This window comes from Schistocerca americana, chromosome 8 (assembly GCF_021461395.2).
Source record: "Schistocerca americana isolate TAMUIC-IGC-003095 chromosome 8, iqSchAmer2.1, whole genome shotgun sequence".
Taxonomy (NCBI): domain Eukaryota; kingdom Metazoa; phylum Arthropoda; class Insecta; order Orthoptera; family Acrididae; genus Schistocerca; species Schistocerca americana.
Window position 1 is genome coordinate 107,043,259 of NC_060126.1, and position 576,716 is coordinate 107,619,974.

At 43.4% G+C, this 576,716-nt stretch overlaps 1 protein-coding gene and 1 pseudogene across 1 annotated transcript; both read right to left on the bottom strand.

The window, feature by feature from the left end:
- Window positions 1-52,940: 52,940 nt before the first annotated feature.
- Window positions 52,941-53,057, bottom strand: LOC124546339 (annotated as a pseudogene).
- Window positions 53,058-77,741: 24,684 nt separating this feature from the next.
- Window positions 77,742-465,659, bottom strand: LOC124545602 (unconventional myosin-XVIIIa). The gene is made up of 29 exons (XM_047124550.1): window positions 464,661-465,659; window positions 286,393-286,599; window positions 279,730-279,906; window positions 274,625-274,825; window positions 272,397-272,549; window positions 271,872-272,036; window positions 271,574-271,718; window positions 271,234-271,480; window positions 269,356-269,548; window positions 265,765-265,996; window positions 261,208-261,370; window positions 252,826-253,012; window positions 250,421-250,585; window positions 243,204-243,416; window positions 130,626-130,754; window positions 129,075-129,218; window positions 125,520-125,609; window positions 120,573-120,692; window positions 117,883-118,134; window positions 115,793-115,947; window positions 115,034-115,157; window positions 111,902-112,051; window positions 105,690-105,855; window positions 99,550-99,803; window positions 94,910-95,107; window positions 87,222-87,482; window positions 85,610-85,944; window positions 82,555-82,674; window positions 77,742-78,755 (listed from the first exon to the last, which is right to left on the bottom strand). The coding sequence occupies exons 1-29, from the start codon at window positions 465,657-465,659 to the stop codon at window positions 78,692-78,694; spliced, it is 6,009 nt and encodes a 2,002-aa protein (XP_046980506.1). The 3' UTR covers window positions 77,742-78,691.
- Between the last annotated feature and the right edge of the window lie 111,057 nt (window positions 465,660-576,716).

The following is a 576,716-nucleotide window of genomic DNA, read 5'->3' on the forward strand; positions in this document are numbered from 1 at the left end:
GTCCTCTGGCCCGTACGAAGTATCAGAGCAGCTCATGCCTTGAACTGAAACAGTGGTGGTGGAGCCATGGACGAACCATTAGTGGCAGCTGAAGTCCTGGACTCTGGCGTTGATTATCTCGGCCGCGGAACTGGGTGTCATTATGCCAGGCAGTGTGACAATACTGAGACAAGACACAAGAAGTTGCAACACAATAACAACAGAATCGAGTGCAGTTGACATGAACGCTATCGATTCTATTGATCGACTGCTTTTAAACTAGGTGGTCGGGGTATTTACACTGAACTGAGGAGAGGCTCTGCTACGGGGCGTTTATTACAAGTGGTCATCAGTCTCTAGCCTGCTTAATTTGCTTAATGGATTTGTTTCAGTACCGTAACAGCTCCATTAGGACCCTGTTAGGCGTTGTTGCGTCGTACCTAGCGCATCTGACAATGTTACGAGGACAACGGACGCAGTTCGGTGCGTGATTATCTTTTACTCTCTCGTTCCCGTAATCTTAATGCGTAACAAAGCTGTGACTTCGGTGTTCGGAAAAAGACAGCTAAGAAATGGAGGTCACTGACTGTCTTCCAAAAACATTTTCGAGAGGAGACAGTGGATTTGTAGTTGTGGGCACGAGGCACTGACATAAGTGCACTTCCCTGTAATTAATTCTGAGAGTGGTACAAGAATGAGAAAGTAGGGTTGGTAGGGTCGAAGGACGATTTTTGTCCATACTGTAGTGGGAGAATTTAACAATGTAAAAAATTACGCTATCAGGTAGCGCCAAGAGAAGTTTCTGTTCATTTGTGGGCGATGTTTTTTCGAAGGAGACTCTGAGCAAAACAAGCACAGAAGTCCTATGCTCACTCTTGTGCCACTCACATGGGAGATTTCAGTCCAGTAGTACCATTCTCCTGAAAGAACTCATTCAAGTAGCATCCTTTCTCTCTAGAGGTAGAACTCAACGCCGTTAGCAGACGGCTCTTGGACGCCAGACTTTGAAGTAGAGAGGTGGAGTTTGCTTGCAGAGCAGACTGGGGCAAGACATCCATGCGCGACACGCAATCTAAACGTCCACATGCACATAATGGTGAGAATACCTAGCGGCATCGTCTGGCTAGGACAGAACGGAGTTAGATGTTTGCATGTGTTTCAGTAAGTTCCCGCTGGCTTTTCAGGACTATATGGGCAGGTAAACAGCCTGATACCTCGTGTTCTCTTTCCGGTACACCTATGCAGTCACTGGTTTCATTTCGCAGTTATGTTGTATTATATGAACTGGGGAACTCGGGGCGGGAAGTGTTACTTAATGTTCAACAGCTTCTGTAAAATAAATGAGTCAAACAAACCACTTTTTAAAGATACCAAAAATATCTTGTAGTATAACCTAACTTACCTTACTTGAAAATCACTTAAAACTGTATGTTATCTATTTTTTTACATTTTTCAAAAAAATGCTTGCATGTTTCCCTTCTACTCCACCCGCCGGGGGAAATGGGATAACGCAGTTTTTTGTGAAATTATTGCATGAACGTTGAAAATGTAATGAATATCATCTTAAAACTACGACATAAAGTTGGCTAATGAAAAATTTAGGCTAAGAGAAATCGAAACTTTAACAAAATCGTTAACAATAAGAAAATAATCCAATGACATTTTGAAAAATTTACGATTGTTTTTAACGCTTAACGCCAAGTTACTGTTACACTTACTTTATTGAATCTCATCACTTGCGCACTATATGTATTTTATCGCTTGCAGATAGACAACTTAGGCTCTATATTAATAAATCCTAGCCGGCCGGAGTGGCCGAGCGGTTCTAGGCGCTACAGTCTGGAACCACGCGACCGCTACGGCGCAGGTTCGAATCCTGCCTCGGGCATGGATGTGTGTGATGTCCTTAGGTTAGTTAGGTTTAAGTAGATCTAAGTTCTAGGGGACTGACGACCTCAGAAGTTAAGTCCCATAGTGCTCAGAGCCATTTAATAAATCCTATAACCTGTTCAGCTAGACAATTTTCTCTCTGAAATCTGTATGGTAATCCATTTCTTACCGGTAACGTGACATCAATGAACAAGAAAGTATCCTCTTGATTGATTTCAAGTATGCTACCAGCTCGTTTTCTTTTTTTTTTTTTTTTTTTCTTTTATGTTCTGCAGTGAAAACATTTTTAAATTTCCCATCTGATTTGCCAACTTTGTAATTCGGATTATTCTTAGCTTTACGAATTGAACTTTCCAACTTTCATTCAGGTACGTTAGACTCCTTAGTTGTTTTTAAAACTCATGTTTCAGAAGATAAAAGGGCTGAAACTGCCGTTTCCACTGATTTAGTATCCAATTGCTGTCTTCTTAGTCTTTCTAATGTAAGTTAACACTGCTTGGAAAAACAAGAGAGAAAGAAGGAAATATATAGTTTGAAATCTACTTACATTAAAAAATGACGTGACATCATGGAACATTATCTCTTTTTGTCCCGTCCCAATCCGCCTCAGGAGCGGATTCCAAGTTAACTCTTAGGGGGAGTACTAACTGACGGATTAAAACATATTATGTAACTAACGTATAGCAAATAACATGCACTTTAATATTACGTGGTGTATAAGGGAGCACAATTAATAACCAACGGATTATCTTGCATTTAAATTCACAGAAAGTTATAAAGAGAGAATTGGAAGCGTATGAGCAACCTTTCACTTACAAATCGCGCTCCAAACCAAGTCAAAATTGGTATCGCACCTTCCCTTCCAGTTAGAGACATACACTGTCCAGTCACTTTATGTGACCACAGGTCAAAAACCTGAATAGCCACCTTTTACAGTGGGAACTGCTGAGAGACGTGCAGGAAGAGAGACAATCAGGTTCTGGAAGGTACCGGCAGTGTCGAGGAGCCATGCCGATTCCACCTGCGCTAGGTTTTTCGGTCGAGAGACGCTACGATGCGAACAGCTTTATCGAGGTGGCCCCACAGATTCTTAACGGCTTAAATTTGGAGAGTTCGCTGGCGAGGGGAGTGCGGTAAATTCATGTTGGTGCTCTTCGAACCACGAAAGTACCTACGACCGATGTAATACGTTGCATTATCCTGCTGGCAGATGCCATCTTACCGAGGAAAAACCAACTGCAGGCAGGGGTGAAAGTGGTCCCCACTGATAGACGCATACTTGCGTTGATCCATTTTACCTTCCAGAATAACGAGATCACCCAGGGAATACCCCCCGGCCTCGACCGTTTCGACGATTGCTGCAGAGTGTTCCTTTTCAGGTGTTTCCTGCCATACACGCCTCCGATGGGGCATACAACGTGATTCTTCCGGAAAATCCACCTGACGGCACTCAGTGGACGTCCAGTTGAGGTACTCGCATTTGTATCCCATCAATCAGCATGGGCGTATGTACCAGGTGCCTGCTGCAGAAGCCAATACGCAACAACGTTCGCTCAACAGACCTCGAGGAGACATTGCTTTATCTGGGCGGTCAGGTGCTCAACACTTGCACGTCTGTTCGCCCGTACACAGCTCTGCAGCCGTCATTCATCCCTGACATCTGTAGCCCGTGGTGCGCAACAGTTGCCTCGTCGCTGGTTTTGGATAGCGCCACTTTGCCATGCGCGGTATACTTTAACCACGGCAGCATGCGAACAAACATAGCTGTTTCGGAAATGCTTCCACCTGTAACCCGAAAGCCAATGATCATGCTCTTTTGGACGTCAGATAAATCGGTCGTTTCCGCATTTCTCCTGTCCCAACACGCATTATATATCCTCCAGTACTAATGCTGCCATCTGTGAGTGGTTATTGCACATTAATATCGAATACAGGCATTGGTCACCTCAATGTGACTGGACCGTTCATTTACATGTCACTACAGTAGGGTGCAGCATTTACCAGTCTAGAACACAGGACAGTCCCATTGTGCCCCACTATCCCGTTCTGCCCGAGTTCCAACATGTCACGAAGTTCATTTGCATGAACCCTATTTCCCTGTTAAACTTGAAACAACCCCTCAGCAAAATTAATGAATTACAGTGCTGATAAACCCCTTACGTTATTTGATTTTCAAACAGCTGAGCAAAACTGAACGTACTCAGACATTACTCTCTTTACTTATTCTGATCAACACCAAATTTTTAGCGCAACGCAATCTGAGTTTCAAAAATCCCTACAAAAGAAAGACCCTAACTAACAATAACCCATACCTTTCATGAATCACTTACGTCAAAAATGTTCATTACTCAAACTACTGCAATGCAGCGAGCGCCACTACTGCCACCTATATAAAAGATTCTAACTACTGAAGGCACTAACTACTGACAGGCGTAGTTAGCAAATGAATGATTTTGATAGAGAACAAACAATGTATTTACCCTAATAATGTTCAAAAGTCATAATATAAATATATATCAGTTCATGATATCCAGTATTACACATTTACTCTTTGTGGCGGACACACCTCCAGATCGTCCGCTCTTAAAATTCTGCCATCTCGCTCCCCACATCCACCACTGCTGGCGGCTAACCTCCAACTGTGCAACGCTATGCGCTGTTCGCATCCAACTGCCCAACACTACAATAGCGAATATTCCAACAATGTTAACCAGCCACAGGCTGCACACAGCACAGCCAGTGATTTTCATACAGAGAGCTACGTGACGTTAGCAACATAAAAACCTAAACAACCTACTTACAAACTATTCTTGACAACTGAACCGCTAATTATAACTTACTTACGTGTCACATTTTTTGATCCTTTCGTTATGTGCTCCATTAAAAATCTTGTAATGTCTTTCATAAACTTGGCCACACTGAGAATTGTAATAAATATTTGGATTTACCTGGACCAAACTTTCAATTTTTAATTAGTAAATTCCTCCAGTAAGTTAGTAAACGGTACATTGTGGACATATCAGTACCTGGAATTCAATTCTTGGACCACCCCTACCATTAAGTTCACTAGTCAGATGCCTTACCTAACTTTTATTAAGCATTTGAGTTTCGGGGAGTGATCTGTGATACTGTCCAAGGACCGCGGCGCCCCACTGAAGTCGGCAAGCATATCGATACCACAGATATTATCAATGTTTCACTGCAATCCGCAGAGACGAATGGGAGAGGCTGGAGAAGACGTGCCAACTCTCTCAGCGCAGCAGCGCCATCACCATAAAGAGCCGAGAACGGAAGCGCTCTGCGCAGTTCGTGACCTCAGCATCACCATCAGCGAATGGGATTATTATGTTATTCAAGTATGAGATGGAAATGTACTTTTTGTAAATGTTTAATATTGTGCTTCAAGAGAAGAATTTTGACTGCATACACAAAACGATGCTTTAGTAATCAGTGACAGTTGTAAATGTTCAAGCACACTTGTTGCGAAGCATTTTATGGAGTTAAGTAAATATTTTTATCATTCACGTAATTACGGGCCATTAAAATTGCTGCACCATGAAGATGACGTGCAACAGACGCGAAATTTAACCGAAAGGAAGAAGATGCTGTGAGATGCAAATGATAAGCTTTTCAGAGCATTCACACAAGGTTGGCGCCGGTGGCCACACCTACAACGTGCTGACATGAGGAAAGTTTCCAACCGATTTCTCAAAAAAAATGGCTCTGAGCACTATGGGACTTAACTTCTGAGGTCATCAGTCGCCTAGAACTTAGTACTAAGTAAACACACATCCGTGCCCGAGGCAGGATTCGAACCTGCCACCGTAGCGGTCGCTCGGTTCCAGACTGTAGCGCCCAGAACCGCACGGCCACTCCGGATGGCCATACACAGTTACAAAACAATGATTTTCGAAAAAGGTGTTAAAATCAGCTGTCTAGGTGCCTCATCCAGGGTGACTGTGGCCAGACGCCAATGTGTTAACTTGCCTCTCCCTTGATCGGCGAAGGTAGGTTGACTCCGTGCCACTACGGAATGTTTACGCTCGTTACCGTCCTTAGCTACGTACCAGTACTGTGTGACGTAGCAATCAGTAGCCATTGTGAATAGAGAGTTGTTTGGAGTGCGTGGTGATTGTTAATAGTATTTACAAAAACGGGCGAAGAGGCTGTACTTTGTCTGTCGAGCGACTCGGTATCAACTTTCGTGTCACTATTGCAACACATTATTCCATTTCATGTTCGTTTCTTTTATAACCTACAAGCTGGTTGTTCTGGTAGAGGGAGGTGGGGCTTGTTCAACAGCCAATGCTCTGCGAGCCTTCGCAAGTTTTTGCTGGCAGTATCTGGCCAAGATAACGTGTGCAATTAGTACATGAACCTGTGATTTATAAAGCACAAAAAAGTGTAACTTGTACAATTCAGTTGCCTACACTAGTCGAAAACGTTGCAGTCGTACGAGGATTAGAATCCAACTCCTACAAAATTCGACTCTAGGGACTTAATCCATGAGTCATCTCTTCCGATGTTTTCAGGAATCAACCAGAAACATTGTTACTCTTCTGCCGGTCACAAAAGAGGCGAAAGCAGGACTAGATTTAAGTTCAATAAAAATTTAAGAGGAAATCGGGCGGTTGTGGCAATGACTGGTTGTGTTTTCTTCTTGGTAACGTTTGTTATTCAAAAAATGAAGCTTGTCATGCCACAAATCAGAGCAAGCCTCCGCTTTTACAAATTTGTTACGAGATCGTAGAGCAATCGGGACATTTCTCAGAGCCACCCCTGCTGTCGATCGCCGCATCAGCGCTTGCAGACGGCAATTGGGAACGACAGGCGACGAAGATGGAACAGCGTGCGTCCGATCTGTGACTAGAGGGACGTTTTCGGTCGCGGGCTATATTTCACGGCAGCGGAGCCTTGTTTATTGTCGCTGCCGCGAGATGTCGCGGGAGTCGGCAGGCGGCGGATAACGCGCTCGGCTTTTGTTTTAACGATCTGCCGACGCGTCCCGTCGACACTTTTCGGACAGCAAACAAAAGCCGACCGCGGAGCCATACATAACGCTTGACGCTATCTGGCCAGAGGCGCAGATTAGCGCCGCAGGGCCGAAATAAATATCGGCGCGAGAGCCGCACCGGCCTTGTAAACAGCGGCTGAGCGTTGTGCTACCGCAGCGGGCCGGCAGCGAGATACACCCAGCGCCTCTTGCTGTGAAAGCTGTAATACAGATTACGCAGTCTAACGAATCAGCACTCCACAGAGTGCGTAGTGGCTGTTGGAAACCCCATATTGTTGCTCATACACTCTTAACCAGTTTGCTGTCTCCAAACAAACACGCTGCAAGAAGGTGACACGTCAAATTGGATATCCGAAACCTGTAAGGTCCAATGATATGCTTCGGGGTGTTCAGACAAGCTGTTGATTCCATTTTTATGTACAATTTTTCGACGACGTAGCCAGTCATCTCCTTTAAGAGCTGCGATTGTTTTTATGGTTCCTAGGCTCCAACCTTTTCTTAGCGTCCCGTATATCAGTACGTTAAAACGGAATCCTTATTTGATCGCTTTGTTCTCCGTCTGTCTGTCTCTCTGACTGTTAAGCATCCTTTTTCTCAGGAAAGGATGGACGTACCAGGCTAAAATTAATGTAACGTTCTAAGATCTACTGTAACTTGGCCGTGTAAGAAATTCAAGCTTCCAAGTCAATGCAATCAAAAGGTACAGCCATTAATGTCACAAATTTTGATACTCGCAATCTTACTCATTAAACCTATTGGACACGTCCCATAACCTAGAATTACTAAACTTGTCAAGAAGGAAGGTTTCACGCACAAGTAAAGGAAAAAATCCGAAAATTGTTGATCTCTAGGCCTAATTACATCACAAGAAGTATTGTTGTCAATTTTTATCCGACTGTCAGTTTATCCGTTAAGAGCTCTTTTTTCCAGGAAGGTGTAGACGTATCAAGCTGAAATTAATGTCCTGTTCCAAACTTCGATATTAAAATTAAAGAATACAGCCATTTAAGTCACATGTTCTGGTACGTTCAAACTCGCTCCTCAAAGCCTATAGGATACATTCCGTTGACTTAGAATCATGAACTTTGGCAAGAAGCAATGTTTCACAGTACAAGTAAAATAAAAAAAAATCGAAAAACTGTTAAACTGTAATTATATTACATAAAAATATCTTTTTGCCATTAACCCTGTCAGGTGGTTATGTAAATTTGGTTTTTCGGATGTTAAACAATCTTTGGGATTGTTGTGGCACAATCTTTGCCTCTGGGCAGTCTGATACATGCTTATCTGACGTCTGGTAGATGACAGACGTATTCTGTAGTGCTGTGTTGACTTGTAATTGTGTGTGTTAGATGGAGAAAGATTTATTGTAAAGGACAACAAGGATTAGTATGAAATGTATATTGGAAAGAGTAAGGAATATAAATTTTGAATAACATTATTATTTTTTGAAGAGTAGAAATTTGAGGTAAGACTGCAGCACTGTGCACCTAATTTGTAGAAATGATTATTTGAAGCTAGTTAACTTGGTTCACTTGCTCATAGCTGAGAGAAAGACTACCCCACACCCATGAGTCGTTTACTTTGTTAAGCATAATATGTGTAAGTGTGTATTTAACTGGGGACCTAAAAACGACGGAGTGGCTTCGTCCCGCTGTAGCCCTCAGTGGTTCACAAATCACAACCCCACAACAGGCCACAGCAGATCACCCATCCTACCACCGCCGCACACCGAACCCAGAGTTATTGTACAGTTCGGCCCCCAGTGTACCCCACCCCCTTCTCCAAGGAACGTCTCATACCAGACGAGTGTAACCCCAAATGTTTGCATGGTAAAGTAATTATGGTGTACGCGTACATGGAGACAGTGTTTGTGCAGCAATCGCCGACATAGTGTAACTGAGGCGGAATACGGGAAACCAGCCCGCATTCGCCGATGCAGATGGAAAACCACATTTAAAACCGCGGGCCAACCATAGTATTGTTCCGACGTACGTTATGTGTGAAGATATCTCCAAGCTTTTCTCTGTCTTTTTGAATAAATATACTTCACTCTAAAGTCGTTGTCTTGGAATATCGTTACATAGGAATAGTTAGTCTCCCCTCCCTACTGTTTATCATTATGCGTTACCACATGTGGTATGATGTTGTTGTATCTGGGTCCTGCTCCAGCGACTGCCTAGTCTGGGTTTTACTATTGATTTGGCAGTGTTAGTCGCAGAGTGTGGCCGGATGCCTTCCTGTCGCCAACATGTGGTATGTAACAGTTATAAATTTTATCTAGAAATAGAAATATTGCTTAGCCACTGCCTGCTTCCTGTTGTGCTTTCGAGAAATCTGCAACAATCTTGTCATGAAGCGAGGTACGTGGAAATTTTGATTAGGGCCAGATAAGAGTTATACTTCAGTTCCACATTTAACATAAAGACATGTTGCATTCAGATCAGTTACAGTTGATTTCAGATTAGGTTCTGTTTAATCAATGCATAGCATAGGAAATTAAGCTGGATAACAGTTTGTGGGGACATGGAGTGGGTGGTAAAATTGGGCTAAATATCATACAGAAACAAATATAGTGGGAGGTTACAGAAATTACATAGAATTCATTACCTGTCAAAAGTGTAATAGAAAAATATTAGTGGATGCAAACATAAAATTAAGTTTTGTAAGGTGGCAACATGAATGAATGTTAACTTTGCACCTTACATGAGATTTTATATGGCGTAACAGGTAGAAGTATGTCACCTGACATACTTCAACGATAGTGAGCAGATTTGCCTATCAAAATGTACAGTATGCAATGCAAAGGGATGACACTCGATTTGACGGTATTAAAACACCGAACCCAAATCCTGCATGTCAATGAGCAAAAGGTGAAAACTGTTATATCCTAGCCAGTAATGCCACCCGAGCCCGCTGCCAAAAGGTTGGCAGCATCAAAGTCCGGACGCCGTCCGCATAAGCAGCGCCAGCGAGACAGGAAATCGCCGCAAGTCTGCGCGCGCCACCGCTGGCTTCTGGTTTCTTAAGCGCTGGAGTCGCGAGCGCTAGGACAGTTCTGTATTCGCCGCTCAGTTGTATACTCGCCACCGAATTGTGTACTTGCTAGTCAGTTGTGTGTTCATCGCAGCAGAGTTGTTGTTTGTCGTCAGCCGACGCTGACCTAGCCGCTCCGACTCTAACTAGACAGATTTCTGTAGACACGGAGTTCACTACTGTGTTTCTGTATCTTCGTTAATAAAGATAAGTACCGACTTTTATTTAATCAGAGTGTTTGGGTTTTCATCTTTCTGTACACTGCTCCAGCGGACCGGTCGGCCCGCTATTAAAAGTGTGGCGGTGACTTCGTAAGCCGTTTCTACAGCGAATTGTTTCTCGCTACGAACGCCGCCACAAAACTGGCGACGAGGGCTTCCGAACTCGTGTGCAGGGCTGGTTCAACTTGTTTCTGGTTATACTAATTATGGCGATAAAATTTTGGGGGCTGGTTTAATTTGTGTTCACTATGTCTGCCGAATTACAACAGTTGATCTTGTTACAGAGTCAGCAAATACAAAGTCTGGTGGAAGCAATCGCCAAACAAGCGGCTAATCCTCCAACACAACAGGAACAAGCACAGGCAGCACCACCTTTCCGTGCTTTTGATGCATCAAGAGAAGAATGGCGAGAATATTTCGCGCAGTTGCAGGCGCACATGACAGTCTACAAAATCACAGGTACTGAGCGGCAGCTTTATTTAATTTCCACTGCAGGCGTGGAAGTCTATCGACTACTTTGTAAGTTGTTCCCGGAATCCCAGCCAGAAGCTTTAGACTATGACGTTGTTGTTAACAAGCTTGCTGAGTATTTCGAGTCGCGAGTTCATGTGGCAGCAGCCAGATTCAAGTTCTTCAGATTAAAGAAACTGCCACATCAATCTAATAAACAGTGGTAACAGATTTACGGGGCCTCACCCGTCAGTGCCGATTTAATTGTGTGTGTGTGGAGCTTCCTACAGTGATGTCGTGCTACGAGACGCTATTACTCAAAACATTGCAGATTCTCGTATTCGTGCTGCTATCTTAAAGTTGCCTGACCCGTCATTAGAGACTGTGATGAACATCATTGAAGCCCAAGATACTTTTGACTATGCTGAGTTTGAGTTAGATCAGCCATGTATTTCTCAAATTGCCTGTGCTAAGCAAGTTATGTCACGTCCGCGGCCCCACCGGCAGAGTCAGACTGTAAACACTAGCCGGCCGCGTCATGTTAAACACATTCGTCAGCCGCGTGTGCAAAATGATAGAGTTAAGTCTTGCCCTAAGTGTGTTCTTGCTCATCCTCGTGAACTTTGCCCGTTAAGAAACGTGGTTTGTCACTTTTGTCAAAGGAAAGGACACATCCAGACTGTTTGTTTGCGTAAACGCAAGAACAATTCTAGTGCTGCCCAGCCCATGGATATTCATGTTCTTCAAAGCCAGCCCGCCCAGAAAGTCGCGTTTAAAGACTCTTCCACGGTTCGTGTGGGTAATAAACTTGTTCGCAATAAGCCACCCACCCAGCCCTCTGCTATGCGACCCAAGCGTAATTCAAACGCTGTAAAACGTGATGTACAGACTGCAAGTGAAGCGGGAGTTGTTGTTCCACCCGCCCAACCCACGAGTTGTCGTAAGCAGCGAACACGCGCTAAACGCGCTGATTTTGTCTTCCGCCTCCACTGCACCGATCCAGAGACAGTGTAATAAACTATTTGTGAAGCTACGCATCCAGGATAAGACCTTCAATTTTCAATTAGACACTGGTGCGTCTGTGACTCTCATAAATAGTGCTACGTATGCGGCTATCGGCCGCCCTAAACTTTCAGCGGCAAAACATTCTTTGGCTACTTATAGTGGAGAACAAATTGCTGTGTCAGGTGTATGTAGCGTGCCAGCCACATTCCGTGGCAGTACAAAAACAGTTTCATTCACAGTGCTCCGCGCTACAGACAGTGTAAACATTTTCGGATTAGACTGTTTTGACTTGTTTGGCCTGTCTAACCAAGACAATGTGTTGCAAATTAATTCTGTTGTTGTTCCTCAAGACAGCATAACCGATTTGTGTAAACGATACAGTGACATATTTAAAGACAAACTAGGTTGTGCTGCGAACTTTGCCGCTCATATTACGTTAAAAGATAATGCTCAGCCTCGATTTTGTCGTGCTCGTCCAGTGCCTCACGCCCTCCAGGCACCTGTAGAAGATGAACTTCGTCGTTGGCAAAACAACGGTGTTATTCAACCCGTTTCAGCGAGCCAGTGGGCTTCTCCCTTAGTTATTATAAAGAAACCGTCTGGCAAGTTACGTTTGTGTGCTGATTTTAAGTCGACAGTTAATCCTCAGACTGTCATTGATTCTTTTCCTTTGCCTAGACCGGACGAGCTGATGGATAAGTTAGGGGAAGCTCGTTTCTTTTCCAAAATTGATCTCCGTGAAGCATATTTGCAATTGCCCCTCGACGAGCAATCACAACAGTATTTTCTCATAAACACGTCGTTGGGGTTGTTCCGTTTTCTGCGTTTGCCTTTTGGTTGTGCGTCAGCTCCAGCTGTTTTTCAGCGTTTTTTGTCACAACTTCTGGCTAATGTGCCATCGTGTTGCAACTATTTAGACGATATTGTTGTGTCCGGTCGGACGCCTGCTGAACATTTCCGTAATTTGGAGTGTTTGTTTAAAGTGTTGTCTCAGGCAGGCCTACGTTGCAACATCGATAAATGTTCATTTTTCCTTACGGAGATGGAGTATCTGGGACATGTTATTAATGCTCAAGGCATTCATCCCTCCCAGTCACATTCAGCAGCTATTCGTGATTTGCTCGCCCCTCGTAATCTGCATGAATTGCAAGCAGTTCTTGGCAAATTGACGTATTATATTAGGTTTATACCTAATGCATCACAGATTGCTGCACCGTTGCATCGTCTCCGCCGTAAGAATGTTCCGTTTGTGTAGTCAGCTGATTGCCAATCAGCCTTTCAGCAGCTTAAAGAGGCTTTATTGAATGATCGTTGTCTGGTCCATTACGACCCTAACAAGCCTCTGGTGTTAGCTTGTGATGCCTCTTCTTTCGGCCTCGGTGCTGTGTTGTCTCACCGAGTCGGTAACACCGAACGTCCTATTGCGTTCGCATCTAAATTGCTAAACGAAGCTCAGTGTAATTATAGCCAATTGGACAAGGAAGCGTTGGCTATTGTGTTCGGTGTCACAAAATTCCATCACTACCTCTATGGTAGACCATTCTATTTAGTAACAGATCTCAAGCCCCTGACGTCACAGTTTCATCCGTCTAAACCAGTTCCTCAGCGGACAGCTCAGAGACTACAACGTTGGGCTCTTTTGTTATCACAATACCAGTATGAGATACTGTATCGCCCTACAGCTCAGCATGCAAACGCTGACGCGCTTTCTAGATTGCCGATTGCTGCGGATGATGTCTTCGATTCCTCTGACGACTCTTGCCATCAGATTGACGCCGATGAGCATCAATCCCTCCGGGATTTTCCGATTGATTATCGTCAGGTGGCACGTGAGACAGCTACGGATCCTCATCTGAGTTTACTATTACGTTTTGTTCAACGTGGTTGGCCGTCCAAGGCAAAGGACATATCGGATCCTGTGGTTCGTCGCTATTATCCGCAACGTCATCTGTTGTCTGTTTCGCACGGAGTTTTGCTGTTACGCACCGAGAATGACCAGCTTCGTGTAGTGGTTCCCCAAGTGCTCCAATCCAAGGTCCTCAACTTGTTGCATCAAGGTCATTGGGGAGTGGTCCCCACCAAGCAGCTTGCCCGCCGTCATTGTACATGGATCGGCATTGATAAGCAGATTACGCAGATGTCTACAGATTGTTCGACGTGTGCCGAACACCAAGCTGCTCCGCCTCAACGCTATTTTGAGTGGGCACGCCCTGCCGGTCCCTGGCAGCGAGTACATATTGATTTCGCTGGTCCATATTGGCATTCTCGTTGGCTCATCGTGATAGATGCATTTAGTAATTTTCCGTTTGTTGTGCCCATGCAGTCTACAACGTCTGCACAAACTATACAGGCGTTGACTTCAATTTTTTGTATTGAGGGTCTTCCAGAAGTTTTAGTGTCTGACAATGGTCCACAATTTACCTCTGCTGAATTTGAAAGTTTTTGTTCTGCCAATGGCATTCGCCATGTTCTTACTCCGCCGTTCCACCCTCAATCGAATGGTGCAGCGGAACGTTTTGTACGCACATTCAAGGATCATATGGACCGCCTTCGTGCTACGCACTCTCGTCAGCAGGCCCTCATCACGTTCCTGTCGTCGTACCGGACCACGCCACGCGACGGCCCTTCGCCTGCGGAGCTTCTCCACGGCCGTCGTCATCGCACCCTACTACGGTTGTTGCACCCCCCGGATCGACCCGCCGCTTCTGAGCATCGCACGCGTTTTCAGCGCAACGACGCCGTTTTTTTTTCCAGAGTTTATACGGTCGCCGTCGTTGGGAACGTGGTACCGTGATAAGTGTCCAGGGTCGCGGTTTTTATACTGTTCAAGATGCTACTGGGGTGCACATGAGGCATCGGAACCAGTTGCGCCGCGCTGGCCGCCCGGATTCTGCCGCTCGTTCTTTGTCCACAGATTTGGTCCGCGGCGGGTTCCAGCCGCACCTTCCGACTTCGCTGCCGCCCCCAGGGCAGCAGCAGCAGCCGTCGCCGCTACCACGCCGACAGCACGTCCCGTTGATGCCTCCCGCGCAGCTTCATCCGGGAGCGCCCCAGGTGGTCGCTCCGGCGCCTGCGGTCCCTCTTCAGTCGCCACCGCCTTCAGAGCTGATGGACGTCGACCCCTCAGCCTGGCTGTGCAGCCTGTCCTGCAGCCGCTTTCCTTGGGCACCCCCAAGGAGTCTGACACCGCAGCGCCTTGTCCAGCGCCTACTCAGCAGCCGTCGACGCAGCGTCCGGAGACGCTGCCTCTCTTCGTGGGTCCCGACGCCCCGTCGCGTCCAGTACCAGAAGCTGCGCCCGTGGTCACAGGCGTGCACCCTGACCTCGGTTTTCAGTCGGTGTTTCCCGAGGCCCCGCGCAGCCAATGCTGGGGTGCGGACCGGGGACTGCCACCGACAACAGTCTCCGCCCCGGTCTCTTCTGCTACGCCTGCGGCCAGACCCCTCCCCCGCCGTCGACGCTCGCCACGTCATTATTCAACGACGGTGCGGCGATTTGGGGGGGGGAGGAATGTTATATCCTAGCCGGTAATGCCACCCGAGCCCGCTGCCAAAAGGTTGGCAGCATCAAAGTCCAGACGCCGTCCGCATAAGCAGCGCCAGCGAGACAGGAAATCGCCGCAAGTCTGCGCGCGCCACCGCTGGCTTCTGGGTTCTTAAGCGCTGGAGTCGCGAGCGCTAGGACAGTTCTGTATTCGCCGCTCAGTTGTATACTCGCCACCGAATTGTGTACTTGCTAGTCAGTTGTGTGTTCATCGCAGCAGAGTTGTTGTTTGTCGTCAGCCGACGCTGACCTAGCCGCTCCGACTCTAACTAGACAGATTTCTGTAGACACGGAGTTCACTACTGTGTTTCTGTACCTTCGTTAATAAAGATAAGTACCGACTTTTATTTAATCAGAGTGTTTGGGTTTTCATCTTTCTGTTCACTGTTCCAGCGGACCGGTCGGCCCGCTATTAAAAGTGTGGCGGTGACTTCGTAAGCCGTTTCTACAGCGAATTGTTTGTCGCTACGAACGCCGCCACAAAAAAAAACAGCTGCTGGAAGAAACATTTTAGTTTGGGGGCAGACGCGAGTTGTCATGGCCCACATACAATGGAACGATTCTAACAGGGGTTGGTGACCCGCAATGAGTGAGACAACGAATGCACTGGCCGACACAGCGAGGGGAGCAGGTAGCGGCCCAGCGCTGCTTGCGACGGGGAAATTCTTTAGAAAACTGCGTTGGGGAATTTCCAGATGGATACAAACAGACCAGAGACACAGTTGACCACGTGAAAGGCCTATGGTACGCTCTTGATGTACGCGTGTAACTTTTAGGCATCAGGAGCGGCCACAAAATGTCCGATTGTCTGGAAAAAAACTCAGAAGGAGAAAAAGGGACGATGTTTCGACACAGTTTAAAGGTAGGCCTTTGCGATTGGCAGGGGTAGTTTCCACAAGATGAAAGGAACTCTCCGATTGGTCTGAAAAAGCTGTGACATGAAGCACAAAAAGATACAGGTGGGGGACAGTTTGCTACGAAAGACACAATACTGAAAACGTTGGGGACTCTCCTCTGAAATAGCGTCAAGTGTAGAAGAGGACGCATCATGCTCTGTATGACGCCAAAAGAGGAATTTTTGTGTGAACACTGCGTTCACTTTGGCTGACATTAAGCTAGATATTAGCTGTAGCGTTGTTGAGCTCCAACAACGGAGAAACGAAACAGCCACGTAGTTAATTGTTCTTGCTAGAACTGAGAGGACATTGAAGTATACACACTGCTCCATCTATGTACGTGTATACCGCCATATTTTGCAGTATAGAGATGAGTACATGTTTTCTCGGCAAACAAGAAACGTATGACAGTTTCAGCTGAGTAAGAATTTTGATTAGCTTTTTATAGGATTTTCAGAGGGCGAGAGCAACCATGCAGCCGACAGCACATTGCAGTTAAAGGTAAATTCCGCTTGCAGAGGCATAAAATTGTTACATCACCAGCTTGCGTCCACGAACCTTGAGTAACTTTTGCCCATCTTGTCACAAAAACTAACCATCCTCCGTAGACTTGATTGTCATCCTAAATAGTACCGAACTTATAACCTGAATCGGATGATTTGTCGTAATATCGGCCAACTTCACTGTCTAAAAGTAATCTTGTAGAGAACCTTCTGTTTAAATTTGACATTGTTGTATTCAGTGTTACAGGACGTAATGCATTATATTGACAATTGTCCTGAAATTGTCATGTCACTATATATGTAAATTCGTGTGCTTCTTTGGGAATAGTAGAGAAATTAAACCAATTTTACAGCTAAACGCCGATGTGCCCTGTCATAGAATAAGGATCCACTCCTAACCTCAGTCAATTATTCTAGTGATGCTTCCGCACTCACAGGGTGTTTTTGCTGATTCCTGACAAACGTGAAAAGAAGTGGAGTGTCTGAGTTTTCGTCATATTTTAGTAAGAAGAAAGCATTTTATTAAATCATGTCTCCCTTCACATATAAACTGCAGACCCCTGCTCGCTCCTTTTTGTGTGTCCATGCTGGTCTCGTGAGCTACTGTCGAGATTCTGATACCATCTTGGAATTCCAGGGACTGATTTCTTGTCGGTGTCAATACCGATATGTAGTATCACCTTGTTTTCTCTTACTCTTTCTCCTGTAGTGCAAACAGATTATGCATAACTGCGCAAGCGATCTGTATGTATCAAAGACGTATAGCGACTGCGAGAGACAGATTATCTCTGACTCGTGATAGAAAAGCTCTGTGGACAGAAAGTGGAACATTACGTGTACAACGCACTTCCTAACCTCTGATTTACAATTGTGGAGAGTAGGGTCGCAGCGGAACTGTAAATAGCGGCCTTGTTTTAAGCTACCATTTAGAATACAGAATAAAATATGATTAATTATGATAACATTTTATCTCATACAAGAGGATGTTGCATCCTGAAATGTAGCTATGAAGATCAGTTATGGAAAAATATAGTTTCATAAATGGAAAATGTACGTTTAATTCTTTGATTATTTTAACATCTCCCTCGTCTGTGGCTCGGAACATTATTCGGTGTGTCGTAATTCCTAGGCAATTTTGTAACCTGAGAAATCAGTTAAGCCTTCACCAACGTCGTTTATGCTCGATTTTGAGAGATCACTTTTTGAACTTTTAACGAAATCAATACACAACTTGGACATTGATTCCCATGCTGCATATTGTGTATGTCATCGCACCCAAGGCTGCTTCCCCACGGCGTATGATTGTGCCTCTGCCTATTTTAAGAAATTTCAAAATCGACGATTGCCGGAATTCTGCAGAGCCACAGAAAGTTTATTCCAGGTGTTGACTTCGACATCGAGAGGCAGACAGAGTATGACTATGAACTGTAACTGTCTAATCACTTTGTTTTGTAGACTTCAGAATTCGATTAGGAATTAAATGTATGGGAATGTTTGTGTTAAATGTTGGGGAAACGACTTCTCTCGTCCAAAAGTTTCCATTGAAGTAACTAAATATTATTCAGTCATAATAATTTAACTTCAGTTTAATGGGAAGAGAAAGACAACACGCAAAAGTCGTAGAGATTCTCGATTCCCAGGATGGATGAATTATCGACAACGTAATTGAGTTTGTACGAGTATTATTTGCACTTGACCAGTTTGTTGAATAAAGTAACCTAAAACCAATTTGTGGGTGGTTGCTATACACCATCAACAATTTATTTTTTCCATCTTTTAGTTTCAAATCGAGAGATGCTGTAGTAGGACAGGCAAAAAGTGTATATAATGTTATTCGTTCTACTCATTACTGAGCGTCGTGACCTCATTTCTTCGTTCATTTCCTAAGCACACAATCTTCGACTAGATGTCTCCATTCGGAGCTATCTTCAGCTTCTCTCAATATAGTGTGAAGAGGTACGCTGGTAATTTTCTTTGCTTCGTCCAACCATCTACTTGCCCCTCTTTTTCAAGCCTTAGATTTTACGTTGCAAAATGCAAAACTTCGTATTTCCCCGAGGAGATATGACTTACCAATAACAAATCATTTATAATGGTACAAGTGTAATATATAGCAATAAATTTACCAGAAAATACATAAAGGAATGTGTTCAGGTTTAATATATAAAAATAAAGAACTGTTATCAGTCACTATCAAAAACAGATAATCTAATATGTCAACATCTATTGGTTTTGTAGTCTGAAGACATGTAATAACAAAAAGCTTGGGTAACAACTTACAAGAATGCAGAGTAGTGATGTATCTTAATAATATAAGGTCAAAATATCTTGTCAGTTTGACCATCTTCATATGTTTCACTTTTTTGGTCTTTCTGTTAAGATATTTTGGCTGTATATTATCATGGTAGATCACTACTCTGCATTCTTGTAAGTTGTTATCCAAGCTTGTTGCTATCATGTATGTTTTCAAATCATAAAACAAATATTTGTTGACTGATAACAGTACCCTCTTTTTATGTATTAAACTTAAATACTTTCTTTTATATATTTTCTCATAATTTTTTTGCTATCATACACTTGTACCATAATAGACTTTCTTTGTTGGCAAGACATATTACTCCTTTTAGTCCATCCTGTAAAATATGAAGCTCTGCATTAAGATATTTAATAGGATTGCACCTCATGGTGGTTGTATGTCTTGTCAGTGTTGAGTATGTTCATGTTTCTGCTCTGATGAAGTTCTCCATTGTTATTGTGTATTACTACTCTAATGGGTATTTTACTTAATATGATTTGTGACTGATAATGATTGACAACTGTATTTATTTGCTTCATTTACAGTTATTTCCCTAAATCTACTTCTTTATTTTTTCATTTATTTGTTACACTCTTCATCTCCATTTGTTACAGTAAGCCAGATTACCCTGATTCTCTCTTGTTTTTGAATGACTATAAAAATCTTACTAGTAGTTAGTTTGATATGTCCATGTTGACCTTTATGTTTGACACATTTTGGGGTTATGTACTGGTCCTTTTGGGAAATGTATTTCCCTACTTTTTCTATTGAGTACATGATTGGATATTCTATGTTAGACTACTGTAAGTTTCACAACACATGATAAATACTTATATTTACACCATTTCTGTGTTCTATTGTTAATATTCTCTTTAGTAATTAATTGATTTTTGTACACTGTATATCTCTTATCGTTAAACTTCTTTAATTTTTGTTGTATCATGTCTATGATCATAGAGCTTATTAGTAATATACTTGGAACCTAAGTTTAGTTATTTACCCAGATTTTCCTTGTTTCTTAATTCTTGTCCACTGGGACATGTGATGCACACAATTATACTATCTGTTGTACACAAAAATTGTATACAATAATACTATTGCTTTCACTACATTTTAATTTGTCATGATTTACCTTTCTGTCATTTAGTTTTTTATTAGAGATAGAACATATTCTAAAATGTATTTAACATGATTTTATATTTAAAATTTGTGATATTATGATAACTGGGATTAATCTGATATTATTCTGCTACGATACAAATGGTACTTATGACTACTGTAGTGCTTGTTATTATGGTTGTTTTACCTTAAAATCACCCATATGTGCTACTATTCATACAGACTAAACATTTTTGTAGTTTTATCTTTGAGGTTACAAGTACTTTGGTTACTCAAGCTATGTTCTGACTACATATATCAGTTACTTGTTTTTGTGTATGACGATAATCGCTGATGTGAGAAAATCGTTTTCTAGCTTGCTGTTGTTCATGATGTTGATAGTTAGTGTGAGTTTATGTTCCTACATAAGTTACATGGGATTTCTACTGACCAATTTTTCGTAAGTTGCAGCCCGTTCTTTTTAACTCAGTAGGGACAGTCATTGTGCTAGCTGGACTTCTTATAGCACTTTGGAACTCTCGACTGATTTCCTCACTTGGTTTAATGCGATTTTTTACAACCACGCTCCGAAATCGACGACGGCCTCTGTCACTACACGAAGTCTACCTGGCCTTGGTTTAGTTGTGGTTCTTCCTTCACCTTACCACATCACAGTGACATCACCAATAGCCGACTTGGGCAGCTTTATAAGGGTTGAAATCTCCCTGATGGATTTGTTACTCAGGTGTTATCCAGTGACTAGCGTACTACATTCAAAGTCTCTTCAGACCTCCTAACAGCCCCATTCTGCTTTTTCTGCTTCCCTACTGACAATAATAATAATAATGTCGTGTGACGAGGGCCTCCCGTCGGGTAGACCGTTCGCCTGGTGCAAGTCTTTCGATTTGACGCCACTTCGGCGACTTGCGCATCGATGGGGATGAAATGATGGTGATTAGGACAACACAACACCCAGTCCCTGAGCGGAGAAAATCTCCGACCCAGCCGGGAATCGGACCCGGGCCCTTAGGATTGACATTCTGTCGCGCTGACCACTCAGCTACTGGGGGTGGACCCTACTGACAATACAATACTCCCCGCCTCTTTTTACGAGGAGCGTTCAACAAATAATTCAACACATTTTCTCTCGGCCATTTTCGGTCGCAGAAATGCGGAATTTGTTATGAGACATCGTGGAATGCTCCGCTTCAGCCCCTATAGTTTCATGAAGTTCCGATAGGTGGCGGCGCTATACAGAGCCTTAAAAATGGTGTCTGTAACGGAGATGTTTTCCAAGCAAAGAGCTGTCATTAAGTTTATTTTGGCGGAAAACCAAAGCATCGCAGATATTCATAGGAGCTTGCAGAATGCCTACGGAGACCTGGCAGTCAACAAAAGCTCGATGAGTCGTTGGGCGAGGCAACCGCCCGACCTTCTGCATGCCGGCCAGTCGGACACAGCAATGTTGGAACCTGCGGACACTTATTCGAAGTAATGGACGGATCACTATCAAACGCTCCTCCTTCTTCAAGACAATACAAGGCCTTACAAAGTCTGTGCACCCGACAGGAGCTCACATAACTTCATTGGACTCTTCTTCCTCATCCACCCTTCCATCTCTTTGCTCGAATCCACGGAAAAGAGTATCTGGCTGGTGGGGAGGTTCAAATGGCTCTGAGCACTATGGGACTTAACATCTCAGGTCATCAGTCCCCTAGAACTTAGAACTACTTAAACCTAACTAACCTAAGGACATCACACACATCCATGTTCGAGACAGGATTGGAACCTGCGGCCGTAGCGGTCACGCGGATCCAGACTGAAGCGCCTAGAACCACTCGGCCACCAGCGGCCGGCTGGTGGGGAGGTTATTGGTGCAGCAAGAACCTGGCTCCGACTTCAGTACAGTGGTACCTTGCGGGCGTACAGACCCTCCTAGTAAGGTGGCGTAAGGTCGACACATTGAACGGAGATTATGTTGAAAAATGGGGTTTGGCGCCAAAAGAGTGGGGAATAATATGGTGTATTGGAATCCTGAATAAAACCAACCTGCTTTCAGAACAAATTGTGATGCTTTACTTACTGAACGCCCCAAGTACATTTGTGGGTGCGCCTCTCGTGACATCTACTGGCCAGGGATGTTCGGGTACTTTTTATCAAGTAGTTCCATTCACCCGCCACTGTAGTGAGTGCAGAAAGGCTGTTACTCCTATGTCGGGTATTGTGAGACGAGGGCTCACACGCCTATACCGACAGCCTTCGCAGTAGTCTAGCAGTGAGTCGAGTAACAGAGGGAAGATGAGAGAAGAATCGGCAGGAGGCTAGGCTCGCCGTGAGGGTCACGGTGACCCAGATAGAGCGGCGTCCCCGGAGAGGCGGAGGAAACGCGATTTGGCGCGCTGATCGGGCCTCCCTCCCCAGACTGGCCGCCACTCGGCGAGACGGCTGATTGCGTTTGCCGGGGGAGCGGCGCCCGTCTTGCGCCTTTGAGGAACCCGCCTCGCTCCCGTGCGAACAAATTGGCCTCCGCTGAATAATGCGGCCTCGGTCGCACCTCGCAACCTCGCCGGCTGCGCCGTTTCCCCGCGAACTGCCGACCGCTCTGGTCTGCTCTGTGTGTGTGTGTGTGTGTGTGTGTGTGAGCCGCTCTCCCCTCCCGGCCTTCTGTCGGCGCAGTCCCGCGTTCTTCTGGAGGCGCTCTCGTGTGGTTACCTCTGAGTCGTATGGAAATCCGCTGCCGGTGATTGTAATGCAGTTTACGCAGCGGGAATCAGACGACGAGGGAAGCAGCGCTCTTTCGCGGAGATAAGTGGTAGTCTTAAAAGATTGACTCCAGCCAATTCCGCTGTAGGTTCGACGATGTAGCCTGTAAGCGTACCGTGTCAGGCGGAGAGCCAAGTTCTCTGGGAGGCTGGCATTCCTTGATTCCGTTGCACACGGAGTAAGATTCGATGAATATTTTCTATCTTCGTTGTCCATTATAGACCATGGGACAACGGCTGGCATGTATTTATTAATGCAATAATTTACCAACGCCGTATGTATTGTATACGGGTGTTAGTAAATTATTGCGTCAGGGAATGTTTTCTAGGTGGCGCACTTGATTCTTGGCTACCAGGTAGTGGATAGCTCTTATGCTGAATCTCTAACGTGGTGTATAGTAGCGAAATGTCCGATTAAAGTATAGATGTCTGCTGGAATAACTGGGGGTTTTCTCGACGTGTATGAACCGTCAATTAGAGCGATTCACAAACAACAACTTAAGCAAACATGCTATTCCTAAAACGTTATCGTGGAAGTAGGGGCTAGGAGGTGCTGGTGAAAAAACACACATTGATAAGTTTATCTTTTATTTTAAAAGGCTTTCTCAGTAATAATTTTTTAAGTCTGGCATTTCTTTTAAAAAAAATAATTTCAAAACAATTTCAAATAGCTTGACAATTTTCATTATGCGAGGATATTACCAGGTATAACATTAACAACTTGCCAATAATGAGACTTCAACTTGACAACAGTTAAAAGAACTCCTTTAAAAATAGCTCTATGTAAAGTATATTGCAAGGTTTTAGGTTAACAGTGAGAAGATTTTAAACTTGTTATATCAATAAGGAAACAACTCCAAAAAAAAAATACTTTAAGTAGCTAGCTTGTACTAAACAAAAATAGTTGTATCTCGTCAGTTACATAACTTATATTTGTTGCAAGATAAATATGAATAAGCCAGCACACAAACCTTCACATTAAAGGCAGTTCTCAAAAAAAAAAAAAAAAAAAAAAAAAAAAAAAAAAAAAAAAAAAAGTTCCTTAGCTCGCTGAGGGAGTGACACGTGTAAAGGATCCCAAATCACAATAGGCGGAATAGTTACTGGTGGTCTACAGGGTCATAGCAGATCAGCCCCAAAACTTCCATTACAAGCCGCCACCTCCCCGACTTACTCAAAACCAGAAGATGTAGCAAGGGCGGTGCCTGCACAGACTCCGAACCACAGAGAGCCGCGACACCGACACTAAATCACCCAGTCGAGGTGTGAATGAAAACGGCCCGACCAAGAAGCAATTACCACATTCCCGCGGACAGGCAAACGAAAACTGTGGTGGGACGACCCCATCAAAACCACTGGTGAAGAAACTCGTACACTTCACTAGAACTGCCAGTGGTTTCAAAGGCCGATAAGAAGACATACGGTCTCACGCGCTGATCCCCTGCACCACGGCTTCTAAGCTTCATAAGCCACGTACATGCGGGTAAGGCAGACTTAGCCCCTGACAGCCACGAGGTCGGGCAAAGCAAGTGGCGAGCAGTTGACGACCCCCAACAACAGGGCCCCGCTCGCGCCACCACCTCTCTCGGTCACAGCCCAGTACGTACTCCTCGATCGTCACGCGACCGTACACTTGGTCCTCCTCCCGCCAGAGGGCGGTAGCGGTCCAAACAGCACGCCAGACCGAAAGCGCCTCCGCAAACACTAGACGCGAAGAGAAACCACTCTGCCTGGCGCGCTTTTCGAAGAGTCGGACACAACTACGGCTCAGTGTAAAGGTACCTTCACAATGAAAATCACCTCCAACAAACAAAAAGACACAATTGTTGTAAGTTTCGCGAACTCAACTAATGAGAGTTTGGCAAACTTACAACTATTGTCAACTGTTGCAAAATGTCGACAACAGTTTCAAGCTCTTCTAAAAACACATTCGCTTTTATTATTATTATTATTATTATTATTATTGTTATTACGGAAAAGAAAATGGTTTCTGACTGTGCCGACGCACCACGAAAATCAACCCAAAAAAAGTACAGGTGGTCGATAAAGATTTATGTACAAGGAGAAAACTAGGGAACTTATAATTTTTTATTGAAGGAGCTCTATACTGAAGACAGGCAAGGTTTCAAGAATCTTTTCAGAAAGACTTGTGGACTACTCTAAGACCTCTTGAGTCCAATAGTACCACATATTCAACAGCAAGATACAGATTTTCGAGCTACAGTATCACCAGCACAACTTATTGTAAGCCTTCGATATCTGGCAACTACGTTTAACGTAGTATCATGGAATATCATTGGCCAAGATTAGTGAAACTGCCTAGAGTGTGCTGGGTTATCGTGAATGCACTCAAGGATTCTGTAAAACTAAGTACTCGGGAGTCGTCATTGCATTAGCACAAAAAAGAAACGAAGCAGAGGACACGGCAATGTGCATGCACCAGTCGCCCACCTCTGCCGTGTTTTTGCTAGTTGATGATAAACTACAAACTAGTTTTTCAAATTCGAAGTTTCAAACAACTGTTGACAACAGATGAAAAAATGTCACACTTCGAATTGTTAACAGTTGTCAGCAGAATTCATTGAAGTTGGTTTTCGGTATGAAGATACCCTAAGAGCTCTCTTCCCTATATCGATGACTTAAACCAATAATGATATTTCTTCTCCACTGTGAATACATCAGCGTGTAAGGAGACTGTATCCTCTCATGAAAGGTGATTTATGGATATTTATTTTCTGTGCTGTATTTACTTACTCTTTCACGTCACGGTAAGTCGGCGCCATTCTCCTAGCCAGTGGAAAAATATCTCTGTGGTGCGCTATTGTAGATGCGTTATCGTAGCGTTTAAGCATAGATTGTAAAATACCTTTGAAGAGGGCATTCGTACACGCAGAACGAGAATTCTGTCCATAACATTTCCTACAACTTAAGCCACATGATTTTGGGAGGGCGCATATTAAGCCGTATAGTGCTTGGCGTATTTTAAGTGTTGTTACATTGCTGGTACAGACAGATCACCATCAGAAGTAACGTGAAACTTTGTATACGCATTTTACAGACATCTTAACAATTTGATACCAGTAACTGAAGTCGGCTTAAAGAGCTATGAAACTGTGCTTATTCGCCACAGTACCGTAGCTCAGATTCCACCTGATTTACGATTTTTCGGTAACGGGATAAGAGGTGACAGCCAATAATATTTTTTTTACGTTTTGTATTGCACTGATTCATATTGTCGAATCTGTTCTAATTAGCCTAATTACGTTACAATGATACTGTATAGAAAACAGTCTCACACAGAAAAACTTAGATACACACAAGGGTTCGAGAACCTACATAAATTGGAGGAGATTAATCAGATTGTCTTGTATAAATTTTATCTGCATATTAACGTAACTCAGTATGCATACATTGACGGGTAGTTTACTCAACACACTTGCAGATTTATATAGCACCTGCCACGTAAGCACATGGCCATGCGCTACAGTCTGGAACCGCGCGACCGCTACGGAATTGTAGACCAGCTGCGTCGTCCCAGCATCACGTGACTAGCTCAGTTTGATAATGTAAACATGTGCTATACATAGATACATATACTCAATGCGTTTCAGTTGCGAATAGCGGGCAGTCGATGTGCGAAGATCATCGTTACCGTTCACTGGCAGAGTGTGGACATGCTTTATAACCGTAGCATTCGTGAATAGTGCTGATCAACAGTTTTTCTAAGGCTCATATTGAGACAGAAAGGTCTAAAACACGGGAGTGAAACTAATATAGGGACTTCTACTTTATTTTTGTTTACTTCAGTTTTCCGTGCTTTCTCGCATTTAATGGAGAACATGTTAGCAGGTTTTAACAGTAATGGTGTTCAGCTTTATTGCGTCTTGTCATGTTGTCATGGAACGAGCATGCACTTCTGCTTTGAACAGTGTTGCTTCTTGCACCTGAGTGCCATGCACTTCACGGCGGCTTCCAGACTATGAATATACACTTCTGGAAATGGAAAAAAGAACACATTGACACCGGTGTGTCAGACCCACCATACTTGCTCCGGACACTGCGAGAGGGCTGTACAAGCAATGATCACACGCACGGCACAGCGGACACACCAGGAACCGCGGTGTTGGCCGTCGAATGGCGCTAGCTGCGCAGCATTTGTGCACTGCCGCCGTCAGTGTCAGCCAGTTTGCCGTGGCATACGGAGCTCCATCGCAGTCTTTAACACTGGTTGCATGCCGCGACAGCGTGGACGTGAACCGTATGTGCAGTTGACGGACTTTGAGCGAGGGCGTATAGTGGGCATGCGGGAGGCCGGGTGGACGTACCGCCGAATTGCTCAACACGTGGGGCGTGAGGTCTCCACAGTACATCGATGTTGTCGCCAGTGGTCGGCGGAAGGTGCACGTGCCCGTCGACCTGGGACCGGACCGCAGCGACGCACGGATGCACGCCAAAACCGTAGGATCCTACGCAGTGCCGTAGGGGACCGCACCGCCACTTCCCAGCAAATTAGGGACACTGTTGCTCCTGGGGTATCGGCGAGGACCATTCGCAACAGTCTCCATGAAGCTGGGCTACGGTCCCGCACACCGTTAGGCCGTCTTCCGCTCACGCCCCAACATCGTGCAGCCCGCCTCCAGTGGTGTCGCGACAGGCGTGAATGGAGGGACGAATGGAGACGTGTCGTCTTCAGCGATGAGAGTCGCTTCTGCCTTGGTGCCAATGATGGTCGTATGCGTGTTTGGCGCCGTGCAGGTGAGCGCCACAATCAGGACTGCATACGACCGAGGTACACAGGGCCAACACCCGGCATCATGGTGTGGGGAGCGATCTCCTACACTGGCCGTACACCACTGGTGATCGTCGAGGGGACACTGAATAGTGCACGGTACATCCAAACCGTCATCGAACCCATCGTTCTACCATTCCTAGACCGGCAAGGGAACTTGCTGTTCCAACAGGACAATGCACGTCCGCATGTATCCCGTGCCACCCAACGTGCTCTAGAAGGTGTAAGTCAACTACCCTGGCCAGCAAGATCTCCGGATCTGTCCCCCATTGAGCATGTTTGGGACTGGATGAAGCGTCGTCTCACGCGGTCTGCACGTCCAGCACGAACGCTGGTCCAACTGAGGCGCCAGGTGGAAATGGCATGGCAAGCCGTTCCACAGGACTACATCCAGCATCTCTACGATCGTCTCCATGGGAGAATAGCAGCCTGCATTGCTGCGAAAGGTGGATATACACTGTACTAGTGCCGACATTGTGCATGCTCTGTTGCCTGTGTCTATGTGCCTGTGGTTCTGTCAGTGTGATCATGTGATGTATCTGACCCCAGGAATGTGTCAATAAAGTTTCCCCTTCCTGGGACAATGAATTCACGGTGTTCTTATTTCCATTTCCAGGAGTGTAGCTGTAGATGATTATGTTTTGTAGTCTTGGCCATTCTCCCTTGCAAGCGCTAAAATTGTGACAGTAGTTACGCGAATGTTTTCACACGTTGCTAACAGCAAATTTTGGTGGCCTCCATTAAATGCAAGAGTACGAAAAACGGGTGGGATAAAAAATAACGTAGAATACGAGGAACAAGCTTACAATGCATTTAAGTCGAGCTATTCACACACGGATTCGTTAAGTAGTAACAAATAGACGTGAGTCCACAGAATACCATGCGACGAAACGAGCTTCTATGTAACAAAAACAAGTATGGAATCAAAAATGGTTCAAATGGCTCTGAGTACTATGGGACTCAACTGCTGTGGTCATCAGTCCCCTAGAACTTAGAACTACTTAAACCTAACTAACCTAAGGACATCACACACATCCATGCCCGAGGCAGGATTCGAACCTGCGACCGTAGCAGCAGCGCGGCTCCGGACTGGAGCGCCTAGAACCGCACGGCCACCGCGGCCGGCAGTATGGAATCATTTACCCCACACAATATTACGGATGAGACCAAATATTATGCAGAATATGATCAAAATATTTACAGTGCAATCCAGAAAGTACAATAAGGACAAGTAGGTCATAATCAGGAATATAATTTCCTCTTGATAACAGCCATATGGTCGAAATCGTAATGCTGGATTTTACAAATAACTACTTTATTACCAGACCCACGCATAAACTATAAATGAAAAATACTATCATCTACTACTCGTATTTCGCAAAGCAAGGATACAGATTATCGCGCCATATTTTCCCGAATTCGTAGTTCACTGCAAGGCCATTGGAGTTTCACTGTCGGCCTCTGTTCCCCTATCATGACACGGGCATTGTAGTTCTGATGTTTTGGTGTTCTGTGGTGTACCAGATTGACGACGAGGGTAGGATGGAAGGAAATGTGACTCTCTACAGTGAATGAATATAATGTTTGTGTGAATGTTAGGAGAATAATCATGGTCCACAGTAAATTGTTTCGTGTGATGAGTTAGCGTAATCTACCTGGAACAACAAAAACATTAATAGTTTAAGCTCACTGCGAATCAATGTAATTAGAGAATCATAGAAAGACTGACTCCTCCAGGCTGGAGAATAGTCTCTTTCCCCCAAATACTGGAAGCCCCCTCTGAGTTACACAGCAGCAAAAAACACCGCCCACTGACGCTGCCACGAAATTATACGAGGACTGATCAACAAAGACTGAAACTGAATTTTTCTTGTACCTTCCGTGATGGTTTCCTATATATTCCATGAGCATCTGAGAAGAACTGGTTTTTATGTATAATGTACATAGGCGGAAGCACTCTCATGGCGGTAGTGTGGTAGTTATGTTCTATTTCTTGACACTCTTTGCATTTCGGATACCAAACAATGGAGGTGACGTGAGAGACGCAATATAATTCTGTGTTCTCTTAAACCAATCAGCCACTGAAACTTACAAGCTGCAGCAATCTTGTGGTGCAGATACTCTGCCTTGTTCAAGAAGGCCTACTTGTCTTTGGTAACCAGGGTGGACGTGGTGTTTCGGCTTCTGCTGTGACCAAAATCAATATTAACACAGCTGCTGTCATTGTCCGTTAGTACTAGCGGATAACATTACATAACCTCAGTGAGGTGTTGAGAATTTCATGTGGTACTATCTTTATGATTATGCATGATCACCTCCACATGACCCGTGTTTGCGCCAGTTGGGTGCCATGTCTGTTGACTCCCGAACAATATTGTGCGAATGGAGAAAAGCCGTGAGGTGTTGCGTCTCTCCACTGATACAGCGGATGCGTTTCTGGAATCATCACTGGTGATCAATTGTGGCTGCATCGTTGTGATCCTGAAGGAAAACGAAGCAGCACAGTGTGGAAATCGCCTGCTACTCCAACAGCAAAAAAGGCGAAAGTTGTTCGATCTGCAGGGAAAGTCACGATAATCACATTTTTTACTAGCATATAGTTCCCCTCACACTACCATTACAGCAGCGTATTACACGTCAGTATCGACTAAACTGAGGGAGTACACTGCAAGGAAACGACCAGAACTTTCTCGGACCGTGTGGCGACTTCATCATGACAATGCGCAGCGTCATGTTGCAAATCATGAAGTTTCTGACTCAATGCAACATTACCCTTGTACTGAATCCACCTCATAATCCCGATATTGCATCCTGCTTTGTTTTTTTTTTTTTATTACCAGCACTAAAGGCAAAGCTTCGGGGCATTTGATTTGAGAACTCTAAAGCAGTGTTAAAAAAAAGTGACCTGACAATGAATGGCCGGCACCATGAGTTCCAGGACTGACAGAGTTGCTACAAAAAGTGCGTTCAAGGAGGATGGGAAGACTTTCAAAAAGGTCGTGTAAACATTGAAATGGAGTAATAAACGTCTGTGGAAAAAAAATAGTCGCAGTCTTTGTTGATCGTCTCGAGTTTCTTAGACGCACAGAGATACAGAAGGTAGGGCACACAATCGGTCTTAACATGTAGGGAACATAACGGCTGTCATCCAAATTACCGGCTATGCAAATCACAGGTAATCGTGTTGTATACTCATTGACATCCTATACTATTACGTCAGGTGCCGGCTTCCCAAGACGATAGTGCGTGCAGTGTGCCAGCTTTCGTTCTCTCGGAGCCTGCACACATGGATAACGTGTTGTTGTGCTCGGAACTAGCAGTGAGGCGGTGCATCGGTCAGCACTCTCGTTTCGCACTCGGAGGGACGAGAGTTCAACAGGCCGTCCTACCCTTCAGATGTCCGCTCTGGTAGCTGAGTGGTCAGCGCGGTGTAATGTCATACGTAACGGCCCGGGTTTGATTCCCGGCTGGGTCGGAGATTTTCTCCGCTCAGGGACTGGGTAATGTGTTGTCCTTATCATCAACATTTCATCCCCATCGACACGCAATTCGCCGAAGTGGCGTCAACTCGAAAGACTTGCACGAGGCGAACGGTCTACCCGACGGGAGGCCCTAGCCACACGGCATTTCCATTTTTCCCATCCAGAGTTAAGTTTTTCTCGATTTCCTTAAATCGCTTACGGTAAATTCCGGGCTGGTTCCTTTGAAAGGACACACCGAGTTTCTTTGATATCTTTCCGTAATCCGTGCATGTCCTCCGTCTCTGATAACCCCGTGGCCGACGAAGCGTTGAACTCTAATCTTTCTTTGTTCCTTGTGCCGAACAGCGGCTCGTCTTAAAAGGGGACGTGTTGGCACTCCCGTGTCCAGTATAGTGTTTGGGTGCACCACTGTATCTGCGCCTCTGATGCCGCATCAGGGGAAACCGCAACGGAGGTCGTCTTGCTGACAGTCAGTGATCCTCGAGACGTGGTCACACTGTCCGTATGGACACTTCTTTTGCCGCAGGGAAGCCAACATTCTGACAAGTTTACGTGCCATGGCTGTACGATCATGCACGGCCGAGTGACCAATATGTCTATACTCTCGTGTGCTAGTCGCGTGGGACCGTTCAGATCCTGCACGGTTTTCCAGATGAGAGTCGAGGGATCCCGACCAACACGAACAATGAACTACAGTCACAATAGGCCTCCACCGTGCTGCTGCAGCATTGCGACACGTACTGCTACAATTTTTTTCCTTCATACACGAGGTGTCACACGATGTGTATACAAACGAACAACACGCCAGTGTGATATCGCTGCACAATCTTCTCTTGTACAGGGAGAAATAGAATGATTTTTAAAAAATTAGTAGGTTGTAGAGAAAAAAATCTTACACATTTTAATATAAGGGCAGCGCGGGATTAGCCGAGCAGTGTAAGGCGCTGCAGTCATGGACTGTGCGGCTGGTCCTGGCGGAGGTTCGAGTCCTCCCTCGGGCATGGGTGTGTGTGTGTTTACCCTTAGGATAATTTAGGTTAAGTAGTGTGTAAGCTTAGGGACTGATGACCTTAGCACTTAAGTCCCATAATATTTCACACACATAAGGAAACTATAGCCGGAAATGTGGAAGAAAGTTTCTGTAGCCCCCACTTAGCTGTTGAAAATCCACGAACTTCCTGCACGAGAAGTTACCAGGTGAGATTCCCGGTGAACATTCGGCTGGAATTGTTCGCATCTTGCCGGACGGTTTGAATGGTGTATGGTATTTGAACTTTTTGTATAACGCGTCGCCTGAACTGCAGGACGTTCCCTTGCGGCTGCGCATTAGTTTGTGGTTTCAGAACGATGGTGCTTCACCACACTTTGTGGGGCCAGTGCATACCTCACAGTCAACTTCAGGCATAGAGTAATTGCAGAGCGATGCCCAGTCCCTTGGTCTGGCTGCTCCCTTGACTCACCAGTTTTCACTTTTTCCTCTGGGGTTATGTAAAATCCTTTGTGTATTCAACATCAGTAGGAACAGTACCTGGGCTTATTGAGCGCGTCTTTACAGCATTTGATACCGTCAGAGGGGAGCGCGGAATCTTAACGGGATCAAACAAAACAAGGTTCAAAGATGCACATTATGTAACGGAATTGATGGTCATCACATTGAACATTTGCTCTACAGCAATGAAGCCACAGATTCGATTAATAGTTTCTGATTGTATTTTGCTTTTTTGAAACTGCAAAATTCTGCTGTGTGCTGGACCGAGACTTTGGTAGAGCACTTGCCCGCGAAAGGCAGCCAGTTTTAATCTGCCAGGAAGTTTCATATCAGCGCACACTCCGCTGGAGAATGAATATCTCATTCTGAAAATTCTGCTGTTTCCATTTAGTCAACGAAATGCATAGAATGTGCATAGTGCTTTAAACTTTATTTCACATTTCAGGCTGTAGGTCCTAATACCAAACCGTTCATAGCTTCGTCCTCTAAAATCTCCCAAATTTTTAAAACGTCGTTCTGTTACATCTTGTATGCAGAATGTAGACGACGTTAGTCTTACCTACTTTGTGCAGTTGAGCTGAAATGCAAACCATATGACTACGGAAGTACTTCATGCCAATTTGACTCTTTTGTTGCATGCCGCCTTTATAGTATTGCAAATTTAATGGAAGTACTTGTAGCCTTAAACTCCACCACGAGAGGGGTGGAGGCGTCTCTTCACCGAATACTTCGAGGTAAAGCACACACCGGTTAGCTTAAGTACGCGCAGAGAGCTCTTCCTCCGTAAAGTGCAATCTTTCTTCTTACGTATACTAACAGCTTAGTGCAACGCCAGAAGTTGTCATTATTTTTCGAACAACGAATACGCCTACTGCTCCCGCAAAGGCGACTTAGAATGGCAATCGAGGCAGCGATCGACGCGTTCTGCGCGCTCGTCGAATCCTGCTGTCTTTGCGGAATTCTGGCAGCGGGTCTGCGCCGCCCTTGGCGGATGCACAGTGGATTTCCGGGGCTGCATAACAAAAGGCGGGCTCGTCAGCCAGCCTTCCTGCCTCGTGACATCGGAGCGGTCAGCTTCCGGTCGCGTCCGCCATCAAAGGAACCTCTCTGGTCCGAGAGCTTCTCTGTATAGATTCTGCCACCACCTCTGAAATCACAGCGGCGCGTCTGCAGGCACGCACTCAAGAGTGGAAGAGGTTGGGAGATCGTAGGGATCAAAACTCGAGTTCCTCGAAGACGTTATACAAGGCGGGTTCAATAAGTAACGCGTTTCATGAATTTACGGAGGTGGCAGCGTTATATGTAGCCTTCAAAATGACGTCTGTAACGAAGGTGCCTTCCAAGCAGAGACCTGTCATTGAGTTACTTTTGGCGGAAAACCAGAGCATTGCAGATATTCATAGGCGCTTAGCCGTTACATTTCTGACGTGTTAAGGTCGGTGGCTACTCCTTATCTTGGACGACTCCATAGTATTGTCTTTCAACAAGATAACGTAAAACCGCATGTTGCCCGTTCCGTACTGACTTATCTGGACACAGAGCGTATGCGACAGTTGTCCTGGCCAGCATTTTCTCCAGATCTCTTACCCACTGAAAGTGTCTGATGACGAGTAACCGAAACAATGGGACGCCACCACTCGCCAGCCACTGCGACGTTTTTGGAGAACGAGAATCTCCTGTGTAAAAATCAAATCGATTCCGCAAACAGAGACCTTGCGAAACTCAGCTCACTCTGTTCCGCCACGCGATCCATGGTGCTGTAGACAACGGCGATCAGATTGATGCCGTGTTCTTGGGTGTCAGGACGGCATTTGACGCCGTTCCACATTGCCATTTAGTGAGAAAAAATATGATCTTACTGAGTATCGGACCACGTTTGCGACTGGATTCAAGACTTTCTTGCAGACAGAACTCAACACGTCACTCTTAACAAAACAAAATCGACAGATGTGAAATAAATTTCCAGAGTACTTCAAGGAACTGTGTTAGGGCCTTTACCGTTTACAGTGAACATAAATGATCCAGATGAAAGAGTCTGAACCTCTTTAAAACCGTTCGCAGATAATGCAGTTGTCTATAAGAAAATAGCAACGCCACGAGACAGTGTCGATCTGCAGAGAGTTGATGAATAGTGCAGGCTCTGGCAGTTGACCGTGAAGGTAAATAAATGTAACATATTGCGCATACATAGGAAAAGACGTCCACTACTACACGACTACATTATTGATGACAGATTACTACAGGCAATATTTGCCGTAAAATATCTAGGAGTAACTATCCAGAGTGACCTTAAGTGGAATGACAGCATAAAACAAACAGTAGGAAAATCAGACGCCAGACGGAGATTCATACGAAGAATATCTTGGAATTGTAAATCATTCGCGAAGCAAGTGACTTACAAATATTTGTTCGACCGATTATTAAGAACTGCTCATCGCTCTGGGGCCATTTCCAGGTTGGATTAATAGCAGAGACAGAGAAATTCCAACGAAGAGTGGTGCGATTCGACGTGGGGGTTACAGCGATGGGGCGTTATGCATAACTGGGATGTTTACTGTTCAGATTTAGGGAGAGCACTTTCTGGGAAGAGTCGGACAACATGTTACTTCTTTCACGAAACGACCACGACGGGAAAATTCAAGAAATTAGAGTTCATAAAAAGGCTTGCCAACAATCATTCTTTCCACGCTCCATTCACGAGGGAACAGGGAAGGGTAATCAGTTACTGGCGCCGTAAGTACCCTCCGCCACACGCCGTTAGGTGGCTTGTGCTGTATGATGTAGTTGAAACATCATAGAATGACGTGCCCGTATCTGTCGTCCAAGCTCGGTTCGACTCGATCCTCAGATGGAACAGAACTACTGTTCTGCTAGGGATGTCAGCTCTGTACAGTAAATTTCGCATTAAATCACTTGCAAATTTAATCATGTATTCTTCCTGCTGTGAGGTCACGAACGTCATGGAAAACCTCCTAACATCGCGTCCATGATGCTACTCCAAGAGGGTGTAAAAATAAATTTGCGCAACGGAAAATTATAAACGCTAAAATAGAGATTTGGCCCTGTCTGACTACCCCCTGAACCAGATCTTAGGATCTCTTACTGGACTTTAACGTATAAATTACAACCTAAACATAAATGAATGATTAAGGCAACTAATACTACTAAAATAATACGTTGTTCCTGCTTATATATTTAAGGCAACGGCCTTGCCGCAGTGGATACACCGTTTCCCGTGAGATCACCGAAGTTAAGCGTTGTCGGGCGTGGCCGGCACTTGGATGAGTGGCTATCCAGGCCGCCATGCGCTGTTGCCATTTTTCGGGGGGCACTCAGCCTCGTGATGCCAATTGAGGAGCTACTCGACCGAATAGCAGCGGCTTCGGTCAAGAATACCATCACGACGACCGGGAGAGCGGTGTGCTGACCCCACGCCCCTTCTATACGCATCCTCCTCTGAGAATGACACGGCGGTCGGATGGTCCCGATGGGCCACTTGTAGCCTGTAGACGGAGTGGTGCTTATATATTTATTGTACATTAAAAAAACTTTTATATTACAAAGTTTACATTTCCCAAGTAAAATTTCTAATCAATTGCCCAACTCAGCCTCTTATTATGACTGTGCATCTAAAATCAATAACGCGAAGTGACTGACATCATCTATGTACCAGACACTAGAAGACACTACTTTCAAAGATGATCTACAGTGCTGTGGAACCTCAGTGGAAATAAGCTAACGGGATCAGAGCTGTTTAGCTTTTGTAGCTCTAATAAGCCGAAGCAATTTGCGATATCACCATATGTACTGCGTCTGGTGCTTCGAAGTGATGGTTCTCGTACTCATCTGCGACGATGGAAGAAATCCAGCCACAAATAAACTCCTTCAAACACTAGAACAGCAGAAGGCGGTCCTCTGACTAATATACTCTAATACTGTCTTCTCCTCTCTGTATTCTACAGACAAGAAATGCCAACTCCCAGCCACAAAGACGGAGTTCAGATAACGTCTCAACGTAAGTATAGGCAGAGGAAGTGCTCTCAGTTACTGAACTCTGCGTACTCAACCACGACTTCCAGCTCGGAGATGAAGTCCAGAATCGTATAGGTTCGCAACAGTACAGTGCCTAACTGTTCTAACTATAAACTCTCCTGAGAGCAAAGACAGCAAGTCCGTCTGTACCAACAAAGCTGATATCGAGCGACCGTCACAAACGGGCGCTCACAATGGAAGACCTCATCTTACTGCTGGCTTCCCAGCAAGGCTCGGCTCCCCACCCTCATAATTCCGAAAACAAATCATATTCCCGAAACCACAGAATATTCTCCCTCTCTGCAGATTCTTCCGAACGCCGACCAACCATATTTTAGTCTTCTGTCGTCCAGCGCGGAAAGTTTGCGAGGAAAAACCTATACTCGTACAATGGTACGCTTCTGAGCAAAAATCCTTGGAAATGACCCAGCCTGCGTGGTTTCCGAGGTGCTGCTTCTTCGTTCCTCTCACCTGCGTCCAAAATTTGCAGAGTATGCAAGTATTATCCGGTTATTCTTCCGGAGCTACTACAATAACAGCCGGTACCGGCTGGTCGCCCCTGTATTGTGTCTTCCCGCTCAGGTGTCCAGATGGCCTTGGCACTTCCTGTGTGGAGCTGAACCACCATACCTGTGTGGGCCTTCCACCCATGTCTTGAGTTCCGCCTGCTGTTCCATTTCCACTGTCATTCCAACCTCTGCTAGTATAGGCAATCACTCATTACGCCGTTCTGATAATAAAGGCACTCCGTCACCTTTCTTGCAATAACCGTTAACAATTATTTACAAGGCATACGTGACAATGTCAGTTTCCTTTATATATTCATACATACGATGTGCAACGTATCAAATGATATCTAATTGTGGTTGTAGTTCGCCTCAAAGTATGTGGATGACGTCTTGTAAGGTGCGAAATTATAGCCACCTTACAATCGTCGGAACTCCTTTTGCCCGGCTTAGTGCAGCAACACGACATAGACTGAACCCAACAAATCGTCGGGAGCCCCATGCGGAAATACAGACCAAGCTCCCTGTATAGCCGCCCATAAATGTGAAATGTTTGTCGATGAAGGATTTGGTGCACGAAATGACATCTCTATTATGTCCCATAGATGCTCGATTCATGTCGGGCGTTCCGGGAGGCCAAATCATTCTCTTGAATGTTATTCAAACCATCTGCGAACAACTGTGGCCCTGAGACGTGGAGCTTCGTCATCCATACAAACTGCATCATTGTTTGGGAACATGTTCATGAATGGCTGCAGATGGTCTCCAAGTGGCCGAACATAACCATTTCCACTCAGTGATCAGTTCAGTTGGACCGAGGACACAGACCATTTCATATGAACACGGACTCATCATTATGGAGCCCACACCAGCTTGTAAAGTGTCCTGTTGTCAATTTGGGTCCATGGCTTCGCAGGGTCTACGCCACAAATATATATATTGGTAATCTGCTGTCATAGCTTATTAACGCCAAATTTCGCCGCACTATCCTAACGAATACGTTCGTCGTACGTCCCACATTTTATTTCACGCAGTATTGCTTGTCTGTTAGCACTAACAACTCTCCACAAACGCCGCTGAATCTCGGTCGTTAAGTGAAAGTCGTGGGCCACTGTGTTGCCCGTGTTGGGCGTAATGCCTCAAATTAGGTATTCTCGGAACACTCTCGATCCCGAAAAATTGAATTCTCTAGCGGTTCTCAAGATGACATGTCCCATGCTTCTAGCTCCATCTACCATTTCGCATTCAGAGACTCTTAATTCCCATCGTGCGGCCACAATAATCTCTGAAACGTTTCCTCATGAGTCATCTGAGAACAAATGACAGCTCCGCCAGTGCGCCGCCGTGTTATACTTTGTGTACGTGGTGCTACCGCTATCTGTTTATATGTGTATCGATCAGTGTATATGCACAAAAACGAAATTTCCTTATTTGCTATTCCTGGTTTTTCGATTCTATTAACATGTGTGATTTACATTGAAGCGCCATGATATAGATATGTAAACAGGCAGATTACGACGCTGCCTATATAAGACGACAAGTGTCTGGCGAGTTGTTAGATCGCTTACTGTTGCCTACATGGCAGGTTATCAAGATTTAAGAGAGTTTGAGTGTGGTGTTATAGTCGGCGCAAGAGCGATGGGACATAGCTTCTCCGAGGTAGCGACGAATCGGGGATTTTCCCGTAGGACAATTTCACGAGTGTACCGTGAATATCAGGAATCCGGTAAAACATTAAATCTCCGACATCAGTGCGGTCGGAAAAGATCCTGCAAGAACGGGACCAACGACGACTAACGAGGCTCGTTCAGCGTGACGGAAGTGCAACCTTCCTGCAAATTCCTGCAGATTTCAGTGCTGGGCCATCAACATGTGTCATTGTGCGAACCATTCAACGAAACATAATCGATATGGGCTTTCGGAGCCGAAAGCCCACTCGTGTACCCTTGATGACTGCACGACACAAAGCTTTACGCCTCGCCTGGCCCCGTCAACACCGACATTGGATTGTTGATGATTGGAAACATGTTGCCTGGTCGAACGAGTCTCGTTTCTAATTGTATCGAGCGGATGGACGTGTAAGGCTATGGAGACAATCTCATGAATCCATGGACGTTGTATGTCAGCAGGACAGGTTCAAGCTGGTAGAGCTCTGTGATAGTGTGGGGCGTATGCAGTAGGAGTGATATGGAATCCTTGATACGGCTAGATATGACTCTGGCAGATGACACATACGTAAGCATGGTGTCTTATCACCTGCATTCATTCATGTCCATTGTGCATTCTGACGGACTCGAGTGATTCCAGCAGGACAGTGCGACACCCCATCCGTCCAGAATTGCTACAGAGTGGCTTTAGGAACAATCCTCTGAGTTTAGACACTTCCGCTTGCCACCAAACCCAGACATGAACATTATTGAGCATATGTGGGATGCCTTGCAACGTGCTTTTCAGAAGAAATTCCACCCCTCGTACCCTTACGGATTTATTAACAGCCCTGCAGGATTCATGGTGTCAGTTCCCTCCACTACTACTTTAGACTTTAGTTGACTCCATGCCACATCGTGTTACGGCACTTCTGCGTGCTCGCGGGAACCTACACGATATTAGGCAGGTGTAACAGTTTTTTTGGCTCTTCACTGTATATATGTAGACTGAAGTGCTGAATGAAAATCTGTACCGAATCCGGGATTCGAGACTAGGCACTTGCGCTAACCATTATGCCTGCCTGGCACAGTGGCTTTGCATAACTGTGCAGACTACCATAGTACGCCTCCCCGTTCAACCCAAATTCCAGTTCACGGCTCAGCCCACTCGGTATTCCCCCTAAACTCGAACAGGAAAGTGAACTGGAATTTTGATTAAGGAGGGAGGCGTGGTAGGGCATGCCGTGCAATTGTGCAAAGCCGTTGCACCAGGGTGGCGTAGTGGTTAGCACACGTGCCTAGTAAGCACATCTGCCGGCCTTGGTACAAACTTTCATTCGTCGCTTCATTCTGCATATATGCATCACAGATGTTTGACGGCTGAAAAGATCCCTGGAACCATATAGTTTATTTCGATTACTTGTAGGTATCCGTAAGTCACCGGCCCAACAATAAAATACATGGTGAGGATAAAGTCTTTTCCTGATAACGAAAAATTATTTCTCTGCTCTTACAGCATCTGCTTTCTTTTCTCTCTCACTCTTATTATGCTGTTGTTGTTGTTGTGGTCTTCAGTCCGAAGATTGGTTTGATGCAGCTCTCCATGCTACTCTATCCTGTACAAGCCTCTTCATCTCCCAGTACCTACTGCAGCCTACATCCTTCTGAATCTGCTTAGTGTATTCATCTCTTGGTCTCCCTCTACGACTTTTACCCCCCCTCCCCCCCATACTTCCCTCCAATATTAAATAGGTGATCCCTTACTGTCCCAGACTATGATCTACTAACCGATCCCTTTTTGTTGGTCAAGTTGTGGCACAAATTTCTTGTCACCCCAATTCTATTCTGTGCCTCCTCATTAGTTACGAGATCTACCCATCTAATCTTAAACATTATTCTGTAGCGCCGGATTTTAAAACCTTCTAATCTCTTCTTATCTAAACTGTTTATAGTCGATGTTTTATTTTCTTACGTGACTACACTCCAGACAAATACTTTCAGAAAAGACTTCCTAACACTTAAATTTATATTCGATGTTAATAAATTTGCCTTCTTCACAGACGTTTTTCTTGCCATTGCTAGTTTACATTTCATACCCTCCATATGTCGGCCATCATCAGTTATTTTGCTGCCCAAATAGCAAAACTTATCCACTACCTTAAGAGTCTCTTTTCCTAATCTGATTCCCTCAGCATCACCTAATTTAATTCGACTACATTCAGTTATCCTTGTTTTGATTTTGTTGATATTCATTATACATGCTCCTTTCAAGAGAATATCCATTCCGTTCAAATGCTCTTCCAACTCCTTTGCTGTCTCTCACAGAATTACAATGTCATCGGCAAACCTCAAAGTTTTTATTTCTTTTCCCTGAACTTTAATTCCCACTCCTTCTCTTACACCATAGCAAGTTGGCTTCAGAGAAGGATAAAGCTGTGCATCACAGATATTATTAAACTTGACACAGTACAAAGAGGATGGTTTCAAGAAGGGGATCGTCTCTGGCGATGTATTCATTGAGCTCTCTGCGGCTTAAGACACAGTGAATCATCAGCCTCTTCTAACTAATAGCTATGACATCACCAAAGACTACAACCTCGTGTGCAACATCATAAAACTTCTCTAGAACCGGAGATTCTTTGTGCAATTTCAGGGACAAAGAAGCAGATGGAGAACATTGAAGAAGTCACTTCAAGGCAGCATGCTTGCACCATTGTTATTCAACATCTACTCTAACGATCAGCCATTCGCTGAAGGAACCCAGAGATTTATCTATGCTCGTGCCTGTGCAATCACTGCTTAGGCCAATTGTTTTGAAAAGTTGGAATAAACCTTGTCTAAAGCTCTGGAAGAATTTACCACCTACTATAATAAAAACCACCTGAAGGTGAATCCTGCGAAAACTCAGACCTGTGTGCTCCACCTCAGGAACAAACAAGCAGATTGTCTGGGAAGGGATTGATCTTGAACACTGCCAGACTCAGAGGTATCTGGGAGTGACACTAGACTGTACGTATAAGTAACAGTGCCTAATTATGAAACCGAAAGTGTCTGTCTGAAACAATATAATGAGAAAACTGATAGGTGCCACTAGGGGAGCTCGGTAATGCACCATAAGAACTAACGCTGCATATGCGTGTTCGGCGTGGTACAAGTACAGCCATGCCAGAAACATAGACCTGTCGCTTTATGACGAGTTGTTTAAGACCTACACTTGTAGATAAACTCCACTGTCTTGCTGTCTTAGCTCTTCCTGAAATTAGACGCGAGATGGCTGCTAGGTGCGAGAAAAGCAAGGCCATGACAAGGGAAGTCATTTACATGGCCATCAGCCAGCATATCTTCGCTTTTCGCCATTACTGAAACTCTTACAGGAAGACCACAGCAAGCCAGGATCTCAAGGTGGTGGAGGAAATGTCAGCATTTGGAGAAATTGATGGTTCTGAAAGAAGAGCTCCCTCCTGGTCATTCGGAAAAATGGGAAACATGGAAGGCTCTCAGCTGACTACGCTCTTGTACCACGAGATGTAAGACCGACCTGTAGAAGTGGGGCCTTCCTGTGATTTTTTCCGTGTGTGCGACTGTGCAGCGTAACAGCCATCAGCCGGCCGAAGTGGCCGTGCAGTTAAAGGCGCTGCAGTCTGGAACCGCAAGACCGCTACGGTCGCAGGTTCGAATCCTGCCTCGGGCATGGATGTCTGTGATGTCCTTAGGTTAGTTAGGTTTAACTAGTTCTAAGTTCTAGGGGACTAATGACCTCAGCAGTTGAGTCCCATAGTGCTCAGAGCCATTTGAACAGCCATCTATTACACTGTTCTTCAGCTCCAAGCACATGCAACATGACAGACATGACGAGGGCGAACCGACTGGACTCGACGTGACCAATTCCTGGTCGACGGATGTAGAAACTGATGTCAACGACCAAGTTCCTTTTGTTGATTATATACTTTGTACTTCGGACACGATGATAAATATATCAGGAAGAGACTTTATGTTCACCCCGTAACATGAACAAATTTCAGTTAAGAACATTGTAGGAAGTAGTACATATTACAAGGTATGTTTTGTGGCTAACAAATACAGTTACTTAATATTTTTGTGTTTTATTTTGTACGAAATAGTGTCTCGTTTGATGACTCCTTCCCCTCCCTCAAAAGTAATACGTCACATTACCCCCCTCTCATAGCTCAGTTATTGGGTTCGCTCCTGGGTGATCCGCACAACTGATTGATTTCACTAGACTTTTAAGAATATCATCAAGTTGAGAGAAGAAATATTGTAGAATCATTTTGGTAGGAACTTGTAGATGATTCTCATTGCAATTAGATTTACTTGTGACGTAGTGAGGTAGTGCAGTTGGGAGACACCAGTGCCACAACCGACAGGACGGCTGTTCAAATAACCGTCCGGAGATTTGGGTTCTCCGTTCTCCCCATGTGTCGTTGTTGTTTTCCCATCCTTCCCCCAATCAGAGGTTGTGCTCCTTCCTTAACGACCTTGTCGTCGGCGGGTTGTTAAATTTTCACTCTTTTTCTGTCGATTTACGTTCGTATTGATGCCTTATTTCTGAACCCAATACGTGTACATTACTCAGTTACCTGATTTACCGGTCGGAGTAAAGGGGGATGCTACAGCCTTACCACAAACGAACCAAGTTCAAAGGATCTCAGGTGTCACAAACACCCGCCTCTACAGTATGAACGTGAATTCCATCATATTCTCATGTGGACAGACGATATTTGCTCAGTGTTTTGATAGAAGGAACCCATGGTCTTCGGCGGCTCGTTCCAAAGTAAGACAGAAAACCTTGAACTACTGAGATAGGACGTTCGTATTCGCAGGGCATGTACATTAGTATGTTCTGCAAAAATGATTAGTACTTCAGTCACATCGGTTCAGCATGTGTCCTGTTGCCTGGCAGGCACCGCCATGTGCCCTTTTAACTTGTTCCACGAGTGATTGCATCGAAGCGTATAAGGCGCGAATGGCATCCTGCGATATAGCCATCCACGATGCAGTCACATAGTTCCAAAGTTCATCTGGGGTTGTTGGCATTGTGTCACAGCGCTAAACACGTCGTTTCACCATATCCCACCCATTTTCAGTTGGCGACAAGTCGGCTAACCTGGCGGGCCAGGACATACGGCTGACTTCCTGTGACACCAAGAAGGCACGTGTTCGTCCATCAAAATGTGTTCGTACATCGTCGTGCTGAGAAGTGGCGTCTGGGGCACTGTGCAGAAAGGGTATGGCCACAGGTGTCAAGACGTCATTCACATAGGCCACACTGGTTACAGTGCCCTGGGCACGCACCAACTGTGATTTGTGGCACCCCACACTGTAAGACCTTGAGTTGGCGCTGTATGTCTGGTGCGAATGCACTCACTGTGGTGACGTTCTCCCTGTCTGCTTACGAACCAAAATGCTGCTATCATTATGAAAGAACAGATACTAATGATGACCACGTAGCTTATCTAGAAAGAAATGATAATTAATCGAAACCCACAGCTGCCAACAGATGTTGTTGATATCCCTCAATGGGGACAGCTGGAAATGTGTGCCCCGACCGGGACTCGAACCCAGGATCTCTTGCTTACATGACAGACGCTCTATCCCTCTGAGCCAACGAGGGCACAAAGGATAGCGCGATTGCAGGGACTTATCCCTTGCACGCTTCCTGTGAGACCCAAATTTCCAACTGTCCACAACCTACATTCGTAGTGGCCTCGGTGGCTCAGATGGATAGAGCGTCTGCCATGTAATCAGGAGATCCCGGGTTCGAGTCACGGTCGGGGCACACGTTTCCGGCTGTCCCCATTGAGGTATATCAACAACACCTGTTAGCAGCTGATGGTTTCGATTAATTATCACTCCTACTATCATTTTCAAGCAAACAGACTCTGGATTCGTCTGATCCCTGTCCCCATTGACGTCGTTCCATACGCCATTGCTGTCTAGCAAGTTTCTCCACATTCGCCAAAGGTAACGGAGAAGTGGACGATGCGCACGTAACCCGTTCCGTAATAAACGGCGATGGACTGTCACCCCTGATAGTGTACAATGTATTACACTGTTCCTCTGTTGCGCCCGAGCCGAGGACGACACATCTCTGTCCTGCAATGTGATGCGGACGAGGTGTCGGTCTTCTCGGGTCGGTCTTCTCTGGGTGGTATGATCTGACCCATCTCGTCGTGTTCTACTGTCTTCCGTCAACCATTCTGCACACACAACCGTTGCACTGGCAAAACATATCGTCCCACATGAGCAGAAGTTTCCCGGGAGAATGCATCACATTCTCTCATGCCAATAATGAGTCCACTTTCATCGATTTGACGGTCGGTTCGTGTGTGCATCTGCGAGGTGTCCTGCATGTTTGCTCACGTCACACTGATCCATTACTTTCGGATTATACTGGCGAGAGACACAGATATATTTTATCGGCAGGTGGTGTTGCGCCGTGATATCTAAGTTGACCTTGAACCCGCAGGCCGACATGGTTCAAATGCTAATCATTTCTGCAGAACATAGTAATGTACATTTCCTATTAATTCTTTACCGACGAATGGAAAAACTGGTAGAAGCCGACCTCGGGGAAGATCAGTTTGGATTCCGTAGAAATGTTGGAACACGTAAGGCAATACTGACCCTACGATTAATCTTAGAAAATAGATTAAGGAAAGGCAAACGTACGTTTCCAGCATTTGTGGACTTAGAGAAAGCTTTTGACAATTGTGACTAGAATACGCTCTTTCAAATTCTGAAGGTGGCAGGGGTAAAATACAGGGAGTGAACGACTATTTACAATTTGTACAGAAACCAAATGGCAGTTATAAGAGTCGAGGGACATGAAAGGGAAGCAGTGGTTGGGAAGGGTGTGAGATAAGGTTGTAGCCTATCCCCGATGTTATTCAATCTGTAGATTGAGTAAACAGTAAAGGAAACAAAAGAAAAATTCGGAGTAGGAATTAAAATCCATGGAGAAGAAATAAAAACTTTGAGGTTTGCCGATGACATTGTAATTCTGTCAGAGACAGCAAAGGACCTTGAAGAGCAGCTGAACGGAATGAACAGTGTCTTGAAATGAGGATATAAGACGAACATCAACAAAAGCAAAATGAGGATAATGGCATGTAGTCGAATTAAATCGGGTGACGCTGCAGGAATTAGATTAGGAAATGAGATGCTTAAAGTACTAAATGGGTTTTACTATTTGGGGAGCAAAATAACTGATGATGGTCGAAGTAGAGAGGATATAAAATGTAGACTGGCAATAGCAAGAAAAGCGTTTCTGAAGAAGAGAAATATGTTAACATCGCGTATAGAGTTAAGTGTCAGGAAGTCGTTTCTGAAGGTATTTGTATGGAGTGTAGCCTTGTATGGAAATGAAACATGGACGATAAATAGTTTAGACAAGAAGAGAATCGAGGCTTGTGAAATGTGATTCTACAGAAGAATGCTGAAGAGTACATGGGTAGAGCACATAACTAATGAGGAGGTATTGAACAGAGTTGGGGAGAAGAGAAATTTGACTAGAAGATATTTTGAGGCATCAAGGGATCACCAATTTAGTATTGGAGGGCAGCGTGGAGGGTAATAATCGTAGAGGGAGACCAAAAGATGAATACACTAAGCAGATTCAGAAGGATGTAGGTTGCTGTAGGTACTGGGAGATGAAGAAGCTTGAACTGGATAGAGTAGCATAGAGAGCTGCATCTAGCCAGTCTCTGGACTGAAAACCACAACAAGAACAACATGAAAGTCCTGTCTCTAGTCGTTCAAAGTGTTTCATTTTTTTCTGAACATGAGAGTAGTTACTCGCTCCCCGCCGGAGGCGGCTGCTGGCACTCGTGAGACCTGTAGTGTCAAGTGCGCGTAGCGGCCTGCCTTTCTCGCGAGCCGCGGCGGCGCCACTCATGACGTCACGAGTGTCGTCGGGAGTATCTCTCGGCTAATAAGGGCCTGATTGCGTTTCGTTTGATTTCCCATCCACATTTACATCTGTATCTGTATTCTACCTAACACATCTGAATAACACTGCAAATGTTGACAGTATGAGCTGTTTGCTGTGTGTTGTGGTATCGGACGCCAGATGTGGCGTATTGAAACCAAATGTAGTGGATGGGTCACAGGAGGTGCCGAATTAAAACTCGGCCGAGCTTTTGAAATGATTTATCCGTTTCCACTGCAGTGCTTCGTTGGCCTCGGTCCGCATCACAGGCCCCGCACTGCTGAAGCCACTGCCCCAGCGACCTGTGCAACGCAACGCTGTGTCGACTCTGCGCTGCTCCGCCGGGAGCAGTACGCCGACTCCGCTGCTGCTTCTTCCTCTGCTGGCGTAGCTGGGAATGCGTCGGCAATGACCGCTCCTGTTCCGGCGTCCGAATTTGAGGCCTGCGCCTCGGGAAGTCTCCGGCGTGTGTCGGGAGCCGAGACGACTGCCCGCGGTTTCGAGCCAAAGAGTGACCCGCCCTGGCTGGCTGCTGACCCCGCCGTGGACTGGAACGCTGGCGCCCCATCTGCTGCCGTGTGTCGCCGGTAGTGTGACACGCCCCGCCATCCAGGAGAGCTGCCACATTTTAATGAATCTCGTTAGAAAACAACACCTATTTATACTCGGCTGCGCGCCTCTGTTTCGCTAACGCATTGCTCCGAGTCACGTACGCCCCACACCCCGGTTGCGCCAGTGAGCCCCTTCTTCATATGACTTGCGACGTGCAAACCGCTGCGCTTACGCTTTTCAGCGGTTCGATGGTCCCTGTGGCCTCCATTCCACTTCGCAACCGCTGGTCAACGTAAGTTACTGCAATCCAGCCCACACCTGGCTGTAACTTGTGTGCTCCGAAATATTGCACCAAATCTAACTTCCCTATCTTAAACTGTGGTGCCGCTACATATGTTTGGAAACCAACTTGTTGCATCCACTCACGGTCCTTTCTGTTGAGAAGAGTTGTATCCACTTACCTCTTCGCTCTCCAGATTGCGCTCTGTACTGGTGGCTTCTGTCTCGGGTTTGTTTCCAGCAGAGTTCTTGTGCTTTAATAGTATTACACAGCACTATGGGTAGATATGTGTACACCGACGAAGAGTAGAGAGATGGCCACACATTACTCTGTTCTTTGTTCAATGAGAATTGATGTTGTGATATTGGAGTACGCGATCTATTTTGAAAAACACCTTTTTTTAATCACAGATGTTTTGATCATATTTGGTGTTCTCATATTTGCCAGATAGGGTAGGTGGGCGTAAAGTTCCGCAATTTTCAGTCTTTCTAATATTGTGGTCAGTGAGGGATAGATTTTCCCACGATTCCAAATTGAAGTCATGCGCTGGGTTGCTACATATAACCAATCGAAATACGGCTTTGTCTGAATATTAATTACAAAGAAATTTACAATTTAAGTAAAACGAAAATTGTCAGGTTGTATCCAACAAAATGTGGTAAAGCCCCATAGTCCCATTTGACATAAACCTAATAAACAGTGTACTTTGTTAGGTCCCCTGATTCTACTTTGAAGTCCCAGGCTCTTCTTCTTTTTCAGTAGCATTGTCCTTGGCAGTAGCAGTCGGTGCGAAGTAAGTGAGGGAGTCAGTTCTTTATCACGCTGCTGAGCGGTCTGGAAATCGAAACACAGTGGTGCGAATGCAGAGGATGTTGCTTTTGGGAATATGATTTGATAAAGATTTATTTGAGATTTGTGATGATTTTCGGGTAACATCTGAGCATTGCTTGCTCGACCAAAGCTTATGATGAGTTTGTGAAAGACAAATATAATAGGATTATTCATTATTGGTTCAGGTTACTTGGTTTGATTGTTCAGACGTGATTAAATTAAGTTACCTGCTCACATAGCTTGAACTCAAAGTTGTAGTTGCAGCACTCCTTCACCGTTCTGTTAACTAATTTTATGGCAGATTAATACTTTTTAATAAGAAGTAATTTCTGTACATGTGATTCTAATGGTTAACTAATGAGTATCGCAATATAATTTATGAAAAAAAATTTGGTAATGGTTGGTTTACAGTAGCTATTGTTAGGGGACATAGTGGTGTAAGTAATGTTTCTGGTGTTGAAAGTTTGCTGAACGTGATGTTATGAAGTATCGTACCTATCACGGTGGAGAAGTAGCCAATAAGGATTTTGGAAGGTCTTATTATTTCTGTCCATCTGCTTTTACTTTGTATACTCGTAATAAACGTAAAATAAACTGTGATGAGAGTGTTCGTGTCTGGCTTATGGTAAAGGTATATTTGAATATGTAAAAATGACTGGTAATTTTACTGTATATTATCACTTAGTTAATGGTTCGCCGCCGGTAGCTGAGTGGTTTTTGGTCAGTGGGTTAGCTGCCCTCTATAATAAAAAAAACTGAGTTAATGGATCAACGACGAACTGAAACGGGTGTCTTGTGACGTCCGCCCCGAGCAGATGCAACGAACGAAAACGAAAAATGTTTCAAATGGCTCTGAGCACTATGGGACGTAACATCTGAGGTCAATAGTCCCCTAGTACTTAGAACTACTTAAACCTAACTAACCTAAGGACATCACACACATCGATGCCCGCGGCAGGATTCGAACCTGCGACCGTAGTGGTCGCGCGGTTCCAGACTGAAACGCCTAGAACCGTTCGGCCACTTCGGCCGGCAACACGAAAAAAATGAGGTTATAAAAAAAATTAAATAAGTGATCACCGCGACAGAATGTAAATCCTAAGGGCCCGGGATCGATTCCCGGCTGGGTCGGAGATTTTCTCCGCTCATGGACTGTGTGTTGCGTTGTCCTACTCATCATCATTTCATCCCCATCGACGCGCAAGTCGCCGAAGTGGTGTCAAATCGAAAGACTTGCACCCGGCCAATGGTCTACCCGACGGGAGGCCCTAATCACACGACATTTACATTTTACTTAGTTAATGCAATATCTTCCATCGTCTCCTCAATGCCTACCATAGCTGCACGTCCTTGCGTTGCACTTATGCAAGGGTTTCTTTCCTTTAGCTGTTTGCTGCTCCGCTGCACATTTTTTTTCCGAGCAGTGCCGAGTTTCCGTTGCCACAGGGAAGCCACGAAAATTTGTTACGGCCAGTTTAACATCAGTTTCGACATAATAAGATCAGTTACACTTCAATTTTTTATTTCAGAACTAGCACCGGGTCCAATTTCGGCAGCCGGTTGCGGTGGCCTAGCGGTTCTAGGCGCTTCAGTCCGGAACCGCGCGACTGCTACGGTCGCAGGTCCGAATCCTGCCTCGGGCATGGATGTGTGTGATGTCCTTAGATTAGTTAGGTTTAAGTAGTTCTAAGTTCTAGGGGACTTATGACCTCAGATATTAAGTCCCATATAACTCAGAGCCATTTTTTCAGTTTCGGCAAAGTTCACTCAGGATCTCATTTCATATTCAGTCATGTTCTTACAGTGCCATATCAAATTCTAATCTTATGAAGAATTTTTATTCTGCTAGTCTTGTGTGTTGGAATCTTACGTACAATTTTTATTCCGTTAGTTCTGTTAGTTGGAAGCGCAAGTCACATACTGTGACGTCAAACATTGTTCACTGCACTGCACTGTACAGAACTTCAGAGGGTAACTTATTTAGCATACAGTTATACGTTTCTAATTATTTTTGGTAAAAGGCGATTGCAATACAGTTATACAATTTCAGCTGGATTTGGCGACACTTTTTGTCAGATGACGTTCATGTAATCGCACACTGGCAACAAAAGAGAATAATGAGGCGGTTCAAAAACTTTGAAGAGACAGGCAGTGTCAAAGACCATCCTCGAAGTGGCCGTCCGTCTGTGTCTCAAGTACGTTTTGACAGAGTGCAAGCTGCATTTCAACGCATCCCCAGCAGTCAATTCGTTGTGCATAATGCGAATTGCAAGAAGGGAGATCGACTGTTCATGAAGCGTTACGTAAACAATTACGTCTTTTTGCGTATAAACTGCAAATGGTCCAAGCACGGCAGCCAAACAATCGCCCTGTGTTCCACGGTGGCCTCCATAGGCGCAGACAATAACTACCTGGTAAAGTACGTTCCTGATTTCTGGGCATGCTAATCGCTCTGGAAAGCCAGACAACTCACGTAAATGTATCAGTGGTAGCATGAAGCTTAATGTTTGGTCTAGACTGATCACGACAGGGTGACATGCACAGTTTTCTTAGTAGAAAAACAGCGACGGGAAATTCAAAAATGGTTCAAATGGCTCTGAGCACTATGGGACTTAACAACTATGGTCATCAGTCCCCTAGAACTTAGAACTACTCAAACCTAACTAACCTAAGGACATCACACAACACCCAGTCATCACGAGGCAGAGAAAATCCCTGACCCCGCCGGGAATCGAACCCGGGAACCCGGCCGTGGGAAGCGAGAACGCTACCGCACGACCACGAGCTGCGACGGGAAACGTTTACCCGGACATGCTCGAACAGTTCCTGCTACCTGAGACCGGAGAATTGCATTTGTCCATCGTCTTCCTGCGTGGTGGTGGACCCACACACTGAAATTTGAATGTGCGGGTTGTACACATTTCCTGAGAGGTCGATCGGCGCTCTGCCCGATGTCACGCAGTTAGACTCCTCTTTTTTTCCCACGTGTGCATAACACCAGTTGACGATATTGCTACTCTTCGTCTATGAATCACTGAAGCAAACCGAACTGTTGATGCTGCAATGCAGAACCGCACATGAGCAGAATTCTAGAGTTGCAAAACTACCGCAGGCCACAGTAGATATGGTTGTTTTTTCGGTGACATTGCTCAGTGAACGTCGTAATCGCGTTACCCGAACGGTAGGTGTGTTGCATACCACGTTGCCTCATGTCGATTCCTCTGTCTGCACGTGTTATCAGTGTCTTAACAGCTTTCTGTAGAAACGGAAGCGGTGAACCATCTAAAACGTGAAGAAGGATATAGAAAGGCCCATGTAAGCCATGGAACGTTTTTGTTCTACATGGTTTTCCTCCTGTTCTTTTAAAATATACAGCATTTACAGCAAAATTAAAACAGTCAATTTTTAAGTAAGGTTTTATTCGAAAACTGTTGATTTGTGATGTGAAACAGAGGGGTGTTGTAGTAAAAATTTTAAAAAATATCGATGTATCACATAGCGCAAGAAAAGGCAATTTCCTAAGAAAGGGTAAAACTTCTTAAAAAATCTCAGAATGTTTTTGTTACTCGTAAAAACTTACGCGCTTATCAGTAATAGTAGGAGACTCTGGCCTTTGATCATGCGAAGAACGTGCTGTCGAATACAAAATAACAAAAATTATTGTAGCTATTTTATATTTGTTGATGTAAAGATGACTTGCGTCAAAAGTAAGTGCGTTGGTTGTATCAAGAACGCCTCTGTATCTCGGACCTGCGTTGACAACCTACTACTTATCAGTTACGGTATTGTCACATCACTGGACGTCACGATGTCTATTCCCCTTGCCTCTTTGTTAGAACCCTTCTTTGAGAACTTCTGACGCTGTGTGCGTTAACACTACATGGAATACAGATATGAGTTGCTAATAACATTAAGCCAAGAAAAGCATATGGACCGAATGTACATAAGTCTCTGCACACTGTTATACACTGCTAGAGGGGAAATTGATTCTTAGTCATCCTATACGGCAGTCGTACCATTCTTCCAGGAAACGCTACTTCCCCCACCACGAGCACTGTTGGTTTTTTTATTATTGTTTGTGACTAAACAAAATAATTTCGCTGGGCTCTTATTTATATAGTTGAGTTTGTTAAATGAGTATTTATTTGCAATTGTTAAGAGATTATTCATATAAAATGTTTTCCTATAAACAATAAGTGAGAAGTGTTTAATATGTAAGTGTGATGTTGTCAGTGACCTATGTAGTGACGATGGAAAAGGGATTGTATTGGTGAATATGGCACCCTGTTGCTGTTTATCGTTTCGTTGAGAGCGTGTTGTAAAGCTTTGTAGCCGTGTTGCAAACACTTAGCGGTGAGTTAATCAGAACGTTACTGCCTTTGTCTCAGCATTAGTTGTGTTATCTGTAGACTGCATAAGTCTCTTCCGTTCTGGGATTGATGGCACTTGTAGAGTGGTCTGCACTGAGAGGAGCCAGTTACGCACATCTACAATACACTTTGCATGGTGGGTGTGAATAAAGCACTCCGTCTTCAGGCCACGAGTGGCCTACCGGGACCATCCGACCGCCGTGTCATCCTCAGAGGAGGATGTGGATAGCAGGGGCATGGGGTCAGCATGATGGTATTCTTGATCGAAGCCGCAACTATTCGGTCGAGCAGCTCCTCAATTGGCTGCGTGCACCCCGAAAAATGACAACAGCGCATGGGGGCTGGATGGTCACCCATCTAAGTGCCGGCCACGCCCAACAGCGCTTAACTTCGGTGATCTCACGGGAACCGGTGTGTCCACTGCGGCAAGGCCGTTGCCCGGGTGTGAATACGTCTGATAGAATGGGACTAATCATGTTGAAGTCTAGAATAGTAATCTGCTGTAATGCATTGTTTGACGTATGCTCAAAAATCGAATGTTCCATAACACCAAGGGGACTTCTGCTGTTGCCTCTGAGGTTCTTCAGATCTTTGGAGAGCTGGGGCCGGGGTGACGCAATTGATGCCCCTCGTGGTGTGGAAAGTGTTCCAGCCTGTGATGGTCGAGACAACGAAACCGACATTGTCGAATACATATTGACGGTATGTTGCACTTGGGGTAGGCTCTTCACGTTGGCAATTTGACAGATGTACATGCTGTGCTTTTCTACATAAAATCTAACTTAACAATTGCAAATAGGTACTTATTTAATATACTGTAAACAACTCAGTTATGGAGGGTGAAACCAAATTCCCTTTAGAGGCATTGCGGACAGGTTCCTTATACAAAAAAGAAGAAAGAAATTTCTGTTAACCATGGGTTCTAAGGTGCGTACTTTAAGAGCTAAGAGCACGTGTTCATCTTCGATAATGTGAGACGCATCTCTTCTGCTTCACACTCTTGGTTTTCCGTATTTTGGGGAGAGGTTGTGGTGTCACCGCCAGACACCACACTTGCTAGGTGGTAGCCTTTAAATCGGCCGCGGTCCGTTAGTATACGTCGGACCTGCGTGTCGCCACTATCAGTGATTGCAGACCGAGCGCCGTCACACGGCAGGTCTAGGGAGACTTCCTAGCACTCGCCCCAGTTGTACAGCCGACTTTGCTAGCGATGCTTCACTGACAAAATACGCTCTCATTTGCCGAGACGATAGTTAGCATAGCCTTCAGCTACGTCATTTGCTACGACCTAGCAAGGCGCCATTATCAGTTGCTATTGATCTTGTGATGCATGTACCGTCAGATCGACGTTCACCATTTATGGCTTAAAGTTAAGTATTCTACCAGCTACGTCCGTTTTTTCTAAATTCTAATTTCCTTGACCTGTTCCAGACCTCACGCCAGCCTGCGTGAGCTAAAACGCGTGCCTTTCGGCTTCCTCTTGTATCCCGGTGTTGGCTCTCCTGCCAACCCACAACAGAGGTAGTATAGACCAAAACAAGAAAAAATATTCAGTAAACATGGGCTCTAAAATGCATACGCTAAAAGCTATGAGCACTTGCTCATTTTCGCTAGTGCGTAAAACATCGCTTCCATACTGAACAATGCTCATAGCTCTTAATATATGAATTGAATTTTGGAGTCCATGTCTGTTCTTGGTTTTCTCCATACTACCTCCTTCTAAAATATTAAAACCAAAGAGGTTGCAGTAGAAGAGATGTGTTTCACTTTATCACAGACGAACAAGTGCTGATAGCTCTTAAGGTTTGTATTTTAGACCCCATATTTATTCCACATTTTTTCTTGTTTTGTTGTAAGGAACCTATCTTCAAAGTTTGCAGAGGAAATTTAGTTACAATCCGTATAAATACGATCTTATTGAATTTATTTTGTCTACTCACGTAAGAGATCTGGGCAGGAAATGGCGGGGACTGAAACTGAAAATCGGGCAGTGCTCGTACTGGAGGAAATCGTCTTTGCCGGAGGAACGCTTCAACCGTAGCACAGCATAACCAAGAATCAGTTTTACCTATAACAAAATAGAACAGTTTGCAGAGAAAAATTTGGAAATTTGTGGTAAGGTCTCATGGGACCAAACTGCTGAGGTCACAGGTCCCTAAGCTGACGCACAACTTAATCTAATTGAAACTAACTTACGCTAAGGACAACACACATATCCATGCCCGAGGGAGGACTCGAACCTCCGACGGGGGGAGCCGCGCGGACCGTGACAAGGCACCCAAGACCACGCGGCTACCCCGCGCGGTTGTGATCAGAGATTTACGTAGGTTTTGTCCATATGCATTTCTTGCCTTAGTGTTGTTAGTACCTCATACGTGTGTTCCATGCAGTGTTAACACATTTTGTGGAACATATGCACTCCCGCGCTGTGTCGCTAGCGATTCACAAGGCGTGCTGCAAAGGGTCAGCATAACTCTGTGAAACACCCTGTAGTTGGTTGTTGTGACGTAACGTGGTAGGGATCATGTGGAATTGCCTGATCGCTCTTAAGTTTGCAGATTTATGAGGGCGGGAAGCGTTGACCAGAATCCAGCGACATACGAGGGTTGAAAAAATGCGGAATGTGTTGCGGGACATCATGGAATATTAATGCTTCATCTCTCATTGTTTCATGAAGTTCCAATACGTGGCGGCGCTGTAAGCTGCCTTCAAAATCGCGTCTGTAACGGAAGTACGTTCCAAGCTAAGAGCTGTTATTGTGTTTCTTTTGGCGGGAAACCAGAGCATTGCAGATATTCATAGGAGCTTGCATAATGTGAACAAAAGCACGGTGAGTCACTGGACGAGGCATCTGTCATCATCGCAACAAGATTGGAAAAAGCTGCCCGATTTCCTGCCTGCCGACCTGGCCACACATACCCTCAAGAAACTGAAGAAACGACAGCAGCATGTTCGTCGCCACAAAATGCATACATTCTTTTCCTTCTCCATGACAATGCAAGGCCAGACACAAGTCTGCGCACCCAAGAGGAGCTCACAAAACTTCACTGGACTGTTCTTCCTTCAGCCCATATCCCGGACCTTCCGATTTCCATCGTTTGGCCGAATCCGCGGAAAGCAGTACGTGGATGGTGCGGAAGTTATTGATGTAGCAAGACCCTGGCTCCGACGTCTACGAGTAGAGTGGTACCATGCGGGTACACAGGCCATCCTTACAAGATGGCATTAGGCCGCCGCATTGAACGGAGATTATCTTGAACAGGGTTTCGTAGCCAGAAGAGTGGGGAATAACACGGTGTATTGAAATCCTGAATAAAACCAACCTGCTTTCAGAAAATGACTGGGTTGCAAGTATTTATTGAATGTCTCTACTACTTTTCCTCACGGTTCTTCTCTGCACTACTCCCTCCCCCTCCCCCTCCCTGAGACATCGCTAAGAACACAATTTATATGTTAATACGACTCTAATGCACTTGTAAGTGGTAGACAAATTTAATATAAATTCTTTACCAACTTTATTTAATAAACTTTAGTTTTACAGTGTTGTATATCATTAAAACACTATTATTAGTAATCTGTGGTTTTTCCATCCTCTGCAACGTGGAAACTATTACTCCTCGAGAAAAAAGTTAATAGGACCTTTTTTGTAGGAAATTTAATGTAGTTTAAGTTTGTACTGGGAAACATTTTCGTTAGAAGCCACAGTTTCCTAGTTATTCACTAAGAGCATAAAAAATGTGACCTTTAAACTACCCATGCCTCCCTCTACCCCCTCAATCACACCCTACCAGTCAGTATGTTGTTCATGGCACTCCGTCCTACAACTGTACAAAAATTTGCGACTACACGGATTTTCTTCCCCTAATTTTCGTTGACTGGAGTACTGAGCAGCGAAACAGTGGGACGTGTTGAACCGAGGGAGCCGGCGGAGCGTTTGCTAACCGGGCGTGGGGCAGATAGGGTCTCTAGCCTGGAGTTGCGGAAGGCCACAGGACCGGCCGTCGCCCCCGACCCGCAGGAAGGGGGGGGGGGGGGCGGGGGGTGTACGCGACGTACATCGATATGAGGCAAGCCGAGGCGAGAGCGAACGAGAGAGACGGTTATTATTTCTGCGCCGTCGATGGCTGTCAGCGAACAGCGGCGCGCACTCTGCCAGATTAGCGGCACATCTGTAACACACACACACACACCCCGCACTCCTATAGGCGGCGCGTACTTTCGTTATTACGCGCCAGCGAGGGGAGCCGCTAGGGGGCAACAGACTTGCGCAGAAAATGCTCTAAGCTACGTTAACTGCGCCTCGGATAAAGCGAAGGCCGCAATACCAGTTTGTGTGTCCTCCGGAACAGTTTCACAAGTACACTTGCGACCGTACAAGCAAGGGTGCCAGATATACCGGGTGTTACAAAAAGGTACGGCCAAACTTTCAGGAAACATTCCTCACACACAAATAAAGAAAAGATGTTATGTGGACATGTTAGAGCTAATTTTAGTTTCGTCAGTATGTACTGTACTTCCTCGATTCACCACCAGTTGGCCCAATCGAAGGAAGGTAATGTTGACTTCGGTGCTTGTGTTGACATGCGACTCATTGCTCTACAGTACTAGCATCAAGCACATCAGTACGTAGCATCAACAGGTTAGTGTTCGTCACGAACGTGGTTTTGCAGTCAGTGCAATGTTTACAAATGCGGAGGTGGCAGATGCCCATTTGATGTATGGATTAGCACGGGGCAATAGCCGTGGCGCGGTACGTTTGTATCGAGACAGATTTCCAGAACGAAGGTGTCCCGACAGGAAGACGTTCGAAGGATTGATCGGAGTCTTAGGGAGCACGGAACGTTCCAGCCTATGACTCGCGACTGGGGAAGACCTAGAACGACGAGGACACCTGCAATGGACGAGGCAATTCTTCGTGCAGTTGACGATAACCCTAATGTCACCGTCAGAGAGGTTGCTGCTGTATAAGGTAACGTTGACCACGTCACTGTATGGAGAGTGCTACGGCAGAACCAGTTGTTTCCGTACCGTGTGCAGCGTGTGCAGGCACTATCAGCAGCTGATTGGCCTCCACGGGTACACTTCTGCGAATGGTTCATCCAACAATGTGTCAATCCTCATTTCAGTGCAAATGTTCTCTTTACGGATGAGGCTTCATTCCAACGTGATCAAATTGTAAATTTTCACAATCAACTTGTGTGGGCTGACGAGAACCCGCACCCAATTGTGCAATCACGTCATCAACACAGATTTTGTGTGAACGTTTGGGCAGGCATTGTTGGTGATGTCTCGATTGGGCCCCATGTTCTTCCACCTACGCTCAATGGAGCACGTTATCATGATTCCATACGGGATACTCTACCTGTGCTGCTAGAACATGTGCCTTTTCAAGTACGACACAACATGTGGTTCATGCACGATGGAGCTCCTGTCCATTTCAGTCGAAGTGTTCGTACGCTTCTCAACAACAGATTCGGTGACCGATGGATTGGTAGAGGCGGACCAATTCTATGGCCTCCACGCTCTCCTGGCCTCAACCCTCTTGACTTTCATTTAAGGGGGCATTTGAAAGCTCTTGTCTACGCAACCCCGGTACCAAATGTAGAGACTCTTCGTGATCGTATTGTGGATGGCTGTGATACAATACGCCATTCTCCAGGGCTGCATCAGCGCATCAGGGTTCCATGCGACGGAGGGTGGATGCATGTATCCTCGCTAACGGAGGACGTTTTGAACATTTCCTGTAACAAAGTGTTTGAAGTCACGCTGGTACGTTCTGTTGCTGTGTGTTTCCATTCCATGATTAATGTGATTTGAAGATAAGTAATAAAATGAGCTCTAACATGGAAAGTAAGCGTTTCCGGACACATGTCCACATAACATATTTTCTTTCTTTGTGTGTGAGGAATGTTTCCTGAAAGTTTAGCCGTACCTTGTTGTAACACCCTGTATACAGGCTGTCCACAAAGTCCCGCTATCATAAAAAAAAACACTTGAACACTTGAGTACTATTAGAGAGAGAGAGAGAGAGAGAGAGAGAGAGAGAGAGAGCATCGTAGTTTGTAGTAAAACGTTTAGCAGCTCTCGTCGTTTTCTTTCTATTATGGCAGAATTTCACTGTCTGCCCAACTGATCGATGGAACAACATCACGGCGATATTAAAACTCTGTTAAGTTGCAACTACGGTTCCGTAGTTTTTGTGCTCTACAAAAACGACGTAGTAAATGGTAGAAATATCGGCAGTATTGGTAGGGAAAGAAACACAAATAAATGTGTGAGAGAGAAAGTGCGAGCCGACGACTTCTCTTTGGTTTTTGTTCGTTTTGTGCATAATTAGAACGACACATCGTTCAGTGCTACTGTGTTGTATGTTTTATATCCTTGAAAAATATGTATTGCATTTTATGAGTAATAAAAATTAGTTGATTGCGTAACTTCTCATTTATTGTTTATAGGAACGCATTTTATACGAAAAATCTCTTAACAATTGCAAATAAATACTCATTTAACGAACTCAACCATATAAATAAGAGCCCAGCGAAATTATTTTGTCTAGTCACAAACAATAATAAAAAAACCGACAGTGCTCGTGGTCGGGGAAGTAGCGTTTCCTGGAAAAATGCTACAACTGCCGCATAGGATGACTAAGAATCAATTTCCCCTCTAGCAGTGTATAACAGTGTGCAGAGACTTATGTACATTCGGTCCATATGCTTTTCTTGGCTCAATGTTATTAGCAACTCATATCTGTATTCCATGTAGTGTTAACGCACACAACGTCAGAAGTTCTTAAAGAAGGGTTCTAGCAAAGGGCAAGGGGGATAGGCATCGTGAACGTCCAGTGATATGACAATACTGTAACTGATAAGCAGTAGGTAGTCAATGCAGGTCCAAGGTACAGAGACGTTCTTGATGATTTAAGGACTCCATTGTCAGGTTCCCCATTTAGGTGACTTACATGCAAGGTCACCAATCCACCCCCACACACCTTAGGCAACTGTGCAAATTATGTTAACGGTCGTAAAGTAACTCGATACCAGTCATGTGATATAAAATTGTCAGGAAACCCCTCTCATCTCCGTATCTCTCTCAGCCAATGTCAATACAATCAAATGACAAAAAACACAATGGACCAATAAGATTCGAACTCCTGCTCCTCCTCTTTATCACACTTACTGTATAAATAGCTCAGCCGTGTAGCCCTCTTCAGTTGAGGTCCATGCATCATGCAGAGAGGTTTAAGTTCGCTATAAACAATACTACATGATTACTTGGAACAGTCAGTCATTTAGCACATCACTGATTAGGCAAGTGATTTGTTTGCACTAAATGCCTTCTGTCCACAGCATGTCATGTGACATCAAAAGGTCAGTGAAAGCATCTGCAGTTTGAAGCTTTCTTTGAAATCTTGCCATTCACATCATAGCACTTTAATTTGCCAAGTAGAATTTCGTGTAACACACAAAGTTCTGTGCCTAGAAACTGAACCAGCTGTCAATAGCTTCAAACTGCTTCCTGCCAAGCCGTTGTTTCAAGTTCAATAAAATTAATAGTTGCTGAGTAGCAGGTTGAAACTGTACAGTTAGCAGTCAAAGAGTTCACAGCAAAAATGTTTAGTGTTCCTATCCTCTGAACGGGCAGTGGTTATGGATTCTTGTTTTTGATAAACATGTCACTTGCACTTTTACAATAACTTAGCTTTTTCATGGCTGTTGCATAAATAGTGGTGTGTCTAACACAAGCAGATTGATCTGCCAGAGCGACAATCATCAGTTGATGATCAGATCACAGTTTCTGGCCCACCTGAGGCATGATTTTATTGATCTGGACACTGGGCCTGCATCTCCTCTCTGCATCATGCACATATGTATGGCCACTTTTAAAATCTCGACATTGTTGTCTAACAGTTCCTTCTACATTGATATCTGCGAAGAGCATGGTAGAGTACTTAGAATATTACCACATGTTATATCTTCTTCTCGTTCTCCCAAGTATGGAGCGTGTAATGTAGAAAGGTGGAATTACTTCATTTGCTACAATTCCACTCCTTTCGGTAGCTGATTTTTTTTCTTTTATGTATTAAACTGGTAGTAGACCTAATGTGTTTACTTAAAATGTTGAAATTCCTGTCCATTAAAATTAATAGTTCATTAGATTATGTGAGTGTTGTAAATTCCTGTATTATAGCTAGTTCAATGTTAGTTATAATCTGTCTTGATTGCAAGACAGTTTATTCACATGACCAGTTTCGGGTCCTCTAGAACCATCTTCAGATCTGCAGTTTTGGTTACAGGAGTAACCCATCCACACACAGCAACCTTCACATGCTGCTGTAACAGAATCTGCAGATCTGAAGATGGTTCTATAGGAACCAAAACCGATCATGTGAATAAAAATTTTTGCAATCAAGACGGATTGTAACTAACATTGTTAACCAGTGAGTGTGGTATCCCATCAGATACTATGTCTGTTTTTGCCATAGCTAGTTCTGCACAAAACATTTTCCTTTAAGAGAAACCTGCAATTGAAGTTGTTCCAGTATCAACTGATCATAATAATGCTGTCAGCTAATAACTCTTTATTCACAAGAAGACCTATGTCAATGGATAGCCCTAACTTCCAACAGTACTTAATATTTTCCGAAAAGTAATTAATCAAAAAGTTATTACTAATTAAAACTCCAACCCACCTCATCTCCACACATAGTCCATAAGTCACAATATGATGTATGGTGGGTGGTACCATGTATCATTATAAGTCATTCCCTTTCCTGTACTATTCGCCAATGGAGCACAGAAGAAATGACCAATGATATCCCTCCATAAAAGCCCCAATTTCTCTTAACTTGTTTTCCTGGTCCTCACGCATAATGTACATTGACGGCAGTAGAATGATTCTGCAGTTGGCTGCAAATACCTCTTCTCTAAACTTTCTCAACAGTGTATCATGAAAAGAATGTCATCATCCCTCCAGAGATTCCCATTTGAGTTCACAAAGCATATCTGTAACACTCACATGTTGACCAAATCTTAATCCAACCTGGTGGGGGTTTCAAACACTTGAGCAGTATTCAAGAATAGATTGCACACGTGTTCTATATGCAGTACACTTTGTAGGTGAGCTACATTTTCCTAAAACTCTCACAATAAACCAAAGTTGACCAATCATCTTCCCTACTACCGTTCTTATGTGCACACTCAGTTTCATATCATTTTGCAACATTACACCTAGATATTTAATCAACATGACCATACCAAGCAGCACACACTAATACAGTAATGTAGCCCAACATTACAGCATTATGGGCAAAGTTTACATGACAACACATCTGGAAAAGTGTCCGTTGAATAATTGGATTATAGATGAAGGAAACCCACCATGGTTTAGTAAGAAAATTTAAAAAATGCCGCAGAAGCATTGTTGCATTCTCAATTCAAAAAAGAAGATGACAGGCAAAAGTTAATAGGAATTTGTACATCCGTAAAAAGATTGATGCACAAAGTGCACAACAACGTCCACCATTGTACCTTAACAAAAGATTTTGCCAAGAAACTACGAAAATTATGATCATATATAAAATTGCTATGCGTATCGAAGGCTTCAATTGAGTCACTCACTGAATAGTGTTAAATTTCACGTTTCAGAAATCATTCATGCAGGACAATCATACAAACATACCATTGTTTGGCCATTGCACAGACTCCCATAAAGACAACATGATAACAGGCATCCCTGGCATAGAGAAGCAACTGAAAGAGTTTAAAAAACTAAATCTGTAGGTCTTGGTGCAATCCCAATTTGATTTTACAGGGAGTACTCTGTGGCACCGGCCTGTTACTTAGCTTGCATTTATCGTGAATCTCTCACCCACCCAACTGACTGGAAAAAAAGTGCAGGTAACTTCTGTATATAAGAAGAATAAAAGAACAGACCCACAAAGTTACATACCAATATCATTAACATTTGTTTGCTGTAGAATTCTTGAACATATTCTCAGTGTGAATCTAATAAACTTCCTTGTGATGGAATAGCTTCTGTCTCCAGACCTTTATGGATTAAGAAAGTACCACTCATACAAAACTCAGCTTGCCTTTTCTCACACAATATATGGTGAACTATGGATGAAGGACAATAGGTTGATTCCATATTCCTACATTTCCAGAAATCATTTGACACAGTGCCCCACTGCAGACTGTTAATGAAATTACGAGCCTACAGAATGGGTTTTAGGTCCCCACCAGGCTGGATTGAAGGAAGACATTGAAGCAGTTCAGAGATGGGCTGCTACATTTGTTACTGGTAGGGTCAATCAATGTCCAAGTATTACGTAGATGCTTCGTGAACTCAAATGAGAATCTCTGGAGGGAAGACAATGTTCTTTTCATAAAGCACTACTGGGGAAAGTTAGAGAATCTGCATTTAAAGTTGACTGCAGAACAATTCTACTACTACCAACATACAGTTTCCATGAGACCATAAAGATAAGACAGGAGAAATTAGCATACAGAGGCATACAGTTGTTTTACACTCACTCTATTTGGGAGTGGAACAGGAAAGGAAATGACAAATAGTTGTACAAAATACCAACCACCATATTCGTATGGTGGCTTGCAGAGTATGTATGTAGACGTAGATGCACTCATCTGCATTAACTCATTTTAATTTATTTTTCTCTACATTTAGAGCAAGTAGACAGTCATCACACCAAATAGAAATTCTAAGTCATTCTTCATCCTTCTACAATCACTCAATGACGATACTTTCCCATATACTACAGCTTCATCAGCAATCACAGACTACTGCTCATACTATCTATCAGATCGTATGTGTATACAGAGAACCTGAAATTGCATTTATTTTTATAACTGTTGAGCTTGTTCAAGTTCCAAGTCTGATGTTATACTTTTATTGCCCCAGTTTTCTCAAGCCACATAGTACACCTGATTACCCAAATAAGCCATCAAGCATGACACTGAATAAATTACAGAAACTATGAACATAAGAAACATACGCGAAACCTGGTAATCCACCACAGAGGTTTATCAACTAAATAGTTTGTTTGACTTTATCCGTTTTGCAGTTATCTAAGGTACAATTAATCAGAATTATTACGTGAGCCAACAGGATGACAACATACTAAATCTGACCCTTATATTATCATAAAGTAAAATATAATTACTAAACTCACTAATTATCATTATGCCTGTCTTTATATCCCACCACAAGGCAGTAGGTCATCAGTCTGCAGCTAGCTATCACCCTGCTAATATCTCAATACCAAGCAGTAATCATGTCAGTGAGATCTATATGATAAAAATGTGTGATCAGAAATCCTTATGACAACATTTATCTGCAAAAATGAACAGCATCTAGATATAACTCAAGGCATATTTCAGTGTAATGGTTCAGTAATATGAAAAGCCCTAAATTAAAAAAGGAGTTTGATACAACTTTCATCCAACTTCAATATGGGAATCAGTACTGGGCACATTCCCATTGCTTAAACCTTATTGTGGGTGGTAGCCACCTGGTTTAGTAGTTTTCACATGAAGTAAAGCGGACTGATCAGAGCATAGTTAATAACTGTATTCTGATTTTGAACAGTTAATAATATAACGAGGACTATTTGTGAACAGGTAATCACTGAAGTGTGCTTTAATACGGATAAAAGTGAAAAGATACCCAACTTAAATCACTAAGGTTGTGTCTATTATTGAAGTGAGAGACCACCAATTAAAGCTATTTTAGAGTAGGAGGTTACATTTCTTTGTGAGCCACTGTGGATTTCCAGTAATATTTCCAGGTTACAAACCTTACAAGCTTAATGACTGCTTAAATGCCTCTGTGCTTGCTTTAATTAATCTACTCTTGTCCACTTATTCAGTTTTTTCCACATTTATGTGACACGCTCCCTTGAGTCAAATAGTCCTGAAACCATTTGCACTGTGCTTTTTTCTATGTGTTTATTATCATTTGGTAGTCTTGTTTGGTATGGGTCCCACACATACATGAACAATATTATGAGATAGAAAGCACTTTAAGTTATTTGTAGGCTGCCTCCTTTGTAGATTGATTGCATTTTCCTGGTATACGACTAATGAAATGAAGTACGCCAGCTACCTTCCCTACTACTGAGCCTATATGATCACCCCATTTGATATTCCTACAAATTGTTATATCCAGGTATTTACAAGAGTTGACTGATTTAAAATATAACTCATTGACATTGTAATCAAACAATGAAAAATTCAGGATGGAATGTAACAATATTATTCCTTTTTGCAATATTGATGTTACAATTGTATTTTTCCAGATTTTGTACATTGGAAATTTTTACATTTCTGAACATTTAAAACAAGTTTCCAGTCTTCGCATAATTTTGAAACCTTATCACAATATAACTGTGTACTTGTGAAGATTTTTCGGATTGTACTTGGTTAAAGATATATGTTTCATCTGCAAAAAGTCTGAGGTTGCTATTAATATTGTCACCTGTGTCATTAATATACAACATGAACTAAAATGGCCACAACACACTTACCAGTGGCACACATGAAGTTATTTCTATGTATGTAAACCACTCTCCATCCAAGGTAACATAGTGCAAGCCTACTACTCAGATGCCTTCAATCTGGTCATATTTTTTATTTGATATCTCATACAATCATATTTTTGTTAATAGCTGTTGATGTGGTACTGACTCAAACGTTTTTTGGAAGTCAAGAAATACTGCTTTTTTCTGACTGCCTTGCTCAAAGGTTTTCACTCATTATATTGGGCATCTAAATTATAAACAACTCATGATGAATGTGAGCACATGTAGATTTGTTTATTCTCAAAACCTGTTGTCCAACACGGACCTCCCACTTTTGGCAGTAACACTTTTAGAACCCAATGTTGTTTGCTTTAGTAGTAGACCAAGTAATACATGAAATCAATCCAAGTAATACAAATGCGGATTTATGCACAACTCTCTGAATAATAACAGAAGTAAGTCTCTCGTGACTCCACATGTAACAAGACACAGAACAGCTGATGTACATGGTGCAAACTAGAAGAACATAGAGTTCACCAGTCAGTCTGCTCCACACATATTCAGGCGCAGGCTGCCGGTAGATGGAAAGCTGTAGACCGAGCACGCTTCCTACAGTGGCTTTTATGGCTGGCCCACACTGATGCAATTGGCGGTTGATTTGAGTACACACGTGTAATGACACTAAACCCGGCCCACTCACACTTACATACAGTAGGACACAGCAGCTTTCACCCACAGTTAAACTACTACTTAGTCAAAATAATGACTTCTATGGCTTTATAAACAATCAATAGATCATGCTATAGTCACACAATTGATTTATATAAATAAATGGTCCTTACTTTTTGAGTATGTCTTATATAACGAGATTGCACAGGCCCTCAGAGATCATCAGATTTCCACTGTTGTGCCTAAACAGCCACCCACTCCAGTGTCACATAGGCAAACTAGAGAGACATAGATTTTTGTAAAACAAAATTATCACCCTACCAAACTGTTTATCAAAGTCAAGACTTCCATTTTTTGTAACACACAATGTCCCACCACCACATGTAACAGTGGCCATTAAAGTATGACCCAAGACTAAAATAATTTAGATCAAGTGGTACTGATTCTGTTATTGCTAACTGGATTTTGCCATCTGAGGTGTTCACCACTATGCTTAAGGGCATGTGTAGCTTACCGGTGATATGGAAACAGTTAGAGGTCTCCATGTCATTCCATCAGGGGCATCTGACCGTTCATACGGCTCCTCTTGTTTGGTACTTCACATGACAGGGAGAGAAAAATCAACAGCTAACTAGTTAAGCATACAGACCTATACTTGAGTATTGCTCATCAGTGTGGGATCCGTACCAGGTCGGGTTGACGGAGGAGATAGAGAAGATCCAAAGAAGAGCGGCGCGTTTCGTCACTGGGTTATTTGGTAACCGTGATAGCGTTACGGAGATGTTTAATAAACTCAAGTGGCAGACTCTGCAAGAGAGGCGCTCTGCATCGCGGTGTAGCTTGCTCGCCAGGTTTCGAGAGGGTGCGTTTCTGGATGAGGTATTGAATATATTGCTTCCCCCTACTTATACTTCCCGAGGAGATCACGAATGTAAAATTAGAGAGATTAGAGCGCGCACGGAGGCTTTCAGACAGTCGTTCTTCCCGCGAACCATACGCGACTGGAACAGGAAAGGGAGGTAATGACAGTGGCACGTAAAGTGCCCTCCGCCACACACCGTTGGGTGGATTGCGGAGTATCAATGTAGATGTAGATGTAGATACAGCATGGGTTCAACAAGTTGGCTGATTTGAGAGAGGGGACCAAACATTGGATGAGGGAATGATGGAGAGGAAATCAGCTGTACCATTTCAAAGGAACCATCCCAGCATTTGCATGAAGCGATTTAGCTAAATCTCAGAAAACCGTTGTCCTCCCAAATGTGAGTTCAGTGTGCTAAACACTGTGCCACCTTGTTCGGGCAACAAGTTGAAAATGTATGCTAATGGCTGTACTTATAATTACTAATTGTCATCATTTACTAAGGAGAAATTTTTCCATGTTTGAAACAAATAATGATATAGAAGTATTGCATTATTTAGATTCAGAAAACCCAAAATGCAATAAGCATCCTTGTGAAACTTCCTGGCAGATTAAAACTGTGTGCCAGACCGAGACTCAAACTCGGGACCTTGTAAGGCAAAGGTCCCGAGTTTGAGTCTCCGTCCGGCACACAGTTTTAATCTACTAGGAAGTTTCATATCAGCGCACACTCCGCTGCAGAGTGAAAATCTCATTCTGGAAACATCCCCGAGGCTTTGGCTAAGTCATGTCTCCGCAATATCTTTTCTTTCAGGAGTGCTAGTTCTGCATGGTTCGCAGGAGAGCTTCTGTAAAGTTTGGAAGGTAGGAGACGTACTGGCAGAAGTAAAGCTGTGAGGACAGGGTGTGAGTCGTGCTTGGGTAGTTCAGTTGGTAGAGCACTTGCCCACGTAAGGCATAGGTCCCGAGTTCGAGTCTCGGTCCAGCACACACTTTTAATCTGCCAGGAAGTTTCATATCAGCACACACTCCGCTGCAGAGTGAAAATCTCATTCTGCATCCTTGTGAATTTCAGATTTGTGGACAGCCTACTACATAAGGAACTAATTCACCTACTCTCTTACATCACTCGAAACACAATCATAAGTTTTAGTAAATTTAATTATGGTTTAATTACAATTTTAGTAAATTTAATTACAGTTATTTATCTAATTCGTCTCCATCTTCAGCACTATAGTTCCCAATGTGCCTTGGCCTCCTCATTAATCTTCCTCCAAACAACTCTGTTCTCCGCTTTTCTCTTCCATCCTTGGTTGCCCATCTTTGTCAGGTTAGCCAACACATTGTCCAGCCATCTAGCTCTTGATCCGCCCTCCCTTCTGGTGGATACAATCTGCCTTTCATTATTTGTTTGGGCATCCTGCCATCTATCATCCTCTCATATGTTCGAACCAGTGTATTCTTTTAGATCCATCAAATTTTACTGTGCATTTCCCTCATATGGGCTCTTGTATTTGATGATTGTACCTTACTGCCCAACCATCTGCCTCCCTCATTGGACCATAAAGTTTTTTCAGGATTTCAAATGCCCTTAGGTTGTTCACATGTGCTACGGTCATCAGGTACATTTCTGATTCCTATATAATAACTGGTCACACAAGGGAATAGTATCCCCTTAACTTGGTTGATCTCAAAGTTAGAGAATTCTTGAATACCTGTAAGTTTGCATAATAGGATCTATTTCCTGCTTGTATTCTCTCTCTAATACAGTGTCTCAAATTATTATTACTGGTTAAGAGGACGCCTAAATAATGGAGGCAGCTGACAGATTTTAAACATTTATTAGAGGTCTCCAGGTCATTTGGTGTTCTTCTTGCCTTACAATTTGACATTACCATTATAATGGGTCACCCTCCTCTAAAATTACCTTTTTTTATAGAACTAGCCGATACCACGTATACTATCAATTCTTGTGTAGGTGAACATTTTATCAGCAGTCTAAGTGAATGAACTTCATATGATTTTGTATTCAATGTGGTATGTTTCAGGCTAAAATATGTAAAAAGAAATTGATTTGTTAGTACTCTGCATGTGCAGTTAAAATTACCCTTCTTTTACAAGTATTTGAAATTAAAAAATTTCTGGTATACTTAAAATTCATATTATTAATTGCACAATAACATTAATTATTAAATTTATTTCTGGATATATTTATAAAAGAATGATATAGTTTGGTAAAGAGTCTTCTCCTGTCGGGAAAGTTTGCAAACTCTTTTGCTTTGTAAACTGTTTGGAAATTGTGAGTTCGGCAGAATGTGAGTAGAAGTAGTAGTGGGCATGCCTCTAATGGAATCACACATGTTTTTGATTGTGTCACCAATAATGGAATTTGTGGTGTGATAGAGGTGAAAATTGTTAAGTCAATGTGATTTAGAAGAATGGGATGAAATAAAAAGAAATTCATTGTAACAGGAAAATCTTCATCAGTTATTTAATCTTCAGGAACCCATAACATTAAATCAAAATTTCAGCTGCAAGAATGTACCCCTAGACAAGACTTGGAGCCAATATAAACAATAATAACAACAACAACCAGATAATGAAGATAAGTAATAAGTTTTTCTTTTGTATATCTTACACCTCTCAAAGTTTTCAAAATTTGTGCATAGACAGAAAATTTTAATAGTGATGTGTGGGAGGGTTAGATTACACCATGTATCTGGTCTTATTTTCATTTGCCTTAAGTCCAATTACTGCTCCTTCTCATTCCTTATCTGCTACATGTCTTTAAAGTGTTCACGTCACTTGCCATAATCACGATATCATCTACAAATGCACATATCTGATTGGATTTCATCATTATTGTTCCTCTCTTGTCTGTTTTTTGTATCAGACTGTGCAGTGGTAAGTTCAACATGACTGCAGAGAGACCATCATCCTGTTTCACACCATCTGTAAAGTTGAAGCTCTTGGTCATTTTGTTGTTCGCTTTTACTTTTGCAATTGTGTCCTTATTGTTAACTAACATTCTCAGCTTGTCACAGATGAACAATTCTTTTTGTGCATCATATAATGCTGGCCTGTTGACAATATCAGAAGCTTGTTAAAAATTAACAAACATGAAGTGGAGATCTATGTCATATTCATAAAATTTCCCTATTTTTTATCTAATAACAAATAACTGGTCAGAAATGCCTCTATTTTGCTGAAAACCACATCGTGAGAATATTTTCAGCACACTTCTTTATTGCACCATTCAGCACCCTAGAAAATATCTTAGGGCTGTATTCAACAAATTTGTGTGTCTATAATTTTCACAAGCTAACTTTTTTCGTTTCTTATATATAGGACATATTATTCCAGTCATCAGACAAGCTTTTATTTTCCCATATGCTGTTTATTAATGCATGTATTTCATGTTATTTCATGTATGAGAGGACAACCACCAAATTTTATAAGTTCTGATGCTATCCCGCCTACGCCAGGTGCATGGTTATTTCATAGTTTATGTATCACTGACTCCAACTCCTCCATTTTTGGTCTTTTTGCTTCTTCCCTCTCATCTGCTCTTACATCTATATTCTCCTACCATTCTTGTGGTCTGAGTTGGTATTGCACGAATGTTCAAAGTATTCCACCCATCTCTGTAATATTTTTAGTTTGCCTTTTGATTGTCTTACCATTTCTATTTTTACACGCATTTTGCATGGGTTGACAATTTATTCTCATATTTCATATTGCATGACAAAATGTTTTGTCTCTTTCTGTTCCTATAGGTCTTCTACCTCTTGAAATTTTGCTTTCAGCCATTCCTTCTTCTTTTCATTATATATCCCATGAGCATAAAATCTTAATTCTTTCTACATATCCACATTTCTTCTTGTTTCCCCGTTGTAGCATTCTCAGTCTTGCAGCATTTTTATGTTCTATTGATAGTCCATATTCATCATCAAACCATTCATTTCTTTCTTTTCTTCTTATCCAGATAGTTTCTCCTGCTGCCTCTTTCACCATTTTCTTGATTCTGTTTCATCTTTCTTGATTTCCCATTGTTTCCTTACTGGTTGTCAGGGGATCTTTAATTTTTATTTTGTATGCTTTTACAATTTCAAGATCACTCAGTTTCACTATATTCCAATTTTCTTTTACTTCATTCCAGTTTTATACACTGAAGTGCCAAAGAAACTGGTGTAAGCACGCGTATTCAAATACAGAGATATGTAAACAGTGCTGAGGTTGGCAACGTCTATATGAGACAACAAATGTCTGGTGCAGTTGTTAGGTCAGTTGCTGCTACTACAATGGCAGATTATCAAGTTTTAAGTGAGTGTGAACATGGTGTTATAGTCGACGCACGAGCGATAGGACACAGCATCTCTGAGGTAGCGATGACATGGTGATTTTCCCGTACGACCATTTCACAAGTGTAGCATGAATATCAGGAAATCAGTAAAACATCAAATCTCTGACATCACTGTGGCCGGAAAAAGATCCTGCAAGAATGGGACCAATTATGACTGAAGAGAATCATTCAATGTCACAGAAGTGCAATCCTTCCGCTCATTACTGCAGATTTCAATGCTCGATCATCAACAAGTGTCAGCATGGGAACCATTCAATGTAACAACAACAATATGACTTTGAAGCCGAAGGTCCACTTGTGTACCCTTGATGAAAGCATGACACAAACCTTTATGACTCACCTGGGTCCGTCAACACCAACATTGGACTGTTCATGACTGGAAACGTGTTACCTGGTTGGATGAGTCTCGTTCCAAATTTTATCAAGTGAATGGATATGTATGGGTAGACAACCTCATGAATCAATGGACCCTGCATGTCAGCAGGGGATTGCTCAAGTTGGTGGAGGCTCTGTAATGATGTGCGGCAAGCACAGTTGGAGTGATGTGGGACCCCTGATACGTCTAGGTACTGCTCTGACAGGTGACACATACATAAGCATCTTGTCTGATCACATGTATCCATTCCTGTCCATTGTGAATTCTGAGGGACTTGGCACTTCCAGCAGGACAATGCAACAGCCCTCACATTCAGAGTTGCTATAGAGTGGCTCCAGCAACACTCTTCTGAGTTTAACACTTCTGCTGGCCACCAAACTCCCCAGAAATGAACATTATTGAGCATATCTGGGACACCTTGCAATGTGCTATTTAGAAGAGAACTCCAACCCTCATACTCTTACAGATTTATGGACACCCCTGTAGGATTCATTGTGTCAATTCCCTCCTGCACTATTTCAAACATTAGTCGAGTCCATGCCATGCCATGTTGTGGCACTTCTGCATGCTTGCGGGGCCCTACTCGATATTAAGCAGGTGTACCAGTTTCTTTGGCTCTTCAGTGTATATTGCCACTAACTTCTCTCTTTACTACAGATTTTATAGCATAGTGGTTTGAATCACAATTTGGACCCCTGCAGACCTGTACACCTATGACTGATGTGGCATATCATGCTTTTACTAACATAAGCTCTTTCTGGTTAACTATTCCACTTCCACATTACTTCCATGTTCCAACATTTATTCTTTTGTATGGAAAGCATGTGCTCTGATGAGTAAATTATGACACAACATATCTCTATTCACATTATTTTCTTCATGTAATGCATATCTCCATGATAATCTTCTGTATTTGTTTTGCCCAATCTGTGTATTAAAGTCTTGCACAATTAACAAGTTTTTTACTTCACTGTACGTACTATCAAGGGCTTAGAACTATGCTTTTATTCCTCCTCCTGCTTTCTCAGTTGGTGAGTGTGCTGTCGTTATTGTTATATTCCTGAATTTCCATTTTATTCTCGGTCTGCTGAGTCTTTCATTTATCAGGTTCAAATTCCAAAATACTTTCCATAATCTCCATGTCCTCCAGTGGAGCGTGGAGCCCATAACTGTAAAAATGTCATGTTACAGAAACACAAGAGCCTCGGATAATGGATGGGACATACAGAACACACAACTTCGGCAAAGACAAAGGACAAAAGATATGGCAATAGTAACTTGGAATGCATGAACAATATTGAAACCAGGAAAAATGAAAGCAATAGCTAAAGAGATTATGAAGTACAACATTGTTACATTACAAGAACTGGGATGTCAAGGGTAAGTGCCTCAGTATTTTCTGCTGTACTGTGGGCCAGAAAGAACAACAGGGCAATCTGGAACAGGATTTATACTAACATTTCATTAGCATCATGTTTAATTTTGCTGAACAATGTTCCAAGACCAGCAGTTTACATGGAAAACATCCTTTGACTGCACTCTATAAAGGACGGTCAGCAAACTTTTATCATCTTTTGAGCTTGGTCCTTAATATACACTAACATTCACCACTGTAAAAAAAGTATTACTCTTTTATGGCTGAGATGATCAGGAGAGAACATTCCGAAATAATTTAAAACTAAAACTCAAACAGATGTGTGGGAGGGGGTGGGGGGTAACGAGTAGGGTTGCTTTTTTTTTTTTGTTCTGTTTTTTAATTTTTCATTGACATATAATTACCCCCATTACAATCTCCGGTCCTTGGATTATGACTTTGATTGATCAGCCACATACAACTGCTCTGTTCTTCAGATATCATTCTAACATGCATGCGCACACACACTGTAACACACTGAGAGCCACAGCATAGTCAATGCCCGATGCCATGGCCTGGCCTGGCAGTGAATCTTCTACTGCTTTGTGTGTGTGTGTGTGTGTGTGTGTGTGTGTGTGTGGTGCGGTGTGGTGTGGTGGGGGGGGGGGGGGGGGCAGTCAATATGTTAAGAAGCTATTATTTCAATTCCTTGCAGCTTTATTAACTTCTGTCACCACTGAAGCACAGACCACAACTGAACAAGGAAGTGAATGTCACTGGTCAAAAAGACAACCGTTCTATGCAACATACTCGAAATGGGAAGCACACAGTAATGCTGACGTGGTTTGTTAGCAGAGATTACTTTTTGGATAGCTTATCCAAGAAATTTGAACACCATACTGCAATGTTTTTATTGTGAATGGGTATTTTTTTTATTTTAATTACTTTATATTGCACATTATAACTCAATGTGGACATGTTAAAACTTTACACACAACATGAAAAGTAGTGAGGTGAGCCTCATCGAACCCAAGAGAAAATTGGCTGAGACAATGGGAGGCAATTTCAAAATTTTAAGCTTCTAAATTTTTTCAGTATTTATATCAAGACTTCAACAGAATGAACATCCTTAATCATTATACAAACATGAACCATGTAAGGAATCAACTTATTAAAGAAAAAGTGTGTACAAACATGGAATTAGTATACCGTATGGCAATTCCTTACCAGTTTCTGGTGAATTTTGGGATGAGATAGGTTGCAAGTATTTGAGTGACCGGAAGATAACACCACAGGCTGACAGCACCACTGTGCTGACAGGTGGAACAAGTCCCCAGCAGCCGTAGCTACACCAGGCTGTGTTGTCCAAGACTCCAGCTAATATTAAGAGCATTTAATGCTCATGTCATGCGAAGCTATGGTTACCAGTTTTGGTGGGAATTATAGCTGGTATTTTCAAATGACTAGGTGAAGGACACTTCCATCATCTTGATAACACTCTAGGTTATTAAAAACTTGGATGAGATTTTTTATCCGCCCATAACAGTGAAGAAATGGTTTATAGTTACACTACTGTAACAGTTTTCTTAATACAAATAACATGTCTTTAATACAATTAACAAGGCTTTTTTCTCAATTACAAAAGATAAATTCCACATTTTCACTCCTTTCCAAACTTTCTTCCAAAAACAAATTAGCCGATGAGCATTAGCCATTAGCATATAAGCTGAGTTTGACTTGCGAAGCACACAGCAGAATAGAGGTCACAAAATAAATGATGTATGATACATTCACAGAACTGTGACCAGCAAAGTGTGTGAATGCTGAATCATTATGCTGCTTTTGACTGCCTCTTCTGATTGCATAAATCTGTCAGGTTAAGAGTAATGGTAGTACTTGGACACATGCAAGTAAGAGGAACTTCTTGCATATAATTGTGAACACTTTCCTATACTTGTACTACCTTTAATTGTGCTTAACTTACTCTGATGAAACGAGTCACATTTTGGCACTGGTGTATAGTGTGTCATACTTGGTGCTTGAGCAGATCTGGAGGGATAGAACTGCAGTTGTGAAGTGATTCCAATATGATGAGTGCATGTTGTGCATTAACTCAAAGCAGTATGTCCAACAGGTGTGGTGGGAAGGTGTATTGCAAACAGCAACTGTAGATTCCACACATTTTGGTAAATCTACAACTACGGATCAGTAGAGCAGTGGCTTGGGGCAGCTATTGCAACAGAGTCACCCTTCACAACAAGTGATTTTCAGACTGTCACCAACTGTAACCCAGACCCTTGACAGAAGGTAGTTTATTCTGCACTGGTTTCAAGACTAGGCAATAACATCCTATTGGAATTTAACAGCATCCGCTAGCCATAGAATAATATGCAGAGCCACATTATCATTAAGTTCACAGTTACAATGGTACAAGTGTTATGGTAGTTGTCTAGCATAATACCATTAAGAGAGGAAGACCGACTGCCATATTAGTGGTGCTATATCATGTATAAGATTGTTATGAAACATTTAACGCCAACTAAAGTCATAAGAGTCATGGTAGGTGTTGTTCAGTAGAATCACAACAATTAATAGCTACCAGGGAACACTGAAATACTATGGTTTGTTTCAAATTAATATATATTAACTTGGATAAGAAAATACTGTAAAAGAGAGCTTATTTATAAAGTGACATGTAATAAATTATACTGTTAAAATGCTGTCCGTGGGAACATGGATACAAGAAGGAACAAATATAATAAACGGTAGAAACATAGCAGCCTTAGATCTAGAATGCTGTTGGGCAATGTATTCTGCACAGAAAGTGATTGGGAATACGTCGCAACATCAACATTATGTCTATCTCTTGCTGTCCCGCACTCTCATCACATGAACTGATTGCTCTCTTGTAATATCTTAATAGCATTTGAGTCTTCTCCACTCAAAGGGTCAGTTCTGCTTCCAAGGCACCCTTGAAAAATTTATTCAGTAAAGCAAGAAAGATTGAGGTATAACATCATGTTGATAACAACGTCATTAAAGGGACAGTGTAAGCTTGGGTTGTACAAGAGTGATGAAGGTAACTGAAGAAGCCCTTTACAGAGAACTCGTCGTCATATGCACATGCAGAAACTTCGGGAAACCACTTAACCCTCAAAAACTGGAGATTCACATGGAAAATTAAGTTCTGCTCCACCAAAATGTTTGTCCAATGCACCATCTTGCCATACAGCAAAGGTGTTCCACTTATAGCACTAGACATGTTTTGTTAGTGTCACCCACAGTTAACACTAAGATGACAAGAACAATGACACCAAATGCACACTAACATAGATGTAAACACTAAGTGTTTGCCTACACTCAAAAAATACACAGGAGACAGAATTGCAGTTGGCTGTCGCATTATGTCATGCACTTTCATGTGTTACTGTGCCTCTCCCAAGCACACATTACTCTGAGGAGTGTGAATGACCTAACCTGAAACAAACTGAACAGTGTAGTTTCGAGGAGTATAAGTAGCAACAGAAGAAACTTACTTAGTTCTCTCTTCTAAGTATTTGTGAAATAATACTATCTTTGTCAAAAGCAACGACAATGTAATACTTTGATCAGAATATGTATTTTATGGATTTATAGCATGCTGGATTAATTGCAGGTTGGCAACTTGTGTTAACTGCCTCAATATACAAACAGCCAAAGTTGTAAGATGCTCTTTTTATTTAATTCACGAGTAGTTTTGGTTACCTTTTCAAATCAACTGGACAGACGAAATAGTATTTTTATCGCTGTTGTGACCAACTCCACAATATTGCTGAAGTATGTGGGACCTGTACCAAACAGGAGCAACAGGGGATATTTAACATATACAGAGAATGGCAGCATGAATCACCAGAGTTTTCTTTGATCCATGGGAGACTATCATAGAAATCTGAAGAAACTGAATTGGCAGATGGTTGAAGATAAACATAAACTATGCTGATAAAGCCTACTTACATGCTTCCAGAACTGGTTTGAAATGATAACTAGGAATATACTGTAGTATCATTGCCACAGATACTACTACAATGTCATGCCAACACAAGGTTGGCAGCCCATTGTCTGCCAAGCACAGCGCACTCTAACAGGCTGTGCACCTCGATGGAACTGCAGTGTGCCTCGTTCACTTCTTAGCTAGATTTCAACATAGGCAGACACTTTCATAATCAGCCCTCAGCCAGTTCTGTAGTGTTTGCATTGATTCTCTGAGGAGGGCCCATCAGGCTAAGTCCCTGAGAATATGTTGTATTAGTTCATGGTATTCCATGTTACGAGATTGTCAGTTCATAGCCGCAGCTGCAGTCCTATAAAAACTACTGAAGGTAAGCATTTTCATTGTACTATGTGTTTCTTGAATAACAATTCTTCTCTCTAACAGTGTGCCGTACCGCATATCATTGCAACCTGGACTCCTTCAGCTCCCATCAACTCGCCGTCCTACTTATTTTCATTTAGTAACGAGCTGAATACACCCACGCATTTTGTGCCTCTAAACAGTGAGACACAATATATACCACAACACCTTATGTTTTGCTCACATATGGATCTTGAGGGCACAATTAGATTAATTACAGCCGACACAGAGGCTTTTAAACAATCATTTATCCCGTGATCCATAGATGAATGGAATGGGAAGAAACCCTAACAACTGGTTCACTGGGATATACCCTCTGCCATGCACTTCACAGTGGCTTGCAGAGTATAGATGTAAATATAGACACAAATTCTGCTGGAGATACACACTGACATGAAGTATCTTCCATTTAGTTATGCTATAAATCACCCACACTTGCCAACAGCTACATCATCTGTGCAAAATAATGTCTAAAGAAATAATTTAGTTGCCTAGTATTCTAGCCTATCGCCACAGAATTGTATTTCTCTATCTTTAAGGGTAAAAAACAGGTGACGTCTCTAGTAACAGACAAGTTGCCAGTAGTTATATTTTTAATCTTGCAATATTCAAAATAGTCATGAAACTCAAATATCTTCAAATAATTTTGTAAAAGGATGGCAGTGGAATGAGTATATGACCATAACAGTCAGTAAACAAATTGGATGTGCCTCTGATTTCCCATGTTTCACAATTATTTGTGCAATTTCTGTTTGCCATTTTGTTCCGCTGTCTTGCTAACTTTTTTCAGCTTCCTCAAAATTTATCATCAAGCCACTATTTGATTGCCATATTCATATAAATATATAGGTATCATACATTTTCTCTCCACATGTCCAATCAACAATGAGACACTGTACATAGGTCTTTAAAAATCATTTCTGACAAATATTTAAGCAACAAAGACATGTTATTTATAAAACATTTATTGGCAAATACTTCACTTTCTCAGGAATGGAATCGATGGCAATGAAAGTATGTTCACATTTCCATAAAAAACACAATTATTATATTATTGGAAATGCAGTAACATATAAATATACTAAAACAATTATTTCCCAATAACAGTTTTAAATGCTGAACACAACAGTCAAGGTTTTCTTTCAGGAAACTAACAATGACACAGATAGGAATTTCAAAAGACTTTAAGAAATATATTGGTAAGGTATGCAGCAGTATACAAAGATATACATATATATATATTTATATATTAGCCCAAAGTTGCTTTTAATTTTACATATTTATACAATTCATTACATATCTTTGCTAATAGAGAGCAAACAATAATTTATTGTACTAAAATCTATATATTATGTTCAAATTGTTACAGTATATCCTGCAGTTTATTGTACTCAGTCCAGTCTCAGAAATGTGGTATGGGAGCCATCTGTGACAGGCTGCCCCCCACTGAGTCCATTCTCCTATGAATGCGGCTCATCGTGGTAGCCAGCTGCTGACAACACAGCAGGCTATGTTCAGACAGTCTCATGCAAACGATTCCTTCCCTGAGCTGTCGTTGGGCTTTTTCAGTGAAGCCACCTCCAATGATCTGATGAGAGAGTGAAGAACATCACATTGTAAATATTTATTTGCATTTTGTATACAGTGTTAAAATACCTGACATATACTAACACTGATTTCATCAATAATGAATTGAACTTTACGTTTCCAAAGCAAAAACATTATTCATTATTACATAACTGACTGTTCGATAAAGCTGACAGATGATTAACAAATATTTATCCATTACAAAATGTCCAGTCTTTATCACAATCAACAACAAACAACTTCACACTTCTTATCAGAAGTTGCAGTCTGTTTTATACAGCAGTGTATGCTTACAGAATGTTCTTTTCCATTAAATGCGAGGCTTAATTCTATCCTGCACATTATTTCCTCCTACTACTGCCCACAAATAACAAGCAAACAAGGAAACTTTTTTGGAAAAGGGGGTTAATAGAAAACATTTCAATTTGAAAAATTAAGAATTATTTGGAACTTTTCACAACAACATATAACTTATGATGTATTTCTTTCACTTTCAATACATTTTGTGATATACACCTTTTGGTACAACTTAAAAATGGAAAAATAAAACAACTGAAAATTCAGGATAGAATGTAACAATATTATGAAACGGATAGTTGCTACTAACCATATGTGGGGAGAGGGGGGGGGGGGGGGTCCATTTTTGACAGAGGCTTTGTTGGCCAAAAGCTCGCTTTTTGACAGTCTTTTTGTCGTGCCTACCTGTGACTCAGCATCTCTGCTACATGTTGAGTAGCAACTGCATTTTTTAAAATATTGTTAAGAACAGAAAAGTGTCTGGTGTCAGGCTACAGCAGAACTGTTCTGCTGAAAAAAAATAAATGAGATGTACACTTGGAAGGACTGTTTTAATGTGGTTTCTTAAATGTGAAGACATAGTTTTGATTCAGCATTGACTGAAGTCAAATACACTTGCCACAATGCTGCTGTATCAGCAAACAAATGACAACACATACAGGGTGTTTCAAAAAGGACTTAACAACTTTGAAAATTCATATAAATTAATTCATAGTACCTACAGAGGTGATTGTAGTGTCAATTTGTAGGGAAATACATCAAGTTTTGTCTCGCATAGTTCACTAGTGCGGAATCACACAGTACGGAGCACTAGCAGCAGTTGCATTAAAGATGGCTGGCTTCACTGGACCCGAGCGTCCTAGCTGTGTGCGTGTGCGCATGTGCTGGAGTCAGTGGCAACAGTTCAGACTAATTTCCACACTAAAGATCCTAATAGTAGGCCTACAATTTATGAATGGCATAAATATTTTGCAGAAACAGGGTGCTCAGTAAGAGATGGGAAATCACCAGGTCATCCAAGCATATCTGATGACATCGTTGAAGGAATGAGACAATGTTTTGTCAACAGCCCTACGAAATCAACCCACCATGCATCTCACGAACTGCAAATCCCACATATGACTGTTTGGCACGTGTTGAAAAACTGTTTGCTTTTGAAACAGTACTGATTTATGATCATACAAGCAATACAAGACAATGATAAAATTGCTTGCAAGAACTTCTGTGCAGGTATGTTAAATTGATTACATGACGATGAACATTTCCTGGACAAAATCATATTTTCTGATGAGTTGACTTTTCACTTACATCGCAAGGTTAACACACGTTAAGTGTAGGATTTGGGGCAATGAAAATCCACATCAAATGTTGCAACTTGTTCGTGATAGCCCTTAACTGAACATTTTTTGTGCATTCAAAAAGAACAAAGTGTACGGCCCCTTTTTTTCCATGAAGAACCAACAACAGAATAGTGTACCTGGCTGGATATGTTACAATAGTTTTTGATACCATGGATCAATGAGGACGACCATGAACGAAATGTTTACTTCATTTAAGATGATGCACCTCTCCACTAACTGGCTGACATCCAGAGTTTTCTCAGCGACCACTTTCCATGTCAATGGATTGGCTGGGATGCACCAATTGTATGGTCCCCATGTTCCCCAGACCTGTCAATACTCAATTTTTTAAATGGGGATTCATCAAGGAAACCGTGTTTGTACCTCCTATGCCAGCTTCTCTACCTGAACTTAGAGCAAGAATTTACACCGCCACTGAGCAAGATGCACCTGCAGTGCTACAGTGAGTCTGGGAAGAAATGACTTCCAATGGGATGTGTGCAGGATAACCAATGGAAGCAACATACAATATCTTTAGTTTATTAGTTTAAGGTAAAAAAGCTTTGTGTGTTTCCATACTAAACAACACTAAACCCAGCTCTGTATATTCTTTCAATAAATTTATATGAATTTTTAAAGTTGTAAAGTCCTTTTTGAATCACCCTGTATTTTAATAAAGTTTAATACTATCTGACATTAATTAGTTAAATCAAATTAGTGACAATCATTGTAAGGTGACTTACTGGTGTGTCAGTGCTGTTACATATTTCATGAGCAGGATGATTACTGCCATGGCAATGAAATAATACTTTCAACATGCTTGACATTTCTCATCTTTGTCTGTTCCAAGTTTTTGACATGCACTATGATAGTCTCACGTGAAGTGAAATGACTGTATGGCACTACTGATCTGGACACCTCATCTGGAGTTGTTCAACTGCCTAGAGCATGTCTTTCTGTTCGACACCACTTTAGTGACTTGCATGTTGTTGAAGATGAGATGAAATAATTAGAACAACCCAAACACTCAAACCCTGAGCCAGAAATTGAACCCGGGAACCCAAGATCTAGAGGCAACAGCACTAATCTCAAGACCACAAGTTATGCACATGGTCTGCAGTATTTATTTACAATATTTACACTACATACATTTTTGTAAATGCCATTTCCATAAGACATATAAAGACATATTCAGCAGCTGTGATGTGTTTGTAGGCTCCCAGAATAAATGCCTCAACTAGATTATTCACTGTGGACTAATTGTGCTTTGGGATATGTCAACAGACAGAAAGTCTATTACATTTTTTATAAGAGACCTTTGCCAGATATGATAATTTGTTGATTTTATATGTAACTATGATTGGTAGTGAGGGTGTGCCAACAGACATGATATAGAAAGAGTCCACCAGTAGTGCTGCTATTGAGCTGATAAAGTCAGTCACAGCCAAGCAATAAACAAGCATAAATCCTGAGACTTGTACAGCAAACAAACATCACATATTTACTGCTGTAGCAGTCAACCACAGAAAGGGCACAGCGTACTTTGAGAACTGTGGAAATCCTCTGCAATCAAAGGGTTATAAAAAGAATGGATACTGAGCTGAATGGAGAATGTGTATACCAACACTGTTGGTGTGATTTACATGTGACCAAAACATTAAGTCTCCATGAACCCAGAAGATCCTATCCAGGGAACACATCACCACAAAGTTTCAGTGTTATCACTACTGTTAGTGAATGGCGTGACAACAGGCTAGCACTTGAGCTCTTCCTCAATCTACACAGCCTCTCATTAAGATTATGACTAGAACACATAATGAAGTCAGTTATTCTCCAGCCAGTGTGTCATTGCAACTAGCAATTACTAGCAATTATCAGTTGTTGGTCTCTTCTATTTTAATATAACTTCCAAATTTTCTGCCTCATTCATACTATACAGTTTATACATAAATTTAATATGTAACTCCTGCCAGTGTTACAGTTTAGATAGTTTCCACTTTGAGTGTGGCTCACAAATAGAACTGCAGTTAACTTGACACAACATTTTCAACAAGAAAATAAAGGGCTACAGAAGCAATCAAAATATCAGTAATTCTCACATAAATTCTAAAACAGACAGTATTCCACATACTATTGAACTAACAAATGTTTTCTTTCTTTTACCTTGAAGTTATATCCAATTCTAGTGATGCTCGAGTTGTACGAGGGCTGGAGTTGACGTGGACTTTATGGTTTGTGAGGTACACACTCATGGAATCTTCTGAAACATCACTGTCTTGAGCACTGCAAGAATAATGGTAACATAGATTTAGAAAAGTACAGTTTTACCTGGCAAAGGAAATACTATGAAATGAAAACAAGAATCATGTGCAAGCATATGTTGCAGCCAAAGTTGTAATCATTGATAAAACTTTTCAGATATGTGACTAACTGAATTGCTATCCAGTACTTATCTTCTGGAGGTGAAATTGTAAATACACCAGAAAGAAAAGTGTAGCAGTACAAAAATTAAATTATTTCAAAATTTTTAGGTCATGTTATTGAATCTCTATATTGAGCAAGCAGTAAAGGAAACCGAAGAAACATTTGGATAAGAATTAAAGCTCAGCAAAAAGAAATAAAACCTTGAGGTTTGCCAATGACATTGTAATTCTGTCAGAGACAGCAAAGGGCTTGGAAGAGCAGTTGAATGAAATGGACATTGTCTTGATAGGAGGATATAAGGTGAAAATTAAAAAAGCAAAATAAGCATAATGAAAATAAGCATAATGGAATGTAGTCAAATTAAATCAGGTGATGCTATGGAAATTAGATTAGGAAACAAGACGCTTAAAGTGGTAGATGAGTTTTGCTATTCAGGCAGCAAAATAAGTGATGACGGGCAAAGTAGAGCGGATATAAAATGTAGACTGGCAATGGCAAGAAAAGCATTATGAAGGAAGAGAACTTTGTTAGTATAGAATATACATTTAAGTGTTAAGAAGGCTTTTTTGAAAGTATTTGTCTGGAGTGTAACCATGCATGGAAGCAAAAAATGGCCTACAAACAGTTTAGACAAAAAGAGTGTAGTGTTGGCAGAAGAGCCAACACTGTTTTTCTAGAGGAGGCCGAAATGCAGGCATTTAATTACACGCTGACTGGCGTGAGGTCTGGAACAGGACAATATCTTGAGAATTGCAAATAAAGTACGTAGTTGATATAATACTTAACTTTAATCCACAATTGTAGAACATCGCTCTTGATGATACATGCTTCACATAATAAATATCAATTGAATACGGCGCCTTGCTAGGTTGTAGCAAATGACGTAGCTGAAGGCTATGCTAACTATCCCTCGGCAAATGAGAGCGTATTTGTCAGTGAACCATTGCTATGAATGTCTGCTGTACAACTGGGGCGAGTGCCAGTACGTCTCTCTAGACCTGCCGTGTGGTGGCGCTCGGTCTGCTATCACTGACAGTGGCGACATGCGGGTCCGACGTATACTAATGGACCGCGGCCGATTTAAAGGCTACCACCTAGCAAGTGTGGTGTCTGGCTGTGACACCACAAAGAGAATAGAAGTTTTCAAAATGTGGTGCTACAGAAAAATGCTGAAGATTAGAGGGGTGGGGGTGGTCACATAACTAATGAGGAGGTACTGCAGAGAATTGGGGAGACAAGAAATTTTGTGGCACACTGTGACCAAATGAAGGGATCAGTTCATAGGACATATGGTGGGACATCGAGGGATCAACAATTTAATATCAGAGGGAAGTGTATGTATGTTTGGGAGGGGGGGGGGGGGGGGGGGGGTAAAAAAATCATAGAGGGAGACCAAGAGATGAATACAATAAGCAGATTCAGAAGGATGTAGGTTGCAGCAGATATTCGGGGATGAAGAGGCTCAACACAGGATAGAGTACAGTGGAGAGCAGCATCAAACCAACCTTCAGACTGAAGATCACATTTGCTGTACTTAAAATTCCACATCATCAAATTTTATAGTTTACTCAGGTGAATTATACTTTTTCAAACAATCACCACACTGTTCTATACATATAAATGTTTTGGCCACTACTGCAAGTGAATCAAAAGTTGCTCTACGTAACATGAGAAGACAGCCACCTATACACAAGAAAAATTTTTAGTGTAGCTGAAAATATAGATTTTACAGAGGGATACTATCAGTTATGCAATAGCCAAAATGGCAATAAATTGATGAGAGAGATCAAACAATAAAAATGTGTACTTCACTGCCTGATAAAAGTTTCATCATTTGACACAAGAAGACAATAGGTGGAAAGAAACATAAGATTGTTTAGGTTAGTTAATGAGTATGAGTAGGAGAAACAAACCCATAATGTTCAGATACAGTATTAGTAGTGACCTGCTTGACACAGTCATATGTTTAAATATCTGGGTATAATGTTGTGAAATGATATGAAATGGAACAAGCATGTCAATAATATGGTAGAGAAGTCCAATGGTCAACTTCGGTTCATTGGGAGAATTTTAGGAAAGTGTAGTTCATCTGTAACATATAGGATGCTAGTGTGACCTATTCTTGAGTAATGCTCAAGTGTTTGGGACGTGCACCAGGTCAGATTGAAAGAATATATGGAAGCCATTCAGAGACGAGTTGCTAGATTTGTTACCGGTAGCTTTGATCAGCATTCAAGTGTTACGGATATGCTTCAGGAGCTCAAGTGGGAATCCTTGGAGGAATTCATTTTGAAGAACACTACTGAGAAAGTTTACAGAACTGGCATTTGAAGCTGACAGCAGATCGATCATGCTACCACCAATGTAATTTCGCATAGGAACTACAAAGAAAAGATACGAAAAATTAGGGCTCATACAAACAGTCATTTTTCCCTCTCTCTATCCATGAGTGGAACAGGAAAGTAAATAACTAGTTGTGGTACAGGGTACTGCTACTCACTTAATGTCTTTAACTAACTATCCATGTCTCTCTACGACACTGGTTTTACAATTGTTACCAGGATGTATTCACATTCTGCCATCTCCAACCCTTCCTCCCAAGACTCTCCTAACAATGCACGTGTGCGCACACACGATTTCTTATTATAGTGTTTGAATGTATGAAATTGTGAATCTTCAGCTACTTCCCTGCCCCCCTCCCCATTTTCTTTTCTCCAATTCAACTGTTTAAGTACCTATAAAACATCACTAAACATGCATGTTGCAAATCTTCAAGAAACAGAAATACCCTCACCTGTCAGAATTTTCATCATCATTGCTGTCCTCTCCATCTTCAAGTTCTCCACGAATTGCTGACTGGAGATCCTCTATTCGAGTAAGTGCTAGTCGGAGATCCTGACGTGCAGCAGCTGCTTCTGCTTCAGAAGCCTCCAGCCGCTTTTCAAGGTCACGCTTACGTACGGCCCATTCGGATTCACGAGCTGCCGCCGCCGTTTGTTCCTCACGTAGTTCACGAACAGTACGCTGCAGCTTACGGGACGCATCTACTGCCGCCTGCTCCTTTGCACGTGCTGCCGCTGCCTCATCCTGAAGTCTTTCAACTGCTTCCTTCAGTCGTGCTATTTGGACCTGAAAACAACAATAAAATCTTACATCTTTTTACTATTTTCCTTTTAGGTCCTTTCTACTAAAAAAGAAGTTTGCAATTTGAAGCTTGAGACTCATTACTGACAATTTTGCCAGCAGAAGCAAAGTCACACTCGTAGATAATAAACAAAAGGAATCCTTTCTTTGCAAACTAATTTATAAAACTAAAGTTTCTGTGCATGCTTGTATTTACTGTAGCTCTTTTTAAGGTTCATTTGTGTTACTTTGATTACAGAATGCAAATGAGAGCCAATTAACAGTGAGCCACAATTCAGGAAGTCTCCACGATAGATTAATAAACACTATTTCATCTGACCATGATAATCAAGCTACATAAACTCTAAGCTCAGTGATCAGTGCTCACTATCACAACAAATTTTTTACTGGTTGTCTGTAACCAAAGACAAAGGAAAGATTATAAATTGCTAAAAAAAGTTTTGTATTATCCTTATAATTTGCATAGTTTGTGACTCATTTAAAATGGATAATCTCTTTCACAATACTCTTCTGCCCATAGGAAGCTGTAACAGTCACACCCTTAAACATCCAGTTCTACTGTCAACATTTGGTCTACTTGTTTGTCTTTCAAGGTGATGATACAGAAACATTACCATGACCACCTGAACAGCACCTTCCAGGTGGCAGAAATCAAATGAGCTTGCAGTAGCTGCTAACAATAACCAAAGTGAGAAGCACATCAAGTATATGGTGATATGTTTCCATTACTCCTTCCACTATCTGTATTCTGTCCAGGGCTGTACTGTTTCATACTGACATTGTTATCAGGTATGATATTTCTTTAGTGTTACTGCCCAAACCAACAGAAATGTTTATTTTGCTTTCACATTGTCACAAAAATATTTCAGTTTTAAAGTGAATGCCTATTACAAAAGTAAGCACCATAATACAAATACATGGTGTAAATACTATAGTTTTACTATGCAAAACAAAAAAGGACTTCTGTTATTAATTTTCAGGACAGTGAGGGTGACTTACACATGAAAAACGAGAATAAGCATTAAATTTTAAACTTCCAGAACTAAAAAAGTCTCTTCCAGCCACGTTTACTGGAGTGACTTCTTAGCTCAATATTTGACGTCTCTTTCCTTTGTTCATGTTCATCAGTACGACCATGGTTGACTGTGTCACAGTAGTCAATATGTAAATTCTGATTTTCGACCTTAAAAAACATTATTTTGTGTTTTTGACTATCATATTTTGCGTTCAAACAGCAGGAGGCACTGCAGTAAAAAGCATACCTCTAAGCGAGCACGTGTAGTTTGTTCCAACTCAAGTTTTGACTCCAGCTCCTTGGTGCGCATTTCAAGACGACGTTGTGTTAGGCTTGACGATGGATCACCCAGGGTCTCCATGCTCTCAAGACGAGTTGTCAGTTCTGCAAGCTGTTCACGAAGTGAAGCTCTTTCAGATTCCAGTTCTGAGACACGACCTGCCTGCTCCTGGAGTGCTAGCTGCTCTGCAGATAATTGCTGAACTGTCGAACGGTACTTCTTGAGGACCTGTGGATCAAAATATTTTCTTAATTAAATGTCTGAGGTTTCATTAAATGACCAGAACTTTTTTTAACATTTGCTATCATTTATGCAGTAAATACGGAAACATATTTCCATTTTTCAACAAATTTAGGAGTGACACATGTATCTGTTATGCAGTATGACATATATAAAGTAAGTGTACCTTTTGCTTTAATGTCACCTTACGAGTCAGATGTTTCCATCACTTTTTATATCTCTTACACACAATCATGTGTCCATTGTACATCTGTCACAGCAATTTCTTCCTCATCATTACTATCAATCTATTATTATTATTTCTTTCCCTTCTCAGATGTTACGTCTGGTTAAAAATGGAAAGTGACGCGGACCTTGATCAAGCGTGACTTCCTTTTAACTGTATGGTATATGTTACATTGGATTTAGGAACTTTCGGGTAATTGAAACATGTATCAATAATTACAGATTTCTGTAGTTGTATACATACATTTGGATGTAGCTGTATTGCGTTGATGTACTGGTGGATATTGTGTGGTATGACTCCTATAGTTGATAGTATAATTGGTATAATGTCAACTTTATCTTGATGCCACATGTCCTTGACTTCCTCAGCCAGTTGGATGTATTTTTCAATTTTTTCTCCTGTTTTCTTCTATATATTTGTTGTGTTTGGTATGGACATTTCGATTAGTTGTGTTAATTTCTTCTTTTTATTGGTGAGTATGATGTCAGGTTTGTTATGTGGTGGTGTTTTATCTGTTATAATGGTTCTGTTCCAGTATAATTTGAATTCATCATTCTTCGGTACATTTTGTGATGCATACTTGTATGTGGGAACGTGTTGTTTTATTAGTTTATGTTGAATGGCAAGTTGTTGATGTATTATTTTTGCTACATTGTCATGTCTTCTGACGTATTCTGTATTTGCTAGTATTGTACATCCGCTTGTGATGTGATCTACTGTTTCTATTTGTTGTTTGCAAAGTCTGCATTTATCTGTTGAGGTATTGGGATCTTTAATAATATGTTTGCTGTAATATCTGGTGTTTATTGTTTGATCCTGTATTGCAATCATGAATCCTTCCGTCTCACTGTATATATTGCCTTTTCTTAGCCATGTGTTGGATGCGTCTTGATCGATGTGTGGCTGTGTTAGATGATATTGGTGCTTGCCATGTAGTGTTTTCTTTTTCCAATTTACTTTCTTCGTATCTGTTGATGTTATGTGATCTAAAGGGTTGTAGAAGTGGTTATGAAATTGCAATGGTGTAGCCAATATATTTATATGAGTGATTGCTTTGTGTATTTTGCTAGTTTCTGCTCGTTCTATAAAGAATTTTCTTAAATTTTCTACCTGTCCATAATGTAGGTTTTTTATGTCGATAAATCCCCTTCCTCCTTCCTTTCTGCTTAATGTGAATCTTTCTGTTGCTGAATGTATGTGATGTATTCTATATTTTTGGCATTGTGATCGTGTAAGTGTATTGAGTGCTTCTAGGTCTGTGTTACTCCATTTCACTATTCCAAATTTATTATTATTTATTATTATTATTATTATTATTGTTGTTGTTTTTGTTGGTGGTTTTGTTATTATTAATCAAAAGCTTTTGTTCCAGTATCTTGTAAATCACTGTCTACAGATGTGCTGCTAAAAACTGACATCACTGGACCAGTGAGTCTACAGTAGTTCCTCATTTATACAGGACCTGCGACACTGATAACCACAAGCAATGCTTTTTTAATCAATTATTAAAATTTCATGCCAGGTTTACAACTCTTTAATACATCCACCCAGTTCTAAATCCATCTCCATGTGTACACAACACACACACACACACACACACACACACACACACACACACACACACACACACACACTCTTGTACACCTACATTGTGTTGATGATCATGTGGGGAAATGGTCTGGGAAAGGGTGACAGAAAACAGGAAAGTGAGACTGTAGGAAAGAGGGGAATGATGCTGGAGGTTACAGATTGAGGCCAGAAGGATTATGGGAACAAACAATGTGTGACAAGTGTAACTCCTGTCTACATAGTGCAGTAAAGCTGGTGCTGGAGGGAAGGACCCAGATGGCATGTGTTGTGAAGTAACCATTGAAATCAAGCATTATAAGGTCAGCAGTGGCTCCACCTTTGGGTTGCAAACTCTGCTCATGGCCACGGTCTGGTGGTGGTCATTCATTTGCATGGACAGTTGGTTGGTAGTTGCACCCATATAAAGCGCTTTTCAGAAATTGCAGCTGAAGTGGTATGTGACATGGCTGCTTTCACAGGTGGCCCTGTCTCTCATGGGATAATAGAAAAAGCCTGTGACAGGACTGGAATTGGTTGAATCAGGTAGGGAGTGGGAGTGGCATAGGGATTTACCAGGTAATTGTATTTTTTTATTTTTATTATTATTATTTTTTTATTTTTCATATCTAGTTCCGTAGGACCAAATTGAGGAGCAAATCTGCAAGGTCACGGAATGTTCCAGTACATGAAATTACAACATAAAAGTAATGACAGATAAAATAAAATGTTTATGAACCCAAAAGAAGACAAGCCATATGTTTATGTAAACAAAATTAGCAATATAACGCAGGAATCAGCTTAAATTTTCAAGGAACTCCTCGACACAATAGGAGTGACCCATGAGAAAACTCTTCCGTTTCGATTTGAAAGTGCGTGGATTACTGCTAAGATTTTTGAATTCTTGTGGTAGCTTACTGAAGATGGATGCAGCAGTATTTACAGGCCTTTCTGCACAAGAGCCAAGGAAATGTGATTCAAATGCAGATTGGCTTTCTGCCTAGTATTAACTGAGTGAAAGTTACTAATTCTTGGGAATACACTGATATTGTTAACAAGAAATTACAATGAAGAATATATATATCAAGCGGTGAAGGTCAGAACACCCAAACTAATGAACAGGGGTCAACAAGAGGTTCACAAACTTACATCACTTATTGCCGAACCGCTCACTTCTGAGCCAAAAATATCCTTTGAGAATGGGAATAGTTACCCCAAAATATAATAACAAATGATATAAGTGAATGAAAATAAGAAAAGCAGACTACTTTTCATGCCGAACTATCACTTACTTCAGATACTGTTTGAATAGTAAATATGGCAGCATTAAGTCTTTGAACAAGATCCTGAACATGGGCTTTCTAGCTGAACACCTAAAAATTTGAATTGTTCAGTTTCACTAATCATACGTCCAGCCTTTAAAATTAAAATGTCATGTTTTGTTGAATTGTGTGTTAGAAACTGTAAAAACTGAGTCTTACTCTGTGATTTAGGGTTAGTTTCTTTGTAGAAGCCATGAATTTATGTCTTGAACTGCACTATCTGAAACAACGTTGCACACAACAGCCTTTACTACCAAGCTAGTGTCATCAGCATACAGAAATATTTTATAGTTATCTATCAGCTGACTTTGGTGCAAAAAAAGGTGCAGCTCTTAACAACAACTACTACAGAAAGTAGTGATCCCACCACCATCCACTACACTGTCAGCTATAAGCTTTGCCAGCCTCCCCTTCCCACACCTACTGAGGTACAAGCCATATCTAGTGAAACTCAGGGTAGGTTGGGTGGGCAGTGGAATACCACTTTAGGAGAGGTGGAAACAATTTTGGGTAGGATGTCCCTCATTTCTGGGCACAATGATAGATAGTCAAAGTTTCAGTGAAGGACATGCTTCAGGCGCTCCAGTCTGGGATGATAATGGGTGATGATGGGGAGAGGGTGGTGCTTCTGCTTTGCAGCTGGTTCTTTTCCTTGAGGGTGGTGGGAGGAATAGTGGTGTCTAGGATGGCACAGGAATCTGTCTGTGGACTAGGTTTGTGAGACAGTGCCTGCTTCCACCACAATTATGACAGAGGAGAAAATAACTAGTCCACAAATTGGAAGATTTTTGACTAGAACTATGAATAGCTTCAATTTTAATGATCACATGCCTATTCTACAACAGCAGTCATGGATCGCAGCTGTGGCTTGTCAACCTGCAGCAGCAGCATCAGTGACACACCCAGTTTCAGTGATGCCGCATAACCTACAGCTTCCCATCGATATCCAAGTGTGGCAAGATTCTGGTGAGCTATCCAAGCTGATTAGTTTCTGAAAGGGCTCTTCATAATAGTAGTAGTAGTAGTAGTAGTAGTAGTAGTAGTAGTAGTTGTGGTGTTTGGGTTGTGGGGTAAACTGCATGTGGTTTTGCAAACAGAGTTTGTGAGTATACTATAGTTGTGTAGCTAGCATTCTTACAGTATTCAGCTGAGACTAATTAAACATGATATTGTAGAAATTGTTAATCCGTGGTGATGAGAAAAGTGGATGTGGATATCCTGGCTTGGTTTATAACACCCAGACAAATATACATAACATTAGGAAATACTAAAACAAAATAAAAAGTTAAATAAAAGCACCAGACACCATACTAGAACATCAAATCAATGTGTCCTGTAGGGAAAAGAAAGAAATACAAAATAGCATATTGCAGTTACAGGCGATATTTTCCATCTTACCAGAGGAGCAAAATTCAAAATTATTGAAACAGCATGATTTATTCTGAAATGAAGTGAATTAACAATTCAGAGATGTTAACAAGGACTTAAAAGAATTTAGCACAATACTGATCACATCTCAGGCATACAAGTAAGGTATAGATGTTGGAACAAAGCGAAGATTTGGATGCGGACAACATTTCAGGCTCTACACTTGCTAGTACAGTGGAGTGTGCAGTTGATTTAGTTGATAATAGGGCATAAGGAAGGACTGAATCATCTGCAGATAAACCCCATTCTAATGCAGAAACAGACAGAACAGAAACTGAACTACATAAAATTTGGGATGAATTAAGTAAGATTAAGGAAGGAATCTCTGAGGAGGTACATGATATAACAATACTATAGGCCTATAGGCATATCTCTCTCTCTCTCTCTCTCTCTCTCTCTCTCTCTCTCTCTCTCTCTCTCTCTCTCTCTCTCTCTCATTTTTATTGTAGGTAAGAAATATGGTGTATCACATGCCCACTGATTTCCAACAGTGTTGTGAGCATGGCTAAAACATCCTGAGTTATGGAAACACTGACTGGATGAAATATGGGCAATTAGACTAAATGACCAGTGGACTATAGGTCCCAGCAATGAGTAGTTCATGAGCAAAAATCAAGAAATATTGTAAAGTACTTAATGATCCATATGGATAATAAATACTTATTATCCGAGGTTACATGTCCATAGCAAAAGAAAGATCACCTGGCAGGAATGTTATGAGACTTAATCAAAGTCATGTTAAGACAAATACATGCCTATGACTACTGGTTTAGAATTCATTGTGTGGCATTCACCATGGGATAAACTGGAAAAAGTACATTCCTCACAAATGAAACAACTGGCGCAATGATTATGCATCAAAAACATATGAGCTATTGATATTTTCAGTTAAGAAGATTAAAACTTAGTTTTTAACTTTGAATGTTTGTTGTCTGTTGCCATTTTGCAGAAGTTATGACATCATTCACCTATGAGTGGAATCTGTAGTGTGATGTATCAGTTCGGTGCAGTGACATGTTGCACAAGCATTTTTCGAGCGATGAATTACGATTGCCACTATAAAAAGTTTATTTTTATAATGAATTAGATACACTAATGTTTGGATATAAATTTTGTTGATGTGCACATATCATGAAATGAATGGACATTGTGTGTCTGCAAGGCTGGACGATGATAAACATTGTGCCATGCTCACAGTACCTGCTGATCTGGAAGTTTATTTCGTGTCATCGGCATCTGCCTTCGAGGTGTGGTCTGAGCAATAGAGCAAGAGCAGATGTGATAATGCCTACACATCGTGGGGACAAGAGCAAACTTCACTCAATTGGAGTATGTTAAATAAGGCAGTTCATTTGTGGACTTTGTCCTTACCAATTTAATTGTGATGTTTGGAATATTAAAACAACTTTACAATCACTGTACGCAAGAGTACAATATACAATATGCTGATTATCAGAAGCATTGTATTTATTTTGTGAATTGGATGTTTGATCTGTACTCTTAACTTCCAACAGTAGCTACAGCACTCTGAGAGAAAATGTTCTATAACGAGAGATTGGTGAGTGTGCTTAAATAGTAAGATGAGCAAGATTGAATTATAGGAAGTCTTACTTCCTGATCAGATTTTACTTTGCCACTTGATATTACATTAAGAAACCAGTGGAACATATCATAAGACCCAGGTGCGACACCTACCCAGATCACCCGCCCAGTACTTCCTACTCCAATCCTGCCATAGACTAATCGTATCTCATCAGCAACAGGGCCACCTGTGAAAGCAGTCATGTCACCTATCAGCTCAGATGTAGTTTCTGCTCCGTATTCTATCTGTGCATACCACTAATCAACTGTCCACTCGAATGAACGGCCACGGCCCAACCGTGTCCAAGAGTAGAGTTGACTATCCAGTGGCGGGACACACTGCTGAGCACAAAACACTTTAACTCAATGGCTGCTTCACAACATGTTCCACTCGGGACTCCTCCCAACCCCCTCCTCTCCCCTTCCCAACCAGTTTTTCAGAACTATGTAGATGGGAGTTATATTTGCAAAACATCCTTCATTTCTGTAATCCTCCTGACCTCAATTTCCATTATATCCCTACACCTACACTTTCATCCCAACAGTGCCCCCTTCCAATCAACTGCCTCACATCAGCATTATGGGCTGCTTGAACCCGTGTTTCGCACACATATCCGATGCACCTGTTGCCTCTCCTTCCCATATTCCTAGCATGTACATCTGGTACCTCCCTCTGAACCACCAGCCACACTTCGCCAGTTCATATTATTATAACTAATCTCAAAAATGTATCAAATAAGCTATTTGCGGCTATATAGCAGTACTGAACTGTGTACATGTTTTGAATACCTTATGAAAGTAACAACAGAATGTAACATATTTCACAAATTAACACAAAAATGAGGATATTTACCCTAGATGAGGGTGCTGGTTATGTGATCAGTGTCAGAAGTAAGTTGCTGCCATTATTAATAGCAAGTCTAGCATTTCTCACTTGCTTTCAGTATCTCTTAAAAAAATAATTTACTCATTAAAGTATTGCTATTTTGCCTGCATTGTGATTTGTAACTGGTTACATTGTTTATATCCCTCATGCAGCCATTCTCATAATGTAAAATGCATATATTTAATGCCACAGTACCCCCCCCCCCCTTTTTTTTACCTCTCCTTACTGAAAACACAAGACTATTCAGGTTTTACACTACTGTAAGACAACATCAAAAAATATTTTCACTGTCAATTTATTACAAGCTGCGATGCAAAAACAAGCTAATACTTGTGGCCCACTGGTACATGAGTCACCTAAATCATACTTTCTTGTTTCTGAGACAATAGCTGTAGCTTTTCCTTACCTCTGCCAGCTCTTCTTCATTCTCTTCCAACTGCGTCCTCAGCTCCGAACGTTCCCTTGCAACGGCTGCAGCTCTATCCTCTGCCTCAGAGCGAGACCTCTGTGCTTCCTCGAGCATAGCCTGAACCTCGCTCAGCTCCAGCTCAGCTGTCTGACGCGCCTTCACTGCTGCCGCTCGGGCCACCTCCAGATCTTCCAACTAGTTGCAAAATACAAAGAGAAAGAGGAAATTTACAATATTGAATGGATACTATGGAAGGTAGCTCTCCCGTGAAAATACCAGATCTGTCAGCTTAGCAATTTTGTTCACAATTTCTTGAAAATTATAATAGCAACATTCTGCAAGCATTAACTGAATTAAATGTGCTGATACTTCTTCATGCCCATTGTCATCAACATTATTTATATAGATATTGGTCTAGGACAGGGTCTCATGAATATAAGTGAAAGGGATTAGATATTATACAGAGTGTTTGACTATTATATGAACAAATGGAACAGGCAAGTACAGTACAATGAAACAGTAAAATAATTCTAATGAAAACAGGTCCGGAAACCAATGGTTTCCTCAATACAATGTGTTATGACTGAATGAACACCTCACAACAGAGTTCACATAATACAAAGTGCAGACATGCACTTGAGGACAAATACATTACAAGTATTCCATATGGCCACGACTAATGTGAAAGCAGGCTTCAACAGTTCTCCTCATCAATGTCTGTACACATTCAGAAATAACAGGCATGTCCCCAATGCATTGGTAACTATCAGCAACATGTTCCAGGAGTTCATTAATACTATTTAAATGGCTGGAATACAACAACAAAAATCCAACACGTTCAAGTTGGGAGACCTGATGGCGGGCTAGACATTCCTATACATCCACATGAAAGTGTGCCAGTGCACTATCATGCATGTACCATATAGGGATTCTGTCACCATAAAGATCACTATCGAAACAGTTGTTTTGCTTGTGTCACAGAAAATGAAGGTACACACCACCAGTAAGTTGGACAGGTAGAAAATGTGGCAGACCTCGTTTTATTAGGATTATTTGCTTGATTATCCTCTGCTTGTCACTATCATTTGTATCCTTACAATAGTCAAACAGCCTGCAGATGGAAGATACCTGATGCTGACGACTATCATCAAAGCACAAGACAGGGAGCATTCAGCTTACAAATGTTGACAGTTATCAGCAGAATCCAATAACTTATACCTGAAGATTATCAAAAAACAAATTTCTTTACCAATGACCTTGAAGAGCTGTATGTATGAGAAGTGTTCAAAAATTGTACAAAACAAGACTGTGGGTATAACTGATGTCTATATTCAAATGTAATCACCAGAGGCTTGAGCACAACTGCCCTACTGTTTCACAAGCCAATGGATTCCCTGTTCTCAGAATTCCTGTGATTATGACAGGAGCCAGTTTTCCATAGTGTCCCTTAGCTCATCATCTGAGTTGAACCACATCCCTTTGAGATGATTTTTTAGTGAACCAAATATGTGTAAGTAGCAGGATGACATGTCTGTGCTTGAGAAATTCAATGATTATCGGATCTCAGACGTTGAAAAAGATTGAGAGCATCAGCTCCATGCTGTGGTAACAGCTTTGAATTTTTTAGCGGGAGGTGACAATGCATGCTCCCACTGCATACAGTCCCGCTTTGTATCTGGCTCAAAGTAACGGCACTGATCGTCACCAGCAATGATCTGCTCTAGGAAAGCAGAGTCTTTACGATTCCAGAACAGGTGGTGGTGTGCTAGCCTCACATGCAGCTCCTTTTGCAGTTCTCTGAGCTTCTTCAAAAACCACAGCGTGGTCACTTTCTGGTAACTCTAACTGTTGTACGCAGTTGTCCACAATGTACCAACCCTGGCCCCCAGCTCACTGTTAACATTTGTATTCTGAAACATCAATCACTTCTCACTAGGTCATTCACCCTGTCAATGAGTTCAGCCATGATTACTTCAATTGCCTGGACTGGCCTTAGGTCATCACTCAAACACTTCCGGCCTTCATGAAAACGGAGACAACTTTCTCATTGGCTTGTCAGACACACAGTCTCCCCCACATGCAGCCACTTTCCAGTGATGTATACTAGCTGGTTAAATCTCTTCTGCAGTCAGAGGTCTGGTAATGCCTCACTGCTCCACAATTCTAAAATTTTGCACTTTGAATTCAATGATGCCCTTACATGCACACTGTATCAAATGGACAGAACACACAACTGCCTGCTTCTCTCCTGCAGCATGTACCCTCACATGTGAACAACCACACCAGACACTACTTCACATCCCTAAATGTCTCACTATGTTCTCCCAAAGTGGCATAAGCAAAATTCCAACTGTTTTGGTTGTTACAGCGCTTTGTACTTTTTCATTTGAACAATCCTTATAGATGGGAACAAATAAAAAAATTAATAATTTTTTCTTCTTGGGATCTATTTTAGAAAAAGGGGGAAAGCTGAATTAGGAATAGCTGAAAGATCATTGGGATGCTCTATTCAGTTTCATAGAGCAGGAACGTAATGAACAGAACTAAGAAACATATTAATAAGCTGAAAGTGTTAGAGACAGTGGTTTGGAGAAGATCTGTAAGAAATTCAAGAAAAGAAAAAGTAAGGAACAATGTTAACGAGAATGGAAGTGAAACAAGAATTATGCAATATTTTGGATAGAAGGAAACTGCAGTGGTATGAAGATCTAAGAAGCATGGCAAAAGTAGAATATTGAATCTAAACTGAGATGTGAAACTGAAGGATGAAAGGAAAGAAGACAACCCATTACTACCTGGGCCCAAAATGTCAAGTCGATAATAATATTTGGTGCAAAAGAAGACGTAGAAGACTGAAATACATGGAAAAACAATCTTGAGGAGACAGGGCAGAATATTTGTTTGCTAATATGTTAAAATTTCTGAGCTAATGTTATAAATGATGTAGGAAAGTTCTTGTAGAATGTAAGTACTTCGGGATTAGAGGATACCATGCACCGAAAAGCAGAAGCGTTAAGTTGTCAGTAGGCACACACAAAAGAAAGAAAATTTTTCTAGCTTTCAGAGTTATCATTTTTAGATGATAGAGTGTAACACACACACACACCAGGTGGCAGGTATATGGGCTGGAAAAACTGTAGCACCATTGGGAAGCAGTGCATGCTGAAGGTAACATGGGGACATGAATTGGGAGGGGTATCATGTGGGTGCCAATGAACGAGCCACACATTTGTTTGTAAATCTTCACTTCAAATGAGAAGAAATTGTAGGTCAAGATATAGTTAATAAGATGAGCAAGGAGTGAAGTGATGCCTTAAGAGTCTGAAGGGTGTTGGAAGAGGTAGAGTTCGATAGCAGCAGGACCATGGGCATGAGGGATACAATCCTATCACCTTCTCCCAAATCATGTCCCAGCATCACCTTCAGCATATGCTGTTTTGAACACTGTAATCATGCTACCCCATAGAAGTGCCATCCCTCTCTCCTGCATACCTAGCTGGATAAATCGGCCATCTCCTTCCACACCAACAGCCACCCACCCCAGTCCCTCCCCTTTTTCCTGCCTCCCTTTTCCTCCAACCACCCCACTCAATACTACTGCCATCACGATCTGTCCACCTGCTGCAAAATAGCATTAGCCCTGTTAGTCTAGCCGACACTATGTATGGGGTTGTGTGTGTGTGTGTGTGTGTGTGTGTGTGTGTGTGTGTGTGTGTGTGTGTGTGTGTGCGTGTGTGTGTGTGGGCGCGCGCGCAAACATGTTTTCTTGTGCTGTAACCAAATACTGTAATAATTGAATCATTTCAATGGTATTTTTCCACAACTACATAGTACCTTACCTCACAATGAAGTACTACGAAAGTGGGCAACTCTAACTATGCTTCTCTTTAACTCATTGTTTGGAATCATTGATATCCTTTTTTTTATTATTCTTCGAACAGCTGGATTTTATTTGACCAACTGTCACATACCTACCACTGTCTGTCAGCCAGACTCTATACAAATGAGTACGATACAAAAATAAATAACAACAAATAAAACGATCATCACACACACACACACACACACACACACACACACACACACACAGTCTCTTAACATTTAAAAAGCAAGAATAAGCTATCTAATATTGTTGTTAGGGTTTAGGGGTAAAATCTGAAAATTGTGAAACTAGGAGACAGAATGGCTGGCCAGTGTTTTCCTTCAAGAGGCAGAATTCTAATACTGCTGACTGGCACATTTAAAAACTATTTTCAGCTTGTGGAGCTGTTAGCTCCTTCCACAGGAAGGAGAGAATGACGGTTTGGGAAAAGAGCCCCTGTCACTGAAGCCCCAGGTTGAGAGAGATCCACCCGTATTGACAATCTGGGCTGCAGGTGAACCTCCATCCTTCCAAAACTTATCACACTTTCCTCCCTGCGGAAAAAGTTAGCAATTCCAAAACCTAAGAATAGTTTTTTTTTTTTCACTTTCATGTGTGTCTATCAGCGATACTGAATTTTGTCTCCAAAGACTAAGTATTGGCCAGCAATTTTGCCCCCTTATAATTTTACAGTTTCCTTGTAATGTTATTACCATTTTCAAATAGCTGTTAATGAGGACCAAAAGTTTCCATATATAAATCAAAGTATAATCACCTGGTTTCGAAGCTGTCTAACAAGAGCTTTGCCTGGAGAGTCTGCCCTCGCCCTCTCAAGCGCCGCCTGTGCATCCCGCAAGAGGGCCTTAGTCCTGCGAAGGTCACGCCGCAGTCGCTGCAGCTGCTCCTCTTCCTGACTGCGACCAGCGCGAGCCATTTCTTCGGCAGCTGCTAACCGCCTCTCCAGTTCATGTCGTTCCCTCAGGAGAGCGGTACGTTCCTCGTGTTCTGATTCTAACTGGGCTTCCAGTGCTGTTTGAGCCAAAGGAAGTGGAAAGTTATGTTTTGTGAACTCTGTTTTTATTCATATTCAAATTAAGCCACAGCAATTTTTATTAAAAGTACGGCACAGGAACAACAGACTGCTAAATGTTATATTTTGTTTACAGTCTGATTAAAATTACTTGATAGTTGACGTCACATGCTGTTAATGTTTAACACAGAGCAGTGTTGGAGGTGGCCACTGCACAGTATGTCACAAATGTAAGAAGCTCTATCAACAGCTGATTTTAAGTGACCAATGACAGAGGACGCATTTTGTAGCCCTGAATTTAAACTCGCATCCTAAGCTAACCACAACCTTGTGATGTGCAGTGTACCCAAGAAAACAGCGATCAACAATCTGAAGTACAACTACAATCACAACTGCTTTGTTCACAGCAATTAAAGCTAATCTCTAAGAGCAAATGCAAGACAGAAAAAATTAGTTTCTGCACTAAAAGCAAACTGTAATTTTTCGTTATCATTGGTAACCTGAAACTATCCTCACACTGGCTACATGAGCTGTCATATTACCAACCGATGAGCAATCCACAGAGGACCTTGGTTCGGTTAAGGCTCTTCCACTTTTCTCTGTCCATAGCCAGTCTTTTCATTTCTGAATATTTGCCTCCTTTGATATTGTCCAGCATTTGATATCTTCTTTTTCCTCTTCCCCTTTTCCCTCCACCATTCCTTCTATTCCTTCCTTCAATAAACAGTCTCTCCTCAAACAGTGTCCAATCCAGTTCTGTTTTCTCTTTCTGATGACTTTCAGCATGTTTCTTTCTTCTCCAACTCTTCTTAATACTTCTTCATTCCTTACTCCATCTTCCCACTTCACTTTTTCCATTCTTCTCCATATCCACATCTCTAGTGCCTCCAATATTATTTCATCTTCCTTCCTCAATGTCCAGGTCTCCGCACCATATAGTGCAACGCTCCAAGTGTAGCAATTGGCAAGTCTTTTCCTCAGGTCTTTGTTTAGTGGTCCACAAAGTAATTTCTGTTTCCTCATGAATCCTACTGTTGCCATTGCAATTCTTTTCCTAATTTCTGTTAAGCAATACATATCATCCATTATTACACTTCCCAAGTAACTGAAATTATTCACCTGCTCTATTTCCTCTCCCCCTATTTTCATACGGCATTTCCTCCCCTTTCCTCCAATTACCATGCTTTTTGTTTTCTTCTTGTTAATCTTCATTCCATATTCTTCTAATTTTGTGTTTACATCATCTAACATTTTTTTCCATTTCTTTGCACTCTCTGCCATCACAACAATGTCGTCTGCAAATCTTATACAATCCACTCTCTGACCCCCTATACAAACTCCTCTCCTTCCATCAAAACTTTCACTAATAATTTCCTCCAGATATATATTTAACAGTGTTGGTGATAAACAAGAACCTTGTCTTACACCTCTTCCCGGTTCAATTTCTTCACTCATCACACCTTGCTCTCTGCTCTCTTGCTCTCTGGTTCAAATATAAATTTCTAATTAGCCATCTATCCCTCCAGTCAACTCCATGTTTCCTTAAGATTTTCGTCAGTTTGTCCCATCTGACACAGTCAAAAGCCTCCTCAAGATCAATGAAGACAACATGCACCTTCCTTTTTTCTCTCCCTGTACCTCTCCCCTATCACTCTCAGTAGCCCAATGGCAACACTAGCAGATGCCACACAAAAAAAAATGACAGGAAGAGCAAATATAGAAGCAATACGATGATGAAAATGATGTACCAAACCATTAGAAATTAAAAAAAGTTACATTTAAACCAGTTAATTGAATAAAAATAATATTCAGGCTCATGTAATTAGATTTAGAGATTAACAAAAAAATTTGCTCTATTTTATGAGATGAGATTCGAACTGACAACCTTCTGCATGTCACGTTTCTACACTAACAATTGTGTAATGCCATAACACTGTGATAAGGTAGCTTTATTTATGACTATGGTGACCCAGCTACAAAAACTCATCCCTTCACAGTGTCAGGCGAAACTTATTTACTGTAAGCCAATCTCTGTGATTATTTTAACTGTTTATTTGGCAGGGAATTGCATCTTGTGGAGAAGTATGCAGTATTGTTTGTTTAGTACTGTGTATGAAAAGTGTAAAAATGTATTTCATTAGCAGAGAAAGAAAGAGAGGGGGGGCGGGGGGAGGGGGGGGGGGGGTTATCATGTGTGATGAAAAATATGAAATAAAAGTGCCAGACCCATGATTTGGGATCCAAACACACCAAAGAAGAATGCCAGACGAAGAATTTGATGTGAACTGAACAACTGCTGTGGCAGTTTAGCAATAGCAAACTGTTTGGGCATGATGTTGAGCATTATGATTGGAATGAACCGACTCCAAAGCATGTACTGTCAACTACCAAGTAAATTTAACAGCCATAAACTACGAAGTAATTTTAACAGCCCTAACATTTCTTGATCGTCATTTTGCTCATTGAGGTAAACCCTTTCATAAAACTTACATCACATATAAAAAAAGCTGTATTAGCTCACTTTTTTAATTCCTTTTATTTTTTAATCATCTGCTGCTTCATAACAGGTGATATGTAGGTGTGACCTGTAGCAGAGTGTCCCGCATAGATGTGCTGCATGGGCTTAAAGAAAATGAGTTTAATTGATGGCTGTTAGACTGGCTTTTAATGTATACTCTGATTTGTGCCACATTCCCAATGACTCTCCATGATAGGATATAGGAACACAATATGGGAGCGAATGAATGAATGAATGCAGATTTAGAAGTTAGTTAATGCTAAAATTTAACTGGTGGTATTCTGCAGATTTGTACAGTGTGACTATTGTTTTGGTCAGAAGTGTAATGCTAGTAATTGCTTTCTGCCTCCCACCTGACGTACAGCTACACATCCCAACAGTAACAGTTCTGTTGTGTTGCGTTTTCAAAGACATAGCAGCATGCTCTGATGACGATTGTTTTGCGACACCTTTATTTGCTTTGCTGCAGAACACTATCTGTCACACTTCAAACTATTTCACAGATGTACACACCCAAGAAAGTAAATTTGCTTGAAACATGGCTTGGTATGTTATATCTTGCTGTAATTCTGCTGTGAGCCTAATAATAAAAATGTAACAAATTTTTACATACCAGGAAATGGTCAAAATGAGAACTCTCATCACAAACAATACATTTAATGAGAACAAAGCCATTTGATGATCATGTTACTTGCAAAGAAAAGCAAAGAATGTTAAGTGTGATTATAGAGACATGTAGTCACTGCAAAGACGCCATTAATTAAAAACATTTGAGCCCTTCACATTTCATGTTTTCACATAATATATTATTTATCATCCACTGATATATAATCTACGAAAGTCCTTTATAAAATAAAAATTATAAATTTTAGATTATATCATTTTTCTAAGGAAGTCATTTTAGAAAAACAATATTTTATTTCTATGTAGACTGATTTACATTCATCTTTATACAGCCTCAGCAGAGGTAATATGCCAAGATTTTGACTGGGTCTGTCATTAAATATTTCTTTCACAACTTAACATGATGCTCCTCAGGAAAATGTCATGTTGTCTACACTGGGACCACTACTTATCTTTCATTGACTCACTGTCAGTGAAATAACAATTTTAATACTGTTGCTCACCATTCATTTTTTCCCTTATGTTCCAGGCTCTTCGACAGATGCCACTCACTATGTGGCAGGTTTGAAATGTTGAACACAAAACAAACCTGTCACACAAAATTAGTTTTGTTGATCTCACATCTGGTTCACTGGACAAAACTTAGTAACCCGAAGACATCACGCCATGCACCTCTAGCTTTTACAATGGACTCAGTGTGGTGAGTGAGAAAGTACACACAGATTTTCAGGTATGCTACATCTGGATGAAGCCCCTTGATTAGATTCCAAACAAGTACCAAACTGTGAGAATGCTGACTGCTGTGTATCACTCACTGTTCCAAATAGTCCCAGGAATTTTCTATGGGCATAAGATTAGCTCATTTAGTGGACCTGTTGAAGTGCAATAGGGTACCTGTGTATTGGTCAAATCAGGAGCATATGCATACAGTCCTGTGAACATGGCTACTGTTATTTTGGAAGATGGGAGCATCCACAGCATATTCATCATGAACTGATAATGTTGAAATAAACACCCTATGTTTACATTCACAGTGGCCTGAATGAGTGGCCTAAGTCACGGTATGAGAAGCACCACCAAAAATTATCAGAACCATCTATGATCTGAACTACACCCTCTGCACATTGTGGGTTGAACACACTGTAAGATTGTCAGTGCACATGTTAGACCACAATACACAACTCCAGCCAGCTCCTGTCCAGTTTCTGTGTTGTTTTGCTAACTCTGCTTTGTGTGTCACTATAAAAAGCAGCCTTCTGTCCATTGCATGCAGTTCCCTTCACAATGTTCACTTGGAATGTGGTCAAGACAGGCTTGTATACACTCACAGCAGCAATTCGTGTCGACTTTGAAACCAGACACTTGTCTCAGGTCACTATTGGTCAAGATATTCTTACGAATCCTGTTCTTACACCACATTACAATGCTGTGAGAGGTACATTGCTCCTTGTAAACATGTTGGACAGTCTGCACTGATGAATCAACAAATTTCATAAGGCCATTCATAGTGTGGTCATGGGAATGTCTGAACTCCATTGCTACCAAGTAAGTCAGTGATGGGGGATCACATTAACACCTCATACCAACTCTACATAACCTACAGTACTCCAAAGTAACATGTGAGCTTTTTTGGGGAGGTGACTGACATGTTGTCCAGTGAGCTTAAAGCAAAACAGCTAACAATAGGATGAGCATCTGCTCCTCACACATGAAATCAATAGTGGAAGGTATTCATAAAGCAACAAGACACACAATATCAACTAAACTCAAATCATCCACAATTATTCTTGTGAACATGGTGTCTACAAACATTGACCAGAAAGACACAATAGTACCCAAAGATTCATAATGGATTAAGGAAATCATACCAGTTAGCGTTTGATGCCTTTTTGATGATTCAGAGAGGTAGGTATGAGATGATCTGAACTTTTGTTTCGATCTGCTCTTTGTGAACTTTACCTGCTTATCAATTTTATACCAAACACAAGGTACTACAAATGGAGGGAGTATCACCTGAATGTGAGTTCTATTAACATGCTGTGGATTTGCTAAGTAGTCCTATTGGGGTTAAGGAACCACCTTCGTTGAATCCAAAAAGTCTTCCCTCACGTACTGAGTTAGATAGATACGTATTACAGTGAAGCTACATCAGCAGTTTTCAAAGTATTTTACTGTACCTGTAACTGTATTATTCTCTGTATGATATCATATGGAATAAAATGTTACCTTTTAGTACTATTTGACAGACTTTATAATTCCTTTGTGGAAGTAAATTCCATTTTTTCCCATTCTTCTTGTCACCAGAATATGTATTAGGATGACAACTTTATTTTTACTTTTTCAAATTTATCTTAATGCCAAATTCATAAGGACATTTTACTGTGTGCTTAGGTGGTTCCGATTCTCATTTTCCTGTTAGAGCTGCTTGTGCAGCCAAACAAAATGTTTATGGAAGAAATGAGACCAGGCAACATTTGAACTGCACATGAATGATGGATAGATTTGCTGCCGATCATTTATTTACCTATCTCATTTTTCTCTCTGTTTCCATCCTGGACTTTTCATCAGCCAAACATAACAGCCCTGTAACATGCATTCAACTGACCCACAAATTGAATTATCATGCCACATTTCTTACGGTATTTGTTCTTTTCATAATTCTGTTCCTCCAAATAACAAATGCTTATGCTTGTATGAAGAAGGCAAACCACATTTCAAAAGAGGGACCACTCATTGTACCCACCTTTGACTTTCTTATGTGCTGCACACCGAGCATCCTCGAGCTCTTCATCCCGCTGGGCGGCTTCTCTCCGACTTTCTTTGCGCTGCTGCTCCAAGCTCATCTCTAGCCGAAGTTTTGCCTGCTCCAACAACTGAACTTGGCCAGCAAGCTCATCGAGTTCCTCCTCCTGTGGATTATGAACATTTTCGTGAATCACGACAACTAAAAATTTACAAATATTCTCATTCCAACAATTGCTGAATTAATAATATAAACACCTGCTTTAATTAATAATTTAAACATCTACTTATTACAAAAGGAGTGATACAACAAACTGTATTCATAGCAGCTTGCAATGAAATAATATATTAATATGCCCAGCATATTTTCTGTGCAGTAATTACTCTGTGGTCTGAATTAGAATAGAAAGATGCCACAACAAAGATTTGCACGCATTTATGCAGCTTTAACACGTATCTTTCATTCTGTCTAAAAAAATTAAATTTTATATTTCAAAAGCAACAATCAACAGTATTGGCATGTAAATAGATCACACATTTAGGTGGCACAACTGGTTTGCTTATTGCATAGGTTTCTTGTTACCCTATTTCTAGTCACATCAGGGGCAACAGGCTAAAACAAATTCAAGAGAGAAATTGAAGAGGGAAATGATGATTTTTTATGGCCTACAATAAGAGAGTCAAATCATTACTACAACAAAGTAAACCAATACCAAACAAAATTTGTCAGTGTAATGCGAACAACTGTGTGCGCCTCCAAACGATCCAAGATACTGTACATCTCTCCTCTTGTGATGTAAATCGAATTTTATTTCTGTACATAAATATTAGGACTCTCAAATACAACGTTGATGGTGTTCTACTAAAAGATAACAGAAGAATTATTTTGTGTGTTAATTAACTCAGGTTAAAAGAAGAAGATATAAAACTGTATGTGCTACCCTGTTTTGATTTAGTTACAAGTTACTGTGGACCCAAAAAGTTATGGGGGTTCACCAACATATATGAGCACTTACCTATGTTTAAAGTATCCTGTGCTAGATGTTAGTGATTTGTGCATTGAAAGTGTAAGTGAAACAAGTTTTAAGCTACTGCCAATACTGAAGCTTACAACTGTGTGTATGTATGATTCTCCCGATAGAGATGCTGAACAACTTATAGAGCACATATAATAACTAATTCTCTGTGCAGAGAAATACGCCAAGTACAAGATATTAATTTTTCATTATTTAAACTGTGATATAAGAAAAAAATAAATCTATGAATGTTTTCTGCTTAACATTTTAAGATACCACAAGGCACCTTTTCTGCTTTGATAATTTCATTACAAATATATTTAAAAGTTATTTCAAAACTACACCTATATAATGTTGACTATGTGTCAGACCACAAAGCTATATGGGTAAAACTAATGGCTACCAAACCATATGACTATTAATTTTAGGAATAATATTAAGATGCTGATCTTGAATAAGATTATTATACTACCAAAAGCTTTGGCGATACTTTAAACAAACTCAGCTCTGAAATTTTTAATGCCTTCTGCCCAGCTGTTAAAAAATGTAATAAAATTAAAGACAGGAGTCACAAATGGTTCACACCTGATTTGCAGCAACTAAGAGTGTTATTTGTGACCAGCCATGGTAGAGTTCAAAGTGGTAATGAAGATAAAGCAGCTTACATTAACCTCAAAAGACAATACATATTAGATTAACCAAATTTAGGGCAAATGATAACAACACTGAAAACTATCATAATAAATAGAAGGTTGCACAGAGTATCGTTAACACAGAATTATATAGGAGTGGAAAGTATGACAAAGCTACAGTGATGTTAATATTATTGCAAATGAATTTTATCCTTTTTTGTTAGTACTACAAATGCAAAACTCTTGGTAGCCAGAAGTTCACACCTGACTTTAACTCTGCTGACGCTAACCAGATTTTACAAAACTTCGCAAATGCAGTGACATCATGTACCTGGGAAGAAGTAAAAGTGCATTGGTTTTTAAATCAGTCGCAGAACTCAGCTGCTCGAAATTTGAAGAAATTATTGGCCTGCCAAACTTTGTAATTAAAAATATAAAGGAATTAATAACAAATCTGTGCACATTAATAAACTGTAGAATGTTGCTTACAACAGCAAACATGTCTCCTGCTGCAAAATAATATCTGGATTAATTCTCCCTTCTACCTCCGTAACAGAAAACATACTGGAGATGACAAGAACAAAAAGTCACAATTCCTCAGTGTTACTCAATGAGTTCCTAAGGATCAATGTTTTGTCCACTGCTGTTTGTAAACCACTCATCAAATAACATGCAGATGACACAATGGTCATAAATACTGGAAAAGACATGAGCAAACTGAAACTACAAAATGAAGGGTGCCTTAAGTTATCAAATACCTGGTTTAAAGCTACTGAATTATCTACTAATTGTGGAAAGGCTGAACATTATTTTCAGTTTATTTGATGATGACATGAAGTGGACATCTGCTAACTCCTTTGTATATATCTGGATTCAAAATTAACTTTTAACAACCATACAAAATATATATTTAAAAAGCTGTAGCATGTTATTTATCTGCTGAGTAAATTACACACACGTTTCTGCAAAAATGTTGCTTAGTTCCTACTATGCTTTCTTTCACTGTCATGTAAGTAAAGGTATTCTTTCAATTCCTCTAGGGCCAAAAAAATGTATCTGGCACAACAAGGCAATCAGGTGCATGGCTAGGATTTCGATAAGTAAAATGTCTTGTAGGCATGGTATCAAAACATTTAATATATTTTCAGTCTCATATTCTTCATATACTGTCTCCTCTTGCATGTAGAAGAAAAACTGTATCTAATATATTGTATATCAGCCTGTACATGAAAATAATACTAGTTAAATATTAAAAAAGTTGTTTACCTATGACTAGACTAAAAGAAACACAGTAGTTATGAGTTTCTAAATTAATTTCATAGTAGCATTAGGCCTCACTTAATGTCTTCAAAAATAAAATCCAAAACTGACTGTAAGAAATGGCCTTTTATACACTTGAAGAATTTGAAAAACTGTGTAAAAATTAAATCTGATATTGTCAAAACACTGATTTCCTTGAGTTCCTCAGTTGTGTTTTCTTTTTTAGGCACAGTGAAGGATGTCTGAGCTATTGCTTGGAGAGCATTCTCCTTCAGGTGTGCAAGGGTCCTCAGACTACTGGTATAAATAATGAATTTCAAATAGACAAATAATATTTTTTTAAAAAAATGAAAGGTCGTTATTGTTTAATTCAGAAGAACTTTCTGGCCATGTAACATCACCCTGAAGGAGATCAGATGCCTGGGAATTATTTACTGCAAATCACACACTGCAGTTGGGGCTGCACGTACTGTGACCCCATCTTGCTGTTTCTCCTAGACCGTGCAAAGAAGATGTCAATCGAGTTGATAAACAGTCGAGACTTCACAGTTGCTGCACATCTATTTTCTTCAAAAAAGGTAAAGAGCAATGATCCCTACACCCAATGATGCACACCAAAAAGTTGTACATTCAGAATTGAGAAGCTACTCTGGGACAGTAAGCACTGCAGGGGAGCATCTTTTGATTAATAATGCATTCAGGCAGATGGAAGTGTGTCCCATCACTAAGATAACGTCAGAAAGTCTTTGCAAGCACTTAGCTGGGAATCTAATTTTTTTCCCCCTCACAGAGTTCTTCCACCACAAACAATTTGTATGAGTGGAAATGGAAGTCATCATGAATATGATAAAAAAAGTTGAAGTGCAGTTACATCCTTGCATCCTGAGTTCTGAGGACATTGCTGAATTAATACATTGTGGTTATGTCATGGTCTGCTGTAATCCATTCTTTTTGTTTGCATATTTGCTGATACCCTGAAGGTGTCCGATTAATTTCCAGCACGGAATTGGACTTCAGATGGCAATACTGAATTGTGCACAAAATGCAAACCTTGCAGGGGTATGTAATGAAGTGGGTACATAAGCCCGGTCATAATGGGTAAAGCAGTTTGCTGTTACAACACTAAGGAAATGGTCAAATGTGTGGGACCCATATCAAACAGGACTAACAGGGGTATTGAAAATGTAGAGAGAAGGGCAGCACAAATAATGAAAGGTTTCTTTGATCCATGGGAGAGCGTCACAGAGATGCTGCAGAAACTGAACTGGCAAACTCTTGAAGATAAATGTAAACTATCCTGAGAAAGCCTACTTACAAAGTTTCAGTCAAGATGACTCTAGGAACATATTAGAATGCCCTGCATGTTCTCATGTAGGAATCATGAGGACAAGATTAGATTAATTATAGCATGCACAGAGGTATTAAAACAATGATTCTTCCCACACTCCATACATGGATAGAGGAGCAAAAAATCCTAATAACTGGTACTACGGGATGTATCCTCTGCCATGCACTGGTTTGTCGAATATAGATGTAGATGCACAGCAGCAATTGATTGCCCATTACAAAAGTAGATCTCAACAAATGTTCATTGTTCCTTTACCCATTGCCCTTCATGGTGCCCTACTTAAATCACACGCTTTGTTGTCATACCCTGAATATGATTTCTGAGCCTAACAGTAGCCCATGCAGGTTTCATTTTACTTCACACAAATTAAGAAACATTCAAGTAAACCTAGACTTCAAGCAAAACAACAGTGACTGAATTCTGGGAACAACCAAAGGGTGATTTTTTTTTCTTTTAATTATGGAATCTGGCTCATCATATCACTGTAATCATTCAAAATAAGAACAAGAAATAATTAGCTCACACCTGTTAAAATACTCTATTGCTTTTGAGATTTGCTTGACACCATTGCCACTGTTGAAGTTTCTATCTACTTCAGTGAACTATTTCCTGTCCTGCAAGGCATTTATCTCCTGTCCTGTGGATTTTGAAGCACATTTCACTAATGCTGCCTAATCCTCCAGTCATTCCACAAGGCTGATACACAGACCATGGAAAATTTCATGAAAATGATAATGTGAAAATTAACATGAAATTGGTGGTTTTGATTGGAATCAGCAATTTCTATGAAATATTGTGATTTTTACCTTTTCTCACTTAAAAAGTTATAGCTCTGAAGATGAGATTACTAGTATTCATAACTGATACTTATAGAATGTTTTAACAGCATTTTGCCTTTTTCTCCTCAAGGCTGAGACTTGTGTATAATCTTAAAATGACAGTTCATTTCCCGCATATCAAATTACAATCTGATGTCAAAAATAGCACTGACACTAGGAAAAAAGGCCGAATTTGGCAACAAATACCCTGAAATTTACAAAAGAAATCACTGCAGAATTGGCAAAAGAAACAAATTTGCCAAAATAAAGAATTTAGCAAAAAAGTGACTGAACCTGGAAAAAAGATAACACTGAATCTGTCAGAAAAAGAGTAACACCAATCAACAAGCAAGAAAGTAGCTCCACCTTGGACAAAAAATAATACTGATTTTGGTGAAAAATCTCACTACATTTGGCAAAAAGTAACTTCAAATTTGGCAAAAAGTAACTTCAAATTTGGCAAAAAGTAACTTCAAATTTGGCAAAATGTAACTTCAAATTTGGCAAAATGTAACTTCAAATTTGGCAAAATGTAACATCCCATTTGCCAGATAATAGCACCAAAATTTCCAGACAATAGCACCAACATCGCCAGACAATAGCACCAACATTGCCAGACAATAGCACCAACATTGCCAGACAATAGCACCAACATTGCCAGGCAATAGCACCAACATTGCCAGGCAATAGCACCAACATTGCCAGGCAATAGCACCAACATTGCCAGGCAATAGCACCAACATTGCCAGGCAACACAAAAAAATTAAAAAATATAAAAATTGCTAAAAGTAACACCACAATTGGTGAAAATTAACACCGAAATAGGAGAAAATTAACAACAAAATTGACATAACATAACACTGAGATTGGTTGAAAAGTAATACCAAATTTGGCCACAAAACAAAACCATTTTTTCCTGTCCCTACTGATACAATGTGATGCAATTTCAACATGATAATAAAGTTTGTTAATCTCCCATTCGATTTCTGTCTATCATATTTGTGACTGCAGCTGCTTCATAAATGTGAGAACTGTGAATGAGTCCAATCATCATTTCAACTTTGAACCAGGTAATATTTTTAAAAATCTAGATACACAACTTTAAAAGTAACAGTAGTAAAGGATGATATGCTGCCTACCTGTTCCTTCAGCCGTTTCTCTAATTCATGTTTTGCCTTCTTGAGCTGCGCAACCTCTTCTTCAGTCTTGCCTCCAAAAGTAAGTTCATCTAATTCCTGTGTAAGAGCTGAAACTTTTTCTTCTTTGAGTTCCAATTCCAGCCGCACACCCTACAAAAAATGCAAACATTTTCCTCTATTACAATGTTTCACTACATTTCATAAATCATATAGTTGCTATGATTATATTTTATCATGTAGTCAAAAAGAATCTGCTTGCTATGGTTGCAGCATTTCAGTGACATTTGAAAGTTCGTATGGAAGTAGGTAAGAGCACGAATAATGGTTTTAATTTGATTGAAATACTATTTTGGGTCCCCACTACTTAAGCTTTGGCTGATACAGTCTGCATTATATTTCTGGTCAGGTAGTCTGCATTCTCAATGATTCTCACAGTATTACTTTATGGAAAGTTTCTTGTGAAAGAATATTTCTGAATATACACTCCTGGAAATGGAAAAAGAACACATTGACACCAGTGTCTCAGACCCACCATGCTTGCTCCGGACACTGCGAGAGGGCTGTACAAGCAATGATCACACGCACGGCACAGCGGACACACCAGGAACCGCGGTGTTGGCCGTCGAATGGCGCTAGCTGCGCAGCATTTGTGCACCGCCGCCGTCAGTGTCAGCCACTTTGCCATGGCATACGGAGCTCCATCGCAGTCTTTAACACTGGTAGCATGCCGCGACAGCGTGGACGTGAACCATATGTGCAGTTGACGGACTTTGAGCAAGGGCGTATAGTGGGCATGCGGGAGGCCAGGTGGACGTACCACCGAATTGCTCAACACGTGGGGCGTGAGGTCTCCACAGTACATCGATGTTGTCGCCAGTGGTCGGCAGAAGGTGCACGTGCCCGTCGACCTGGGACCGGACCGCAGCGACGCACGGATGCACGCCGAGACCGTAGGATCCTACGCAGTGCCGTAGGGGACCGCACCGCCACTTCCCAGCAAATTAGGGACACTGTTGCTCCTGGGGTATCGGCGAGGACCATTCGCAACCGTCTCCATGAAGCTGGGCTACGGTCCCGCACACCATTAGGCTGTCTTCCGCTCACGCCCCAACATCGTGCAGCCCGCCTCCAGTGGTGTCGCGACAGGCGTGAATGGAGGGACGAATGGAGACGTGTCGTCTTCAGCGATGAGAGTCGCTTCTACCTTGGTGCCAATGATGGTCGTATGCGTGTTTGGCGCCGTGCAGGTGAGCGCCACAATCAGGACTGCATACGACCGAGGCACACAGGGCCAACACCCGGCATCATGGTGTGGGGAGCGATCTCCTACACTGGCCGTACACCACTGGTGATCGTCGAGGGGACACTGAATAGTGCACGGTACATCCAAACCGTCATCGAACCCATCGTTCTACCATTCCTAGACCGGCAAGGGAACTTGCTGTTCCAACAGGACAATGCACGTCCGCATGTATCCCGTGCCACCCAACGTGCTCTAGAAGGTGTAAGTCAACTACCCTGGCCAGCAAGATCTCCGGATCTGTCCCCCATTGAGCATGTTTGGGACTGGATGAAGCGTCGTCTCACGCGGTCTGTACGTCCAGCACGAACGCTGGTCCAACTGAGGGGCCAGGTGGAAATGGCATGGCAAGCCGTTCCACAGGACTACATCCAGCATCTCTACGATCATCTCCATGGGAGAATAGCAGCCTGCATTGCTGCGAAAGGTGGATATACACTGTACTAGTGCCGACATTGTGCATGCTCTGTTGCCCATGTCTATGTGCCTGTGGTTCTGTCAGTGTGATCATGTGATGTATCTGACCCCAGGAATGTGTCAATAAAGTTTCCCCTTCCTGGGACAATGAATTCGCGGTGTTCTTATTTCAATTTCCAGGAGTGTATGTAAAAGAGTTAGGTGATTTGTACTTACACTCCTTTCTGGACTAGAAATAAATATACCATCTGAAACACTCTTTAAATTGGAAGGAAAATTCATCAGACAAAAAAAAAAAAAAAAAAAAATGAACAAGGAGACATAATAGCTGGCCTGTACGGGTCTTAAAAAGGTAAAATCTTAAGCAAATCTACCACTGCAAAAAAAGTTATTTTTTCTGCCTACTTTCCCTGACCATTATTGTACTTAAGACTCTGGATTTCGCTTTCTGCAAGGATGCACTAGACAATTATCTGTCTCTGTCAAATGGTCTTCACAAACAATTTGGATTTGGCTTTTCATCAGGTTTAACTATTAGTGGGTAAATGGTCTCACTGTTTACTCCAACGGAAAATTACAGTTTGTAAAAATCACAACTGAGTGACAAGGATTTCTTTTCTTTTTGGAAGAACAACGCCCCGGCCCAATGAAGCATCACTTGCCAGAATTGAAAGCTGTGAGAACTGAACAAGTAGTAATAGCAGAGGCACAAGCAGACAGAGTTTATTACATATGCAGCAGCTTTATTGGACATGGAAGCTGCAAATATCTACTGTAGTTTTTATGAAAGACCCATTTAAACATTCACTTAAACTATACTGAATCAGGTTTTCTGCAATTCTTTTAACAGATTTTAACAATGTTTCAAACTGAAAGGATGACAGATGCACAAACACTACTTAGTCTTAAAAGTTCACAGCCTGGATTAGACATGAGGTCTTAAACTTATCTCAAGTGATAATTTTCTGTAGCTTGCGAACAGAAATAATGACTGCAGGCACACCTACAATTATTGGTGCAATTCTTTGGTTCAAAATCATTAATAAATGGATGACATTCATGTTTTGAGATGAAGTGCGTGGTGTAATTATGTATAGTTATATTTGCATACTGCAGGCTGACTGAAGAGACTCATATGTTCCTTGTAATTGAGATATATGATCATAATCCCAGTAGCCAGCTAAGGGTTTTTATTTGCCCACATTTGTTCTCTCAGCGGTCCTTCCAATGCCCAAAGACTGTTTCTGACTAACTCTATTACTAGCCTATTTGGGAGCAAGGTACACAGTAGAGAAGATTACATAACAAAAATGCCTAGAGTCTTATCAAGAGTTTCAGTACCACCCAGTAACTCATGATTGTCAGTTATCAACTCAAAATGTTTGTAAGAACGAACTACCAATTCATACACTTACACTTAGATCCTGCTCAAGAGAATACTTTTCTGCAATGGCCAAATCTTTTTCACGTGAAATACGCTCCTTCTGCTGCTTTTCTTGTCGTAGTTCATCCTGAAGCAACTGAAGTTCGGAGTCAAACCTGTGAAGACAGATGTATCAATTAACTTCAATTTTAGAAGTTTAAAATCCCTACTGATATGTCTAAAATGTACATTTTCTGTTTTGTGTATTCCTTTGCAACAATTGGAAAATATCAGACTAACATAGTTTTCTCCAAAAAATTGTACTCCGTTTGCAGGTGTGTGTGTGTGTGTGTGTGTGTGTGTGTGTGTGTGTGTGTGTGTGTGTGTGTTTTCAGTTTACAGTTCCATGTGTAAATTACGATCTAAAACTGAAAATGAAATCAAGCTATTTTGTACTAGTACTCAATAGCACATCAAGTCCTTGACACGCAAAATTTATTGGTGAACTCCTGCCTACCTTTCTGCAATTAAGAGTCAATGGGTTATACACTTACTCAGACAGGAGGACACATTTCCCGTGACTTTAAAAGAGAAACTTCAATGATATAGGAGTGTAATCTGCATGACTGCCTCAAATAATTGTTGTTAACACAGGTGTTACTGATAAAAAAATATATTAATAACAGGAGGAAGAAGGAAAAAAGAAAAAACTATAAAATAAGATATGAACAGCATACATCACACAAAACTGCAATCCTATCAGAGAGCAGAAAATGCAGGCAGTCAACCCTAAATTAAGACAAATACTTACTTGCGCTGCTTTTTCTCCAGAAGATTGTTCCGAGAATTCTGTTCCTCTAGCAAAAGACGGAGGTCGCTCATTTCTGCATTCAGCTTCTGCACTTTCCTCTTCCATTGTCCGACAACTTGCCGCTGTTCTTCCACTTCCTCATAAGCATCTGCCAACTAAAGAAATAAAAGTTTCCAGATAATTTGTTAATACACATAGTCGTTCAATATTTTTTTGCACCAAAAGCTGCAAGGACTCTAGCAATGAGCCTCCTTTGAGGAGTACCCACACTTTTTTTTTTAACCCTCTGACTGCTATAGACGTGTTCTCTGCATTCTGTGCTGAGAATGGCTCTGTTGTCACTGTACTAATCACTTAATGCTGAGAGATGGCATTCTGGCTGCCCTGAAATATTTATCATCATATTTTAAGAAAACTATTTGATTTGATTTTTGAGCTTCTTACAGTCTGATAGCTTCACTTGGTAAAGGACTGAATTTCTTTTCATTATTCATCATAGTTACTGTGCAGTATCAAACTAAGCACTGCACAAAATTTTCAAGAGTTTGCTGATGTAAAGACACATTGCACAGACTTAGCGTATGGTTCATTTTCACTCATACATAGCTGTGTATGAAATGTAAATAAATAAGACATCAAAGTTTTATTTAAAATTGAGAGCAGAATGAAATTTCATTGCGTTCTTGAGTTATTAGTTTCTAAATCCAATGGATGGTCAGCACAGCACCCCCTATTCTGTCCCTGCACATTAGGAACCATGGCATCATAACAATCGTAATATTTAATAAACTGTTTAATATACAAAAAAAGAAGGTCTTTTGCAAATAATTTGATGCAAAGAGGCACATATATTGCAATATAAATACTTGAATGTATTTTATTCTCTAAGATACGTAAGTAACTTTTGCCCAACAATTAAGACAGTCAGCACATCTGGATGTGAAAACAAGTCAATAGTGCTTAAGGAAAATGCAGAGGCTGCATTTAAACATGTCCTCAGCACCTGGGGAGCAGTGAAGCATGACAAAGTGTGTCACCCACAGCACTCAATGGGTTAAGTGTACTTGTGAACGATGATCACATTAATGCACAAAACATAGTTATGACTAACAGCAGAAGTGTAAAAAAACCAGAGACACTGGTCATCTTCAGAACATGAAACCCCACTTCTTTGAGAATAAGATTAAACACTGAACATGTTTTATATAGAATCATCTAACCATGTGTCATCTTATTAACAGCACATCAGAACAGTACAACATCATACTAAAATAAAATTAGTTTGGATTTTTGGCCAGAATTCTACTTCAATACACAAGCTTACAAATTCTAAAGTTGTTGCAAAATATCAGTGAGTAATTCATCATGAACATGCCACACAGGCTAACTGTCAAACTGCAAAAATCTACTTCTGTAATGGTTTGTGGTTTGATTTCTGTCTTCATTTTCTACTGCAATTTTTTAATACTCACAGTAACTTAGAGCTGTTTAAGCTTTAAACATGACTGTGTTTAAAAAGACTTCATTTTCGTGACAAACAGGTGCAATTATTTTAATTTTACTTAAAAATCTCATATTCTTGGTTGTGTGACATCTCAGTAGGTCACAGAATAGTACCGTTTTTGATAGACTTTAAAAGTACATTATGGTTCAATACACACAAAAAATCTTTCTTGCAACACAAAGTTACAGATGAAATAAAAACAATGGCATGAGTAACAGTAACCATTCTCAGTACAGCAATGCCATTAAACAATGGACAGACATGCTGTCGGAAGGAGAAATCAAGTTTAAAAATTGAGTTGCAATTTTCAGATTGTTGGTAATGTGCTTACCCACTTCTCACTACATAACGCTATTATATGGTGAGTACGACTATTAATTCTGTTGCCTGTACAGGTGGCCAACATTCTCATAATCTGACAAAATGTTGTATTGTTGGCCCTGTTAATGTGGGAATGTGTGCCATTTAACTTCCTTAATACTCGTTAGTTTATCTAAAGGTTTTTAAAAGCCTACACTAGAAAATATACAGTTCTCTGCCATGTAATTTAGCCACATGAAACTATTTCTGCAGCCTAACTGATCACCTTTTTCTCCAATTGTTTCTTAAGTGCAACAAGCTGCTCAAGGTCATCTTCATGTTGCTGTTGCAGGCGACGGCGTGTAAACTCCAGTTCACGCACAGCCCGCTCATAACGCTGCTTGTACACACTTCCCGATGAGTCCTCCCCATCACCCTCATCATCTGATCCCAAGCCGTTCACCTCAGCTGCAGATCGCATACACAACAATTCCATTTCCAGTCGCTCTGAAGTCTGTTGCAGATTCTGCTTCTGATACTGAAATAGTAATTCATATGGAACAAGTGCATAAGCAAATTAGTATATTGATGTATCAATAGAACAACTACTCTTGTTCAACATTAAAATGAACATTAATGATATGGTATACCTCCTACTAACAACTAGTCAAACAGTCTTCACGGGTGTGCCACCAGCGAGGTTCAACCACCTGACGATGTCGGACAGTTGCTCCGAGGAAACATTGTGGGATTTGCACGTCATCCGGCGGCACACCCATGAACACTATTTACAACATATCTGCCGGGAAAACCTGAAGAGTCACAACTAGTCAAACACTTGCAAGAAAAGGTGGGAAAGAAGAAGGAGACAAGGTGGGAAAGAAGAAGGAGAAAAGGAGGGAAAGAAGAAGGAGAAAAAGAAGAAACATAATGTTTATTGTGGATATGATCTATGGAACAACTAACTAACTCCCTCACTTAGCCATTGAACTCTTCAGGAGACAAGCAATGAAGTCTGGGTGCAGCTGTTAACAACTACTTCTCCCTCCTCATGTAACATTCAATTATCATTCAATTTAGAGGAAAGTGTTGTGAGTGAAATGTATCAGAATATCGGAACAGTGAGTATAATACAATGTAAACTCAGAAGCTCATACTAGCATATAGATATGCCAGAAAGTTCTCTGCATGTAAGAAATTACAGACACACATGAAACACTCATCTAAAAGGAAATTTAGAAACAAATAATTTTGTCCTCAGTCACACATGCAATATAATGTTCCCCTCTAATTTCTAACAGTTTCTACCACTTTGTAAAAAGTGGCTTCTTATAATTTGAAAGTTTGCAACTTATTTTTATTTTAAGATATTCTTCAATCCTTTAAATTATTTCTGGTATGCTTTGTCTCTATTGTTGTTACTGTTTAGTTACATTAATGGTAATCTCACTCTCACACTCTCTCACACACTCTCACTCTCTCTCTCTCTCTCTCTCTCTCTCTCTCTCTCTCTCTCTCGTTGCACATCTCTATTCCCTCTGCATACTAATAGAGCATATTCTGATGCAACAACTGTAAACCACCCCTATTATCTGCCTCTGTGACAGTCTGTTCCATATATATTGTGTTCCATATAGGTTTCCCTTTGTTGCCTTTCCAGTGAAACAAACAAAACTAATTTGAATCACTGATGTAAATTAGGATCCAAGAACTTTAAGACAATTGGTAAAATACTGTAAACAACAATAACATTTTTCAAATGTTTACAGCCACATTAAGTTGTATGGTTAGCTAGTGCAGTGACCTGAAGACTGTTAAGACTGCTCCTCTCAATATATGGCAAATGTGATGACCAAAGAAGTGACTTGTGATCAGATAGCATCATTGGGCAGTAATGGCATGCGAAAATCAGTACTTGGGTACAGAAAAAACTGTCATAAGCAAATGTGAGTCGAGTGTACCATACATTATGCCAAGACTTTATCAGCCTCTAGAATTCGGTGTTTCTGATAGAAATGTTCACTGCAAACTGAACAGACAGCAGCATGGCCAAATCACAATCTTCAGATCATTCATCATTTTCAATAATCTTTTAGCATGATAGAATAGGTGCCATGTGTGTACAATGAATTGCAACAAAGACTGAAATAGATTAAATGGTCAGCCAGTTACCTTCCATCTTTTTCTTGTGTTTATGATGGCAGACACTTTTAGAAACATACACTATAGTGTCTGCTTGACACTTAAAAATATAGAGCATGTCGTATGATTTTGTAGCCTTTAGTTTTCACAGCAGTCCATTAGTCTTCTTGTTACTTTATAAGGACAAATAGTGACCCAGTTGTACATTTTATGTGACCAAGTACTTCATATAACACAGTTTTTATTTTCTAAAAAGCACACCATTTTCCAAGATGACAATTCTCCACTTTGCACAACTAATGCTGTTAAGATATGGTTTCATGGCATCGAATGAACTTAAGTCGCAGAGGAAAAGTAAAGGCATGGCAGTGTAAAATGAATGGAGTTGCTCTACATTTAGAAGACTCTTTAGAGGTCTACCATATCCAACAGTTGTACTAGCTGATATAAAAAACAATCATATGAGCTGATATGAATAAATCTGATTTTACAGCAACCAGTAGGGTATTTAAATACAATGTCACTGAGTTAATGACATGGGCATAAATTTCAAAATAATTATTCACACATAGACATTATTAAGAACATATGTTCAATTTTAGAGCAGAGGAACCAGTGCAGACTCGTTACTGTACTATCACTAATGGAACAAACTGATGCAACACATAACGAATGATACATAATTTTGCTGCTTCCATCAATTTCTTGAATCAAAAATATGTAATAAGATGAGAGAAAAATATGTAATAAGATGAGATGAAAATTTTCTTAATGTATCTTACAAAGAAAGAAAAAATGAAGAGAATGTGGCACAATTTTATTTTAGTATTGTACCTGGACTTCTGAAAGTTCTTTCTCAAGTCGCAGACGTTCAGCAGTTTCTGCTTCCAAACGCTCTGTAGCAAGTGTTGCTGTTGAGTGCTCTTCAGCCAGGTCTGCTGTCATTTCACTCAGCTGTAATGCAAGATGTTATAAGATTACCACATAAAAAGTATGCAGAAAGGTTCCTCTCTGCAGTTTTTACCTTAATGTATGATTTCTCATCAGGATGGCATCTAAATATGCAGGTCAACACCTACAACTACAGTACAAAGAAAATTTATTGAATATTGTGAATAAATGTACGATGGTGTCATAGAAAAAAGTTGTAAACATTCTGTCTGATACAATGTTAATGCATAAATGATTTCCATGTCATAAGCCATAACTTTCACATGTTATTTGGCTTTATAACAGCTTGAGGGCAGGATACCCTATCTAGTTTTGTTATATATGAATGGCATAATCTTTTTATAAGCATAAAATGTTGATAGGAGGTCTCTTTTTCAATTCAATGACGAGGTGTTAGTCTGATTAATTAGAAAGTTCACTCAGAAATGTTAATAAATAAAACAAGCTGACCAACCAACCAAGTGACACTACACAATTATACAAAAATTCCTCAAACATGAACTTAACCAATAACTTTAAAATAATTAATAGGCCATTTTACAATTACAATGTTGCACTTTAATAATTTTATGTGCCCCCCTCCCCTCCACCATGAACATTTATGAAATCAATAATTCTATCCCTCTTTCAATATCTAATTGCAAACAATTTAAACTTACACTCATTTACTATTGCACAGCGTGATTTGTAACGAACAAAATATTATGCATGTAACTTTTATTTCCAAACCAAAACCCTTCTTTCCTATCAAATTTCAATTATTTTCCAAAATTTATGAAATAATATTAATATCTTATGTACCTCGTCTGAACATTTTCTGGGGCCATTTTGATGCTTTCTCATCCTCCTTTCCAAATTCCCTACACATGTACAGGTAACAGCAGCAAAACATTAGATATTACTGAAAAATTTGTTACCTTCCAATGTACGAGTACCGAGTCACACATTTACATTTTGAAGCAACTAGATCTCTTGAAAAACTGATAGCTTTCACAGAAAACTGGGATAGTAATTTTATTACTCTGTTTTGCATTTTAAAAGTAAGTAACAGTGAAGATAATAGAAGATATTTACTTTCAGCTAAAACAAGAATGTCTTCGGGTATTGTCAGCTTGGTAGATCAGTGGAGAAGAATTAGTGAGCTATTTATAAACTGACATTGACAACCCTGATGATTTTCTCTAAATGCTCTCTTTAAACCAATCTTCTTTGTTAGACTTAAAGATGACCAGAAACGAAGATACTTTGTTTATACAATAATGAAACTTTGCTAATGAATATAGCATTGATCATCCATAATATTTTAAAAAATACAGCCCACTAATTCAATGATTATGTATTAATACAAATTGTGTCAGACATAGCAAATACTATTCAACTCAATAAACACTAGCAACAGCAAATTATTTTTACAAAGTTTCAGTTTTATCCTTGGCATATCTAGCAGCTTATTTTACAAAGCTCTCAAAAGTATTACCTGTAATATGAAACCCTCTCTAATAACTGCAGATTATTAAGTTACTTCAATAAACATACAACACTGTGAAGAAGAAAATCAAGTATTAACTATCCTAATGTGGGCATGAAAAAAAATATAATTTGTATAATGGGCAACTGTAATATTGGAAACCTCTGTAGCACTATGAAGGTGTCAATAGCAATGCACAAGTAGGTCATTAAAAATACAATTTCCTGCACCTCATCAGCTTCATCCAAAGTCTCATCATCATTTGGCAAGCCACCACGATCCGTGTCTCCTTCCGTTATCTTGGCCATGCTGGGGGATCGAGATGTTCTTGACCTGCTGAAGAGCTGAAATCCCTTTATGAGAATGTTCGTAGCACTCTTATTTCTTCCACCATATTTGATCCTACGCTTGTCTTCAGGAAGAGACGCTTGTGAAATATCGTCAGGGTCCTTCCTCCCGAGCCTGCGCCACTCATCCATAACGTGGTCACTCCTACGCAGAAACTCTGAGATCTTGTTAGACAGAGCAGATGACGCTGTCGAGGCATCGAGGTGAGCAGCAACGGGCTTAAATTGCTGGTGTACTGTTTGCTTTTTGCCACCAATTAGAAAACTCAATCCAGCCCCAAACACAACAGGGGACTTTTCTTTCCCCTGAAGTGAGCTCAAATCTACATTGGCACTAGTCTGTGGAAACACTCTCCGAGGCACACTTGAATCTCGGCTGTAGGACCTCCTCGAAAAGGAACTGACTGATGAAACAGACTGGAGGTAAGGAGATTCTGACCTTGAACTAGGAAGAGTAAAATCCGAAGCAACTGATGTTCCTCTTCCATCATGGGATGGGCTGAAAGGTGCACCACCAGGTGATATTCCTCTTGATGGACTGAATGGTGTCCTACTTGGAGACATCCTGTCCCTCGCATAATTTGGTAGGTCATTAGATAGAGAGCCTTTCCTGGTTGGACTGAAAATACCAGTAGAAGGTGATCGAACATCCCTGCTTGGACTAAAAGTTCTTTCTCGTTCTCTAATCGGAGAGAACAATTCTCTAGACCCCGAAGTGAGAGAACCTCGTTTCGGCAAAGGTGGCCTCCCAGGTGGCATTCCATTCTGGAGATATGTTGTTGAGTACCCAGTTGAAGCTTTTTCTGGTAGTCCTCCAGTAGTAACTGCTCTTCTTACAGGCTGGATAATTCTCTTGTGAGGAGACAGAAGTGAAGATGCAGGAGAGTATCTCTGGTTATCCACTATTCCAGGACCAAACCGTGAACTTCCAGGAAGCATAATTATTGTTAACGTGATTTATGCACACATTTTTAATTTCTGGTAGTTATGTTTAACTGTTTATATCACCAAACAGAGGTAAATTAATGTCGTCAGAGGGACTGGTTACATTTAGTTGAAATGCACTGTCTATTGTTGTTAAAACACTACAGTTCTGAGAAACTGCCACTCGTTATTTGGGGCTACATGGTGCCCAGGCAGCAGCCCGGCACAGACTGAACACTCCCAGCCCAGGCTCCTATGCCTGTGGGCAAGTTGCCAAGCTCAGATGCACTCCGGCACACAAACATCCACCAGACTAGCAGTTCCCTCTCTGTGAGTCAGAGCAGGAAAAACCAAGTGTGTTTTGGAGAGCAATTTTGAAAAGCGAATCTCCTCAAGATGCAGGAAAATGGAAACACAGCTTAATCAGCAAATCTTCCATTTTCTCTCAGAGCTGTCTCCTTACTGGTATAAAACAGGCAAATCAAATCTCCTGCAAAACTGAGTAAACTTATTTTATTTCAGAGAAAAGTTTTGAAACTCTAGAACATACTGTATTTGTTTGTTAAGGAATACATTATTAGTTAGATTATGTGGGAAGAATTAGTTTTAGATAAACTGCAACACATAGGTGAAAACAAATCAGAGAAAAAGTATGAGAGAGAGAGAGAGAGAGAGAGAGAGAGAGAGAGAGAGAGATGGCAGTAAGTGCATAAAATGTGTGAAAAATTCAATACTCTAGCAGTAAAGTAAATGATCCACTCTTAGTCAATTGCAGTTTCTATTAATTAACAAAATTTAACTGAGCACACTCATGCATTTCAAATGCACCTGTTCTTGCCTCAAAGAACACATGCTAAAAGCACGCATCAATATTTGTCATGTGACATCACAACTAACACCATCAACTACAGCTGTCTAATGTAGACACAACACAGGCATCTCACGGATTTAAAACTGTCAGATAAAGAAGTAAAATTAGTGGTGTCTAACCATTTGTATGGGAGTAACTCAAATCAGTGCAAATGTGTACAAAAGCACAATTTTTAAAATGTACAAACAGGTTAGCATGGCACTTATCTAACAAGTCTTTCCTGTAAACGAAACTATCAAGTGAGGGGATAACACAAAGAGAAACAGTTTGTCAAGTTGACACTGTCTTCATTTTCTATGTCTTTGCAACTATTTTATTATCCTGGTTGTTGTATGAAATGTCAAAGTCAGCAGATGATATACTCTGTGCATAAACATTCAGTTTATAACAAAACCCTCCAAGACAACATAATGTATCACTGCTGTCTGATTGCTGCTGTATTTCAGGACACAGCTAGCATACGAGTGAGTATATTTAGCTTTCCCTCAAGGCAAGAGACAACTGTGGCAGATGCCCCTGGCATCATGCCAGAAACTCAGTCTTTCTTCGACAAGACCGGACATTGAAATGGCTACTAAATCAGTTCTAAGTGCTTGCTTACTTTTGCTGACTGGAAGTGACTGGGGTTCCATATACTACTGAGAAAATTACTTGAACAGAAGAAAAAAATTACTCTGAGTACTTGTGTCAGAGCTCATCATGTGCAGCAGGAAAGGTTTTGTGCAGAACTGCAATACACAGACTGTATCAAACATTGCACTTTTTGAATAAGGAGAAAATGCATTCAATAAACACTATGTAGATTAATAGTTTGAGTCTTTTGATGTTAACAGCCAAATATCATGCAAAATTGCCATTAAAATAAAGATTTTTTCTTTTCCACTCATTTGGAAACTGAATCTTTTTCTTCTTTTGCATACTTTGACAGATAGAAAACCATCACAACAATAATTTTCCAAAACACACACACACACACACACACACACACACACACACACACACACACACAGGTTTAAAACCATTATATGAAGTAAAAATTAATGTGAAAATACATGAGTTGACAAAGCTTTTTCTCCACATATGTAGTTGCACATAACGCACAATACGCTAACTGTAATAACTATAATGACTGCATTTATACGCATTAGAAACAATGGCTGTATGAATTATCATTTCAAAGTGTCTACACAAATATTCACATGGTTACAGTTTACACTTACCTTTGCTTCCAGACGATCTGTATCGTGTTTCAAGTGAGTGCGTTCCTGCTCCAACTTCTCTACTTTTGCTCTGAGGGCTTCCAGTTCCTCCTAAAAAGAGTTGTCATTTTTAGTAAATGTTCCTGAATGTAAGATGAATGTGAATTAAAAAATATAGGTTTCAGTTTAAAGAATTTTTCAACTATTAAATATCATGTGTAAAAGCAGCAAGTGTTTGTTGGTCTTGGATTCTTAATGCCTGACAAAACAAAATGTGTACTCATTACTAAGTCTATGCAACAGAGAACAACCAATCACACTAAAATACCCATTCTTGTCCCATACCTTATAGTCTGAAATCAAGCATTGAGAACAATAAATGTTTTTATTAACTAAACTACTGAAATTTTAAAAATGGAGAAACTAACTCTCAGAAAACTGAATCACCAAAAAATCCCCTCAGAGAGACGTACTTACCCAGAATAGAACTTGTTAATCACTGTATTGTGAGAAAAAGAGAAAATGCAGTATCATCAGTTATGTGAGAAAGTATATAATGTTTGAAAGTATCATCTTCATTTTATGTAAATCAAGATGTGCTTTCTCTAGAGATCACTGTGAAAGAACAGAGAGTGTAGAACCCAGTGCCAGTGCACAGGCAATTCTTCTTAAATGTCACAAAGGAGTCCACAAAGCTAAAAACTCTGTGCAGCAGACAAACCATCTTCAACAGTGTCACATGCCTCCACTCCATGAGGCACTGTGGAGAGATTTGGAATTTAATCCAGATCATTGGTGGGGTAATTCATCAAGCCAAGCTAAAGTTTTCCGGGCACAAAAACGTGCAGTAAGAATTATATGTGGTGTGAACTCAAGAACATCCTGCAGAAGCCTGTTTAGGGAACTAGGGATACTAACTACAGCTTCCCAATATATTTATTCCTTAATGAAATTTGTCATTAAAAATATATCACTTTTTCAAACCAACAGCTCAATTCATGGAATCAATACTAGAAATAAGAATAATCTTCACAAGGATTTAAAGTCACTTAGTCTTGTACAAAAAGGTGTGCATTATTCAGGAACACACATTTTCAATAACTTGCCAGCAGCCATAAAAAGCTTAACAACCAATGAAATTCAGTTTAAGAGAAGCCTAAAGGATTTATTGGTGGCCAACTCCTCCTACTCCATTGATGAATTTCTGAGGAAAACCAACTGATTTGTATATAAGTACAACATAACTTCTGCACAATTTCAGTGCAGTAATGTGTTCACTGAAAATTTGTGTGTGTGTGTGTGTGTGTGTGTGTGTGTGTGTGTGTGTGTGTGTGTGTGTAAGTATAATCTAACTTCTGCACCATTTCAGTGCAGTAATGTGTTCATTGTCAATAAGTATTACAGTAGTTGTATTACATGTTTCTTACCTTATAAATAAATATAAAACTTTTTTATTTTAAATTCAGTGCAATAGTATTTGTAAAATGACTCTTAGTGTTCATTAAAAAATGACGATCATTCCACTTGGGACCTGTGGAATGGTACATTAGCTTATTTGTTTTAGTTTAAATATTTGTCATGTATTGTTGTTTTTCTGACATGTTCCACATCCTGGAGGACCTCCTCACTACGGATCAATTGGAATGAAAGTAAATCTAATCTAATCTAATCTATTCTGGTGGTAAAGAACTACATGCTATGACCTCTCCTTCCATTTCCAGCCAAATAATGCTTTCTCCCACTATCAGGATTGTAATATACTAACCTTTAGTCGATAACCACTGAACAAGTACCTGTTAGAGGCCTCAACTGGAGACTTCCAAGTGTAACAAAATTAACTCATCACATTGGAGGAAGTGCCGAGTCACAGAAAAGAACAATGAAAAAGACTGTTGAAATATTGCACTTTCTTGTTCAAAAGTTTAATATTTTAAATGGTTTTTTTCCATTGTGCCTGTTTGTCACTCAGTGTTGTCTGTATGTGATAAGTAGCAACCTATACTTTCTGTATTATAGTTATTCAATCCAGGACTTTTCATTATTTGAAACAGAATTAAAGTAATTTACTGATAAGAAGCCCGAAAGAGCTGATACTATATTATTTCCAGAACATAGTATCTGAATATTAAAAGGTTAAATTTTTTCAGCACTGTTTTGTATAACCACATATGTCATTTAATGGATACAGCCATGTGGTTTATATGTAAATCTTTCATCATTCTTTTACTTCTTACTTTTAACATATAACAGATGTTTCCCTAAAACCATACGAATATTTTACATGACACGTGGTATCTAGTCCATATCTAGCAGTTTTAAAGGCAATGAGATGTTATGAAGAACTGTACTTCTAAGTTTATTAGCTGCAGTACAAGCAAAGCAAAATTTAAGGAAAATCAGCACTTATAATGATTAAAAAAAGGGGGGGGGGTTTCTGTCTTTTTCAGAGTGTGTCACAGAAGCACAGATCTGATATGACACAAATCTTCACATTTTGATGTGATGACACATAAATGGATCCACATTATGAGTAGCAGTTCCAAACTTGCCAGCAAAAGTGTCAGCTATTTGAAGCACCTTGCCTCTCCTGCATGTCACCTAGCTAGCAAATTAAAAATAAAACAAAAAATCTGTGAAACTGGCAATAAAGGATCTTATCTCAAGTCATCTACATTGACTCAGTCATTATCTCATAACTTCTTCACAATACAAAATCTCAATTGATATCTTTACTATGAATCTTGATTTACACACCTTATCATCCTACTTTAACATACATTGTCCATATTAAATCACAAAAGGTGTCCTTTTGAAGACAATTACAGCAATTTGCTTAGCACTTAATGTTTATGGATCACGTTCTCACTTGTTTCTCTACAGGAGCCTCTACCATGAACCCTACCATTCCATGATACACTCTCAAAACATGAATAAATGGTACCTAGTTATGATTATCTATGCTGTGTACACAAATGGTAGTTTAGTTCAAATAATCCTAAATATCCAAACACTAAACCAAATTAAACAATTTTTCAGTTGACCTTTAAAGTTGCTCTTGTGATACATGAACTGTTTGGGTAAAAAACACAGCCAGTTTGTAAATACTATCAAGCTTAAAGGTAGAGCTCAGTAAGAAAATACAAAATCCAAAGGTACAATACAGTGAAACTTGCAGAGGATATTGCATTCCTCATATCTACACTAAAGAGCTAACTTCAAGAGTTTGGGAAGCTGACATATCACCACAAGTGAGGTTTAATGATGACGTTTTGTTCCTTCAAATAAATTAAAAAGGCCACTAATACCACAACAAAACTATTTGTCATCAGTGTGTTAAGAAAATCTAAGGGAATGTTACATGATCAGTTTTCTACAGAAGTAAGTCTACTTTCCACAAATTTCATTCAGATTTATTTATTTCCTTATTTATTTATATATTTTGGGCGGGGAGGATAGGGTGTGGCAGTATTTGAGAGGAAGGTCTAAGAACAGTACAACAAACAACAACCTCCAACCACTCACATCTTACAATATAAAATACTGCATGCAATGGAAACAGCTATGGTGACAACTAACCGTCTTGGCTCTCAGTTCTTCTTCAGTGCGGTGTACATTGAGAAGGGGAGTGACTCGGACCAGAAGTCGCCACCATGGCCAATCACGGATCAACAGAAACTTGCGAACATTGCGCTGTATGCAGCGCACTGCCAGGTCCTGGATCTGCAATTTATGCACAACATTAGCTCAAAGCATTTAGCTATACCTATAATATAGCATTTTTTCCAAAGTTAACCATCCAGATTAATTATGAGGTTTCTTCCACGCAACACGAATCATCATTTACAGGGAAACTGACTAAGGAGGAGGACAAAATGGGTAATAGTGAAACCTACTGTGGGGTACTCCTAGATATCCTTTTAATGGACACTCTTGTTCATTGCTTTTGGCAATTAAATCTTTTACTTATGGCCCTCCCTCTTTCGATTTGTCTCCTCAAGGGAAAGTGGGAGGGGGGGGGGGTGCTGTAAATACCAGCAACCTATATTTTATAAATCTGGTTTATTTACGTTGTCAGCTGGCTTACTATTCCATTTGTGTGAACAATGTCATAATTATTAGATCATTCTGACTTACATTGTACTAATTATGAATGAATATACAACAAATCCAGCAATCTACTAAAGCATTTGCTCTATGCAACATTAGATTTTAATGTTAATCTTTCTTAAAGAATGTGTTTGGACATTGATGATACAACAGGAAGAGAGCAGTTACTCTTTTCATAATGAAATGATAATTTTATAGCATCAGTATTTTAACACATTACATGTCTGAATAGAAAATAGAAAACAGGAATGAATAATTCAAAAAATGGATGTATGTTGTCACTGCAATGAATGCTGAAGTGATAAAACGTAAAAACAGAATAAAAAACATACATTCCCTATATCAGTATTGCTAATTTTCATACTAATGGCTTAGTGGTCAATGTTTACGTCGTCATACGGACAAACATATGCATATTCAGATATGGGAAGTAAATGTATTTCAAGGTACCTCTTATCTACATCTAGATCTACATGCATACCCTGAAAATCACTGTGTAATGCATATTAGTGGGTATTCTCCAGTGTTCTAGTTAGTATGTGTTCTTCTCACTCCATTCACATATGAATCACAGGAACAATGATTGTTTAAATGCCTCTGTGTGTGCTACAATTAATCTAATCTTATCCTCACAATCCTTGCAGAAGCAATATGTAGGATGTTGTGGTGTATTCCTAGATTCATTGTTTAAAGGTGGTTTTTGAAACTTCATAAATAAACTTTCTTGGGATAGTTTACATCTATTTTGAAGCATCTGCCAGTTCCTAAGTCTAAAGTCATTTTTTTCCAAACATAGAATATGTTTTTGTTATTTTTCAAGGACTATCAATTTCCATGTTATTGTTTCATTCCATATTTAACAGGGTTTACTGTGTTCAACTGAGGAAAAAATTTTAAATGATAGGATTTATTCATATGTATGAGCACCGTTAAAACAGGCAACATTTTAAAACTGTTGTGTTAAGGTACCCATGAAATTGTAGGACTGGTGGATCAAAGGCGATTACAGAAACAGCAAACCTTGAGCTTATGAAGCTTGCGCCGAGCTAAATATCCTCGGCACTGTGCTTGTAGCCTCACAACATGGTCAGTTAGCCGTTCGTCTCGCTGAGCCTCCAATTGTGCAAGAACACCAGAACGGAAGAATATCTGCAAGAAGAGAGTATATCAGTGAGATTAGTCACATTACACAGCTAGTTGGAATGAATCAAGTATATATGTCAAATTGGTAAGCAGTTGAATCTTAAATAAAGGATGAGACAAGGTTTACACAGAAAGTATTACTTTAGTATTACAGGAAAAGGATATCAAATATATCCTACTTTTGCACTGGATAGAACAATATAAATGTAATGTGTAATTTTGTCACAGAAGCAAACTTCTATAGAAACTGTTTCTCTCTTGAATTTTGTGTATATAATTTTAAAAAATTACATGGTTTATAGAGTTTACTTGTCAAGATACACTATTTTCAACAAGCACAACCACTATGTAATTTTCTACTTGAAGCATCACACTTCACTATGATAACTTCATACAAGTTACTGAAATCTCAACTGTAGAAGACAATTAACCTTTTCTGTCATCTCTTAATTATTAAGTGGATTGATCAACTCAAAAATTGTTCTTATTGTGTTTATTAAACAAAACCGTAGGAATAGCATACCCGTAGTGGAAACCACCGAGTGGTCATGCCTAGCGTGATACTGAGAGACAAGAAATGAAGTCACTTGAAATTCCACAACCCACAAATGATGATCAATGCAGTCATTAGGCATATTGCCAGCAGGACTGGTGCCATCTGAAGAATTTAGAGTGACAAGGGAAACAAAGCTAGGTCATGCAATTAGTACTTAGTGAAAACCATGAAAAAATTACCTCCAGCTCAGTCCTGTAGCGTGAATCTGAAATCTGGCGTCCTGTATATGCACGAACCACTCCAATGCCTCCACCAGGTGATAGTATGTTGCTATAGTCAGTCTTCTGGTTTTTTATTTTTTCCACTTTTCTTTGTTTTACATCCTCAACAACTTTACTACTTTTCTCCATATTTTTAAAAAGTGGATCCACTTCCTCTTTTGATAACTTTGGAAAACCAGTCCAATAGCCACCACTATGATATAGATGTATTAACCCATACAGTGATTTTTGAGAGTCACTAGACAAGCTTCGTAAATGCCGAAACACATTTCCAACATTTGCTTTATCATCAGTACTGTTGCTTTTTGAATCTCCAGTGTCTTCATTTGCATTGAGACTTGTTGAAATTGTCATTTTGTTACCAAGTTTTTCATTTTTGAGAACCAGCTGTTTGACATTTACATTTTTACAATCATCCGTTACATTTTTTTGTGTCAAAACCACATCACTTTTCGGATGTATAGCTTGAGTTTTATCCGTTTTATTATTCAGAGATTCAGTTGAAAAGAAATCACGTTTCAATGTTGATTTTATTGGGACACCACCACCAGCTTTTGCCAGAGGTGAATTCGATCTGACATTTGTAGGCTTATGATTTCTGTCTTGCATGCGACTTTTCTCTGGAGAGTGTTGACGGGGACCATCACTTCTGGATCTATTTGTTTCTGAGAACACAGTAGTCTTACATCTGTCAACAGATTTTGATCTCACAATTTTCTTGTCAGGCTGTGACACCAAGCATACATTTCTAGGAGAGCTCTTACTGCTTAGAACTGTTTCAGAGGTTGTTCTTTTACTTGTCTCACTGGCAGATCTGTTATGATTTGGTTTTGAAGAATAAACTGCATGTTTATCTGCCAGTCTTTTCCCTGAATGAGACACTAAATCTTCACACTCCTTTTCCAATTCTTCATATTTCTGTAGCACACACTGAAGGTCACTTTTACCACACACCACTATGTCTTTTTGGTTATTATTCTTTGTTTGAACATCACCATTGCTAACAGCCACGGAATGGTCACTGAAGACTGGAGGGCTCGGTGAAGGAAGTCTTCTCGGTATTCTACTAGGTAAATGATTGCCGTACCGCATGTGACTAAAAGAAAGGTCATTTATGTTGACAGCACTAACAGCACGACTAAGTGATTTGTTCTGCATTGCAGATAATGACGGCCGTGGTGGCAATGGTGGTGCACTTTCTTCATGCCTTACATTTATATTCAGAGCTTCATTTGTTAGTGATGGCTGGCTATACGATCTTGCACGTAACTTACCCCAGACTGAACTTTTCCCATTAAAACACATCTTTCGTGGGGGCACTGGAGGTTGCTGCTGCTCTTGACTTGATGCTACATTATAATTGATGGGAATAACTGTTGGTGAAAATGTCACAGCACCAGGAGCACTACTGGAATCCCCAGCAGGTGCCAGTGCAGTCTTTTCAGTACCACTACTACTGGAGTTTGGCACATAGTTAACAGCAATCACTGTTGACAAATTGTCACAGGAATTGCTCATTCGTGGTGGAGAGATGAGTGGTGATTGCAAATCTGACTTACTAGTCCTCTCCTGAGTCTCTGAAGTTATTTTGATAACAGACTTCAGTTCTGGTTTTGTTGGAATGTGCCCATCATCTCTGCTTTTACTGGTAGTCTGCCAGCAACCTGAAACTGAAGGACCCTTTCTTGTACCACTTGATTGTTTACCTTGAGATTTCGGCAGAGAGCTGCTGTTATGGGAACTACTTCTTTCTCTCTTAAGCGGATATTTCAGAGTCTTGCTAACAAAAGTATCACCTGCATCATCCAATGTCCCATTTAGAGGCTCACATTTAACTAACACACCTACTTTGTTGTGAGTAATTTTATCCTCAGTGCCAGAGACCACTGAGCAAGGTTCCACCGTGTTTGTGCTGATAACAGTGTCAACAACCTTTGACATTAAGTTACCTGCTGGCAATGATAACGACTGTTGTACCTTCTTGGGTTCAGCAGCAACAATTCTGGGGATACGTACGTTCTTATCTGTCCTAGCAGTGCCATTACTGGCACTCCTCGCAAGAGGGGTTTTTGCAGGAAGGCACCCATTAAGCCGGCCATTATTCAATTTGCTCTTTAACACTGTTCCCCCCTTTTGGCTGTGTGACAAATCCTCATGGGCTTTCTTCACAATATTAAGAGGTCGTGGTGCACAACCATTTTCTAATGTCCTCTTTGCAGACTGTTTAGGATGAAGCAAAGCAGCTGCTGGCATGGCAAATACTGGCCTGAGTAATATCAGGCAGTTGTCATTTGCAGCTGTTTACAATAATACAAGGTGCTGACAGTGGGGAACTGACAAGTGAGAAGTATGCTTATAGACAAAACAAACTTTAGTTGTTCATTCTATCATCACATCACCCAATGTTTCTAAGAAAGCTAAACTGCAACGAGGTATAGAAAACTTGATGGAAATAATACAGCATCTACTGTCCCTAAGCAAATTGTAAGAGAGTTTATTTTAATATTAATGTGAGGAAATATTTTCTCTCTCTTGCACAAGCCCTTTTCCAGCACTGACAGAATTCAATTTAAACTGTTGACTGTAAATTTCGCTTTAAATGGGATGCCAAATGTCCTTTCCTTTACCACTGAACAAGCGGTACTTGTCTCTCATAATATGATGTCTTCTTCAAAAACACTGTGTTGTACACTAACAGCACCTGTCAAACAGAACTGCCACTACAAAAATCAATTTCCAGAAGATGCTCTGTACACTGTTACAACTCCACTGGCACAAAAACTGCAACTGAAGTGTCACTGCAGCAGCAACAGCCCACCACACAGATCTGGCTACTACATGTTGTCTTTTTGCCTCCCTCCCCTCCCACTGCAGCAGAGCGACTGGCCCGGCAGGACGCGGTCCACTGACTCCTGGCCGGCTGGCTGGACTGCCAGACAGAGAGAGACAACAACAACCTGCTGGCCTGCTGGAGGGAGGGGAGGGGCCACTGTCAGGGGAAGGGCAGCCAATGCCAGCAGCTGGAGAAAGCCTCTAGAGTGGCCTGGAAGCCACAGGATGTGTGTCAGCCAGGGGTCACCACCTGCAGGCCAATGTGCTACATCATGGTCAATAGGTAGAGCACACATACAATCTTACCTCCCACACTTCCTTTAACAACAAATTCTTGGGAGGGAGTGGGAGGTATGTTCACTGACAGACTGAATCATCTAACACTTAAGTTTGCTTTAAAGTAACAGAATATACATCATCTAAAGCCTATATCTGTTAGGGTAATGGACAGTCAGTATATCTCAGATGGTGAGTTTTGGTGATTTAAGTGCCGCTTCAGCAGTCTACTACTATTACATTTTATTTCTTTAGTTTTCACTTAGTTTACATCGAATTAATAGTGTTTAGGAAGCTGCTAGAGTATTACATGTCAATTAAATGAGACCGTAACTCACTAAGGGTAAACACAATGTAATGTTCTGACGATGTACAACAACCCTCACTTCAGTAGCCTACAGATTGGCTTACATTTACTGTACATATTCATTTATAAAAAATAAAGAACTTTATCAAGATGCTGCCGTCGGTTTTTGTATGGACTTGACCAAGTTAACCAGAGATGAATTCTCACCCAGAGTGTCAGAAATACAGACTTATCAGGCCTCATGTTGTGACATGCTCTATAAAATAGGACCTCCATCCCAATTTCACTGCCGGTAGAGAATCCAGCATAAGTATTAAATTAGGCAATACCCCCTAAAGTCAATGTGACAGGAACACAGAAGAAAGCTTAATAACTAATATGATGATATGTTAGTTCACATTACCACCAGCAATGATGCATTAAACAACAGAATGGTGACTCATGTGACCAAGGAGTTGAGAAGCAACTGGCTGCTGTCACTTTGCCAAAGAAATCATTTTCCTTTTGTTTTAACATAACCAAGACAGACCAGGGAAAACACTTTTTGTTGCTATTTAGTATTTCAATCACAGCAGCCTCATTAATACCAATAGAAACTTCTCTGAAGTTAATAATGGATACGATGACAATCAACTATACCTTTATCATTTGGGCTGTATTACCTATCAACAACAGTACTTCAAGTAACTGATAGCCTCATTGTACAACTTCTCTATTCCATTGGTTCAGAATTCAAAGATTGGCATGAATGCCTGTAAGGACATTAAAAGCATGGGTTTAGTCCTTCGTCTTCTAATAATCAGAAAAATTCTACCACAGTGCTATTCTTAACATTTCCCCTTCCTTTTGCCTCATTTCTAGGTACATTTGTCATTATTGTGTGATTTTCTGGTTAGAAATTGAAGGTTTTCCCCTTTCATTTCACTACAGTATTCTTTTCTATCTATCAGGCAGTTTTGCCTGTCCACCTCATGAAAAAGCAAGACAGACTTTTGAGAGACATTCTTTAACAAGTGCACCCATAAACAAAGGTTATGATACAGAATTAAGATATTGTTGCAGTGTAATAAATAGTTTTTGGATAAATTTTATGTCCTAGATGGCCAACCTTTCATTTTAATATGCCCACTTCAGAATGCAAATGTGGTGTCTTAAAACACCGTGCATGAATGACAACGTATAGCATTTTAAACACTTGGGGAGAAGAGGGGGCAGGTACTTCACAGTTCAAGTAACTATCCCAGAATTCGTGTGCAGTGAGTTAGGAAAGCAACAAAAAAGAATGGTAGGGTACAGTATGTAAAAATTTGTTAAAGTCATCAGAGAAGAAATGACACATTAAACAGTAACTGGTGATATATGGAGCATATAACTGACCATCACTTTATTGGAGGATGCATTCCAATATTCACCTAAATGATTTAGCAAAAGAACACAGGAAACTCTTACCATTACGCATGTGGCTGAATGAGAATTTGACCCATTTTCCCCTAAAATATAAAACTAGTGCCCATAAGGAATTCTTCACACTGTGGTAGCTGTGTTGAATTGAAATCTGAATGAAAATCCACACTGGTACTGGGAAATACTCTAATGACTGATATATCCAAGAACAGCCCATTAACTGCCTTACAGTTTTCATCTGTGAAAACTATGTAAAAGTCCTCTAGCACACATCAGTGAACTACCACTCCAAGAGGAAAGATGTTGTTCAGAATGACCCAACCATAGTTTAGGCTTCATTCTCAGAATCTATCGTTCAATCTGCAACAGAGTATACAGTGCATGAAACTCCTAACATTGCAATCAGTTTTAATTACTCAAGTACCGAAACCCATATATTTCACTTTTACAAAGAGGTCTTTTATCAATAGAGCTGTCTAGGCATGATGGTAAGAGTACTGCCCACCAAAGCTGGGGTCCTGATCTGGGTTTCAGTGTCTTCAACAAGGGCATAGCCAATGAAGGGCAGGTAATGGCAGCTGCAATCCCTTCTCCACTCTGTAAGGGGAGAGCAAAGTATGTCCTACCCAAACCAAATTCCTGCACTTACATGCCACACAGGCAGATGTATCAATCCAGTGTCAGTTTGAGGAAAGCCAGAAAATGTAATTGGTACTGCCTATAGCAAGTGTACCCCAAGTTATTTGTTACAAAACGTTAAAACTATTTTACTGTTTGCCACTATCTTCTGATAACTGAAAAATTCCGAATAGTTTTCAGTTTTAAAAGGTTGCAGTAGTGATGTATGTGACGCTTTTCCTCATGTTACCTGCCAATGTAAAAAAAAAGTTTTAAAAATGCGATTACAGAAAGTATTTGTGTTTATTTCAGTGTAATGTGCCACACATCAAAATAGTGCAGGGTGATTTTACAAACTTTCAGGGCTGATGGAGAAGGGTAAGGGGCCTCGGTCCGGAAATGATCGAGCCTAAAGTTGTAAGCAAAGATCATTTTGATACTTCTGATGATGGAATACATGTAGCAGTAGTGTTGTTGCTAAGACTGTAGGGCAGGCAGCTTTCAGAAGTGGTAGTATTGACCAAAACATTAAAAATGTCTAGTAAACATTGGCTCCTAAAATGTATACCTTAAGAGTTATGAGCACATGTTCACGTTTGCTACTGTGAAACCCATCACTTCTACTGAACAAGAGCCCCTTGTACTTATGGTACACATTTTAGAGCCAATATTTACTCAGTTCTTTCTTGTTTTGATCCATACAACGTCCTTCAAAATATGGAAACCAATCTGCTTGTAGTAGATGAGGTATTTTTGCTTGTAGCTTTCAACTCTGTAACTTCCACACCAGTGTTCCTCATCTCAAGTTGATACATTTATCCTTCTCCATCTTCCCTGAAAGTCCGTAACATGATGACAGATGCAGTCTGTAATCACAAATCTCACCAATCTATTCTTGCTAAGGCAAATGCACTGCAGACAGCACATACCTATCGTAAAGTAGGAGCTTTATTACATTTTGTGATTAATGAACACAGGTTGTCAATAGTTTTCAGTTTGATTTTGAGGGAAATTGTACAGTTTTTTTTCCAGTGTCCTCATTTCTGGGAAAGCAATATATATGCTTCTGCACATCAAAGGGGGCAGCAGTTCAAATCACCGTCTGGCTATCGACATTCAGTTTTCCATAAACTGTTGAAGGCAAATGCCAGGATATTTAATTTTTATTGACACAGATGTTTCCCCTTCCTATCCTGCCCCAATCTGAGGTCGTACGCCATTTCTAATATCTTGATCGTCGACAAGATCTTTGAACCTAAGGTATGAGGGGCAATTAAATAGAAGCAACAAGAGAGATGGGAAAAAGTAAGTGAACTGCGTATTATTTCAAAAATAATCACCACAACTGTTAATACATTTATCCCACTACGAGACAAGACAGGTACTGCCTTCACGGAAAAATGTTTGTGGTTGCCTATGGAACCACCATTGTACCCTTATGTGCACCTCTTCAGGGCTATGATTTTCTTTCTTAAAGGGGGGGGGGGGGAGGGAGGGAGGGAGGGACGGAGAGAGAGAGAGAGAGAGAGAGAGAGAGAGAGAGAGAGAGAGAGAGAGAGAGAGAGAGAGAGAAAGGGACTGTGTGGAGAATGTGTAAGGGCTCCCCAGCAAAATGTCTGCACAATGTAGTTAAAACAATGTCAGCGACATGTTAGTGGGCATTAGCCTGCAACAGACTGTTGTCGAGCGTCAACACTGCCAGGAGTTTTGATCCGACAGTGAGCTTCAGTTTTTTTGAAAGTGTCCGAGTACTGCTGTACTTGTGCCGCAATGTTCCAGATAGTCAATAAACGGTGGGTTGACAGGTGGCACCATTCTGTTGCCAGATGATATCCACTGATGTGAAACTTCCTGGCAGATTAAAACTGTGTGCCGGACCGAGACTCGAACTCGGGACCTAGGCAAAGGTCCCGAGTTCGAGTCTCGGTCCAACACACAGTTTTAATCTGCCAGGAAGTTTCATATCAGTGCACACTCCGCTGCAGAGTGAAAATATCATTCTGGATCCACTGACGTGTTGTCGAGTTGTTTCAACTGCACTGCAGACATTTCACTGAGAAGCCCTCACACATCCTCTATACAGTATCGAATCTCTTCCCGTGCGATTTATTTTAGGAACCCAGTAGAAAGGCATTCATGGCTGTCCATTTGGTTTGGACAGAAAAGTGCACACCTAGCTAAAATTGTAGTTCCGTAGTGCAATGGTACTCGAATTACGTAACCTTTATGGCACCTCACCGGAACCTCTCGATACCAGTAATATTCTACTGTGTGTGTGTAAGTAGTTGACATATTTCTGAGACAACATTCATATTTGATTTCATTAATGTAGAAGTACTTTGATTCATCGATATGTTTATGTTGCAATGATATTATTCTCGTGTGTATTCTTTCTTTTGTCACTATAATCTTTGACGTACTTGTAACTCTGATTTTTGGGCGCGTAAGGGGTTTTTAATTGGTAGTTAGAGAGTCGGACCTTGAAAAAGTCAAGTCTTGGACGTCATGTTGGAAAGACGCATATTGTAGCCAGTTTATAAAATGTGAACTTTAACAGTGAGGAAGATGTTTTCAAGTATGTTTTGTATTGTGAAGTGATATTTTGTGTGTTACATGCCATTGCAACAAAGGCAATAAAAAAAGAAGTGTACTTGAATTCGGAGTGCTGATTGCTTTTTTTACATCACCATTGTGCTAACTTTCAAAGGTTTAATCTTAAAGAATGGTTTGTGAAACACATCTATAAAACTTTTGAATATAGCAGAATAAAACCTAGGCCTCTTTGGATCCGAGCTTGGAATCACCACCACCTAGATTTTCGACGATTGAGCCATGATTTTACAACGAGACCAGCGTGGGAAACACAAAAAGATGAGTGCCCAGTTTATTCATTATTACATGAAATGACTTTATTAACTGTGCTCTAATGACACCTGCCACAAAATAACGTTGTTGCTGCCCGAAAATGCAGTATTTAGCAGCGTGAGCAACACCACAATCATTATTAAATTTTGACCTTTGTTGTGGTAGGGTTGTTAGAGTAGGCAACTGCGAACATTTGCCCACGGAGGCACTGACTGCGTGATCTGACAGTGAGATACATGCATGAACAGTTTTGGAGGTTACTTTTCAAACAGTACAACCTTACTCTTCTTTTTTTTTTTTTCATTTGATGGTCCCAAGTATTTTCACTTTTCGTCGCTCAGAGAAGATGGAGGGATATCAGAAACTAGATGACAAAGGCGTTTGGAAGCTATATCCTACCGGAAAGAAGTCGGCTCACAGCCGCCGTGCCATTTCACCCGCAGCGGCGGCGGAAGCGGGGGCAACTAATTCTGAAAGCAGTCAAGTAGTGGTGCGGACGTGCCGCGAGTACGGGTCGAGGCGGAGACCATATGGGACGGCAGAAGCGCGGCCGGCCTGTTGGGAATGCACGGCAGGGGGCAGGTGGCGGCTAATTCGGCAGCGACAGGGCAGCTTTGGGCGGTAGAAAGTAGCGGCGCGGATTCCTGCGGGCCTGCAGTAACGGTACGGCGGGCTGGAGCCGCGGGTTAAACTGAGCCAGCCGGGCAGCCAGTAGAGGCGGGGGTCGTTCCCCCGGCTGGCGACGGGCCAGGCCGCGCACTGGTGCACGGCACAGCTCGGCGCAACACAACACAACACACACAGCCGCCTGCCGGTTCCGGTCGCGCACGTCGGCCGCTTCCGCGGGCCGGCCTCGGCGCCACAGCTGCCCACATTCCGCGCAAAAACAGCCGCCTTCCCCACTGGCCTACCTATGCTGGGCGCACGCGATACACACCAAACGACCGCTTTTATCTCCTAACTTCCACCTCTACGGGGCAGTTCAAACTGAATACAGCGATTACAAACGACTGTAACTGTCTAATGTCGACAGGGAGCAGTGTGCGATTTGCAGGGGGGGATGGGGAGGATTTCTCCCTCCCCCCCCCCTCCCCCTCTGCATCAGACCATCCCCTCCTCTGGTTTTAGTTTATGCATCCCAACCTGGGATGTTTATTTCCCACGCACTGGAGTAAAACTTTACATATAATTTAAATTTGTGGAGCCGAACACTGGAAGTTTTTAATACAGTCTTAATATTAGTACTATTAATATGTTTGCTTATTAATCTTGAAAAAGTGTTATGCAGTAGTTAAGCATTTCGAAACATTTAGAACTAAATGACAAGACGACGCACGCCACATTTCCGTAACATGCCACATTGTTGCAAGACGTCGCCCCAGCGTAAACGAGGCTTTGGAGCCATGTCTGTATTGTATGGTGGATGTGATGTGTTGCGTACGAAACTGAAACCTGCAATCAGATCCAAACGTCGTGGAAAACAACTGTGAAGAGGTGTCACCCTGCAGCAAGATAACGCTCGCCCACATTCTGCCAAACGGACAGCCGACGCAATAAAGGAGTTGAGATTCGAGGTGCTGGAACACCCACTATACAGTCCAGACCTGGCTCCAAGCGATTTTCACACGTTTGGACCCCTAACGGAAGCACTACAGGGAAGTAGATTTGAAAGAGCACTTGCCCGCGAAAGGCAAAGGTCCCGAGTTCGAGTCTCGGTCGGGCACACAGTTTAAATCTGCCAGGAAGTTTCAGATTTGAAAGTGATGAAGACGTCATTTCTGCGGTGCAAAATTGGTTACAGATGCGACCGAAAAACGTATTTTCTGATGAAATAAAAAAAAACTCGTAAAACGTCGGGAAAACTGCATTGAAGTCCAGGGAGGTTACGTAGAAAAATAACGCATGTTTCAGTTTTCTATCAGTAGAATAAGTACAGCTGTATGTAGATGATTTTGTAAATAAGCTTTTCCTATAATGTACTTTTAGAGATATAACAAGGGATGGCTTTTCTGATAGTGCATACGCGTGAATAGTGACTTTCGGCATTAACATCTATTTATAAATAACTGTTTAACCATGGGTAACGCCACGGTCCAAGCAAGTAACATATGTAATTATACTAACCCCCTAAGATATCTCCCCCCCCCCCCCCCCCCCCCCACTAGTAAAAGCACAAATCGCACACTGACAGGAAGGACTGAGGAGGCAAGGCGGTTGAATTTTTACTATTACACGCGGGTCATTTAATAATTAGAGAGACAAATGATGTACGAATGAAACAATTTCTAGTAGTAGTTTTGTACAGACTTAAAGAAGAATATAATAATTCCAATCCCAAAGAAAGCGGGCGTTGACAGGTGTGAAAATTACCGAACTATCAGTTTAATAAGTCACGGCTGCAAAATACTAACGCGAATTCTTTACAGACGAATGGAAAAACTGGTAGAAGGCGATCTCGGGGAAGATCAGTTTGGATTCCGTAGAAATATGGGAACACGTGAGGCAATACTGACCCCTTCGACTTATCTTAGAAGCTAGATTCAGAAAAGGCAAACCTACGTTTCTAGCATTTGTAGACTTGGAGAAAGCTTTTGACAATGTTGACTGGAATACTCTCTTTCAAATTCTGAAGGTGGCAGGGGTAAAATACAAGGAGCGAAAGGCTATTTACAATTTGTACAGAAACCAGATGGCAGTTACAAGAGTCGAGGGGTATGAAAGGGAAGCAGTGGTTGGGAAGGGAGTGAGACAGGGTTGTAGCCTCTCCCCGATACTATTCAATCAGTATATTGAGCAAGCAGTAAAGGAAACAAAAGAAAAATTCAGAGTTGGAATTAAAATCCATGGAGTAGAAATAAAAACTTTGAGGTTCGCCGATGACATTGTAATTCTGTCAGAGACAGCAAAGGACTTGGAAGAGCAGTTGAACGGAATGGACAGTGTCTTGAAGGGAGGATGTAAGATGAACATCAACAAAAGCAAAACAAGGATAATGGAATGTAGTCGAATTAAGTCGGGTGATGCTGATTAGGAAATGAGACACTTAAAGTAGTAAAGGACTTTTGCTATTTGAGGAGCAAAATAACTGATGACGGTCGAAGTAGAGAGGATATAAAATGTAGACTGGCAATGGCAAGGAAAGCGTTTCTGAAGAAGAGAAATTTGTTAACATCGAGTATAGATTTAAGCGTCTGGAAGTCGTTTCTGAAAGTATTTGTATGGAGTGTAGCCATGTAAACATGGACGATAAATAGTTTGGACAAGAAGAGAATAGAAGCTTTCGAAATGTGGTGCTACAGAAGAATGCTGAAGAGTACATGGGTAGATCACATAACCAATGAGGAGGTATTGAATAGGATTGGGAAGAAGAGGAGTTTGTGGCACAACTTGACTAGAAGAAGGGATCGGTTGATAGGACATGTTCTGAGGCATCAAGGGATCACCAATTTAGTATTGGAGGGCAGCGTGGAGGGTAAAAATCGTAGAGGGAGACCAAGAGATGAATACACTACGCAGATTCAGAAGGATGTAGGCTGCAGTACTTATTGGGAGATGAAGAAGCTTGCACAGGATAGAGTAGCATGGAGAGCTGCATCAAACCAGTCTCATGAAGACAACAACAACGACCGTTTTGTACAATCATGACTTTAGGGTGGCATCAATGTTATGACCTATGAACAGCTGACGGATAAAAACTGTTTTAAAAATAGAAATTGTAGAGCCGCCACAAGTTGCATGTATCTTTTTGCTTATTTTACATCTTTCACTCGACCAACAAGAGAGTCCTCTGAACTGTGGAAATACAACGTGTTACTACCATATAATAAGATAAATTCAACTTAACAACGTGATAACTTACGTTACGTAGCCGAGTGCAACACTTGACAAATACCGCACCACGTATGGCGCCGTCGTCATACATAAAATGGGGTTGGTTGGTTGGGTATAGTTAGCGTAAACTCTGTGGTCAGGTGCATTCTAAGATTAAACAGCAAGACATGTACACTGAAGAGCCAAAGAAACTGGTATACCTGCCTAATATGGTGTAGGGTCCCGCGAGCAGGCAGAAGTGCCGCAACACGACGTGGCATAGACTTTACTAATGTCTCAAGTAGTGCTGGAGAGAACTGACAACATGATCCTGCAGGCCTGTCCATAAATCCGTAAAACTACGAGGGGGTGGTGATCTCTCTGAAAAGCTAGTTGCAAGGCACGCCGGATATGCGCAACAATTTTCATGTTTGGTTTAAACTCAGAAGAGTGTTCCTCGAGCCAATCTGTAGCAATTCCGGACGTGTGTGGTGTCGCATTGTCCTCCTGGAATAGCCCAAGTCCATCGGAATGCACGAATGGATGCAGGTGATCAGGCAGGATGCTCACGTACGTGCGTGTCACCTGTCAGACGTATCAGGGGTCCCATATAACTACATACGACCCACACCATTACAGAGCCTCCACCAGCTTGAATAGTCCCCTGCTGACATGCATGCTCTATGGATTCATCAGGTTGTCTGCATACCCGTACACGTCCACCCGCTCGATACAATTTGAAACGAGACTCCTCCGGCGAGAAACGTGTTTCCAGTGATCAACAGCCCAATGTCGGTGGTGACGGGCCCAGGTTAGGCGTAAAGCTTTGTGTCGTGCAGTCATCAATGGTACACGAGTGGGCCTTCGGTTCCGAAAGCTACACCGATGATGTTTCGTTGAATGGTTCGCACGCTGACACTTGTTGATGGCCCAGCACTGAAATCTGCAGCAATCTGCGGATGGGTTGCACTTCCGTCACGTTGAACGATTCTCTTCAGTCGTCGTTCGTCGCGTTCTTGCAGGATCTTTTTCCGGCCGCAGCGATATCGACTATTTGATGTTTTATCGGATTCCTGATATTCACGGTGCACTCGTGATACACTCGTGATCTGGTCCTACGGGAAAGTCCCCATTTCATCGCTACCCCGGAGATTCTGTGTCCCATCCCTCGTGCGCCGACTGTAACACCGCGTTAAAACTGACTTAAATCTCGATAACCTCCCACTGCAGCAGCAGTAACCTATGTAACATCTGCGCCAGACACTTGTTGTCTTATACACGCGTTGCCGACCACAGCGTCTTATTCTACCTGTTCACATCTCTGCATTTGAATACGCATACATATACCAGTTTCTTTGGCGCTTCAGTGTATAACGAGAGCACTGCTGTTGCCCTTCTTCTTCCTCCGTAGACACGCGAAGCTATTTTCTCTTTTCTGTTGAAGATTCAGTGTCCAGTAAAATGTAGTAATTATATCAGTCAAAACTTCTTCGGGCTGATCACACATTCCAGATGAGACTCATATCTTAGTTATCTTTCGACAGTGTCAGTTATCTAGCAAACCAAATTTTCTAGTGTATTTTCTACTATTTACAAGGTATTTGATACAAGAGGTATTCGGAAAGTAAGGCACGATAGGTATCAAAATGGAAACCACAGGGATTATCGGAAGAAGTTTTGCGCAGATGTATTGAGCAGTGTCTCTAGTATGACTGTCGATCGTGTCAAGACGCTCTGACCGCACACTGAGTATGTAAAGATGCCTAGAACAATAGTGTCTCCCGCCAACTACGGGTGCCTGCAGAGAGATTTCGCCTGGTCTCAAGCAAACCCCACGTAACGTGACTGTCATGCATATCCATATTTATGACTGCAGGCGCGATGAGCACGCTCCTGCAGCGTTTTCCTGTGATGTTCATTTCTGCTCAAGTGAACCGCTGGCTATGAAGACAATATTTTGGCACAGACAGAGAGCTGCAGGCCAACGTGGAAAACTGTCGGAAAGGACAGGCGGCTGTCATTTATGACGAGGATAATGGGAAGTCGGTAAAATGGCTCTGAGCACTATGGGACTCAACTGCTGAGGTCATTAGTCCCCTAGAACTTAGAACTAGTTAAACCTAACTAACCTAAGGACATCACAAACATCCATGCCCGAGGCAGGATTCGAACCTGCGACCGTAGCGGTCTTGCGGTTTCAGACTGCAGCGCCTTTAACCACACGGCTACTTCGGCCGGCGGGAAGTCGGTAAAAAGCTACGACAGACTTCCAGGTCGGAGCAATGACTATGTAGTAAATTAGCTGGAAGGTGTAGGCTAACAAATAAAATATTTCTGATTTTCACTTACTTTACGAATAGCTCTCATAGGTCCAGTATTTGGTAGCCGAATCGCATGTAGGTGTTCAGAAACGCGCAGCTAGCATTGTAAACAGCCGGTTTAATTTACAGGAGAAATCACACAGATGCTCACGGTACTTAAAAAAAGGAATCGACAGGACGAGGGCGAAGGAGTTCTCTCGAAAAGCTGATGCATAAATTTTAGACAATCAGTATAGATTGCAGAACAGTTCTACTGTTGACAGATTAAAGTACAGTCGACATCATCGTCACGAGGGACTTAGCATTAGCTCAGATGGATAAGGGTAGGACCGTCGCTGAATGTTCAAACATGTACCGAAATCGGTTTACTAAAACGAAATAGTTTTCATCCGAACAAAGCAAAAAAAAAGAAAAAAAAACAGAACAATCTGTCCGTCGGCCGCTCGCTTTCCCTCACAATCCGGGAAGGGGAACTATGATCTCTGCTGCACTCTGACCCAGGGCAGTCTGTCAGTGATAAGGCGGCCAGAAAGCGGAGCAGCACACATACCGTTCACAAAATGCTGACAAGGCTCGCTCCCGACCGTTTTGAAGAAAAAGTTGTTTCATCACCAACTTAGAGGAAGAGAAGGGGGGGGAGAGGGGGGGAGGGAGGGAGGGAGGGGGAGGGAGAGGGAGAGGGAGAGGGAGAGGGAGAGGGAGAGGGGGAGAGAGAGAGAGAGAGAGAGAGAGAGAGAGAGAGAGAGAGAGAGAGGTGGGGCTGGTGGGAGGGAGTGATGTATGAAATATGATTTCGGTATCACAAAACAACAGTGGCTCAAAATGTACACGAAAGATCTCTCTCGGTTGCCCACTCTTACTTTCTGTACTGCATTATTTATGCCTCATTAAAGGCAAAAAATTGTCTGCTTCAAGCTCATTGCCAAGAATAATGTTACAGTGTGTTGTGTGTCTGTTCCACTCTTAGGTCGTTTACGTTGCCGTAAAAACAAGGAATCACATGCGCCGCTAACAACAGTTTGTCACGAAGTGTATGAAACGCTAAGCCACGACATGTGTGTAACAAAGATTAATATGGACGCTATCTTAAAAGGAGCACAAGTGCGTGGTCGTAGTTCCGTAGGTTACGTCGCTGAAAGAAATAAGAGTATCAGTACGTCACCAACCAGCATCATCAAAAATACCTGATAGCACGTGAAAGTATTGAAAATATGTTTCCACTTGTCACGGAGAATTCTGTAACATGACATGATTTCTTTCGCAGCCACTTTTTAACACCTGGATAAAGACATCAAGCTTTGCTTTTCAAATGGAATAGTGCTCCAATTCTATGCCAACGAGGCAATTTCAATGAGAAATATTCAGTGTACCTGACTCCAAAAAACTGAGTAAAATGGATTTAGCACTGGGGTCCTCCTATTCTTGTGGCTGAACGACGTTCCATCCGGACCTGCGTTGTTGATATGATAAATAGTCGATTAGCTATTTTCTGCGCTTCACAGCATTTGCATGAAGTCCTTTGCCTATATTTGCCTACGAGATTCAAATTTATTATTATGTGGTATTTATTTTCACTGTCTTCTCGAGAAAATAATTTCTTGCCGGAGAGTCCGCTGACAGCATTTCGTTCGCATGTTTCGAAAATGCTGTATCTATAATTTGGCGGCGGATATTTCCGTCTAGACGGAGAGATTACGAACATACCTGAAATATCAGAAGACACCTGCAGCTGATCATGATCTACAGGTGCGGAAAGTAAGTGCATTCTCTTGCATATTTATAACAGAGACCTATACGAAGAGTTAACCAGAATGGGTCGGTAATTGAGATTTCAATTGAATAGGAATGTGACCCTTGTTACTGTGTCCAAACGGAATGTGAAATCAAGATTCCGCACGGGCTTAGCGACTGTGTAAGCGAGAAGCTGCCAACCGTGTAGAATCCCGTGACGGGATGGTGCGAGGCGAGGGCAGCAGGAGAAAGCCAATCAGAGGGCAGCAATTTAGCTGTCACGCTGATCCTCGCCCGTTCCTTCATTTCCTCGCCCCACATAGCCGCTGTCTAGAGCTCGCTTTCCTCTGCGTCTATTATGCAGAGTCTTGCACCAGCTGCTACACACATCTGTCCGATGACACTGATTAGCGCGTCGTGCGTTCAGAATATGTTTTGAATTGTTTACTGTTTGTCAAACTTCTCAGTACATGCAATTTTACATGACATTTACTAAATTTCAGAGAAATGAAATCTTGCTTTCCCGTTGTAAACTTTCCTAACCGAAGTTAATCTGTGCTTATTCGCCAGTGATGAAAAGATGCTGTTAAACATACCCGTTGACTGGTCTGAGCAGGTCTCCGTGCTTGTCTAATATACGAAAGCCTCTTCATCTCTACATAACTATTGCAGCCTACATCCCTTGAGCCTGCTTAACGTGGACAAGCCTAGGTTTCCTTCTAGTTGTTATTCTGGACACTTTTTTCCATTACCAAACTAAAGATTCCTTGCTGCCTCAGAATGTATGCTATCAACCGATCCCTTATTTTGGTTAAATTGTCCCATGAATTTCATTTCTCCCCCATTTGATTCAGTAACCCTCCATCCGTTATCCGATCTATCCACCTAACCCTGAGCTCTCTTCTGAAGCATCACATTTCAAAAGCTTCTATTCTCCTCTTGTTTGGGAAGCTTATCGTCCACGTTTCACCTGCATGTAAGACCACAGAGTAGTCACATTCATTCACCAAATACCTCCTGAAACTCATATTTATGTTAGGCGTAAAAGTATTTATCGGTTTCGGGAAAGCATTCCTTACAAGTACTATTCGGGATTTATTATCTTCTTTATTATGTCACCGTCATTTAGTTTATTATCCAAATAGCAAAACCCATCTACTATTTTTAATCTCTCATTTCCTAATCTCATTTCCTCAGTATCGCCTGATTTACTTCGAGTCCATTTCATTTCATTACTCTTGTTTGACTTTTGTAGATATTCACCTTATAAACTCTTTTCAAGACACTATCCAATCCGTTCAGTTGCTCTTACAAATCTTTCCAGGATTACAATGCCATCGACAAACGCCCGAAGTTTTTACTTCCTCTCCCTGAAGTTTAATTCCCTCCAAAAAAAAAAGTAAAAAAAAAAATCCTTGGTTTCTTGCACTGCTTGTTCTATATACCGCATGAATAACAAGGTGGGCTAATTGCAATCCTGTCTCATTCTCTTCTCAACTACTGCTTCCCTTTCATGTTTTTAAACTCTTATAACTGCGGTCTATTTTGTGTGTGGATTGTAGATAGCACCCTACGCTCCCTGTACTTTATCCCTTACACCTTCAGAATTTTTAAGAATTTCTTCCAGTCAGTGAATATGACTTGGATGCGAATTTCTAATTATTTTTATTACTTAATTTAATTACTGTTTCCCAAAACTGTCATCAATTAGGCCAAAACATTCGAAGGAAGCGAATCACGAGACCCTTCGCTTCACAGGTCTCATACGTGCTGGAACTATGATCAACTTCTAACAATACTCTGGAACATAATAATTATTTTTTACCATCCGTTGTTAAACGTGCTTCCTAGTACAAGACAAGCTTCTGAACGAGGAACTCCATTAACACTGATTAAAATAATAATAATAATAATAACAATGAATCAGCAAACAAAAACCAACTGCCTTGAGTGGTCTAATCTAATAAACGCAAGACGTGAATAATAAACATACATTATGGACGGTAGCCAGGAGCGAAGCAAATGTGGCCACGAAAGTGAACGAGATAGGCCATATGAACAGGAATCAGGACTTGAAGAAATAACCGAATAAAGGCTGTTCCTCAAGTAAACAGTTACGAGAAACACATTCACGAACTTCCAGCATGCTGGAATAGCTCCCACGGTGACTATTTTCGGACCGGGAGCCATTTTCAAATAATAATGGTAAAAAATGGTATTTCCGAAAACGCAAAAGCCATGTCAAACGAACAGTCACAGCGCATACGCTGCCACCGAGTGAATAAAAAAAGTGGAATTTGCATCTTAAGCTGTTTTTCTTTGCACTGACCAGAAAGATGTATCAGTAAACCAAATGCCTAAGCACATGAAATGTATAACTTTATTACTCAAATCAAATGATAATACAGAGACCAAGTATGCTGCAGTTTTATACAAACTTTGTTCATTTAACCGGTTTCAACTCAATCTACATCAACATCGGTACTCCGCAAGCCATCTTATGGCCGAGGGTCCTTGGGGTAGAACTGTTCGTTGCCTGTTCCATTCGCGAATGACACGTGGGAATAATGACAGTCGGTAATCCTCCGTATTAGCTTTAATTTCACGGATTTGCGAGGAAGTAATACGTTGTCCGACCGTTCCCGGGAAGCACTCCCTCGGAATTTCAACAGTAAGCTTTTCCGTGATGCACAACGCGACTGTTGTAGCGCCTGGTACTGGAGTTTGTTGAGCGTCTCGACGAGACACTCGCGCGAACTAAACGATCCCGTCACGAAACGTGCCGCTCCTCGTTGGATCTTTTCTCTCTACCTGGAAACGGCTCCAGACTGATGAGCAGTACTCAAGAATTGGTCGAACGAATGTTTTGCTCCAAGCTACAGTTATTTGCTTGATGTGGTCACTCCACTTTGGGCATGCTTCCTAAGGTTACTCCTAGTCCCAGGTATTTTACGGTAGTTGCTGTTACCAGCGATTTATAACCAGTGTGTAACCGCAAAGCAGTGTATTAATTTTTCTATGGAAGTGCAATATATTACACTTACCAATTTACACTACTGGCCATTAAAACTGCTACACCACGAAGATGACGTGCTGCAGACGCGAAATTTAACCGACAGGAAGAAGATGCTGTGATACGTAAATGATTAGCTTTTCAGAGCATTCACACGAGGGTGGCGCCGGTGGCGACACCTACAACGTGCTGACATGAGGAAAGTTTCCAGCCGATTTCTCATACACAAATAGTAGTTGACCGGCGTTGCCTGGTGAAACGTTGTGATGCCTCGTGTAAGGAGGAGAAATGCGTACCATCACGTTTCCGACTTTGATAAAGTTCGGATTGCAGCCTATCGCGATTGCGGTTTATCGTATCGCGACATTGCTGCTCGCGTTGCTCGAGATCCAATGACTGTTAGCAGAATATGGAATCGGTGGGTTCAGGATGGTAATACGGAACGCCGTGCTGGATCCCAACGGCCTCGTATCACTAGCAGTCGAGACGACAGGCATCTTATCCGCATCGCTGTAACGGATCGTGCAGCAACGTCTCGATCCCTGAGTCAACAGATGGGGACGTTTGCAAGACGACAACCATCTGCACGAACAGTTCGACGACGTTTGCAGCAGCATGGACTATCAGCTCGGAGACCATGGCTGCGGTCACCCTTGACGCTGCATCACAGACAGGAGCGCCTGCGTTCGTGTACGGATGAATCCAGGTTCTGTTTGCAGCATCATGATGGTCGCATCCGTGTTTGGCGACATCGCGGTGGATGCACATTGGAAGCGTCTATTCGTCATCGCCATACTAGCTTATCACCCGGCGTGATGATTGGTTACACGTCTCTGTCACCTCTTGTTCGCATTGACGGCACTTTGAACAGTGGACGTTACATTTCATATGTGTTACGACCCGTGGCTCTACTCTTCATTCGATCCCTGCGAAACCCTACATTTCAGCAGGATAATGCACGACCGCATGTTCCATGTCCTGTACGGGCATTTCTGGATACACTGAATGTTCTAGTGGTGTCCTGGTCAGCACATTCTCCAAATCTCTCACCAATTGAAAACGTCTGGTCAATGGTGGCCGAGCAACTGACTCGTCACAATACGCCAGTCACTACTCTTGATGAACTGTGGTATCGTGTTGAAGCTGCGTGGGCAGCTGTACCTGTACACGCCATCCAAGCTCTGTTTGGCTCAATGCCTAGGCGTATCGAGGCCGTTATTACGGCCAGAGGTGGTTGTTCTGGGTACTGATTTCTCAGGATCTGTGCACCCAAATTGCGTGAAAATGTAATCACATGCCAGTTCTGGTGTAATATATTTGTCCAATGAAAACCCGTTTATCATCTGCATTTGCTCTTGATGTAGCAATTTTAATTGCCAGTAGTGCTGATTCATTCTCAAATGTATGAAGTGTTCATGTCGAGGGCAGTAAAGTAATAAAAAACATAAATTCGGACACACGCATCACTGTCACACGAAATAAAAATTCAAATATAACGAAGCATGTAATCTGAATTTCTGTATTTAATTATGTGACTGTATTGTCTTCGGTACAAGCACTCAGTTCACTTGATAATTACTTTTAATTGAGACGAAACTGGTTGTGTGATTAAAGTTGAATACAATTACAACGTAACTGTCAAGTGGGACGTTTGATTTACATAACGCTGTAAAACTTGCGGGAAAATTCCGATGCTTTGACAAGCGACAGTTCATCCACTCCGTAATCAGGAAGTCGAAATGTATAGCGATTTTTAACAAAAAGACCTGGATAAAGGGAAGAGAAGAAGACTCGTGAAACACACACGAAGAGGAAACTGGGGTGCAAACAATATAAACGGATTTTTTTTTCCAAAGAAAATTTCGCACTGGCTGTACAATGATTTTTATTAAATCTGCGACCGGTTTCGCACCCACTTATCGGTGCATCCTCAGGCAATAGACGCTATTTATAACACGGTAACGTTGAACATTGCCCCGTAGCCACTCCCCACCATTCACGTCCAATATACCGTCACCTGGTGAAAGCGGTAGTTTAATTTAAAGAATCTTTTTTTTTATTTTTTAAATGGTGGGAGCGGCAATGACCGTGCAAACTGAGAGGAGCCGCGTGGCAGCGCACACGGCCTGACTGACTGGCCGAAACCCGGAAAGCACAAACTGAGGAGAAATAAAGAGTGATATATAAAACAGCGGTCGCATCGATATGGTTTCAGGTGATGGTGAAACACGCACGCAGATACGTGAGCCATAATTTGTCTTTTGGCGTCGGCGTTACAAGCCGTTTATATTTCGGACATCACCTAGTTGTGCGGTAGGTAAACTACTGATCAACCACTGAGTGAATATGCATGCATGCATGGCAATCGTATTACAGGTGATACAAATCACAGTCACACTTAAAATTTCTTGTACGTATTACTAAATATATCTTCTCAATAATTAATTCACCGTTTATAACCTCGGAAAGCATGGTCGCCAGAAAAATCGTATTTCAGTTATTGGCTGAAAAAAAATTACTCTTCTTCCCCAGTGTGTGAGGCCTTCACCGATGGGGACACGCCGGCTAGCTGTGGCGTGGAGCGGTGCGATGTGTGTGGTTCGTCATTACTGCGTATTCCGGGCCCAAACACATACGTGAAAAGCGCTCGCCATGAAGGCCACAGGCAGCTGCCAACTCAGCCAGCGGTGGACGCCAGCGCACGCGACGTAGGGGGCCCTACCGTGTAACTGGGTGACAACGCATACTGGAGGGACTCCGCCGTCTGCGCGCTAACCAGCCATCCGCTTATCGAACACGTCCACTTCTACGAGGTGTGCTCAAAGAGCACCGGGAATGTTGTAATTACCTTAGTTGTATTACTCAGATTCACGCGACTTTATCGTTGTTGTGGTGGGAAACATATCTGAAACGTATATGTACAGTCTTAGCTATATGGGATATTTAGTCTTTTGTTAGCTGTCAAAAAGATTGCCTTTTGTTCTGACAGTGTCGCTGATTTTCTTGTTTAGCTTACTAATGGATCACAGAGTTTTGCTACAAGAACGGAAACAGTGCAGCAAACGTTAAATATTGCTTTTCGTAAGACTGCCATAACACCCCATTTCACATGGACTCCATAGACTTGCAGAAGGCGTTCCATACGATCGAAACCTGGGTAGTATTTAAGACGATGAACCAAGGCCGCGTCGACTACAGATATACCAATTTTCGCTACGTTTACGAGAATGCCACTCTGTATGTGAAAATAAAGGAAGATCCCGTGAGAGGTGTCAGACAAGGCGACATAATCCCGCCTAAATTACGCATCTTGGCTCTGGATGATGTGTTCAAGAGTCTACTACGGGGCCATAAATGTATCAATATAGACAGAAAACTTCCGAACTATCATCAATTTGCAGACGACATCATCGTGTTCGGCAGCGACACAAACCAACTGTCAACAATAATCCGACAACTCAAAAACGCTTCTATAGCTATAGGCCTCAAAGTTAACCTCTAAAATATCGAAGTCATGAGCCCTTTCAGTACAACAGTCTCCACCGAAAACCATGCCCTGGATGTAGTAAACGATTTATCTGGGACATAAAATCCAACTTGGGTAAGATAAACCAGACAGCAGAGATCATAGCGTGAACAGGCCTTACCTGGGTGGCATTAAGGAAACTTGTTTATGTTCTCTGTAAACCGCCTACATCTATAACTTTAAAAAGAAAGATTACTAACGTATGCATACTGCCGGTAACAACATACGGCTTCGAAATAGTAAATGGTTCAAATGGCACTGAGCACTATGGGACTTAACATCTGAGGTCATCAGTCCCCTAGACTTAGAACTACTTAAACCTATGTAACCTAAGGACATCACACAAATCAGTGCCCGAGGCAGGATTCGAACCTGCGACCGTAGCAGCAGCGCAGTTCCAGACTGAAGCTCCTGTAACCGCTCGACCACACCGGCCGGCTCGAAATAGTAAAATCTAACAACAAGCAGGGCATATCGGCTTCGGGTCTGTCGCAGGGCAAAAGAGTAAGTAATGCTTGGAGCGAGTTTGAAAGGAAGGATCAGCAAAGAAGACGTGAAAGAATAATGGGCGTTTATGAAGTCCACGAGCGGATAGTGACACTGAAGTGTTCAAATGGTTCTGAGCAGTATGGGACTCAACATCTATGGTCATCAGTCCCCTAGAACTTAGAGCTACTTAAACCTAACTAACCTAAGGACATCACACAACACCCAGTCATCAGGAAGCAGAGAAAATCCCTGACCCCGCCGAGAATCGAACCCGGGAACTCGGGCGTGGGAAGCGAGAACGCTACCGCACGACCACGAGCTGCGGACACACTGAAGTGTTGTTGGGCAAGAGTCGTGGCGTGGAATAACTTCAAATGGGTGAAAACACTGATGCAGTGGCGTTCGAGGGAGTCAAAGAGGAGTGTTGGGAGCCCTCTAACGAGACGTCCAATGTCATGCAGGAAAAAACTGGATCCGGACTGTCCAGCCCCACCGACATTTCTCTTACATTCTCTGTAATTCTTACCGACATATCGCTATGCATTAAATAGTTATAGCCGTTCGTTATCCCTATATTAATTTTGAATTGTCCTATAAATGGCATTAACGAACCTATAAAATTTCCTTGTCGTACTCACGAAGTCAGTTTTTTTCATACCTGACGATTTCGTCTCGTTAAGAACGACTTTTTGAGATCTATCTCTAGAAAGTCCTGGACCCAGTTACAAAACTGACCCGATTCTGGTAAGGCTCGTATTCTTCTCAGTAAGCTTCCTGTAGGTAGGTATGCCATCGACTCCGGCACCGTTGTCTACAGCGGTCTGTATCTCACGGACGTTCACAGAGAGCTCCGTTTCGCAAAATCTCTGTTTGTGAAATCTATGTCGATTTCCGTAGATGAGATTTCTGTACTCCCAAACAGGTCATACAACGCCAGCACAAAACGTGTTCAAAAATTCCATAGCAGATAGTCGTCAGCGACAAAGGCCCGAAATCATGTGCATTTGCGCGAGACCCTTCTGGGAAACGGGAATGACCAACGCGTTTTCCCGATCTTTCCGAACATTTCATTGCAATTTGTAGATAGATATGTCCCGTGAAATAAAAAATAGAAGAAGAAAGAGAGAGAGAGAGAGAGAGAGAGAGAGAGAGAGAGAGAGAGAGAGGGAGAGAGATAAAATGTAAAATGTGTTGGTCCTTATGCATGATATCATTTCTTCCAAAGGAGTCTTGTTTCCAACTGAAAAGAGATATCTAATTCTAGAAACAGTACGCAAAATGTAATGGATGCCTTCGTGCTGATAAGAGCTAAACGTGATAACTGGGAGAAGGCAGGAAAACACTGACTCACGTCGGCGATTTCAGCCAGTAAATGCGTCCCCAAATGGGGTTGGGAACAGCTCGCAGAAGTCTACAAGGACCGCAGAAATCACGACCTTGCCAAGTAACCCGGTGATAAAGCGGTATCAGGCTTCCGTTGGCGTCCAGTGGGAAGACTGTTTCTGCGATAAAACTAATTTAGCCAACGACAATACACGAGTCAGTCCCAACGCGGCAATTTCCAAGGGCACACAGTTTGTTTATGTCCTCGCGTATTAATTTATTTACTGAGACCGGTATACGTTCAACGAAAAAAAAGGAAAGTTCCACAAGTTTTGTTTCTATACGAAAGCTACTGCAAACTCGTACCTCAGTGAAAGTTACTTCTTGATCCTGTAGTTTTGGCACTGGGATGTCATGAGACTCATCATTTTGTTGACAACCTCCCCCCTCCCCCCCCCCCCCCCATGTGATAAATGGAATGATAATACTTCCGAATAACGACATGGTTACGTAACAGAGTAACATATTACAAGTTCATTGAGAATCAACAATCAGTATTTCAGTTCTTATTTTCTTCACATGTTTCGGGCCTAAAGATTCATCGTCAGTGTTTGCAAGTTTTATTTAGGGCTTTTCTTGCTGGTCCCGTGTAATGTGTTTCTTCCGTTTGTATAACACAACCTTCGTCGGGGTGCGATTTCTTACCAGGCCTTGACAAAATGCCTCGAATGAAACTTGCAAACCCTGATGATGGCGTTTTCGTTCCGAAACACGTATAGGGAACAAAAACAGAAATAGAGGAAACTGACGGACGACCTTTTCTTCATAAAAAATTATATACACAGGGCGAATGGCGTAGGATGTAACGCCCCTTTTGTTTCGTGAGCGGTTCAAAACATCGAAACGTGGTTTTCGGCAAATGAAAGAACGCGAAGTGGATCGTAATTTTCTTGTACGCTTGAAGCAAGTATGCTTTGTTTACAAATGAAACGATGTACTTGTTTTTAAAGGCGTTCGAAAGCTTTTGAAAGTAGAGTACAGTGACGTAATGCTTGTCAATGTCTAAGTTTAAACTTTTAGCAAAAATATCCGAGTACTGTGCTAAAATTAAAAAGCAATACAATTTAAGTAAGCAGCGTAGGCGTATCTTATTCCTGCAAAGAGGGTGTTCGAGAATTCCCCTTACAAATTTCTAGGAGTTGTTGACGGAAATAAGTACATAATACTCCGAGTCGGAACCGATGCCCGGAAACGGTAGCCGTTTGAAAACTTGTCTGCCAGGTAGGGGATCGGCTAACGTAATTTGAGATCTTTACTCCCTCTCTGACCTGGTTTGAACCTTATTCACCTGTTGGAACAACATGGTTGAGTACACAATTGCAGAATGTACCAACATGATGTTTCTGAATGGCGAAGCTCATCTTAATGGAAGAGCTGCTCGTCCCCTTCATCAGGATTGTTCCCCACAACGTTTGACTCTATTGTATACCTCTGTAGCCACAATTACGGAACGGATTCGAGAATGGGTACCTTAACGGTGAGCAGGCGTGACTGTGGCGCTCCAAAGATACGTCACCATCCGAATTGGAAAATGCCGTACTGCATCACGTTGAAGAGAACCCGTCAACGAGTATGTATGAGCAATGTCTTTGGCTGTTAATGAGTGGAAGTGTAAAACAAGTGATGTTCCAGGTCACGGCTAATCAAATACTTACAAAAGAGGTCGCTTTACGAACATGTTTTCAAATAGTTGTAGCACGGAAATTGTACGTTTCCGGACATGGACTCCAATTCAAAATTTTATCTACTCAGTTCCCTCTACAAGTCCTAGAAGTTTGGAACGGAAATTTCCAAGCATCATGTATGGCAGAGCCCTGGCACGGGAGTACTAGTACGCGGCGTTTACACAGCAATAGCGTATTACGACCGGCATACCTTCCAATTTGAGCATATTTCTCGGGTACTTTTGCGAAAAATTTCATCGCCAACTTTAACGCCCGCTATAACACTGTATTCATCTTTTCAGGAGCTTTCGAGTATCCTTAAAAACACAACGTTCCATTTTAAAAACAAAACATACTTGCTTCAATATCTTGGTTCATACAAGAATGAAGAGTATTAAAAGCGAACAAAATCACATACTCCCTGCGTAGCCTACTATCATTCGCCGAAAACCTTGTTTCGATATCTTGAGCCGTGCACGAAAGAATAGGCTGCGTAAAAGTGTGACTAAAACTGAAATTTCTGAACTCCTGAACCCTGATCACAGTTCAAGAACCAGCAGTGGACAAATTAAAAAGTAAATAGGGAGCGTTACCGTCATAATTGGCGGAAAGGCTGACTCAGCATGCAGAGACGTCAAAACCACCTTCGCCGGCCGTCCTGGCCGAGCGGTTCTAGGCGCTACAGTCTGGAACCACAAGACCGCTACGGCCGCAGGTTCGAATCTTGCCTCGGGCATGGATGTGTGTAATGTCCTTAGGTTAGTTAGGTTTAAGTAGTTCTAAGTTCTAGGGGACTGATGACCTCAGAAGTTAAGTCCCATAGTGCTCAGAGTCAAGCCAAGCCAAAACCATCTTCGGTGAAATTAAAAGCAAGGGTGGTAATAGTACTGCTACCGGAATTCCACTTTGAAGTGGGGAGAAGAGAGCGGATAAGTGGAAAGAGTACATTGAGGACATCTGTGAGGGGGAAGAGTTGTCTGATGACACGTAAGAAGAAGAAACAGGAGTCGACATAGAAGAGTTAGGGGATCCAGTATCAGAATTGAAATTTAAAGAGGTTTGGAAGACTTCAGATCGAATATGCCAAAAGGAATAGATAACATGCTAACACAATTTCTAAAATCATCGGGGGAAATGGCATCAAAACGATTATTCACGTTGGTGTGTAGAATACGTGAGACAGGTGATACGCCATCTCACTTTAGGAAAAACGTCATCCACACAATTCCGAAGAGTACAAGAGCCGACAAGTGCGAGAATTATCGTACAATTAGTGTAACAGCTCATGCATCTAAGTTGCTGACAAGAATAATCAACAGCAGAATGAAAAAGAAAATTTTGGATGCGCTAGTGATGATCAGTTTGGCTTTAGGAAAAGTAAAGGGACGAGAGAGGCACTTCTGACGTTGCGGTTAATAATGGAAGCAAGGCTAAAGAAAAATCAGATGACGTTCATAGGATATTTCGACCTGGAGAAAGCGTTAGACAATGTAAAATGGTGCGAGACGTTCGAAATTCTGAGAAAAATAGCGGTAAGCTACAGGGAAAGACAGGTCATATACAGTATGTACAAGCAACAAGAGTGCACGGATTAAAATGGGTGTAAGACAAGGAAGCAGTTTTTCACGTCTGCTGTACAATCTATACGCCGAAGAAGCAAAGACAGAAATAAAAGAGAAGTTCAAGAATGGAATAAAAAAATCAAGGTGAAAGGATATCGATGTTAAGATTCGCTGATGACATTGCTGTCCTCTGTGACAGAGCATAAAAATTACAGGATTTGTTGAATGAAATGAACAGTCTAATGAGAACAGAATATGGGTTGAGAACAAATCGGAGAAAGTCGAGAGTAATGAGAAGCAGCAGAAGTGAGAACAGTGAGAAAGTTAACAGAATTGGTGGTGAGGAAGTAGACGAAGTTAAGGAATTCTTCTTCTTAAGCAGCAAAATAACCATGACGGACGGAGCAAGGACGATATATAAAGCAGACCAGCACTGGCAAAAAGGGCATTCGTGGCCAAGAGAAGTCCACTAGTGACAAATATAGGTTTAATCTGAGGAAGAACTTCCTGAGAATGTACGTTTAGAGCACAGTATTCTATGGTAGTGAAACATGGACTGTGGGAAAACCGGAACAGAAGAGAATCGAAGCATTTGAGATGTGGTGCTACAGACGAATTCTGTAAATTAGGTGGACTGATAAGGTAAGGAATGAGGAGGTTCTGCGCAGGATGGGAGAGGAAAGGAATATGTGGAAAAAGATATCAGGGACGAAGCTGTAGAGGGAAAGACCGGCATCCACCCAGCAAATAATTGAAGACATGTGTTGCAAGTGCTACTCTGGGAAAATTGGAAATTTGTGGTAAGATCTTATGGGACCAAACTGCTGAAGTCATCGGTCCCTAAGCTTACACACTACTTAATCTAACACATACAAGGACAACACATACACTCATGCCCGAGGGAGGACACGAACCTCCGACGGGAGGGGGGGTTTGAGAGCCGCGCGAACCGTACGGGGCGCACGAGACCACGCGGCTACCCCGCGCGACGCTACTCTGGGATGAAGAGGTTAGCACAGGTAAGGAATTCGTCGCCGACCGCATCAGACGTGTCAAAGGACTGATGGCTCAGAAAGTCACCATTGCCTAATAAAGAAATACAAAAATATGCCACGGTCGAAGATTCCACAGCTTCCTTACTGCATAATGATCACGTTAAGTCGTTTCTGCTTTAATTACGTCTTCAACTTACTGGCCCTCACAACCGGACTTCCGGAAACCCGCCGTTTGGGATCGGCTAGTTTAGACTGTCTCACCTTTCACGAGCGCCGGTGTAGCAGCCGACAGACGGGAAGCTGGTCACCTGTTCCGGAACAAGTGGTGGGCTTTACCGCTCAGTCGACACTCGCATCAATCAGGCGTGCGGTCAACGACCCCTGCGAGCGCCGTATCTGGCGAGACGCGGGCGCCGACCGGCTCGGGATGGAACTGGTTTCCCGAGAGACGGGACCTCCAACTGGCGGCTGCGGTCGACGCCGGCGTCGTGGGCGACTCGATAAACGCGCTCGCTTCCTGCAGCCTAGACCTGCCTGCCCGGCTGCCGGCTGCCTGCAGTTCGCGAAAAGTTTGACGTAAGTGCCAGCTGCTCCCGGCGCACATCGCGTGCGCCAGAAGATCGTCTGTAGGTGGGCTAGTGTACAGCAGCACGCACGAAATTTGGTGTGTTGCTTTCGATACGACAGCATCTCCAACGAAAGAGTGCTTTCCACTGCCTACGAGAATGCTGACTACTACGAGTAAATTAATCAGCTACGTGGCACAGACGTCCGGAAATGAACACACATTGATATCGTATATACGCTCAGATAACAGAAGTCACGGGATACCTCCTAATACCGTGTAGGACCTCCTTTTGGCTGGCGTAGTGAAACGTGACCTGAACTCAAAAGAGTCGTTGAAAGACCCCTGTGGAAATATCGAGCCACGCAACCTCTATAAGGCGTCCATAACTGCGAAAGTGTTGCCGGTGCAGGCCGTTGTGCACGAACTGACCCCTCGATTATGCCCCATAAATGTTCGATGGGATTCATGTCGGACGAACTGGGTGACCAAGTCACTCGCTCGAACTGTCCGGAATGTTCTCCGAACCAATCACCAATCAAGGAAAAATAATCGGAAGAATATTTCAAGCCTGTCTACTAAATCACCCAGCAGTTGTACGAACTGATGGGAATGTGACCCTTAGTGTATCATTAGCTTTTCAGTGAGAGGAAGGGAAAATGAGAGGAGATTCCTCGACTCTTGACTCGTTCACTTTAGCAAGTGGCAACCCTAGCGAGGGCCGTTACAAAATTCTCTATGAGCAGAAACTGGCGACTGGGCGACCAGTGACAGACGTCACAGGTTGCCAACAGTTTCCGATCGTGATTAGAAGTAAAACTTGTTGCATGAAAAGGTGAGGTATGCGCTGGGTATTATTAATGCCAAGGTTGGCTCTGAGCACTATGGGACTTAACTTCAGAGGTCATCAGTCCCCTAGAACTTAGAACTAATTAAACATAACTAATCTAAGGGCATCACGCACACCCATGCCCCAGGCAGAGGATTCGAACCTTCGACCGTAGCGGTTGCGTAGTTCCAGACTGTAGCGTCTAGAACCGCTCGGCCACCCTGGCCGGGAATGCCAAGGTTGTTCAAACCGCAAATGGCGTCCGGGAGGAACGACTGTCAACCTCTATAGGAGCTGAAATTGCAGTTTTTTTCAATTATTTTTGCACATTCCCCACTTATTCGCGGCACAGTTCCAGTGGTAGCTGGCTCTGAGCATTATGGGACTTAACATCTGTGGTCATCAGTCCCCTAGAACTGAGAACTACTTAAACCTAACTAGCCTAAGGACATCACACACATCCATGCCCGAGGCAGGATTCGAACCTGCGACCGTAGCAGTCGCGCGGTTCCGGACTGCGCGCCTAGAACCGCTAGACCACCGCGGCCGGCCCAGTGGGAGCCCTGATGCCTATCATATGCTCCTTTGACCTCCCTAATAACGTTAACGAGACAAAGCCTATTAATGCAGCAGTTGAGTATTAACGACATCTCCCGTTTATCCTAAATCTTTGATTTACTGAATGGTTTATGAAGTGTTAGAGGTGTCTAAGATGTGCAGGGCATCAAAAGAAAAAAAGAGAAGAAAAAAAGATGAAACGGAGGAATAGGGAAATGAAACGGAGGAAAAGAGAGATGAAACGGAGGAAAAGGGAGATGAAACGGAGGAAAAGGGAGAGGGACACAGAAAAGAGAGAGGAAAAGAGAAATGAGAAGGGAACATACAAATGAGAATGGGGGACCAGAGAGAGAACAGGGGAACAGAGAAAATGAAACAGAAGGAGGAACTGAGAGAAGTCTAATTTGTCTTGGTGTGGTGTTACGTGATAGTTGTGGGACCATGAATTTTGTCCTCACGCTGCAGCCAATTTAAAAATATTTAATCAACTCAGTGGTAGCGGATGACTCCTGCGTAGTCCCCCGAAAAACGACACACAGGTGCTTCAGCAGTGGAAGAAACGAATCCAGCGGCAGAGGACTCAAAGGGACGGCACTGAAGGCGTCTCCACTAATCGAACATATTTGGTAAGTACACCAGTTCTAGCTCCTTTTTTTATAGTAACCCCTGCACGACATTTTCCGGCGAAGCATAAAAACACATGTTAGCAGACCGCTCACGCAGTGCGTAACAGATTTTGAAGAAATTTTCCACACCGTGAGGGCACCATTTCAGATCTCAAAACAGTACTGTGGCAATTCCCTACTAAACATTTCGACAGCAATGTGAGCAAAGTCGCGAGCTGTACAGTAGTAGGAGGAAGCAACATACTTGTTAAGTCAGGTGAATAAAAACTGGAATAGACCCGAAATTTACCACGTATCTCTGTTGTAATCTCATCAAAATGTTTTAAATCGATTGAAAAATTTCACACACGCAAGACTAAAAATAAGAAAATAGTTATTTAAATAAACATGTGTTTTTAAATTGGACTAAGGTATAAAATGATTCATAATCCCACACAGTCTTGACACTTAGCGATTCTGAATTTCTCACAGCTACGAAAATACCCCTATGACATTTAAGCGAGGAACGTGGGACCCATACAATACATTATTGATGCATGAACAGATCCCCTCTTTACTACTGCAGACGCCCCACTTTTATTGTTTTAAATCTTACAAGCATTTCACAGCTATTAAAAATTAACATACATTTTGAGGTGTGTGTGTGTGTGTGTGTGTGTGTGTGTGTGCGCGCGCGCGCGCGCGCGCGCGCGCAGACTGAAGTGACAAATGAGATTTTGTACTAAGGCCGGGATTCAAATCCAGCTCTCCAACTCACTAGGCAGCTGCGTTGACCAACAAGCCGCCCTGACACACTGGCTTTGCGCAACCCTACCACGCCTCCCTCCTCTATCCCAGTTCCCATTCACATACACACATACATAACGGATGTATGAGACTTGAAAAGGTCCATGGTACCATATAGCCTCATCCGAATCTGTGTAGGGCTAAGAGAAATTATTTTATACTTTTTAGTCCGATTTAAAAATTTATTTTTATTTATATAATGATTTGTTATTTATCCTAGTGCCCTTCCAGAGAGGGTAGCCAAGACTAAAGCACAAATTCGGATTAGACAGGGGCTCACCACAGCTCCCACACTGCCGTGTTAAAGGAACAATCCTTGACGGAGTTCTTTAAATAGACGTAAACTCGGTGGTGATGCACGCGAGCAGCGCCGTATTATTAGGACCCGAGTAATGGCCCAGCAGTAAACGTTTGTTTCCGACGGAGCTACGTCATCTCTCGGGCGCTACACTTGCTGCGCGTCAGGAAACTTGATGTGAAAGGTCTGCGACGTGACTTCGGGTCGCAAATCAATCTCCATATAATGGGAGCACGTCTAGCTTGTGGTAAACCCGATCACGGTTTGAACACCGCAATGATTCACTGCCTATTGTCCTATAACGAGCTGATACTCTTTTGCCTCCGTCCCACCATTGAACTGATCTGCACTGTAAGTTACAAGCAGACCGACAGTTTAACATGGCTCCCATACACGCTGCAACTTTTCATTTTTCACACACAAATACCACTACCAGAGCTGAAATAAGCAGACGTGGAAAAAATCTCAGGATTTTCGGATACGTAATATGATTCCTACTTAGCCAACTGGCCACTTTCCTTACAAGGACACTGTTGAAAACCTTCCACTTCTCCTTAACGTTAAGTTAACGAAACTCACTGTAGCAGCATCAGCATACAGAAGAATAATCACAGTTCGTCTACACTTCCTCCGTGCTACTGGACTCTCTCTGCACAATTTTTATGGTCAGACAGTGACTCTATTCAGCACAAAGTAGTTACAGATCAAAATAGCTTCAAGTAACACATCTGTCCGTACTCTATCACGAACTGCATTACGAGCTCTATGGACGCATTCCGAGACGTGAGCACTTCATTTGATTTAGTTTCCTACCTCTTTGACGAGTAGAGTTTGTGGATTTTTACAGTCGTATTATGAAATCACGAATACTGCGAGCCGGAAATTACAAAATATGTAAGAAACACCATTAAAACGGCCAATAAAAAAATGGCTCTGAGCACTATGGGACTTAACATCTGAGGTCACCAGTCCCCTAGAACTTAGAACTACTTAAACCTAACTAACCTAAGGACATCACACACATCCATGCCCGAGGCAGGATTCGAACCTGCGACCGCAGCGGTCGCGCGGTGCCAGACTGAAGCGCCTAGAACCGCTCGGCCGCAAAGGCCGGCAAAATGGCCAACACAGAAGTTTCAATTTTCAGGTAAGCTCGCTATTATCTACGACCACGAAACACCGAAATCGAGAATAAAGAACTCAAGATCAGAAGTACGTCTGGACAATGTTAGCTGAAAATTAGTAACATATTTGCAGTAACCTGAATGCGACGTTACATGCAATTAAAATTAGACTATTGGAAACAAACTAGTTTCTTTTAACAGATTTTGCCGTTGTAAATAAAAACAGACTGTGAAGACATCGTTGGAAACACACACAAATGAAAATTTTGAAATAATGTTTTCATCGACCGTCTTTGATGACAGTGAACGAATTAGTACCCCTGCGAATAAAATTAAATAACTGAAGGGAAGTAAGGGACATATGAGAATAGACTTCGAAAAAAATACACAGTACTGGGACAAACTGCATATAGTAGCGATGAATGAAAACCATTCGTGACTATCGACTATGGTGACATGAAACAGCAGACTATAGATTGCCAAAATTTAGCTCACGGATAACAGCCAGAAGCAAGACGTCGCACCTGGTAAGGATTAAGATGACAGAGTGTGATATTGAGCAATGCATGATCTATTGTGTCGTTAACTAAAGCTCTTTTCCGCTTAATTCTATTTTGTACCTCTTCACTATTTATCCAATCTTTACATCTTACCTTCAACATTCCTCTATAGCACCATATTTAAAAATCTTCTATTCTGATCTGTCTAAAGAATCATCCATGTTTCACTTTCATAAGAGACTACACTCTAGACAACTATTATTAGAAGAGGCTAATTTATGTTTGATGTCAACAAGTTTACCTTTCTCCCAGAAACGCTTCTGTTGCTATTGCCAGGTTTCATTTTATATTCTCTTTAGATGTTCAGTCGTCACTAATATTCCTATCCGAGTAGCAAAACCTGTCCACCACTTTCAGTATCTCATTTCGTAATCTAATTTCTTCAGCGTGACTTGATTTAATTCGATTAAAATCGATTACCCTTGTTTTACTTTTGTTGTTGTTCATCTTATAACCTCTTTTGAAGACATTATCAATTCGACTTATCTGATCATCCAAGTCCTGTCGCCTACTGTCTACGACAGAATTACACCGTCATCCACAAAACCCCAAAGCGCTTCTTCGTTCTCCCTGAAATTTAATTCCCTTTGGAAACTACTCCTTAGTTTTCTTCACTACCTGTTCTATGTACTGATCGAATAACGTGGATATGGGTTGCAACACTGTCTCTCACTCTTCTCAATTTCTGCCTACCTTTCATGTCGTTCGATTTTGTAGCTGAAGTCAGGGTTTCTGTAAAAATTGCACATAATCTTTCACTCCCTGTGTGTGATAGCTGATTACTTCAAAATTTCAAAAAGCGTATTTCAGTCGACACTGTCAGAATGTCTTCCTAAGTTTATAAGTCCTCACTGAAGAAACAATACCGCGTAACTAACTTTTTCAGATTTTGCGGCTTTCGGTCAGCTGGCATACTCGACTGAGCGCACCTGCTGTTAGTGCAGGAATGACGAATTTTCTGCTATTCACGATGAAAATGAAGCTGAAAGAATACCACGTACGCCAAATGAGTTAAAAACGTGTAATTGGTGCAGCGTCGGAAGTTCCGCGATGTTCTCGAACGATGCCGTTGTCTATAAGGCTACTGTCAACCACTACCAAACACTAATCTCCATTTTCGCCTCGCGGAACGCAGTCCATTTCTATCACATGAAGCTTCGACTCAGGAAGTGTTTTCCAACACGGACAGATAGGTAACAAGCAGTAACAATGTACGTAACAAGCAGTAACAATGTACGTAACAAGCAGTAACAATGTACTATTGACTGCACGCGCTTTTGCATTTTCGTGGGAACCCGGCACAGAGTCAGTTACTCGGTACTGTTTGTTCAGCAACGACATGCTACAGATGTGGGTTCACCTTTTTTTTAAGCCTAACGAGTCAGTTACGCGGTAGTGTGACGTGGCGCACCGCAGTGGGCCTTCGAAAAGGGTTGTATAGCGTTACGTCAGGGGTGAAACCACTAGCAGATGCGTATTCTACTCTCGTCATAGCTTGCAGGTCGTCGAAGGACTTATCACACACTGCTCAGAGGAAGGCGGCTACATTGGTGCACAGTATATTGAGAAACCAACGTTCGACCACGCCCCTCCTTTCCTTTTCGGCAAAGCTATGAATAATGTCTTGCACCACGGGGAGTCGAACTGACGACGCCCGAGCCGAGCAGCGCCAAGTACCTCGTCTTGGCGACGCCGGCCACAAGGGCAGCTATATTTAGGACAGCTAGAACTGTTTTACGGAAAGGCACGCACCAGTCATCTCCCGTGGTTCACGAGACAAATGGAGCTGCTCTTACAGGTGACGACGTGCTGACGGATAACACCACAACCATGGGAGCTCCTTCCGATGATCTACACTGAAGAGCCAGAGAAACTGGTATAGGCACGCGTATTCAAATACAGAGATATGTAAACAGGCAGAATACGGCGCTGTCTACATAAGACAACAAGTGTCTGGCGCAGTTGTTAAATCGGTTACTGCTGCGACAATGGCAGGTTATCAAGATTTAAGAGAGTTTGAACGTGGTGTTAGTCACCGCACGAACGTTGAGAAACAGCATCTCCCAAGTAACGATGAAGTAGGGATTTTTCCGTTCCACGATTTCACGAGTGTACCGTGAATATCAGGAATCCGGTATAATATCAAATCTCCGACATCGCTGCGGCCGGAAAAAGATCCTTCACGAACGGGACCAACGACGACCGAACAGTATCATTCAACGTGACAGGAAGTGCAACCCTTCCGCAAATTGCTGCAGATTTCAATACAGGACCATCAACAAGTGTCGGCGTGCGAACCATTCAACGAAAGATCATCCACATGGGCTTTCGGAGCCGAAGGCCCACTCGTGTACCCTTGATGACTGCACGGTACAAAGCTTTACGCCTCGCCCGAGCCCGTCAACACCGACATTGGACAGGTATTGAGACAACCTCATGAATCCATAGACCTTGCATGTCAGCACGGGACTGCTCAAGCTGCTGGAGGCCTTGTGATGGTGTAAGGCGTGTGCGGTTGGAGTGATATGGACCCCTGATGCGTCTAGTTACAACTCTGACAGATGCCACGTACGTAAGCATCCTGTCTTATCACCTGGATCCATTATGTCCATCGTGCATTCCGACGGAATTGGGCAATTCCATCAAGACAACGCGATGCCTCACACGTCAAGAATGGCTACAGAGTGACTCCAGGAATACTCTTGTGAGTTTAAACATTTCCGCTGGCCACGAAACTCCCCACAAACATGAACATGAGCATATCTGGGATGCCTTGCAACGTTCTGTTCAGAAGAGATCTCCACCCCCTCGTACTCTTACGGATTTACGCACAGCCCTGCAGGATTTGTGGTGTCAGTTCCCTCCAGCAATACTTCAGTCTTTAGTCGAGTCCATGGCACATCGTGTTGCAGCGCTTCTGCATGCTAGCGGGGCCCTACACGGTGTTAGACGGGTGTATCAGTTTCTTTGGCTCCTCCGTGTATGTTTAGAAGGTTTTTCTTTAAAAAAAAATTAAAGTGACGACAGTTGAAAACTTTAAGGCTGCACAGGATTGTCCAGACTCTTATACCATTCGCGGTATCTCTTTATATTACTTCTTATCACAAGTACCAATACTAAAAAAAAGGGATCCCTTTTTCCCCTTGCAGGTTCCATTATTAAACAAAGAGACTGGGTTTCCTGGAGACTGATAAACATCGTAACAATAAGCCCGACTTCACCAAGTTCTCAGACGTTAATTGACGGCTACATATGATGTCTCTTCGGGGGAAAATGAATGATGGTTCGAGTTAAGCGCTGATCGACACTTCATACTCACAGAGTTCAGCATCTGACTTCAGTACGTCATTGACGCTGAGGCTGAGTTCACTACACAACAGAGTGTAACATGTAAAAATCTGAGACGGCATTTGAGGAGGACAGCCTGCAGCTCTACTTTTAAATCTCTTCACCCGTAGCCACGGCAAGAAACAACGCGCTCTTTTGCGATGTATCGCGCCGAAGATTAACCAGGGAACCATTTATCTGTGGACCTTGATGAATTTTCTACTTTGTAATACACAAAACAGTCTTACTGACGGTCGGCAGCGTCACTTTGACCGGTGATAGAGGGTCGATGTTGTCAAACCGAAGATTAATGCCCTGTAGCTATTTAACTGTATTGAGAATGGTTCCGAGATCCGACTACTGGAGCGGAAAAAGTAAACAGCACACAGACAATGACTGCCTCTTGCTGGTTCCTTGCAAAGTGAGTCGATAGCCGCAAAAATGACGAAACAGGGTAGCAGCTGAAAGTTAAACAGTTCATACTTCAAATTTCCCCTAAACAGTAATCGTCTTCTTATTCAACACCAGCTCTAGGTAATGGCCCCATGGTGTGACATTATGTCTCCAGCTATCGAACACGTGCATACTCAGTAAATCTTGAGACTTGCTTAGAAGACTGGAAAATGACTGATCAGAGTTTCATGGAAATGCTATTGTGAATTGCTGTAGGCTTTCTATATAAGCAAAATTTTTCTGATGCCTAAGAATCACTACGTGCACCCCAGGGGACGCCTTGACATGCTTCCTTCACCTGTGAGGGGTGCTGGCCGAATCATCTTCTCCCGTTAGCTGCCGTATTCCGGACTATCAGCCTATCAATGCCAGGAACGGAATGCAAACATTCTCACTGAACAGTCCCCTTCCCTCTAATAGTTCTCCTCTGCATAGCACCGTTTCGAACCAGGTGCTGGCAAAGTGGCTAGCCCTTAAGCTAGAGCAGCAGGCTCCAAGCACAATCCTGTTTAAGGAAATTAGGGAAAACAAATACTGTCTGTCAACAGCTGCAACTCATTTAGGTGATATACACAGAGATCATACATTTCCTACTTCAGTCACCTATTTTAAATACCACAAGGCACGTCGATGGTCATTCGTTCCTCATCAGGTGGATTAAGATTTTTGACATTTGTGACTTGCACATATGCCATCTATTTGGCACACAGCAAAGTGGCAGAGATGTTCTGTGTGAACATGGAGTGAAGAAACATTGGCGTTACTTACAGCACCGAAAGCTGGTACACGCGTTTCTATATGTAATTAGAAGCTGTGTCCACTTCCGTAGTTAAACGGTCAGCGTGTCTTACCGCCATGCAGAGGATCTGGATTCAATTCACAGTACTGTCAGAGATTTTTCCTTGGCTGGAGGAGTGGAACGGGGTCCAGTAAGCCTAATGATGTCAATACACGAGCTACTTAAGTGAGAAGTAGCAGCGGTCGTGATTGGAACACTCCTGAGGAAAGAGTACCGGGTCTCTCGCCGGGATAGGCGGTTTTTCGCAGGTGGTTGTGGTGATAGATCTACGGCTTAGCCCGCGGTGTAGGTTAGGTTGGAACGTGACAGTCTGGTTGAGAGTTGGCGAACGCAGTGGATACTGGAACCACCTTAACTTACTCGAGCTTGGCAGAAATGATAACACACTCCATCTATACAATGGTGTCACTTGACACAACTGTCACAAAATTGACATGTCGGCATTGTAAGCTCCACTGACCCTGATCGCGAGCTTCAATTTTAAGTTAATTAAAAGCTGTAATCAATGCATATCTGGATGAATGCTGGCACTGTGTCCCCTGAGTGCCTGTCGCTACAAGTTTCAAAGTCATGATGTTTTGCACCCCTACAACGCAAATATGTTAGCTTTTGCAAAGATTCTGGACACTCGCAAAAAATACTTCAAAGATATGTCCACAATATTTATGACACTCTGCGACTTTCAAAAGCCGGCCGGCGTGGCCGAGCGGTTCTAGGCGCTACAGTCTGGAACCGCGCGACCGCTACAGTCACAGGTTCGCATCTTGCCTCGGGCATCGATGTGTGTGATGTCCTTAGGTTAGTTAGGTTTAAGTAGTTCGAAGTCTAGGTGACTGATGACCTCAGATGTTGAGTCCCATAGTGCTCAGAGCCATTTGAACCATGTTTTTGACTTTCGAAATATTGTGGTTTTGAAATATGTAATGCCAAGCAAGTGTCGAGCTCTATGGCAGCACGCAGCAAGCGTATTCATCTACTTAAGCAACAGCATGTACATAGTCCTTCATGTAGGAAAGTGTAAAAGTCTTTTCAGTACAGTAATATGTCTAACGTTATTTCAGCAGTGCAAGACAAAACTCAATCTTTTTTCCACACAGCTGTCTGCCAAACAGGCGACACTTTGGTGGTTACAAGTGCAAAAATGGTTCAAATGGCTCTGAGCACTATGGGACTTAACTTCTGAGGTCATCAGTCCCCTAGAACTTAGAACTACTTAAACCTAACTAACCTAAGGACATCACACACATCCATGCCCGAGGCAGGATTCGAACCTGCGACCGTCGCGGTCGCGCGGTTCCAGACTGTAGCGCCTAGAACCGCTCGGCCACTCCGGCCGGCCTGTTATAAGTGCATTCTGCGAGATAAAAACGTCTTAATCCACCTGATAATGATTGTCTGAGCAATGAAGCATGTAGCGGTAGCGATCTGAAGTAGTAAATCTCTGATTTTTGATCGAGCTGCCCCTACCTACAGGTTTCATGTAACCCACAACGCTTCCAAAAAACTACGTGCGAGCTTTTCATATTCTCTCGCTCGCTACGCGCAAACTATCAGTCCCACAGAAAAAACGAACAGGGTATTTTTGTAGGAAATTTAATACAATTATTTGTACTGGGATACGATTTCGCTAGAGGCCGTAGTTCTCGACTTATTTAAGAAAAAGGTGAAAAAGTGATCTTCAAACGCGTTTTTCTTCAACAACTCGGAGAATGTGGCCTCCAGCGAGAACGTATACTGGTACGAAATGTAACTGCATCCAATTTTCTACAAAAAAAGCCCTGTTAATTTTTCTGCGGGATTAGTAGTTGGCGTATAGTGGGCGATAGAATATGAAAATCTCAAGAGTGGTTCCAGAATGAGATTTTCACTCTGCAGCGGAGTGTGCGCTGATACGAAACTTCCTGTCAGATTAAAACTGTGTGCCCGACTGAGACTCGAACTCGGGACCTTTGCCTTTCGCGGCCAACTGCTCTACCAACTGAGCTACCCAAGCACGACTCATGCCCAGTCCTCGCAGCTTTACTTCTGCCAGTACCTCGTCTCCTACCTTCCAAACTTTACAGAAGCTCCCCTACGAACCTTGCAGAACTAGCACTCCTGAAAGAAAGGACATTGCGGAGACATGCCTTGCCACAGCCTGGGGGATGTTTCCAGAATGAGATTTTCACTCTGCAGCGGAGTGTGCGCTGATATGAAACTTCCTGGCAGATTAAAACTGTGTGCCGGACTGAGACTCGAACTCGGGACCTTTGCCTTTCGCGGGCATGTGCTCTACCAACTGAGCAACCCAAGCACGACTCGCGCCCCGTCCTCACAGCTTCACTTCTGCCAGTACCTCGTCTCCTACCTTCCCGCACTTGCCCGCGAAAGGCAAAGGTCCCGAGTCCGAGTCTCGGTCCGGCACACAGTTTTAATCTGCCGGGAAGTTTCATCTCAAAGAGTGGTTTTTGAAGGCGTTGTGGGCTGCATAAAACCCATAGCTAGGGGCAGATGGATGATCCTGTAGACTGAGGAGAGACCGGCTGTTGCCAGCACGAAGCCCAAATGCACTGCCGAGTCCCGAGCAGCGCAGAGGCCGACCCCGCGGCAGTGTGGACCGGCGCTGTCCTACGGGTGCGGGGTCCCACGGCGCGCGCACTTACACTTATTTCGAACCGTGCCATTGTCGGACTCTATGACGACGTGCACGCAGCTGTCGCTCCTGCGCGGGGCCGTCACCCTGAGCCTCCACACGTCCATGGCGCAGCCGACTGGGGGCGGCCGGCGCCGCAGCCGCCGTTTTCAGCGCCGCTCTGAAAGGACCGGCGGGCCGCATTGTGGGTTCGAGGCCGGTAGGCGTAGCCTGCCCGCAGCCGGCAGATGGGAAATTGCGCAGCTCCCTCCATTGGCGCCGCTTCCGCCGGACCGCATTCGACAGCGACGCCCGATGGCGCGGCCGCCAGCTTCGGCTTCATTCCCGTAAATGACGTCGCCTCGCACCACAAGGGGTACTGTGCGCTGGACACAGGCCTCCCTCGGACCCGCCACCCATTTTGCGCGGTCCCTTCCCAAACAGAGCACGCGGTTTCGACATTCTACTCGTCCTGCTCCATTTCAATGAATGCTAAAAAATTGGGTAATATTACGTCGAATTTCGTAGAGGAAAACAACGGTGTGTGTTCGTGTGTGTTGGGGCTTATGGGTGCTCAACGTCGAGGTCATCAGCGCCCTGACACACATTACAGGGAACGAATGTGGACAGACCTAATAAAACAAACTGTAAGATGGCAAGAACTATGCCCCTTACATGAAGTCATTAAAGATCACCTAACTCACGTTGAGCGAACAGTAGGGCTGAACAAAAATGACTGACAAGGCACAATGCACCTTGTAGAGGGTATAGTATGGACGTATTGGAATAATTAATGTCGAGTGATGGTTTTAAAGTAATTCACACGACATGAAAACTTTGTGGAAATGTGTCGATTTACTGGAGGCTTGTTTACCCCAGGGAAGTATTCGAAATGACTGTGGCCGCCGGGGGAGCGGCTAAGGGAAGCGACAATAGGCAGCTTAGGGCGGCTCAAGCCCTGAGAAAGCGGTAATAAGATGAGTGACAATGAGTGGGTGGTTCACCCCGACTCCTTGCTGGTGTACCAGGAAACAGACGGAGAACTTGTACGCCTGTTGATAAATGTCCGTCGTCCCGTTTTCTGTGAAACGTGCGAGAAAGCCGCGCAGACCTACGGTGGAGCAGTCAACAGAGGTCAAAATATGCGTGTTCGTGACTGTAGCAACTTCACACTGAATTCACGGTCAGCAGAGTCTGAAGCAAATCAGGTGAAGAGCGACAGAATGAAATACGCCGGCCTCCGATGGGAACGTAGGACCGAGGAATTTTAAGTACTCTCCTGGGAGTCAGAATTCCGGAAAACTTTGTGTTTGTGCAGACGCTAACCTTGATGGGTGGCCTGGGAGGAGCTATATAGCAGAAGTTGAGAGGAAGGGAAATTTTGTGGAAATTTGTTCACTTCCCACAGCAGGCATTGGTCAGCGCTGGGAAGCGACGCATAATTAATGCGACTTGCACTGCAGTTGGCGTAAGTGATTTTGCTGGAGGGGAAACCGAGGCGAAGAGTCCGAGAAGTCTCCGTAGAGGTCTTCCATTTCCAGCTTGCCTAGAGTGCAGACGTGGCGTTCTTTACTCAGCTTGCCTGAGAAAGAGTGGGCATCTCTGCAGTTTAGGACGTAGCAAATGGAATAATTCAGTTTGGAGATAGAAAGTTTTCGTTCAGCTATGTACTGAGCAAGATAGCTAGAAGTGAATAGACGAGCGCAGCCTTGCAGCACCACGAGGTCGGCCGACGTCCACACGACGACGACACTCCACCACGCTGTATTCGGTGATATTGCGCCCGCTCCGGCCTCTGATTAATTTGTTGGATCACGTCGGCGAAGTTTCCACGAGGATTTCATGGGCCGTGTATTGTAGAATTCTTCTTGCACTTCGCATTACGCCTGGGTCAGTTGACACTTTTGATTTATCACGCTTTACTCCACGCAAACGCAATTTATTACCACTGCCTGTTAGGAGAGTCATGTAATGTGATGATTGAAGGTCGTGAGTTAAAATAAATCTGTGCTAATCGACTGCATCTGTTTTCAATCAAGTAGTTGAAATCCCAAGTCACTTTCTTAATTAATTTTATGTTCAACATTTGCATCTGGTGCTCAATAGCTGAATATAACATCAATGTGCACCACTTTTAATTGAAAGGGATCAATTCTGAATCAATTAATGTCAACACTGCCACCACAGTTCAATCAGGAATCACAGGGCCTTATTACTTTCTTCACGTTATCAGACATTGCGGCAGTTTTTGCACTCTCTGTTGATCTGTTAGCCAATTACCTGGGGTGAACACACACCAAAACCAGATAAGTGATGGGTGGGGTGTTACAAAACACATACGCAAAGAAAGCAGGAAGAGAAGGAAAATGCTACATAAGAAAGTAGAATGTAAGGAAAGGGAAAACGTAGCAACAAGAATGCCACAGTGAATTGTCATTGGCTGGCCACTTACATAAAATATGGGCGAGCTGGTCACATGGTGAGCAAATTAAGATCCTCTCCGTAAAATCTTTGTAAAAACATTTGACATGGCACAGAACTTTAAAACTTTAACCACATTCGTCCGAGTGTTGCCTAAAAAGAGATGGCAGGTCCGCTGGCAAGTCAGCCGCGGACCGCTGGTTAGAAAATTAAACGCAATCCAATAAAACGTGGCGCACAGTGACCTGGACGCCACAAGCACCACACATTGGAGGGTCCTCCCGCCGGAGCAGGAAGCCATGCGTCATAGGGCTGTGGCCTATCCGAAGCCGAGTGAGGTGAACCTCGTCCCGTCGACAGGGCTGAAGGAAGTACACCACACACGCGTTGTGGGCTTGACTATACGGAGCTTATTGTCAGTAACTTCCAGCCACTCATCCTCCCACCGACGCATGACTCGTGAGCTCAACAGCGAGGTGAGGGCGTGCAGGATTATAGCACACTGAGATACTTGTTGATCGAGACACGCCTCCTTGGCTGCGAGAATTGCCCTTTCATTCCCAGCAATGCCGACATGCCCCGGAACCCAGCAGAAAGCCACCACCTTTCCCAATCGCTGTAGGTGGAGGGCATCCTGCATGGTCTGGACTATTTTAACTGCTGGATACAAACGCTGCAAAGAGTGAAGGGCACTTAGTGAATCGGAAATTTAGGAAAATAACAATCAATAGAAAAGTAAAAATAATTCAAACACCACTAGTATCATTTTAGGCCTTAATACTTTGCCACATAGTTCGTGGCGATGCCAGCGTGTTCTTCCCGTGGCTATTGTTCACGCCAGGGCCGGTATACGGGGAATGTGGTTTTCTCACCCTCGCTTGTGATGGGCCGGTAGTCTTTCCCTAATACTCCTAAATTAAACTTCCTGGCAGATTAAAACTGTGTGCCCGACCGAGACTCGAACTCGGGACCTTTGCCTTCCGCGGGCAAGTGCTCTGCCAACTGAGCTACCCAAGCACGACTCACGCTCCGTCCTCACAGCTTTACTTCTGCCAGTACCTCGTCTCCTACCTTCCAAACTTCACAGAAGCTCTCCCGCGAACCGTGCAGAACTAGCACTCCTGTAAGAAAGGATATTGCGGGGACATGGCTTAGCCATAGCCTGAGGGATCTTTCTAGAATGAAATTTTCGCTCTACAGCGGAGTGTGCGCTGAGTTTGGAAGGTAGGAGACGACGTACTGGCCGAATGAAAGCTGTGAGGACGGGGCGTGAGTCGTGCTTGGGTAGCTCAGTTGGTAGAGCACTTGCCCGCGGAAGGCAAAGATCCCGAGTTCGAGTCTCAGAGGAGGAGGAGGAGGAGGAGGAGGAGGAGATTACTGTTTAACGTCCCGTCGACAACGAGATCATTAGAGACGGAGCACAAGCTCGGATTAGAGAAGGATGGTGAAGGAAATCGGCCGTGCCCTTTCTAAGGAACCATCCCGGCATTTGCCTGAAGCGATTTAGGGAAATCACGGAAAACCTAAATCAGGATGGCCGGACGCAGGATTGAACCGTCGTCCTCCCGAATTCGAGTCCAGTGTTCTAACCATTGCGCCACCTCGCTCGGTAGTTCGAGTCTCGGTCTGGCACACAGTTTTAATCTGTCAGGAAGTTTCATATCAGCGCACACTCCGCTGTAGAGTGAAAATTTCATTCTAGAAACTCCTATATTAGTTGCAACTTTCTACATAGCTCTTGTTTCACAAAACCAATTGGGGAAAAAGAACTTCTGAAACTCGTGGCAAGAGGCAGCACTTTACACCACTTGCTACAGCGTTGGCAGGAAATCATCAATTGAGGTGCCCACATGCTGTTTTGGAACTCGATTGGTTGGCCTGAATTTACGAAATCGGCAGTCGGCTGGCAGCCCTTGTGTGGTTGAGGGTACAAATCGAGCAACTTATAGGTCGGATTTTTTATTTTGAAGAGTTTTCGCTGAAGTTGACAGTGTGATGTTATTTCAAGTTCGATTATAAAAGCAAAATCGATCGTGATACTTAGCAACAAACTCTTTGCCCCCAAGATAAATTTATTTCGCGTCAGATTCCTTGTTATCTTACGCATAAGAATATACACACCCATTTCGTGAGTATTTTGGTACACTTGTTCGGTGCTCTCTGGTGCCCTGTTAAGCGGTAATTCCATTTCGTTTGACTTCTTACTCCTCATTTATCTCTGTATTCACTGTGCAACGAAGTATCTGCAAAACAGTGTAAACGTCGACGGGACGTTCTAATTGTCTTATTTGGCAACATACTTCTTCCATTCACTCATGGTATTTGCTGCTAACTACAGCCGGCCGGTGTGGCCGAGCGGTTCTAGATGCTTCAGTCTGGAACCGCGCGACCGCTACGGTCGCAGGTTCGACTCCTGCATCGGGCATGGATGTGTGTGATGTCCTCAGGTTAACTAGGTTTAAGCAGTTCTAAGTTCTAGGGGACTGATGACCTCAGATGCTAAGTCCCATAGTGCTCAGAGCCATTTGAACCATTTGCTAACTACAGTAATACCAACTTTGGTCTTAGCCGCCAAGATGGCATTCAATGTTGCTCGATCTGATCTCGGATTTGTTTTTCTAGCAGTCTTGCACCTTAACAACGTGACACAGAAGTATGGAGAGGTTAAGTGATATCGAGCTGGCCGATCCGCACCTCTATGGATTCACTGAATGCAATGGAAAAACGGCGCGAGGACCTATGTTGAGCTGTTACTGCGGCGACTGTAACCACGTTACGGTACTTTCTGCAACTGCCTGAAGGTTGCATATTACAGGAATTTTCACTGCTCTCAAGGTATTTTCGCAGAAACAAACGTAAATGAGATAAAAAAAGAAGACTTAAATTAAACGATAGTACAGCATTATTCTCTGGAAGAACCTGTCTGGAAGTGTTTCACCGTCTCGCGTAAGTTTTTCTATTTCAAGCCACTCCGGCGACTTGAGTATCTTAATGGGGAAGAAAGGCTGTGATGATTAGAAAAACTCAAGCACCCAGTCCCCGGGCGGAGAAAATATCCGACCCGGCCGGGAAGCGATCCTGAGACTCCGCGATTTTGAGGCAGCTACACTAAACAGCACATCATGAGCTGCGGACAAAAACCGAATAAATGACAATTGCATTAGTACTATGTACGGGTCATCGCAGACCACCTGTCCCTTATACCAAAATTCTACGAAAATATCACCGAAAAACTTCGCAATTTTTTTGGAGTTCGGGTACGTCCCGTATAAGCAGAAGGGCCTGCCTTAGTGACTAAACACAACGTTCCTAAAATCGTCGTTTAAGTAATTGTGAATCATTTAGAACCTGCTTAAACTGCATTAAGGAACGGGAGGAATATGACGAGAACCGTTCTCCGATGGGTCCGATCCATGTGTCTTCAACGTGATTAACCGCACTGGCGGAATGCAAAAACGCCAGACTCTCAACGTGAAAGTACCGCCAAAATCTCCCCTCTAGTGCACCAGAAGTGCAGGTCGATACGTAGGTGGGGACTGAGAACCACTAAGTAACCGAAAGCTTGTTGCTACTGGCAGCTTCACAGGCATGGGCGCCAAAGAGGTCGACCAACAGCGGCAGCTGACAAAGCTGTGGCACAAGTAACCTACATAGTAGCCATTGTCACACCGGAAAGGAAACGCCAATGGACGCCGCACTTTTGAAATAGTCAGGAGTAGCACTTAGCACTCGCTCTAACTCTTTTTCATTTAAGTGGGAAGTTCACAAACAGCACCGTGAACAAATAATAAGAAAAAATTCGTATAGGCATGGTCGACTGGGAGGTTCACCGGCCTAACTGGAAAACTTTTTCTCCTTTCGCGCATTGTGGCATTTTTTAGGGAAGTGTTACAGTTGTGTGCGCAGTATATCTGTTCAATGTAGGTGATTGTAATGGGTGTGACTGTCAGAGCGGTGTAATTTTGTGTTTCACGATGATTGCAGAAGGGAGACGGGAATGCAGCTTACTGCTCTCGAATAGCATTAAGGCGGCCGCCGGACTCAGCGCCACCATCCGGTGGATGGTTCACCATCAAGAGTGTCACTGCAATCACATCTGGAATCTGATCCCAGGTGTTGGCGCCGATTCAGGTGCACAGAAGCTTTACACCACCACCTCTCCCTTGCCGACGAAATACTGGCGGTGAAAATTTCTTCCGCCATCAGGATTCGAACCGCAGCATTAGCGGTCTCTTCTAAGGAAGTGTGTGCAGACACACTCAACAACTAGATACCACAACTGGCTAATCTCACTCCGTTTTTAGAGTACGTGCGACTTCAGTAACGTTCGCTGCCTGACGAAAGTACGTAAGGGGAAGAGGAAACGAAATGAAACTTCCTGGGTTGAGCGAATAAGCGATTACAATGCTGATTAAAATTTACTAAGGTCTTGGAAGTATGGGCCCACCCATCTATGACGTAGCACCCCTTCTACTCTGGACGTATACAACGATTCGGTTGGAAAAGGTGTCAAAGTCACTGTATCCTCTCCAGAGGCAAGCTGTGAACAACTGTTGTAACTGGTCCTTCATATCCTGGATACGGGCACATGGGCAGACTGGACGCCCATACTGGTCCCACAAATGTACTAAAAGGAACAGAACTCGAAATCTTGCTGACCACGAGGGTACCCCAATATCACGGAGCAGTTCACAGCAACACGTTCCATGTGTGATTGAGCGTTGTCCTGATGAAAAATGGCGCCACGATAACGTCGCATGATAGCTAACACACGAGGACGCAAGATCTCTCAATCATTTTGAATCACGACCTGAAGTCATATCCGATGGCTCCCGGACCCCAGGAGTAACATTGCTGTATGTCGTTAAAGTTGATCTCCGCCCAGGCCACCGACATACTCGTCAATGATAACTATCCGTGGTAGTCTAGAACCACAGCCCACTGAACACAATACGGTGCCATTCACCAGTACGCCACACTTCCTGGTTACGGAACAGCTCCAACCGCAGCTGTTTGTGTTGCGGTGTTAATGGCACCCAACTCAAAAATGGCTCTGAGCACTATAAGACTTAACATCTGAGGTCATGAGTCCCCTAGAACTTAGAACTACTTAAACCTAACTAACCTAAGGACATCACACACATCCATGCCCGAGGCAGGATTCGAACCTGCGACCGTAGCGGTCGCGCGGTTCCAGACTGAAGCGCCTTTAACCGCGTGGCCACACTCGCCGGCTGGCACCCAACTCATGAGACGGTAATTCCCTACTCGAGTTGCCACTAGACTCCAACAAATGACGTGGGAGGACACAGTATGTTCCAGGGAGTCCATTATTTGTTCTCGGATGGCAGTCGCAGATGTTAAGGGGTTACGATGAGCTTGGTGCACAATACGATCTTCACATGTGGCACTCAGACGTGTCCAACTTCGTGCCACTGTTACTTTCGACAGCTACATACGTCAGGATATTGCACGATCTGCCCAGCCAGCCAAATGAAGAGCTACAACGAGGTCCCTTCAAAACTCTGTCAGGTGCTGATAACGCTGTCTCGCACAAGTACGCGGCACCTGTGTGTCCTTCACAGTGATCACTCAACACCCAGCCCTGTTCACGTTCCTCATACGCTCTGCCTTTGCAACAACACTAAACAGACACAGCACTAATGCTTCCTGTAACAGAGAACTGCATCTCTTGATGATTTACGTAACCGCCCATGCTGTGTACATGTGCAAAACTACATTGACACCCGACCTTGTCTTCTGAACACTTCACTATTTCCATGCCTGGCTGGCTCAAATTTCTTTCATTTCGTGCGTTTCTAACACCTGGAGTCGTTACAAAGGAAATCGCATTTTGGTTCACATTCTACGTGAAATTTTTATTACTGGGTGAGACGGCACGGTTGCCAAAGGAAGCAACAGCATACAGGTTAAAATCAGTACAACACTGCACTCTTCAACCTTTGCATCGATGACTGCTTCACATTTTCGCTTCTTCACAGAACAGATTTTTTACAGTGAAAAGTAGGTTCTCCATAATACTACACCTACTTGCAACACCTTTATCTTTCGTAAATCGTAAGCTGAAGTGCCATTTATAGCAACAGACCAGCACTGGAAGGAAGATTAAATTGGAGTGTCGTCGTAGCTACGGTAAATACAGACGGAGCACTTGTTTCAAAAAGAAACCTGCTGTGGACATCATCAATGCATTCACCTAACGTGATTTATAGAAATCACCGAAAACCATTATCGGGAAGATAAAAGGGAAGGGGATGTGAACAACAGCTCCTCTAAACAACAGAATCCGCTCTGATCAGGGCTCCACATTCTGATTCTTTCAGCAACTGAGCTCCTGAAGGTATTGTAACAAGTTGGTTTTGTACAGTCTGAAGCTAAGACAGCGAGAACGCACAACGGCATAGGCTGCAGCACCTGAAAGAGTAAACTGGGTCGACTGTTGGAATATTGAGCACGAAATGGATTCAAAAACTGTGCTCAAAACATGAAATTAAACAATTAGTCCAATTTTGGCTTATTCGTAACCGACGCATCGACAGTCTTTCTGCCGGAGCACGAACTGGTAGAACTGGTAGTGAAATAAGGAAACAGGAATATGTGTGTGTGTGTGTGTGTGTGTGTGTGTGTGGCGCGCGCTTGTTTTGTGGTGGCAGGTGGAGATCGATGAAAGTGACACTACAGGGCCCTGTAAACGAGCAAACTTCTTTGTCAAACGCACACTTGTTTAGCCGCGGATATGTCAAACAAACCCTTACACACACAAACAAAGTTTGTCACTTTAAGTTCACTTTGAAGCAGACGCTGCTCGTGAGTATTTTGACAGTAGTGAGAATTTCCACAAATGCACTAACAGCAGTCCTGGCACTGACTTGGGCACTGTGTTTAAAGGTGGGGGGGGGGGGGGGGGGGGGAGGAGGAGGAGGAGGAGGAGGAGGAAAATAAGGAAGAAGAGGAAGGATACGGAGAATATGAACATGATTAAAACAAGACGCTGGTCCAGAGAATGGCTTAAAATGAAAATCTGCTAACGAAAATATTACTCTTTGAACCAGAAGATTACGTCAACTTTCTTCGCATGGACAATGAAGTATTTAAAAACTTTTTAAGGCCTTCGTAAAAGAGAAAACTTGGGTGCCATATTCGCTGTTATCTACCCACAGATGCGTCAAACAAGCCTGTACACGTACGCAAAAACGTTGTCTGCTTAACCTTACATATGAAGTAGACGCTTTTCGAGTATGATTTATTTTGGTACTGATTGAATGGCTACAAATGCCGATAAAGCATTTCTATCATTGACTGCCACTGTGTTTAAAGAAGAAGAAAATAAGACGCTGGTCCAGGGAATGGGTTGAAATGAGAAATACACGCATGAGAACTTGTTAATTGAGACGTTACACTCAGAAACTGGTGATTACATTCACTTTCTGCGCATGGACAGTGAAACATTGTTTAGCGCTGCATCGATCTCACACTGAGAAAGAAGACACATTATGCGAAAATTTCTTCTCTTCCACTCGCTCCTCTAATGATAGTTCATTAAAATACCACAGCGTGGGTACATATAGCCCACATCGCAGATGAAAAAACGGAAAAACTTCCATTTCTTTTATTTCATTGCACTCCCACTTGTATTTTGTGCGTAAAATGATTTTGTTCATAACCTGTTGGTTCAAATGGCTCTCAGCACTATGGGACTTACCAGCTGAGGTCACCAGTCCGCTAGAGCTTTGAACTACTTAAACCTAACAAACCTAAGGACATCACACACACCCATGCCCGAGGCAGGATTCGAACCTGCGACCGTAGCAGCAGCGCGGTTCCGGAATGAAGCGCCTAGAACCGCTCGGCCACAGCAAAGATGTGATACCTCTACCATTTTTGTAACTGTCAGCGCTGTTTTGTTTTTATCCTTGATTGTAGAACAGAAACTTACCATAAAGTGCGATAAATTTTAATAAAAGGATTTTTCACTATAAACATAACGCAAAACATCGATGCAAACAACGTCCGCCATGTTGCCAACCTTAACGTCAATCAGAATTTCCTGCAAACACGATCTATGCTTGACAAGCATGTCAAATTGCACCGTACACGGTCAAATATTCAGCCGGTTTGACAAAACGTTTGATCGTTTACGGGACCCTTAACACACTATGTGTGGTGTCACCGCCAGACACCACACTTGCTAGGTGGTAGCTTTAAGTCGGCCGCGGTCCATTAGTACATGTCGGACCCGCGTGTCGCCACTGTCAGTGATCGCAGACCGAGCGCCACCACACGGCAGGTCTCGAGAGACGGACTAGCACTCGCCCCAGTTGCGACTTTGCTAGCAACTACACTGATGAAGCCTCGCTCCTTTGCCGAACAGATAGTCAGAATAGCCTTCAGCTAAGTCCATGGCTACGACCTAGCAAGGCGCCATTAGCCTTACATAGCAATTGATACTTATCGTATAAAGCATGTCTCATCAAGAACGATGTATACAACAAGGATGGATTAAAGTTAAGTATTCCAAAAGCTACGTACTTTTCTTTATAGCATTCATTACGTATCCTGTTTCAGACCTCACGCCATCCTTCGTGTGTTTATAGCGTGCATTGCGGTCCCCTAAAATCACACTGTGTCGGCACTTCTGTCGACACATCACTATGCCTTCCAACAAACAACGTACATTGGCTTGCGGAATACAAATACTGTGGATGTAAGTAAGCTGATGGAATGTACTGGATGAAAGCAAGGTCATACACTACTATTATGCCGTCGCCTGGCCTAGTTAAACGCCATGTCCACCTTCTCGTGGACGCCTTCACTTTCACAATGACGAAGTTCCTCTAGACCGATGTACTTCTCAGAGTAGCCACGTTGACTTTAAGGCAACCACGAGTGCGCACGGCATTGCGTAAACAAGCTGTCCCGCCCAGGAAGTCATCCTCGTCCCATGGGCACGGAGGGAAACGCACAGAGAGAGTGGCTGATTTATCGGCCCGGAGGCGGCTTTCTAGGCATCGCTACTAACAGGTGTGGCGTGGCGACGCGTAGCGCGCATCCGGCTTTCCCGGACTGAATTATCGCAGCGACAGCGGCGGCGCCTGCAGACCGGGCAGTTCGGCAGTTGCCACGGCTCCCCTCGGCCAGCGTGCTGCGGCGCAGCTGATTCTAAAACAAGAGCCGGCAGCCGCGGGCAGTCCCTCCAGACCACCGCGCTGCTCCTTTTGTTCCGCGGCTGCGCAAAAAACAGCCCACCTGCCTAGCTAGGGGGCGGGCGAGTCCAATCCCCGACAGGCGGCAGAGGAACTGCTGACTCACGAATAGGTCAGGCACTGCATCGTAACGTCGTCACATATGGTTAGATGTTCGATACTGAGCAAAGTTTATTCAGTGAGACTCGAAGAACCTATTCGCTGCTCCGTAACGTATTTCACCACTCGCATGGCAACTTTCCCGTTCGGAAATTCGTGCCCCCCCCCCCCCCCTCTGGTCCAGTCGGTATACATTGAGGTGACAAAATCGTGAGATAGCGATATGCACAGGAATACAAACGTCTCAAAAATGAGATCGACAGGAAGTGCAAAATGGCTAAGCAGGGATGGCTAGAGAGCAAATGTAAGGATGTAGAGGCATATATCACTAGGGGTAAGATAAATCCTGCCTACAGAAAAATTAAAGAGACCTTTGAAGAAAAGAGAACCACTTGTATGAATATCAAGAGTTCAGATGGAAACCCAGTTCTAAGCAAAGAAGGGAAAGTAGAAATGTGGAAGGAGTATATAGAGGTTCTATACAAGGGCGATGTTCTTGAGGACAATATTATAGAAATGGAGGAGGACGTAGATGAAGATGAAATGAGAGATATGATACTGCGTGAAGAGTTTGACAGAGCACTGAAAGATCTGAGTCGAAACGAGGCCCCGGGGGTAGACAACATTCCATTAGAACTACTGATAGCCTTGGGACAACCAGCCCTGACAAAGCTCTACCATCTGGTGAGCAAGATGTATGAGACACGCGTAACACTCTCAGACTTCAAGAGGAATATAATAATTCCAATCCCAAAGAAAGCAGGTGTTCACAGATGTGAAAATTACCGAACTATCAGTTTATTAAGTCACGGCTGCAGAATACTAACACGAATTCTTTACAGACGAATGGAAAAACTGGTAGAAGCTGACCTTGTGGAAGATCAGTTTGTATTCCGTAGAAATGTTGGAACACGTGAGGCAATGCTGACCCTACGACTTATCTAAGAAGATAGATTAGGAAAGGCAAACTTAGGTTTCTAGCATTTGTAGACTGAGAGAAAGCTTTTGGCAAAGTTGACTGGCATACTCTCTTTCAAATTCTGAAGGTGGCAGGGGTCAAATACAGGGATCGAAAGGCTATTTACAATTTGTACAGAAACTAGATGGCAGTAACAAGAGTCGAGGGGCATGAAAGGGAAGCAGTGCTTGGGAAGGGAGTGAAACAGGGTTGTAGCATATCCCCGATGTTATTCAATCTGTATATTGAGGAAGCAGTAAAGGAAAGAAAAGAAAAATTCGGAGTAGAGACAGTAAAGGGCCTGGAAGAACATTTGAACGGAATGGACAGTCTTGAAAGGAGGATATAACGTGAACTTCAACAAAAGCAAAACGAGGATAATGGAATGTAGTCGAATTAAATCGAGTGATGCTGAGGGAATTAGATTAGGAAATGAGACACTTAAATTAGTAAAGGAGTTTTGCTATTTGGGGAGAAAAATAACTCATGATGGTCGAAGTAGAGAGGATATAAAATGTAGACTGGCAATGGCAAGGAAAGCATTTCTGAAGAAGAGAAATTTGCTAACATCGAGTATAGATTTGAGTGTCAGGAAGTCGTTTCTGAAAGTATTTGTGTGGAGTGTAATCAAGTATGGAAGTGAAACATGAACGATAAATAGTTTAGATAAGAAGAGAATAGAAGCTATCGAAATGTGGTGCTACAGAAGAATGCTAAAGATTAGATGGGTAGACCACATAACTAAAGAGGAGGTACTGAATAGAATTGAGGAGAAGAGAAATTTGTTGCACAACTTGACTAGAAGAAGGGATCGGTTGGTAGGACATGTTCTGAGGCATCAAGGGATCACCAATTTAGTATTGGAGGGCAGCGTGGAGGAGGGAGGCCAAGAGATGAATATACTAAACAGATTCGGAAGGATGTATGTTGCAGTAGGTATTGGGAGATGAAGAAGCTTGCACAGGATAGAGTAGGATGGAGAACTGCATCAAATCAGTCTCTGGAGTGAAGACCACAACCACAACAAGCGATATGCACCTAGTACATAGGGCGGTAGTACCGCGAACACAAGATATAAAAGGGTTGTGCATTGATAGAGCTGTCATTTGTAGTCACGTGATTAACAAGAAAAGGTTTCCGATATGATCACGATCGCACGGGGAGCAACACTGCGTGAAATAACAGCAGAAACCATCGTGGGACGTACGACGAACGTATCCGTTAGCACAGTGCGGCGACATTTGGCGTTAATGGGCTATGGCAGAAGAAGACAAATGCGACTGCCTTTGCTATAGCACGACATAGACTGCAGCGCCTCTCCTGGGCAGGTGACCGTCGGTTGGACCCTAGACGACTGGAAAACCGTGGTCTGGACAGATGAGTTCCAATTTCAGTTGGTAAAGCTGCTGGTAGGGCTAGAGCGTGACATAGACTGCACGAACCATGGACCCAAGTTGTCAACAAAGCACTGTGCAATCTGGTGGTGGCTCCGTAATGATGCGGGCTATGTTGTCATGGAATAGACTGGGTCCTCTTGTCCTACCGAACCGATCATTGACTATAAATTGTTATATCAGCCTACCTGAAGACCATTTGCAGCCATTCATGCATTTCATGTTCCTACAGAACGATGAACTTTGCATGGATGACAATGCGCCACGTTACCGAGCCATAATTGTTCGCAACCTGTTCGAAGAACATTCTGGATAATTAGAGCTAATGATTTGGTCACCCAGAACGCCTGACATGGATCCCATGGAACATTTATCGGACATAGTAGTGCACAAAATCCTGCAGCGACAGCGGATTCGCAACTACGGACGGCTGCAGAGGCAGCATGGTTAAATAGTTCTGCATGGGACTTCCAACTACTTGTCGAGTTCATACCACGTCCAGTTGCTGGACTACGAGGTCCGACACGGTATTAGGAAGCAATCCGCGATTTCTGTCGTCTCACTGTATTTCGCATTCCACTAATTCGTCTCAGCGAGGTGAGTCGATAATATTGCCGACATAACGCAACAGGGATGTCAGCCGTTTTGGTTTCTCTCGATGTGTTTCTCTAGACCTGTGAATTCACGCTTGGCCACCAGGATGGTGTAAAAGACGTTAATGCGTGAATTTCACATGACAAAAAATAGTTCGGGATTGGGATCTCATTCTGTTTACACCTGTAAACAGCAAGTGTTGCTACAGTAACCGTTATATGCTTTTACTCAAGTAGAGGTGGGTGTTCCCGGTTGATTCAACAAATGAAATACGAGCCGTGTACAATAAAGAAAGGAAAAACTGGAAGAAGCCGACACCGGTGAAGATCGGTTTGGATTCCGGAGAAATATAGGAACATGTGAAGCAATACTGGCCATACGAACTCTCAGAAGATAGCTTAAGGAATGGCAAACTTACGTTTTAGCATTTGTAGATCTACAGAAAACTTTTCACAATATTCAATGGAATACTGCCTTTGAAATTCTGAAGGCAGCAGGAGTGAACCACAGGAAGCGAAAGGCTATTTACAACCTCTACAGAAACCAGACGGGAGTTATAGGAGTTGAGGGGCACGAAAGGGAACCAGTGTTTGAGAAGAGAGGGAGACAGGGTTGTAACCTATCACCGATGTTATTAAGTGTGAACATTGAGCAAGCAGTGAAGGAAACCAAGGAAAAATTTGGAGCATGAATTACAATTTAGGGAGAAGAAATAAAAGCTTTGACGTTTGCCGATGACATTGTAATTCGAAGGAGCAAATGATTTGCAAAAGAAGTTCAATGGAATGGACAGAGTCTTGAGAGGAGGATATAAGATGAAAATCAACGAATGCAAAACAAGGGTGTAGGTACGTAGTTTAATTACACCAGGCTATGCTTAGACAATTAAATTAGGAAATTAGACTCTAAAATTAGTAGATCCATTTTGATACTTGGGCAGTAAAATAAGTGGTGATGGCCGATGTACAGAGGAGATAAAATATAGAAATATAATGGCAAGAAAAGCGTTTCTGATGAAGAGAAAAACGTTAACGTCGAATATAGATTCAAGTGTTAGAAAATCTTTTCTGAAAATATTTGTCTGGGGCATAAATGGTACTGAAGTGAAAGGTGGACGATAAACAGTTCAGAACGAAGAGAACATAAGCTTTTGATGTATGGTGCTATAGAAGAATCCTGAAGATTAGATCGGTATACTAATGGGGAGGTACTGAGTAGAAGTGGGGAGAAGAGAAATTTGTGGGACAGCTTGGCTAAAACAAGGGATCGGTTGAGAGGACATGTTCTGAGACAGCAAAGGGTCGCCAATTTATTATTGGAGGGAAGTGGAGGCGTAAAAATTGTAGAGGAAGATCAAGAACTGGAGACAGTATGCATGTTCAGAAGGATAAAGGTTGCAGTAGTTATTCGGAGATGTAGAGGCTTGCACAGGATAGAGCAGCATGTAGAGATGCATCAAACCAGTCTTCGGAGTGAGGACCACACCAATATCATGCAAAGACACATTCTGATGAAAGTAATGAAAATTTTCGGAAAAGATATGGTTGTCAAATTTGGTGGTATCGTTGATGCGTTTCCACAGCAACAGCAATTTGCAAAAAAACCTTTTTTTCTGAAGGGGGAAGAAGATCAGTATGTATAGTTCAACAACCGAGACGAAGCCGGTGAATTACCTAATTGTCAACCGGACCCATGATGTTACGAAATGTTGTGTGAATAAACAATCGTACGCAAAAACCTGAAGCCACGGAAATAACATTTAACACCCGGTCTCCAGTTGAAGAAATTTTGCATAAGTGAACGCCTTCATAGCCTTGTTAAAAACGTGTTTGCCATGTTTAAGAGTTTTTCCCATCGGAGTCTTGCTTAGTCTAAAACTCATCTACTATCGCATTAATTAATTTTTTGTCTGTTACTCCACAGGGCTACAGAGCCTGCAGTAATTTAACAGCACATCAAATTAAGCTTCGCGTTTTGCCAATGGCAACCACATTGCATATTAATTCATACTTGGAAAAGCGCTTCAAAAATGGTTCAAATGGCTCTGAGCACTATGGGACTTAACTTCTGAGGTCATCAGTCCCCTAGAACTTAGAACTACTTAAACCTAACTAACCTAAGGACATCACACACATCCATGCCCGAGGCAGGATTCGAAACTGCGACCGTAGCGGTCGCGCGGTTCCAGACTGTATCGCCTAGAACCGCTCGGCCACCACGGCCGGCAAAAGCGCTTCCTTAAAACTTCGTAGTCAACAGTGTCGTGGTAGTTTCGATATATAATTTTGGAGTTAACCTGCTGTTGTAGCTTCGAGGGCAAGATACTACTATACACCTTACACGAAAACCAAAAACCTTTGAAACGACAGTAAATTGATGGTGTGATAGTGTGGTAGTGGCGAGGAGGGAGCAGGAAGCGTAAGGAGGAGCAGGAGAACAAACAGAATGGGGGAGGACGAAGAGGAGAGGGAAAAGACGATGGGGCAGGTGAAGGCGAAGAAGAGGAAAAATAATAATAAGAAAAAGAAGAAGATGACTGTAAGATAGTGTCAGCAACAGCTCGACGTTACAGAGTTTTGATAGCTTGAATACAAGGTTGAATTAAATTTCAGTCAAAATGGCATTTTACGTGAAGAAAATACGTAGTCCCGTGGCAGTAAAACTAAGAGAGATGTAACACAGGTTTTTTCGTCGCTCATGGAAGTGCAAACTTGCTTTCCTACATTGCGCGGCGCCAATAATTCTCCCAATATGTATCATTTACGTTTCACAGTTCTGTGCGCCCTGTCACTACAGCGATTAATACAGATTTCGCGGTGTGTGTCGGAACGATAGGGACGGGGCTGCAGTTGGCGAAGTTTCAAGCCTTCATAAATCAGCCAGCTTGGTAAATGGCGCAGCAGCCGCACTCGTGTTTGTTTTGGTTCGGCCATGTTTTATACGCGTTAAAGCTGTCGCAAAGACGGGCGCCTGGCGTTAGCGTACGTAATTTTCGTCTCTAAGCGCGTCATGATAGATTGCTGCAATGTTTCTTAACAGAAGAGACTTAGCTAACGTCTTTATGTGTAATAACTGGCGATCATTAGGTAAATGGCGATGACTCCCACAATCCTTTTCCAGCCAACTGCAATCTCGCAACAATTAGTACGTTTCCAGAATGAGTTTTTCACTCTGCAGCGGAGTGTGCGCTAATATGAAACTTCCTGGCAGATTAAAACTGTGTGCCCGACCGAGACTCGAACTCGGGACCTTTGCCTTTCGCGGGCAAGTGCTCTACCAAGAGATATTGGCAGAAGTAAAGCTGTGAGTACCGGGCGTGAGTCGTGCTTCGGTAGCTCAGATGGTAGAGCACTTGCCCGCGAAGGGCAAAGGTCCCGAGTTCGAGTCTCGGTCGGGCACACAGTTTTAACCTGCCAGGAAGTTTCAATTAGCACGTTGTTAATACGGGACGAGCGTCTAATGACTTTAACTGTTTCAGATGTCAGAAGTCTATCCACCTGCGTGCAGCTCAATAAGTGGAACAAGAAACGCTTTAGGGCACCCTTTCGGGTAAAACTATTTTCCATGACTGAGGAAGAAATCAGTGATCATCAAAAGCAATGTGCACTCAAAAATTAGTGGAAACTTGTATCAACAAGAAAGGGGAGAAACTTTACTTTTAATTACACGGAGGCATTTAGCCGATGACTTAATTTCACAGCCGGCCGGAGTGGCCAAGCGGTTCTAGGCGCTTCAGTCTGGAGCCGCGCGACCGCTACGGTCGCAGGTTCGAATCCTGCCTCGGGCATGGATGTGTGTGATGTCCTTAGGTTCGTTAGGTTTAAGTAGTTTTAAGTTCTAGGGGACTGATAACCTGAGAAGTTAAGTCCCATAGTGCTCAGAGACATTTGAACAGTTTTGAACTTAACTTCACAGAAATACAATACTGCCCCATTTACGATCAGGGGGTACAGTAGTAGTTAGTTCACGGGAAAATGATAAATAGGGTCTCGATCAAAGGTAACATTCCGAGCGTAGTACGTCAGGAACTAAAGGGGAAAGTTGGGTGGGAACACGTGACATGTACTTGTTTCAAATGGCTCTGAGCACTATGGGACTTAACATCTCAGGTTATCAGTCCCCTAGAACTTAGAACTACTTAAACCTAACTAACCTAAGGACATCACACACATCCATTCCCGAGGCAGGATTCGAACCTGCGATCGTAGCGGTCGCGCGGTTCCAGACTGTAGCGCCTAGAACCGCTCGGCCACTATGGCCGGCGACATGTACTTGAGGATGGTGGTGTCGCAGGCATGGAGATACGCACAGAACGGAAGAAGCTTGGGATTAACTGAGGCCCAAAGAGAGCTGGCTCGAATGTCATAAGGTGTTAATGGAGCTAAGAACAGTAGTCAACCAACCTTATCGTTAGCCAGATATTATCATGCACTGGTAACGAACAATGTAGTTTTGGGTTAGTTCTGTCAACGATTCGGCGACAAATTTCAGTACTACCTTCTTTCCAATACTGACACAGGCATGGTGGACGTATTGGACAGTATATGAGGCCGTCAATTTAAGTAGCCGAAGTATGCGTAACTTGTGTACAGCGGACAACAGGCCATAGACATGCAGCAAAATACAATGACGGTAGTTTCACAGAGGAAGAAAGTTGGATAAATGCTCCTCTCTCCCGTTCTCTCTGTGCTGTATTATTACAACGGATTCCGACGCAACAAAAGAAACAAAGATGCAATGCATGAAGTAGAAGAATGCATTAACGCATTTCTTCTCACTCCCGTCAAGTAAGAGACGTTAAAGGTTTTAGTTGTTGCAGTAGTATTGCGATTTGGTACGACTTTCCAGCATTTAACCTAGTTAAGCGCAACTGCCAACTTAAGTGGAGCCGAAAGGGATACACTGCTTCACTAATTTCGTTCAGGGAGAAGATAGCCAGTAGTCGAGAAAGTGGCTTTCAAATCTACTGCAGCCGTGGAGATGTTGAAGTGAAATATGTCTACGGAATGCAAAAGTGCCGCTATACTTTTTCACCGGCCAGTTTACTTAATAGGGCGGTATCACCCATGCAGTCACTCCACACTGGTGGAGAGACGTGACCCTCGCAAATGGTCACATTCTACAATGGAACAGACGAAAAATGATTTTATTGTCTGGACCATACATTTCACGAACCGTGATAGCAATTACAAAAGGTGCATAGGCACTGAAGTCAGCAATTTTTCCTTTGTTTCATCTCGAAACGGAAAGAGAGAGAACGTTCTTGCGAAGAGTATCCTCTCCCATACAGCAAATGGAGGCATCTGGAAAATGGACATAGAATGAACGCCGTAACAGCCGTGTGCTCTGTATATCATTCTAATCCAGTGATTCTCAACTCCCCCCCCCCCCCCCCCCCCAAGTAATAATAACGGCATTTGCCTTAAGCAATTTGGGGTTAGTTCAGAAAATCTAAATCTGGATTTACTGGCCGGCGGGATTTCAATCGTCAGAATAATGAAACTGCCGATACAGTCCGTCTGGTTATACCCACATTATCAAACTGCCTCACACAAACCGCTGACGAGGAAAATACGCGCCGTAACAAGAATTCCAGCTTTTCCGATGATACGCCTTTCATTAGCGCCATCTGCCACCTTCCAACCTGAAGACTACAAGCTACGCTACAGATGAACATCGCACCACAATATACACTTCAAAATACAACAGAAACAAAATAAATATTGTCAGTGTTTTGTTCTCTGTCTGGGCATTTACTGCGTCACTTTCATTATTACATCACGGGTCAAAGACGACGTCCGGTATACGTAGGTTCAATTGGCCAGAAACGCCGTTCTCCCGAACCCCACCTCGATTGTGTGTGTGTGTGTGTGTGTGTGTGTGTGTGTGAGTGAGTGAGTGAGGGGGGGGGGAGAGGGAGGGAGGGAGGGAGGGAGGGAGGGAGGGAGGGAGGGAGGGAGAGAGAGAGGGAGAGAGAGAGAGAGAGACTGACATTACCGATTTTGTGGTACTGCAAGCAATTTATTTGTACTATGTTTCATTGATGATGTAGCTACAGTTTATTTCTTTTCAATATTTTGCGTAGTTATAGATCGTGAGTGAAGTGCACTTACGGTGTACTGTTGTGGGCCATTCCTATATTCATCGGGAAAATAGTTACGTTGAGACGAACTAATCTTTCATTGCAACGTTTTCTACACATGTGCTGCACAGTCCAATTTTACTTGCTGGTTCATTTGTGTGCTCCTAGATCGTGTAATCTTTTCAGAAACAATTACCGGGCTTGTAGTTCCCGCCTACATTTTTAAAAGTAATAAATAATATTTACGTTTTCATTGTAGATGATATTCCGATGCGACTATCAACTGACGCGTTCCTATATGAGGGGCAAATCAGTATCATATGGAGAGTGGAAATGGGAAACATTTGGTATATTTTCAAAAATACATTTTCATTGTTATTGTCATCTCGGACCACTGTTCCACGTCCCTAGATCAGTTCCAAATGACAAACCACGGATAAATGTTTCGAACATTCATTACTACATGGTGCATGGTCTTTGTGCCAAGCACCGGCCGGAGTGGCCGAGGGGTTCTAGGCGCTTCAGTCTGGAACCGCGCGACCGCTACGGTCACAGGTTCGAATCCTGCCTCGGGAATGGATGTGTGTGATGTCCTTAGGTCAGTTACGTTTAAGTAGTCCTAAGTTCTAGGGGACTGGTGACCTCAGATGTTAAGTCCCATAGTGCTCAGAGCCATTTGAACCATCTTGTGTCAACAAATACTTCCGAAACGAGCTGAGTGTCATGCGTCAGTCTCCTCCGTTTAGACGTGGATCGTCTGAAGAGATAACACACAAGATTTAGGTGAGTAGGCACAGCTTACTGAGCTGCGACAGATATTTTGCAATTTGAGCTGCGACACAGATTTTGCAATTATAAAGAAACGAATAAAGGTAACCAAGGCATTCGGTTCCGCAAGATATACGCAAGATTGTTGGGTCAGCTAAAGCTATAAATCAATTCCAGGTAATTCAAATGCATCCAGCTGGCTTCTTTGGTACTGTGACTGCTGCTGAAGGATTGTGGTCAATGCAGGCGTGTAAGATTTCCTAATGCAGTATGGTTGAAGTGTCTAATACCGATTCATCTCAAATAGCTACGTAAAATTTCTTACATTTTGAATGGAATGATCCGCACTGGCTGTAAAATATTTTTATTAAAAAATGAAAACTGGTTTCGCGTCAATTGAAAACGCATCCTCAAGTTGGATCAAATGGCTCTGGGCACTATGGGACTTAACATTTGAGGTCATCAGTCCCCTAGAACTTGGAACTACTTAAACCTAACTAACCTAAGGACATCACACACATCCATGCCCGAGGCAGGATTCGAACCTGTGACCGTAGCAGTCGCGCGGTTCCAGACTGAAGCACCTAGGACCGCTCGGCCACCCCGGCCGGCCATCCTCAAGTGATCTCTAGAAAAGTGAATGCTGGTGGCATTTATTGGGTTCTTACATTAAAATTGTCTAGCTCCGTTACTAGTCTGTGGTTTTGGTAGGCCCGCTTGGTTTTTTCCAGTTTTTTTTCCTTCTATAGTTCAGCTGCCTCCATTTTTAGTATGGACTACCGCTTTTAATACTTGTGTATTTACAGCATGCGTGAATGATGGGGAAAGTCTCTAATTACCTTTCCTCTGTAACTTGTTACACAGAATCTCTGTGAGTACAATTCAAGCATTCCTGTATGATACTATTTTTCAGTATATTCTTCAGACAAATGTTAAGAAATCGTTATAAAAAATTTATTAATTTTTGTACAGATCACCCAAGGATGCGTCTTTAACTGGCGCAAAATCGGTCATGATTTTTACTGGCATATTCTATAGCCAGTGTGGATCATTCATTCAAAATGTGGAAATTTGACTGCGGTTGCCCTCAGTTTAAAGTAACGTGCTAATCATTCTTACTGTGAAACTTAAAAATCGAGGAATGTGAACGTAAAAAAAGGACAGAAAATGTCAGATGTATACCATGCTGTACTTTTTCTGAGAGATCAGTCATATTTATAAGTTGAAATACAGGAAGACCTGTGGACGATGCCCATTTCTTTCTCAACAGGACAGGAAGTTGGACTGTGAACTTTATAACTTCTGATCCCAAGAATGGAGTTTTGTAAGAAAGAAGTAAAAGATAATTTTTTCCTTTAATTTTTGTTATTCTGGCGGAAACAAAATTGAAAGAAACTAATTTGTCTTTACTACATTATTACTACTAAAATTATTATGGCTATATTTCTGACTTGTATTGCCGCAAATGAAACATAGTGCAACTGTATTAATGACTAATGAAACAAAAACTTCCTTACTGTCACTCAGAGTCAGTTTCCTGGTATGGCACTTACAGCGTTCTCAATAAATTATTTATTTTCTAGTTTGTCCCTTTTATGTGCAGTGGTGAGGGGGATGGCATAATTCTGTGGTTTCAGAATACCTTCTCAATTGTCTGAACACAAGTTATGTACAAGAGATACTTTTTTTTTTTAATTCTCCTGATAAAAGTTAGATTTGGTACTTAGAAGCTTTTCCATTTCCATTCTTCACGTTTTTCAATGTTTATCGCGCGCGCGCGCACACGCGCACACACACACACACACACACACACACACACACACACGGGCGGTGGAAAACATTGTTGATGAAACTAACACCAAGTCGTCTCCAGCTTTCCTTTAGCGGAACAATCTTTCAAATTATATTAGCTGTCTGATGCTTCCTGAAAAGAACTGGGCAATGAAGACCGACTCTCTCTTCTCTCCTCTATTTGTGACGGTACGCAGTGATACGATGAAAACAAATCAGAACCGTAACAAAACCTGTATTCACACTTTTAAACGCACAGAAAAGCGTTAAAATAAGATCTTAAGAAGTCTAAATTAAAACCCAACAATGCTCGCCCGCCCCACGAGTTACAGTAGTGGAACTCTTTTTTTAGAAATCAAGTGATACTAACACGCACACACGCACGTGCTCTCTCTCTCTCTCTCTCTCTCTCTCTCTCTCGGAACGCATGTTACAATCAGAGCTGCCATTATCTATCGATTGAAATAAGGACAATCAATGTATTCACAGAAGGTCGGCCCGGTCTACATCGCTAACGCGTAACAGAGTGTGAAAGCGGTGGGTGGGTGTGTGCGCACTGAAACCGGGACAAACCTTGACTGCGGTGGGCGGCCGCCTCCACGCGATGATCCCAGCCCGCACGCACACCAGAGTCCGCTTCAGCCAGCCGCGGCCACGCCCCTGCGCCGAAGTCCGCTGTCTTTCGGTGCTTGTTGCTCTTTCTTTGCTCAGCTGACCCTCATCTCCCGAAGACATGCCCTACTTCGGCGCAAACGCGTCTTGACCTCGGAACTACATCGTTTGTTTTTCGCACTCTGAGAATGTGGTAATTTCCAAGAATAATTGCTTATCGAAGTCGCGGGGTCCAAACGATACATATCGCACATGCGATCGTAAATCGATCATGCGACTCTGGTGGCGGGCGTTGTGATCAATTATTTGTGATCGTCATTTTTATCTGTTTTCCGTCGTTCCCTTAATTGCTCTAAATTAAACACCTCCGCAAATTATTTGCTAGGGAATTAGAGACAATTTATGTCGTTAGTGAGTTGGATGTCTGGTGTTCTTGACGTTTCTTCGGCGAATTCTCTCACATGGAAAAATCTAATTCCATGTTTATTCAGCGTAGAAAATTGTTCGACTTTTTGCCGCAGATGTGGAGTACTACCGGACGAGGAAAGAAGGGACTGTGTAGACTCTGGTTGTGCGAAGTGTGTAAAACTTCGTAAGAACAGGTTCGATGCTGAAATACCGTTTACAATTTCATTACGAACATTGCGAAAATGAACGAGTATCAGGAAGAATACATGACTCGACTCTTCCAAATTATCCATACAGACCAGCGTAATGGACTCTCACATGAAAATAACACCGACGACAAGTAAGGTAAGTCGTCTCCTTTGCAACGCTCTTCTTTTGTCGTTCTAGCGACCACCGTAAACACATTCATAACGCCCGTCACCAGTCACATGATCGATTTACGATCGCGCATTCGTTATGTATCGCCCGCGACTTCGATAGGCAATCATTCTTGGAAATTACCGAGAACGTAAACCAAGAAAAGCTGTTCACCAAAGATAATAATTATCATAGCAGTAGCGTAATGTTCGTATTCACCACAGAGTAGGAATATCTGTGCCGTGAGCATTCAGCTGCGTGGCTTGGAATTTTTAACGGAATAGTTATGGAAAAAAGTATTCATACACCTTTGTTAATGTAGAATAATTTTATTTATTGGAACTGAAAATCACAACCAGAGATCTTATTTAGTAAACTAGCAGAAAGGGGGTTTCCTTCCTAATCTGCGTACACAAAAAGGATCAACTAAATTAGCCTTCTGTAAAAAGTAAATAAAAATTTTGTACCAATTGGTTTCACAGAGTGGGGAAAAAAGTATTCTCACGCTACTAGAAATGAGAACACAGAAACGACTAACGAACAGCTTGCTGCAAGGAACGCCTTCAGCAGCAAGCTGATCGCGGACAATGCCGTGCAACAGCAAAATAGGCCGCAAAGAGAAGGAATCGACCCTAAAGGTAAGGCAAATAGTTATCACCCAACATGAAATGGAAAAATCATTGTCAGGAATAGCTGATACTATTGAAAGAAGCCCGGCAACTCTGCGTTTAGAGAAAGGAATACGTTCATTAATAGCGAGAGAAGATGTCGACCACAGATGCTAAGGTAAAGAACGAAATACGTTAATAAGTATGATCAGAAAAGATTCTAAATCGGCAGCCTCTGCGTTCTCTGCGCACGTTAACGACCATTTCGGGAAGGAAATTACAGCAAGGGCTTAAGTAATGCAAATTATGGAGCTAGGGTGCCTTGACGAAAACCATACGTAAGTAAGAAGAACAAAAAATTGAGAGCATAAGGACAAGAACACAAGTTTCTGGGACATGGTACTGTTGACAAATGAAAGCAAATTTAACATAGTTGTAAATGGTGGCAGAATTTTGGTGTTGAGACGAAGACGGATAATACTGAGCTGGATCCCGAACTCCTTCACAGTGATGGAGGGGTTGGGTTGTTTGGTGGAGACCAGACAGCGAGGTCATCGGTCTCATCGGATTAGGGAAAGACGGGGAATGAAGTCGGCCGTGCCCTTTGAAAGGATCCATCCCGGCATTTGGCTGGGAGCGATTGAGGGAAATCACGGAAAACCTAAATCAGGATGGCCGGACGCGGGCTTGAACCGTCGTCCTCCCGAATGCGAGTCCAGTGTCTAACCAAGTGATGGAGGAATTATGGTATGGATATGCATGGCTGCATCTGTTGTTGAGCAACTTGGTTTGTTGGGGGTAATATGAATGCATTTCAGCGTTTAAACTTCCTGAAGGAAAATCTGCAAAAAAGTTATAGCTTGGGTTTATGCACAAATGACTATTTTCAACGAGACAATGGTCCTACGTTTACAGCGGAAATTGTTCGTCTGTAGTAGTTGTACCATAGTCCCCATATTCTAGCACTGAGCGCAGACCTTAATTCAGGTGAACGTCTTTCCAGAATGCTTTCAAGCATGGTCAGAAAACATGAAACACAAGACTGCTCTCAAACAATGTCTACAACAACAATGGCGAAATATTACCTCAGCGATTGGAAAAAAAAACCTGGTTCATTCAACGCCAGAGAGGTTAACAGAAGTGATACATAGAAGAGCAATGTTTACAAACTACTGTCATTATATTTATCTACACTAACTTTTTTTTCGTACGTATGAAGACTTTTTTTCCCACTTTGTGAAGCCAGCCGGTACACAACTATTACTCACTTTTTGCAGAGGGCTAATTTAGTTAATCCATTTGTATGTACAGATCTCTAGTTGTGATCTTTGGTTCTAATAACAGCGTATGAATACTTTTTTTCCATGACTATACAGTGACTCCATATGTCAGCTCAGCAGGGTGCGACGCAAGGTTGTCAATAAAGTGCTCTACAGAGTCCGCTACAAAACATCGTGTATTTTGTACACGCATTTCATACGCCTCTTAATAATTTGCAGTTCATGTTTGGAATGAACTTTGCTAAAATCGTTGAAGACACAAATGCAAGGGCATTTCGCTTGTCCGTGACAAGTGTCACAAATCATATGCTGCCTTTTTTACTTAAGAGAGAGAGAATCGCAACGTCTTTGTACTGCACTTGATAATGTAAAAGATCTCTGTTTTAACAAATTTTGACACGGAAGCATTCAAAAATGGCTTTCTATTATGCCGAAGTGAAAATGTCCCCCAAAAAACATTGAATTTTGAGCCATCACATGCAACAAATCAGCTATCTATAAAACAACGAAATATTTCTATTGATGAAATTTTTTATATTTCTTGGCGCCATATAGTCAATCTTTATTCATTTTCATGGAAGTAAATTACTAAGCATACATATTCACTCTTCGTGAAATATGTACTAGTACAGGGTGTTCGGAAAGTTGCTGCACAGTTGCAACGTACGTTGGAAATGACGTCCACGGGAGGCTATAAAAGTCTGCAAGCCTGAACCTGCTTAATTTTACTGGAAAACATATTTTCCAGATCTGATTGTGAGATGATTCTCACGTACGCAGTTGTTTCGGTTTTTAAGTCACAAAGCGTCGTGAGCGATTGCGGTACGAAGAAAACGACCGGTGGAGAATGGTCCAATGAGCGAGGAGGCTATAGGTTTTTGAGATGACATGTATCCTTACGAGAAAAAAACCCTTCCAGAGGACGGATAGTGTTGTTGTTACCTGTATGCGAAGTAGCGCCATCTTGTTGAAACCATGAGTTGTTGATTTCGTCTTCTTTTAGCTGGCCAATAAAATCGTTCTTCAAAAACTATCTTTTTGTGATCAGTCTTCTGTCTGGTTTGATGCGGCCCGCCACGAATTCCTCTCCTGGGCTAACCTCTTCATCTCAGAGTAGCACTTGCAACATACGTCCTTATTTATTTGCTGGATGTATTCCAATCTCTGTCTTCCTCTACAGTTTTTGCCCGCTACAGCTCCCTCTAGTACCATGGAATTCATTCCCTCATGTCTTGACAGATGTCCTACCATCCTGTCCCTTCTCCTGATCAGTGTTTTCCACATGTTCCTTTCCTCTCCGATTCTGCACAGAACCTTCTAATTCCTTACCTTATCAGTCCACCTAATTTTCAGCATTCGTTTGTAACACCACATCTCAAATGCTTCGATTCTCTTGTGTTCCGATTTTCCCAAGGTCCATGTTTCACTACCATACAATGCTGTACTCAAGACGTACATTCTCAGAAATGTCTTCCTCAAATTAGGGCCGATATTTGATATTAGTAGACTTCTGTTTGCCAGGAATGCCATTTTTGCCACTGCTACTCTGCTTTTGATGTCCTCCTTGCTCCGTCCGTCATTGGTTATTTTACTGCCTAGGTAGCAGAATTCCTTAACTTCATCTACTTCGTGACCATCAATCCAGTCGTTTTGTTGCCACCTCCTCAATGATTTTAGAAATTGTGATGGAATGTTATTCATCGCTTCTGCCTTATTTGATCTTAAGTCCTCCAAAGCTCTTTCCTATATGCTGAGTCTGTCCTTCCGACAAATTTCTTTTTCGATGTCTTCACAGTTTCCCTGCAGCCATTTCGTCTTAGTTTCCCTGCATTTTCTATTTATTTTATTCCTCAGCGTCTTGTATTTCTGAATTCCTGATTTTCCCGAAACATTTTTCTACTTCCTCCTTTCATCGATCAAGAGAAGTATTTCTTCTGTTACCCATGGTTTCTTCGCAGTTACCTTCTTTGTACCTGTTTTCCATCCCAACTTCAGTGATGGGCCTTTCTAGAGATTCCTCTTCAACTGTACTGCCTACTGAGCTATTCCTTATTGCTGTATCTACAGCCTTAGAGAACTTCAAACGTGTCTCATCATTCCTTAGTGCTCCCCTATCCAATCTTTGCTTATTGATTCTTCCTGACTAATGTCTTAAATTTCAGCCAACTCTTCATCACTACTACATTGTGGCCTGTATATCTGCTCCTGGGTACACCCTACGATCCAGTATCTGATCTCGGAATCTGTGTTATCATGATGTAATCTAACTGAAATCTTCCCGTATCACCCCACCTTTTCCAAGAATACCTCCTCCTCTTGTGATTCTTGAACAGAGTATTCGCTATGACTAGCTGAAACTTGTTAAAGAACTCAATTATTCTCTCATTCCTTGTCCCAAGGCCATATTCACCTGTAACCTTTTCTTCTACTGCTTCAACTGCATTCCAGTCCCCCATGACTATTAGATTTTCATCCCCCTTTACAAACTGTATTACCCTTTCAATATCCTCATACACTTTCTGTATCTTTTCATCTTCAGCTTGCGACGTCGGCATGTATACCTGAACCATCGTTGTCGGTGTTGGCTTGCTGTCCTGATAAGAACAACCCTACTATATCTAGATTGATCCTTTGCATTCCCTTTTCAGATTTTCTAGTTTCCCTACCACGTTCAAACTTCTGATATTCCACGCCCTGACTCGTAGAACGTTCTCTTTCCGTTGATTATTCAATCTTTTTATCATGGTCACGTTCCCCTTGGCAGTACCCTCCCATAGATGCGATTGGGGGACTATTCCAGAATCTTTTGTGAATAGAGAGATCATCATGACACTTCTTCAATTGCAGGCCACACGTTATGTGTCTTTAATGCAGTGGTTTCCATTGCCTTCTGCATCCTCATGCCGTTGATTATTGCTGATTCTTCCGCCTTTAGGGGAAGTTTCCCACCCCTAGGACAAGAGTGTGCCCAGAAGCTCTGTCCGCTCCTCGGCCCTCTTTGACACGGCCGTTGGCAGAATGAGGCTCACTTCTTATGCCAGAAGTCTTCGGTCGCCAGTGCTGATTATTAATCAAAATTTAAGCAGCGGCGGGATTCGAACCTGGGACCGAAGACGTTTTGATTATGAATAAAAGACGCTCCCCTAGACCACGGGGTCCAATAGTGTATACTGCCGCCCACAATCTAATTTTCTGATCCTGCTGTGGCGTTTCAAGCACGACGATTCTCCGTTGACCCATAATCGTGTGTTTTGTGTGTTCACATGACCAGGGAGATGGAACCAAGCCTTGTCTATATAAGACGATATCAAGAATATCAATGTTCCTCCTCTAAATAAAAGGTGTAAACCATTTGCAGTAACGGATTCTTTTTTCATGATTCGCTTCTTTCAATTCTTTCGCTGCGGTCACTTTATACGGGAACCATTTCAATCTTTGCTCCGCCGCTTTGTGAACGGTTGCAAGCCAGGTGTCTTTTTCTTGTGCCAACTTGCGCAATGGTTTTGCTGGGCTCTGCTGCAGTCAGAAATCCAACAACTTCTGTTCGTTTCATTTAGGTGGTCCCCAGTCCTTCGGTATCTAAGACTGAGCTTGTCCCTCGAAATTTTCCAGCAAGTCGACGAACCGCATTACGATTAGATACCGCTGTTTTCGGGAATTTTTCAGTTAATTCCTTCTGCACGAAATCCGTGTATTTATCGTCTTGTCGAGAAACACGCTGAACAAGAAAAATACGTTCGTCAGTTAAAAGCACCATGAAAACAAGCTGAACATCTAAACACTACACACCGTATTCAATAGCTTTCATCAACTGAACCAAACTATTAAATGTTACGTAACGGTATGAACGAATTAAAAAACAAGCGCATATGTATTAAAAAAATAGTATTGCCGACTTTGTTTCGAACTTCGAATGCAATCTATCTTCGTAGTCCGTAATCTACTGCACAGCGATTTTCCGAACGCACTGTACTACAGCTGGTTTCTTTAAAACAAGCAAATTGATTAATGGTGTACTTCCAGGCGTTAGGGCGAGTTTACATTTCCATTTTCGCACAATATTTTGACGACTGACTCAGTCGTGTTTTTCAGGTGCTGCGAGCTTTCATGTTACACGGACTCACTCGCTGTCTGGACTCCAACCAGACGGTAAACTCCTGTTGGTCTTGCGCCGTTATTTATAGCTGTTGCGAGTTCGATTCCCGCCGCCCACTACGCACTTTGAAGGAGTAGGTACTCAGACCGTCAAACTGAGCGGGCGCTGCAGTCTAAATCAAGAACGCCTGGGAAAGAGGTTGAGGCAGAGACGAAAAGAAGCCAAGAATCGCACATCTGCCTTATGCTGGTCTAATATCCGGAAAGATCGGTATACTTGTGTGGAAACGCGGCGTCCAATCTATTTAGCAGCCATCAACAAAAATAAAACTTCTATGTTAAAGACAATCTAGGTCTCCGAAAGCTGTGGTGCAGATTATTACAACAGTTGAGGAGACATGCAAGGACAGTCAGCTACACGCCTAATTAAAACAAACTAGCATATCAGCTGTCGCCGAGCACCGCCTCGAATGTGATTATGAATTGAAGTATGAGACGAAGACTACTATCATGGTAAAAACAAAGTTTCTGGGGCGTAGTTAAGGAGTCTATCGAAATAAATATCTCGATATGCCCAATACAATTGTGGAAATGAGTACAAAGGAATGAATATATATATATATATATATATATAAAGAAAATTAACGGTTGTGCACGGTGTACATGCAGGAATATGAGATCCAGTACACTGACAAAGGCGGTCAAATTCTATCGCATTTGATGTCTTAGTCCAGGATATAACAAGGCGTCGACGATTCAGGTGGTAGAGGATTGAACTTGGTATAAAAGCAGTCGGCTCTCTGGAGTGATTGAGAGTGTGTGTGTGTGTGTGTGTGTGTGTGTGTGTGTGTGTGTGTGTGTGTGTCCTTACTGCAGGTAGGAAATAGATACCATTAGTAACAGCGCGTATTTTGTACATAAACCGTGACTATGAGATAGCAACGCAAAAACATCATGTGATGACAAAGCAAAAATCGGTGCCTGGAAGACAATGTAACACACAACTCGCATAATAGCCAAAATGTTGAACCGATCAAATATAGTGATTTATAATTTTGTTAGATTGGGCGCACGACAGAAACAGAATAAAAAATATGAGCAAAATAGATAATTAACTGAGGCATCGAAAAGGTTACTTTCGCGAATAGCATTGGCCCACAAACCGTTATTCTTCTCAGCTTGTTGACAGTTCACTGCCAGACGTGTACGACAAATTTTACCAAATGGCAAACGTCTTGCATCCAGGAAACGACTGCAGGAACTTTTTCTAATACCCAGACATTAACAGGCTACATTGAAGTTTGCTGAAAGTCATATGTCATGGACTTGAGAATGGAATAAATTGATCTTCTGATAATAAGTTTAAGTTGGATGGTCCGGATGAATTCCAATATGATTGGCATGATCTAAGAACAGAGCAGCATATAAGAATGAGCAGAAATTATGTTGGCGGAAGTGTTACGATCTGGGCAGCCTTCTACAATAAAGGTAAATCACGCACTACTTGGATGAACACTAAGATGAACTCTAATACGTACTATGCGATACTTAAGACAGAATGGATTACAAGAATGAGAACGTAGGGGACGAAAGTCTTGTGTTTCAACAAGATAACGCATATGTGCATGTTTCCGCTACAACAAAAGAAAAGTGGTGTGTAGATAAACATATCAGTGTGTGACACTGGCCTGCACATACCCTGGATTTGAACCCCGTGGAAAACTTCTGGGGGATACTTGGAAGGCCTGTTTATCGTAACGGAAGACAATCGGAGGCTGTATGGGAGCTGAAACGAGAGGTACGAGAAGAGTGGGCGACAATTTCACTGCAAGAACTACAAACCCTAACAAAATCAATGCCGAAGGCCGGAATATCACGTCGACCACGTGAACGAACATATTTTCTGGACTTGCACATGCATCCCTACCGAGTCTGTTGTTCATGCATTAAAACCAGCAGCTGCTCTTCAGTGCCCCCAGTTTTGTGCGTGGCTGCTCACATTGAGATAACAGTGATTGGCTTGGACATGGATCTGTTCTTTATGTCTGATGAAGCCTTGTCTCACCTGAAGTGGTTACGTCAAATTATAGATTGACTGATTCCGGGGAGTGAAGAATCCGAATAACTTCCACAAAACACCGGTGAATATCACGTCGACCACGTGAACGAACATATTTTCTGGACTTGCACATGCATCCCTACCGAGTCTGTTGTTCATGCATTAAAACCAGCAGCTGCTCTTCAGTGCCCCCAGTTTTGTGCGTGGCTGCTCACATTGAGATAACAGTGATTGGCTTGGACATGGATCTGTTCTTTATGTCTGATGAAGCCTTGTCTCACCTGAAGTGGTTACGTCAAATTATAGATTGACTGATTCCGGGGAGTGAAGAATCCGAATAACTTCCACAAAACACCGGTGAATTATCACAAGGTTGGGGTTTGGTGTGCAGTGTCTGCACGCCGCATCATTGGCCGCCACCGTCTTTCATCAGACGCTGACTTCGGCGCGTTACTTTGCCAATATTTTGAAATAATTTGTGAGAGCATTATCGGAGCAGGAAAAGACCTACAGTTACTTCACACACAATGGAGCAACTGCCCATACAGTAGGCCGAACCTTGGAGCACACTGGACTCGCATTCGGGAAGACGACGGTTCAATCCCGCGCCCGGCCATCCTGATTCAGGTTTACCGTGATTTCCCTAAATCGCTCCAGGCAAATGCCGGGATTGTTCCTTTGAAAGGGCACGGCCGACTTCCTTCCCCGTGCAGCAGAAAGTTTCGGGTGAGATTGCAGCAATACCCGCAGCCCAGCTTGGATGCGCCTTCAGTAACTTGCTGACCAGGGACCGAAAGTGCCAAGAGATGAATGGTGGTCACTTTCAACATCTGCTATAGTCACGTTAATACTGTATTTCCTTTCCTCCGCTGTGTTTCTTTGTACGCTGGAACTCTGCTCCCCAGGCCATTTTTATTTGTCCTTCCCTGCATATCTTTTCGTTGTAACATGGGACGCGCCTCTGAGGGTTGGGGGTGGGGGGGATACAAGGCGTACGGAAGCGCAGAGGAACAACATTTTTTCCTTGCTCCATTCGCGAATGGCATTGAAATGGGCGTGGCTTGTATCGGTACAAAGTACCCACAGCCATCCACCGTAGTGCCCTGCGACGTGAGTATGTATGTAAAGATGCAGCTGTAACTGTCACTCCACTAAATGAATTGTTTACGCGACAGCACAGTACAGGGAGGCGCAATCAGGAACTACCTGGCAAACACTGAGCCCGTTATCTCAGCTGGGAATCTGGTGAACGGGACAGTGGCCAGTTGAAGCTCGACTATTTGCGTTGGAGCCCCTCCCCGTGCACACAATTACCACACGGCAGCTGCCAAGCGCTCTGGTGCACCGAACTGCAGGCAACGCGCGAGGCGAAAGGTTAAATTTAAGGCCTCGCAGCTATTCTCTCTACAGTGCAACGTTTGGGACACTCCCTCTCCTCGCTTGGCGTTGTCCGGAATCCCCTCCCGTCAACTCTCCGGTCTGACGAGCATTGCAACTGCCGTCTGGGCGCTACTGACTAGGGTTACCATCCGTCCGTTTCTCGTAGTTTGGTGTGTCTGCCATGCATACTTAAACCTGGTATAAAGACCGCGATTATACTTTACATGAATTCAAGATTTAAAACGTTTTGATTGATTTTTTTAAATAACTTTTATTTAATTTCTGTCCTGTTACGAGCATACGCTACTGATTATATTTTAACAATGACAATTTCAATTTACTGACATCATAGGCTCTGTTCACTGTTGCACAGTTGGAGTCCAGATTGTGGCGCGGGTAGCAATAACGAATGTTATTGTCACGTTTCTTTCTACTGGCTACTATTTTCTGTAAACAAAACAGATCTATCGGGCACACCTGCAGTCAGCAAGCTGGCAGTGGACCGTGTGCATAATGTGCTGAAATTTTTATATGCCTACAATTACTAACTGTACTTAAATGTCTCCAGCACCGCTGAGTCGCGTTTCTATCATCGGAAGTGAGATTAAGTGTAAAGTTTCGGATACACTAAGGCAAAGATTTCTTTGTTTTTGAGACGAGCGTTGGAAAGTGAGGCGAAATATGAACAGAAACAAATTTAAATTCAGATAAAAAATGGTGTAAATTTTTCAGACGCAAAACGTCTGCGTGCGTTGAAGCTTTCTGAAAACTTGCCACTTCTATTTTTCCAATTCCAAGCACCAGGGCGAACGCTGAGAGTGTATTTCCTTACTAATATCTCAGTGGGCTAAAGAAAGAAACCACCTGTCGCCACAGGTAGTTATGGAGATCATAATGAAAACACGAGTACAATTAAAGAGACATGTTATGTTAACACACTCGTCATTTCTTACCGAAGTGGGCGCCAGTGAAAAATATAAATATAGGGCCACTCCATCTTTGACTAAGCTCTCTATCAAAGCCAGGTACGCAAATTTTTCTTCAAGCTGATATGGAAATAATTATTTTAACACTTTCATTTATTTTTAAAGGGTAAAAGAATAGTCCCCTTTTCTTCAGAAAATATCGCACTTGAGAAATTTTCCTCTGTGGAACATTGTATCTGACAAGTTCTTGAAGTATCTGACAAGTTCTTGAAGCATTTTTATTTCAACAGTGGTAAATTGTAGGTTAATTAAAAATATCGAACATGAGTATGTATGTCTGGAAAATACGAGGTGGTGTCCAAACGCTACCGAAATTTGAATCTGGCGCACGTGTGGTTACGAGGGCAGATGTCTCCCCATGCACTCTTCTTGACAACGTGGCAAGCGGCTGTAATCTGAGTGGTTTGGTTGGTTAACGGTAAATATATTCCCATTGTCATGACTGGTGAGTGTACCGCGTTCAAAGATTTGGAACTGATAACGCCCACGCAACATTATGCCTACCAACACCTGGACCACCAAAATGATGTTCGACGATGTTCCTGGGTGCATTACGTACGCCATTGGCAAGAGTTGGCAATATACAATGCCCCCAGAATCATAATCGAAACCGATCGTTTTGGTGGATGTTATGGCGTGGCGAGGCATTATGTTGTGTCGGCATCTGCCCTTCAAGTCTTTGAATACGGTACGCTCATGCGGCAACGTTATTGTGACATTGTACCCCTTTCTCATGTGCGTCTGCTCAACGATGCATTTGGCCCCGGCTTCACATTTTTATAGATGACAATGCACTACTGCAACGAACTGCACTGGTTGAGCCGCCCTTGGAACGAGAGGATCAGGCGAATGAACTGGTATTCCTGTTCCCTCGATTTAAATCCCATCGCATACGTGTAGGATGCAATGTTGATTATGATGTTTGGTTTGTGGGTCATCAGTGCCCATACAGAATCCCAATTTTTTGCACAGTCCAATTTTATTTTTGCACAGTACAACTTTTTTCACAGTCCAAGCTAACCACTGTCACGAATGATAACGATGAAATGGTGAAGACGACACAAACACCCAGTGCCCGGGCAGAGAAAAACCCCAACTCGGCCGGGAATCGAACCTGGGACCCTGTGATCCAGAGGTAGCAACGCTAGCCACTAGACCACGAGCTGTGGACTTTGGATGCGATGGGAAGACGTACTGCAGCACCTCCACAAGCAGCAACAACAACAACAACCCAGCAGTTGTCACAGACGCTGGTGGAAATCCTTACAAATCTTGTGACCACCATGGGAGCACGTTGTAGAGTGTACATTGGTGACTGTAGTGGTCACATTCCCTTTTAAGAACCATGACCAGCAGTTCGAAATATCCAAGGAACCATCATAAATCACGTTGACTTCAGTGTAATTATTTTCTTTGAACAAAAGTGTCATTTCTGTTCGTCTCAATGCGTACGTCTTTGAGTTGCCGTCTGTGCTATGCTGCCGCTGTTCCTACTATGTATAGTCCAAGTTTTATTGAACCACATTGCTCGGGAATGATAGTTCATGCGGAATTAATTTTCTCCCTCAAGTTTTGTACATCAGTGTATTATGACACAAGAATTGAACACGAGGATTCCGGCGAAGTTTGGGCTACGAGAGCTTCAGGACAATAATACATGATTTAATGTAAAGCAAACAGTATGGGTCATGATTTGCCTGTTCGCGAATTTTTCGGTAATGAAGGAGACATAATAGTTTTAATTAATTTTTTCTTTCAGTGCAGGTCAAGAGGAGTGGAACAACATACTCGCAGACATCACATACAGTAGTGAAGTAAATTCGCGCAGTGCGGGTAAATGGGATAAAATTCCTGAAACGCGTCGTACAACGCATGAAAAATGTAACTGATGCACTGTTACATTATTTAAAGCTCCTATATCAATACCTTTGACACATACGACGACATTTTTTAACTATTAAAATAAAATTAGACAACTAGAAAGGACTATCGTATCAGAAATCATGGCCGCAATCCCGACTGAAGCCAGCTGGAAACTTCGGAGCAACAAAGAAGTCTGCCAAAATGTGGGAAGGATCTTAGACTACGTGGAAAAGGAGGCTCATATTTCTTAGACACCTGAACACAGTGGGAAAAAAAAAACACTACCTGTGGACCATGGCGACCACCGCGACGTGGATTAAAGAAGCTCGGGGTGTCGCCGAGCGGTTCTAGGCGCCTCAGTCTGGAACCGCGCGACCGCTACGATCGCAGGTTCGAATCCTGCCTCGGGCATGGATGTGTGTGATGTCCTTAGGTTAGTTAGGTTTAAGTAGTTCTAGGGGACTGGTGACCTCAGATGTTAAGTCCCACAATGCTCAGAGCCATTTGAACCATTTGAAAGAAGCTCGGAAAGACCTTGAGAGATCTAACACCCCTGTAAGACCTCATGTTAGAACTGGACATGTTTCGAAACAGAAAACAATGATTGGAAAGGTTTCAAGTGGAAAGAAAAGTTGTAGCGTGTTCCTGTACGGTCAGTTCGCCAGTAAAAGGGAAGACGACTTAGTGAACAGCTGTGGCAGACGCGGCAGCTCCAGAGGAGGATGTGCGTGGACGCAGACAAGTGGTTTCATTATTGAGCGTGGGGGCCCAGCGAAGGCGCGCGCTATCTTTGTGCTGATCGTTCACCACTAGCCGGCCAGGCAAACGCAGCCGCGCTGGCCTCGCCTCTCTGCGAGCTTTCAAACACTGCTCCTGCTAGGCAGGCACATTAATTCTGGTCGGGACCCGTGAATATTTAGAACACGTCTGTCTTCGGGGTTCTGAAAGGAAAGCTGAGAGCGAAATCAATTTCTGCCACGTGCGGCTATTGTATCTCCGCGACTTTATAATGAAAATTATTTTTTAAAAATACTAGGGAATCCAGAGAAAACTTTTGACAATACTGGCCTGAATACACTGTTCGAAATGCTGAAATACTCGTAAGAAGGAATAAAACACAATGTGAGAGAGGTTCTTTACTACTTGTACAAGAAGGAGACTGCAGTTACATGAGCGGGAGCCAATAATTGAGAAAAGAAAGAGGCTAGCAGACGATTTTTACTGTTTGGGAAGCAACGTCAATGACGATGGCCGAAGTAGAGATGGTATAAAATTCAGAATTGCAATAGCAAAAACTGCTTTTCTGAAAGAGAGAAATTTTTTAATATCTAATATAAGTATTTTCTTAAGAAATCTTCCTGAAGTGTAGACTTATACGCGAACCTTGAACCATAAATACTGCAGACAACGGGATAGAAGCTTTTTGACTGTGGCGCTACAGAAGAATACTGACGATTAGGTCAGTAGATCGGAAAGCTAGTAAAGAGGCATTACATTGAAGTGTAGAGATAAATCTATTACACAACTTGAAACTTCCTGGCAGATTAAAACTGTGTGCCCGACCGAGACTCGAACTCGGGACCTTTGCCTTTCGCGGGCAAGTGCTCTACCATCTGAGCTACCGAAGCACGACTCACGCCCGGTCTCACAGCCTGGCAGAAGTAAGGCTGTGAGACCGGGCGTGAGTCGTGCTTCGGTAGCTCAGTTGGTAGAGCACTTGCCCGCGAAAGGCAAAGGTCCCGAGTTCGAGTCTCGGTCGGGCACACAGTTTTAATCTGCCAGGAAGTTTCATATCAGCGCACACTCCGCTGCAGAGTGAAAATCTCGTTCTATTACACAACTTGACCAGCAGATGAGATATGGATCAAGCGTGGGGCATTAGCCTGGTTACGCCCTGTCAGTACACATTATGTTAGTTTATAAAATATATAGTTAAGAACGTTGTGACAGGAACACTGCGTCTTTGTGGAAGTTAATTGATCCAGTGACATGTTAGCACTGTTTAATACTAATCGCGCTTGCGAGATAGAGACGCGAGTCAAACTCCGATCGAATCCGCGTCCATCTCGAAAGGCCCCCGTCGTCGACAGGACGTTAAACACTGATCCGCCCTCCTTCCCCCTTCTCCCGTCGAATCCACGTGCCGGCGCTAAGGTATTCGGCACAACGAAGTATCAGATGACCTTGCAAAAGACAGCAACAAAGAAGGGAAACCGCTACTTATACTGCTTCCGTACCCTGACTTTCCCTACATTTCATTTCACGGAAAGGGACATACCAGCAGTGGAACAGCAGTGGCAAATACTGCAGTAGGGAAACGAGTTTACTTTCGTTCTAGTCCAGCGCACGCATACCTACAAATCCGTGGTACGGCCAGAAGAATCTTCCGCAGAGACAAGTTACGACAATCTTTCGAATAAGGCTAGGACAAGCGCACATCCCTGCGCACATTTAGTAGTACGTTATATTCAAGACGCGGACTTGTATCTCTGACGTTTCAACTACTTACGTTTGTACATTTATATGCGTATAAAACAACTGTATAAAGATATAACTGTCTTCACTATCATTGAACAGTTTCTGTAAATTTCTGTACACTTTTAAGAGAAAAGCCAATAAAATCAATTTAAAAATAAATCAGCGTGCCAGATTATTGAAAGTCAGATGTTCCAGTATATATCATGTACAAAAATCGTGTGATTATGGAACGGCGAAGGCGTGTCCGTAAGCTCTCCGCAGATTTTGAGTGTCCCCACATCGCTAGTACACATAGATCACTTTCAAAAGTACCGTGGATATTGTACAAGCTTTTCATAGGCAGCTCGATAGTTTGCTTTTTCAAACTTTGAACAGATACACGCAAGGACATTTCGCTAGTTTGTGACAAGTGTCACAGCCACTACGTCCCAATTTTTGTTTTACACTGCACTTCGCCGTATTGCCAAGTCTGTATTTTAATAACTATGCTAGGGTGGCCCTGCGAAATGGCTTCCTAGTACGCCGCAGTTAAAGTGTACCGCAACATACCGAATCTGGAACTATGACAGGCAACAATTTTGTGATTTATTACAAAAAAATGGTTCAAATGGCTCTGAGCACTATGGAACTTAACATCTACGGTCATCAGTCCCCTAGAACTTGGAGAACTACTTAAACCTAACTAACCTAAGGACATCACACAACACCCAGTCATCACGAGGCAGAGAAAATCCCTGACCCCGCCGGGAATCGAACCCGGGCGCGGGAAGCGAGAACGCTACCGCACGACCACGAGCTGCGGACTGTGATTTATTACACTCTGAAATATTTTAGGGATTTTTTTTAATTTTTATTTTCAAGCGCCAAGTGTTTAATCTACGTTCCGAAACATTAATTGCATACACTCTTTCTGCATTTAATACTTTGTCACCAGTCGGCAATTTCCAGTCGCCTAAAACAGCATGGTATGCTTTGTTGCTGCTGTTGTTCAGGTGGTCGCCAGATCTGTCATTATAGTCCTTACACGGAAAGAATATACCATCACAAAAACTGAATGCGATTAGAAAAATAAACCAAAATGAGAAAAAAATTGAAGTAGTAACATAATAGCACCTATAAAAACAGTTCCTAAACAACCAGAAATGTAAGCTGATTACAGGTAGACAAAGAAACTGGATATTTCTGCTAAAATTTCAGGCTGGGCTGAGAGCTTGTACGGAAATTTTGTAAGGTTCATGAGACCTTTCCAGTTTTCTCGTGGTGACTCAAAATAGAGGACACGGTCAGAAGAAAATCCAAGACTGACCTCTCGTCAGCATACAAGGTGCATTCTTCCAAAACGTTGCATTCCAGTGAGATTTGTTATACTGGTTGATCTCACAAAAAGAGGAAGTAATGCGTCACCTTGCAGAATGGTCTGAGGAGAAAAACATCAGGTCTGGAGTGATGTTCGAAACGCCCATGTTGTATGCTTCAAAGACCGCAGTATCCAGTAACGTTCTGCAATTCAGTCTGCTATGGAGGCAGAACATGTCTCAATAGCGATTCTGTGGAGCGCAACGGAAGTATGAAGACACAGATTGCCAATTACAAGCCCTGCTGCCAAGTTATACGTCTCGTCCACGTACAGCTCATGACATTGAGCCCGATATCCCTTTATCTTTCGCTAGCTCATTTGGACACGGATTGGAGAAGTGCATTTCCACACTCCTGTTTAAGAACCTAAAACAGCATTCACAATTAGACATTTGCGGAAACCACGATAACCTCCTCGTAAATCAAGATGACCAGATGGGGATTCGGACCCAGATTTTCCCGAATCGCTCGGACGTGAGAAGGAAGAAAGCTACACTATAGTATCGACAAAGAAAATGGAGAATCGATATTTAATTTCTTTCTACTGTAAAAACGCAAGGATTTTGTTCCGATTTGTGCAGTACATAAGAATACAGATGATACGGCGACGCCTTCACCACAGTTTTTGTCGCCGTGGTACTCAAATCAGTTGCAGCAGTCGGTGCCACTGTTTGGATGGACGCAGCTTCCGTTAGCTGATTAAGAAGCCAGTCCAGTGAGCAAGAAGAGCGGTTTCCGGAACAGGGAGAATTATCAGCATAACCGGTATGGAGCCTGGGTATAGGTACGCCCGACCGTAAGCCCCACGCGACCCAACCAGTATCTTCCTCCACTATAGGACAGAGTTCACCGCGAAAGTAATGTTCGGTGTACAGGTGAATGCGGCAACGCACGGTACTGCAAGCTTGAAAAGCATGCGTGATCAGGTACTTGGTGCAAGCATGGTTTGTCTCTGCAGGGTAATTCTGCGAAAACATTTGAACTGTTCACAAACTTCCTGACTTACTTCACTAACTTACGCTATGGACAACACACACACCCATGACCGAGGGAGGACTCGAATCTCCGACGAGGGGAACCGCGCGGACCGTGGCATCGCGCCTTGGACCACACGACTACCCATCGCGGCACCCGCCATTGGTCATTTGAAATCAGCTGTGGACAGAGCATTTCATGTTCCCACCATTTCTGATGGCAGCACCTTCCAACATTGCTCCCCATTACATGTACAACACTTATAAAGTGACATGCCGTGTTTGTGCATCGCTTTCAACCAAGCAGTGGCCAAAGTGGCAACACCGTAGCACCAAGTGACTGACGTGAACTATCAAGTAATTTTAATCGAACTACAGGAAGATTACTATAGCTGACGCAAGAAACCCTAACAATGGGTACAAAAATTCGCGGAAAATACACTCCTGGAAATGGAAAAAAGAACACATTGACACCGGTGTGTCAGACCCACCATACTTGCTCCGGACACTGCGAGAGGGCTGTACAAGCAATGATCACACGCACGGCACAGCCGACACACCAGGAACCGCGGTGTTGGCCGTCGAATGGCGCTAGCTGCGCAGCATTTGTGCACCGCCGCCGTCAGTGTCAGCCAGTTTGCCGTGGCATACGGAGCTCCATCGCAGTCTTTAACACTGGTAGCATGCCGCGACAGCGTGGACGTGAACCGTATGTGCAGTTGACGGACTTTGAGCGAGGGCGTATAGTGGGCATGCGGGAGGCCGGGTGGACGTACCGCCGAATTGCTCAACACGTGGGGCGTGAGGTCTCCACAGTACATCGATGTTGTCGCCAGTGGTCGGCGGAAGGTGCACGTGCCCGTCGACCTGGGACCGGACCGCAGCGACGCACGGATGCACGCCAAGACCGTAGGATCCTACGCAGTGCCGTAGGGGACCGCACCGCCACTTCCCAGCAAATTAGGGACACTGTTGCTCCTGGGGTATCGGCGAGGACCATTCGCAACCGTCTCCATGAAGCTGGGCTACGGTCCCGCACACCGTTAGGCCGTCTTCCGCTCACGCCCCAACATCGTGCAGCCCGCCTCCAGTGGTGTCGCGACAGGCGTGAATGGAGGGACGAATGGAGACGTGTCGTCTTCAGCGATGAGAGTCGCTTCTGCCTTGGTGCCAAGGATGGTCGTATGCGTGTTTGGCGCCGTGCAGGTGAGCGCCACAATCAGGACTGCATACGACCGAGGCACACAGGGCCAACACCCGGCATCATGGTGTGGGGAGCGATCTCCTACACTGGCCGTACACCACTGGTGATCGTCGAGGGGACACTGAATAGTGCACGGTACATCCAAACCGTCATCGAACCCATCGTTCTACCATTCCTAGACCGGCAAGGGAACTTGCTGTTCCAACAGGACGATGCACGTCCGCATGTATCCCGTGCCACCCAACGTGCTCTAGAAGGTGTAAGTCAACTACCCTGGCCAGCAAGATCTCCGGATCTGTCCCCCATTGAGCATGTTTGGGACTGGATGAAGCGTCGTCTCACGCGGTCTGCACGTCCAGCACGAACGCTGGTCCAACTGAGGCGCCAGGTGGAAATGGCATGGCAAGCCGTTCCACAGGACTACATCCAGCATCTCTACGATCGTCTCCATGGGAGAATAGCAGCCTGCATTGCTGCGAAAGGTGGATATACACTGTACTAGTGCCGACATTGTGCATGCTCTGTTGCCTGTGTCTATGTGCCTGTGGTTCTGTCAGTGTGATCATGTGATGTATCTGACCCCAGGAATGTGTCAATAAAGTTTCCCCTTCCTGGGACAATGAATTCACGGTGTTCTTATTTCAATTTCCAGGAGTGTATTTTCATTGTTCCAGGTGTTTCGTGTAACAGCTACCTGACATAACTTTCAAGATTTTATTTTCATAAATATTACTTACATTCAAGAAACAATTTAAGTTAGTGCCATATTGACCGCAGTGGTACTCAGCGCAAAAACCATGAATAAATTTAAACGTGTTTTAAATACGGTATAAATAAAAAGGCCAAGTGCGAGCAGGACTCGTGCGGTCCTGCGAATGGATAATGCCAACGATTTCTGCCTGTTTTCAATATAGTTACTAAAAAGATACTGGTCCCCAGAATTCCAAAACAGTATCAATCTCTACAGTAGTTCCTCAGACTAGCCGAGACATACAAAAGGAAGAGGGCAGGGGACTTCAGTTCATATATGTAAATACAGAAGATTTAATAAAATATTTTTATTTAGTCAAAAAAACGCGACAGCAACTTACATGCAGCAATGTTCGTCAGTTATGCTTTTGGCATGTTCTAATGGCAAATACATATTTTTTATCTCATATAATTACAATTTAGCAATTTTCAGATTCTTTACTTTTACTGTGAAACTTTATTTCTTTCACGATTCAACGTCATCGGGAAGTAACCTACAGCTCTTGATGACAGTTTGCGAGTATCAAAGCACAGAGTGTATCGAAAGAAGCATCCGATTTGGCACGTCTATATTTCTGAAACTAACATACATATACAATGAATTTTGTTTTTTGATGAGCGGCAAACTCAAAAAGTTTTTTTCATACCTTTTCGTCAGACGCACGGCATATGTCAATGCGGTATTCAAATTGTTCCCACACTGCGTCTTGATTTACAGCTTCCACAGCTGCTGTTATGCGATGTCTCAGTTCATTCATTGTTGCTGGTAACGGAGGTACGTAAACAGAGTCTTTTGTATGAGGCACATAAACTGAGTCTTTTATAAACTCCCACAAGAAATAATCACATACAATCAGGTCCGGTGACCTTGGAGGCCAGTAATGTAAGGCTGAATCATTTGGTCCAGTGCAACTGATTCATCGTTCAGTAATCCTTTCATTTAAAAATTCCCGCACTTCCAGATACAAGTGTGGCGGTGCTCCATCCTGGTGCTAAATGAAGTTCGACTCAGTCTCCAACCGTGGGAAAGTTCTCAAGCATATCGAGATATGTGCTTCCTGTAATAGTGTTCTCGGCGAAGAAAAACTGACCATACACCTTTCCCCGTGAAACTGCACAAAACACATTAAATTTTGGAGAGTCCCTCTCATGTTGTACAACTTCATGTGATTGTTCCGTACCCCATATTCTCACATTATGACAGTTCACCTTGCTATTTAAATGGAATGTTGCCCTGTCACTGAACACTAAGCGTGGAAGAAAAGTCATCCTCCATCTTGCCAAGAACTAAATTACAGAACGCCACGCGTTGTCGTTCGTCACCTTCACGAAGAGCTTCCAGTAGGTGAATTTTGTACGGTTTCATTTGTAAACGTCGACGCAACGCACACCAGACGGGCATCGGGGGCACGTTGAGCTGTCGAACTGTATGGCGAACGGATTTCTGTGGACACCTATGGCGGATGCGTTAAAAGGCTGTCAGACACTCGGGGACGGCCCGGCTATTCGCTTTTACACAAACAACCTGTTTCTCGGAATTTTCTTGCCATCGTCTAATGCTTTGTGCTGTAGGAGGATCCACACCATACCTAGTACGAAAGTCTCGCTCAACGGTTATTACTGACCCGCACTGCGCAAAACTTAGAACACACAAGGCTTTCTGTTGTCCCGACACCATTCTTACTAGAAATTAAAGTGGGCACACGCTCTGCTATCTAGCGGGAACCAAATAAAACTCGAGAGTTTGCCCTTTCGAACAGTACGTTGTTCACGAACATATCTCAAATAACATAATAGTTATTTTTTTTAATCGGACGATCCTTTTTGGTACAACTTGTATGTGACGAAAATGGCCTAATCTTTTGACTGAGCTGACTTCGAAACTTAAATGTTTTACAAGACTAAGGGATAACAGGTGACATAAATTTGAACCTCATACGTCATCCTGTTCAAGAGAAAACGGGGCCGTAACGGACAGACAAACGGATGAAAAATGACAAACAAAAAGTGCTTCATGACGACTAGTCGCCGCATAGCTTGTTCTTTCGGACATGCAGACAGGTCCAAAGGAACATTACATCGTTCTTCTTAACAACACATTCACCACGATATTTTAACGACAGATATGCCCGACGTCGGGAACACGGCCGGAGCAGCCAGCGCGGACAGAAGTATATGTACAATGGGCAGCCGGAGTTTCCAGACCGCAGAGAGGTCCCGCAGTATCGGCTTGCAGACAGTAGTCAGCAGTGGATCAGAGCGGCTTCCGAGCTGCCGGGGAAACCTGATCTCGGCCACGGAGACGGCGGCTCGTCTTACATCTCCACAGGAGTCCAGTCCTCGCCTGACACCTCTCAATCCAGTGTCGGAAGGACAAGTCGCAGGTGTTGGTGGCACAGCCAGCGCTAATGCCAGTTTCTTATGTAGCAGTCGCGTCACTGTCTCAGAGGCCCGATGACAGAAAACGAATACAGTCCATGCTCAATAATTCGAAGTTCAAGGGACCCCCAGGTAACCAGTAAAATAAAGACTAATGAAACCCACTACTATAACAGGAGTGACCAGGGCGAGAATAGGCTACCAACGTCCGGTGTCATACACACGTCGTCATCGTCCTCCCACTAACAGCAACGTGCATATCTACGTCTACGTAATTATTCTGCCATTCTGGCAAAGGGTTCATCGAACCCTGTCCAAGTTAATTCCCTACCGTTCCAGTCTCGCACAGCACGAGGGGAAAAACGAACACTGAAATCTTTCCAGGCAAGCTCTGATTTCGCTCATTTTATTACGATGATCATTTCTTCCAATGTAGGTGGGCGCTAGCAAAATCCTTTCACACACTGAAGAGGAAGTCGGTGATTGAAATTTCATGAGATTCTGCCGAGGCGAGAAAGGCCTTCGTAAAGCCAAAAGTGGTGAACTACGGTCGACCGTAGGGAGGCGAGATAGCGCTGCTAAACCGCCAGTATGTGGGAAAAGGTTTTCGAGTGAACACGAATAAGTCACGCGGTTGAATCGCGCAAGAAAATTGCCGGTATATAAGGACGGTACCTCATCGAGCGAGAGTTGATACTGTTTGATACAAACTGTAAAAGTGTCATAGAAATCTGGTTCTAGGTCTTCTAAATGTCTAGTAATATTCCTGCAGCACTTCAGCCGAATGAAATGGGTACTTTCTTCAGCGAGACAATCAATATCAGCGGCTCCACCAGCGGCTGTGAGCTTCTCGAGAACTACGCAAATTACTGCCGACTGCACTTGCCTAAGGCTCGCTTGCTTGCTTGCTTTCTTCCATCGGCTCCTCTCGGGTTATAATGTGTCACGCAGACTTCTTTACGACGTGTGTAAAGTTAACATGGAGCCGGCCCGCTTTCTCGCGGCCAGTCTGAATGGGTCCCTTCCGCCCTTCCCAGAAACGTGTACTGGTGAACACCACCTATCACATTATTACTATTTCGTTCTTTGTTTTGCCTTTCCTGTCTTTGGAGAAAGCAAGTTCTTAATCCGAACGTCACATGTTTGGTATGCTAGGGTATTCAGCTCAAAACACTGCTATCTCTATAGCCGACGTTGTTTGTTGTAGCTAGAGGAAGACCGCGTAAAGGCGACACAGTGGTACTTGTAGTTTGCACTGTATTTTCGGTTTCATTTTACATTCCTAGCCTTCAACGAAACAGCTGCCGAGAAACACACACATCGCAAGGGACTGCCCCCACAGTAGACCACCTCTTGCGAAACCTCACTCATAAATTTTCAACAACCAGTATTAAGTGAAGCATCTAGATATATTCTTCAGCCCGCTAAGTAACGCTCCTTTACGGCCTGTGAATACAAGAGAAGACTAATCAAAGTACACTCAGTCGCATTTAACACTTCTGCTGCTGTGGGCATGCATACAAGTCCTTCTACGCTGTTCCCCAGGTATTGTGGACGTATATAAGTCCGCTGCTTGAGATTTTCGTGTATCATATGCGTGGCATTCACTCCCCTATTTGAGGATAATAAGCTGCCCTGCTCTGAACTTTCTGGATGTCCTCCGTTAATCCTGTCTCAAGCGGATCCTACACCGCACAGCAATATTCCAGAAGAATAAGCAGTCTCTCTAAGTGTTCTGTCAATTAATCACTGTCTTTGGCTTCCTTTCCCCACAACATGATCTATGTGATCGTTCCAAGTTACTCGTAATTGCAATCCGTAAATATTCAGTTGAGTTTACAGCCTTTCGATGTGTGTGATTTATCGTGTAACCGAATTTTAACGGATTTCTTTTAGTAACGTGAATGGCTTTATACTTACGCCAGGAACAGCATAGGGCCTGTAACACTTCCTTGGGGAACGCCAGGTATTACTTCTGTTTTACTCGATTTTCCTACGAACTGTAACGTTTCTGAAGGGTAATCACGAATCCAGTCCCGTAACTGAGACGATACTCCATTGGCACTAAATGTGATTAGAAGTCGCTTATGAGGAACAGTGTCAAAAGCTTTCTGGAAATCTAAAAATATGCAATCATTTTGATATCCTCTGTCGATAGCACTCATTACTTCGTGAGAACAATCCCTTTCAAATTATTTGATAGGTAACACTTCATGGGCTGGCGGTGCTTTCCCCCAATGAGAACGATAAACGTCACGCCCGACCCGTTCCCCGTTGTCAAACTGTCACAACAAATGCTCAGCTGACTTTCATTATTTGGCTAATGCTGTGTCTCAAACGCGCATACTCCGGCACCATGGTTGTGCGTGTGTTTTTCGTGTGGTTTACCATGTCTGATGATCTCCGAAAGAAAAGGGGCATACCCTGGATCCGGGATCCAGATATATCAGAAAACAAAGCTGTGAAAAGAATGCCGTTTAAAGGACAATCGCAACTTGCGTGCAATGTGCAGGAATACTTTGAGCGGGAGGCGGAAAATGGGTGCCGTCCCTTACCGGTTTCCAAAGTAGTCGCGCGAAAACAGGCGCTGTTAAGGTTAGTGAACCGACTGTACTTCGTATTAGTAAAGAGAAATACGAGAATGAAAGAAGCGAAGCAGGACCCTCTTGTCTTCATACGCCGGGCAAGAAAAGAAATATGCAGAAACGCGTAACAAATCTGTATACTTCGGCTTTAAATACAAAAATATTTCAGGCCGTAAAATGTTGATGGAACGAGAAGATGGCAATGCAGATTTTTGCGTAAAATGAAAGATATTAATTTCGAAGACATTGTTTGGCTCGATGAAACATGGGTGAATGCAGGTCATACTGCTACGATAGGCTGGAGTGACTATAAATGAGAAGGTATAAAAGGTGGTAGACTTGTTCTTTTCTATGCTGGTACCTACCACGGCTTTATTCCCGGCTGGCAACTGATATTCAGATCCAAGAAAACATCAGAGTACCACGAGGAAATAAACCACGTTCGAAAATACGTTGTTCTCAAGTTTTATCAGTCAGTAATTATTACCGACAATGCCCCACACCATTCAGTTTTAAAGGTTAAAACTTCAACCCTGTCCTCTCGAAAGAAAGACGTTATTCAGAGGTGACTAAAGTAGAATTAATAGACTCTTGTCACGTCACAGGCTGCAGTTTCCAACCTATGCTACCAACGAGGTAGCTTCTAAATATGGACACTGAGTCATAAGACTGCCAACTCATCGCTGCGACTTTATCGCTATTGAACTTGCTTGGGCGCAATTGAAAGGATATGTTGCTCGCGAAAACAAAAAATAAAAATACTGTGAGTGAAGTGGGGAAACTGACTATTCGGGTGCAGTAAGTCAGATTTTACAGAAGAGAAGAGGCTACCGTGAATTGCCGTAACCGCGATACGTTTTGATTTATGAAGAATAAATTTATTTGCTTCAATAGTAAAACCATAATTAATCTTAGTAGCTGGAAGGAATAAATACTGTAAAATACATAGGAATAACCATCCGGAGCGACCTAAAACGGAATGAGCACATAGAACATATCTTAGGAAAAGCAGATACCAACCTGAGATTTACTGGTAGAGTATTAAAGAAATTTAATTCATCCACGAAATAAATAAATCGTACAAAATTTGATCGACAATTCTTGAGTATTGCTCATCTGTCTGGTACCTTTGTCAGGGTGGATTGATAGACGACAGAGGAAAGATCCAACGAAGAGCGGCGAGTTCCGTCACGCGATCATTCGGTCGGCGGGCGAGCGTTACGCAGATGCTCAACACTCTAGCGGCAGACGCTACAAGAGAGGTGTCGAGCATCACGGAGGGGTACACAATTCCAAAAGACTGCGTTTCGGTAAGAGTCGGGCAACATATTACTTCCTCCAACATACGTCTTCGCGAAATGAGCCCAACGAGAAAATCCGAGGAATTATACTACAGAGACTTACCGACGGTCATTTTTTTCTCCGCCCAGGGACTGGGTGTTATCATCATCATCCTATCATCTTCATCGACTGCAGGTCGTCGAAGTGGCGTCACACTGAAAGACCGGCACACGGCGAACGGTCTGCCCGACGGGGGCCCTAGCCACACAAAATGAACAAATAAACCGACGGTCATTCTCGCGCACAATTCGCGAATGGAACAGCGATGGAGGGATCAGACAGTGGTACTAGAAGCACCCTCATCCGCGCACCGTCAGATGGCGTGCGGAATATAGGTGGATTACGATGGCGACGACGACGGCACAGCTGATCAAGCAGGTAGAGCAAGGAAAGTGGAGCACACATGGGATTCCGTGTCGCTCACGCTCAGGTCGCGGCAGACCCTGAAGCGTGGGCAGCAGGCAGCAAGCGTGGTGCTTTCTACAGGACTTGAGACAAGTCGGCGGACCGGCTCGGGGAAAAACTTGACGAATGTTGGCCTTTTACGGCGGCTCGTAAAGTGGGCACGGCACCAGGTTCTTAGGAGCCGACGCCGCCTCAGTCCATTGTCTCCGGCTGAGACAGCCAAGCGGTTGTACGTCAGCGAGACAGCTACACCGGCTAACCCACAAGTCATCGTGCGCCAACTCTACAGCACAGTCCGTACGACAGAGAGAGAGAGAGAGAGAGAGAGAGAGAGAGAGAGAGAGAGAGAGAGAGAGAGAGAGGGGGGGGGGAGGGGGAGGCGGGGGGTCGTCTCACAAGGGAAAATCCCCATGGCATCCCTCTCAGATTTTGCGGTAAGCTGGCCCAGTGGATGATCCGTCAGAAACTGAACACAGGGCAAGCAAGAAAACACGAGGAAGGTGCATTGAACTGTGGAAAAAGAAGCAAAATGATAGATGTGCTACACAGAGCGAATTTGAATGGCCTTGGCGTTGTGGTTATGTGGTCGTGGTGTTGGATTACGAAGGGGGAGATCCGTGTTCGAATCTCATATGTGACTTTTTCCCCCCACACAATTATGAACTGTCCGCGGTGTAACGTCCGTTTGCAATAGCGAGATTTACGTACATCCTATCCGCTATGCCCAAGTCCCATTTGTTATCGCTTTTGGGTTCTGTTTTGGAAGTTTTGACACTTCAATTCTTTTGTTGTAACGTAGCTCACACCCGCCCATTTGTTGTTTTCATTTCTGTGAGAGGCCTATGCGGCGTCTTACCTGCACTCACTGTTCATTACATTTACCTGCGGCGGTAATATATTCTTACCACATGACTCGCATTCTGTAACCAATGCGTACCGGTTAGCAGTAGTACAACTGCCGAGACTACACAAGGACAGATATGTCAATGACCGAACGGGAGGTTCATAATATTGTGAAAAAAAGAAAAGAAGGAGATAGAGAGGCTTGAGATAGGTTAAAACACGGATGTCCCGCTTTGCTGTCCAACACCGTGACGCCACAACCACGACGCTGCGGTTCTTGCACTACACTCGGTGTAGCACATCTCGAGCTTGCACCGTTCACTGTTTCTGCTTTGCTTCTTTTTCCACAGTTCAGTAGACCTCCTTCCTGCTTTCATGCTTGATCTGTGTTCAGTTTTTGACGGGCTATCCACTAGGCCATTTACCACTAAATCTGTGGAGGGTGCGTTGGATTTACATCAACGAATGAACTTCGCAGGTCCTGTCAATCCTTGGCGGAGCACAGCTTTCAACCGTACAGGTTCTGCTCCGGTACCTATATCTGAAACCATACCCAGCAATCCACTGCGAAGCGCATGGCAGTCGGTAAACAGCACGGTACCACATGTTAGGGGGTTCTTGTTCGAAGGGCGTACGGAGGCCGGGAACACTGCCTGCAAAATCCTTACGCTGCTACAGACTTGCTCTATGCAATTCGTGCTGAGGCTGCTTTTGTTTGACAGTACGGCTCGCCAAATGCTGGTGCCTGTGCTGAGAGACTGCGTTCGAACCGATATGGAATACTTACCGCCCGATTTCTCTATTAGGTGAAACATTTTTGGACAACTTGCAGTCTAACATCCTCACTCGATAAAGAATTGAATTTATTTTCCTTATCCGTCACACTTACTGCGCTGCACCAAATTAAGTAAAACACTGCATGAAATTTTAGAGTTTTCAGAGGTAAAACGTATAACGTAAACTTTGCCTGTGATTGGTTTTAGCTCATACATTGCAGCGAAGGATATATCGAAATTTTATTTAAAATTGAGAGCAGATGGATGAGATTTCGCTCTAGTGTTATTGGGTTTATATTCGAAGGATGGTCGCGAGCGATGCGTCTATTCACGTCCTTGCGCGTCACGAATCATGCGGTCATAACAATCACCAAATCTCATAAAAGGTTCTTCAAACCAGTCGAGAAGAATTGTGGCCCGGTGACATGGCGCACTGTCATCCATAAGAAATCAATTGTTGTATGGGAACGTGAAGTCCATGAATGGCTGCAGATTGTCTCCAAGTAGCCGAACGTAACCAGAGGATGCAGAGCCGAGCGGGGTAGCCGCGCAGTCTCGGTCGTCCTATCACGGTTCGTGCGGCTCCCCCCGTCGGAGGTTCGAGTCCTCCCTCGGGCATGGCTGTGTGTGTTGTCCTTAGCGTAACTTAGTTTAAGTAATGTGGAAGCTTAGGGATCGATGACCTCAGCAGTTTGATCCCATAAGACCTTACCACAAATTTCCAGAGGACCCAGTCCATTCCAAGTCAACAGCCCGTTCACCTTTATGACATCGTTATGGAGCCATCACAAGTTTGCACGCCGGCCGCTGTGGCCGAGCGGTTCTAGGCGCATCAGTACGGAACTGCGCTGCTGCTACGGTCGCAAGCTCGAAACCTGCCTCGGGCATGGATATGTATGATATCCTTAGGTTAGTTAGGTTAAAGTAGTTCTAAGTGTAGGGGACTGATTATCTCAGATGTTAAGTCCCATGGTGCTTAGAGCCATTTGGGCCATTTTTTACCAGCTTGCCCAATTCCTTGTTGACCTTCATGTGGTCTGCACCGCACTCGAATCCTACCATCAGCTCTTACCAACTCAAGTTGGGACTCATCTGACCAGGATACGGTTTTCCAACCGTCTAGTGTACAACCGACATGATCACGAACCCAGAAGAGGGGCTACAAGCGATGTGCTGTTAGCAAAGGTATTCGTATCATCTGCTGCCATAACCCATTAACGCCATATTTCGACGCACTGTTCTAACGGACACGTTCGTCGTACGTCCTCTATCGATTTTTGCGGTTATTTCATGGAGTGTTGGTTGTCTGTTAGCGCTGACAACTTTACGCAAACGCCGCTGCTCTCGGTCGTTAAGTGAAGGCCGGCGTCCACTGCGTTGCCCATCGTGAGAGGTAATGCCTGGAATTTGGTATTCTCGAAGCAGTCTTGACACACTGGATCTCGGAATATAGAGATAGCGGCGTTCTGAGCTGAATACCCTAGCGTACCAAACAGGTGGCCATTCTGATTAAGAAATTCCTTTCTCTCAAGTCGCGAAAGGTAAAACAAAGAACGAGGCCTAGAATGAAGTAGTAATGATGTGGTAGATGGAGTTCAGCGCGCGTTTCTGGGAAGGGCTGAAGCGAGCCATTCAGATTGGCTGCGAGAAAGCGGGCCGGCCCCATCTTATCTTTCACACGTCGTTAAGAAGTCTGGTTGACAAAATACAACCTGAGAGAAGCCGATGAAAGTCAGCAAGCAAGCAATGCCTTAGGCAAGTGTAGTCGACATTAATCTGTCCGGTTCTCGAGAAGCCAACAGCCGCTGGTGGAGCCGTTGAAACTGTCTCGCTGAAGGAAATCCTGTAGGAATATTACGGGACATTTAAAAGTGCCAGAACCAGATTCCTACGACGCACTTACAGGGTGTGTCAAACACCATCATCACGTCTCGCTCGAAGTGGTACCGTTCTTATATAAAGGCCATTTGGTAGCACGATTCACCCGAGCGACTGATTCGTGTTCACTCGAATACCCTTTTCCCGCACACTGGCGCTTCAGCAGCGCTATATCGCCTCCCTGCGGTCGACCGCAGGAATTCAACCACTTTTGGCTTTAATACCACAACACAAGATCAGGTAGACCTGACGGGTTTTGCTGGCCAACCGCGATTGTGCAGTGAACAGAAAAGAGTGGACGACGCAGCTGCACAGACGTATGTACCTATGCCTGCAGCAAATTCACATCGTCATTCGACATGTCTGCGTACGGCTCAACTGCATGAGGAAACTGATACACGCAAGCAACTTCTCTCTCTCTCTCTCTCTCTCTCTCTCTCTCTGCGTGTGTGTGTGTGTGTGTGTGTGTGTGTGTGTGTGTATGTGTGTGTATGTGTGTGTGTCGGCACGTTGTAGTTAGGCAAAAAGTTACGACCGGACAATACGTGACTAAGTATTACCAGTAGAGCCCATCACCGATTTTTTAAAGAATAAATCTGTCGTGTACGGAAGAGCTTCAAATTTCTGATTTCTGTACGAATGATTAAAGCACTAAATACTTAACATTAAGAATGTAAGCGAGAAAAAGTTGCTAAAAGGTTTGAAACTACATGTTAAGTTTATTGGGAGTTGCTAACTGCTCCAGTTAACAAACATTGGGTGAATATAACCTGGGTAATTTCTGCCCCGTGTGCCTAAACAGATACAAACAGTTTCTTACTTTTCATAACTGATTTATTGTGTTCGACGTTATACGTAAGATTCTACCTCTAAGTGAGTAGATGTTGACGGCATTTTAAGTTTTTAATTTCGGTGAATAATTAGCAGAAATACTGAAAACAAAATTTTTGTTGCCCCTCGAAGCCGTTAAATAGACATCTAAGTGGGACTGTGCACCATTTTCCACTTAGTAATGTAGATTTACCTATTTATGGACTTCATTAGGAAACACTGTCCTAACAAGAATAAATCCTTACTTCACATACGCTACGAATCTTGTTCCAGCAAATGGAAACAGAAAATTTATACTTCATAAATATTTTGTGTGCTTTGCATCTTTACTCTGTGTATCCTGCAGCAAGTTTACAAGCGTTCGAAACACTATTCCCGAAATGCTTTACTGTCCCCTTGTGGATGTATGTTCTCAAAATAGACCACACGTAGTACCCAAAAGTGCAAATACTTGATATTTAATGTTCTAGAGAGAAATAAATTGACGTGTTTGCAATGCTTGTCTTCACATTTAGTGGCCACGTTAATGCTCAAATGAAATTATGTTGTTCCAGAGACGTTTTCAAGACACAAATATCTGTGATGTACATATGCAGACTGAAGCGACGAATGAAGATGTGTACCAAGGTTAGGATTCGAATCTGGGTCACCAGCTCGCTAGGCAGTTATGCTAACCACTACTGGCTTTGTACAACTGCATGGATTATCCTAGCAAGCCTCTGTCCTCAGTCCAAACTCCCATCCACGCCTCAGCCCACTTGGTATTTCCCTAAACTCTTAACAGCTTTACAGAGACTCTCCAACTGTATTGGATTAGCACCTCAGCATCGAACGAAACGGGGTATCCTGCTTGCCTGAAACCCAGGCGTAGGTGCTTTAATCAGATGAAACTATATGGTACCTGAAACCTTTCCAAGTGTCAGACCTGTATGATGTACATATGCAGACTGATGTGACGAATCAAAATTGGTACCAAGGCCAGGATTCGAAGCAGAGTCTCCCGCTCACTAGGCCGGGTTCAAATCCTGGTGTAGGTATAAATTTTCATTCGTCGCTTCAGTCTGTACATATGTTTGAGACTTGAGCAAGTATCTGGAACCATATTGTTCCATTTGGTGAAAGCACCTATGCCTGGGTTGCAGGCAAGATGTCCCGTTTCGTACGATTCCGAGGTACTGTATTGTTGGGACGTTTAGGGGCATACAAAGGGGCTGAGGTGTGAAGGGAATTTGGATAGGATTGGATTGTTTGGGGGAAGAGACCAAACAGCGAGGTCATCGCTCTCATTGGATTAAGGAAGGGCGGGGAAGGAAGTCGGCCGTGCCCTTTCAAAGGAACCATGCCGGCATTTGCCTGGAGCGATTTTAGGGAAAACCTAAATCAGGGTGGCCGGACGTGGGATTGAACCATCGTCCTCCCGATTGCGAGTCCAGTGTGCTAACCACTGCGCCACCTCGCTCGGTGGTGTGAAGGGGAATTTGGACTGAGGAGGGAGGCGTGTTAGGGTAGTCCGTGCAGTTGTGCAAATCCTCTGTGCCAGGCTCATCTGCCTGGTGAGCAGGAGACCCGGGTTCGAATCCTGGCCTTGGTATGAATTTTTATTCATCGTTTCAATCTGCATATATACAACATTAACGCCGATAGGCCCTACATTACTTCAGAAACCAGGTATGGTATGTGAAAATGCGTTTCTCTTTGGAGACGGAAATAGGTGCCCTTGCACATTCTGAAGTCCGTTTACATGTATTCTAAGCGAGAACTGGATTATCAGATATTTGTAGGACTTGATAATCGCCTTTATTTGTAAAATCCACTATTTCAGTTTCGGCCTTGTACCCATTGTCAAGCAATGTACATCGAAACTGTGCTTCAGTATATGCCAAAACCTTAAAGAATACGTGACTTATATGTACCAGATATCTGACATATACAAGGTGATTTTGGTGGAAAATAAGGAATAAAAACGACCACATGGCCGGTAATACAGTCCAAGTGAGGTACACATACTTGAACGTGATGATAAAAGATCTTTAACAGTGTGGGTTTTAACGACAAATCACACTTGAGAACACCGTAGGCCAAGTTCTGTCTGCGCTAGTGTTTTGGTTGTATGCTCAAGGTGGCCTGTAGTAGCTATATGCCCTTCGTACCATCAGTGGAAGGATGACTGGTCCCGCGAGGCTATCGCCAGCAATCCCTGTCCACAAGCTGAGACTGAAGCAGTCCTGATGGTTCACTGCCATCAACCATGAAGTTCCTCCATACCTCACACGTGGGTGTTGTAAGGTATACGATACCGAATAAAGGTAGCCTCATCTGTGAATAGGATGGGTGACAGAAAGCACTTTGGTGGCCTGTGCGACGAACCAGCAACAAAACCGACGCAACGGTGATTAGTCCGCAGGTAGTAACGCCTAAATGTCTTGTAAATGAGACAGAGAGTGGTAGTTGTCGTTGAGAATGTTTTACTCCATCGTCTGGCTTACACCATGCTAGGGTGCCACCTGCCTGATGCTGATACCGGGGTCACCATCAAGAGATCTTTCATCTCCACCCTCCAACTGGGTGTACCTCCCTTGGAAAGCATTTCCGTTAATACGTGCATATGACCTTTCCTGCTACTTGTCATCTCCTGCAGTTTGTCCCCATTTAGCAAAATCACCCTGTATATGTCATGTTTTTAAGGTTTCGGCACGTGCTGAAGCACAGTTAGTACTCCACTTGGTAATGGTCCGCCTCCGTAGTTGGGTGGCCAATGTGGCTAACTGCCGCGGGGGACCCGGGTTCGACTCCTAGGACTGCTAGGGATTCTTCCCTGGTGGGAGGGCTGGTAAGGGGAGCACTCAGCCTCGTGAGACCAACTGACGAGCTACATAGACCGATTACAAGCGGTTCCAACGTCAACAAACCCAATAACGACTGTGTGGGCGGTGTATTGACCACATGACCCTCCGTAGCACATCCGATGTCGCCACTGGCAGAGGATGACACGGCGGTCGGTCGGGCCCGACTGGCCCGTCTAGGACCAGAAGGCGGAACTACTACTCACCACTTGATACTAGCTACACGGCCGAAACTGAAATACTGTTTTTTTTTTTATAAATAAAATTACGGTCAAAGATGAGCATAATGCTTCTCTAAACGAGCTACTTTATCTGCAACTTTCATCATTAGTCGTGGAATGTCTGAGAAAACAATGTCAACTTTGTTCAAAAGACGTCTGCGTCGTTTACGAAATTCTTGAAGACGGAATCTGGTGATACTGTAGCCCATGAAGAGATAATCCACTCACGCATAGGGCTGACTGGTGGCTTTTTAATCTTGCCATAATCCCCTCCTAAAAGCCAATCGCAGTAATATCTTCGGAGACGATCTTTAAATGGCTTGCTAACGACGACATCAACCACCAGCGGTATTATTGCTCCATTCCGAAATGAGAAACTAGGACAGCAGCTTAAGGTTACGCGATGAGAAAATATAATGATGTTTGTAGGGTCGCCTAGATAAGTCATACTAAATTTTCGTGGCCGAATTTAGGGATAAAGTACGGCTTATATCCGGGCCAAGTCAATGATCCAGTACTGTATTACAAGCCAACTCACGATTTACATATAAAACGCGAATACAATCTTAAGTATTTCTGTATTTAATTATTTTTGGGGGCCAATGACGAGTAGCGAAACTGGTTAGCCAACACGTAGAAACACTCAGCGCGGCCTGGTGATCTCTTCAGAACGAGACGCCCGCTGTACCATCTTGTGTCCTGTCTGCCCTCTGAAATATGTCGGTCGGCCGCAACAAAATTTCTCTTCGGCGACAGCAGCTATCAGCTGCCCCAGTGACGGTTCCAGGAAGAGGCTATTAGTAGGGTGGCCAGTCGGAACAATAAAATCGCCTTCAGAGCAGGGCCGCTATAACATGATTTCCTCGGCTGACCGCGACATCCGGTCGTCATACCGTTAAGACCAGACCATAAAAGTAAATCTGGATCGCGCAGCTTCATCTGAGCTACTTCGTGATCTTGTAACGTTGGCTACAGGCAAATAGGCAGTTGACGATCGAGCGACTCGGTAAATTTCATATTATTGACAATGTATTCCAACAAAATAGCCTGGTAGGTTGGCAGCATTGCCAGGCGCGAAAGCTTGCCACATTTCGGGAACATGCTGGCCATCCTTACCCAACGATGTTTTCGGCAAAACACTTCGGGGTCGTAAATGTTTACATGGAACCCATAACAACCATGAAATACGAGAGTTAGCCGCGCGGGATTAGCCGAGCGGTTTAAGGCGCTGCAGTCATGGACTGTGCGGCTGGTCCCGGCGGAGGTTCGAGTCCTGTCTCGGGCATGTGCGTGTGTGTGTGTGTGTGTGTGTGTGTGTGTGTGTGTGTGTGTGTGTTTGTCCTTAGGATAATTTAGGTTTATATATATATATATATATATATATATATATACGAGAGTTATTTCAAAAGTTCTGCACACTGTAATATACAATCGAATAAAATAAATTTTACGAAATATCTTCGCAGGCCTTCAATATAATCTCGCTTTTTGCTTATTACAGCTTCGCATCATTTCGGCAGTGTCTGCGCTTCAGATAGGCACCTTCATTATTGAGCTGTCTGGGTACTAGTATCACCTCACTCGAAGCTTCATCAGTTGTATCAAAACGTTTTTCACGGAGTTATTCCCTCAACTTTGGAAAAAAAGTCTCGTACGCTTATATGAGGACTGTATGGTAGGTGCGGAAGCATTTCTCATCCATATTAATCGAGTGTTTCTGCCACTGGTAGGGCAGTACGCCGTCTTACATTATCGTCCAAAATGAAGACACCAGCTGCAGGCATACCACGCCTCCTTTGACGAATTTCGGTAGCAAAACATTTTACTGAATCGCCTTTTAGTATGCAGCTATTACAGACCTTCTCTGAGGCACTATTTGTAGATAAGACGCCATTCATGCCATACGCAGAGATCAGCAGTAGTTTCACCTCTGATTGTTTGCGGCGGAATTTTTTCGGACGTGAAGAGTCGAAACTCTTCCGTTGTGACAACTGAGACTTCAGTTCTAGCTCAAAATCTCGTATCCAGGTTTCAAGAAGTGCAACAGCCCTTTTCAGAAAATATTCTCCTTCTGTTCGATAACGTTGAAGTAGTTATTCTGCTATTCTTTAGCGACCTGCTTTCTGCTCTCCCACTCAGACCATGCGGGACCCTTCTGTCAGCAACTTCTTTCGTCTTTAACTTTCCAGTTATGATTCTGTAAACTGAAGTGACAGACATTCTGGCCTCATACGCAATTTACTCACAGTTTTTCGTCGGTGCTCTCTCAAAATGTAATACACAATAACCTGAGAGGTGTCGTCCGTTGCAGCTATGGCCTAGGGTTGTCCTCAGTACTTACCCCACCATCACGGAAAGGAGCAAAGCACCGCGACACGTTCCACTGCACTATTCCTACACATCTCTCACAAAAAGTCGTAAATTTCCGTTGGTTTCTTTCCACGTAGGGATTCGATTTAATAATAATAATAATAATAATAATAATAATAAAGTACTGCACAAGTTACACTCTTTCTCTGCGATATCTAAGTGTTTGCTGTTCTAATTCTCCTGCCTTCAATCACAACGACACATACGCAGGCGTTACGTGCAGTGATGAGCCAAAACATTATGACCAACTGCTTAATGCGTCCTTGGAACGAAATACACCACTGATTCTGCGGGATCCGAAAGTTTGTTGGCAGGTTTGTGGAGGTATGCGGCATTACATGTCTATGCACAGATAGTGTAATTCCCGTAAATAACGGCCCGCTGATTTGCGTACGTGGTGATGGCGCCCGACAGCGACCCAGATGGGTTTCATAGGGTTTACACCAGGCGAATTTGGTCGCTGGGGCATCAACTTGAGTTCATTATAATGTTCCTCAAACCACTGTAGCACGGTTCTGGCTCCGAGACACGGACAATTATACTGCTGGAAGATAACAATCGCCGTCGGAGAAGACATCAAGTATGAAGGAATGCACGTGGTCCGCAGCTGTCAGCGTGTCTTCGATTACTACCACAGGTCCCATGCAAGCGCAGGAGAATGTCTCCCATAGCATAATACTGCTCCGTGGTGAGCTGCACGTTTCGAGCCGCCGTTCACCTCGATGACGGCGTTTGAGGAGACGACCAGCGACACAGTGCAGCAAAACCGCGATTCACACGAAGAGCTGACACGTTTCCAGTGATCGACGGTCGAATCCGGTGTGTCCCATGCCCACTGCAATCTTAACTGGCGATGTCTTTGGGCCAACATGTGAACACGTAAGGGTGGTCTGCTGCAGAGCTCCAGGTTCAACAAAGTTAATGAACGGTGTTCTCCGGAATACTTACGCGTGCACCAGCATTGTGCTGTTTCGGCAGATATGCCACAGATCACCAGGTATCCTACTGTGCAGAGCACACAAGCCTCCGCACCCCACCTTCTATGAAGAGTCGTGGACATTCAGGCATTTAGCGCCTAGTGGTAGTTTCATCGTTCTACCTCTTTCTGTAGATGCTCACGACAGCAGCACGTGAACATTCGACCAGCTTCGCCGTTTTCGAGACAAGCTTTGTCAAAGTTACTTTTCTCAATGGGCTTCCTATCTGCAGCCCATATCTTCGCCAGTGTGGTTCCCATCTGTGTCTGCTCCGCTTACATACAGTGATCACTATCACCAGCTGCGACATAGTCCCGAATATGAACAGTTGCAAAATGACTGTGTGGACGATGTGGCCCGTTTTACACCATATTTTAGATCTATGTGACGATGCTGTGCTGAGTATATTTATATGTTTCGACGATGCCATTACGGCCTTATCACATTAGGACGTTGAGTAGAACAGATCTGGTCATTATTGATTGAAACTGGTCATCGTCAAAGGAATTGATACATTTGAGTAGTCATTATGTTTTGGCCAATCGGCATACAATAGTAATTTAAACTCCCATACAACTTGGAAGGTAGGAGTGATATCTTGAAACGCATCGTGCTAAGCATGAAAAAATGCAACTGGTACAGTATTTTATGCAAGCGTAAAAAATGAACTGTTTCGAAGTTTCTAGGAAAAAGGATAAAAATTCCAGGTTCTTCTTTTGATGAGTCGAGCCGGCGTGGCTAGATTGTGAAAAATTCAGTTTAAAAATGGAAGCTGAAACCCAGTAAGATAGGATTACTCGTAGCGACCAGCGTTCCTACATCAAAGTCGTTATTGCAGGCTTTCTAAAAACACCGTTTATAATGGATGAAGTAAAGCCTTTTCTTTCTTCTCCATAAATCTGGAACGCTCAATGTAATAGATACACGTAAGAGCGGAATAGGAAAGAGCTCATCATCTTCGGGCGCTTTGTGTGTGTGTGTGTGTGTGTGTGTGTGTGTGTGTGTGTGGAGGGGACGGCAGGGCTTATTAAAAATGTAAGCTACCATTAACTCCCGCAGTGATGGAAGACGTCGCTGAGGTACCGCTACATGTATTGGTTCTCCCGGACACCGCTAGGCGGCAGCCGGGTTTTATTTTGATGCAAGTGGCGCTGCCCCCCGCTGATCGGCTACCGCGCCGGTCGGCCGAATAATAATTACCGCCCGGCGGAAGAAAACTGCCTCTTCACGTCATGTCGCGTCGCGTCGGAGGCTGCAGCTATATAATAAGAGAGATAATGAGCGAAAGCAGCGGTCCGCCGCCTGGGGAGCTACAGCTATCGCCCGCCGCTTCCTTTTATTGTCTTTCTTCGCTAGTGTCGGTGCTGGTTTGTTGACGAGCGCTGGAACCGGTCGCGGAGAGAGCAGGTAGTTGCTGCAGCAGCAGCGTCGGCAGCAAGTGCACTTGGCCCCTACTCTCCTCTCCTCTCCTCTCGCTGCGCCCCTGAATGTCAGTGAACTCGAGCCGCACGCACCAGCAGCGGCTATCGCGTGAAATCGGCCGCTGGCCTCTGGCGTGGGCGGCGGCCAACGGGCCCGCCCCGTCCCGAACACGGCTGTTCCACTGGTCCACCCATCCCACGCCTGTTGGCGCACGAACTTTCGCACATAGTTCTACACGCTCGTAATACGCACGCGTGAATGTAGCATGTCTAGTGGGTGTCTTAGGGCATTTCCACACGGTACGCCACGCACCCAGATGCAGAGGCTTGAGATCAATCGCTTTGCATTGAACCTTCCGGTTCACCACAAGAATGCATTTTACCGATAATGTAACCTGTCACTGTTGCCCGGCAACATTGCTTACCACACCGATTGCTGCCCGATGTCCAGCAACACTGGTGCCAGTAGTTGCCTGACAATGTTTGTGGCAATACATTTCCTGACAAAAACGATTTGCATGGGCCACAGTATAGCCATGAAATGGACAAAAGCAAGCTGCTGGAAATGAACGGGGGAATCTGTTATATCTGCATCACAAAAGGAGAAAAAAATGGTTCAAATGGCTCTGAGCACTATGGGACATAACATCTGAGGTCATCAGCCCCCTAGAACTTAGAACTACTTAAACCTAACTAACCTAAGGACATCACACATATCCATGCCTGAGGCAGGATTCGAACCTGCGACCATAGCGGTCGTGTGGTTCCAGACTGAAGCGCCTAGAACCGCTCAGCCACACCAGCCGGCAAAAGGAGAAAACTTAACATGAAAAAATAAATAAATAAAATGAGCTTATCAGATGTGTTCTTTTTAAAGTGAACTGCTTGTGAATATATTAACTCATTAACATACTATACATATTGTAGATGGAGCTAACTATGGTGTCGCTGGTTGACAAAAAATGGGAAAAGGATTGGTTGTGAGAGTGATCAAAATATCAATCCCTGATTCCCATTAGTTGAAACACTTGGTCTCACCTTCTAATCTGCTGTTTAGTCTCACAGTGGTTTCTGGTGGCTAAACAGAACTTTTTATACCAAGCAACAGGAGAATAATACAGACCAGACGACAGAAATACCCGGTAAAAATTCGAATATATTGATCAACAACACAATGAATGCATGACATCCTCTTTCAATCTAATACTGGTTACTCCCTACGTAATATAAAGCAACAACTAGACACAAACAACATATTGCTGCAAGGCAACACAAACTAACAGAAATAATTGCATACACAAATTAACAGAAATAGTTGTATACACGCTAGAGGGTATGAATAACTCTTCCAGTCCCCAATGAGAGAGAGAGAGAGAGAGAGAGAGAGAGAGAGAGAGAGAGAGAGAGAGCTGAGTGTTTTTGTTGGAAATAATTAATAAGCAAAAGTTTAGTGTTGACTAAGGCCCAGGCAGAGACCGCACCAATTTAATCATCATGGAAGCATCAATAGCTTCATCATACCTATGAATTGAGACACTAGCAGAAGCGTTACTAAGAAATCAGAACGAATTAATCATGAATTGTATTACTGCACAAAGATAGTACTGAGACAAGCTGCACAGATCATTGCCACCATGAGGTATAGGAAGCATGAACACAGGCACGAAAATGGGACAACGTCAATCCTAGTGCTGATCAGGAAGTGAATCTGTTTAATAAGTAGCTCCATCTAACAAGTGCAACTGACAGGGTGGCGAGAGCATCTGTCGTCCCTTTTATCAATTCTGGTGCTGCAATACAGCAGGCATCCTCTGTCAGAAAGTGTCCCCATAGCAAACCTACCAAGAGGGTAGTTAGAATTTGATGTGGCCAGCGATAGCCTGGACTCCCTGCTCAGAGGTTGGAAGAGACTGAAGAGGTGCCAACTCTGCAAAGGCTGGAATGTATGGTATCTAAGGAAGAAAACGTGATTCAAGTAGGCTGTAATTTGTTTATTGCCTGTGCTATTAGCTAATTTTGACCAGTGGTCAAGCTTCACACTTTAGGCTTGTGATAAATACTTGAAAATGACTGACTTCGAAATTAGCTAACAGTACACACAATACATAGATTACAATCTGCCCCAATGTTCTTAGAACATATTGCGGCTGTGGTCCACACAAGAACAAAATTCTGTATCTGGTATCCTGATGCCTCGAGGCAGTCTTGGTTTGAAAGTCAGACTAATGGCTTGGAAGCCTCTGCAACATTATACTATCTAGCATGATATTAGAAATGACAATTTTATGAAAAGTAAACAAAATGAAAATCCAGGATGGAATGTAACAATATTATGAAAAGGAAAGTTGCTACTTACGATATAGCAGAGGTGCCGAGTTGCAGGTAGGCACAACAAAAAGACTGTCACAAATAAAGTTTTCGGCCATTGAGGCCTTCATCAACATTAGACATATGTGTATGTATCAATGTCTATTGTTAACGAAGGCCTTAATGGCCGAAAGCTTCATTTGTGACAGTCTTTTCATTGTGCCTATCTGCGACTCAGCAACTCCGCTATACGGTAAGTAGCAATTTTCCTTTTCATAATAATATTAAAAAGGATAGATCGCTGCTCACCATGTAGTGGAAATGTTAAGTAACAGACAGGTACAACAGAAAGACTGCTAAACAAGTCAGATTTTGGCCAGAAAGCCTCCTTCTGAATTAGACACACATTCACACAAATACTAATCGCACACATATGACAAGTGTCTCTGGCCTCGGCTGCCAGTGGTCATGTATTTGTGAGTTGCACTTACATGAATGCGTGTGCACGTGCACGAGTTGGACTAATTCAGAAGAAGCGTTTTTTTGGCCGAAAGCCTACTTGTTTAGCAGTACTTTTATTGTGCCTGTCTGCAACTCAATATTTCTTATTTCCTCTATAATGTGAGTAGCAATCCATCCTTTTCATAATATTGTCAATATTTCATCCTGGATTTTCCATTGTTTGATATTATTAGAAAGAATTGATTGGTGGTCTGTAAAATTACTCCACCGCCATTTTTACCACAGAAAATTGGTTTGATAACATTTATTCATCAGTTATTTTCATTGACTTTTGAATTAATAATTTGAGCAATCCACTTTTAAATTGATAATCTGAGCAACCTATGACCTACATCATAAGACTTGTAATTCTGCGAGCAGTCCAAATCTGCAATTTTAATTATAAATTGTTATTTAACCACTCTCTCTGTCAGGAGGCTGGACAAGACTGTACTAGTTGCTTCTGCATGTCTTGTTGCAGATAAGACAAAAGTCTTCGCTCTACAGTGCCAGTCCCACAGCACCACACATTTGGAAGCAATTAAACCAAAAATTGTTGGCCCCAAGAACTTGATACACAAGTATGATGTACCGGTACCTCTTTAATGTGTAGGCCTACCTCTCACTGATGTGCCTCTCAGTACCGTAGTAGGCTTTTGTGGCACTTTGGTGCTACGACTTGAGCAATTAATTAAATTAGTTTGAAATAAAAATGAAATGTTTATGTTCTTTAGTGCAGTGATGGAACTATGAGTATAATGGACTACATCTATGACAGGAGTTATGGGACATGAAAAGTAATATAAACAAAGACTGTAGAAAAAGGACAGTTAGCAAGCTGCTGCTCCCAGACACAGGAATATACGTGATGAAACCACAAAAAAATTGAGAAATGTCAAGAAACTACACAGAAAAATTATGGATCACTACTACAGACCTATGACAGCAGCAGCAAGAATGTCCTTTTTAAGATTTTGATATTTTTATACCTTACTTCCTATGTTTCATAGATTTAGTCGTAGACGTACGAATCACATTTATGGAATTCATGGCTGTCTCATTTGCCACTTCTACATTCCAGCAGACAAATCGAGCTTGTCCAAATATGCAGCCATTTTCCAAAATGAAGCAGAGTAATATTGTTTCATTGCTCATATTACATGGCTTGGCACTGCAGCACCATCGGCATGAGATAGTGGAAGCAAGGCTGAGAAAGAGGGAATCATTTACAAGAAACGACAGAGGTATTTTGCAACAGTATGAAATAGTCTCCATCCTTGGTGTACAACGCTGACAACACCTCAGCAACTCAGCAATACATCAGCAACTACCTGCAACAACTAGATCTATAAGCAACACTGCTCACATTTGTCACAATACTGCCATGTATCACAGCCACACTGCAGCAAGGTTGGTAGCAACATTATTGCAACCACTCATTGCCATTAAATATGGTCCATGTAAAAGCACCTTCACATGTTATTTCACACACAAACTTTTCATCTTCAGCTCGCTGTAGCTGTTGTGTAGTAGCTTGTGAAGGGAATCGCCATTAAGGCAGCTAGAAACAAAACTGGAAGATTGCACAAGATGCATGATCAAGCACATTATGCTAGTACTGTGGTTGACTGTCTATAGGATAATTTTGCAAAAGCATTTGTACTGTTCACAAACTGCTTGAGACTCAATCGACTGTCAATAGTGCCGGGCTGAGCAAACAAACCAAAGTTTACAGGCTTGAGCATGTGCACCAACAATGTACAGGCTTATACAAGAAAATATCAGCTGTGAGGCAATCTCTGTTAATGGCATTCCCCATTCCCACTGCAAATGGCAGTGTGTTTCATCTTCTGAGAAGTCTTCAATCAAGCTGTATACTCATTCTGATATTTTGTGATTATGTTTTTACAAAGTTGCTGAACAGAACTTTTTCACAACACTTAAAGTCAGCAAAACCACTGTAATGATTTGACAGCTGCTATCTACAGCAGTTCTCTGGGCTCACGAACAAAGTGAGAAAATGACGTTTCATGGAATTGGTACCAAAGTTGAATCCATACCTCTGTATATATGTCCTTGAGCCCATATTCAAAACTGGGAAAACTTGTTAATTTTTTTCAGCTATATGCTACTTTATTGCTCCTATAATCTACAATAAACTGATATAAATGAGGGACTATAATTACATACATTCAATACAGTATTTAACAAGTACCCCAACAAATTCCGATAACGCACGAGATATCGTAAGTTACAATTACTCTTTCTTTTATGATTATAGCTCCAGATAATAATTTTTTTCTGATTTTATCCTATCTCGAAACTGTTGGCTACATAATTTACATGTGGCATGTACATAAATATTTCAAAACATTATCTACACTGAATTTCACTTGAATTTGTTGTTTAAGTTATTGTTTTTAATGTGCTGATGCTCTAGTTTCCATGAAAGTTTTTTTAATCAAAGGTATGGGTAACTGAACTTCTAAATGCAACACAGAAGAGGGAGCTAATAGGTAGATATGATCATACTGACAAACCCATTAAAAAGACTGGCATTCCAACTTTTAGTAACATATTTCACTTTCTGGGAAATTAATTGATTTCCTGGATAATTAACATTAAAGATCAGAAGTAATCACATTTTCCATTGCAGATTTTACCTCTGTGTTTGTTACAGTATGATCTTTGCCATTATACTTCTGTTGTCCTGAATTTTATGCAGAAGGTGGCATACTTCACTTATAGATTAAACCATTAATTAACATTTTTGTTTAATTTACTGTAGTTTTATATTTGGCACTTGCACCTGTAAGTCACGGATTCATAAACTGGGTTCGAAAACTTTTCCAATTTCCACACCATAATGTATTTTACTAACAAAATAACTGTTAATATTCATAATCCATCTTAAGCAGCACAATCTACCCCAACTGTCTTACAAATTATCTTGAAACACGAAAGTGCCGCCCAAAATTCTCAGTCTGTTCCCTGTAATTACTTCGGTAATATCTATGTGCAATCTATCCACAGAAGTCTGTTGAAGCTAGGCTAACTATGCTAACATTTCTTTGAAACTGTGTATATCAGTACCAACAAAAACTTAGTAATGTTGGTTCCTAAGAATCAACTAGTGATTTCTCTAATGCAAGTCTGAAAATGTTGACTGAATTATGTTGTAAATAAAGAAAGTTGGACCACAATTTTCATTGGAATGATTGATTGTTGTATGTTATGATCTTCATCAAGGGCTGCAGTGAGTGAAATATATCTGTACAATTTTTCTGACCAATCACTGGAAGACATTGTTTACATTGACGCACGTTGTAAACATGAACTGTGTTCTGTGCCACAGTTGGTAATTTTGTTTTGAGTGACAGACAGGAACTATCAATCCAATACAGTTTTTTCCAAAAACTGTGCATCAACAACATTAGAATTAACCTAACAAATTCTGCCACTGAACTGTTATTGGGCATACAGCTAATTTGATTTTACGAAGTTAAGAAACTGGTCATTGTCCCAATAATGTGACATCATATGTAATAAATATGCGAGAAAGTGTGTCAAAAATTGTGGTGCGGCGTACATTATTGAATAAACACAATCACTATTCATTTATGTTTTTCAGTTTCACAGCTATAGACTGCTGTGCTAATGAGGAGACAAACAAGAAGAGAGAACAAAAATCAGGTTGGTTATCACATCTGTCACTTTTGAATCTCTGCAATAAACAAAGATAAGGAATGCAGTGCAATGTTTTGTGAAACAAATTCATATGAAAAAATGAATGCTATCTGTGGAATGTAGCCCTGACTAAAGATAATTTGATTTTTATGTGAAAACCACTGAATGATGTACATATTTATGGACTGCATAAATATATCTACAGTACTATCACTTTCAATTTTTTGTGCGGTTGTGTCTATGGACCTGCTAAAACTGTATCACATTGGTTACATAAGTAATGTATCAATTTAAATATTATTCACATTCAAAAACACACATTTCTCAACTTCAAGCTTAATGTCAATAATACTAAGTCGGCCAAATGCAAGTAATATCAAACTGCGGATAATTCATATGTTAACACTATAACACAGGTTTAGCAGATACAAAGACAGCTGTTCTGATCTATATCCAGCCACGAGGAAATGTAAAACTGTAGTCTAGATGAGCAATCAGGTTATAAAAGTGTAGTACGTGATTAGTGAAGTCTCCAACAAACAACCTAATGTATATGAAATGGGAAAGCAATTCAAGCTCTAAATAGGTAAGGCTCCTACTGGAGGATCCCACTTGAACCGTTGTGTGTGGCTCATGTGCATTTACTGACATCAAGAGGCCAGGCCAACACATTATGATTTTCAAATAAATACTCTACATTAGCATTATATTCACTGTCGATTCCATCTTCCACCAGTGGAGCTACTGAACAGCAGTTTAGGTGCATCAGATGACTCTACCTGAATGAATTCCATCACCACTGGCTTGTGAAAAACTGTACTAAAACTCTGTGCAGTACCAAGGTCTTTGCATCCAGCTCACAGGTTTACTACTTCATGTATATCATCTCTGCATACTTAGTACCTTAAACATCTTTCTAGCAGATATCTTATGATATGCAGGTTCGTGGACTTGCTTAAACCCACGTCTCAAACATCAGCTTATATTGAACTCTCACAGTTTCACTGTTCCAAAATTAGTGACATACCTTGTGTGGCAAAATATTTTCTCCCGTTTGTGCAGCACCTTTCAATTAATTTTATAAAACTGTGTTTAGCTATTGTGCTCATTCTGGAAATTTGTAATAATAACAGTTCTGACCTTACCTGTCAGGACCTTTATCAAACCGCTCACTGTTACTTATAACAAAGAAGCATGAAAAAGCTTAAATAAAATGCTTCATGGAAACTGAAGTGCCTACCTGACTGAGCCCGACGCGGTACCCGGAGGGGTCGGTGTCGATGCCGAGCAGCATCTCTTCAACGGCTCGCCTCTCATCTGGTACAGGGCTGGTGGGTCTTGCCTCAGGGGGAGCCAGCAGGCGGAACCTCCGGCGGAACTCTGAGAGGGGCAGGAACTTAGGGAAGCCCTGCTTGTGCAGGCGCACTGCCTCCACCAGCTGCGCCCCTCGCAGCTGCCAATGAAGACAACCACACCGAGTGAATATGAAGTAGTTTGCAATTCTGTATGAATGAGTTTTTCATTGTGGAACATACAATACATGTGTTTCATATGCTGACATGAGAGCAATTCTCTGTTTGGCTGGAAACTTGTCTACCATCCTAGCTGACAAGGCCAGTGATGTAACACACATTTTAAAATTTTGTGAAATGTCTGGTCTCCTACCTACAGCGTTGGGGAAAGTAAATCAATGAGCTCTGAGTGGAAAGTTTCTGCAATGCCTGTTTTCTGTTTTAGTAGTCAGCCATTCATGTAACAAGTAGCATAGCATAAACAATCAGTGGCTTTTAATACATATAAACCACTTATCTGTTTTAATATAGGCATTTTGAATAAATCTGTTTAAAGTATGGATCTGGAAAATTGTTGCACCACTTTCACTAGTGAGATGAAGCACAGTTCAACCTATGTGATGTGTATATTGACTTTCAGTAGGGGCACTGAAGACCATGCTGTTGAGCATCCTAAATCCAACATCATCAAATCATCATGAATATTTCAGAAATTGTTTCTGTTAAAACACCTGGGCTGAGGCCATAGCCAGTGCATCATACTATTCACTAATGTTTTGTCCTTGTCTCTAGGGGAATCTTCAAGGATGAACACCTAGAACTGCAGAGAAAAAGTTGTAGGGGCCAAATTTATAGCTTTGTTATAACCTGTATACCTGTATTTTTAACACAATGTGAAATGCACATGAATCTCTGACAGATGACAAAAAACCTCAAATACAAGTAAATTACCATTAAAATTTACTATTACATTCTGTTTAGACTCAGCATACATGTATTATTTCATTTCACTCCTTTGTTCATTCAGTTAAAATTATTCTGGAGTTTACAAGCTTCTATTGCTTGTCTGTACAAGCAAATATGATATGCTTTGTTTTGGATAATATATAAACTTATTTCATAGTCTCCCCACTACAGAAAGTGTTTTATTATGGCTGATGTATCAGTCTGTTTGAGGCAACATTTCCTCTTGTGTTTGGCTGAAGGGGTGTTACTACTACTATTTGTGGTTCCATTATATACCTTAGCACAGCTTCAAAATATTCTATGCAGACTAGCTGTCACCAATGACTAATGTGGATCTTTTACAAATCTACAAAATTCACCATTTTCTTTTTGGTCTTAAACAATCAGCTCTCTGAGTTTTCTTCACAATTGCCTGTGTTTCTCCTCTGAAGATATTTCTGCAGATGAGGAGAAAACATTAGTGAGTAAATGTATGCCTCAATCACAGCCTGTCAGCCTACACTGCATTATTTCAAAAATTGCTTTGTAATACTCAATTCCAAAACTCCACGTTAAATGTGAACACTAACTGCATATTACAGTTCTCTGTCAATACCTGTAATGTATGGCAGAAGGAACTTTGGGTACAATTTTCACTTCTGCCTTTCCTCTTCTTTTTGATTTGCACAAAGGAAGAACTGTTGACAAGCCTCTGTAAGAGTTTTATTTTCTTCCCTCCCATAATTATTATTTTGAGAAATATATTACATACCAGAAAGCAGCATATTACCCAACTCTTCTTATACTGTATGCAGAACCCACATTGACTCCTACAAAGGAGATTTTTAGTCTTTATAAAAGCAACAACAAATGACCATTAAATTGTTTGATCTGCAACTTTCTATTGTGAGTATTATGTGGGCATTATTACTGTTGACAAATGACACTAATTCTGGGACTTTGCCTCTAACACATATGCAGGTAACTAATGTTACATTTAAATTTTCTTCTCTGCAATAAATGGGCAAACATTCTCCTACTTGATTAGGGAGTGATTCCCTGCTCTCTCCACCTGCTGTGCCTGTGTTGGTGTTCCCTTAATCTTAGAAAGCTCCATGTGTGTGCCACACATGCTCTGTTACTCAAAGTAGCAGACCTGAGTAAGTAATGAATGTTTGATCTATTCAAGGTGCCTTACAGCTGTATATCTGATAAGAGAGATCAAGAAATTACCATTCGAGAAGAAAATTCTGTGAGAGAGATCCCAGCTTAAGGATCCATTCAGCTCCAAATCAGAGGATCACACCCAGTTCTAGACATGACACTGAAAATTGCAAGTCATGCTTCAGTCTTTTATGTTTGTCCAGACTTTGTACAAAGATTATCCATATGGCCAAGAGACAAGTCATACTATGAAACTTCCAGTAGATTAAAACTGTGTGCCGGACCAAGACTCAAAATCGAGACCGTGGCTTGTATAGGCAAGTGGTTTACCAACTGAGCTACCCAAGCACGACTCACAACCCGTCCTCACAGCTTCAAGTCTGCCAGTACCTTGTCTTCTACTTCCAAGCTTCACAGATGCTCTTCTGCGAACCTTCCAAAACTGTTGTTGTTCTTGTGGTCTTCAGTCCTGAGACTGGTTTGATGCAGCTCTCCATGCTACTCTATCCTGTGCAAGCTTCTTCATCTCCCAGTACCTACTGCAGCCTACATCCTTCTGAATCTGCTTAGTGTATTCATCTCTTGGTCTCCCTCTACGATTTTTACACTCTACGCTGCCCTCCAATACTAAATTGGTGATCCCTCGATGTCTCAGAACATGTCCTACCAACCGATCCCTTCTTCTAGCCAAGTTGTGCCACAAGCCCCTCTTCTCCCCAATTCTATTCAATACCTCCTATTAGTTATGTGATCTACCCATCTAATCTTCAGAATTCTAAACTATTTATCATCCACGTTTCACTTCCATACATGGCTACACTCCACACAAATACTTTCAGAAACGACTTCCTGACATTTAAATCTATACTCGATGTTAACAAATTTTTCTTCTTCAGAAACGCTTTCCTTGCCATTGCCAGTCTACATTTTATATCCTCTCTACTTCGACTGTCGTCAGTTATTTTGCTCCCCAAATAGCAAGACTCCTTTACTACTTTAAGTGTCTCATTTCCTAATCAGCATAACCCGACTTAATTCGACTACATTCCATTATCCTTGTTTTGCTTTTGTTGATGTTCATCTTATATTCTCCTTTCAAGACACTGTCCATTCCGTTCAACTGCTCTTCCAAGTCCTTTGCTGTCTCTGACAGAATTACAATGTCATCGGCGAACCTCAAAGTTTTTATTTCTTCTCCATGGATTTTAATACCTACTCCGAACTTTTCTTTTGTTTCCCTTATTGCTTGCTCAATATACAGATTGAATAACATCAGGGATAGGCCACAACCCTGTCTCACTCCCTTCCCAAGCACTGCTTCCCTTTCATACCCCTCGACTCCTATAACTGCCATCTGCTTTCTGTACAAATTGTAAATAGCCTTTCGCTCCCTGTATTTTACACCTGCCACCTTCAGAATTTGAAAGAGAGTATTCCAATCAACATTGTCAAAAGCTTTCTCTAAGTCTACAAATGCTAGAAACGTAGGTTTGCCTTTCCTTAATCTTTCTTCCAAGATACGTCGTAGGGTCAGTATTGCCTCACATGTTCCAACATTTCTACGGAATCCAAACTGATCTCCCCCGAGGTCAGCTTCTATCAGTTTTTCCATTCGTCTGTAAAGAATTCACGTTAGTATTTTGCAGCTGTGACTTATTAAACTGATAGTTCGGTAATTTTCACATCTGTCAACACCTGCTTTCTTTGAGATTGGAATTATTATATTCTTCTTGAAGCCTGTGGGTATTTCGCCTGTCTCATACATCTTGCTCATCAGATGGTAGAGTTTTGTCAGGACTGGCTCTCCCAAGGCTGTCAGTAGTTCTAATGGAATGTTGTCTACTCCTGGGGCCTTGTTTCGACTCAGGTCTTTCAGTGCTCTGTCAAACTCTTCACGCAGTATCATATCTCACATTTCATCTTCATCTACATCCTCTTCCAATTCCATAATATTGTCCTCAAATACATCGCCCTTGTATAGACCCTCTACATACTCCTTCCACCTTCCTGCTTTCCCTTCTTTGCTTACAACTGGGTTTCCATCAAAGCTCTTGATATTCATGCAAATGGTTCTCCTTTCTCCAAAGGTCTCTTTTAATTTTCCTGTAAGCAGTATCTATCTTACCCCTAGTGAGACAAGCCTCTACATCCTTACATTTGTCCTCTAGCCATCCCTGCTTAGCCATTTTGCACTTCCAGTCGATCTCATTTTTGAGACGTTTGTATTCCTTTTTGCCTGCTTCATTTACTGCATTTTTATATTTTCTCCTTTCATCAATTAAATTAAATATTTCTTCTGTTATCTGAGGGTTTCTACTAGCCCTCGTCTTTTTACCGATTTGATCCTCTGCTGTCTTCAGTATTTCATCCCTCAAAGCTACCCATTCTTCTTCTACTGTATTTCTTTCCCCCATTACTGTCAATTGTTCCCTTATGCTCACCCTGAAACTCTGTACAACCTCTGGTTCTTTCAGTTTATCCAGGTCCCATCTCCTTAAATTCCCACCTTTATGCAGTTTCTTCAGTTTTAATCTACAGTTCATAACCAATAGATTGTGGTCAGAGTCCACATCTGCCCCTGAAAATGTCTTACAATTTAAAACCTGGTTCCTAAATCTCTGTCTTACCATTATATAATCTATCTGATACCTTTTAGTATCTCCAGGGTTCTTCCATGTATACAACCTTCTTTCATGATTCTTGAACCAAGTAATAGCTATGATTAAGTTATGCTCTGCGCAAAATTCTACCAGGCACCTTCCTCTTTCATTTCTTAGCCCCAATCCATATTCACCTACTATGTTTCCATCTGATCAATTCCAGTCACCCATGACTATTAAATTTTCATCTCCCTTCACTACCTGAATAATTTCTGTTATCCCATCATACATTTCATCAATTCCTTCGTCATCTGCAGAGCTAGTTGGCATATAAACTTGTACTGCTGTAGTAGGCATGGGCTTCATATCTATCTTGGCCACAATAATGTGTTCACTATGCTGTTTGTAGTAGCTTATCCGTACTCCTATTTTTTTAGTCATTATTAAACCTACACCTGCATTACCCTTATTTGATTTTGTATTTATAACCAGAACTAACACTCCTGAAAGAAAGGGTATTGGTACAGCACTTGCCCGTGAAAGGCATAGGTTCTGAGTTCGAGTCTCAGTCTAGAACACAGTTTTAATCTGTCATGAAGTTTCATATCATTGCACACTCCACCGCAGAGTGAAAAATCTCATTCTGGAAACATCCTCCAGGCTGTGGGAAAGCCATGTCCCCACAATATCCTTTCTTCCAAGATTGCTAGTTTTCAAAGGTTCACAGAAGATCTTCTGTGAAGTTTGGAAGGTAGTAGATGAGATACTGGCAGAATTGAAGCTGTGAGGATGGGTTGTGAACTGTGCTTGGGTAGCTCAGTTGGTAGAGCACTTGTCCATGGAAGGCAAAGGTCCCGAGTTTAAGTCTCAGTCTGGCACACAGTTTTAATCCATCAGGAAGTTTCATATCAGCGCACACTCTGCTGCGGAGCGAAAATCTCATTCCGGAAGTCATAATACGATTCAGATGTGTTCCAAACAATACAGAGCACCTTGTATTTGTTGCTAAGGCAGAAGGAGACAGCCATACTGCCAATACCAACATTTGCCTTCTATCCAGATTGAAAACCCATCACTGCCAGTCACACATGGGTGTCGTCAAATTGGCCAGAACATATGCATCCAAAGTTTCCATATGTATTACAGCCCAAAACTCAGTTGCCCTGACAACATTCCAGCCTATGATAACAACTGAATTCTGTCAGCTGTGCCCAATACAATTTCTTGTTGTTTCCCGACAGGGACCAGTGCCATCCACAGCTGACCGTCTCCCAATAAACAGAACTATCTAATGACATATAAAAGAAGGTACTAACCCAAGCCACTAGAGAATAATCAAAGACTGTGGAGAGGTGCCTACAACAAGAGATCAAACTACATGACTGTGTTACTGTAGGCCACATAAGGCTGCACTACCAAAATTACAAAATACTATGGATGAAAGCAAGAAATAAAGATGGGTCCTTGTGTCTGCTAAGAATTTGCAAGATGTCAGATTTGGAGCCAGGCGTGTGATGGAAGTCAAAAAGGTGCAACATTCTGAAGAAAACAGCAGCACAAACATTTTGAGGTGAAACAGATGCTCTCTGTATATGGCGAATTGCACTAATCTTCAGTTGCAAATTACGTACAACCCATTTCATTACAGAACAATGCCTCACACTGTGCTGCAGACAAATGAGCTCTATGTTTCAGTGTCTTTGCAGTCCCACAATTTAATCTCTAACAGAATGGCACCCTGTATCTTTACCAGTGACCTCATTATACTGAAACAGGTATGCCATGTGTCAATGTTACTTTACAGTTCACTTTATTTATTATTTTCCGTACCCTGATTTTTAATGGTTAATAAATGAGATGTATGTGTACTTTGTTGAGGCTTTTATTCAGATATAATGTGATCTAAATACACCATCACAATCTCTTTACTGGGATGTGATCTTATTTTCCTCTACTGACCTATGTGTACATGCCATTCAGCAAGTAAATCAGGATTTATTTAAAGTTTATTATATTATCAATTTTCAGTCTTAGGGAGAAAATCTTTTCTTTTTGTTTACATGCATGTCGTAAGGTATGACAATGCTGTCAGTATACAATGACCACTGATGGACAGGCAAAACAAATAGCAATTTTGAAATAAACCAGCACAAATATACACTTGAAAATAGTAAGCAATGGTACAGGCATAATTTTGAATTTCACTGTAACTGCTTAGCATCAGTTTAACTCTTAAGTTTTGGGCAGTAGATAAAACAAATACCCACTGAAGAGTGCTGAAGCATTTATGGCTATGATTATAGAAAAAGAAGATCTTGTTTTACAAAACTAGATTCAACACACTCAAAAAATTGACAGCCTGCTGACAATGTGCAATGTATGAACATATAATTCTTTGTAACTATTTCTGTGCACAAGCGAAAATCCCATTTCTTCTGGGAACACAAGAAACATACCTGAGACCTAAGCAATGGTACATTGATAACAAGATCCTCAGCATTCCCTGTGCTGCCAGAACGTGGCAGCTGAGACTTTGCATCAGAAAGCCCAGCATTATGTTGGGGCAAGAAACAGTGCACAAACTTCAGCCGAGTCCTTCGTAGTGTTTCAACAAGGCCATCCTGAAAATGAGTAACAGTATCACATAAAACTGCAACAGACCGTGGCTATAATAATTTTTACACAATGAATTCTAAGCTATAGCAAATACACAACAAATTTCTCTTACTTTCAGAGCAATGCTTTTAGGGCAAGCAGGAAAGAGCAATAAATTGCCGTAGATCCTAAAGTTTTGAAAAGTAAACGAAAAAATATTAGAACTGGCTTCTATGTACACATTAATGACTGGCATAAAACACGTGTTTAATCCACATTAGCCTCAGCTTCTACAAATATAAATCTCTAACTAAGGTATTTTAAAACATATCATTTCTTTAGAAACACTCAAGCAGTTTCCTTCAGTGAAAATGTGGGAACTCACAATATTGCCAGTTTCTCTTTGAAAATATTTAGTCTTAGTCTTGTACATCCTATTTGTGTAGTTTTTGATTATTGCTGTAGCCCGTGAAAAGTGGATGGTGGAAAAAGCAATCCCAAATCTACATGATGTGGTTTGGATGGTAGCAATATAGAGATTTACTTCTCATAGTACTACCGACAACATGCATATGACTAGCAATGCTTGCTATCCATTACACATACATCACAGACGGGTATCCCAACTAGTTCTGATGCTAGAGTAAATAAAGACTCTTTTTCTTCCTCTTAGACAACAATTACCCAATAACATATCAAAATTACTTCACATGTCATGTTATCAAAATTCTTTTTATCTAGACAGTAATTTATATTTTGCTGATTCCTACGGTGTAATTAGTGCTGATAAACTTGTACTTTAAAGAACAATCTGTTACTTAAATTTTCATATACTATATGCTTTAAAATTTTTGAGTCCACTAATAAAATTATGCTATAACATCAACCTGGACTGATACGAGGCGTGTTTTTTAGGTAAGTACCGATTTGAAATTAAAAAAGGACATGCTAAGATATCTCAATAATTTTATTTTTACATTACAGTTTGATTCTTCCTTGTTTACACTGTGTACTGAGTGTTTAAGATGCCTCCAATAATCATGAGCCCCGCCGAATGTGAAGTACGGGCTGTTATAAGATTTCTTAGTGCTAAAAGGATAAAAGCGATTGATATTCATCATGAGATCTGTGCAGTTTATGGAGAAAACATTATGAGTGATGGAATGGTAAGAAAGTGAGTGAGAGCATTGAAAGATGGCTGCACAAATGTGCATGATGAACAATGGAGTGGGCGTCCTTCAGTCGTTAATGAAAGTTTGGTGCAGGAAGTGGACAGTAAGGTGAGAGAAAACAGACGCTTTACGATTTCCTCATTGCGGGATTACTTTCTTAATGTTTCTCGTAGTGTTTCGTACGGCTTGTGACCGAGCACTTGAATTACCGAAAATTGCACGCATGTTGGGTACCGAAAATGATGACGGATGCGCCAAAACCAAACGTTTAGACAGTGCATTGACTTTCCTTGAGCAGTACCATGCCAAATTGTTACGGGTGATGAAACATGGGTGGCCTACGTCACACCAGAATCGAAGCAACAGTCCATGGAAGTTGAGCAAGGGCATCGTTTTGCTGTAAGACAATGCCCGTCTGCACGCGGTGAATCAGATCAAATATCTCCACACATCTTTTCGATGGAAAACTCTAGATCATTCTCTGTACAGCCCCAATCTTGCGCCCAGTGACTACCATCTGTTCCTGTACTTGAAGCAACACCTGGGCGATCAGCATCTTCAAGACAATGACGAAGTCAAAACAGTGGTTTTGACAGAAATGATGTAGGAAAGTAGATTAAGGTACAGGCTTTCATGTAAAAATAAAATTATTGAAATGTCTTAGCATGTCTTTTTTTTAATTTCAAAACGATACTTACTTAAAAAACACACCTCGTAAAAACAACAAGTTTGCTGATCATGGACATGTACTTGATTTTACGTAATATGGAGTAATTTGAAAATTACTCTAATTTGAAGATGTTCAAATTAAGGGAAAAGTGTTCAGACTTTATCATTAAGCTTATGTCTATGACATAAGAACACCTGAGAGAATATCTTACAATTTCTTAAATTACATTTTCATTTTAGGAGATTGGCAAATACAGTGTCACATCATTCTCTGTCTAGTGGAAATTAGTAATTCTTGCAATCAAACATTTTGCCAGTAGCAGCCAGAAAATAATAACTGTTTACATTACTTTAAAAAAAGTGATTCCACTGTGCAGATTGATTAAAAAGAAGCATCAGCAGTGAAGAGTTAACAGTGTACTCACCACAGTGAACTTGACTTGCAGGCAAACAGATTTTCGTTTGATACCCGCAGCTCCAGCCGTGAATGTTCTGCGTATGCTCGATGCTCTCCTTAGTGACTGTGTGCCTTCAATTCCCACAACTGAGCCACCCAGCGTGCTTGAAACTCCGGTGCCACGGATACTCACAAACAGCTGGCTCATTTCTTCCCTGCAGAAGAAAATTATGTAGTAATATTTTAAGTAATTTGAAAGTAGCAATAACAATCTACATTTTAAAAAGAATGAAACCCACTTGAAAATGGAGGTACACTTGCAGTTCAAAGCTTTTTTTATAACTTCCTTGGCGAACATTGTATGTGCTCTGTAGTTAGATTAAAATTACTTATTAGTTGACACTCCATATCTTGGAACTTATATCTCCCAATAAGAACTCACGATGTCACTATTTCCAGTCCGCAACAACAAAGCATCTGCCACTTCCAATTTCCATGTGATGCACACATAATCTGTTATTGTGTACAATAACTGGTGGTCAATTGAACTCCCACCCACAAAATGCATTTTGCCAATGTTGTCTGAGTCTTAACCAAGGCATAGCTGATAGCCACAATGGCAATGCTGGCGTGCCATGTGAAAAAAGTCAAATAAGAAGCAGTTTTAATCATAGTGGAGGTTTACTTTCTCAGGTTAACATCAATTAACTAAGGCTCCTCTTTTATCTGTTTGGAACAATATCCTACATTTCATATTAGTGGCAACAAAATGCAAATTTTGTAGCACTGCTATTGTCATTTCAGCTCATCTTATTCAATTTGCATTAAACTCAAATTTATCTTCTTTTTTTTATTATTGTTAGCATACTTAAACTGATCACAAGTTCATATTCCAAAGACATGGGCATTTTATCTAGGCATTGTTTATTTTTGATGCTGTTATCTCATCAGAATTTCAATCCTTACATGCTTAGGCCTACAAATTCAAATTTGTAGAAATTATTATATGCTTTCTTTACTATCTTCAACAACCTCAAAAATCAAAATTCAAAACCGTGCTTGCGGATTTCAGACTTTCTTAGAATTTTCGTTACTAGCTAATGTCTTTCTGATGCAACAGAGTATCATATTTCCTCTCCGAATATTTCACTGCACTTACAAACACACTTAAATTTTGGCATACTATGCATATTTCTCTAGTTCCCCCTTTTCGTATTCATTCTAGAGCCAAGTTCAAAATCAAGAATTTTTTCATTTAACTCTCATCTTTCTAAGCATATTTGATTATCTTTAAGAGACAAGGGTATAATCAGGAGTTCCCTAAGGAAGTGTGATATGACCACTATGATTTTCTACATACATTTTTATTTTTTTATTATTTTGAGCTTTTCCTCATTACAGAGGCTTATCTCCAACATAATAATTTACTTGGAAATTGCAATACAAACAATAAACGTTCTTAAACTATATTTTCAAAATATTCCTCCAGGTGTTTCGATCTTGTGTGTCTTCTTCCTCTGCGCCGATTCTCCTCATTGTGTGCTGTACATTTTGGAGCCAGGTGGTCATAGGTCGTCGTCTTCTTCTTCTCCCCTCCGGTTCCCTCTCCAGTATCAATTTTGGTATTCTGGTTTTCTCCATTCGTCGTACATGCCCGTACCACTGTAATTTCTTCCCATCCATTAAGTCATATACTCTTTCTTTTACTTCGATTCTCCTTATTATTTCGGTGTTCCTTATATTTTCTTTCCTGGAGATTCTTGCCGATCTTCTCCAAAAGTCCATCTCTAGAGCTTGTAATTTTTTCCACACAGAACCACACTCTCTAATATGGATTTGTATATTAATTTTAATTCTATATACATAAATGATCTGGCAGACAGGGTGACCAGCAATCTGAAGCTATTTGCTGACACTGCTGTGGTATATGGGAAGTTGTCATCAAGGGACTGTTGGAGAATACAAAATGACTCGGACAAAATTTCTAGTTGCTGTGCTGAATGGCGACAAGCTTTAAATGTAGAAAGATGTAAGTTAACACAGCTGAGTAAAAAAACAAACCAATAATGTTTGAATACAGCATAAGTAGTGGGCCACATGACACAGTCATGTCATTTAAAAATCTGGGCATGATGTTGCAAAGCTACATGGAATGAAAGAAGGATTTGAGGATTGAAGGAGTACAAGTAAATGATTGGCTTTGGTTTATTGGGAGAATTTTAGGAAAGAGCGGTTCATCTGTAAAGGAGACTGCATATAGGACACTAGGGTGACCCATTCTTGAGTACTACTTGAGTGTTTGGGATCTGTGCCAGGTCAGTCTAAAAGAAGACAGTGAACAATTTGGAGGTGGGCTACTAGATTTGTTAGTGGTAGAATTGAGCAACATGCAGATATTACGGAGATTCTTTGTGAAATCAAATTGGGGTCCCTGAAGGAAGGCGACATTCTATTTGAGGAACACTATTGAAAAAAAATTTAGAGAAATGGCATTTGCAGCTGACTGCAAAATGATCCTACTGCCACAAATATATGGTTACAAATTCTGAAGAACACCTTTTGTGTGTTTAGTAATCTATTGATTTGACCTGTCTGCAACTCACTGCCTCCTCTATGCCGTGAGGGGCAGTCCCTCCTTTTCATAATGTTGCTATTTTACCAGTAAATATTTTGAAATAAGTAGGCTTCACTGTATACAATAGATAATGTGTTTAGCATACAATTTTCACTCTTTGACTGGTGGTTTCTATTAGTGTGGGGCAGTTTCTCATTACTGTGGATATAAGGTGTTTGCAAAATGCAATGTAGCTTAAAGGAAGAAAAAGAACTATGTTAGTTATTACACTTCACAATGACAACCATTAGGAGGGAATGCACTTTGGCAATACAGAAGATGAGCTAAATGCGTGACAGACTCTGATGTCTCCTCTCTCTCAATGAAGCTACTTGTAGAGTATTATGGGGAAACTTGTTTTACTCAGAAAGGTATTCAGCTGAGAGCTGGCAAGTGAAATGAGCACTGACAGTTCAACTAGAAGAGTGATACTCAAGGAAAACAAGTACCTAGGTTTTAAATTTTGTCCAGGATACATTTATAATTTGTCACTAATGTTTTAGTAAAAATTTCTTGTTGAACTATGATTATGCTATTTCATGATTATCTTTTGTTTTATAGAAATTCTGTGAGAAGCCATGTTTACAAATGAGAATATGCTCACAGTTCAACACAGTGAGAGAATTACATAATCATAATACACAGTGCGAGGATGAATAACCATTAAATAAAAGATTAAGTGATCACAGTTATTTCACTGTTAGAAAGGTAAAAAAAAAATAACTGTTTATAGTGTTGGGTTTTGATTTTATTTGTTTAAAGAGAGAATCTATCACTATGAAACTTCCTGGCAGATTAAAACTGTGTGCCGGACCGAGACTCGAACTCGGGACCTTTGCCTTTCACCGGCAAGTGCTCTACCAACTGAGCTACCCAAGCACGACTCGCGCCCCATCCTCACAGCTTTACTTCTGCCAGTACCTCATCTCCTACCTTACAAACTTTACAGAAGCTCTCCTGCGAACCTTGCAGAACTAGCACTCCTGAAAGAAAGGATGTTGCGGAGACATGGCTTAGCTGTGAGGACAGGGCGTGAGTTATGCTTGGGTAGCTCAGTTGGTAGAGCACTTGCCCGCAAGGTCCCCAGTTCAAGTCTCGGTCCAGCACACAATTTTAATCTGCCAGGAAGTTTCATATCAGCGCACACTCCGCTGCAGAGTGAAAATATCATTCTGGAAGTCTATCACTATGGTTTGCAATGCGAGTATTTTGAAACAGGGCAATGTTATACATATACAAAAGAAACTTTGACAACTGCTGCAGAACCTACACTCAGTAACTGAATTATATCTGCCTACATAATAGTTTGTAGCAACCACTTTTGCCCTAATGAAAGTGACAGTGCATCGTGGACTAGAAGCCATTAAATGCCAAAAGCAGTTGGCAGCCATCCTGATCTAAGACTGTCCAGCTTCCATCCCGAAGTCTCGGAGATTGGTCAGAAAAGATTCAAAATGGATGTACCTTGCTCAATGGCATGCCACGCAGTAATCTGGAGGAGAGGGATGGGAAGGTGCGAGTATGCCAGAATCCTCATCTCAATGGAATGTCCCTGACACATCCCTCAAACCATTCCAACACAATTCTTCTTTCTTGTTGATGGTGTAAGACACCTATGTAGTGTTGCAGTCAGACAAACTGATGCACTTGCTCAGATAGTATGGTTCACTGAGAGAATTGCATGTCACCTCTGGCAGCAGAAGTTGCAGCTTCACCAGCAGCTGCTGCAGTCAGCATTACAATGCAACCAATGGACAGATCTATGAGGCATAGAAAACTCTTAATACTCAAGGATTTTTGGTACCCTGCCTCAAAATGGTTTTGGACATGACACTGCAAAGTGTGGGTACACCTATTATCAGTCTCTGTTCTAGAAATTTTCATATTTGAAGTTATAATATCTAGAGTTTCAGAGATAAATCTTTTGAACTTCAAATAGCAGTTAATGATACAAATACTGAGTGTGCATGTATTATGCAACAATGGTGCAGGGATTTTGAAGTAGATATTGTTACCATTAATCATCATAATTTGTTACTCAGTTCTATAGGAAGGATGCTGAAAGTTAAGTAGTTTGCATTTTTCAAGTTTGTATTTTTCTTAAACATAATGTTGATATAAAAGGAGGTGGGGAGGTAGGACGACTGACTACTGAAAAGCGTTCTGAAGCTGCTGCTGTTCAACTGCATGATGAAGTGGGTAATGTAATAATTACAGCATACAGATCACCTGTTAGGGACACAGACCCTTTCGTTAATAAAATAGACACTCTGCTGCACATAACATTTACTGAAAAGAGCACCAGAACTGTCTGTGGGGATTTTAATATGACCCTTTGAATGATTCTGCTCAAAGGGGCCATTTCTTGGTGTACTGCACAGTTTCAACATGCTTCCTCTTATAAATAGCCCAACAAGAATAAGAAATAGAATGGTAATCTTACAGATAACATTTTCAAATGAGAAGACCACACAGAGAGAAATTATTAATACTCATTTAGTGCTATCTGATCACAGTGTCCTCAGCTTCACAGTTCAAGGACACCTGTGAATGGACAGAATGTACTTCTTTCATATAGAAGAAATTTCTCTGTTGAGAACTGCACCGGTTTTTGTAGATAGTCTTTGCTTTTTAATATTTATTTTTGAGATTTTTTTCTGAAGCAATTGACCATAGTCTTCTTATGTCAGATCACTAAACCTACTACCTGGATTATGCCAGGCTTTAAGATTTCCTGTAGGACTCCAAAAAAGATTCAGTTCTCAAATGAAAAGAATCAAAAATCCCCAGTTTATACAATATGTAAAGATTTAAAAGAATATACATCAACAGGTAATTGAAGAGGCAGAACTACTTAGAAATGATAGCGTAATAATAATGTTGAGCAACTATTCAAAATCTGCTCGGAAATTGTAAAAAGTGAAATAGGAAAGACAAATGAAGAGTAGGAAAATACACTTATGAATGTTGAGAACACTAACATTGGCAAAAAGAAAGAGACTTGTCAAATTACATCTGTGATTACTTCATAAATGCTTCCAGAACACTAAGCTAAAATTTCACAAATCGAGATAAACTGATATATGTTAAAACTGCATAGAGCGTGACATCAGATCCAACGAGTGAACAAGAAGTAGTAAAGGTGATTAAAAGTCTCAAATGCAAAGTGTCAGCAGCTGAAGAGTAAGTACCAGTCTCACTTACGATCTGTAATGCTTCACAAATTTCAAAGCTCTTGGCCTACACTGCTCATTTATCTTTCACTGAGAGTGTGTTCCCCCATAAATTAAAAATTTTAAAATGTTACCTTTATTCAAGCATTCTCTGAATTATTTGAGAGATTAATGAAACAATGAATCACTGAGTTCCTAAACAACCACAAACGACTGAATAGTAATGAAAATGGCTTTCAGTCAGGAAGATGTACAGGAACAGTAATAATGGATTACACAGATGAAATAATTAGAAACCTGTGTAACTACGGTAGTGTTGTAGGAGTTAATTAAGATTAATTTAGATCTTTCTAAAGCTTTAAGTACTGTTAGCAATAAAATTGTTTTACAAAAGTTGGAAGTAATGGGGTAAAAGGGACACACAACAAGTGAGTTCAGTGATATTTGCAAAATAGATTGTGGGTTGTGAAGCTCACTTAAGCTCATCCTTATCATAAAATCAAATCAGTATCAGATGGAAATAAAGTAAAAAAAGGTGTACAACAGGACGAACCTAAGGAATTGCAGCTAAGATCGTGCTGTTCCTGGATGACACTAGTGTAATAGTGAGTGGTGTTAAGGTATCTGTGTTTGCAAGAACTGGTCAAGTTCTTACATTCATTGTTCAATGCCAACAGGCTGAATCTTAATGTGAAAAAAATACATTACATTCTATTTACTGAAGGTCTCCAACTGGCGCATGGTGGAAATGAGTAGGGATGTAGACTACGTAACAGAACTCTCCCAGAAACTCAGTTCTGCATTTTATGCTCTGAGAGTCATTTCACAAGTATGTTTCTCTGGAGATACAAGAATGGCTCATTTGGTTACTTCCAATCCCTTGTAGCTTATGGAATAGTCTCTTGGAATAAAACTGATAGATGATTAAATGAATTTTTTTCATTGCCAAGAAGGGCTATTTGAACCTTGTCATACAGCTCCACAAGGGCCCACTGCAAGCCCATATTTAAGAAGTTGAGTATGCTTACATTACTCTCATCATACATACCAAATGTGTGATGATGACAAGAAATAATCTTGGAGTCCTGCAAACTACAGCAATTACCATGGCTATAATGTTAACAACCATGAGTCCCTCCACAGAGAGTGAGCAAAACCAACTCTTAGACAAAGACACATGAACCACTTTGGTGACATTCTTTATAATGCAGTGCCAATTAACAAAGAGGTTGGAGAAAGAACTGGCTTTTACTGTACAGTTAAAATCATTCGTTGTTGAGTAGTGTTTCTACAGTGGAAACAAATATGTTAGTTTACAGAAATACTAGGTTCTTGTTTATTCTCGAGCACTTTTCAATCTGTTAGTAGCTGTACCATCTATGCTCTATTTGTATCTGCACAAGAACGTTTCTGCTGCTGGCTTCCCATTTTCTCTGTTTCAGATGTACTGAAATTCACCTACTCAAAGAAGGCTTCTGTCGCAAGATTATTTGAGATGGTTATAGTGCTGTATTTGTATGTTCATGTGTTTATACTTTCAGCAGTGTTGTATTATGCGTTCATGTGTTTCCATTTTTTGTAAATGTAATACAATGAAGTTTAATGTTCTAGTTATATCACTGGTCATATTTCTGGTGCATGCTTAAATCTCCTTGAAAGCTAGGAATATGTAGTTTTCTTTCTCAATTATATACCAAGCAATATGGCTAGTTAGTGTTAATGCACTGGACTCACTCTCAGTAGCAGTAGGGTTTGAACCCTACGTGGCTGTCCTGACTTGAGTTTCCCCCAGCTGCTAGATGAATGCTGGAATGGTTCTGTTGATAAGATCATGATAGTTCTGATCTATCTTCACCTAGTCCTATTCTATTTTGTACACATTTTTATACGTATATATTATTTCTGTAATGTGTCTGATATGTCTTATACTGTTATGCCGAATTGTCTGAGGATGAATAAATACATAGAAATAAAATAAACATTGTCTTTTTTATGTAACTGTACACTGACTTTGGTATATACCAGTGAGTGCTGCAATTCATGAGCCCAGGTGACTTTTCCTATATTTCAAACCTCCAACAGGTGCACTTTTGCACCATGCTAATCTCTGTGCCCTTCAATATATGGGTAGAACACGTACTTACGTGACACTGAATGGAAAAATGGTTCTGGACAGTAGGGATGCTCACAAGTGTGACCACTCCATCCATTGTTACTATTTGTGACACTTGATGGCAACTCTGTCATGATAACATTGTTGTCATTGACAGCTGACACTGGTGGCAGTGTTTTTCACCAAATCTGGCACTTAACATACACTGTTGATATTGAGGCACTTGAGAAGCCCAGCAGCTAAACAATCTAAGAGCTGCATTGCCTCAAGCATTAGGCAACTATGACCTTACCATGATCGAATGCACTGGTAATGTGCACCTTACCCATCCCACATTGAACACTCCTGCCAATGGGCAACACAAAGTCTGTCAAGGTCATAGTCTCATGACACACTGAACTATTCTATTTACTGAGCCAATAGGAGCACTCTCTCCAATACAGCACCCATCCATAATCCTGTTTCTCTTAAGTGCGCACGGGCAGTGTGATGGTGGTATCAACAACTTACTTGGAAGACTCCTGGAGCAGTGTGGCAGCATTTCGAACCATTGGATTTTCTCGAGATGCTTTGAGCCAACCAGTTGCTGTATATAGTACAGGATTTGTGCCCTGTAAATGCTGTAAGACGAACTGGTTGTGTCCAGGAGCCTTGCGCAACAGCAGCTGGTGTTCTGAAACAAAAGGGCCAAAATAAGGACAATTATGCTTTTGTTATACTGTACATAAAAACACAGTTAAAATGACTGAAGTTCTCATTAAAATCAAACAATGGAAAGAACACATTTCTACTCTCCATAAAGATGACACATTGAGCTGCAGACAGGCACAACACAAAGACAGCTGAAAATTTAGCTTTTGGCCAAAGCTTTCTTCAGAAAAGAAAACACACACGCACATTCACACAAGCAAGCACACTTCACGCACACGATCACGTTCTCCAGCAGCTCATACTGAAATGCAACTGTCAACTGAGCAGCAGGGAAGGGGAAGGGATGGCAGGGTACAGGTGGAGGGGGTGGGGGGGGGGATAAGAGCTCTGTCTGGTGGAGTGAGCAGGGGACATGAATGGGGAGGAGGTGGTAGGACAGAAGGGGTAGAAACTGTAGACTGATGGGTGTGAGGCCAGTAGGTTACCACTGGCTGAAGCCAGGATAATTTTGGGATCGAAGAATGTGTTGTCAAGATAACTCCCACTTTTACAGTTAGAAAAGCTGGTGATGGAAGGGAGGATCCAGATGGCTTTGGTTGTGAAGCAGCCACTGAAATCTAATATGCTATGTTCAGCTGCACGTTTGCCACAGGGTGGTCTATCATGCTTGTGGCCACAGTCAGGCTGTGGCTGTTCCTCTTGGTGAAGACCTGGTTATTAGCTGCACCAATATAAAGAGCTGTTCAATGATGGAAGCAGAGCCGGTATGTGACTTCCAATGGAGTAGGACAAGTCTGTGACAGGACAGGGCTGGGTGGGTGGATTGGGCAGGCAGGTCTTGCACCTGTGTCTTCCACAGGGATATGATCCTTGTGGCAAGATGTTGGCACTGGGAGTGGCATAGGGGCTAGGACATTGTGGAGATGGGATGGGCAACAGAACACCACTTTAGCAGGTGTGGGAAGGATCTTGGGTGGGCTGTCCCTCATTTCAGACCATGATGATATGTTTCAACAGATACTTTCATTAATTGTTTGTTTAGGTTAGGATGCTTGATATTCTCTCTTAAAGCTTCAGTCTGCAAATATTCAAGTCATAGCAAACTGAAGCTGTGAGAAGATCAGTCTGGATTCTGGAGAAATGTAGGAATGTGCAAGAGAAGACTGACCCTAAAGATTATATTAGAAGATATGTTGAGGAAGAGCTAACATGCACTTATAGCATTTGTATACTTAGAGAAAGCTTTTGACAATGTTGGCTAGAATACTCTTTTGAAGTTCTGAAGGCAGCAAGGGTAAAACAGGGAGCGAATGGCTATTTACAGCTTGTACAGAAATCAGTCAGCAGTTACAGGAGTCAAGGGACAGAAAATGGGAGCAGTGGTTGAGAAGGGAGTGAAACGGGGCTGTAGCCTATCCCTGGAGTTATTCAATCTTTACACTGAACAAGCAGTAAAGGAAAACAAAGAAAAATTTGTAGTAGGAATTAAAGTTCAGGGAGACAAAATAAAGACTTTGAAGTTTGCCGATGACATTATAATTCTGTTAGAGACTGCAAAGGACTTGGAAGAGCAATTGAATGGAATGGACAGTGTCTTGAAAGGAGAATATAAGATTAATATCAACGAAAGTAAAATGAGGATAATGGAATGTATTCAAATGAAACTAGGCATTGTTAAGGGAATTAGAGGAGGGAACAAGATACTTGTAGAAGAGCTTTGCTATTTGGGCAGCAAAATAACTGACGATGGACAAAGCGGAGAGGACATAAAATGTAGACTTGAAATAGCAAAAAAAGCATTTCTGAAGAAGAGAAATTAATTAACATCGAATACAGATTTAAGTGTTAGAAGTCTTTTCTGAATGTATTTGTCTGAAGTGTAGCCATGTATGGAAGTGAAACATGGTAAGTAAACAGTTTAGACTAAAAGAGAATAGGAGATTTCAAAATGTGGTGGTACAGAAGAATGTTGAAGATTAAACTGGATCAATCATATAACTAATGAGGTGGTCCTGAACAGAACTCTGGAGACATGAAATTTAACCGAAAGAAGGGATCCATAGATGGGACACATTCTGAGACATTAAGGGATCACCAGTTTAGTATTGGAGGGATGTGTCAGGTGGGGATGGGGATGGCGGGTGGGATTGTAGAGGCAGACCAAGAAATGAATACAGTAAGCAGATTCAGAAGGAACTAGGTTGCAGTATTTTTTTGGAGAATTAGAAGGTCACACAGTCTAGAGTGGATGGAAAGCTGTATCAAACCAGTCTTCGGACTGAACACCACAACAACATTCTGGTGCTATATGTCATAGCATTTTGGTAGAGACAGTGGAGGACATCAGACAAGGGTTTCTCAGATTTTCATGTAAGTCAGTTCGACAGGCGTCTAGACAACTTATATCCCGGCAACACTGCATCATGTAGTATATCATCATCGTTTTCTGCTTATGAAGTGCAAATTCAGCAGCACCTGATGCTAAACAACAAACCATGCCTAAAACAATTTGCTACAGTTGTGCTGCAGCGTACTGGCATGAATGCCAGCTACTTGGAAAGATGTTCACTCTCAAATGAGGTAGTCTTTCATGTATATGGAAGAGGTAATTGATAAAATGTTCTGACTTGTGGCTGAAAACATCAACATGCTATCATGGAAAATGTTCATGATAGCCCTAAAGTGGACATCTGGTGTGGGCAAATGTTGGATGATTCCTATTTGAGGAAAACACAGTGAATGGGCCAGTGTATCTGGACACATAGGAGGAGTTTTTATACCCTCAGATACAAGACTTGCAACCCATCATCATCTTTCAAAAAGATGGAGTTCTGCTGCACTGGTCAGCAGTTTTCACAAGGTCCTGGTTACAGGATTTCCCAATCGCTGGATCAGACATGATGGACCCAGCGCTTGGCCACAACATTCCCCCGACTTTACATGAAAGTGGTTGATAGTCTTGTGTGAAGAGGTCTTATCACTGTTGCAATTGTGGTAGTGACAGAAGACATATTACAAAGAAAAAGGCAAAAAATTTAAGAGACTTGATACTCTTCATGCAACAAACGGTTCCTAAGTACAGGTGTACTGATACGTTATTTAAGATGTTCTAGTGTATCATGCATTTCCATTATAATATCTACTGTAATTTTTTCCTGGGGCTTTGTAATGTGAAAGCTTTGAAAGGGAAACCCTATATTATTGATCTTTTGCAAATGAAAGCTTATTTTGTTTCAAACAAAACATGTTTCACCTATTCATGATAGGCAGCAACAGTTGTTTTTATGTTTCCTATTCTCTTTGTCTTTTGGGTCCATTGGATGGATAAACACAATAAAGATTTCCAATTTATAATATGTTACAGTTACACATTACATTTCTTCTTGCCCACTGCACATGACCATGCTGCAGTGTGAATCTTTATTATGATTGTCTAGGTTACAAAAGAACCAGCCTATTTTCTTTATTTCCCCTTGTATTTATTCTGAATAGTATGAGGTCTGCTTTTCAGAATTTGGCAAATTTTATTCAGTCATTTAATTCTGTGCACTCGATAGCTTAATATCAATCAATGTCCTTCATGATGATGCAGTCATCAATGTAAACTAACATGTTTGATAGACATGTTGGTTAACATGTGAGTTAAAAAGAAAATAAACATTCAGTTGCAAAAGAAGGTTAATATTTGTTTTTATCTACATGATAAACACAACTGAAGTAGAGACTAGAGAAGAATGGCTGCACATATTAATAGCTCAAGTCTAGTGATTTAACCAGTGATTCATTCCATGAATTGTGTCTCCTGTGGAAACTCACCCTTTGATAGCCCACTATGAAGTGCAAAGCTGCTAACCAGCTTCACTCCCAACTTTCAAAACTAGCAATGGAGGAAAGTTTAATAATCTTAAAAATTCATTAAGTAATCTGTTAGGTTTTGAAGGGGTAATATAAGGTGTCCAATAAAGAATGGAAATTTTGAGTGTGCAACAACTTATAAATTTATTGGTGAAATTAAGTACATTACTGCAGTGTTTTGTATGAAATATGATATTATTCAAATGCCCTTACAACTCTGCAGGAACAGTATCATTTTATCAGTTCTGAAAGTGATTGTGGTTTATTGTCACACACACACACACACATTTTAAATACCCCAACAGAAAGAAATCACTTAGTGTGAAGTCACAAGATCTAGGTTGCCAATTCATATCATTGCAAGAAATCACAATTGCAATAAGTTTTCATTATGTCAACCTTTTTTTCTGTCATGAAGTGCTCCATTACTAACCACAAGGAAAACAGGTGAAAATCATGCAAAATTAAGTGCTGCCAATTTACTAGAATAGAAACAGCAGGCAGGCATTTCAATGGATTCTACAAAAATGTAACAAAAATCTGACAGCAGACATACAGTACCTCTGTCTCCATAATGCGCCAGGAGTCTCTCCAGAAAGCCTTCATCGCTGGCTGCAGGGAAGACTGCCTCCTCATCCAGCAACCACAGCAAGCCCCTGCGGTCTCCTGCATTGCGGAGGTCTGTCTGAGAGGACCGGACCATGGCACTCTGTGATGCTCTGTCCAGCAGAGACACCATGGGTGCTGGGGAGCCCGATTCCCCTTCATCCTCCAGCACACACTCTATGTGTTCCTGCACAGAGAATTAGTTACCTGGCAAAGTTCTCGGGAGATGGATAAACAATTTAGGAAGAAAAGTATTTAATGAGGTAAGTAACATTTGTTAACAATATATGAATTTAAAGTCGCCACACTGATGAAAATGTATTGAAAGTCTCATTTCCTTGTAGCAAATATGGAACTAAACTTATCACTTGACAAAGAAAACTGGAGATCCAGCTGTAGTAGGAACTAACATGGTCACACCAATAGGTGTAGCCAGAGTCCATTTCAAAGTAGTGTGTGTGTGCTACCTAGCTGTGAAAGCATGGAAACTCATTCAGAAAATGCTTTCACAGAAAGCTCAAATGGTTTACTGTTAATATCATTGAATTTATTGATGATAAGATGGAGAAAGGAATGACAGTGCCAACAGAAAATGTTACGGCAAGAGGGACACAATGCTGGTCATTGTGGCACTCAAGTATCTGTGCCCCAAAGAAGGAGGGAAGTGTTCACAATAAATATCCCACTGGCAATGTTGATATATGCACTATTAGGCAGAAGTTCCTGCGTTATTATAAACAATGCGAGTAAATACAAACTTCACTAAAGTTCACAGCTTTCACAACACAGAAGTGGACTGCAAGACCAGCAAGGGAACTCTGGCAGAAACTGTTCTGTCTTTAGGATTTGGTTTTAAAATGTGCTAGGGAAAATGTCATGTGTGAACAAAATGACATAAGTTTAAAAAAAAAAGCATAAGAATAAGATTCTTCTGTGAAAATGAAGAACCACAAGTAAAGCAGTCAGTGGTTTTATCCAGACCAAATGTCAATTCATGCACATTACACGTGAATAAAAGTACCTGCATTGGTTGTGTCCATGGAGTATTGTCATACAAGATAATCAGTCAGTATTTAATTGCTGTGATGTGTAGATCATTTGCGTATAGACACACAGCATGTGACTGGCAGCACTCCACCTTGTAAGAATACTGAAGTGATTACTGTTTCTACCTACTGTCTCTATTTCTTAGGTGTAAACACAAGGAAGCTTCCAATCTTGTCACTCTTCAGTTCACTTTGCTGTGTAATAGTGAGCTAGGTAACAGTGAGAGATTTCTTTCCTTAGGACCACAATATGTTACAGTCTTATACATCTAAAATATAAAGACAAAAACAGCACAAATAACATATTACTATAGAGTTATTTTGCTGCTTCCAGTTTCATTCAAAGATTTCAGAATGTGTGGTAAAATACAGTTAGTTAGTTAGTTACTTACTTACTTACTTACTTACTTACTTACTTCCATAAGTTATCCTACAGAAAGTCATATTTGACCTTATAAATACAATAAAGGGTAAAATTTTAACAATTTTATCAACTGTTAATTTCAAGAAAGCTAATAAGACATGAACTTGACAACAAATGGTGAGTAATAACTAGCCACACATTACTGCTTCACAACAAGCAAATCAACTATTTAGATGTTTGTCTTAAGGAAGTAATGGACAAATTTTCACAATATAACGACGCTTACAGTGTCAGAATTTTTTGGAATGTGTTCCAAACACACCAAAGTAAAAAATAAAAGCTTAATTTATGGAGTTTCAAAACTAAAAAAGCAGGATTAAACATGACACACTCTCGAATAACCAGCCAACGATACTTTGAAAACCCCTGAAATTATGGCTCCTTTATTGCGTAGTTGGTAAATGAATTTATTAGATGACCGACCACTGCCATAGACAAATGGTTACCCTGTTGCCTTTGGCGCAGAAGGATCTGGGATCCATACCCAGTACCATTTCAGATTTTTCTGATGTAGTGACATCTGAAATGGTGTCCACTCAGCCTCATTAGGCCAAATGAGAAGCTGCTTGAGTAAAGAATCTGCAGCATCACCAGGCTTCATCTATCAGCAATAACAACTGGAGGGATTGGTGACACGTCTAAGGTTTAATCGAGGAGTGATGTTTGCGTTTCATTAGGTAGTCTCCAGCGGAATTAAAAAAAAAAAAAAAATTATTGTGCAGTGTACTTAAAACTCTTTTACATATTTTCAAACATGATCACTTTTGTGGGAAAATATATTGTAACAATTTGTTTGTTAATTCGTCGGATAAACAATTTAACAGTTACTATGGTGGTTGTGAAACAGTTACATGAAAGAACAGGCTGTTTAAAGCTTGCGAGGTCTATCAGCTTATGAAGTAGTCAGAAAGTTTTAATTTTATGTCTTATTAGAAAAGGAACATATTCTGAGAGGGGGATTTGCACAGAAACTGTTAGAAAACTTGTGCAGCCAAAATATGATGTACAAGTGACGTTGCTCCTGTTTACAATGAATTAATAAGTTACTGAGAAACTATTCACTATTTCAATCTACATAAAATTATCAAACATTATTAAACAGATCTGAAAAGTTCACACAAGTGCAGCTGTTTGTAATCACTACAGACAGCCTGAATGTTGGCAGGATACCATCCTGCCAGTCTTGAGATGTTAAATGCAAAGGAGACAGTTGATGTTTCACAGTTTAAACCAACAGTGGGGAACTCTGCACCAGTGCAGTCAATAGAGGAGGGCAATCGCGAAGAGGGACTGCACTTACTAACCAAGAATGCCACCTACTGAGTGCTAGGCCCAAGTATTACCTCAAGCCAAAATTTTTCTTGTGGCTACAGATTACTGTGGCAAAGGACAAATAGTGTACACTGCATACCCTGTTGTTCCAACAGAAGACAGTTGGGTCTCATGCAGAATTCAAACAAAATGCACTATCTCTGGTCATTGTGCTACACATTAATTTTACATCAATCAATACCCTGACAACACTGCTGTCCCCCCCCCCCCCCCCCCCCCCCAAGTTTGAAGTGAGAGCCAAAACATTCATATTGGAGAATCCTATAGAATTGTCAATAGAGAGACAACCCTTTGCAGTCACAGACTTGCTTGGGGAGATAAGTATGTCCATGGTCTTGTGGTGCTTTCTCATTTATATGGTTGCATGGGCAGAGAGCTATCCTCCATTGCTTTAAGTTGTGCACCACTGGAAGTACATCCCTTGAGAAGGGTGAGAAATCTTCCCTCAAAATACCTGCAGTCTTTGATGATTATACCTAGTTCCACTACTGTGAGCTTTTAAAACAAATCAGTATACTGGAAAAACTTTCAGATTCGCGCAATTAAACATATCATTGTGAAAGTGATTCAAAATTTTGCATATAATGCAGCTATTTTCTTTGTATCATATTAGTTATGATAGCCTATTCGATCCCACACAATAAAACCTCTCTCAGTTAAGAATATAGTCAGTGGCATTTTAATCTTGACATTCAGTTTTTCAGATAAAATTTCATGAAAAATTTAATGGCATTGTGTAACTACCTGAGCATATCGGTCACGAGGAGCAACTAATGTGGTATGATGGAACAACAGTTGCAGTCTTTCTTGAAGGTAATTGTGGCACAAGTCTTCAAATGTCGCTCCACCCTGATGGCCACAAGATGCAGGGTTTTGAAAGCCTGGGCAGTCTACCAGTACTATGGATGACACCGTATGCGTTGAAGCTGATATTGACCTGAAATAAAAATTTTCTGCGATACTGCACATTCTTATGGAAATTAAATAAATATATATAATCCATTGCCAAATTGCCACTATTCAGAACTTTAAACAGATAATATAATGCCAGCAGTGTACTGCTAGAAGGGTGGAATGTTAGTACAGAAGATCCACTAAGCTGCTGCTGCACATGACAAAAACTCTTTACACAATGGGCCATGTGATCTGATTGATTTTGGCAGTTGGCTCAGTTCGGTCTAAAGCACATGCACTGCTACCATTTAAATATTGCAAGAAGAATCACATTTCCAAAGTGAACAACAGCAATGTAGAATAAACCAAGAACTGAATTGATGATTGTGAAATTTAAATGGAATCTTTCCTATGTGATGGGAGAAGCTCATACTATCGCCAACAAGGATCTATCAGTATTTCCATTGTAAGTGATAAAATTATACTTCCCCTCATATTTTGTCTATGACTGCTTGTATTAGAATGACTTATATCTAATTCTGATGTGGAAGACTCTCTCAAAACTGTATTACTGTTGCATCTGATAGTGTGATAATTTAATGACACCTTCCAAATCAGACATGTTGAGTTGCTTACTTGCCAAAGGTTAGTTATCTTTGAGAATAAAAAATGTCCTCCAGTATTAAATATTTGATAATTATGGTAAAAAGGAAACATTGAGTAGTAACATTACGAGGCAACATAAACAATACGCAAAGTAGTTACATTCTACACAAGATAAAGCTGAGCAAATGTGGCTGAAGGACAGAGAATTTAAAAACTCTCACAGTATGTCTACTATTAAAATTTATTACTACTGTTATGTTTTAACCAATATCAGTATAACGATTAACAATATTTCTTACACATGGATATTCTGCAACTCTTGTTGAAATTTAGAACACTTGCTTAAATGTTTAAAGTGCCGTCTCAGTAGGCAAACGCTCAAAGGTTAGGCAAAGTGTTTGGATTGGACACTGCAATACACACAACTTAAATTCCTATATTCTTATTTTGCTTTACACATGAAGATTGTTGATAAATGAGATATGCTCATTCTAAATTTGTGCAATTTTCTGCCATTTGTAAGACGAAATGGATGAAGAGTGACATTAAATATTAACGTATTGGCAGATAGTGGTCATGGAAAGAAGATAGCCTGAGTTGTTCACTTCACATAATAGTGTCACATCTATATAGATTGACCAAACCACAGAACTACATGCCAAATGATTTAATTTGGTATAATATAATATTTCTTTCTTACTTTATCTGAATCTATTTTAGTAGGCACCATATCATTTGATATGATGCCATTCAACTTAACTGGTCCCATGATCATCATCAATGTCCTCTATGTAGGTCACTACAGGGCCCCTTTTATTCAAAATCATAATGAAGATAGGGACTAATATTCCATTGCTGGCAAAGCTGTAAAAAAATAAATAAATAAACAATAAAAAATAACCAAGGGTTTGAAATCTGCCCTTCCTGAATCTAGTGGTAAAACAACTGAACCCTCTGACCTGGTTCAATACTGAGAAATTCCTTTTACCTGTCAATATTTTTTGTAATCTTTGCTCTGCAGCTCCATATTTTTCATATCCTTCACAAAATGTTATGAACAGCTCATTAACTTAGTATCTAGAGCCAAGAGGAAGCAACAAGAAAACTATATTCTCTTCTCACCTATTTACAAGTGCCGCAACAGCATTGAAGACTTCTCCGTACAGCCCCGTTACGAGACCTTCAAGAGCTTCAATGCCTGTCACATCCCTCTCGGTGGGTGATGGTGTACGGAAAGGCTGCCTTGGTGTGGGTGGAGTCCCCTGACCAAACAGCAGTCGTCCCAGCTCCTCCGCTGAGGTTCCCAGCAGCCTAGCAGCGTGTTGTGCCGCTCGTGGGTTTCCAAACTGCCAGCGACCACCATTACCACCTTCATGACAGAAAATATTTATACTTATACAATACCTGTATTTTTAAATAGACCTTAATGCAAATTAATCCATCAGATGTGGAAACTACATACCTTTAACTGCACCTGCTACTCCCAAGTGATATATGGCAGCAAGAACTGACCATATAATTTTGGCTTCAGCGTCTGTAATACCGAGTGTTTTCATTGCTGTACATACACGAATAAACTCTTGCATTGCTCGTTGCTTATCTTCATGCTGCAACAATAGATTATTTCTTTTTTAATCTCTTTTTGATGGAATTACTGGAGAAATGTATTCCACACTTAATGTCTTCATGGCAGGTGGCATGTTTTACAACTATTTAACTTCTAAATACAGTAAAAAGGTGTTATAGTAATGATTTAGTACCTTATGTAGTGGGGTCATGAACAAATTATGTTCAGAGAGACTAGAATCAAGATACAATTCCTTCCGTAAAGGACCTTCCACTCCAGCCAACATGCGGTAGAAAATATGAAATGTTGGTTCTCCTTCTGGTCGATGAACTACACGACTTCTCTCTGCCAGTAACACCTAAAGAACATACGTTATATCAGGTTAAGATACAACTCTGTCTCAACTGTACGTGTATAATATTAAAAAAATATATATGAATAATTATCCAAAGAAAGCAGTTTAATATTTACAGCACAGAATTCAATGATTTTAATATTGGTTCCAATCAATATGAACAGTATGATATCAAGTTTTTACATTAACAACAAAAATAAAATTTTAAGGAAATAAAAGTACCACAGCAAAATTTGAGTAAATACAAAATTATGAAGGTCCTTATCAGCATCTTACACTGCCAGCAGCACTAACTTCTTACTGGGACACTAGTACTGATGTGATACTTCTGACTTATTTTGTCAGATAATTTTCGGACTGTACCTGTATTGAAGCAGATGCTATCTGTCCTGATTGGTCAAAATCCAAGCTGAAAATCTGCGTGAACCGTGTAGCATTGGCGTTCATTACAGTCCTTGCATTTCCAAATGCTTCCATTACTGATGATATGGCACTCAACTTTTCAACTGTAGCCACCTAAAAAAAAAATTAAGAGACATCTCAAAATAAAATTACCTCTTAATTGACGGTACACAAAATCCACAAACACTGTCAACAAACCCAAGAGCAATCTGCTGCAGAAGTGGGAGGTGACAGTTTCTCACATATGTAGACTCACCTTCCCCAGATGATGCTAAATTAGCTACAACAATAGTTGTCCAGACAATCAACATTTTTTTCCCTCCTGGTCATAACACACATGGAAAGTATACCATGTGTTGTACCTTATATTAAATAATAAATACTGCAGAAACATATGACTAATAGGTATATTAAGAAATAAAACAACGTAGCAGTTTAGTGGCAGCTGTGTGGAACTTTCAAAAACCACTACCATGTTACGAAGATGTGAAGAGCAACTACAGATATTTTGCCAGTACCTTCATGTTTGGGAAGCATGGAAAAGATAACGTGTCAAACCACATACCACACACAATTCGAAGTATCAGTGAAAAGGGGCAAGAGCAGAGGGTGTTTGAGAGCCAATATATACAATTCAGGGTCAATTTTCCAAGATTTCGATGTCTGACTAGACTCTAATCTTTACTAAACTCTTTATGGAAAAGGAACAATGATTAAGGTTTAATACCTCGTAACCACTGAAGCCATTGCAGGTGGAGCTGAAGCACTGATTGTATAAGAATGGAGGTGGAAATTTATCACATCCTATTCACTATTTCACTTCACTAGATAAACTTATTGTATCAAGACACTGTGTTTAATACCTCACTGTGGTGTATATGTAGTATGAGAGCGGCTCAAAAAATTTTGTAACTTTTGCGTCAATGGTGTGTTTGAGAAAAATGCAATTGGCATTCCTGAACATGTCTGTGTTTAATGAGTAACTGCTGGAAGTTACATTGTTGTGTGTCTGTTAGTTATTTGTATTGAGTAGAACGTTATGTCGCACAGTTTGCGAATTTCAAGATGGCAGAGTTAGAAGAGCAATGCTCCTGCACTAAATTTTACATCAAATGCAAGAAAACATTTACAGAGACACACAAAATGATGCTGGAAGCCTATGGTGGTGAGTGCTTAAGCTGTACTCTGTGTTACAAATGGTTTACATGATTTAAAAATAAACGGGCAGAAGTTAAGGATGACCCTCGTTCAGGATGCCCTTTGACGCCTACTGACAATGCTCATGTCAGGAACGTTAATGAAATTGTGCTTGCAAATTGAAGATTGCCTGTCCGTCGTAGAAGACTAACATTTCAGTTGGATGAAGTCATGAAATCCTGACACAGCATCTTGGAATGCATTGTGTTGTTGCGAAGTTAGTCTCACGGCTCACAAGTTGAAACCAGAAAGACCTTCACCTGTGAAGAGCTTTTGGATTATGCAAATGAGCATGAGATTTTTCTTAAGAGAAATGAAAAACGGAGTCACTGTGCTGCCTTATCCTCCAGACCTGGCCCCTGCGGACCTTTTTTTTATTTCCAAAGTCGAAAACCTCATTGAAAGGATGAAGATTTGCAACAATAGAGGAGATAATAAAAAATTTGCAGACAGCGCTTCACACGATCCGGCAAGAGACATACCAACACTGCTTCCAGAAGTGGAAATGGCATTGGGAGGGGTGTATCAATTGTTGAGGAGAATATTTTGAAGGAGACCATGTGTGGTAAATAAAAGGTAATTGTAAAAAAAAAAACTTTTGTGGTCAAAGTTATGGAAATTTTTGAACAGACCTCATATATCTGAAAAACATGCCAGTTTCAGAAATTATTTCATTTTTAACACTAACATTTAATTCTGGGGCCTTTCTGTAAGAATAATCAATCCTTATAAACCATTTCAGGTGAAAAACTAATGTTTAATTTGGTAATTTCAGCTTATTGTACTACGATATATGATGCAAACATAATAAATGCATTAGTATCACTATTTCATCAAGATTTTAAATTATTTATTATAAAAATTCACTACAGTTGACATAATATGCAAAATTTGATTTTAGTCTCTCAGATGAACGTTACCATCAGTGCAATTTTTCACATGTTAGCAACTAAGAGAATACTCATATAGGAGAGTTCTCTTTTCATACTTACTTTATTGACAGTCCCTGCAGCCAGGGCGAGGTAGTGAAGTATGTGTCGGAAACTTGTCGTCTTTCCAGAGCCACTACGACCCAAAAGGACAATGGACTGGTCGCGACGAGATGCCAACATGCTCCTGTATGCTGACTGTGCGAGGGAGTAAATGTGTGGAGGCATGTCTTCCGACTTGCAGCCACGGAACATTTGTACAACCTGTAAAATATTGTTCCAAATAGTTAACTAGTATGCTAAGATGTCCAATAAATTCATCTGGGTTGTTACTTATCTCATGATTTAAAACAAATCAATGTTTTGGCCACTACTGCAAGGGACATTCACTAGAGCACCAGGTTATGACATACCTAGATGAAGAAGTCCAGTTACAGCAGTGACCAAACCATTAAGTTTGTTTTTAAAATACTGTACTATCAAATAACCCAGGAGGAAGTTCTGGACAATGACCCCAACCACACAAACCAAGACTTGTTCATATACTAACAGTGTTACGTGTGAAAGAAGATGTAGGTAATCCAAATTAATGCAATCTTAATTACATTATTCCCATACTCAACCAGACAGATGCCAATTTCAATATCTCTTTATCACTGTGTTGTTCCACTAAATGTGTTATATATTCACAAAAGACATTCCTCTATTTGGTGAAAAGTGTGAACACCATCTCCAGAAGGCAACAGATAATGTAGCAACCTACAGTTACCATCTCAATCGCACTGGTATTAAAGTTCAGCAGGAAGCGAGGCATCATCACATGTTATTTAATCCGCATGTGCTGGTACACAGTGGTTAAGCTCAGCCACCAGAACGTGGCACTAATGCTGAAAGCTGTGCATCAAGAGTGGCATGTACATCTGCCGTCTAGTGTCACCATGCAGAAATGTCCAACAGTTCTCCATTTAACCACAAACTGGAGTGGCTTGTTCCCCATTCTGTAATGTTTCACATGCTAGCTAACTTTACTCTGCTCGTGGATCGCTGTCCATTTAGCTGACAATGTACAAGGATGATGCACTGAATGAGTGTATGGTTTCTGAATTAAAGTGATTTTAATGCTACTGACTTTCTCAATTGTGTATGTTACTACACAAGTTGTGAGAAGTAAGATTTGCTTTCCACATTTTCCATGCGGAATCGTGGCATTATCGACAAACTCACCTTTGCAAAGCGATCTACAGAGTCTACTACAGCAGAACCTGGAAAACCATTGTCACTTAGGTGTGCATTCTTGTTGCTGCATCTCTACGTTGGACTAGAGTTGGCAGGCATACAAATGCGGCCTCACGCTTTGACAGTCTACCCACCTCCATCCCCCACCTACATTGCTGCAGTCAAAGAAAACACCTACGGCAACACTTTATGACCTTCAAGGTAATAGACACTGATTACATTAAAGCTCTCTTTCTGCACGGATCCCACATATGCGTCACTTGTTAGGAAAGTTAGCCCTCCTCTGGGATCCAGCAACTCTATTTTTTGACTAAATGTATTATTTGCTTAGTTCTTATTACAGCATGCATACTAATGTGATTTTTTACAGGGTGGAGTTTGACCAGTGCAGAAAGCATCCCCATCAGTCTTACCACGCTTGGGCTGCAGAATGGCAGGGGTTAAGTTGCAAGTGTCATTTCATTACCACTACATCACAGGAATCTTATGCAGAGGTACAATAGACAGCAATTTCCTTTTCTGCTGGTTTACTGAGGGAGTAACATGTAAAGCAGTGTTTTAGACAGTAACATTTCCGGTACTGAAGGAAAATTTGTTTGGGTTGGATTATTTCCAGGCTTTTGGATTTACAGTCTCGGATTTCATTCATTTAGTGTTGGATCCTGTACCATCTAAACAGTTGGATGATATATGCAAATAATATTCTGCCTTTTTTTCCCCCTGGCTCAGAAAACTACTAAATATGTACTGCATGTTAGTCTAAAACTATGACGTGACTCCATTTTTTTTGTGCCAGACCTGCCCCACTCACACTTTATGCCAAAGTGAAGGAAAAGTTAGATATACTGACAGATTTAAGTGTCATGGAACCCATTTTATATAATCAATGGACTAAAATATTGGCCTTTATGATGAAGCCAATTGGCAAACTCCGTCTTTGTGGTGACTTTAAGGTGACAGTTAATTAGCAATCTGGTTGATACGTACTCCATTCCTTGCCTAGAGAAACTTAAGCTGGAATTGGTGGGTGGAAAATATTTTTCAAAATTTAATGAAGAATCATGTAAACTATTACTTATGAATATACCATACGGCCTCTATAGGTACAATATACCAGTTTTTGGCATTATAAGTGCGCCTACCATTTTCAGTGTTTCTTGGAACAGCTTACGGAATGTTTTTCTTGTTGTATCAATTACCTCGATGGCACTGTCATTACCAGTCGCAACCTTCATCTTTTGTTTCAGACCTTGTGTGATGTGGGTTGTAGGTGCAATTTCGAAAGTTACATTTCTTCCACCCTCTACATAATACTTGGGAAATATTATTTCTCATAGGGGGATTCAGATGATGAGAGTCACATAGCAGCTATTGCAGCCCTCCTGCACCCTCCAAATGTCAAAAAGCTTCAAGAATTCTTATGCACAACTATTTATTGCTACATGTTACTTCCGCAGGCAGCTCAATTTTCCTATACTCTGAATCAGCTGCGTAAGAAAGGTGCAGTGTTTTTGTGGACCGCTGCCTGCAACCACAAATTCGTAATAATGAGAGATGGTTTGGATTCTTTCCCATTCTTGGCCACCTACTAGCTAGGGTTCCAGCTTACGATTGGTATGGATGCATTGCAGTGTGGCATGGGGTCTGTGTTGTCTCCATGTTGTGCTGATAGTTCGGAACAGCCCACTGTTTTTGCATCACTTAATGCTTTACAGAAGAATTATTCTCAAATAGAAAAGGAGGTTCCTGCAGTTATTTATGCTATTAAGAAGTTTCATGTGTTTCTCTACTGTGTTAATTTTTTTTGGTTACCAGTTACAAGCCATCAGAGGCTCTCTCTAACCCCACAGCACATGTCAGACAAGATGGTCCATTGACTGCAACATTGGCGCCTCTTACTTAGTAGGCATAATTATAAGATTCATTCCTGCCCTATGGCTCAGCATTCAAACATAGATGCTCTTTCATGTTTGCTGATGGACCTGACCCTGATCTGGATCAAGATGAAGTAATTTGTTTTTACTTGGTGAGGAAGCTCACCAGACAGTGGATGAATTCCCTATTACCAGATCTTGCATCAATCAAGCTGCCACTACCACCCCTGTTATCCGTCAAGTGCATGAATACATTCTGCAAGTGTGGCCGTGCACAGTTATCTTTTGTTACAACAAAGACTCATGTCTGTCAATGCTGTTATTTTGTTGTCAACAGAAAATACTGTTCCACCAGTGGTCATCCGAGCCACACTCCATCATGACATTCTTTACCTTCTGAATCAAAATCACTAGAGTGTCTTGCGCATAGTTTGCTTCGCATCATGTCTACTGGCCTGGAATCTATCATAAGAATGAAATTTACACAATGATTGTTCTAAATGTGCAGGACAGCAGATATCTCCCTGGCAATGTTATTCACTGTGAACTGGGCCATCACAGCTGTGGGAGTGTGTCCATGTCAACTCACTGGGCTCTTCTTCGATGCTTATTGGATGGTGGTCAAACATCTACTTTTGATTCCCAAAGTAGTGAACTGCCACTATGGCAGACGGAAAAGTGCTTCAGTCTGTCTCCATCAAATGTCTGCCCCACACCCTGGAAACTGACGTAAGTCCTCAATTCATCCATTCCTTAGCCCAAAAATGGTGTCCGTTTTGGACAAGTCTAAAAACATTCCGAAACACACCAGAAAATGTGGTTGCAGTTCACCATAAAATCCTTCAGAGTCCTACCAAATCAACCCAACACCTGTCACATGAGACAGGCATGTGACAGACGAATATTCTGCCTGGGCCTGCACATGCATCCCTACTGAGTGTTTGTTGTTCATTCATTGACACCAGTAGATGCTCCTCAGCATCTCCAGTTTTGTGAGTGGCTGTTCACTGGGTTAACAATGAATAATTGGAGGCCCAGTCTCTGTCTCCTCCACTCACACCTATGAGTTCATCCAGCATTCCTGCTGCCGGTCCCCTTTTCTCACCTCAGTCCTCGACAGTGCTTTCACATGGTGGTACCACATGGGCAGCAGGCACCAATTCTAGAAAAGTGTTCCTGCACACATGAGCCCCATGTGACCTCCATCGAACTGCTGTTGCCATCAGTGCAACCTGCAGTCAGGGTCCCATTCATGAGCATCTGCCCATGCTTGGTCTATCATTGTCCAAGGTCACTTTCAGCCCTAATCTCCACTTCAAGCTGACAGATTGCTTTTGCAGCACAGGGAGCAACCACAGGCAATGGCACAGAGGACACGGACATTACCTTCCTGATCAATAAGCGATGTCCCAAATTAAAGGGGAGGAACGTTGGGGTGGCATCAGATTGTAGGCACCCTGACAAAAGGAGAGAACTGTGGTAATCTGCGGTTACCACCTCATTTGCACCAGCATATTGCCATACCTCAAAGCTCAGCAGGATGCAAGATGCTGGCCCATTACATATTATTTAATCTGCCCATGCTAAGCTCGGTCACCAGGTGGCAGTACTTTCAGGCAGCAGTGGCAGCTGTGCATCAAGAGTGGTGCTTGCGTCAACCTTTCAGTCCAACTACACGGAAACGTCCAATGCTTTTCTATTTAACCCCAGAGCAGAGGGGCTTGTGTCTCATTCTGTAATATTCCATGCACCAGCTAACTTCATTCTGCTTACGGATCACTGTTTAGCACAGATTAGGCAATGTGTGTGGATGACTTATTGGATGTGTATATGATTTCTGAATTAAATTGTTTTTATTGTTACTGACTTTCTCAACTGTATGTATTGCTATAGATAAACACTGATAAACTTGAACTTGGTAAACTAATAATTCATAAGTTAGGCGACTTACTCTAATGAACAGGAAGAATAGTGTTTACTGCGAGTACTCCAACAGCATTTAATAGAAATAAACTATTCTTCTGAAATGGCTTCATGAAAAATTATGTATACACTTACCTTTTCAGAGTAGATAGCAAGTGGTGCCATGGGATTGATGACAACCATTGCAGGACCAGCATAGGTGTGAATGAGGTTACTGGCATATCTCTGACGTAACGTGTGAAGCACACTCGATTCGTTGAGGTAGCGGAGGTGAGCCAAGTCCTCAGCTCTGTCAAACTGAGGAGGGTTTGCCTGCAAAATTGTGAGACAGGGCATCTGTACTATAACTGCAAGTGAAACAGGTAGCTTACAAAATGATGCACAAAACAGCAGTATTGAATCAGGTGTATAGGTCACCACACATATACTAACAACCTTGTGCCCTTACTAGGAATGTTAATCATAAATTTCACTTTAAGTGCAAATATGAACAATAAGTGCAGGCTCTAAGAATTTATTAAGACACTCTTTGTCAGGAAGGGATAGCACATAGCAAAATATTTTAATGAAATGTACCACATGACGAGGGGGAAGGAGGAGATGGTGAAGGGTTGAAAGTAGTAGGTGTCATAAGTAGCAGACAACTCCATTCCTGAGAGGTAAAGGAGCCTAAATGTAATTTCTGCAATTTCTCCTTAGGACTATATCTTTAATGCTCATCGTTGCAAACTTTTTCATTGCTAGAAGAAGGGCAGCTGTCTTGCTCTAGCCAGTTACTGATTTAGGTAGCGTTAAATGGATATGCACCCTTTTAACATTGTCTCAATGGGATGAAGAAATACTGCCGCTCTTCTTCCACCAATGAAACACTTTGCAACAATGAGCGTTACAAATATCGTCTCAAGACAAAACTGCAGAAACTACTTTTAGGTTACCTTATCTCTCAGACATGGAATTAATAACATGGAGTGGAAGCTACCTGTAGTTCCATAGATGTAGTTCATGTGTCTCGTTACTTGATGTGAAATTTACTTTCCTCTACAGTCTGTACACTGTTTCCTCATTTTTGTTATTTCATACGTGTGCTTGCTGCTTAAACAAACATCAGGAAAGGCAACCATCAACCTAAGATGACTGATGCATAGTGCACAGGCACACCGAAGAGAATAACAAAGGGGAAAATCTATAAAGACCAATGACTGCCTCTCGTCTTATTTGTTTGTTTTTATCATCACCCTTAAATTTCCAATGTTGAACACTTGGGATCGAGTGAATAAATGGTAGCAAGAAAAGTGGAAAACCAAACATACAACTGAACCTTCACATTTCAAGGACATTATCTTAAAATAGGTGGAAGGAACCAACCTTTTGTAACAATTTTTTGAAGTAATGGCTGGGAACTGTTGTGCTTTATTTGGAAAGCATTATGATGACTTGACCTTCAGAATAATCAGTTTACCAGTGATCTCATTTCTCCAGCTCAAATTCATTTCCGTTCGTCTCCAATGTATGAGTGATTGATACTGCGTGCCAAATGGACAGGGGAAGAAAAAACAAACAAAAAAACAAAAAAATACCAGTTTAGATCAACACGGAAATAAGATGGGGAAAAGGAAGTACTGCAGGCACTGATATATATTTACAGACATCCATAGAACATTGGTGGTCAACAGCTGTCCACAGAAACCAGTCCTTTGAACATAAGCTAAATGGAGTTTGGTCTGTTTAGACAGTGCCAACAGTTCACTAGACAGCTATATGACGAACACAAGATTTCAGAAGTGCACCATCCCTTCAGTGAAGTGAAAGAGCAAGTGCACACAGGTGACTAAGCTGTGGCTAACTGGCTAACTCCCCCAGAAAAATGGATGCCTGATGGCACAAGAAATTTCTTGTGAACATATGTATAGGGGGAGTGACAAGAATTGAAAACTGTGGAAATAGGTGAAAAAAGTGACACTGACCAGCAGAATGACTGCCCACTTATATTGCTTATATTGCAGTCTGTCCAGAGTTTTATAAGAAGTCATTTCATTCATGTGTTGCTGGTTCTGGCTAATGTTGTTCTTGGCAGGTGAGTTTTCACCATATTTCACCTCCACTGATTACTCTTACCACACACAATATATTATTGTGTCTGGATGTGCACCTTAAGTTATCAGCTTATGTAACAAGTGATCTATTATGTTTTAGGCCTTTGATGTAGCATACACAAAATGGTGTACAAAAAGAGAATCAAGAAATTAGTACTATTCCAACCATTAAAGATGCTTATCAAGAAACAACCCTGTTTATCAAAACATTTGAGAAGTCTATCCTTTTTTTACCACATCATTCTATGACGGCATAATTGAAAAACTTAGTATATGATACTGTACCCAATGTGCTGTGTGAGAAAATGTGATATACTCTGTGCAATTCAAGGAAGAGTCATTGCACTCTTAAGGCACTGACAAACATTATTCTTATATGAAAGACATGTAATGAAGGAGCACCCAAAAAGAAAATTTTATCCTACAGCTGTGTTGCCCTTCTGGTGATTCAACACAGAGAACTACATAAATTCAATATGGGATGTAATGCCTTTCACACAGAGTATGGGCATTTCAGCAGTGTAGTACCTCTTAGGAATGGCACTATCAGAAATACATAGCATCAATGGATGATTCAACGAACTGTTAGATGAAGCTTTCAACATTTGTGAAAGATGTGCCATGAAATGAAAATTCGCTAACAAGTAAGAATACGAATGAAGAACTTAGATGCCCTTTGTGAGAATGAGACACTGTCAGTGCCAGTATCTAGGTTTAGATTGAGAGCACATTATTCCAAGGAATGAAGGAAGTTGTAAACACATACACATCAATAATGCTTTTGTTCATGTTATCCACCTGCAGTGAGAGTAGTAGACAAGTTTTACTATTTGGGCATCAAATAACTGCTAATGACAAAAGGTATACAGAACACACACTGGCAATAGCAAGAAAAATGTTTTTGGGAAAGAGTAATTGTTTAGCTCAAATGAAATTTGTTTATATCAGATTAAATTTTAGTGCACAGACATCTTTTCTGAATGTATTTGTTGGGAATGTAGCATAGTACTGAAGTGAAATGTGGATGGTGAACTGCATACACAAGAAGAAAATTGAAGAGTTTGAAATATGGTGCTAGGGACAAATGTTGAAGATTATGTGGATAGATTCGATAACTAATGAGGAGGTATTGGCACACCTTGAATAAACGAAGGGATAGGTTAGAAGGATGTGTCCTGAAGCACCAAGAAATAGTTAATTTGGTAATAGAGGAAAGTTTGAGGTTGGGAAGTGAATTGTAGGACGAGGCCAAAGTTTGAAAACAATACGAAGGTTCAAGAATATGCAGGATGCAACATGTTTCTTTCACCTTCAGTGGTAGTACACCAAAGCCACTGTGTTGCAAAAAATTAAATATTTATCTAACACACAGGCAATTATGTTAAAGTAATTGAACAATACTTCTTCAGTATTATCATAAAAGGAAATAATTTTAATTTCTAAATACAGAATTAATAGTTACACATTTCCTCTACAAAAAGGTTTACAAACTGGGTTGTAAAGCCACAATTCTTTGAGATACGAACAATTTTATAATTAACAACTAAAAAGCAATGGCAGCACCACCTCTACATGTCTGAGGTCAGATTTTAAAATTGTTAGCTGAAGTTAATCTTATTAAAAATCTAAGAAGTGCCATATCTTTGTCTATTACAAAAACCAGCAAAGGTTGTTAGGAATGATACTCGAAGTTTTCTCAATTCTGAGACAAATTGTTTACCATGTTGCTCGAACATTGAAGAAGTGAAGATTAAATGATTATATCTTCAACATCTGAACTATTACAATCACAAATGCGTGAATTTCTTATTGTGTAGTGGTGCAAATGAATTTCATTTGTGTACTGTGACTGAACGTCATTTGAGCAGTTGCAGACATAGCATGTCATATGCTGCAGTTCTGCCAAAATGATAAGATTTGCACAAGATAAATTGGCTGCAGCACAACATTTGATTCTCCCTCTCCTCTCAACATACACTGTCAGACAATAAAAGTGAATCACCCATAAGACATGGTCGGATATCAATGCGACTTTTCGCATGTACACATCATAGGTGGATACATAAATGATTAGAGTTGCAATTCTCTGTGACACAGTGGACATCAGAATATATCAGTGTTTTTCATAGGCCTGGTAGTGTATATACCAGAATCTATCAGTGTTTTTGACAGGCCTGGTAGGATATATAAGGGTGTGTGAACAGCATCAGATGTGGAGTGATCACTGTGAAGAAAATGGATATGCTGAATACTTGTGTAAGACAGCATAATCAGTGCCTGACAGAATTAAAGGACCCTCACTGTGAGTTTTTATTTGGTTGACTGGTTGAATTCTGCAATATCTACACTTCTGGGGAATTTGGGTATGACAGTGACGTGATGTTCGACTGCACGGCAATGTGACGGCAGGCGCACTCATTGTCTTATAACCAGAACGGATGATCATTGTATTGTGTATCACACATATCTTCACCCTTTTACACCTGCACTGGCACCAAAGAAGAAGAAATTGACTCCCTGTCACATTCTGTGCCATCTTACACCATTGGTCAGAGTGCAGCAGCAGGACTTGTGAATTACTGTTTCATGTATTGGCTGCTGTTAACACCACAACACAAATGGCTTCATCTGAGGTGGTGTCACGAACAGAGAGCATTACTTCAGGTCACCAAGGAAACTCTTACGGCACAATGGTATGTCGGGGATATCGTGCATCTTCATTTGTTACCTGCAGTGTGACAGTACAGTGGTACCATTTTAAACAGGACAATGTTCATCTACATGACACACATTTTTGTGAACTATCTGCGTCATGTTGATGCACTCTCATGGCCTGCAAGATCCCCAGATCTGTCCCCAATAGAAAAAGTGGGGGACCAGCTCAGACATCAACTCTGTCCAAGTCCCAAAATCTCGGATATTTCTTACTGATATACTATTTTGAAATCACTGAAATAACATCAAAAACCCTCTCGAACCATGAAACTTCATTTCACTTAGTCCTCCCATTTTGGATGCTTCACTTTCTTTGTCAGACTGAGTAACTTTCATCCGCACGTTTGGCCTGCCACAGTTGCTCAGAATTATTTTACACAACTGGTCATTAAAATTGCTACACCATGAAGATGACGTGCTACAGACGGGAAATTTAACCAGCAGAAAGAAGATGCTGTTAAGGCAAATGGTTAGCTTTTCAGAGCATTCACACAAGGTTGGCGCCAGTGTCGAAACCTACAACGTGCCGACATGGGCAAAGTTTCCAACCGATTTGTTACACAAACAGCAGTTGACCGGAGTTGCCTGGTGAAAGGTGGTTGTGATGCCTCGTGTAAGGAGCAGAAATGCGTACCATCACGTTTCCGAGTTTGATAACGGTTGGATTGTAGCCTATCACGATTGCGGTTCATCGTATCGCAACATTGCTGCTCGCGTTGGTCGACATGCAATGACTGTTAGCAGAATATGGAATCGGTGGGTTCAGGAGGGTAATACGGAACGCCGTGCTGGGTCCCAATGGCGTCGTATCACTAGCAGTCGAGTAGACAGGCATCTTATCCGCATGGCTGTAACGGATCATGCAGCCACGTCTCGATCCCTGAGTCAACAGATGGGTACGTTTGCAAGACAACAACCATCAGCACGAACAGTTCGACGACGTATGCAGCAGCATGGACTATCAGCTAGGAGACCGTGGCTGTGGTTACCCTTGACGCTGCATCACAGACAGGAATGCCCCAATGGTGTACTCAACGACGAACCTGGGTGCACGAATGGCAAAACGTAATTTTTTCGGATGAATCCAGGTTCTGTTTACAGCATCATGATGGTGGCATCCGCGTTTGGCGACATCGCGGTGAACGCACATTGGAGGCGTGTGTTCGTCATCGCCATACTGGCGTATCACCCGGCGTGATGATATGGGTTGCCATTGGTTACACGCCTGAGTCACCTCTTGTTCGCATTGACGGCACTTCGAACAGTGGACGTGACATTTCAGATGTGTTACGACCCGTGGCTCTACCCTTCATTCGATCCCTGCGAAACCCCACACTTCAGCAAGATAACGCATGACCGGATATTGCAGGTCCTGTACGGGCCTTACCGGATACAGAAAATGTTCGACTGCTGCCCTGGCCAGAACATTCTCCAGATCTCTCAGCGATTGGAAACGTCTGGTCAATGGTGGCCGAGCAACTGGATCGTCACATTACGCCAGTCACTACTCTTGATGAACTGTGGTATCGTGTTGAAGCTGCACGGGCAGCTGTACCTGTACACGCCATCCAAGCTCTGTTTGACTCAATTCCCAGGCGTATCAAGGCCGTTATTACGGCCAGAGGTGGTTGTGCTGGGTACTGATTTCTCAGGATGTATGCACCCAAATTGCGTGAAAATGTAATCCCATGTCAGTTGTAGCATAATATATTTGTCCAATGAATACCCGTTTATCATCTGCATTTCTTCTTGGTGTAGCAATTTTAATGGCCAGTAGTGTAATAACAATGAAGCACTAATTTGTTTACATCTCTGTTTAGTAGTGATTCTGAATTTTGTGGGGTGGAGTCATGACCCCGTAACGACCCTCGCCCTCTAGCCCATGGATATGCGCCTGCAGTGCGGTAAACCAGTTCCCACACTGATGACAACGGGCTTCTGCACAGCTGAAGGCGCTGGTGCTGAGGCAGGCGCGGCGCCTCCTACTCACCTTCTCGACGTCGTCTTCGTCGACGAGCAGCGTGTCGCCGGTGGCGTCGAGGCAGATGCGCAGCTTGCCCGAGGTGGCGGCGTCGCCGTCGGAGTCGCTGTCGGCGGGCGTGGGGCAGCGGCGCGCGGCCGAGAAGCCGGCGCGGTGCACCAGCCACACGTGCTCGGCTGACTGCAGCCACGCCGACACCTGCTCCTCGGAGCGCGCCTGCAACACACCGCAACCGGCAGCGCCGTCACACATAGCGTGGGCACCTCCACTGCGGGAATACCTGCTTCTGCTCTCTACTCTAACATCTTACTGACGCACATCGTTAACCTTGCTGTTATCTTCGGGTCGATAGTACCCGAACAGGAGTTTGTTCTAGCGCTTTTGTTTGCATGTTGATACTCCGGTTGCTATGGGTTTATTTATCGATTGTCATTTTTTATTTGTTGTTCACTATTGCTATTTGAGTCTACATATCGTCATTTGGAGATAGTACGAGTGGAGCTGTGGACGCTAGATAATTAAGTGTCAAGTAGAAAATTCGGGACGTTTCATACCTCTACCCGAGTTCAATATAGAACGTGAGAGTAGCAGAGCGAGCTAGAGACGTTTGCGCTGTGGCAGTCTGACGTCTCAGAAAAGTCAGAAAGATAAAAGGGGAAAAGATTAAAAAACGTAAAAGCGCAGTCGCGCGGTCAATGGTAAAAACAAAATAAGGGTAGTCAGCAAGAGAGCAACCCCGAGGCTATGCCAGAGGCAGGAAATATCCCACCTCTGAAGCAGTATAAGCAAGACCACCTGCTATTTAACCCTTTCGTGAGCCGTGGGAAACATGCTTCCCACTACAATGAACTCGCTCCTAGTCCCGTGGGCTTCACAGTTCCCACCTCTTTAAGGTGTTACCACCTAGTGAACAGTATAGGGTACTACTTCCAATCGGAAGGTCCCGCCGTTTTTGCTGTACATTCGCGCAGAGGCATTGTATAGCTGGGTGTTGCTCTGTAGAGGAGCCTTTCAGTGCTGTTTGCGTGACATTTTGTGATTTTTTCCTCAAAGCTATAGTATAAGATAAATACTTTTGATGTACCCAAATTTATGAAGGAAAACGTAAAATTGGAACGAGGAGAGTTCCAGTTTGAAACAAAAGGAGGCATTTCTGCAGTAAAATGGATGGATAATCATCCAGTCACTTTCCTGTCCTCAATTAATGACCCATTAGAAACAGCCACAGTGAAAAGGAAAAACAAGGATGGTACTAGTACAGAGATTTCTTGTCCTGAAGTTGTGGCAGAATACAACAAAATAATGGGTGGTGTCGATAAGTTTGATCAATTAAGAGAAAGGTATGCTATTGGCAGACGTTCTGTAAAATGGTGGCACAGAATATTTTATTTCCTGGTGGACGTTGCTGCAGTGAACAGTTTTATCCTGTGGAAAATAAGTAAAAGAGAAAGTGTACAGCATGTTCAGCTCACATACAGCATCCATCTAGCCAGACTATTGATCGCTGGCTTCTCATCCCAAAAAAGGCGTGGACAAAAACCTGTCTTTCTGGCAAAAGGGGTAAAGTACCTGCAGATTTTCGTCATGTGGCTGTAGGGGAGCATCAACCCATTTTAGGAGAAACCTACTGGACGTGCCATCATTGTAGTACCAAAGCTGCGGAAAAGAGCACTCGCTGTGTTTGTACATATTGTCAAATACCACTTTGCAAAGACCCATGTCTCAGAAAATTTCATGGCAAGTAATTGTGAACAATCATTGTAACAAGAGAAGAAAATTTATCAAATAAATATGACATATATTGAAAAAGTTGTTTTTGTCATTTAGCTCCAAGGAAGGGCAGTGGAAAGAATACTTCCCACCTTGTTGTGTGACCTCACTTTCACAGTTGGAACAAATTTGATATTCTGTATGATAAATATACCTATCTGTTAACTACTATCTGCTCTCCACTTATTAAAAAAACCTGCTCGATAATTTTGCCCACGAAAAGGTTAAAAGCGTTCAACCGCTAGAATGTAGAAGTGCTTATGGGAAAAGGAGACTAACCAATTCTAAAAAGTGATAAAAACAAAGGGATAGAAAAGAGGATCTTGGCCAAGGAGGGGAGTCGGGAATCTCTGAACAAACCTTACAGTGGGAGACACCCCAACCCTCACCGCCCTGACCCAACACCAGAGTGAGAATAAAAACCACTTTCACGGAGGAAACTGAGAACCAGTTCGACCATCGGGGAATCGTCAGCCAACATTAAAGGTAAAGTGTGGGGGAGTCTGTACTTAGTACGCGGAGCCAAAAGAAGGGGGCATTCTACCAAAATGTGGGCTAGTGACTGGAAGGCTCCGCAACCACAAAGTGGGAGTGGCTCATTACTCAAAAGAAAACCATGGGTCAGCCTGGTACGGCCGATGCGGAGACGACACAGGGTGGTTGAGGCCTTTCGGAAGAGGCGAAAGGAAGAACGCCACAGGCCTGGTGTCACCTTAATCGCACGAAGTTTATTAGACAGGGGAGTAGCCTCCCAAGAGTAGGCCCATGATTGTGCGAAGTGGAATTTGATGTGAAGCCGTAAATCCGCTGCAGGAGAGGTTACAGACAACGGGGGTAAGTCACTGCTCCCCCAGCCAAACGATCAGCGAGCTCATTACCTGGGATACCCACATGGCCAGGGACCCAAAGGAAGTCAACGGAACAAGCAGCACGGTGAAGATCAGCAGATGGTCATGGACGGCCAAGGGATGGCGGGAAAGACACCGGTCAATAGCCAGAAGGCCACTCATTGAGTCATACATAACAAAACACGGTTGTGTTGGGACTGTTTAATAAAGGTAAGGGCCTAGGAAATTGCCATCAATTCCGCAGTAAACACCCCACATGTAGGAGGCAGGAGATTATTTTCCGTGCCAACATAGGACGTGAAGGCAAATCCCACACGATCAGCAGATTTAGAGCCATCGGTGCAAACAACAACAGCATTCCGAAACTCCCATAAAATTCGGCGGAAGTAACAACGGAACACCATCGGGGGAACGGAATCTTTCGGACCTAGGCGGAGATCCATCCGAATTCGGGGCCGAGGAACTGTTTCCGCTGTGTGTGGGGATAATACCATTAGACAGAGCACGGCAGGAAAATCGTTTACTCGTTTTGAAGAGGGTCGTTTTGACATTAAACGACTCTCCACGCTCAGGAAGACCTTCGGGGTTTGATGAAAATCGTTTAAACGCATTAATCCACAGTGATAAAAGTCAGTGTACTCCAGAACTGGCAAATGTGATGAAATGTGATCATACCACCATCGCGTGACATTCACATGCAATGGGGAAGGTTCAAAAATTGGGTATATGGGCGCCGCATGCTTTAAACCAAAATCATAAAAAATCAGTGGGTGGCCATATGTGAATCTCTGCTTGCTGGTGATCAATTGGCTCGTGAACAACAGCGAGATTTCCTATCCCGTGTCGTTACTGGTGACGAGAAATGGTGTCTCTATGATAACATACGGCAAAGAAACTAATGGCTGAAGCAGCAACTCACCGGCACAAAGATATGCGCGCAGCCACGAAACAATGTTATGCATCTGGAGGAAAAACGACGGTGTGGTGTACTAGGAATTGCTCTCCCGAAGTTTAGCCATCACTGCCGACACAATCCAAGAACAACGATCAAGAAGAATGCGGGAAATTATGCTACTCCAAGCTAACGCCCATACTTTGTATTTCTACACATTCTACTTAGGACTAAAATGTAAAGCTTTCTACCCCTTGTTATAGCTTAAGCTATTACGCTTGTGACCCAGCTGTTCAAACATTCACACCATGTACAAATATCGGTAGTAAAATTTTATTTCTACGTGTGAGATAAATACATAATGCTGTCTTTATTTATTTATCTTAAGAGACTGCAGGTCTTTTGCTGCGTATTGTTGGAATGTCTGTAGAACAATTCATGTAGTTTATTATGTTCAAATAATCAAATAATTGCCGTTACAAGTGAAGTCTCATCGACTGTTTCACTCGATCGCAGTTCATGTACCTAGAATAGAAGTTTTTGCGTGGCTATCACGACAAAAAGATTCCTTTATGACGAGCACTGAAAGTATTTGTAAATGCATCTGACAGTGACGAGGATGTTTTCTTAACAATAAATCACCCCAATGATGACGATATTTGATACTTGCATGACAGCTATGCAAGCGGAGCAGATGGTTCAGTCAAAAGTGTGAAATAAACGATTCATGTGGAGCTTACAACCTTTTCCACGACTGGATGAGCAACCAGTTATAAAACTGGCTCCTGGACCAACACGATATGCTGTAGCCTGACTTCCTAGTGCTATAGAATGCTCTTTTATGCTCTTATGAACGATAATATTCAGATTATTGTGACAGAAATGACTATTACGGAGAGTCACAAAGTTTATGATGACAGCTGGGAAGAATCAGATGAAATTTGTCTTGAACCCTATACAGTTTTTTTCTACTACTACCTGATATTTATAAATCGCACTGCGACCCGGCAAAGAGTTTACATGGGATTCACAAACACGCAGAGCCATCTTCCGTGCCGTAATTTCACTTAAACGTTTCTTTTGTACGTCACGTGGTAACGCTTCGATGACAAGTCTGATCGAAGAACCTGTTAGTGTTCTCTGGGAAAAGCGGGTAGAAACACATTTGAAACTGTATAAACCTGGCACAAACGTAACTGAGATGAGGAAATAGAAGCTATATTTAAATTTGTAATAATTTTTAGTACCTTATGAGTATAGTGCCCTTATGTACGAATCGGTTCGTGTGGTCATCCTGAAGATAGATTTACACAGATGGGTATAGACAAAAAGACGGAGCAGGATATACGTTCGTTGAAGACAAGACTAATCTAGGGGACAAATTTATACTTCATTGATTCTCCATACTCAAGAAGAAAGCATCATTATTCTATCAGATTCACGTTCATGCTGTTAAAATGCTATAATATCAACAAAACAAAAATTATCTAGCACACGGCATTATAAGAGCAGATCACGAGCTTTCTCGCCTAAATAGGCCTACCAATAGGTTTGAGGTTAAGGCGCACAACAGAATAAAGGTAAATACACTAAAAGACACTCTGGCCAAGGAAGCTGAGTACACCGGTTTAGGGAAATGCGACAAAGCGCCACATGACCACCACCTATACAGGGTGTTACAAAAAGGTACGGCCAAACTTTCAGGAAACATTCCTCACACACAAATAAAGAAAAGATGTTATGTGGACATGTGTCCGGAAACGCTTAATTTCCATGTTAGAGCTCATTTTAGTTTCGTCAGTACGTTCTTCCACCTACGCACAATGGAGCACGTTATCATGATTTCATACGGGATACTCTACCTGTGCTGCTAGAACATGTGCCTTTACAAGTACGACGCAACATGGGGATCATGCACGATGGAGCTCCAGCACATTTCAGTCGAAGTGTTCGTACGCTTCTCAACAACAGATTCGGTGACCGATGGATTGGTAGAGGCGGACCAATTACATGGCCTCCACGCTCCCCTGACCTCAACCCTCTTGACTTTCATTTATGGGGGTATTTGAAAGCTCTTGTCTACGCAACCCCGGTACCAAATGTAGAGACTCTTCGTGCTCGTATTGTGGACGGCTGTGATACAATACGCCATTCTCCAGGGCTGCATCAGCGCATCAGGGATTCCAGGCGACGGAGGGTGGGTGAATGTATCCTCGCTAACGGAGGACATTTTGAACATTTCCTGTAACAAAGTGTTTGAAGTCACGCTGGTACGTTCTGTTGCTGTGTGTTTCCATTCCATGATTAATGTGATTTGAAGAGAAGTAATAAAATGAGCTCTAACATGGAAAGTAAGCGTTTCCGGACACATGTCCACATAACATATTTTCTTTCTTTGTGTGTGAGGAATGTTTCCTGAAAGTTTGGCCGTACCTTTTTGTAACACCCTGTCTACAGCAAGAACTAGGATCAACACCGGACTGAACGGAAAACCAAACCAGTCTTACCACACTATACTCAACGAAAGTCCGCTGCTCGTGGTCTCGCTTCCCGAGCACGGGGTCCCGGGTTCGATTACCGGCGGGATTTTCACCTGCCCCGAGATGACTGGGTGTTGTGTCGCCTTCACCACCACCACCACCACCACCACCACCACCATTCATCCCCATTACGGTCGGAGGAAGGCAACGGCAAACCACCTGAATTAGGACCTTGCCTAGTACGGCGTTGCGGGCCTCCCGCTACGTTCCCCTACGCTCTGTCATGAAGCATGGGACTATTTCCATTTGCATACTCAACGAATGTTTGATAATGAGGGCACTTGCTGGGAGCATCTTTTGGTTTACCAGTGGTGGTGGGTTTGGGGGATTAAAGGGACCAGACTGCTACGATCATCGGTCCCAGTTTACCAGTTTTCGTTTATACTTTTCATTAGGCTAGGATGAATAATTCGAAGCTAATAGAACCTACATAATTAGAGTTTTGCGTGTTGAACAAATAAAGCACTGGATTGAAGGACTCTGCTTCGATTCCTGCTACGTCCTCAGTTATTTTCTAAGGTAAGGAGGTCTGGCAAGGGGCCCATTCAGTCGCTGTGAGGCCATATGAAAAGCCGCTTCAACAAAAAAGCAGAGGCATCAACTGGGTGCACCTACTGATAATAATGGCTAGAGGGATTCCAGCATGTTGGTAACATCTCCCACGACCTTAGAACGCTCCTCATACAGCCAGTGGCAAGGGGCCTATTCTGTAAGTGGTATTTACGTTCTTTTTTATTACCATAATGACTCATTTGTAAAGTAATCAGACGTCTGACGCTGTGTTAAAAAGGGAAGTTCGATTTGGAAAAGAATCCGGGGGGGGGGGGGGGGGGGGGGGAGGAAGCGATCGGGGGAGGGGGGGATTACTTGTTTTGTACTAAGTTAATGATTAAAACATTCCGGGCACTGCGGATATGTCAACATACGCTCTTTCACCGTTTACTGTTTCGTTGATGAGACTGTCACGGACCAGACTTGAGGTCGTGAAGGACTTGCCTCAGAACGTCCTCGACCGGGGCGAAACAACTATGCAGATGAAGGCGGCAGGAGCTCCGAGGACAAATATTTATCCGTGTCACCTGCTGTCGTTTCCCCTCGGCCACTTTCTCTGGCTGGGCACTGCCCGCAGTAAAACGGGACGTCCACCTGGGCTGCTGCTGCTGCTGCTGCTGTGCTCCTCCCAGATCTCGTTACTAAGCGCCCAGCACTGTTGCGTCACCCGTCCTTGGCAGGGCCATTAATATCGACAGCCGAGCGTCACCTCGTTACCGCGGCTCCGTCGCTAACTAGCCGTCCATCGATCAAAGCCCACGCGACTGCCAAACGCCGTCCGGGATCTCCTATCACGCAGCCTTGATAAACTATCTGTAAATTTAAAAATGGAACGTGTCTTCAGCATGAGACTTCAGTGGCAGCTATTTCAGCTCTGTCTCCCGCACACTGAGAACTTCCGTCATTCCAACCAATACTAATGTAACGGTGTCGCGCTTTACGACATTAAACTGTTGTAACGTTCCTTTTGTCCGTGCATCGCACTAAGTCACAGTCGCTGCCGCGATCCGAATCCACGCATTCTTCACGATATACGGCGCGCTAGTCAATTTACGCTACGCACTGTTGCAAGGATTAACCGAAAACGTTTACTGGCGGACTTGGATAAATATTCTGCACAGTTACACAGATAAAATCAGTCTAACCGCGACACACCGTTAAGATTCTCATAACTCCGAATCACTAATTACCAGAGGCGTTCAATAAACAATGCAATACTTTTTTTTCTCGGCCAATTTCTGTTGAAAAGATACGGAACTTCTTGTGGGGCATCGTGGAATATTCCCGTTCAGTTCCCATAGTTTCATGAAGTTCTGATGGTGGCAGCGCTAAACGTATCCTTCAAAATGTCGCCTGCAACGAAGGTGCGTTCCAAGCAGAGAGCTGTCACTGAGTTTCTTTTGAAGCAAAACCAGAGAATCGCTGATATTCAAAGGCGTTTGCAGAATGCCTATGGTGACCTGACACAGAACAGAAGTACGGTGAGTCGTTCAGCAAAGCGCCTGTCATCATCCCAACATGGTCGAGCAAAGCTGCCCGTCCGGCCGTACAAATTGAAACGTCCCCTTTCAACAATTATACATGGCTGTGCTTAAACTGACACACAATATTTTGTTAGCGCAACGCAATCTGACTTTCAAAATTCCGTACAAAAGAATGCCCCTGACTAACATTAAACTATACCTTTCACAAATCACTTACCTCACAAAAATCTTCGCTGCCCAAGCTACTGCAATACAGCGAGCGCCACTACTGCCAGCTAAATAAAAGATTCAAACTATGGAAGGCACTAACTACTGATAGGGATAGTTAGCAAATGAAAGATATTAATAGAGAACAAACAATGTATTTACCTTGATATTATCATATATAAATATAGCAGTTCATGACAAATTTCAAAACTCCGCCATCTCTCTCCCCACATCCACCACTGCTGGCGGCTCACCTCCAACTGCGCAACGCTACGCGCTGTTCACAGCCAGCTGCCTAACACTACAATGGCGAGTATTACAACAATGCAAAGCAGACACAGACTGCCCACAGCACAGCCAGTGATTTTCATACAGATGTGGCGTTACCAATAAAAAAACTTAAACAGCCTACTTACATAGAGAAAACATAAACAGCCTACTTACATAGAGAAAACATAAACAGCCTACTTACATAGCCCCCATGCTCCCCACAAAAAATTTTACAAAATATTTTTGGGCAGTGGCCAATAATGATTTGATAAAATTTTTCATAATTACAATAACAAACATATCAAATGCACACACTTATTGATACAATGTTGGTCAAAAGCTAAAATTTTCTCACAGTCCATAAAGACAGTCCTGATCATTCATCATGGTAAAATAGTAGTGTTTTTCTCAAAGTCTGAGCAGTAGAAGAAAATGCACACGGTAGTAGTGGATTTCCATCCAGTCTTGACTCTTGACATGCTGACAGGTAATGGGCCACAACAGAGCAAACCCACAGCAGAGTCATTCGACGGTTTGAAGAAGATTGGTAGGTAAGTCATCACAGAGCAGACCCACTGTAGTCCTGGTAGAGAGTATGGTATTGGTGGGCCACCAGAGGTGCAGACCCACTGCAGTCCTTGTAGAGATAATGGTATTGGTGGGCCATCAAAGATGCAGACCCACTGTAGTCCTTGTAGAGATAATGGTATTGGTGGGCCATCAAAGATGCAGACCCACTGTAGTCCTTGTAGAGATAGCCAGCAGCCATCTGTTGTGACTGTGCAGGTGCACAATCACCATTGAAGAGTCTTGCGGATAATATAGCAAGTCCATAACCACCACTTGTGCACTCACAAAGTTTTTGGAATTGTCCTTAGAACCAGCAATGCTGTTATCCAGTCCCTTGCAGAATTATTAACACACGTGCAAACACGAACAGTCCCTACTTCTCACATATTGTCCACATACTATGACCAACAGAAACGTGTGCAGTGAAATGTAACTAACAAGTTAATAATGTCATGAACTGGTGACAATTACAATTTTATAACATAAGAATACAATTACAAAGGTACAAAATACATCATTAAAAACATAATAATACAGATAACATTTGTAGTACAGGCTTTACAAAAGAATAGAAATAAACATATACATCAGTGTTACAAAAATAGTGACATAAGTACATACATAAAATAATGAGACTAGTTTTCGAAACATTAATTTCACACATGAACACTGAAACAGAACAGAATTGTAAACAACTTTACAAAGAAAATAACATATTATTAATGCAACTTATATTTGAGGATAACAGTATTCCTCCTCATAGTGAATATAGCTTAGTATTAGAAGAGAAAAAAATTCTATGAAACAGTACACAGAGACAGGAAGAAAACAAATACTCAAGGGTACACAAACACATAGTGGGATAACACCAATAGGAAAGGACAGGGTTCGTTTTCAGTGTAACATTTGGTACTGCAGTCCATCCCAAAACTTCATATATCTTTCCTCTTATTTCATCCTTTGTTTCCACCAAAAAAAATTCTAACTAAGCATGCTTTCTGTGTTTATATGTTCACACATTTCTTACCTCATTTTTATTTTCCATTATCTTACCTCATCATTTATTTCCAAGAAAATCCTATCTAAACCTGTTTTCTCAATGCATTTCTTCCAATTCATCGCAACTCATTCTCTTAGAGGCTACCCCCTCTTAAGCTAACTTAAATCTACTGAGCTCAGATGCTAAACTAAGGAACGAGGCAATGCAGCATCACATAACAAATCAACACAAACAGCAACGAGAAAAAAAATGGAAATTTGCAAAGCAAGCTACAGTAAATCTAAATTAACAAGTAATGCAACATTACAACTAATATGAGCCAATGCGCAGTAAACAAAAAATTAAATCTGGCTTAGCAGAGTAACACAAATTAAAATTCAGTAACACGATGCCTGGCAAACAGCAGTAACTTATACCTAAACATGACATAGCGCAAGCAGAAAAAATATTACACTAAACATAACAATGCAGATAAGGGAAATGTATAATCACATCTTAATGTCTAAGTAATTAAAGTGGTGCACCACAAGAAGTTATTCTACCAAAAAGTTACCAATTACTTGAAAAGAAAATTATGAATGCAGTTACTAGTTCCTTCTTATTGTTCTTTCCTTTCCAAGTGCTCCTTTTTTAAAGAATGTGGATCATAAAATAATTATTTAATAGATCTGTTGACAGAAAGTGTTCACATTAGCAAATGCATTTCATTTTATAAAAGCAATGCTGCAACACAGCTGGAAACCAGATATCAAATGAAATAAGCAATTACGCAAACCAAAGCATAAAAATTTCATTCAATAGTCATGTGGCATTTCGTAAGTCAGTAGCTCTCAACTCTCATAGAAAGACACTTGTCATTATCAGGTTTGCAGATGTACGAATATTTCCCATCAATTCATAAGCATTTCAGCAATTAGCACAAAGTGCGAGTAATCATATGTTTTCAAGTAACGAGGGTGTCGCATTAGCGATGAAAGGCACACCCTAATGGCTTGTTCTCCAGGTGTTCTCCTGTGCTCTGAAAGGCACGCGCTAATGGCTTTTTCTCCAGGCGTCTGACACAGCTGGGTGCCCACGACGCATTATGTGTAGGTGGTCCGTTAACTTTCTTACGGAAATATTTACGACAGCAGTTTCCGCTACAGAGACAGTCGCATATAAAAATATTTCGCAGGTCAAGAATTTGCGTTACAAATCTGTAGAAACAAAATCCCATGAATATAACAGTGTCCAAAAAATGTTCAGTGGCATTGTGATACATTCACACATGATTCACACATGTCATAACTCTTAAAGTACGATTCTTGGTTTCCAACATCCTTTTTCACAAGTCAAGAGTCCCTACCCACTATTCATTACTCCTTACCTTATTACACATATACGTATCCATCGACACTCGTCAATATTTCGTCATTATAAATATGAAGCATAATCAAATAACTCATATAGCCTCAGCCTATTAATCGTAAACATACCTCAGCAGCATAATACACATCGTCGTCGTAAAAATAACATCATAACACCTCAGTCAAATCTCAAAATCGTCGTAACTTCCTCCAATAATTTCAAAACGTAAAAAAAATTCTCTGCTCATTTCAATAGTGTCATCTACCTCAAACGTACTTTAAAATCATGCTCCCTTACCAAATATATCATTCAAATCTCTCATAGTATCACAATGGTTCCGAAAAAATATGAACAGTTTACAAAGTACAGACAAAATACAGTTTCATAAGTGTGAAGTTATCCAACTGTGTAATTGCGTAAACATGTGTCACTGATGCAGTAAAATAAATGTTTGTCTCTCTCAGTTAAATGATCAGATAGCTGTGTAAATTGTGTGTTAGAGAAATATGGTACCGATGTGTAAAGTTGTATAAGCAAATACCATATTAGCTAGGGTTCCTTGTGGTTGCCACACACATGGTACACAAAGTAAGCATGTACCCCCCTGAGGATAAATGTAATTATACCCTCAGGTGTTACAAATTACAGCAATGGAATGAAATGTATCACGGAAAACTTTCTTTGTAATTAAAAAATCTTTGAAAATAAGTGTTTTAAGTATAAGACTAATCACTCAAATGCGTGTCCTGTAGCGCTAAATGCGCGTCTTGCTGTAAGATAATTCTGTGGAACTGTCGTAGTTATCGTCCTCTGTAAGCAAAGTTCTGCTAAAGTCAATGTACTTACCTCATGATACACAAAAGTGAAATGCTTTGCGTATAGATGTCGTAGTTATTATGCTTATTGGCGTGATGAAGAAAGTACTGTACAGTAACGTAATGTTGTGCCACGAAAAAGGCTGTCTCATTGTTGCTATACCACAAAAGTTACTACTAAAACATGTTTTTCTTCCTAGAAGAATTCAGAAAACTGTGCAGATATAAAACAGATACACTGCAAAAGCAACATTGTGAATTGTCACTCATTAGTAGCGTCGTGATAACATCGTGTAGCTGTCACATAAACTAACCACTGTGTCCTCTGGTATCTCACAGAAAGTACTTTAAACCCAGAATGTATTTTCAAGTAAACCAAAAGTTGCATTAAAATCTCATTAGCAGTACCAGTATGTGTCCTAAGTACGTAAGCCTGATAGTCGTTACGTAATCGTGCAACTAACAAGCAAGAATGTACAATTAACAACACAGTGTCGTCTGTTCATTATAACAATGCATTCGTAATTTCTGTTTAAATAAGTTCTCTTGGTTCTTGACTGGATATTTAACTTCAAACATTGTTGTATGTTAACAGATTCTAAGTCTGACAATGCATATTAGAAATGTGAAGTGAAAAATTTTATGGCAAAGACTAAGTTAAAAAGCAGATTATCTTTCAATAAATGGTTTTACATGTGAAATGTGGTGTAAACCTTTACTCTTCCTAGTACGCAGAGTTTCAACTTCAACGCAATTATCATGTGGTATACGTCGGATTCTGTAAGGTCCATTGTAAACTAGAAAGAATTTGTGACTCAAGTGTTTCTTCTTATGTGACAATGAATGAGCTTTAATGAGAACTTTCTGACCAATATACAATTTCTTTGCATTTGCTTTACCGTGTAGTTTTCTCCTTTTGTCTGCTGCAGATTTTATATTTTTAAGAGCCAAATCAATTATGTCTTTGTGTCGAAGTTTACGTGTATTTGGGAAAGGTACAAGCTCTCTGATTCTGCTCGGTGGTTCTTCATTCTTTAGTACAAGAGTAGGTGGTAAAGCAGTGGAATCATGAGGCATTTCATTCAGCACATTTTGAAATAAGTGTAAATATCTGTCCCAATGCTGATGCTTTCTATGACAATAAAGTCTGCAAAGCTTATTGATTTCTTTCATAATCCGTTCAGACGGGTTACAATGTGGTGAGTACAATGAAATAAAAACAGGTTTGATTTTATGGTTGCGAAGCATGCGTGACCAAACAGCAGATCTGAATTGAGGTCCGTTATCTGAAATGACTTTGCTAACGTGTCCAACTTCACGTAAGAAATTTTTAACAAAGGCGTTGGATACAGATCGTCCAGTGGCTTTACGTAACGGAGTGAAAGAAACAAATTTTGAAGTAAGTTCAACAGCGACTAGAACGTACGAAAATCCATTAGACGTTCTGACAAGCGGTCCCAAGAGATCAACAGCAGCAAATTCTTTTAATTTAGAAGGAATGATAGGAAACAACGGAGCACGATGTGAGACAGTAGATGGTTTCGCCTTTTGACAAAGTTTACAAATAGACAAGACTCTTCGAATTCTTTTTTCCATATTGTTAAAATAACAAGTCGTTCGAAGAATATGATAACATTTTCGTGGACCAAAATGTGCGTAGCTGAAATGAATGTACCAAATGAGCTTATTAACAAAATCGTCAGGAATGCAAAGTACCCATAGCTTGTCATCAACAGTGCAGCGTTTGAACAGTATGTTGTTTCTAACCAGATAATAATGCCGAATCTGTGTGTGTGTCTTTTCATGCCATTTGCTCTTGATGTCTTTCCAAATCGGATCTTTATCTTGTTCATGAGCAATGTCCTTTAAAGATGTGGTGATGAAGTTTTCAAAGGCGACTTTCTGAATGTAAAGAATACTGAAATTTTTCTCGAGGTTGCCTTCTGTGGTACTTTTCTCAAGCCCAGCCGGTGCGCGTGACAGTGCGTCCGCAACAATGTTCTCCTTGCCGGGAATGTAGACTATTGTGAAGCGGAATTCTTGCAGAAACAATGCCCAACGCTTTAACCTGTCATGATTTAATTTTGAAGACATAAGAAATTGTAATGCACGATGATCACTGTATACTTTTACGTGCTTACCAGAAAGAAAGAAACGGAATTTGTTAAATGCCCAAACGATTGCTAAAGCTTCTAATTCAGTAACGGAATAATTTTTTTCAGATTTTGTTAGCACTCGGCTAGCAAAAGCAATGGTTTTCTGAACAGTAATGTCATTTTCTATGGCTTCTTGAAATAAATGAGCACCAAGACCGACTTTAGAAGAATCCATGCTAAGGCAGAAATCTTGTGACAGATCAGGATGAGCTAGTATTGGCGCGTGAAGTAACGCTTCTTTCAAAGAATTGAATTCCAACTGTGCTTGTTCGTCCCAGTTCCAAATAATATTTTTTCCAGTGAGAGAACAAAGTTTTGGTGTAACTAGAATTTGCATATTCAGAAAACGACGGTAAAAATTTACGAGACCTAGAAAACTGCGGACTTGTCTTTTTGTGGATGGAACTGGAATGGCTCTGATTGCTTCTAACTTTTCAGGATCCGGCTGAATGCCTTCAGAAGAAATAATATGTCCCAAAAACCTCACCTTTGACCTACCGAATTCAGACTTTTCCAAGTTAACTGTAATTCCAGATTCTGCAAAAATACGTAACAAACTGTTGAGGATGCGATTATGTAGTTCCCATGAAGCTTCTGCTATTAGAATATCGTCCACATATAAGGTGATGTGACGTTTTAAGAACTCAGGTAATATGGAATTTAGCCCGCGAATGAATGCTGCTGAAGAAATGTTCAAACCAAAGGGAAGTTTCCGAAACTGATAACAAACGCCGAAACAAAGGAAAGCTGTGTATTTTCTACATTCTGGATGAAGTTCGATCTGATAAAAGCTGGATCTGAGATCAATGGAAGACAACACTTTTACACCATTAAAATTTTGAAGAAGTTCTTCCAACGTTTGCGGCCTGTCTGTTTCAGGAATAATGATCGTATTGATTTGTCTCGAATCTAAGACAAGCCTGATCGATCCATTTTTCTTCTCAACAACATGTAATGGATTGTTGTATGAGCTTACTGCAGGCTCAATAATGCCCTCGTCGAGCATAGATTGTATTTCTGTTCTAACACGGTCCCTATAATGTGCTGGAATTACATATGGTCTAACACAAAATTTAGTATGCTCACGAACACGAAATTGGTATTGAAATCCCTTGATTGTTCCTGTTTTGTGAGTAAAAACTGTGGAATGTGCTTGTAAAATCTCAAAAAGGTCCTGCCTATCAGTGTCATTACAATTCTCAATTGTTTGAATTTTATTCTGAATTAACTTATTAGTGTCAAATGCGCCGTCGATATCATCCCTGTCAGTACTTGCAGAATGATTGTTAGCGTCAAGTTCCGTCGAAAATTCCGAACTGTTGTCTAACAGGAGGTAAAGCCGATTAATTTCTTCGTCATGGTTTGAGAGCCAATCTTCAAATTTCAAAGCTATTGACTTACCTTCTTTTTCTAAACTTATTTCAGCATCGTGAAAGCTTAAGATTGCTTTGTATTCATTCAAAAAGTCTACTCCCAGTATAATTTCCGTCGACAATAATGGAACAATAAGAAAGTTCATAGAGAAGCTGTGGCTTTGACAAAAGAATTCTAGGTTGGTTTGTTGGCGTACATCTACACTTTTTCCAAAGATTGCACCTTGTAATTTAATCTTACGTAACGGAAGTGTGGGACAATCGTTCGATTTGTTGCATTTGCTAAAGGCTGTTTCACTAATTACTGAAATGGGACTGCCAGAGTCAAGTACTGCCGTAAATTTTACATCATTTACTGTAATGTGAATCACAGGATATGCAATGTTGTTATGTTTTATGTCGTGTTCCTGGAGTAAGATGTCCCTAATGTCTTCCATTTTTACGTAATTACTAGCTACGGCAGCTGCGTCGTCAGTTTCATAAGTATGTTTTGTGGCTGCCAGCGGTGTGAGTCATTGCCTATTGTCTCTTTGTTGGCGCGCGTCGTTATTGGGGTTTGGAGACCTAACTTCTACAAATTCACCGTGACGAGAGGGCCCTGCTCTGTTTGAATCCCGCCAGTTCTGATGCAATTCAGGTCTGTCGTTACGATCACATCGTCTGTCGTCATGTTGGTAGTTCCTGTAGTTTCTTTCTTGTCGGTTAAGTGGTGGAGAATTTCTCCCTGAATCGTAACTGCGCGCTGGACCGTTGCGTCTCAAGTTATTCTGTCTCCCGTAATAATAATTGTTTTGGTTCCCATATTGTCTGTTTCTCTGATTGTCTCTGTGATAGTCATTACCGCGGAGAGGTGATCTTTCCCTGTAATTATTACTACTCTGCCAACGGTTGTCATACGGGTGGTGTCTGTTTTGGTCACGATTTGTGTTGTGAGAATAGCCTTGTCGCGTCCAGTTATTATTTCTTTCATCGCGGAATTGCGACGGATGTGATCTGTAATTGTTGTGCTCCTGCGTTCCGCGATTGTCAGTGTCAATTTCCAGTTCTTGTAACAGTCCCTGAAATGCTTCAATGTCGTCTTTGCAACGTCCTGCCAAAATAATATGTCGTAAATGTTCAGGCAGTTTGATTAAGCAAATGCGGATGAGTTCTGAGGGGCTGTATGGGTTTGAAAGATACTGATTCTTATGCAACATGTCTTCAAAATATTTCACAAGACTGGAAAATTCAGATTGTTCGAAACGTTTCATCATTATGATGCTATGTTTTACACGATCTTGTGTGGCTTGAGACCAATATGCTGAGAGGAAGGCATGGTAAAACTCTCCTTCACTGTGGCAATCGTGAATTACCGATCGCATTCTTACAGCTGGTTCATTCTCCAAGTAGCCACACATAAATTCTAATCTGTGCTCTAATGACCAGTTGGGAGGAAAACAATGAGAGAATTGATGGAGCCATGCTTGTGGATGAATGTCGTTGCCAGAATTCTTAAATGTTTTGAATTTACGTGTAGTCATGAACAGCTTATAGTCAAAATCATCGTGTCGGCGAGTAGCATCTCGGTCATAGTTACGTCGTGTCGGCGGTTCCATCTCAAAATTCGGTGTACCTTGCCAATTTCTTTCATAATTACCGAAATGCCCTGTGTTATTATTTTGTGGCTTTTGCGTATTTCTAAGTTCCTCTTCCCGTGTTGGAGCGCGAGTGTCTTCTGAAATACGTAATTCTTGTATTACCTGTGTCAGCTGATCTTGTACTTCCCGGATTTCTCTTTGGTGTTGCGTATCAATTTGATTCAGATTTTGTTTCAGTTTCCTAATTTGTTCGCTCTGTTCTGTGTCATTAAAGACTACCGGTTTTGCGTCATTCAGATTATCATCTACCTTCGTAGATAAATTATTTAGCTGATCCGAAAGTTCAACTACTTTCTCTGATAATGAACACATTTCCTCAGTGTGTTTTTCTGAACCAAGCTTCAGAGTGTCCATTTGTGTTGAAATCGAATCTACTGTGTCCTTTAAGTTTTCCTGAGTTTTTGCAAGTTGCGTAACCGAATCGGTAGATGCAACTGAGTCAAATTTAGCTTGCAAGGTCTCATGATTTTCATGAACAATAGTTTGCAGTTCTTTTATGGCTGCTTCGTGATTCCGTAATGCATTTTCATGCCGCGAAAAAATAGGTTGAAAATGCTCACAAATTTGAGTTTTTACGTCATTACAGACTTTTTGACATTTCGATTCAATGTTATGTAACTCAGTAGTTATATCTTCACGTGTTTGTTCAAGAGTTTGTTCCAATGAGTCTAACTTTTTAAGATTTTGTTCCACTGTGTCTAACTTTTGCTGTGTTTGTCTCTGATTTTGTTCCATTGTGTCTAACTTTTGAAGCTTTTGCTGTGTTTGTCCCATTTGTTGTATTAATTGTAATAACAATGCATTGGTGTCTGAAACATGTTCCTCAGTGCTTTTCCGCAGTGAATGTACACCGGAAACATTCACATTTTGACAAGCGGAAAATGTGTCTTGACTCATTTGACAAAACGGTGAGGACGCAAAACCTGAATCTACAGTGTTTGCAAAATTGTGTCCTATCATTTCGGATTCCTGAGGCGAGCTGTTGCCGACCGATCGATCGATAATGCTTCCCTGTTCACTACCTGTTTCACTGCCTACGCCATTGTTTGACGCCCGCTCCATTTCCCTATGCACAGTTACCAAATTACTACTTTGAATATTAGTTAATTCATTACATGGTGGGGCCAACACACTGCTTTCGTCTTCACTGTCATTTCTCAGTTTACTTTGGAGCCGAGTGTTACGTTTTTCACACGCCATTATTGTCACAATATTTCACACGATAACACAGAAAAGCACAATTTGAAGAGCAAAGATAGGGGAATACATTAACATAGCACTGAAAATAATATCTAGCTAATTACCAGCGCAGCTGCGAAATACTTGGTGCAAATCTACATGCATGCCACAACTGTTTTACAGTACAACAATGAAAGACTGCAACTACAAAGGAGATTCTCTCTACAATTACGCGCTAGCAATAAACAAAAGCTACACTAAATACACAAACTACAAGAAAAAATCAGAAGATTCCAGTGAGGTATCCTAGGCTAAGGGTCGACATATGAAACGTCCCCTTTCAACAATTATACATGGCTGTGCTTAAACTGACACACAATATTTTGTTAGCGCAACGCAATCTGACTTTCAAAATTCCGTACAAAAGAATGCCCCTGACTAACATTAAACTATACCTTTCACAAATCACTTACCTCACAAAAATCTTCGCTGCCCAAGCTACTGCAATACAGCGAGCGCCACTACTGCCAGCTAAATAAAAGATTCAAACTATGGAAGGCACTAACTACTGATAGGGATAGTTAGCAAATGAAAGATATTAATAGAGAACAAACAATGTATTTACCTTGATATTATCATATATAAATATAGCAGTTCATGACAAATTTCAAAACTCCGCCATCTCTCTCCCCACATCCACCACTGCTGGCGGCTCACCTCCAACTGCGCAACGCTACGCGCTGTTCACAGCCAGCTGCCTAACACTACAATGGCGAGTATTACAACAATGCAAAGCAGACACAGACTGCCCACAGCACAGCCAGTGATTTTCATACAGATGTGGCGTTACCAATAAAAAAACTTAAACAGCCTACTTACATAGAGAAAACATAAACAGCCTACTTACATAGAGAAAACATAAACAGCCTACTTACAAAATCTGCGACTCCCGCAATATTATAACGTGCAGACACTCTCATTCGAAGTAATCGATGGATCACAATCAAACACTTCTTCTCCGTGACAATAGAAGGCCTCACTCAAGTCTGCGCACCCGAGAGCAGCTCACAAAATGTCTTGTGGACTGTCTTCCCTCATCCACCCTACAGGCCAGATCTCGCACGTTCCGATTTCCGTCTGTTGGGCCCCATGAAGGATGCATTCCGCGGGAAGCACTACGTTGATGATAAGGACATTATTGATGCAGCAAGGACTCCGACGTCGACCAGTAGAGTGGTACCATGCGGTTATACAAGTCCTCCCAGTAAGGCGGGATAAGGTCTTCGAATAGAACGGAGATTATGTCGAAAAAAATGGTTCAAATGGCTCTGAGCACTATGGGACTCAACTGCTGAGGTCATTAGTCCCCTAGAACTTAGAACTAGTTAAACCTAACTAAGCTAAGGACATCACAAACATCCATGCCCGAGGCAGGATTCGAACCTGCGACCGTAGCGGTCTTGCGGTTCCAGACTGCAGCGTCTTTAACAGCACGGCCACTTCGGCCGGCGATTATGTCGAAAAATAGGATTTCGCAGCCGAAAGAGTGAGAAATAAGATGGTGTATTGGAATCTTGAATGAAACCGACATGCTTTCAGAAAAAGTGTTGCATTACTTATTGAACGACACTCGTAAAAGCCCTACAGTGATCCAACTACTTTCAAAAAGAGTGTACGAGATCCGACCACTGGACTGGGACATGCTCACCGCGGAGCAGTTCGATACACCGACTCCATTTTGTTACGACCAACACCCACAGATAATTATCACAACAAAAGCTAGCAATACAGTTCCAGGTGAATAGTGAAAACGTCACACAACAGGCGCAAAAACAAATTTGCACGGTAACAAATGAAATTTATTGGCATGACTTAACCCGAGCCATGTTCGTCGCTTCTATCCCGCACCACTTCCAGCCGGCTATCGCCTGCTCTGAGGCCTCTTTTTACGGAACAGTCACTAATCCCCACCACTCACCTAGAAAATTAGGGAAGTTTCTAAGCGGAAGAGACGAGCGAGGTGGCACACTGGACTCGCATTCGGCAGGACGACGGTTCCAACACGCGTCCAGCCATCCAGATTTAGGTTTTCCATGTTTTCCGTAAATCGCCCCAGGCAAATGCCGGGATGTTTCCTTGGAAAGGGCACGGCCGATTTCCTTCTCCATCCTAGACAAAATCCGAGCTTATCCTCCGTCTCTGCCGGCCGGTGTGGCCGAGCGGTTCTAGACACTTCAGTCGCTACGGTCGCAGGTTCGAATCCTGCCTCGGGCATGGATGTGTGTGATGTCCTTAGGTTAGTTCTAGGGGACTGATGACCTCAGAAGTTGAGTCCCATAGTGCTCAGAGCCATTCGAACCTCCGTCTCTAGTGAACTCGATGTCGATGGGACGTTAAACCCCATCTTCATTCCTTCTAAGCAGAATACGACACTCGCACACGAGTCTCAGTTCCGACTTGCATGATTTCCATACTTCAAAAGTAACGTTGTTGATCACGAAGGATCACTAACTCCCGACTTCCGAAATGATAGCCACTTTAAAACACGAACTCCGTCTACATCTACATCTACATCTACATTGATACTCCGCAAGCCACCCAACGGTGTGTGGCGGAGGGCACTTTACGTGCCACTGTCATTACCTCCCTTTCCTGTTCCAGTCGTGTATGGTTCGCGGGAAGAACGACTGTCTGAAAGCCTCCGTGCGCGCTCTAATCTCTCTAATTTTACATTCGTGATCTCCTCGGGAAGTATAAGTAGGGGGAAGCAATATATTCGATACCTCATCCAGAAACGCACCCTCTCGAAACCTGGCGAGCAAGCTACACCGCGATGCAGAGCGCCTCTCTTGCAGAGTCTGCCACTTGAGTTTATTAAACATCTCCGTAACGCTATCACGGTTACCAAATAACCCAGTGACGAAACGTGCCGCTCTTCTTTGGATCTTCTCTATCTCCTCCGTCAACCCGACCTGGTACGGATCCCACACTGATGAGCAATACTCAAGTATAGGTCGAACGAGTGTTTTGTAAGCCACCTCCTTTGTTGATGGACTACATTTTCTAAGCACTCTCCCAATGAATCTCAACCTGGTACCCGCCTTACCAACAATTAGTTTTATATGATCATTCCACTTCAAATCGTTCCGTACGCATACTCCCAGATATTTTACAGAAGTAACTGCTACCAGTGTTTGTTCCGCTATCATATAATCATACAATAAAGGATCCTTCTTTCTATGTATTCGCAATACATTACATTTGTCTATGTTAAGGGTCAGTTGCCACTCCCTGCACCAAGTGCCTATCCGCTGCAGATCTTCCTGTATTTCGCTACAATTTTCTAATGCAGCAACTTCTCTGTATACTACAGCATCATCCGCGAAAAGCCGCATGGAACTTCCGACACTATCTACTAAGTCATTTATATATATTGTGAAAAGCAATGGTCCCATAACACTCCCCTGTGGCACGCCAGAGGTTACTTTAACGTCTGTAGACGTCTCTCCATTGATAACAACATGCTGTGTTCTGTTTGCCAAAAACTCCTCAATCCAGCCACACAGCTGGTCTGATATTCCGTAGGCTCTTACTTTGCTTATCAGGCGACAGTGCGGAACTGTATCGAACGCCTTCCGGAAGTCAAGAAAAATAGCATCTACCTGGGAGCCTGTATCTAATATTTTCTGGGTCTCATGAACAAATAAGGCGAGTTGGGTCTCACACGATCGCTGTTTCCGGAATCCATGTTGATTCCTACATAGTAGATTCTGGGTTTCCAGAAATGACATGATACGCGAGCAAAAAACATGTTCTAAAATTCTACAAGAGATCGACGTAAGAGATATAGGTCTATAGTTTTGCGCATCTGCTCGACGACCCTTCTTGAAGACTGGGACTATCTGTGCTCTTTTCCAATCATTTGGAACCCTCCGTTCCTCTAGAGACTTGCGGTACACGGCTGTTAGAAGGGGGGCAAGTTCTTTCGCGTACTCTGTGTAGAATCGAATTGGTATCCCGTCAGGTCCAGTGGACTTTCCTCTATTGAGTGATTCCAGTTGCTTTTCTATTCCTTGGACACTTATTTCGATGTCAGCCATTTTTTCGTTTGTGCGAGGATTTAGAGAAGGAACTGCAGTGCGGTCTTCCTCTGTGAAACAGCTTTGGAAAAAGGTGTTTAGTATTTCAGCTTTACGCGTGTCATCCTCTGTTTCAATGCCATCATCATCCCAGAGTGTCTGGATATGCTGTTTCGAGCCACTTACTGATTTAACGTAAGACCAGAACTTCCTAGGATTTTCTGTCAAGTCGGTACATAGAATTTTACTTTCGAATTCAATGAACGCTTCACGCATAGCCCTCCTTACGCTAACTTTGACATCGTTTAGCTTCTGTTTGTCTGAGAGGTTTTAGCTGCGTTTAAACTTGGAGTGGAGCTCTCTTTGCTTTCGCAGTAGTTTCCTAACTTTGTTGTTGTACCACGGTGGGTTTTTCCCGTCCCTCACAGTTTTACTCGGCACGTACCTGTCTAAAACGCATTTTACGATTGCCTTGAACTTTTTCCATAAACACTCAACATTGTCAGTGTCGGAACAGAAATTTTCGTTTTGATCTGTTAGGTAGTCTGAAATCTGCCTTCTATTACTCTTGCTAAACAGATAAACCTACCTCCATTTTTTTATATTCCTATTAACTTCCATATTCAGGGATGCTGCAACGGCCTTATGATCACTGATTCCCTGTTCTGTACATACAGAGTCGACGACTTTCCACCTCAACCCAGCAAGAGGGCTCCGGCCACTTCTCGATTTCGCGAGCACCCAAACCGCTCCATGGAATTACTTAACATATACTCCTTCCAGCCGGTCATAATAAGGGGAAGAATGTGGCCACTCTCACTGGAACTATCTCCGCAACGGATGTCGTTAATGCCAGCATTTAGAGGGAAGTCAGTCTTCCTTTAAGACCGTTATGCGGGCTCCGATCACAACCCCTTTAGGAGGATTAGGGGGTGTCCGCACAATCTTTTTTTAAGTCGAACAAGAACTCCCTTTTCCGTGCAGGCGAAATCTAGCCGTCGCGACAGCAATAGCGAATATGGCTAGCACACATGGGCGGCCAGAAAACGATGTTTAACAATCTTACAAGCGAACACTGCTTCGTGCTATTATGCTGATAATTTTAGCACGGCGAAAGAACAACCCAGAAAGCTGACAGTGCTTTTTCTAGCTTCCAACTGCGAAGCGCTTACAGCTACTGACGAAAACAGTCATCATCTGCCGAGAGGTGACAACAGTGAAGCGTTGCCATCAATACACACAAAATCACGTAACGTGACTGGTTGAGACAGACACGCGAAGCTGGTACGCCAAATCTACTTTGTCAGAGCCCTTCTTTCCGCATAAGGTGTTAGTTAACTAAAATAATGACTTTTTAAAAATCTGGGCATATAATTCTCTACGTCCACAAAGAGCTACCGTACCATACCATCCACAACTACGTCAATACTTCGGCAAGCCACATTTTCCTGTGTGGCAGAGGATACTGCATGTACCACTGTCATTTCCCCTCTTTCCTATTCCAGTTGCTAACTGTGCGTGGGGAGAATGATATTTGGCAAGCCTCCGTGTGAGCTCTATATCTCTCTTATCTTAAGTTCACAGTCTTTTTACAGGATATCTGGAGGAGGAAGAAACAGATCGGTTGACTTCATCTAAGAACACACACACTCGGAATTTTAAAGATAAAACTCACTGTGATGTTCAACGTCTCCCTTGTAATGTCTGCTACTGGAGTTTGGCGCGCATCTCCGTCACAATTTTTCGCTAACTAAACGGCATTTTGCATAGTTTTAGATGGGAGAAACCATTTGTCAAATGGTTTAAATGCACCGCTATCCTAACACTGACTGTGAAAAAGTTGACGAAACTGCACATTTTCAAATCAGAGCACAATTTAACAAAAAACCTGCAAATGGTTATATATATATATATATATATATATACATATATTCAAATAACCATTTGCAGGTGACGGATATATATATATATATATATATATATATATATATATATATATATATATGTGTGTGTGTGTGTGTGTGTGTGTGTGTGTGTGTTGGTAACGAAGTTAAACGATTTGTCTTTATGCACTAGTATGGAAGTATAAGTAAAGGAAACAAAACAAAAATTCGGAGTAGGTATTAAAATTCATGGAGAAGAAGTAAAAACTTTGAGGTTCGCCGATGACATTGTAATTCTGTCAGAGACAGCAAAGGACTTGGAAGAGCAGTTGAACGGAATGGACCGTGTCTTGAAAGGAGGATATAAGATGAACATCAACAAAAGCAAAACGAGGATAATGGAATGCAGTCAAATTAAATCGGGTGATGCTGAGGGAATTAGATTAGGAAATGAGACACTTAAAGTAGTAAAGGAGTTTTGCTATTTAGGGAGTAAAATAACTGATGATGGTTGAAGTAGAGAGGATATAAAATGTAGACTGGCAATGGCAAGGAAATCGTTTCTGAAGAAGAGAAATTTGTTAACATCGAGTATAGATTTAAGTGTCAGGAAGTCGTATCTGAAAGTATTTGTATGAAGTGTAGCCATGTATGGAAGTGAAACATGGACGATAGCTAGTTTGGACAAGAAGAGAATAGAAGCTTTCGAAATGTGGTGCTACAGAAGAATGCTGAAGATAAGGTGGGTAGATCACGTAACTAATGAGGAGGTATTGAATAGGATTGGGGAGAAGAGAAGTTTGTGGCACAACTTGACTAGAAGAAGGGATCGGTTGGTAGGACATGTTCTGAGACATCGAGGGATCACCAGTTTAGTATTGGAGGGCAACGTGGAGGGTAAAAATCGTAGAGGGAGACCAAGAGATGAATACACTAAGCAGATTCAGAAGGATGTAGGTTGCAGTAGGTACTGGGAGATGAAGAAGCTTGCACAGGATAGAGTAGCATGGAGAGCTGCATCAAACCAGTCTCAGGACTGAAGACGACAACAACAACAACAACAACAACAACAACAATGGAAGTACAGATAAGACACCGCGGTTATCTTTAATAGCTCTCGAAGCGCAGTCTCTGGGTTCGATTGTCGGTAACAAGCTCGTGCTTTTCTGGGTTAGAGAGGTCTGAAACGGTGTCCACACAGACTAGTGAGGCTAAATGTGAGCTTCTTAAGTAAAGCAAGCTTTGCTTGAGTGAAACAAACAGCTATGGTGAAACCTCAGGGGTGGCCTGCCAGTTTCTCGGCAACCCATGACCAAATGTTCTCAATGGCTGAGAGTTGAAGGAGAACGTGCTGGCCATACAACAGTCGGACATCCTCCGCATCGAGGTAAGTCAGGACAGCACGCGCAACATGCAGCCTCGCACTATTTTGTTGTTAAGATAACGTCTCAGACAGGGCAGAGCCAGCGACCTTAGTATGTGAGAACTGTAACGGCTGCTGCCTAAATTATTGGCCACGGGAACAGGAGGTGATGGTGGTGTGTGCCCAATGGCACTCCGTTCCATGAAAGTAGGTGCTGGGTCCGTATAACTATGGCGTGTGCGATGTGGCAACGTTCGTTCTCCTCTGACTATCCACACACGGAAGCGTTGTCATGGTGCTGTATGCAGCAGAACTGGGAAAAATTTTTGGTAAGTTCCTATGGAGCCAAACTGCTGAGGTCATCGGTCCCTTGGCTTACACAGTACTTGACCTAACTTACGCTAAGGACAACACACACACCTATGGCCGAGGGAGGATTCGAACCTCTGACGGGGGTAGCCGCGGGGACTCTCTCGAAAATACGACGTTGCCACTCTTGTGTGCAGAGCAGCTGCTTGCACCATCGTTGGTATGCTCAGAGGGGCATAGTAAGCGCTGCACAATACGTCACACTGGAACACCTCGCGCCCTTACTTTCATGCTGGAGGCTGCGTTTCTTCGTGAATGTTGTCGTTTTTGTTTTGTTACTCCTGTGTACTGAGTGATTTTCAACTGGAAGTTTTTTTAGTGTGTGCAAGCAACGTCGGGTTGCGCTGTCGGCTGCAAGTTTCAAAATAGCAACACAAAAGGCACGTTACATGTAAACTGAAGGCTAAGCGTGGGGGGTGGGGGATGGGGTGGGGGGGGGGGGGAAGAGTGGGGGGTGCGCAGAAAGGAAAGGAAAGCAAAGCAAAGCAAAGGGATTGGTGATGTCAGCTGCATCGGGATATTACAGGGAATCAGCGGCGACGAGTGAAAATGTGTACCGGACTGGGATTCAAACCCGGGATCTTCTGCTCACAAGGTTGGTGCGTTATCCATTGTCGGACGAAGAAGATGGATGCACACCCCATCGGGCATGTCCGAAATAACAAGCACCTCGCATACATGTAACAAAAGGCATAGACTTTGTGTTTTATGCTTTCGCTCGCGATACAAGTCTGCAAAAGGTTTAGCTGTCTAATTGTTGCAAAAAACGCAAGGATACAGGATATATCAAGCGGATGACTGCGCATGATTTCTCGCGGGGGTTTGTTTATACCCTCGGAAACGTGGATTTTAAAAATCTAGCTAAACCTTATTTTTCTACGAGCCTTGGGCATAGCTCTCTCTGTTGCCACGTGATGGAAGCCGCAATACAGGCCGCTGTCTCCAGGTGCTCCAGACATCGGCACACTGAATTGTTTCTTCCCTCGTTGCAAACAAAAATATTTGCTAACTCAAGATACGTAATGTGGTCTTACGACCCTGCACTGCCAAATGACAGTATGCCTTTTCTATCGGGCGCTAGCCGTTCTGGCTCATTGAGATCCTACATGGCGTTGAATACGGGCTTCTGAACCCACCTATTCCACCACTCGCACGACTGTCGTGGGATACCGACCAAAGTGAACAGAAATATAGCGCAACGATAACCAGCACGTTCCATACGGCACGATCATCCTCCTCCTGCACAATTCCGATTCCTACTGGTAACCTTCTTCTTCTTCTTCTTCTTCAAAGAGGCATAGCACGAGCTTCTCATGAACAACCAACATTCAAATGCGATATCCGGATGATAAACTCGCTCCGTAATTTTTCCTCCACTAAAGAATGTAGCTGCGGTTACTCCAACACGAATGCCGGCCGCGGTGGCCGAGCGGTTCTAGGCGCTTCAGTCCGGTACCGCGCGACTGCTACGGTCGCAGGTTCGAATCCTGCCTCCAGCATGGATGTGTGTGATGTCCTTAGGTTAGTTACGTTCAAGTAGTTCTAGGTTCTAGGGGACTGATGACCTCAGATGTTAAGTCCCATAGTGCTCAGAGCCATTTGAACCATTTACTCAAACCCTGTGCAGTTTGGCTGAAGTGCTACTAATTTGCTTATCCAAGCGTGGAGTATACTTCATGCCAGTTTGACGTCTGTTTCACGCTGCCTTCGTGGTATTGAAACTTTAATTGCCACCAGTGTATTTCGCTCACATTTGGTGCGGTACGGCTATTAAATGATGGCAACATAGCCGTCCGCTACTCCTAGTGTCACGCTGGCGACCTCTTGCGCTGTGCATAGCGATATTTCCTCATCTGCTTTTATTCCAGTAATTCCTCACGGAGCAGAACTACCAAGCAGTTCATGAAGCTACATATGTGTAAGCCGGTCCGGTGTCGCTGCCTGTTTCACAGTGTAGGTAATAAGGAGCGCCAATTGCACGGCGTGACCGGCGCAGGCCGTTCCCACAGCGCACGCTACCGGGCTTGGCTAATGAGGACGGAACAGACGCCCTGCCTGGGGAGAGCAGCGTGTGAAACACAAGCAGGGGTTGGGTGGGGGCGGGCGGCTGTTTACTGTCTGCCCGGCGACGGAACGGGACAGAACAGGCGCTTCTTGTGCCGACGCTGTAGCCCTCCTCTGCTGGAACTTTCCGCCGCGGCGCCTTTACAGAAAACTGGAATCTCTGTCACAAACAACAGAGGCAAGCGCCTTAACCAGTGGTTAGTGATAGCGACGGGCAGCTTTCCTTTTGCTGCTCTTGCGGTTTCATATGACGTCAACACTGTACTAATAAACAGCTTAAATAGCTGAAATCGCCATCCGGTCCCAATTGCTGGTTGCCTATGCAACGGTTTCCAAGGCCAACAAAAATCTGATTTTATCACAGTATTTAAAAATTAAAAAGTTGTCGTAAACTACTCATTGAGAGGTATAATATCGTGATAAAGGTTTAACACAATATGGCGTGTTAATCCTCGCAGTGTCAAGATGGAGGGAGAGGGTATCATGTGCCCACCTTTTGAAAATATTATAATCTCGTCAGATGCTTTATGTTTAAAAATTTTTAAAGATATATTTATTTTTCAAATTAAGTCAGAACTTTTACCGTTACCATAAAGCTTTTAAGTTTTTCAGCTAAACTTAACCGATGGCAACGGCCTTGCCGCAGTGGATACACCGGTTCCCGTGAGATCACCGAAGTTAATCGCTGTTGGGCGTGGCCGGCACTTGGATGGGTGACCACCAGCCGCCATGCGCTGTTGCCATTTTTCGGGGTGCACTCAGCCTCGTGATGCCAATCGAGGAGCTAGTAATGGATTCGGTCAAGAATACCATCATGACGACCGGGAGAGCGGTGTGCTGACCACACGCCCCTCCTATCCGCATCCTCCTCGGAGGATGACACGGCGGTCGGATGGTCCCGGTAGGCCACTCGTGGCCTGAAGACGGCGTGCTTAAACTTAACCGATAAATTTAAGTGTCGTCATCAATGTGACTTTTCAGTAAACGTCATATTCAAGATTTCCATGTGCAAGACCCTACTTACAAATCAATAATTCTTTCAAAAGTTCGTTGCCGGCGAAAGTCAGCATCCATTAACGAAATCTTACATTTTAAAAAATTGTTTGTGGTGATCAAAAACTACCCCGACACTCCCCCCCCCCCCCCCCCCCTCCCACCACCACCCTTCTCCTTGGTGATACTGGTTCAAAGTGGTTTAAATGGCTCTGAGCACTATGGGATTTAACATGTGTGGTCATAAGTCCCATAGAACTTAGAACTACTTAAACCTAACTAACCTAAGGACATCACACACATCTATACCCGAGACAGGATTCGAACCTGCGACCGTAGCGGTCACGCGGTTCCAGACTGAAGCGCCTAGAACCGCACGGCCACACCGGCCGGCAGTGATACTGGCATTGAAAACATGTCGGCAGGTATTGAAAATGTGTCGGTACTGCGAAGATTAAAGTAAGAAACTGAGTATTGTCTTAAGGTAGCGTAACTCACAGCTCACTAGTTACGCAAACAATGTTCACACATTATTTGAGAAAGAGGGGACTTAGCGTCTTCCAATAAAGTTTACACACAATTTCAAGCCGTTTCCAAACTTTTCTCTCGCTGACACCTTCCACAAAACAATAAAATGAAAAAAAAATATCGCTTACTACAAGTCACTGTTCCTGCAGCAGAACTTCAACAGTCTCGACGTTTCAATTCATTATTTCTTTTACTAACCATCCGTAATACATTTTTCGGATAGTATCCGCATACACCACTGACTGTACCTGCAGAATTATAGCATTGTTCGACACACAGTTCAGAAGATATGACGTCGATGAGAGATAAACAAGATGTTGTTATACATGCAGTTCGAGTCTTTGGGGTGGGGGATCATTAGTCTAAAATATATAACTCTCACTAGATTATTACATACTTTCGTAGCCTTTTCATCCCTTACACCTGTGTGTTACTAAGAAACTATGTGCTACTAAACTACTGAGTTCAACTGAGGCGCCTGATAAAGATAACATAGGTAGAACCAAGAAACAACATATAAGTTGTCGTAGTCTCGCCTTTTCCCATCATATTAGTTACGTAACAATCCCGTTCTCGTTATAGGCTTATTGTTATGAACGAAAAAACTTTTAGGAGCGCAACGTTCATGAAGTTAAATTACTGTTTCGTTTTATCTAAGGTGATTATTTTTTTTTTTTTTTTTGTAAGATCTAGTCAGCACACCACGCCTCGCCCTGGAGTTTACCTCGCTGACAGTGTACATTAGGATGTCTGATTTTCGGTGGTGTTTCACAGACATCCACACAGACATCACAACGCAAAAATAGGACGACCGAAAAAAAAAAAAATAGAAAAGCGAGAGTGGGCAACAGAATAAACACCAAAGACACATTAAAATAAGAGAGAAAACAATGTAACTCATTCACTATATACAACCGACAAACAAATATTACAGACCACCGAAGATGTTTCGTAAATAAAATATTACAGACCACCGAAGATGTTTCGTAAATAAAAGGAAGAGAATGTGTATGACAGAAAACAAAGACTTATTTAGTTGCACAGAAGGACCACATCTCGCTGTCGTCGTCGTTTTACGCTTTTAATAACGTCATGTTTACGTGAATGGCGCACTGATATGTTTTTGAACAGGTCTCGAGGAGAGAACTGGATTACAGAATAAAGAAATATAGGGTCCTATTTAAGGAAGACGTGTTGCCGTTCGTATCTTCATAAATCACGACTTTAACCAGCACGATTCCCTTTCCTGTTATGTCCCTGTCATAGCTAAACAACGTTTAATTCTGCTTTCACATTCGTTGGCTACGCCAATTCAGAACCAAACTTTCGCTTTTCAACCTACTCCTCGGGCTGCGCAACAGGTCAGTCTGTCACCTCAACCAAGATTTATGGGAAGGGGGAGGGCGTGTCTTTTCAATAGCACACTTTAACCCAGTCTTCGATACACTCAGCTTTGTCTTTATGCATAATTTTTGCTTTAAATGTACTCACTGCCATAAAGCCGAACACGCAGTCTTCCGGTAGCTTGTTTCCTCAACATTGTAACTGATGCACCTTACACAATAATAAGTTCTCTCCAACAATAGAAGAAGGCGTACACAATAATACTCAGCTGCATGTTGTTCTAACTGAAGTGAATGACAACACAAAACACTTGTCTATATTTAATCTGCAGATTTCCAGATTTTTCACTACGAAATAATAAAACCATGAATTTGCTTTTTGTTCAAAACTCTTAAATAATAAAACAGGTTTACATAACGTGCTTAAATTTTCATAGTCCGGTACACGATTACGAGTGCCAATGGCGGAGAAGGAAATTATGAGCTAATTATTGATAAGAAATACAAGCTTGGACTGTACAGTGTGGGGAATAAGTATACTTATTATGTGTGATAGCGCAACGTCCTTTCCCTCGTTATTTCATTTCTTCTAAGGACTCTCCGAAACATTAAACGATTACAAAGTTACTATCAAGTTCGAACTCAGATATTTCACACATCCTGTCTTAAAGTCGGAACTATAAAACTACAGTGATACAGTTACTGCAATTTAGTTTACGTGTTTTAAGCCAAAGAAATAAGGGCGACGAATATCACGAAACCAGTTTCTAATGTACCATCTTTGGACGTAATATTGCTTTCCACGTTCATTTCGTTGAATAAGAGCACGCATACACATCCATATTTCTGACAGTACTGCTACCTGGACTTGAACAGTACAACACTGGCTAATATACCAGGATACCTTTTGAAAGAGTTTGAACAAATCCATGACAATTTTGTAACCTCCGAATTTTTCAATAAAGAAAAGAACTGCCAACTGGTCGCAAAAAATTCTTCGAATTTTCTCTTTCTCCTCAAGCAATGTCAGTAATTCCCCAATATCTTTCTGACACTCATTACCTCGATGTTGACATGATGTTCGACTCCACAGCAACTTATACGGCATTCGAATGAAATTGCTGCAAACGACTGTAAAACGGGTTGCAGTACTGTACGGAGCGACCATAAAATTTTATTATGGCGAAATAAACACAACTGAAAAGGATCCAGAACCGATGTTGGTCATCTGCGAAGGAAATCGATTCATGGATATTCGTGTGGAAAATAAAATTTATATACGACTAAGTCGTTCCCTTCCTGATTATAACGATCACTAAGATATTGCGCTGATTTTATAGTAGTCATAACAGGATTTTGATGTCTACTAGTACCTATGTCACAGAGAATGAGTTGGCAGGACTAAGAATTTATTTCAAGAGAAAGGGGCGACCCTGAAACATATGGCACAAAAAATAGTAGCTAAAATTATTTCGGTGTTTCGCAGTTTCAGATTCGTTGTTTTTCGGCGTACTTGCTTTTTGGCGCATAGGAAGTCATTTGACAGTGCCGCTGCGGCTTAATTTATAGCAACTGAGTCTCGATAACGCGATTGAGTACGGTAGCTACTCTTCCTTTTCTCACAACAATAAAAATAAGAGCGTTGTCTGCGCTGTAGTAAGTTTCAAGATATGCTGGGTACGTATGGGGAAACGTAACGCCGCGCCATTGTCACGTGTGTTTTTGAGGACTGGTATATTGACGACGAACATTCTTATCTGCGCATCTGAAAGGTCAATCCACAGACGCTCGTTCTCTATGTCAGAAGTAAAGAGCTTTAAACATGGAAAGCACGGCTGTCTGCAGTCATTAACTTGCATATGCGTAACTCGTCCTCGACACGTAATCAAAATTCCTCGTACCGTTGCTATTATCAGGATGTTTAACAGACTCAAAATGGGTGCGAAAGCAAAAAAATCTCGCCGTATCTGTATAGGTATTTCGATTTTTTACTCATGCAATAATTTACTTGTCAACGTGAAGTGTTGAAGACTTTAATTGTGCACTGGTAAAAATCACGGAAGTGAATTCCAGTGTAAAGACACATTTTGGAATAAAAAAATACCCTAACGAGGAGAACACGGCAAGTTCCACAACCCGATTTCCCAGAAACTTCGCTCACTGGAAGAAGAGTCAAAATAAGTGGAAAGGTGTCTCGGCTTATCCGAAGATACTCGACCGCTTCTGTGAAAGTGCCAGTCAACGTTTTCGACATACTTTAGATGTCTTTTAGCTCGGGTGGCATTCCACTCGATCTTGTTGTTAACGTCCTTCAAATCTGCTTTGTGGGTAGGGGGTTCACACTACTTAAGATTTCACGCGTTGGCAATAATTTCGCGCCAAGCCACACAAAGTATCACTTTTACGAAAAATGGCGCTTCCAATTGTCTATGAATTAAGATGAACTATAGGAATATTTCAGCAACAACAATTTTAAATAAATTTTCCATTCATTTACTTTTCTACTTTTATTTATTTATATAATTCATTCACCAGACACGCAATTAGTAGACGAGTAAGTAATCTTCTACGTGCATGGGTAAGTAAATGAAAAATAAAATAATGCGCGGGTTTCGAACACGGGGAGCAAAGGCGTGACGATGCGACGCTATCCAGTGTGCCACTACTATGGTTGAACTACTTGCTCGCTAAAAGACACATAAATTACCTCGAAAACTTTGACCGTCTTTTTCACAGAAATGGTCGAATATTACGAATAATCTGAGACTCATGTTCGGCAATTTTGACCCTCTTCCACAGAGCGAAGTTTCTGTGAAATCGGATTATGACACTCCCCGTGTTTGCCTCTTAAGTGTAGTACATAAGCTCGTAACTTCAGAATGCCAAAGTAAATAGTTGGATTATACCTTTCTTTCGACGTCGAAGCCGTGTGTATGGTACGATGAGCCTGTGTGACAAGTCAGAAACTAGAGCAAAACTATGTAAGTTGCTTATACAATATCAACAAGAGCAACATCTGGAAAGTGTTAATTATTAGAACGAAAGAAACAGGTACGAAAAGCAATGCCAAAGACGAAAAACATTGTTTTGCTGGCCGCTGTAGACGAGCCGTTCTAGGCTTAGTCCGGAACCACGCGGCTGCTACGGTCGCAGGTTCGAATCCTGCCTCGGGCATGGATGTGTGTGATGTCCTTAGGTTAGTTAGGTTTACGTAGTTCTAAGTCTAGGGGACTGATGACCTCAGATGTTAAGTCCCATAATGCTTAAAGACATTTGAACCATTTGAACTGGTTTTAGATCAACGAAACAAAATTCGGTTATTTTCAGTTCACTCTGATATTGCTTAAGATGGAACGTGTACAGTGATTAATCATACTTCAGTAATTACATAGACCAGTGCTTCCCAAGGTGAGCGAGTTACACGCCGATCGGAAAAACATTATTTTCTGAGGAGTCAAATTAAAATGGTTCAAAAGTGTTTCGTTCACGAAACTAAATTACGTTTAAAAGATAATTACTACTTTCACTACCTCTTAAGACTGTAACACTGTTTACATAAATTACCAGTTCCCACATTCTTTTCAAAAGAGGCGTTAACTGGTGACAAAATATGGTGAAGGGTACAGGTTATAAATAAAATGTATGGTCATCATCTTCCACGCATAGCTTATCCACTACATAGTACTTACATCTATGACAGTAAAATTGAGACATATAGACCAGACACGCTTAAATATCTCGTGAAAATAGCTTCAACAAGTTGCAAGCAATTCCTGCAGTATGCCCAACACTGATTCACTATTCACTCTGCAACAATAAGCGATCTGACAACACAATACCAACAGTAACTATACAGGGTGTTTATCTTAAGACAATGAAGTATCTCGAAACTACACATCGGATCAAAAAAAAGTTATAATTCCAATTTGTTTGTCTTTGAGAGGGGCATCCAACGATGCCACACTCGACCTGTGCGTGAGTGCCAGGGAGGCAACCTTGAAAAGCCCGTCTTTATTTTTTCTAATTGCAAATTACAAATCTACGGGATAAATGTATAAACGTTTGGTCTGAAGAATTTTCCTCGTTTCGCCACAGGTGTCGCTGTAATCAGAGGAATAGAAATGGGTACACAATAGTAATGACGAGTTACTCCAATGACCCATGAATATCCCATGGCACATAGAGCAACTCCACGCTGCGAGGGTAGGACAGACCAGCTTTCATAACTTCCAATTGGAAGCCCCCATTCGCAACGTTATATTCCTCTGACATATCGAACGGGGGACCACTTGACACGCCAGAGCCGCTATCTGTTCTACATCAACACGATGAGTTCCGATCGCATACGGCCTGTTGCGGTACGAGTTGTTTGCTACACGGCCATGGTGGCTTGTCAAGTAGTCCCGTGTTCGTTATGTCCGAGGAATACAACGTTGCGAATGGGGTTTCCAATTAGAATTTACAAAATATTGGCCTGTCCTACCCTCGCACCACGGAGGTGGGCTCCCGTGTGCCATTTAATATTTAAGGGCCATTGAGCGGCAAGTCGTAAATTACGAGAGTGTATCCATTTGTATTCCTCCAATCACAGCGTCATTTGGGGAAAAACGAAGAAAATGCTTCAGATGAAACATATGTATATTTTGCCGTAGAATCGTAATCTGCACTAAAATACGGGGTTCCCATCGAAGATTTCAAAACTGCACCCCGCCACCCACGCACGGGGTGGGGCGGCGGGTCGAGTGTGATATCATTGGATGTCCCCCTCCGAACAAACAAATTGGAATTCTAACTTTTTTTGATTCGATGTGTCTTTTTCGAGGTAGTTCGATGTCTTCTGTTAAAATGAATACCTTGTATAATGGCTGCTGCACTGCTGTTATTTATTATTATTATTATTATTATTATTATTATTAATAATGAGCCCAACAATCAAGTGATTCGCAAACAGTAGGCGAAAGTATAGTTGCACACAGTTTAATTAGACTGATTTTAAATGAGGGAGCAGGGTGTGCGTAAAGCAAGTGACACTTGGGAGAGAGGTGGTGCAGAGGAAACATACAGGGTTATTACAAATGATTGAAGCGATTTCACAGCTCTACAGTAACTTTATTATTTGAGATATTTTCACAATGCTTTGCACACACATACAAAAACTCAAAAAGTTTTTTCAGGCATTCACAAATGTTCGATATGTGCCTCTTTAGTGATTCGGCAGACATCAAGCCGATAATCAAGTGCTTCCCACAATCGGCGCAGCGTGTCCCCATCAATGAGTTCGAAAGCATCGTTGATACGAGCTCACAGTTCTGGCACGTTTCTTGGTAGAGGAGGTTTAAACACTGAATCTTCCACATAATCCCACAGAAAGAAATCGCATGGGGTTAAGTCGGGAGAGCGTGGAGGCCATGACATGAATTGCTGATCATGATCTCCACCATGACCGATCCATCGATTTTCCAATCTCCTGTTTAAGAAATGCCGAACATCACGATGGAAGTGCGGTGGAGCACCATCCTGCTGAAAGATGAAGTCGGCCCTGTCGGTCTCCAGTTGTGGCATGAGCCAATTTTCCAGAATGTCCAGATACGCGTGTCCTGTAACGTTTTTTTCTCAGAAGAAAAAGGGGCCGTAAACTTTAAGCCGTGAGATTGCACAAAACACGTTAACTTTTGGTGAATTGCGAATTTGCTGCACGAATGCGTGAGGATTCTCTACCGCCCAGATTCGCACATTGTGTCTGTTCACTTCATCATTAAGAAAAAATGTTGCTTCATCACTGAAAACAAGTTTCGCACTGAACACATCCTCTTCCATGAGCTGTTGCAACCGCGCCGAAAATTCAAAGCGTTTGACTTTGTCATCGGGTGTCAGGGCTTGTAGCAATTGTAAACGGTAAGGCTTCTGCTTTAGCCTTTTCCGTAAGATTTTCCAAACCGTCGGCTGTGGTACGTTTAGCTCCCTGCTTGCTTTATTCGTCGACTTCCGCGGGCTACGCGTGAAACTTGCCCGCACGCGTTCAACCGTTTCTTCGCTCACTGCAGGCCGACCCGTTGATTTCCCCTTACAGAGGCATCCAGAAGCTTTAAACTGCGCATACCATCGCCGAATGGAGTTAGCAGTTGGTGGATCTTTGTTGAACTTCGTCCTGAAGCGTCGTTGCACTGTTATGACTGACTGATGTGAGTGCATTTCAAGCACGACATACGCTTCCTCGGCTCCTGTCACCATTTTGTCTCACTGCGCTCTCGAGCGCTCTGGCGGCAGAAACCTGAAGTGCGGCTTCAGTCGAACAAAACTTTATGAGTTTTTCTACGTATCTGTAGTGTGTCGTGACCATATGTCAATGAATGGAGCTACAGTGAATTTATGAAATCGCTTCAATCATTTGTAATAGCCCTGTACTTTGTAACAAGCGTGTACCCTCCAAGCGGATGCTTGCTTTTCTTCTGGGAACGAATGGTAAGTAGAACTCACGATGCACTGAGTAAGTATATATATATATATATATATATATATATATATATATATATATATACACAATTGGTACGCTTCTTTCTAACAACCCTTCCCCCCTCCCTCTCTCTCTCTCTCTCTCTCTCTCTCTCTCTCTCTCTCTCTCTCTCTCTCTCTCTTTAATATATTAGAGAGAGAGAGAGAGAGAGAGGAAGGGTTGTTAGAAAGAAGCGTACCAATTGTCTCACTGACTCGTTTGCTCGTGGGTTATCATTTACCTTTCGTCATTTTAAAAATGTGTGTGCTCAAAGGGAATACTTTTTCATTCTAGTTATGCGATAATATTGATGAATGGGGTGAGAGGGGAAGGTTACTAGCCAATATTTGACTACACTCAGGAGAATGGTCCCAGAAAGGTTGGGAACCAATGCCCTAGACAGATCCGAGTTGATATAGTATTACGTTCTTCCATGTAAACGGTGCACCATGGCCCCTAAGAATGGATGCACAGAAATCTACAATCAATGTGCAATTACAGCGGCAAACCGACCCTCTCTCTCGCCAAAGATCCTCGAATGGTGGACGATATCCTTCCTCCTTCCTTGTAACTCAGCTACTACGTATACTCATATCTGAATACAGTATAGGGGTCGTGTAGTACACGCAGAGACATCGAGCATAGGTCCTTGGCTCAGTCAAGCTCGGCAGTTTGAGTGCGCGACAAGCATTTCAACGCAGCTCTCTCCTCGATCTCTTCCTAGGAAGATGGTCGAGCAAATAGAAAGCTGCGGGTCGCGCTATGCGGACTCTCCATCTAAAACTGAGAGCTTGCTCTCCACGTTTCGACAGCCTGTATGGACCAGTGAACGGTTGTGCGGAAATTCGATCTGCTGTCCTGTGCACTCCACCGTGTATGGAGGCGCCCGCATTGAACACGTAGTACTGTGGGAGGCAGGGCGGTGGGGTGCGTGGGTGGAGGGGTGGAGGGAGGGAGGGGAAAAGTGGGGGGCGGGGGGGGGGGAGGAGCTTAGTTAAACACACATCCTCGATGTTTTAGGATTCTGTAATTGTCGAAAGATAAACTGTTTAAAATCCGTAATCCCCACCCCCGATTATTTATGGTTCAAATGGCTCTGAGCACTATGGGACTCAACTGCTGAGGTCATTAGTCCCCTAGAACTTAGAACTAGTTAAACCTAACTAACCTAAGGACATCACAAACATCCATGCCCGAGGCAGGATTCGAACCTGCGACCGTAGCGGTCTTGCGGTTCCAGACTGCAGCGCCTTTAACCGCACGGCCACTTCGGCCGGCCCCCGATTATTTATAGCATCGATATCCCACGTGTAATACAGCTTCAGACGTCCGATTACTAACGTGTTAAATACCTGGCGTTAAGCAAGTAAAAACTTACGGCTAAAGGTAACTCAAAATCCTAATTATGTTCATTTTGGACTTTTCATCCGCAGACTGGATGAATATAGTCGAGATAATTTGCGCTCCGTTTTAAGAAAAGGAAGTTTTTCACGCATCTTAATGTTTAGGACGACATGTCTCCTGAACCACACGTTACACAATGTTATAATTTTTGCAGGTACATTCAGTGGTATACGTGGATACTGTCTGCAGAATCTGTTGCGAGTTAGTAGCCAAGAAGGAATGATTTAATGAAATGTTAAAATGTGTGTGAAATCTTATGGGACTTAACTGCTGAGGTCATCAGTCCCTAAGCTTACATACTACTTAACCTAAATTGTCCTAATGACAAACACACACACACACACACACACACACACACACACACACACACACACATGCCCGAGGGAGGACTCGAACCTCCGCCGGGACCAGCCGCACAGTCCATGACTGCAGCGCCCTAGACCGCTCGGCTAATCCCGCGCGGTGATTTAATGAAAACGTCGTGTGAAACGGAAGTTTCTACCACACCGGGACTCAAACCCCTGTTCTCAGCATACCAAGAGCATTCGCCTTAAGGTGAGGTAAGATGGTTCACAACTGTTGTAACTGGTTCTTGGTGTCCCGGATACTGGAAATGAGGCCGAGTTGGGGTATGAGCTGATCCCACACGTCATGTTCTATCGGAGACAGATCTGGGGATCTTGTTGGCCACGACAACAGTTCAACAACACTATAACGCTTCATAGAGACATGTGCCATGCGTGTGTGGTATCATCCTGATGAGATATGGCACCACAGTATTGACACTTGAGAGGTAACACATGAGGACGCAGTGGTATCTCCGTAATGTACTGTTGTGCCTTTAGGGTTCCCTCAACCACTACGAGCCGTGAGGTGAAATCATACCCGATATCTCTCTCACACCACGACGCCCGGAGCAACACCGCTGTTCCTCTCCGGAACATTGGAAGAATGGGATGCCTTTCACCAGCAGTCCACGCTTCCCGGTCGCGGCACTGCTCCAGAAGCACCGGTTTGTGTTGTTGTGTTACCTACGACACGGACGGTAATTCCCTAGTTTGGTTGCTACTAATCTGACCACTGGTTCAGGATGACGTGGTTTCCGGGGGTCCATTGCTAATCCTAGGGTACCAGGTGCACGGGCTACGGTGTGCTAGGTGCACAGCACGGCTATCCCCCTTTGTCGAAGTCAGATGTGGTCGACCGAAACACAGAACACGTATTGCCTGTCCTAACGCTCCCAAGCAGTCCAAGAAACGGGCCATATCACATCTTTATCTGCCACAAATTTGGATATTGCACGACTCGACCATCCGGCCAAATGGAGACCCACAATGAGTCTCTGCTCGCCGGCGGGGGTGGCCGAGCGGTTCTAGGCGCTACAGTCTGGAACCGCGCGACCGCTACGGTCGCAGGTTCGAATCCTGCCTCGGGCATGGATGTGTGTGACGTCCTTAGGTTAGTTAGGTTTAAGTAGTTCTAAGTTCTAGGGGACTGATGACCTCAGACGTTAAGTCCCATAGTGCTCAGAGCCATTTGAACCCTTTTTTTTGCCTCCGTTCAATCTCCGTTAGGTGCTGATAACGCTGTCTTACACGGGTAAACGGCATCTCCGTGTCATTCACAGTGATCACTCAACACCAGACGCTGTCCATGCCCCTTATATACCTTACCAGGCTGGTAACAACACTAAAAAACGAACAACACTAATGCACTCTACCTGCCGCACAGAATTGCAGCTCTAATCATTTAAATACCAGCTCATGGTGTATACGTGTGCGACCATGTCTTCGGGTGCTTAATTTTTTGTCAGGCAATGTACTTCCTTTCGTATATAGCTCTGCTATTCGTTCTATTTTGAGACTTGTTTTGAACATTGTCAGTCTGGTAAGTGCTAGTGCTTGTCGCCGAGTTTAGAGAACGCCGTTCGCTGTGCGGGAGTATATTTCACTGCGAGGACGGCTCCTTTCACCGGTTCCACTCCCGGCACTTTAAAAGGGCCGGCCAGGCTTTAGCTGTGAATAATCAACGTCCGCGGAAGATGCCGAGAGAGACTGGCTAGTTCTTGGTCTGTCGCTTAAACTAAACTAAACGAAGATCCTGTTACTGTAGACCCTCACCACAGACGACAGAGCACTCAGACCTCCGGTAGAAGGCGCAAATACCTAGCAGAAGTCAAACAATAAAAGCGTCTGTAGTTTGAGATAAGAGAGGAATAATGCCAGGAAATACCCGAACAAGGATCAAAACGTCAATTGCATGTGAACACTGAACTAAAGGTCGTATACAGGTACTCATATGATGAATGAGGAAAGTGTGTGTCACGGTTTGAAATGTCAACATCTGAGCGACAGAAGTCCTTCCACTTGTCTCTGGGGAGCATTGGTTGTCAATTCTGAGTTGATGTCAACCTTAGTTGAGTCATTCCGGATGCTGTCTTGCTTCGTTAACTCTTTGTCTTCGACTTCCCCTCATTCTAGCTTTTGTCTTAGAGGAGGTCGCCGTTGGTAGTCTACGTCCGATGTTTCTCGATTACAGGTCGAAAGATTTTCTTTCTTGGAGAAAGTAACTGAGAGACATTATCCTTTCAGCCACTGTATTTCCACACTGACGTCGCAGCAGGTAGTCTCGACTAAAGAAGTTCAGCGTGTGTACAGATGTAGACGGAAGTAGGGGTAGGTGAACGAAGTCACACAACATCGACCTTCCTCCACAAAACATGTGACGGGTTGCGGAGTATGGACGTTGTTTTTGTTGTTGTTGTCGTCGTCTTCTGTTCGAATAATGGTTTGATGCAGCTCTCCACGCCACTGTATCCTGAGTAAGCCGCCTCATCTTCGAATAACTATTGCAACTAACATCCATCTGAAACTGCTTACTGTATTCATCTATTAATCTCCCACTACAATTTACAATTTTCACGCCCTTCCCTTTCCACCTACAGAAAAGTAATGATTCCTTGATGCTTCAGAATGTGTCCTATCGACCGATCGCATCTTTTCCTCAAGTTGTACCACACATTTTTATTCTCCTTAGTTCTATTCAGTACCTCCTAGTTAGTTACGGGATATGCTCATGTAATTTCCAACACCTTGATCTCTCAGAATGTGTCCTATCAACCGATCCCTTCTTTTGGTCAAGTTGTGCCAAAAATTTCTTGTCTCCTCATTTCTATTCAGTATCTCCTCATTAGCTACGTCATCGTCGCATCTAATTGGCAACATTCTTCTGTAGCGCCACATTTCGAAAGCTTCTGTTCTCTTCTTGCGTGAATTGCGTATCATCCACGTTTCATTTCCATACATGGCTGACCTCCAGATAAATTTATATTCGAGGTTAACAAATTTCTCTTCTTCAGAAACGCTTTTCCTGTTATGTTATATCCTCTCTACTTTGTCCATCATCAGTCATTTTACTGCCCAAATAGCTAAACTCATTTCCTTTTGGTGTCTCGCTTCCCAATCTAATTCCCTCCGCATAGCGTACTTTAATTCGTATACATTCCATACCCCTGTTTTGCTCATATTCATCTTACATTCTGCTTTAGGATACCGTCCATTTCGTTCAACTGGTCTTCCGAAGTCCTGCGCTGCATCTAGCACAATTAAAATATCATCGGCAAACCCCGAAGTTTTTATTTCTTCTCGCTGACTTTTAATTCCTACTCCAAATTTTTCCTTTGGTTTCCTTTACTGGTTGCTCAACGTGCAGATTGAAATAAAAGCGAGCGTTGTGATCAACACTGTCGAAAGCTTTGTCTATGTCTGCAAATGCTTTTTCCTTTGACTAACCTAAATTCTAAGAGTGTGTCTGTTGCCTCGCGTGTTCTTACATTTCTGCGGGACCTAAACTTATCTTCCCGACGATCAGCTTCTACCAGTTTTTCCTTTCTTCTAAAAGAACCCATGTTAGTATTTTGCAACCATAAATTATTAAACAGGTGACACCTGTCAGCACCTGGTTTCTTTGGGACTGGAATTACCACTTTCACATAGACGTCTATGTACGTATGATAGAATTTGTGAACTTCTGAAGTTACTTCTTCACGCTATTTCGTACAAACAACAAATTAGCAAAGGAGGTAAGACGTGTGGTTTAAATTCACCAAGAGCGTCAGGTGTCGTATGTCTAATGTTATTTTTGAGTGCACATAAACGGAAGCTCCAGCTGACATTCTTCCATCACTACATTCACGTGTAGTAATTAACGAGTCGCTAACAATTTCAATTTCTCTGATTAGGTATTCCCATTATTTTTAACTTACAGACACGATCGGTTGAGGTTTTCTGGCATGGGAACGGTGTTAAACGGCTACCCACAGGACTCTTCGACTAACTGCGGCGTCATTCACCTCTACAATTCTGAGAAGCGCCAAAGCGATTCGGGACAGCGTTCAAGGGATCTTGTTACGTTACGCCCAGAGATAATTATTGCACTACAATGGACGAAAGAATCGCAGAACACGAGGTCAGGAAAAAGCAACTGTAAAGGCATATTGTTCGCCGCGGTAATCGAACGCTTTGAAAACGTAATGGAACGGTGGATATGTGGAAAAAATAGCACGAAATGAAAGCAGCTAGCAATATCGAATTGTCGACGGCAATCTGCAGAAAGAAAAATGGATTCTATCACACAGAGCGTTAATAGAGAGCTACAGATACAATGAAGTCGATTAAAAGCTAGCTCATCACCAACGACAGCTGCCTCGGAGTGACTTTCATCTGTATACTGGTATCAAGAACAGGTAACAGGAATGAGTCAGTTCCAATAAGCTCGAAAGCCGCCATGAACTGTTTGAATGACAGAATCCTACCACAATGAGTGCGACTGGATGGAACAACATTTTCCCTTTATTTTGCATTTTTGACTGCCGTTTGGTCTGCGTAAGCATCTTCAAATGTGAAAATGGAAACACAGTCTAAACTCTAACTTCAAATCAAATTTGAACTACCTCGCTGCAAATCAAAATACGATGCCACCTACGTAACAAATGGGAGGTTGGTTGTCTCCATTGTGTTCCACGGCAGCCACCTCGTTGAATTTCTTTTAATGCACCCGGGCAATGTACGCTAATGACAGGCTTTAATGCCTGCAAGATGAACCTCACCTACGAACTGTCACAGGAATGTGAAGGCCTACTTGGATGAAAATGTACCACGCCAATGGACAGGACGCTGAGGATCAGTCGAGATTCCTGGACAGACCCTACGCCGATCGATGTTTCTTATGAGTCACAGTGAAGGATGTAGTGTCCGCCGTAAAACACGTAATCTGGACAAACTTTGCGATGAGATTCAAGCGGTGTCCGAAAGAACAGATACCATATGCATATAAATATATAGTTCTGGCAATACCGGCCATGGCCTTCCTCTTCTGTACATACTACCCGAACTCTTACGGGATTCGGTAAGAATGTCTTCCACGAGTAATGAGTGTGTTGGGTAGGGACACTACCAATGTAGTGCGTGGACATACAAGGTGAGAATGTGGGTCTCGCGGGAGGCGTGCGCGAGATAGTCCCTGCAGTCGCACTATCGTCTGTGCCCTCGGTGGCTCAGATGGATAGAGCGTCTGCCATGTAAGCTGTAGATCCCGGGTTCGAGTCCCGGTCGGGCACACATTTTCAACTGCCCCCATTGATGTACATCAACGCCCTTCAGGAGCTGAAGGTATTAAGATATAAGCACAGAATTAGTCGGGACTCATACTCGGAAATGTACTTTAACCAACATTCAGTTTCGTTTCAAAGTGGGCTATTAGGCATACTTCTCCCAGAAAGTTAATATTGTAGACAGGAAAATAAATGTTCTATCATAGTTCAAAGAGTGTACACATTTTTAAGACGCAGTCTGTATCTATAGTCATGATTTAAATATGTCTTATAAATAATTTTACAGTATTATTCGATCAGGTTATCTAAGAAGCAATGCAGCTTAGACAAAATTTTGACGATGTATCAGTATTATTTTCTTAGATGCAATTTTCTATGTATTGCAGATCTGAAGATAGCTAGTTAATTAAGCCGAAACTAGTTATCAGTAAGAAATTATATTTCCGAACATGACAAATAAGGGATTTCTTCTGAATCCACAATTTCCGTATTTTTTGTGTCCTGAAGCAAGATACCCATGAACGTCGATCTGCATCGTACGAAGTCGTGCATGCCTGAGTACAGTCACGGTTCTGTAGGCAACTGAAATACATTCTCAAGTATATTTGTATTTTCATAGTCAAAAATGTAGCACTGCGTTGGAAACCACTTTCATTCGGTCACACCATCAGCAAGTCACTGACCATCTTGTCTCACAGCAGAAAAATGTATTAACAGTTTTGGTGATCACTTTTGAAATATTAAACTGTCTTCTTATTCTTTTCCCATCTGTCCCTTTTTCATTTGACTGCCCCTTATAAATTAATATCAGTATGTTCTGGAATGTTCAAATACCAGCAGCCTCTGTTCAGGAGAGAGTTTGTTCCATTTTGTGAACATGCCAAGAACCACGACCCAATTATTTGTAAGATTTCCGTCTACGTTACTGGCCGATCTGTCGCAATTCAGTACAGCGTATATTGTTACTTCTAACTATGATACTGAAATAACTGAAAAAACTGAAAAAATTGGTAGTGAAATGGTTAAAGTACAGCTCATGATGATCAGGGACACGTATATCTGGTTTGCGGATTATCCATGCATAAGCCGAAGTATTTTGTTGTGTTTGAACGAATATTTTCATGCAGTCCCAAAATCTGACCGTCACACTTCCTTGAAATATTTCCCGTTGGTCTTTTGGTACGTGCAAGGATTTTACTCTTATACTACATACGCAGCCGATTTCTTGTCTGTATCTTTGCCTAGCCTTTTCCCTAGAAGCAAAAGGTCGGTAATTTCCAACCCACTTAAAGCCGATAGTAAGTTCTCTTCTGGGATGGTTTCCTTCAGACTTCTTGCTGTGCATTGATATGAAACGAAAGCATTGATCATTTATTAGAGTACGCATGTCTAAATTCGTTTGACTGTACCGATGTTTTAACTCTGCAGAAAAAGAGACTCCTCACCAGGAACACCGTGAATGAAGAACAGAAACTGCTTCCTCATTGTATTTACAAGACATGCTACATGTCAGATTTGAAAGGGTACTCCATTAATTACACGTCGGCAACCTGAAACTGACAAGTTATTTACAAAAATTACACCTAAGACACACAGTGTTTTGTATCTCTTCGTTTCAGTACACTTTGGGGGGAAAATCGTCCAATCTTTTTTCCGTTTGCGTTTTTCATTCGCTTTTTCGTGACAAAATTTGTCATTTTCTGGAGATTCAAAAGATAGCTAGGGTGAAAAGAATTTTGTCCTGCACACACTGATAGCAGATTAACGCATTTCAGTGGCTTAGTGTGCGTAATAACGGGTTCTTCGACTGCCTTGTCTTCATTGCCTTCCTCTATCAAACACACACCGTTCACAATTTCCGCTGCACAATCTCACGTCACAGGCATCACTATTCAAACACCCACGGATGTTTTCGTCTTCTACGTATTCACAACGAGAAATTTGTATCGTAACTGAAAACATCGTTCTCATAATAATGCAACACTTCAGGATTGGATTTTTATTTTTTCCGAGATGGACGAGCGATGCACGTATATTTGAAATTTCTGGAACTGTGGGTAAGCCATTAGGCCTACTCCGCAATTTCTTTTCTTCCGGGAGTGATGGTTCTCCAAGGTGTGCTGGAGAAATTCTGCGAAATGTGGGAGGTATGAAAAGAGGTACTGACAGTAGTAAAGCTGGGAGAGCGGATCGTTTAGTTGCCGGCGGTTGTAATGTTTTGAAGATACATTTCTCAGACCCTACTTATTTTTTCATTTACTATTGCTAACAACTTGTTTTAGTTGCTAAGTTTCGGAGTACTTTGAAGAACGTTAATTCAAAGTTAATCAACTGTTATTAAACGTCTGTAGATGAAGCATGTGAAAAAATGTCGGTTAGCATTTGCCCATGAATTGCAATGGTCCTGGATTCAACTACCTCCTCTTTCCTCCAAGATCACATCTTCGTTCCCCGAGCATTATTGCTACACTTTGGTACGCGCTATATCGACCTCCTACGATTCTAATAGCGTGTCCCAGAAATTCGTTCGATGTCTGTCATAATACCAACTCGATAAGGATTCCAAACAATGGAACAGTACTCGAGGATTGGTCGCACTGCCGTTGCGTGCGTGCGTGTGTGTGGGTGGGTGCAGATCGAATTACGAGCAACACCTTCACCTCGGCCGTTGCTGGAGACGCGTGGGCCGTCAACACCACGTGGTATGTAGCGGGGGCACGTACGACGCGCATCCCGGAAGCTGCCAGCGACAGGGAGGGGCCGTGGCTTCCGGCAAAACGCCAACAGCTCGCTGGCATGGCGGCCCTGCGGAGCGCCGTTGCTGCTTACCAGAAGGCGTATTGTGTCGTCTTCGGCTGCTACGGGGACTCGCCCGTGATATTCTAAACGCACGGACAGTCCCGTCGATGAATTTCTAGGTGTAGTGTTGTAAAGCGATAAGAAGTGGAATGAGCTCGTAAGATCGTTGTAGGGAAGGCGAATGGTCGACTTCGGTTTATTGGTAGAATTCCAGAGGAAGTGCAGTTCATCAATAAAGGGCACTTATACAGGGTGGTCCATTGATAGTGACCGGGCCAAATATCTCACGAAATAAGCGTCAAACGAAAAAACTAGAAAGAACGAAACTCGCCTAGCTTGAAGGGGGAAACCAGAAGGCGCTATGGTTGGCCCGCTAGATGGCGCTGCTATAGGTCATACGGTTATCAACTGCGATTCTTAAAAATAGGAACCCCCATCTTTTTATTACATATTCGTTTAGTACGTAAAGAAATATGAATGTTTTAGTTGGACCACTTTTTTCTCTTTGTGACAGATGGCGCTGTAATAGTCACAAACGTATAAGTACGTGATATCACGTAACGTGCCGCCAGTGCGGACGGTATTTGCTTCGCGATACATTACCTGTGTTAAAATGGACCGTTTACCAGTTGCGGTAAAGGTCGATATCGTGTTCATGTATGGCTATAGTGATCGAAATGCCCAACGCGCGTGTGCTATGTATGTTGCTCGGTATCCTGGACGGCATCATCCAAGTGTCCGGACCGTTCGCCGGGTAGTTACGTTATTTAAGGAAACAGGCAGTGTTCAGCCACATGTGAAACGTCAACCACGACCTGCAACAAATGATGATGCCAAAGTAGATGTTTAGCTGCTGTAGCGGCTAATCCGCACATCAGTAGCAGACAAATTGCGCGAGAATCTGGAATCTCAAAAACGTCGGTGTTGAGAATGCTACATCAACATCGATTGCACCCGTACCATATACCTATGCACCAGGAATTGCATGGCGACGACTTTGAACGTCGTGTACAGTTCTGCCACTGGGTACAAGAAAAATTACGGGACGATGACAGATTTTTTTCACGCGTTCTATTTACCGACGAAGCGTCATTTACCAACAGCGGTAACGTAAACCGGCATAATATCCAATATTGGGCAACGGAAAATTCACGATGGCTGTGACGAGTGGAACATCAGCGACCTTGACGGGTTAACGTATGGTGGGGCGTTATGGGAAGAAGGATAATTGGCCGCCATTTTATCGATGGCAATCTAAATGGTGCAATGTATGCTGATTTCCTACGTAATGTTCTACCGAGGTTACCTCAAGATGTTTCACTGCATGACAGAATGGCGATGTACTTCCAACATGGTGGATGTCCGGCACATAGCTCGCGTGCGGTTGAAGCGGTATTGAATAGCATATTTCATGACAGGCGGATTGGTCATCGAAGCACCATACCATGGCCCGCACGTTCACCGGATCTAACGTCCCCGGATTTCTTTCTGTGGGGAAAGTTGAAGGATATTTCCTATCGTGATCCACCGACGTCGTCTGACAACATGCGCCAACGCATTGTCAATGCATGTGCGAACATTACGGAAGGAGAACTACTCGCTGTTGGGAGGAATGTCGTTACACGTATTGCCAAATGCACTGAGGCTGACGGACATCATTTTGAGCATTTTTTACATTAATGTGGTATTTGCTGGTAATCACGCTGTAAGAGCATGCGTTCTCAGAAATGATAAGTTCACAAAGGTACATGTATCTCATTGGAACAACCGAAATAAAATGTGCAAACGTACCTACGTTCTGAATTTTAATTTAAAACACCTACCTATTATTAACTGTTCGTATAAAATCGTGAGCCATATGTTTGTGTCTATTACAGCGCCATCTATCACAAAGCGGAAAAAGTGGTCCAACTAAAACATTCGTATTTCTTTACGTACTACACGAATATGTAATAAAAAATGGGGGCTCCTATTTAAAAAACGCAGTTGATAACCGTATGGCCTATGGCAGCGCCATCTAGCGGGCCAACCATACCGCCATCTGGTTTCCCTCTTCAAGCTAAACGAGTTTCGTTCTTTGTAGTTTTTTCGTTTGACGCTTATTTCGTGAGATATTTGGACCTGTCACGATCAATGGACCACCCTGTAGAGCTCTAGTGGGACCCATTCTTGAGTACAGCTAGAGTGTTTGGGATCAACGTCCGTGCTGCTAGTTTGTTACCGGTAGGTTCGGTCAACAGACGAGTATTTGGGAAGGAAATCGTCCGTGGCCTTTCTAAGGAGTCATCCCGGCATTCTCCTGGAGCGACTTAGAGAAATCACGGAAAATTTAAATATGGGATGGCCGGACGCGGGTTTCAACGGTCGTTCTCCCGAATGCGAGTCCAGTATGCTAACCACTGCGCCACTTCGCTCAGTGACCCCCAAGACATAACAAAAACACGGACTCGTACGGAATCATGTAGGCAGTCGTTTCTCGCCCACTCCATTAAATGCTGCTCTAAACATCGAAGTGACACAGATACATGACATTTTTTCAAACATAGTCAGCAATTCTATCTACACGACGGCCGAAACATTCTACTAATGCCTTCAGTTCCTCGACTAGTGGTACAAGGTATTCCCCGCCATGCACCGGTATGGTGGCTAGCGGACTGTGTTGGTAGATGGAGATGTAAACCAACGTAGGTCATAGGTATGCCCCTGGCGTAGAGCTCCTAGAGGGTTCGATAGACGTTTGTATTTTTCGTAGACTTGGGCGCAAATAGATTTAAAAATTCATATAGAGAGAGTTTCCGATTGTCCGTGTGCGAGTTATACGTGCTTTTCAGAATGAATTATCATTCTGAAAGCGAATGTGTGTTTCCTGGTAGATTAAAACTGGTATAGCCTGTACCAAAGTCTAGCAACAATGCTCGGGGAACGATAATGTGATCTTGGAGGAAAGACGAGGTAGTTCTCGCGCAACCCTGGTGGGTAAATTTAGAATAACAGAACAAGAAAGGTTAGGATGCGTACAGGGGTACACGAGGTGGTCAGAAACAGTCTGAAAAGCTTGTAAGTGTGCTACAGGATAGGCTGTACTGAAAAATAACTCTGAAAACAAAAAATTCATACGTTGCACCTACTCCCGTCTAACGTACAATTTGTGTGTCTCTCTCTCTTCTTCGGTTTCAGGAAACCACATTATGAACGCGTTTGGCGCCACCATCTCTGGCGGGCCGCTTGTATTTCTGCACGCAACGGTCTGATTGGTTAACTTCAACGCTTATTAACTCGGAGACGGCGCAACGTATCAGATTTTTCCCTTCACAATTATTTCTCGTCATAGCGTACCCAGCAACAACATTACACGCCTTTCAGATTGTTGCTGAGCAACCTGCGTAACTTCTGCTGGATGTCCGCTCCGCCGTGCACTGTACAGAGACTTGCGGAGTGTGTCTGTAGACGTACGTAGGGTCTTGAGAGAGTAACTTACATACGTCGTCCCACGCTGATACCATTGCGCAAGAGTGGAGGCGCATCGTCAGAAGAGAGTAAGTACACGTTCCACGTTCCCTGCAGAGAGAGTTCTGCTACAGCTGGGATAACAGGTCCGTCACACAGTAGCAACTGGAAACGTGCTCCAAAGTTGACGTACGCAGGGCAATACAATTGTTGTAGACAAAACGTCTAAATTTCACACATATTAACCGAGTAATTTTGACGGTATATGGAAGAAATGCAATATTGCATCCAGCCGTAGTGAAATGGTGCCAACAATTTGACCAAAACTGACAGACGTGCCTGATAGGGAAGTCTAGATTCCACACCATGCGATTTCCATCTTTTCGGCAGGATGAAGGAACTTATGGAGAGGGAGGGGGGAAGGGGGAGGGGTAGCGCAGCAGTCAATAAAAGTTTCTTGGTCCTCCGTAATAATGTGTAACATACTTCTCGAAACCCCCTTGTAGGTGGAATAAACGTCCGCTAAAGTCTCATTACACCACCGTCCAGCAAACACAAGAATCAATGCAGTCAAATGCCTAGAAATATCCATCCGAACCGATTTAACGTGGAACCACGACGTACTTTGCCTGAGAGGAAGGCGGATGCCAGAACTCTTCACTAGAAGAACCGTAAGGAAATGAAATTCATCCACACAGAAAATCATCTGCGGAATACTCGTCCACTGGTGCTTCTTCAGTATTGGCATTAAGCTTAGGCAGCTGGTATCACATACCTACCAAGGGATTGTCAAGTCCATGCCATGCACTGTCTCTACTATTTATCAGGTGGTAAAAACTTTATAATGTCCGCATACATATTTCTTTATTTACAAGGACCTCGACAGACTTTGTTAGGTCTTCAAAAATTTTTGTCATAAAACTTGTTCATTCCGTGTTAGCTCTTCACGATAAGTCGTTACGTCAGTCGATAAAATGAATTGCCATACGTAAAACATTTAAATTCAGAAATCACCTTGTGAAAATTGTTATGTCCATATATTCAGCAGTGTGTGAATTTCTAAGGGGCCAAACTGCTGAGGTCATCGGTTCCTACACTTACACACTACTTGAACTAACTTAGGCTAAGAGCAACAAACACACCCATGCCCGAGGGAGGACTAACCTCCGGCGGGAGTGTGATTTTTATGACGTGATACTCAGGACAACACAAACATCCAGGAGGGGTGTATATAAATGGACACAGCAATGTGCACACGGTGCTTTTTGATTTTAAATGTTTTATTTTTGACAAACCTTTGTATAATATGCTACATTTTATCCACTGACATGAGAACTTCGCGTGAGGTTCCAAATCGGAATGAACACGTCTTACAAAAAATCTTTTAAAGGCCTGAAGATGACAGCAAAGTCTGTCCAAACCGGTCTTTGTAAATAGAAAAAATATATTTATGCGATCTTGGCTTTGGAAAGATTTTACCTAGAAAAACTGACCGCTCTTCTGGTTTCTCAACATAAGACAATTCAATTGTCACGTGGTCATAACGTTTCAGCTCCTCATTGTTCGCTGTAAACAGAAATCGGACTTATACTCGATTGCGTTAGTCCCGAAATTTCCATTACATTTGTCGAATCCGCCCCGTTAAAAACATTACGTGAGGCATCCTGTACATGCAGATTCGGTGGGTGGAAAGTTCATTTTGTCAAAATATAATCGAAAGCTTCTACAAATCAGTGATTTTCAGATCGTGTGGTAATCAGTGATAACTACGATGATATTTGGTTTGTGGGGCATTCAGTTGCGTGGTTATCAGCAACCGTAATAATCCCGATCTTTCCCCGAATGATGATAAAGTGATGTGGCCAGCAGAAACATCCAGTCCCCGGGCGGAGAAAATTCCCGACCCGACCGGAAATCGAACCTGGGACCCTGTGATCCAGAGGCAGTAACGCTGCCCACTAGACCACGAGCTGCGGAGTGATAATTCATATTTCCATACGGAACTTAATAATGTCCTTTCTGCTACAGCCACTTCTAAACTAGCTCGTCTTCTGCCACCAATAGAATTTATTATTTTGTATCGACGACTAAAAATGAACGTACACTACTGGCCATTAAAATTGCTACACCACGAAAATGACGTGCTACAGACGTGAAATTTAACCGACAGGAAGAATATGCTGTGATGTGCAAATGATTAGCTTTACAGAGCATTCACGCAAGGTTGGCGCCGGTGGCGACACCTACAACGTGCTGACATGAGGAACGTTTTTCAACCGATTTCTCATACACAAACAGCAGTTGACCGGCGTTGGCTGCTGAAACGTTGTTAAGATGTCTCGTGTAAGGAAGAGAAATGCGTACCATCGCGTTTCCGACTTTGATAAAGGTCGGATTTAGCCTATCGCGACTGCGGTTTATCGCATCGCGACATTGCTGTTCGCGTTGGTCGAGATCCAATGACTGTTAGCAGAATATGGAATCGGTGGGTTCAGAAGGGTAATACGGAACGCCGTGCTGGATCCCAACGGCCTCTATCATTAGCAGTCGAGGTAACAGGTATCTTATCCGCATGGCTGTAAAGGATCGTGCACCCACGTCTCTATCCCTGAGTCAACAGATGGGGACGCTTGCAAGACAACAACCATCTACACGAACTGTTCGACGACGTTTGCAGCAGCATGGACTATCAGCTCGGAGACCATGACTGCGGTTACCCTTGGCGCTGCATGGCAGACAGGAGCGCCTGCGATGGTGCACTCAACGACGAACCTGGGTGCACGCTTGGCAAAACGTCATTTTTTCGGATGAATCCAGGTTCTGTTTACAGCATCGTGATGGTCGCATACGTCTCTGGCGACATCGCGGTGAACGCACATTGGAAGCGTGTATTCGTCATCGCCATACTGGTGTATCACCCGGCAAGATCGCATTGACGGCACTTTGAACAGTGCACGTTACATTTCAGATGTGTTACAACCCGTGGCTCTACCCTTCATTCGATCCCTACGAAACCCTACATTTCAGCAGGATAATGCTTGACCACATGTTGCAGGTCGTGTAGCGACCTTTCTGGATACAGAAAATGTTCGACTGCTGCCCTGGCCAGCACATTCTACAGATCTCTCACCAACTGAAAACGTCTGGTCAATGGTGGCCGAGCAACTAGCTCGTCACAATACGCCAGTCACTACTCTTGATGACCTATGGTATCGTGTTGAAGCTGTACACGCCATCCAAGCTCTGTCTGACTCAGTGCCCAGGCGTATCAAGGCCGTTATTACGGCCAGAGGTGGTTGTTCTGGGTACAGATTTCTCAGGATCTATGCACCCAAATTGCATGAAAATGTAATCACATGTCAGTTCTAGTATAATATATTTGTCCAATGAATACCCCTTTATCATCTGCATTTCTTCTTGGTGTAGCAATTTTAATAGCCAGTAGAGTATTATGTTACAAACGTATTCTTGCAGCACGTCAAGCGCGAGCATTTCTCCCGCGGCCATCTGGCAGCAACACACCTGTGATCTGCGCAATCGCAGACCTCGCGTAGTACGTAAGGTTCAGCAGGTCCCCTGCCGCGTGCGGACACTGGAAACGCTGCAAATGGAGGCGGGCTGCGCCGAGTGGCGGCAGTTTCCTTTATTTGGAGGCGGGATGGCTATTTATAGCGGCGAACAAAGGAGGCTGCCGCTTTTTGCGCCACCGGCCGCCATCAATATTTATGCGAAACCCGTTCGCTCCTCGGAGGCAGCGGTGGCGGCAGGGGCACTTCTGTCTGCGCCCGCCACGAACCCCTCCTCGACCTGCAACGCTGCTCCAATCCTTACCTCCCACTGTAGCAGCAGCTGCCTTCGTTCAGAGAGTTCCGAAGTGACAGAAGGGAACCACCGGAGATTTGGAAACCACCATAAAATGTCGCATCACCAAAAAAATATTTACTGTAGAGTAATGAAATTTCTGCAGTACATTTGCCTATGAAACATATTTAAGTGAGTAAGATTGCAAGATCACAGGTTAATGTACGGAGAGGGGTCGGAAAGTTTCTAGCCTAGCTATAATACCAGTTTATTTTTCAATGTATTACCCGTGTACTCTAATACACTCGCGGGCACGCTCAGGTAACTTCTGCAAACCATTAAAATAAAAGGTCTTCTATTTCGAGTCCAACCAAGCGACCACAGCATCAATCACTGCATCATCATTGTCAAATCGTCATCCTTTGAGTTCTGTTTTTGGGTCTGAGAAAAGAAAAAAGTCTGATGGAACCAAATCTGAAAAATATAGCGTATGACGTAACAATTCGAAACCGCAGTTAAGCAGAAAAAATGGTTCAAATGGCTTTGAGCACTATGGGACTGAGGTCATCAGTCCCATAGAACTTAGATCTACTTAAACCTAACTAACCTAAGGACATCACACACATCCATGCCCGAGGCAGGATTCGAACCTGCGACCGTAGCGGCCGCGCGGTTCCAGACTGTAGCGTCTAGAACCGCTCGTCCACCCCGGCCGGCGCAGTCAAGCAGAGTTTCCAGTGTTGTGACGGCTTTGTGCTATGACGCATTGATAGTTACCCTTTTGCAAGTGATCCTCCATAATTACCCCTTCTGCATCCCAGAAGAAGGGCGCCATTACTTTACTGGCTGATTTTTGCACCCGGAATTTTTTTTTTTGGGGTAGAGGACTAAGGATGTTTCCATTGTTGTGACTGTTTTCTTCTCAGGACCAAAGTGGTGAACGCTAGCTTCGTCCGTTGTCACATACCTTACAAGAAGGCCGTCTTCATTCGCTTCAAATTGCCGGACGATTTCTTCACAACACTGCACATGCTCCAGTCTCTGATCTGCATTCAAGTCTTTCTGGACGCACCGAATGAAAACTCACCGCATTCCCAAAATACCGCCAAATAATGTCATGAGCACGCCCATGGGAGATTCCAGATATGGTTTAAATGTACTGCAACGTTGTTCGACGATCCAGCAAAACTGTATAGCGAATTTCAATCACTGTTTCATGAGTGGCAACGGTGACAGGCCTTCCGCTCCTTGGCGCTTCACCCAGACTCGTTCTTCCACGTTTGCAGTCAGACAGTTTTACATTGTTGCATAAGACAGAGCACTGTCCCTAAGTGTATTCCGCATACCCTTTGCAATTTCCTTGGGCGTCATTCCCTTCAGATTCAATCACAACGGTTTTTTATTCCCTCGGCATTCGCCATTTTGCTTACACTACGGTATACAACGCATCCTAGCGACAAAACTAACGAAGCTGGAGGCTCGAAATTTGACTTGTATACCCACAAAGGGTCACCAAAAAAATATGTTGTGGTGTTTGTGCGAGACATTACGGTAACTACACTATGTGATCAAAAGTATCCGGACACACCCAAAAACATACGTTTTTCATATTAGATGCATTGTGCTGCCACCTACTGCCAGGTACTCCATATCAGCGACCTCAGTAGTCATTTGACGTTGTGAGAGAGCAGAATGGGGCGCTCTGCGGAACTCAACCTGTCAGGTGATTGGGTGTCACTTGTGCCATACGTCTGTACGTGAGATTTCTATACTCCTAAACATCAATAGGTCCACTGTTTCCGATGTGATAGTGAAGTGGAAACGTGAAGGGACACGTACAGCACAAAAGCGTACAGGCCGTCCTCGTCTGTTGACTGACAGAGACCGCCGACAGTTGAAGAGGGTCGTAATGTGTAACAGGCAGACATCTATCCAGACCATCACACGGGAATTCCAAACTGCATCAGGATCCGTTGCAAGTACTATGACAGTTAGGCGGGAGGTGGGAAACTGGGATTTCATGGTCGAGCGGCTGCTCATAAGCCACACATCACGGCGGTAAATGCCAAACGACGCCTCGCTTGGTGTAAGGAGCGTAAACATTGGACGGCTAAATAGTGAAAAAACATTGTGTGGAGTGAAAAATCACGGTACACAATGTCGCGATCCTATGGCAGGATGTACGGCGAATGCCCGGTGAACGTCATCTGCCAGCGTGTGTAATGACAAGAGTAACATTCAGAGGCGATGGTGTTATGGTGTGGTCGTGTTTTTCATGGAGGGGAATTGTACAACTATTTGGTTTGCGTGGCAATATCACAGCACAGGCCTACATTGATGTTTCAAGCACCTTATTGCTTTCCACTGTTGAAGAGCAATTCGGGGATGGCGGTTGTATCTTTCAACACCTGTTCATAATGCACGGCTTGTGGCGGAATGGTTACACGACAATAATATCCCTGTAATGGACTGGCCTGCACAGAGTCCTGACCTGAATCCTACAGAACACCTTTGGGATGTTTTGGAACGTCGACTTCGTGCCAGGCCTCACCGACCGACATCGATACCTCTCCTCAGCAGCACTCCATGAAGAATGGGCTGCCATTCCCCAAGAAACCTTCCAGCACTTGATTGAAAGTATGCCTGCGAGAGTGGAAGCTGTCATCAAGGCTAAGGGTGGGCCAACACCGTATTGAATTCTAGCATTACCGATTGAGGACGCCACGAACTTTTAAGTCACTTTCAGCCAGATGTCCGGATACTTTTGATCACATAGTGTATCTTGGGCTAGGAACTTTTCGACCGCTCATCTTATGGACGAGATAAGTCATTGCAAATGTAAAACGCTGGTACATTAATAACCGATGTAACCGCCAGAACGTGGAATGTGTGCATGGGTTGTATCGTACAGTTGCCGGATGTCAGTTTGTGGGATGCAATTCCATGCCGGCTCACTTGGTCGATCAACAGGGGATGGCAAATGCTTTTTGTGAATGATGCGGTGTTGTCGTCCGATGATGTTCCAAATGTGCTCATTAGCAGACAGGTATGGCTGATCGAGCAGCCCAAAGCAACATGTCGACTGCAGGGCATGTTAGGTTACAACAGCGGTGTGTGGGTGAGCGTTAACCTGTTGGGAAACTACAGTTGGAATGGTGTTCATGAATGGCAGCGCAACAAGCCTAATACCAAACTGGCAGCCCACATCTCGTGGTCGTGCGGTAGCGTTCTCGCTTCCCACGCCCGGGTTCCCGGGTTCGATTCCCGGCGGGGTCGGGGATTTCCTCTGCCTCGTGATGGCTGGGTGTTGTGTGCTGTCCTTAGGTTAGTTAGGTTTAAGTAGTTCTAAGTTCTAGGGGACTGATGACCATAGATGTTAAGTCCCGTAGTGCTCAGAACCATTTGAACCAAACTGGCATAGAAGTTTGAAGTCAGGGTGCTTGAGATAACCACGAGAGTGCTCCTATTGCCATAGGAAATCGCACCCCATTCCAGCAGTCTTTCTGCAGTATCGCGGAAGGATCATCCAGCTTCTCGTAGCCCTACTACAAGACCTCGTTCAATCTCAGTGAGGTGTTGAAAATGGTGTCCTTTTCGACTTAAAGACACTCTTGACGAACATCAAGTCACGACGTCCAATCTCAATCTCGAACGTAACTAACGCTCACGACCGTTGCAGCACGTATTCACGGCAAACCTGATTTTCACCCTCACGGTTGCGCTACTAGCGCCACTCTTACGCAACTAAAATCGAAACTGAACAGGCAAATTGCAGATGCAGAAACTCGGCTACCAATTTTCTTTCATGTCAAAACTCTTTCTTGGTGTTGCTATTTTTTTTCTCCGTCGGTGTATTATGACTCAGTAGGAAGCTATCGGAGAAGACGGAATCCTAATACCAAACTACTGAGAAAACACCGCTCAACAATCTCCTAAATTCAGTCGGAGACAGGTTACAACTTGTGCGTAAAGTGTCTAGTTGATTTATATGTTCAAGTATTTTAATCCGCAGCCACGGACTCTAACCACTATTATCGTGAATAACGAGCTTAACGTCCACAGTTTAAGTTGTGCGCCCCAGAATTCTCGTCTTTACGAGGATATCGCAATCTGGACGACCACTGTCAGGTGCCTGAATTGTGGATCACTCCTTTCATTAGTGAATCTTACAAAAATCACAGTGGCACAACTCCGCTGCGTGTAATCTTGACAAATTGCCATGTGGGCCACAGTTAATTCAAGGCAGCGAAATCCTTAACTGTGCGAAGTTCGTCGATGATTACAGAGCTCTGTTCCTACTAGCGTAGGAGTGTCCATTTCGTATGCGGGGGACGACAGTTGCCTTTCGCTTCCATTACTGCTGCTACCGCTGCCTGGAATAGCACTGGTAAGTTGCAGCGACCGCTACAAGCGAACAAGGCATCTTTAAGATAAAGACGAAGAAGGATGGTAATGAATATGCTCAAGCACATATAATTTAACAATTATATGCTTAAGATCGTGATAACTTCTAATGCTGCAAGACCTAAATTCTCTTCACGAAGTTCGTTCATCTATTTCATGGTGAACAAGCTACAGGCTACTTTTACCATTATTTACCTTCCGTCGCGTACCTGAACGGCGTGTCAGCATCCACACTGCTGTTGTAGGCGAGTGGCTAATCTGAAGGAGATGTAAAGGCGACAATCAAACATGCCCACTGCATCGCCTATAATACAGTCGAGAACGCAAACATTTTACGAAAATGCCGAAATATCACCTTACCAACTGATATCATCATCACTGGGCTCAGACCCATGCCACATCAACTACAAACATCCTAAAAACACAACTTGTATAAATCATGATCCCCTCACACAACACACTTACAACTATACATGCACAAACAAATCCAAAAGTCAGACAGAAGGCATTAGGCAAAGTCCACCGACCCTTCAGAATACATGAATTGAAGTCCAGTCATGACAACGCCAAAGGCGACAACACAGGAACGGATTCCACGCGTGCACATTCGAAATGGAGCACATCGTACCCACAATACTTTTCCGTCTACACACTTAGTTTTCTTCAAAACAGTCGAAATAAAACATCTTCACGTGCTCTTGGAATTCAGGAAATAACTGTAAATTCATTTTTCGAATAATGTAAAACGTTTAGAAAAAAGTACAAGGGGCGTTCAGTAAGTAATTCAACATTTTTTGCTAGGCCAGTTTCGGTTGAAAAAACGCGAAATTTGTTGTAAGACGTTGAGGAATATTCCGTCTTCAGCCCGGTTTCACGAAGTTCCGATAGGTGGTTGTACACGTAGCCTTCAAAATGGCATCTGTAACGGAGGTGAGTTCCAACCACAAAGCTGTCACTGAGTTTCTTCTGACGGAATATCAGAGCATTTCAGATACACATAGGCGCTTGCAGAATGTCTACGGAGATCTAGCAGAAAATAAAAGCACAGTGAGTCGCTTGGCGAGGCGCCAGTCACCATCGCAACAAGATCGTGCAAAACTTTCCGACATTCAACGTGCCGGGCCGGCTTCGCACAGCTGTGACTCCTGCAATGCTGGAACATGCAGACACCCTAGTTAGAGGTGGTGATCGACGGATCACAATCCCTCACTGTGCGCTGGACGTCTGTGTTTGTTGTATTGACAGATTCGACCACCAGTTTGGGAAATCAGCGGTGTCTGCCCGCTGGGTTCTTCGCTGTCTGAAAGAGGCCCATAAAGAGCAACGAAAGAACATCTGTGCGGAATTTGTTGCGCGTTACGAGGCAGTTTTTTGTCGAAAATCAACAAGGGCGATGAAACACTGGCTCATCATCTTCGAGCCAGTAGCAAAACGGCAATCTATGGAGTGGTCCACACGATCTCTTCTCCGAAGAAAAAGTTCAAAGCCGCAACCTCAGCCGCTAAATGGCGACGGTCTTATTGGCCTATAAATGGGTTATTCTGTTGGACGTCCTCCCTCATGGTGCAACGATCAGCCCTGAAGTGTAATGGTGCTACCCTCAGGAAACTGAAGAAACGACTTCAGCGTCTTCGTCGCTACAGAAACGCAAACGAATTTCTCCTTCACCATGACAACGCAAGTCTCACACAAGCCTGTGCACCTACGAGGAGCTCACAAAACTTCATTGGGCCGTTCTTCTTCACTCTTTAGCCGAGACCTCGCACCTCCAGACTTCCCCGCGGCAAGCAGTACGTCGGTGATGCAAACGTTACTGATGTAGCAATACGTTGGTTCCGTGGTCGACCAGCAGAGTGGTACCATAGGGCATACATGCTCTCGCAGTAAGAGGCGTATGGTACTAGCACTGAACGGAGATTATGTTGAAAAATAGGGTTTTGCAGCCAAAATAAGGGGGAATAATATGTTGTTGTTGTTGTTGTTGTTGTTGTTGTTCTTGCTGTGGTCTTCAGTCCTGAGACTGGTTTGATGAAGCTCTCCATGCTTCTCTATCCTGTGCAAGCTGCTTCATCTCCCAGTACGTACTGCAGCCTACATCCTTATGAATCCGTTTAGTGTACTCATCTCTTGGTCTCCTTCTACGGTTTTTACCCTCGACGCTGCCCTCCAATACTAAATTCAAGATCCCTTGACGCCTCAGAACATGTCCTACCAACCGATCCCTTCTTCTAGTCAAGTTGTGCCACAAACTCCTCTTCTCCCCAATCCTATTCAATACCTACATATTACTTATGTGATCTACCCATCTAATTTTCAGCATTCTTCTGTAGCACCACATTTCGAAAGCTTCTATTCTCTTCTTGTCCAAACTATTTATCGTCCATGCTTTACTTCCATACATGGCTGCACTCCATACAAATACTTTCAGAAACGACTTCCTGACAAATCTATACTCGATGTTAACAAATTTCTCTTCTTCACAAACGCTTTCCTTGCCATTTACAGTCTACCTTTTATATCCTCTTACTTCGACCATCATCAGTTATTTTGCTCCCCAAATAGCGAAACTCCTTTACTACTTTGTCTCATTTCCTAATGTAATTCCCTCAGCATCACCCGACTTAATTCGACTACATTCCATTACCCTCGTTTTGCTTTTGTTGATGTTCATCTTATATCCTCCTTTCAAGACACTGTCCACTCCGTTCAACTGCTCTTCCAAGTCTGTTGCTGTCTCTGACAGAATTACAATGTCATCGGCGAACCTCAAAGTTTTTATTTCTTCTCCATGGATTTTAATACCTACTACGAATTTTTCTTTTGTTTCCATTACTGCTCGCTCAATATACAGATTGAATAACATCGGGGAGAGGCTACAACCCTGTCTCACTCCCTTCCCAACCACTGCTTCCCTTTCATGCCCCTCGAACTCTTGTTACTGCCATCTAGTTTCTGTACAAATTGTAAATAGCCTTTCGATCCCTGTATTTGACCCCTGCCACCTTCAGAATTTGAAAGAGAGTATTCCAGTCAACATTGTCAAAAGCTTTCTCTAAATCTACAAATGCTAGAAACGTAGGTTTGCCTTTCCTTAATCTATTTTCCTAAGGTAAGTCGTAGGGTCAGCATTGCCTCACGTGTTCCAACATTTCTACGGAATCCAAACTGATCTTCCCCGAGGTCGGCTTCTACCAGCTTTTCCATTCGTCTGTAAGGAATTCGAGTTAGTATTTTGCAGCTGTGACTTATTAAAGTGATAGTTCGGTAATTTTCAGATCTGTCAACACCTGCTTTCTTTGGGATTGGAATAATTATAATCTTCTTGAAGTCTGAGGGTATTTCGCCTGTCTCATACATTTTGCTCACCAGATGGTAGAGTTTTGTCAGGACTGGTTCGGCCAAGGCTGTCAGTAGTTCTAATGAAATATTGTCTGCTCCCGGGGCCTTGTTTCGACTTAGGTCTTTCAGTGCTCTGTCAAACTCCTCATGCAGTATCATATCTCCCATTTCATCTTCATCTACATCCTCTTCCATTTCCATAGTACTGTCCTCGAGTACATCGCTCTTGTATAGAGGGAATAATATGGTGTATTGGAATCCTAAACGAAACCAACCAGCTTAAAAAAAAAGATATGTTGCATTACTTATTGAACGCCTTTCATAATATAAACTATTTTTTCACTGAGAATGCTGCTGTATACATCGAAGAATCATCGCCGGATCACCCTAAGGAATTGCTGAGAGGCGTGTTTGTAACTTCCACGTGGCATAAGGAAAGGCAGATTTTTTTTGAATGTGGATAAGTGTAAGGTAATGGGTGTAACAAAGAGAAGGAACCCGATATCATCTAATTACAAGAAGTAATCATCTTGAGCATGTCACGTCGTAGAAGTATCGTATACTGAGAAGCGATATGAAACAGGACGATCACGTAAAATCAGTATTAATGAAGATGAATGGGAGACTTAGATTAGCTGGTAGAGTTCTGGGGAAATGCTATGGAACTTTCAGTATTGCAGCGCGTCAGCAATCGTAAGTATCTAAATAATTGTAATAAGTCCACCTCGACTGCATAAAGTACCTGGTGTTTACCTAGGTTTCAGCATGGGTAACCACGCCTTCTTCAGAACAATTCTATGGCACACAAAACGCTAGTGTGAACAATGCTAGCGTATCGTTCCAGTGCTTAGCGGCTTTATCACACAGACATGACAACAGACATCCAACAAATTCAGGGACGCACTGTCAGGTTCGTATCAGAACAGTGGAGCCCATACGAAAGTGTAATAGAAACGCTCGGCGAACTTAAACGGGAATCCTTCGAAGAAAGCTTTGTTCGAAGAAGACTGTGCAACCAGTACGTTGCCACCGACAATTACTGTCGTTGTCATCATGAGAAGAGCGTACAGAGGCGTACACTGAGGTGGCAAAAATCATAGGATAGAGATACGTACATATACAGATGGCGATAGTATCGCGTACACAAAGTGTAGAAGGGCAGCGAGTTGACATAGATGTCACTGGCATTCAAGTGATTCATGTGGAAAGGCGTCCGATGTTGTTATGGCGGTACGATGGAAATTAACAGATTTTGGACGATTGGAGCTAGACGCATGGGACATTCCATTTCGGAAATCGTTAGAGAATTCAATATTCCGACGCCCACAGTTTCAAGAGTGTGTCGAGAATACCTAATACCAGGTATTACCTCTCACCACGGTCTATACGGTGGCCGCCCACCTTCACTTAACGACCGAGAGCAGCGAAATTTGCGTAGAGTTGTCGATGCAAAGCAACACTGCGAGAAATAACCGCACAACTCAATGTGGCACGTGCGACGAACATATTCGTTAGGACAGTGCGGCGAAATATGGCGTTAATGGGCTATGGCAGCACACGAATGACGCGAGTGCTTTTGCTAACAGCACATCGCTTGCAGCGCCCCTCCTGGGCTCGTGACTATATCGGTTGGACTCTAGACGACTGAAAAACTGATTAGGTCAGATGAGTCCAGATTTCAGTTGGTAACTGATGGCAGCGTTCGTGTACGGCGCCGACCCCACGAATCCGTGGACCCAAGTTGTCAACGAGGCACTGTGCAAGTGGGTGGTGGTTCTATAATGTTGTAGCTGTGTTTACACGGAATGGTCTGTGCCCTCTGGTCCAACTGAATCGTTCATGGGAGCAAATGGATGTGTTCGGCTACTTGGAGACCATTTTTAGCCATTCATGGACTTCAGTTTTATGGATGACAATGCGCCATGTCGCCGGGCCACGGCTGTTCGCGACCGGTTTGAAGAACGTTCTCGACAACTCGAGCGAATGATTTAGCCACCCTGAATGCACATGATGCATGCCATCGGACATTTATGAGACCTAATCAGTGGCCCCCACTTAGGGGGGCCAGATACTTTGTGCTCCCCCCCCCCCCCCCAATAGTTAAAGTAGGGGCCTCGCCGCCGCCGCCCCAATATTCAAACATGCATTTCTCATCGCTCTCCCCCCTTTCCTCATCCTTTACTCGGAAATTTGTTAAAAGCTGCACACACAGTTTTGCATAATAGTATTTAATGATTATGTAGGAAAAAATACCGATTTTACGAGCTATTGCGTATTCCTTTCTGCTACTCCTCCAACCTCTGCATATGACGAATTGTCGTGACAGGGTTTGTCCCCTGCATCTGTACTATTCGCACACTTCTACTGTACGGAGGTATGCGGGGAACGGAAGCTCACCATGAGCTCGCAGCGCTTTGACTGCTAGGACGAGCTCCACTTCCTCCCACAGCAGCCTGCTGGCAGCTTGTAAAAGAAACTACTACCCCCCCGCCCCCTCCCTCCCTAGAGCCGGCCCTGACAATAATCAACAATACTGCTACATGGCTACTTCTTGTTAGGCGCACAGTACTGTTACGCAGGCCGCAGCTAATGTTGGCAGCGAACGTAAATATTCCGGAGCTGGGCATCCCCAGTGGTCATTTAGTCTTACTGTGACTCGGTTCAGTTGTTAATCTTTCGTCCCTTACTGTCCAGTTTATAATGGACAAGTTTATAATGAGGAAGAAATGTGGCAAGTGTTGGCGAGGGTGAAGCTAGACCCAGTGTTAGTGGTGCTGTGTGTGACGACAAAGACACAGATAGTGACGGAACTGTGGCGGCGACAAAAAACACTGTCCCCGGAAAAAAACAACACTCTCATCGGCCCTCTTGGAAACAGCAATTTGCATGGATCAATTACAATAAGGTAAAAGATGTTATATTTTGCAAAATTTGCAGACAAATGTTTGAAGAAAATAGTTTTCAGTTTTCTCACAAAATGGAAAAAACTTTCATGGAAACTCGTTTTTCGAACTGGAAGAAAGGGGTAGAAAAGTTGAAAGCGCATGAAGCATCGGGCTGCCACAGAGAAGCTGTACTAAAATTCAAATCCTTAAAATCGAATGTCAATGTATTTAGCCAGATTTCCAAAGAAAAACTGACACAAATGAAAGAAAACCGAGATTTTTAATAAACAATCATATCTTCCCTCCGTTATTTAGCAGTGCAGGAGCTTGCAATACGTGGGCATACTGATGAAACAAGTAACTTTGACAATTTATTACGCCTTCGATGTGAAGATAACCAGCTACTTTTAATATGGCTACAGCACGAAACTTACAAATGGACATCCCATGATGTGCAAAACGAAATTTTGGCCGTTTTAAATCATACACTTCTTAGAAAATTATTGGAGAATATCAAGAGTGCAGAGTATTTTGCAATAATAGCAGATGAAACAACAGACATAGCCACCTAAGGGCAATTTAGTATCTGAATAAGATTTCTTGATGCTTCGCTAGAGATAGAATAATATTTTTTAGGGCTATACTCAATACAAAGTACCACAGCTAAAACTGTTTGACATTAATATCGACATTTTGAGACGACTTGATTTGCCTACATCTAATTGTAGGGGCCAATGCTTTGACGGTTCAGCTAACATGGCCGGATTATACAATGGTGTCCAGGCAAAGTTTATGGAAATGGAGAAGAGAGCTATGTTTGTGCACTACGTTGCACACTGTTTAAATCTAACACTACAAGACACTGTGAAAGCAGTTCCAGAATGTCGAAATGCATTGAATGTTATGAAGGACTTAATACATTTTGTGAGAGATTCACCTAAAAGATTAGATCTTTTTGCTCACCTGAAGGTAGATGTCTCTACAAATTTGAAACCACTCTGTCCTACAAGGTGGGCCGTAGGGTACTTGGCAATGTCTTCAGTTTTGTCCAACTATACAGAACTTCAGGAATTTTTTCTAAATGTTTCAAGAAATGACAATTCAGACACTGGGGCCAAAGCAAACGGCTTTTTGATTAATATGCAGACATATGATTTCTTTTTCATGTTATCACTTTTGGTAAAACTGTTTGGTCACATTGATACCGTAAACATAGCACTACAGAGGAAATCCCTACACTTAGAGGAGGCCAATAAGATGATTTCCACTCTTGTAACTTCTATTAAATTTATGATAAACAATTTTGAATCATTCTGGGGTGAAGTAACGTCAAAATGTCAAGATATGGATGTTGATTCCCCAATATTACCCCGTAGAAGAAAAGTCCCTAAGAAATACGATGACTCCATCAATTCATCTGTAGAAACATTCACTGACAAATATAGAAGATCGTATTATGAAACAATGGATACATCCATCAGCTTCTTGGAATCACGGTTCAAAACTCAATCATTCATGTTTGTAAATCAAATTGAACAATTTCTTCTTGGTGATAACAAACATTCATTCGATATTTTATCTTTCTACGAATCAGATATAGACAAAGAACGCTTGCTTCTCCACCGAAGCATGTTTCATGAGATTATCCAAAGTAGTGATTCTGCGAATATTAGTTCGTTGGATGACATAGCGAAATACCTAAAACAGGAAAACCAATACTGCCTGAACTAGTGAAATTTGTACGTGTAGTGCTGACGATTACGGTAACGTCCTGCACCGCGGAGCGATCGTTTTCTAGTCTGCGGAGGGTGAAAACGTATCTTCGTTCTATAATGAGGCAGGATCGTCTTAATGCCATCGCCCTTCTCAACGCCCATAGAGATGACCTTGATGCCATATGTGACGAGTTCATATGCATGAGGAGTACTTCAAAAATTAAGGTATGTTTCTTCAACTTTATTTATGTATTTGTTTTGTACCACTACTGACCTATATTCCGACTGAAATGACATTGTGATTGACGTTTCAGCGAGTCGAGGGGTAGGGGCTAGTCGCCAGCCAATAGTAGTTTGCATGATTTTCAGCTGTTTGCATTTTTCATTATCCTCACAAGCTTTTTTTTTTGTTTCTTGAAAGTTGTTATGCTGTGAGGGGAATTTCCCAAGAATATGATGTGATAAGTCAAAAGAGAAAGTATGCGTGCATAATACACCTCTCTCCCTCAGCACTTGTGTTGTTCCATATAATTCTCATTGCAGAGATAGCTTAGAATTTAAGAATGTGATGTGGGAATTCCATTTCAGATTGTCTTGTAAACAAACAAAGCAATTTTGTTTCAGAGACAATTTTTTGGTTTTAATGGATTTTTAATTTTGCTGTGTGTGGAATTGTATGGTGGCGGTATTTTTTAATTTTTTTTTTAGGGGTTCATCAGTAGCTTATTCCTCACAAACCACTCTGAAATCTTTTCATTTGTGACTTCGGCATACAGCCTAAGAGCCTTTCTATTTCCACTTTCAGTCAATACACTGGTGTCATCTGCAAATAGGACTGGTTTGGAGTGTCGAACATGTAGATGGAAGCGCAAAGTTATCTGCCAAATGTAGTACCTAATAAAATGATTCTTGCCCCCCCCCCCCCCCAAAAAAAAAAAAAATTTTCAAGTCGGTGCCTCTGGACCTAATCGAGCAACACTTTCGCAATTATGGATGGTTATAGGGGCATCATGGCTCAATATTTCTGGAGGGGACTTTCAACGACTCGTTGAGTCAATGCCACGTCGAGACGCTGCACTGCGCCGGGCGAAAGGAGGTCCGACACGATATTAGGATGCATCCCATAATGTTTGTCACCTGAGTGTATATCTCTCTTTGGTATCATGAGAAGAGCGCACAGAGGCATACACTCATTCTTCCCTCAGTCAATACGCTAACAGAATAGATAAAACCGATTACACTGGCACTCTGTAAAATGTAGCATCTTTTGTAAACGCAACAGAGGGCAGCTTCCGGTAAAATCATGTCTATTTTGGATTATTAGTGTTTTTCGGTTATCTGTATAATGTTTACAGAGCAACGGCAAACGGCTTATCGGTATCTGGAGGCTTTCCATCCACTCACCCAGATGAGGACAAGGAATGGTTCTCCGGCAAGTGAGCAGACACAGAAAGAGGAGGCGTGTTGGTGGCAGCTGAGGGCTACCAATGGGCTGAGTGCTGTATGGTGGGAGGTGGGTGCTGGGCCCACGCTCTGCGACCGCGGCAGCGACAGCGCATGCGCCGGCTGACCTTCAGCGGATACGGCCGGCCAGGAATACAAATCAGAGGCTTTACACCCACCCACACGGTACCAGGTGGCGTTGGCTGCCGTGGCGGGATTTCGCATCGACCCTGTTTGCGAGCATTGGACGTTCTGTTTGTGACCACTGAACTTGACCAGCGAGTCCTCTGATCACACGAGCCAAACCAAAACTTTGTTTTATTACCTTTTGCTAGAGTATAGCTAAAGCTTGATTCACAATTGTGACTTCCACGCGCAGCGTCACCAACGTAGGTTTTTCTCTGAAGTCTCAGATAATTCCTCCTATAACCGACGTCCTACAATTTTTGAATGTGATCAACAGACATTAGCTAACGTATTCGAGTGGCGCACAAGTTCCTTTGTTTTGCACGTTGATATTCCGATTATATGGGTTTATTTATTGATTGTCATTTTTTATTTGTACACTGTTGCTATCTGAGTTTATATATTGTCATTTTCATCTGAAAATAGTCAGCGAGCTGTGGACGTTAGAAAATGGAGTGAAAGTTGGAAATTTTCGACATTTTTTTCTGTTTTGAGTTCAGTAGAGGAGTGACAGCAGCGGAGGAAGCCAGAAAAAATTGTACCGTGTATGGGGATAACGCCATTGCGCAGAGCACGGCAAGAAAATGGTATTCTCGTTTTAAAGTTGGTCGTTTTGACGTTAGTGGAAGAACTTCGGCGTTTGATGCAGATCGCTTAAACGCATTAATCCACAATGATCCACGTCACTGCACTCCACTGTCAAATGTGATGTACTGTGACCGTTCTACAATCGTGCGACGTTTGCATGTAATGGGGAAGGTTCAGAAATCGGATGTATGGGTACCGCATGCTCTAAGCCAAAATCACAAAAATCAGCGGTTGGTCATATGTACATCTCTGCCAGCTCGTCATCAATTGTATCGTGAACAACATCTATCATTTCTATCCCGTATCGTTACCGGTGACGAGAAATGATGTCTTTATGTTAATATAAGGAAATTAAAGAAATGGTTGAGCCCAAACACAGCAGCAACTCCCCATACAAAGAACTACGCGCATCCACAAGAGCGAATGTTATGCATCTGGAGGAATTGCGACGATGTGGTGTACTATTGCTTCCCCAAGGCGTAACCATCACTGCTGACACTTACTGTCAACAGCTGAGACGTCTTGCAGACGCAGTCCAAGAATAACGAGCAGCAGGACTGCGTTAAATGATGCAACTCCACGATAACGCCCGCCCTCATTTTGCTAGACTGACAAAAAGCGAAGCATAGGAGTTGGGTTGGGAATCATTCCGGACCCATCTTATTCACCTGAACCTGCTCCCTCAGATTTTACCTTTTCCGCTATCTATCAGACAACCTTCAAGGACCTCCCTTCCCGGGTGAAAATGCACTCCGAACTTTGCTCGACGAGTTCCTCGCTTCAAAACCACGTGTTTTCTACAGTCGCGGAATCAACAAGTTAGCGTTGGCATAATGTTGTAAATAGTGAAGAAGAATATGTTACTGATGCCTAAAATTTCTGTTCATGTCAATCTGTTGCGTTTTATGGAAAAAAAAGCTATGAACTTATGCACCAGGTTAACACGTAACACTGCAGAATTTACTTTTAGTGCTTTTCATATTTATTGACACTAAGTTCAGTTTCACCGAGCGACGGGGCGCACTGGTTAGCACACTGGACTCGCATTCGGGAGGAAGACGGTTAAAACCCACATCCGGTCATCCTGATTTAGGTTTTCCGTGATTTCCCTAAATCGCTTCTGGCAAATGCCGGGATGGTTCCTCTGAACGGGCTCGGATGACTTCCTTCCACATCCTTCCCTTATTCGATGAGACCAATGACCTCGCTGTTTGGTCCCCTCCCCCCAATTCAACCAACCAAAAAGTTCAATTTCGATTTTCAGTTTTCCAGTACGTATGAACATTAGTATGTTAACACGTATCAACTACGAGCAGTTTTACAAAGTTCACTAGAAGCACTGATTAACGGAGTAACTGAACATCTTCAAGGCGATTGAAAGCAAATCAACGCCTGATGACTGCTGGATACTGAACGTAGCTTGTGCACCTGTTGATCGCGATTTAGTGATTCAAAGCCGCTATACATTTATACATTTTTACTTCTGAGCGCTAACTGCCCCGACGGAAAACTCGTCTACGACTGACTCTATATTTATACAGTTTAATTAGCGCACACTGACACGGTTTCTTCTGATACGCGGCCTATCACATTTTAGATATCAACATAAAAGACAGTAAAAGTGAAAGATACAATCGCCAGTCAAGTAAATTCGTTCAGTTAAATGCTGTATAAACAGAAAACGATAACGGGTGCTACTTTAAGATGGGAAAGTTTTAAAGAGCAGAAGGATTCGCAAATGTCCCCATGAATTTCCTTGAAGGTGGAATGTTGAAACCGGAACGGTTAATAAACTAACCGATCGTTTTTGTAACAGTAAAACAGTTTTGCAAATAGAAAAATCGGGGCTACAAAATCGAGGGATTGAATTTTGAAGAATATTACATTTTAAGACTGAAACATTCTCCAACACGAGAATTTTGGATACAATTAACTTTTCAAATATTAATTTTTCAGAAAATCGTAAAATATTTACTTGACGGAGAAGAATGAGGACTTTCCAATAAACTTAATCTTAAAACACATAAATTTCATCAATTTGGAATTCTGACGTGCACATGGTTTGCAGGTGTCGTAAATTCTGAATATTTCTTATATAAAAATGTTTCCATATGAAGTAAAGAAACTATTACCGCCAGCAGACTGTAAATTATATTGTGAATAATAAAATTAAATGACATACTGTGTGAATGATAATCTGGTAAATTTGTGCGTGTATAGTATACATATTATGTGTATAATGAAAAAAAAAACAAGAAAAAAGATATTTAAGAAACATAATTTTAAAATTATGTACATGGCTGGAACAGCAACCGTAGGATGAAATCATCTTGCAGAAATGTTGAACAGTCAATCAGTTGCAAAACGGAACGTTTATTAAAAGCCATTGTTTCAATGTTTGTAAAAACGTCGTCTTCAGAAGGAAGTATTGACAACTGGATTAGATATTGTGGCAGACGTGCGTTAAAATACAGCCGAAAGGCGTCCGTCAAATATAAACTTTCACCTCCATAATAATGCAATAGCTGTACGTTGGTGGGGAAATACCATATCGAACCACTTTGTGCATGTTGTAATTATTGAGGTGAAATTTTGTGTATGACTGACGCCTTTCGGCTATATTTTAACATACCTCTACCACAAAAAGTGATACAGATGTCAGTACAACGCGTTGTTCTAAACGTTGAAAGGGGTTTTAATAAACCTTTCTTTAAAGTCAGTACTGGCATTAGACTTTTTTATTTGCAGTGTTACATTTACACTTACATAATCAAGATTTCGGCTTCAAAGTGCCATTATCAAGTGTTTTAAGTATTATGAATTGACTAAGATGGCTTACTGTCATATTAAAATTCACTATTAGACACATTGTCTTAGAGTCGATATTTCTGGCAGAGCTGTTTTTTTTTATTTACGTATGCTACAGACAAAACATCATGACTATCATATGGACGAGGCAGGAGCTAACGTAGTAATTTTACGCCCGTCCATTTCGTAAAGGAACTGTGTGAATGGCGTGTCAGATAAAACCGACTACTGCCGCTGTAGTGCGCTGCAGTCTGGTATATGACGCTGAGGAACACGTACCGTATGCACACGCCGGACAGTTTCTGACATTGAGCGTTCAACATCTTTGAGGAGATAAATTCAGCGCGTTGCACGTTAAATGTCATGGTTTGCGTGACGTCTGCTTCACACTAGAACGGCGAAAGCGGTCGAAATGACCCCTGTCATACTGTCTACCTTCACTGTTCATATCTAGTTGATTTACTTCGTTAATGAAATCAAATAACTTTTCGTAATTTTTTTCTTTTGCTTACGACGACGTATTAGGATTTAGAAAACATATTTTCTTCCACATTTCATTCGATATATCTATTATTCATTACATAATGATTGATCCCTGACATTGAGGTCATTCTGGCCACATTGCATTACGAACATCGATATGTTATACCTTACCGGAATCGTGGAAATGTCTACTTTTATGTAGTGTATTAATATTACATCTCAGTTGAAATTTGGCGAATTACGCGGTAATTTAAGAAAAATCGTGCTGTTTCTGGCTTTTTCGGCGAGTGTCAACTTTAAGGACGCATAAAACTCAGACCGTAATTAGCAGAAAAATTTCCTCAGCATAGTTTAAAGATACAACCTTGTTCTATTTACAGGCGGATTTTCGTTGCTTTCTGATTCTCGTTTCATCGCTATAGCGTAAAAGGCAAGACGCTACGACTGAGTGTACCGTTGTAGCTATTGCGACGGAGAAGGCACTAGTGTTACGCTTGAACTTTTGTTGGTTACATCACATGTCTTAACTAATGAATACTCCTCGTGTTTGTTAGTTATGAGTTTGTAGAGCTGTTGTGCTAGTAACTGCAAAATGCGAGGCTGTGGTGGAGCGCAGTTGTCACACCAGCGCGCCGCCACTGTTGCAATGCGCCATAAGCTCCTGTTCGTCAGCGAAGAACGCCGACTTCGTAGTCGCATTCCAGTGCAGCATTGCTGCGTTTAGCTTTTGGTGCGAGTAGAGGGAAATAATATGGGAAATTGCAAATAAATGCTCGATACGCAACCATTTCTCAATAAATGAACATTTGTATAGCACATTGGAACAGTAAAGAATGATGACCGAAATAAAACGTAATTTTATCGCTTTCGTTGCTCGCCGAGCTCTCGCTACTGCTGCTGCTGCTGCTGCTGCAGTTGTCTACTTCGATCACCAACGGTTCTACTGCTATGTCAAAACAGTGGGCGCTTTGTGCATAACGGCTTTCAAGTTTGTACACATGACACTGAAATCCTCCAGATACTTTGGGGAACGCTTTCCAGAGCGGAGCAACAAAACTATAATTTAAAATTCTTGTTGTTCTTTGCTACCTTGTTGTTGACAAATACCCAGAAAAGTTCAACGGCGTTCAACTGGCAGTGCGTTCAATTGGCAGTGCGTTACAGGCAACCAAAAGCTTCTGTTAAGTTTGGAAGGTAGGAGACGAGATACTGGCAGAAGTAAAGCTGTGAGGACGGGGCGTGAGTCGTGCTTGGGTAGCTCAGTTGGTAGAGCACTTGCCCGCGAAATGCAAAGGTCCCGACTTCGAGTCTCGGTCCGGCACACAGTTTTAATCTGCCAGGAAGTTTCATATCAGCGCACACTCCGCTGCAGAGTGAAAATCTCATTCTGGAACCACAAACTAATCTAATGATCGCAGTATACTTTCCAAAAGGTATACCTGCGCCCTGAAGTGCGGTCGCGCGTGTTCCAGTAGTCCAGCTTCAGTAAATTCCCCATACGATGTGGCATTATTGCTTTCCATCCATTCAATAATAGAATCCTTTCTCCATTTCGTAGATGGATTTCGTGATACTGGATTTATCATCGTGTGGTATGTAGCTTGATCTAAAGCAATCGCAGACCTGTTTCGTAATATTTCGAGAACGCTCCTAAATCACTCTTCATAGTGTGTGGCAGTCATTTTAGAATGATAATCTGCATCTTCTTTCTGCCCAATTAAACATAAGCCAGCATTTTGCACGAACCCATCTTCGTCCCCAATGAGGCACATTATAATCCTTTTTCGAGAATTGAACGTTGCTTGAATTCCTCCTTTCCAGCCATTCACTCTTTAACACTATCTGTGATAATCGCATACATTTTCTTAGGCATAAGGTATTTTTTTCCTTGCCAAACAAAGTTTCTGGAATGATTTGTACCATACCGTCATCAGTATTGCGCAAGTGTATTTTCTGCTAGAACTACTCTTTTCTTGCTACTTGGTTATTTTCTATCAGCACAGGTTTTTTGTTGAACTTTTTGTATCTGAAGCCCAATTTTCGAATAGCACGTCAAAGGGTTGTTTCAGTCATACCAGGAAAATCTTCCACTTTTGTCTTCAACTTTTCCAACATCGCTGTCACGGTCGGGAATTGCTTTTCCACATGGATGTCGTGGATGTTTCTTCCCATAACTCCCTGTGGAGACTCGTCCAATACAAACTTCGGTCGCCTGCCATAACTCTTTTTTTGGTGATAGCAAAATGTTAAGATTCTCTATATGCTCTCGAAATTCTCTCAAATGTACTTTCACTATTACCGAGACATTCAGATGTTCTTTTTACTGACTGATACTGAACTGCTCGCGCCCTGTTCTTTTTCGGCCTAGAAGTACCCACGCGTACTTACCACCTTAGAGTTTTCACATCTCTGTAAATGATGCATGGTTTCACGCAAGTACAAGGCAACTAAATATATTACGAGCACTGTCTCTCACGGATACACGACAACGAATGGGAGCACGAATGTTTCCTATATGACGGGAAGCCGCGATGTAAACACTGCAACAATGAAGTGGACGTAAGAGATCCGACAAAATAGCACACGCGAGCACGCGGCGCACAGAAACGCAAAAGCGAATTAAAGATGTGATTAGTGCTTTATGTAGATTTACGTATATAAAAACATAACAGCTATGAGAAGCAACAACAGAGCTCACATGTACACCTTTCGTCTTGTATCACCATAAGGCGAATTGCAGCAATCTACGCCTATTATTAGAACAAAATGACTAATTGGAATGCTATGACAATTCGTCTGGAAGTTGAGTATGGTTGTTTCCTTAAACTGTGCAAAGGAAATTTTTCTGCTAATTGAAGGCTGACATCTGCGACTCCTCAAATTTGACACTCGCCAAAAAATGGTCGAAAAAGAATGATCTCTCAAATATTACCGCATATGCCACCTCCTTTTCAACTAACATGTATTATTCATACATTAAAAAAAGTAACCATTTCCACGATTCCGGCAAGGTGTAACATCAATGTTCGCCATGCGATGTGACCAGAATATCTCAATCAGGGGTCAGTCATGCAAAGGATAATAGAACGGCAGAATGGGTCAATCTGACCCCACTGCAATCTCTCTTCTGAATGTATGTAAATTATACAAAAATGACGAATCACCACTCAGCAGTCATCCAGAGCAGTTCCTGCTCATTGCTGCAACTTGTCACATGTAAATTCGAATCTACCACAGTCAATATCGTATCATTCAGGTAATAGTCTCTATCCGCGAAACACGTGTTCGAACATGTACCGTCAGCGTGGACTTCCTGATGAAGAAGAGGATTATGTACCTGAGATAAGTGAAGATGAAGACACTGAACGAGGAGCGATTAGTGGAACAGGATTCATATGCTGATCTCCGTCAGTCATCACCTCTAATATCACAAAAAGACTATTGGAAGCATCTATGATGATGGGTGCTAGAGATGGAACCGAGTGGGAGATTTCCAATTTTTCATCTTCTGGAAAGAGGTCAGCTGTGAAGCTTCTGAAGAAGAGCTGAGGCGTCACTGCTTACGCTTGCCAACAAGTAGACGACTCTGCCACCAGAAGATTCCGTCTTATTTTTGACGAAGCAGTGCTACGTCTCGTGAAGAAGTACGCAATATCAAATTTTGGACAAGTACTAAAAACAATGACTGGACTGTGTCACTTGACCAACTGGAGAAACTCATAGCCATCATGTATCTCAAGGTGTCATTTGTACAAAAGGTATGTCTGTGGATAATCTCTGGTCGAACTCTTGGGGTCTTACTTATATGAAGGACGTTATGATGGATCTCAGGGGTGTGTCAAATTTCTCCGTTTCGATGAAAAATCAACTCCAACTGAATGACTAGCAGCGAATAAACATTCGGTCTTACTAACCTGGAGAAATTATAACAATTGCCGAGTAACTGTTACCAAGCAAAACAAGATGCACGTTCACCCAACTCATGTCTAACAAACCACACAAATATGGTCTCAAATTCTGGTTACCGTCGTCGCTCATCTGTGACTGACTAACGTCCACTCTTAAAGGCATCTACCCAATCGTACGCTCTTCTCTCACTAATCTCTATACTTTCCCAACATCCTTATATGGATTTCTCGAGGTTTTATGCTCTCCGACCACAAAAATCGTATTACTTCTCCCAGTTCTTCTACAGTGGACACAGCTAGGAACGCGACCATTTTGTTTCAACCGTCTTTCCTATTCAACTTGTCATTCCATCTGTCGGCGTATGCCGGAACTTTCGCAAAGGATGCATCTTCACTTCCCGGGAGTTCCAAATGCCGCATAAGTTAATAATGATAGTTTTTTGTTATTTTCTGAATTGCCCTCATACATACGCACTTCCAGTAGTTGCAAAAACCGATTTTTCGTACCTTTGGTAATATTAAATATGTACCGAAAAGTGTTCCGCACTTGTGAACTGAGAACACCTGCCTGTGAACGAGTAATTGCCGTGCCGTACATAGAGTTTGCGTCCCAAAGACGACTGGAACGTGTGGTGTGGGCGGAGACGGCGCACACGCACCGATAAACGCAGAAAGCGAGCAGCTGTTGACACGGGACGTGGCCGTTTGCCGAGCACACAGCAAGTACACAGCTGGCCTGGCCTAACTCTGTGTACTCCCGTCGTTAGAGCGAGGCGGCGCTACGCCCTCCACACTACTCGTGTCCTTCACGCCGTCCTTAACATCAGCAGAGCGCGTCCCGCAAATGGCCAGGGCAACGCACCCGGCCTGCGCGCAGCTGCTGCAAATCAAATTACACGCAGAGTCATCACTGAAGCGCTCAACCTGTGTATCACAATCACTCAAAGTTTCGTTCTTAAACCGGCCATTTTAATTCGTATAGTCTAAAACGTAAACAAAGGTTTCGAAATTTAGAGAGAGTGGGCGAACAAGCGGTGGGGGATACGATTCTGCGAGAACTCTTTGACAGAGCACTGAAAGACCTTAAGTAAAAACGAATCACCTAGAGCAGACGACATCCCGTCAGACATACTGTGGATCCTTGGTAGAACCACGATGACGAAACTGTTCCGTCTGGTGTGCAAGACACACTAGTGACCCATAACAGTGTGACACCTACTTAAAAGCGTGGTGGCCGAGTTCTGCAGCACAATTCAGCAATGATTTTGTGTGCCATGGATTCGGCAAGTACTTGATTACAGAGGTTTGTGACGCCAGATGTCTACCCGCAGGTCAGACACTTCCCGTAATTTACGGTCGGTTGGTTTGCGCGCGGGGAGCTGGCGCCCTACAGCGTCCCAGTCGGGCTCCATTGAATTTAGATAAACCAAATTTGATGGTAAAAACTTCAACGTGAGTGCACTGTCATGCTACTCAAATCATTGCAACACGGTCATGGTCTTCTGACGCGGACAGTTATCCTACTGGAAGATGCCATCGCTGTTGAGGTAACACCATGCATAAGAGGTTACAGGTGGTCCCTAATGAAGTTCTCGTAGCCCACAGCTCTCATCGAATCTTCGACTACAACGCAGTTCTCTTGGAAGCTCAGGTGATTGTCCCCGTAACATAATACTGCTCCCACCGGTTTGCGTCCGTAGTGCACTGAATGCTTCGAGCAGCCGTCCGCATGGATGACGGCGTATCTGGACACGACCATCCACGTGGTTTAACAATAAATGGGATTTAACCGACAGGCAACACGATTGCATTGATGCGCGATCAAATCTTGATGATCGCGTGCCCACTGTAATCATAACTGACGATGTCCTCGGATCAACGAACACGTAGGGGTCCTCTGCTGCAGGACACCATGTTTAACACTGTGCGCTGAACGGTGTGCTCCAAAACACTCGTGCCTGCGCCAGAACTGTGCTCTGTCGACATATTTGCCACAGATCGTCGCGTGTCCTGGTATGCTGTCTTCGCGAGCGAGCAGTCCCCGATCCCTATGTTCTGCGATGAGGTATGGGCGTCCAATTTCTTGTCGCCTACTCATGGTTTCAGCTTTCTTCAACCACTTCCCATAGATCCTCACGACAGCAGCACGCCAACAGCCGACCATCTTCGCCGTTTGCAAGATGCTTGCTCCCACCCACTGCGCCACAACACTTTGGCTTTTGTCAAAGTCGCTTAAGTCGTCGGATTTCCGCATTTGCGTCACTTACCGTCGCTAGAATGATTATCCATTCGTCTCTGCTCCGCTCATATACTTCTCTTAACCGCGTCACGTGCCCTCAGCGCTACCTGGCAGCATACAACCTCACGGTGGACCGTGATCGTAATGTTTTGGCTCGTCAGTGTATACAGGGCAATTACAAATGATTGAAGCGATTTCATAAATTCACTGTAACTCCATTCATTGACATATGGTGACGACACACTACAGATACGTAGAAAAACTCAAAGTTTTGTTCGGCTGAAGCCGCACTTCAGGTTTCTGCCGCCAGAGCGCTCGAGAGCGCAGTGAGACAAAATGGCGACAGGAGCCGAGAAAGCGTATGTCGTGCTTGAAATGCACTCACATCAGTCAGTCATAACAGTGCAACGACACTTCAGGACGAAGTTCAACAAAGATCCACCAACTGCTAACTCCATTCGGCGATGGTATGCGCAGTTTAGAGCTTCTGGATGCCTCTGTAAGGGGAAATCAACGGGTCGGCAAGTTTCACGCGTAGCCCGCGGAAGTCGACGAATAAAGCAAGCAGGGAGCTAAACGTACCACAGCCGACGGTTTGGAAAATCTTACGGAAAAGGCTAAAACAGAAGCCTTACCGTTTCCAATTGCTACAAGCCCTGACACCCGATGACAAAGTCAAACGCTTTGAATTTTCGGCGCGGTTGCAACAGCTCATGGAAGAGGATGCGTTCAGTGCGAAACTTGTTTTCAGTGATGCAGCAACATTTTTTCTTAATGGTGAAGTGAACAGACACAATTTGCGAATCTGGGCGGTAGAGAATCCTCACGCATTCGTGCAGCAAATTCGCAATTCACCAAAAGTTAACGTGTTTTGTGCAATCTCACGGTTTAAAGTTTACGGCCCCTTTTTCTTCTGCGAAAAAAACGTTACAGGACACGTGTATCTGGACATGCTGGAAAATTGGCTCATCCCACAACTGGAGACCGACAGCGCCAACTTCATCTTTCAACAGGATGGTGCTCCACCGCACTTCCATCATGATGATCGGCATTTCTTAAACAGGAGATTGGAAAACCGATGGATCGGTCGTGGTGGAGATCATGATCAGCAATTCATGTCATGGCCTCCACGCTCTCCCGACTTAACCCCATGCGGTTTCTTTCTGTGGGGTTATGTGAAAGATTCAGTGTTTAAACCTCCTCTACCAAGAAACGTGCCAGAACTGCGAGCTCGCATCAACGATGGTTTCGAACTCATTGATGGGGACACGCTGCGCCGAGTGTGGGAGGAACTTGATTATCGGCTTGATGTCTGCCGAATCAGTAAAGGGGCACATATCGAACATTTGTGAATGCCTAAAAAAACTTTTTGAGTTTTTGTATGTGTGTGTGCAAAGCATTGTGAAAATATCTCAAATAATAAAGGTATTGTAGAGCTGTGAAATCGCTTCAATCATTTGTAATAACCCTGTATAAGACAGGCGAAAAACTAACACTTCAAGAAAAAGCTAATAACAGCAGTTCAGAAGAAAGCAGGTGCTGACAGTGAATATTACAAGACAATCTCTTTAGTATGTCTTGACTGCAAAATGTTAACATTAATTACCTTCAACTCGGGTAAAGTAGATTTCGGACCGGAGAAAAGCACTGCCCCTACGACTTATCTTAGAAGACAGGGCGGAGACAGTTAAACCAACGTTCATAGCACTTTAACATTTACAGATAGCTTTTGACAATGTTGGCTCTGCAAACCTGAAGCTAGCGTAGGCAAAATGCAACGTCTGAAAGGATACTTTCAACTTTTAGGGGAACCAAAGTGTAAAGACATGGGAAAGAAAGCAATAACTGAGACTAAAGGTTGACAGGGTTGTTTTCTCTCCTCCATGTCATCAAATATGTACATTGAGCAAGCTATTAAGGAAGGTAAGGGAAAATTTGGAAATGGAGCAGAAATAAAAACTTTAAGGTTTACCGACGACACTGAAAATGTCAGAGGCGCGAATGAACAAGAAAGGCCAGTTAAACAAATTGGGTAGTGTCTTAAAAATAGATGAGGTGAACATCAATGAAATTAAAACACGGGTCATAGAATCTAATAAAATCAGATGATGCAGTACTGAGGGAATTATATTTCAAACTGACATAATGAAAGTTTTGCTATTTGGGCAGGAAAATAATTGACGACTCGTAAAATAAAGGCAAGGGCAAGAAAAGTGTTTGTGGAAAACAATGCTTTGCATAAATCTATTACGAAGCGAAATGTGAGCAATAAACTATCGATAAGATGACAATATGAAATGGGTAGATCGGATAACTAAAGAGGAGGTACTGAATCGAATTGGGGAAAAGTAAATATACTGTCGGTAAAAAATGGCAACACCAAAAAATAATTAATGTTCACTAATGAAGTTTCGGGAATACATTTCTTTGTGCTGGGTCGGAGATTGGTTGTTTTCGGGAAGGAGACCAGACAGCGTGGTCATCGGTCTCATCGGATTAGGGAAGGATGTCGGCCCTGCCCTTTCAGAGGAACCATCCTGGCATTTGCCTGGAGTGATTTAGGGAAATCACGGAAAACCTAAACCAGGATGGCCGGACTCGGTATTGAACCGTCGTCCTCCTGAATGCGAGTCCAGTGTCTACCCACTGGGTCGGAGATTCTCTCCGCTCAGGGACTGGCTGTTATCATTTCATCCCCATCGACACGCAAGTCGCCGAAGTGGCGTCAACTCGAAAGACTTGCACCAGGCGAACGGTCTACCCGACGGGAGGCCCTAGCCTAACGGTATTTCCAATAACAGGTGTAACCGCCAGAATGTTGAAAGCAACCATGCAAACGTGCATGCATTGCGTTGTGCAGGTGCCGAATGTCGATTTGTGGCATGAAATTACATTCCTGATGCATTTGGTAAATACAAGGACGATTAATGATGTTTGTGAAAGACGCTGGAGGTGTTGTCCAATGATGTCATATATGTGCCCGATTGAAGACAGATTTGGTGATCTGCGGTATGTGGGCGGTACTTATCCTGGAATGTTGTTCATGAATGGTAGCACAACAGGTCGATCCACCAGACTTATGTACAATATTGCAGCCAGGATGCGTGCGATAGCCACGAGAGTGCTCCTGCTGTCATACAAGATAGCACACTAGACCATAATTCCAGGTGTAGGTCCACTGTGTCCAACACGCAGACAGGTTGGTTGCAAGCTTTCACCTGGACCTCCCCTAACCAACACACGGCCATCACTGGCATTTAGGCAGATTCAGTTTTCCATCAGGAAACACAAAGACCTTCACCCTGCCCTCCAATGAGCTCTCTCTTTAAACCACTGAAGTCACAAATGGCGGTGGTTTGGGGTCAGATGAAAGCACGCCACAGGGCGTCTTACTCGGAGCAGTCCTTAAAGTTACCGATTCGTAACAATTCGCTGTGTCATTGAGGTCCCAACTGCTGCTCAGATTGCTGCTGCAGATGCCGAACGGTGGACCAGAGCCAAACGCGGAACACTATGTTCTTCCCTCCTGGTAGTGCCACCTGGTCGTCCGGATCTGCCAGCAATCATGTACAGTGGCTTCATTCCTGCCAAGTCTTTCTGCAGTATCGCAGAACAACTTCCAGCTTCTCGTAGCCCAATTACACGACCTCATTCAAATTCAGTGATGTGTTGACAATTGGGTCTTTGTCGACTTATAGGTATCCTTGACTAACATCAACTCTCTACGTCCAGTCTCAAACGTAACTAAACGCTCACGCCCGTTATAGCGTGTATTCAAAGTAAACCTGATTTTCATCCTCATAGTGGTGTTACTAGCGCCACTTTTATGCGACTGGTGCGGAATTTGAATAGACTTCATCTTCCAATGTGGAATCCCGCCTACCAATCATCGTTTACGTCGCACACCTTCTCCTTGGTGTTGCGACTTTTTCCCCCTCAGTGTAAAGTGGCATAACCTGATTGAAAGAAGGAGTAGGTTGACGTGTCCTGAAGCATCAACGAATAGTTAATTTGGTAAAAAGGGGAAGTGCAAGGGTAAAATTGTAGATGGTGATACAGTAAAAAGGTCCTAGTGGATGAAGACTGCAGAGATGAAAAGGCTTCCACACGCTTGAGGGCTGTACTAAACTAGTCTTCGGACTGAAGAGTTCAACACCTCTCCACAAACACTTTCAGTTTTCATGATAATGTAGAGATCGAACTTCAAAGGACTACTGACGCTTTCATCACCTCATAGCTACCTACACGCAGGGACTATACATTATACGGCTCTCCATCTGATGGTCTTGTGGACACCTAAAATGGCAACGAAAAATGTCGTTGCTCAACCACTGACATTGAAGACAGAAAATTGCTGTATGCAGATTACTCAAACCTACTCTCACACGATAAGTGGCACAACAGTTGATTACTATCACACACTTAGAAGAATAGTTTACATAATTTCTTGGGATTTCTCAATATTAATGGGATATTCTTCGCTTTTAAACTAGGCCAATTGAAAAGTCAAACGGATTGAAACATTTAGAGTTCTTTCTCTTTACAAACGACAGAATTACTGGTCTTCAGCGAATTATTTCTGAAACTCTTTCACTTGAATAAATCATCGCTTTCCGTCTCATTCGGATAATTCCTTCATGGCATACCTTTCGTTTTATTAGAGTTCAGGGTGATTCAAAAAGAATACCACAACTTTAAAAATGTGTATTTAATGAAAGAAACATAATATAACCTTCTGTTATACATCATTACAAAGAGTATTTAAAAAGGTTTTTTTCACTCAAAAACAAGTTCAGAGATCTTCAATATGGCTCCCTCCAGACACTCGAGCAATATCAACCCGATACTCCAACTCGTTCCACACTCTCTGTAGCATATCAGGCGTAACAGTTTGGATAGCTGCTGTTATTTCTCGTTTCAAATCATCAATGTTGGCTGGGAAAGGTGGCCGAAACACCATATCCTTAACATACCCCCATAAGAAAAAATCGCAGGGGGTAAGATCAGGGCTTCTTGGAGGCCAGTGATGAAGTCGCAGAACTTTTCCCTTTGCACAAACACCCATTCTCTGTAAACTGTTTATACCAACGTTTAATACACCACCTATCAGGAGGTTTAACACCATACTTCGTTCGAAATGCACGCTGAACAACTGTCGTCGATTCACTTCTGCCGTACTCAATAACACAAAAAGCTTTCTGTTGAGCGGTCGCCATCTTAGCATCAACTGACGCTGACGCCTAGTCAACAGCGCCTCAAGCGAACAAATGTACAACTAAATGAAACTTTATAGCTCCCTTAATTCGCCGACAGATAGTGCTTAGCTCTGCCTTTTGTCGTTGCAGAGTTTTAAATTCCTAAAGTTGTGGTATTCTTTTTGAATCACCCTGTATAATACTTTCTTTCACATATATTTCGACACAAGCAAACGATGCACAAGATTTCTCCACTGTAATACAGGTATATTCACTGAAAATACAATTAAGGTACAATAAATTGAACAGTATTCCAGAAGTACCCTTCAAATTGATTCTGCCACTAGTCAGCTGATCGAGGTGTTAGAGTAGAGTGACTGTGTCTTCTACATAATACGTGGTCTAAGGGAAGCATCAAATACCGAACACGGAGGCTTCCGCTAACTCGGCTACGTCCACCAACAAACTTCGGGTAAACTGCGTATGGATGTAAATCATGCAAAAAAAAAATGGTGTTGCTGCCACTTTCACGAGAAACGTATGACGAAAACTGTAGAAGCGTACTACCTGTATTAGTAGCGGATGCTGTTGAGACACTAACTACGGTGCTTGGAGCATTTGATACACCTTTGACTTTTGCGGCTGCTATTAGTAGTATTCTTAGAATTTTTACCACATTGCCTGAGTGCTACACCTCCGAAAAACGATCCACGATTGTCAACAGACGCTACGCACTGCCATTAAAATGACGCAAATTCTACACAAGACGTACTTTTGATTAGCACTGATAAAGTAGTTAGGAATAATATTTCCCAGCAACAGGTGATCTGAATAGTTCCATAAAATAGTTTACAGCCGTGACCACTTACATTTAGTCAAGGAAGTCCCTATGTCCGCAGGAAGTTTATCTGTCAGTGTGCAAAATTTTCTGTTTGAAACACCTAACACGACACTTAAAACGACGAGGGGCTGTCATTACTACCATGTGGTGAAGGGTTCTACTATTATGGCAACGTCTCACTACTAGAATATGATCCCATTTCAATTTTATAAAATGAAACGGATTTAACTACTGGATCATAAATGCTTTTAATAAGTCTGACTCAATATGTACGTATGCGTTCCGGATGAACGTTAAAAATTCGTATCTCTCTCTCTCTCTCTCTCTCTCTCTCTCTCTCTCTCTCTCTCTCTCTCTCTCTCCCCCCCTCGAACACTTTTAGGAACTACGAGGCGAACCTCAGAATTGATACTGAGAGCTTAATAATGACTCGAAAATACTGCTATGGGTAGAATGTCATATTGGACAACCCACCCCAGCCAGAAATCTTGGTTTTGGTGCCACACTGATTTGCAGCGTAACCTGAAATCTAACATGGTAAGTTACGAGGTGGCAATTTGCTCGGGAGTCAGCGCAACCAACGAACCTCAATGCCAAATAAAAGTTGTGATAACAGACTGACCTGTAGCGTCGACTTATGCTTACATTCGCGTCATACAAACGAGTTTGGGCATATTTAAAACAATTTTTGTCACAAAAACAAACTGGAAGATCAGTTCAAAATATTTATACTATATATACTATATTATGTCGTACATAAACCACGTAACATACAAGTTTGGAGGGGAGGGGGTGTGTGTGTGGGGGGGGGGGGGGGGGGGGGTGCTGGGGATAGTACTGACATTGATGGAAAATATTGCAAATGGTGCATATTAAACAAACAAACACACACACACACACACACACACACACACACACACACACACACACACACACACTTCAATCTGACGTCCACAACACACAACACATGTTACACCGGTAATATTCAATGCAAGGACGTTCGTGACGCACAAAAACAAACGATCGTACCGCATGTACAGAGAAGATATGTAGCAAACAGATATTACTTCCTGTGCAGAAGACATATACACCATCGTTGTTAACTGGTTTTGAGGGGGGATGGGGGAAGGAAGTAAATGACTTGCTTCTCTACACGACAGCTGTGGAAGGTACCGAATGTTTGTACCTTACCAATGCACTATATCGCTACGCAACACGCGATCTGTGGCTGTTGATTTACCACATCTGTGAAATGTCAACAACTGTTGTTGACCTATGGCCGCTATATTAACTCGCTGACACGCAGAATTCTGTTTTCTGCAGTCGGCAGCGAAGTTGCCGCCGCTAAAGTCTTGTCCGTAACACAGCAGCACATATACTTTTCACGAACACTCGCGGATGAACATCGATCGGTGACTTCTAGGTTACAATGGCAACGACACTTACGGTATCACCATTCACGCGTAGGCAGCGCACGGCACGCGTCCCGGGCATTTGGGCCGCAGCTGGTAGATACGTGCAGAGCTGCGGCGAGTCGGGCAGGAACTAAGCCGAGCAGCGACTTCCGCCAGGGGCCGACGCACCTGCTGGCGCGTTGAGCATGAGAGCACGCGTGCTGGTACCGAGCAATGGCGGAGGCGGCTGCAGCAGCGAACGCTGTCGCACCTGTCCGACTCCAGGCCAGGGGGAAGTCACCGCCGCAGCCAAGAGCGTCTAGTGACCGTGAGACACAAGTCGTCTCATGTCGAAGAATGTACGATTTAAACTTTAGCGCCGAGTCGAGATAGTGGATCAGTTGACGCCACCGATGGACTATAGTACTGACAAGATAACGTGGCGGTCGGCCGCTAGCGTAAACAAGCGAGAACGAAGACAGCCCGAAGGTCGAGGAGCGAAGGGGCTGGCAACCTGCACCCGTGTTCTGCACTTTTACGAAAGTGGAAAAGAAGCACAACCGTGAGGCGGGCACACGCTGGACCAACGAATGCGAATGAACGACAATCAACCACTTCGTCGGTCGAAATTTCCGTCGAGGGTGCGGGCGGCAAATCAAAGCCAGCGAAGAGGTCGGCCTTGGTTGCGGTTCGGAAGACCGACGGTAGCATCAAAGCGTTGGCGGTCAGCTGGGCTTGGGACCCACCTACTGTGGACGCCGGGTCGAATGTTGTTTCAGTAGCTATTTGCTAAGTCTGTTGAAAGCGAACGTATTTCAAATGGCTCTAAGCACTATGGGACTTAACATCTGAGGTCATCAGTCCGCTAGACTTAGAACTACTTAAACCTAACTAACCTAAGGACACCACATACATCCATTCCCGACGCAGGATTCGAACCTGCGACCGCAGCAGCAGTGCAGTTCCGGACTGAAGCGCCTAGAACCGCTCGCTCCCAGCGGCCGGCAGAACGAATTTATTGTATCTAAAAATATTCGAGAATACGGAGAAAGCATTAAATCTGATAGTTTTATACTGAACAAGAATGTTTATGTGACTTTCCGAACTGTGATTGTGAAAACAAATTGAAAATATTAGTTGCTTGGTGGGAAATAAATGAGCTGTTAGGAAATAATGTGCACGACGTGCAAAATAAAATGGAATCTTTATGAATATATTTTTACTGAAGAAACAGCTGTCCCAAATGAGGTGTCATCTTCGGAAATTTCAGGGCCTACACAAGCCAATAACAACTCGAAATCTCTAGCTCTCATTCGCAAAAATTATGAAATAGTCCATATTCCAATTTAGTAAGATCAGACAATTTTCTCCTATCACACTACCATACTTTTTAAAAGACATGTAGTCTACCAGAGTATTTTTTTCCTACTTCTCCTTCTGACGATCAGCTTGTTGCAGTAAAATAAATGTTGCATTTGCGACGACTGCTAAATTCTCTTCTTCCGTCATAACATCGGCCGGCGAAACTGTTATTAAAACTCTATAACAATAAGTTATCAAAGCCAATTACGATTCAGTATGGCCAAATCCCTTCGTCTCAACCTTTTGGTTTGCTGAGGATTACAGGCCGAAAGCCAATGCCCTATTGGCCGAATCCACTGGTTGTCGATCGTTTGCCTTCGTTGGGCTAATGTGTACGCGCCTGTAGATATCGCCAAATTCCTTCTGGTGTTGTCAGAGTCATACTCGAGCCCCCTGGTACATACTCCGCAAGTCACCGAACGGCGTGTGGCGGAGTAATTTCATTTCCTCTTCATAATTTGTATCTGTTCTGGGAAAATGTAGTAAGATTTGGAAAACAACGATTTAGAATTTTAAAAGATAAACTGTTACGATAGTGAAGGAGTATATCTGTAGGTAATCATACAGGAACATTTTTAAAGAACTTAAACTTACAGGTCCTCCAGAATTATGTAGGATGGATATAAACACTTTCTTAGAATGGTGCTCCAGATCTTTTTTTGAGTAAGAAGCGCTTTCGCTAAACCCAAAAGGACGAACAAAATGATGAACCTTACATTGCCTGGAAGCTTCTATTAAACGGGGAAAACGATCTGAAGTCTTTTTACGTCGGATGGGATCGTGGGAAATAATTAATACCGTTGGGAAGATCACTCCACACTGAACACATTTGTCTAAAAAGTTTTGCATTTTTCCATCTTGTAGGCGCTGTAATCAAAAGAGCCTCCCAATGCCACGCCACTCATCCGAAGTGAGGAACAACTGTCGACATTAGATAGTGTAAAAAAATTTAACGCAATTTCTCGCGTGTAACAGGAGGTCTTTCGGCGGTACAGTGTTGAAGGCTTTTCTGATACTTTATAACAATAACAAATACTCGATTAGTCTGTTCACTTATTTCAAAATAAGGAAACGACGTGCTACGTTTACATCTACGCCCACACACTGGTGTGCAGCGGAGGATACTTGGTCCACCACTGTCATTTCCCCTTTTACTTATTCCAGACACGAAAGATTCACACGAAGGACAATTGTTCCCCCGTGTAAGCGCAGATTTCTCGAATATTATCTTCATGGTCTATGTTCTCTTCGCGAGATATACGTAGGAGGAAGCAATAGCTCGCTTGATTCTTCTAAAAACGAACGTTCTCGGAATTTTAGCCGCGCGGGGTAGCCGCGCCGTCTAGGGAGCCTTGCACGGTTCGGGCGGCTCCCCCCGTCGGAGCTTCGAGTCCCCCCTCAGGCGTGTGTGTGTGTGTGGGGGGGGGGGGAGGGGGGGCATAGCGTTAGTTAGTTTATGTTAGATTAAGTAATGTGTAAGCCTAGGGACCGATGATCTCAGCAGTTTGGTCCCATAGGAACTTGCCACAAATTTCACTTTTTTTCTGAATTTTAACAGTAAACCACACGGTGATCCTCAACGCCTCTCTTGCAACGTCTGCCACTGCAGTTGGCTGAGAATCTCCGTGAAGCTTTCGTACTTACTAAATGAACCTGTAAGAAACGCGCTGCTGTTCTTTGGATCTTCTCTATTTCCTTTATCAATAGTATCTGATACGGATGCCAGACGGAAGAGCAATATTCAAGTACTGGTCGCACGTGGGTTTTGTAAGCTACCTGCCTTGTAGGTGAACTACACTTCCTAAGGACACTGGCCGGCCGAAGTGGCAGAGCGGTTCTAGGCGCTACAGTCTGGTACCGCGCGACCACAACGGTCGCAGGTTAGAATCCTGCCTCGGGCATGGATGTGTGTGACGTCCTTAGGTTAGTTAGGTTTAAGTAGTTCTAAGGGACTGATGACCTCGGAAGCTAAGTCCCATAGTGCTCAGAGCCATTTGAACCTAAGGACACTTCCGATGAGTCTCGGTCGAGTATCTGCTTCCCTCGCCTACCGGGCAGTTGTCTGCTGAGGTTATTGTTATCGTAAACGGGGTAGTTCAGGCGAGACTTTTACCGGTATCTTATGCAAACGTAGTTCAAAACAGTCCCACCTAAAACTGTCTCGTTGAAGCGTCCGCATAGCACCGGATGTCGGCTTCGTCCTGACACATGATGCTAGAGCTATTGACGTCACAGCAAAAGAACAGAAAACTGTTTTTCGCGTCTATATATTCTCTGAAATGAAGTTTGTGAAGGCAGATTGATCTGCAGGGTAGCCCGAGGTCTAGGTTAGATTAAAGGTGATAGCTTGAAAATGAGCTGGATAAACCAACGAATGTGAACATGAAATCTCTGTTGTGCCGACACACTGTTTAAAGCGAAACCCGAGGTCTACGTTGAGAAGTGACGGGTTGGTTGTCAGACGGCGAAGCGGTATGCAAGACTTCAATTAATCAGATACAGTCGTCACTAGAATTGGAGACGAACGGAAGACGGAAACACCTTGACACATGATTCCTATTCCAGCTTCTGAAATTCCCCCTACCATATCCTCTCTCTCACTGAAACCTATGCATATAATGTATTTCCTGTAAACTTAATAACAAGTGTTCCAACCTTCCTCCCCTCATCTCTAATCCTGGGACTTCTTACTGAGCGAGGCGCATTCGGGAGGACGGTAGTTCAAAAGCCCGTCCGCCAACCCAGACTTGTATTTCCCGTGGTTTCTCTAAGCCGATTAAGGAAGTATCAGAATGGTCCCTTCGAAAAGGACACGGCTGATTTCTTTCCCTAGTCGCGATCTGAGGTTATTCCCGTCTCTAACAAAATCGCAATTGCCGTGATTTTAAACCCTGATGTTACGCACTGCATTTCGCGACTTTGTAGTGCCTCACATCTTACGCCTACCATACGTCTACATTCTCACCGAGCGAAAATCTAGCCACCTCTCCCTGCTCAAACCACATAATCGCAGCTGAGATCCACCAAGCTTTCCAGATGTAACAGATCTTCACTTTTCCTATCCTTTCTTCCTCAATAAAAGATTGGCCAAACACCACATATGGACCAACGATGAGGAAAGAAGGCTAGAGGAACTGGAGATGTGTGTAATATTTGCGTATGGAAGAAACTAGAACGGGTGAATTTTAAAGCAGGGAGGTGCTGAAAAGAGTTGGGGAATATAGAAAACACTTAAATACCACAGCGAAAAGAAAGAAACATTGGCCAGGCCAATGTTTGCTGCAGCAAAAAACTGAAGGGATAGCAGAGGATAAGAGAGCAAGCGCGAGATACCAGTTTACGGCTAGTGACAGGAAATAAAGCAATGACCACGTGGAAGTAAAGAGACAAGTAAAACGCGAGAGATGGCCAAGTACCACACCGGGACCTGCCGAAGGCGCAACTGCTGATGAAGATTTTTTTCTCTTCATGCGAAAGATTTATTTGTGATTCTTTTCTTTCCTCAACGGCCTCATTCCTATCCACTGCCAAAGTATTCCCTACATGAGACGCATACCACCTTTACCCAGACATATCGACTCTTTCCAGTTTAGAAGACTGAAATTCTTTAACCATAATTAATTTCACTACCTACATCAGTATGATAACACTGCAATTCACAATTAACTGCCTGCCAGAGGCTCATCGTACAACACTCAAGCGATTTCTCTACCGTTCCACTTTTGAACAGCGCGCGGGAATAATGAAAACTTAAATCTCTCAGTGGGACCTCCACTACCATGAGCCGGAGACCGAAGTCCAATCATAGCAGTGGAAGCATGGAGGCGGTCCTCTGCCGAATAAGTTCCGTGCTGCCCGCATCTCGTGGTCGTGCGGTAGCGTTCTCGCTTCCCACGCCCGGGTTCCCGGGTTCGATTCCCGGCGGGGTCAGGGATTTTCTCTGCCTCGTGATGGCTGGGTGTTGTGTGATGTCCTTAGGTTAGTTAGGTTTAAGTAGTTCTCAGTTCTAGGGGACTGATGACCATTGATGTTAAGTCCCATAGTGCTCAGAGCCATTTGAACCATTTTTGAAGTTCCGTGCTGCGCCTTCAGCTGGAAAATACGTGACTACAGTTTTTTGGGACAAGAATGGAATCCGGCTCGTGGAATGACTAGAACCAAAGGCCACCATTAACAGCACGGCGAATGTGGAAAGTTTTTGGAAGTTGCGCCGTGCAATTCAAAAGAAACACGAAACGCTCGTCGCCATACGCGTCGGTCAACGACAGCTTCCATCCCATCGCTGCTGAGATGGGGTCCTAGGTACTGCTACACCCACCGTATTCCCCTGACTAGGCACTTTGTGATTATCATCTATTTAGAGCTACGCGCGGGCCTCATTTCGCGGACGTCTAGGAACTGCGAGCATCTGTCCCGCGGCGGTTGCGACGGACTCGAAAGAAGTGATTCGAGATATTGGTGTTATTCACGAGAAACGTACGAAAGTGACCTTCAAACGCAGGGCCATTCCCACATTCAGCCCTCAACGGTCAGGATTTCTAGTACCGGTATGTTTTTCGTGACACTCCCTCCTACAACTGTACAAAAATTTGCGACTGCACGAATTATTTTCCACATTCGACATTTTTTTGTCCCTTTTGACTGGCCTTATTACGCCGCAGGCTTAGTTAAGGACTTACAAATTGTGTAATTGATGTGTGTGTTAATTTTATCTACCAGCATTTCTGAATTATAACAACATAAAATACACAATTACCCCGGTCGTATTCGTCAGGCCTTTTGACTAAGAAACTACTGTGCTTGTAAGCAATACATTAGGATCGAATTTTCAACTTAATTATTTTTACCGTAATGTTTGCAAAAGTCATTTTTCTTTCAATACTCTCTCTGGTAGGCTTAAATTAATAACGGTTAACGAAATAGGGGGCTATGCTGGTGGTGTAAAAGCCTAATCAACAGAGGCCAAAACAGATCCAGTATTGGGAATAATTCGAGCAGTCGGAAATTTTTGTGCAGTGGTAGCAGGCAGCGCTACGAACATAACACTAAATCCCGACTGGTAGGGGATGTGGTGGTGGTGAGGAGAGGGAGGGAAGAGGGAGAGATGCGTTTGGAGGTCGCTTTTGTACGTTTTCGTTGAATACCTCGAAAACCGCGGCTTCCAGCGCAAACGCATTCCGGTACAAAATTGTCCTGGTCAGTTTTTCTATAGGACTAATAGTTGGCATGTCGCGAGAGAGAGAATATGAAAACCGCGTGCGTGGTTTTTGGAGGTCAGATTGTGGGAAGCACAAAACGACGTCGGTAGGGGAACTGAATCACGTCGTACATTAAAAACAATTGTAAATCAATATGGAACGCCTTTCGTGTTTTTCCTTTCGTCCTTGCGTTTGACTTTCATACATACTCAGTTTGGTCCATGTTCACATGAGATAATGTCGATATTTCGCCTTGTATTCTAAAGATGTCTTTGTGTATAACAGCAAAAAATATCCCAAGAAGCAATCAATATCATGGGATACTGCCGATATCGATACTTCATCGAGGCAAGTAGACAATTTTAGGTATTGCTATGGAAAGCAAACATCGTGTCAAGTCTCTTACTGGAACGTCGCTAACTTTGGTGGTAATTTTGTTGCTACTGTACTATTTGAAATTTAATGGTCTTTGTTGTCGATTAGGGAAGAGAGACGTTAGCGTTTTATTGTCTTGCCGTCCAAGCATAGTTTAGGCACCATTGGGATATACTTTTTGCAATATTCAAAAGTTAAAATTTTTATAGCAAGCACCTCCACTGTCGGGGTTCAACATTCATTCATGTGAGATGCGAAATTATCGATTTACATATGGGACACCAACTGTAAGTCTAGAGTTGCCTCCGCGACAAACTGCAAAAAGTGAGTTAACTTACTCTTGTGGGAGGACTGCCCGCGCTGTGGCCGTCATGACACTCACCTGCAAAAGAAGAAAGACACAGTTACGTAAGGCATATCACTAGTTCCTCTCTCTTTTGTTCACACAATTATTATACAGTATACAGATGAAACATACACCTACGAATACACCTTTATCAGTTTTGCAGTCTCTCTCTCTCTCTCTCTCTCTCTCTCTCTCTCTCTCTCTCTCATTTTTATGTTTCTAGCACTACACACTGATAATTCTTGGTTTCCAGGCCCGATTTAGAACGCTGACTTCGAGTTCATTTCGTGTGCTGCGACTTTTAAGCTATTACGTACATTTTGCCTCAGCTCAGGTTGGCTGATATGCTGTGCTTACGCAGTATTGACATTGAAAGCCTTCAATAAGACGAGAACAATATCACTCTTATAATTAGTGTCCAAATAAAATAGGCCCGGAAAAAATTTCATGCAGCTTCCAATAGGCAATCCAACTTATCCACAAACGGGGCGGAAGAAGTACGTTGGGTTGCCTACTTTAAGGTGTATGAACTTATTTTGGGGGCAGAAACGTTTCTTTGCCATCGGTGGACGAAGACCTATCCATAGCACAGATCACGGACCTCGTAGGTCTAGTAGCTCAACCACAACTGGCGGAAACTGCACCACGTGACCGCCAGGGGAACAGTGTAAACTACGATACAAGTAGTCGCAGAGCACGCAGAAGTTGATGGGCTCTTGGGGCAGCCACCTCATGCGAGATCATGGCCAGCTACGTTACGCCACCGTCTTCTCACTGCCATTGTCGCTGGTCTCGACTAGCCCTCAGAGACGGAAAATTCGGTTCCGTTAATGTTTGGCATGTCGCTTGTGTACCACCTAAAATGAAGGACCCTAAGACATGTTGGTTCACTATCCCCTCCCCCCCTCCGCCTCCCCCTTCCAGTTTTGAGGAAACCATTTGTAAAGTTTAGGACGCTCAATCAACTGAGAATTGACTGGACCCACGGATGACTAAAAACTGAGTATTTTTCATCATCATTAACAAGGTCCACAAACGCACATTTTCCAAGACATCGAGAAATTCTGACGACTGCCCTTTTTGTACCCTTCAGGATAACGCCTTTCAACGAATGCAGCGCTGGACGAGCGACCAAGGCGCCTGTTTGCGAAGCGGAGGACATGTAATCGATTCCTTTATACATTTTTTATACGTAGTCCCCCCTCCCTCCGCCCCCCACATTGAAATTTGTGCAAAGGCTTGTGTCTTCCTGGGGACAAGTCTCCATTTGCATGTTTAATGGGATCTACTGGACACAGAAGATGACAATGAAGAGGTAGTGTCGCCGAAATAATTCCACCACAAGACAAGATCCTGATGAGAACAACAGTGATTAGTCATGTGTAAGTATGAAAAGTGTGCATTGAGCAGCCACTGTTTAAATGAATTTGTACACATTTAGTGTAGGAAGTACACTAGTTGCTGTTTCTCTCGTCGTCGTGTTAAGGAGAAAGTTAACTATTCCGATAATTATTCATCTAAACGAGAGGGATGAGAATTTTAATGTCGCCCTTGCATAGGAGTCGGCTGAATAGAAGGAGACTGTGTACAAATTACAGGAGAAAATAAGCATTCACTCTACAAGTGGAAAAACTAGCGATGTAAAATTTTCATAGTTCAGTTTGTTGTTTTTCAATGGATGTCAGACACGACAGTTGTTTATGACGTGTCACGCATCAAGAAGCCGCGAAGTTAACATATAAGATTAATATTTTAAGTGCTTTAGTGCCTACGTTCAGGTCATTCGAGTTATGTAACACACAAACTTTGTTTTTAAAATTATATATTAGATCCATCAGATTGGCAGGTTAACAGTGAATTTTTTTGAGGTTGCATACATGCCTAATTCCGGTGGTAATTTAAGGCTGGGTAATGCGCAGGAATAGTCACTTTTCTTGTTGGTGTTATATTTGGTAAACTTAACTCTTATAATTTTTGCTACTCGTTTCTGAACGGTGAATACTTTGTTCCTCCATAAAGAGACAGGAAACATTAACAATGAAAGCAAGAAGGAGGTATACGTTTTAACGCATTCATCACTAAAGACTATTGTTACCCGTTCGTTCGTTTCCTTTATGCGATAACGTGCGTTGAATGTTCCTCGGATACTTGTATCCTGTTTGGTCGGCGATGGTCACGTAATCACCATTGAAATCAGTAATGCGTGTCGTCGTCGTCTGCGTTCAGAAAAATGCTACCAATTTCTGTAGATCTTCGGTATTTCATACCTCCTTGTGTGACGTGTTTCCTGACGTGCCGCAGGCTAATTTTATAATCCGGTTTGCACGAGATAATGATGCAGCAAACGTAAAATCCGTGTTGGTCGAGTCTGGTGGTCTAGCAATAAAGCGCTTGCCTCGAAACTGACGAATCGCGGGGTCGAATTCCAGTCGGACCGTGGACGTATACAGTCTGTACTAAACCTAACGTTCACCATTCGAGTCGCCACGTATGACACGTGGTTCGGATTTACATTAAACTGTAGGACCCCTTTCACTATTTGGGTAACTGGGATAGGTTAGCGATATGCAAGTCGTAGAAGTGGCGTCCAGTAGAAAGTCTTGCACCAGGCCATCGAGACTCGCGCAATTATTATCTGTTTCGAACCGTACAGAAACTGAATTATCTGCTTTGAGTAATGCATTGATAATACGTCTGTTTTGCCGTCCTTGCACTCACCAAAGCACAGATTTGATCACTTCCCAGTGGTCTTCTTCTGCGACAGGCTCACAAATATTTATTTCAGCGCTGGTGCGTCAACGGTTACTAAACTTGAGCAACTGAAAAATTATAGTAAGCAATCTGATATTACCACCAAAACAGAAATGAGATTTACTACAAATTACAAACTACATAATGGATAAAATATTCACGGAAGATCACTGCATTATTTCATAAAATGTATTTTAGTCTGTGGATATACAATGAAAACACACCCCATGTTCGCAACTGACTAATGAGAGTAACAGGCAACGAGGCTAACATATCTCGACTGATGTACATGCACGCGTTGTGTCCGGCGCCTCGGTGTAATACAGCGGCGCTCGGTCAGCAGTATGTCGTCCGTCATGACGAATACCAAGCAGTATATCCCGGATTTGTTTTCATTCAAAGAGGACAAAATTCCAATTCTTCTTGTTATTATTCGTTACTGACTTCGTCAGAATCTGTTCTTGTGATGGAACCACCTCGGCGACACTCCTTCACTCTCAGCTTCTGCGCCCAGTAGATCCCACTACACATGCAAATGGAGATCTGTCCCCAGGACGACACAAGCCTTGAGACAAGACTATATTTGGGTAACCGAGCTTCAGCTCATCGTTAAAAAGTCTTGTCTGTTTAGAACCCGTAAGAAGCTGGGATATTATAGTCTATCAGGGCATACGTCTTCGTTCCATTCAATTTACACCGTCAGACCGTTTTGGAAGTTAATGGCGCGTTCTGCGAGCAAATACAGCCTCGTTTGCATGCAGGAAATAGATTACATCGACGCCCGAGAGCCAGTCTTCATTCCGAGCTGCGTGAAAGGATCTGATCGATTTACGTAACTGCCAAGGGTGTCATCTTCTACAGTCATGAAGGACGGAAAAGCAGCTGCAAGAGCTAACAGTCATTAGAGCCTCCTTGGTAGTAACAGTCATTCTACTACGCGGATGAAGAGTTGATTCACAGCCTGTGCAACTGATACATAACAGATTCAATAAAATTGTCTGTCGTGTAGTACATGTTAAATATCTGAAGTGTAAGTGCAAAAGTGTCGCCAAGTGTGTCTCAGTGAAGACAATCATTAATAATAGTTTGTTCCTTTATACCATATGAGACGCTTTTCTATTAAAATCCTATATGTGTCGCCAAAAATAACTATGTTGTCCTTGTAAGTAGAGTAGTAGCTCCTAAACACGTCCAACTTTAAATAAATATAAAATATTCTACTGAAATCATTGTATCACTAGTTATAACATCTTCAACCAACTGTCTGATCCTGCTCAGAATTCATACTACACATACGATGAAATAACAGCGTAGGAGAGACAAGGCACACGTCCACAAAACAATAAGGTATTTCATTCAACTGCGAAGGGAAAGAAATAAGAAACTAATTGCTATTGGTTCTCTTTTTGGCACTCTGGACGATGGTAATGAAGGGTGTAGCAACAGCGAAAGGTGAGATACAACACTGTCATCTTGGTTATCACAACTGTGACCGTGAAAGTAATGGGGATAGTTATGGATGTCATGTTTCTCACTTTGTTGACGATAGTTGGGGCATGGAGCTCATGGTAACAGCTGCGGTGGTAGGGGTCATAATTTAAATCCTGACCATTCATGAGATTGTGAATATGGTTGTCACATTAAATTTTGGAAATTTTTGAAAACATACTCAGTGATGAAACTTCCTGGTAGATTAAAACTGTGTGCCGGACCGAGACTCGAACTCGGGACCTTTGCCTTTCGCGGGCAAGTGCTCTACCAACTGAGCTACCCAAGGACGACTCACGCCCCGTCCTCACAGCTTCGCTTCTGCCAGTACCTCGTCTCCTACCTTCCAAAGTGAAGAAGTAAAGCTGTGAGGACGGGGCGTGAGTCGTGCTTGGGTAGCTCAGTTGGTAGAGCACTTGCCCGCGAAAGGCAAAGGTCCCGAGTTCGAGTCTCGGTCCGGCACACAGTTTTAATCTGCCAGGAAGTTTCATATCAGCGCACACTTCGCTGTAGAGTGAAAATTTCATTCTAGATACATACTCAGTGACCTTAAAATTTGTTAAAATTAAAATTTAAAACAGTCTTGATCGCAATTTTTTTAAATATATATATTGGAGTGAGTGACCGGTTTCGACTCTTTCATAGAGTCATCTTCAGACTCCAGACACTGCCAGACGAGTCTTGTCGGCCCTCGACGCTCGTGTAACTCGTGCAACAGGATGAAGTTACACGACCGTCGAGGGTCAACGAGACTCGTCTGGCAGTGTCTGGAGTCTGAAGATGACTCTACGAAAGAGTCGAAACCGGTCACTCACTCCAATAAATAAATAAAAAATTGCGATCAAGACTGGTTTAAATTTTAAGTTGTCACATTAGTTGTGGAGGTTGTTGTTGAGGAATGTAATGGTTGTGCTAAGTGATAGGGGAGAGAATTGTAATGACGGCGACTATAGTGGTGGCGGTTGTCGGTGCTGGTCACACTTCTGTTGATTTTGATGTTTATGATGAATATAGCGATGTCGCCAATCTTGGTTGGTAGTATCTGAGGAGTCTGTGTACTGGGTAGTGATGATCTTACGAGCAGCGATTGTGAATGGGAAAGGGAAGCGGGAGGATCGGTGATAATGTGCTCATCCGTCTTGATTTTCCATAACAATCAGGCAAAAATTAAGAATGAAGATCACCTACTTCTCCAGCTCTACATACAAACGAACGAATGGACACGATGTGGAGAATCTCAGAAACCGATGGCAACACAATGAGCGTGATACTTTGGGACCCGTTGGCGTGACAAAGAGACTGAGACGCACAAAGTAACCGCAATGAGCAACACAAATCCGTGCGTTAGCTGCAGTAAATGGAGAAGATTTGGTGGTCTGACGACAATGGCGACATCTATCACAGATAATACGCCGCGATGGCTGGCCTTCTGATTATCTTCTGACTAACACCCTTTTAACTATGAAGCCCTCTGACTACTACAGATTACGAAAAAGTTCTTAAAACAAAGTTTAGAACCAAACTTTTAGTTGCGTGTGCAACACAGTGTTAAGCATCAGGAGGAAGGTATTCGAGTTCGCTCAGATCCGAGCGTTCAAGGAATGGAGGTTATAGTCAAACGTCCGTCTATATCGGTATCATTGGAGACGAAGCCGGATGCATGACGACAGTTCTTCGGCATCGGTAACGGTCTCGAATCCAAAAGGTCGAAATGGTTTGTAAGGTGAATGCCGACGACAAGGTAGGTGCACAATAGATCACATACTGCTTTTTTATTGTTTTTACTTACAGCATGAGTCGCATAAAGGTAACCTGTTAATTTTCGGGTGGACTGACGCGGAGAATTAAGACCAGAGGTTTTTATTAGAGCCTGATGACTCACCGACGTTAAAGTAGCCGCGTTTGAAGCAGGCTCTGCTATTTTGCTCTTGTAATTAATGCAAGAAAGGATAATCGGAAACGCTCATTTTCTTTTTTTTCATTCTTGACACTTTAACTCTTTTAGCTAAGATGCAGCACAAACTTTCTTCAAATCTGCAATGTTTAGGTAGATTCTCGAGCCTAATACTCCAAGTGATGAATGAGAGGTGAGATGGGGTAAACAATGCAGTGTCGTGATACAAAACTCAACGAACGTAATGTGTCAAATTAATGACTATGAAGAAAGGCATCGTTCAATCAGTCAATATTTTAAAATTTTTCTTTATTAAGCACTACCAGTTTCGAGCGTTGCATAATAAAAAGGAAGTCAAAATATAAATGCATATATTTTATCTCAACTGTGTTCTATACTGGCACACTGTTATGACAACTATAAAAATATTGTATCACTCTCACTTAACCTTCCTATTGTGAATGTGTCTTACACAGTTGGTTTACTAAAATTAATCATATTTATTTTGTTACGGGACCTTTTGTAATCCTCAAGTACACAACAATTTATATTATCCTTAATTTTTGTTTCAAAATGTGAAATACTTTTTGAGATAAATAACTTTGACACACTTCTTGTGAATGGGTCTGAAAGGTTATTCATTTGAATTCTTCCAACAAATTGATTGTAATACACGCGATTGTTGTTATATGCTCTACAATGGTTCAGAGGCATTTCATATTGTTGTAAGAATTGGTATAACAACTGCACCGTCAGTCTATGGCAACATGGCTATTCGTTTTCTACGCGATGAAGAATTAGAAACGATTCTGAACGAGTCATATGACGAAACAGTACATGATCCTGTCAATGATTAAGATTTTCAAGATTCTGTTGACAGTTCAAGTGATGTTGATAATGTCTCAACTGGAAGTGAGGAGAGTGATGTTATTCAAGCAGATGAAGGCGCAGCTACGTTGTCTAACGAAACTAATATAGCTGGAAATGTTTATAAATCGCGTAATGGCACAGAGTGGTCTAATATCCTCCAGCTGCGTCAAAGGCAAGGTGAGCATAACAAATATGTTATATGAAACTGAATTTTACGAGTATATCATTATTATTATTATAGGTCGGCGTCATAAGGAAGTGTCTAACACGGTAGGTTATCACCACTGTGGTCTTGGACTCGGAACTCGGTTCGGTCAAAGCTGGTTTTTGCGGTAGAAAAAACAATGTGCCGATTGTCTAGAAATATGAGAACATTCATCTTCCATAATCTCTTGGGCCTTGTATGCAATATATCTTTACTTTTTACGTAATGCCACATTTACTTTTCTTATGTTTCTTTGCAGTTTATCTTATTGGTTTGTGGTTAGTTCTCAGCTAGTTTATTTCTTTTTTTTCCATTTCTTTGGGGCTGGAAACATTCTTTGTCCTGCTCCAGGATCTATCCGGTTTGCTCTTCAGCGAATTAACGAAATGAAAGTATCCTCATTTTCATTGTTTATAACTGAAGAAACGTTGGCACTGATTTTGAATGAAACCAACAGAGAAATGACCTGCGTATCACAAGCCAAAAATGCGACATTCACATCTATTACAAATCAGGAACTGAAGGCTTATTTGAGACTTCTTATATTGGCTGGTGTGTACAGATCTCCAGGAGAATCTCTTGAAGAGCAATGGGACAACATGAATGGTAGACCAGGTTTTGTCCAATGATGTCACTTCAGCGTTTCCATACAATCAGCAGATTTCTCAGATTTGACAACAAAGAAGATCGACCAGCTAGGCGACGCCATGATAAACTGGCTGCTATCAGGACTGTCTTTGAAATGTTTGTGGAACCATTTCCTAAAATGTTCGTTCCTTACGGAAATGTCAGAGTTGACGAGCAATTGGTTTCATTCAGGGCAAGATGTCCCTTCCGTTAGTACATGCCTTCAAAACCGCGAGAAAGATATGGAATAAGTTTATGGTTCTTATCTGATGGGAAAACAGAATATGTTTGGCAGCAGATGTGTATAAAGTAAAGCTGGAAAACTGTTCACGAGAAACAAAGGCGGAAATGTTGTATTGAGGCTTGTGGAAAGTATTGAGAAAATTTGGCGAAACATTACGAGCAATAATTTCTTGAAGGATTACACCCTGGCCAATAAACATAAGTTGGATCTCTTAGTAAGAACAAAGCTGAGATGCCGAGGGAAATGCTGGCAAATAATAGCAGACCAGTGTTTTCAACCATCTTTGGATTTCAAAGAGATGTAACGCTGGTTTCGTACGTGCCAAAAAGAATAAAGCAGTAGTATTAGTCTCTACGATACACCATGACTGTAGCTTGTCTTCAGAAGAGCAAAAGAAGCAACAAGTAATACTACACTGCAACAAAACCAAAAGAGGAGACGCAACAGATAAACTTGCCAGCACTTATTCCTGTAGAAGGTGTACTAAGAGATGGCCTGATTGTTTGCTCTATAACATGCTACACATTGCTGCAATAAATGCTTATGTGTTGTATGTACACACAAATCCTGGTTACAATCAAAACAAATTGTAGAAAAGATCGTATTTCTAAGAGAAAGTGGATATGAGCTAACAAAACCAATGCAAGAGGAAAGAATGACTACAACTATTCATAACGACATCGAAGTAAGTTTGGAAAATATTGATGCAACGAGTTCAGGAGCAAAAAACAAAAAGAGGGGCCAGTGCAAAGAATGGGGACCGAAGAAAGATCGAAAGACCAACAAAAAGTGTGACAGTTGTCAATCATTCCTCTGCCAAGAGCATACAATTATTTACTGCATATTTGTGTACGCTAATACCATACCCATAGAAATTGAGTTAAATACAGTTCCTCAAAATAAAATATCGTAATTAAATTTATATTTTAAGATAATTATTGTGTATAGTAAAAGTTAAAATTTCAGCTATAACACGCGCTTGTATGCAAAAACCCTGATACAAACACTATTTTGAAGTACCATGTATGACCATTTGTTTCTCAAACTAAATTTTTATGAAACATTTCTTGTATAAAATTTGTTCATTAAATGTTGAGCAGTTCAAACTTCTTTTTTTCTACATAAAAAACTAAATACAAAATATATTTTGAAGAATCATCTACGAACATGTAATCGTTTTTAAGTTGCGGGTCTAACAGATCCCATTCACAATGTGTGTGTTTCTGTTTGAAACATTTCAATTATAGAACGAAATTTTCACTCTACAGCGGAGTGTGCGCTGGTATGAAACTTCCTGGCAGATTAAAACTGTGTGCCGGACCGAGACTCGAACTCGGGACCTTCGCCTTTCGCGGGCAAGTGGTCCACCAATTGAGCTACCCAAGCACGACTAACGCCCCGTCCTCACAGCTTTAATTCCGCCAGTACCTCGTCTCCTACCTTCCAAACCCCGACATCAATATGGTATATGATCACCATGCACACGTACACAGGCCGCACAACGGGTTGGCATACTCTGGATCAGGTGGTCGAGCAGCTGCTGGGGTATAGCCTCCCATTATTTCACCAGTGCCTGTCGGGAGCTCCTGGAGTGTCCTAGGGGTTTGAAGACGTGCACCGATACGTCGACCGAGAGCATCGCAGACGTGCTCGATGGGGTTTAGGTCTGGAAAACAGGCAGGCCACTCCATTCGTCTGATATCCTCTATTTCAACGTACTCCTCCACGATGGCAGCTCTGTGGGACCGCGCATTATTGTCCATCAGGAGGAAGGTCGGACACACTGCACCCCTGAAAAGGCGGACATACTGGTGCAAAATGACATCCGATACATCTGACCTGTTACAGTTCCTCTGTCAAAGACATGCAGGGGTGTACGTGCACCAATCATAATCCCACCCCACACCATCAAACCACTATCTCCATACACGTCCCTTTCAAGGACATTAAGAGGGTGGTATCTGGTTCCTGGTTCACGCCAGATGAGAACCCGGCGAGAATCACTGTTCAGACTATATCCGTGAACATAACCTGGGACCACTGTACCAATGACCATGTACTGTGTTCTTGACACCAGGCTTTACGGATTCTCCTGTGACCAGGGGTCGATGTAATGCACCTTGCACCTCCGGGCGAATAAACCATGTCTGTTCAGTCATCTGTAGACTATGTGCCTGGAACAACTGTTCCAGTGGCTGCGGTAAGGTTCCGAACAAGGCTACCTGTTGTACTCCGTGGCCGTCTGCGGACACTGGTGGTGAGATATGGGTCTTCTTGTGGTGTTGTACGCTGTGGACGTCCCGTACTGTAACGCCTGGACATGTTTCCTGTCTGCTGGAATCGTTGCCATAATCTTGAGATCATACTTTGTGGCACACGGAGGGCCTGTGCTACGATCTGCTGTGTTTGACCAGCCTCCTGTCGCCCTAGTATTCTACCCCTCACAACGTCATCAATAACACAACGTCATCAATATATGTTCTTTGAGCTGTTTTCAACACACAGCCACCACGTCTGAAAACGTCTGCACACTTACTCGCTGCACCGTGCTCTGACATGCACCGACACACCTCCGCGCACGTGGACTGCTGCCAGCGCCACCGTGCGACGACTGCAGGTTAATGCACCAGTTGTTTATACCCCGAGGTGATTTACACCCGGAAACCCCCCACCAGAGCGTTGTTTCACCATGTATCAGCATTATCCTTAATTTATGAGCATGAGTATAGATGGAACTCGGACCATACATAGAGAGAACTGCGACATTGTAGCTCAGAAGGCAACTGAAAGAAATGGACATTGAGACGAATAGAAATGTCACTTTTATTCGAAGACAATAAGTACAGTGCAAAGATTGCAATTCATGATGGTCCCCTGGACATCACAGAGGGCGGGACTTGGTTCTTAATGCGGCAGCGCCTGCTCTGCAACGTTCTCCCATGTTGGCCACAAGGTTCGTAAGGAGTTCTCGTGGTAGGTCGTTCATTCTTCCACCAGCGCGGCTGACAACCGCTGCATGGTCGATGGTGGACCTGGACCAACAAAAAGATCAAGTCCGACAGTGTTGGACGTACCCTCACATGTCAAAAGCTGCGAACACGTAATGCACCGAGGAACATTGTCGGAGTTGGTTGTCTTGGTGGTGCAGGTGTTATGGCACGGAGAGGCATAAATTGTAGGGGCGTACTGACTTACAAATCTATACAGTACACTCACTGGTTAGCGTTAATGTGACTGCGTACTCTGCGTGCGTATTTTCAGGGGTGCACTCCGCCCTGACTTCATTTTTATAGCGCTTCCAACAGCGCAGGCGGAACAGCTCTTGGAATGAGAGGATATTCGGTGAATGGACTGGCCTGCCGTTCCCTCGACTTAAACCCCATTGCGTTGGGGGGAGACATACTGCAACACGCCCACATGCCTCATCGACCAGCCAGTAGCTGTCAACCGCACTGACAGAGGAGTGCAGCAGCCTACCACAGTAATTCCTTACCAACATTGTCGCAACTTGGAAGCAAGTTGTGGAGTATGCATTGTCCTTCACACATCCTATTAAGAACCATGTACCACCGTTTTTAAGATCCTGGGACCACCATGAATCACGATGATTCAGTGTAATTATGCGTTTGAATATGCGTCATGTCTGTTCGACTTTATTGCTTGTTTCTTTCACTTACCTTCTGTATATACTATTGCAGTTCTTTCAGTGTATCATCCAAGTGCCATCGAGCTGTGTTACTTGGCAGTGAGCGAAAGTTTTGCACACCTGTGTACTTTTCTGTATGTTAACGACTGAATAATAAGGTACATTATATGTGCGTCTCGTATGAGTAGGCCTGCGTTGGTCCGTGTTTCCACGAAGGACGAAGATTTTGAGACGGACGGAATGTTGCTATCTAAGTCACTACAGGAGTTTTCTCTGTAATCAACGCTTTCTAATACCTGTCGTTTCTTATCCTGTTATTACGGTCCGTACAGGATTAAGCTAACACCGTGAAACACGAATGCTTATTTTGCGTAAAAACCCAGGAAACGGATGTCATTTCTTATGAAAACATAATACAACATATCACACGTGTTGTTAAGAAATCGTCAGTAAACTAAGTGTTTCTTGCCAAACTGGTATTTTGTCTTATTCTGTGGAAGCAGAGAAATAAATGACTCGTGGACAAAAATACAGGAATTCATTGAAGAACTGTAATTCTGCCGCTTGTAAAAAGAAAGAATTGTCTTATGTTTCAAACTCCTTTTTGCCGTTCCACTTGGCCAAATGTAAAATATCGGAAATTTAGAAGAGACTGGGTTAATAGTACCACTAAATGTGTAACTCTAATGCAAATCATTCAATTGTTAAAAAATAAATTCTTGATTTCAGCTATGAATAGAAAGAGCTATAAATGCCGACTCCATTTCGTACAGTCCGCAATGACCTCCGTCACTTGACTCAGATGTAATGATTCCATACGATTTACGAGTCCTATCAGATCTAAAGAACTGGTACCTTCTTCTATCTGGTCATCCCACATGATAACAATCTTTTGTAACCTCATTTAAAGACTTCACGAAAATCGGCGAAGTACTTGATCTCCAAGATGCTACAAGTATTTTTGTCTCTCTCAGACGAGTGACTACCACTAGTGTCGTTCTGAAACTCTTCCTGGTTCCATAGTGTAAGAAGGTGCCGGTGTCGACTAATTTAACGTTTCCCTCCAGCTTCCGTATCGATGTAACCATCAGATGTCTCTACACTGCGGCAGCAGTTAGCATGGCTCAGGCCCCAGAGAGAAAGCGTCGCCCATTAGTAACACTAATCACGGATCCCGCCGAGATCTCAGGAAATTAAATTAACCACGACGATGTCCTGGACACTCCATTACCGACAGCGGTGCGGTGAAGTGGTTGCTTGCGTGTCGGATGATGGTCCATGAGATTCAAAGCTGCCGCCGTGATTTATATTTATTACTCGAGCACTCCAGGCGATGGCGTCACGGTTCCTGACACGTGAAAGTGACACGCACCATCTTGAGGTTCGTCTGCTGCCAACTGTCACTTTTGACCTTGCTTCCGACGTGTTACTGAATCCCTGAGTAATAACGGGAACCCTGCGTTAGCCATTTTCACCTAAGTCTCATTTTGTGCGCGCGAGAAGTAACTTCTTTCTGAAGTTAAAGAAAGAGATCTCTACTCAACAGACGATAAAAAATATTTTCAATGATAATAACGGAAAGATTCGCAACGATTTTAGAAAATATCTTGTTGGAGGAGCAAACTGGCTTCAGGAATTCGTCCTCTTCAGTCAACACTTTTGTCATCGGATAAATAGCCGGCCGGAGTGGCCGAGCGGTTCTAGGCGCTACAGTCTGGAACCGCCCGACCGCTACGGTCGCAGCTTCGAATCCTGCCTCTGGCATGGATGTGTGTGATGTCCTTAGGTTAGTTAGGTTTAAGTAGTTCTAAGTTCTAGGGGACTGAGGACCTCAGAAGTTAAGTCCCATAGTGCTCAGAGCCATTTGAACCATTTCTTCATCGGATAAATATTTGAAAATCACTTACGTAGAATGTAATAGAGAAACGCATCTGAAGTTTATTGACAACGTGAAAGTCCTTTGACAATGTACATAGCAGAGTGTTGTGTTCAGTAATAGGCAGGAGAGGCATACCAAACCACTAACTAAGAGTAATCCAAAAAATGTACCAAAAATGCGAAAATGCCATTGCCGGAATAGAGAAATCGAGGATTACGACAAGGGTGCAATTCGCCCCAATACTTCTTAATATCTACGTTGATGAAATGTTGAGATATTGGCCAAAAGAAATAGTTTTACACCCATAAGTTAAACCGACGAAATGACCTAATGACCACAGTCTTTGCTAGTGACCAACTTCTTACAGCTGAAAGACCACCCGCATCTGACTGGTAACGACGTCACTCCTCATTCCAGTCAACAAATTCACTGACTTAAACTCGAAAAATGTGTTCGCATTTTTTTAACAACTTTAGCTGTGGCACAAAATATAATGTCCTTTCACATATCTTTCGGTACAACCATACGCTGCACGATTTTTCATAACTGCAATAAAGAAACCTTTACTGAAAACACTAAAGTTGAAGTACTATCAATTTAACTCTATTCCAGCAGCAGAACGCTATTGGATGCCGCCAGAAGTCAGCTGATCGGGATGCTGGTTTCAATGTCAAGACACCATTCGTCGTCTGTACAGTCCAGGACAGTGATTCCCAAACTTTCTTAGACCATTAACCTTGAGTACAGACATTAGCTAGTACCGCGCCCTCCCCGCCCCCTCTTGCCTTTGTTGCACCCCCCGCCTCCCCCACATTATCACGAACTTTATCATCTAATTAAAGCATAGAATGAATGACTTTTCTTGGAATAGTCTTATTTTTAAAATGATGAAAGATGAAGGATATTTAGTTTGTGTGTGTGTGTGTGTGTGTGTGTGTGTGTGTTTTACAATAAATGACGAAGTAATTCGTGGTGCATCGCAAGTGCTACCCACAACTCCTCCTCAGAAGAGAAAGCTAACTGTCCACAGTGAGGGCAGACACTTGTTTCAGAACATGCTTCCCCTGCATTATTCCTCTTGATTGCGGCACTTGCTTCACCTGCACACTGCAACGCCATTTAAAATCAAACAAGTTCAAACGTGTGCACTATAGTTACTGTTCGTAAATCATTTCATCTGTGCACTCCTTACCTCTGAACTGGCAGAAATTAGACGAGTTGAGGCTGTTAATGCTTTGTGTTTAAGCACTATAATAATAATAATAATAATAATAATAACCGCATACAGCACTATAGCAGCCCTTATGTAGTTACCACTGTGTCGTGCTATCAATTAATTCATTTTTCTGTTGCGAAGCGAGTAACAAAGCAAAGTATTATCTACAACTTGGAGAAGACATTTTCTTGAGATGTTTAGCATTTAGCAGAATGAGACGAGGTACTGGCAGAAGTAAAGCTGTGAGTACCGGCCGTGAGTCGTGCTTCGGTAGCTCAGTTGGTAACGGATCATGCAGCCGCGTCTCGATCCCCGAGTCAACAGATGGGAACGTTTGCAAGACAACAACCATCTGCACGAACAGTTCGACGACGTTTGCAGCAGCATGGACTATCAGCTCGGAGACCATGGCTGCGGTTAACCTTGACGCTGCATCACAGAGAGGAGGGCCTGCGAGGTGTACTCAACGACGAACCTTGGTGCACGAATGGCACAACATAATTTATTCGGATGAATCCAGGTTCTGTTTACAGCATCATGATGGTCGCATACGTGTTTGGCGACATCGCGGTGAACGCACATTGGAAGCGTGTACTCGTCATCGCCATACTGGCTTATCACCTGGCGTGATGGTATGGGGTGCCATTGGTTACACGTCTCGGTCACCTCTTGTTCGCATTGACAGCAATTTGAACAGTGGACGTTACATTTCACATGTGTTACGACCGGTGGCTCTACCCTTCATTCGATCCCTGCGAAACCGTACATTTCAGCAGGATAATGCACGACCGCATGTTGCAGGTCCTGTACGGGCCTTTCTGAATACAGAAAATGTTCGACTGCAGCCCTGGGCAGCACATTCTCCCGATCTCTCACCAACTGAAAACGTCTGGTCAATGGTGGCCGAGCAACTGGCTCGTCACAATACGTCAGTCACTACTCTTGATGAACTGTGGTATCGTGTTGAAGCTGCATGGGCAGCTGTACCTGTACACGCCATCCAAGCTCTGTTTGACTCAATACGCAGGCGTATCAAGGCCGTTATTACGACCAGAGGTGGTTGTTCTGGGTACTGATTTCTCAGGACCTATGCACCCAAATTGCGTGAAAATGTAATCACATGTCACTTCTAGTACAATATATTTGTCCAATGAATGCCCGTTTATAATTTCTTCTTGGTGTAGCAATATTAATGGTCAGTAGTGTATTTGAGTTGTTATCTTCGCGTACCGTAACGACAAAAAAATCAGAAAAACCCGACTGGCGCGTGGTCTCCTTGCAGGCGGTCAAACACACCGGACGCTGGTGCGGCTAGCGCTGCAGGCGCGCGGTACTTCTCGAGGCGGTGGCCATTAGACGGTGCCGGCTGGACGGCGCCCAGAGCTCATTAGTGGCTGCGGACAGTAGCGCCGCGATGAATATGGATGACGCAGCAGCCGTGTCCGGAAAAACGTAAAGTAACGCAGCCGGCCGGCGACGGCTTTCCACCTTACGGGCGCGTGTGCGGGGAGCCGGTGGAACACGTAGCAGGTTGCGCGCGCGGGTGAGTGGCCAATCACGACCGACACGCCACAACTAACGCTCCAGGAAGGCCCGTAAAGTGCCGTGAAAAGCCACAGCGCAACACGTACGTGTATTACCCGGCCCTTATCTGCATGCCACTTTCACTGCCTGCAGACACTAAGTGCCTTCCGGGTGAACACAGGCTGTATAACTTACGTCTTGTCTCAGGGCAGTTTTCGTACGAACAGCAGTAATTAGCTCCCTGACCACCCTCGCACCCGATGCGGCTTATGTGCATGCGCTGACGACCTTTTCCTCCAGAAACTATCCGACAGAAATTCCAGAGATACGCTAGCAAAAAGGCAAACTGAGTAGAATGTAAGGAAACACTGCAAGAAGACTGAGTACATTAATTTCTTTAACGCTTTCGCTACTATTGAGACGGATATGTCTCACGATAAATTATCAGAGAACCGGTGGAATTTTGTTGTATGTTATTGCTATTCATGTCCCACTGGCAGCTGCTAACAGTTCGCAAAATTCTTATAATTAGACATTGCAGCTGTAGGTTGTGCTGCCTTAAACATTTATTATTAACATTCTGCTCCGTGTAGTCGCATCAAACAGTTCTCGCCTGCAAGTAGGCAAACCCGACGAACACACCGGGCTGCTGTCGTGCCTTTCCGGGCAATTTGTGTCAATGTTTGCACGCACGAACTGACATTTTGCGCGTCACAAACGGTACCCATTTTGAGCGCCTGTTGGGTGAGTTAAAAACTTGGCGAGAAGCTCTAGCCACTGGAGTGTTTGTGTTTTCAGTTTCTCTTTCTGTATTTAACAATTGTTTTCTGAACATCATGAGGCAATTGTGAAGTAACACCGTTCGGCGATAGGCAAAATAATGTGAACAGTGGTAGTAATGCTGTGATTGTGTTTGACCGTCAACAACGCAGGTAAGGCAAGTGTCGCGCTAGACTGTGCGTGTTCAGTACGGACGAGGCATCAGTGTAGGTTATTTACGAGTAGTGCACACTTCGTATTTGCATTCAGAGGCCGAGGTCGACGTGCAATGAAAGACCCAACGGAGTTCCGAAGAGGGCAGATTGTGAGGGCCCGATTAGCTGGATCATCAGTAGCCAACTTATTGAATGTTTCAAGAGCAACTGTTTCAACAGTAGTGACAGCCTACACACAACATGGGAAGACATCATCGTGCAAATATAATAGTGGGCGCAAATAAAAACTAAATGACAGAGATCGTCGGAAGCTGACATTAATTGTTCAAAACAGCACAAAACTACGACGGCTAAAATGACTGCAGAGCTCAATAGCCATCTACAATACCCTGTACCTATCGACACTGTCCGCCGAGAACTCCATAAAGCGAACATTCATCTTGATTCCAACGGTTAAGCATGGAGGTGGAAGTATGATGGTGTGGGCAGCCATATCATGATATTCTGCTGGTCCCATCATTACTCTCAAAAACCATGTTACAGCCAACGATTATCTGAACATTTTGTTTTTTTTTTTTTGTTTTTTTTTTGTGTGTGAGATCCGGTACGCCCCAGGATTCAAATGTTGCTCCACAGCAAAGATGCCATATTTCAGGACGATAATGTAGCCATTCACACAGCCAGGGCAGTACAATTGTTGTATGAGGAACATGCAACTCAACTGCACAGTCTTCCCTGGCCAGCGCAGTCCCCGGACTTGAACATTATCGAACCCTTGCGGGCGGTATTGGAGCGCAAATTCCGGAGCAGATTTCCGCCTTCCTCTCACTACAAGAGTTAGCAGAGTTTCCGACCGAAGAGAGACATAACATTCCACTGGAGACTATAGAATCATCATATGCCAGTATTCTAAGAAGAATCGTAGCTGTATTACGGGCAAATGTGGGTCCAACACCTTATTAATAAATCACTCCAAAGTAAGTACTGGTGTTCACATTATTTTGCCTATTCCCTGTACGGCCCACCCCTCCACGTGTTAGATCATGAAGCGAGTGGAACTTTTTTTCATGTTGTAACTTATGACTATGACAAAAACTAAAATAACTAATCAGTGTTTTTAGACTAAAAGTCCGCCCCGGTAGCTGAGTGGTCAGCGTGACAGACTGTCAATCCTAAGGGCCCGGGTTCGATTCCCGGCTGGGTCGGAAATTTTCTCCGCTCAGGGACTGGGTGTTGTGTTGTCCTAATCATCATCATTTCATCCCCATCGACACGCAGGTCGCCGAAGTGGCGTCAAATCGAAAGACCTGCACCAGGCGAACGGTCTACCCGACGGGAGGCCCTAGCCACACGACATTTCCATTTTATTTAGACTAAAAAAAGGGACAAGTACAATAAACTGAATACTATTCCAGGGGCAGAAAGCACTTGGATGCCACCTCAAGTCAGCTGACCAGGATGTTGGTTTCAATGTAATGACGTCATTCGCGGTCTATACCGTCTAAGGTGTTACAAGGAGACTACACGGCAATAGCATTTTTGTAATTTTTCATATTTACGGTACCTGAAGTTCGGAAGTCGAATATCAGTCAGACAAAGCAGTCAGGTGATACTTCCAAATACAGACATAGAAAACCATGTTCTCAGCATAAGAAAATGAATAATACTTTGTTTTTCTACAGCACGCATTCCCAAACTTTTCTTCTGAGAACACTGTGAGAATCCTGGTATTTTGATGAAACACCTTGTTTATTTTGATGATAAATAGAGTTTTAAAAATGAGAAGTTTTACTGAATGATTACTTCAATTTAATGTCATAACAATTTTTTTTTAAAATTAGTATCGTCAAAATCTCAAAAAAGCCGTCATGTTATTAAGTTTCTCGTGGAGCACTTATTCACTTCCCATCGGGTACTACTGTTATCGGAAAACAAATCGGGAAACCCCGCTCCACAGACACGCACGAACACTATTCGAGCGTATGACGTAGAAAACAGCAGTGAAGCTGCCATTAAGTTGACAATCTCGTACTTTCACAAGAAGTGTGAACAAACCACTCGTATGTCAAAGAAGTAACCGATCACGATCACGTAATTGGGAGGCAGTTGAAAACGCTGAGCATCTATCAGGAAAGGGTTGGCATACAGCTATTGGGTCCGGATCTATAAAATTACTGGGTTTACACAAATGGGCAGTGCTGTATAAAGGCACGTATGTATCCTGAAAATACGCAGACGATTTTCAACATTAAACAGCTAAATTCGTAAATATCAGATTAGAGACGGAAATGATTTCCACAGGTAAGTACACAGGAAGTTTCCCGAATAGATGAAGTGTGCTTCAGCTTTACCTGTTTGCAGTTATTCTCAATGTAAACACGGGAGAAAAAGATAATAAGTAAATTCAGTTTTACTTACGAAGAAAGTAATAGCACATTCTTTATAACTGAGATATAACTATGTTATTCTGATTGATACAGATTTTGTTAACGCGCGCGTGTGTGTGTGTGTGTGTGTGTGTGTGTGTGTGTGAGAGAGAGAGAGAGAGAGAGATATCAGAGTTTTTCATATAGGGTGTTTCACAAGGTTTTTACGACTTCAAATTTGAATAACGCGCTCTAAAAACGGTGATGGTGACATACGGGTTAGTAACCACGTCGTACTGGTCGAAGCAACACCGTGCGTCCGCGTTGGAGGGCTATTTTCGCTACGAAGAATTTGTCCTGTGCTTTCGTAAGCATAAGAGTCAGCCTCGATATCCAATTCCAGCTCGTGGAACAATACTGAAATGGGTAAGAAACTTCCGTACAACTGCCATTGCATCGAATCTAAAGTCAATCGGTGCTCGGAAAACCTTCAGACTCTATGCCAGGCTTTTACCTGCGCGGTTATGTGAAGGCGAGAGTGTATTCAGACAGGCCGAGAAGTTTACAACAGTTAAAATATCGAATTCACGATGAAATTTCTAGAATTCATCCAGCAATTACGAAAAATGGTTCAAAAACTGGGTGAAATTATAAATGAATTTAATTTTTTATTCTGTGATTGCAACAGCCTAATTTTATCAGTAAAATGTAAATGTATGACTGGGGCCTCCCGTCGGGTAGACCGTTCGCCTGGTGCAAGTCTTTCGATTTGACGCCACTTCGGCGACTTGCGCGTCGATGGGGATGAAATTAAGATGATTAGGACTACACAACACCCAGTCCCTGAGCGGAGAAAATCTCGGACCCAGCCGCGAATCGAACCCGGGTCTTTTGGATTGTCATTCTGTCGCGCTGACCACTCAGCTACCGGGGACGGGCAGTAAAATGTAAATCACCGCAGGAGGAAAACTGCCTATTATTAACAGTTACGTAAATGTGTAAATTATGGATGGCTACATGGTTAAGAAACCAAAAAAAGTCAACAAAGGGAGGGAAAAGGGATGGGAAAAAGGTGACTTTCTGATTTTTTTTTTAATGTCACTGAACTGTACCAGCGTGTAGGCGCGGAGAGAACGAAGGATGATTATAGTCTGAGAGACGAGTCTTTGGTATTGACAGCTCGGTAGCGTCTTTCCGTTGCCTAGCGACCGTAGGCAGGCAGCCAATGACGGCCTGTCTTTTAGGGGGTAGCAAGGGCCACATTGCCGCTCTGAAACCCGGTCGCGCGCGCTTATGAAACTTACCAGTGTCTCGCGTGCAGGCGGTGCGGTCATTCGTCATTTGTCTCAAGTTGAATTCGCAGTTTATTTCGTTTTTGTTGTTTTTAGTGTTTCTTTGTTTATGTTTCGTTGTAAACAATGTCTAGTGCGGCGGGTAGTACCAGCCCAACACAAGAAGTGAAACGGAGGAAGAAAAGTGTGCTACACACCCAGGCCCGTGAATTCGTGTGCTCTGTGAGGGATTACTTTGAGAAAGAAAAGGACAAAGGTGGGGCCTTAATTCCTGTTGTTCAGGTTGTGAAGAGAACTGCAGCAGCATTGAAAATAAATAAGAACACTGTTGTAAAGATAGGGAAAGAACAGTATAGTGTAGATTGTGAGGAGAGTGGCACAACAAAGCTGCACACACCAGGAAAGAAGCGACCGAGAAATAAGCAGGTGACAGCTTTGGACGATTTTCAGAAAGACAGCTATTATAAGAGAAGGGAACATCCCACTCTATCTAAATTACTGGTGTCGCTTCAGAAAGACGATCTTTTTAAAGGGAGCAAATTTTCATTGCGTACAGTGTTGAAAGACATAGGCTTCAGCTATTCACTGTTTAACGGACGCAAAATATTAATGGAAAGGACAGATGTAGTTGCATGGCGGTGCAGATTTCTGCGCAGGATCATGGGTGTGGAATTCGAAAGTATAGTGTGGTTAGATGAAACTTGGGTCAATGCCAGCCATTCTTTACGTAGAGGCTGGAATGATGGAACGCCCGAGGGGACAATGGCAGTGCCTGTTGGCAAAGGAGGGCGTATTATTGTCTTACATGCAGGAACATCGAAAGGTTTTGTGCCAAACTGCTTGAAAATGTTTCGGTCAAAAAAGACGGGAGATTACCATGAAGAAATGAACAGTGTAGTATTTCAAGAATGGTTCGAGACTTCGCTTATGACGAATCTGACAAGTCCATCAGTGATTGTTACGGACAATGCGCCTTATCATTCCGTTGTTCACGATAAGGCACCAACCTTGGCAACAAAAAAAGACGATATCATTCAGTGGTTGAAACGGCGAAAAGTAGATTTCAGAGAAGATTTAAGGAAGGCGGAACTGCTCGAAATTGTGGCACAAAAGAAACCCCAATTTCCAACATATGTAATTGACGAGATTGCTAAAAGGCACGGGCCTGAAATCGTTCCGCTTCCTCCATACCACTGTCACTTCAATGCAATTGAAGGAGTGTGGGCGCAGATAAAAAATTACATTGCTGCAAACAATAAAAAATTCACGATCTCTGAAGTGGAAACTCTCCTTCCAGCAGCTACCAATAAAGTGACAAGCGAGTCGTGGGCTAAAATTGTAAACAGCACTGCAAGTGCCATCGGAGAGGCGGCCAAAACCGAAGGGGTTGTGGAAGAATGCATCGAAAATTTAATTATACATCTGGGAGAGAGCAGTGATAGTTCGAGTAGTGCTGACGAAGACAATGTCAAATCAGATTCTGACAGTGATGTCAGTGGTGTTTTTCCATTACAGTAACTACAACGTATTCGGGAATGTAAGGAGGGAGTATGCTATCGATCTACAACCAGATCATCATATTGTGAGTACTTTCTTCAGATTATAACTCTTAATACACTGACCAATTATTCTGTAGCTTGTAGTAGAACAAATTAATAATGCTAATACTTAACAATGGAAACCAAAACTGCTAATGTTCAACAACTTGCGAAAATAGTTTTCATTTCAGTTGTGAAGTTTAACAAATAACTTTATTATGTTTCAGCATCTTAGATACTTGTACTAAATTGCTCTTATCAGTTTTCGAGTTAATATATTTCAAGCATCAACTTTAAGTAAATTCACGCGTACCAATACGACTTGTACTTTGTCTCGCTTTTATTTCTGCTGCTAGAGAATGCGTGTAGCAGACAGGGCGCCGCGTGCTGTGAGCCACGTTCGACAACAGCGCCGTCTGCCCGCCGGAACTGTCAGTACCAATCACTCCTCTCACGGACTATATGGTTTAGCGTCTCGCCTTTAGGTGGACAACTAGAAACAGAGCAATGACTTAACTGCGAAAGAAATGGAGAAGAAATAATCCGCAGCCTTTCCTACGGAACCACCCCGGCATTCGCCACAAGTTCCTGTAAAGCGTAGAAAGTCTACTCAGAATTGCTGGGTGCGAATCTAAATCCCCAGTCCCATCTCGAACGACATCACAGGGCCGTTGCTGACACAGATTCTGACTAGTGTAACGCTGGCATTAGCAACTGCGTGTCGTAATATCACTAGGCAGAGGACACCGACTTCTCAGTAAATGGCCATCCCCCGTTCTCCACGGTTAATTACACGGCATCAGGACGTGACGTAATGCCATTGTGGCGCGGCTACGAGATTAGCGCAATCTGCATGCCGTCATTTGTCACCTGAATCCCTAACGATAGCCGCGAGATGCTGGGCTGCTGCGATTTGCATCACAATTAAGACTGGTCCCGGCCAGGTGTATGCTAACCAAGCTGTCTGACGCGCCCACGATTGTGCGACGTTCATGACTCTGCCTTAAACGAGCATTGTTCGCATGCTGATGCGTACGTAGCAAATCGCCTTTTGTGTCCCGGATAACAGCCTTGCCGGGAATTTGCGCAGCCCTCAGAGGAACGCTAACATCCGCGTGTGACAGGGAACTGACGGTAGCGGTGGAGAAATAGCCAAGACGCGCGAATATGGACGTTATGACATCAGTGTTTACAGTGCGGCGTAAGATGTGTGGAAAGTTGAGTTGTGCTGAGGGAGGTAGGAGTCTCGTTCGCATCCAGGGGATACGCTCTTTTGTCAGGTAACCATGACAAGTGAACTGGCAAATAAGCATGTAGGCACGTCTGAGACACTGTGCGTGCCTAGCCGGCCGCAGTGGCCGAGCGGTTCTAGACGCTACAGTCTGGAACCGCGCGACCACTACGGCCGCAGGTTCGAATCCTGCCTCGGGCATGGATGTGTGTGATGTCCTTAGGTTAGTTAGGTTTAAGTAGTTCTAGGGGACTGATGACCTTAGATGTTAAGTCCCATAGTGTACAGAGCCATTTGAACCATTTTGTCCGTGACTATTGGCCAGTTTACTCAGCCGTGCTCCTGTACCGTAGGTCACAGCAACAAGGAAAGGTTCCTGTTGACTGGGAAAATGCACAGGTTATCCCTGTTTTCAAGAACAGTCGAACAGGCCCACATACTAAAGGCCTATATCACTTTCGTGAATCTGTTGTAGAGTTTTAGAAGACAATTTCTGCTCGCGCATGATGGAACTCTCTGGAATGAGAGAATCTCATCTATAGAAACGAACATGTATTCACAGAGCAACGATCATGTGAAATGTTCATCCATAAGATCCAGATGGAAGTAAATGCCTGCGCACACTGGACCAACACGCCTCAAAAACTGGACCCAATAGAAAACAAAGATGCGCTTCCGACTGTAGTCCCGCGAAATCTTGTGTAGGTTTCATCGGTGCATACTTGGTCTTTCCAGTCTCAAATCTCTATGATACGGGCCGTAACAGACACAGGCACATTTTTCAGATACTGTGTGTCTCGCGTGTTTAATATAAGACAGCGATCCTGCCTATTTGTCAGTATAAAATAAAATGGGTAGCATTAGAGAAGGTATGTTTAGGATATTTTTAACTGGTGAAATGACATGTATCGACTTAAAACTGAACTACTACTGACATTATCCGGAAGAGTTGGCTACAAATTTGCTCTGCGTGGCTCCTCTTTTATAAATAGCTCTCCAACTACCTTAATAGTACTGTTAGCGAGTTCAAATGTAGTTGCGTGCACGTATTTGTGCGTTTTCAATGGACGGTCTTTTTTCTACCGTGTAGCAGCGTCACACGGTAAAAATGGGTCCTTCATTATTGCGATTGTCTCATAAACTATTATCTGCGCAAAAAGATGTTATGAAGGTTTTCTGTAGAATTCTTGGGAATTGTGATCATAATTTTTTTTTCCAAATTGGCAAACAACTCTTTTTACAAGATTAAAATGTATGCGAGTAACTCTGTTTTGTTTCGCGTAATGCTGCCAACCTATTCAAATTTGTATAAATAACTCTAAAACTACAATATATCGATGAAGAACTCTGAAGAAAAATGTTTATTTCTCGATGGTCGGATGCCAACTTCACCGGACTCATAACATTCTGCAATAAAGTCGGATGCCGACATTAGTCCACATAGTTATGACGCAAGGATATGCCATAATCGGAGCTGCTCCGTTGCCGGTTGCTCAGCTATCCGAAGACGCGCAGGAAGCTCGGAGTAAGGATACCTGGCGTTTCCAAGAAGATTTTACTCGCAAATATCTCCGTGAGAAAACGACGCTTGTCGTATTCTATTGGCTTCTGACATCTTCAGTTCCTTTCCTCTTGCGAGTCCAGAAAATGACAATTCTTAAAGATCAACAAAAGCTTTTCGAACCATCCCCCAGTGGGCAAACCGACACAACCACCATTCTGAAAGCAAAAATGAAACAAGCGACGACCGTGACTACGATGTAGACTGAAAAATGTGAAACAGCGACTAAAACATTTCAATACGGCAATTTAGCTACGTCACAATACGTTATACCAGATGTTTCACTCGAATCCGGTAAAGTTACTAGTGCTATTCCGAAAGTAAGGCCCGATCAGTCACGAAATGGAAACCACTATGAAAATAAAAAATGCTTTATTTACAACAGTAAGCTGCCCCTTCCAACTAATTCTCTACATAGTCACCGCTCTGACTTAGACATTTGTCGCACCATTGTACAATCTTTCCAATACTCTCGTGATAGAAGACAGGCGCGTGTGCTCGCCGCCATTTCTCCACGGTGCTCTGCAACTCGTTGTCTGTGCCACAATGTTTCCTTCACAGCCAGCGGTTTATGCGACCAGAGATGAAACTCAGGGGGAGCATATTATGGGTGATCAAATACTTCCCAATCGAAAACACCACAGGAGCATCTTCATTACCCCTGCAGAGTGCGGCCGAGAACGGTCAGCAAGAAGGAAACGCATGACAGTTGTGCTATGTGGGCTGCGTGACATCAGGCGAAATCTCTCACCAGGCCCTCATACTTGGCAGGAGGCACTACTTTATAGCCACGCGGTCTAGGGCGCCTTGCCACGGTTCCCGCAGCTGCCCCCATCGGAGGTTCGAGTCTGCCCTCGGGCGTGCGCGCGCGCGCGTGTGTGTGTGTGTGTGTGTGTGTGTGTGTGTGTGTGTGCGCAAGCGAGAACTCGAGAACTGGGACGCTACGAAGCGAAAACGCGTGACGCTGACCCGCGCTGGCGCTTTCCCCCTACGGCCGTATCTCACACGTAACGAGGGCTCTAGCTAGCAGCTGGGAAACCTTGGCAGAATTCCAGCCGAGTCGGAGTGTCCAGCCGCGCGCACCGCACCGCACCGCCTTCCTGGGAGCAGGGAATGCCTGCCGCGACCGGTAAGGTGCCATACCTGAAGTACCTGTCCGCCGTGGACCTCATTCACGGAGCGCGCGGCCTCCCTTCACATTAGCTTCTTCTTTGGACTGCAACGAACCTCTCAGAACTCGGCCTCCCAACGCAGTCGAGGCGAGCTGACTCTGCGGCAAAATGCGCTCCCACACAACTTTCTCTAGAAGCGAGGGGCACCCCATTTGACGGCTGTGGGAATCTAAGTTTTCGCCGTCAGAGAAAGTACACACATGTGCAAGTGTAGTTTTCGCATTACTAAATAACTACACTCCTCAAACGAATTAGGAGAAGATGGCTTTGGGTAGCTGCTATACTCCACTGCGCAGCAATTGAGAACTGGATACGTTACCAAATTACACCTCCATCTTTCACAAATTACGTACGCAACATAACGTCATTACATTCTCGTTCATGCACATATCACGAACTGAAATTCGAAATGTAAAGTTTCACAGCCGGAAATGCCACAATCAATAAAACACGCTGAAGAGCTAAAGAAACTGGTACACCTGTCTAACGTCGTATAGGACCCCCGTGAGCACGCACAAGTGCCGCAACACAACGTGACATGGACTTGACTAATGTCTGAAGTAGTGCTGGAGGGAGCTGACACCATGGATCATGCAGGGCTGCCTATAAATCCGCTGCACGTTGCATGGCATTCCAGATGTGCTCTATAAAGTTCATGTCTGGGGAATTAGGTAGCTAGTGGAAGGGTTTCAACTCATAAGAGTGTTCCTGGAGACACTGTGTAGCAATTCTGGAATTGCCCAAGTCCATCGAAATGCACAATGGACATGAATGGATGCAGGTGATTAAACAGGATGCGTACTAGATGTATCAGGAATCCCACATCACTCCAACTGCGTACGGCCCACACCATTACAGAGCCTCAGCCAGTTTGAACAGTCTTCAGCTGACATGTATGGTCCATAGATTCATGAGGTTGTCGCCATACCCGTTCACATCCATCCGCTTGGTACAATTTGAAACGAGACTCGTCCGTCCAGGCAACGTCTATCCAGTCATCAAGAGCCCAATGTCGGTGTTGACGGGCCCAGGCGAGGCGTAAAGCTTTGTGTCGTGCAGGCACCAGGGGTACACGATTGGGGTTCGGCTCATAAGGCACATATCGATGATGTCTCGTTGAATGGCTCCCACGCTGACACTTGTTCATGGCCCAGCACTGAAATCTGTAGCGGTCTGCAGAAGAGTTGCAATTCTATCACACTGAACGATTCTCTTCAGTCGTCGTTGGCCCCGTTCTCGCAGGATTTTTTCCGGCCGCAGTGATGTCGGAGATTTGATGTTTTACCGGGTTCCTGATCTTCACGGTACACTCGTGAAATGGTCGTACGGGAAAGTCCCCACTTCATCGCTACCTCGGAGATGCTGTGTCCGATTGCTCTTGCGCCGGCTGTAACACCACGTTCAAACTCACTTAAATCTTTATAAGCTGCCATTGTGGTAGCAGTAACCGATCTGACAACCGCGCCAAACACTTGTCTTATATGGGCTTTGCCGACCGCAGCGCCGTATTCTTCATGTTTACATACCTCTGTATTTGAATAAGCATGCATATACCAGTTTCTTTGGCGTTTCAATGTATTTCGTGCTATTATGCTGTGATCGAACGGATTTCACATTTACATCACAACAAGCATGCGGTACCACATAAGAGACGACATCATCCGTGGCACAGGGCGGTCCTTGCGAGACATTGCCAGAGATACACAACCTGGCGGTGTACGACGCCTTCCATATGTGTAGGGGTAGGGATTCGAGATGCGGGGCGATTAAATTGAAGGCATGAAGTACGGTGAACGTATGTCAATAAAGTCTAGTGTGAATTATGACCGTCTTGACGTTACTTTTTATCCATCCTGTGTACCACGCGCGTCGCAGAAGCGCGCGACAGCTACCTACCTGTCCCTAAACTCCTCGGTGTCGTGCCAAGTTCGTCCCACAACTGCTCAAATGGCCGCACCCGCCCCCCCCCCCCCCCCCCCGTCCTTCCAGCCAAGGTCGCTGATTTTATTGCCGTGACTTGTGAAGTCATTCCCAGCGCGTCCAACAAGATCTTCGTCAGAAGTCTTAATAATCGAATTAAGTTTCGTGTAATTTTAAGCTATAATGATGGGCAATTATACAACTAATTCACCGCCTCTAACTAACACTGGAAATTTATATTAAAAATGAAGAAATTCCTTCAGCTGTATTTAAGGTGTCGATTTTATTTTGGTAACCAGTTTCAACGTTGTAACAACGTCATCTTCAGGCCCTATAAAATATACCATAAATACAACAACCAATGTAACATCAGTAATCTATGAGTTATTATGTAAACAAATATATTATAAACATATTACATAATGGACGAATTCAATGAAATTAATTACATTTTGGCCGTTTTCATTAAATGCAATCATTCTGGAAATTAACAATTTATGTGGTACCGGTAAGTACAAATGAAGTTATAATTACATACATGATCGTTGTTATAACAGATCAATCTCAAGCATTAAATGAAACGGGAGTATATACAAAAAACTTACGTGACAAGCCGTTACACTTACGGATAATAAACAGTGCTAAAGAGAATATGCATTGCTAATCAGACATATGTAGGGTAAGATCTATTATTAAAGAATAGCACAGGGAGGGAAAGGTAGAGATAGAGTTATGTTTGCATAACACAGCATTGTCATCAAGACACAGTGAAGCAAGTTACTCAAATAACTTAAATAACGTCCATCATAACGTCACAAAACGAATAATAAGAAACCGAAAAACGAATATGGAACCTCGAGCCTGAAGATGATGATGTTACAACGTTGAAACTAGTTGCCAAAATAAAATCGACACATTAAATACATCAGGAGGAATTTCTTAATTTTTAAAATAAATTTATACCAGCTGACGTCCCATTGTCCTCCATCTCAACTATGGATGTACGAAGACGCTGGAAATCCCTGTCAAACTTCCGTTTCCGTTCTCACGCAAATTGTGACTGTAATCTACTAGCGAACCCAGGAATGTTTATAAAGGGGTCTAGAAGAACAGAGAGACACAATTACACACGCATTGTAATCATAGATGCTGATAATGAACGTAAGCATTGTATAACCAGGAATAACACAGTTTACCTTGCGAAAGAGGCCGCTTTAGCTTATACATAATTATTGTATTTTTTTTTTAATAGGGGACATCATTTAGCTCATGCGCATGGCGCCACGTCATAATAACAGTTTCAGATAATCGTCGCTGTCGGAGACGGGGTAGTGACTGAAACACAGACAGTCTTTCATTCTTTCTTTCTTTCGCTTACCCCATAGTCCCGCAGCGATCGCAGGGTCGGCGTGGTTAGAACGGATTTGGCAAGTTACTTTTAAGGGTGGCCGGATGCCCTTCCTGCCGCCCTCCCGTACCCCCAGGGAAGGAATCGGTGCACCCCACCTGTCTCCATCTAGGGTAAATCGTGAAACAGTGCGAACGTGTTTCAAATGTCTGCGACGCGTGTAACTGAGGCGGAACGTGGGGACCAGCCCGGTATTCACGTAGCGGGATGTGGAAAACCGCCTAAAAACCACATCCAGGCTGGCCGACACAGCGGGGGCGGATTCGATCCGGGGCCGGCGCGCCTACCCGAGTCCAGGAAGCAGCGCGTTAGCGCTCTCGGCTACCCTGGCGGGTCAGTGAAACACAGTCTCTCGCAAAAATTGTCGAAGACAAGTAGGTCAAAATACTGGACTCAAAATGTCAGTCTGGCAAGCCACCTCATCGAACTATTCTATTCAAACTGACTTTCCAGTCATTGTGATTACCATTCCTCAGTCGCGTGTGAGATGAGAGCCCACAGACGCCGCCCCATGCCCAGCTAGGAGGTAGGAAGCCTCCAGCGACTGCTGCAGACTCTCGCAGGATCCCTGGCGCCCCGAGGCGCCGTCAAGCCGAGCGACGCGGCGAGGTCAGTAACCTGGTGGCAGACGGCAGGGCAGATGTCGACCGCGATAGCCGGAAGGCAACAGGGGCAGAGTGTTCTGTGAAGCACCGTCCCGCCCAACCACGCCCTAGTGGAGCAGGCATTTTGGGGCTTTCTTCACGAAGCTAAGAAATTCGCACAGCTGCGAGTAGCACTCGCGCTCTGAAGGTTCCGTACAAACTTAATTATGCACACAGTTTTAATCTGCCAGGAAGTTTCATATCAGCGCACACTCCGCTGCAGAGTGAAAATCTCATTCTGGAAACATCCCCCAGGCTGTGGCTAAGGCATGTCTCCGCAATATCCTTTCTTTCAAGTGTGCTAGTTCAAGGTTTCGCAGGTGAGCTTCTGCAAAGTTTGGAACGTAGGAGACGAGGTACTGGCAGAAGTAAATCTGTGAGGACGGGGCGTGAGACGTGCTTGGGTAGCTCAGATATTACAGCACTTGCAAGCGAAAGGCGAAGGTCCCGAGTTCGAGTCTCGGTCCGGCACACAGTTTTAATCTGACAGGAAGTTTCAAACTTAATTATTTTTGTAGGCAGTTCATCCATTCCGGGAATCTCCACCATTTTTGCCTGTAATCTACACGATACTGGGAAAATATGGGTCCAAGGGATTCCAAGATTTTCGAGAATGTTTTGAATTTAACAATACAAATGTGACAAAGTCAATTCAGGAGGCAGGCAGCCATTATTATAATAATCAGTAGCTCTACCATTCAGGCCGCCTTTGTCGTAATGGTAAAAGTCAGAGATCAGGCTAAGAATGATTTTATTGCTCATATGACGCGTTTCAGAATTTATCCATCAGCAGATGTCCAGGAGCGATTACTGCACGTAGATATGGCGTTTCAAGTTGAATGTGAAATGCCATATCTATGTGGAGTAATCACTCCTGGACATATGATCACGGATAAATTTTGCAACGCGTTATGAGCAATTAAGTCATTCCTTGCCTGATGTCTGACATTTACCATTACGACCCAGGCGACCTGAATGCACAATTGCTGATCGCTTTAATTTCAAGTTTGACGTTGGATAACAAATGCCATAAGAAATATTTTTTCTTCACAATTACAAATGAAGAATTGTCGGATTTTTTTCCCTTTACTTGTACTATGAAACCTTACTTCTTCCCAAATTTCAGCATTAAAGATCAATGGTAAGTACCCAGTTTTGTCAAGTATCATGGTTGTACGTCAAAGAGAAGCTCATAAGTTTGAATATGACAATAATAGCTGTAGCTTGGAGTCCATTGACTTGGAAGCTAACGTTTATTATACCGCCAAGGGACCATAAACCTCAGCACGTCACATAAATTTTGACTCGAAAAGTCTGCCCGTTCCTGAGAAACAGGGGCTTCACCAGTCGGTCAGACAGACAGATGGACAACAAAACTATACTGTGTCAGTTTTTACCAGTTGAGGCACGGAATCGTAGAAATCCCCAAAGGGGTGTAAACCGATGGACTGAAACAGCCATAAAACAAAAATATTGCGGCTAGTATTAGATTTCAGCAGGACACATAGAGCATGATGTCGACCCGCCAGGGGAGCCGAGAGCGCTAGCGCGCTGCTTCCTGGGCTCGGGTAGGCGCGCCGGCCCCGGATCGAATCCGCCCGGCAGATTAACGACGACGGCCGGTGTGCCGGCCAGCCTGGATGTGGTTTTTAGGCGGTTTTCCACATCCTACTAGGTGAATACCGGGCTGGTCCCCCCCCATCCCGCCTCAGTTATACGACTCTCAAACATTTGCAACACATTTACACAATTTCACGATTTGCACTAGACGCAGACAGCTGGGGTACACTAATTCCGTCCTGGGAGGGGGGTGGGGGGGGGCATGGGGTGGCGGCAGGAATTAACCATGCCAAATCCATACTTGACCCCGCCGACCCTGCGCACAATGCGGGATAAAGGCCGTAGCAAAGAAGATAGAGCATGATGTCGATAAAGCGACATCACACGCTCTATGTAAGTAAACAGCTCAAATCGTCACCCAGTCTCAGAAGCAAATTGCGTGTCGAACGAGTCCCAGGTGTAACGAAAAATTAATTTTGAGTATTTAATTACTGATGGGATTTAAACATTTTAAATGCTGTCATAATGTACTTGTTAAGAGGTACAATCTTGTGTTGAAAGTTACACGCACTAAGCATTAAAGTTAAAAGATTTGTATATATCTTGAAGCATCGCAACACGTAACATGCATATTACCCTGAATGTGAAACTTCCTGGCAGATTAAAACTGCGTGCTGTTCCGAGACTCGAACTCGGGACCTTGACCTTTAGCGGGCAAGTGCTCTACCACCTTGCCCTTGCGCGCGAACGGCAAAGGTTCCGAGTTCGAGCCTGAATCCTGCACACGGTTTTAACCTGCCAGGAAGCTTCACACTGAATACTGCTTCATTGTTATTTGCAAAAGGTCATTAAAATAGGCAGTACCAATTGTCTCAATCACTCATTAGTGCTTGGTTTAATGAAACACCTAGAAAAACTAAATATTTATCTTTCATCATTTTAAAAATAAGTGTTCATAGAAAATTCTTTTCATTCTTTAGTTAAGCTCTGAAGTTGACGATGATGGGTTCAAATGGTTCTGAGCACTATGGGACTTAACATATGAGGTCATCAGTCCCGTAGAACTTAGAACCACTTACACCTAACTAACCTAAGGACATCACACACATCCATGCCCGAGGCAGGATTCGAACCTGCGACCGTAGCGGTCGCACGGTTCCAGACTGAAGCTCCTAGAACCGCTCGGCCACACCGGCCGGCTGATGATGATGATGGGACGAGGGGACTTGGGGACGGGGGCAGGGTGCTAGCTAATATCTTATTAGACTCAGAAAGATTGGGAACCAGTTAACTAGAGAGAGGCGCCAGTCACCAGCAGACCTCGCAGGACGGACGAGGCAAGGCGACGCCGTAAAGGCGAGGGCTGGGCGGGGTGCTCGCTGAGAAGGCACGCGCAGGAAATGCCAAGGCCGGGCGACCACACACCTCTGGCGGCGGCAGGTGGGGCTGTCTGGCATTTCCTGTACCGACCCCACCGACGACACCCCCGCCCACCGTCGTGTCCAGCCTACTGACTGCCGGCCACCGCATTGCGACTGCACGATGCCAATAACGCTTGCCGCTACATAGCTACGCACCTCTAAGCAACTTGCTGCAGGCAAACTAAACAGCTACGACACCCAATCGCGTTTTGCGACCACAGCGATCTCCAGTGGCAGCTGTCGGCTATGCACCATCCATCGAAAGTGTTCTGAAATCGATTTCATTCTTGGAGTATAAGCGCGGTAACTTTTTTTGTATTTTGAGTCATCAGTCTTCTCATTGGTTTAATGTGGCCCCCTTTGAATTCCACTTCTCCACTAACCTTTTCAGCTATTCTCTCTGCATCTCTCAATTCTGATACTCTTCCTTCAGATCTCGGAAAGGCGTAATTCCATAATTTTTAACATTTTTATGCAGCGACAGCAACTGATGTTGTTTATATAAGGATATACAGCCAACAGTTGCAGGTTAACTTTATCGTTTACCTAGGTTTCAACGTTAGTAAGAACGTCTTCTTCAGAACATAAAATATTATACAAATGTTTGCATAAAACAAGCCAAGTCCTAAGTCAAGTTTAAAAAACTTGATGCATAACCATAAGGTTTTGTCATTTCTATTAAACAAGCTGCAGCACAATCACTTTAAGCCCGTTGTATGGGCCTCGTCGTGTGACTAGCGTAATCTTTCTAACTTGTTCCACAACGGTCCTAAGTGCTCTTCCAATGAGATATCTGGAAGTCCATTCACTAGCTCCCACATACAGTTAAAGATCTATCCACCAATAGATCTTCATGTGGGAGCTAGTGAATGGACTTCCATCCGCCAATGTCCGCAGCTCGTGGTCTTGCGGTAGCGTTCTCGCTTGCCGCGCACGGGGTCCCGGGTTCGATTCCTGGCGGAGTCAGGGATTTTCTCTGCCTTCATCATCATTTCATCATTGACTCGCAAGTTGCCTAAGTGACGTCAACTAAAAAGGACTTGCAATACGGCGGCCGAACTTCCCTGCATGGGGCCTCCCGGCCAACAATGCCATAGGATCATTTCATTTCATTATCCGCCAATGAGATACGTGTACATGGAAACGAGAATGAGTGTCGTCCCATTCACAAGTCCAGACTTGTTTGTCGGAAATTTTGTTGGGTTCAAATGGCTCTGAGCACTATGGGACTTAATTGCTAAGGTCATCAGTCCCCTAGAACTACTTAAACCTAACTAACCTAACGACATCACACACATCCATGCCCGAGGCAGGATTCGAAGCTGCGACCGTCCCGGACGCGCGGTTCCAGACCGTAGCGCCTAGAACCGCTCGGCCACTCCGGCCGGCATAAGTCAAAGGGGATTTTGTTGGGCTTCACACACCATTTCCACGGGAAGGGAAAAGTTTTGGAAATTTGCAGACACAGCACAGGGGTGACTATATATTTCACTTGGAGAAACGTGTCTGGAGATCACGCACAAGAGGATAGCGGGAAATGGACAGCTAAGGGCTCCATCTGAAGTTTAGTAACAAGCAGATTCCTTAACCCTTCCACCAGTAGTTCTCCCTTCTGTACAAAGGACACTAGTCTTCCGTTACGACGCTCACTATTTTCGCAAGATGAGCCACAGGGACAATCCCTGAAAGGATCGCCCAACTGCCCATGCCGTCTGCTAGCGTGTGACCTGCCTTCTGAGTGACCCGAAACTCTTCCGAAGCGTGCGAATGTACCCCCTGTTCCCACTCCAACGAAACGAGTTACCTTGGTCAATATCAGACGCATTTGATGGAAAATCTATTACTGGATCGAAATGTTAGATTAGTTACAGAGAGGTGGGTAACCTACATTGCTGCGAGCTACCCCCTAGCCATTCATGTAATCAGTGCAGAATACGGGTGAAAAGTAGACAAGTAAAAGTAAATGAAGCAAGAGAGCCTCGCATGCAAATTCAACTTGTAAACAGGATAAAATGTTAGGAGAGAAGCCCGAAACAGACAGCCGCCTCACAACCACTTCATTACGTAGCAGCTCTTGCACCCTACATCCTCAGTTATTCGTTAGATGTGTCCCAGTGTCTGTCTTCCTCAACAGTTTTTACCCTCTACAACGCCCTCTAGTATCATCGAGGTTATTCCCTAATGTCTTAACACGTGTCCCTTCTTCTTGTCACTGTTTTTTAAACATTCCTTTCTTCGTCAATTCTGTGCAGAAGATCCTCATTCCTTATTCTTATTAGTCCAGGTAATTTTCAAAATTCTTCCGTAACACTAGATCTCAAACGCTTCGATTCTCCTCTGTTCCGGTTTCCTCCACTGTCCATGACTCAGTAGAATGTTATGCCCCAAGCGTTCGGTCTTAGTAACTTCTCTCTTAAATTAAAGCTTGTGTTCGACAGTCTGCTTTTTATGTCCTTCTTGCTCCGACTCTCAAGCGTTATTATGCTGCCTAAGTTCAACTACTTCATGATCACTTATTTTCATGTTTGGTTTCTATCTTTTCTCCTTTCTGCTACCCTTCATTAATTTTGTCTTCAGTTTTGTGTCAATCCGCATTCTGCGCGAAGTAGAGTGCTCATTCAGTTTAACATATGCTGTAATTCTTCTTCGCTTTCTCTGAGGATAGAAGTCATAAGCGAATCTTATCAGCGATATTCTTTCATTCTGAACTTTATTCCCACTCTTGAATCTTTCTTTTATTTCCTTCATTAGGTTTACGATGTCTAGACTGAACAGTAGGAGCTGCTTCCCCGACTGACACCCATTTTAAAACGAGCACTTCCTTCGTTGTTCATGTGGTGTCACCGCCAGACACCACACTTGCTAGGTGGTAGCCTTTAAATCGGCCGCGGTCCGTTAGAATATGTCGGACCCGCGTGTCGCCACTATCAGTGATTGCAGACCAAGCGCCGCCACACGGCAGGTCTACAGAGACTTCCTAGCACTCGCTCCAGTTGTACAACCGACTTTGCTAGCGATGGTTCACTGACAAAATACGCTCTCATTTGCCGAGACGATAGTTAGCATAGCCTTCAGCTACGTTATTTGCTACGACCTAGCAGTTCAAACACTTTTGCTGGCCACCAGACTCCGCAGACAAGAACATTAATGATGATATCTGGGATGCCGTGCAATATCCTGTTCAGGACAGATCTCCACCCTCTCGTACACTTACGGATTTATGGACAGCCCTGCAGGATTCATGGCGTCCATTCCCTCCAGCACTACTCCAGACATTAGTCGAGTCCATGCCACGTCGTGCTGCGGCACTTCTTCATGCTCGCAGGGGCCCTACACGATATTAGGCAGGTGTACCAGTTTCTTTGGCTCTTGAGTGTAGAAGAACTACATTCAAAAACATATTAGACGTCGAGCGGGAACTACGAACAAAGAGTCCATCCGCTCGATACAATTTGAAACGAAACTCGTCCGACAAGACAACATGTTTCCAATCATCAACAGTCCAACGTCGGTGCTGACGGGCCCAGACGAGGCGTAAAAAGCTTTGTGCCGAGCAGTCGTCAAGGGTACACAAATGTGCCTTCGGCTCCGGAAGTCCATATAGATGATGTTCCGTTGAATGGTTCGCACGCTGACACTTGTTGATGGCCAAGCACTGAAATCTGCGCAGCAATTTGCGAAGGGTCGCACTTCCGTCACGCTGAACGAGTCTCTTCAGTCGTCGTCGGTCCCGTTCTTGCAGGATCTTTTTCTGGCCGCAGGGATGTCGGGGATTTATGTTTTACCGGATTCCTGACATTCACGGTACACTTGTGAAATGGTCGTATGGGAAAATCTCTAGTTTATTGTTACCTCGGAGATGCTGTGTCGCAGCGTTCGTGCGCCGACTATAACACCACGTTCAAACTCACTCACTTTTCTATAACCTGCGATTGTTGCAGTAGTAACATATCTAGCAACTGCGCCAGACAACTGTTGTCTTACACAGGTGTTGCTGACTGCAGAGCCGTATTCTGCCTGTTTATACATCCCTGTATTTGGATACGCTTGCCTATACCAGTTTCTTTGGCGCATCGGTGTATATTGTACCCTCTTCTACGACGATAGCCAATTAAGTCTGATGATGGCATTGTAAGCGAAAACCGGTAAACGAAATAAATTAATTTCGTACAATATACGCCATATTCTGCTTTGCATAATAATTATAAAGTTATCCTAGGAAGAAGCGAAAGAAGCAGCAGTTAATACTTGGAAGACAATGGTCAGTCAACAGTTTCATGGCACAAGCGCCTTCTGTGCCGTACCATAATGATATGAATATGGATGCGATATTAGGATTGAGGATGAAAGTTACGTACTACCTGTCTTTGCAATAGCACTGAGAAACAAAATGGTCCGTGAATCCGCGAGAAATACCTCCAGGGTAGCGGTGTAACAATACTAATACGTGATTGTCTCAGGACCTTGCAGGGAACTAAGTGCACGATTTACGACAATCTGCGTGTATTTCTCTCTCTTTCTCGTCCCTATTACTTCTTTCTTTTAATTTTTTCCGACCACCCAATGAGAAGCGATATAATTCATCCTGCATCAGCGCGCGAAACGCCATGGAGCTATCAATACGGATCAAAAGGGAGCCCACAGAAGGACAGGACAATGAACCAAAAGAAAGAACAGATGAGCGTGGCAACTCGGCAGCAAGGCAGACAAAAGAAACAGCGCAGCAATAAACGCGGTGTCCCAGCTCTTCTGCGAAGGTGGGCGGTTGCGTGAGGAGGGGGAAGGGGGGGGGTGACTGTGTGCGGCCACCCACACCGCGTCTAGACGCCGACCATCTACCTACACGTGAACCTCAGGCGAGGCCGGCCACAAGGTAGCACGTACAGTGCTCTCACATACCGAGTAATTCTTGTAATTAAGTAAAAACTGTAACTAGCCTTTGTTAATAGTGCTACTTATTAAGAAAGATCAGCGCCGTTACCGATTTCGATCCTACAGGTTCGTTATCAGACGGCTGTTCACGTCCACAGTCACATCTAGCTTATGGTACACATACAAAGTTGACTGAATGTCCTTATACTGATATTGCTTGGGGTGGTGCTGCCGTACAGCATCGTTCAGAGGTTTTAAAATCCATGCTGTAGGAAATGACAGCAGTTACAAATGCTCCTGAAGATGTTTCTCTCTTGTGTATTTTTTCCCCAGCCATAATCGGAACTGTATTCGCACTCTAGAGACCAGTCATCATCACATACTGTCAACATTGGCAAGAAAGACCTTTGTGAACCTTGGCCTTCTTTAGAAGATTATTCCATGCCGTCCTGTTTAGTACCAAACTCCTCCCACTATTAATTTCAATTTTCCTTATGTCCTGTCTGACATTTTCCTTCCACCTTAGCTTTGGTCTTCCATCTCTCTTGGTCCCTTCAGGCACTGCACTGAATACCTCCTCAGTCAATCTTGGCTTTCGGTACACATCCTGCCTATTTTAGCTTTTTAATTTTCACGTAACTGACAATGTCTCCATTACTAAATAGATTACTCTAAAACAAGACGCCGAATGGGACGGAAATCGGTAGATGTGATGTACATGTACAGGCAAACAAATGATTCCAATTTCGGGCATTACCTTGCTGAAACGTATCCCAGCATAGCTTGCCTCTAAGGACAACAAAACAGATAGATATGGGCGATGCACCGCTGTGCTGTAAGGGTAGCCGGATAACGACCAAAGGGGTCCTGCTATGAAAAGAAATGGCGGCCCAGACAATCACTTGTAAATGGAGGGCGACAGTCAGATTGGTGTCCCAGCGCTGTCCAGGGCGTCTCCAGACACGTCTGCATTTGTCATCGGGGCTCAATTCGAAGCCGAAGCCATCACTGAAGACAATTCTACTCCAGTCATTGAGATTCCAGGCCGAATGTCCCGCCACTGTTAACAGGCTTGCTGGTCTACAGAGGTCAATGGTACTCGGCACAAGTAGAGTGATGATTTGTTAACGACCCTGTTTGGGGAACGTATGTTGACGGCGGCCACTCTAAAACATCATACATCGTAACTTTAGTGTCCCTGAAGAGCAGCACAGGTTTCAGATGGGTTGGGTTGTTTGGGGAAGAGATCAAACACCGAGGTAATCGGTCTCATTGGTTTAGGGAAGGATGGGGAAGGAAGTCGGCCGTGCCCTTTCAAAGGCATTTGCCTGAAGCGATTTAGAGAAATCACAGAAAACCTAACTCAGGATGGCCGGACGCGAGATTGAACCGTCGTCCTCCCGAATGCGAGTCCAGTGTGCTAACCACTGCGCCACCTCGCTCGGTAGATTTCAGATTTTTTCTGAGGCCACGGTAACACTTGTTGGCGAACAATATTCGTACTTGGATGTCAGAGCTATATTTTTCTTGCAGGTTACTTGTGATCCAACGTACGTGAAACTATGCACGACAGCATACGAGCCAGTTCCTATGAATGGGAGTCGATTACAATAATCTTTTTTAGTTATAGGCATATGCACTTAGGTGACAAAAGTATGGTATCGAATGCACATACACAAATTGCGGTAGTAACGCGTACACGAGGTATAAAATGGCAGGAGTGGCGGAGCTGCCATTTGCACCTCCGGTGGTTCATGTGAAAATGTTTCCGACGTGATTGTGGCCCCACGCCGCGCGGAATTAGCCGAGCGGTTTGAGGTGCTGCAGTCATGGACTGTGCGGCTCGTCCCGGCGGAGGTTCGAGTCCTCCCTCAGGCATGGGTATGTGTGTTTGTCCTTAGGATACTTTAGGTCAAGTAATGTGTAAGGTTAGGGGCTGATGACCTTAGCAGTTGAGTCCCATAAGATTTCACATTTTTTTTTTTTTTTTTTTTGCCCCACGGCGGGAACTGTAGACTTTCAAACCGGAATGGTAGATCACCATTCCATTTCGGAAATCGTTTGGGAGTTCGATATTCCGAGATCGAAAGTGTCAGGAGTATGGCGAGAATATCAAATTCCAGGCTTTACCTCTCACCACGGACAACGCATTGGCTGACAGCGTTCTGTTAACAACCGACAGCAGTGCGGCTTGCGTAGAGTTATCACTGCTCGTAGACAACAAACACTGCGAGAAATAACCACAGGAATCATTGTCGGAATTACGAGAAACGTAGGGCAGTGCGGCGAAATCTGGCGTTAGTAGACTATGGCGGCAGACGACCGACGCCTTTGCTAGTAGTAGGACATCGCCTGCAGCGCCTCTCCTAGGCTTCTGATTATATGGGTTGGACGCTAGACAACTTGAAAACCGTGGCCACCTCATATGAGTTCCGATTTCAGTTGGTAGGTATCGAGCGTGGCTCCGTAAGGGTGTGAGCTGCGTTGACATGGAATGACTGGATCCTCTGATCCAACTGAGCAGATCACTGACTGGAAATGTTTATGTTCGGCATCTTGGAGACCATATGCAGCCACTCATGGTATTCACGTTCCCAGACAATGATGGAATTATTGTGGTTGACAATGCGCCATGTCACTGAGCCACAATTGTTCGTGATAGGTTTGAAGAAAATTCTCGACAACTCGACCGAATGACTTGGCATGCCAGATCGCCCGACATGAATCCCGTCGAACATTTATGGGACAAAACTGAGAGGTCAGTTCGTGGACAAAATCCTGCAGCGGCAATACTTTCACAATTATGGATGGCTATAAGGGCAGCATGGCTCAATACTTCTGCAGCGACTTATTGAGTCCATGCCACGTCGAATTGCTGCACTCCGCCGCGCAAAAGGTGGTCTGAAACGACATTAGGAGGCACCCCATGAGTTTTGTCACCTCAGTGACTTAGTCCACACCATACACACCTGCATACCATACCGTTGGTCAGCTTCCTCTGGCACGGCTATTTCATAACCGGCAACGAGCGACGCGGCCCTATGGGATTCGCGCACAGGATCGCCTCTCTGCGATGGATATGACTGGTCTTCATGTTTTCCGTCGCGGTTGGAGCAGATTACCACCTTGGCTCCTCCGGAGACCCAGACTTATTTTAGATTTGACTAATTTTAATAAAGATAGTACACCAGATTTTACATTCCATTCTGTTTTTTAACATTTTAGATGCCCATCACGGTTTTACCGTCGTATACACTGATGGCTCCAAACAGGAGAATTTCCTTGGTTGTTCTGTAGTGTTCCCTGATCATGTTACCCGGATTCGCCTCCCTGATGAATATACCGTTTTCGCAGCGGAGCTCCACGCATTCCTGAAGGTATTGGTGCGGATGAATCGTGTTCGGAGCAATCGATTTCTCCCCTGCTCCGATTCTCTTAGTGCCTGACAATCACTGCAGAATCTATACCCAACTGAGGAGATGGTCCAGCTGATATATGACCAACCGTACTTGGTCCAGCGGCAGGGTAAGTACATGTCCTACTGCTGGGTGCCTGGTCATGTAGGAATATGGGGCAATGAACAGGCCGATCGGGCTGCCAAGGAGGCCTGCAGAGAGCAGGATGTGGTCCAGTGTCCTATTCTCTTGCAGTCTGTCGTTTCTACACTCCACAAGAAGTGCATGGAGTTGTGGGAGGAAGAATGGCTGGCGGTGACGGCCAATAAACTGCGTTTGGTGAAGTCAACAACTCGGCCGTAGCGTTCCTCCTGCCGGTTGCTCAGGCGGGAAGTGACCGTCACGCGTCGTCGGATTGGGCACTGTCCTCTCACACATAGCTTTCTCTTACGGCGGGAGGATCCCCCGTTTTGTTATTTCTTGTGGTGTGCACCTCTCTGTCCGGCATATTTTAACAGACTGCATTTTATACCGTGATGCAAGGCCAGAAGCACAAGTTGAAGGGGATCTGCCCTGTGTTTTAGCTAATGATGAGACGTGTGTGTCTAGGGTCTTAAAGCTTTGTGATGTGTCTGGACTCTGGCCTAAACTTTTAGGCTGGAGGTTCAAAATGGCTCTGAGCACTATGGGACTTAACATCTGAGGTCATCAGTCCCCTAGAACTTAGAACTACTTAAACCTAACTAGCCTAAGGACATCACACACATCCATGCCCGAGGCAGGATTCGAACCTGCGACCGTAGCGGTCGCGAGGTTCCAGACGGTAGCGCCTAGAACCGCTCGGTCACCCCGGCCGGCTAGGCTGGAGGTTTTAGTGTATTTCAAAGTGCCTGGCTCCTCCCTTTTTTCCCTGCGATCAGCCAGCCACTTCCATCTGCTATATTGTTTTAGCTCCCTCTACCACTTTCTTCCTGTGTTGTCCATGTTTTCTTCTGGCAGCTTTCTCCATCCCACGCTTCGGTGTGGGTAGGCACATATTTTTCCAAGGTTGTTACCTGTGTTTTACGTTCTGTTTTATCTTACTGTTCTGAGTCTGCCGGCCGGTGTAGCCGAGCGGTTCTAGGCGCTTCAGTCTGGAACCGCGCAACCGCTACGGTCGCAGGTTCGAATCCTGCCTCGGGCATGGATGTGTGTGATGTCCTTAGGCTAGTTAGGTTTAAGTAGTTCTAAGTTCTAGGGGACTGATGACCTCAGATGTTAAGTCCCACAGTGCTCAGAGCCATTTGTTCTGAGTCCTTTCTTGACACCCGTCTCGATCTGTTACTGAGCGGGCGCTGAAGACCTTGCCGTCGTGCGCCCATACAAGCCTCTCCATCCATTCATCCATCCATCCACTGTACTTAGTTTTTCCTTCACTAGGTTTGTCTTTCTGGCAGCTCTTTCACGACTTGTACAGGCTTCCGCCAGAATTCTCGTCGTTCATACACTAATATCTACTGCATACGCCAGCACCTTAACTGATTTTTGCAGGACACACCCATGTATTGATGGTCTCATCTCTTACAACTTTTCCAAGGATGCCCTACAGAATCGTTCAGGGCTTTGGACAGTCCTTACCACGAACAACCGCAGATGGTAGAACTGCTCGTGGAGACGTTCGAATGTCGTCTAATTTCATTCCAACCCTAATCGGAACCAACAGGGAGTGAAAATAAAATACCTCTTACTTTTTCGCCTAACCCTCGCTTAATATCCCGTCTACTCTTATCTCGTCTCCCCGAACAATCCCTGCATACCTCTTTTCTTTCCTTCTTTTTTTTGAGCGGCCCTCTGGGAGACGTGCCAAAGAAACGGACTTTTTGGGATGTGAACGGCCGCGGTTCTGTCCCTCCGTGTGTGCGTGTGTGTAGAGAGACAGACCGGGTGCTGGCAGCTGAGCGCGACCTTGGGCGGCCGCTGCCGCTGATTTGCATTCAGAGGTGGTCAGTGGGCGCCGCGCTGCACAGCACACGAGACGCTACCTGGCTGGCGCTGGCGCACCTCTCCGTCTCCAGCAACGGCGAGAAACTCGGCGGCACACTTGTGCACCGTGCACGCCTCGATACGGGCTTCTCTCACCCAACTAGGGCAGACACACGCGGCAGGCACACACGTTTCATTAACACCACTGCTTACCTTCTGCCAGCTTGACAAAAAAAGTGGCTCTGAGCACTATGGGACTTAACATCTGAGGTCATCAGTCCCCTAGAACTTAGAACTACTTGAACCTAACTAACCTAAGGACATCACACACATCCATGCCCGAGGCAGGATTCGAACCTGCGACCGTAGCAGTCGCGCGGTTCCAAACTGTAGCGCCGAGAACCGCTCAGCCACCCCGGCCGGCCCAGCTTGACAATAGCGATAATTTTTACTTCTACTTCTCTTCAGAATGCGCAGGTGAAACTCTCATGTTGGTTTAGCTAGTTATACTCTACGGTGACAAAAGTCAAGGATTACCTCCTCCCAATATCATTTCGGACATCCTTTTGCCCGACGTAGTACAATAACTAGAAGTGGCAAGTACACTGCAGTAATATTAGAGCCATACCGCCTCTACAGCCGTCCATAAATTTGAAAGTGTTGACGGTGCAGTATTTTGTGCACGAACTGAACTCGCGATTATGTCGCATAAATAAGAAGAGATAGAGAAGATCCAACGGAGAGCAGCGCGCTTCGTTACAGGATCATTCAGTAATCGCGAAAGCGTTACGGAGATGATAGATAAACTCCAGTGGAAGACTCTGCAGGAGAGACGCTCAGTAGCTCGGTACGGGCTTTTGTTGAAGTTTCGAGAACATACCTTCACCGAATAGTCAAGCTGTATATTGCTCCCTCCTACGTATATCTCGCGAAGAGACCATGAGGATAAAATCCGAGAGATTAGAGCCCACACAGAATCATACCGACAATCTTTCTTTCCACGAACAATACGAGATTGGAATAGAGGGGAGAACCGATAGATGTACTGAAGGTACCCTCCGCCACACACCGTCAGGTGGCTTGCGCAGTATGGATGTAGATGTAGAGCTGTAGATAAAATGTTTTCGGGTTTCTCAACCGCGTCAACTGCTTAATACTACACGAGCTTTCGGCCAAGCACTCCTTGGCCATGCCGGCCGAAGTGGCCGTGCGGTTAAAGGCGCTGCAGTCTGGAACCGCAAGTCCGCTACGGTCGCAGGTTCGAATCCTGCCTCGGGCATGGATGTTTGTGATGTCCTTAGGTTAGTTAGGTTTAACTAGTTCTAAGTTCTAGGGGACCAATGACCTCAGCAGTTGAGTCCCATAGCGCTCAGAGCCATTTGAACCATTTTTTTCCTTGGCCATTGTCGAGTGTTACGACTGCCAGTGGGCTGTTGGTGCGCCTTTATATACGCTAGCTGCCGGCTGTGACGTCACTGGTGCCCGTGACATTGCCATATATGGGCATGTTTTGAGTCGGCGTTCGATGTGCCCTCTTCGCTGGATCCCACGCAGCGCCGAGCTGCAAGCCACCGTCTGTATTCAAGGTGTTTGCGGTAATGTTTATTTCAATAGCTTGCTTTATTAACCCTTTCGTGAGCCGTGGGAAACATGCTTCCCATTACAATGAACTCGCTCCTAGTCCCGTGGGCTTCACAGTTCCCACCTCTGTACGGTGTTACCACCTAGTGAACAGTATAGGGTACTACTTCCAATCGGAAGTTCCCGCCGTTTTTGCTGTACCTTCGCGCAAAGGCATTGTATAGCTGAGTGTTGCTATGTAGACTAGCCTTTCATGATGTTCGCGTGACATTTTGCAATTTTTTCCTCAAAGCTATAGTATACGGTAAATACTTTTGATTTACCCAAATTTATGAAGGAGCACGTAAAATGTAAAATTGGAACGAGGAGAATTCCAGTTTCAAACAAAAGGAGCCATTTCTGCAGTAAAATGGATGGATAATCATCCAGTCACTTTCCTGTCCTCAATTCATGACCCATGAGAAAAAGCCACAGTGAAAAGGAAAAACAAGGATGGTAATAGTACAGAGATTTCTTGTCCTGAAGTTGTGGCAGAATACAACAAAATAATGGGTGGTGTCGATAAGTTTGATCAATTAAGAGAAAGGTATGCTATTGGCAGACGTTCTGTAAAACGGTGGCACAGAATATTTTATTTCCTGGTGGATGTTGCTGCAGTGAACAGTTTTATCCTGTGGAAAATAAGTAAAAGAGAAAGTGTACAGCATGATCAGCTCACATACAGCATCCATCTAGCCAGACTATTGATCGCTGACTTCTCATCCCAAAAAAGGCGTGGACAAAAACCTGTCTTTCTGGCAAAAGGGGTAAAGTAGCTGCAGATTTTCGTCATGTGGCTGTAGGGGAGCATCAACCCATTTTAGGAGAAACCTACTGGACGTGCCGTCATTGTAGTACCAAAGCTGCGGAAAAGAGCACTTGCTGTGTTTGTACATATTGTCAAATACCACTTTGCATAGACCCATGTTTCAGAAAATTTGATGCCAAGTAATTGTGAACAATCATTGTAACAAGAGAAGTAAATTTACTAAATAAATATGACATATATTGAAAAAATTGTTTTGTCATTTAACTCCAAGGAAGGGCAGTGGGAAGAATACTTCCCACCTTGTTGTGTGACCTCACTTTCACAGTTGGAGCAAATTTGATGTTCTGTATCATAAATATACCTATCTGTTAACTACTATCTGCTCACCATTCATTTCAAAAAACTGCTCAATAATTTTGCCCACAAAAGGGTTAAACTGTTCCAGAAGCCGTTAGTGCGAGCCACGACAGAGGTATCGTCAAATTTTATGTGGTGACCGTTTCCTATCGCATGCTCAGCTAACGCAGATTTCTCTGGATAGCGTAGGAGGTAATACCTCTCATGCTCTTTTCTGCGATGTTCCACAGTGCGCACTGTTTGTCCGGTGTACTTCTGGCCACACTCACAAGGTATTTCGTAGACTCCAGGTATTCTGAGACCTACTGCGTCTTTAACTGGTCTCAGTTATTAACGGATTTTCGTTGGAGGCCTGAAGACTGATTTGATCTTGTGTCTTTTCAACAGGCGGCTTATCTTGCCCTACACAGAGCCACAGAGTGGCAGCAAAGCAAGTTTCTTTTCCTGCTCTTCGTCGGCGGTCTTATTCTGATATTTCCCAGAAATCACTTCTTTCAATTTATGGGCGCTGTAGCCTTTATTCTTGAAAACCATGCGTAGCTGGCTCAGTTCATGGGGCAGGTTATCGTCGTCTGATATTACTCTTTATTCAATGTTACATTTTATTCAGTGTTATCGCCGCGAGACTCTGCATTCATACATGTGCCATAAATGTTCGACGGGATTCATGTCGGGTGATCTTGGTGACCAAATCATTTGCTCGAACAGTCCTGAATGTTCTTCAAATCAATCGCGAACAATAGTGGCCCAGTGACATGGTGCACTGTCATTCATACAAATTCCATTGTTGCTTGTAAAGTCCATGAATGGCTGTAAATGGTCCTCAAGTAGCCGAAAATAACCATGTCCACTCAATGATCGGTTACACTGGACCAGAGAACCAAGTCAATTCCATGGAAAAACAGTCCATATCATTATGGAGCCACCACCGAAATGCACAGTGCCTTCTTGACAATTTGTGTCCATGGCTTCGTGAGGTCTGTGCCGCACTCGATTTCACTTTATTTCACATACAACCACATTCTATGACAATCATATCCAGTTTTGGTCTACAGTACCCGTGTTCAGATGTTACTAACTGTATTAGGTCACGTTTGCTGTACGCAGTCAGCTTAAATGGTAAAGAAACAAAAGAGAAAGCACGCGTTTCCAATATGTATGGAAACTGGATATACGTCCTAATATCCTCCTCTCCCCTGACTCTGTCCATCTTCCTCTCTCCCTTTCTTCGTTCATCTCCTCCCCCTTCCCCCCCCTCCCCCGCCTCTGTTACCATCCCCTCCTCCTTTATCTTCTCCCTCCCTCTCTCTCTCTCTCTCTCTCTCTCTCTCTCTCTCTCTCTCTCTCTCTCTCTCTCTCCCTCCCTCTCCTCCCACCATTTGTTCCTTCCCGTTTTCTATGTTCATTTTCTCCCTCTCCTCTGTCCATCCCCCCTTCCCCCTTTCTCTGAGCTTGAGCCTTGTTTATTGTTATTGCATATTCAGATTCTGTTCAAAAATGGCTCTGAGCACTATGCGACTTAACTTCCGAGGTCATCAGTCGCCTAGAACTAATTAAACCTAACTAACCTAAGGACATCACTCACATCCATGCCCGAGGCAGGATTCGAACCTGCGACCGTAGCGGTTCAGATTCTGTACTAGTATTCTAACCACATACCAATAAACCATAAATACTTTTCTGTTTGGTAACAACGTTTCACCATTGTATAATTGGTGTTAGACAAGGTGATGGTTTATCACCTTTATTGTTAAACGGCGCTCTAGAAAAAAATTGTGAAGATCTGGAATTTGGAGTTAAAAAAAAAGTGTGTGAACTATCATGGGTCATCAGTCCCTAAGCTTACACACTACTTAACCTCAGTTACCCTAATGACACACACACACACACACACACACACACACACACACACACACACACACCCATGCCCGAGGGGGGAATCGAACCTCCGCCGGGACCAGCCGCACAGTCCATGACTGCAGCGCCCTAGACCGCTAGCGGCTAATGCCGGGCGGCTTGGAGTTAAAGAATCACAAAAGTGAATCAATAATTCTAGGAAGGAAAACAAAATGAAATTAAGGTAATCTATCGGGCTTTTGTAGACAATTTTGCAATACTCTCCGAAAATTTGAAGCACGTACTCGGGCGGTTGGTTGATTGATTTTGGGCCAGAGGACCAAACAGCTAGGTCATTAGTCCCATCGGATTAGGGAAGGATGAGGAAGGAAGTCGGCCGTGCCTTTTCAAAGTAACCAGCGCGGGATCTGCTTGAACCGATTTATGGAAATCACGGAAAACCTAAATCAGGATGGTTAAAGGCGGTTTTGAATTGTCGTCCTCCCGAATGCGAGTCCAGTGTGCTAACTAGTACGCCCCCTCTCTCGGTCAGAAAATTCGACAGACACAGTTACTCAAATAAATCTTCTGGAAGAAATAGCAAATACAACTGGTTTCAGAATTTCAGCTGGAAAAAAACCCCCAGAAATAACAAACATAAAAAATGCACCAAAACTCATGTAAACACAACTAGTTAAAGTAGAGCGAGTAAGTTAACTGAAGAATCTTCGAGAAACTGTACAACAGAATGGACTCCAAAAATAAGCAGCAGATGTAAGAGTTAAGAAAGACCCGCCAGGGTAGCCGAGAGCGCTAATGCTCTGCTTCCTGGACTCCGGTAGGCGCGCCGGCCCCGGATCGAATCAGCCCGGCGGATTAACGACGAGGGCCGGTATGCCGGCCAGCCTGTTTGTGGTTTTTAGGCCGTTTTCCACATCCCGCTAGGTGAATACCGGGCTGGTCCCCAAGTTCCGCCTCAGTTACACGACTCACAGACATTGGAAAACGTTCGCACCATTTCATGACTTACACTAGACGCAGATAGTTGGGGTACACTCCTTCCGTCCTGGGGGGTTCGGGGTGGCGGCAGGAAGGGCATCTGGCCATCCTCTGCAATTAACACTGCCAAATCCGTACTAAAACATGCCGACTCCGCGTTAGAGCGGGACAAAGGCCCCAGGAAAGAAGAAGATGTAAGAGTTAACAAAATGAAAGAGCATATGGTTTAACAAGAATACTTACAAGAAATGCATATCCAGAAAACCAAACTCGAAAACTTTACCATAATGGAACGACCAGATTGTTTATTTGCATGTGAATGCCTAAAAACCAACTATAAGCTGGAAAGAATATAGGTCCTTGAAAGACGGATAGTTATAAAAATAATAGATGCAATAAAATCTACAGATGGTTGGAAAATAAGAAGTACTGAGAAGATCTTCAAAAATATAGAGAAAATATCAGAAGTAATGGCTAAAAAAGATCAATATTTTCTGGACACATCTATCGAACGAATGAGAACACGTTCACGTGGCAAATATTCCTGTATTTCTGGAAAAAGAACTCGACAATATTATGGATTACAGAAATAAGGAAAGATTTAGAACGCAACAACGTCAAAGAATTGGAAATAACAGATATAAGTATTTTCAAGAACAAAATGCTAAATTTAGAAGGGTTTCAGTGGAGAAGATATAATACATTGCGAACAACGTGGACAGAAGAAAGGAAAAAAAAAACAACATCGGGAGAAAATTAATGAGTACTGGAAAAATAGAAAACAACAAGGAGAGAAGACGAATCGAAGTTGTTACGTGCTCCTAGTAGGTCAATATGAAAACAAAAATTAATAAAAATATCAAAAACACGTCCGTATTACAATTCAAAATTGTGTCGAAATTTCAAAGCAATCGGTCAAGAATTTCCGGAGATACACAATTTGGAAAAAAAATTTACATTTTTATTTATATATATTAGTCAAAAGCCGCATGTGCATTATCAAACGTTGACTTCACTGTATCATGGAATGTAATTATAAGTCAAATAAAAGGATGTTGAGAATCACATAGGACAGCGTCCTCACGACCGGTTGGACAGCGCCCTCGTGAAGCAGGAAGCCCTGCCTTGGCAGCGGTGCGGCCAGCTGATCCGGAACATACTCGCGAGGTGGTCTGGGGTGAGCCGGATCTCTTGAGCGATGCAAGTGGGTCTCATTGTGGGGACTGGACGGCGGCCCTGCTGGAAAGAGGTGGCGGAAGCGGGCCAGAACGGTCAACTGCGCGGCTTCAGCACGTTTTCTGGCGGAGCGAGCGCATCTCGTTGCTCTCGAAATGTACCCACCGCACGCCGGCGCAGCGCCACGCCCTGTTTCCGCGACTACATTCTAGCGAGTGAACTGACAGCAACAGCATTAAATCCTGGGGTGCTGAAAGCTGTTCCCACATAATGGACTCGGATCTGTCTTAATACTGCACAACGTTGTTGACAGGTCAGTTATGTAGCTGTAACCCACTCACCAACGATTCTTTAAAGAACTATAACACTGCATAAAACAGCTTGAAATATACAGGGGTTGACAAAAATATGGAAGCACTGTGAGAAATCCATCCGAATGATTATGATTTCTTTCTAGAGAAGCTCCATGATCATCATTGGTATCTGTTCTTTCGGAACAGTTACTATCTTCAAAATGGCTCTGAGCACTATGGGACTTAACATCTACGGTCCCCTAGAACTTAGAACTACTTAAACCTAACTAACCTAAGGACAGCACACAACACCCAGTCATCACGAGGCAGAGAAAATCCCTGACCCCGTCGGGAATCGAACCGGGGAACCCGGACGTGTTCATATAGTTAAAGGCTACCCGGCCGTTGACCTCCTCCTGTGCGAATGCGCACACTTTGCGCGAACTCTTACGGGAATCGTCACCTTAGTTGGCGAGAGTGATGAGTGAATGGGCAAATATCCTTTAGGAACATTACGAATGTAGGTTATGGACAGTTGGGAATGTCGGTCTCACATGAAGCGTGCAATGGATTAAGTCCCTGCAGTCGCGCTATCCTCTCTGCCCTCAGTGGCTCAGAAGGATAGAGCGCCTGCCATGTAAGCAGGAGATCCCAGGTTTGAGTCCCGGTCGGGGCACACATTTTCAGCTGTCCCCATTGAGGTATATCAACAACATCTGTTGGCAGCTGAGGGTTTCGATTAACTATCAGATTATGCAACACTTCTGGGTTTCACCATTGCATCACCTCACTCCGACGAAAAACTGGTGGCAGGGGTCTCATGAAAGGTGGAGAGATGACAGTAGAAGGCACACAAATGTATCCGAGGACGCCTTTATCAGCTGATGATGCTTCTGGTGATGGTGGTGCAGATGCTGATGTTGTTGTTGTTGTGGTGGTGGTGGTGTTGGTGTTGGTGTTGGTGATGCTTTTGGTAGTGCTAATGTCGGTGGTGACTGTGGTATTCTGTTTATAACGATGAAAATGTTATATTGGTGATATTTATGGTGTAGGTAACATTGATGCTCGTGGTGATGTTGACAGTCTTGGTTGGTGGCAATGGTTTTGACGTTGGTGGCAGTGATGTTTACATTGGTGCCAGTGATGTTGGTGATAATGATGTTGATGCTTGTGGTGGTGTAATGTAGGTAGTGGTTGTGCTGCTGGTGGTGCTGTGTGTGTACTGGTAGAGGGGATCGTTGGTCTGGGATGCTTGCCCTCGCTGCTACTACAGGTCTCAAGGGGTGCTAGCAGTGCTACGCCAAGCGATGATGTGTGCGCCCAGGAGAGCGCAGGCTGGCGGCCTTGCAGCTGGCCCGGCGCCTCGTGGGCTGCCCCAGCAGCCCAGGAGCGTTGCCCCAGCTGGCACGCCGGCCCGTATCACCTGCCTACATCTGCTCTCATTACGGCGACAGTCTGGCACCAGGCCGCTGCTCACTACACACTGCTCCACAACCGGCTGTGAACACAACACGGCGCAGCCGCACTGTACGGCCAGACGGCAGGTCGTGACGGAACAAGTAGTTTCTCGTGCCGTGCCAAGGCCGACACGCTGCCAATGTAGTCGGGTTGGAGCAGTCCCCTGCAAAACCTGCGGGCAGCGAAACAGCTCTGCCCAAACAGCTACATTACTGTAATAGGCGGTACGGCGTAATGGTAACGTCTGAGCTCTTGTGGAATCACAGACACGGAACCATTAACAAAGAGACAGTAAGAAAAATTTTGTCACCTCTCCACTAGAGGGGCAAAATGACTCGTCTTTGTATGACTACATGATTGAAAAACAACCACTGGAAACAATCACATCCATTAAAAGTGAGGGACATTCAATAAATTTCCGTTGAAAAGATACGGAAATTAACATGGAATATTTCGCTTCAGCCCCTATAGTTCATGAAGTCCCTACAGGTGGTGGCGCTAAACTGAACCTTCAAAATGCCCCAAATGCCCTCTGTAACGAAGGTGCACTCCTAGCAGACAGCTGTCAATGAGTTTCTTTTGGCGGAAAACCAGAGCATCTCAGACATTCGTGGGCGCTTGCAGAATGTCTACGGAGTTCTGGCTGTGAACACAGTGAGTTGTTGGGCGAGGCGTCTATCATCAACGCAACAAGGTCGCGCAAACTTGTCCGATCTCCCGCTTGCCGGCGGCCGCACAAAGCTGTGACTCCTGCAATGCTGCAACGTGCGCACACTCTCATTCGAGGTGATCGACGGCCCACAATCAAACATCTAGCTGTTCAATTGGACGACTCTGTTGGTAGTCCTGATACACTCGTCCACCAGTTGAGGTTCCCAAAGGTGTGTGCGCGCCGGACTCACACCTTCCGAATTCCATCTGTTTGGCCCAGTGAAGGATGCACATCGGAAACAGTACGTGGATATGGGGAGGTCTTTACTTATGTCTTGGCCATACTTTTATTTTTCCAACAAGTTGGCACTTATCTCGTGACTGAGAATGTTGGCGTGATACAATGTACACTAATGCCCACTAAAATTGCTACACCAAGAAGAAATTCAGATGATAAATGGGTATTCATTGGACAATTATATTATACTAGAACTGACATGTGATTACATTTTCACGCAATTTGGGTGCATAGATCCTGAGAAATCAGTACCCGGAACAACCACCTCTGGCCGTAATAACGGCCTTGATACGCCTGGGCATTGAGTCAGACAGAGCTTGGATGTCGTGTACAGGTACAGCTGTCCATGAAGCTTCAGCACGATACCACAGTTCATCAAGAGTAGTGACTGCCGTATTGTGACGAGCCAGTTGCGCGGCCACCATTGACCAGATGTTTTCAATTGATGAGAGATCTGGAGTATGTGCTGGCCAGGGTAGCAGTCGAACATTTTCTGTATCCAGAAAGGCCCGTACAGGACCTGCAACATGCGGTCGTGCATTATCCTGCTGAAATGTAGGGTTTCGCAGGGATAGAATGAAGTGTAGAGCCACGGGTCGTAACACATCTGAAATGTAACGTCCACTGTTCAAAGTGCCGTCAATGCGAACAAGAGGTGACCGAGACGTGGCACCCCATACCATCACGCCGGGTCATACGCCAGTATGGCGATGACTAATACACGCTTCCAATGTGCGTTCACCGCGATGTCGCCAAATACGAATGCGACCATCATGGCGCTGTAAACAGAACCTGGATTCATCCGAAAAAATGACGTTTTGCCATTCGTGCATCCAGGTTCGTCGTTGAGTACACCATCGCAGGGGCTCCTGTCAAGTGTAACCCCAGCCATGGTCTCCGAATTGATAGTCCATGTTGCTGCAAACGTCGCCGAACTGTTCGTGCAGATGGTTGTTGTCTTGCAAACGTCCCCATCTGTTGACTCAGGGATCGAGACGTGGCTGCACGATCCGTTACAGCCATGCGGATAAGATGCCTGTAACCCACCGATTCCATATCCTGCTAACAGTCATTGGATCTCGACCAACGCGAGCAGCAATGTCACGATACGATAAACCGCAATCGCGATAGAGTACAATCCGACCTTTATCAAAGTCGGAAACGTGATCGTACGCATTTCTCCTCCTTACACGAGGCATCACAACAGCGTTTCACCACGCAAAGCCGGTCAACTGCTGTTTGTGTATGAGAAATCGGTTGGAAACTCTCCTCATGTCAGCACGTTGTAGGTGTCCCCACCGGCGCCAGCCTTGTGTGAATGCTCTGAAAAGCTAATCATTTGCATATCACAGCATCTCCCTGTCGGTTACATTTCGCGTCTGTAGCACGTCATCTTCGTGGTGCAAAAATTGTAATGGGCAATAGTGTATCTAATGAACAATTTATATGACTCATTAACACTGCCTTAGAAGATGACGGAAAGCCGAAACGGGTAAGGTTGTTGGGAAAATAGTGTGATCAAGACATAAGGAAGGTTCAACGAAATAGCCGCGTCGTCTCAGAGCATTTTCATGCAAACTGCAGCAAGGCGGAGGTTACTGATGCGGCAAGACGTTGGCTCCAACGTCGACAAGTAGAATGGTGGAATGGTACCATGCGAGCTTACAGGCCCTCCCAGCAAGGTGAAGAAGGCTGCCGCACTGAACACAGACTGTGTTTAAAAAAAAATACGGTTTTGTAGCCAAAAGAGAGGGGAATAATGCGATGTACTGGAATCCTGAATAAAATCAACCTTTCAGGGAAAAAATTTATTGCATTATTTATCGAGAACCCCATGTATTTGGGAGTACTACGAACATAAGGTGCGATTTGAACTGGGACAACCACATAAAACTAATCGTACAAAAAGCAGTCCCATAATGAGATTCCCTGGATTTTTCCTAAAGAAATTTAATTCATCCACTTCCAAAATACTCATTTCACCCATTCTTTAGCATTGGTCCTTAGTCTGGGACACTTACCAAGTGAGACAGGTGGAGGAAATGGAGCAGATGCTAAGTAGAAGAGCGCTTTCCATTGTAGGTTCGTTAAGCAAGTGCGAAAGCGTTACAGAGATGCTCATCTAACTCCACTGTCAGGCGCTACGAAAAAGGCGTTGTGCATCGAGGTGCGGTTCGCTGCGATTTTACTAATTTAGTGAGCAAACGTTCCCAGAAGAGTCACCGAACATATTGCTCCTTTTACATGTATCTAGCAAAAATACCATGAAGGTAAAATTAGACAGATTCGAGGTCATACAAGGTGTTCTTCCGGCGCACCATTCGCGATTGGAACAGTGAGGTTAGAAAGGGTCAGTGGTAAAGAAGTACCATCCGCCACACACCATGAACTGGCTTGACAGTATGTGTGTGGAACATGAATGTGATATACACTCCGCTGCAGAGTAAAATAAACATTCTGCAAATACATTTGAGTCCTGTCCGAGAAGTTGTAGTGACCAGATAAACCAGAATTTCTGCGGGTCAATGAGAAAGATACCTGGTGTTAGTGATGTCATAAAAGTTGCGCATGTGGCCCAGTTTCATCCTGGAGCGAATGGATTCGTCATTTCCTGTCATACAGGACCTCTGCTGTTCTTAATCTAATGAAGCAATTTAGGAAACAATCTGAGCAGCTCTCTTGCATTGTTTGCAGATCATGTAGTCGTTTACAGCCAGAAGATCGAAAGAACTGCAAAATTATTCAGGTAAGATATCTGTATGGTGCAAAAAGTGGCAACTGAACCTAAAAAATAAGGAATACGAGGTCCTTAACATGAGTAATTAAAAATTTCTGTTAAGTTTCGGTTCCACGAAAAATCGTACAAATTTACAGGTAGACTACTGAAACAGGTGCAGAGGAATTACAATTGCGAACAACTTAAAGTGGAAGTAGCAAAGAGAAAATGTTGTGGAAAGGCGAAGCAAAGTCTGTCTTTTACTGAAGACGCGACAAATTTAATTAAGGGATTTATTGCACTACAGTTGTGCTTACTTTTCTAGTGTTAAATTAAGAAGGAGGTCAGCGTTGGCCGTAACATTGATGGTTTATTGATAGCAAAATCGATTTTCAATCACATAGTGATCTTCTTCAGTGCTGGAAGTTAAAAATTTCAGATATCGATCAGTGAATAAAAACAAAAAACCACAAACACACCTGAGTATAAACCAACTGTTGGAAAGAACATACCTGTGGTGTACAAACTAAACTCACAGACACTGGTATCAAAGTATGAAATGGCTCTGAGCACTATGGACCTTAGCTTTCGAGGTCATCAGTCCCCTAGAACTTAGAACTACTTAAACCTAACTAAGGACATCACACACATCCATTCCCGAGGCAGGATTCGAACCTGCGACCGTAGCGGTCACGCGGTTCCAGACTGAAGCGCCTAGAACCTCTCGGCCGCACCGGCCGGCTATCAAGTTATCAGTAACCAAACCTGAGAAGCGATCACAATAACTGAAGCCGCTGTTTACATTCACCTATACAGCAGACCTCTGTGTGACAGGGTCTTGCAAAGCCCTCTATGTGTCGTGTGTCACATGAAGACTTAACAATTCTTTATTTGCCAAGAGATTGCCACAAAATACCAAAGTGCACTTGCAAATCATTTACTGAATATTTCAATTTTAAAATTGTACATTAAATAACGCATAGCAAAAAAGACGGGGGGGGGGGAGGGGGGGGGGAAATGCACATCTTACCAACATACGCTGGCGTGTTATTTTCAAACAACTTAAAAAACATGTCAGAATAAAAAATCAACAGGCGAAGTTATATGGTGTCAGATAACAGAACTAGAAAAGAAGAAAAATATACAAATAACATGACATCAAATATAACAGAATTTATTATAACACAGTAACCGCCATCTGGCGTAAGCAGTCAGAGATGTAAAGTTCTTAATTTACGTAAAATATTACATTGAAACCAAGAAGTCAAATACATAAACATAGCAGGTCAAAATTCCATGAAACTCATTACGTGTTATAAAAAGTGTGTTGTTGGGCGGTATGGGATCCTTACCAGACAGGATGCACAGAGGATATCGAAAACGTTCGAAGAAGGGCAGATCGTTTTATCAAGAAATAGGGGAGAGAGTGTCAAAGATATTATAAGCGAATTGGAGTGTGAATCATTGGAAGAAAGATTTCTTTGTTACAGCGCAATCTTTTTACGAAATTTGAATCACCAACTCTCTGCTCCGAATGCGAAAATATTTTGTTGACACGCACCTACAGGGCAAGAAATGACAGTCTTGATAAAATAAGAGAAGTCAAAGACCACACATAAAGATTTAGGTGCTCATTTTTTCCCTCGTGATATTAGAGAGTGGAGCGGTAGAGAAATAGTCAGCAAGGGGTCGTATGCGCCGTCTGCCAAAACACTTCAGTGTGAATCGCAGAGTAATCACGTAGATCTAGCTACGTGAGGCTCCTGGTAGCTTCATGTCGGAGAAGACTGCAGTCTGAGAGCAGAAGGCGACTTGCACAGTAGCACGCAACGCGCAGGGGCGTTTCCAGCAGCGTTTCCTGGAAGCCGATGTCGCGGATCTCCGACACGCGTCCCTGGCCGCCTGCAGCGGCAAAGCGGCTATAAATGGCGGTCGCGCCCGCTACGTCACACAGGGCGGACACCCACGACAGAACAGCCGCGTCGCTGACTCAGCCCAGACACCGGGAGTCGCCGGTCTGGACCAGAGGTGCCCACAAGGGCGCAGGCCAACGACGGCAGGCACGGCACAGTAGACGGATTGTCGTCGAACCGGGGGCCAGACTCAGCTGTCGGCCTTCACTTCCAAAAACTACAGGCTGTCCTCCAAGGGGACACCCAAACCAGAGCAGCTACGTACAATACAGTCCTCAAACTGATGGTTAGCTTCAGGCACTGTACTTGGTATGGTCCTATTGGAGGAAGTATAGTATTTATTGTCTCCTTCCGTCTTGGTACTAAATTATCCAGGCGGGTGGTTGGTTGGTGCTTAAAGGATTAAACAGAGAGATTGTAAACCCCTCAATCAAGTTGTAGTTCATCAGGAGTTAGTAAAAATCAGAAATTTTATTGAACTACGCAAGTATGAAAGAGCAGTAAAATCGAGGCATTGAAAGCAATATTAATGCCAGACCTGAGAAAGAGTTTAAAGAGGAGTTAAAGAAAAATGGGCGGTACCTAGATCAGAGTGGAAGAGGTGTCTCCCAGGGCTCATCTGTTTACCTATTCAGTTGTGGAGGAACATACAATTTAACGTGAATTTCGAACCAACACTACGTCTATCTCTCACGTAGCAAGCCACATTATAGTGTGCGGTGGAAGGCGCTTCAGGCACCGCAATAAATTTGTAACCTTCCCCCGTTCCGTCCTCGAATGTTACCTTGGAAGTCTGACTGTCAGGAAGACTATGCTACATGAGTTTATAAGCATCTCAGACACACACTCGCACTTTCTGTTCGAACCCGTGACTATTCACGCAGCTCTCTTTGTATCTCAATTCTTTTTCTTTTTTCCTGTATCTTGACGGGGTCGCCGTGTTAATTACTGGACTCAGCACTGTTAATTGCAGAAGGTGCCCCCCATTGTACTTGCTTATTGTACTTGCTTACCTGCCTGCGTCTAGTATGAGCCCAAGGGAAAGTGTAACTGGGATGGCATATGGGTACCAGACCGGTATTCACCTAGCCTGACGGTCAATACTCAACCAACCGTCGACTGTGGATATGTAGCCCATCCACTTCTTTCGCAGGTGAATTACACAAAGACTGGCATCTGACTTTTCTACAGCTGCGCTTACATGACTGTTGCACTAGAAATGACCTCTGACGCTCACTCCGAGATTTTTAAAACTCCTTGCTGTTTCTAGTAACTAACCACCACTCATGTAACAAAACAATAACAAATCTTCCCACCTTTGTACACGCAATACATTATATTAATTTATTTTGAGTTGCAACTGCCAGTTTATGTACCAACTGTCGACCGCAAGTTTTCACGATTCAGCCACATCTTTTTGGTGTTGCAACTTGCTAACAAGGGAACCTCCCCATCGCACCCCCCTCAGGATTTAGTTATAAGTTGGCACAGTGGATAGGCCTTGAAAAACTGAACACAGATCAATCGAGAAAACAAGAGTTGTGCGGAACTATGAAAAAAATAAACAAAATATACAAAATGAGTAGTCAATGCGAAACATAGGCAACAACAAGGACAGTGTTGGCTCAGCAGCGCCGTGGTCCCGTGATTAGCGTGAGCAGCTGCGGAACGAGAGGTCCTTGGTTCAAGTCTTCCCTCGAGTGAAAATTTTGTTTTCTTTATTTTCGCAAAGTTATGATCTGTCCGTTCGTTCATTGACGTCTCTGTTCACTGTAATAAGTTTAGTGTCTGTGTTTTGCGACAACACCGCAAAACCGTGCGATTAGTAGACGAAAGGACGTTCCTCTCCCATGGGAACCGAAAACATTTGATCGCAAGGTCATAGGTCAACCGATTCCTCCACAGGAAAACACGTCTGATACATTCTATACGACACTGGTGACGGCATGTGCGTCACGTGACAGGAATATGTTGTCGACCCACCTAACTTGTACACTTGGAGAATGGCTAAAAAGATTCTTCTACCTTGCACGATTTACGTTTTTTTGTGGATGTGGTAATCACTCCCAAAAAAGTCATGAAAACATAAGAGTTTGTCACATAAACTGAAAATAAAAAATTAAAATTTTCACTCGAGGGTAGACTTGAAACAAGGACCTCTTGCTCCGCAGCTGCTCACGCTAACCACGGGACCACGGCGCTCCAGAGCTCATACTGTCGTTTGAACTTGCCTATCTTGCAATGGACTACTCAGTATGTATATTTTGCTTATTTTTTCCATAGTTCCATACAACTTCTTCCTGTTTTCTCGATTGATCTGTGTTCAGTTTTTCAAGGCCTATCCACTGTGCCAACTTATAACAAAATCTGAGGGGGGGGGGGGGGGGTGCGATGGGGAGGTTCCCTTGTAAGTACAATATATTTCCATGCAGTTTCGAAGTTGACCGCCAGATCATTACATGTATCATGAACAGCAAAGCCTTATAATACACCCACGGGGTAGAGTTCGCACAAAATAACTTTGGCCATATGCAGAAGCGCTTTCTCGTCCTGAGAGCTGAGCGGGACCGCCTCGTTGTTGCACATACGAGGAACAAGTAGAAGTGTGTTTGGCGGAAGTACTTCATAACCAACTTACGTAAACGTGAAGTGACGCAGTTCGGTATGCCACAAGTCACCACAAAGCATGGCAACGACTGATTTACAGGTCGTCTTTGTCAACTTGCCCAGCAAGGTGGAAGCTCGCAACAGGGTCGTTGTTGTGCCGCCATATTTCTTTTGTTAAGCTGCGGTACAAGTATTTTTTTGCGGAAAAAGTAACGAAGCTTTGCGTGGACAAGGACAGCATCCGCTGCAGCATGCTCACTGCCAGCTACGATTACATAAAAAATTTATCAGGCAAACAGCTAGACAGAAATGACTTCTCGGAAGCGCCATGCGTCTGGCAACACCATTCTTGCCATCCTGTTCTGTCGCAGCCACGCCGACGCCCAGCACGCAGTTTGACGACATCCAACACGCCTGACACGCAGAACTACTCTACCCACCGTGGTGACAACGACGCTTTCTCTCCAATGCGACGCTATCTCTAATTTTCAATTCTTCATGAGTGTACCAGTAGAAGTGACAGTCGCGTTAGGTGCCAAATGAAAACCTAGTACACCTACTGAGGGGGTATACCATGCAGCCGCGCCAATGTTTCTGAAGGCTTCAACATAATGTATAGCACACTCTGTCCATGATGTCGGCATGTACTGCTGCGAATTTGTTGGATGATAACTCACTCATATGCAGCTGAAGACGGCGATTTACAGCTGAATATGGATATGAAAGAATAATAAAAGACCAGTGGGATTGCGACTGTCAGCTGTTTTCCTATCCTTCCTTAATTAATCTACAGTCGCTGTGCACATCGGTTCCTTAAGTAATCAAAGTTGATCCAGATCTACCTTTTCCGTTATTTTCCTAAACCGCACCAGTGCAAATGCCGGGATGGTTCCTTTGAAAGGGCAGTACTGATTTCTTTCCCCATCCTTGAAACAATCCCCGTTTGTGCTCCATCTTTAATGACCTGGACGTTAAGCCCTTATCTTCCTTTCTTTCGATATTACATCGTATTCCTTTCCTATGGCACGGAATTTTTGGTGGCCGTGATTTGGGACAAGGAAGCCATATCCAGAAAAGCACAGCGGTGAAAGTGGAACGTCGGTAGGTAGTGTACTTGAGATGCGGACGCCGCCTTGTTAACCCCTGTGATAACCGCAGTGACTAATGTTGCGACACCAGGAAGACGGGCGAAGCACGTCTCGTGTCACGCTTGTGTCGTTATAAAGTATTATCTAGCGGCGGCGTTGTCTCCTGGGCGAACTGATGAAAAGAAGGCACGTAACGTGGGGCTCCTGTACCCTCTAAGCAGTTCTACAACTGAACTATATGGCGGTTTGTACTCAACAATGAGCAGATGGTGAGGCTTGACTTTTCTTCAGCAGTGGTACTGATGATAAACGCATTGGCGTCCATCTCTTTCATGATTACTCTGCGGTTCAGACTTAAACGTTTAACCTAGGGTTCATAGAACCACTTTCAGACAATTTACAGACTTCCACTCTGAAACAGCACGTCGGAAAAACGAACACTTAAGTCTTTCAGCGCGAGCTCCGCTTTCTCTTATTTTATTACGATGGTAATTTCTTCCAGCGTACCTGAAGGTCAATAAAATACACTGCCTGACATAACTTACGGGGATGATGATGATGATGACGTCTGGTTTGTGGGGCGCTCAACTGCGCGGTTATCAGCGCCCGTACTAATTCCCAACCTTTGCTCAGTCCAGTCTCGCCACTTTCATGAATGATGATGAAATGATGAGGACAACACGAACACCCAGTCATCTCGAGGCAGGTGAAAATCCCTCATCCCGCCGGGAATCGAACCCAGGACCCCGTGCTCGGGAAGCGAGAACGCGACAGTGAGACCACGAGCTGCGGACACGGGGAGGAGGAAACGAAATGAAACTTCGCGGGAGGAGAGGGTATGTGATGTTATTCGAGTGATTACAAAACCGAGTCAAATTTACGGTCTTGGGAAGACAGGTGTTGGAACCGTGCTGGCTTCAACAGCACGTAGCAAGTTCATAGAAACACGTGGCATGTGTTGACAAGCATTGTCCTGCTGAAAAATGACACCACTTAGCCGTTTGTGGTCTCGTGTCTCCTGCGCACGGGGCGACTAGACCCCTACTCCGGACACTGCTGGTCTCCGCCCAATGATGCGGGACGCCACAGAACGATTCAGGGAGTCCGCTACTTGCTCTCGGATGGCAGGCGGAATTGTGAAGGGGTTACAATTTGTATGGTGCACGATACGGCGATCCTCTGTTGTGGTGGTCGGGCGTCGTCTACTGGAACCTTGACGACGTTCCCACGCAGTTCAATATGCGACCACTGTCACGTCCGAAAGCACCACAAATCAATTACGAGCATAACGAAGCGATTAGAGCCCGCATTCTAAAGACGAACTCTAAATTTCAACATCACACTATTAATATTTTCACTCTTGTTTGATTACTACAAAATCTAAAGCCATTGGAAGAAATATGTACCCATGCCTACTACAACATATTTTGTTGGGATGAAACTTTCTCTGTGCGCATAAAGCACTTTATCCGTCACTCACTTGTTTATTTTGCCACTACACGTTTCGATGGTTCCCACCATCGTCTTCAGGTAGAGAATTATTTATTTACATGGCTGATGTCCATGAGGATGCTACAAATTGCTGGAGGGTCCTCAGACCAAATGCATAATGGCTCGAAGCACTATGGAACTTAACATTTGACGTCATCAGTCCCCTGGACTTAGAACTACTTACACCTAACTAACCTGAGGACATCACACACATCCATGCCCGAGGCAGGAATCGAACCTGCGATCGTAGTAGCAGCGCGGTTGCGGACCGAAGCGCCTAGAACCGCTCGGCCACAGCGGCCGGCTGTCCGTAAGGAGTACACACGTCTTTTCACATTAGTATACCAAAGGGAGTGTAGGTTATGTTGCGTCTTTTACTAATGATAAGAATTGTTTATTTAGAAAAGGCACTTTCGAGGTTAAAAAACATGAATTTCCAACTGAATTGTATTTACAGGGACGATGGAGTCATAAAAAGTTGCATACTGCTGCTTGATGTATGTCCTCTCCACTACATATTATATTTACACTGTCACTTCAAAGATGTTTTCATGTCACAGATATGCTTGCTTACATTGGATACAAAGATAATAGAATAAATGGTTTCTACACAAATATGTTTTCCTTTTTTAAAAAGTTACGAATGGGTTGCATCCCATTCATATTAAACAAATAATACAATTAAGAATAAAAACGTATTTGTGTAGAAACTATTTAATCTTTTGTCTGAAGTGACAGTGTAAACGTAATGCACAGTGGAGAGGACATACAAAATGGCTCTGAGCACTATGAGACTTAACATCTGAGGTCATCAGTCCCCTAGCACTTAGAACTACTTAAACCTAACTAACCTAACGACATCAGACACATCCATGCCCGAGGCAGAATTCGAACATGCGACCGTAGCGGTCGCGCGGTTCCAGACTGAAGCACCTAGAACCGCTCGGCCACACCGGCATGCAGAGGACATACATCAGGCAGCACTATGCAGATTCTTTGCGACTCTACCGTCCCTGTAAATACAATTCACTGTTAGAAACCTAAGTCTTAACGTCAAAAGTGCCTTTTCTAAATAAAAAGTTCTTATTATTAGAAAAAGACGCAACACAACCTGCACTGTCCTTGGTCTGCTACTGTAAAAAGACGTCTATACTCTTCACCAACACGAGCCGTGTAAATAAGCAATTCCCCACCTGAAAGTTGATGGTGTGAATCATCGAAATGCGTAGTGACAAACTAAACAAGTGACTGACGCATGAACTGTTTTATTTGTTCTTATCAACTGTCGCAGATGTCATAATGCCCTCCATTACGTAGCGAAATAGTCCACTTTCTCTGCACACAAACGAGTCCATTTCCTTCGTAACTTTTTTATCATGCAACAACTAAGGAAGAATGGTTGCAAATATTAAGACTTTTTGTCAATTGTTTTACTGAAAACCCTAGGTCCTGAAACTTCTTGGCAGATAAAAACTGTGTGCCGGACCGAGACTCGAACTCGGGACCGGCACACAGTTTTAATCTGCCAGGATGTTCGTATCAGCGCACACTCCGCTGCAGAGTGAAAATCTCATTCTGGGAACCCTAGGTCCTGACAACAAACAGTTCCGTTACATTTCCGCAATTTACCTGATCAGATATACACGTTAGCATATATACCTGCCAGCACCCGTTTACTTGTGGTAAGTTCCTATGGGACCAAACTGCTGAGGTCATCGGTCCCTAGGCTTACACACTACTTAAACTAACTTTCGCCAAAGACAACGCCGGCCGTGGTGGCCGAGCGGTTCTAGGCGACCGCTACGGTCGCAGGCTCGAATCCTGCCTCGGGCATGGATGTGTGTGATGTCCTTAGGTTAGTTAGGTTTTTCTACGTTATAGTGGACTGATGACCTCAGAAGTAAAGTCCCATAGTGCTCAGAGCCATTTGAACCATTTTTTTGCTAAGGACAACACACAAACCCATGCCCGAGCAGTGACAAATAACTCCAGGGACATTATAACGCAGTGATTTCGTAAAACGTGATTTTAAAACTCTGACAAATCACAAGTGAAAATACCAGTTTCCGATAAGTAACATTAATGGAAATCACTGTGACCGGGTAGTAACAGTTTAGCCCCCGTCCCTAGAGGACAGCATTACAATGCATTACGGGTAAGTCAGCAAGCAGGCTGCAGGTGCCGGCGCTGCCGTGTGCAACCCCTGGGCTGACCACGCCCCTCGGACTCCGTGACCGGCCAGTGTGTTGGCGCCCCGCGGCCACCACGAACCTCGCGCAGATAACATCTGGCGGCGGCGCGTTCTCACACGGGGAGGCAGGTACCCCAGGCTGTCCGGCCTCGCTGCCTCCGAATAAGGCCTGATTGCCGCCCAAATCCCGGCAAATGCCCGCCTGGTCGCTCCGGATCCTGCACTTAGGCTGTTAGCACTCCAGCCGGAACGGGCAGTACCTGTCTGTCTGTCAGTCGCACTAGGCGTCAGTCTCAGTCTCCCCCTCCCCTCCACCCTCCCTCTCACTGCGAGACCAACACAGCACGACCGCGCTGCGGACGGTCAGTACGTGTTTATTATCGTTCCGGCCATCTGAGATCCACGTCAGTTCGGATAGTGTTCGTTTCTTCTGGTCTTTATCCTTCTCCAGAATTCGTTCATTTTCATGCTTGGCAAGATTCTTCGCTCTTCTGTCCATGATATTTTTGTCCTGGGTCTAATTCTGTCCTGGAAACCTATGACGGCATGAATTTTTTATCTGAAACTGTTTTCTGTATGCTTTGTCCTACAGAAGGTACAGGACACAGCATGCATAGAAGAGCCCCGAACTGCCTACAACTCAGGCGCAAACGAGGGTGCATACGACAAGGACTATGTTACGCATCCGCCTTATTTGACTGAAAAAGTTCAGAAGTGGGCATCCACCTACCAAACATGGATACAAGCAGACACACGGCACCATTCAAAGACAGTACGTCCGTACCTCAAGGATAGTACCTCAACATAAGACCGTATCTCAGCAAATATCTTACTTCGCTTGGTTAGTTGATTCGATGACAGCCGGCCGTTGTAGCCGAGCGGTTCTTGGCGCTTCAGTCTGGAACCGCGCGACCGCTACGGTCGCAGGTTCGAATCCTACCTTGGGCATAGATGTGTGTGATGTCCTTAGGTTAGTTAGGTTTAAGTAGTTCTAAGTTCTAGGGGACTGATGACCTCAGATGGTAAGTCCCATAGTTCTCAGAGCCATTTGAACCATTTGATTCGATGACAGCGAGGTCATCGGTAGCACCGGATTAGGGAGGATGGGGAAGGTAGTCAGTTGTGCCCTTTCAAAGGAATCAACCCGGCATTTGCCCGAAGCGATTCAGGAAAATCACGGTAAACCTTAATCAGGATGGCTGGACGCTCTAGTGTGCTGACCACTGCACTATCTCGCTCGGTCGAGTGTCTTAGAAGTCATGTACAGTCGCCGCTAAGAAGTGCCAAACTGAACATTATCTAAGTGACGTTAGTAATCATTCACTGGATACAGGGCTATACCACGTTCGAAGACAGATCCGTGCAAGTGAACAGTGAACTGTACTGCCATGCACAGTCTTCATACTCCAGTTAGTTGTGAGACTTTTGTTAATAAAACACTGTTAACTGTTGCCATCTATTTTTGTCACAGCTGTTGCCTAACTATATCTGGCCCTGTGACAAAGCTGTATAGTTGCTGTTTGCAAGCATGCCATCTCGTAGCAGCAACTACTTACGGTGGTAAGGGGTTCTCTTCCTGCCACGTTTAAACCTTTGGCATCAAGTACATCTGTTAAACACAAATGGTTCAAATGGCTCTGAGCACTATGGGACTCAACTGCTGAGGTCATTAGTCCCCTAGAACTTAGAACTAGTTAAACCTAACTAACCTAAGGACACCACAAACATCCATGCCCGAGGCAGGATTCGAACCTGCGACCGTAGCGGTCTTGAGGTTCCAGACTGCAGCGCCTTTAACCGCACGGCCACTTCGGCCGGCTGTTAAACACATCACTATATTCTTATTTCTTCTAGATTCCTTAACACCTCTCGAGTCCCGCATACTTTGGTCCTCTTGATAACAGAAAACTGTGCTGTCTGATGTCTCCACCTCCGCTGGTCCATTCTGAGGGTGTGTCTGAAGAACACGCTCCTTCTTATCCCGTCGGTGTCCGAGATTCTCTCTAATCTGAGTGTACAGTTTTTGACCCGCTCGTCTCCTGTATTGACGCCCCTCTGTTGATTTCAATTTGCTCCTGTGAAGCCTTCGTACCACTAGCTCTAGCTCTTACGAGGTTCAGACTTTAAGAAGGTGGGACCACCAACAGCTACTGCAAAGCGTGTTGTTTATCCACAGACTACCACAATCGCTAAAGCGACCACCTGCAAGTCACGGATTAACATTACAACATGTTAAGGGAAGGTTCCTTGGTTCAAATACTTAATTGCTTTCAGTTGCTGGAAATATATCACCACCATTATCATCATCATCATCAATGGCCTATACTTCCTAATGGAACATTCGAGAAGCATCACACGCGCTGGCACTTTCGTCGGCGACTCAAGAATCCAATGTGCGAGCCCATTGGGCGTCCAGAGGTTGGGGCAGGTGTATATTACCCTGAAAGAGAGGCTCGCCGGACGCCCTTGTTTACACGCTCGTTTCGCAGCTAAGTTACTGAACCATGCGTCGTCGTGCAACTTGCTCCCATTGTTGTCGATATTGCTACATCTGCTGCGGTCTCTGCAGAGCTCCTCCCACTTGTCGCAGTGGCAGTTTAAATGTGTCCACATCGGGCTGGACGCAATCTGAAAAGGGTAATCCTGGTCTTCCAAACAGTCTCTTGGGAGGCGCTACCTAACTACGGTGTTTCGCGGAAGACGGGCTTGGTCCACACGATGTAAGTGTACAAGTCTCAGCAGGCGACGTTGCTTCAGAGCTGCGGTAGTACTCTCTAGCTTTACACTAGTCACCACCGCCATGTTTGTCACATGGTCTCTCCGTGTTACGCCATGAATGTTTGGTAAGCACTGCAGATAAGAGATATTGAGCTTACGGTCTTTTTTAGCGTAAGACGTCCAGGTCTCAGCATCGTGCAAGAGGTTGCTCAGCATGCATGCGTAATAGAAGAGGATTTTGGTGGTCACCGAAAGGTGTTTGAGCCCGCATCCATAGCTGAAGGGTCAGCGCAGCTGGTTGCCACGCGGAGGACCCTGGTTCGATTCCTGGTACTGACAGATTATCTCTTGATGGAACCGCTGGAACAGGGTGCAAACAGCCGTGTGATGCCAATTCAGGTGCTGCTTGAGTGAGTAGCGACTACATGGTCTGGAAAGTCTGTATAATGGACAGAAGTGCGTTGTGCTGATCACACGCGTTGTGCTGATCCATACAGGATCTAATAGAGCTATTGGTGGAGGATGACACGGCGGTCGGTCGGTACCGATGGGCCCAACAAAGCCTGCGGACGGAGTTTACGTTTATGTTACGTAAGGTGTTCGTCACCCCATGGTCTTCTGTGAACCATCTACTACAATGATCAGCTAGACCATTATGACCACCGGCTTATTATCGATATAAACCCGTCAAGGTGACAGCAACGTCACCTGACGAGGAATACTGTGCTAGTCAGACACACGTAGGGTGCATGAGCGTCAGCGAGCGAGTTGTCCGTGTGTAGATGTGGAGCCCGCACGATCTATCTGAAAAGGTGAGTTTGAGCGAGGGGAGATTGTGTTGGCCCGGAGGCTCGGCACGAGCATTTCGGAAACTGCTCGACTTGTCGGGTGTTCGAGGAGTGCTGTGACGAGTGCCTTCAACACGTGGCGAAACCCAGGTGAAACCACGTCCACACGAGCGGAGTTGGGCAGCCACCCTCATTACAGACATCGGACGTCGTAGGCTGGCCCAACTGGTAAAGTAGGACAGGCGGCGAACTAATATCAAATTTTAATGTTGGGCAGAGTACAAGTGTGTCTGAAGTCGACGACCCATGTAAGTGCCAATGTTAATATCACGACATCGGCAACTAGGACTGAAATGGGCACGTGACCATCGGCATTGGACGTTGGCGCTGTGGCAGAGCGTTCCATAATCTGATGAATTCCGATACTTCCTTCACCATGCCGATGGGAGGGAGCGAATTCGTCGTCTTCCAAGAGAACAGCCCCTTTACACCTGTACTGCGGGACGGAGACAAGCTGGCGACGGCTCTGACGAACATTCATGTGGCGATCCACGGGTCCAGCAGAGCTCATGCAAAATACAACGACGGTCAAGGAGTATCGTACACTGCTCGCAGACCACGTACACCCCGTCATGACGATCACGATTGCCAACAGCAGTGGCATTTCTCCACAAGACAATGCGCCATGTCACAAGGCCAGGAATGTGATGGAGTGGTTCGAGGAACACAGTGGCGAGTTGCAATTGATGTGCTGACTCCCAAACACGCCAGATCTGAATCCGACTGAACACATCTTGGGTGTGATTGAACGTGGCGTCAGCCGGCCGCTGTGGTCGAGTGGTTCTAGGCACTCCAGTCCGGAACCGCGCTGCTGCAACGGTCGCAGTTTCGAATCTTCTCCTTAGGTTAGTTAGGTTTAAGTAGTTCTAAGTCCAGGGGACGGATGACCTCAGATGTTACGTCCCATAGCGCTTAGAGCCATTTGAACCATATGAACGTGGCGTAGGAGTTCATCGACCCCCTCCACGGAATTTACGGGAATTAGGTGGCTTGTGTGTGCAGGTGTGGTGCCAACTTCCTCCAGCGACCTTCCAAGTCAGGATGTGTCGCCGCTGTTATCCGTGCCAAAGGTGGACATAGAGGTTATTAGGAAGGTTGTCATAATGTTCTGGCTGATCACTGTATATTATATACTTTTCACCAGCGACTGGGAGCAACAATGGACAAGCCACTGTAGTGTTGAGTATGCTGCCTGGCCAAAGTAGCATCATAAGCTTTATTAAGAGTGGTAGATTCTGCTACGGGCAGATCACAGAAAAAAGTAGGGCCACCAGCGTAGATGCGGCAGGGAGTTTTTAAGCGAATACTCACTATTGTGATACTGAACACATTTGTAAGTGAACAGCAGATACAGGAGCAGTAGGACAGAGAAATGGGGTAGGGGGGTGGCGGGCGGGTTGCTATGCAACCTAGGACCACCAACTCTGGTCGTTGTTTTCGTTACTTAGCAACGAACAAGATCACCCCCATTCGCCATGCTTAGACGAGCTGATAATAAGCGAAAGATCTGCATATTCAAGTTCATTCGTGGGCATGTGTGTCAGCAGAAATCTGTATATACTTCGTCAATGTAGCGTATAATAGCACAGATATTTCAGATACACAACCACACTCTGGTCGAACGGGTTCAGATCCCTATCAGACGACCCTGATTTGGGTTTTCCGTCACTTCTCCGTGACGCGTATTCTTTCTGACCTCCAATTTAAATAAGTGCTCTCATCAGATGTCGGGCCCGAGATTGCCACGTAAGAAGTTTTTAGTGTCATACACACACCTACCCATTCAGTCACAGAAAGATTACGCGATGTGACATGTCTTCACGAGCAAGTACCGTCCTGCATCTACAAAAGTTTCAGTGCGCGGTACTTCATCTTCCGGCTGAGACAAATTAAGGATATTATGAAAAAAGTAAACCAACGGACCATGATAGTTATTCCTACAAACTTCCTTTTTAATACGCTTTATGTTTCAGATCAGTGCCATAAAGGCAGTTATCACAAAAGCCGCGGTCATGCCTCCTTCCTCAGTGTGTGTGAGTCGTAGACCTGCAAGAAAACATACACCAGGACTGGCGCACAATTTCCTGTGAGCGAAAGGAAACGAAGATAACATCAGGCGTTCCCGCAATCTCCCAGAAACACTAAACGCTACTGATGTTAATTGAGGAAGACTGCAGCGAAACGAGACATTTCCGTGCTCTGCCTTGTCAACGGCACCGGAATGCTTTCAATAAGGAAACATTGCGTACGTCTCCTAAAACAAGTGCCTCGCACAAAACATGTGCCTGTGGAACGCTATAGGTGGTGCAGAACTGGTGGTCGCGAAAACATCACAATCGACACAGACCGAAGAAGTATGTTACGCCTTGTCAATTACAAGCGGCTTCAGGGCCGACGTGGACTGCTGCTGTCAGTGAATGCAGTTTCCGAGAGAGCAATGCAAAGGACACTGCCTGCAATGGATTTTGGAGTGAGGGACCTGCATGCAGTTGAGATCTGGAGTCGAATGCCTAGCAGAAACGCCACTCTCTTAGCGACACATGAAACTGCACGTCTTCAAAGGGCCAACAAAAAAATTGGGTAGACGCTGACTGCAGGCCAGTACCGTAATTAGATGAGCTACCATTTTGTCTCTTTTCAAATGGTGGAAGGCTGCGAGTGTACAGACGCCCTAATAAGTCGTTAAACACACAGTGTGAGGAGCATATACTTCCGGCCGGAGGTGGTTCTCTGATTGTTTGGACGTCGGCCCAGTCATTCATGGTACCGAGTACATGAACCACGGTGTTAATTTTAGAATTATTGGCTCTTTCTTTTACATCTTCATGACGAGTATTCTTGCGGATTCCTACACTCACAGAGATGCCTCCTGGTTTGATGAACACTCTGGCGTCCTACAGCACTTCATATGGCCCGCTGAGTGACACGATCTCATTCCCAAAGAACGTGTCTGTTTGATGTAACGTGACAATTAACAACTCCGCAGATTGGTACTTCTACGTTATCAAGTAAATAATAAGTGGCTTCAACTGGTTACGGCATACCTCAAGAAAAAGGAAGAAATTTTTGTCTCTCTTCCTAGAGGAATTCAGCTCGTTTTCAATGCTAGAGGTAGTGGTGATGGTTTTAGTGTGATGTCTCCTGCGTGTGTGTGGGGGGAGGGGGGCTCTTGTGACCAATTTTTCCCCAGTGAGCTCACAGTGATCGCGGAAAGTGACGAAAGGCCGCGGATTTTCACGAGAAGCTCGATACAGTTTGGCGTACGGAGCGCCATGGTCGGAAGGTAGAGATTTTCGACGTCGGTGTTCCCGAAAGCAAGATGAGCTTTTTGAGGCGGTGGCGTTCTGATACTAAAAACCAGTGTCATCTCGCCTGTAAAACAGGTTTACAGTCGACGGAGCTGGCCCGAGTTAATAAGATGGGCGTAATTACGTGCACGGGCCAGAAATAAATACGGGCCCGCGATAAGTTCCCTGTCAACGCTAAACGAAAACCGGGGCCCCCGTCTGGTCTAGCTAATCGCCGGCCGTGCGCCCTGAAATGCCGATCCCCTCAGACACGGGAGCCGCCGGTTTCGGCCGGGCAGACCAGCACAAAGCTGACAATTTGTGGTCGGAACTTCGCAGCAGGAATAGGAAAACTCGTTCCGCACGCGGAAGGAGACTGGAATTTGACTCTGGCTGGGAATAAATTTCAGCGGTCGTTCGTTTCATAGCTATAAAAGGAGCGCGTAAAAGCAGGCAAAGTAGAGGGGACCAGGGAAAGGAGTGACTCTGGCGCAACGCTTGCAGGACAGGTAGTACGGCCCGCTCCGCAAAACACACACACACACACACACACACACACACACACACACACACACTAACTGTAAGTGGTCGGAGTTGAAGGGGGAAACGGATAAAGAAAATGAAAAATCAGATACAAAGGGTAGTTATCACCTGCACAAAATAAAGTTACGTAATTAATATTTAGTTTTCTTTTGCGGCTGTTTGCCAGAAATAAATCCTGGTCGACTTTGAAATCCCGGAGCTGAGTACCATGGCACACCGTTAGAGGTGCCAAAACAAAACAGCGCGGCCCACTGATGAAACGCAACAGAGCCTATCGTGCATATGAAGGGGAACAATAAAGGAAGAATCAATTTCGACCAAACTAAGTGCTTACTTAGGAATACTAGACTGAACTGCACTTTGTAATTTTTACGCTATAATCATAGTTTTTAAAAATTTGTTAATTAACTATGTTTATATTTACACTGTTAGACACGTCTCAGTCCATTTCCTATGAACTATAAGGTTGGGATAAACATGGAACCGGACTACGGCGGGTAAACGGCTATTATTGCCCACAAAAGAGGTTGCCGCAATCAGTTTGTACACAAGACATTACATGTCGTTCTCATTATGGTGAAGATACCTATTTGTCGCTTTCTCAGAATTGATAAAGTATTGTTTCGTGTGTGGTAGTGTTGGCAAAGTTACGCCACGAAAGCCCAAGAGGCCGTGGAAGCTGCTTAACACGAGAACATAGCAGTGCTAACTTCTCTAGTTAGCGACGTTTTACTGATGCAACCTGAGTCCAGGAAGACGACGTGCAATTTCCGGCGCTAGCAGTCCGTGTAGAAACCACGCAGAAGGCACAGACGTATGTATGACCCGACACGCATGGTCTGCCAAGTTACTGCCATTTCTACTGAGAGCCGGCGACCTACGACACACACTGAAAAACGGGCTTTACGCGGTGTAATTCAATGGTATACTCTTCTGTTCGTCGGGAACGAAGCGAGTACGCGCAGTGGTTAAGGTAAATAGAGTCGCATAAAAAAATTCGTCCTGTCTTCCATATCCGGCGATTCTTATTTTGGTTCTATTCTGATTTTAGCTGAATCGCGTGATATTTACTTGTACACTGCCACTGCATTTTTTTCGCACGTACTAATTCGTAGAGGCTAAAATGTTGTCTCTACAAACTTAAGTAGCGATGCAACATGTGATTTTAAGAAATACATACTCACTGCCGAGGGATACGTTGTGTATAACGTTCTTGTATGACGGTTAAATGTTTCCGAGAAAGCGACTGTCGCAAATCAGTTTAAGATTTGATGATACAATCTTCTGAGCGTGAACAGTTATCAGCTATCCACGAACACCACTGGAATCCTGAAGAAGATTCCAGCTGAGAGACCGAAATGTTGAGCAAATGAGAAGTTTGAACAGGAATACGACACTACCTAGCGATTCACAAGATGATGTCATCAATGACAGAGACTACGAAAGCTTGCAGCCTTATACAGTTTAAGATTCATTTCTCTACGCTTGAAGTTTATAACATTGCAAACACACGCAAAGTGAAGAAACTAAAACTGCTGTCAACCTCGAGTTTAGTTTGCGTTGTTGGAAATTGGCATTTCTTTGCCTTAATCAGACCTCTGAAATGACTTAAATTGGAAATTTGTGGTAGTCTATATTGGACCAAACTGCTGAGGTCATCGGTCCCTAGGCTTACACACTACTTAATCTACCTTAAACTAACTTACGCTAAGGACAACACACACACACACACACACACACACACACACACACGCCCAAGGGAGGACTCGAACCTTCGACGGGAGGAGCCGCGTGAACCGTGACAAGGCGCTTTAGACCGAACTGACTCAGCCAACTATAGGGAAACCTACAATTTAGCGTGAACTCTAAAATTTGGTACAAACTGACAGTTTTTGCATCACGAGAGTTTAATGAAGTGATAAGCAATAGGAAAAATCCTAGAAACGACGGGCATCGAGCCCTGGATATGTAGTTTTGTAGTCTGGCACTAACCGACTTTCATTTATTTTTCACTAAGCCACATAAAGTTGTGTATATTAATGTGTACAGCAATGATGCATCATGAAGTATGTCCCATATTCACTCAATGTAGGAAGCAAGTAACCTAGTGGAGGAGGTAGTTTCCAGATCTGGTCTTGTGAGCTCTACACCAGAAAAGCACGATTGGTACAAGAAAATAGAGATTTTGCCAAATCAATGAAATTTGTTACATATACAAGAAAAGAGACCTAGCGACGGTAATATGGCGAATGCCTTGCTTACAGACAAATCTAAAAAAAAAAGTATCGTAACTTTTCCGACGAAAATAAAGCACAGACACAGAAGATAGTGGAATATATAGTCACATTCTCTGTTGACAATGGTACTAACTCGGACGCCCAAAAATATAAACTGAAATACACGATCCATTGATTTCCTCTCAGTGTATTTAATGTATTTCATGGACACTATCTACACACATCAAAGAAAGTTTGGCGTCACCTCGGTTCCGAGAGTTCCGGAACCTGTACAGAAAATTGGAATAGAGATCAACATAAACATCATTTCCGCCCTTTTTACAGCTCATGAAAACAACACATTGCATGTCGTACCATCATACAGCGAGATCTTCAGAGGTGGTGGTACACATTGCTGTACACACCGGTACCTTTAATACGCAGTAGCACGTCCTCTTGCATTAATGCACGGCTGTATTCGTCGTGGCATACTATCCACAAGTTCATCAAGGCACTGTTGATCCAGATCGTCCCACTCCTCAACGGCGATTCGGCGTAGATTCCTCAGAGTGGTTGATGGGTCACGTCTTCCATAAACAGCCCTTTTCAGTCTAGGCATGTTCGATAGGCTTCATGTCTGGAGAACGTGCTCGCGCCTCTAGTCGAGCGATGTCGTTATCCTGAAGGAAGTCATTCACAAGATGTGCACGATGGGGGGGGGGGGGGGGGGCGCGAATTATTTTCCATGATGACGAATGGCGATCCAATATACTGCCGATATGGTTGCACTATCGGTCGGAGGATGGCATTCGCGCATCTTACAGGCGTTACGGCGCCTACCATGGGCATCAGCGGCGTAAGTCGGGCCCCACAATGCCACCTCAAAACAGCACAGAACCTCCACCTTGCTACACTCGCTGGACAGTGTGTCTAAGGCGTTCAGCTTGACCGGGTTGCCTCCAAACTCGTCTCCGGCGATTGTATGGTTGAAGCCATATGCGACACTCTTCGCCGGCCGGAGTGGCCGAGCAGTTCTAGGCGCTACAGTCTGGAACCGCGCGACCGCCACGGTCGCAGGTTCGAATCCTGCCTCGGGCATGGATGTGTGCGATGTCCTTAGGTTAGTTAGGTTTAAGTAGTTCTAAGTTCTAGGGGACTGATGACCTCAGAAGTTAAGTCCCATAGTGCTCAGAGCCATTTGAATCATTTTTCCACACTCATCGGTGAAGAGAACGTGATGCCAATACTGAGCGGTCCATTCGGCATGTTGTTGGGCCCATCTGTACCGCGCTGCATGGTGTCGTGGTTGCAAAGATGGACCTCGCCATGGATGTCGGGAGTGAATGTGCGCATCATGTAGGCCATTGCGCACAGTTTGAGTCGTAAGACGACGTACTGTGGCTGCACGAAAAGCATTATTCAACATGTTACTGTCAGGGATCCTCCGAGCCATAATGCGTAGCTAGCGGTCATCAACTGCAGTAGTAGCGCTTGGGCGGCCTGAACACGGCATTTCAACGACAGTTCCTGTCTCTCTGTAACTTCTCCGTATCCGAACAACATCGCTTTGGTTCACTCCGAGACGCTTGGACACTGCCCTTGTTGAGAGCCCTTCCTGGCATAAAGTAACAATGCTGACGCGATCGAACTGCGGTAGTGATAGTCTATGCTTGGTTGAACTACAGACAACACGAACCGTGTATCTCCTTCCTGGTGGAATGAGTGGAACTGATCGGCTGTCGGACGCCCTCTGTCTAACAGGCGCTGCTCATGCATGATTGTTTACAGCTTTGGGCGGGTTTAGTGACATTTCTGAACATTCAAAGGGACAGCGTCTGTGATACAATATCCACAGTCTACGTCTGCCTTTAGGAGTTCTGGGAACCGGGCTGATGCAAAACCTTTTTTTTATGTGTGTAGTTTGAAGACGACGTCGGTGATGAGTTGCGAAAATTAGTGAAGACCGTCTGTGAGTACATCTTAACAGCGGTTTAAGATGGAATGATGACTAATCCTCGTGATACATCGAAAAATGTCGTGGACCAGTTCTACAGCAGAATAAACGATGCCGCAAACTTTCGTACTGGCCGAATCCGAGGTGACTACATATAGTAAGTTACACATGTCGTATCACGCTAAGACCTCCGCACAACAGGAGTGGCGGACTGTCAGAGCACTTTACATGTTACGCATTTTCTGTACACACAATTCTGCTGCGGTGCAGATAGCACGTTCATTACAATGTGCGAATGAAAGTAGCACAAAGCTGAAGTGCGCGGGACCGTACAATTTTTGTGGGCAAAACGTCTAAACTGCTCGCAGATCGGCCGTGAATTCCGGCGGTATATGAACCAAATGCGATGTTGCGTGCAGCCATAGTTAAATGGTACCAACAATTTGACCAAGGCCGCACAGACGTGGGCGATGCTGATTAGGAAGGTAGGCCATCGACCTTGGCTACAGACGACAGTGACCAGGCTGTCGAGGGAGAACGTCTGAGGGGGAGAAGGTTTCCACCTATGAGGGCGTACACACAGCGGTTATCGAGTGGCTCCGTGACCAAGAAGCGGATGTCTGTGTTGGATGATGATGATGATGATGATGATGTATGGTGATGAGAGAAGGGAGCAGATGAAACACTGTCCCGGCACATAGCCTACTCGCGGATAGCAACAAGGGGCCCGCCGAGCTTAAAGTCCCCCTCCGACGGACGGAACACCATCAACGGCGTCACATGCCCTCACTTCATGAGGCACTGCGGAGATGTTTTGGTATTTAAACCAGATCATTAACGCAAAGTCTGGTGATCACGAACTTCACGCCGCCACCACATGTCCTTCCATGACAGACAAATACTGCAAGTGAAAAGTTTTTCCACCACCAGGATGCGAACTGTCCTACCCCGGGCCCAGCGCCACCTCACAAGCCTGCTTTAGTGGCTCTTCGTTTTTCTTTCTTTTTTTCCCCATGTTTGGGGCGGTTTTTTTTTAATTGCACAGGGCAGCTAACACTAACCGAACACGCTGTGCTACCGTGTCGGCGTACACTGTCTGATCAAAAGTATCCAGACACCCCCAAACACGTACGTTTTTCATATTAGGTGCATTGTGCTGCCACCTACTGCCAGGTACTCCATATCAACGACGTCAGTAGTCATTAGACATCGTCAGAGAGTAGAATGGGACGCTCCGCTGTCAGGTGTCACACGTCTGTACATGAGATTTCCACACTCCTAAACATCCCTAGGTCCACCGTTTCCGATGTGATGTTGGAAACGTGAAGAGACACGTACAGCACAAAAGCGAACAGGCCGACCTCGTCTGTTGACTGACAAAGACCGCCGACAGTTGAAGAGGGTCGTAATGTGTATAGCACACACCTATCCAGACCCATGACACACGAATTACAAACTGCATCAACATCCACTGCAAGTAGGAGGTGAGAAAACTTGTATTTCATGGTCGAGCAGCTGCTCATAAGCCACACACCACGCAGGTAAATGCCAAACGATGCCTCGCCTCGTGTAGGGAGCGTAAACATTGGGCGATTGAACAGTGGAAAAACGTTGTGTGGAGTGCAGAATTACGGTGCACAATGTAGTGATCCGATGGCAGGGTGTGGGTATGGCGAATGCCTGGTGAACGTCATCTGCCAGCGTGTGTGGTGCCAACAGTAAAATTCGGAGGCGGTGGTGTTATGGTGTGGCCGTGTTTTTCACGGAGGGGGATTTCGCCCCTTGGCACTATCAGGCTTACACCAATGTTTTAAGCACCGTCTTCCTTCCCACTGTTGAAGAGCAATTCGGGGATGGCGATTGCATCTTTCAATACGATCGAGCACCTGTTGTTAATCCACGGCCTGTGGCGTAGTGGTTACATGACAATAACATCCCTGTAATTGACTGGCCTGCACGGTATCCTATAGAACACCTTTGGAATGTTTTGGAATGCCGACTTCGTGCCAGGCTTCTCCAACCGACATCGATACCCGTCCTCATTGCAGCACTCCGTGAAGAATGGGCTGTCATTCCCCAAGAAAACTTCCACTAACTGACTGAACGTATGTCTGCGAGTGGGCCAACACTATAATGAATTCCAGCATTATCGATGGAGGGTGCCACGAATTTGTAAGTCATTTTCAGCCAGATATCCGAATACTTTTGATCACACAGTGTATCTCGGTCAGGGAGGCGGGTTACATTCAGCTAGTGGCACTCATATTAAAAGCCTACGCACTGTTCGTATCGTTTATGGATATGGTTGGGCGTGATTGTTTCGTTGGAGATACGACACTTCAGTGGCAAATTGCTCGTCCACTTAATTGAGGACTTACCGTCAAGAAATAAATCACCGCGGAAGGATACGGAACCCTAAAACTGTTACGGACCAACACGGTAAGACAAACTGTTCTTTAGAAAGGGGAGCAATGTTTGTCCTTTTCTATCAATGAAATTACTGCACATCATCTCTCGATCAAAGACATACCACACTTAACTCTAGCACTATCAACAGGGGAGGAGGTACCTTATGCCCACCATACGAAAACAGTGTAATCTAGTCGTATACTTCATAGTTTCAAATTTTCATAATAAATATTTATCGCTTTTATGGAATTCTTCTACCAGATTCCATAACTGTTTTAATTGTTTTAACTTAACTTAAACATTAGTCCTAGCAGTAAATGCGACTTATGAGAATGAATGTCATATTCAACATTTTGAGGTTCTGGGCCTAGTTGCGCGTCACTATCGCTTTAATAATTTTTTGTTAATAAAAGTCAACGACAATTAACAATGTTTTAATTTTTTTGTGGTGGCCATGTAGTGCAACCCCCGCCCTCTCCTGCTCACGGTTGTAACTGGTTCTTCAAACACGCTGACTGCTAGCGTTAACGGCTGAAAATCGCAACCTCACGTTTGTGTCCAAGGTCAGTCTCCAATTCACTACGTTCAGATTTCCGCAAAAAACAATCATGGGTTTCTTCGATGCAATGCAAACTATAAAGCAACTTTACTAATTACAATACGTCCTTGCACGTGAGCACTCTTTAGTATACGAGATCTTTGTCTAACGGCAATAACGTCATTTTATCTCAATATTTTTTTATGGAGCTCTACCTCTGTGTCATAAAGTTATCACGACTAAAAAGGAAAAAAGGCTTAAGTGGAAAATATCGTCGCTTAGCCCAACGCTTCGTACGTTACAAAGGTGTTTTATTTGCACTCTGGAGACGCCCGTCTTAACGGCTATACAATTGTCAGCAATCTTACGCCCCCACCACATAAATCTCGAACTCGTTCCAGTCGGTTACGTTCAAATTTTCGCAAAAAACAGCGAGTCTTGAAAAGTGAAGTGATGGCGCAAGTTGTGACGAGCGGAAATTGGTGAGCGCTGCGCTGCGCTCCGTCGAAGAAGCCGGTAGACGGACGGGTGTCCGCCCTGCTTACAAACGGTGCTCGTTTGTTATCGCGCGCAGCGGCTGCAGCCTCTAATGGACGGTGGAGAACCGACAAAAAACAGGCGATGCCAGTCACGGCTCTGAACGCGGCCTGCATCTCGACTCACACACAGACACACACACACACACACACACACACACACACACACACAGACACACGTGATGAAAGAGGAGGGGTAGGGGTAGTGGTAGGGGGGAAGGGGGGAGAGGAGACATACACCTTCGACTGCCCCTTCTTGAGCGTCTGTACGGTTTGCTTCATAAAGCGTAGCGGCACAAAAAGAAGAGTGGCGGGGGAAATAAGTGAGTTACTAATGGGGCGCGTGGAGTGACTGTGAAATCTACAACGCGGCGCGCTGTTGGCGGACAGGATTAATTAAGAACGGCGCTTTGGACGCCTAAGATATTGCCGCGGGTGTGCCCCGGGCCTAAAAAGACAAGGCGGAGGCGTCGGCGATGGCGACGTCGACGGCAATATTTTACGACATCGGCGGGCGGTCTCGGTCGGTCGGACCGCCGAGTTCTCACGGAGTCGCTGGCCGCCTCCGTCTGCGAGAGACGAGCCCACATGGTTAGACAGGACCACACAGCCGCACCCGTGGAAACGTGGTGCAGCCGAAGCCCGCGCAAGACACAGGTCAATGAGGTAAATAATGGACTGGCGCGGCTTCAGAGGCGCAGCTTCTGAAATATCGCGTACTTCTCACACTTTTAGTAGTGCATTAGGACAATGCAGAGTGCAAGTAGTAAGGGTACTAGTAAGCCGTACTACTTAGTAGTCGATCTAGGGAAAGTGGCATGAGAATTTATGCGGTGCACTGATGTACTGGTGCGTTGCGACCCTGATCACTACATAGCGGCGATGATGCGGTTAGCGTACAAGTTCCGTAATCGATGGTCCGCCGAATTCATTCTCGCCCTTTTTTTTATTAATTAGATTCTTGCCACACTACTCATATTATTTCACAGATATTACGTTTATCTGTATGAAATTTTATGAATTTCCTATGTTATCTGGTTCTTCGTTAATTTTTATTCTTTCAACAAATACACTACTCGCCATTAAAATTGCTACACAAAGAGGAAATGCAGATCCTAAACGGGTATTCATTGGACAAATATATTGTACTAGAACTGCCATGTGATTACATTTTCACGCGGTTTGGGTGCATAGATCCCGAGAAATCAGTACCCAGAACAAGCACCTCTGACCGTAATAACAGCCATGATATGCCTGGACATTGAGTCAAACAGAGCTTAGATGGTGTGTACAGGTACTGCTGCCCACGCAGCTTCAACACGATACCACAGTTCATCAACAGTAGTGACTGGCGTATTGTGACAAGCCAGTTACTTGGCCACCATTGACCAAACGTTTTCAATTGGTGAGAGATCTGGAGAATGTGCTGGCCAGGGCAGCAGTCGAACGTTTTCTGCATCCAGAAAGGTGCGTACAGGACCTGCAACATGCGGTCGTGCATTATCCTGCTGAAATGTAGGGTTTCGCAGGGATCGAATGAAGGGTAGGGTTGTAACACATCTGAAAAGTAACGTCCACTGTTCAAAGTGCCGTCAATGTTACAAGAGGTGATAGAGACGTGTAACCAATGGCACCCCATACCATCAAGCCGGGGGATACGCCAGTATGGCGATGACGAATACACGCTTCCAATGTGCGTTCACCACGGTGTCGCCAAACACGGATGCGACCATCATCATGCTGTAAACAGAACCTGGATTCATCCGAAAAAATGACGTTATGCCATTCGTGCACCCAGGTTCGTGTTGAGTACACCATCGCAGGCGCTCCTGTCTGTGATGCAGCGTCATGGGTAATAGCAGCCATGGTCTCGGAGCTGACAGTCCATGCTGCTGCAAACGTCGTCGAACTGTTCGTGCATATAGTGTTGTCTTGCTAACGTCCCCATCTGTTGACTCAGGGATCGAGACGTGGCTGCACGATCCGTTACAGCCACGCGGATAGGATGCCTGTCATCTCGACTGCTAGTGATACGAGGCCGTTGGGATCCAGCACGGCGTTCCGTATTACCCTCCTGAACCCACCGATTCCATATTCTGCTAACAGTCATTGGATCTCGACCAACGCGAGCAGCAATGTCGCGATACGATAAACCGCAATCGCGATAGGCTACAATCCGAAACGTGATGGTACGCATTTCTCCTCCTCACACGAGGCATCACAACAACGTTTCACCAGTCAACGCCGGTCAACTGCTGTTTGTGTTTGAGAAATCGGTTGGAAACTTTCCTCATGTCAGCACGTTGTTGGTGTCGCCACCGGCGCCAACCTTGTGTGAATGCTCTGAAAAGCTAAGCATTTGCATATCACAGCATCTTCTTCCTGTCGGTAAATTTCACGTCTGTAGCACGTCATCTTCGTTGTGTAGCGATTTTAATGGCCAGTAGTGTATTATAACTGTTGACAGGTAGAAGACCAAACGCGCATAGTTTTCCTGAAAATGTTTGTCAGTCGAGATTTCCGAAAATCTGTTTACCTGAAATCGGGCAAGGTAAAAAGAACTGCTTCCGACTTGGACGTTTCGATCTGCAGACACAGGTTTCAAGGACGAGAGGCAGGCTTGGAATCCCAAGTCAAACGTCGATAAATAACGGCATAAACAACTTTATTCAATGATATAATGAGTTACAATGTGCCATAATATGAGGGTAGTGTACGATTAATCGTCGTATGAGTTTTAGACATTAGAAGTTGCAGGATATTCTTCAAACAGACACGGAAAACATCAATTAAAACTGAATGCAATTTTATATCTAAATTGAAGGTGGAAGGGGGAGAAAATAACCCTGGCCAGCCTGGCTAGTGTCCGGTAGATACCTGCCTTAAGACAGCTGAAGAAGAGAAGAGAGGATCTTGACACACAGGGGACGCGTCTTCTAGGTGGCTATCGATTTCTCTGATGATTTTATACTGAGGCTACGGACTATTTCTCGAAACAAACTCGCCCTGCAGCTAGAAGGCTCGTAATGTCGCACGCAGCTCCCTGGCTAGGCTGCGATAAGGGAGTGCCCACTCGAGGGTCGCACTGCCCGGAAACAAGGCCGCCATTCACGACCGTGTACAGCTCAGCAGGGAGACTCACAGGGATGGGCGATAGCTACCCAGCCTGAGGTCACACGATACTACAGCACACGGTCTCACCGTCTGACGTTTTACTCCAATAGGCAGGGCAGTTCTCAGACTGAATTAGTATGGGACCCACTTCAGAAGTTGGCTTACCAGTGTGACGGCTGTGCGAGTGTCAGACACAAATACAAAGGTAAGGAGCTCAGTCCCAGGTTGGCCTTGGGCTAATTTCTTTGCCAGTGTTCATCCCTTAGAAATGCTTTTTGCGTATCAAAAGAGAAACGTCAAGACGGGGTCCCAGCTGAATATAGCGCCCCTTCCCCACAAAGGTTTGGCCGAGTCGCCTGTCTCGTCAGACGAAATCAAAGGAAAACGCGGAACGTCAAATAGAAAATAGAATACTTTTTAATTTCCAGATACTGGACAGTATTATTGATACACATAACATTCACATTTAACTACAAGGCATTTAGCACATTCGTTGATATCTTAATATATCACGAAAAAATGCATTTTCATGCGATTAGTATTGAAAATAAAAAAAATGTAATTTGATTTACTATCTCTTGATTAAAATTTCAATTTGGTAACGTTAACAGAATTCAAATAAAAGAAAAAATGATACTAACGAGATTCAGGTCCGAAAGTCGCGATTACAAGTCTAGAACACTATGCACTCTGCTACTGACGACCCTGTTACAATGCTCGAAAAGTTTGACGCTTTTATAAAACAGATTTTTCTTGTACGTTTAGATTCCAGCACTTTTTTAAAACACGACCGTTTCCGTAACACATGAGCCTGCGTCAGATATGATTCTACCTGTTACCCGTCCAACTTATCAGCAAAATTTACATGCTATGTCACTAGATAGAACTGCTTTATCTTGTGGTTTAGCATCTAAATTTTTGTGGTAAGTGGAACGCGTTATTCTTCTAACCGATAGAATCAGATCTGAGGATCGTTCATGTGCTACCGAAAACAATCATTTTAAACAATTGAAGCAATTTAAAGAGACAATAAAAACAGTTTCTTATACAACAAGTGATTGCAGATTTTCCCCGAGGACAACATATCAGTTTGTTGCGACTTTGATGGCGCTTGACAGTCTTGAAAATCGACCTTTTCGAGTCTTTTTGAGCTGCGTGCTCTACTGTTTTAGTACGCTGTTTTCCGGATACTGATTTTCTTACGGCGTGTCTGAAGAAGTCGAAGAGGACCACCCCACAAGGCCCCATTGTAAGTAATTATTCCATAGGCCCTGTTACTTCATGAACATATTGCGTCGAAAAGAAAATGTTACATGTGACGATATCTTTGCAACTGGGAGAGGGAGACATTAATCGGGTAAGTAAAAGAAGTTACGGAGGATGTAGTAGTTAAGTAGAGGTAGATAGATTAGCACAGTACAGGAAGAGATGAAGGGTAGCATTAAATCAGAGGAGAGAGCGACGCAAGTAGGCGGCGGCAGGAGCAGACAAAGCGCGGCTTTACCTCCGCGAGCAGGGCGTCGATGTCCTTGTAGTCGGCGCCCACGCACGGCTTGCGGGCGAGCGCGCGCCTCTCCAGCTCCTCCCACGGCACGGCCTCCGCCGCCGCCGCCCTGCGCCCCGGCGGCCTCCTGGGGGCGGCGGTGCCTGCCCCCGGGGGCGTCGTCGTCTTGGAGGCGGCCCCCGCGCGGCCGCCTCGCACCGCAGCCGCCGCCGCCGGGGGCTTTCGGGCGGGCGGCGTCAACTTGGCGCGCGGAGACGCCTTCTGCTCCGGCCCACCCCTGGCCCGCGGACTCGCCCTCTTTGTCACGTCCTCCGAGGACAGCTGCTGGCCCTTCTTCGGCGACACGTCCTCCGTGGAGCTCTGGCGGCTGTTGCGCCGCGCGCCAATCCTGCCGCTCAAGTTCTCCGACGACAGCCGGCCGTTGACACCCTTCGTCGCTCTAGCCGCCGGGTCCTCTGACGATGAAACGCTGCCGCTGCGAGACTGTCCATTTCTGGTGTCCTCCGAAGACTCGATGCTCTTGCGCCTGCCATCTTTGGCCAGTGGACCGTCATCCCCGTTCGCCACTTTAGCCTCCTCTCCCCCGACATCAGACGAGAGACTGCCGCTCTTCTCCTTCATGTACTTCAGCACTCCTCGCGGTGGCTGCTGCTTATATCTGCCCTTCACCACCCTCGCTTCCACTTCACCTTGCTTGTGGTCCTTCCTCTGGACAGACACCTTCCTGACAACTCCAGTTTTCCTTCCGTCTTTGATCTTCTGAGGCGAGGATTTCTTCTCTGGCGCCGGGAGCTTCTGCTCTGGAGGCGGCGCATTCTCCCCTTCGTCCAGTACCGTGCTGGCCATCTCCGTCACTTGCTCTGTGGGCGTCACTTCCACCCGGATCCTGAGCGCTTCAGCCGGCACCTTCTCCTCCCCGTCCATCACCAGCTGGTCCACAAAGGGCTGTTTCTCGCTGCGCACGGTGACCACCTGATCGGCGGTTTCCTCCAGCACCATCTGCTCCGCATACTGCTTAGCGCCGCCTCCTCCAACCTGCTCCGCGCTGTCCGTCTCGTCCCGGTCGGGGAGATGGTCGGTAGAGTGGTGCGCTGCCCCGCCGCCGAGGATGTCCGTCAGGTCCTCCGCGGACAGGTTGAGGAAGTTCTCGCCGGCCAGCCTGTTGCCCACCGCTTCGCTGTGCCCCTTCACGTCGTACTCGGTGGCCGGCGAGTGGCGCCCGTTCCGGGCCCTCATGGCGCCCTTGTCGAGGCAGGCCCTCGAGCCCTTGTCCAGGATGTCGGACGGCTTGGCGCGGCACCAGCCCTTGATGTTCTGCACGAGGCTCTCTGACGAGTGGTGCGCCGAGGCGGCGGCCTCCCTGGCCCTGGCCAGCACCGGCGTGCCGGCGCCCCGCGGCCGCTCCTTCCCTTCCGACGTCCGCACCATGACTGCGGCGTGACCGCCGACGTGCTCGCTGACCCGCTGGTTTCTCTTCTTTCTCCTGGCGCTGAGCCGCGTGCCGTCAGCTGACCGGGCCAGACCGGTGCCCGGCGGTGGGGGGACGCCTTCGCACTCGTCTTCGCGGTCGCCGGCGCCCGCCTTGGCGGCTGACGCGAGCGTCGCGGCGGCGTGCAGCCGGTTGGACGCCTCGGCGCCGATACCCCCTCCCCCTCCGCGGTCCCCCTGGCTCTCTAGCGAGCAGCGGCGCAGCTTCTCGATGCCGGCGCCGTGCGCCTCGCCCGTGCACGCTTTGTGCAGCTGCTGGCGCTTGCTGCGCGGCGTCGACTGCGAATGGGAGTCGATGTCCGGACCGCCGCGGAGCGAGTTCTCGAAGGCGCGCAGTTGCAACATTTTCACGTGCCGCTCGACCTGCTGGCGCCTACGCGCTTTTATCCTCTACTACAGTCTCTCCGCCTCACACTTTACTACTGTGCATAACTTTTCACTCACAAGAAGCCTTCCATTATTAATTAGCGGCAGTATCAGAAACCAAACATCTATCACTCCGAGTTGCCATACAGTCGTATTCAAACAAGCCAAACGAAATTCAGTTTCCGCCACGCAGCCGTACTACAAGCCTAAAACCTGCGCACACAGGAACATCGTAAGGCACCAAATTCAGGAGACAAAAATAGAAAATTGTTTCGCTAGAGCCTAGAATCCACACATCAACATGTATCACAGGTAAACCAGTCTTGATGCCAGAATTAGGAGTCGTATCGTAATTTAATTTCCACAACAAACTCTCGTATTACAAGTCTACACCTTTCTGTTGTTTCTCGTTTCTCCTAACAGACCGCAACACTCCAAAGTCATGAGACGAAACAAAAAGACTTTCTCACTACAACCACGTACTCACACCTCTGTACATACTGCACATACGCTAATCTCCAAGCTAGTTGTATGAAACGAATCGAAGTTCAGATTTCATCCGAGAGCCGAAAACCACGTATGGTCCCTGCAAACGTTCCCTTACATTCGTTACACGTCGCCAAATTCACGAGACGTAACCAGGAAAAGTTATCACGAAAAATAAGAATCGACACCTCAATAAACAGCGCAGTTATACCAATTTTGAGGACAATATTAAGAAAAATAATGGGAGTTTTGATTCTTCCATGGATTAGCAAACTAAATATACTCCCTGCAAATGCTACCTCATATGTCGCAATACACTGTGAGACTCCAAATTCAGGAGGCGAAACCACAAAATTGTCTCACTATCTCAACATATACCGCACGTAAACAAATCTCGAAGACAGTGTTAGGAGACGAAGTGAAGATAAATTTTTACCACACATTCGTATTACAAAAGACAAATCCTGCAAAATTTTACCACACGTCCTAATACATTGCAAGGCTCCAAATTTGTGAGACGAAACTAGAAAATTGCATCAATAACCAAGAATCCCCACTTAACACACGGGGCGTAAACCGATTTCGAGGAAAGTATTAGAGGACGAATGCAAATATCATTGCTGTAAACGTTTCTCAAAAGTCAAATACAACGCTTCAAATAAAAGATGGAAATCCGAAAAAGTCACTGGAGCCAAAAACGTCCACCATAACTGACAGGCATTCATAAAAGCGTAGAAAGTTGTTGTCCACGCAGTATTTTGTTACAAGTCTATTTTTTCCTGTCCGATTGATAGCCACTGTCAAGAGCGACTCTGTAGTCAATATTGAAACTAATGCAATATGTAATACGACGACTCAGCAAAAACAGAAAATGCATGTACTCGTTATCGGATTTCGTGCACTCGGTAACTTCGACTGACGATGGGTTCTAAACCACATTGCGTAAACCAAAATCTTGTCTCGCATTCGGAATCTCATCCTGTGGAAGTAATTTTTCAAAAAATTGTTAATTTATAGTTCGTTTCAGCGGAAAATGTACACCTTATCTTACACCGAAAAAAAAACTATCTTGCCGACATAAAGGACCCACATCGACAATATGGGACGTCCACAACAGCGGAGAAAGTGATATGTTGTCGTTCTACTGACGCGTTATTTTGTCTCCATCAAGTGCAGTGGGGAGAAACAGGGTACAACATCAAAAAAGTATTTATCAAAATAATTATGCTGAGTGCCAACTCGATTGTTAATTACTTGCAATTAGTCTCAGTTTCGCTATGAGAAAAAATGCAGGGGGACCTGAATTTATTGCCTTTCGGGTTAGCATTATCTTCAACTGCCGACCAGTTAGCACGCATCTAGATCAAGCCGCTTCCAGCATCATGTGGAAAGAATTTAAAAACATTGTTACAACTTCAAATGAAATGGCCAGCTAGACAGTTGACAAAGTAACACTGTGTCTGAACTGTGCACTCAAATGAACAGTCTTTTTCTGTTGTTACGTTTCCTTATTTCTCGACAAGTCTAACAAGCACACAATTTTGATTAGCAGTGATGTAAATTCATTGCTCCAAGACAGTTTGGACTTTTGCTCGCCGGCGTCCAAGTTCGTGAGCGTCCAGTTATTCATCAATTAATGCTCGTAATCGGCTCAAATGACTGTCGACCTCCACAGTGCACCGGTCACGATACATTTACCTTGCGGTAAACAGCTAATGAGTCACAATTAGGCGACCACGGTCCGAAGAGTATGCAAGGCCCTCGGAAGACGTCCAGCACAAAAAAAGAAATCCTTTCGTCGGGACTGCGAGAAGTATTGCAGTTTCTAAGAAGTAACGAGCTTCATCACCCAAGTCGTGCGCCGCTCTCGTTACAGAAGCTCAGGCATAAAATTAAACTGTGAGCGTCGTCGGCACGGAAAAACCGCGCGGTAATTACTTCTCCGGGACTTGCAGCGAAAACGGGTGCGGTTGGGAGGAGAACATAAAAAGACGAATGAACTGAGTTGTCCTCCGCTTCGTGGGTCAACGTCCACGCTTTTGTATCGCGTAAAAAGAGTAACTGATTGAGCTGGCGACCAACTTTGAAAAGAGCTATTGCACTGATAAAGTATCCACCACTATGGCGCGTTAACAGATGTAATTTCACGCCCTCCACAGACCTTACCAGTTGGCGAACACACTGCATACACCGCGTGAAATCGTAATAACGATGCTATTCCTATACGCAAGACGTATTGCGCTTACCGGAGCAGCGTTGCTCGTGTAAGTCTGCTAGTTTCGTGTGTTAGGTGGAGTTCAGACAGAATGCAAATACCGTGGTTGGCGATGTTCGCAGCGCTAAGAGGATACGCAGTCCGGTGCTTTGCTTGTTCGTCGAACACACGGCTACAACATCGTTGGCAGCACAAACGGAATCAGAGCAAAGCACTACACCAAGGAACGAAGGCGCCAGACGTATAGCTGCAGAGTGTTCCTGGATGCACGATCAGGAATATATCCCTTGTTGTGATTCAGCCGTTTGCAATATTGCCGGAGCGCCGTTCTTGGCACGAATTCCAGGAGTCCACGGGCCAGGGTCTAGGACGACCTGTCACACACAGCCTACTTGGTTCACATCCAAAGGCAGCCGTCCTCAGCTGTTTAACGGCAGTCACGAACCGATGTACACACACCTGGTGATTCTTCAGCCCCGTCACGTGGGCAGCGTCTGTTGAAATCGAATTCACTATCACTGAATATCTCTCTTGTGTTTAGCGACGCTCTCTCCCTTGCATCAGGTAGAATGTAGACTACAGGAAACGATATTTCTTCTGGGATAAATCTCGACGATACGGCGCAGAAGGATACTTCACTAATGTTACCACAGAGTAGACAAACGTGCTCTTCTATGATGTCTGGAACAAATTCGCCATGCGATAAGGTAACCAGCAAATTTCCAGTGCGGCAGATATCACCATGAAACAAGTCAGATGTGCGTGATATGCTCCTAATGTACACTAATTTTTCGAGACCACAGTTCTCAGCATGATAATACAGAACGGAGCACAGCGATTTCCAAAGTCGTGGGAACTAAATGTGATGGTCAAGTCACACAGAAACGCAGTATAAACAGCCGCGTGAAATGGGTATCGTAATGTACTACGGTACCGAGGTATGAAATTATTTTCCACACAAAAACAAAAGTTCCCTCGTGGTGTACCAAGGAGTTTATATTCGATGTGGAGGATTCGTAATATGTTACTAAAATCAGATAAAAAAGGACTGATGAAAAGTACGTTAAATACTAAGGTGGTACGGAGCATAGATTTAACTTTTAACACAAAACAGTTGCCATTGTTGCGTAGCAGGCACTGGCAGATATTAAACAGGATTGTCAATTATAGAATAGCGGAATCAGAACATGTTGAAAGACGAACGTTTTTTTCCCGTATAACTGGTATCTGGAAGTTGGCCGGATTGCTCAATATTTTTGTGGGATGTGGGCACTTCTTGTATTACGCCGTAGTCCGGTTTGAATGGTTGCGATGAATATCCCTTCCAACACGGTCGTAGCTGGGTGTGTCATTGGCAAAGGGGTCGTGAAATTCCAGCTGAAACTATTTCGATGAAATTTGTCGATGTAGCGTGAATAGTGTCTTTGGCTAATTGGTGGCAACTGCGTCTAGTTGAAGTCGTGTCGAGGAACACCCCCGATCACGTTCGAAGCTGAACAGCGTCTTCGGCCAAATAGTCGGTGGAAACTCAGACGCGACGCGGATTCGTCGGCGCGACCCGATCGGACTGTTAGCGTTCGAGTTGTGACATCAGCGGCGGCCAGTGGAGGCGCTGTCGCGCGGAGACAGCGACGGCCGCGTGCTGGCGACTGGGCGGCGCGCGGCCTACTGGAGAACTGCTGGAGAAGGAGGCGGCGGAGGCCGCGGTGGCGCTACCGGCGGCGGCTGGAATGCCGCGGCGCGCTTCCCACACGCACCGGCACGCACTCGCACGTGCCGCCCCACGTGCGACCCTGTGTGCTGGGACGGGAGGGAGGAAGGAAGACAGAGGGGGAGAGGGGAGATGGGGAGAGAAGAAAAGGCGGCGAGGAAGTGAGTGGAGGACGACACACGCGGCAGCGGCGGCCGCACTCTGCAAAACCACTCTTGCTGTCTGCGGGTTGTCCCACTGTCGCTCTCGGCGAGGCGAAAGCGCTCTAGTTGGCACGCAGCTGGCAACTGCGAATCGTCTGCACAGTGGCCAACATTCTCCGTACGTCTTCCTTCTTAAACACCTCCAGTAGAGACCGATAAATCGATGTACCAAAAAATCGACAATTTGCACAACCACAAGTGTTCATACATCGATATACTACCGAAATATCGAAATTCCGATGTATATCCCCGGTAGATCGGATTTTCATACTTTTGTGTCTTTCACCCCAACCTGTGATCACAAAAATACTTTATCCTCAGTCTATTGATGTCGGTCAATGGTGACTATCTCAAGATCTGCAGCAATTGCGGAGACCAAATACTACGTGGTTATGATTAAAAGTGTAGTAATTCACAGAGGTTAAATGTGGGCTGTAATAAGGTATGGCAGCAAAAATTGGTAGCTGTTCTAACACATCAATGCGAAACCGATTTATGGCGGAAAAAAATTATTTCCAATTTTGTTCACTAAGTGCAGATCTGGCTCTATGAATACAAGAAGGACGTGTACAAATGTTTCCATATGGAACGGATTAGGAACGGGATGCGGGCACAAGAGGTCAAACAAGGGAGAAAGGCATAATATTTATGTCCTTAATCCTCAAGGTAAGAGACGAGGTACTGGCAGAATTAAAGCTGTGAGGAAGGGTCGCGAGTCGTGCTTGGGTAGATCAGATGGTAGAGCACTTTCCCGCGAAAGGCAAACGTTATGAGTTCGAGTCGGTCCTGCACACATTTTTAATCTGCCAGGAAGTCTCACTCACACAGTTTATTTAATATGAACACTGGAGACATCGACGAGATGCCGTACAGTACCAGTTTTGCACCTAGTGGTCAAAATTGGAACTAACTCTTTTCAAGCGTAAGTTGGTTCCATATTAATGCATTATAATATCGACCTAGTTTCGCTGCAATTTAATAATTACAGGACGGCCGTGTGGCCGAGCGGTTCTAGGCGCTTCAGTCCGGAACCGCGCAGCTGCTACGGTCGCAGGTTCGAATCCCGCCTCGGGCATGGATGTGTGTGATGTCCGTAAGTTAGTTAGGTTTAAGTAGTTCTAAGTCTAGGGGACTGATGACCTCGGATGTTAAGTCCCATAGTGCTCAGAGCAATTTGAGCCTTTGGAATAACTGCAACGCACGCTGCACCTCTGTGAGTAGCTGCACATTAATTATAACCACCCGGTACTACTAATGAACGGACTACATCTTGTAAACCAGGGTTGGCCAAAAATTCTACACACTTGCGGCCCGGGTGTGGGGCTCTGTCACCCAAGTGCACACATCCCTGTCTACCACGCCACGGCGAACAGGCGAAAGAGAGACGGAAAATCGAACGCTCCATTTGCCAATGTAATCGCACAAGGGACAATGAATAGTTTGCATGTCGATTCATACCCCATATATTTGAACTACACAGAACACAAATAAAACATACTAGCACTGGATAAAAAGTAGTGGCAACTCTGTTATAATTCACATCAGACTTCACTGGCGGAGGTTCACCGCATTACATGCCCGCGACATCTCTTCCCCCACCTCGATCACCTTCCCTCACACAGAGCCGGCCGCTGTGGCTGAGCGGTTCTAGGCGCTTCAGTCCGGAACCGCGCTGCTGCTACGGTCGCAGGTTCGAATCCTGCCTCGGACATGGATGCGTGTAATGTACTTACGTTAGTTAGGTTTAAAGTCTAGGGGACTGATGACCTCAGATGTTAAATCCCATAGTGCTTAAAGCCATTTGAACCTCAAACAGATGGAAGGAGTCATATACCATTAGCATATCTATCTCCGTCAATATCTTGCAAGGATGGCACGGGTGAAGTCGTCTCTTGAATTGAAGCACGTGCCGCGAAGAGGTTCCTTCATTTTGGTGAACAGGTCATAATCACACAGTATAGCTTCGGATGAAGCGATGGGTGATCGTGTATCTCTCCCCCCCCCCCCTCCCCCTTCCGTACACAGGAGCTCCCGCAAGAGGATCACCATATGGTATCATGCTCTGTTATGAAGCATACCGGAACGGAATACAGTTGTCAGAAGGTTCCGTCCCTTTCTTTTTAGAGCAGAATGAAGGTGAAGTCGCAAGAAACTGCAGTCACCGTCTACCCTGCGGTGCAACTTGATGCAGGATGAACGCACGCGTACCTTAAGCCACAATTACCATCGCTTTGCCACCAGCTGGTTCATGGCGCACGTTGTGCGGGCGAGGAGAAAGGAACGCTTCCATTCGTTGCGCTGCCATTTTAACTGTGCTTCATACGACCAAGCGCACAGGTTTAGTCTATAGTGACGCTTTTTCAAACGAAGGTGACGCTGATGGAATTAGATGAGACACTGAAAGAATTAGAAGTTTTGCTCTGTAGATTTAAGTATTAGGAAGTATTATGTGAATGTCTGGAGTGTAACCATGTATAGAAGTGAAACATGGAGGAAAAACAACTTACACGAGAGCAGAAAAACAACTTTCAAAACGTAGTGCTACAGTAGAAAGATGAATATTAAACGGTTAAGTCATTTAAATAATGAGGAGGTACTGAAGAGAATTGGGGAGAAAAGTAATTTGTGCCACAAGTCGACTATAAAAAGGCATCGGATCGGTTGCTCGACACATTCAGAGACCTCAATGGCTCACCAATTTAGTATTGGAGGGGGGGGGGGGGGGTAGAGAGCCGTAGAAGGAGAACACGAGATTAATACAGTAAGCAGATTCAGAAGGATGTCAGTTGGAGTAGCTATTCGGAGATGAAGAGGCTTGCACAGCATAGAACAGGATGGAGAGATGAAACACAACAACAATTCGAAAAACCGTTCCAGATATACTCCTTGACTCAACCAAAGCACTTCACAGTAAAATGTAACGTCACTATTCTCTTCATGTAAATCCATCAAAAACTGTCGCAACTCGCGCTATAATAATGCGTGCGACTTCAGAAAATTTAATATTCGTACCACTAATTTAATTACGTCTTGCACGCCTGCTAATTTAACACAAAGTGCTTCTATATGCACGGAATAACGATTCGCGCACAAGTCATTGTCGACTGTTGTAAATTTTTGCTCTTTCTTCGTCAACTAAATATTTAAATTCCTTTTCCACGGTATTTTACTACCGTTCCCGCCGGCTGTGTCTGTATAATAGATTGCGAAATGTCATCCTTGTCTTATGTGAGACCTACTAACTTTTGAACACAGAGCTAAATGAAATATCGCGCTGACCGAGAAGGATCAAGCGACACCGAGACTCAACGAGTAGGACGGAGACAGACTAACCCTGCGACAGCATGCGTTCAGGATATCATGCACGCGTGCAGTTTTGGACCCCCCCCCCCTCTCTCTCTCTCTCTCTCTCTCTCTCTCTCTCTCTCTCTCTCTCTCTCTCACTCTCACTTCGGTTCCGAAGTACCGGAACGTGTACAGAAAATTGGAATAGAGATCAATTTAAATATAATTCCCGCCCTTTTTATTGCTCATGAAAACCACACATTGCATGTTGTATCACCACACAGCGAGACCTTCAGAGGTGGAGGCCCAGATTGGTGAACACACTGGTACCTCTAACACCCAGTAGCACGTTCTCTTGCAGTGATGCATGCCTATGTTCGTCGTGGAATACTACCTACACGTTCAAAAAGGCACTGTTGGTCCAGATTGTCCCACTTCTCAACGGCGATTCGGCGTAGATCCCCCAGAGTGGTTGGTGGGTCACGTCGTCCATAAACAGCCCTTTTCAGTCTATCCCAGGCACGTGCGATAGGGTTCATGTCTGGACAACATGTTAGCCACTATGGTCGAGCGATGTCGTTATCCTGAAGCAACGTATTCACAAGGCGTGTACGATGGGGACGCGAATTGTCGTCCATGAAGAGAAATGCCTCCCCAACATACTCCCGATATGGTTGCACGATCGGTCGGACGATGGCATTCATGTATCGCAAAGATGTTACAGCGCCTTCCACGACCACCAGTGGCATACGTCGGCCCCACATAATGCCACGCCAAAACGTCACAGAACCTCCACTTTGCTGCACTCTCTGGACAGTGTGTCTAAGGCGTTCAGCCTTACCGGGTTGCCTCCAAACACGTTTCCGACGATTGTCTAATTGAAGGCATATGCGACACTCATCGGTAATGAGTACGTGGTGTCAATCCTGAGCGGTCCATTCGGCAGGTTGTTGGGCCCATCTCTACTGCGCTGCATGGCGTCGTGGTTGCAAAGATGGACCTCGCCATGGACGTCGGGAGTGAAGTTGCGGATCATGCAACCTATTGCGCATGGTTTGAGTCGTAACACGACGTCCTGTGGCTGCACGAAAAGCATTATTCAACATGATGGTGTTGCTGCCAGGGTGCCTCCGAGCCATAATCCGTAGGTAGCGATCATCCACTGTAGTAGTAGCCCTTAGGCGGCCAGAGCGAGTCATGTCATCGACAGTTTCTGTCTCTCTGTATCTCTTCCATGCCCGAACAACATCGCTTGGGTTCACTCCGAGACGCATGGACACTTTACTTGTCGAGAGCCCTTCCTGGCACAAAGTACGAGTAACAATGCGAACGCGATCGAACCAAGGTATTGACCGTCTAGGCATAGTTGAAATACAGACAACACGAGCCGTTCACCTCTTTCCTGGTGGAATAAATGGAGCTGATCAGCTGTCGGACCCCCTCCGTGCTCATGCGTGGTTGTTTACATCTTTGGGCGGGTTTAGTGACATCTCTGAACAGCCATTGCGACTGTGTGTGTGATACAATATCCACAGTCGACGTTATCTTCAGGAGTGCTGGGAACCAGGGTGAGGCAAAACTTCTGTTGATGTGTGTATATAGGGTGAACGTTCACAAAACGGACAAACTGCAAGGAACGTATTACTGACTGGAAATGGAGGAAACAGGTTCCTATCAACATGTGATGGCACGGTACATCCTGTGTAAGTGACGCAGCAGAATTGTCCGATATTCATATTGGGAACAAGCCGAGATGGGAACGCGGTCCTCCAAATCTGGTGTACTCACAGTCCGCCGCCACCCTGCACGTTCGCCTGCCTGAAAGGACCCATGATGACATAAATTCCCAAAAAGAGCTAGAAACCTTGTGTGATATGGTTGATGTCTGTGAGGATACTTATTTTGGTATAATCGCGCTGCCTGCCGACCCTTTCCATCTGCTTAGCCGCGCACAGTGCACAGTGCGATTTGGAAGTAACTGTACTGACTTCAAGGGTGTAACGAATGCACCAAACTAAGAGTAAAACGTTAAATAAAGTTCTGTCTGAAACTGCTTTATTTCAGAGTTATGCAGTAGAGTAGCGACCACGTGTACACGGAGAAGTTAATTCTTCTCAGAAAGCAGACACACAAAGGGATCCCAAATTCAACACAAAAATGGTTCAAATGGCTCTGAGCACTATGGGACTTAACGAAAAAAATGGCTCTGAGCACTATGGGACTGAACATCTATGGTCATCAGTCCCCTAGAACTTAGAACTACTTAAACCTAACCAACCTAAGGACATCACGCAACACCCAGCCATCACGAGGCAGAGAAAATCCCTGACCCCGCCGGGAATCGAACCCGGGAACCCGGGCGTGGGAAGCGAGAACGCTACCGCACGACCACGAGCTGCGGGCTGGGACTTAACGTCTGAGGTCATCAGTCCCCTAGAACTTAGAACTACTTAAACCTAACTAACCTAAGAACATCACACACATCCATATCCGAGGCAGGATTCGAACCTGCGACCGTAGCGGTCGCGCCAAAATTCAACACAACTATGTACTGTACGTCTACCCCAGGGCGTGTTGAAAATGACTCAATGTAGATGAAGACAGTGACGTGCTAGACTTCTTTCGGCTCCCGGTACGTTGCAGGCTCCGTTCACCTCATTATGCTCAGTTGAACAGCTATTTTCAATTCGCCGTTGTGCTACGTTCTCAATTGCTACACCATACACCTTAAGACGATCCCAAAGGAAGAAGTCCAGAGATTGCGCTCTGGAGATATGGCGAGCCAAGCAGCTGGTCGTGCCTAACCTGCCCATATATCGGGATAAACAACAAAGAGATGCTCTCTTGTCTCCCTATCGAAATGCGCAGGGGCACCGCCCACAAAGCGACATCGGTCTATATGCAGGTGAACACAACACGCGAAAAGCCCATACTGGTCCATGATGTAATGTCTACCACAAACGACGTTATGCATCATAACTCGGAAATAAAGCACTTTCAGAAAAAACATTTATTTAACATTTTACTCTCACTCTGATCCATGGAAGACGAGTGTACACTAACTGTTGAATCAAGCTCTATAAAGGTTAAACATGCGCTTAAAATGCGACAAAAATACCTGTTGAAGACATATAGTAAAACATCCAAGACGAGTGTACACTAACTGCGGAATCAAGCTGTATATAGGTTAAACATGCGCTTAAAAATGCGACAAAAATACCTGTTGAAGACATATAGTAAAACAATTTTAGGTGTTGCTAATGTGCGCGTCTTTGACCAACATACAATTATACAATATATAACAAGTGAAAACGTGCATTTCGATGAATAATATTCTGGAAGTAAAAGGTGCTATTAGTTTTTAACGTAATAGAAGTAAACACAGTAAAAATGCAAACGAAATAAAATTATTAAGAAGAAATCGTTGTGTGACAGTTTGTGGTTCTGAAACACTACTGTAGAATTTTAGAACATCCCCAAAGTTACACAAGACTGATAAAATAATTAGTGAAAAGGAGATAAAACGTAAGACTGCAGTAAGTGATCAGCGTTCTCCGTTGGCGTGGCTGCCAGAATGTGGTGTATGAGATTACTGATAGGAGGAAGACAACGTCCAGATTGTCCTGCGTACCTTGCAAAGCCGATCGTCTGAGGATAAAACTTTTTGAGATAATACAGTGGAATAAACCAAACAAATCCTACAATTCCTGGATCACTGTTTTTATTCTTCACTACGTCGCAGCTTGGGATTCTGTACCTTAGAGATTCTGCCTATTTTGAACGCAGAGCAGTTTCTGCCGATTAAACAAACATGGCCGAATTTACGCGCAACATATTTAGCGGCTCGGACGACAAAAATGTAAAACGAAAAAAATTCTTTCTTTTAAGCCTGTTGTGTAGCCCATTTTATAACTGTATGAGATACCGACTTAATTATATCGTACGGGCTTACTCGGCATAATTTTCAGGTGACAGAACACACGAATGAAGTCTGCAATCGCCTCTCGAAAAACTCACACTCCAACAAGTCAAATTTCCAGTGGCACTCGTTCATAGACGTGGCAGTGCAGTTCACATGATCAGTAAGACTTGTAAAAGAATGGTTATGGAATTATGGAAGTTTGAAGTGAGTTCGTCTTCACGGAAAAACCGATTTGTTTCATAACTCATCTTACTCCCTGTTGCCATTCGCTGATTCTTGGGCTCTTTAAGCCAGGAACAATAATTTTCAAACAACTTTTTTTTGTTAATGCTGTATTGGGGGAGCCGTACAAGATGTTTTAAAATCCGTAGCTTGTAACAAGACAGATTATTGGCTCGTGACGTCATAGTAAGGTAACGCGACCACCAGGAGCCGTTTATTGGTAAATTAAAAAGCCAAGTAAGCGATGAGCCCCAGAGCACCAAACGACGCCGACTGGTCGCCGTGTCATCCTCCATCATACGGCGTCGTGTGGATGCGGTATGAAGGGACAGAACGCCGCTCTCCAGAAATAAACACATAAGTTTAAAAAATGAGAATGTGTAAAAAAATAGTTTTCTTATGGTTACAATAGGTTAATTTTAAAATTAATGATAGTGAGTTTTGCATCGACATGAAACACAACTTTTTGTTCATCTTTTTTAATGTACAGTTGTTCACAGCAATGTTAATAATTCGTGTTGAATACCTAAATAATTCTCCTTTCACCGACAGGTAGGTGACGCGGTTTTTCAGCAGGACAATGCAGGTCCGTATAGAGCTGCTCCGACGAGGCGTGCTCTTCGTGGTGTACAACTGCCCTGGCCAGCAAGATCACCAGATTTCTCACCAGCTGAAGACATACGGGACCCAACGCCAGCAAAAACAACTGCCGAATTGCAACAAAACGTGCAAGATGGCTGCGTCAGTCTATATCAGGATACGAAGTCTATATCAAAATGCCATTTGGGACCTCTAGATCATTTGCATGCAAAAATAGATGCTTCCGTTGCCGCAGAGGGGAATACCCGGTGTACTGACTCGGCCTGTTAGGAACCCTTTGCCCAGACGCCGATTATTCCCTTCGTCTCTTTCTCCCTCCCCCCTCTCTCTCTATCAAATTGCAACAAAGCTCTATAGCCTTGTGAACCGACACTCCATCTTCATAGAATCACATTTCTTCTATGTTCTATTGCAGCCTCCGACAAAACGAAATTGCGGAACATACAGGAATGACGTCTAACAGATACTGTTGTTATAGACGGACCGTTCTACAAAACAGAAACATTATATCTTTTCCATGTCACAGTTAACTGTAAATCTGGAATTATTTTCAGGCCCATGCTCGAAGAGCTCTGACGTCTCTACTTGGATCATTAACATTACCGATTAATTTTAGAAATTTCGGACCACAAGTTCTATATATCCTGCTGTTTTCTTTACAAAGCTGGATAAAGTTTCTGTATTTGTTGCAAATTTCATTTTACGAGGTGCATTCAAGTTCTAAGGCCTCCGATTTTTTTCTCCGGACTGGAAAGGGATAGAAACATGCGCATTGTTTTAAAATGAGGCTGCGTTCATTGTAAATACGTCCCAGAGATGGCAGCACCGTAAGGCAGATGGAATTTTACCGCCAGCGGCAAGAATGAGAACCGTTTTAAATACTTAAAATGGCGACGTTTTCCTTACTTGAACAGCGTGCAATCATTCGTTTTCTGAATTTGCGTGGTGTGAAACCAATTGAAATTCATCGACAGTTGAAGGAGACATGTGGTGATGGAGTTACGGATGTGTCGAAAGTGTGTTCGTGGGTGCGACAGTTTAATGAACGCAGAACATCGTGTGACAACAAACCGAAACAACCTCAGGCTTGCACAAGCTGGTCTGACGACATGATCGAGAAAGTGGAGAGAATTGTTTTGAGGGATCGCCGAATGACTGTTGAACAGATCGCCTCCAGAGTTGGCATTTCTGTGGGTTCTGTGCACACAATCCCGCATGACGACCTGAAAATGCGAAAAGTATCATCCAGGTGGGTGCCACGAATGCTGATGGACGACCACATGGCTGCCCGTGTGGCATGTTGCCAAGCAATGTTGACGCGCAACGACAGCATGAATGGGACTTTCTCTTCGTCGGTTGTGACAATGGATGAGACGTGGATGCCACTTTTCAATCCAGAAACAAAGCGCCAGTCAGCTCAATGGAAGCACACAGATTCACCGCCACCAAAAATATTTCGGGTAACCGCCTGTGCTGAAAAAATGATGGTATCCATGTTCTGGGACAGCGAGGGCGTAATCCTTACCCATTGCGTTCCAAAGGGCACTACGGTAACAGGCGCATCCTACGAAAATGTTTTGAGGAACTAATTCCTTCCTGCACTGCAACAAAAACGTCCGAGAAGGGCTGCGCGTGTGCTGTTTCACCAAGACAACGCACCCGCACATCGAGCTAACGTTACGCAACAGTTTCTTCGTGATAACAACTTTGAAGTGATTCCTCATGCTCCCTACTCACCTGACCTGGCTCCTAGTGACTTTTGGCTTTTTCTAACAATGAAAGACACTCTCCATGGCCGCACATCCACCAGCCGTGCTGCTATTCCCTCAGCGATTTTCCAGTGGTCAAAACAGACTCCTAAAGAAGCCTTCGCCGCTGCCATGGAATCATGGCGTCAACTTTGTGAAAAATGTGTATGTCTGCAGGGCGATTACATCGAGAAGTAACGCCAGTTTCATCGATTTCGGGCGAGTAGTTAATTCGAAAAAAAAGTCTGAGGCCTTAGAACTTGAATGCACCTCGTACATCGTCCTTTCCTGGCCAGCCATATCCTGTAACACCTGTAACACTCCTGTGCTTTCTACACGTGTTGCTGACATTCACTGCGCATTAAAAGACGATTTACACTAAACATGTATTCGGAATCTGATGAAGCTGAGGAGATGCAGTGAGTCAGTAGTAACCGGGCCTACCATCGAAAAGATTACAGTAAAGCCAATGTGTGTAGCCTGTAGCAGGACATAACAAATGAATACAGAAAAGGCAATGAAAAAACGAGGCTGGAAAATAATACTGGCACCATTTCGCTACGTCAGTCACTTATGACGTATTCACAATGACGTGATATTTACGTTACATTACGAAATGGAGCTGTCTGGTCATTAACCTAGTCGAGTCTTATTATCCACCGACTCACGTTCCGTCGTGCAGTACTGAAGAAATTCTCTGTCTAATTCTACACATTCCCGTCGACTTTCATATTTAGGAATTTTCCGTCCTCAGTGAGCGCGTAAATACGGGCGTCGACACGACCGTTACTGAAGGTAATGTGGAAACCACTCCGCAGTAAGTTTCCGCAGTTGCGAATGTTTTTTGCCGATTCGCCTAAAGCACCACGACTTACACCTAATAAAATGGTAAGGTCCCCCGCAGCGAAGGTCAGTTTTTACGGAAGTGACAACCCGCGTAGGCTATAAAATGGGTCATTGCGATGCACCGAACCTATCTGTTGGGCGTAGGGCCGCGCGCACGTTTCGGAAGCACTTACTCGTATGGTTCCGAGCCGTGCGTGGACGAGACGTGTAATGCGTGCTGATGATACAAGGCGCGTGAAGCTGCGCTTGCGTTCTTAAACGTACCCAGTTGTGAGATCAGCTTGACTCGTCTCCAACTCTGGCAACAGACTAGGTGGATTATTGGTCTTCATAATAGACTATTACTGGAGCAAAGCCGGTGTCAAATCTGAGTCGAGGTATCCTGATCCACCTTACACATGGTTTTCCTTAACTCATTTAGATGAATGATGGCACAGGTTCTTCAACAACGGTACCACCCACCCCTCTCCCATTCCTGACCAGCTGATTGATATCACCAAACCGATAAACCTGGACCTGTGTGCAAGTTGCAAGTTGTCTAACAGCTTCCAGAGCCAACAACAGACTCATTTTCAGTATTTCATACGATTATTGATCGAATTTAAAATGCTAAAATGTTATCATAATCGTCTCATTAAGAGGTATAATCTTACATTAAAGGTTTATCACAAGAAGTCAAGTATTAAAATCAGGAACTACGTATAAAGGTCAGTCAAATGAAAACGATACAGATAGAAATAAATAAACTGTTTGTTATTTCAAAAGCTATAGCCATACTATTAATACATTTATCCCATAGTGACATAAGACGGTCAGTGCCTTGCGGTTTTCTATGGAGCCATGATCACACCCAGGCCCGCCCGCATGTTGGCAGGCTCTATCGAGTACAATGAGGAAACCCTTACATATTTTCCATAAAGTATGGACCTCTCCTCAAGCGATTTCCAAATTTTTGGAGCTCTGAAGAAAGATATTCATGAGCGTCCATTTGTTTCGGATGAAAAGCACGGGTGGGTACAATCATGGTTCCGTAGGCAGACGCAAGGCATAGACTGTCTTGTATCACAATGAGATAAATGTATTACAAGATATGGCGATTACTTATCATATAAGAAACAGTACACATACTTTTTTCCCATCTGTCTCCTTTTCATGTGACTGCACCGTATAGTTTCGGATAGTCCACTGGATAACTGAAATCTGCGCAATTCCCGATCCCTTTTCAGAGAAAGCTGGTTTTTCAGCCATCTCAATGTTCATGATGTCATATCTCGTGAACTATCATACAACAATTTAATTTTGCAATTATATTCAGTGGCATATGTGGAAACTGTCTGCAAAATAAGCCCGAATAAAATTAGTGGTAAAGAAGTAACAAATTAAGACGTCACGGTGCATGTACAGCGAAAATCTAGTAAGCTGAGAACTGTTTCGTTTCATTATTTTGCGGGTGGGGGGTGGGGGGGGGGGGCGACAGTGAGAAAAAGTTTCAAAAAGGTTTGAAATTATGTGCAAAGAACCCCGTAGTTACAATTAAAGTGCAGCAACTCACAGAGATCAAAGGTGGGCTGTAATTATCGCATGCCACCGAAACTTTGTAGATATTTTTATAAGTTAATGTGAACCGATTTACGCTGGAAAAAAAATAGTTCCAATTTTGCCCACCAGGTGCAAGTCTGGCGCTGTGAATGCAGGAAAACGAACAGAAATGTTTACATATGTAATGAATTAGGCACAGGACGTGGCTAGAAACAGTCAAACAATTGCGAAAGGTGTAATGTTAACCGACATTTACACAATTTGTACAATATGAGCACTGGAGACGTCGGCGCCGCATCCGCAAAACGACGTGATCAACAGTCACTCGCAGCAATTCGGGTGTAATCTAAACAACGTGTTCCTGTATACTGGTCTTCAGATCAGGCTTGAGACCGAATGCGTTCTTTTAGATCTCCCCAAATCCAAAAGTTAGATGGCTTCATAGCAGGTGATCTTGCAGTCCACACATCTGGAAAACCTCGGGCAGGAAGGGTGCATTAAGCAGTTCTTTCACTGGGCGAACGACATGAGTTGTTGCCCCATCTTTCATGAAAACAGTGGTTTCCTCATAGCTGCGCTCTTCCAAAGCAGGAATCACATGCTGTACTAGGAGGTCTTGATAGCGTGCAGACTTCACAACACATCTGACAGGCTCCTCACGTGTATTCTCTTTAAAGAACAGCGGACCGAGGATAAAGGCGCTCATGAATCCGCACCACACACTCACATGCGGCGAGTGCAATGGCTTTCTGCGCGCAACACGCGTACCCCGACACAACATACGATCCCAAAATTTTCCAAGTCTGTGTATTCACTCCACCTTGTAGTGTAAAATCGAATATTGCCTGGCCACATGTCCCCAACTTCGGTCCGTGCCAGAAACTGAACAGGGACAGGATTCTTCTTACGGGTGCCACATCAAGCACACTCGCGTTACCGAATTTTATCGTCATTTTTTTTCAACCATTTAACAACATCGGTTTGATCCTCAGATCTTTGAGTCTGCGAGTCTCTCTCAATGCAGCCCTGTAATTGCTGCCGTTCACGTAAAACAGTTTCACTAACAACGCACGGCCTGTCTTCTCGATAGCCACACAAGTGATGGCTTGTCAAATGATAGTGTGGATGCCATACCGTCGTACAGTTGCAACTACTTTTTTTCCAGCGTAAACAGGTTCCGCATTAAGGCTTTGGCAGATCTACCAAGTTTCGCTGCAATAGAATAATTTAACCTCTGTGAGCATCTGAACTTTTATAACCACCTCGGTATGTTAAAGTCGCTACGTGCTCTGATTCTCAAATAATGGATGAATCTAGTCTGGTAATTAACGCTCTGTGAATTACGTTGTCTCAAGTCCTATAATCGATTTCTAGCTTTAATACACTACTGGCCATTAAAATTGCTACACCATGAAGATGACGTGCTGCAGACGCGAAATTTAACCGACAGAAAGCAGATGCTGTGATATGCAAATGATTAGCTTTTCAGAGCATTCACACAAGGTTGGCGCCGGTGGCGACACCTACAACATGCTGAAATGAGGAAAGTTTCCAACCGATTTCTCATACACAAACAGCAGTTCACCGGCGTTGCCTGATGAAACGTTGTTGTGATGCCTCGTGTAAGGAGCAGAAATGCGTACCATCACGTTTCCGACTTTGATAAAGGTCGGACTGTAGCCTATCGCGATTGCGGTTTATCGTATCGCGACATTGCTGCTCGCGTTGGTCGAGATCCAATCACTGTTAGCAGAATATGAAATCGGTGGGTTTAGGAAGGTAATATGGAACGCCGTGCTGGATCCCACCGTCCTTGTATCACTAGCTGTCGAGATGACAGGTATCTTATCCGCACGGCTGTAACAGATCGTGCAGCCACGTCTCGATCCCTGAGTCAACAAATGGGGACGTTTACAAGACAACAACCATCTGCACGAACAGTTCGACGACGTTTGCAGCAGCATGGCCTATCAGTTCGGAGACCATGGCTGCGGTTACCCTTGACGCTGCATCACAGACAGGAGGGCCTGCGATGGTGTGCTCAACGACGAACCTGGGTGCACGACTGGCAAAACGTCATTTTTTCGGATAAATCCAGGTTCTGTTTACAGCATCACGATGGTCGCATCCGTGTTTGTCGACATCGCAGTGAACGCACGTTGGAAGCGTGTATTCGTCATTGCCATACTGGCGTATCACCCGGCGTGATGGTATGGGATGCCATTGGTTACACGCCTCGGTCACCCCTTGTTCCCATTGACGGCACTTTGAACAGTGGACGTGACATTCCAGATGTGTTACGACCCGAGACTCTACCCTTCATTCGATATCTGCGAAACCCTACATTTCAACAGGATAATGCACGACCGCGTGTCGGAGGTCCTGGACGGGCCTTTCTGGATACAGAAAATGTTCGACTGCTGCACTGGCCAGCACATTCTCCAGATCTCTCACCAACTGAAAACGTCTGGTCAATGCCCATCGTATCAAGGCCGTTATTACGGACAGAGGTGGTAGTTCTGGGTACTGATTTCTCAGGATCTATGCACCCAAATTGCGTGAAAATGTAATCACATGTCAGTTCTAGTATAATATATTTGTCCAATGAATACCAGTTTATCATCTGCATTTCTTCTTGGTGTAGCTATTTTAATGGCCAGTAGTGTGCTTGATTTATCGTGAAAAACGTAACACTGTTCCTCTTAATGAGCAAATTACAAGAGTACTTCAAATTTTTAAACTGAGTCAAAAATAATAATAGGAAATACAATAAATCAAATTTTTGTTGGCCCTAGAAGTCGTTAGACAGTCAGTGTTTAATCGTGATTGGGTGATCGGTTTTAGCACTCTAGAAATTTGGATTCTTCGGAATTTCGACTTTTAATTCAGTTGCGTAGTGACGGACTCAGCGCTGCGGCAGAACGTTGACATTACGCACTCGATGTTTATTTACGATTCCAGTAACGTGTTTTGTGCAGGTAGGAACAGTTTTTCGGAGGCATTTTTATCACACCCCTTAAAAGCGGTTTTTCAGCCAAGTTAATTACGTAGAAAGAACTAAATTTTGTTCTGAAAGTTATCGCTTGGAACAACGGTGTCTATTCATTTTATGTGGACTATGTCCGCCTCGATAGCTGAGTGGTCAGCGCGTCAGAATGCCATGCAAGGAGCCAGGGTTCGATTCCAGGCTGGGTCGGAGATTTTCTCCTCTCAGAGCCTGGTGTTGCGTTGTTTTCATTATCATCTCATCCGCATCGACACACAAGTCGCCGAAGTGGCGTCAACCAAAAAAACTTGCGACTGGTCTACCCGACGTGGGGCCCCCGCCACACGACATTTCATATCACTTAATTTCATGTTGTGTAAGAGAACCGTAACAACCTATTGAGCTATAGAAGAAGAGGCATAAGCTTTTGACCTAGCCATTTCTCCGCGACATCCTTTCCTGCAGCATTGCTAGTTCCGTGAGGTTCGTTTCGTCGATAAGTGATATGTTCTTAGTACTACATCATGTTAGGGTTATGTGACAGTGAAGAAACACAGAATAGACTTTCTTTCCCTTGTGGGCCTTAGAAAAATGTAGTGTCACCAACAATTTCTGAACCGTTCATGACTTTCCTGTCCTGTTTACATCTCCTGGCATCTTTCAGGTGAAGTTCGAATGGATAATCTCTGCAATAAAGATTCTTCCTCCTGTACTGGGTGAGGCATAATCGTCTTGCCAGGAGCGTACAGTGAAGTCAACTTGCGAAAGAGCCGGCACTGAAGGTGTGCGCCTGCATGAGAACACACTGCGTCCGCCTGCTTCGTGACACGGCCGTTAGCAACATTCAGTATTCGATTCTTTGCTCACTGGTTCGTATTTTACGACGTCCCTCGCCTTTGCGCACAAGATACTAAATGGATGCTGAATGCTGCATCACACACAGTGCCTGACACAAAAAGTGAAGCATCCAAAAGACATCGCGTGTTTCGACGGAACGGCATCATGACGTACTAAATTATAATGTCGAAACTCCCTCTGCGCCGCTAGCAAACTATCATTGTTTTTATAAAACATTTTTAAGGCTAACGCACGCTGTTGTCCGTTCCACTGATACATATTTGCTGAAATGGCGGCCTGGTTACTCGCTGTCACGAACCCGCATTGCTTCCACCTGCCCATAGCTGTCACAACTCATTTCAAACATTCCTATTATTGTGTGTCACCCAGTATGTAGGCGTTGCCCACGGCAGTACCGTATTCTGCCTGTTTACATATCTCTTTATCTGAATACGCATGTCTATACCGGTTTCTTTGGCGCTTCAGTGTATACACTTCCCTGTGCTATATATATTAAAAGAACTACGCAGCTTACGTTTATCTGAAAGTGTTTCAGAGTATCACGTAAAACTTTTAAATAAATCGGTCAAGAAATTTTCGGGATTTTTGGTAACTACCTTTCCCATTGTATAGCTTATATCCACCTGAACGATCACTGCGGTGTAAAATCTGATCTAAATTGGTCAAGAACTTTTCGATATACAGAAAATAAAATCCCGTCTGAGGCCTGCGATCACTTTTGTGTTAATAATTGGTAACTAATGCTGTACAATCGCAATAAAGTCTTGATATGTTCAGTTGACTCTTTTATTAGAACATGTTACGCGTTTCGGGATTACACCTATCTTCAGACATCACAAACTTCAACTCCTTCCAACCAACCAGGCGTACAGCCTTGACAACTCAAAGAAAGTGTCGAATAACGTAAGACTGCTACACAAGCAGTCTTTTCGGCATTTTTGGTAACAAAGTAAAAGTACGACTTGTCTTCATATATTAGTATACAGTTCTAATTAATTCTCTGTGACAGGTAGGGCGGACACCAGCGTGCACTAACCCTCTGCTCGCGCGCGACACGGACGTGTTTGTGCTCTGAGCACTGCTGTTTGCGAACGAGATCGCGCGACCAGCAGTTATCGCGTCGGAAGTAATTTCTGCTCTGTTTGCACGTCAGAAGTCGCAGTATTCTTGTCGAATACTTTTCTGTTGCTGTGGAACAGCATAAACTGCTATCTTCCCGGCAAATCTTTTTCTGTTCCTGCGGAACATCGGAAAATCGCCCGCGGATAGAGGTTTAACGTTGTTCGTGTTCAGTGTAGCCACCATGTCTGGTACGGAATACAAGAGGTGGAAACAGCATCAGATTTTGAGTGATCACTGTGAAGGGCACGAAGATGTCACGTATTCGTATGAGACAGCGTTATCAGCATCTGACGGATGTTGAACAGAACCTCATTTTGGGTGTCTATTTGGGCCGCTGGTCGAAACGGGCAATATTCAGATTTGTGGGTCCGATGTTGGACTGCGTGGAAACGAGAGAGCAGCCATACACGTCGTCACGGTTCCGTTAGACCAAATGTGACGATCGCCGTACATAGCACCAAGCGCATCGTGGCTCCTTCACATTTGCTCCCGCAACCCGAGCACAAGTAACGGCTTCCCTGCTACGTTCTTTGCCATCCCGCACAATTTGTCGAAGACTAGCAGCAGCAGCAGGACTAGCGAATTACTGTACAATGTGTAGGCTACGTTTAACACGATAGCACAAACGGCTGGATCTGGTGTGGTTCCGGGACGACATGCACTGTACATGAAGGACATCGCACTGTGTTCTGCAATCAATCCCGGGTCTCCCGAACCCTGGATGACAACCGTCGGCTAGTGCGGCGGCGAGGCCTGGAAGGAGGTCCCGTTTTCCCACTGTTTTGGAGAGGCAGAGCGCTGTTACTCCCGGCGTCAAACTGTGGAGAGCCATGGGTATTGTGTCAGGTCAAGGCTGGTAGTGCGTGAGGGAACTCTGACGACACGACGTTACGTCACGGGCACCCTGCGTCCTCATCTGTTACCTCTCGTCCAACAGTACAGTGGTGCCATTTTTCAACAGGACAATGCCCGTCCAGATATGTCCCATGTCTTTATGAACTGTCTGCGTGATGTTGAGGTTCTCCCGTGGTCACTGCATTCCGATGATCTGTCCCTGACAGAAGTTGTATGGGATCAGCCCGGGCATTAACACCGTCCCAGTGCCAGTGTCTAGAATATCAATGGTCAGCTGCAACAGTTGTCGGCCATCTTGCTTCGGATTAAGAAGAATGCTCATGATAAGCCGTATCTGCAAAGTTGTATCATTGTAAGACATGTAGTTCGGGAAAGATGCGTAAGAAACAAACTTTTCTTACAACGAGTGCAATTTAATATAAAAGAAGTACTATGGCACGTGTGGTATAGTTCCACAGTGATGCAGACGTTGTGTCACAGCCTAATTATACGAGCAGACGCTACGCATATTTTTGTAATCGCTATGTAATTAACGTTTGGCTTGTGTAATCCCTTAAGGTACTTTACCTTAGTGCGATTTTCTGTTATTGGAGATTTGAAGATGCCTGCATAATTTGCTGAAAACAGTCATCATTTAATGGTATTCATATGTGATCTAGACTACTGAAAGAATTTATTAAAAATTATTTTAACTTTATATCAAGGTTGTACATGCTTAACGTCAAATGCTTACAACATTAACTCAGTTGTAACCAGACGCTGTATTTGTCTTGTACGTGTGAGTTAGATTCCCTAAGGAATCTGGGGTCGGGATTTGCTGGTGATGGTAACTGTTAATACCGCTAATCATTTCCTATCAGTCATTAAGATAAGGACAAACGTCTGGAATAAATAATTGTTAGACGTTAACGCAACAGTTGTAGATCTTTTCTTCGTGTTGGCGAAAGATACATGAAACGTCAGTCTCTCAATATTAATTCAATACAACCTATTTCTCTTCTTTTTCTTTTTTTTCAGCAGTATTAGTAGCGGAAGGAACGTTTGACTCCGGCCCTGGAGGTTACAGCTTCAATCCCGTGTAGGAGCCGGGACTTTTTTCTCGTTCCAGTCCCTCCAGAACCGTCCAGGTTCACTCGGTATGCTATCAAATCGAGATGGGGATACAAGCTGGCCGGGATGATGGGTCCGCCACCCTTCCCCTCCCACTGCCGCGGCAAACGAAACAGCACTCTCCTACAGCAGGTCAGAAGCGAGTTCACAGGCCGTATTTGTTGCTGTTAATTCTACACGCTACCGATGTGTAGGTTGCAGTAGGTACTGTGAAATGAAGAACCTTGCACAGGATAGAGTAGCATGGAGAGCTGCATCACACCAGTCTCTCGACTGAAGACCACAACAACAACAACAACAACCGAAATCGAAGACAGATCGCTTTCAGATGCTTGGATAGGACACACGAATCCCTCGAGATCCTCCACCTTGTGTTGACTCATACATTCTCTGGGTACACGCTATCAGTACGTACCAGATTTATTTGAACACAATACAACTATAACACTGACGGGGAGTTCTCAGACAAATGGTCTATATCTGGACGACGTGGTCATTTAAATCAAAAGTTAAAAAAAGGTACAAAATACAAGGCAACATCTAGCTTCAAAATTGGAACAATTAGTCGACATCAAGAAAGGTGAGGGAGCGACGCGTAGAGCGTTGCGCCCCGTACACAAGAGGGTCATTAAAGGCTATGCACAAATCCAGTACAATGAAGGATGCGAGTATCACCGGCCCTTGTGGAGGATAGCAGTTCCATAAGAGTGCAAGTAAACATCTGGGGAAGCATCATCTGAAGCGATGCGTCGTCCGATTTTTACCTGCCCTCTTACTGATAGCCGGCCGGTGTGGCTGTGCGGTTAAAGGCGCTTCAGTCTGGAACCGCGTGACCGCTACGGTCGCAGGTTCGAATCCTGCCTCGGGCATGGATGTGTGTGATGTCCTTAGGTTAGTTAGGTTTAATTAGTTCTAAGTTCTAGGCGACTGATAACCTCAGCAGTTAAGTCGCATAGTGCTCAGAGCCATTTGAACCTCTTACTGATACTGCTAACCTACTACCGTGGCCATTACGGAAACTAAAGAAAAGCAAAATGTGGGTACCTGGGTGAGCATCGGACCCTCGCTTATTCTGAACACCAACCCACTGCAGGCAGTGTCAGTTTGGCAAGGTCTATATCGCGTGCGTATAATATGAAATGAAGCAAAAGAATTGTACCGTAAAGCCCTAGTAAAGAAACTAGTTCTGTCACAAAAAGTAAATCAGTAAGATTTTTTCTTTTCTTACCCTCCAGATAAAAAAATTGTCGACCTGTGCGGGAAAATCAGTTTGGGTACCAGAGAACTGTACGAAAACGTGAGACAATACTGGCTCTACCACTTATTTCAGGCTGAGGGTTTAAGAAGAAAGTAACTTGATATTTGGAATTTTTAGATTTACGGAAAACGTTTGACAATGCTGAGTGGTATAGATTCTGTGTAATTTATCGTAGATAAAATACGGGGAGTGAAGGGTTATCCTCAACTTGCACCAAAACCAGACTGCATTTATCAGAATCTAAGGACACTAAATGGAAGTAACAGTTCAGAAGCCAGTGAGACAGGTTTGTAGCGCACCCATCCTGTTACTCTGTCTGTGCACAGAATGGAAAATGTTCAATGACAAACGTTTACATGCCTTGAAGCTCAAGAAATTTGAAACGTCCCCTTAGAAAAATTATTGAATTACTGTGCTGATAAACCCCTTACATTATTTGATTTTCAAACAGCTGAGCAAAACTGAACGTACTCAGACATTTCGCTCTTTACCTATTCTGATCAACACTAAACTGACACACAATATTTTTAGCGCAACGCAATCTGACTTTCAATAATCCATACAAAAGAATGGCTCTGACTAACATTAACCTACACGTTTCACAAATCACTTACCTCACAAAAAACTTCGTTACTCGAACTACTGCAATATAGCGAGCGCCACTACTGCCAGCTAAATAAAAGATTCAAACTACTGAAGGCACTAACTACTGATAGGCATAGTTAGCAAATGAAAGATTTTGATAGAGAACAAACAATGTATTTACCTTAATAGTGTTCAAAAGTCATAATATATATAGCAGTTCATGACATCCATTCTTACAAATTTACTGTTTCTGATGGACACACGTCCAGATCATCCGCTCTCAAAAATCCGCCATCTCACTTCCCCACGTCCACCACTGCTGGCGGCTCACCTCCAACTGCGCAACGCTACGCGCTGTTAACAACCAACACCCCAACACTACAATAGCGAATATTACAACAATGTCACCCAGCCACAGACTGCACACAGCACAGCCAGTGATTTTCATACAGAGCGCTACGTGGCGTTACCAATATAAAAACCTAAACAGCCTACTTACAAATTCTCTGACAGTTTATGCAATAACAATGAGAAAATGGTAAAATTTATGGACTAAATACATTTAATTTCTTGCAGGAAAGGTTTGCATACATTTCATTCTTCGAAATCGCTGTTTGTTGTTACTTCCGCTGTTATGAATTCACTTTGCATCATTCGTGAGGTGCGCAGTTGTCAGATCCAAACAGAGTAATTTGTAAGCTCTTCCTTAGTGACCTACATCCAATTGCACGTGTTGAAAACGAATTATGTTTATAACCTTTGAACAGTCGCGTTCCACATCACTGGGATACAACTAACTTAAACGCTTTGTTGCACAATAACAGATGTTTAATTCCAGCATAACAGAGCCTTTTCGCTGTATCCCCGCAGTCGATAGAGATATCCTCAGAGAGGACCACATTCTCCAATTCGGAATTTGCTGGAAATAAACTGACCACCCCGCAACCAAAAAAGCGGGCAGTTGCAGGCTCAGCTACTGTAGAAAACATGAGGGCTTTTGGCAGAACGGCTGTACTGATTGCGAGCCTAATTCTTTTGAAATACGAGTCCAGAGCGTTGCCCAACTGCCGAACAGACTGGTCTCTGAAGCTGCAAAAAAGTAAACTGCGCTCCAATTAAGCGAGACGCGAAGCTACTGCTGACAAGTATGTACGCCATAAGCTGTTTAAGTGGTGGGCCTACTCTCTGAGAGTTTTTTTGTCTTACTGCTGTGGACGCGCGAAACCGACAGTGCAATAGCGTTCGACTTTAATTGGTTAATGCCGTGATCCATACGTCATTTATATGATTTATATCGAAGCAGGGGTGTGGAACAAGTCAATTAAAAGACTGTACATGACTTGTTTCTACTTATGGCAACACGCTGGGGGCATTTTCACATTACCGAATAGCACGGTAGCTTGAATTTAATGAAAAAAAATGAACGTATTACTAATTGACGCCACCCTTGTTACTAATGGAATTTAACAGCGTACTACACATCTCATTTCTTTATTACATATCATGGCATATTTTTGTTAAAAACAAAATCGCCCCTGCGGAGGTTCCTACTCTTTATTAACCTGAAAATACTGCAGACCTCGCTACATTATTCCTGAGCGGTCTTTGACAAAACTATACTGAAAGCTACAATCTGGATATAACGACATTGAACAGGGCAGATGGATCGCTCTGTATATAATAAAGTGGGAACGAATTGATATTCTTGGACTGCGTCCTTTTATGTACCGTAAAGATAATTCTAATTGTTGAGCTCAACTGAGGGTACTGGAAGCGCGTCGACGCGTGGTTCTGTAATGCATCGCCGTTCTTCCAGACTCACACTTCGCTTGGTGCGGCTACAGACGTATGTATGCATTAACATCATCGTCCATTTGACATTCACGTGAATACAGATCCGTCCACACTTTCACATGTATTATTTCCTGGGGAGCTACAGCGTCGCTTCTGTTTACAATTTATATTAATGGTCTATAGAACCATGGACCTTATCGTTGGTGGGGAGGCTTGCGTGTCTCAGCGATACAGATAGCCGTACCGTAGGTGCAACCACAACTGAGGGGTATCTGTTGAGAGGCCAGACAAACGTGTGGTTCGTGAAGAGGAGCAGCAGCCTTTTCAGTAGTTGCAGGGGCAACAGTCTGGATGATTGACTGATCTGGCCTTGTAACACTAACCAAAACGGCCTTGCTGTGCTGGTACTGCGAACGGCTGAAAGCAAGGGGAAACTACGGCCGTAATTTTTCCCGAGGGCATGCAGCTTTACTGTATGGTTAAATGATGATGGCGTCCTCTTGGGTAAAACATTCCGGAGGTAAAATAGTCCCCCATTCGGATCTCCGGGCGGGGACTACTCAAGAGCATGTCGTTATGAGAAAGAAAACTGGCGTTCTACGGATCGGAGCGTGGAATGTCAGATCCCATAATCGGGCAGGTAGGTTAGAAAATTTAAAAAGGGAAATGGATAGGTTAAAGTTAGATATAGTGGGAATTAGTGAAGTTCGGTGGCAGGAGGAACAAGACTTCTGGTCAGGTGACTATAGGGTTATAAACACAAAATCAAATAAGGGTAATGCAGGAGTAGGTTTAATAATGAATAGGAAAACAGGAATGCGGGTAAGCTACTACAAACAGCATAGTGAACGCATTATTGTGGTCAAGGTAGATACACCTACCACAGTAGTACAAGTTTATATGCCTACTAGCTCTGTAGATGACGAAGAAATTGAAGAAATGTAAGATGAAATAAAAGAAATTATTCAGATAGTGAAGGGAGATGAAAATTTAATAGTCATGGGTGACTGGAATTCGTCAGTAGGAAAAGGGAGAGAAGGAAATGTAGTAGGTGAATATGGATTGGGGATAAGAAACGGAAGAGGAAGCCGCCTGGTAGAATTTTGCACAGAGCATAACTTAATCATAGCTAACACTTGGTTCAAGAATCATAAAAGAAGGTTGTATACATGGAAGAATGCTGGAGATACTAGAAGGTATCAGATAGATTATATAATGGTAAGACAGAGATTTAGGAACCAGGTTTTAAATTGTAAGACATTTCCTGGGGCAGATGTGGATACCGACCACAACCTATTGGTTATGAACTGTAGATTAAAACTGAAGAAACTGCAAAAAGGTGGGAATTTAACGAGATGGGACCTGTATAAATTGAAAGAACCAGAGGTTGTACAGAGTTTCAGGGAGAGCATAAGGGAACAATTGACAGGAATGGGGGAAAGAAATACAGTAGAAGAGGAATGGGTAGCTCTGAGGGATGAAGTAGTGAAGGCAGCACAGGATCAAGTAGGTAAAAAGACGAGGGCTAGTAGAAATCCTTGGGTAACAGAAGAAATACTGAATTTAATTGATGAAAGGAGAAAATATAAGAATGCAGTAAATGAAGCAGGCAAAAAGGAATACAAACGTCTCAAAAATGAGGTCGACAGGAAGTGCAAAGTGGCTAAGTAGGGATGGCTAGAGGACAAATGTAAGGATGTAGAGGTAAGATAGAGACTGCCTACAGGAAAATTAAAGAAACCTTTGGAGAAAAGAGAACCACTTGTATGAATATCAAGAGCTCAGATGGAAACCCAGTTCTAAGCAAAGAAGGGAAAGCAGAAAGGTGGAAGGAGTATATAGAGGGTCTATACAAGGGCGATGTACTTGAGGACAATATTTTGGAAATGGAAGAGGATGTAGATGAAGATGTAATGGGAGATACGATACTGCGTGAAGAGTTTGACAGAACACTGAAAGACCTGAGTCAAAACAAAGCCCCGGGAGTAGACAACATTCCATTAGAACTACTGACCGCCTTGGGAGAGCCAGTCCTGACAAAACTCTAACATCTGGTGAGCAAGCTGTATGAGACAGGCGAAATACCCTCAGACTTCAAGAAGAGTATAATAATTCCAATCGCAAAGAAAGCAGGTGTTGACAGATGTGAAAATTACCGAACTATCAATTTAATAAGTCACGGCTGCATAATACTAACGCGAATTCTTTACAGACGAATGGAAAAACTAATAGAAGCCGACCTCGGGGAAGATCAGTTTGGATTTCGTAGAAATATCGGTAAACGCGTGAAGCAATACTGACACTACGACTTATCTTAGAAGAAAGATTAAGGCAAACCTACGTTTCTAGCATTTGTAGATTTAGAGACTGGAATACTCTCTTTCAAATTCTGAAGGTGGCAGGGGTAAAATACAGGGAGCGAAAGGCTCTTTACAATTTGTATATAAACCAGATGAGTAGGTATTAAAATCCATGGAGAAGAAATAAAAACTTTGAGGTTCGCCGATGACATTGTAATTCTGTCAGAGACAGCAAAGCACTTGGAAGAACAGTTGAACGGAATGGACAGTGTCTTGAAAGGAGGATATAAGATGAACATCAACAAAAGCAAAACGAGGATAATGGAATGTAGTCGAATTAAGTCGGGTGATGCTGAGGGAATTAGATTAGGAAATGAGACACTTAAAGTAGTAACGGAGTTTTGCTATTTGGGGAGCAAAATAACTGATGATGGTCGAAGTAGAGAGGCAATGGCAAGAAGAGAAATTTCTTAACATCGAGCATGAATTTAGGTGTCGGGAAGTCGTTTCTGAAAGTATTTGTATGGAGTGTAGCCATGTATGGAAGTGAAACTTGGACTATAAATAGTTTGGACAAGAAGAGAATAGAAGCTTTTGAAATGTGGTGCTACAGAAGAATGCTGAATATTAGATGGGTAGATCACATAACTAATGAGGAAGTATTGAATAGGATTGGGGAGAAGAGGTGTTTGTGGCACAACTTGACTAGAAGAAGGGATTGGTTGGTAGGACATGTTCTGAGGCATCAAGGGATCACCAATTTAGTATTGGAGGGCAGCGTGGAGGGTAAAAATCGTAGAGGGAGACGAAGAGATGAATACACTAAGCAGATTCAGAAGGATGTAGGTTGCGGTAGGTACTGGGAGATGAAGAAGCTTGCACAGAATAGAGTAGCATGGAGAGCTGCATCAAACCAGTCTCAGGACTGAAGACCACAACAACAACAGATAACGTCGGAGGCTCCGTGAAGTTATTCGCAGAGGATGCTGTTGTCTACAGGGAGGTTGCAACACCAGAAGACAGGAGTGAAACGCAGAAAGGCCTGAAAATTAGTGCAGTGACTGGCACTTGATTCTGTAAGTAAATAAATATAACGTATTGCGAATAAACAGGTGACTGTTCCTGTTGTGACCAGGCGAAACCATTTTCATCCAGGCACAATTGTGGGTTCTTTGATTGCTCTGGGAGAAGACTCTTCAGACTAGAACACACGAAAATTTGTTAACTTTATTATATAAATGAACAGAAGATTTACTTAACTTTGACACATATCTTTGCCATTGCATTCCTTGATAAGTTACAAGTGTTACTGACTGTTAACGCATCACTTGACGCACAGATTGACAAACTGTTATCTTGCAGAACAATGTTCCACATTTAAATGAGCAAGTCCATCAGAAAATTTGACTATCGCTTTGGTCCTATACTACGAAGTTGACTGCTGCAGCTGAGGCTCGAACTGGTGCAGAGCTCTTGCTAGCTTGGCACTATATTGACGTCAGAGTGAGGACGCTGCTGTACTGAGTGAAAAGGGCGAAGGTACTGAATTATATACGAAATGTTTGATAGATTCCTGAGAATTGTGCATCAGTCTGCAACTCTTACCAAGTAGGGTTAATAGAAAAAGATAGGTAAGGTCTAATGAATAGCGAAACGTTTCGCCGCTGGAACATTTAGTAAGGGCGAGAGTGTTACAGAGATGCTCAACAAACTCCAGAGGCGGACGCTCCAAGAGAGCCATTGTACATCACTGGGGTTTAGTGTGGAAATTTCGTGAACATACGTTCTGACAAGTCTCTGACAACACACTACGTCCCTCCTCATACGCCTGACGAAAAGTCCATGACGAGAAAATTAGAGCTTATACGGAGGTTTATCAACAGTCAAATGGTTCAAATGGCTCTGAGCACTATGGGACTTAACATCTATGGTCATCAGTCCCATAGAACTTAGAACTACTTAAACTTAACTAACCTAAGGACATCACACAACACCCAGCCATCACGAGGCAGAGAAAATCCCTGACCCCGCCGGGAATCGAACCCGGGAACCCGGGCGTGGGAAGCGAGAACGCTACCGCACGACCACGAGCTGCGGACTATCAACAGTCGTTTTCCAATGTACAATTGGTGGGAGAAAAGTGCTCCCCGCCATACATCCAAGGTTGCTGGCAGACGTCAGAAGTACAGGGTGTATCAAAGAGAATCATCCGAACTGGCAAGTCTATATTTCTGAAACTAATAAACATACACAATGAATATTGTTTTTTGATGAACGGAGAACTCGAAAAGCTTTTTTTTTACTTTTATACCTTTTCATAGGTGTTCAATACGCCCCCCTTGAGATGCACGGCATACGTCAATGCGGTATTCAAATTGTTCCCACACTGCAGCGAGTTACAACTTCCACAGCTACTGGTATGCGATGTCACAGTTCATTCATTGTTGCTGGTAACGGATGCACATAAACAGTGTCTTTCATGAACCTCCACAAGAAATAATCACATACAGTCACGTCCTGTGACCTTGGAGGCCAGTAATGTAAGGCTGAATCATTTGGTCCAGCACGAGCGATCCATCGTTCAGGAATCCTTTCATTTAAAAGTTCCCGCGCTTCTAGATGCCAGTGTGGCGATCCTCCTTCCTGTTGGTAAATGAAGTCGTTCGAATCAGTCTCCAACTGCAGGAAAAGAAAGTTTTCAAGCGTATGGAGATATCTGCTTCCTGTAAAAGTGTTCTCGGCAAAGAAAAATGAAATTGAACAAAAAACACATTTAATTTTAGAGAGTCCCTCTTATTTTGTACAACTTCATGTGGTTGTTCCATACGCCATATTCTCAAATTATGACGGTTCACCTTTCCGTTTAAATGGTATGTTGCCTCGTCACTAAACACTGAGCGTGGAGGAAAACTGTCATCCTCCATCTTGTCATGAACGAAATTACAGAACTCCACACGTTGTTGTTCGTCACCTTCACGAAGAGCTTCAGCTATAAGTAGGTATCCATGTTGCTCCTGAGCGTTTTCTTACGGCAGCTGCCAAACTTTCATTATGTCTGTTGGATTCCAAGAAATAAGGAAAAATCGAGACCAAGAATTCCCTTGGTCCACGTGGATCACTTCCTGCTGGCTAGACGTCTCGCCAGCCTTCATTTCAGTTTCATTGTTGTCATAATTAGTCTTACGCTTCAGTCTGTTTCCTGGTGCGCTTTTTTCACTCTCAACCTTCAGCTTTTGCAAATGGTTTTGTTAGTCTCATTGCTGTAAGTCAAAACTGGTAGTCCTCACTGATTTTAAGCTGTCCGTTTCAGACAGGCTGGAGTGTTCCTTTTTATACCTCTATTTACTTTATCAACGGTTATCGAGGCTACATTTACTCTTCTGTTTGTTTTGCTGTCGTAAACAAAATGACACTCGCCAATTCGTTCAGCAGTTCACTGTCCGATAAATCGGTTGCCATTTTTTTTCTTGTTACGAAGGTGAGTCAATAAATAATTTGCAAACGCCAGAATACCGCATATCGTTTTAGATTTCGCACCTGTTCGTATCTATAAGGCAGTAGCAATGTCACGTGTAAGATAGCTGATACACACTATTCAACGGTTAAAGATTTGAAGCCAGACGAAGATGGCAGATATGCTTGAGTGTGTACCCAACTTGGACAACGCGATTTTTGTGGGCCGAGGGGCCACGGAGCACATCCAAGAGAAATTTGTCTCGCATATGGCTAGAACTGTATTTCATGGACCATATCCCTCAGGAGGACAGCTAACAACTCTTTTAATTAATGCCAAGCCGAACTACTGCTAGCATAAGGACCAGAGTTGTACCAACGCGTTACTGACTTTCTCAATTTGTCGAGCTCTCTCTCTCGAATAAATCATCCAATTATTCTGTAATTGTAATCATTTGTTTGTCTGTACATGTAATTACATCTACCGATTCCCGTTCCATTCGGATACGTCCTTCGTGGTGCGTCGTTTTCTTTGTGTCTTATAGTATATTATCGTAACTGACGTACCATTTGTCTGGTGTAAGTAATTAAGAGAGATCTCGTCAAAGCAGAGGCAGACCGAACGGTCACCTCCCGTGTCTCCTATCGCCTGCCCCCTCGAGAGCTGAAACGGCTCCCAAAGGTCGCGGCAGCGGCGCGGTTGAGAAGTACCGGTCTACCTGGCGGAGCCGCTGACACTGAGGTTGAGCGGTAAGCGAGACCAGGTGCTGGCTGGACGGGCGTGCCGGAGCGCGGCGCGCGCTTATCGCACGCACAACACGCACGCCGTGTTGACACGCAGCTGGCCACTCGCTAGCTGCCGACGCGTCGAGTTAAAGCGCGTCACGGGTGTCGACCGCGACACTCCTTCCACCCCATTCACTGAGGGCTGCCTCTACGTACTTTGGGCCCTATGTGTGGTGGATTAGCGGGTAGAGCAGTACATGATCCCAGACTCAATCCCCGTTGGATCGGAGACTTTTCCTCGTTCCAGTACCTCCAACACTGACCCATGTAACACGGTCAGAGTCGCAGGGGCAACAAACTTCTGATTTTTAGTATTTCCTATAATTATTGGCCGAATTTAAAATTTTTAAATGCTGTCATAATCTACTCATTAAGAGATATTGTCTTACGTTCAATGTTTAAAATTATAAGTCATATATTAAAGTTAGAAACTGTGTATTTGCTTTGAGTACAGTTGCGCTCTGCCAAAACTACGGTTCAGCAATTTTGGTACACTACGTAAATGACATAGTAACTGGTAGGATTACCGGTAGTGTTGGCAGCACTGATAGGAACATGGGAGGGAGAGAGAGAGAGAGAGAGAGAGAGAGAGAGAGAGAGAGAGAGAGAGAGAGTTAGAGAGAGAGAGAGAGAGAGAGAGAGAGAGAGTTAGAGGGAGAGAAACCGGGAGCCAACGATTTCTTTTTTAGTTTGTTTGGTTGTTTGTTTGTTTTGCACGCAATCAGAACCGCACATCATTCAGTGTTAGTCCATTGCGTATTTCATATCCTTACAGAAATTAAATTGCATTTTAAAACAACAAAAATTAGTTGATCGCGTAACTTCGGCCTTTGTGCAACCAAAGCAATTACCTTTGGTTGGTTGGTTGTTTCAGGGAAGGAGACCAGACAGCGAGGTCATCGGTCTCATCGGATTAGGGAAGGACGGGGAAGGAAGTCGGCCGTGCACTTTGAAAGGAACCATCCCGGCATTTGCCTAGAGCGATTTAGGGAAATCACGGAAAACCTAAATCAGGATGGCCGGACGCGGGATTGAACCGTCGTCCTCCCGAATGCGAGTCCAGTGTCTAACCACTGCGCCACCTCGCTCGGTAATTACCTTTGATGCAAGTACAGTTTACATGCACAAACATAAAAAATATATGTAATTATTGTTGTTATTCTGTACTCCACAGAAAGTTCTTCATCATGATCGAAGACAAGAGTCTCTAAATGTGAAAGCTGTTTAAGAGTAACAGAAGAATGGCTTATATACGTTCGACGAAGTATTGGAGTGTTGTTTGACGTACTTTTGTTCTGCAGTTATTTTTATTTGGTCAACAACCTTGCCGTAGGGGTAACCGGTTTCCGTCAGATCTCCGAAGTTAAGCTCTGTCGGGATGGGCGACAATTCCGTCTGCCAAGCTCTGTTGCCAAGCGAAGCCAACTGAGGAGCTACTTGATTCAGAAGTAGCGGCTTCGATATCGTAAACTAACAAAGGGCCAGGGGAGCGGTGTGCTGACCACATGCCCCTCCATATCCGCACCGGTGTCTCGTGTAACACTGTGGAACGTGTCACGTTTACACATAAACAAGAACGATCTGTCACACTACTACACTTTAAAACACAGTTTAAATGTAATTCATGTCACACAGTCACATACGGAACCTACATTCACTTTCTTTTATATAATGTATATGATAAGATACTGTCATCCCCCTTCCCTTCTGTGTGAAAGGATGAATGAGCAAATGTATTTCCAGTTGCATGCTTGATGGTAGCAGACAAGTCTGTCTGCTAGAGAATAGTAGGACCAACGTCGAACAGGTAGCTACGCTTTCTAAAAGCAAAGAGGTTTCTATTCTTGGTATGGTCCTGTGCGTCCCTTGTCATGTTGGTATAGGAAGCTGCCTCTCTGGTCACTTCCGTTTTATATCTGTGAAGCACCCTCGGTAGGGGCCCACGGCAGTCTGTCCGTGGCGAGCGTCTGAAGTGGTAAGATCTCTGGCTAAGCGTCTCTCTGCTAAGTCCGTAGGACAATGGATTTCTTAAGTTCAGCCTAACTGAAAATTTAATCACCTTTATGTCAGGTTTAGATCTAAAATATCTTGTGTTATCTTAAATTGCAACGCAGTGTAATTGGAATGTGAAGTTCAGAATATCTTCCAGTAGTTGCTTAGTCACTACTATGTGAGCAAAGTGGAACCACCTGTTGAGGATCCGTAACTCTAACTAAGATCATCAATCTTAAATGCGAATGTGCGTAAGATTATAACGTCTCGTATTGACAATATTTTTCAATATAGCAACTTTTCATTATGTTCAACCCACATGGGGTGTACTTTGTGAGACCAGTACCACGTGCTTATACAATTGTTTGACCCATCAGGTTAATAGTAAGACGATAGTAACCAGTTCGAGGTTTTTCTTTTGTAAATTGCGTTTCGATGTAATTTATTTTAGTTATCAAAATTACCCTGGAGTTACACTCTTTGTGTAAACCAAGTTGACCACGTGAAGCATGTGGTGTAATCATCAAAGTAGCCCTCAGCTATTCTTTTCGGGAAGATTTCACAGAGAGTTAGTATGAATTTAATATACCAGTGTGTGGTCATTTCATGACGGACAGGATTGCGCTACGGACGTAACTTCTTTGGGTGAAAATTGAATCGGTTGGTTGTGGTTAATTTCCTCTTGCATATGTTTCAACGTTCTTCGTGCGTTGTATGCAGTCTCCCAATCTTGGCTCCATATTTGATGTGTTCCGTAAGATTACAAAACTTACATTTTCACAATCCTAAATAAGGCACCAGTTTAGTTATGAATTAAGATTAATATGCTGAAATTTTAACGGAACAATGATCAATGTTAAAATAAATGTCCAAATATAAACTGATTTATTTATTTTTATTTAAATTCTCTTTATATATATATAATCACCGGTTGTCGTAAGATGACTATTAAAAGATTATAATTAATGTTAGTGTGGTTGGGAATTTGGTAAGTTAGACTGGATACCTAGTGAAACAGTTGCTCAGTAATGCAAGGTTAACTTCCCCAGATACCTCACGGCTTTTAACCCGCTTTTATTGTCTTGAATATCAGCACCTCTTTCAGAACTACTTAATGCATCAACATTACACTGTGTTTGTTGCGTCACCGATTGCGGAAGAAATGGAGTACACTTGACAGGAAGCACAATGCGACTACAACCAAAAAGAAACTGCGATAATTTTCTGTACGTAGTGTCTTGCTTCGTGATCAGTCCTCCCACCACCTGAAGAATAACTTAAAATCAACAGTCGAGTGGTGTTCCGCTAAGTCACAGCGTCTTCTTTAAGAACTGATTCCTTCTTGTTGACACTATTATAGGTAGACCCCGTACGTACCAACGTTTGCCCTTTCTTATAGATTCAGCCGTGCAAACATATCATACGCAACAACTACGATGGATAAAACTGGTGTGGACACTCCGTCTAGCCGACAGACGCCCGCAGTACACTGCCTCTGCACGATCTAAACACACACGTCTACCTGGCTTTACATATTCTTTTGAAAATAGTTTATTATACGGCACAGTCGCATAAAACTTTACACGAAATTAACTGCTACGACCACCACCATATCCGTAAGATAGAAAATTGATTGAAAATAAGTGAAAAGTAGAGCCTATATCAAAGTTAAAAAATGTAAAATATATTATGCCATACTAAAACAGGTCGCAGTTGTTCGCTCACAGCGTGATTTTTTGTGAATAATGTCGAGCGATATGGATATAACTATTTCCGGTACAAACGCGTATGCAAAGCGTTTAAAATAATGAATTATTCAGTGTTTTAAATTGTTTTAAAATTTAAATTTTCAAAAACTTATTGGCTTGCAGGAATAACATACGTTGTGCATCTGTAACGAGAAGACAGATTATGTAACTAGTTTTAGAGTCTTGAAGGTGGTTTTATAGATTATATTGACAAAAAAAGTCATGAATATATTTTACCACTTTTATAAACATGTCAAATGGATGTGCAGACCACACATGAAAAATTAGTTCTATGCTCACCATTAGGATAGCGTATGTACCTAAGTCGCTCTCGACTCACCTTCATTGAAAATGCGGTTTTCTTAACGTGCTTGTAAGTGAAGTAAGGCGTAGTTTCATGGTACGGGATCACATGTCGTAACTTTAATGTATTTCTTAACCCTTTGGCACCAATTTTATTTCAAAACCATTAACATATGGTTATTTTAGTTCATGTCTTAGCCAAAAGTAACAATATGAAAAAAAATATTCCCCGCCGTTTCCTTTTCCAGGCGGGTTGGGGAGTTACAGGATTATTCGTTAATATCGCCAAGGTTGCAGAAGACGACTGTGCCAAAACGAGAAGGCATACTGGAAACAGGCCCACATCAGTGGACAGAACATCACACCGAGATTTTTAACTCTACAGGTGCCCAATGTGGGCGTCGTTTGTGATGAGGCAAGCGTCAACTCGTGGGCGCAAGTCGTTGACACGATGTGTCCGGGAAGACGCGAAGGCAGTCCGCTTTGCGAATGTGCTAATTGGGTTGCGTACCTGCAGGTGCGAACCAACGCGCGGTGTGGCAATACGGAGACGAGGATGACAATGAACCTGAAGACAGCACAACGTACAGGTGCAGTCAGTAATTATAAGACTTCTGATAACCATTAATAGGCTTTCCTTTGCCAGTGGGACTTTTGTACTTGGGAATAACATGCAGAAAATTACTGTTGGTTCACCGATAGCCTGTCGTGGGACACATACATCCCGATGGTAGTGAGAGAGTTAATTTCAGCTTATTTTCGGTTTATTGTCTATCTTGTAGATGAGAAGATGGTCGATGATGGTGACCGGGTAATTTGGTTTTGAAATTGTATGTGATTGTGCCCGACTATAAACAATTTTGAGAACAAGTTTGACAACAGTAGAGCTCTCCATCACGATGGAAATGGTTCTTTCATTTACGTGTGTGTTCTAGTAACATGAGACGGTAAATTTCCGGACAACGTTTTGGGTTTCATCTGATACTTTCTTTTGCCTGTCACACAGAGGAACGTATTCGTGCGAGGAAGACAGTAGGTGCGTTACTATTTACGTGGTTGGAGGGGAAAGGGGGGGAGAGAGAGGGAGAGGGAGTGGGAGAGAGAGAGAAGGGGAGAGAGAGGGAGAGGGAGTGGGAGAGAGAGAGAGAGAGAGAGAGAGAGAGAGAGAGAGAGAGAGAGAGAGAGAGAGAGAGAGAGAGAGGGAGGGAGGGAGGGAGGGAGGGAGAGGGAGAGGGAGAGGGAGGGAGGGGGAGGGAGAGGGAGAGGGAGAGAGAGAGAGAGAGTGTGTTTTCAGAATTTCGCGCCAGAGTAAGCCGCCTTCTGGAAGCCGCGCAGACAGAGCAGCATTCAGCCTTAGGTATGCGAGGCAGTGAGCGCTGTTCGCGCAGCCGCTTCTTTGGACGGAAGTTACGCAACATGGGATCTCGCATCAGCCATTCATCATTCGGCCCGTCTCTCCGCCGCGTAAGGCCTTTAGCGGCGCGTGGGCCGACTTCCGATCAGCAACAACAGCGCCGGGATGCGGGTAACGCTGGCGTCTCCCCGAATCAAGTCCGAACTGTACAGAAAGACGGTACAAACGAGTGGGGAGTTACTGAGCCATACAGCTTTCTAATAGCTGCTCTATGTGGATGAACGGTTTCGTTACGCAAAAATTAGGAAGGCTTTGTCTTTGAGTAACGGTATTCCGTCCGTTGTCGAGATAGTGAAGCTTTTAGAAGCTCGTGTAGAAGAGGGAACGGTAGGGGGAGAACTTGGGAATCTCATGCGACCACTCTACATTACCCACGATAGGGGGGAGAACGACATGTGACGCCTCTGCATAACCCCCGAGCCTGAAGACGTGCCAACTTATTTGCTTCCCTAGCCTGACGTAAACCAATCGACATGTTTGCTGTGGGAATTTGAAGAATTTGAGCCATCCCTGTGGACTTCAGTTGGCGTGATAGAGGACCGCAATGTTTGCGCTATGCCTGGCATCAGGAAGCGAGTGAGTGAGTCACTGGTACCCAGGTATCAGACGGACTGCAATGGTAAGTTCAGGCACTTCGAACACAACTGGAAAATTGTTTGCTTTCTTTTACATTAACTTGACCCACATCTTAAACCGTGTTTTGCGCGTTTTACCGATTGCAATAGCTACATCTTTCTTTTACTCATCAGTAACATCTCTTCAACACACAACCCCCACCCTGCCCCGTATCTTTGGCGAACTCCTACGTACAAAAAATACATCTTCTAAATCAGCTCGGTGATTTGCTTTCCGTTTTAAGCAAGATTATTTTTTCATGCACATCGTGTTCATGATGGTGGTGGTTAGTGTTTAACGTCCCGTTGACAACGAGGTCATTAGAGACGGAGCGCAAGATCGGGTTAGGGAAGGATTGGGAAGGAAATCGGCAGTGCCCTTTCAAAGGAACCATCCCGGCATTTGCCTGAAACGATTTAGGGAAATCACGGAAAACCTAAATCAGGATGGCCGGAGACGGGATTGAACCGTCGTCCTCCCGAATGCGAGTCCAGTGTGCTAACCACTGCGCCACCTCGCTCGGTATCGTGTTCATGAACTCTTATCTATTGACAATGATATAGTTTTGCAGATACATCCAGTGCTGTATGTGGACCTGTCTGCAAAATGTGTTGCGAACATACTTAGTAGTACACAAGCGGTAAATTAAAATGTCCTGTTTGTTGCTGGAGGTTTACTGAAAGAGCAGCGAACATGTAATAAAGAGTAAATTTTTTTGTCTTATTATTTTGTTTGTGTGTTTGGGGTGGGGTCGATCAGCGAGTAAAGTTTCGAAAATGATTGAAATTACGTGTGAAGGTTTTTGGAACTCGCTGGGTGCTGTCGTTCTCAAATACCGGATGAATACTGTACAGTGTGAGTAATCCGCGCGGTGTGAGATACGCTGCCTCAAGACTAGAGCTTTAAAGTACCTAGGCTACTGTAAGCAAGTGTAAACTACGATAGTTTTCTTAGTGGCTTTGGCCACTTGAGGTCGTACCTCATTATTTGTACGTTAGGTGTGCGGGCGTTGTCTCATAACGATAGGTTTCTTTATATATTCGATCAGTACTTTAGTTTCTCGTGTCCTCCCGGCATTTTTTTAAAATATATATACCCTCCTGCTACCTGTCGTCTATGACTGGTTATTGCACGTTGACGTCGAACGTAGGTGGTAGTCACGGTATGTGACTGGAGCGTGTACGATCGCACGCAGAAAACAGTTTACACGAATCAAAGACAGGTGGGCAGACGAGTTACGTTCTTTAGATAGCACGGCAGTGGCGGCAGAAGGGCGTAAAGTAGGAAAGACGTATTAAACAAATCTGCCAAGTCTTGAGTACAGCTGACCCCGTACTAGACGAGATTAAAGGTAAGCAGAAGAAGGTAGAAGACGGAAGAACAATACAAATAACATTTTGTGTACGGAGATAAATGTATGCCCTAAACTGTATGTATCATGAAGATCAAATGTTATGTCTGACCCATCATTGCCTAGCCACCACTACGGACAGAAACTTGAAATTTGCAGAGGGTTTTGATCTTATAGTATAGGCGTCGTTTAAGAAGGGATTTTTCGATATTCCTGCCCTAAGAAGGTGAAATTGGAGTGAATTGTTTTATGAAATATTTCATTATGCGGGCTTTTTAAAACTTAATCAGTGAAAATTTGAATTTTGTTTCTCGGTTAGAAACTAAAAAAAAAAAAAAAAAAAAAAAAAAAAAAATACGTGTTTCACTGTTTTCCGAAATTCTGGCACAGAGGATGAAAAAATATTTTATTATGCACGTATTTTTTAATATAGATCTATGCAAAATTTGTATTTGGCTTCTCAGTTCGAAATAAAAAAATACTCATTGCACTGTTTTTGGAAATTTAACCCTTAAGAGACTTAAATGAGGGGTGAAATATTTTGCAAAAATATTTGATCTCGAAAGCATTTTTTAGGTAAAATTTATGAAAACTGGTGCTTGACAATTCGGCTGGAAAAAAATACGTGTTCCACTGTTTTTGGAAATTCAGCCCCTAAGACGGTGAAATAGCGGCAGATTCACTGACACATCATCGCTCAGCTCTGTGTACTAAGGACAGAAATTTGAAATCTGGCTAGGACGTCGTTAAAGAAGGTATCGTCCAAAATTCCATTCCTAAGAGGGTAAACCAGAGGACGAAACGCTTTTTCAAAATATGTCGCTGGTACGACAATTCTGAAGCTAGAACTACGGAAACTGGTACTCGGTTTTTCAGTAAGAAATAAAAAAAATACATGTTTCGGCATGTTTCGTAAATTCAACCACTAAGGTGGTAAATAGTGGGTGAAATATTATTTTTAAATAAATGATTATTAAAGAGCTACTAAAAATGTTTTAAAGTTACATCTATGAAAAGTGGTATTTCACTTCTCCGTTGGAAATAAAAAAATGTGTGTGTTTTAGTGTTTTTGGAAATTCAACAACCTAAGAGTGTGAAATACGGGATGAAAATTCTTATGAAATTATTCCATTATGAAAGCTTTTCAAAGCCAACTCTATGAAAATTTGTATTTGGCTTCTCTGTTACAAACAAAAAAAAAAAAGCAAGTTTCATTGTTTTTAGAAATTCATTTCCTAAGTGGGTCACACAGGGGATGAATTTTTTTTGAAAATATTTATTATATTTAAAAAAAAAATTTAAAGGCAAATCTATGAAAATTGGTATTCACTTCGCAGTTAGATATAATGAGAGTTCCTATGGAAATGTTAACAAAAAGCTTGGTTTCCAGCCACCAGAATCGCTTTTTGGTGAGAATTACATTCGGAAAAGACTATGCTTCTATGGTTTTAATTAGTGTGAAAAGTTTAGAAGGTGTTGCAATATGTGAACAACATAAAAATTCAGTTAAAGGAAAAAAACAAAAAAACGTGCAGAACATGTGGTCCCAAAGTGAGCGAAGCAGTAGACTCTAAGCTAGTCTTCCTACATGTGTCGACTCTCTTAAATTTTTACGGCTAAAAGGTATGTATGCTAAAACTCAATAATATATAATTAAGTTGTAAATAATAGATTTCAGTTATCACTCTTCCCTTTTAAATTTTATTGACAGATCTAGATTTCAGCTACAAACTACCCATTCCCGATGCACTATTCAATGAACTGTGGATAAAGCCCGACCAACAGGCATTACATGCATTGAGAATGGCTAGTTTCTAGCTGAAATATAGATCTGCCAATAAAATTTAAAAAGGACGACTGATAGCTGAAATCTATTATTTACAAGTCAATGTAAGAGTTGCTGCGTGCAACAGCCTTCTGAATGGAAGGTAACCTGATGATATAACTGTCACAAGAGACACTGAGATGAGGACCTTCATGCCACGACCTCTCATTTTGCCAGCCCAATACTGCAGGTGAAAATTTCTGCCACCATCAAGGTCCAAACCGGCTACCGCCAAGTGGACTGCCATTGCACAGGTCTGCCTGTTGCTATTAGTGCGGCTTTTACAACGCTTCCCGGATTAATGCTGATAGGATACGACAGTTTAAAATGGACGTAAGAGCTGTCGTGAGCGGTACACAATGATGCGGTAGTCGCAGGTCGTTAAGCCCGCTGAAAGGGAAACTCTGTGCAGTGGCGGAGCCCGGGGCGGAGGAAATGCGCCGAGAGAGGCGTGTTGCCGGCGTGCAGCTCTGCTTTCTCCAGCAGGCAGTTTGCATACATCAGGCTTGCGCTTTTCCCCAGTTGCTCTTGCAGTCTGATACCGGAGTTACCGACCCGGATGCTTCCACAGGCAGACACAGGCTCCTTGCCGGCGGGGTACACAACACGAGGTGAACAAAGCGGCGCGGGGGATCCGTAATGCGACGTATGCTGAATCCCAAATAACTCTGAGACAGTTTCACGGTGAATGGCACTCCCTTCAGCAGTACTTGTAACGGCTGTTAACGCGAGAATTTAGTGCCCTCATCCTGGTCAGATTGGCAAATACTACACTACTGGCCATTAAAATTCCTACACCACGAAGAAGTGCTACAGACGCGAAATTTAACTGACAGGAAGAAGATGCTGTGATATGCAAATGATTAGCTTCTCAGAGCATTCACACAAGCTTGGCGCCGGTGGCGACACCTACAACATGCAGACATGAGGAAAGTTTCCAACCGATTTCTGATACACAAACAGCAGTTCACCGGCGTTGCCTGTCAAACGTTGTTGTGATGCCTCGTGTAAGGAGGAGAAATGCGTACCATCGCGTTCCCGACTTTGATAAAGGTCGGATTGTAGCCTATCGCTATTGCGGTTTACCGTTCGCTACATTGCTGCTCGCGTCGGTCGACATCCAATGACTGTTAGCAGAATATGGAATCGGTGGGTTCAGGAGGGTAATACGGAACGCCATGCTGGACCCCAACGGCCTCGTATCACTAGCAGTCGAGATGCCAGGCATCCTATCCGCGTGGCTGTAACGGATCGTGCAGCCACGTCTCGATCACTGAGTCAACAAATGGGGACTTTTGCAAGACAACAACCATCTGCACAAACAGTTCGACGACATTTGCTGCAGCATGGACTATCAGCTCGGAGACCGTGGGTGCGGTTACCCTTGACGCTGCATCACAGACAGGAGCGCCTGCGATGGTGTACTCAACGACGAACCAGGGTGCACGAATGGCAAAACTTCATGTTTTCGGATGAATCCAGGTTCTGTTTACAGCATGATGATGGTCGCATCCGTGTTTGGCGACATCGCGGTGAACGCACATTGGAAGCGTGTATTCGTCATCTCCATACTGGCGTATCACCCGGCGTGATGGTATGGGATTCCATTGGTTACACGTCTCCGTCACCTCTTGTTCACATTGACGGCACTTTGAGCAGTGGACGTTACATTTCAGATGTGTTACGACCCATGGCTCTACCCTTCATTCGATCCCTGCGAAACCCTACAATTTCATCAGGATAATGAAGGACCGCATGTTGCAGGTCCTGTACGGGCCTTTCTGGATAAAGAAAATGTTCGATTGCTGCTCTGGCCAGCACATTCTCCTGATCTCTCACCAACTGAAAACGTCTGGTCAATGTGGCCGAGCAACTGGCTCGTCAGATTACGCCAGTCACTACTCTTGATGAACTGTGTTATCGTGTTGAAGCTGCATGGGCAGCTGTACCTGTACTCGCCATCCAAGCTCTGTTTGACTCAATGCCCAGGCGAATGAAGGCCGTTATTACGGCCAGAGGTGGATGTTATGGGTACTGATTTCTCAGTATCTATGCTCCCAAATTGCGTGAAAATGTAATCATATGTCAGTTCTAGTATAATATATTTATCTAATGAATACCCATTTATCATCTCCATTTCTTCTTGGTGTAGCAATTTTAATGGCCAGTAGTCTAAAAATGAAGCACTTTCTTTGAAAGTTGCAAACCGGGTGCGATTCTTTCGAGAATCAGCTACAAGGTAAACCCAGCACACACAGTCAATTCCGCAAGAAAGTGTATGCCATAATTTTAAATGAAACGTCCACGGCGACACTCTGGCAGTGGTCTCATATCTGTAATCAACGCGCTTTAGCACAGTGTATAGATAAACAGTGAGAGAGTTGAGTGTTTGTTTTGTCGGTTGCAGACTATAATGAACACAAAATATCTGAAGCGTCACGAGGCAAGGTTCCTTGTAAATCATCCAAAGACACCATAGCTTTCAAATGGAGCTGTCGCTAAAATTTTTAGAAAGTCAAAGACATTCGTTGCGAAGTGGGTTGGCTCTGAGCACTATGGGACTTAACATCTATGGTCATCAGTCCCCTAGAACTTAGAACTACTTAAACCTAACTAACCTAAGGACATGACACAACACCCAGCCATCACGAGGCAGAGAAAATCCCTGACCCCGCCGGGAATCGAACCCGGGAACCCGCGCGTGGGAAGCGAGAACGCTACCGCACGACCACGAGATGCGGGCTCGTTGCGAAGTGGGGCAAACGATATTTAGAGGTTGGAAACGTTATGATTTTCCACAGAGAGAGCTACGGTGCCAAGGTATAAACGATAACGGTGGCGATAGGATTAACTATTACGTAATTGTGCAATTAGTAATAACATGTATTTTTGTGTAAACGTATATTTATAATAGTGTCTTTTATCTCACACAGATAACGGCGTACACTTTCTTGTGGAATTGACTGTAGTTCATTGTAACGAAAATACAATAATACGGAATGTCATCGTCGTCGTCCTCGTCTTCTGTTTTTTTTCTGTACCATCACACTTTAAAAGCTTCTATTCTCTTCTTGTCTGAACTGTACATCTTCAAGTTTCAATTCAATGTAATACTAATTCCAAATACACAGGGCAACAGAATTAAATAATCACTTCTTCGAAAGGCCGTAACTGTCTCCCATTGCGACGTTTAAGTTTGACATTTGGCTCAAAGGTGCCTACAAACTTCCTCTGTAATGTGCCCTGTGACGTTACCGTCGGGTTCGGGGACAATTCAAACAACATTGTGTCGACACATGCGAGGAAATGCCACAACTGAGAATTTCATGTGTACTGTTAAGGTGGGTTATGGTTCAAATGGCTCTGAGCACTATGGGACTTCTGAGGTCATCAGTCCCCTAGAAGTTAAAACTACTTAAACCTAACTAACCTAAGGACATCACACACGTCCATGCCCGAGGCAGGATTCGCACCTGCGACCGTAGCGGTCGCGCGGTTCCAGACTGTAGCGCCTAGAACCTCTCGGCCACCCCGGCCGACTAAGGTGGGTTAATGATGTCATTTTGTTGGTAAATTTCTCCATAACCGCCGCTCGGAATCGACACGGAAACTCCTCAGGAGGTGGCATAAAGAACGTCTATGAAGCCACAGCTTTCCCTGGGGCGTTCCACACATTCTTCAGTCGGATACGACAGTTTGCAGTGCGGTGAAGAACAAGAGAATGTTCTTGACAACCTTTGACACCGCTGACATCTTCGGACGTTTGAATCCTTCTCTAAGGACGTTGTGGGGCTGCATACCCACTGAACGTGGTCGCATCCCTTTGGAGTGCAACGCGACCGGAATTTTTGTTCTGGTGTATAGGTTGGAACCACTGGGGAACGATGAAAACCATTCAACAAAATTTGAACGTGATCCGAAGCAACAAATATTACTTGTGCTTTTTCAGCCCTCGTGTTTTCCGCCCTACTGTGGCGTGATCGCGCGGGATTGCATTAATATGTGCGTGAGTAAAACGGCAAAGACCTCAGCAGTGCGGCAACATCTCGGCGCCACCCACGCACCTTTGTTTAGAAATGTCCCTTCAGAAATTTCGGCACCACATCAGCCTGGCAGGTGCTGTATTGCCTGAGAGTTAGGCAACCCCATCGACACCCCTTCGTTGAGGTTCGACTACACTCCACTACCCTTGTATTAATTTTGTTGTTCATATTTTAACCTGTGTTCAACATACTACCCATTTCGTTTAACTGACCTCCATGAACTTGTAACTGCTTTTCAAAACTTCTCTTTCCTTTTCTTTACTGCTAGTTCTATGTACTGGTTGAATAACATGGGGAACAAGATAGTCTCACTCCATTCTTAGCTATTGCTTCCCTTTCATGTGCTTTGACTTCCGTAGCTGCAGTCGGGTCTCTCTAAAAGTTGTAGATAACTTTTGGCTCACTGCGTTTTTCAAAGAGTGTATTCTACTCAACACCGTCAAAAGCTTCGTCTAAATACACAAAGCTTTTCCTTTCCTCCAATCTATTTCCTAATGCAAGTTGTACGGTCAATATTGCCTCGCGCGTTCTTACATTTCTCCAGAACGCAAACAGACCGTTCCCGGTAGCAGTTTTTCCATTCTCCTGTAAATAAACGTGTCAGTATTTTGCAACCATAGCTTATTAAACAGATGGTTCGGTTACATTCGAGCCTGTCAGCACCTGATTTAATTAGAACTGACTTATTCTTGACGTCTAATGGTATTTCGTCTGTCTCATATATCTTGCACACTAGGTGGAATAGTACTGTCATGGCTGGCTCTCCAAGGAGTTCAATAATTCTGAGGGAATGTCGTCTGCTCTAGGTGCCTTGTCTCGACTTAGATCTTTCAGAGCTCAATGAAATTCTCCTCGCAGTATCTTATCTCCCAACTCATCTTCGCTTATTTCCTCTTTTCTTCCTATAACAGTGGCTTCAATTCGGTTCCCTTTTGTTACCCTTCCACCTTTTACCTTTCCCTTCTTCGCTTAGTACTGCTTTACAATGTCTTCTCTTTATGTTCTTTCCTACCAAAGATGTCCTCAACTTCGCAACAGACTACATCTATATTTCCCTTTGGTTACGCTTTTCTCGTCTAGCCTTTCCCGCTTCTCCATGTTGTATTTGCTGTCAATCTCATTTTTTTACACGTCTATATACCCTTCCGCTTGTTTCATTTTGGTAGGTGCACTACATCTACAGAAGATGGAATATTTTTGATAGTGAAAAATTATACGAACAGAATTTTCCTTTTTCAAAGTTCAACATTATCACTTTTGCGCAAAACCTGATAATAACTGTAATAAAAATACATTTTGCTACCTTCTCTGTTGAAATAAAAAGGTAGATAATGAATACAGAGCAAGAACAGAAAGGGTGGCGATGATTGAATGTTGCGAAACGCCCATTGTGATAGCATTATCGTCTGAAAAATTTTGAAGAGCGTCGTCTGGCGATGTACCTTTATTTGAGGGATGTGTAACGATCGGATATTTCAGTCTATCTGAAAAAAAAACTTTGAATTACTTACGTATTACACATGCGACTAAAAACATTGAATATTATAAAGATACAAGGTATTAATACGTTTAGGAGATATCATCAGGTCAATAGAAAATTTTACTTTTGATAATCGTGACGACTTTCCTTATTCCCAACGATGAAGTCGCAGTAAGGAACAAGAAGGCTACAGCAATAGCACCTGAAGGTTCATCCTCTGCTGGATACTAGGAACCGTGGTCACTACTAAAAACTGGTTTCTTAAAATCGGCAACACGTAGGACAGCCACGACAAACGAAAGTAGAGACGCGACGTGATGGATCCAGAACCTTACAATTTGAAGGGCACCAGATAAAGCACTTCCTGCTGGCCACACAGGTGGGTGGAGCACTCACTCAACCGACTCCGTTTTGGCGCCACAAGAAGCAAGACTAATGCCCAGGAACAGAGCTTCACTTCAACGTAGTATCTGTCTTTCGTCCCGCCTCGTGCGCCGTGGAAGACGCGACAAAAGCTGCCACCTGGGCTTTTCGTCTGCGACTGAATGTCTCAGTTCAAGCAGGGCCCATCGTTTTTTACCCACAAAACATATATTCTGGCTCCATCTGTGATCAGATTAAAGGATATCAGACTTATATCTTTCTCCGCTGTCTTGTCGTTTGTTTTAAAGCACTCGACTGTAATGCTTGAGCGAACAATGGTGTATCCCCACGCAGAGCAGGTGTCCGTCTTGTTGTGTGTGTGTGTGTGTGTGTGTGTGTGTGTGTGTGTGTGTGTGTTTCAGGTTTACGGGCGCTAAACAGCGTGGTCATCAGCGCCCATCTGTCTTGTTGCGGCAACAAAAGGCATCTTGCGTTGTTGCAGTGCTGGCTGCAATACACCTGATAGGTCACGTGTTCGAACTAACCGCAACTACAGTCCTATTTCAGTTAGTTGGCGTTTATTGAAAGCCATGCGCCAGTGGCAGCTGTACTGACACTGCCTCTCCTACTGCGAAAGCATTCTGCCTGCCGGCTCTAAGGTACAAAACTTTTCCGAACTCATACATATCGTTTCTTTCTAGAAATACGTAAGTAAGTCGTTACAATCTAGTGCCAATTTTGGACACGTTTAGAGTTGCCACAGCCAGTTATACCTTACGTGAACTTCAGATGCTTTATGTGATTTTTGTAGGAGATGGGGCTTTAAAGCGAATTTCTAAAGCCGCGGAGAACGGAGTGCTCCGGACGGAATTTATCACATCAGCGTCACACCATTTGACTTTAAACGTCGGATGCCGACTAATTTAAATCAAACTATATATTCAGCCTTTTTCATCACATCGGAAAACTAGGTTCTGTCAAACTCTGCAAAATATTCGTTGACTGCAACTATCACTTTCTAGGTGCAGAAAAATTTCCGCTACCAGACACAATAAAAGATTATTTATTCCCCACACGACTGGTTTCGAGCTTGTGCCCATCCTCAGGTGTTTATACATTCATGTACATGTTTATATTGCTGGAGATCACTGTATAAATACAAAAAAATTATTTGCTGGTGACTAAACAGATACAAGTGGGACAACTGTAAGTGACAAAGCAGAATTTGTCGAAAATATCTCTGTACTTACAAAAAAGATGAAGCATCATTATTATAATTACGCACTGGTGAGTTACCAAAAGTGCAACTAAGTGGAAAAACTGTAACCACGGCGTACATATAATAATAATGCTTCTTTTTTTTGTAGGTACAGAGATATTTTCGACAAATGCTGCTTTGCCACTTACAATTGCCTCACTTGTATCTGTTTAGTCGCCAGCAAATATTTTTTTTTTGTATTTATACACTGATCTCCAGCAATATAAACATGTAAACGAATGTATAGACACCTCAGGATGGGCACAAGCCCGAAACGGGCTGTGGCGAATAAATGATATTTTATTGTATCTGGTAGTGTAAATTTTTCTACACCCTATAAAGGAAAAGTCACCGAGTTCAACAGCATAAATTATGGATAAAATATCACTTTCTCATCTGACAAAAATTTCTTCCCAGCAAGCGGAAGTTTCAAGTGAGGGAACGGGAACAACTCATTTGGGACTGATGAATAGGGTCGAGGAACCAATTCAAAGTCCAAATTATGCACTATCGCCATTGTTATCGCTGATGTGTGGAACGGTGCATTATCCTGGTAAAAGAGCACTTTTGCGTGACAGTCTTGGTCCTTTTTCAGCGAACGCAAGTCTCAGACGATCCAACTGTGAAGCTTAGTCGCATCTAGTTATGGCTCTGCCTTCTACCAAGTAATCTATGAGGATTATTCCTTGGGAATCCGAAAGAACAATGGCCATCACCTTACCAGCTGACAAAATGGTCTTTGCCTTCCTTGGTGCACTTTCACCAGCCTTTGATCACTCTTTTCACAGCTGTTTGAAGTCCGATGTGTAATGATGGATCCAGGTTTCATCAACAGCAACAAATCGGTGCAAAAAGTCTCGCGGAAGGGTCATAAATATCGCCAGACATAGTGATGAGACGATGGACCGGATGCGCTGTTGACCGACTGTCACCAGTCGCGGCATCCACCTCGCACACAGCTTCTTCATAGCCAAATTGTCCATGCTGGGTGTTATTCACTCGCTTAGTTGCGATGCCTAAAAGCTCAGCGATATCACAAATTTTTATTCGGCGGTCTTGCATTACCGCATCATGGGCTTTGTCGATGGTTTACTTTATGGTGGTCTCAATTTGACGACCGGAGCGCGCTTCGTCTTCGGAGGTTGTCCGCCCACGTTTAAGTTCATTAATCCACAAATGAATGGTCTCCAACGATGCTGTAGAGTCCACCTGGACATCCAATTCGGTTTTGAATTGCGCTGCATTCCAACCATTCAAATGCCAATGTTTAATAACAGCACAAATCTCGTTTTTCTCCATTTTCAATTCCAGTGGACACACGACGAATTCGGACGGCTGACGACAATGAACTGTTCGCTGTACGCTGCTGAACTTCTCTAGCGTAACGAAAATGTTCCATTCTTTCATCGAAATTTACCATACTCATCAAACCGTCATCGTATTTCCGCCTCTTAGAAAAAGTGATTACTGTGAAGCACCTCAGTGACGTTTAACAATGTTCTATGATGAACAGCTACGTTTGCCGAATATTGTCAAAAGAAACAAAGAAAACTATTTTTCAACACTTTATGAAGTTCTGTTACAATTTTTAAAATACTAAGTGTTGAATATTTTCAAATACATATTTCTGTCAGATCGACGTAAAAATTCCACTGAACTCTTAAGTTACTACCGTACACAAGAGATGCTGCCCTCATGGCCATAAAATAACAGACTGAACGCTCCTTCTTCTCAGACCCCCTCCCTAATGTCACGCCTGCCAGCTACGCAGGGTGCGTTCACTGCACAAATGTGCAATTTCCAATTTCCAATTTGCTTTTCGGGCGAAGAGGAGGAGACTGATTAAATTCCAAATCTCTCCGCACTGTCTTATGGAGTACAACATAACCATTACAACACACACACACACACACACACACACACACACTCACTCACTACTTGTGCGCGAAGGATAGGATAAACGTTTCCAATTACGCAGCTAAACCTGCCCTTCGGTGTCTCCCAGCCAACCATACCATACGGCTTTGCTATTTTACGACACGAACGCAAAGTAAAATAGATGTCTCGCCACATTGTAACTTACTACATTTAAGTCGAGGCTGTGACTGACACTGTCACAAGTTCACAAGATGACTTTCCTAAGACGTTCAAAATGCATACTAATATGGCCCCGACAAAAGTCATAGGCGTAAATCTGACTACAAGATCGCCAGGGTATAGCATGAAAGTACACACTGGAAAACACATTTTTAATTGTCTCATTAAGGATCAAGCAAGAAACTTCCTGCAGATCAAAACTGTGTGCCGAACCGAGACTCGAACTCGGGTCCTTTGTCTTTCGCGGGCAAGTGTTTTATCAACTGGGCTACCTAAGCACGAGTCTTCATAGATTTACTTCCACCAGTACCTCGTCTCCTACCTTTCCTTGCCCGTGAAAGGCAAAGGTCCCGAATTCGAGTCTTGGTCCGGCACAGGATTCTGATCTGCCAGGAAGTTTCATATCAACGCACACTCCGCTGCATGGTGAAATTTTCATTCTGGAAGGATCGAGCGATTTATTAGCAAATGCTGGAGAACTGACATAGGTGAGCTATATTGTACTTGAGTAGGTATTTCAGGATCTTCTTTGTAACACACAAAATTACAATGAATGTCTTTCTTGTCGTTTTAGACTAAAGCTCTGCCTCTGGAGATAACGCTTGCTCCTTGTTACGCGAAAATGGAATAAGTTGAGCGGCTTACTTGTGGTCCACTCTTGTGGCTAGGAGAGGAAGTTGTAACACTATTAACATTGAGGACACTGACTGAGACATGAGACTAGAATCTTATGTCTAACAGACATTCATTACTTCTGATTATCATTATTCATATTTCAGTGTGTGTTCTTTGTATAGTAAAACTGATAGTTGTAGTCGTCTGAAATACTTTTCAGTCGACACACTTTCACATGACAATCTTTAGCGATTCATTTGTGAGAAATCTGATTGGTGACAATACGTCACGATTATTTTCTAGTTTAACTTCACACTATCTATAGTACTGGAGGTCAAAGCTTTGTTAAATGATGTACAAGTTACGTGACTCATTTAATATTTTCGGTGCACTTCTCGCATTAAATCGCGATGAATATGACAGAGTTCGACAATATTCACGTTTGTTGTCATCAGAAAACGACACCTGTAAAAGAAAACAGAAACACAAAAACAGTCAGTTTACCTGACGATGACAATGATGTTTGCGGAAGGTCGCATTTTCATCCAGAGTTAACGAGATAAGTACACCGAAAACATTTGATAGAGCAAATTCGTCGGGGAAAAAGACGTGGTGGGGAACGTTTTTGCTTTCTAAAAACCAGCAGGAATCGTCCCTTGTTTCACTGAGCCATTCAAATGTTTAGTTGTCTGTTATTTTCTTTTTCCTTTTATTCAGTCTTAAGTTTGCCATATCTGTGTTGTAACTTTTATCTTACGGGATAAATAATTAAGTGCTTCAGAATGCCACAGCGCAAGAACTGGATTGGTTATAAATATTGCGACAGGTCGTATGATAAACAGCTGGGGTCGTCGACTACTAGGACTCATAATAGCAACATGAAAGACCAGTATCACACCACAGCGTCCCTTACGTCGTAAACAACGCGACAGCTGCCACCCTATCGCTGTCTGCGGGGAGACAAATGTCAACCAGAGTCTCTGGACTTTGCGTGACACGTGAACTCTTCCCAGATTAGAGCTGTCGGTAGCGGCACGTGGCATGAAAATATCCTGCCTGTTAAGGCGCAGCCCATAAACTCAGACTGGCTACTCACGTGGCAGAGACACAGGGGATGCGGCTGCTGCTACTCACCTGCGAAATGAAATAAAACACGCAATTACTCGACGTTTTTCATTAATTTTATATAACAGCTTTATGTAAATCATTCAATAAAATTAAACAATTGTTTCTTTTGTATTTTTTATGACAGTCACGAAAGACTCTCATAATGTAACATATACAGTGTAAAACACTTCTGACAATGTATCATAAAACATAAAACAACAAAATCAATCATCCACCACTTAATCACTGTGAACAGTATGTCTGAAGATATGAAACGTCTGTTTATCTCAAAAGTAGTTCAATTGGTGCTCTGAACCCTTTTGCTAAAAGCAAAAAAATGGTTCAAATGGCTCTGAGCACTATGGGACTAACATCTGAAGTCATCAGTCCCTAGAACTTAGAACTACTTAAACCTAACTAACCAAAGGACATCACACACATCCATGCCCGAGGCATGATTCGAACCTGCGACCGTAGCAGTCGCGCGGTTCCGGACTGAAGCGCCTAGAACCGCTCGGCCACACTGGCCGGCTTGCTAGAAGCGCTGGTGTAAAGAATAAAATATATTTTGCAGGAAGCTTTTTCAAAAACCTTGTACTCTTAAAATTTAGGACTTTATCGTTGCCTCCTGTGAATCAGCTTCCTATTTTTTGGTTGTTTGCTGTCTCTTCAACAATCTGCCCAAATGACGTAAACTCATAGCTCCACATTCAATAGCTTCATAAATAAAAAATTATTTCGATGCTGACATGCCAGTATTGAATGCTTAACGACAATATTTTGTCCATAGAGGACAGAGGAATTCGCAGCTACTCTGAAATACTCAGTGCATTCGAATGAGAGTCCGTCATTCTACTAATGCAGCAAATCTCTCAGATTCCTTCAAATTTGAAAACTCGAGGAGGTGCACAGCGCTGGTGATAAATCTGTCTGCCAGAAAGTGAGGAGAGCACCCAGACAACACATTGTGTTGAAAAAGGAAAAAAAATCGGCCTGATTGAAGAACCTGAAGCTTATTTACATCAGACAAAATCTTCTAACTACGTGCTCTACGAAAAGACTCAACATGCCTCAAATTGTTCCTCATAGAGCTTTTTAAATTTCTTCAAAGTGCCGAATCTGCAACAAATCCACTTCCTTCACGTTACACTGCTTGATTGTAGTTGACGTCCGTGAATTCGGCTTTGAGCTAAGTAAAGTTGGCCGCTTATCGCATGGGCCGAAGGATAAGTAACATGGCTATTGCGGGGGTTAGAGGATGCGGGACGGCATATGATTTTTGTTGTTTGTCTTCCAGTAGTGACAACTGATGGCAGACGTGTGCGACTTGTGCCGACCACCTGCTACGGAATAAACTTTGACACGAAAGTAATATGCATATTCCACAACGCGTACTATAGAGACGATCATGTTGAAATGCGATACACATTTGTAGCAAGGAATACGAGATTAAATTGGTTAGCTGGCTGATCTGGTAGAGTGGACCAAACAGCGACGTCATCAATCCCATCGCATTAGGGAAGGATGGGGAACGAAGTCGGCTGTCCACCTTCCAAAGTAACCATCCCGGCACTTCGCTGAAGCGATTTAGGGAAATCACGGCAAACATGAATCTGGATGGACGGATGCAGGTTAGAAGGTCGGCCTCCCGAATGCTAGTGCAGTGTGCTGACCACTGTGCCACCTCTCTCGGTGAAATTAAATTAAGGTTACTGTAATACAGTACAATAAAATGAAGTTACGTAACTAATTTTCTGTTTGCCAGCAGGCCGGCCACTGTGGCCGAGCGGTTCTAGGCGCTTCAGTCTGGAACCGCGCGATCGCTACGGTCGCAGGTTCGAATCCTACCTCGATCATGGATGTGTGTGATGTTCTTAGGTTAGTTAGGTTTAAGTAGTTCTAAGTTCTAGGGGACTGATGACCTGAGAAGTTAAGTCGCATAGTGCTCAGAGCCATTTGAACTATTTTTTTTTTTTTTTTTTTTTTTTTTTTTTTTTTTGTCAGCAGACATGTCTATAGCTCTGGTACACACTAAAAACCTTGCGCCACAGTGCAGCAGGACGACGCTATAAGACCCGACGTGGTAATTAATTCCGGCAGCAGCGGCGATACTGTTGCTTTTAGGCGTTTGCATTTGCCGGCAAGATACTCCACCCATTCTGTTACTGGGTAGCGCCAGTTTGTTTCGGCTCCTCTAGACTTTTGTTGCGGTACTGTGGCAGGGGGGTTTTCAATGTGTACCAGCGCTGCAGAATTGTGCCTGCAGACAGAGAGAAAATTAATTACATAACTTTATATATAAGAAACTATCAGCCTCGATTGCTGTGATGAAACCTACCTTTACCTTGGTTTCAGCCCAAATAATTGATTACTTTTGAATAAATTGTGGGAGTTAACAGTGATCAAAGTGTTGCAAATATTTACTATCAAAAACAATCTTGATCACAATTTATTTATTATGGCGACTGGTTTCGACCACTAGTGATTCTCCAGCAGAAGGAGGTCCTTACTCATTCGTCTGAAGATGACCACAGTAATGATCGAGACCGGTCATCGTGATAAATAAATTGTGATCAAGACTGTTTTTGATAGTAAATACCAAATAATTGAGCCTTCTTCAGAAGATATGCCTGAATCTACACTCCCGGAAATTGAAATAAGAACACTGTGAATTCATTGTCCCAGGAAGGGGAAACTTTATTGACACATTCCTGGGGTCAGATACATCACATGATCACACTGACAGAACCACAGGCACATAGACACAGGCAACAGAGCATGCACAATGTCGGCACTAGTACAGTGTATATCCACCTTTCGCAGCAATGCAGGCTGCTATTCTCCCATGGAGACGATCGTAGAGATGCTGGATGTAGTCCTGTGGAACGACTTGCCATGCCATTTCCACCTGGCGCCTCAGTTGGACCAGCGTTCGTGCTGGACGTGCAGACCGCGTGAGACGACGCTTCATCCAGTCCCAAACATGCTTAATGGGGGACAGATCCGGAGACCTTGCTGGCCAGAGTAGTTGACTTACACCTTCTAGAGCACGTTGGGTGGCATGGGATACATGCGGACGTGCATTGTCCTGTTGGAACAGCAAGTTCCTTGCCGGTCTAGGAATGGTAGAACGATGGGTTCGATGACGGTTTGGATGCAACGTGCACTATTCAGTGTCCCCTCGACGATCATCAGTGGTGTACGGCCAGTGTAGGAGATCGCTCCCCACACCATGATGCCGGGTGTTGGCCCTGTGTGCCTCGGTCGTATGCAGTCCTGATTGTGGCGCTCACCTGCACGGCGCCAAACACGCATACGACCATCATTGGCACCAAAACAGAAGCGACTCTCATCGCTGAAGACGACACGTCTCCATTCGTCCCTCCATTCACGCCTGTCGCGACACCATTGGAGGCGGGCTGCACGATGTTGGGGCGTGAGCGGAAGACGGCCTAACGGTGTGCGGGACCGTAGCCCAGCTTCATGGAGACGGTTGCGAATGGTCCTCGCCGATACCCCAGGAGCAACAGTGTCCCTAATTTGCTGGGAAGTGACGGTGCGGTCCCCTACGGCACTGCGTAGGATCCTACGGTCTTGGCGTCCATCCGTGCGTCGCTGCGGTCCGGTCCCAGGTCGACGGGCACGTGCACCTTCCGCCGACCACTGGCGACAACATCGATGTACTGTGGAGACCTCACGCTCCACGTGTAGAGCAATTCGGCGGTACGTCCACCCGGCCTCCCGCATGCCCACTATACGCCCTCGCTCAAAGTCCGTCAACTGCACATACGGTTCACGTCCACGCTGTCGCGGCATGCTACCAGTGTTAAAGACTGCGATGGAGCTCCGTATGCCACGGCAAACTGGCTGACACTGACGGCGGCGGTGCACAAATGCTGCGCAGCTAGCGCCATTCGACGGCCAACACCGCGGTTCCTGGTGTGTCCGCTGTGCCGTGCGTGTGATCATTGCTTGTACAGCCCTCTCGCAGTGTCCGGAGCAAGTATGGTGGGTCTGACACACCGGTGTCAATGTGTTCTTTTTTCCATTTCCAGGAGTGTATAATTTGTCTAAGAGTGCAAGGTCTAGAAATAAAACTACACCATGCCCTCTTAGACATATTATAAATTCAGGCATATCTTCTGAAGAAGGCTCAATTATTTGGGCAGAAATCTAGGGAAAGGTTGGTTTCATTACCGCAATCGCGGCTGATAGTTTCTTATATATTACATTATCACGATTGCTGACTGGGCTGCAATGCTGAAAGTACAAATATAACATTATTTTTTCAAGGTTACAATTGAAATTTTGTTATTGTCCCTCGTAATGGTCATATAACAGATCCTTGAGGTACTACAGAAGACACCTATACGTTTGAATATTTCTGTTCGTTAACAACAACCGACTTGTCGCTGACTGTGATAAGTTTGCGCTTGCGTCCAGGAAGCATTTTCCAGTGGTCGTCGGCCAGTGTAGCAACCCTTTTTTTCGCTCTTTCGTCTAATAGGTGAAAGTTTGATTTTATTTTTTACACATTGACTGTCATTGAAGGGTTTTACTTTTATTTAATATTGTCCCGGCTAAGTATCAGTTTGATTACTTTTAAACCTAATGTTAAACGTGGGTCACTACACGTATAGTTTTCCCAAGTCTGAGAGAAATAATCTTTAGTAGCTTTACTACCAATGTTTACAGACGACAATACTTTGACCTTTCGTTCAACTGTTTTAGTTAGGAATCGCTAGTTTGTTCTTGGCATAGATCACGTAACCTTAACGTTTATTAATCTAAGTTAAATTAATGTTCAAGTCTTGTATTATGTTTCAAATTAGCTGCGTCAGTTTATTGACAAGAATTATTAATAAATAGGTTCACTCATACGATCTCATTCAAAGAAGTTCTTTAATTAGATGTCTAAGTAGGATTCCCGCTAGCATCAAAAATGTTAGATAATATCCTGTCACTTTCGGTAAATAAGTTATTTCTATTTAATATCCGCAAACTGTCATTAACTATGATCACTAGTCGCGTGAAGTTAAAGTTTCCCACTATCGCAATTCAAAGTCCGAATCCGGTTAAAATTTGCAATTCAGTAAAGAGTTTAAATATTCACACGAATTGACATTAAAGTCAACGAGATTACTATTCACCTTCCCGTTTATCTAATCTGATAAATGTCCAAATTAAAGTCTTGAATTGACAATCCTCAAAAACAATCTCGTCACGATCTATTCTTGATCCCCGTTTAATAAAGTCCCAATTGTTGTTCTCTAAAGCTGTACGTCATAAATAACTTCCGAACTAGAACAGATTAGAGACTGGAGTATCGTAATTGCAACGTATGGCTATTTATACTTTAATAAACACTATCTTTGGTGTCCCAGATCTACGTTCTACAATATTGATTTTCTTACGTATTGGAATAACTAGTATTTTAATGTTTTCTACTGTTTTTCCCCCTTCCCATGTTTCCTAAAATTTATAATTAAATTTTCCTTTTTTTGTTTTGCTTTCTATACTAGATATTTCCCTCTATTTGTTTTTTATTTATTTTTTATAATTCCTACTTGTGGAGGGACTGGGTCATTTTGTGAATTGATATTTTAAGGACATGGGAGCTAATTTGTGACCTATTTTTTGTTTTTTCAACACCGAGAGGCGCTGCAGGTGTTACACCAGGCTCACACACTGCTGAGTCCAGGTCCCGTACACGTAATGTGTCTACAGATCCCAGCATTCTCAAGCCGAGGCGACACCACTCCTTCCAATGTTAGGAGGACAAGCATTGAAGTCCAGCGGCTGCAGTGTCCCGAGTCTATAAAGTGTATGAAGTCACGTGCAAAATTAATACGTTAACGGTCACCACGGCTGAGACGATTCCCTTGCTCGAACGCCGCCCTTTTCGCCGCGCCGTCCAGTACCTGTAGGTGATTGGGCAGATCTGCTGCGCATCCTGCAGAATCTGCGCAGGTGGGTGCCGCAATCCCAGAGGACGGGCGGCGGGGCCCGTCCTTGGCGCGGCGGCTTGTGAAAAACTGGGCGTTCCGTCACGGCGAGCGGCCGGGGCCCGGCCACGCAGAGCGCCGCCTCCTGCTGCTGCTGCGACCGCCGCCGCCCTGCTCTGCTACGCTTTTTGGTCTCGGCAGAGCGCGCCTGCGGTCGGCGGCACTCCAGCTTGCGGCCTGCGTTAATTCCGCCAGCAGTTGGCCGCCCTCCACAGCGAGAGAGCCTTCCGCGCGCCGGAGGTAGCGCGCTGTCTCAAGTCTGTCTTACACGAGCTAATTTCTTTTCTCAAGGGTATCAGAAGGATACTTAGCAATCATATACAACCGCTCGCTCACTGATAGATCTGTACCTACAGATTGGAAAATTGCGCAGGTCGCACCAGTGTTTAAGAAGGGTAGTAGGAGTAATCCATCGAACTACAGACCTATATCATTGACGTCGGTTTGCAATAGGGTTTTGGAGCATATGCTGTATTCAAACATTATGAATCACCACGAAGGGAACGATCTATTGATACGTAATCAGCATGGTTTCAGAAAACATTGTTCTTGTGCAACGCAGCTAGCTCTTTATTCGCACGAAGTAATGGCCGCTATCGACAGGGGATCTCAAGTTGATTTCGTATTTCTAGATTTCCGGAAAGCTTTTGACACCGTTCCACACAAGCGACTTCTAATCAAGCTGCGGGCCTATGGGGTATCGTCTCAGTTGTGCGACTGGATTCGTGATTTCCTATCAGGAAGGTCGTAGTTCGTAGTAATAGACGGCAAATCATCGAGTAAAACTGAAGTGATATCAGGTGTTCCCCAGGGAAGCGTCCTGGGACCTCTGCTGTTCCTGATCTATATAAATGACCTGGGTGACAATCTGAGCAGTTCTCTTAGGTCGTTCGCAGATGATGCTGTAATTTACCGTCTAAGTAAGGTCATCCGAAGACCATTATCAGTTGCAAAGCGATTTAGAAAAGATTGCTGTATGGTGTGGTAGGTGCCAGTTGACGCTAAATAACGAGAAGTGTGAGGTGATCCACATGAGTTCCAAAAGAAATCCGATGGAATTCGATTACTCGATAAATAGTACAATTCTCAAGGCTGTCAATTCAACTAAGTACATGGGTGTTCAAATTACGGACAACTTCAGTTGGAAAGACCACACAGATAATATTGTGGGGAAGGCGAGCCAAAGGTTGCGTTTCATTGGCAGGACACTTAGAAGATGCAACAAGTCCACTAAAGAGACAGCTTACTCTACACTCGTTCGTCCTCTGTTAGAACATTGCTGCGCGGTGTGGGATCCTTACCAGGTGGGATTGACGGAGGACATCGAAAGGGCGCAAAAAAGGGCAGCCCGTTTTGTATTATCACATAATACGGGAGAGAGTGTGACAGATATGATACGCGAGTTGGTATGGAAGTCATTAAAGCAAAGACGTTTTTCGTCGCGGCGAGATCTATTTACGAAATTTCAGTCACCAACTTTCTCTTACGAATGCGAAAATATTTTGTTGAGCCCGACCTACATAGGTAGGAATTAATATCAACATAAAATAAGAGAAATCAGAGCTCGAACAGAAAGGTTTAGGTGTTCGTTTTTCCCGCGCACTGTTCGGGAGTGGAATGGTAGAGATATATTATGATTGCGGTTCGATGAACCCGCTGCCAAGCACTTAAATGTGAATTGCAGAGTAATCATGTAGATGTAGATGTAGATGCCATATTCCTTGACTTCCGGAAAGCGTGTGACTCGGTGCCCCACTGCATACTCCTAACTAAGGTACGAGCATATGGGATTGGTTCCCAAATATGTGAGTGGCTCGAAGACCTCTTAAGTAATAGAACCCAGTACGTTCTCCTCGATGGTGAGTGTTCATCGGAGGTGAGGGTATCATCTGGAGTGCTCCAGGGAAGTGTGGTAGGTCCGCTGTTGTTTTCTATCTACATAAATGATCTTTTGGATAGGGTGGATAGCAATGTGTGGCTGTTTGCTGACGATGCTGTGGTGTACGGGAAGATGTCGTCGTTGAGTGACTGTAGGAGGACACAAGACGACTTGGACATGATTTATGATTGGTGTAAAGAATGGCAGCTAACTCTAAATATAGATAAATGTAAATTAATGCAGATGAATAGGAAAAAGAATCCCGTAATGTCTGAATACTGCATTAGTAGTGTAGCGCTTGACACAGTCACGTCGATTAAATATTTGGGCGTAACATTGCAGAGCGATATGAAGTGGGACAAGCATGTAATGGCAGTTGTGGGGAAGGCGGATAGTCGTCTTCGGTTCATTTGTAGAATTTTGGGAAGATGTGGTTCATCTGTAAAGGAGACCGCTTATAAAACACTAATATGACCTATTCTTGAGTACTTCTCGAGCGTTTGGGATCTCTATCAGGTCGGACATAGAAGCAATTCAGAGGCGGGCTGCTAGATTTGTTACTGGTAGGTTTGACCGTCACGCGAGTGTTACGGAAATGCTTCAGGAACGCGGGTGGGTGTCTGGAGGAAAGGAGGCGTTCTTTTCGTGAATCGCTACTGAGGAAATTTGGAGAACCAGCATTTGAGGCTGACTGCAGTACAATTTTACTGCCGCCAACTTATATTTCACGAAAAGACCACAAAGATAAGAGAGATTAGGGCTCGTACCGAGGCATATAGACAGTCATTTTTCCCTCGTTCTGTTTGGGAGTGGAACAGGGAGAGAAGATGCTAGTTGTGGTACGAGGTACCCTCCGCCACGCTCCGTATGGTGGATTGCGGAGTATGTATGTAGATGTAGATGCAGACTCGAGCACTCGTGGGAAGTGACTTACTGCGGACGCCCGCATTAATTCTCTGCACTGCTACACTATCAAACATTTCCAAATACGGGTCGCCAATTCGAGACAGACAGGATTACTTTTGAAATTTCCTGGCACATTAAAAATGTGTGCCAAACCGGGAATCGGACCTCAGACTTTGGCCTTTCCCAGGAAGGAGCTCACTGATTGAATTATCCAAGCACGACTCACGACCCGCCCTCAAAGCTTAACTTCTGCTAGTACCTCATCTCCTACCTTCCAAACTTCATGTCGAGCGAGGAAGCGTAGTGGCTAGCGCACTGGACTCGCATTTGGGAGGACGACGGTTCAAACCCGCGTCCAGCCATGCAGAGTTAGGTTTTGCCTGATTTCCACAAATCGCTTCATGCAAATGCCGGGAAGGTTGCTTCGAAAAGGCACGGCCGATTTCCTTCCCCATCCTTGACACAATCCGAGCTTCTATTCCGTCTCTAATGACCTCGATGTCGACGGAACGTTAAACCTAATTTTCCTTCCTTCGAAACTTTATAGTTCTCCAGCATACCTAACGGAATAGATGGCACTCATGGCAGAAAGGTGTAAAGTTCGGAAGGTAGGAGATGAGGTACAGGTGGAAGCGAAGTTGTGAGGGCGGGTCGTGAGTCGTGCTAGCATAGCTGAGTCGATAGAGCACTTTCCCGCAAAAGGTCACGGTCCCACTTCGAATCCCGGTCCGGCACACAATTTTAATTTCAAATCACCGTACACCCCGCTACAGAGACAATATTCTGTTAATTCTTCTCATTACTCGAAAGTCGATGATCAAAGCCCTCTAGTTACATAAATATTCTAGGGAAGATTCCAAGGTACGACCTCTGCACAAGAATAGGTACACTGCTAGCAGTTCATACATCTCCTCACTAGCAATATCTCCACAAAACCACAACAGCAATACAGTTAAAAGCCAACGGGAAAAAGTCACACAAAAACAGCATAATTTCCGCGGTGATAAAGTCAGTTCATTTCGCCAAATTAGTTTCAATCATTGCACACCACTTCCAGCTCGCCAGTGAACGCGTGCCATTAGATACAAGGCCCCTGCCGACGAAGCACATGCGCGCTCACACACATTGCCAAATTCGTAAGTTTGGAGTGCAAAGCAGTCGGATTTTCACTGCACAAAATACGTTGCTGTTAGTGTAAGTACACTGAAAAATAAATTTTACTTTCTACAAAAACATTTATTTTTACAAAGGTAGTTAACACACCCTCGCAATGCAGCTCTCCAGTAATAGCACGTCTCTCCTAGTAATAGAAAGTGTATAAGTTCGTTCCAGAAATTATGTATATAGGCTGAAGCTGCGAGTAAAAATTTGTACCAAGGCTGGGAATCGAACCCGCGTCTCCTGCTTATTAGGCTGGTGCGTTAGCCGCTAAGCCTCCTGGGCACTGCAGTTCACACAACTGCACGGATTACCGCGGCACGCCTCCCGCCTCGATCTAAATTCGCACTGCCGCCCCAGTCTACTTTAAAGCCCCCCTTACACACTATCAGAATTGCCGAGTCTCTCTATGTTCTGGAATACCACCTCAGCTTAGAATGTGAATCATGTCTGTATGACACCATTGAAGTCTCTGAAATTGTGTCATTTCGTTTGTATAAGGGGTTGGGTTGGGTTCTTTGGGGAAGGAGACCAGACCTAGGTCATCGGTCTCATCGGATTAGGGAAGGACAGGGAAGGAAGTCGGCCGTGCTCTTTCAAAGGAACCATCGCGACATTTGCCTGGAGCGATTTATGGAAATCACGGAAAACCTAAATCAGGATGGCCGGACGCGGGATTGAACCGTCGTTTGTATAAGGACCTGCACCTGGGTTTCAGGGTGGATCCCCCATATATGCTGAGCTGCTATACCGGGATATGGAGGGTCTCGACAATTCTGATCGTGTGCACGGGGGAGTGAGAATTTGGATCGAGGCGGGAGGTGTATCACGACAACTCGTGCAGTTGTGTGAACCGCGGTGCCAACATGGCTTAGTGACTAGCGCACCTGCCTAATAAGCACGAGACCCGGGTTCTATTTCCGGCCTTGGTACAAATTTTCACTCCCCGCTTAGTCTATATACATAAAATCGTACCTGTATGAGACTAGTACAGTCTCTGGAATTGTGACATGTCGTGTCGGAAGTATTTTGCACAAAATTCTGAGGTGCATTACACTGTCCAGATACATTAATGTGACAAACTGTCAGAAGCCTAAATATGGTCCCCGAAGATAGATACAAACTTGTGTTGAGCCACTGCGCCTTCCAGAATGAAGACATTACGCACGCACGGCAAGAAAAAATTTCTCCCACCAAAACGCTCCCTTCTCCGACCTGGACCCTTCCGACGATTCTGGCAGCGCTTTTCTTTCAGACTGTCACGTCGTAAACACGCCATCGCCCATGTCTCAGATGGAGCATAAAACGTGATTCATCTGAAACGGCCCTCTCTCGCCACTCACTGGAAGTACAGTTGCGGTTCAAGTGTGCAAATTCCAGGCTTCCTCACCGCTGAACTGCAGTCAGCATGGGTGCATGAACTGAGCACCTGCTGAGGAAGCTTACACGCAGCAGCGTTCGATGAAGTGCTGTTGAGGAGGACTCACTGTAGGTAGCCCCTTCGTTCATCTGGCCGGTCAGCTGTTCAATAGTCATGTCTATTCGCCCTTACACTTCTCCGCAGCCGTTCATTCTCCTCTGTTACCTACAGCTCGTGGTGCACCACTTTTAAATAGCGCCATTTTTCCACGCACGGTATTCTTTAACCACTGCTGCACACGAACCGTTTACAGACTCAACAGTTTCAGAAATGCTTCCACTTTTGGCCGGAAAGCCAATGATCATACCTTTTTGGACGTCAGATAAATTTCTGTGTTTCCGCATTACGACAACGAGTGTTCCGTTTGCGCGGCATCCCGATACTCTATATATACCCTCCACTGCCAGCGCTGTCACCTCCCCTCTGTGAGTGGTTATTGTACGTTGACGTGGAACATACTAATGTGAATGCACCGTGTAGTTATAAGGAAGATAAAGATTCTTGACATGATTCTCTTGGAGTAGATAGTTCGATTTAATTCAAGTAGTGAGGGGAATGAGAACTCTATTAACTAAATAAATGAATTATTTTGTTTGTGTACTTGGATCAGCAACTCTGTAATACTGTTCGTGACAGTGTTGTGTACAGGAAGTAAATGCCATTGGACGAGCGTAAGGAATTGCAGAAACACTTGGAATCAAATTCCACTTGGCAGGAGTCCTTATCAAGTAGGCACGACAGCAGACATGAAACGAATTCCAAGATGAGCTGGTTCAAATGGCTCTGAGCACTACGGGACTTAACATCTGAGGTCATCAGTCCCCTAGGACTTAAACCTAACCAACCCAAGGACATCACACACATCCATGCCCGAAGCAGGATTCGAACCTGCGACCGTAGCGGTCGAGTGGTTCCACACTGAAGCGCCTAGAACCACTCGGCCACATCGGCCGGCCGAGACGAGCTGCTATGACCCTAAACGGACAGTAAAGCCCAAACAAAAGTGAAGCAGAAATGCATGTGTCTCTTAATTTGGAATTCTTGCAAGAAAGTCGACGTATTTTTTGTGAAACCCTGTCTCGTAACTTCAGAGAGCCTGCATTTCCAGAAAGTTGACTATGCTACTACCAGCGTACTTCTCGCGTAAGGATAGTGAGAATAAGGTAAGAGAGGGTAGGTACAGACCCACGCAGGTAGAAATTTTTCCATCGTTCAGTAAGCGAATGGAATAGGAAAGAAAATGGATAATACTAGTGCGATTTGCCCTCCAGAAAGGATTGCAATAGTGCAATGGTCGTCAAATATTTTTGCTCAGGATTCAGTACTGATATAGTGGGGCGTCATTTCGGGCGGCGTAAGTACCGATCCTATTATTAATTGGTGACCTACATAAATTAGTATGTTATCAGCTCACAGCAGACTATCCGGCCGCCGGCCCGAAACACTTCCTGTCTGCTGTTGTGTGTTTCTGATTCCAGCCATTTTGAGCGACCCCAAAGTATTTTAGCAGCTTGAAGAAGTCATGTTGTGTTGTCTGTGAAAGAGAAACATTAACTTATTAATAAAACTAACCCTACTTGTACTTAAATGCATTATTTTAAATATGAGACCGTTAACAAATTTCGTGAAATGCATTTTCAAATTGCGAATCGGGACTCGAACCCGGATTTCCACTTTATCGTGAGCGATCGCCTTGACACCTTCGTCTATCTGAGCGCCCCTCCAGGACCGATCCAAATGTCCAATGTCCCAGCGTCTGGTTCCCATACTGCTCGCACAATTTGTGATTCCTGCACAGGTGCCTTGGCTTTTGCATGAAATACATTAGTGCAGTATCTGCATTTGACAGTGTCTGTAAAGTTCGATTCGACTTCCCTTCCCACACACCTGCTAAACCCGCAGGACACGACACGTAAATTAAGTTGTGGAAAGGGGCCAAAATATGCGACTGTCTGTTACACTCGAACATACAACCTTTTACTTGATCAAACATTACAAGTGCCAAGAATTTAAAAAAAAAATTTAAAAAAACCACAGATTTAGTTTTGAAACTTAATTAGCGGCTGAATGCGCCGTACAATCTGATGCCTTAAGGGCAAGACCATTTTAATTTTAAAACAGCTGAAAGCCAATAACTTACAGCTCAACCAAAATCAGAAATTTAAAAGGCAAGGCCATATCTTAAAACAGTTCCTTAATTAGGCTGAAGGCCCAAAGAACCTGACATTTTAAGCGCAAAAAAATTCAAAATCGGCTGAAGGCCCAACACTTATGACTGAATAACACTGATTTTAAAAATGCCAAAGGCTTTATGTAAAACAGTTCTTGAATTAGGCTGAAGGCCCAAACCGTCTGACGCCTTAAGGGCAAAACAACCTTAATCTAAAAATGGGTTACAAGCCACACAAGTACAAACAACAAGACCAAGCAGGAAAAGGCAGTGCACACAAGGGCGCTCAGAAGTTCCAAAGGTCAGCCTGGAATTCAAACACTAACGCTCGCTTAGGTGAGACAGGCAGTCGGCCCAACCATTGTCGATCTGACGACAAGACAACCGACAGACAGTCAACATATCCACCGACAAGATAACCTCCGATTCACCTGACCAGCACACAACAGGGAGTTCAATGGAACAATGTAGAAGGTATTGGCACCCAAAACCAATTATACATTGAGCTGTCAAACTACACACCGTGCTGGACAGCAACAACACAATGAGGAAAATACACTGCCTCAATTTACGTCAATGGACTGGTCAGGTAACCGGAACGTTAACGGCCACAAGACAGAAGATCCAGTAGGTGCACTTCAATGCAAATAACCAAGTACAGTTAAACTCCACCGGAGGGTGACTAAAATCTGCCAACTTGAAAACACACATTGTCGCCCGCGGGAATATCCCAGCAGCCGATAATGAACTCCAAACGACACAATGTGAACAGTCGTGACTTGCTGGTAGATTAAGTCAAAACTCAACTTTCATGTCCAGCATCGGTGAGTCATGAACCTCGTAACAATGGGACCAGCACCACACACTCCGACACCGCATAGAGGCCGCCACCAGGCCCGGCCAAACTATGCGCCGCGGAGATTTCCTCGCTGCTCCACGCCAACCGACCAACTGCCCAGGCCCGGAAACGGTGAAAGGACCAAAATATAAGTCAGCCGATGAGATGACCAACCAAACGACCAACCAATGTTCGTCCCGCTTCAATCTCCCTCTGTTGCTTTTGTTGTTGGGTTGGGAAGACACCAAACTGCGATGTCATCGGTCTCATCGGATTAGGGAAGGACGGGGAAGGAAGACAGCCGTGCCCTTTCAAAGGAACCATCCCGGCATTTGCCTGGAGAGATTTATGGAAATCACGGAAAACCTAAATCAGGATGACCGGACACGGGACTGAACCGTCGTCCTCCCGAATAATCTCCCTCTGTCAACAGTTCATGTGTGTCGCCAGCGGTCTGCTAGCAGTGACTGTCCGCGCCTCACCGGCGCTCCGTCAACGACTTCACTGCCGCTGCGAATCGACTGCACTGCTGGTCCGTCCCGAACAGACTACCAGACACACGACGACCCGGAAATACTATCGGTCGCTCCAGAGATGGTACGACACAAACAATTAATGGGATAAACGCAAGCCGCGCACGGCTCACCTTCGACATGTATGCATGTCCGAAGGAACATTGCATCAAACACTTTTCAGACACTGTCAAATACAGACGCTGCACTAACGTGGTGGATCATAAATGTGCTACAAGTGTTTTGAACGTCACGTTTCCTCTTTCCTCTACTGCCCAGTACCGATAAGTGTCTACCTTGCGGGGGGGGGGGGGGTGGGGAGGGGGGATGGAGAAATGGTATCTGGTGCACTCAGCCTCGTTCCTCTACTGCCCAGTACTGATAAGTGTCTACCTTGGAAGGGGGGGGGGGGGGGAGAAAGGGTATCCGGTGCACTCAGCCTCGTTCCTCTACTGCCCAGTACTGATGTCTACCTTGGAAGGGGGGGGGGGGGAGAAATGGTATCCGGTGCACTCAGCCTCGTTCCTCTACTGCCCAGTACTGATGTCTACCTTGGAAGGGGGGGGGGGGGGAGGGAGAAATGGTATCCGGTGCACTCAGCCTCGTTCCTCTACTGCCCAGTACTGATAAGTGTCTACCTTGGAAGGGGGGGAGGGACGGGGGGAGGGAGACATGGTATCCGGTGCACTCAGCCTCGTTCCTCTACTGCCCAGTACTGATAAGTGTCTACCTTGGAAGGGGGGGGGGGGGGGAGAAATGGTATCCGGTGCACTCAGCCTCGTTCCTCTACTGCCCAGTACTGATGTCTACCTTGGAAGGGGGGGGGGGGGGAGGGAGAAATGGTATCCGGTGCACTCAGCCTCGTTCCTCTACTGCCCAGTACTGATAAGTGTCTACCTTGGAATGGGGGGGGGAGGGGGGGAGAAATGGTATCCGGTGCACTCAGCCTCGTGACACCAGATTGTTGTGACGTAACAAGACTGTTACGCCACACTGAAGTAGCCGAAAGAAAGGCACGCGTACACACACGCCGGCGGGCGTGAATTCTGGAACAGGATAACTATTGAATGGTAGCAAGAAAAGTACGTAGCTGCTGTATACTTAACTTTATTAGTTGATGACTACAGCGTTCTTCATGAGACATTTGTACTATAACTCTCTAACTATGTAAGGCTAATGGCGCCTTGCTAGGTCGTAGCCATGGACTTAGCAGAAGGCTATTCTAACTGTCTCTCGGCAAATGAGAGGAAGGCTTCGTCCGTATTGTCGCTAGCAATGTCGTCGTACAACTGGGGCCGAGTGCTCGTCCGTATCTCGAGACCTGCCTTGTGGTGCGCTAGGTCTGCGATCACACAGTGGCGCCACGCGGGTCCGACATGTACTAAATGGACCGCGGCCGATTTAAGCTACCACCTAGCAAGTGTGGTGTCTGGCGGTGACACCACACAGATGAGAAGCTACTTCAATGGGGAGGGGCTCAACGGTCTGGAAAGTCGGCAAAACGGCCGGGAGAGCGGTGTGCTCACCACATGCCCCCCATACCACGTCGGCTTGACGCTGCAAGGCAGAAGATGTCATGACGGTCGGTCGACATCCCTGGGGCCTTCGAGGCCTGGACGACGAGCTCGTCTATACAATGAGGTGACGAGACTCACGGGATGCCTCCGAACACCTTGACGGACTTCCTTTTGCATGGTGTAGTGCAGCAAGTCGACGTGGCACAGACTGAAGGAGTCTTTCAAACTCCCCTGTAGAAATATGGAACCATGCTGCCTCTACAACTGCGAAAGGGCTGCCGGTGCAAGATTTTGTGCACGAACTGCCCTCTCAATTAAGTCCCATAAGATGTTCGCTGGTACTCACGTCGGGAAATCTGGGTGGTCAAATCATTCCTCGAGTTGTCTAGAATATTCCTCAAACGAGAGGCAAATAATTGGGGCCCGGTGACATGGCGCGTTGTCATCCACAAAAGTCCCATTGTTTTTTGGGAACATGATGTCCATGAGTGGCTGGAAATGATGACCAAGTAGCCAAAAATAATCATTTCCATTCAGTTATCGGTTCAGTTACACCAGAGGACCCAGTGCGTTCTATCAACACAGTCCACACCATTATGGAGGCGCTATCAGCAGCTTGCACAGTGCACTGTTGAAAACTTGGGTTTACGCCTGCGCCACACTCGATTAGTAGCATCAGCTCTTGCCAGCTGAAATCGGGACTCATCTGACCAGGCTGCGGTTTTGCACTAGTCTAGAGTCCAACTGATATGGCCACGAGCCCAGGAGAGGCGCTGCAGGCGATGGTGTGCTGTTAGCAAACGCACTCGCGTCGGTCATCTGCTTCGATAGCCCATTAACACCAAATTTTGCCGCACATTGATTTCTGCGGGTGTTTCGCGCAGTGTAGCTTGTCTGTTAGCACTGACAACTCTATGCAACCGCCGCAGCTTTCGGTTGTTAAATGAGGGCTTTCAGTCACTGCGTTGTCCGTGGTGAGAGGTAATGCCCGAAATGTGGTATTCTCGGACCGCTCTTGGCAATGGCCGGCCGCTGTGGACGAGCGGTTCTAGGCTCTTCAGTTCGGAACCGCGCTGCTGCTACGGTCGCAGGTTCAAATCCTGCCTCGAGCACGGATATGTGTGACGTCTTTAGGTTAGTTAGGTTTAAGTAGTTCTAGGTCTATGGGTCTGGTGATCTCATATCTTAAGTCCCATAGTGCTTAGAGCCATTCTCGGCAATGTGGATCTCAAAATACAGAATTGCGCAACTATTTCCAAAAGGAATGTCCCATGTGTCTTCCAGTTACCATTCTGCGTTCAGAGTCTGTTAATTCCCGTCGAGCGGCCATCATCACGTCACATGGACCATCGGAACACAAATGACAGCTCCGCCAATGCAGCACCCTTTTATACCTTGTGTACGCGATACTACCGCCACCTGTATATGTGTACAACACTATCCCATGACTTCTGACGCCTCAGTATACATAGCTCCACTGAACACGATGCGAGAGATGGGTGGCAGTGTCTGCCTAACCTGACCACGCCGACTGACAGGTGCCCTCCAGGAAGCCAGCGCGCTGCGTGCCCCGAGTCACGGAAGCCTGCGCCGGTGGATTCCGAGCAGACGCGAGCGCACGTGCGGGCCACGTGTCGTGACTGTAAACAGACGGCCGGGGGGGCGCCCAGCACGCTTTCGTGCGTTTGCGTCACTTTCCCGCCCTTTGTGCTTCCGACGCGAGCGCCGGCCACGAATGGTAATTGCCTTATAGGGAAGGAAAGCCACGCAGGCAGCGGTGCGGCGCACCACGCCGTGCGCCGTTGCTCATACAAAACCTGCCTCGCTACGGCCAGGTCTGCAACTCGGCCGCTCAGTGCCTCCGCGGTTCGATCGTGTGTACCGGAGAGCACCGAATTACGTAGGGATCCAAAGGGAACGGTGATGGACCTTAGGTACAGAAGAGACTGGAACAGCACATTACGTCCACATGCTTACACCTTTTTATTGGTCATTTTCACTGACGCACAAGTACATTACCATGAGGGGTGAGGTACACGTACACATGTGGTTTCCGTTTTCAATTACGAAGTGGAATAGAGTGTGTCCCACTGGAAACGCGTCGACGTATGTGGTATCAGCATGATGGTGCACCTGCACATTCCGCAATTAACACTAGGCTGACCCTTGACAGGATGTTCGACGGGCGTTTCATAGGACGTGGAGGACGCATAAATTGGCCAGCCCGTTCTCCTGATCTTACACCTCTGGACTTCTTTCTGTGGGGTACGCCAATCCCAGAGGATATGAAACAACGTATTGTGGCAGCCTGCGGCGACATTACACCAGATGTACTGCGGCGTGTACGACATTCATTACGCCAGAGATTGCAATTGTGTGCAGCAAATGATGGACACCACATTGAACATCTATTGGCCTGACATGTCGGGACACACTCTATTCCACTCCGTAATTGAAAACGGAAACCACGTGTGTACGTGTACCTCACCCCTCATGGTAATGTACATGTGCGTCAGTGAAAATGACCAATAAAAAGGTGTTAGCATGTGGACGTAATGTGCTGTTCCAGTCTCTTCTGTACCTAAGGTCCATCACCGTTCCCTTTGGATCCCTACGTAAATCGGTGCTCTCCGATACACACGATCGAACAGCGGAGGAGTGGTACTCAAGCGTCATCTTTAGGTTACAATATCTCCGGATGTAATTAACATTTTACAATGCAACAAACGGCACTGATTACGTATTTGTTTATATGTTCAGATGTACTAACAAAACTAACGGGGTTCCATTAAAAAAAACGTAGGTTTGTGTTAAAAAAACATACTTCCGCGCATTTTTTTATGGTTTGTATTAACCAATTACACTAGCCCCTCTCCTCACGTTCGGTCTGTGGAATCGATTCGTCAGTATTTGATGTGGTTTAAGAAATATATCCAGCGTTAATGTTAGGTGACTCACCCTGTATATGCAGACCGAAGCGAAATACGACAGTTTATACCAAAACTGAGATACGAACCTGGGTCACCTGCTTACCAGGCAGACGCGCTAACGCCACCCTGGCACAGTGGCCTTGCACAATTGGACGGACTATCCTAGCAAGCCGCCCCCCTCAGTCCAAAATTCCCACCCACGCCTCAGCCCACTTAGTATTCCCCCTAAACTCGAACAGCATTTCAGATGTTCTCCAAACTGTAATGGAATAGCATCTCAGTATACAACGAAATGGAGGATCCTGCCTAAAACACAGGCATACGTGCTTTAATCAAATGGAACTATATGAGTCCAGAGATCTTTTCACATTTGAAACATATGTAATGTATACATGCAGACTGAAGCGAGGAATGAGAATCGTACCAAGTCTAAGATTCTAAGCTGGGTCTGCTGCTCACTAGGCAGATGAACAAACCACTAATTTTTTTACTCTCCTTTAAATTGTGTATTTGTTATAAAATGAAAATGTTAAACTTCCTGGCAGATTAAAACTGTGCCGGACCGAACTCGATCTCGGGATCTTTACCTTTCGCGGGCAAGTGCTCTACCAACTGAGCTACCCAAGCACGACTCTCGTCCGGTCCTCACAGCTTTACTTCTGCCAGTATCTCGTCTCATACTTTCCAAACTTCACAGAAGCTCTCCTGCTTGCAAAACTAGCACTCATGAAAGAAAGGATATTGTGGAGACATGGCTTAGCCACAGCCTGGGGGGATGTTTCCAGAATGAGATTTTCAGTCTGTAGTTGAGTGTGCGCTGATATGAAACTTCCTGGCAGATTAAAACTGTGTGCCGGACCGAGACTCGAACTCGGGACAATTGCCTTTTCTAGTTCTGTAGTAATGCTGAATTATAGTTTTTAAAATAAAAATAACATTATTGATGTATTTCAATTTTTCGTTTGATAATAAGGCACCTCGCGCATATGTAACCATTGTTTGTTAATTAACATTTCAATTTAATTATGTGTACAGCATTTAAAGAAAAGGAAAAAAAAGTTGCTATCAAGCAAAATCGAACCAGAGAATTCGCGACTAAGATTTATTGATGTCCTGGCACTGACCACATTCTATCAGTACCTAAAAAGGCCAGTCTGTAAGGATCGTATTTTGCCGAGAGAGCGGAAGCAAATTTAAGTGGGGAACTGAGATGAATTTTTTCTGTGTCTATTTTTCTCTTTAATTAACATCATTTACATTATCTGAAAGGCGTAATTTTTATATATATGCAAATACTGAACACGCATGTGTTATGAAAATTAAAAGCAATGCTCAGATAGATTAATAATTACGTAAAAAGCAGAGGAACAAGCGATGGGTGTCGGATGGTGTACCAGAGACCGACATACACTCCGCCAAATACCTGGTTATTTTGAGTCTGTTAGAACGATCATTAGCACGCAGAAACCAGTTGTGCATTAATTTAAAAGGACGACATTTCCAGCAACATCTATAAAACAAGATTCAGCACGCGGCAATCTGTAGATCACTAGCATCAAAACGTTGATGAACCGCTAACGCGAAAACGGTGTATCTCTTTGTCACATAAAAAAGGTTTTCCTTTCATATCCTCTAAATACTCTAAAAAAAATTTTCTTCTTACTTTTATACACCCTCTATATCAGACCGTTTGATCTCCAACGCCGAGTAATCTCTTATGTATTGTTACACGTGAACTAATAGCCCCCACTGCTCAACAGAAACTGGTCTGGTCAGCTGAGTCTCTGATCGAAGTAGAGGGACATTCCAGCGATTGCTTTTTTCCTGCGGGTCTGCTGATAGCGATCGGTGGTAAACAAGGCCGCAGTGTTTTACACCTCTGCTGCAGTAGCTGCAGCTGCCGCGCATACCACGGAAAGTTCCACAGTGCCAGCGATACAGCAGTGTCCACTCTCACAGGCTTCCATCAACACTGTACCATGTGTCCAGATCTGTAGAGCAGCGCCTTGGCGTGCCACACTTTCTGTCTGGCTGCCTACGTGGTGCTGGCATTTCCCCAGTTACCGTCACAGCACTGGCAACGCATACTTGTTATGGTATACTTCTCATATGAAATCACGGTATCCGAAAAGGACTAGTGAATATTCAGGGATATGACAGGGAAAAAGCAAAAAAGTCTAGCGAATTTCGGCTCTCAAATGCATATCTTAAGAGCTATGAGCACTACATCATCTTCGATAATGTGCAACAAACCCCTTCTGCTGCGAGCTCTTTTTGCTTTCCGTATTTTGGGAGGAAGTTGTATGGACCAAAACAAGAACAAATTGTCTCGTAAAACTTGCGCTCTAAAGTACATACCTTTTTCAGTAACAGCCCATGTTTACTAGATTTTATTGCTTCAAATGATAGTTCCTGTCATATCCCTGAATATTGACTACTCGTCCTGGGATACCCTTTAATGACTGACTCGGAGAAGTTCTGACCGATGGAACTGAGTACGTTATACAGAACAGTGTCTGTGTAACAAAAACGGAACTAAGCGTAGGTTTCACACCCGCACATTCTGCAGGCGTTTCTTTCAGCAGCTGGGAATTTTAATTACAGTCTTACAGAACATTTATTCACTTGCTACCTCTGTTATCAGTAACCAGTAATCTCCTGCACAACTCCTTTTATACCATAGACGAATGCTTCATTAGACAATTGGCATTTATAGAGAAAACAATCTGTAAATGGCCAGCTGGGATAACACCCAGGAACCAAATCAAGCTAACAGGATTCAGTAGGCTTCGGGCTTCCTAGTGTTACTCAACCCTTTGAAAATACGTACGCAAATTCTTATATATTAAACTGGTGCAATGTACATCAGGTTCTGACATTCACCTTATGTACTCTCCGCCATCATCATCATTGTTATTATTATAATATTATTATTATTATTATTATTATTAACAGTAATATACATGAATAACAAGTGGAACAATGCTACAAATAAACTTATTTTTGTTTATTGTAAACGCATTATTTCCCTGAAAATAAACTGATAAAGAACAGAATAAAAAGAAGATACGTACATAGTACTTTTCGTATAGACTTTTTGCCTCCACGAATTCTATTGTTTCTCTCTCCAAGCGTTATCCTTCACAGTTTAGTCATTGTACAGTGGCAAGTACATCATAGACGTAAGAAATTTTGAAACCATTTCCGCCAGTTTTTCGTCTCCGACGACCGTTAATAGTACTTCTGCCGCAGGTAGCTGACGCATCGTGGGACAGTCACATACTGTGACATCTGTGGCAGTACAGGGTGGCAGATGCATAAGGCAGACGCGAACGTCAGAGGGTGCATAGGTATCATCCAGCTACTAAACTTTCCCGTGCTGTCGGGTGCTTGATTCTACAAAAAGAGTTAAGGACTCAGATATCGCGTGTGGCGCGTGGCGGACGGCGAGAGAAAACGGCACGCGAGCACTTTCCTCCCACGCGGGAACCTGTGACGGGGAGCGGGCCCGCAAGCCTTACAAGGCAATGCCCGCCACAATACGCTGCCCGCTGGGTAGTACGATCCCTGATAACGGCGCCCAGAAAGCGCACAGCCACAGCGGAAATAACAGCCTTTCGCTTCGCGGTTGCCCCACCCCGCGTAATAACAGGGCGGCTTCACGCAGACCCTGAAAATTAAAACGGCCGACCTGGCTACGCCGCGAAACTGATTCGCTACTCACGCAGCGTGTACGAAAATAAAATACACGCTACTCATTCACGGATTTCAAACTGGTCCGAATATGCTAATAGCCGCACGTCGGCTAAAAAAAAGTTACTTGAAGATGGGGGTAAATATACGTATCTTGTTTTCAGAGATAACAGATCGCAGAGGAGCTATACACAAACAATATTTGTGACAGGCTTGGGGTGACAGAAGCCTTACGAAAACCAACAATAGAAGAAAGTATAAGTATGTGATCCCTATCTGCACACGTATTAAATCTTCAATCAACCAAAAGGGAATTTACATCTATGTATACACACACACCGATGAGCCAAAATATTACGACCACCTGTTTACTAGCGTGTTGGACAATTTCAAAAACAGTATAGCAGGGATTCTGCTTGACATGGATTCTGCAAGACCTTGATGGGTTACCAGAAGTATGTGGCACCAGATGCCTGCTCAGAGGTCACTAAATTACCGGAAATTACGGGACGCTGGTTTGTGGGCACGCAGCTGGCTCTTGATATGTGTTCCAATGGGTACAGATCAGGGGCATTTGCTGGCTAAGACATCAACGTGAGTTCCCTACGATGGTCCTCAAGTCATTGCAGCCCGATTCTGGCCTTGTGTCACGCAAAATTATCGCGCTGGAAGTAGGGCTTCTGGTAAACTACTCTTTCCAGAAAATATCGATATATGGATATCGAAATGGCAATATCCGGGGCCGATATTTTTATTCTGTATTATATTTTTTCCCAATTTTCGTTAAATATTTGGAATTGTTCCTTTGAAAATGTAGTAGATCATAATTTTACTTTCACTGTCTGAAGGACTTTTGCTATTTTTTGAGCTTTCATCAGGTGATGTGAAGAAATTTTTCTTCGTACTTCATACTCTCTATATTAGTCCGTTTGATCTCCAACGCCGAATAATGTGTATTGTTATAAGTGAACTAATAGCCTCTACTGCTCAACAAACTGGCGTCTCTAGTCGAGCGATGTCGTTATCCTGAAGGAAGTCATTCACAAGATGTGCTCGATGAGGGCGCGAATTATCGTCCATGAAGACGAATGCCTCGCCAATAGACTGCCGATATGGTTACACTATCGGTCAGAGGATGGCATTCACGTATCGTACAGCCGTTACGTCGCCTTCCATGACCACCAGCGGCGCACGTCGGCCCCAGATAACGCCACCCCAAAACATAAGGGAACCTCCACCTTGCTGCACTCGCTGGACAGTGTGTCTAAGGCATTCAGCCTGACCTTGGTGACCGCCAACTCGTAAATGCGTGCATTTAACAGAATAATAATAACCACACGTCCCACATGCATCAGTGCAACACACGTACAGCAGTGACATTTGAATTTATACGCTCTTCACACAGCTTGACGACTTTCTAGCTGGTGTTCATGTTTAGCTCAGTATTATGTTGGCGGCTGCTCTCCTTTTTTCACACAGTTTGTATTCAGTGTATGAGGTCGCTGAACGCATGTTTCTGCGAAATGACGTCGCCAAAATTTATCATGACGACTTGTAAATATATATTCTCAGGGCCGAAATATGGTCAGTGAGAAAAATAAAAGGCTATAAAGATGCCAAAGGCGTTTCTAGGTTGTGTCTTTCAAATAGTTTCTATTGGCAGTAGGGCACGGGGCCTTTACCCGCACGTCGGTGAAGCCCAAGTCCCAAGCGCATAATAGTGCCGCAGTGCGTCACCGAAGAGTTCACCAGTTATAAACTGGTGATGGAACAGATTTTCATCATCGACATGCAGCCGGCAAAGGCTGCGGAGGATGGGTATTGTAGCTCCTGACACAATAAGAATGTCCTATTGTACGTCCCACATCCCCTTTTTAGGTTAATTTGTCCGTTGGATAACGTGGTTCACGTGTTCTAAGTATGGTGTCACCGCCAGACACCACACTTGCTAGGTGGTAGCCTTTAAATCGGCCGCGGTCCGTTAGTATACGCCGGACCCGCGTGTCGCCACTATCAGTGATTGCAGACCGAGCGCCGCCACACGGCAGGTCTAGAGAGACTTCTTAGCACTCGCCCCAGTTGTACAACCGACTTTGCTAGCGATGGTTCACTGACAAAATACGTCCTCATTTGCCGAGAAGATAGTTAGCATAGCCTTCAGCTACGTCATTTGCTACGACCTAGCAAGGCGCCATTATCAGTTGCCATTGATCTTGTTAATCATGTACCGTCAGACCGACGTTCACCATTTATGGATTAAAGTTAAGTATTCCACCAGCTACGTCCGTTTTTCTAAAGTCTAATTTCCCTGTCCTGTTCCAGACCTCACGCCAGCCTGCGTGAGCTAAAACGCGTGCCTTTCGGCTTCCTCTAGTATTCCTGGGTTGGCTCTCCTGCCAATCCACAACACTAAGTACTGTAGAACCATAATGCACCAACAATTAGGAACTGTCTTTGGTTTAAGTAACTGAAAACCTAAAAAGATTTTTTTACGTCTATTCCAGAATCTGTCCCATTGTGGAAAAGATTCTGAAGAGGTATTAAAATTAAGGGTAAAATTCGCTGATGATGCTGCTATCCTTTGTGTGAAAGTGAGGAAGATTTACAGGACATGCACGATACAGTGATGTCCACTGAGAAGGGACTGAGACTGAGGCAGAACAACTAGAGAAAGAAGAGAGAAAAATATTGAGAAAAATACTAGGTCCCAAAAGAGGTGGAGAGAGGTGGATACAAAGACCTAGGGAAGAGTGGTATCAGAACATGAGAACAATATCTGGGGAAATCAGACTCAAAAGGGCAAAGTTTGCTGGACATGTAGTTAGGATGAGTATGGACAGAATGACGAAGAGAGTGTGGGAAGCAACAGGGAGGACAAGGGAAAGACAGGAACCAAGTGGGTTGTTGAACTTCGGAAGGACTGGTTGGAATTGGGGATCAAGGTCGAAGGAAAGGAAAATTGGAGGAACAAATATACATCGACCAATGTGCCGGAGAGCAACGGCAGAGAAGAATACAGGAAAAGATCAGGGGGTCACCAGTGGAGCCGACAGGAGAAAAGGACACTGAAGATCTCGGAAGAAGAGCCGGAAAGAAGAAGAGAAAGAATGAAGAGGTTGTGGCAGAAGAAAAGGAAAATGCAGTCCAAGAAGGGGTTACCCATGGTCTTACAGACGCCGTAACGCAAGAAGAAGAAGAAGAAGAAGAAGGGACTATCGATTGAGAGCAAACCAAACTAGGGCTAAAATATAAAGCACCAGCAGATATGGGATTAGCGACAAACTTGGAATCGAAAGTGGGGCCCATGTAATAAACGAAGGAATTCAACTATCCTGAAAGCAAAAATAACGGATGGTGGGCAGGCAAAGGAGGCACAGTTCTCGCTGGCTACTAGTGCACGTTACTCGAGAACGCGCCGATTTATTAGCGTAAACTTACCAAAGTTGGAAGATAGTCGACTGTTCAATTTCCGGTGGAACAATGGATTGTGTCCTTGGTAGGAAGACGGGAACGGGGTGCATTTGGCTTCACGGAGGTAAGTGACAAGCGATTTGAAGGGGAAGTAAGAGATTATCTTTATAAGGTGGCATTAACAGTCGGAGAAAGCTGTATGCTAATCACATGCCGCTCTTATACTGACATCCAATAACGTATCGGGCGATCGGGTGCACGTGAAATCTGATCGCAGACTAGCAGCTGGTGTTAACTGGAACACGGGACCGTTGTGTTGCTATTGTGCCACCTGGGTCGATCGGGCAGAGACAGTATTGGCGATATGTGTGCTTTGTTCGAGCCACGGCAGCGAATTAGTGCGGCGCGGTAGGCGGCCAGCCACGCCCAGTCGGCTGGACGCGGCGATCACACTTTGTGATAAACGAGTGTAGTGCGTCCGCACGTGTGTGTACCGCCACGGTGCGGCGCGTTACTCACTCATAACTGAGACAACGCCGCGACTGCACGCTGACAACAATACCGCGTCCTCTGGAAGGGCGTGGCCAGCTCAGACTAATTATTCAATTTCGTAACAGCACCTAAAAACACACATCTAAGATTACAGACGCCAGCAGGCCATTACTCACTGCAATACAGCATGACAGCATCGAGAGAGTACATTGAGAAAACTACTGCGCAATCGAACGCCAGCATATAGAAAGAAAAAAAAAGGGGATTAAGTGAAGCCTTCGATACCACTTTGCTTACTCTTAGGTGTCACCTCCCAACCCAACCTTAACCTCGGACTGCCATACAAAACAGTTTGTCGCTACAACTAGGATTTTGTATTCACATTCGTTGGCCTCACTACCAAATTTTCACGTTCCCAACTAACTTATATCTCGGGCTAGGGTGTAGCTCGGTCTGTTATCATAATATTATTATATTAACGTAGATGTACAAAAAAGGATTGTCAATGTTCTGTTCTCTTCCTGTTTGCACATCTATAACGTCACATGTCACAACATCATTCAGTCGCGGGATGGAGTCGATATCCCGTATCAGTACGTTCAGTTGACCCGAAAGAGCTATCTCAAATACTTGGCGAGTACATCACACGAAGCAACTGCGAAACAGAAAGACGTTACACTAACAACGAAACTAAACCAGTTCCAATGCACAAAAACGAACAAAAACAGTTCAACGGTACGGCGATATGGCTGTTCTATTACCCATCAAGTTCATTTATTTACCTGTTAATTATCTAGAGACTGCAAAAGCACAACTCGTTAAGGAAACAGAATCGTACAACAACTGATCAGAAGGTTCAGAAGATTCATTAATGAGGTATCATCCAGCAAATAACTAAACATTTGCTTTAAACAGTACTTATGAACACGTGAGGTACTTACATTGTCGCGAGTATTTGTCAGAATAGAAACTGGAGTGTCGTCTGGCGTTCTTTCCTCTTTCCCTATTCGTAGTCCCAGACTAAACGTACAGTTTGAATGAAATGAATGAAACATACCTCGAGCCAGAGATCTGGATGCTACACTGTGGATTTTCACACTGGAATACTCCAGAGCTGGTACACCTAAAATAAGGTGGTCGATCTTCGGTCCTCGCGTTGCCCTCGTGAGATATATATATATATATACGGCATCCTCCTTTTTGGGGAACATGACACTGTAAATACTATACGTGTTGGCATGTATTGTTTCATGCAAATGTTTAACTTTTTCTCAGATAATACCTCATTTATGGCTCTTGTAAATATGCTGATCATAGCTGTCAGTTGCACGGTATTATCTCATCTGCGCCTTTTGCTTCTGTAAATTCGATTCGTTAACGTTCGAATGTCGTCTGTACACAAACAGAGTTTTACAGGTAAGTGACCTTGATGGATGGTAGAATAAACACATTTCGGTATTATTTTGTTATTTATATGTTTCCATGCCTTTTAACGTTGCGAGTACATGGCTCAAGGTTAATTTGAAATGTTACCTATGAAATAAACCTGCTTTACGTGAAAAATAAAAAGATATCTACAATTACTCATACAAAGACAACAGGTACACTTCTTTCTATACACAAAATTAGAATGTATCAAGACTTAACAATGTACTGGAATATCACGTTTACATCTACATGTACAGATCCTTATCTTGTGGTATAATAACAAACACTTAAAAGACTCCCAAGATTTCACATTTCAGGATAAGTGTGAAGTTACAGTTAACACCAAAGCATTCTCATACAACTGAAAATCTTAGTGAATTACATAACGCTGTAAGAAGCTGTTATTAATTTAGTAACTAAGCCTGATTTATTGACGGGCCAACGACCTCTTTCCATTTATTTGCTTCCTGAGAGTGTTTCTCTCTCTTGTTAAATTACAGCAGTCTAAAATCAGATGGACAATAGTTCGGTCTTCTCTATTACATATGCACACTGCGTCACCAATTATATCGAATCGTTTACAACAGTATTTCGGTTTACCACGGCCTGTTAACACGACTGCGAAGTTTGGTGGCAGTATAGCTTAATCGTCAAACGTTGGCGGATTGTAAGTAAATACAGTTTTGCGTTTCCCAAGTTATTAGTTCACTGCCACTAAATTTTCCATTTGTTTCTAAACTCTTCTCTCAGTTTTTTCGTTATTGCGCTTATACGAATTTTGATGTCTCTTATTGTTTTCCGTGAGCGGGTTGCTCCCTTAGTATTTAAATGGCTCTGAGCACTATGGGACTTAACATCTGAGGTCATCAGTCCCCTCGAACTTAGAACTACTTAAAACTAACCTAAGGACATCACACACATCCGTGCCCCAGACAGGATTCGAACCTGCGACCTTAGCGGTCGAGCGGTTCCAGACTGTAGCGCCTAGAAGGGCTCAGTCACACCGGCCGGCGCTCCCTTAGTAGATTATGAGCTACTTCACTGCACCATACCCATGTAAGAGCTTTAAACCAACCCAAATTGTCAGTTTTTCATCTACTACCTTCTGATTTTGCCTTGAGTTCTTCAATCAAGTTACGATTACAGTACTTTTTATTCTTTTCGAATCTGACGTGCTTTCCTCGCAAGATGAGGAGGACGTAAATATCTCTATCTATGTGTACATCAACACCCACTTCACCTCTACTTTAACTCGAAACTGTTACAGCATTACCGTCACTGTCCGTGCATTGCTGTATGTGTGTTGTGTCATAGTTTTTGCGCTGTCTGTATTATAGACAGGTCTCAGACGAAAGTGGGCGGTTCATACATTTCTGCGATTCAGAGGCCGGCCGAGGTGGCCGAGCGGTTCTATGCGCTACAGTTTGGAACCGTGCGACCGCTACGGTTTAAGTAGTTCTAAGTTCTAGGGGACTAATGACCTCAGAAGTTCAGTCCCATAGTGCTCAGAGCCATTTGAACCATTTTTTTGCGATTCACATCCGAGGCGTTGATAATCTTGCGGTAACGTAAGTGGAGTGTTTCAAAACGCAACAGCCTTTCATGACTGTCTAGGCGAACCCGTCCCTCTGTATAAACGAATGGAGAGGCTTATTTCTGGTACGATGCCGAGGCCCGTATTGAAGCGAGCCACGATGGATCTCTCACTAGGTTCCCGTCTGGCATGGTGCCCCAGCGTGCGATAATGGCAGCAGACGGACGCCGGCTACTCTTGGCATTATTGTGAGGGCAGGCAGCCGGAAGGGAGCGCCAAGTAGCTGCGGTGGTCTGGCTGGTGTCCGAAATAGCGGGCTCACAGCCTCGGTCCTGCGGCGTTCGACGCGGCTGGCCGCCATTCAAGTGGACCGCGTCCGGAGGTATTGGCCTGCAGCTCTAGGGCCGTCAACAACAGAGGAGCAACAGCTCCACGTTCCTGCGCGGAAAATGTGACTCTTTGTGGGGAAAAACACAGCAGTAACATCATTCAAAAATGGTTCAAATGGCTCTGAGCACTATGGGGCTTAACATCTGTGGTCATCAGTCCCCTAGAACTTAGAACTACTTAAACCTAACTAACCTAAGGACATCACACACATCCATGCCAGAGGCAGGATTCGAACCTGCGACCGTAGCCGTCGCGCGGTTCCGGACTGCGAGCCTAGAACCGCTAGACCACCGCGGCCGGCAGTAACATCGTGATCACCACCTGCGTTGATGACGTCGGCAAAAATGTGTGTTTCGATTGCAGTACTCTATAGTGCAATCAGTAGGTCCAAAGTAAAAACAAATGAACAAGAGTAGCAATCAAACTACATTACAAATTAATGGAAATGAAAAATTAAAAGACGTTATGATTTCACTAAATTCCTCCGTCGTTTGAGCAAAATGGATACCGTACATACGATGTTCCAGAAGGAACGGTCAGCATTCAAGGATATGACAGGAACGATCAATCGACAAAAAAATTTAGCAAACACGGGCTCTAAAATGCATACATGAAGAGCAATGAGCACTAGTTCCGTGGAATGAGATGTGTTTCACAATAGCGAAGATGAACAGGTGCTCAAAACTCTGAAGGTATGCATGCACTTTAAAGCCCATGTTTACTAGACCTTTTCTCTTGTTTTGCCCCATACTATGACGTCTCAAAACATGGAAAGAAAAGAGATTGCACTAGAAGACATTTGTTTCACAGTATCGAAGATGAACTGCTCGTTGCTGTTGATGTATGCTCTTTACACCCGATGTTTCCTATCTTTCCTTCGAATGATCCTTCGTGTCACATCCATTCCTCCACGGACAACGAATATTCGCTGATCAGCCGGAAGATTATCATCAAGGACCTACTATAGACATAAACTCGCCCAGGCGATAGCATCGTCACCTGGCGAGCAACGATTGCCCAAAAATGTGTGTGCAATCTTATGGGACTTAACTGCTAAGGTCATCAGTCCCTTAGCTTACGCACTACTTAACCTAAATTATCCTAAGGACAAACACACACACCCATGCCCGAGGGAGGACTCGAACCTCCGCCGGGACCAGCCGCACAGTCCGCGACTGCAGCGCCCAAGACCGCTCGGCTAATTCCGCGCGGCGTCATCAGTCCCCTAGACTTAGAACTATTTAAACCTAAATAGCCTAAGAACATCATACACATCCATGCCCGAGGCAGGATTCGAACCTGCGACCGTAACAGCAGCGCGGTTCCGGAATGAGCCACCTACAACCGCTCGGCAACTGCGGCCGGCATTACGAGTTTTATTTTTGTTATTGTTAACATCACATATGAAGATGTGGCCAACTAAAAAAGTATTACATCAAGTTCAAGATTTTCACCCGGCATCATGTTTGTGGAAAGCTAGCAATCCTTACAAAAAGAAGTTGGTTATCAAAGAGCCGCCCAAAAACTATTAACTATCAGTCAGTGATGTTGCACAAAAAACATTTGTCTTCTACTTCCAAAGTGGAAAATAATTTACTGCTGAAACGATGACCTCCTCAAACAGTTCACGTTTCCACCAACGTCTGCTCTTTCGATTCCTTTCGCTATGCATCATTGTCGCTGCACAAGGCGCAATCCCAGCAAGGTCAGCCGTATTTACCAAACATCGAGGAACAAGGCATTCAATAGTGTGTACACGAGGAAAAGTATCAAGAATGTCTATGCACACTTTCTAGCTGCATGTCTATAAACAGTCCCTCTACTACTGCTATAGACAATCGCTCGATTTTGTATACAAGTGTATACTTGTCTTAAGAAGAGGCAGGCTGCTAGACTCGTTACCGGCAGGTTCGAACACAAGTCTTATGGAGATGTTTCGGGAACTCAAATCGGAATCCCTGGAGGGAAGGCGACGTTCTTTTCGAGAAACAGTTGTGAGAATATTTAGAGAACTGGCATTTGAAGCTGACTGTCAAACGACTGTACTACCGCCAACATCTATAGCGCGTAAGGACGGCTAGGCTAATCCCGCGCGGCGCAACGATTGCTCGTCAAGCACATGCGCGGTGCATATAATATCAGTGAGCGTGCTGTCCTTGTGTAGAATGGGGAAGGCGCGCGATCTATGCGAGTTTGACCGAGGGCAGATTGTAATGGCCCGGGGGCTCGGCACGAGCAGTTCGGAAACTGCACGACTTGTCTGGTGTTCGAGGAGTGCTGTGATGAGAGTCCTCAACACGTGGCGAAACCGCGTCCAGACGTCGTGGGGTTGGGTGGCCACCGCTCAGTACAGACGTCGTAGGCGGGGCATAGTGATAAAAGAGGACAGGCGGCGGATTGTGGTGGAACTAACATCAGACTTTAATACTGGGCATACAAGTGTGTCTGGGCACACAGCGTACTGAACACTTTTAATGATGAGGCCTCTGCAGCCGTGCGTGTGCCAATGCTAACATCACGACATCGCCAACTGAAATGAACACGTGACCATCCGCACTGGATGTTGGTGCAGTGGCAGAGCGCTGCAATGATCTCATGAATCCCAACACATTCTTCATCACGTCAATGGGAGGGAGCGAATCTGCCGACTTCCAAGGGAACAACCACTTGATATCTGTGCTGTGGGATGGAGACAAACTGGCGACAGTTCCATTATTTTCTGGGGAACATTCATGTGGGCATGAATGGGTTCAGTAGAGCTCGTGCAAGGCACCACGACGACCAAGGAGTATCGTACACTGGTTGCAGACCATGTGCACCTGTTTCCTGACAATCATGTTTCCTGACGGCAGTGGCATTATTCAACAAGACAATGCGCCATGTCACAAGACCAGGAGTGAGATGAAGTGGTTCGAGGAACACAATGGTGAGTTGCAATTGATGTGCTGGCCCCCGCCTCGCCAGGTCTGAATCCGATCGAACACATCTGGGTTGTGACTGAACGCGGCGCCACAGCTCATTCCCCTTACCAGAATTTACGGGAATTAGGTGATTTGTGCGTGCAGTTGTGGTGCCAACTCCCTCCAACGTCCTATCAAGGCTTCACCGGTTCCATGCCACGACGCGTCGCCGCTGTTATCCGTGCCAAAGATGGGCGCACCGGCTGTTAGGTAGGTGGTCGTAATAGGTAGGTGGTCGTGATGTTCTGCCTGATCAACGTATGTAATGTATGTCCCCGTTACGAGTCTTCAGTCGCATTTTCTCTGGTGTTTTGGCAGATATTTGCAATTTCGCTTTTGCTATACCTAGCTGGTGCATCCCAAACAAATACTTCTAGTTACGTATTCCATACGACTGCCCACTATCGGCGAAAAGCGTCGGTTTGTTTCCCGTTACGAACAAGGTGGTTTCTAAAACGGAATTTTATGTGCCCATTAACAGAACGATACCACACGAGTCTAGTGGGATATTTGTTCTATGCATACGTAACAGAGACCGTTATTATTGGTATTTTAATGCCCTTGCTAATACACATCGATGAAACGAATATCACACTAGTCTAATTTGTGGCCGCTTTATCGAATGGGCATACAAAATTCCGCTTTAAAAATAATTTTGTTTGTTAAGGGAAACAAACCCACCTTCTCCGTCGACTTAGGGCGTTGCGTGGAAGATGTGACGTGCAGTTTTTTATCGGGGCGACTCCAGACAGACATTGGACGAGCGAAATTGCAAATATATGCCGAAATATCAGAGAAAATGCGCCTCACGACTCTTATGAGAGAAACTCGGTATACAGACTGAACATTAATACAACTGACTAACTGTAGGGACGGATTCCTGATCCCAAATGGAGGAAAAAGAATCCTATGAACATCTGCCTGGAGTTGAACGGCGCACGTGCAACGACAACAAATCGTTCCGGAACACAGTATAAAGCTGCATCGCATGGGCTCTACACGTCACTACAGATGATCAAATTGGCTTCCACGGGACTGCACGTGACAGGGATTGTAGCTGCTGCCATGCACGATACACATAATCGTACTTTGGCGGGTCACTTGCCGGGAGCTTGTGCTAGGGTTCGTCTCAATATCCTGTAGAACCCGGTACTCCAGATCTGGTGTACGCAAAATCAGCCGCCCGCTTGCACGTTAGTCTGTCTTAAAGAACCCATGATCACGCAAATGCCCAAAAAAAGGCTTGGAATGTCATGTGATGTGGTTGGTGTCTGTGAAGGCACTTGTTTTGGTATAGCCGTGCTTGCCTCTCGACCGTTTCCATCTGCTTGGCCCTACACAAACAACATCTCGGCTTGTTTCTGCCATGAATAAAGGACCATTCTGCTGCGTCAATCACACAGCCTGCAACACACGAGGAACGCACGGCACGTGGTCAGAGGAATTGTCATTCGTCGTCGCTTGAGTTTCCGAACACACGTTCATAGGGCTCTTCTTCCTTCGTTTGCAGTCAGCAATGCGTCCCGGCAGTTTTTCGGTTTCATTCATGTTCACCCTTTATGCAGGGTGCCCCAGGAGGAACGGTCAATATTCAGGGATGTAAACAGAACGATCATTCTAAGTAGAAAAGTCCACAAACATGGGCTCTAAAATACACACGTTGAGAGTTATGAGAACTTCTCCATCTTCGAAACAGTGAAGCAAATCTGTTTTATAGCACGCTCTTTGCTTCCCATATTTTGAGATGTGGCAGCATGGACTAAAACAAGAAAAAAATTCCAGTAAATGTCAACTCTAAACTGCATACCTTAAGAGCTGTTAGCACTTTTGCAATGTGAGAGATGTGTTTCACATTACTTCGAATGATCTTTCCTCTCACATCCCTCCTGGGACATACTGTACACACAGGGTGTTTCAAAGTCTTTTCATCAAACGTCCATGGGTGATGGAAGACGTCATGGGGAACAATTTTCGTTGGAGATCAAATGTTATATTTCCAGGCGACGCTAGGCATCCTTTTGTATTTATAATGCCCCTGAGAGGCGGCGGCGTGTAGGCTGCCTGTGGGGTGCGTATGCATTGTGTGTTGCCTGTAATCCAGTGATCTGCTTCATATGAAATGGGATAGTCCTAGTAAAGTCAAAGTTCCTGATTCGCTTCTAAACTATCTTTGTCTGCGCAGAGACATTCATGAATAATATTTTCTTGTGCAGATGCAACACACTTAGTTAGTAGACGTTGCTAGTTTCGTAAAATCCCGTCTTCCCAGGACCGAGGAATTCAATAAAACGACACTTGGTGTCGTCGGGAAGCGTGACGAATATTTAGTCTCTAACAAAGTTCTTTTCCGTGACATGATCTATCATCGAGAGGTATTTACGGCAAAGGATTTGACCACCCTGTATATTAAGAGCGGTTCCATGGAGACGGTAAGCAATTCACTTATGAAACGTGACATCATTGCAGGAGCGTATCATCGAAGGAATGTGAACATGCACCGTTACCAACGGAATTACTTATTTACGTTATCTGTCAGTATTTCATTGATGTTCGTCCGCATACGATGTGTAATTATTGTTGAAAGTTTTATTAATTCATGACACGTTATGTTTTGAAGCTGATTACAATATCTCTTGCCTAAAAAAAGGAGATAATAATAAAACAGTGGAATCTTTGGAAGTGGATGTTTACAACTGCGTGAATAAGACCAGAACGTGATGGGCCACATCTAATAACTAAAAATGCTCATAGCACGCCACTTCGACTTAAATTACGGTCACAAACTGAGTGTGAACTGACTTGTAGCTTACAGGCGTGTCGGTAGGATAAATTTGGCGCACAGCGCATTTTGTTTACTAAGTGTAAGAAGTGACCTGACTGAAATCAGCTTCCCCCTTCCACGTTAACGCGCCCGGTAACTGAATAAACATTTTGAAGCCATTTGTCTGGAGTGTGGCCTTGTTGGGAAGTGAAACGTGAACGATTAATGTCTCCGACAAGAAGAGGACAGAAACTTGTGAGATGTGGTGTTACAGAAGAATCCTGCAGAGATACGGTAGAGTGAATAAACCATGAGGGCCTCTGTATGTCCATCTTTTTAGCGATGGTCGCGGGACTCGGCTGTGCGATTGATGATGTCAAATTAAAACCCCTTTCATTCGTACTGTTCAAACTCGGCGGGTGATCTTTGAAGTGGTCACCGTAGCAAGTAGATATCTACGAATACCAGTACTGCTGGACGCTGCTTCGATCACAAGCGAGGCAGATTATTCCTACACGTCGGTCAGGGGCTTGAAGATGGCGTAATAAAGCGCCGAAACTGGTTGCCTAATAATATGAGGTTGAAAGGTATTTAATTTGACATCATCATCAAACCATGAAGGGATACGGAATGTAAGTTGGGAGGTGGAGGGGGGAGGGAGGGAAGATTGAAATTAAATAATCGTGTGGCATTGTTGGCCGGGAGGCCCCATCCGGGTAAATTCGGTCGCCGGGTTGCAAGTCTTATTTCAGTCGACGCCACGTTGGGTGGCTTGCGTGTCGGTAATGATAATGAAAAGATTATGAGGATAGCACAACACCCAGTCCAGGAGCGGAGAAAGTCTCCAATCCGGCCAGGAATTGAACTCGGACCTGCTGCATGGCAGGCAAACACGTTAGCACTCAGATATGCAGGCGGAACCGAGGAAAAAATCTACGACACAATTTGAGTAAACGTGCACATTAGTAGATAGGAGACATCCAGGATTCGTCAGTTTAGTCACAGAAGCATGGGAACGATAAAGGGCATAGAGCCACGTGTTGAATACTGTAAGAACGTTCAAACGGATGCAGGATGCATCAGTTATCCACAGATGAAGAGGCTTTTACAGAATAGACAGCGTGGAGATCTAGATGAAACCAGTCTTCGGACTGAAGACCGCAAGAACGACAATAATGACGAAAACGGCGGCGAGCTCACATTTTGCAGTCGCTATTTGCAAACGATTTCAAAGTAGTCTTTTCCATTGACAGTTGGGCTGTAGGAGTCAATAAAATGTATCCATAATGGGGAAGTTAAGTTATTAAGCACCATATAACTCAGAGGTAACGAGGTGAAGAATAACCGAACAGGTACAGGGAGTGTCGAGTAGCGCGGAGAGGGAGAGGGGGGGGGGGGAGGGAGGGAGAGGGGGGGAGGGGGAGGGAGGGGGAGGGAGAGGGAGGGAGGGAGACGGACAGCTGGGATGTGTGCCTCGCAAGCTGCGTGGCGCGCCGTCATTCATTATTCATCAGCGCTCAGCGACTCGCATAAGCGATGTAAATATCCGGCGTGTAGAGGCACCCGGGAAACGGCTTCTCCTACCGGCTACCGCGCCGTGTTGTTCCCTCCGTCCTGTCCTGGCCCGTCCTTTTACTTCTGGAAACACAGCCACGGGCGAATTAGCCCTGGCAGCGGGGCAAGCGCCGTGGAAAGCAGCACAGTCACGACCACAGAAAATCTCCTCCCCAGCGGTCGATGTGGAAATACGCAAACAGCGCTCGTCCAGAAACGTATCTCGCTCTCTCCACGAACGCAGCGCCTCCAGTACCCGGAGTCAGCTGATACACAAGTTTTTTGAGCGAAGAGCAGTATCTTGTTACATATAAAACAGTCGTCACTGGAAGAGTAACACCGACGTTTCCGACACGGTTTCAGTGGAACACCTGTGGCTCAACTAAGAAACTCATTTGGTACACTCACAAGGAAAGCTCGTCATCTCGGACGCTCATAAACTGCATTAAAATACGCTTAGAATCGAAAACGCATATCGCAGAAACAGCAGTATGATTCATTCGTATAGAAAACTGCGCATCTTACCACTAGAGATATTTCAATTATCGCCTATTCAAGGTCTCAGAGAGAGACACTTTGGTAACGCACAGGAAAAAATATCGATGCAATGAGACCAAAAACACACACATTTCAACGTCGTGACTTCTTGTTATATTTCCCCCTGCTTAAAATAATTACGCTGACTGAACAACAAATACCTGCTGTCCTGTAAGCGTTGCATAGCTATTCAGTCTTGAAAGTGCAAGTGTGTGGTGATGTCAATGAAGCGTTCAAAGTGGAACAGAACAAAATACTCATCTGGCTAAGGTCACTTTTTCGCATTCAGCATCACTTCTACATTCAAGCAGTCCACACTATTTACAATTTCATTCGACGATTGATATGTCAGTGTTATCACCTGCCTTTTGCCATCATACTGTTAACACACACATGTATTTCGGTGCAGAAAGTTGACTGCATACCACACAGTGAAATGATGATCGCCTTAAGTTTAATTGTGATTTTTCAAAGTGCAGTCTTACAAAATCAAAGACCCTTCTCACGTAGAGTTTATACTGCATAAAGAAATACATATCAACAATTTTCGTTCCTATTCTATCGATATTTTATTTTTTTGCGTTACCAAAGATCCTCTGTTACATCTTGAATGGGTGATCATCCAAATATGTATCGCGGTAAGACGCGCGGTTTTGCATGCGAATAGGTCACATCACTGTTTTTGGGAGCCGTTTATATTATAAGCGTATTTTCGTGCGGCTCTTCCATTGTCAGAGGAATTCAGTTGAAACAGTGGCAGAAACGTCGGTGTTATTTATTCAGTAACATATTTTTATAACAAGACGCAGCTTTCCAGTCAGAAAATCTTAGATTAATTAGATCCCTCTGTTTGCCTATGGTCTCCAGAAGGCATCAGAGGGCTGCGCCAAGGTTTCAGACAGCGTTGTTATTGACTTGTGGAAGCCATTCGGTACAGTTGAAGGATGGCCGCTATTGAAGAAAATACCAGCTTACTGTGGGTCGGACTGACTTTACAACTGAACTGTCGACTTCTTAGGAAACAGTACCCGGCACGTAGTACTTAACGCAGAGAATTCTTCAACTGCGAAAGCAAGCCTGGTGTCCCCAAGGCAGTGTTATAGGACTGCCACTGTGCGCGACGTATCTAAGTGATCTGTTGCACAACGTTGGAAGATGCGGGTAGTGGTTCATGGTAGTCGTATACAAGGAAGTCGCAACGGCAGGGAGTGGCAGTAAAATGCAGGAAGACGTGTAGGAACTGGTGAATTAACGCTCAAAACAAATAAATGTAACGTAGTGCCCATAAATCGGAGAAGAATGGTTCAAATGGCTCTGAGCACTATGGGACTTAACATCTGAGGTCATCAGTCCCCTAGAACTTAGAACTACTTAAACCTAACCAACCCAAGGACATCACACACATCCATGCCCGAGGGCAGGATTCGAACCTGCGACTGTAGCGGTCGCGCGGTTCCAGACTGAAGCGCCTAGAACCGCTCGGCCAAATCGGCCGGCAAAATCGGAGAAGAGATCCAAGTCTTTTCGCTTACGTGATTCGCGATAAATCACCAAAAGAGGGGAAGACTCCTAAAGAACGACTTACAGTGTCAACAGCTGTAGACGACTTGCTTTCTGTCTTGCTTCGTCAAAATCATCCAATATCACAGAAGAAGGAGAAATACTGAAGAAAGTTGAGAAAACTGGGTCCTAGAAAGAAAAAGAGAAAGAAAGAAAAAACGAAAAGAAGGAAGAAAGGGAAATAACTAGAAAGGCGGAGGATGACGTACAGGAAGAAAGAGAACGGTTAGCAGGAGGTACGAGAAATACATGAAAGGAAAAAGGGAACGATGGATGTGGAGAAAAAAAGCAGTTCGGAAACGAGTAATAGGAGCATGTGGTTAACAGTAATTAAAGAAAGATACGGTGCAAGAAGGAGGAAGTAAAGTAAAGACCAACTTGAGAGTAGGAAGTGAGTGACACAGTATGGACTGAAAAGGCAGAATAAATGGACGAATACAGGAGAGCCTTTGACGCATCACTGACTTCCACGAATCATAATCTTTTCAAAGGATTTTTCTCACTATGAATCTTTAGCCGGTCAATAAAAGACGTCTGAATATACTTACGATGTTGTGTGTTTTCTAAAACCAAGCTGCAAGGTAGCCTGCAACAAATGCAACTTCCTTGCCAGATGTACGGAACGACGTAATGGTATCCACTCGGTGCTCAGTCCGAGGGAGTAATTAAAGCAATTACGGCAGAACAGGTTTCTCAAGCCTATAATTTGGAACGACAACGGCTACAAAATGGAAACAGAAAGAGGTGTATATGACCACCTACAAACAAATGAAAATTGTTACGCACCATGTTCCAAGTGAGTGGCTAAAATTACGATGTAATACACAGAAAGAAATCAGACCGTAGTCGTAAGAGTCGAAGGATTTGGAAAGGGAGCAGCTATTAAAAAGGGAGAAAGACATGGTTACGAGCGAGTTCGCTATGTTTCTCAATATGTACACTGAGCGAGCAGTAAAAGCAACTGAAGACAAATTTGAAATCTAATTCAAGTTCAGAAAGAAAAAATTCAAACGTTTAATGCTTGCCAGTGACGTCGTAGTGCTCGTAGATGAGACAGCCAAGGACTAGGAAGAGGAGCTGATTGACATGACTATGTTCTAAAATGAACGTAAGTAAAAGTAATATCATGATAACGGAGTGTCGTCGAATTAAATCAGGTTATTCTGAGGAAACAGTATTAGGAAATAAGCTGAAAATAGCAGGCGAGTTTTGCAGTTTGGGCAGAAAAATAACCGATGATGACAAAAGTGAGGTAGATATAAAATGCAAATTGGCAATAGCAAGAAAAGCAGTTCTGAAGGGAAGATAAGCATATTAACATATAAATTTACATGTTAGAAAGTATAAGAAGATATTTCGATGTGAAACTCAGATATTACTATCACATTCTTGCAGTAATCGGTAATACGAATTACAACATTCTTTTGTAAATAAGAGAGGCACAATTCGGCTCCTATTTTTTGTCACCACTTCTCCGTTAGCCTTGTGGCTTGCAGTAGCTTAGCATGTAAGCACCTCTGTACGTATACTATAGGAGTTGGATAGTAATAATTATAGTTCATGTTTTCCCAATATTTCATTAAAAAAGCACTGTTTTGAAGCCTTTTCACTAACGATGTGCGTAACTGAAGTTGTAAGATCAGTTTAGAAGCGTGTCGATTAGCCCGCCAACCTTGCGTGTTTGCACGCACATTTGTATACCCGAGAGAAGTCGAACCTTTGCAATTTAAATTTTCTACAGGAAATCTGATCTAGGGTGTTTCACGCAACGCAAGAATACTTGTTACATCAAGTTTAATACGAACACGGTCCGTACTGTCACCAAACTTGTCTGCTCGCTAACAACGATTCGGTACCTCATTACCAGTACACCATGTAACAAAAGTAATCACTATAGACGATTCTGAGTACAAATTGTAAATCATCATTATTGCTTGTATCAGTTCTTATCTTTATACCTGATTCCTGTGGTGGTCGCTGTGAGCCATCCCGACTTCCAAATAATCAAGATTCGGAAGAAATCCACAACACCAAAAATTTTTTCGAATAACGACCTTCATTACTGGACTTCACCGTTTGCCGACAAATTATCCTCTGAATATGTGCATAAGCGAGCAGCTCATGTTTTTGCGCGCAGCTACATACGAAATGTAAACACCTTGTACATATTCAAGATACAGATGGACGTACAGATCACTTTAAAATGACCACTGTATCCGAAATCAGACATGTGTGCTGTGTAGACTTCTGTGTATTTAGTTCAGCCAAAAGCAACAATGGCTTCACTCAATAACTTTGTGAATTGTTTGCGAACATATGCTAAAAGCATGTTAGACGTAATCCGGTGACTTTCAACATGCATTTGGTATTTAAGACGAGACAGCTGTTCTTGCACCACGTGTAATAATTTCGCGAGGGTCGGACCAGCGTTGTTTATGTTCAGATCCTCCCTTTTCATTCTCGAGAAGTTTCTGCGCAACATAATCCCAATTAAACTTGTCTCTATCAGAAATCTGTGCGCATGCCTTTTGTTTGTTTGTGTGTGTGTGTGTGTGTGTGTGTGTGTGTGTGTGTGTGTGTGTGTGTGTGTGGCCACTGTTCATCAAACTTTTAACACTAAAAAGAAAAAAGAATCCATATGAGTTTGCGCAGCGGGAAATCAGGGCCGGAACTTTGTTGGAAACTGTGTTTGGAAGCAGAGGGTGTAATTGCATTTAGAGCGAGAGCAACACTACAGTGCTGACATGACATGTGTTTTTCCTGTTTAACAATGAGCCGACAACATCATTTTGCGCAAGGGGGGAAAATGTATGTCGGATTTGGGTGAAAATCCTGACTTTCACAGTAATATCCCTAAACTTGGGATTGGATCAGTCATTAAGTTTCAAGTGTCAATTACAGAAATTTTAGCTGCGACCATAACACTTGGCTATGGAGTGGATCCTTCTCTGTATATTCACCAAGCAATGCGAAAAAATTTTCCCAATGATGTATGACTTGCCGGAGATAACTTTGTGTAGGTTCTCATTTTGGTTGAATTAAACGTAACTAACCTAAGGACAACACACACATCCATGCCAGAGGCAGGATTCGAACATGCGACCGTAGCGGTCGCTCGGCTCCAGACTGCAGCGCCTAGAACCGCACGGCCACTCCGGCCGGCCGGTAAGGTTCGATAAGCACGAAGCCGAGCAGTAGAAATTCCAGCGTGTGCGAGCTAGCATTATCTTGCTGAAATTTAAGTCCAGGATGGTTTTCAATGATGGCCAACAAAATGGAGCGTACAATGTCTTCGACCTACCGGTGTGCTGTAAGGATACAGGGGGATGACAACCAAATGGGTTATGCTATGAAAAGAAATGTCACCCTAGACCATCACTCATGGCTGTCGGGCCATAGGGCAGTTTACAGTCACGTCGGTATTCCACTGCCGTCCAGCGCGCCTCCAGACCCGTCTTCGGCCTTTAATCTCATTGACTGAAGTAGAATTGTCTTCCGTGATGAGACCCTCTTCGAACTGAGTCCCAGTGCCAGCGAAGACGTGTCTGGAAACGCCCTAGACAGCAGTGGGACATGAGTTGACTGTTATCCTCCAGACAGCCCGATAACCAGGTGTGACGGTCTGGGATGCCATTTCTTTTCATAGCATAACCCATTTGGTTGCCATCCGCGGTCCCTTTACTGCACACCGGTACGTTAAAGATATTGTACGCTCGGTTTTGTCGCCCTTCATGGCAAGTGTTTACATTTCAGCAAGATAATGGCGGCCCGCACACGGCGTGAGTTTCTACTGCTTGGCAGTTCAATGTATTTGGAGCATTATGAGCAGGGTCCTCCAATTAGCTCGAAATTTTGGCGATATAAAGCACCAATTGGACGAAATTTCGCACGATATCCCACAAGAGGACACCCAACAACTTAATAAATCAATGCCAAACCGTATAACTGACTTGCTCCGTTTGTGAAGCTCTTTCTCTTGAACAAATTTTCAAATATTCCTGAAATTGTGATCATTTGTTTGTCTGTGTAGTGTACATCACATGTACCAATATCCGTACCAATAATTCCTTCATAGTGTGTGGGCTTTTTTACTTTTACTGGGTCTGCACTGGAATGTCTTATTGTGGCTGTACCCTTTCTTAAAATGATGACTGAATTTATTTTAATGTAATTTACGGCGTCTCCAACCACGAGCACTACAGTCCCGCGTATGCCTATATTCGTTTTAAAGCAGTAATGGCCTAAAATAAAAATGTTTTGAAAAAAAATTAATGACCAGAACAAAACTCATAACTGGGGTTCTAGATTTAAGATGTGACTGTATTAGAGATGTTGCGCCACAAGACTATTTAATTAAAAGTAGCACTTACAACGAATAAATTTGCGACTTGGCTTCGTCGTGGCCGTCTGAATGCCCACCTGTGCTTGAGGTTCGTGGGAAGAGTTCTGAGTTGTTGGAGAACGTACCTTGGCTCTTCGTGAGAGGATCTGGATACAACATGACAGTGCACCGCCTCACTCTAGTGTGAATGTCCGCAAGCACTTCAGTGCTCTATTTCCTTGGCGCTGGATTGGAATGGGAGGTCCTATTCCATGGCCTGCGAAGCCGCCTGACCTAAATCCCCTTGATTATTTCCTGTGCGGATACCTACAGTCACTTGTTTATGAGAGCCCAGTGGATACGGAGATGAAACTAGATGCCAGAATTGTAGGTGCCTGTGATGTCATTAGGAACATACCAGGGATATTTGTCAGAAGGCATCAGAATCTTGTTCGCCGATAAATGTAAATGTCATTCAGTAGGGCCTCCCGGCGGGTAGACCGTTCACCGGGTGCAAGCATTCCGATTTGACGCCACTTCGCCGACCTGCGCGTCGATGGGGATGATGATGATTAGGTCAACACAACAACCAGTCCCTCAGCGCAACTCTGACCCAGCCGGGAATCGAACCCGGGCCCTTAAGACTGACAGCCTGTCGCGCTGAGCACTCAGCTACCGGGGGCGGACTGTTCGCCGATGTCATGCTTGCACTGAGGTTGATGGGCGTCAGTTTCGGCACATTTTGTAAGATATTTGTAAAAGAGTACACAGTAATGTGATTTCACTCCTATTATCTCCTAAAGCAGGCTTCTCCGAACCTCAAATTGTTCAGTGGAGCATCCTCTGTGGCCTGTTCCTGTTGGCCAATGGTGAAAATGTTTTAGCTCACGTTTATACACTACTGGCCTTTAAGATTGCTGCACCACGAACATGACGTGCTACAGATGCGAAATTTAACCGACAGGAAGAAGACGCTGTGATATGCAAATGATTAGCTTTTCAGAGCATTCACACAAGGTTGGCACCGGTGGCGACACCTACAACGTGCTGACATGAGGAAAGTTTCCTTCCGATTTCTCATACACAAACAGCAGTTGACAGGCGTTGCCTGCTCAAACGTTGTTGTGGTGCCTCGTGTAAGGAGGAGAAATGGGTACCATCACGTTTCCGACTTTGATAAAGGTCGGATTGTAGCCTATCGCGATTGCTGTTTATGGTATCGCGACATTGCTGCTCGCGTTGGTCGAGATCTAATGACTGTTAGCAGAATATGGAATCTATGGGTTCAGGAGGGTAATACGGAAGGCAGTGCTGGATCCCAACGGCCTCGTATCACTAGCAGTCGAGATGACAGGCAACTTATCCGCATGACTGTAACGGATCGTGCAGCCACGTCTCGATCCCTGAGTCAACAGATGGGGACGTTTGCAAGACAACAACCATCTGCACGAACAGTTCGACGACGTCTCCAGCAGAATGGTTATCAGCTCGGAGACCATGGGTGCGGTTACCTTTGACGCTGCATCATAGATAGGAGCACCTGCGATGGTGTACTCAACGACGAACCTGGGTGTACGAATGACAAAACGTCATTTTTTCGGATGAACCCAGGTTCTGTTTACAGCATCGTGACTGTCGCATATTTGTTTGGTGACATGGCGGTGAACGCACATTAGAAGCGTGTATTCGTCATCGCCATACTGGCGTATCACTCGGCGTGATGGTATGGGGTGCCATTGGTTACACGTCTCTGTCACCTCTTGTTCGCATTGACGGCTCTTTGAACAGTGGACGTTACATTTCAGATGTGTTACTACCCGTGGCTCTACCCTTAATTCGATCCCTGCGAATCCCTACAGTTCAGCAGGATAATGCACGACCGCATGTTGCAGGTCCTGTACGGGCCTTTCTGGATACAGAAAATGTTCGACTGCTGCCCTGGCCAGCACATTCTCCAGACCCCCTCACCAAGTGAAAACGTCCGGTAAATGGTGGCCAAGTAACTGGCTCGTCACAATACGCCAGTCACTACTCTTGATAAACTGTGGAATCGTGTTGAAGCTGCATGGGCAGCTGTACCTGTACACGCCATCCAAGCTCTGTTTGACTCAATGCCCAGGCGTATCAAGGCCGTTATTACGGCCAGAGGTGGTTGTTCTGGGTACTGATTTCTCAGGATCTATGCACCCAAATTGCGTGAAAATGTAATCTCGTGTCAGTTCTAGTATAATATATATGTCCAATGAATACCCGTTTATCATCTACATTTCTTCTTGTTGTAGCAATTTAAATGGGCAGTGGTGTAGATTCAGCGGCGTACAAACTATATGAGATGTGAACAGCAGCTCCACTCCAATGTGGACGGTTCCTGCTGCGGTTATGCGGGGAACTGAAGTGGCCGCCGTATCTACCGCTCGGTCTATTCCAGCGACCGCGTGGCGCGCCAGCGACCAGAGAGCGACTGCTTTCAGCGGCCGGCCAGCCCTGGATAGCCTCGCAGAGTGACGGCTGCGGAAGCGGAAGCCGGCCGCCGTAAACTGTCTGAGGGACGACGCACCCGGAAGGTGGCCACCGCACTCGCGTCGCCTCCGCGCCGCTGATACGTGGCGTGCTGCCGGAGGCCGATTGGAGCTCTCTGTCTGCTTCCTCCACTGTTCTGGATCGGCGGTACAGTGCATCAGACCGACTGTGTATGGCGCCGAGCGTAGCATGAGTTCTCAGGTAACTGTGCCACGCAGGCTACACGGGAGTAAGGGTTGTAATACAGGTTGAACTTTCGGATAATTTAATCTAAAGAGAAAGACGCTTTAAAGCTTCTTCATGCTGTCGAGACATTTAAAAACATTTTCCTGTTACAAAAGCAGAGAACAACCCGCAGACTTCAAAAAATTATAGTGAACCTCAGTTCATCCATTTTACTGCTTGTTGTACTCCGTGGCTGTGGATCATATTACTATTAAGGCCTTGTCCACACCAGTGTACAAAGTCGAGCGATTATTGTATCTGGGCAGTGAATATAGACAATCCGGTGATTTTGACCGTGACCGGGCCAATTATCTCACGAAATAAGCGTCAAACGAAAAAACTACAAAGAACGAAACATGTCTAGCTTGAAGGGGGAAACCAGGTGGCGCTATGGTTGGCCCGCTACATGGCGATGCCACAGGTCAAACGGATATCAACTGCGTTTTTTAAAAATAGGAGCCCCCACTTTTATTACGTATTCGTGTAGTACGTAAAGAAATATAAATGTTTTAGTTGGACCACTTTTTTCGCTTTGTGATAGATGGCGCTGTAATAGTCACAAACGTATAAGTACGTGGTATCACGTAATATTCCGCCAGTGCGGACGGTATTTGCTTCGTGATACATTACCCGTGTTAAAATGGACCATTTACCAATTGCGGAAAAGGTCGATATCGTGTACATGTATGGTTATTGTGATCAAAATGCCCAACGGGCGTGTGCTATGTATGCTGCTCGGCATCCTGGATGACATCATTCAGGTGTACGGACCGTTCGCCGGATAGTTACGTTATTTAAGGAAACAGACCCAACGAAAACCACCGGTACAACATGTGCAACGAGAGAGAAAAATTCATTGTCATCTGACTCCCCCGGCTCATCTCGGTTTTACAAGAGGTAAAAGAAAATTGCATTTTGAAAACTCCCAAAGAAAGAAGGTCAAGGGTTGCAGAAACGTGCTGGAGTTCAAGAGAAACCTTCATATACAGGAAAGGATTCATCTTCATTGCCACCTGAATCTGAGTCGGAGCAAGAAAACGTATATTGTCGCTTCTGTAACACCAAATATTGCGATCCAAGAACTGTGAAAAAAGGGCAATGGAGCAGGTATGGTAAGTGCAAGGTGTGGTTTCACCAAGTATCTATGGGGGTTGCAGTTTTTAACCAATTCCTCTGTTGAAAATGAGTGAAATAGCTACTGAAACGGCTAAAAAGTGTGATCTTCCATGTATAATTCTGTGGCAGTTCACAGTGCTTCACGTAGCCCCATTAACGATTGAAATAGCCCCACAAATTGTTAATTTTTCCATTGTATCAACGTCTTAAATTTTGCTATTTACAATGAAGGCCCAACAGATTTTAAAGCAATGTACATTTATCATACAAAACTTATACCTATGATCTAGTCACCATTACAATTTAACATACGTAGTAAAATATTTGCCACATCTTAACGGCCCAAGAAGTTGAAATATTTCATTTAGCTCCAGGTTTCACAATGCATAACAATATTAACTTTTGAGAAAATTCATGTACAGCGATGATGATGCTTGGTGAAGTAGATTAGGAAATGAGACTCTAAAAGTAGTTGATGACTTTTGTAATTTGGGCAGCTAAGTAAGTCACGTGGGCCAAAGTAGAGAGGATAGAAAATGCAGACGTTCAGTAGCAAGCCAAAGCATTTTTGAAAAAGAGAAATTTGTTAATATGGAGTTTAAATTTAATTTTAAGGAACAAGAAGACAAGTGAAACTTCGTGCTACGGGATAACTGTGAAGAACTCTTGGGTAGATCAGATAACTAAGGAGGTACTGAGTCGAATTTGGGGGGGAAAGTGGCATACGGCATAACTTCGCTGAAATAAGGGATCGGTTGTCAGGTCACTTCCTGAAATCGTCAGTGTGTTAATGGAAGGGAAGTGTGAGGGAGCGGATAAAAAATTGTAGAGGGAGACCAAAGGATGAACACAGTAAGCAGATTCAGATGGATGTTGGTTGCAGCAGTTACGTAGAGATGAAGAGGCTTGCACGGGATAGAGTAGCACGGAGAGTTGCATCAAACCAGTCTTCAGACTGAAGATAACAACAATAACAACAACAACAACAACAACAACAACAACGGGGAAGATTTTTCCAAAGTTACTTATAACCCGTCTGGATTGCAAAAAAATGTTTAATCATATGACCGGTTTCGGTTCATGTAGAACCATCTTCAGATCTGCAATTTCGGTTACTCCTGTAACCGAAATTGCAGATCTGAAGATGGTTCTAGATGAGCCGAAACCGCTGATGTGATTAAACATTTTTTGCAATCAAGACGGGTTATAAATAACATTGGAATAGCCAGTGATTGCGGTTATCCCATCAGACAATATGTCGGTTTTTGCAAAGGGAAGATTGGTTCAAATGGCTCTGAGCACTATGGGACTTAACATCAATGGTCATCAGTACCCTAGAACTTAGAACTACTTAAACCTATGTAACCTAAGAACATCACACAACACCCAGTCATCACGAGGCAGAGAAAATCCCTGACCCGCAAAGGGAAGATTTTATTTCTTTTGTTTTTAATTGGTGTTGTGCCTGGTTTGTTGTTTCCCTCATTCGTTTTTGTATCTGGTGTTAAGTTTTCCACCTCGACACGTATATTACAACGAACATCCTATGTAATGTGTTTTGCATGTTCCACTCTTTTTCTGACCCTACAGTTTTCCATGTAAACATGTTAACATTTGTATTAATGATATGAATGATTTGTTGAAATTTGTTGTAGCTGATAGCAATATGTAATTTTTGTTAAATATACCGTTTAAATAGTAAAATTAAGACTTGAAATACAAGAGACTCTATTTTCTTCGCCTTCATGGAAAAGAGAATAACGTTGTCGTATGTAATCTCAAAGCAGTCTGCATTCTTTAAGCATACTTTATAGTTTTATATGATTTTTCCGGACTGTCTTTTTCCCATCAGGTGACTGAACACCGAGCACCTGGATAATCTTTGTATGAATAATCGCAAATCTGTCATATGCTATGCATAACTCCCGTGGTACTAAAGAGTGGTGTACAGGGTAAAATCTGTTGACTTTTCTTTAAACAATTGAGGACGTGTGGTGCCGCCACTACTCTGAGATGAAGAGCGTGACAAGCCACATCAAACCAGCCCGAAGATAATGCGCAAAACCGGACTTCAATGCGGATGATAAATTTGCGTATAATCTGACCGCCTCCGTGCCAGAATGGTTAGCTTCGCTGCCTTTGGGCGGATGGATCCGGGTTCGATTCACAGTATCTCTCCTCAGATTTTTCTGAGGCAGGGAAGTCTAGAACTGTGTCCTCTCTGCCTCTTGAGGACAAATGAGGAACTGCAAATATGTTGTAAATACACTACTGGCCATTAAAATTGCTACACCACGAAGATGACGTGCTACAGACGCGAAGTTTAACCGACAGGAAGAAGATGCTGTCATATGCAAATTCATATGCAAATGATTAGCTTTTCAGAGCATTCACACAAGGTTAGCGCCGGTGGCGACACCTACAACGTGCTGACATGAGGAAAGTTTCCAACCGATTTCTCATACACAAACAGCAACTGACCGTCGTTGCCTGGTGAAACGTTGTTGTGATGCCTCGTGTAAGGAGGAGAAATGCCTACCATCACGTTTCCGACTTTGATAAAAGTGTGATTGTAGAATATCGCGACAGCGGTATATCGTATCGCGACATTCCTGCTCGCGTTGGTCGAGATCCAATGACTGTTAGCAGAATATGGAATCGGTGGTTTCAGGAGGGTAACGCAGAACGCCGTGCTGGATCCCAACGACCTCGTATCACTAGCAGTCGAGATGACAGGCATCTTATCCGCATGGCTGTAACAGGTCGTGCAGCCACGTCTCTATCCCTGAGTCAACAGATGGGGACTTTGCAAGACAACAACCATCTGCACGAACAGTTCGACGACGTTTGCAGCAGCATGGACTATCAGCTCGGAGACCATGGCTGCGGTTACCTTTGACGTTGCATCATAGATAGGAGCGCCTGCGATGGTGTACTCAACGACGAACCAGGGTGCACGAATGGCAAAACTTCATGTTTTCGGATGAATCCAGGTTCTGTTTACAGCATCATGATGGTCGCATCCGTGTTTGGCGACATCGCGGTGAACGCATATTGAAAGCGTGTATTCGTCATCGCCATACCGGCGTATCACCCGGCGTGATGGTATAGGGTGCCATTGATTACACGTCTCGGTCACCTCTTGTTCGCATTGACAGCACTTTGAACAGTGGACGTTACATTTCAGTTGTGCTACGACCCGTGGCTCTAACCTTCATTCGATCCCTGCGAAACCCTACATTTCAGCAGGATAATGCACGACCGCCTGTTGCCGGTCCTGTACGGGCCTTTCTGGAAACAGAAAATGTTCGACTGCTGCCGTGGCCAGCGCATTCTCCAGATCTCTGACCAACTGAGAATGTCTGGTCAATGGTGGCCGAGCAACTGGGTCGTCAGAATACGCCAGTCACTACTCTTGATGAACTGTGGTATCGTGTTGATGCTGCATGAGCAGCTGTACCTGTACGCGCCATCCAAGCTCTGTTTGACTCAATGCCCAGGCGTATCAAGTCCGTTATTACGGCCAGAGGTGGTTGTTCTGAGTACTGATTTCTCAGGATCTATGCACCCAAATTGCGTGAAAGTGTAATCACATGTCAGTTCTAGTATAATGTATTTGTCCAATGAATACCCGTTTATCATTTGCTTTTCTTCTTGGTGTAGCAGTTATAATGACCAGTGGTGTAGAATTCACGGTTTTGCCGTCGGATGACGTTGTGCAAACTCCACACTATTTGCTCGGAGCAACTGTCCATCATTTTCAGGTGGCTGAACCTGCTGGTGGCTAGGTGCGACGTGAGTCGACGGCCAACCCGTGAAGACTATTTACAAGACATGTTCCACGATCGTACTGCCTTGTAGGCAGCAGTCGATCAATCGGAACAGGCCTTTGACTCCGAGTGGCATTGATATGATATGAACTAATCTAAATAAAGATGACACAGTGGCCAGTTCCATGACAGTGTTCATACAGCGTTTCGTAACAGTGTTGGCGGCGCGGCAGGAAGGCAGCATGCCACTGGGTGCTGGCGTTTGCCCCTCCTCTTCTCTCCGGGTGTCGCGTCCTTCCCCAGGCGGTGGGAGCGCCCTTGACACCAGGTGTCCCCAGGGCGACTCGCTCATTGTCTCGCGCTAATTAAAAACAGTTGCAGGCTGGCGAGGCCGCAGCCGACGCTATTCATTTCGCTGCGCTCTGTCCGCCCACACGGCCTTCTGTCAACAACAAACAGACCTCTCACGCACTGCCAAATTCTTATTTCCGTTCACACGACCACGGCACTTGGGGACCAACCACACAGCAGAGATGCATTTGCAGCGTTCATTCAGATAGGCACAACACGTTGTTTTTGTTCCCCAGTATTACAGGACAGTTCGAAATGAGTAAAGCGATAACAAGCGGCTGTACTGGTAACTGTTCATGACCGCCCAGAAAAATTTATCCAGTGAGTTGCAAGACAGTAGAATAACCATTTTTGACAGTTCCGAGACATGTCATGCCGCAAAGACGAATTTCTGTAGGTACTGCAATTTGCTAAACCAAAAGTTAAGGAGAATCGCGGAAAATTACTCCTTGAAGTTCGAGAACTCTGTAAGGAATTAAAACCCCACACTCCAGATTCCCAAGAGGTCGGGTTGGGGGGGGGGGGGAGGGGAGCGAGCAGAGGATAACAGAAAGTTCAGAATTGCGATCGTTGCGCAAACACAGGGAATCGGAAGCCGGCGCATGCCGCATGCGGGGTGATGACTAAGAGAAACGCTGATGGCAGATACCGTACAAGAGGCACTCTGCATGTTAAAATACAACTGTTCTCGTTCTGTCATTGATTCAGTAGAGGACCTACAAATACTTACTACATTTGCAGATGGCATCGGCGATTTGAGGTAACGGCGTTCTTGTACAAGGGAAGAAGTGCTGGCTACCCAAGCATACCACCACACTATGTTCAATGAAAACAGTTTTTGATGTTGTTAAGCGACAGTCACACGGTAGTATTTAAAAGAACATACCACCATTTGACTGTACTGCTGTTTATTTAATTACGACTTAGATTTCGGTCTTTTATGCGATTTCGGCCTTTTATGCCATTTTAAAGTCATTGCATTTGTGTCATTAACATAAATTCCACGCTATCAAGGTCAAGACTGGCCATAAATTAAGAGAAATATTGATGAAACGCCTGGTTAAATCCGCAGGACAGAACAGGTAGTTGGAATTGTGGAAAGGGGCCAAAAATCAGCGGCTGTCAGTTACACTCGAACACACACAACTTTATTTAGTTGCCCAAACATTACAGCGCAAATATCGGAGCTTAACTATCGACTGAATATGTCACACAAGGGCTTAAGGGCACAACATCCTTAAGGGCTGAAGGCCAATGATTTAAAACACAACTACAATAAGTTTTCAAAAGGCAGAAGGCACAAAGCTTTATCCTCAAATAATTTTAAAAAAGGAAGCTGAGAGCCCAAACAATCTAAGACTTAACAATAAGGAAATATTGGCTCCCCAGGAAACGCCAGATATAAAATCATAGTCTTGTAAAAAGATCGGTAACTAACGTCTGTGGTATCGATACGTGTTGTCATCTTTGGTATGGCATCGCGATTTCTGGGCGATACCGCAATAGTCACTAAAACAGCGTCACTTACATTCTCATGCGGGGGAGTTTCATTACCTTTCCTTCTGGGTGTTTCTCTCGTTCTGTGAGGCAACGTACTCGTATGTGCAAGTCGTGAAGTCGACTTCGTGCGCCAGCTGAGACTCGGAATCAGTTGCGCGCTTCAGTTTGAGGAGAAAGGCGAGTGTTTGAACGAATGCGCGCAGCTGCAGCGGGAACTTGCCGGGTCACGCGTGGGCCGCGCTCGCCGTTTTGTCTGCGCGACAGGTGGTGCCCGTGTGGGCGGCGCGGTGGGCGGCGGGCGCGGCCACGCCTGCCGGCTCCAGCTTCCAGCCTACGGCTCTCTCCGGCCCGCGAAACCACTGGGCTCCACGTCACCACTGGTCACTCGAACAGCCGCGATGTGCTCACAGAGTAACGGAAATTTAGTAATTTCGCACATTATATTAATCCGATTCGTGCAGTATTTTCGTCGTCGTGATGCTGAAGTATGGTGTGGTAGGAGAAAGCTTTCTGACAGTTAGGGGAGACGAAATTTTAATTGTCATAGGGGACTGTCATTCGATAGTAGGAAAAGAGAGAGAAGGAAAAATAGTAGATGAAAAGAAACTCCGAGAGAGGAATGAAAGATGTAGCAGCTTGGTAGAATTTTGCACAAAGCAAAATTTCGAACAAAAGCGGCGGTGAATGCAAGTTGCTCAGGAATCGACAGGTTAAGTGGCTGTGGCTCTAAGCACTATGGGACTTAACATCTGAGGTCATCAGTCCCCTAGACTTAGAACTACTTAAAACTAACTAAACTAAGGACATCACAGACATCCATGCCCGAAGCAGGATTCGAACCTGCGACCGTAGCAGCAGCGCGATTCCGGACTGAAACGCCTAGAACCGCTCGGCCACAGCGGCCGGCCCGACAGGTTAAGTCAATAACGACAGCTTAAGTCAATAACGAAATACAGATCACGAAATACGTGTTTACGGATATGACGTCGAAACTGGGCTTGATCGTCCCAGTGGAAGGATTGTGGATCGCCACGGCCGAGAAGAGGTCAGCAAGTGCGGTTAGATGTAAAGGTTATGCTCCCTCTGCTCTTCGATTTTAACGGCACAGTGCATATGTTTGGTTGTCCCACAGTTAAAAGATCAGCAAGGACTCCTACTTAAGCTTCAACTCCATTTGCGGGATTATTCCCAGAAAAAGTTCAAATCTGTGGCGAAAAACTCAATGGCTTCACCGTCACAATACATACTTTTTGTTTGTTCGTAGTTTTTTGGACACACACAATACTGTAATGATTCCCAACCTTCATATTTTCAGTGGCTGTCCTGTGTGGCTGCCTTTGTTACCAAAAGTGAACATTAAAGACCATAGATGAGCTTAAAAACTTATCGCTGAGAAACCTAAAAGCTATGAGTCCGGAGATGTTTCGGAAAAAGCGTAGTCCTAAGTATATAACAACTGATGGGTATCATTTTTGAAGGCTATAACATGGATGTACACGAATGAATAAATTACATTCCAAAAAACAAACATTTCAGTTTTAACATGAACACACTTCTTATTATAGCAGCGAGGTGACGCTTTGCACACTCTCCTGTCCTATAAGTTTTCCGTTCTCTGTTCCCCGTGAGTGGTTTTCTTCTTACGACGTTGGTGATATTCTCTGCCCGGGGACTGGGTGTTGTCCTCATCATTTCATCATCATCATCATCATCATCATCATCATCATCATCATCATCATCATCATCATTTGTGACAGTGGCTAGTTTAGACCGTGTAGAAATTGGCCTGTCAAAATAACAGGAGCTTTGTACGGGTGCTAATGACCGCGCAGCTGAGCGCCCCACAAACCAATCACCATCATCATCATCATCTTATGTCTTTAACGCCGAGCAAATACAAATATCTTTCCATATCTCAAGAGTTTCGAGTTTACAGACGAGCTGATTATGGTTTTTATGCGCCGTATTTGCACTGCGTCCTTAGTTGTTCTTCCCAGTTTTCTCGATCGCAGGTCACTGTTGATTATCGTTTCGATTCAGACCATAAAGTGAACTGGGAGCAGTACAGCATGTTTCGGCTGTCCGCACTTACGAAAATCAAGACAATCCGAAAACTGAGACATAATTAGTGTGGCACGTATTCAGTGCCGTAGACATTCAAGCTATATTTATTTTGAAGCAAACATGCAACCTGCACATTATTTTGACGTATTGAAACAAAAAAACATTGAGTTTTATACACTAAAGTAATGAGTAAGTTTCTTTTAATGTCGTTTACGTGCAGCAGGAACGCACGGCCCCCAGTAGTTGGCCGACTGACATGGCAACATGGCGGATACTGCGGTGTTTCGGTACAGCACACAAAAAACAAGTGTACATGCCCTGCTTATAAATGCGGAAATTTGAGGCAACAACAAGCAGAATAGAAAGTAAGCTCCAGCGTCCAAACTGCAGTCGATATTTTTAACGATGCGCTAATTGAAGATTTAAATATCTATTTCACCGTTTGAAGACGGGCGGAAGGTCGAAACTCGTAATGGTAGCCGGCCACAGTGGCCGAGCGGTTATAGGCGCTTCTGTCCGGAACCGCGCTGCTGCTACGGTCGCAGGTTCGAATCCTGCCTCGGGCGTGGATGTGTGTGATGTCCT

Coding starts and splice junctions, on each gene's coding strand:
- LOC124545602 (XM_047124550.1), bottom strand. CDS start 465,659: ATGGTGCTGGAGGAAACCGCCGATCAGGTGGTCACCGTGCGCAGCGAG. Junction 279,907..286,392: donor ACGAAGACGACGTCGAGAAG/GTGAGTAGGAGG, acceptor ACAATTTTGCAG/GCAAACCCTCCTCAGTTTGA. Junction 272,550..274,624: donor CTGCAGGGACTGTCAATAAA/GTAAGTATGAAA, acceptor TTTTTTTTTTAG/GTGGCTACAGTTGAAAAGTT.